Below are 568,187 nucleotides of genomic sequence, written 5' to 3' on the forward strand. Positions count from 1 at the left end.
GCTGGTGCGAACAGCCCCAGGATGTCAAACCACCACAGGTTTCTGCACAAATTTTAATTTTGGCCAAAACATAACTCACCTTCCTTCTTTTGTACAATGGAAAGTAATCTTAAAGCCTCAGCGTAAAAAAATTGTTCTTAATAAAAAAAAAAAGAAAATCTAGTAAATATCTCAAATAAACGCCTTAGTGTGCAAATGAGAGGCTTATTAACTGTGCCCTGGTATCATGATTGCTTATACAAAATTCTTCACTGTCACCCTAATGCTGCTATTTCATTCTTTCTTCTGCCAGTACGGATAAATACTATAAAGAAGAACTGAGATTCATTTTTGAGTAGTCATGGCTCACATTGTAAGGCAGCCTCAGGAACCTCTAGACTGTTGTAAATGCCGACTGAAGGGGAGGCAAGCCAACCACAGAGGGATCTTTTTCTTTATTTTTAATTAATCATACATTTCATTGACTTGAGAGGCAGAGGCAAAGAGAGAGAGATAGAGCGAGATCTCCCACCTGCCAGTTCGCTCTCCCAACGCCCAGGACAGCCAGGGCTGAGCACGTGTAGCCATGCAACTTCCACCTTGTGCCAAGCTTAAGTTGGAACTCCACCTGGCTTACCAGGGAGTGGAAAGGACCCTGTCCCTTGAGCTGTCACTGCCTCTCCCAAGGTGTCCATCACAGGACTGGAACCCAGGACCCGAGCAGGATGCAGGCACCCCAGTCAGTGGCCAGAACACGCTGCCCCACGGCCAAACCAGGGCAGGGTCTTCTGTCCCTTGCCCATCTGCAGGGAAGCTGACCCGCACTGCCTGAGTGTGCACTTCGGAAGGCGGCGGCCTCCTCCCCAGGCCCACTCCAGGGCTCCGACTCCACAGGCAGAATCCACAGTGCCCCCAAGACACTGTGGAGCTACCCACAGCCTCCACCGGATGCTCTCACGGCAGAGATAAATGTCCCCTTAATTTGCACTGTGGTTTTCAATTACCCCCTGGCAGACCACCTTGAAGAGCAAGTAACAGGGTTCGCCACGGCTCCTATTTTCCTGTTTGCACTCAATGCATTCTGGTAAGTGGACAATTAATAGGTCACTCCCAAGACAGTGGTGAGTCAGTACGGTGACAGCCAGAACGGGCCCTGTGCCAGCGCCAGGCCCTCCTCCACTGGGCTCCAGCGCTCCGCCCCTTCAGGTGGAGGGGGCTCTAAGGAAGACGAGCTGGGGCGAGTCTATAAAGGTCGCTTCCATTCACAGCTGCGCTTTTCAGCTCAGCGCTTTAAATGCCGTCCAGAAAGCCGCCTGGAATGCCGGCCCCCGGGGAGAAAACACACAAAGGGCCGGCTTGACCCCTGCCCAGGCCCCCTCCATGTGAACCGGCTCCTAAGGTTCATCGGCGGAGTGAAAAATCGCGCTGAGGTCGCGTGTGGGTGAGGCAAGCCAAAGTGACGATTGGTCACGGGTCCGCTGCCCATTGTAGCGGGCCCCAGCCGTGTCAGGCGCCCTGTGGGAAAGTGCCGGCCCCTCCAGGGCTGCGCGGAGGCCTGCGTGCGGCTCATTAGCCGCCAGCATTTGCTGCCTCTCACTTGTCAGGGCACAGTGCCCGGAGCCAGGGCACAGAGCAAGAACAGCCACTGCGGTGGGATCCAGAGCGCAGCGCTGGGCACGTCCTGCTGCACTCCCACACACCCCTTCCTGCTGGGCACCGCGCTCCAAGGCAGCCTCCCCCGGCTCAGGCTGCTTCCCAGGAACTGGAATTCTGGAGGCGTCTGCGGACCCCGGGGTGAAGAACACGGGCGGTCGCTTCGCATCCTCGCCCTCTGGCTCGCCTCCCTGTCCCCGGTTGCGGCGCTGGCATTCGCCCCTCTGTCCAGGCTGCACTCCCTCGAACTCACCTCGGAACGTCATGGTTGAGATAGGAAGAGAGGAAAGGGCTGCTGTGACCGGCACACCACCAATTAGTCCTCCCACCCCATCCCTCACCAGGACACTAAAGCCGACCGCTCCGGTTCACAGAGGCAGCCAGGCATTGCTGATGAAGCATGAAGACTTACTTGGAAAAGCGGCGGGGGGCACGGGGCGTCGACAGGACCCACCGCAGCACGTGGAGCAGAAGGCAGGGGCGCCCATGAGGAAGGGCTTCGAAGGCGCTGCGGAGGAAGCAGGCGGGGGCGAGGGGGGGCACAGTTAGCCGCTACTCAACACTCCCACTGCAGGACTGCAGCCCCCTCCGCACCCCCAGGGAGGATACTTGTGCAAAATGACTCTGCGCATGCTCTGGTCACAGTCATCTCAGAGTGGCCTCCGGGCTTCAAGGAGCTGGGCAAAGGATTTGATGGGATGTGCAAGATGTGGGGCAGGCTTACTGCTGCATTTTCCATGTGGTTGGCATGGGCACAGAACAGAGGCAAAGCCTGTGGGTTACAGCACCTCGTTCAAGGGCAGTAGCATGGCAAGGAGAGTGCCTGGTACCTGCAGGCGCAGAGCCCTGAACCCTACTGGCGCCACTGAGGACCTGAACGGTTCACCTAAATGGAGTTTACATAGACTCACAAGGCTAGGGAACGCACATCCAACAGCATAGCATTGTGTACTCTGCTTACCATGAGACAAATACAATACTATATGCTCGAGCTTCACTTGTTTCTTTACATTTTATTTATTTATTGGAAAGGCAGATTTATAGAGAGTGAGGAACAGAATGACTGCCATCCTCTGGCTCGCTGCGCAGATGGCTGCAGAGAAGAACAGAGCTGCCCGCACTTGGGACCCTGGTGCCTGCAGGCGAAGGTCAGCCGGCTGAGCTATCGCACTTAAAGAGATAATGCCACGCCACTGCCCACATTTCCAGATTTCTCATGTTGGGAACAATACATGGTTATAACAAAAACAAGAGAACAAAAAGGGTGTTTGAGGTTTGAGAATCATATTTTGCCTCAGGAAGTCCAGCACCCTGAACACCCCACTCATATCTGTGGCACAGGAATTCCCGTCCATGCCCTGTCCACTGCCCTGTGCTGCTCCAGAATGTCCAAGGATGCCCACACGGGTGCCCAGGAAGCACGTAGACACACGTGCAGGTCTCATGGTCGTCAGACATTGTTCTGAAACCAGCACAGAAATGCTCGTTCAGCTTGAAGCTCAGCTGCGAACTGCCCAGTGAGGCCATCACCAAGGACAGCACTTCGTGCGCGGCAGGCCTGGCACTGGGCATGGACCATCAGCACCAGGGGCTTCTCACCACACAGCTCTTGCTCTCCCACAATCTAAACGTTCACAAAGTTCCTAGTAACACAGCCAGCAGTCTCTGCAACAGAAACGGGAGCCTTCCTGGGTCCTCCTACAGAGCGAGTGACATCAAGAATCCGGCGTGCCACAGTGCCTGGCTAAGCCCGAACACCTTCCCTCGCACAGGACCTAGAAGCCTACAACATGCCCGGAAGATAAGGGATTTTACTCTCCTCACTTGTATTCACTCGTTTCCTTTTCCAACCGCATAAGGACAGGTTGTTCTGATGTCACTGCACACCTTTTGGAAGAACCCAGTCACTTCAGACTTAGCTACAATCAGTTGACAAGCATCTGCTTATTTTCATCATTTTCTTTAAAGACTGTGCTAAAATAGGTACACTGCCTAATAACTTCACACGAGCCCACGGTCACAAGTAATTATAAATGCAGTTTTCTCTTGTAACACAACAGAACGCAGTATTCGTTTGTTTTTCAGCATTTGATACCTGAGCCTTTAGAAGAGTATAGCGCTTAAACTCTGTGTTACAGTGTGCTAAGTAAAGGTTTGAAAGAGAGACTCACCTGCAACTGAGAAATGTCTATCCCGTGGCTGCACGGTCACCAGCAGTTCTGATACTATGAGACCGTCGTACAAAGGGCACCTCATCTCTCTTGAATTACCATTGTACAGTATGGTGTGATTTGGGGAGATTTAAGTTTTCATTACTGCTATGAATATATGAAGTACTTTGAAAAATGGAAGCATATTTCTGAGCACAAAAGTTGCTGCCTTGGGCCCGGCGCGGTGGCGCAAGTGGTTAAGGTCCTCGCCTAGCACGCCCGGGATCCCATATGGGCGCCGGTTCTAATCCCGGCAGCCCCGCTTCCCTTCCAGCTCCCTGCCTGTGGCCTGGGAAAGCAGTCGAGGACGGCCCAAAGCTTTGGGAACCTGCACCCACGTGGGAGACCCGGAAGAGGCTCCTGGCTTCGGATCGGCATAGTATCGGCCCGTTGCGCTCACTTGGGGAGTGAATCATCGGACGGAAGATCTTCCTCTCTGTCTCTCCTCTCTGTATATCCGCCTTTCCAATGAAAAAAAAATAATAAAAATAAATCTTTAAAAAAAAAAAAAAAAAAAGTTGCTGCCTAGAAATACCAAATAAAACATTGGTTTGGCAGTTTTGTTTCCTTGTTTTTGTTTTGTTTTTGCTCAACATAGTGCATTAAAAAATAAAATCATACACCAGCAACAACACATTAAAATAGTGCAAGGTGCAAAGTATCCCATTTTAGTAAAAAATATTTCTTGGTCTAGCTGCACGGTCCTAATTATTGGAAAAGAAAGGATAAGATACAGCTTACTTGAGGCAGTGTCAAATACACTGTGGTCTGCAGATGCCAACCCTAACATGAAATTTAGCAAGAAAAGGTTGCACTTCAACAGTCCTAGATCATTGTATACTGTCTAAATACAGGAAAGTTATAATTACCTAAAAAACTAATAAACACGACCCACAGTGACAGTTCTATCCTTAACTGAAGAACTGGCTCTTCACGTCTGTCACATAGGGTTTCTTCATGTTTTAGACCACCGCTGTGAGGCCAGCATCGTGGCACAGCAAAAACTTCCACCACTGAGACATCCACACCCCCGTGGACACTGGTCCACGTCCCACTGCTCCATGTCTGAGCCAGCTGCTAACACATCTGGAAAGCAGCAGATGGCCCTGCACTCATGTGGGATCCTGGAAGAAGCTCCTAGCTTCAGCCTGGCCCAGCCCTGGCCACTGCAGCCATCTGGAGAGTGAACCAGTGGATGGGAGATTCCCTTCCCACAACCCTGCCTATAACTGTTTACAGTAAGTAAGCAAATCTTTTTTAAAAATCACCTCTATGACACACACATTGACACAGAAGACTGATCAATTCCTGATTGCTATCCATAAATGCACTTGATCTAAGATAGCTCTTGCAAAATCACTGTGCCATTCCGTTTAAGCGTCTCCTTTTCTGCCCCTCACCCTTCTTGTGCCTACTAGGATGTCAGGCAAACACCGGCCTGCTGGGATATGACAGGAAGTCAGCGCTCTCTCTCAAAGCAATGAGCAACAAAGAAACTCAAAACTCAGGAAAACGAAGTGAGCCCCTAAAAGCACACTCAGCACGCAGTAGCCAATGAGGCTTCACTCAGGGCCAGGCGAGCAGAGACCCCAGCAGTGCTGTCCAGGGGCAGCCCCTCCTCATCCACCACACTGGCAGGGTCCTGAGCAGGCCCTGGAAGCAGACGCGAGGGAGGCTCACAATGCGTCCAGCCTGGAGCTGGCTGGTGCCAAAGGCAAGGAACAGACAGCAAGACACAGACTGTGACTGTCCTGGCAAAGGTGAAGCGGGGAAGACTGGCTCTGAGGCTCAGGGGCCTCACATGGAGACTGCAGCTGGAGGACAGATACAGCTTCCAGGATTGCCCCTCCTGTGGCAGACCGCACGTGGGCCAGGGGCCATGGCACAGCACTGCGCTCTAGGACACGGCAGGGCAAGTCAGAACTCATATACACCAACATGCCTGGCTACCAGCCTTTGTGGCCAACTGCTGCACATTCCCAACCAAACAACTCGAGATATCCAGACCTCAAGTGGGGCAGCCTGAGCCCAGTGAGGAAAATCACACGTCCACTGAAAACATCTTAACTCGCCACACTGGGGCACCGTACATCCTAACTCATCTGAAGACCTAACTGCTTGAGCCCCTGCCCCCGCAGAGACACCGCACACAGTTCCCGACTCCCAGCTTCGGCCTGGCCCAACCCATCCACTGCAGCCAACTGGGAAGTGAAGCAGCAGATGGAAGGTCCCTCTCTCTCTAACCCCCCTTTCAAATAAATAAAATAAATCTTTTCTTAGAAAAAACCCCTTCTGATTACTTAGACTATTTCATGAAAATGGGGAACGCATAGCCTGCTTAGAGGCGACTCAGTCCAGCGTTGATAAAGTAATCCCATATGGGATCCTGGCATGTGCACAGCCAGGTCCTAGCCACACCCTCCTGCCCTGAGAGCCACATGGGTTACAGCTCCCCCAGCAAGCAGCTACTGCCCTGTGAGATCCCAGTCAGAACTGCCCAGCTGAGCGGATGACAAGCTGCTGGAGATGAGAGCCAGTGTTCCTTTCGGCCACTGGGTTTGGGAGTGATTTCTCAGACAGTAACACCCCTGAAACCAATGCTTCCAGCACCTTCCATGCCTTATCAAATTTATCCATGAGTTTTTGAAAAGCCAGATGCAGACCCTAACTCTGTTCACGTCTTACAATAAAGAAGCAAAGGCCCAAGCAGGTTGTGTGAAATGGTTTGAAGTTGGACAGTCAGCAATGTAAAGACCTTAACTTTGTATTTACACTTCAAAGGTACAGAAATGTGGCAAGACCAGTGCACAGAAGCATACAGTAGCTTCCCATCCGCCCGGCTGCCCACTTGGCTCTGCAGCAGCCTCCTCCGGACGTGCCTGGATCTGCCCCCTGGGTGACTCCCTGCCTCTTCAGCTGCGTCACAGCAAGGACAGTCCTGGGGACTTGCACCCACGTCACCACTGCCTGCTGCACTGCTGACAGTCACTTGAGAAGAACAGGGGGAGGCCAGCATGGCAGGGTGCCTGAACACATGCGAGAGGAGACAAAACCCACCTCACTGCCACATCTTCATGAACAAGCAAGCAATGAACTATCCGGCAACAAACACCAAAAAAACTCAAACCACTTTCCTTTCATTATCATTTCTTTTTCCTTTTCTGAAAGAAAAGTCTAAAATGTTTGGAAGGCTTTTTGATCTTTGACTTCAGAGAGAATTTTAGTGCCCCACGCTTACTGCCCGCAGAGTGCGCCCCGAAAGAGAGCACACAGCTGCCTAAGCGGACATGATCAGTCAGGGTGACTGTATAAGTGATGCATCGTTCGGCAACGCCAAGTTCAGCGCTGACTGCAGGCTGAAACGATGAAAGGGAGAGGTTTCATTAAAAGTGGAAACATTACTGCAAGTAAAATAAAATATTCTGGAATAAAATATACAAGGATCTGGTAAGCATATTAGGTGTTAGGGCAAAACTCCAATTTCTTACCAAGAGTCCAAAACAGAACATGATCTAATGAAGTCTTAAATGAGGAGTCTAACAAGCATGCCTAGATAAAAATCACATTGTTCAGTTTTACAAGGTTGCCCTGTTATTCCTGCCAGACTCCAGGTGCATTTGAATGTAAACTTAGTTAAGCTGACTTTAAAATTGCGTACTTTCATTGAGTACAAAGAGAAAAAAAAGAAAATTCGAACATATAGAGTCTCCCCTCACCCAGGATGAAGTGGGCAAATGGGCAGCCAGGACCACAAACCAAGTCCCGGGGAGATGTTGCAACACTGGCTTCTAAGGTTGCGGGCACCCTCGTCATCAGCAGGAAGGAGGCCAGAATCGCACTGGCCCAAAGCACGGAATCATGCTGAAGACCAGCTCACTGAAGGCCAGCTCTGCAGACCCCGGTCCTGACGGCTCCTCTAGGTGGCCCACCAGACAGCATCACCAGCACTCCCAGCCCTGAGCTGACAGCCCCTACAGCTCAGTCCGCACATGTCCATGGGTCAACTTCCGAGCATTCAAACCACTGCCCCTCTTAAAATAACCTCAAATCCCTAACGGGAATCAAGGTTAAGTGGAAAGTTCTACAACGCTCCTACTTGCCTGCTACCTCACTCCCATTTTATGACCAAACCGCACACAGTTTCAATAGGCGCTGCCAGGAACCAGTGCTGTGGCTCGGAGGGCTGTCCCGGCCTGCAGCTCCGACATCCCAGAGCTCCAGTCCCAGTCCTGGCTGCTCTGCCTCTGATCCAGCTTCCTGTTAAGGTGCCTGGAAAGGCAGCAGAGGACAGCCCAGGTACACGGAGCTCTGCTACCACCGCACGGGGCCCCTACATGCACTTCCTGGTTTGAGTTTGGCCTGGTCCAGCCTTGACTGTTGGGGTCATTTGCAGAATGAACTCCATGAATGAGATATTTTTTTTTCCCTCCCACTTTCCCTCTCCTTCTCTCTCCCTCCCTTGTTTCTTTCTTTCTTCCCTTTCTTTTTCTCCCTCCCTTTCCCTCTCAAATAAATGGAAAATATATATTTCTAAAATAGACTTTAACACTCAGCTTCCTGTAGCACTGGGGGGAAGCCTGTGACGACACCTGAGGACTCAGTGCATGCCCTCTGCTACACTGTGCTTGATTCTGCAAGGGGCGTGGCACACTCAGCACCCAGAAAAGAGCCTTCCAGGTGGTTCTGCAGCTCCTGGAACCTGCAGCTGCCCACCAACTGGCAGACTATGCAGTTTGTTCACAGCTGACTGCTCACAAACTGCACACAGGCTAGCCACGTGCTAACTTCAAGATATGTGAGCAGACTGCAAAGACAAAATAAAATAGAGATACAGTAAGAATCCTGTTCTGGTATTACCTACAAATTCCACCCAGGATTACTGTGCCTGTCCCTCCCTCACGGGGGAATCTGTATACCTTGGAGGGGGAGGAGAAGCCACAGAGCAAAGGTGCCACCGGGCTGGGCAGCCGACAGGAGCCCGCACCCACTGCAGTACCGGCAGCGAAACACAGCCCAGGTGGGATGCCGGAAAGCCTCCCTCCGCCACAGCTCACTCTGCCTGAGGACCTTTAGCTCATGCATCCCGCAGGAATACCAGGGGTCCTGCCTTCCTCCTGCAGCACGGGGAGTACAAGCGACAACACCCTCTTTCTATGGCACTTTCTAAATGGCCTGAAGCAATAAAAAGTATTTGAAAATAAGATGCTGTGTACCATCTATTCTGAAGTACATCACTGGGGAACCGCACACACTCCTGAAACATGAGGCACTCAGACTGCGTGGCCTTTTGCATGTCAACACATGCTCTGACTATCCCGCCTCGGCAAGGCACTTTCCAAAGGAGGATGACAGTGACCTTCCAGAAGCTTCTGCTGCCCACTACCACCCTGCCCAGGTCCAGGACACTGGATTTCCAGATGCAGCCAACAGGCCCCTTCTTGCCCCTTCTGTGTTTGCAGCCGCACGTGCACTGACCTGCTCCTTCTTCTCCACTCAGGTCCCACACCCAGCAGTTCTCAGGAATGAGGCTCTGCCAAGGGCACTCTCAGCCCACAACCCTTTCACTGCCAGGACCAGGAACCAGCATCCTTCCTGGGGGCATCCCTCCTTGCTCTCCCATGGGCATGAAAAGAACTTACAGTAGCTGCTGCAAGACTTGAGGCCATTTCTCTTTCTCTTCCCTTGGCCCCCAGGTGCTTAATGCTTTCGAACAGAAACAAAATCACCAAGTCAAACATTGACTTCCTTCACAGGCAAGCACCAGCAGCCTAGTCCTGTCCCGTTACTTTAAAAAGCTGAGAGCTGTGACAGCCACCAGCAACCTGTTGCACAGAGCAGAGCCCGAAACCTGAGCAGCCACAGACCTGGTTCTGCAACTGTGCTGATGGCTCTGATCAGATCTGACACCTGCAGCATGAATAAAGTGTTCGGCTTGACGGAAGGTGAGAAAACAAGCCAGGGGTGCCTTGCCTGCTCCACCCATGCACTGAACAGTAACTATGGTCCAATTTAACATTTCCACTGACGCTTGAGCACACTGAACATGGGGGCGGGGAGTGGGCTACTAAGAGGCCGAACTTACTAGAATCTCTACCTGTGACCCACTCTTGGCCAGTGTCTCAGGGATTAGAACTGGCAACTCGCCAATGTGTCAGACACACATTTCTGAAAACCTAGAATCCCCACCTCTTCTGCCCTCCAGCCAGCGCCTTCCACCATCGCCACCTCACCTACTTCTAGGGACCAGGTCACGTAGCTGGCCACCACTTCACACTTAGAATCGCATGCCTATTGTAAGGCAAGGCTCCCTCACTGCTACACGGCGAGGCAGAGGCTACATCTTGGTTACATTGTAAGAACAGGTGAAGGGAAACCCTGGCTCCGACAGTCTGCGGCAGGCTCCCACGGAGTTCGGGCTTCTTCTATCTTTCTTTCTAGTTTGGAAAATTAGACGCATGCTTTACAAAAATCATCTTCTAAAACAATCTTTGTTTGGAAAAAAAAAAAAACTGACTTAAGCGACAGCAAATTTTCACTGATGCCGGAAAAGTTCAGAAAAAGAAACACTTAGATTGTACTAATAGACTTCAAGGGAAATATAAATTCTTATGCCTTCTTAATTGTGTCTTTCTTATACCCTCTTAATAAATTTTATATATCTTAATCTAAAACTCAAATTTTCATTTAGACACTTTAATAACTTCTCAAATGAAAACATCGGTGGACAAATCTTTACGTATTAATTGCAACATAGTTAATGATATGAATAGCTCTATAAAATTATTTTTGAGGGCTACTGGGCTACCTGCAATTGATGCAAATACTACCTATTTCATTTCAATCTGTGAGATCTGAGGTTCGGAGTGGGTGCTCATGGATCAGTAGCCAGCCGCTCACAGGCAGAGTAAGAATCCTGCAGACGCAGTGTTGAAGCACCCACAAAGACAAACCACCGAAGCCGGCGTCACCAAGCTTCACCCCAGACGCGCTCTGTGAGCAGCCCAGCATGGGCTGCCGGCCCTGTGCAACTTCCCACGGGAGCCGCGACGGCAAACCACCCAGCACGCAGGGGACCCGGGCTCCCCTCAAACATGTCTGTTCAATTCCGTCGGAAACTACTTCCAGCTGAAAGGCCGGAACAGTTTCTCAACACGCTCAATACTATGAGGCCATTAGCAAAACACTGGACCCGGCAGCTTGCTGGGACAATGGACACTGCTGAAAAAGCATCTATTAGTCATTCTAGACAAACTCATCAGGAGTAAAAGAATGACCTAAGACCGTCTCAGGACACAGCTCACGAGAAAGAGACAGAGAGAAAGATAACCCAAAGACTCCCTGTGTTTGAATCTGGAGAACCTTCCCCTGGGCTTCTCGGCGCGTGGGAGGCAAGGACCAAAACAAGCCCGAGCAGCCTCGCTCTTAGCTCCCCTTGCCTGCTGCACCTCCTACAGCGATGGTTTCCTGGCTCAGTTTGGGGGCAAAACACGCGGCCTTCCTGCGCGACTCCCAGAGCGGCTGCCACTGTCGCAGTCCCCGGGGCTCTTGCCCAAGGAGGGCCGAGCGCGCAGCTCCCCCGGCCCGGCCGCTCCTGAGGTGCCCGGCCCCGGGCAGGGGCGGCAGACGTGGGGAAGTCTTCCCCGTGGGCCGGCAAGGCCCAGGTCACGGCAGCCCTGCCCCTCCCCGGCACAACGCAGACGGGTGCGAGGTGGCGGGCAGGCGCCCTCCAAGGGGCTCCCCGAAGGCGCCGGGCTCCGCTCGGGCGGGCGGGCGGCTCACCTGGCGCTGGAGGCTGGAGGGCGCCGTCTCGGTCCTCCGGAGCCCGGCCCGGCAGCCTCGCGCCGTCCGCGGAGGGGCTGAGCCCCGGAAAGGCCCAGCGCGGGCCGTAGGGCGCCCCGGCGGGGCACAGCTTCAGCGGGACCGGGCTGGCGGGCAGGGCCCGGGGGGCGCCCGCGCCGTGGGGCGGTGGAGGCGGCTGTCCGAGCATCGGAGCGCCGCCTGCGCGCAGCAAGTTCTCGATCAGAAAACTCCTGCCCAGGTGGCCCACGGCCGGCGCCGCGGGAAGGCCGAGGAGCACCGAGGGCGCCACCGCGTCCCAGTAGGCGCCGGCGTGGGCCGCCACGGCGCTGGGCAGCATCGCGCGGCGCCCGGCTGCCGCACGCCCGGACCCCGAGCCGCGCCGGGCCGCCGTCTCCCGCAGGGCTGAGCGCGCCGGGAGGAGGGCGCGGGGAGGGCGGGAACGGCGTTATTTATCGGCCCGGGGCGGTTTTGGAGGGGGTGGGCGGAGTGGGGCTGGCGGAGCGGGGGTGCGCCAGAGATGGGGTCTCTCCCGCTCGCAGCGTGGGTGCGGGCGGTTGCAGGTTGGGGTTTTGGTTTGTTTTCTTTTTCCCAGAAGGGTGGAAGGTGTGTCTTGCCCATCCATTCACATCCGCCGGATCGCGAAGCCGGGCCAACCGTGAGGGCCGCCCCAAGAGTCCATAGGGTGGCCAGGATGGGGACTCGCGGCAGGAGGAGGGGCGTGGAGGCCCCGGGCGCGCTGGGCTCTCTCCGCGTCCACCTGTTGTCGGCGCGGCTGAATGCCGCTGTGGCACGCGACCTCTGTGTGAGACGTCACCTTTTAAGAACAGTTGGCGCTCTGACTGAGGTCCCTCCGCTCTGAGAGCTAAGGTGGACCTTTCGGGACTTGTTTCCACGACTTGGTGACCTGATCCCAGAGACGAAGGATGCTGGCGAGAGCCCTTGGCGCCTGCACGTGGAAAGGCAGGCTCTCGGGAGGTCCGACCTGGAGGGGACAGGCCGGGAAGAAGCCCCTGTGTGCGCAGTGGGCACACCCGATAGGGGGGCTTTAAGGGATGTGCTGGGTCACGTGGGACTGCACCGGCTGCTTTGCTCCCCCGGTGTCCACCGATTTTAACGTGATGAGCAGTTTGCTAAGAAACAATTGGTCAGATGAAGAAGCATAGAGAAGTGGACAAGTAGATGTTAAAAGGTATCCTTTTAAAGATTTATTCATGGGCCCGGGCGGTTGCCTAGTGGCTAAGGTCCTCTCCTTACAAGCACCAGGATCCCATAAGGGCACTGGTTCTAATCCCAGCGGCCCTGCTTCCCATCCAGCTCCCTACTTGTGGCCTGGGACAGTAGTAGAGAATGGCCCAAAGCCTTGGGAACCTGGAAGAGGCTCCACTCTCCTGGCTTCAGATCAGCTCAGCTCTAGCTGTTTTGGCCGCTTGAGGCGTAAACCAGTGGATGGAAGATCTTTCTTTCTGTCTCTGCTCCTCTGTGTACATCTGACTTTCCAATAAAAATAAATCAAAAAGAAAAAAAATTTATTCATTTGTTTTGATAGTCAGAGAGGGCAAGATCTGTACTCTGGTCCCCTTTCCAGATGACCTCAACTTAGGCCATCTTATGCTGCTTTCCCAGGCCGATAGCAGGGAGCTGGATGGGAAGTGGGAAAGCTGGGACTCTAATTGGAGCCCAAATGAGATCCCCACACCGCAGGTGGAGGCTTTAGCCACTATGCCACAGCACCCACCCTAAAACTGCTTCTGACCACAGGAAACTTTAAGAGCTTCTCACCTTGGAAAACCAGCAGGGCTCTTTAAATGTTCGTGGGGAATGTGTATCACAGGAAAAAGAAAGTATGCATGGATTTCAAAGTGTTCACACCAAATCAATGTATCTGCCCATCACATTGTCCTCAAGCCATGGGTGCTGACACCGTGGCTTCTCTGCTGATACTTGGCATTATTCTCCAAACTTAGACTCATCAATTTGATAAGGCCTTTTAAGGATTCTGCAAAACTCGGGGTCACGTGTTTGGTTTCCTTTTTACTCTGAGAATAATTTGGCTTCTGGCTTCAGCTTGCTTAGGAGACGCAGGAGCTGCGTGAGTGCGATGGTTTGGTTTCATCAGCACTAGCTCTGTCCGTAGCTTGGGGAAGGTCCGACCTTGCCAAAAGGAGCCCAGGTAAAGTGTTTGACCTTATTTTACACTGTGAAGGGCATTTCTTCCACCTCGTACTGAGCAGCAGGAAGTGGGCGCCTCTATTCCAGCACCTGCTAGCTGAATGTGCAGACCAACAGTGGTCCCGGGCACAGGAAAGAGGGCAGCGGTGCCATCCCTGCCTGGTGTGGACAGAAAACAAGGACCCTCTGGGAAAGGTCCTCTGACTCGGACGGAAACGTCTGGGTGAGTCCCTTGGGGTTGGCAGCTGGGGCTGGGAAGTGAAGCAGGCACCCCTGGGATGACAGGGAAGGGACAGACGGGATGGTGGTGGCTGTCGTCCCATGGCATAGTCACTGTATGGCCCCCATACCGACGCCCAGCTGGTGCAGCGCTAGGCACTTGGTGCATATCCATGCACTGTGCATCACACACTAAGAGAAGGTCGCCACTGATGGGCCCAGTGCCCCTGAAGGAACACACAGAGTGTCAGTAATTGTCCTACGCCCAACCGACAGCCCCAGTGGGAAGACCAAGTCCTCACTCTTAAGCATGGAGCCCAGCTCTCTCCCTGCTCCTGAACTTGGTCCCACGCTGGCTCCTGAGCTCTTGGTGAAGCAGAAAAAAAAGAAAGTAGGTTTGAAACTCCTCTACCTGGCTCATCAGCTGCTTGTGCAGAGGGGTTTCTCTGAGTCCCTTGTGTCCCTGCCTGTTGGACTCTGGGCCTGGCTGTGTGACTTGTGGCGGCCTGGGACAAGCACTTGGGCATGTACACCTCCTTCTGTGGACTCCTGCAGCTCCTGTGGGGGCAACGTTGGGGCCACCAAGGACCAAGAGGCTAAAAGGAGCTGAGCCAGAGCATCCCGGGATCCCAGCTGAGCAGCCCCGGAGCTCCTGAGAAATGAACAAGTCCTTGAGGTGAAGAAGCTGGACACTCGGAAGTCACTTACCTGTGTTGATTACCATTTCCGTGTTGGTAAAAGGATTTCATCCCTGTGCATACAGCTGTTACAAGGTCTAAACGGGATGATGCATTCACAGTGTTGTGCTCATTCGGTGCCATCTGAAAGGGAATTGAGTGTGATCACTACTAATGTGAGGTTAAAGATGAGGGTCCCTGCTGAGAAGGAGGCCAAGGGGGCAGGGCCACTTGAGTGAGCAGAGGGGACTGGGCGGGGCAGGGGGGTCTGCAGGAACCACTCTGCATGGCACTGCAGAGCTGCTATGATCTACTGGAATCAATGAGGAAGACAAGATACGCAAAAGCCATTTCGTTGCAGATCTTCAAAGACCATGTGGCCTGTGGTGATCCTAAAAGAATGTCCCAAAATGGAACATGTCAGGGTCACATGGAGCAGAACTAAGAGAGCAGGTGGTATGGGACAGGAGGAGGAGCGTGCAGGGATGGGAGAGGGCCCGCAAACCTGCTGACAGGCTGCAGAAGTGGGTGGCATCGTGTCCAGAGGGAGTGGCCCTGTGTGTCTTTTAGAAAGGCAACTCCTGTTGTGACGTGGAGACCACCTTCAGATCTGAAGACACCAACTGGCACGCAGTGCAGTGACTCGGGCAAGATCCCTGTGGCTTTGCAGCAAGCACAGAGAGGGCAGGAGCGGCCAGGGCCCCTGGCAGCTGTGAGTGCAGCATGGGGAGACCTGCCCAGTTTGTGTCCCAGTGGGGTTCCGCTGGGAGAGACAGAGTTCTCTGGGCAGCTCAGTGCTCACTCCTCTCTTCCTGTCCCCCAGGCTGGGCTTAGGTCCTCACTGAGGACGCCCTGTGCGGGTGACCCTTTGCTAGTGCACTGGGAACAGGGCTGCAGTGAGGGGGCATTGCGGACTTCCTGCCTGAGGTGCCCAGTGAGGCGCAGGCAGCACTCCACCCCTGTGCCCCGTGTGTGGCCCGACAGTGAACCTCAACAGTGTCTCACCCACAGGCTCTGCAGCCCCTGGGCTCTCATTCCAGTCCTAATGTTGCTTTCTCTCCAAAAAGACAAAAGCATGTAAAGAAGAGTAGAGCAAAATGGGAGTAGGACGGCACGCCACCCTGCGACGTTACTGGATTGAACTGACATAATCCCACACTCCCTTCAGTAGCTTCATTTCCTCCCTGCCCATCTCCCCTGCACTCCTGGGTGTCAGAAGCACCAGCTCCCAGAGGCATCCAGGGTCATCTCCTGGGTGTCAGAAGCTCAGCTCCCAGAGGCATCCAGGGTCATCTCCCAGCCGGGCGGTGGCTCCTCTCGCTGCCCATCTCCCCTGCACTCCTGGGTGTCAGAGGCACCAGCTCAGCTCCCAGAGGCATCCAGGGTCGTCTCCCAGCCGGGCGGTGGCTCCTCTCGCTGCCCTACTTTGCCAGCGCAGGTCCTCCCTGGCCCGCCCGTTGGCTCTGAGTTGCTGGGCACGTCTTGGGCCTCAGCTGCCGTCCGTGCCCTGCATTCTGCCTTCTCCCGCTGTTGACTGACTTTCTGTGGTCACTAGGAGACTTCCTGGTTTGCTTCCAGGCCATTCAGTTCCTGGGCATTACTTGCTCATTGATCATTGCTCACCACTTCCCCTGCTTGGTCCAAAGTAAAGTGTGAAGTGACTGGAAGATTTTGAAGAAGTTCCTCCCGCTGCTGCCCAACAGCCCTCCTTTCAGCTCTGGTCATTCTCCGTGTGTCTCCAAAGCCACAGGTGCCTCTCCTGCACGTTGACATCCTGCAAGCTGCTCTCATTCGACATTCGACAGACACAGAAGCATAGCAGCAGACTGCTTTATGGATTCTGTCGCATCCAAAGTACACCTTAGATGGACGGACATGGCACGGTGTGTTCAACGTTTTCTGCCCACGCTGTGAGGTCATGCAGGGCAGCTGTGCCCCAAGGCTGAGTCCAGCTCTAAGGCCAGAATTACGGTATAATGCCCTTTGCCTTTTATCCATGTGATTTTCCAGTTTCTAGAAACTGACTGAAATCTCTTTTTACACTTAGTTTTTTCTCTTTGTATTTATGCATATACTCATATATGTGTGTATATTTCAGGTATATATCCAGATATATATTAAATGTAAATTAGGCTTTATAGCTTCCTTCTAAAAATTTTCATCTTCAAATGTATTGTATCTAGTTTATCTAAGCTTTGTTTGCAATACTATTTTCCAGGTATATATATATTTTAAAGATTTATTAAAGCTACACAGAGACGAGGAGAGAGAGAGAGGAAGGTCTTCCATCTGATGATTCACTCCCCAAGTGGCCTCAATGGCTGGAGCTATGCCATCTGAAGCCAGGAGCCAGGAGCTTCTTCCAAGTCTCCCAAGTGGGTGCAGGGTCCCAAGGCATTGGGCCGTCCTCTGCTGCTTTTCTAGGCCACAAGCAGTGAGCGGGATGGGAACTAGGGGCACCAGGATTAGAATTTTGGGATCCTGGTGTGTGCAAGATGAAGACTTTAGCCGCTAGGCTACAGCACCGGGACCATTGCCAGGTATTTTTTTATGTACACTTAATTTTAAATATTCTGTGTTCTTTAAAATTAGCAGGTCATATCATATCCTGTCATTTTTTAAAATGATCTATTTATTTGAAAGTCAGCTATAGAGAAAAAGAGAGAGCAAGATCTCCCTTCTGCCAGTTCATTCTCTAAATGGCTGAAACGGCCAGGCCAGGAGCTTTGACTGAGTCTCCCACGTGAGTGCAGGGGCCCAAGCTCTCAAGCCATCTACAACGACTTTTCTAGACACTTAGCAGGGAGCTAAACTAGAAGTGGAGCAACTGGGACCCCAGTCGGAGCCCCTATGGGCTGCTGGCATGGCAGCAGAGGCTCAGGCCACCACAATGCCAGCCCTGCATCTTGTCGTTTCTAATAGCTGTCTCTAACTGCAATCCCTGTTCTGCTGTGAATTTCCTAGCAGCTCTCCGGAAGCACATCGGCCTTGGCCAAGCGATCTGCATGCCAGGTGCGAGCCTGGAATTAAAATGCAAACCTGCATTGTGCAGTGCCCACTTGCCTTCCTTTCTCTGCAGGAGATGCCCGTCCCCAGCCTGGCTTATAAACCACTACACAGCTCAGCCACTGTCCACCTTGGACACTGGGAACCAAAGCTAAGAATATCCACTTAATGCAACAACCAAAAATTCTCAGAGGAAGAGCATGTACTTCTTAAAAGTTCATTTTAAAAGCACATGAACTTCTCGCTCTAAGTGGGGAGGAGAGGGGGAACTGTGTTTCTTTTCCTGCCTGCCAGAGGATGCTGAGCCATTATTGTCCGTCGGCACTGAGGCATAAATGCCAGAAAATCCTGGCTGCTCTGCCTCCTGCCGCTTTGTCCGAGTCATCTCACACTTAGATACCTGAATCTGAAGGCCTTCCCTGCCCTGTGCAGGTCCGTCCCTCAGGAATACCCGCTTAGCAAGAACCAGGTCGTCCCTGGTCCCAAGGTCCAACAGCAGGTTCCCGTTGTTGGGTCCCTAGTGCCTGAACTGAATTTTAAACGGAGGCCCCTCCTGCTGAAGGACAGAGCTCAGAGGAGCGCTCTAGCCCAAAGCACTGCAGCCCTAAATGTCACTGCAGCCCGCAGCGCCTTTTCTGAGTCCCAGGGGAAACTTCAGGGCAGCCACTCAGTGTGTGAGGGTGACCAACACCACATAATGGGCCTTGTTTGGGTACATTCGCTTTGTAGTGATTTATGAAGGGAGACTGAAAAAGCCTGATTAAAATGCATAAACAGTGCTGAACAGTAAACAACCATGTCTAAGCACCAAGAAGCGGCACCCACACGCTGTGCATGGAAATCGCCCCTAACAGCGTCGCCTATTGTTGCCCGACAGGAAGCCAAAGGTTGCTTGTAATCAAATTTGAAGTTTCCCATCACTTCTAAAAGCAACACTTCTTGTGCAAACATTTCAATTTGTTGTCGTTAAAAACCCGCTTCCTGACTCATCCTCACGGAACCAGGAGTCCTGGTGACTGTCAGGTGGATGGGGAAATGCAGGGAGGGGGCAACTTAGAGCCCCCCCGGGAGCTCAGCATCGCCGCAGCAACAGGAGGCAAGGTCGGCTCTGCCGACAAGGTGCTCGGGCCTCTCTGCTCACTCTGAACAGCGATGAATGTTTAAAATGTGAAAAAGGAAACAAAAAAATCCTGGCTGCTACACCTGAATCCAATCCCTGGGAAAACAAAACGTCCTATGACAAGACCGAGCTGATTGAATGGCTGATTGAAACGTCACAGAATCCCTTGAAGCAGTTTGAAGACTACTGATTGAACTTTAAGCTCTGTTCTCCCACTGTACAGACATCGGTGTATGAAGAAAAATACGTGAAGGAAATTTAAATTGAACATAGAGCATAAATTAAACATTAAATTAAAAATAAAAATGCTGGTTACAAATGAACATTTAGAAAATATTTCAGGGCCCACCGCACTAACCTAGTGGCTAAATCCTCGTCTTGCATGTTCCAGGATCCCATGTGGGCACTGGTTTGTGTCCTGGCTGCTTCTCTTCCCATCCAGCTCCCTTCTCGTGGCCTGAGAAAGCAGCAGACGACAGCCTAAACCCTTGGAACCCTGTAGCCGGGAGAAGCTTCTGGTTTGGGGTCAGCTCAACTTCGGTCATCGCAGCCACTTAGGGAGTAAAGGAGCAGACAGAGACCTTTCTCTTTGTCTCTCCTTCGTTCTGTATTTCTGCCTTTTCAATGAAAAAAAGAAATCTTTAAAAAATAAATAATTCAATACTAGGGGCCAGCACAGTGGCACAATGTCTTAATCCTCTGCTCGTGGTGCCAGCACCCCATATGGATGCCAGTTCAAGTCCTGGCGGCTGCACTTCTGACCCAACTCCTTGCTAATGACCTGGGAAAGTCCTTGTGCCCCTGCACCCATGTGGGAGACCCAGAAGAAGCTCCTGGCTCCCAGCTACAGATCAGCCAAGCTCCACCCACTGTAGCCATTTGGGGAACGAACCAACAAATGGAAGATCTCTCTCTTTCTCTCTGTCATTCTTTCAAGCAAAATGAACAAATAAATATTTCAAGTTAAACAAATAAATATGTTTTAGAAATGTAAATATTATTTTTCCAAGAAAATCTGAAGACCAACAAAAAGTTGTCATGTTCTGTTCCTAGCCAAACTCCAAGCCTGCTTTGGAAGCCTATGACTGTTAGCATCGGATCACTTGCAGTACTTCCCAGGAGCGCCACAAAGGAGCGCTTTGCACCATGAAACCATGGTATATATGTACAGCTGTACTTACTCTTTGGGGACAAACTCCCTCCTACATACGTCGCAGGACACCGGAGTCTGGGAACCTCAGGCTGACAAACGGCCACGCAGAGAAGGTACATTCATTTCTTCCTATCAGGGTAGATGAGACTGTATCAGAACCGGCATTTATTTCTTGGTCACTCAGTAAATTAGCAAGTGAAGTTACTTTTAAACTAGTGTTCATCTCCATAAATTTAATAATGTGTACAACTCTTTCTCAAGCTCTCTGATCATTCAGAGAATGAAGCAAGACAAGTCACAAGAAGTGCTTGAAGCCGTGACTGGAGAACTGACGGAACTGCAGTTACAGCGACTGCTTGCGTTGTCTGTGTTACAGGTGTAAATGCGCTCCATCAGCCCACTGTTGAAATGCAGACAGTATTACCTGTACTCCGAGGTTACACTTCTAGAAAGAAGCCCACACACGGAGGGAGTCCTGGGCATGCGCCTGTGCTCGCCTCCCTGCTCCTGTGGCCGCCCCAAGCACCACCACCGGCCCTCCCTTGACTGTGCAGCCTGGGCGGTGGGCCCAGGTTCTCAGATGCAGGGGACAGGCGGGCCCAGGGCTTCCCACAGGGTGGACAGCTACAGGGAGAAATGCAGACTCGGAGGCCACCCCAAAACCTGGAAGTAGGTAGGACTCGCAGTATGTTAGAGAGAACAGCTAACTTTTATTAAAGTCCTTTGAACAAGAACTCTCTCTACTGTATTATGTGCGTGTAGAAAGACTGGCCATACGTTCATCACGTTGGAACCCCTGCAACCCAGCAAAGCAATTCACAAAAAGTGTGGAGTAGCAGCTTAACGAATTTAATATGATCAGCAATGCCCAGTTTTAGTTCTTTCTAAATAACCAGACCTAGTTCCTCAGTGAGGAAAAGACACTCTAGTGATTCCAATGTAGAGCTGCTAATAAAATACAAATACCTTCTGCAGATTCTTTCCTCTTCATTCTTTCTCAGTCGTAGCTCCCTGCTAATGGCTTGAGAACACAGCAGAAAATAGACTAAGTGCTTGGGCCCCTGCACCCATGTGGGGCCCTCAGACTGAATGGTCAACAGATTCCAGCAAGATCAGCACCACCTAGCTATTTAGGACAACACTTGGTTTTTCCCTAATCTTGGGAACTGCTCAAACCGGAAGTAGCAGACATGTTGCACAGACAATGGTGCAGCTGCACTCTCAGGAGGTGGAGAGTGGCGAGCCAGGAGCTGGAGCCACGGAGACCATGGTGGGAATCTAACATAAGAACCCAGACCTGGAACTCGCTGGCGGGAGTGGCACAAAGTGACTGCAAACAAAGAGCCGTGTACCAACTGCAATAAGTAGAATTGAATTGTAGACCTGTGCGTGACACAGTTTAGAAACCTGCCCCAAGGAGAAGAATCTGATAACAAGAAGTACAATGACCAAGAGCAAAAGAAGAGACACAATGAATATTACTGAAGACTCTCCTGAAAAGGGGCAAAAGCCCTTGCCAACCTCAGAGTTAATTGAGGAAGACATCGAGAAAATGGGAAACACAGAATTCAGAAAACTCATTATAAAGCTTCTGATCAACAATAAGAAGCACATGATACAAGAGTTCAAAAAATTTAAGGAGTATGTCACACAGGAAATAGCAACACTGAAAATCAAGCAGAATTATTGAGAATGAAAGATGCAATACAGCAATACAGTCTAGTTTCTTGTCCCTGTAGCTCATCCCAATTGGATTCATCATTTGTAACATGGCGCTGGTACAGGTGCTCTCCACTGACCTGCCATGCTGCAGAGCAGTGCTTGGATAAAACAGTGAGAAAAATAAATTTCCACTCCCAGGAGGGCTGCCAGCACACAGCAATGTAGCTCTCCCAGCTAAGCTTAACTTTCAGATAAACATAAATATAATATTTTATCTAGCAACCCTAGCTGACAAGGAATTTCATTTAGTGAGGAATCATTTTTCTACATTAAATGTGTAAGTTATTTTGGTTATGGCCAGGTACAGCAAGCATCAAGCATACCATAACGTGGTGGAGACCAGTACGCCATTCTCCAGTCCATCGCTTGGTGGTACTGTGTTGTGTGACCAGGACTGCGCATGACTTCCAGAACCTCATACCACATCTTCCCAGTCCCCAAGGATTGGCCCGTTTAGACCTTCTATCTGGAATGGAATCACAACAGCTGGCCTTTCCTGGCAGGCTTTTTTCACTCGCAAAATGCTTGGAAGGTTTATCCGTGCTTCAATAACGCTGAGTACAGTAGAAGGCCAGACAATTTTAATCAACACAGAACAGTGTATCAAACAAAACAAAATGGTAGATATTACGGCAGATTATAAGCATCTACCAGATTCTGGGAAGGCACAGTTGTAAAGTCCAGCATTAATCTTAGGCCAGGTCAGGCTGCTTCTTCACCGAGTGTGTGTTAGCCACCTGGGGCTTCCTGCAGAGGCGTCCGCAGATCACACTGCATCTGTCTTGTTACAGACTCTAACCAAAAAGAATTCTGCTTCCTGCATAAAAATGAGACCCTTATCCAGAGGTAAATCACGTTTTCCATCCCTGAAACCACCAGACATTGAGAAACCCTAGGGTCCCCCGGGGCTTCCTTGCTCCTACTGGTGGACACGGCAGGGCAAGGGGAATGTTGGACAGGTTCTCTGCCATCGGCGGTCTTCTCCCTTCGCATCCTTGATAGGTCTCTGTCTTTTAGTGCATGATATTTAGCTTTTTTTCTGAAGGTCTTCCCAATCTTCAATACCTTTCTTTCATTTTAATCTTTTTCTACATTTCATCTCTCGGTTTTCCTATATCGGATCCTATAAACTCATATCCTATTTGTACTTCCGTGACTATTTTTCTGTAGAATTAGCCGAGACACTCCAGGGCTTAGTGTGCCAGGATAATTTCCCTATTTCTATGACAAGTGTGAAAACAACCTGTGCTTTTGTGGAGAACACAGGAGCATTGATTGTGTTAGCCCGAGGTCCCACCATGGTGCCGGGGTTTGTGGTGAGTCTTCTGGCTGAGTCCTCCATTCTCCTCCAGCAGCTCAGACCTCATTAACACTTAGCTGGTAACGTAGCTGGGAGCTGGGCCGTGCACAGGCTCCCCCTGCCGGCCCCTGTCCTGCCCACTCTGCAGGTGCTTTCAGGACATCTGCTCTGGCCTGCCCCATCCCTCGCTGGGCGCTGGGCACGGCTAGTGTCTCAGCAGGTGCAGCCACTCCACACTCCACTCTCCACAGCCAGGAGGGCTGCTCCTTACCCTTGCTGGAGCTCTTCCCCAGCGACTCTGTCTGCCTTAACTTCTACTATCGTTTCTGCAGGGACGGTGCCCAGGGCTACCTCCAGCCTCATGCTTAGCCTGAATGCTAGAGTATTATTTTCCATAAGCCAGGGTTTTTGTCCACCTGCTGTCTCAAGCCCAGCGTCCACTCGGCAAACACTGTACCTGGGTTTCTATTGCCACGTGCTCACCTGTGCTTCCTCCTCTCTCTGCCTGTCTTCTATGTTCCCATCAGCTTCTGCTCTGTGCACTTGCCTGGTATAGACCCCCGGATGGCTTGGTTCTCCTCCTCGGATGCATCGTCGTCCTCTGAGCTGGCCACCAGAGATCTGACCATCTCCGTGCTTGCTTTTGCTTCTTTGCCACTTCCTTCAGTGAAGCCTTTAAAATCCTTAAGTGCCAGGGTCAGCCCCGGGGTGCAGCAGGTAAAGCCAGAACCCCATGAAACGAGGCACTAGTTCATGGCCTGGCTGACCTACTTTCCATAAAGCTCCTTGTTAATGTGCCTAGGAAAAGCAGCAGAAGATGGCCCAAGTGCATGTGAGACTAGAAGAAGCTCCTAGCCCAGTCCCAGGCTTTGCAGCCATTTGAGGAAGGAACCAGTGGGTGCAAGATCTGTCTCTCCCTCTTCTCTGTAACTCTGGCTTCCAAATAAATACATCCTTTAAAAAAGTGTAGGGCCCAGAGCGGTGGCCTAGTGACTAAAGTCTTTGCCTTGCATGCACCAGGATCCCATATGGGCACCAGTTTGTGTTCTGACTGTTCCATTTCCCTTCCGCCTCCCTGCCTGTGGCCTGGGAAGGCAGTAGAGGTTGGCCCAGAGCCTTGGGACCCTGCACCCGCATGAGAGACCCAGAAGAGGCTCCTGGCTTCAGATCCGCTCAGCTCCAGCCATTGCAGCCACTTGGGAGTGAACCAGCAGATGGAAGATTGTTCTCTCTGTCTCTCCTTCTCTCTGTAAATCTGCCTTTCCAATAAAAATAAATTAAAAAGTGCTTCCCTCACCACCGCCTCAGCCCAGTGCGGGGACTGGTGCATGCTCTGCGGCACACGAGGCCTGTGGGGGCTGACCCCCAGCGCTCTCACAGCCTCGTTCCTGTGTGGATCCGTGGGGTTTCTGCCATGGAGTAAAGGAACATCAAATGCCATCGGCACTGCTAAAGAGAAGCCAAGCCCCTCACTGCCGCCTGTGTTTCTTTTTAAACAGCTGCCGGTTGGTAAAATGACTGGGCTTGAGTCACACCACACTGCCTTCCATCGGAAGTTGTCGCGCAGCCAATATTTTTCCCAAGCCTCGGGTGAATTTCCTTGGAAAGTCGCGCAGGTTGTAGGGTGAGTAATCCAGTCAAAGCCACCGTTCCTTCTCCCCGCGCAAGCGTGATTGACACAAGCAGGAAGACCCTTTTGTTCTGGATAATCCGGCGGTTTCATGAGGTAATTTGCCGAGTACCGGCGGAGGAGTCTTTGTCCAACTCCGGCTGCCTGTGCCCTAGGAAACGGCACAGCGCGGCGGGAGCCTCCAGCCCGACCAGCAGGAGCCCTGCTTCTGCCCCGGCAGGATTCCAGGCACCTCCCGCTGGGTGCACCTCACACACGGAAGCCTAGGGCGCAGTGACCGCGTCGGGCTGCGACTCCACTGCCTGGTTCACCTGCACCGTGGCCCTGACCTTGCTGCCTGACAGCGCGGCCCAGCAGAGGGCAGGGGCTCCAGTCCAGCTGTTGCTGCCCCCAGTGGCATTTTCTCCCAAGATCCCAAGGAGCTCATCACAGTTACAAAACCTGAAATCTCTGCTAGAGCATCAAGACGCAGCCAGATAGAAGAAAATCCCACAGCACTAAGACTCCAGGTGGTCAGTCTACAAAGAAAAAAATCCAGATTGGGGAGGCCAGCGCAGCAGGCGGGGAATCAAGACGGCCGTGGCACCTCTGACACCGGGCCGCCGGCGGGGCGATTCCCTCCGTGCGTGCGCCCTGCGAGTATTTATTGTGTTTCTATAAAGTCCTAATGAGCTCTGGGCTGAGAGTGAGACCCGGTGCCTTTTCACACTGTGCTCAGGACCCCTAAACCTCACGGGGTCAACTCGAAAGAAAGGGCAATGGACCATGAGGTCTAGCTTAATAGACCTGATATTAACACAGCAGCAGGAGTGTCACCAAATGCAGAGTTTAGGGCAAGCGATGAATGCAGTATTTGTTCCACGTCAATAACATACAAAGGTTATCACAGAGAAGAGGCACTCGATCAATGTCACCGTGGCGGGACTTTGCAAGTCTCCCATGTATGAAATAATCCTGCCACAAAAAAAAGGAGGAAAAAAGAAAAGAAACAAATTTGCTTTCTAACAGCAAATAACAAATTAGAACAAAAATTTATGCAGACGCTGCGACTGCGGCTCATTTTAGACGCTGGCAACGTCTCGCCCACGATCAGGATTCTGGCCACATCCAACGCTCACACAGGGGACGGCTCTACGCCCGCTGGGCGTCCTCTCTAAACCAGAGACTTCACTCGTACAGGAACATGGACCACTAGGATCAGGCGGTGGTGTCCCTCTCATGAGTGTGACATCATAAGGCAGGGCCTCCTGTGCAAATGCAGGACCTTGCCACCAGACTCCTTCCGGCATGAGCTGTTGCTGCATCAGAACCCTCCCACCCCTTCCCGGGGGTCCTCAGAGGGAAGGTGCCAGGTGGGGCTGGTGGCCAGGCCCTGCAGTCTTCACCTCCTTTCTGAAGGCCAACGTGGGCAGCCCTCAGGGAACAAGACAGCACACGCCTGCGCTGCTGCTGGACTAACGGCCTCCAGTCGGGGTTCATTTCCTGTGCCTCTTCCTTTAGTTCACGTTTCCACTCCCCCACACCACAGGCGGGCAGTAGCATGGTCCAAGAACTGTCCCCACGACGGTGTCACATGTGCAAAACTGGCATTCCTTCAAGCAGCTCAGGGACAGTGCCGTCAGTGGTCAGCTAGCGTACGCCGCCATGAACTTGCACGAGGTTGCTGATCCGTTACTACCTCACTTAGCGTGCTGGCTTTGGCTTCCAGGGGTCCATCCCACCCGCTGATTCCTGAAGGTCACCCGAATGTCACTTTCACATTTCTAGAATTAGACCACATTCAGAGAGATGAAAGACTTCAAGGATTTTGTGTAACTATTTTAAATGCTCAAATTCACCAAAACGAACTCACAGATACGCCTCAAGTACCACGGCTGACTCTCACGGCTTCCCATTCACCATCTCCCTTACCCAGAAGGAAAACAAGGACATACCCACGTTTCTTTCACTCACTGCCACTTTGAAGGAAATACAAAGAAGTTTAGAAGCAGAAACCAATCTCTTAGTAATAATGGAGCAACCAAAGGCATACAGACACTGAACTGACCTGAAGATGGTTTTGGGGACGAGACCAGGCACTGTTTGACGGAAGGGAGGACAGCCGAGCTGCACAGGAGCTAAGCTGGGAACACAGATCCCTCTGTACAGTCCCGGCATGGCACTGCACAGGCTCCTCCCAAAATAATTCCAGGTGGCCCTCGGACTCCATGGCCAGCACGTGTCGGCAAGACCAGTGCTGCCCACAAAGCAGTTATTCAGGACAACTGCTATCTTCCTAATCTGGGACACTGATTGAACATAAAAATGGACTTGCAGACCTGTAGGTAATACATCTTACAAACCTGCCCTAAGCAGGAGAATCTGCCAGCCAGAATTGCAATGACAAAAGGTAAACGAGGAGACAGAGGCACTACGAATGTTCCTAAAGACTCTCCAGCAAAGGAGCAAAAGCCTCCACCACCCTCAGAGTGGACCGAGGAAGAGAAAGTGGGAGACACAGAATTCACCTTGCATGTGCTGGGATCCCATATGGGCGCCGGTTCTAATCCCGGCAGCTCCACTTCCCATCCAGCTCCCTGCTTGTGGCCTGGGAAAGCAGTCAAGGACGGCCCAAACCCTTGGGACCCTGCACACACGTGGGAGACCTGGAGGAAGCTCCTGGCTCCTGGCTTCGGATCAGCTCAGCTCTGGCTCAGCTCTGACCATTGTGGTCATTTGGGGAGTGAATTAGTGGACAGAGTGCTTTTTTTCTGTCTCTCCTCTTTGTAAACGTGACTTTCCAATAAAAATAAATCAAAAAGAAAAATATTTCAACAGAAAAAACTGCCTGAGCAAGGAGCCCTGACTGTGAGGCCTGCAGCGTCTGGCTCAGGAGCATGTGGGCATTCCTGGCGTCCAGTCTTTGTTCTGGAACTTTCTTCGAGCACCTTCTTCCTAAAGGTCGATGCTGGAAAAGACACTTGTGAGAACGGTGGCACTGAGTGGGTGGCCCAGGCAGGCGGGAGTGCAGCACAGGTCCGCAGGCAGAGCCGGCACCTGGGAAAGCAGCTGACTACCACCACCCAGAGGAGAGGGAAGGCGCAGCTGACCTCCTGGGGAGACGGCCCAGCGTCCAGGGCACCAAGTCACAAGGTGTGCACAGCCAAGCTGCTGAAGCGCCGTTACAAAGACCCTCAGCTCTCTGTCCTCTTTGGCAACACTCCCCTCTCCCATATGCAAGCTACAGAAAAACAGGCTAGCCAATCAACAAGCCATGGTGGGGGGGAAGACTCAAAACGGGGCGGGGTGGCATTGTGGCACAGCCAGTTAAGCTCCTGTCTGCATTGTCAGATGCCATGATAAGCACCAGTCAGATTCCTGGTGGCTTCACTTCCAGTCCAACTCCCTGCTGAAGCACCTGGAAGTACAGGGCAAGATGGCCGAGTTCTTGTGCCCCTGCACCCACATGGGAAATCCGGAGGAAGCTCCTGGCTCCTGGCTTCAGTCAGACACACTCCCAGCCATTGGAGCCATTACGATAGTGAACCAACCCCTCTGTAATTCTGCTCTTCAAACAAATCTTTAAAAAGTTAAAACTATTAAAAGCACAGACAGAGTGGCTATGCTGCGACAGATGTGGCACAGGACTCATCACGGGACACAGGGCTGGGACCAGTGAGCTTGAAATTCTGGTTCCTGATCCCCTTGCTTGCGGGGTTAAGGACGAGAGAGTTGCAGCTTTTGGAATTTAGCATGTGCTTCTGTGAGATAAAGGCGCCCGCCACTTCTCCCATGACAGGCCAGCATAGGGAGCAGAGAGCGTGGCCCACCTGTGGCCTCTGTCCTCCTCTGAGCAGGGCCCAAAGCCCACAGCAGAGGAGGGAAAGTGGACACGGTGACTAGAGCCTGAACTGGTGGGAGCTGGAAGCCGTGGGGAATGGTGACAAGTGTGGCCAGAGGCAGAAGAGATGGTGGCGGGGGAAGGGAAGGGAAGCCCCGGATGCAGCTGGAGGCGCAGGGCAAGGCCTCTGCCTCCACAGCGCCTCCTGGCGGGCGAAGGCCTGCTTTGTTAGTTTGTTGACTGCTTGTTCAAGATTTATTCGAGTGACAGCGTCATAGAGAGGGGCTGTGGGCAGTGACAGAGGACAAGGGAGCCCTCTCATCCGCTGGTTCCTGTCCCAAACAGCTGTGTTATCTGCGATTGCTTTGTGCCAGAGTCAAAAGCTCAGAACTCCATCCAGGTCTCCCATGTGGTGGCAGAGGCCCAAGAACTTGTTTTTGTTGCAGTTGTCCACTACAGAGTGTATTGCATGCTTCTGATTTTTATTAGATTACTTGGATAGATTTTTCTGCTACTGAACTCTCCTTGCATTTGTGTGATAAACCCAACATGAGTCGTCGTAATGCTTTAGATACCACTAGTTGGATTGAGTTGCTAATATTGTGCTTTATATTTTCATGTGTGTGTCTGCTGTTTTTATTGCACATGATGGGCTGCAGGGTTGGGTGGCTTTTCCAGCAAGGCAGGGAACTTGTCCTTGCCGTCCGTGGCCAGGAAGCTGCTGTCCCTGCCGCTTATCCGCAGGGACCTGAAGCATGTTCCTGGGGGACAGACTTGGGAAACTGTCTCCGTTTAATCAGTGTGATGGTTCGCTGGTTCGGAATTTCTACTTCTCCTGGGCTAAACGCTTATGTATTTCTAGAAAGTATCAAATTTAAGTTTTCAAATTCGCTGGTGAAAAGATCTCTTCAGCTATGTGTGCTTACGTGTGTACAACAGACGCATGCGCGTGTCCACTGCAGGGCTGTGCGTCTGTCCCTACTGGCACTGTAGTTATGTCCCTGCAGTCCTGCTGCTCACAGCCTTAGCTTTTCTAAGGCTGTGCAGCTTTTAATATGTTTTTTTTAGTAGTTGATTTAAGCACTACTAGTTATCTGTTAACCATTATTAGTAATTACTATTGCTGTTGCTTAACTATCAATAATCATCTCTACCACTATTTTCCTTGTTATTTCCTCTGTCCTTTTCTGCTCTGTTATTAGTCTCTTGCTTTCTTCCTGTGGGTTTATTAGTGCATTTTAATTGTGTCTTTAAAATGACATAATCCATTTAACTGATTTTTACTGTTTATAAGCAAATATATCCAGGCAAAATTGCCTTCTACATATTGTAGCTGCACCCTACAAGTTTTGCAATGGGGTATTTTATTATTCAGTCTCAAATATCTTGTCAGTTTCTTTGTGGTTTCCTCTAGTCCACAAATAGTTTGGGAATGTTTGGGTTTTTTTTTTTTTAACTCACATTTTGTTATAACTTTCTGACTTGCTGTATTAGGGGTAAAGTTGATGGCCTAGGTGACATTGTTTGAAATGTGTTGAAACAGTCTGATGCCTGAAGCATGCTCAATTTTTGCAAACATTCTGCTTGTGAAAAAAAAAAAAACATTCTGGTTGTGCTTAACAAAGTGTAAGTTTTTCTGTGTGGGACCAAAGATTGTGTGTGCCTGCCTGTCCGTGGGCGGTACACTCTTACTGAAGCATGCACTGCACAGCCCTGCTCCGTTGCATCCCGTTTTAGCTATCTGGTTGTGACTGATCACAACTGTGGGTTTTCTGTTTCTCTTTGCAATTCTCCTGGCTTTGCTTTTTGTAGCTGCGGCTTCCCCGTCCATCCCCAGCTTCGCTTCCTTTGCCAGCCTTCCCTGCCCTGCCAGCCTGCTGCACCTGCCCATGCCACTTCTCCTTTGTTGAACCAGCTCATGATTAGATGGCTTCTGTTTCTTTGAGGATTCCCATGAATTCCCTGATTGTTATCTTGTACGGGTGTAAGCGCGAATCGCTTGATTTTCTACAGTCTTTCATTTACATTCTAATAGCTGGGTTTAGTTTATGATTGCCGCTGTTGGACCTGTTCACTCGGGCTTTGCTCTGCTCCTCCCCTTCTTTCCTCGTTGACAGAAACGCCCCCTCCCCGCTTGCCTTTCCTCGTGGTGAAATGACCACTCTACTGGTAACTGGTCAACTTTTACATTAGCATCACGTGTCTCCACATACCTTTCCCGCTGAGTGCAGCAGCCCCGGAGCCAGGCCTCGCGGGCAGGAAGGCGCATGCGTGTCAGTGTCCGGCGCCGCTCGGTTTTCCCGCCAAAAGTTCGTGCTGCAGCGGGAGGGGCAGCGGGGCCGGCGCGTCCTCGCACCAGGCCGCCCTAACTGCGTGCTGACAGGGCTGCCGGCGCCTCACGCCCTCACCACGGCCCCCTAACAGCCTGGGCTGCCATGGCCGCCTCACGCCTGCGTCCTGACGGCCTCACCACGGCCCCCTAACAGCCTGGGCTGCCATGGCCGCCTCACGCCTGCGCCCACACGCCCTCACCACGGCCCCCTAACAGCCTGGGCTGCCATGGCCGCCTCACGCCTGCGCCCACACGCCCTCACCAAGCCCCCTAACAGCCATGGCCGCCTCACGCCTGCGCCTCACGCCCTCACCGCGGCTCCTAACAGCCATGGCCGCCTCACGCCCGCCTGCGCCCTGACGCCCTCACCACGGCTCCCTCACGCCCGCCTGCGCCCTGACGGCCTCACCAAGCCCCCTAACACAGCCAGGGCTGCCATGGCCGCCTCACGCCCGCCTGCGCCCTGACGCCCTCACCACGGCTCCCTCACGCCCGCCTGCGCCCTGTCGGCCTCACCAAGCCCCCTAACAGCCTGGGCTGCCATGGCCGCCTCACGCCTGCGCCCACACGCCCTCACCAAGCCCCCTAACACAGCCAGGGCTGCCATGGCCGCCTCACGCCTGCGCCCTGTCGGCCTCACCAAGCCCCCTAACAGCCTGGGCTGCCATGGCCGCCTCACGCCTGCGCCTCACGCCCTGCCGCGGCCCCCAGCAGCTTTGCTTTGCTCAGGCGGCCCCCCACCTCCCCGTCCCGGCAGACCTGCGGGTGCACGTCCCGGCAGAACCCCGGGCGTGGGGGCGCTGCCTCCGCCGCTGCCTCCAAATCGGTCTGAGCGGGTCTGAACTGTCTCGTGCCCTCCCTAAACATCTGCTTACTTGTTTGAAAAGCAGAGTTGATGGAGAGAACCTTTTGCTACTCTGGGTTACTCCCTGGTCGGCTGCAGCCGTGCGGGCCAGGCAGCAGGCGGAGTCGGAGCCCGGGGTGCCCGGGGTGCCCCAGGCAGGTGCAGGGCAGGGAGCTGCAGGGGCGGGCCGCAGCCAGCGCCTGTGTGCCTGGGTGCGGGCGGGCGGCTTGGCTGTGCCACCAGGGCAGCCGGTTCAGCTCATCACATTTACCCCGACTGGTGTGGGTTGTGCTATTTGTTTTCTTTGGTTTTATTTTTCAGTTTTCTTTTCACTGGATAGGTCAAATTTAGTCTGATTTTAATTATATATTCTAACTCTCATGGGTTCTCATTCTTATATATTTTTTCCTATAAATCACTTAAAATTGAAAGTGCTGAGTTTTATCACAGCCCCCTTGGGCCTCTGGCCGGGCAGGGCCGCACGGCTCGCCGCCGTGTCTTGCTGACGCGGTGGGCATCTTCTAAATCTGCTTCTGTAGGTGCCCTGCTCCATGCCACACCCAGCCCTCTTACTGTTCAGATGTCTTGGTGTTAAAAATCAGTGACTGTGGAAGAATCGTGCTTCAATTTGAATTTGAATTCAACCAAGACTCTAACTTACTTATAAGTGTGTAATAACAAAATTATGTGTCAGAATTAATTTTTTTGAGGGGAAAAGTTTATGAAGTTTCAAGTAAGCAGATTAAAAGGGGAACACCACATTCCAGACAAATTAAGGAAATGAAATCATCTATTCCCCAAGTGAATTTCCTTCAGAGAGAAGGAACCTTCTCCCAGACCTTCAGGAGAAACTTTGGTTTCTTACACAATTGGCCTTACCTCCAGCTTTTCCTGGGACCTGAATGTCAGAAACCGCTGGAGCCACTGGATGAGGGAGCTAGGCTCAGTGGTGTGGCAGCTGAAGAGGGAGCTAGGCTCAGTGGTGTGACAGCTGAAGAGGGAGCTAGGCTCAGTGGTGTGGCAGCTGAAGAGGGAGCTAGGCTCAGTGGTGTGGCAGCTGAAGAGGGAGCTAGGCTCAGTGGTGTGACAGCTGAAGAGGGAGCTAGGCTCAGTGGTGTGGCAGCTGAAGAGGGAGCTAGGCTCAGTGGTGTGGCAGCTGAAGAGGGAGCTAGGCTCAGTGGTGTGGCAGCTGAAGAGGGAGCTAGGCTCAGTGGTGTGGCAGCTGAAGAGGGCATGACAGCTGAAGAGCAAGCGGCAGTTCCCTCCAGCAGGGCAGAGATGGGGCTGCTGAAACTCCAGAGCGCAGGACTGAAACCCATTGGAGATTCTCATGAAATCAAGTGGTTTAAATGCAATTACCAAATCAAATGCATTTGGTATAAGTAATTTTTAAGGGTTTTAAAAAATCCTAATTTAGGAACCAGCATGGTAGCTCAGCGGGTTAACCGCCCCCCCAACTCCAGCATCCCATATCCTAGTGTCGCTTCAACTCCAGCTGCTCCTCCTCCAGTCCAGCTCCCTGTAGTGCACCGGAAAGCGGTGATGGTGGCCCAAGGACTTAGGACCCTGCTGCCCGCGAGAGAGCCCCGAATGGAGTTCCTGGCTCTGGTCTGAACCAGCCTGGGGTTTCATGACCGTTTGGGAAGTGAGCCAAAGGATAGATGTGTGTGTGTGTGTGTGTGTCCACCTCTCTGTAAGTGCCTTTTCTTGATTTGCCATCCTCCCTAGGTGCCCCCTCTGGTCAGAGGCTGTTATCTCACTCCCTTCCTCCGTGGCTTCCCTGAGTCCTGCCGGTGCCTTGGCCGACAGCCCTGTGTTAGGTCACTGTTCGGGGCTCAGACTGTGAGCCGTGCATGCAGGGAGTAAGCCTTACAGCAGAGGAAGGATGGCTTAAGACCTTGTGAGAAAAACCAGCTGGCACACAGGCAAGGGGCACTGAGTCAGGCAGGTGGGTACTTGATAAAAATGATTTACCCTACAAAGGGTAGTTATGTATAGTGGTGGGTACCAGGTGGTGTATGTTGGGGGAAATCTTTGTCTCCCTGTCACACTGGGGAGCGAAGAGGGCGAGGACTCTCAAATCTACTCTTTGGACCATTCTGCAGTGTTACTATTCTTAGCAGGGGTCACATGCTCATTTGCAGGACACTGCAACAAATTCCTGCTAAGACCTGCCGCCTTTGACCAGCAACTCCCTCAACCCAGCACCACCACAAGAGGGCGTCCTTTTCTTTTTTTGTGGGACATTGCTTCTGTTTATTTATTTATTTATTTTGAATCTTATGGTACAATTCAATGATTCTATGGGGTCTTGGATTTTCCCCCCAAAATTCCCACCCCAACTGATTTCCCTGTGTTATTACAATAGTGTAGTCCTTTATAAGCAGTCCTAAGTCCATCGGTCTGCTATTTAAGTGTCAAGAAGGTGTCCTTGCTATGGAGCAGCCAGAGCAGGCCCGGTCAGCAGAAGCACCCGACATAACACAGAACTGTGCATCCACAGGAAATAGTCCAAGGACTTCCAAATACAAAGCCGAGAAGGCAGACGGAGCGAAGCTACACCGATGTGCCCTGACACTTGGGGAGACACACAGAGCTGAGAATGAGCCCACACGTTCAGGTCCTGCCAGCCGTGTAGGAAAGCTGCCGTGACTTTCCAGCTCTCGACTCCGGTCTCAGCCCTGCTTTCATTGGGGAGTGAATCAGTGGATGGAAGTTTTCTCACTCTCAGATCATTTTCAAAACTTTTTAAAATTTACTTTATTCACCTCTGTCTCCAAATATTTTCTCTAGACCCATAACGGGATGTTACAGCCTCCTGCGTCACCCACCTGTATTCGTCCTTATTCGTCAATCTAACACGCTAAGGGTCGTGTTTTTCCCTGTCTTGGATCTCAGGGCTGGAAAAAGCTGTCCTCTCCCGCTGACCCTGCAGTGAGGGGTTTGCCTCTTGGCGTTGGCCAGTGGGGAGCCCAGCCCTCAGTGCCCTGCTGGGTCGTCGTGGCTTCTCCACACTGCTTTCTTGAGCTCTCTCTCTCTCTTTCTCTCTCTCTTACACACACACACACAGTTTGTGTTTTTTCCTGTTTTATTGAATTTATAATGTTTGTAGACTTAGGTAAGTCACAAGTAAGTAATGTAATTAATTGAAATATTTTCCTTTGATTTTAGAGAAGTGTTAGCCCTAGTTATATCCACAGCATCAAAATAATCTATAAAAAATGAAGCGAATTAATTTGGCCAACTAACCATTTTCATCTGTGTTGCTAAATGTCTGCTTGATGGATTTTTCTTTCATATCTGTAAGGAAAAACAAGATTTCTGGGTAGTTGTTGCCAGGGTCTCTGCTCCATGCCAGCAGCCCACAATGAATGCCACAAACTGGAACCTCAAGGAATTTGATGCCCACAATCAAAGAGTTTGTTTTATTCTTTCAACCTTCTCATTCAGAACCAGTATTTGTTTCTAGTTAGAAATCAGTTTGCAAAAGAATGCTTTTTGGAAGACAAAATTAGTTTTTCTACTTTGTCTCCCACCCGCACAGAGAGATAAAAGCAGCATTGGAAGCACGCACTCTGGCGGCTGGCCCCGAATGAACGTGTAGCGGCCTTTACATGCCTGCCGCCTTGCCCCACACCTGTTGGAGGGCAGCCAAGCTTCTGAGGAGCCTCCCAGGTCCCCCTGGCTTACTCTTCTACTGTCCCCATCCCTTCAGCATCAGTCCTTGGCTTAGCCTGAGCGTGTCCACCTGCCATCCACATTGCCCCTCACCTTGCGCATCTCCTAGCAAGGTTTTCAGCTTTCCAAGTCTGGGGAGTAGTGTTACGCCGTTGACCGTTAACACTACCTGCCAGAGCATTGTCAGGTCACCGGACTGCACACACTGCAGCTGCTGCATCATTCCCTCACTCGTTTGTTCATCAAACACCTTCAGTCTAAGTGCGTATCAGTCTGCTTCATCACTGTCTCAGCCCCAGGAAACATTTTTAAAGAAAAAGTTGTTTTGATGCCAAACATTTTTTTTTAAAGTGTTTTAATTGGAAACTCAGATATACAGAGAAGAGGAGAGACAAAGGGGAAGATTTTCTGCCCACTGTTCACTCCCCAAGTGGCCACAATGGCCAGAGCTGATTTTATCTGAAGCCAGGAGCTTCTTCTGGGTCTCCCTCACGGGTGCAGGGTCCAAAGCTTTGGGCCGTCCTCGACTACTTTCCCAGGCCACAAGCAGGGAGCTGGACAGGAAGCGAGGCTGCCAGGATTCAGGATTAGAACCGGTGCCCATATGGAATCCTGGCGCGTTCAAGCCGAGGACTTTAGCTGCTAGACCACCACGTGGGGGGGTGTAATCCTATCTTTATAGCAACACGATCATATTGTACATTTGTCCTAGAAACAGCCACACGGTGTCAACATCCGTCACCCCAGCTGACATGCGGTGCAGAGAGCTTGAAGCAAGAAGTGTGAAAGGCCTCTTTCAAAGTGTGGACTTGATGCAGAGGGAGATCCACCGCTGGCCAGGGCAACTACTCGCTGGCTTTGGAGAGGGAGGCAGAGGACGGAGGGGAGTGTGAGGACGGAGAGGAGGACAGAGGCAGAGGACAGAGGGGAGTGTGAGGACGGAGAGGAGGACAGAGGCAGAGGACGGAGGGGAGTGTGAAATTTCAGGCGGAAGGAGGATTTGGGCGAGAGGTTGCTGATTAGGCAATGAATGCTCCGGGAGGTGGAACGGCTGGCAGAACGGCCAACTTTACCCAAGAGGAACAGAGCTCACGTGTACAGCTGTGGAGTCATGGGCCCAGTTCCTCCATGACTGGAAGTTGGTTGGGAGGGAGGCACTTTGCGTGGAGGTTGTCTGGGAATTGTTGGAGCTTTGACCTTGCTCAAGTCCCGCGGTCCCTGCGGCGCCTGCCTGCTGATGGACCGCCTGTGCGCACGGAAAGGCGAGTCCCTCCGCGTGGTTGGTGCCGCGAGGCCTGCTGCTGTCATGTTCAAGTAGAGGGGGTGCCAAGTGGGATGCTGGCCTCCGTTTCTGACGTAATCCTTACAGCTCCTGGATTTGAATCGGAGTCACCATTCAGGCCTGAAATCAGGGACTCTAAGCTCACATGTTTTATTTGCTCTGTGTTTGAACTTCCATTCCCATCCTTCCTCTCGGTGACTTTGACGTGTCAGCAAGGCCCTGGGCTTTCCCATCATGCAACGCTGGAATGCCTCCCCACCTCTCTGTCTCGGCACCTTCAGCAGGTTTCTTTCCAGTGCTCTCACCACATAGCGCAGTAACTCAACAGGTAGCAGCCTTTTGTCCACATCAGAAAGTATTAACTTCACAGCCAAGAAAACACACTCTGGTTGACAAACGAAACCCACAAACCTCAGCAGATCCGTAAGCCCAACACCCTGCCCTCCGCTTGATTCTTAAGTTACAATACGTGCTTGCCTTGAGCCACAATGTCCTCCCTGATTCTCTTTAAGATTTAGTGGGAGACAGTCATGCCGTATTACATAGTTACATGTAAGGAGTGGGGACTTTGGGGCACTTGTCTGGGAAGGCTGAGCTGAACGCAACAGCCCCACTGACGTCACATGAAGGTCATGTGCGCGCGCAGGAGGAGGCGTGTCCAGGCGCAGAGGGGGCCACTGTGGAGCAGGGCTGAGCCGCTCCTTTGCAATATTTTGAGGAGAAATAAGACTTCCATTTGGAATGTTACCTGGTCAAATCTCCCCCACAGACTTGAAGTTAAAAAATGTTCAAGTAATGCAGCCTGTATGGGCAAAATTCTGAGGCTTAGTGTGTTTCTTTTATATTTTTTAAAGATTTATTTATTTTTATTCATTTCTTTGTTTTTGTTTTTAAAGATTTTATTTTACTTTTCATTACAAAGTCATGCAGAGAGGAAGACCTTCCGTCCAATGATTCACTCCCCAAGTGACCACAACGGCCGGTGCTGTGCCGATCCAAAGCCAGGAGCCAGGAACCTCCTCCAGGTCTCCCACGCAGGTGCAGGGTCCCAAGGCTTTGTGCCGTCCTCCACTGCTTTCCCAGGCCACAGGCAGGGAGCTGGATGGGAAGCAGAGCTGCCAGAATCAGAACCAGTGCCCATATGGGATCCTGGCGCGTTCAAGGCAAGGACTTTAGCCACTAGGCCATGGTGCTGGACCCTCTTTTTTATTTTTTAAGATTTATTTATCTCTATTTGAAAGGACGATTTACAGAAAGGAGAGAGAGAGAGACAGGAAAGAGAGAGAAATCTTCCATCTGTTGATTCACTGTCCAAATAGCTGCAATAGCTGGAGCTGAGCCAATCTGAAGCCAGGAGCCAGGAGCTTCATCTGGGTCTCCCATATGGGTGCAGGGGCTCAAAGACTTGGGCCACCTTCAGCTGCTCTTCCAGAAAGCAAGTGGGAAGCTGAATGGAAAGTGGAGCATCCAGGACTCAAGCTAGTGCCCATATGGGATGCCAGCAGCTGCAGGTGGAAAATCAGCCTTTGAGCTATCACACCATCCTCTTAGTGTGTTCCTTAACGGCACTTGGCCAGTCGCACATCCATAATGGGGTTTAAAAGCATTGTGCTCACTCTCGTAAAACTGCAGCTCATCCTCAGAGAGGGTTTCCAGGAATACGTGTAATAGATTTATGGCACATTCGTTGTTAGAAGGCATTCTGATCGTTTCTTACAATATTTTGAGGAAGAGGTTTGGAGCGGCTATAAAAGGTGGATTAGGTTTCTTTCTGGCTTGGTTCTCAGCTGAGGAGATGACCCAGCAAGTGGGCTGCTGCCGTTGACCACAGGGGTCTCAGACGGGTCTGCCCTCCCTGGCAGCTGTGTCTCCTGGATCGCCCTTGGAGCCATGCCACCTCCCTGATGTCACTGACGAGTTTGCTGATGTTGATCCTGGTATTTTATGTCATGATTATGACCACCAGCAGGACTGACCATTGGGGTCATGGCTGAAAGGGCCAGGCTGGCCCTACGGGCTGCTTGAGGAAGGTACATCCCGGGGACACCATTCCCTAAGACTGGGGAAGGGAAGTTTGTACACCACGGCCGTGGTGGCTGTGGTGGCTGCAGTCTGGGACTTGCCCTCTTCTAAGACAGAGTGGCTGTGATGTGACTCCGGGGACAGGACTTGGGTGGGGAGAATGAGCCTGTTCACCCCCAGGTGACAGCTTGCTTCTTTGCCAGGGCGGACTGGGCTAGCACGATTGTGGAGGTGCTGGGGCAAGGGCGGCGTTCAGATGTAACTCTGCCCCAGTAGACTGTCCCCCCAGATGGGACTGTGTCTCCCAGATGGGACGTTTCCCTCCAATGTGACTGTGTGCCCCCAGAAGGAATACTGTCTCCCCAAATCTGCCTCTGTCCACCATAGATGGGACTTTGTCCATCTCTGACATGCTTCTGTCCTAAGGATGAGTTCTGCCTGTACAAATCCAGTCTTGCTTGTATGCCCAGTACATGTCAGGTCCGCAACTGGCACCCCATCCTCTCTTGGGGTGCTGCCTGTACTGCAAGCCTATGGTGCCTTGCAGCTTGAGCTCTATCAACGAGCCAGCAAACACCATGGTCTGGGGTTCTGGCCTGTGTTCTTGGCTCAGTGTAGGGTCTCTTGGAGGTGGTGCCAGACATCCCGGCTGCTGAGCATGCTTGTGGCTGCCATGTCAGCTCAGCAATGAACCGATCTCTCAGACTGCACCTCCCCCACGTCCTACACAGGCTCATGTGGGCAGATATTTTCCCACTTCATGAGTAAGACACATGAATCAAGTGACTTTGTGCTTGCCACACACTGGACACTCAGTGGAGGCCAACTTCACAGTACACTCATGTTTCCTTGGCAATTATTTCTCTATGACCTCAAAGGATCTCAGCTGAGGAATGGCTCTTCACGTTTATAAGGATCAGGTGTTGCAACACAATCGAGTGTTTAATTATGCATCAGGCCAGTTTTTAAGCAATCATTTTACTAGTTTTGTGATGATTACAATGCTAAACTTTTTAACCATGAGCATGGTTTCTGTGGGCACAGAGGACACAGATGCTCCTGGTTGCCCCTCACTCTTTCCAGCAGAGCCACCGCGAGCAAAGGGAGCCCATCTATGTGACCTGGAGAAGCTGCCGTGGAGGAGATGCCGGAAGCAGAAAGAGGGGGACGTGCTTGTGTGCGTCGGCAAGCTCCCCTGCTGCTCTCGGTACCTGTGTGCGCGGGGGCATTCAGCCACCTGATGCTCCCTGAAGGGGCACAGGGACGGACCAAACACTTCGAACTAAAAGCAAAGGACAACTTTAAGGCACATACATGGGGCTGGTGTTGAGGTAGTGGGCTGAGCGCCCACATGGGACACCAAGATCTCTTATCAGAGCACAGGGTTGAGTCATGGCTGCATCCAGTCCATCCCTGGCAAGTGCACCTGGGAGCTCCTGGCTCCTGGCTGCAGCCATTGCGGAGGGACAGTCCCGAGGAAGATCTCTGTCTCTCTCTGGCTCCCTTTCAGATCAGTACATCTTAAAGAGACAGAGAGCACACACACGGAGCCTAGTTCACCATAAGTCAAGAATTGCCTCTTTGCCAGTTGTGTTTGAATCACTCAATTCCTGTCAAATACAGTATTTCAAGCAATGTTTAATTTCATCTTTTAATCAGAAAGCTGAAAGAGTAAAGTGCGTAAATCATTTATACAAATAATCAATGAAAGGATTTATTGGAGATATAATAGTCAATATTACACTTCATCTTGAGCAAATGAATAATTTGTGAGGACTTCATGGCTTTTCCTAAAATTTACAATCGCATCAGAGGTTGAGATCAAAGCTGTATGTAATTGGGGAATACAAAGTAATGAAAGATATAATAGGATGAATTCCTGGAACTCCAAGTGTAGGCCCAGTGACCGAGCTATGAAGTTGCGGCTGGCCGTTGGGTGACATCCACTGCCTTCCCTCACGCCTGCCCCACAGCCATCCCCACTTCCTGCCGCCGTTCTTCCCTGATCCGTGGGCCCACACTGCCAGGACCGCCAGGGACAGCTCGGCAGACATTGCCACAGAAAACTCAAACTGGAAATCATGTCCAGCTTTCACATCTGCCTGTGAGGCCACCGGCCTGGGGGAGCCTGTGCAGGAGCTGGCTGGGATGCTCAGGGTGGGCACATCCCGGGACTCCCCGCAAGCACTGAGCGTGTCTATCCTGGCAAGGAGTGGTCCCCTCCTCCTCTCCGGTGGATTCTGGAGAAAAATAGAAAAACTGAAACATTGGTCCCACCCACCTTCCTGCACACTTGTCCCTCTCCCTCCCCCAATCAGAGACCGTTTGGGTATGCATCCCTCTCAACTATGTAAACAATATTTTAAAAAGTAAAAATTTTAAAAAATAAAAATAAAGCAAATAAAACACACACACACTAAACTAGAGCATCTGTTCAACAAAGGGTGCTCAGACACCCACAGGCTGGCTCTCAAGTGTAGCAGCTAAGAGTGAATCGTGGAGTAGCTGAGCAGCCGGCTTGGGGACATCCTAGACAGACACATAAACCATAATCCTGATTAACTCAAATATGCACCCTTTCCTGTGGCCAGGGACTGCTCATTTGTTCCCCGCATGCTGTACACACAGCAACCACCCAAGAGGCACTAACTAAATTGGAAAAGCAAACAGAAATGTGGGGCAGTATAGGGCACACCAGGTCAAACCACGCCTTGTAATTTAGCCATCACACACCGAGGTGTCAGTTCCAGTCCAACTTTGCTTCTGTTCCAGCTCCCTGCTAACGCTCCTGGGAGAGTTCAAGAAGATAATCCAAGTCCTTAGCACATCTATAGGGTGTCTGGTTCTGGTTTCTGCCTGGCCCAGCTCCAGCCACTGCAGCCATTTAGAGAATAAACAACTGGATGGAAGCTCTCCTTTCTCTCTCCCCTCCCACCTCTTTTTTTTTTTCCCTAAGATTTATTTTATTAATCTCTATGAGAGTTACAGAGAAAGATCTTCCAACCCTTGATTCACTTCCAAATGGCTGCCCAAAGAACCAGGAGCTTCTTCTGGGTCTCGCATTGGATTTAGGGGACCAGTTAGGGGCTTTCCAGGACATCTGACGTTCCTGAATGGGGAGTGGAGTAGATAAAACTTGAATGGATGGATGGCAGTCCTGCAGGGGAAAACTAACCCATTGTGCCATAAACCCTGTCACCAAGCCTTAAACAAGCAAGGACTCAAACTGAGACAGGGGTGTGGTTCAGAGAAAAATGCTGTCTATATCATGAAAGTTCAATAACCCAGCCTCCCCGCTCAGAGAAGACGTTTGGACTCAGCAGCTCCAGCTCCTGAAACAGACTCTCCCAGACTCCTTCACTGCACCCTCCTTGATTTCCCGAGTGATCCCTCGGTGTTGTACAACTGAAAACCAGTTAACCTGTTAACCAGTTAACTAGTCCTGGGTCCGAAGACCTGCCTGTGGCTCCGCTTAGAGTTAACCAATCCTACCACTGTACACCTGAAGACCTGCCTGTGGAGTCCTGCGTCTGAGGCCCAATGCCCGTCAGTCGGCTCTGATTCCCCAAATCTCCTATGTACTCACTGCTTTGCGTCTTCAGACATCACTTCCAATTCAAGAGGCCGTTCTTCACCGGTCTGTGTCATCCACAGACAGCAGCTCGTGTTTCTCTTTGGGGGTGATGTATTTCACCACACTCCACCCCCACCCTGGCACAGACTTAGAGGGGCTCTGTCAGGTGAATGAGGAAGCATCTTTGCTGCCCCACCAACCCACTGGCTCTTCTCCACTCAGGGTCAGGCTCCCCTGTGAGAGGTCGTTAACTGTATGAATGGCCCCCTTCACCCTGGGGAAGTGAAAGCAGATTCAGCAGGACCCAGAGGGAGGCTGGGGCGCCTCTTACTGGGGTCACTGCTGGCTGTGTGCCATGCAACCTGGGATGGTCCTGAGGGGAATAGAGGGGGCTGTTTTTTTGTCAGGCTTGGCACAGTTCAGCTGCCCAGGGGAGACACGCCAAGAATCAGGCTGGTGGATATTGTTGATTTTCTTCCCTGAACAGCACACAGCAAACTGACCAGGCTCCTGTTCTCAGCCTTCCTTCAGCAACAGGAAGGGCTGACCTGTGGGCCAGCTTCTGCAGGGCTGCCCAAAGAACTGCTGTGTGCCACATGAGCCTTAAGTCCAGTGGCACACGGTCACATGGAGGTGGCTGGAACAGATGGCATGGGCTGGTGGGTGCCCTGTTTCCCTTCTTCCTGGCTCCCCAAAGAGCACACAGGCAGCACCCACAGCTGCCCTGCTTCACCTGGCAGGAGAGAGTATCACGCGTGTGTGCTGATGGCGTGTGTGTGTTCTGACGGACGCTGAGACTCAGTGTACGTCTTGAAGTGTTGAATATCAGCTACTCTGCAGAATTGGTATGTTTGGGTAATGACTTATAGGAGAAAAAGACTTGTTTATCTAAAACATAAAGTTGCAGAGAGAAGGGTAGGGAGAAAAAGACACAGAGAGACTGTCATCTTCTGGTTCATTTGCCAAATGGGCACAATGTCCAGGGCTGGGACAGACTGAAGCCAGCAGCCAGGAAGTCCAGCTAGGTCTCCCATGGGGGTGAAGGGACCAAGCGCTTGGATCATCTACCACTGCTCTCTCAGACACATCATAGGGAGCAAGATTGGAAATGGAGTGGACGGAACACGAACTGGCTAGTCTCCCTAGTTCTGCCCACTCCACCCTGCCAGAGTGAACCCACACACCTGCCGACAAGTGAAGCAGCCCTGCAGAGCCTAACACCCAGCTGACGACACGCTCACCAGCAGGAGCTAAGGCCTACCAAAGGAGCCCCCCGATTCCACAACCAGGCCGATTCCCAGACCCACACCCTAACACTCCCAAGCCAGCAGATGTTAGGCCCTTACCATTCCCAGCCCTCGATCAAACCAGCAGTCCCACAGGCGTGAACCCACGAATCCCCCACAGAATCTGCTCTCAGACCAGCTGTCTGGCATGCTGATGTCACAGCCCGGCCTGACATGTCCGCCCCCTGCCCCAACACTCACTGCTGGGTACTGTGTTCAATCCCTGCCAGGCAGGCCCTATCAGACATGGTTTTCATGTGTGCCAGCCGAAGGTGGTTGATACCAACGAGCCCCAGTGTTTGCTGAAGGAATGGCTCCCGACTATATAAACCCATCTGTGTTTGGGGTGATGCTGGCCTAACTGCTCTGTTTCCAGGGAGGTGGGGAAGAGTTTGTCATGGGAACAGGAAAGGGTTATCTTTGACACTGCATTGTGTGTGTGTGTGTGTGTGTGTGTGTGAAGACTCAGGAATTAAATTTTATACATCCCTGGATTTGGGCACTAATCAAAGTTCTCTGTATAGCCACAATTACACACATCACTGATCTGAAATCAAATATTTATGTCTTTGCCCACGAGCTGGAGAGCCATCGTGTGCTGGCTACTGTTATTATGACGGCAGGGTAACGAGGGCAAGAGAGCCCAGCAATGTTCTTTCACCAACAAGCCTGGGAGAGATCAGGGACAATTGGAAATGAGTTTAAACTGAAATAAAACACCATATTTGAGCAAGCTTTTCAGAAACGACTGTCATTTTTGTCTATCAGTGAGTCACACATGGAAGAAGAGAGATGCTGGCAGGAAACAAGAGTTCTCCACCATTTCCCGAGTGCCCTTGCATTTCTAGAAGCAGTTTGTGGAAGAAGATGCCTCCATCCTGCGAAGGGGCACAGTGAACCACAAATGGGATCTCCCTCTGGTGTTTCTGCCACTGAGCAGTAATAGCACCAGCCACGCCAGGACCCTCAGACAGCGTCCTCCCAGGCACCCTGGCCACCTCAGGGGTCACTACACTGTGATGTTGTTGGGGTGCTGTCTTGCAGCAGAGTCCCCAGAGCAGTGCTCGTGGAGCTCTGGGAGCACTGCCCTTGTTGAATCCATGGCTTAGGGACTTGCACGAGACACAGGTGCTGGCAGCAGCATCTCTCCCTCCCTATTGTCCCAGTGATTTGAGGGATGCTGAAAAGTTTTCTCAGTTCTTCTCATTGAGTTCCAAATGTAGCCCTCTGCTGGGCCCCGAGGAGCCTTAAGCAGGAACAGTTTTGGGTGGATGATGCGTGCATGAAACCCAGATCAGCTGATAGCTGGGGACCAGCCCTCAGGCCGTGCTGGATGGCAGGGCTGGGCGCAGAAGAGGGAAGGGAGGGCAGGTGTCTTCTGCAGGAGTCCACACTGGGCAAGCTGTCCCCTAGGGACTCAGCGGCTCTCCTCCCTTGACCACCAGCAACAGCAGGTCTGATGGCCGCTGAGATGCCTGAACTGTGCTGGGGTGGATGGGCAGATGCCTAGAATGGGGAAGTGACAACCGACAGGAGGAGTGGGAGGAAGAGGAATGTGGAGCTGGGCCAGGGCCTTCCCTGGGGCACGGGGCAGGCTGGAGCCTGGAAGCAAGGTCAGAGAGGCCTTGTCCCTCCCTCCCCTCTGCTCATTCTCCCCTGAGCAGCCCGGGGCAGCCTGGGGCCTCAGTGCAGGGGACTCAGTTTTTGCAGTTGCACTCTCAGGATTGGCTGGCTTCCCATCACACCCGCATACGCACACATCATCAAGCTGTCTGCTCTGCAGTGGACAGTGGTAGGGGCCCCTGAGTTCACCCTGGGGTGGCCCAAGACCCAACCATCTGAGAGACCACTCCCTCCTATCACACGTGCACTCACAAGTCCCAGGATGTAAATGAGATGCCTTGACCGTCCTTAGCATCCTTTAACTGGCTGCAGTGGCTCAAAGGACAAGGAGACACTGGGGGGTGGGGTCAGAAGGGCTATGTGGCTGCCATGCCCTCTCTACCACCTTTGCCGCTCAGAGTTATCCAAAGCCCATCTTTGTACAGCCGCACTGGAGTGTGAACATCGGCTAGGAAGGTGACCACACACCGGGCAGGCTCTGAGACTGATGGGTGGGGTGCAGGAAGCCAGCTGTGCAGAGTGGGGACCCAACCAGGCCTCTCTAGGGGTCAGGAGGAGAAGTGGGCCCTGGCAGGCACACAGATGGGACATTTTCAGGGGGAGGTGGAGGCTTGAAGCCAGTAAGAGAGGCAGGAGGGAGGGTGGGAGAGGAGGTGGGGAGGGAAATGGATGGGGCAAGGGCAGATGAGGAGGAAGGGAGGAAGAGGAGGGGGAAGGAGGAGCCCAGGGAGAGAGCCTGACGGACCTCCCGGGCCAGGGGAGGTGAGAGGGGCAGATGGGAGGGAGTGGAGTCAGGCTGCGCAGAGCTTGCAGGCTGCTGTGTGGACAGCTGCTTCCTCCCGATCGAGCTCATCTGTTGTGGTACTGTATCCAAGGGCCACAGCCTGGGCACTGCTGGGGCTCCGCTGGCACTGGGGTGACCACCACGGCTCACTGGCCCGGGGACGGTGAAGATGGCAGCCTGGCTCTCCCCGCACCTTGGCTCAGGGGACACGGGCCTGGCAGGGTGGGCGGGGGCTGAAGGGCAGGACAGAAACCTCGGGAACAAGACGGGCGTGTTGCACATCCTTCTGCCTGCTCTTGTGTCATCCTACCGATTACCGATTACCGCGTGTCGTAAAGACAGTTCTGACTCAGATTGTCCAGGAGAGAGGCAGCGTGGCTTGGGAGATGACCCTAAGCAAGTCCTTCATATGAGACAGGCTATTATAAGTTTGTGATGATTTAAAAAGAAAAATCCTGGAAAAATAGATACCTTACCTCCCCCCCAAAGCTGAAAAACCTAAGATTCCCTCCCTTTCTGAGACTGACCTAAGTTCTCAAATACTTTCTCCTGTCTTTATGGTAACAAAGACCCACTGATTTTGTGTGACTTAGTATGGTTTGACACACGCGGCAGGCAAACGCACGAGGCAACGTGAGCTTGCTGTGTGACAACCACGCCTGCTCCACTCAGTCTTCTCTGTCACCTTAGGTTTTAGCTTCTAAGCGTCAGCTTGGCTCCCAGGGGTGGAGACACACAGGGCGGGAGCCTCTGTCTTGCGGGGTCTGAGACTGCAGCCTGAGGAGCAGACAGCAGGCCTTCTCCATGGACCCCTCCAGGGCGCCCCTCCTGGAGGAGAGGACGCCCCCTCCCTCGCATCCAGGGAGCCCATGTGACGATCCTGTTCCTTCTGCAGTCTGAACACTCACCCACAGAACAGAGCAGCAGAGCCTAGCCATAATCCAGGCGTTTCTGGCCAATTGCTCTTCCACAAAGGGGCCGAGCGCACACGATGGGATACAAAGAGTGACGGGTGCCGCCAGTCACACGTACAGGGGACATGAGCATCTGGTTTGTCACCACACACAAGCACCCTCCGAACCACCTCAGTGGCACAGTGTGTTAAACAGCAGCTTGTAATGCCCTCATTCCACATGAGAATGCCATTCTAAGCCCCAACGACTCCGCTTCAGCCCCGGCTCTCCCACTCCGCTCCAGCCCTGGCTCTCCCACTCCGCTCCAGCCCCAGCTCTCCGCTGACACACCTGGGAAGGTAGTGGAGGCTGGCCCACCTGCTTGGGCCCCTGCCGACTACCTGGGATGTGTTCTGGGCTTCTGGCTGCAGCCTGGCTCAGCCCTGGCTGTCGTGGCCGTTTGGAGGAGTGAGCCAGTGAATGCAGGGTGCTTTTCTTTCTCTCCCTTTGCCTTCCCTCCATATTCCTCTTTGCTTTTCAAAGACACAAACAAAAGAACCTTTAAAGAAAAACAAATGGAGCAAAGACTTCCCGAAAGCTAAAATGATGAGAAGACATCCCAGCGGGGAAAGCTCTCGGTGCTGCTCTGAGCAGAGTATTTTTCGGATATGAGCACAAAGCAAAGGCAGCAAAAGCAAATGTTTAAAATGGGCTTAAGCAAACAAGTCTTCTCCACAACTAAGGGAGCGATCAGCAGGAGAACCTGCAGACGGGAGTGGGAGGGGCAATTCAGAAAGCCACAAACTGATAAGGGGTTCAGATGAAAAACATGTAACAACTCAACAGTAAGAAAAGAACTCTGATTAAAAATAGGAATTCCTGGGCCCGGCACCGTGGCCTAGCAGCTAAAGTCCTCTCCTTGAATGCTCCGGGATCCCATTTGGGTGCCGGTTCGAATCCCAGCAGCTCCACTTCCCATCCAGCTCCCTGCCTGTGGCCTGGGAAAGCAGTCGAGGACGGCCCAAAGCCTTGGGACCCTGTACCTGCTTGGGAGACCCGGAAGAGGCTCCTGGCTTCAGATTGGCATAGCATCAGCCGTTGCGCTCACTTGGGGTGTGGATCATCGGACGGAAGATCTTCCTCTCTGTATATCTGACTTTGTAATAAAAAAATAAATAAATCTTTAAAAAAAAATAGGAATTCCTCCAAAGAAGTTACACAAGTGATAGACAGATAAATGATACTCCCAAATCACTCATCCATAGGAAAGGCAAAAGGTTGTTAAGGAAGATGGGTGTTGGAGAGGATGTGGAAATCATTGTGGGGGGTGCCCCCAAAAGCCCAGGTGCAGAGCTGCCACCTGTCCCAGGAGCCCTACAACTGTGCCCTCACCCACGGAATATACCCTCACCCATGGAGGACCATGCTCACCGCAGCCTCCTCACAAAGGCCGAGATAGAGTTCCCCGACTGTCTGACAGTGGATGAGTGGGTGGAGGTGACACGGGGGTGAACAGTGTTCAGTCTGCTGCAGAAGGGGGAGGCCTTGCTGGTGGCATCATGGATACACCAGGCAGAGACAGGCCACGTGACCCCAGCCTCCCGTGGAATCTGGAAAAGCCGAGCTCACACAAATGCAGAGGAGCACGGCTGGGCTGCAGGACACCCTCTCCGGTTAGGAGGACACTGGCAGGATCTGCTGTGCTCATGGCGACAACACACTGCACACCCTGTTCCTCACCCACCCCTGCAAGATCCCTCTCCAGCGGAGCTCTCCATGCCCTGCTCTTTCCAGCAATACCTGGGGAGGAAAAGGATGCCTCGCCACATGCCAGGCATCGCATCTGGCAGCGATATTCTTGTGGCACAACAGACCTCTTGGGCCAGCTCCGACATTCCCAGGGCTCTTTACCGCCCTGTGCCAACACCAAGTGGATGCCTCCAGTGTGAGCAGGAGCGGTCCTCCAGTGTGAGCAGGAGCGGTCCTCCAGTGTGAGCAATGGTCCTCCTGTGTGAGCAAAGGTCCTCCAGTGTTACTGGGAGCAGTCCTCCAGGCAGGTGCAGGGGAGCTGTGTGACGTCATGCGTGCTTGCTCCTGCTCAGGCTGTTGACCCTGGGAGTGCCCTGTCATTTCTCAGTCACCACAGCCTCCTTGTGGATTCTCCTTGCAACTCTGTCGGTCCATGGAACTGCGGTCTCCTGCACAATGACCAGTCTCACTCCCTGGCATGTGTCAGGTTTTTGCTCCTGTGCTATGCAGCTACAGATAACAACTGCGTGTTGTTCACTGCCTACTGGACTGTAAGATGACAGAGAGAGGAAGGAGTTGAAACGACACTCTGATGATTGGCTGCTGCAACTAGATTTCCGTCTCCCCTCCCCCGCCCAGGGAGGCAGATTGCAACGCACAGATTAGGCGTTTGGATCTGGAGTTGCCAAACTTGAAGCATCTAACCAATGTGCAAGGTGAGATACCAGGCCTGTAGGCAAATACACCATGTGTAACGCAGAAGACCTCTCTGGGCTGCAAGTAAGGATTGGAATTTGGGCCAGCTATGCAATTTCCAGGGCCGTGCGAAGTGAATGTTCAGGAGTCCCTGTTCAAACACAAGAGGCCCCTGTCCACAGCTCTCAGCCTGATCCACACAGCCCAGCTAGGAGAGGAGCCAGCTCTCTCCCTCCCACTGGCTTGCCACTGCAACCCACAGTGGACAGCCTCCAGCAGACTGCAACTTCAGTGGCAGGACACACCTGCCTAAGCCATGGTGGGCCTCTCGCTGGCTAACAAGTCCGCTGGGTACATGGAAGCCCTGGCAGGCCAGGGCAGGGAGCTGCTGCTGTGTGCGGTGCCAGGAGCCGGAGCTAGGGAAGCAGCGTGGGGTGGGAGGAGAACTGCGCAGCTCAGCCCCGCTCCACTCTCCCCGCAGACGGTACTGACACACGGTAACAGGGTGCTGAATTTTAGAACAGCTGGCACAGGGCATGAGAGCCCCTTGAGAACGGGCCTCTGGATGAAGTCCGGAAGCAGACTCTGCACGGGTCATGAAGGTACAGGTTCCTGGGGGAGAGGCCCACGGCGGGCTGCAGAGAAAGGGCCTCCTCAGGGCTGAAGGGCAGTACTCACATGCCGTGGAAAGACTGCGCAAGCACAAATACCCCGACCTCAAGTCTTTGTAAACATTTTATCTCACAAGCTGTTCACCTACGGATGATAACATCCAGGGCTGAGGGCGTGGCTCTGATACAGTCCCATTACCTCCATTAACAAAAGGAACACGTGAGGAGAGCTGGGAAATGAAATGGGTGAACAGAAAGAAAGGGATATTTACTAATAATAGGCTCACGTTAGCTGGAGTAAGCCACTCATTTCCCTCCCTGCAGGCCCCTCTACTTATAAGGCAGGCATTGTGTCCGCCACATTTATCAAGCAGAAGAAGTGTAAACTGCCGTGTGACGGCCTCCAAGTGACTCAGCTCTGTTGCAAAACCATCCAGAGGAATCTTCAAATGGCGACTGGAGTTTAAACAGTCTCTGGCCATGAAAAAAAGGAACAGTTTACAGGGAGCAAGCAAGGCGTTGGGAGTTTGGCACTGGAGGAAAAAGGATTTGGAAATGTTCCTGGAGTCAGTTCAGCAGGCCCTAGGACGAGCTGCGGGGACTGCCTCCCAGCCGCTTGCTTCCCCAGCGGCCCTGGACAGCTTCCTGCTGGACCTCGTGCCTGGGAAAAGGGGTGGTGACCAACCGCTGCGGCGGAAACGGGGCTAAACCATGAGCAGGACACGCAGTGCGTGTGTGGACAAAGCCCCTTCCTGGCGAAGACTGTGGAACCGACACTTTCCGCTCCCGTGGGGCAAACCAGCTCAGGGCCAGGAGTCTGGGAGTGGGGGTCCCCGTTTCTTTCTCGCTCCCTCTGAGTGCTGTGCTCTCTCCCCTTTAAATCCCAGTTTTCTGTATCCAAAAGGACTCGCAGGAAGCCAGCAGTGTTTCCTGCCTGTTTTCCTACCACAGAGCCACCACGTCTTTAAAAATGTGTATGTATATATATTACTTATTTTTTATTTGGAAGGCAGATTTATAGACAGAAATGGCTGCAATGGCCAGAGCTGAGCTGATTAGGAGCTAGTTCCTTCCACGTGGGGGACCTAAGGACTTGTCACCCTCTGCTACTTTTCCAGGTCTGGATCATTGATTTACTGGGGCACAAACCAGCAGCCACATGGGATGCTGACACCTAAAGCGGAGGGTTAGCCTGCTAAGCCACCAGCTGGGCGCTCCGCATCACATCAGTCAGAGCCAGTTTTCCCATTGAGTTTGGTCTCAATGCTTTGTTTCCCAAGAGAACATTCCCTCTGGGGTGACTGCGAAGGGACCCCAGGGGTCTGCTCACGCCCCCAGCCCTGGGCAGGGGTCCAGTGAGACCGGCGTCTCGAGGATATGCTGTGCGCCCCTCTATGCAGCCTGCGGTTCGCGCAGCCAGGGGCTTCAGAGTCCAACTCCCTGCGCACCAGTCGGGCGGGCCCCACTCAGCCCTAGCCTCACTTCCCGGGGGGCTTCCCTTCCCCGCCCCGGGCGGGCCTCTGGCCTGGCCCAAGGAGCCCACGGATCCCAAGCCCCGGCAGCTGCAGCTCTGCAGCCGCGGGCGCACTCCCCACTGCGGTGTCTCTGGGCCCCGTGGCCCCAGCGCGCTCCCGGCTTCTTCAGGACGGAGTTGGGGCACCACCTCCGGAGAGCCGGAGCCCAGAGCTCGCGTGCGCGCGGGTCCGGGCCGCATGCTCGGCGGCCGGCGCGCAGCCCCACTTCCTCCCTGCGCAGCGGAGGCTCCGGGGCCGCGGCGCGCCCGCCGCACTGGGCATGCTCAGTGGCCGCCGCCGCCCGGGGCGCGCTGGGCTGGGCTGAGCCGCCGGGCGGGACCCACACCGGCCCGGGAACCCCCGCCCCGGCCCCGCGCCCGCCCGCCCCCGGCCCGGCCCCCGCCCGCCCCCGGCCCGGCCCCGCCCGCCGCCTCCTTCCGGAACCCGCGAGCCCAACTTCGCGCCAAGTTCGGCTCGGCATCTGCGGGAGCCATGCCGATGATGACCAGGAACGTCCTTCTGGACCTGGAGCAGGAGGAGGAGGACGAAGACGACGGCGAAATCGGTGAGTGGCGGCTCCCCGCCCGTCTGAGCACGCGGGCGAGCCCGGCCTCGGAGCAGCTGTGCGCCCGAGTTGGTGCGGGGAAGGCGCGGCCCCGGGCACCCCGCGCGCAGGTGGACGGGCGCGGGCACCTCCTGCGGGCTGGGGAGCGGCCCGGGCAGGACTGGGTGTGAACCAGCGCCCGGCCGAGGGGCTGCCGTGCGGAGTGGAAACGCGAACAAAAGGAGCGGGAGGCTGGGAAGGGAGAGGGCGGCGCGCGCCGGGCCGGCCCCCGGGGCTCCCCTGGCCACGGCGCCGCTCGGGCCGCTCCCTGACGCCCTGAGCGGATTCCGTGTGCTCCTCTCGCCGGCCAGTCCCGCAGGCTGGGTCGGCGTCCGCCCTTAGCGGCTGCAGCTGTGGCGCTCGCAATTCTCCCGTAACTGCAGGACTAACTTGATTGCTGGGCGTGGGCTTCCTTCCTTTCTTATCCGAGCCGCCGACTCCAAAGTCCCAGACGCCGGGCGACTCCCGGGTCTTGGGGCCTCGAGGAGCGGAGCGGGGACCCCGGGTGGCCCAGCTTTGCTCGCCATTCATTCATTTCTGCGGGACCCTTCCTCCCAGCGCCCAGGTGGCTGTGTTCGCTGTGCATGCCTTGAAGCCCAGGTTTTCTGAATCGCAGGTAATGAGCAGATCTTCCCACCTGAGACTGGCTGTCCGTGCCCTCTGATGCAGCCGGGCACAGGATATATACAAATGATGGTTGTATACAAGTGAAAAAGTTACAGTGAAATCACCTCCCACCTGCCGCGCCAGCTGGCCCCCTTTGCCACCCAGGGCTGCGAGCAGGTGACTGGGGCCTCCGGGTGGAAATTGCACCCACACGGGTGGCATGCTCAGTTCAGTGTGGTGTGGCTGCATATACTTTGCCTTTGTGTTTTTAGTCGCAGTTGACGTGTGCTGTTTTTCCTGAGATCAGATCATGGAGCACATTTAAGAACTTCTGAGCCGTCCCCACCCCTCTCTCCAAAGCTTGATCCCCAGTGGTGCCGAATGAAGGCCAGCCCAGATGTTTTATGTCATGTGACACTCATTTACACGGGCCTCAGCAGTTTTTGGTTGCTCATTTGGAAATGCAAACTTAATGTGTACTGAAGGGACTTATGCCAGCTCCTGCTGATGTCACAGACATGTTACATGTGTGTGGACCTGGGTCCTCTGGTTGTCTGGGCTGTGGTGACTAGCTGTAACCCTGCTGTGCCACAGATGTGTCATAGATGTGTTACATGCACACCCAGGTCCTCTGGTCGCCCGGGCCAGCTGTGAAGCACAGCGCCTTCCTCTTTTGCAGCGAGCTCATCTGCAGACTGAACTCGCGTGAACTTGGGGACATGAGAAAAGATGCCTGGAGGTTTGCCAGTGAAGCAGCTTGTTGGCATCAGAGCTCCTGCCTTTCTCACACTCTCAACCACCATCCCAGAACTTAGGTCCAGGCAGTCCTGGCGGATGTCCGGGGCCCTGGGGCCCTGTGGCCGTGATAGGGACCTTGTGTCTGGCACACCCTAGCCGCCCACCAGGACGGGCAGCAGTGTGTCCTTGGCTGCTTCCTGCCGTGCTGCCCTGCCCCCTCCTGCTGGGAGCCCTGGGTTTGGCATCTCCTCCTTAGAAGCTGCTGGGCCCATCTCTTGCCAACAGCTGGAAACAACGTTTCACAGGCCGCCCCCATGGCCCACACATCTCCGCTCTGGGTGGACACAGGCCCAGGAGCCCCCGTCACCTGCCATCACTGTCACAGTCTTAGCCTGATGCCCCACACCATGCAGACTTCACTGTGAGTCACCTGTCTGTCCCCCCCGGCACCAGGTGTGCTGTGCAGCATTAGCGAGCAGTCCTATGGGAGCTGCGGGACTAGCAGCTGGGAGACTGACTCTGAGTCGGTCACAGCTCTGTCCCCTTGGCACGCCAGGCACCAGCAGTGGGAGCCATGGAAGGATGGCGCCAGCAGTGGGAGCCATGGAGGGATGGTGGTGACTTGTTGGAAGAGGTTGCCGGGCAGGTGTGGAGGCACCGTGCAGAGTGGGTGCCCACGCTGGGCGGGCACGAGGAGCCCTACTGGTAGGATCCTCCCTGGAGTTTAGGGTTTGGAGCTTTGCCCCGTGTGTGTTGGAGCTCCCAAAGGCTTTCAAGGAAAGACTGAATGGAAGGACGTCCATGATGATATTGGAAACGTTCATGGTGTCAGGGTGAGGGCTTTGGAGTGGTCCATGGTGGCTGTGGGCGGGGCACTTGAGAACCTTCTGGAAGAGCTCACCTCCTAGGGACTGATGTTTGCAGCTGGAGAGGAGCTGGGTGGCTTCCCATTCGGGCTGAATGGTTTGTTCCAGATGATCTTGGGAACAGTCAGCCCCGCTTCCTGTCTCAGTGGCGTCACAGCCTGTCCCAGTCCCCGGGGATCCCCACAGCCCACTGTATCCCTCACCCTCCTGAAGCCCCCGCTTTCTTCCCGGTCCTGTGCTATGCCGGTCTGCTGTTTGCTAGCTGTCCACTCATCGGCACCCCAGCTGAAGGTCACATTCTTGGGGATGGGTCCGTGGAAGTTAGCTTTTCTGGCACTCAGAGAAGACTCCAAATGCCAAGGAAGAATCTCTTCCTTACCTTCCCCAGCATGTAAGCACTGGGAAGGCAGCTGTGGGTCAGGTTGCAAGTCAGGTCCCTGATGGTGCCCGGGGTAGACCCAGCATGTGAGCGCCGGGTGCCCGAGGGTCCGTGACCCCGTGGAATCCAGGTGTGTGGCATGCAATGCCTTCAGCGACCTGAAGGCAAGGAGAGTACTCCTTGTACCAGCCCGGTGCTGGGTCCAGGTCCCTGACCTCGGCGTCTGGGAGGAGACCAGTAACTGAGCAGGTAATTGCCGTAACTGATTAACACCGCAATCAAGATGTGTATCGGGGGAAGCAGGCACCCAGTGGCACCTGGAGATAGGCAGACCCCTGGATTGGGCACTTCACCGAGGCCAACCCAGGAGGGATGAGCAGGCAGGTGTGGCTCTGGTGACAAGCACTGAGCTGTTTGTGAAGACTTGGCGACTTCTCGGAGAGCAGCCCTTGCCCTGGGCTATTCAGGGGCAGGAGGTTTTGTGTTACACACACACACTCAGTACACGAAGCTCAGAGCCTGCCCTTTAAGCCGGTTCCTTCCTCGCCCCTGCTCTTCGTAAGTGGGTCTTAACTTCCATGCCGGATCTGCGCTCAGCCTCCACCCCCCATGTTCTGACGCTCGCCCTCCCAAATGGCTCCCAGCTCCTCTTGTGAAAGCCTGGCTCTCGGATGTGACCGGCAGGCCTCTCGGAGTAGGACGATCGTGCCTGCACTGCCCCTCCCTGTGGGCTTGCGGTGGTCCCTGGGCTGGGTCACTCTGTGTTCATTAGTCTTGAACACTGTACACAGCATGTATTAGAGGCTGGGATTAGGATTCTGGTAGGAGCAGTGAGTGGTGTGTGATATTTAAAAGATTTATTTATTTGAGAGATACAGTTATGGTGTGAGAGGAAGAGAGAGATCTTGCATTCACTGGTTCACTTCCCAAATGGCTGCAATGACTGGGGCAGGCCAGGCCCAAATAAGGAGCCAGGAACTTCTTCTCTATGGCAGGGGGCCAAGAACTTGGGCCATCCTCCGGTGTCCTCCAGGCACAGCAGCAGATACGTGGTCCGTGAGCCCTAAGGGCGGGGGTTCAGTAGGGCCCAGGTCTCCTGGCCTGGGCCTTGGGCCCATCCGTGAAAACTCATTCGCAGTGGAAAAGACGGAGCAGCGGACAGCAGGCCTGGATACACAGAGGATATGGCAGTGCCCTGGGGCCTGCAGAGGAAAGCTGGTACCAGAGCAGAGGAAGGAGAAAAAGCAAATTGGACAATTATCCAAGCCAAACGATAACAGTGAAAATATGAGTGAATGGAGGCTCTAGGTTTGGCTGTGTCAGCCAGTGGAGATTGGAAGGGATCCCTCATCCTTCAATCGGTGAGATTGACAGCATTTCACAACCATTGAAACTGTGCCTGGTGCAGTAGCCTAGTGGCTAAAAAGTCCTAACCTTGCATGCGCTGGGGTCCCATATGAGTGCCAGTTCGTGTCCCTGCAGTCCTGCTTCCCATCCAGCTCTGTGCTTGTGGTCTGGGAAAGCAGTCAAGGACGACCCAAAACCTTGGGACCCTGCACTCATGTGGGAGACCCAGAAGAAGCTTCTGGCCTCGGGTTGGCGCAGCTCTGGCCATTGCGGCCACTTGAGGAATGAATCAACGGACGAAAGATCTTCCTCTCTGTTTCCTGCTTTCTTTATATCTGACTTTCAAAAAAGAAAAAAAAAAAACTATTGAAACCACTTGGGCAGAACCCTTGGAGCGTGTGCCGCTTGGGACCCTGGGTTGCTATCGGGAGGCTGTTCCCCGTCCCGGGTACTGACGGGAGGCTGGGTATGGCTTCCCTGTCCCCCGCCCCAGATGCAGGATGAAATAGGAAATTTGGAAACAATGGTCACACCCTCTTTTTGCTAACCCCCAGTCCTTCCCACCCTGGCCAACAGAGCAAACATCAAAAACAAAGGTAAAAGATTAAAAAGGGAGGAAGTGCAAGAGCAGCCAGGGGCCCAGGTGACGTGCCAGCGCTGCAGGGGCTGGCCCGGCCGTACCTCAGTGCTGGCTCCGTGTTGTGCTTTAACCTGCCTGATATGCTTTTTAAAATAACGGTGACTTTTTTTTTGAAAATTTCTTTTATTTGAGAAGTGGAAAGGAAGTCTTCATCTCTTATGAGCTGAAGCGATTGTGTGGATTTGTTCTATCATTTTGTGTCTTTCTGCTGGTACTTCCTCAGCAACTCCTAAGTGCTTAATTTGCTTAGAACCCGAGAGAAAGCTTTCTTGAAAAATAATAAAAAAGGAACGCGTGGTTGCTGGGACTGGACAATCGGGGTTCGGTCTCAATCCCCGTGTGGGTGCAAGGCTCATTCCTTGGGCTGTGGCTCTTGCTTCCAAGGAGGCATTAACAGGAGACAGAAAGCAGCGGTGGAACCCGGGGGCCCAAGTGTGGGGTATGCTCGGCGCAGCTGGCAGCTTCCCCACCCACTGCACCAGATGCCTCGCCTGATTGGCTTTTGATACGAGGCATTCAGGGCACTGAGGGCTAAATTTAGGACTGTCAACAGCTTTGCCAGTTCCCATCCACCCAGTCAGCTGGCTGGGAAATTGTGTGTAGAGAGAGATGTGGGAATTGGGAATGAAGTGGCTGTTCTTACTGTATTAGGATGACTGTTTTTGCCTTAGTTTTGTTTTTTAAAGGCTGTAGCTGAAATTTATTAATATCTGTCTCCTTCCCCCTCCCTCCACCCCAACTCCCCAAATCAGCCAGTGTGAAGAATACTGGATTAGGGGTAACCATGGGCTATTGCGGGCAGGCCCTGAGAGTGCCCAGGTGCCGTTGGTTGTATCAGGGAGCGTTAGTGGAGAAGCGGCCAGGGGGCTCAGAGACCACTCTGCAGGTCTGAGCGCAGGCGGCAGCCGGGAGTGCAAATAGGAGAGAATGCATCCTGTGAGCTCCAGGTGGGACTTCGTGGTCCTAGAGTATTGGAGCACCGCCTTTCCCTACATTATTTTAAAACTACAAATCCTTGAAATTGAAAGTTGGAAAGATATTGGTCTAATTTTAAATTTGGCAAAATTGTAGCCCTAGACCAAAGTCATGCAAGGTTTTTTTTTAAGAGTACAGTTTTGCAAATTCAAGTCTCCACATAAAGCTTGATGTTTAGACACTAAGCTCGTGCCTGAAGTGTTGGCACTTCCTGCAGGCGTGGCAGCTGGGGGTTCGCAGAGGAAATGATGGGCCGTGCTCTCTGTGGCTCCTCGGGGTCAGGAGCAGATTCCTTTTTACCTTGGTTTGTGCCTTCTTTTTGAAGACAAAGATTAAAAATAATGCATTCTCCCTGTATGTAAAATATGTGCTTAAATTTTTTTTTTTAAAGATTTATTTTTATTATTATTTTTTTTATTGGAAAAGCGGATATACAGAGAGGAGAGACAGAGAGGAAGATCTTCCGTCCGATGATTCACTCCCCAAGTGAGCGCAACGGGCCGATACTTTGCCGATCCGAAGCCAGGAACCTCTTCCGGGTCTCCCAGGCGGGTGCAGGGTCCCAAAGCTTTGGGCTGTCCTCGACTGCTTTCCCAGGCCACAGGCAGGGAGCTGGACGGGAAGCGGGGCTGCCGGGATTAGAACCGGCGCCCATATGGGATCCCGGGCGTGCAAGGCGAGGACCTTTAACCACTTGCGCCACCGCGCCGGGCCCGTGCTTAAATTTTTTTAAAGATTTATTTTTATTGAAAAGGCAGTTCCTCAGAGACAGAAATGTCTTCCAGCCATTGGTTTATTCCCCAAGTGGCTGCAGCTGCTGGATCTGAGCTGCTCCAAGGCCAGGAGCCTCTTCTGGGTCTCCCACGTGAGTGCAGGGACCCAAGGCTTTGGGCCGTCCTCTGCCTCCTTCCCAGGCCACAAGCAGGGAGTTGGATGGGAAGTGGAGCAGCTGGGACATGAACCGGTGCCCATATGGGAGTTGGTGCTTGTAAGGGGAAGATTTAGCCGGTGAGCCATTGTGCTGGGCCCAAGATTTTGTTTTAACGTACTTTGGGCTTTCAGGGCAGCCGGAGCCAAAGGCGCACCTGTTCCTGGTCTCGGCCTCCGCCTACCAGGAGCGTGGCCAGGCCTGCTCACGTTTCCTGCCTTAGATTGAAGTCTTGTTGGGTGCCCTGGATACAGGTTTCTAAATTGGGCTTGCTGCAGCCTACTAATGATAGGGGAACCCCTGTGGGTCCCACGGGCCGTCTGACCCCTCCCACGGCGAGCGGGCATAGCCAGGGGGCCTTTTAACAGTGGGACAATGATGGTGTCCCTGAGTTAGAACTATGGCTGCTGGCTTGTTCCTGCTTCCACGTACTCATTTGGAAGACTTCAGTCACAATCTTGACTAATTTTGCCAAGATAAACAAATCTGCCCCCTTGCCCTCTTGAAAGCTGACTGTGGCATTTGCTAGCAGTGAGGGGCACACTGATCTTTTTTGAGAAGTATGCACAGAGGTTTTGCTGAGCCCAGTGCGTGGGGTCGGTCCTGTCCTGCAGTCTGTGCTATCCAGTGATTGTTCACCCAGGACCTCCTCTAGCTGTGCTGGCCAGGTCTGGGGTGTCGCAGCAGACAGGACCCCCTCTTTGGGGCAACCTAGGTTGTGACTGGTGATGATGGAGCAGCTGGTGGCGCATAGAGACTCACATCTGTCTGGAATCTTCTGTGTGCCCAGGGCTGGGAGTTGGGCAGCAACAGGACAAGGTGTAGCCTGACTTGGAGATGGACGGTGGAGCGGCAGATGTTGTGTGAGCCTGGGCCAGGGTCCCCCGGGGGAGGGGAGGCCAGCAGGACCTGCTGCTCGAACCCTGGTGCCCCTCATTCCCTGCCTGGCTGTTCCTAGATCACTTGGCGGCAGCACCACAAGGGCAGCGAGGCTTGGCTGGTCCCTGCCAGCAGCCTGGTGCTCCCTGGCAGCTCCCCACCCTGAGTCCAGGGGATGGCACTGAGAACTCGGTCCAGAGTTGGAGGGGAACTGGACCCTGAGGCCAGGGGCTGGGGAGAGGCAGCCCAGCTGGGGGCTGAGGGCCATGGCTCGCTCCTGGGGGGTTTCTGTCCCCTGGAGAGAGCTGTTTCTGGAACCCAGTCCTAGGACCGTCCCAGGGTGTGGTCTAAAGTCAGTAAGGAACACGGAATGAAAGTTTGCAGGTCCTAGGACAGAAGAAAGTGTTTTGCAGACAAAAGGCTGTTGTTACTTAATTTCTTTTACTTAGTTTCAGGATCTTGCATACAGGAATGGAGCAAGCCCTAAGTTATTAAATTGGTAACATCGAATTCCTTCCCTATGGGACTCTTCACTCTATGATGTCATGGCCTTTCTCCCCCAACCCCCCGAACCTGCTAGCCTTACTGATGCTTACTGAATTCAGTGGTATTTTATTTTGCTTTATTATTTTTTGCTTGCGAATGTCTTAAAAATGCGTTTTACCTAATTTGAGTGTATGCTGTAAAGCCGGGTTAGCTGCGGCAGCTGCTGGGAGAGTTACTGCTGGTGTGATCACCTCCCGGTTAGGATGTAGGTCGTTTCCTCTTGCTTGGTCCAGTGTATTTGAACTTGAAGCATTTCTGGGAAAAGCGTTAGGTCTTGGACTGCATTTTTGGCAGGTGTCAGAATAATGATACTTAACCTTTTACTTCTGTTTTTACTTGATTTTGAGCGTTTTTGGTGAAGTTTGTCGCTCTCTGGCAGCTGAGGCTGTACCTTGCCTGTGGGAGGAACTTAAAATGCTTTCCCAGGTCGGAGAACGGAGTCCCAGTTACGGTGTGGACGCTGCGAGCTCATTGAGCTTGCCGTGGCTGTGTCCTTGACCGCCCCCCGGCCTCGTCCCACCAAAGGTCCAGGGAGTGAGTTGGGCCCAGAATGGACGGTTGGCAACGTTTGCTTTCAGCAATGGTAATACAAATAGCCACTTGTTTTTCTAAAAGGTCAGCTCTTCCCTTGTTGGTGTTTTTATTTTCCAGAACTGGTAAAAATGTCTTGAACATGACCGTCAGCTCCTTTTGGTAACCGGAGAGCTGTGAGCACAAGAAAGTGCCAGTGAGCTGTCCACCGTCACGGCCCGTTCAGGCTTGGCTCAAGATGTTGGATTCCAAAATGTTTGTTCATGCACACATGTTCCAAGCTCCCCACGAAGGAGCTGTGATGACGTGGAGTTCCCCCAGCATGACTCAGCCTGTCTTGAGTCAGTTTCCACATTAGTCATCCTGGCTGCCTGGGGTCTCCCTTCCCAGGCTCCCCCACCCGCTTCCCACATCAGGATCCCACCCCTGGTTCCTCCCTCAGCCCCAGCCCAGTTCCTGGAACTGCACCGGACTGTGGATTGTGAACTGGGAGGACTGGAGGGGCCAGCTTTTCTGTACAACCATCATCCTGGGCTCAGACCCCACCTTGCTCGTGTCAGAATCTCAGGGTAGACCCTGACGGGGTGTGGAGTAGTCCGCTGTCTCCTCCTTCAGCGGCTGTGGCTGGCAGGACCACAGTGTCTCGCTGTGTCTCACTGCGTGGGTGTGCTCGTCTGTGGTGCTCCCTAGTCAGGGATTCTGGCCACGCCAAGGCAGGCACGGGGTATGAGCCTTGGACGGTTTCCTGCAGTGGGAGGCGGGCCCTTAGCCGTAGTCTGGCACATACACTGGGGCATAGGACAGACACCTACTGGGCCTGGCAATGATGGGGCTTACTTAAGAGCAGTGCCATCTGAGCGGAGTGGGCAGAGATGCCATGGGCATGACGTCCTGGGAGCTGGACTCCCGGCCCCTGTGGCTGCTCCTAGCCATCCCTGACTCAGCTTGTCCCACTTGCCTTTCCAGACTGCACAAGGACATTGTCAAGAAACATCCTCTTGTCAGGAATTGGCAGTGTGTGCAGAGGGACCTGGTGTCTTGGCTGCACCTTCCTTGCTGGCACGGAGCATCCCTGGGCCTGCCGTGCTGCCTGCTTCTGTGCTTTGTGGTGACCTCGTCACCCTCCTGGCCCTGTGCTGGGTTTGTTCTAGGCACCTGATCCACTCTGGGTGTGCCTTGTTCCTCCCAGGCAGCCCATGTTCCCTGACCTAGGTGCCTGCTGGACCTGGCTGGCCATCTCTGGAAGTGAGAGAGGACAGATGGGTATGATGGACAGGGTGTCATTCACCATGGATAGACTCCTCAAAGTCCATGGAAAATTGCATCATGATATATGTGTCTGTTGACCTGGGGAGCCCAGGCTCTTGCACGTCCCTCTGTGCCTGGGAGAAGACATGAGCAGAGCTTCTGGTCCAGGTTTTAGTAAAGAGGAGACAGTGGCAGGACCCTCCTGTGCAGGGTTTTGGTAAGATGAGTGCACTAACAGGTTTCATGGGCCTCTGTAAGATGGGCAGGCTGACGGGTTCCACGGGTATCCATAAGATGGGCAGGCTGACAGGTTCCACGGGCCTCTGTGGGATGGGTGCTGACGGGTTCCATGGGCCTCCATAAGATGGGCAGGCTGACGGGTTCCACGGGTCTCCATAAGATGGGCAGGCTGACGGGTTCCACGGGCCTCTGTGGGACGGGTGCTGACGGGTTCCATGGGCCTCCATAAGATGGGCAGGCTGACGGGTTCCACGGGTATCCATAAGATGGGCAGGCTGACAGGTTCCACGGGCCTCTGTGGGACGGGTGCTGACAGGTTCCACGGGTATCCATAAGATGGGCAGGCTGACGGGTTCCACGGGCCTCTGTGGGACGGGTGCTGACGGGTTCCACGGGTCTCCATAAGATGGGCAGGCTGACGGGTTCCACGGGTATCCATAAGATGGGCAGGCTGACGGGTTCCACGGGCCTCCTCTTGTATTTACTTCAGAGGCACAGTAAGAGATAGAGAGAGAGGCAGACTGTGTCTTTCCACAAAGGGCTGTAATGGCCAGGGACTCTGTCCAGGTCTGCCCAGTGGGTGGCTGGGACCCCTGTAATGGCCAGGGACTCTGTCCAGGTCTGCCCAGTGGGTGGCTGGGACCCAAGCATTTGAGTCCCCACCTGCTGCCTTCCTGGGTGCACGTTAGCAGGAAACTGGATCAGAAGCTACATCCAGTACTCTTATATGGGTCAAGGATGCCCCACTGGTTCCTGTTTCCTTTGGGTATTTGGTCATTCATGGAGATGGAAAACCCAGAACAGGTGGTCTGACTTGAGAGAGGTCCTGTTGATGCAGCTGCTGAGCTGAACCCTATGGAAGGGACCTCTGCACTCTGTTCTTTTCCTGGTGCAGTGGCAACAGCGACTTCCTAGCTGTTTCACCTCGTAGCGCACAGGGTGACAAGGAACTGATGGCTCTGTGGATGCTGCACTGGTACCCGAGGCTCCTGAGCTGCGTGTGTGTGAACCGCTCCTCCTGGGCGCCCGAGGCTCCTGAGCTGCGTGTGTGTGAACCGCTCCTCCTGGGCACCCGAGGCTTCTGAGCTGCGTGTGTGTGAACCGCTCCTCCTGGGCACCCAAGGCTCCTGAGCTGCCTGTGTGTGAACCGCTCCTCCTGGCCGATGTAGTTGCATATGAAAGTGGGGAGTAGGGGCACGTTGCTTTGGAACTTTTGCATTGTGTTCCTGAAGTCCTAACTTGGTGGTGACATTGTCTGCCAGGTCACTGTGCTACAGTGCTCTGTGTAGCATAATAATTGAAAAGCTTGTGTGTTTTTCTTGAACAGTAGAGTCATAATATACTTTTTGACTTGGCTTTCAAAAACAAACAAAAATTAAAGCTACTCTGGGGGCTGTCCCATAGCTTCCACGCTCTTGGGGCCTTGGGGCTCTTGGGAGCAGTCTGGCTCCTGTGACTGGCACGTGCCTGTCCAACATGGAGCATTGGGCAGGGAGTGAGGGCTGTGCGGACACTGGAACACGCACGTTAAAATCTTGACTCTGGACCCAATGTGATGGCTCACTGGCTAAATCCTCCCCTTGCAAGCACAAGATCCCATATGGGTACCAGTTCATGTCCTGGCAGCTCCAGTTCCCATCCAGCTCCCTGCTTGTGGCCTGGGAAAGCAGTCGACAAAAGCCTGGGAAAGCCTTGGGTCCCTGCACCCATGTGGGAGACCTGGAAGAGGCTCTTGGCTCCTGGCCTAGATCAACTCAGCATTGGCCACTGCAGCCACTTGGGGAGTGAAATCAGTGGGTGGAAGACCTTTCTCTCTGTCTCTTTCTCCATAAATCTGATCTTCCTTTTCAATAAAAAATTTTAAAATCTTAAAAGAACAGTCTGTACTCCTTATGGACATGGTGGAATCTCTCTGAGCCCCCTTTTTTTCTCATTGTGATGACAAAGTGGGAAAATAGACTGGCAAGACCTGACTTGCAGCAGCTGTTTATATTAGCAAAATAATGCAAACTTCATAATTTCAAATCAGTGGTAATAAGTAAAATCACATAATTATAGGCATTTATGAGTGGGCCTGTGACTAATTATTGTGCCTATAGGACAAATCTGTTAATTATAATTTGTCTACATTCTCTTGGGTGGAATTCCAGAAGTTAGATTGACATTTTAGTAATAGTAATAATACCCCAAGATTACTAAGTTGATAAAGATAGCATATGGTACATTAATATATTCCTAATAAGCATTACTTGTGTTCCTGAGAAATACCAAGTGGGAAACGAGCCTGAAGTGCTGGTTTCCACGTCTGTAAGTAATTGAGGGGATTGCTCTGGTCTCGGTCTGGGCTCACTTGTTGCAGCGTCGGCATAGCAATGGATGCCGATGAATGTGCCCGTTCACCGTCTACAGGAAATAGCAGCCAATGAGTGGGGCGGAAGCCAGTGGAAGTTTGTTTTGTGGTTTCTGGTTTTGCCCCTGCTCCGCAGGGTAACCCCTGTCTGAGTTCTTGGAGGATTTTTTTAACCCAGGTCAGTGGAGTGCATGACACGCTCCTGTGTTTGGAAGCTTACAGCCAAGCACACACTGGCAGTGGTGAGTAAGGAGCTGTGAGCTGAGGAGGGGCCGGGAGGGGCACGCCGTCACCTTGGGGCACGGGTCGTCACCCTCTTGAGGCTGCCCACGTCACACTGGCTTCCTAGCGAGGACTTGGGCACAACGAGGCACTGCAGGGTGTGATTGTATCACTAAGGAGGAATGGAGGGAACCGTGTTTGGCCTCGCTCCATCTCTCTTTCCAGAGAAATCCACAAGGTTTAAGTGTCTGCTCAGTGCCCAGCAGTCTCGGAAACCAACAAGGTGCACGAAAGAGCAGTGGAGAGAGGGCCCCAGTGTGGTGGCAGGAACACCCGCTGTGAATAAACTAGGCTGGCGCAGAATGTTTACATTTTACAAAATGTTTATTTGTATCTCCTTGAGAGATCTTCCATCCTTTAGAGCTGGAGCTGGACCAGGACATGACCATGAGCTGGGAACTCCGGCCAGGTCTCCCTCCAGGTGCTGAGTGTCACTGTGACCCCCTGGGTTCTGTGCATAGGAAGGTGGCAGGGAGAAGGCCCTTGTCGCTCAGCCCGGCACTCCAGTAGGTGGCGCAGACATCCTGAGTGGCTCCCAGGGTGTGCGCTCTGCCCTGCTCTCACATGGAGGATATGGCAGCACACTGGAGCCTGCAGAGGACACCTGGTACCATAACAGAGGATAGAAGACAGAACAAATCAATCAGCTGCCCCAGCCATGTGTTGGCAGTGAAAGTCTGGGCAAACGGAGACTCTAAGGTGAACTGTGTCAGCCAGTGGATTCTGGAGAGATTTCATTGTGCTTGGAGTGGCAAGATCGGCAATAATTCAAAACTATTGAACTATCAAAACCTCTTGGGCAGGACCCTCGGAGCATGCCCCTCTTCAGGACCCTGGGGTGGTGTTGGGTGACTGTCCTCCACCCAGGGTACAGAGGCGTTGGGGAGGCTGGGTGTGGCTTCTCCCCTTCCCCCAGATACAGGAAGAAAAAAGAGAGTGTGGAAAGAATGGTTTTACCAACCTTCCTGTAGCCCTTGACCCTAGTTAGCCATGTAAAATATGTAACGGTCATCAAAAAAAGTAAGTAAATCTTTAAAAAAATGTAATAGTAAGAAGGCAGAGGCAAGGTGAGCACTGGGCATAGTGGGGGCCTGCAGACCTGGGGCCGAGCTGAGTCTGCTGCTGACCAGTGACCTGGCCCAGGCCTGCCTTCTCCAGAATCAAGTGGTTCTTGAGAGCTCAGGGCAGGAACCTGCTGAATCCCTCCTGTGATGGCGTGCCTGGCCGCAGCCAGGGCCGAGTTGCTGTCAGTCCTGACCTGCCGCCCAGGCAGCGGGGCGTGGGAGGTGGGCTCAGCTGGGCACTTGACCGTTCTGACTCACATCCACAGTGTCTGCGATGGCCAGGAGGCCAGCAGGGGCCCAGGCACTTGGGACATCCTCCACTGCTTTTCAAACTTATCAACAGGGAGCAGGATCAAAAGTGGAGCAGAAGATACAAACCAGCTCTCTCATGGGATGCTGGGTAGTAGACAGCTTCCTTGACCCACTGTGCCCCAACTCCAGCCCCAGAACTCAGTCTATTCAGGGGAGTTTCTTGAATGCTTGTCCCGTTGAGGAGCCGTGTGTCCTGTGGGAGAATGTGCGTGAGCAACAGAAGCACCGGCTGTTGCATTCCTTCGTCGCTGTCCATGCTCTGTTTACGCGTTCAAGTTTTGAAACTGGTGCCTTGTTTGTTTAGCCTGCGCCTCTTGCTCCTTCCACCACTGTGTGCACTGGGGGGAATTATTGTGGGTATGGCATGTGAAGAACTCTGGTCTTGAGAGCGTTTCCTTGGGCTGCGCCTGGGAGAGGGGGCGTAAGGGACGTAGCTGGCAGAGCTGTGCAGCCTAGTCCTCGCCCGCCTTTTCCATGCTGTGAGCCCGCCTGCATTTGTTAGTTATCCTGAATGTAATGGGCTGCAAAGATTTATTTAAGCAGTGTTGCAAAAGGGGGCCAGGAAGCTCTAAACACAAACTTCCCTGCATCTCTAGCGAATCCAAGGCGGCTTTAGATGCAGGTGGTTTTGAAGTGGCTTCGGCTGGCTGTGACTTGGAAAACAGGGTGGGTGTCTGGTGTGTCTCAGACACACAGACTGACACCTGTCCGACAGCCTTGTTCCACTTAAACACTCCCTTGCCCTCCAGGAAGGAGTTTCCTTGGTTAGGCCCAGAGGCTGCTGCTATTGCTGGCACTGTTCACCCACGTGACCCAGAATCTCCTTCCTGAGACAGCGGCTGGTGCCGAGGGGGTGGGGAGGGACGTACTGATTGAATTACAGAGGAGAATTTGTGTCGGATGGCCTGGTGGAGCAGCAGCTCTGGCACCGGGGCCGGGCTCTGGCACCATGCTACTTCTCAGAGTTGGCTTCTTTGAGAACTGTGGAATTTGTCCTGGTTTCCGACCTGTTTGGTTACTTTCTGTCTATTGCTGCTTAGTTACAGCTCTAAAACTGGTGCAGATGCTGCTCTGTGGTTCAGGCTGCTAAGCTCCGAGTGTATTTAACTGCATGAGTGCTGTATTATGGTCACTGGAAGATGATGAGAATGCCTAAAGAAAAACGTAACAATGCCACCTAATACGGGCTGTTTACATGTGCAACACGTAAAACACCAAGTATGGCTCAGGCACAGCATTCTGCATTGCCTTCATGCTATGGCCTGAGTCACATGGAGCTGCCCCCACAGCTCTGGCCTCGGGTGAGGCGTCGGGGTTGAGTCCACAGAATCGACAAGGGACAGCTACTCATTTGTGAGCTTATTTCTGGCTTAGCTTGTTGAACCCTTTGCTGGAGAAGGATTGCGTGCAGTCTGTCGGGATGTCTGCCCTTCTGAGGCTCCCCCAGCCGTGCAGCCCTGGTGGGCGTGTCTGTCTCAAGTCCATGGGCGGCCTTGGTGGGTGTGCGAGTCCATGGGCAGCCAGGCTGCTTGTTCTCTTCTTCCTGCCCTGCCGTGTTCTAGCCACGAGAGGAGAAAGCAGAATTTACAAGTCACAGGCCTGTGGTGTCCTGCTGTGTTATCTGGTAGTGTCATCCGTGCAGTGTGGAGTTGGGGTCCCTTAGCAGCACAGGGCTTTGGGGGTTTGACCCCACCCGAGCTTAGGCCCCAGGAGGGCCTTCTAGGCTGTGAAAACCTTAGAAGTGGATGCTGGCTGTCAGGCAGCATGAGCAGAGACTTGGAAGTTCCGGTTTGGAACACCAGGGGAGTTCATGGCAAGACTTGGAGCCCTAAGTTTGTCCATTGTCCCTGCCTCCTGGAGGAAATGGTGGGAGGGTGCTGTGTTTGGGGGGGCAGCTCAGTAGGCCTCTGTGTCTGTGGTTCCCCATCCTTGGATTCAGCTGACTTCACACAGACACCACGCCAGCCCTAAACCTGAGTGTCTGTCATTATCCCCTACGCACTTGTTTACACAGCGGTGACGGCTCAGGTGTTCCAGGTCATCTGGAGGTGTGCTTAGGTCACGTGTGAATGCCACACATGTAAGAGGGACTCAGGCACCTACAGGTAGCCCAGACACCTGCATCAACTGGGCAAGCAAGACCAGTTCTCCCACGGTGTCTCCATGTGGCTGCCACACCAGAGGACCAAGGCTACAGGCTAGAGATGCAGGGACCTTCTGGGTTGTGTTTGTGGCCTCAGCTCACTTGTCACTGCAGCCCGACAGAGCTGGAGGCCACCATGAAGAGAAGTCCCCAGTGCAGTCTGCAGAGGCCCCTCACTAGCCTGAGCTGATGACCTTTTGTGTCCAATCTCAGATGCTGACTGTGGTGTCCTGACGATTGGGTCTTGGGCGAGAAGCTCAGCATGACTTAGAGCTGAGTTGGGCCGTGAATTAGCAGGAGCCAGTGTGGGCTGGCTGTTGGTTATCCGGATCAAGAGGGGGGCACTTACACCAGGAATGTGGCAGCAAGGTGGTCCTTATCCAACATGGACAGTGCACTCTCCTTGTTTATTCTCAGGGTGACTTTGGGGGGCTCTTCAGGATCCCACTTTGGCAGGTTGATACAACTGAGGCGCATACACGTGCAGTGACCTGCCACGGCTATGGAATCAGCAGGTGGCTGAGCTGGGCCTTGAACTCACGCCTTCTCTGTAGGGGTCAGGCCCGGATGATTTGCTTGGGTCCTCCTTCATAGATGCAGTTGCACCTGCTTCTGCCCCGCTCTTTGTTGCTGGATCTTAAGTTGGCTTTGGAAGACAGTGTGTGTACAGGCTAGCTTGAGTTAATTGAATTTACCTTTTTGAAGTTGCTGTTCAAATGCTTATCATACACATATCATAGAGAATGGCAAATGGTGACATTTCACTTTTTTGTGCTAAATGGACTTAAGATGAAATGGATTGTGAAGTTTCCTGATATCTAAAGCTATCAAAGCTATCAAGCATTGGACCTAGTTACCAACAGAAAATGAAATAGAAATATGTAGTGTGACCGTCCACCAGTCAGCCCGTGGGTTTGAATGCACAAAGGCAGATTCTCCTGACTTCATTGTTTTACTGTACGGCTCCATCTGAATGCCAAGGCGTGAAACAATCACGTTTTAAAATAGCCCTGTTCCAAATTGATTTCACTTTGTAACTCACAGTTTATGGTTGAATGCGATGACTTTTTTACACTTGCCATTTGTGATTTCTGTTCCCCTGAGGGCTCTGGTCTCCAGCCCTGCCTCTGTCGCTCCTTCGCCCCTCCCTTTGCCTCCTTGCCTGTCACTGTCCCCATGGTCAGTCTCAGTCCGGGTCCCCCTTGGACACTCAGATGGCCTCAACCTCTTCCCAGCATCCTCTCTGCCATCTTCGCCAAGCAAAGCAGGGCCATTGTGGACTCATTCCTTTGCCCACCTGAACTGGGGCACCCAGCTGGTGGAACTGCTAATGGAGCCAACAGGTCAGCCCAGACCAGGGGAGCCAGTAGCTATGTCCGTCACAGGGTAGGGGAACCTTTCTCTGATCCCCTCGCTGCTCCTCTTGGGGTCGGCCTGCCCCGAGATTGTCCGGGCACATGGGTGCACACACACACCCATATGCACGTCCATGCTGTTGGCAAAGAGAGTGTGAGATGAGCTTCCAGTGTCACACCTCCTTGGCCCCATCGCCTGCCATCACTGTTGTCATTTGTCTTCTGGAACGTTCCAGGCTCCTGAAAGCGCTCCTACTCAGGGCGGCTTGTTCTCCCGTCCGTCACAGTGTCGGCACCTTGGAAAGGCGGATGTTCACTTAGTTGGTTGCTGCTGCTCATCATGGCAGCACCTTGTTAAGACTGGTCATACATAAATCAGGGAAATTTGATTTTTAGCTTTCTAATGTAATTTTAAAAATTAAACTTATGGATACAGGATAAAGTTGTTATGCAAATATGCAGAACCTACACAGAATAAATGTGGGCACAGGTTCTGGCAGTGAAGATCATCTCCTGACCTCAGCCTCCGTTTATAGGGCCCGAGTAATGACCGGTACTTATAAAGCATATTAAATTCCTTAATTAATGGAACTGCTCCCCCTTCTTTTTTGTTTCGTGTGGCTGCAAAAATGGATTATTCCATTATCATCCTTGCCAAGAAATTCATAAAATGCCTGAAATATTCAGAAGTGTGTTTTAAACCAGAGGAGATATTAGTGCCTTGGTGCACCGAGCAGAAAACGCTTCACATTTGAGTGGCAAGCCCTGAGGTCCCCTTGGGGCAGGGGACTGCTGGTGGGTCAGCTCCGAGGGGCGACAGGATTCCACACGCTGTAGACTTCAGGGTTTGAATGTGCGTGAGCCCCATGGCCCGGCCTGCCCCAGCGTTCACAGGGCAACACCCACACAGGTGGCGAGTTCTGGCCTCCCCCGCTCCCCGCCTCCTGTAGCAGTGTTTTCTGCCCATCCGGGCCACACAGTGAGGCACCTCCCGGAACAGTGTCAGCCACGTCATCATAGATTTCAACTCATTCCCTCCCTGGCAGCCCTGTCCTCCCCTGCCCCACGCCACCCACTTCCTCTTTTTGCTGTTTCCTCAGTGCCCCACCCTGCGGCCACTGCCTGGTCCCTGGCCCAGGCGCCGCCTCCGTTTCTTGGTGCTCTGGTCCCTCCCGGCCAGGTGTGGATCTGAGCTTGTCACCCTCCGAGCCGTGGCCGTCACCAAGGGCAGCCTGGACTTTTTCAGGACTCTGAACAGATTCTGGGGTTTCCTGTGCTCCCCGTGTGGGAAGACAAAAAAGCCGAAGACTCATTTTTCAAGGTGTACATTTTCGGTTGATTGTGGTGCGAATCAAGATGCCACAGGGATTGAGGGCTCTGAGGGACCGTGTGTGTGGGAGCATGCCTCGGGTCGGGAGGCACCTCCCTCATGACGTGCACAAGTCAGAGTCGGATTGCGGGAGGGGCCGGAGCACCCGTTGCTGGTCCCAGCTCAGCTCTGCGGCGGCCCTGGCTGTGGGCTGCCCTCCCTGCCTTGGCTTGATCAAGTGGGTTACAGTGCACCCGTTGCTGGTCCCAGCTCAGCTCTGCGGCGGCCCTGGCTGTGGGCTGCCCTCCCTGCCTTGGCTTGTTCAAGTGGGTTACAGTGGATGACAGGCTTATTAGGAACAGCTGTGAGGGCTGTGAGCTGCAGTGCGCACGGCATGCATCGTGACGCATTTATAGCGCATGTGCAGGCGAGAGGATAGTCGTGGTTGTCTGTACGGGGAGCGTGTGAGTATTTCTAGTAAATTTGGGGTTTTCTCCATTCTCTGTAATAATCGTTTGGAACTAAAGAGGAAATGTCAAAGCCTGTTTCTGGTCTCTGGGACAATCCTGACATCTCTGTGCCTCCTGTGCCAGTCCTGAGGTACCACATCACCTGCGCATGCTGTGCTCTGTACATGGGGCCCTGCACACACCGTGCTCCTGCACGCACACCGTGCTCCTGCACACACACCGTGCTCCTGCACACAAGTGTTACCTGCCCACACTGTGTCCCTGCCCAGGCCCTGTTCCTGCCCGCACTGGGTTCCTCCCCCACACACTGGTGTTCCTGCCCACACTGGGCTCCTGCCCACACTGTGTCCCTGCCCGTGCCGTGTTCCTGCCCGCACTGGGTTCCTCCCACACACACTGGTGTGCCTGCACACTGTGTCCCTGCCCGTGCTGTGTTCCTGCCCGCACTGAGTTCCTTCCACACACTGGTGTTCCTGCCCACACTGTGTCCCTGCCCAGGCCCTGTTCCTGCCCGCACTGGGTTCCTCCCACACACACTGGTGTTCCTGCCCACACTGGGCTCCTGCCCACACTGTGTCCCTGCCCGTGCCGTGTTCCTCCCACACACACTGGTGTGCCTGCACACTGGGCTCCTGCCCGTGCCCTGTTCCTGCCCGCACTGGGTTCCTCCCACACACACTGGTGTGCCTGCACACTGGGTTCCTGCCCAGGCCCTGTTCCTGCCCGCACTGGGTTCCTCCCACACACACTGGTGTGCCTGCACACTGGGTTCCTGCCCACACTGGGTCCCTGCCCAGGCCCTGTTCCTGCCCGCACTGGGTTCCTCCCACACACACTGGTGTGCCTGCACACTGGGCTCCTGCCCGTGCCCTGTTCCTGCCCGCACTGGGTTCCTCCCACACACACTGGTGTGCCTGCACACTGGGCTCCTGCCCACACTGTCCCTGCCCAGGCCCTGTTCCTGTATACGTGTGGCTCCTGCTCTGCTCTGTGTTCCAGCACTGCGGCATCCCCTACGTGTGTTCCGGCACATACCACATCTCCTGCCTGTTGGCCTTGCTGTCCCTCTCTAGTTTGTGGCCTCAGCCTCCCCTAGTCCAGGCTGTCCTGGACATTTTGGGAGTGAACAGCAGGTGGAGGTCCCTCTGTTCCTCTCACTCTGTCTCTCAAATAGGTGAAATAAATAAAATACAATGTTAAAAAAGGAAAAAAAAAAAAGTAAGAGAAAAGGGAGCTTTAACAGCCAGGAACCTGGCCTGGGGCTATGCTGTTGCAAATCCCTGTAGCTTCATTCGCCACAGTTTCCTCTAATCAAAGACCTTGGGACCACTCACAGAGCTGTTGGGGGAGGAGCACTTGGCTCTCTGCTGTCTGAAGTCTCCCGTGGACACTTCCGTTCCTAATTAAGGAGGCTCAGTGGAAAGGGGATGGCTATCGGGTTGTTAGTGACCTGCTGACTTAGTGTCTCACGCTGATTGCCTGGTCTGCATCTGTGTGGGGTGTCTACCTCTGGGTTAGCGCTCCCTTCGTGGGTGTGTGTCAGATTCTTGGGTGCTGAGATTCAGGGCAGCCCCGGACAGCCCTGGCATGCTCTGTGCCCGGAGCTAGAGTGTCTGGGGGGTCCCTTCCTGTTCCTCATCCTTGCCCTACCCCTCCTCCCCCTCTGCAGGTAGCCTGCAGTGTGGAGTGGATTCAACAAGTAACAATGGCCATTGGGTTTCTTTTTAAGGTTTTTTTATTTGAATGGCAGGGGGACCAATGGGTTTTAGGACAGAGAGAGAGAAAGAGAGACCTTCCATCCACTTCCCAAAAGGTTGCAGAAGCCTGGAGCTCCGTGTGGGTTCCCCCCTGAGTGACAAGGGCCCAGCGCTTGGGCCATCCTCCACTGCTTTCTCAGGTGCATCAGCAGAGAGCTGGTTCAGACGCAGAGTGCTCTGAAAGCGCTCCAACCAGCCACTGTGATAGATGAAGCCGGCATGGCAAGCAGTGGCTAACCTGTAGTTGGGTTCTTGGGTGCCTCCTGCCAGGCCTCAGGCTGCGCTGTCCTGTCTGGGCTTGCAGCAGGAGTCAGGATGAGGAGCAGGCTCCCCTTTAGCAGGTGAGGAGACCTGGCCTGCTGCTCCGCCAGCTTCCCTGAGCTCTGCAGGCCCGGTGTCCCCCAGGCCACAGCACCCGTCCGTGACCCCACCCTGTGTGTGCGTGCACACAGTCTAGTCTGTGTCCTACACTCCTTCCTGGCAGACATGCTGTGCCCCTGTCCTGGCACGTGCCACAGCCTCCTCCCTGCTGGGGCACTGTGCCAGGACCTTAGAAGCATCGCTGCAGGTGGGCTGACTGCCCATTGGCCTGGCCATCCTTTTGGGGTGGTGTGGATGATGCCCTGGGGTGGCAGCCCCTGCCCATCCCGGGGAAGCTGAGGGCCTCCGGCTGAGCGAGCTGACCCAGCCTTTCTCAGGCAGGCAGTGGGTTTGCTGCTGAGTTCCCGCCGCTTCCCAGCTTGCGCGTGACCAGGGAGCCGGAGTTGGGGCCAAGGAAGCCAGGAATTGAACCCGAGTACTGATGTGCGTGGTAGACATCTTAGCCGCTGGCCTAATTGCCCGCCCCAAGGTCTCATTTATACATCTAGAAATTCTGACGGGTGGGTTACTGTTTTGTCTCCTTTGATCTATTTCATTACTCTGAGACCACTGGCATTAAATTATAAAAATGAGGTTGGCACACCAGTACAGCATTCACTTCCTGCTCTGGATTCCCGAAGCCCCACGGGAAGCTCTGTGAAAATTCCACCCGTCATGTTAAGATGACACCTTCCCTTTAGGAGTTACGGCACAGGAAGGAGGACTTTGGGAAACAAGCCAAGCCTTCAAAATCCACCAATAAATAAAATCCTCGGAGCACTCGCTTCTTGAGTCACACGATTTGTTAAAAGATCCCCGCATGTGCAGAGCGTGCTGAAGGAGGGGGAGGGGGCCTGTGTGTCTCTGCCCCAATCCCGCCTGGGGTGAGCCCAGGCTGCAGGAGCAGACAAGGAGGAGGAGGAGGAAGACGAGGAGGAGGAAGCAGAGGAGGAGGAGGAAGATGCAGCGATGGCAGCTATCTGCCCCAGGGGCTTGTCTCCGTGCGTATGTGTTGACTGGTTTGGCCAGTCTGCTGACCTCGTGTGAGTTTGCCAGGACGGTCACAGCAGGGCCTCTCCGACTGGGCCTGAGAACTGCCTTCCCGCAGTTCTGGGAGCTGGAAGTCACGGCCAAGCGGTCAGTGCGTTTGGTTTCCTGGGCGGCTTTTTCCACAGGCCTCGGTGGGCAGGCACTGCAGGGAGTGTCCGCCTGGCTGCCTCCTGTGAGGATGTCGGCATGACCGTCAGGACCCAGCCCAAAGCCTGTTTCCACTCCTCAGCCTTGGAGGGCCCTGTCTGACTCGGTCACTCCCCAGGTGCTGGCGGGAGGGCTGGACTCAGGGTGCCTCAATCTGCAATAGCGTTGATCTGTTCTAAGTTTTGTGGACCTGTCTGTGAGTCTTTAGCTCACGGTTAAGACCCCGGCATCCCACGTCGCACAGCCGCAGTCCCCTTCCGGCTCCGGTCCCTGAATGCAGCTTTGTGCTCATATAGTCACTGGGAGACAGCATTGAGGGCTCAGGCAACCCACTTCCTGGGACCCACATGGGCGACCAGCTTGTTCCAGGCTTCTGGTTGACCAGGGGCTGGGAGATCTTGCCCGACCTCCCTCTCTGTCTGATGGATAGGGCGGTGAGGATCAACAGGGGAGATGGACCTGGTGTCCTCGTTGGGTCTTGCCCCTGTGAGAGGCGCTTCGTGTCTCCTGCTCTCCAGGCCCCATCCTCGCCCTGCGCACCCAATACGCTGTCCTGTGGCTTTGGCTGTCCCTGCCCTGTGTCATTCTCAGGATGAGCCTACTCTCACTTCAGGGTTGGAGCCTGGTCCCTGTTCACCAGAGGACCTTTGTGACCGCCACCTGCCAGCAAGAGGTTGACTTTCACAGGAACATGTGTGGGTCCCACTTTACAGGATGCTCTGCTCTGAGCTACCCTCATTTTGCACACTCGGCAAGGGCCGTGGCTGCCGAGGCTCCTGGCCTCCCAGGCGTCGCCCGTGAACACCGCGTGGAACTCTGCCTCTGCTCGTTGCAGGGCCAGGCGGTCTGCAGAGCTGGCCTCCCCGCTGTCCACCCTCTGAGAGTGTTTCTCCTGAGGCTGCTGACTGCACTCGGGCAGGTCTTCATTGCCTGATTGGGTAGGGAAGGGTGCAGAGAGGGACGCGGTGCAAGCCCTGCCTCACTGCCCACTGCCTGGCAGGACCCTGGCGGCCAGTGTGGATGTGTAAGTGTCTGTGAGTGTGGCTGGGGGCGGGGGCTGTGCTGCAGAAAGGCCCACTTGGCCACAGGTTTCAGAGGAGCTGCGAGTACTGCTGGGTCACATGCATTTGGGTCTCGGTTGCTTGGGGGGTGATGTCAGAACCTGCAGAAGGAGTGGCACATGTCCACTGTGGCCTTGGACCTATGGGGCAGAGGGGAACATAGGGAGCCTTTTGCCTTCTCCTTTCCCACCCTCTGCAGCTGGAATAGGGGCTGGGGGAGGGCATGGGGCAGCTAGACCAGTCCTGATGCAGATGCCCAAGGCCCACTCAGTCCTCTGGAGTGTGGTCTCCGTGGGTCTCTCAGAAGCTTGGTGAGTGTACACCCAGGGCTGGGAGCCGTGGGGCCTGGGGGCACCATCTGTCCATGTCCTCAGTCCTGGCTGTCATGCTGTGTCTCCTGGCGAGTTCAGGGAAGCAGTGCCAGTCACCAGCCCTGGTTTCTGGAAAAGGGACTGGTGCCTTACAGAAAGCTCCATGGTAAGTCTGAGGGACAGGGGAGTGGGGTCAGCTGGCCTGTGTGTGTCCTGCTGCACATGGGACCAGTACGGTGAGTGGGGTCAACTGGCCTGTGCCTGTCCATGCTGTACATGGGACCAGCACTGTGAGTGGGGTCAGTGACCTGTGCGTGTCCTGCTGCATATGAGACCAGGACTGTGAGTAGGGTCAGCTGTCCTGTGCCTGTCCTGCTGCACATGGGACCAGGACAGTGAGTGGGGTTAGCTGGATTGTTCCTGTGCCTGCTATAGGTGGATGGATCGGGAGAGTAGGAATTATTGTAGATGGTGAGGACAGGAACTGGGAAGGGCAGTTGGTAGTGGTGGCTGTGGTAGGTGGCCATGGCAGCTGGCAGTGGTTGTGATGATAACCATGGTAGTTGTGGTGGTGCTGGTCGTGGTAGTGGCCGTGGTGGTAGATGTGGTGTTGGCCATGGCCGAAGTCATGATGGCTATGGGGTGCAGTGGTTGTGATGGTAACCATGGTGGTGGTAGTGATGGGCGTGGTGGTGGTCATGATGGTGGCCGTGGCGGTGGTTGTGGAGGTGGCCGTGGCGGTGGTGGTGGTTGTGGAGGTGGCCGTGGCGGTGGTTGTGGAGGTGGCCGTGGCGGTGGTTGTGGCTGTGGCGGTGGTGGTGGAGGTGGCCATGGCGGTGGTTGTGGCCGTGGCGGTGGTTGTGGAGGTGGCCGTGGCGGTGGTGGTGGTTGTGGAGGTGGCCGTGGCGGTGGTGATGGGAGTGGTGGTGGGTGTGCCGGGGCTGAGGCCAGCCTGGCCCTCTGCACCTGTGAGTCTTTGTGTCATATTCACTCTGCCTCCTCCTTCTCAGGTGATGCGTCTGCCTCCAGGCGGCCCTTTCTGGCCCCTCACAGCCTCCTCCCATCCAGTCTGGGTAAGCCGTGTGCTCTGTGTGTGATCAGCACCTGCTGTTAGCTCCCACACACCCCCTCCCTGTAGCGCTCACCTCTTGTGCATCCCACTCCTGTGTGCTCGGGCCCCAGCCGGAATGTCTGGTCATGCTCCCAGACTGCTCACTCTCAGCCCATTGCATGGGCTGCTGAAATTCCTGACTCCGGTGCGTGAGGTTGGGAAAACAGCTGCTGAGGCCGGAGGTGTGTCCTCCTGTGGGCAGCCTGCACACGTGGGGCGGGATCCCACAACCAGACTCCTATCCCTGCCACCTGCCAGGGAAGTGTTTGGGCATCATACGTTTGCTGAGGGGATTTGTGATACAAAACACTGCGAGATTTCCCCCAGCCGACCTTCAGTGATGCTCAGGTTTTGAGCACACCTGTGGCTTCCCACCCCCAGGCTCCTGCAGTGACTCCTCGCCTGTGAGCAGGAGACATGCATGGAGCAGCGGTGTCTGAAGGCAGCAGGGCCATGACAATGACTTGAGGACTGATGGGTTGTCTTTGTCTTGCCCAGTTCCTGGCTCTGGGACTCCACATTCTGTTAACATATCTAGGTTGCAGGTCTGGGCGTCTTTGAATTTGGTCGTTCCAGGCTTTTCCACCAGTTTAAAAGCAGGAAGGAAACAGAGCTTGTCGTCTGGCATGCTGTTCTACGTAGGACCTGGCTTGGCTTGTGGCTTCCTCTCACTGCAGCACTTTTCAGGTTTGCAGTATTGTTGGCTGCTCCTGTAGCTGTGAAGAGAAGTTTGTCTCAGAAAACGGGGTTGCACCTGCGTCTCTGTGGCCTTCAGGGGGTCAGGAAGCTCCAGGGAGGGTGGGGAGAGAAACAGTTTTCCCAGGTAGAAGATCAAAAGAGAAGTGACTGGGAACCAAGACTGCCAACTGGGCTGTGAGGTCGGGGCCCCCAGGAGGCTCAGACTCCAGGCGGGATGACCATGACCGTTCCCAAATCCAGGCGGGACCGTCAGAAGCTGGCTCGTCCTAGGGCAAGGGGCATTGTGGGAGTGAAGCCACCGACCAGCAGGGAAAATTTTTCTGACAAAATATTCCTGAACGTCTCAGGGGTACGCGGAGTAATTTAGCAGGAGATAAAGCTAAAACATTTCTTTAAAAAGTATTCATTTGTATTGGGAAGACATTTGTAGAGAGGAGAGACAAAGATCTTTCATCTGCTGGTTCACTCCCCAAATGGCCACAGTGCAGTAAAATGAGTGGAATCCTGTCTTCTGCAACAAAATAGATGGAAATCACTAGGCTTGGTGAAATAAGCTGGAATCATGTTTTTCCTGGTGTGCTGTGTGGAGGGGAGGGGCTTCGGGGCTTTGCTGGTTGCTTCCACCCTGTGTCTATTGGGGCTGTGCTGGTTGCTTCCACCCTGTGTCCATTGGGGCTTGAGGAAGAGAGGGGCTTCTTCCTGTTTGCTGTTTCCTAAGATCTTTACTCGATGGAGTGTTAAGTCTGTGATAATGAAGGAAATACAGCATTGCAGAAAAAAAATACAACATATAGCAGGAGGTGCCAGTGCTAATTCCCAACAGGATAACCCATCACCTGCAGGCACTGGAAACCCGTATGGGCATCGGTTCATGTCCCCGCTATGCCACTTACATACAGTTCCCTGCTAATGGCCTGGGAAAGTGGTGAGGGATGGCTCAAGGCCTTGGGATCCTGCTCAGCTCAGGCCATGTGGGGAGTGAACCAGCAGATGAAAGATCTTTCTGTCTCTCTTTTCTGTAAATCTGTCTTTCTAAAGAAAGACGGCAGGAGGAGGACAGGTGGGAATTCCGGGCACGAGGGAGGGTAGCATGTGGAGCATCCCAAGCTCCGACACCTGAATTGTGAACAGGGTCTCTGCCAGTTTCACAGAGATCTGGGGTCTTGATGGCTGCAGGCTCAGCAGCCGGGGCGGGCGTGCGCTGGGCCCGGCACCCTCGGCAAGCACGGGCTGCTTTCCTTTTCCGCCTGTCCTGCCTGAGCCCTTTGCTCCCTGAGGCAAGGCAAAACTTCAGGAGACCCCGGCTCTGTTGCTTTTCTTCCTCTGAAACGCACACACGTGTATATACATGGGCATTTCAAATGCATACGCAAGACTGGAGTTTTATAATACGCATTTGCTAAGTGTTACAGAAATAAAGTTTTTGTGCCAAAATAAACTCGTTCGATTCCCTTTCTCTGGCCTTTGGAAGTGCTGCCACATTTACATACTGTCACGTGATCTGTGGCTCGTTATCTGTGTGTCAGAGGGACTGGCTTGCATAGTATACAGATATGTGGTTTTTGTTGACCTGGTCAGCGGTGTCAGAGCTCATGGGGATGTGAAGATAAAGGAAAACATGAAGTGCATGGGCGGCAGAGGCCTGGGCGGCAGAGGCCTGGGCAGCAGAGGCCTGGGCGGCAGAGGCCTGGGCGGCAGAGGCCTGGGCGGCAGAGGCCTGGGCGGCAGGGCCAGCCGGCTGCCTGGAGGAGCGGACGCCGCCCTGAGGACGCCGCCCTGAGGTCGCTGGCTCCCCCAGACCCTCAGCCTTGCTGGGTGGGGACTCTGGACTGCGTTCCATGTGGTCAGCACTGTGGATGGGCTGGTGAAAGTTGTTTCTGCTGCCCTTGATAACCTCTTATCTTTATTGTTTTATTCCCATTTCAAAGCGGTCTGTACTTATAAAAGTTCACAGTGCATGCCTTTTTAATCTCTAAGTGACCCTCCCTCCTGGGGGCCAGGAGATGTGGGGGCTGGTCCTTGGAGGTGGGGGCCTGACTCTAATCTCTCTGACCCCCTCTTGGGGGCCGGGGGATGTGGGGACTGGTCCTTGGAGGTTTGGAGGTTTCTGCACGTGTGTGTATGGGCTTCTGCCCGCTTGCTTCACGCAGGCCAGGCCTGCGGCTGAGGGCACTGGGAAAGCCTGTGCTTCTGTCTGCATAGCCCAGGAATGTACTGTCGTGCTGTCTGGACATGTGTGTGCATGTTTGTGCCTTAGCATGTGTGCATAGGGCCTTCTGAGCAACAGGTTCCCAAAGTAGATTACTGGGTCAGAGTATATGTGTTTGACATTTTTAAACTTCTAGGTTTTTTAAAGTTTTGTTTATTTTTATTTGAAAAACAAATTTACAGAAAGAAGGCGAGGCAGCTGGTTCATTCTCCAAATGACTACAATGGTTGTAGCTGAGCCAATCTGAAGGCCAGATCAAGATAATTCTTCTTGGTCTCCCCATGGTTGTAAGGGTCCAGGTACTTGCTGCTTTCCCAGGCCATCAGCAGGGAATTGGATCAACAGCGGAGCAGCCAAGACACAAACTGGCATCCATTTGGGATTGCCGGCATTGTGGGTGGGTGATGAGCTGGCTGTGCCATCACACTGACCCCTAGCTGTTTGTTTCTTTCTTTCCTTATTTCTTTTTGTGGTAGTGGCGGTGTTTTTGTTTTAAGATGAAAAAAATTGAGTGTGAAAAGTGTTGATGAGGGAAAAACCAAGAGTTAGCTCAGAGTTAGGACAAGAGTAAAGAGGCCTTGGAACGAGAGCCTGGCACTTGGGAGGAGCAGCCAGGCTGAGCTTTGAGGGGATGGGGCTCCCAGGGGAAGGTTTGGGGATGGGGAGTGGTCAGCTCCCAGAGAGTGTTTGGGGATTGGGGGGAGTGTGGCTCCAACAGGAGGGTTTGGGGATTGGGGGTTGCAGCTCCCAGAGGAGTGTTTCTGGATTGGGGGGATGGTCAGCTCCCAGAGGAGGGTTTAGGATTGGGGGTGGTGGTCAGCTCCCAGAGGAGGGTTTGGGAAGTGTGGCTCCCGGAGGAGTGTTTGAGAATGGGATGTGGTCAGCTCCCAGAGGAGTGTTTAGGATTGGGGGGGGTTGGTCAGCTCCCAGAGGAGGGTTTGGGGGAAGTGTGGCTCCCACAGGAGGGTTTGGGATTAGGGGCGGGGGATGCGGCTCCCAGGGGAGGGTTTGGGGATGGGGTTGTGTGGTTCCCAGGGCAGGAGCTGGACGCTGTGGCATCATTTTCATAACTGCCGAGGTAGGTGCCTCGGTGACAGGTCTCAGGTGGCCCAGATCTCTCCGGTGACTTGACCGTGTCCAAATGATGCCACGCTAGTATTGCCTGGACTGGAAATGCTGGTGGCCACTCCTCCATCACCTGGGAGGGCTGCTGCTCAGTGGTCATGTGGAGGCTGCTGGGCTGCTGAAGGCTGACCAGGAAGGTAAAGAGGCCCTACTGAGGGGGCCTTGACCCCGAGCCTGAGTAGCAGCTGCACCAGTGAGGCCGGCTGCTCAGAGGGAAGTTTTTGTCTTAGCCCGTTGCTTGGTTGATGGCCTCAAGTGGGATCTAAGCAGTGGACGTCGTTTAGGAAGTCATGTGCGCCCACCACAGGGCACACTCAGCGCTGGGCTCTGGCCGGGGCTGCCAGGTCCCTTTGCTTTCATTGGTGGCCCTGCTTGCTTATGCTGTCCCTCACTTGTGACATAGCAGCACACTGAGTAAAGCCCGCACTCCTCAGCAGACCAGAGTGGGATGGACGCTTCTCAAAGTGCCACCCCTCCCTCATGCTTCCTGGGCACGAGCACTGCTTGACTCCTTTTACCCCAGACGTGTGTGTGTGTGTGTGTGTGTGTGTGTGTTGCAGGTGCCATACAGCATGTGGCTGCTTGTCGCAAGGAGGAAAGGAGCTGGGGGCTACCTGCAGAGATAGTGCCCATGCCGAGAGCCAGCTGCTTTCTCTGGGCATCTGATGCCCTGGCTTCCTGCTGCTTGCTGTCTTTTGTTTAAGTTGTCCTTCCTACCACACAAGTTTAGTTTATTCTTTGAAAGCAACATGGCCTTCAGTTCATTGGGAACTGGCTCATGGGCAGACCGGGGAGTTAGGGTGCTGTTGAGACTGTGCTGGTCCAGACCAGGAAGAGCTCCTGCCGGGGAGGGTGGGACAGGGGGACAGGTCTGCCCGACTCCGAGACAGTCCAGCCCACAGGAGGCAGCAAGGGTTTGAAAGCCCCATTTGTTTTCCTTGTGGTACAGGAGATGGTAACTTGGGCTGTCCAGCTGAGCCACAGGTCCCAGTGCCCGGTGAAGTGGTTCTCACACTGTGTACGGCTCTCATCACCCTCCTGGCTCCAGAACCTTCTAAGGAAACTGCATTTGCTAGATGACAGCCCCCACCCTGCCTATCCACTGCCTTTCTGCCCTCTGTCCCTCTGATAGGGATTCCTCCAGGTGGCCCATGGAATGGGGACCGTCCTTGTTGCTCCTTACTCAGCACGGTGGTCCTCACTGTTACTGCATGCTGTGGCAAGTGTCAGCGTTTACTTCCCTGTTGACATAGCATGTGCTGCTCCGTGGGGTGCTTTGCTCACGCCTGCATCCACCAGCCAGTACTGGGTTGCTTTGCCTTTGCAGGTGAGTACTTGGCCTAAGGGGATGACAGTTTCTGTTTAAGGGTCTGCTTTCACTTCTAGGGGTGTAGCCTGTTTCTTACCTAGTTTTTGATCCACGTGTTTACATTATAAAAGACATTGCTGATATATTCTGTCATTAATGTTCTTCCTAAGTCCCTGCACACAGTTGGTGTAAGCAGTTAGGTGTGGCTCCTCAGATGCAGAGTCAGATCCAAGCAAGCTTACGTTGCCACCAGGGAGCTCTCAGAGCCCGGTGCCCTGCTGGTGTGGTTATTAACAGTTCTCTGCCAGCTCAACACTTAAATGCAGTGTGTCGATTCTGATTCTACTCCATGTTCAAGATTAGGGTTTATTTGTAGCTCATTGCTGGGCTGGTGTGGGTTTGGTTGAGATTCAGCTTATTGGTAGAGGGGAGGAAAGTCCATGAGCTCCTTTGCTTCTCCGCTGAGGAAGTCCCCATCCTTCTCCGCTGGCCAGGGGGTCTCTGTCCCCGGGCAGTGGCCAGCCTTTAGCCAACTCAGTGCGGAAGCCCAGCTCAGCCCTCGGCTGGCTGTTGACGACTGTTGGTGACCCCTCATTGCAGACTGTGCTTGAACTGGCTGCACCTCCTGAATGTGTCCAGCAGTGGTGATGGCTGTGCATGGCGTGTGACAACTACCGTCTGTTCAGTTATGACACACAAAGGTTTTAGATATGGGCGGGCCTACCCTGCTGTTGCTGCCTTTATTATTATTGTTTTTCTGGCTGGCTTTGAAATGAGGCCTGCTGTGGTGGGTGAGGCAGGGCTGACAGCACAGGTGGGTTTGTATGCAGGGATGTGGAACGCCTGCACGCCACACCACGTGAGCCCTGGCGGTGGTGGGAAGCAGCTGTGAGCTGAGTGCAGCCGGCGCACACTCAAGGTGGGGTTCCTCTGGGAACTGCCTGGTCTGTGCAGTGGCCATACTCTTGCAGGATGTTCCTGGAACATGTTTGCATAGTCAGTGCCATTTATCTTGGACAACATCAGTCACTTGAGCCACACTTTTGAAAGCAGTACCCACCTCCCCTTCAGCTATAGAGTCCATTATTGTTCATCTTAAATCTTAATTGAAAACTAGCTGTTCATTCAGTGGTAAAGGCTGCGGAAACAAATACTTCCTCACACTTATAATAAATTGCGATGGGTATCAGACAACCAAAATAACTTTGGAAAAGAATAAGAGGACTCACACCTAATTCCAGGGCTTACATGGACCAGCAGCTGCGGGTTATCAGAACAGTGAGGCCCTGCCGTATGGATGGATGTAGACCAGTGGGTGGTGTGAGTCCAGAAACAAACTATCCTGTCTTGGCCAGGCGCTTTGGGAAATGGTGCCCAGTACTCAGAGAAGAAGGAACTCTGGGTTTCCTTATCTAGAAGGAGAGAGTTTGAACCCTCCTTCATGTCGACACAAAGGCAACTCGACAGACCACAGCAGCCCGGAACGGAGTGACGGAGAAGCTAGAATTGTGACACTCATAGAGCAAAGTGTATGATAAGGCTGAACCAGTGCTGTTAGAACACCAAGGAACTAAAAACAAATATGTTGTATTTTGCCAAAATACATGTGGTGTATTTATGCACAATGTATCATGAGAACCCAATATAATCAAGAAGCTGGAAAGATAACTTTAGAATGGGAGAACTACTTAACCAGCAGATTTGTAGCTGATAGGTCTTAGAACTCCTGGATATGAAGATTTCCTACATTACAGGACGAGAGAGCAGAAAAGCAGGCGGAGGACTGGAGTCCGTGCACCTGTGCTTGCTTGCTTGGCTGCGGCGGGCCAGTGTCGGTCTGGGTGCGGAGAAGGGAGTTTCCAGATGTGGCAGCCTGGCGGGTCACCGACGGTTTCTCGCTTGCCGTCTGGGCTGTGTTTTCCAGTGGGTGCTTGTTGCCGTGCTGCTGGTGTTCACACAGACTCCTACAGCCGAGACCCCGGTGCCCCCACATCTTTGACTCCTGTCTCCCTGCTGCTTGCCTGGAGCTTCTCCATGGGCTCACCTCATCTTAACTCTTTGGATATGCATTCTGCATTTCTAACTGATTTTAAGATGAGTCTGTTACACCCTTTGGGAAACAGCTGATTGCCTGTAGTGGTTCTACCTTGGCTTATGCTTACAGTGTTATCTTAATTCCTCACCAGTTTTGTAGCATCAGGGAACCCTTGGATAATCTATAGCAGCTCAGAGGACAGATGTGTTAAAAAAAAAGTTCAATTTTGAAATTGGATTGGAATTCCCATTGACCTCTGCTAATTCACAAGCTTGCATACTTCCCATCATCTGTAAAACAAAATAGAATTAAACACGATGAGAGGCTTACAAGTATCAGGCACAAAATACTAAACTCAATGAATTCCACAAAGTCTCTTCGCATCGCTGAATCTGTGCACCTGACCTTAATGTGTGCTTATAGAGCTGTTTATACACTGTGCTTGTGCGTTTCCGTGTGCATCATTGCACAGTCCTATGAAGTAACCGGAGAGAGATAACCTAATAAAAGCAATGCTCACGATTATGCAGCCAGGAAGGAAGGGGTCAAGGCTTAAACCCACCCGGGCCCCACGGACCCTACCCACTGCCCTTTGCATCTCTCCTCATGTCATCTTATCTGCTCTTTCTCCCATATCCATTGTGTCTCAGATAATTTCCATGCCATCCAGTCGGAGAACAGGTCAGCTGGGCACACCCACCTGCCGTGCTGGTGCTGTACGTTAGATAACGGGTGGGTGCCTGAATCCCTTGACCTTTGTTCTCAGGACACTGTTGTTCCTTGAGCGTCCTAAGGAGCAATAATGCAATTTTTATACCCGTGCAGATACTGGCTCACTTTATCGGCCAGCTTATCTAGGTGTTAGTCAGCTTTGCTGGGCAGGCTGACTGGCGCTGTCTGTGCCTCTCATTGGGAGACAGGAAGTGGTGGGAGCTGTGATGATTACACCAAGGCCCCATCTGCTTCCCTTGGGGCACTTTGTATTGGCACACTAGATAAATGTCAGAACTCCAAGTTCAGCCACACTGTGTTAACTGCACTGATAATGTTTTTCAGTGTGTTTTTATAAATTCAATTTCCTTTTAACTGTGACTATTACTAAATTTAGAAAAAATACACATTTAGTAGGTTTCTTTTAAATTTGTGTCTTTTACCAAGAACAATCCAATTGATTTTTTTAAAAATAACCTTTGAATTCCACATTTCTAAGAACTTAAACATGTTTTATTTATGTTTTTAAGTCAGGGACACAGACAGAGTGAACTCTGTCATCCACTGGTTCACTCCTAACAGCCGGGATTAGGCCAGGGCATGTTGCACAAAGCAGGACGTGATGGCTGGCACCCCCACTACCTGAGCTGCCGTATGCTGCCCCCCCGGGTGCACACCAGCATGGAACTCTGGCGGGCATCCCAAAGGGTGTCCAGTCGCTGTGCCAGACGGCCCCGCCCCACCCAGTTGATAGGAGTCTTAAAGCACTCCACAGTCCATCTGACCTGGCACTTTGAAAATGATGCTGAAGTTAAATTAACGGCACCTCGAGTGCCCTACCTCGAAGAGAGAACTGCCTGGCTCTCGGTGCCCTGAGGACCTACTGGCACGGCATGTTACGGAGCAGACGGGCACTGGTGCTCATGCGTCAGCCCACCCCTTGTGCGTGTGTGTGAGCCTGCCCTGAGCCAGCTGTGTCATCATATTCTGAGCCCACTTCTCAGTTCCTGGTCTTTTGCTTTCTTTTTAAAAGGATTTAATTATGTATGTTTTGAGAGGCACAGTTATAGAGAAGGAGGGAGAGACAGAACATCTTCTGTCTGTTGGTTTACTCCCCAAATGATCAAAGTGTCTGATGCTGGCCCAGGCTGGAGCCAGGAGCCAGGAGCTTCTTCTGGGTCTCGCACGTGGACTCAGGGGCCCCAGCAGTTGGAACCTCTGCCTCTGCGTGCCCGGGTGTGTTAGCAGGGAGCTGGATAGATACAGAGCAGCCAGGACTCAAGATGGAGCTAGTGAGGCATGACAGCACCACAGGCAGCGGCTTGATGATGCCGACCCCTTCAAAAACTTATTTTTCACTTGGTCTTTTAACAGAGAACATGGAAGTCCCAAAGCATTTATGTTTGAAAGGCTGAAGTTAACTAATCATGATTCGTTGCAGGTATTCTATTTCGCAGAATGGGGCATGGTGATAACTAGCAATACACTAAGAGATGGTAAGAAAAAGTGATTTATATGAAGATGGAAGCAAAATGAGCACGTTTTGCCCTCTCAGCTGCCCCCATCCTTTCTTTCCCTGCTGTAATCAAATGCTTCCCATGTCACCTTGAGTCTGAACGCTGCCTTTTTGCTGAGAAATGAAGTTTTTTGGTTCCATTAGATGATGAGAAAGCGGACAGCAGGCTGTCAGAGCTGTTAGTTAACCGCATGAATCCTCCTGCTGGGTGTGGTGGCCCCGTAGCCGCCCCAGTTCACACTCTCTCTGTGGTTTCTCTGCCGTTTCATTGTGTGGAGGGTGTCTGGAGGCCTGGCTGGCCATGCTTGTTCTGTGTAACCCTTCAGACTGCATGCGTGTCTAGCTGGGTGGTGCTTTTGGTGTGTCCTCTATTTGCAGAGCCCATCCCGTCCTGGTCCACTATTGGTTGGGCCGTGGAGAGGCCGGCCATCTAATCCCTCGGTGCTGGTGTGGAGGGTGTCCGCAGTGTCAGGTTCCCCGACCTGCTGGCCTCAGAAGCTGTAAATAGACCCTAAGGGTCAGTGTCTGCCTGGAGAAGGTCAGGCCTGCTCCCACCTGACCCACCCTGGGACACACGGCTCTGCTCTGGCTGTGAGCTGACAATGGTTGCTGCAAGGAAGTGACCTGGACAGCTGTCACCCTCTCCTGATGCTGGGACCCAGGGGGACAGACTGCTCTTCTAGGCAGTCCCTTGGGCCTCCGGGGTTGTCAGGTGTGTCCCCTGGGGCTCACCTGCAGGCGCCCTTGGGGACACTCATTTGCGCTGCCTGCTCTCAGGTCCCTGAGGGATGGACACATAGAGGTGTTAGTTCAATGTCACCTGTCAAATCCAGGCTTGGGAGTGCCACCGTGGCCTGCCCCTCTGTGGGTCTGAATCCCTTGCTGTTGCTGGTTCCCAGCTGTGGAGCTGAGCTGACTGGCCTGGGGCCACTGGTAGGCCCCTGGGGGCAGGTCTGAGCTAGCCATCCTATTTTCAGAGCTTCCCTCTGGTTAAGATAACGTAGTTAGGAAAGCTGTGGACCTCACAGTGATGAGTCCTTGACAACAAGCACTTTGCACCCTAGCTGCAGAATTTGCAAGCTAAGCCTTTCTGCGGCCTTTTCCAGGCCAGAGGCCCTGAGGGCCGCCTTGGCCGTGGTGTCAGTCTCCTTTGTCATGTAGTGGGCTTGTGGAGGAAGCTAGGACTGGCGATCCATGCCACTGTTTCTAAACATGAAATAATGTCTGCTGAAACTTGCTTACTGTTTGAGAATGGCTCTTTGCTAACATTGTCTCTATGTAGCTGAAATTGGATTGTTACATATTTCAGTATTAACGGCAAAATATTCAAATTCTCTCCCTAACGGGCTTTAACTTTTCCACATTTATGTGAATCAGAATCTGGCCAGTGCTCTAAACAGATGCTTTCTTCTCCCCATGCTGGGCGGCCACTCCCACTGCTGTCCACCTGTCACTGCTGGGCGGCCCCTCCCACTGCTGTCTACCTGTCACTGCTGGGTGGCCCCCCCCACTGCTGTCCACCTGTCACTGCTGGGCGGCCACTCCCACTGCTGTCCACCTGTCACTGCTGGGCGGCCACTCCCACTGCTGTCCACCTGTCACTGCTGGGCGGCCCCTCCCACTGCTGTCCACCTGTCACTGCTGGGTGGCCCCTCCCACTGCTGTCCAGCACCTGTTACTGCTGGGCGGCCCCTCCCACTGCTGTCTACCTGTCACTGCTGGGCGGCCCCTCCCACTGCTGTCCACCTGTCACTGCTGGGTGGCCCCTCCCACTGCTGTCCAGCACCTGTCACTGCTGGGCGGCCCCTCCCACTGCTGTCCAGCACCTGTCACTGCTGGGCGGCCACTCCCACTGCTGTCCACCTGTCACTGCTGGGTGGCCACTCCCACTGCTGTCCACCTGTCACTGCTGGGCGGCCCCTCCCACTGCACTCCTGTTTGTCACTGCTGTTGGGAAGGGGCTCACGGAGGCACTCTGTGCTTGGTTGCTGGCCACTGGACACTTGGGCTGCTGGACACTGAGCCTGAGCCGGTTCCAGCTGAGATGTTTCATTATTGTAAGATTCACACCACTTTTTCTAACACTTGGTACCTAAAAAGAAAGTGAAAGAATTCGCTACTGTCTATTAAAATATTGATCATGCATTCAGTTGATGATTTCAACTTTGTTTTAAATGATTAGAATTGATTTCATCTTGTTTACATTTTTTAAATGAACACTGGTAAATTTTCTTGGATTTCATTATATTTCCTTTTAAAAGATTTATTTGTTTAAAAGGTAGAGTGATACGAAAGGGTGAAAGGTTTTTCAGTCACTGGGTCACTCCCCAGGTGGCCTGGGCAGTGCCAGGAGAGGGGAACTGCATGTGGGTGCAGCAACCCCGGGACGGGAACTGCATGTGGGTCATACAGTGAGCCCGTGAGGTCACCTGTGCCGCCCACGTGTATTATACAGTGAGCCCGTGAGGTCACCTGTGCCGCCCACATGTGTCATACAGTGAGCCCGTGAGGTCACCTGTGCCCCCACGTGTGTCATACAGTGAGCCCGTGAGGTCACCTGTGCCGCCCACGTGTATTATACAGTGAGCCCGTGAGGTCACCTGTGCCGCCCACGTGTGTCATACAGTGAGCCCGTGAGGTCACCTGTGCCGCCCACATGTGTCATACAGTGAGCCCGTGAGGTCACCTGTGCCGCCCACATGTGTCATACAGTGAGCCCGTGAGGTCACCTGTGCCGCCCATGCGTGTTGAACACAGGCTGACTGCTTTGCTGCTGGTGCTGCAGTGGCAAGCTGTGAAGCGTGTGCTGTTGCATTTCCTGCTCGGCTGATGGATCTGTGTGTCTGTTTCCAGTGCTGGAGACCTTTGAGCAGAGCGTCAGCTCCAGCTTCGGATCCCCGGACAGCCTGCAGGATTTCCGGTCCCCGGCCTTTGTGAGTACAACCTTTCGGGGTTTCTGAGGGTGGGTCTGGCATGGACTGCCGGCTGGGCTGTGCTCCAGGCTCCATATCCTGGGAGCCCAGCTGGTTCTCCGTGCTGCTCCGTGGTGGTTGTGCTGCTAGTGGTAAAGCAGATTCTGCTCATGCCAGGCGTTCTCGATGGGCAAGGCCGGTGTGAGCCCGGTGCCTGGTGACGCAGATGTGCTTTCAGGGGTGTGGGAGTTCTGTTGCTGCTGCTGAGCAGGGAGGGGACTGCTCCTGCTGAGCTGGACTTGGGGAACGAAGAGGCACGTTGGCTGTCGCTGTGATTGTGTTAACATCGTGTTTCCAGACAGCACGGTGCCCCAGCTGCCGTGTGCAAATGTCCTTGTGGGACTGATGGTGTGTGAGGCTGGTCTTGCATCCCAGGCAGTTATTGTTCCTGCAGCTCCTGCCTGGCTTGTCTCCTGCTTGAGCAACACAGCAGTCTTCTCTTCTCTGGTCTGACTTTGAGTGTGACACAAGCCGCCATCACTAGAGCTGGCACGGTGTGTCTATGTTATGGAGAAGCATGAACCGCCGGCTCCTGGCGTGCAGGGCTGCCCTGCTTGCTCCTGCTAGTCTCCTGGGGTGTGAGGGGAAGAATCAGTAGCCTTCTTGGCGTTCAGTAAGACTGTTGGTGAAGGAAGCCTGGGAGGGCCCCCCAGCGTGGTTCTGTGGGTCCTCCAGTGTGCCTCGCACCTGCACCTGACTTCTGTCCCTGCTTTGCTCTGGCTACACTTCTTTGTGTATGTATTGGAAAGGCAGAGTAAGAGAGGAAGAGAAAGGGATCTTCTGACCACTAAGGACTTGAACCATCCTCTGCTGCTTTCCCAAGGCCCCGGGTGAGGAGCACTGAACACGGCCATGCGTGTGCACGCACAGAGCTGCGGTGTGGAAGGCAGGCACAGCCGTGCTTGTCCCGAGGAGGGTGCCCTGTGCAGCAAGGGGTAGAACGGTAGAACGCACGGGGCGTTCTGGCCGCTCTCAGAATCTGGCAGCTGGGGGATGGGAGAGAGAGGAGAGGCTGAGCCCCTGCAGCAGGGGTGGGCAGCTGAAGGATCACACCCCTGCTGAGAGCACAGGAGCTGGCCCGGGAGTGTCTCCTGACATCACCCTGATGTGGAGTTCCCCCAGCAGTGAGCGTTTCTCCTGGCATCCCTGAGACTGCAGAGCCCTGGGCAGGCACCCATGGGTGCAGCCATACTGGACGGTGGGGAGGTAGAGGGCACATACGCAGTGGCACCTTGGAAAAGACAGAGTGGGAAGAGAGGAGGCCGTGGAGTGGGGACAGACAGACAACACGTCTCGGAGGCATTTGTGTGTGTGGCGTGGGGACAGACACAGACATCACGTCTCGGAGGCCTGTGTGTGTGGCGTGGGGACAGACACAGACAATACGTCTCGGAGGCCTGTGTGTGTGGCGTGGGGACAGACACAGACAATACATCTCGGAGGCCTGTGTGTGTGTGGCGTGGGGACAGACACAGACAACACGTCTCGGAGGCTTGTGTGTGAAAGAAGGAGCCGTGGCCGTGGTCAGAAAGAGTTCTCAATAACTTTGGAAAGTGGACAATTCAGGGGATGGCAAGGTCCAGAGTAGGATGGCAGCTGTCAGCATGGAAGCCAGGCTGCCCAGGGCCCCGGCTCGTGTCCTGCCCTGGCTGCATTTGTTCCCCTGGACGCACCGGCTGGGGGTGCGAGCTGGGCAGCAGCTGGGGGAACAGGAGGCGACTGAGTCCTGGAAGCCGTGGGCCTGGTCTACGCTCAGGGAGCTAAGAGGAGCTTTCCCCCAAGGGGCTGGCCGGGTTCAGGAGTGGTGCAGGAGGAGACGTCGGCCACCCTGTCCCAGGGGTGTGGCAGGGCCGGAAGCCACCCTGTCTGTGCTGGCTCTGTTTCCCAGTGGGTTCCAGAATGTTCTAATCATCCCCTGTAGTCCTTCCCTGAGGAGTTGAGGGAGCATCTTTTTTTGTTTGTTTTCTGAGAGCCAAACCTGTACTCAGTTCCTTGGAAGATGTTTTGGTTCATTTTAGAGTCAGACCCGGGTCCTCCTGCTCGTCCCAGGAATCTTGTGAGATTCCCAGGGCCTGCATTGGTCCACTGGGATTTCCCTGCAGGGCCCAGGGGTCTGGGAATACGCAGCACCCTCCTCCCATGGGAGTGGTACATCTCATGGACTTGGCTTGCTTTCTGCAAGTAGAGGAGTGTGGAGGCAGAGTTGAAGCTAGAAAAGACCCAGATGCAGTGCCAGGACTCTCACGGGGAGATGGCAGACACACCCAGGAGTGAGAGAGGCTAGTTGGGGTGTTTGCCCGGGGGAGCAGTCTGCCAGGAATCTCAGCTTGAGAGCTTTTGTGCTTCTGAGAACAAGTGGAGATGGAGCGTGTGTTTCGTGTCACTGTGGAGGAGCGTTGAGCTCATGTGGCTAATTCAGCAGTTGATGTCCTTGGCCTTGGGTGGAGCTAAAGTGGGTATCCCAGTGGGCAGAGATGTTCTTGAGAAATTGCTCTCTGAGCTTCTGATTTTGGAAGGCAGATTTTCCCAGAGAAAAGCAATCATAAGTGGAGATCATACACGTGATTAACTCAAACATGTGGGAGCGAATGAGTGGGGGATGTGCCAGCTGCCTGGTACCATGAGGAGGGTGGGCACTGGGTGCTGAGGGGGCCGTGATGGGCTCAGGCCTGGCTCTTTGCCTCCTCGGTGGAGTCTGCACTCAAGTGGCTGCAGCCTGCTGAGCGGTGCTGGCTGCTCACACTCTCAGCTCTTGAGCAGTGTTTGCTGGATGGAAGCCCATATCAGCCGGGCTGTGAGAGGAACCACATCGCTGAGTTGTGCTGATCTCGCGGTGATGCTGGGGCTGGGTCAGGTGGGCTCTGAGCAAGGAGGAATTCCTGTAAGCAGACACTCTAGCTGGAGCATCACCCTTTGAGCATACAAGAGAGAAAAGGAAACGAACAGGAAGGGAGAGTCCGCCAGCTTCCGTCTGCCTCTCAAGTCAGCAGCTCCATTCGTGTGGACGGCAGGAACTAGCGTTCTCGAGCCACCATCCTGTTTCCACGTGCATTAGAGGAGAGCTGGGTCAGAAGAGCAGGAGCTGGGACTTGAACCTATGCTCCCTTATGGGAAGTGGGCATTGCAGGTGGCAGCTTCACTCCTTGTGCTGCAGCCAGGAAAGATGGAGCCAGCATGCAGTCACGGAAAGGCCTCTGCCGCTGCGGCCTGAGCCCACACCTTTTGTGTTTTTTCAGTGGGGACTGGTGGAATGGGAGACACTTGTGGTTCTTGATTTTAGTAAGGTGTGTGGGGAAAGTCGCATCTAAATAGAGAAGGTGGGTGGGCATTTGGTCTTGTGTTTAATACGCAGTTTAAGGAACCTGCACTGTGCATCTGAGTGCCTGGCCGAGTGCCCAGCTTGGCTTCCGGTTCCACTCCCTGCTAGCCCACACCTTGGGAAGCAGCAGGTGACGGACGTCTGTGACTCCGTACTTGAGCTGCTGCCTCCCGCATGGGGCCCTGGATGGAGTTGCCATGGCTCTTGTGGTTGGAGCTTCCTCTGCCCGTCTCCCTCTGTCTCTCTAGTGAGTGATCATCTACATTATAAATGTGAGTTGGGAGATGCATTCCTGGAGAGTGTGCTTGCCTGGGCGGCCGAGCTGATGAACGCTGTCAAGGAACTGGTGGAAGCGTTTGCTACAGGAGCCAAATATCAATATGAAAAGAAGTGAATTTCTGCCCCTCATTCATAAGTACCAGCCACTTAAGTCATAGCCATGACTGGCAGCTCCTGGCTGGTGGTGTGCAAAGGCCAAGTGTTGGCTGGTCAAGCTAAGCAGGAACTGAGCTTACAACAGCAGCACCAGAAAGTTCATGCAGATCCTGGCAGGTCCCTGCCCCATGAAGTCTGGCGTCTCCAGTCCAGCCAGCTGTCTGTGACCTGGGGATGGCAGAGTCGATTGCAGATGAGTGACACAGAGGGCCTGGGTGTTCTGAGCTGAGAAGGGGTGCCAGGGTCCACTGACACAGCCATACAGCAGTGCCTCACGGCTCAGAGTCCACCTGTCCCAGCCCCAGCATCACCGCGAGATCAGCACGACCCAGTGATGTGGTTCCTCTCACAGCCCGGCTGATATGGGCTTCCATCCAGCAAACACTGCTCTAGAGCTGAGAGTGTGAGCAGCCAGCACCGCTCAGCAGGCTGCAGCCGCTTGAGTGCAAACTCCACCGAGGAGGCAAAGAGCCAGGCCTGAGCCCATCACGGCCCCCTCAGCACCCACTGCCCACTCTCCTTGTTCCTTTTAGAACCGCAGTGTCCTGAGTGGGGGCAGCCATCAGCAGATGCCCACATGGGCGTGTGCATAGCGACTGCATGGTGAAGGAGCTGCCTTTTGCTTGCCTTCAGAGCACAGTTATAAAATAATAATACTGCATGGAATCTGGTGGCGCATCTATGGGCGTCTGTAATCATCTAAATGCATGGCCGACAGGGCTGCAGGCACCGAGACAGCCTGGACATTCCTGCACAGTCCGGCCACCCCTTCTTGCTCCCTCTCAGATGGCAGGTGAGGATGTCTGTGCCATGTGCCACAGAGGCATGCCCGTTCCAAGCCTTGGCAGCCCCCTTAGGTACCAGGGATGGCCAGCCAAAGCTAGACTGCGGACAGGTAGGTTGAGCACTTACTAGAACATTGCTAGAATGTTCAGTGGAATAGAAATAACCGTGAAAATGATGCAGTATTGTGTCCAATCCGCTCTCAGCGTCTCCGTTTGGCAGGGACATTTCCATCCATGCTTCCATTCACTCAGTCATTTACACTCAGTGTGTGTGAGGCGAAGCGTCCAGCTGCTGACCTTGGGCCAGGAATGGGCTGCTGCTTGGCTCTGCCCCTGCTGTCCATTCACCTGTGGGGAGCACTGTGAGGCCATGGCTGCTGTTAGGTGAGTCCCAGCAGCTCCTCGTGGAGTGCCAGAGACTCAGTGGCATGGATGGCTCTGTGTGGGTCCCTGGGCCGGTGACTCTAGCGAGAGGGAAGGTCAGATAGTTACACAACGACTTGACAGTCAAACATGGAGGGTGCTCTGAGCTTCTGTAAGGAGGGCACCTGAGCTAACGGGGGAGGTTGGGGGAGGGCTGGGTGAGCGTGTGTGCCAGGGTGCTTGGTGAGGAGGTAAGAGGCAGGGTGGCACTTCTGTGGGCAAGCAGGAAGACAGGGCAGAGTGCTGTATCCTGGAGCCCAGAGCAGCTGTGATGCACCCGAGGGGTGAAGGGTGAGGTCCCGGCTCGTGTCTGCCCTGGAGCCAAGGAAGACCCTTTCTAAGCCCTTTGGAGCTGGGTTGGCCTGTCCTCTGTCACCCTAAAGCAGAGCTTGAGCGGGTGGGTGGTTCTGGTGAGCTCAGCAGGAGCCCTGGGTCACACACCCTGGCGATGGGCTGAACACAGCAGAGCCTGCCCTTTAGTGGAGCGCACACACATGCACACTTCTGTGTGTTTGGTCACATTAAGTAAATCACATTATAAATGCAAAATCAAGAACCAAAACAAGTGGTATAGAATAATAATTCTAAAAATGTGCTTCTTACACTTTGCACTTTTAAAATGCTGACCTCAGAGTTTGTTTGTTTTATAATTTATTTATTGAGAGGCAGATGATAGGGGCAGGGAGAGAGCAGGAATGAGTCTGCTCCCAGCTGTCCACAGGTTCTCCAAATGCCCACAGTGACCTTGGAGAGTTGGGGCCAAGTTGGGAACCTGTCCAGGGCTCCCACATGGATGTCAGGTACTGAGTGATCCGAGTCATCCCTGCTGGATCCCAGAGTGCACAGGCAACTGTCAGGGCCCACCAGCTTCGATGTGCAGTGTTAGCCACTGGGCCAAATGGCCACTGGTGGGACGTACCCTGTAGTAAGATGCACCGGGGCTCATGCTTCGTCCTTGTCGGGCACTGTTCCCTGCCCAGCCCCAAGACATCTTAGAAGGGTGAAGAGGAGAAGGAGGAGGTCTGTGGTGGCAAACAAGCTGAGTTCTTTGCTGATAGGCATGAAGGAGAATTAAGCAGGTGGCATGTGCAGAACGCACAGGTACGAGCCCTTCTGCCTCGTGACTGTGGGGTGCAGCTCGCCCTGAAAACACCGCTTGTCAATGCAGAAGAGCTCTGATTGCAAGATGGCAGCCAAATGCACCAACCAGACGGGCTGTGTGAGGACGTGAAGTGAGGTCCCCCTGGAGCTGGCACCCGGTCCTGCTCTGTCCTAATGGGACAGGCTGTGTGAGGATGTGAAGTGAGGTCCCCCTGGAGCTGGTACCGGTCCTGGTCTGTCCACGTGGGACAGGCTGTGTGAGGACGTGAAGTGAGGTCCCCCTGGAGCTGGCACCCGGTCCTGCTCTGTCCTAATGGGACAGGCTGTGTGAGGACGTGAAGTGAGGTCCCCCTGGAGCTGCCACCCGGTCCTGCTCTGTCCACATGAAGTTAAGAAGCATGTTATGCTGGGTCAGGATTGGGATTTGTTCATGCGCACCGAGGGGCGTGAATTGTGGGTTTGTGTGTGGACGAGCCTTCTGACTTTATCAATTATGATTATCAGTTGGGAGATTGACTAGGCGATGCAGTCCACAGGGCAGCTGGGAAAGCTGAGAGACTGGGCAGGAGGAGGCCACGGTCTGCCTGACTTTGGTTTCTTGTTCACCTGCAGCTGTTCGGACAGGTGCTTCTGCAGAGGTGGGTGTGATGCTGGGTGACTGTGCTGCTCCCTCCGCGTGTCCCCCACCCTGGGCAGCAGCTCTGCTTGAGGTGCTGTGTAGGGTCACACCGCTCCTCAGCAGAGACCACGTGTGCTAGCCTGGGAGTCGGGGGCAGGCACAGTGTCCACCCTTTTCCAGAATATGCTGGTACATTCCATGTTTTCTTTTCCACGTAGGAGGAATTCAATGGAAAACCCGACTCCCTGTTTTTCAACGATGGCCAGAGAAGGATCGACTTTGTTCTTGTGTATGAAGATGAAACCAAAAAAGAGCCCAATAAGAAGGGCACAAATGAGAAACAAATGGTGAGTTTTTAGGCTGTTTTTGTTTTTCTTTCCAAATAATCTTCATAAATTTGTGAAGTCAAAACAGCACTGTTTGATCTAAGCAGTCAAGTGGAGCTCGTGTTCATACTCGGCTCTGGGCTGGGCTGGTCTCAGAGCTGAAAGCTGTGCCCTGGGTGCTGTGGGAGAGATTGGCTGGCTGCCTGGCCAAGCAGGTGCTGACCAGGTACTGACCAGGTGCCGAGCAGGTGCTGACCAGGTGCAAGTAGGTGCGAGCAGATGCTGACCGGGTGCCGACCAGGCTGAGAGAAGGAGATAAGCATGACTGGTGCAGATGTGATGTTAGGCAGCCCTCAGCACCTGCTCACAGCGGAGGGGCAGGTGCCCTGGGTGTCTCAGTCGTCACAGCACAGTGAGGGGAGGCCTGCTCCACAGATAAGGACGGAATACAACCTTGACCATTACAGACACGAGAGCCCGAGGTCGTGGACACGCACACCATGTAGAGGATGAGGATCAGACTCATCTACTGTTGGAGAAGCTGAGCTGTGACCCACACTCTGTGCCCTCCATCCATCACCAGTCAGGGCCAGGGGCAGACTCCATCCTGCCTGGACCCTGAGCTGTGACCCACACTCTGTGCCCCCCATCCATCACCAGTCAGGGCCAGGGGCAGACTCCATCCTGCCTGGACCCTGAGCTGTGACCCACACTCTGTGCCCCCCATCTGTCACCATCCAAGCTCCTCCTTCTACCTTGTGCTGTACCCCAAGCCATTTCAGGGGACAGCCCGCGGCTGTGCCGGCTCCTGGACCTTCTGTGCCTGAGCCCCAAGTGCACTGAACCTGTTAGATGAGTCCCCCGTCACTGCTGCTGTCACCTTCCTTGGAAATCCTCCTGTTTTTCATGGTTCCCACATACACACTCAACACGCCCACTGCTATGTTTGCCCCTCTGGACTTCCTTCCTGGATTATAGTGATCTGATCTTTCAGTGTCTGTCTGTTGTTTTAAACCAAGTGACTTAATCTTTTTAAGTTGTGTGGTCCCTGCCCCCTGTTATTGGCTGGTTTCTTCTGGGGAGATTATGTTTAGGGCCGCCAGAATGAGCACAGGCCTCGACTGTGACACGCTAGTTTTATCACTCTGCACTGTGGCTGCAGCACCTAGTTCCACAGGCAACAGTGACTTTTTTAGGAGAGTAGCAATTCATTGGTTTTGCTGCCAGTCGCACTCTGCTAGATCAGCCTGGGAGTCCAGACTGGACCGCTGGGTGGCTCGTGGGGGTCAGAAGAGGCTGTCCTGGCTGCTCTCAGGCAGTGGACAGTGAATGCATAGTGCCAAGTGGGGACAACCAGAGGGACATACAGCTCTAGACTGGGCAGCCAGGGGGAGAGGGGTCACAGGGCTCTAGGCTGGGCAGCTGGAGGGCAGTTACAGGATTCTAGGCTCTAGGCTGGGCAGCCGGGAGGTGGGTCACACGGCTCTAGGCTGGGCAGCTGGCCGTTCTTTCCCTTGATGTTCACTGGCTGTGTGATATTGACAGATTTTCTTACCAGCATGTGCTGTGTTGTTGTTGAGATCTTGGCTTCCCTAAGATGTGGTTGCAGCTTCGGGATGTCGTGTCCTGGTTTCCCTGGCTGGGTGGTTTGTACCTAACGTACTGGCTCACCTTGCAGCCTGTGGGTCCCAGTACTCAGTAGGATCAGGGCCAGACCCAAGCTAACTCTGATGGCGTGTGTAGATGTCAGTAAACCTCCTGAGTTCAGAGGTTAAGAACCCTTAACTGAAGTGTCTTCCCTGGTAACCCACGGCGTCTGTGCGGGCCAGAGCCGGCCTCTGCTCACGGAATGGGATCGTGCCCTGGGGTGGGGTGGCTGCAAGTCGTTCCCTGCAGACCCCAGGGTGCGTTCTGTGCAGGCACGGCCACTACTGTTCGTGCAGAGCTGGGATGAGCACTAGGTAAAATGGATCGAGCAGATCCGATCCCGTAAGAGATCGGGGAGCAGCTGTGGTTGCAGAGGAGAGCATGGGAGCTGCTTGCATTGTCTCAAGCTCTGCGATCCCCTGAAAAGGCGTGGGTACCAGGGAGTCTCACCCACCAGGAGCAGAGGCAGCAGGCCGTGGGCTCACGCGCAGACACCGGGTATGGGGGAAGGAGCCCGGCTTTCGGGGCTTCCTGTCTCGGTTTGCCTGTGTGCTATGACTGTTCGATGCTCAGCCTCAGGATTCTGCTCTGTCACCTGGAGCAGCTTCTGCAAGTTGCCCTGTCCTCCTGGTGAGGCTGCACTGCGGATTTAGAGCCAGGACAAGGCAATTCCCAATTTCCATTCTCTTTGAAAGATCTGTTGATCTCCTGAAACATTTTGCAGGGTTCTTCCAAGCAGTGCTTTTGGGTGTGATCAAACCACAGACCCCCAAAGCACGAACAGTTCACACCCTCCATCTCTGAGTGGCCATGTGGTGCGGTGGGCGAGGCTGCTGCTTGCACCACCAGCGTCCCTCCTCGGCAGTGGCATTGCAGTGCAGCCCCCCACTAATGCTCTTGGGAGAGCATCATGGGGGAGGGGACCAGGTTGGGGCTCCTGGTCCTGGCTTCAGAGAGGCCGTTGCAGCCATTTGAGAAGTGAATCGGCAGATAGAAAAACTGTCTCTCCCTCTCTGTCATGCTGCCTTTCAATTTTTTTTTTTTTTTTAAGTCTGATCTTTCCATGAGAAAGTGTTCTCTTCACTTCTCTAACCAGCCTCCAGCTGGCATGCAGCTCTGATTTAGTGCAAACACTCGCAGCGTTTGGCACCTTTCTCCAGAAAGCATGAGCCGTTCACAGTGTGACTTCTCCCCAGGAGGCACTGTCACTGCTCCAGCAGTGCGCCCTGAGCCTGGGCTGTGCTGACTGCTTAGTGCCAGGGAGTGCTTTTGATTGCAGGTCCCAGGAAAACCAATCTCAAAATGGCTTCAACTGCAAATGGAAACTATTGTTTTCTCATGTACAAAGCCTCTGGAGGGACTCCCTGGGGTTAGGTGACAGGTGACATCCTGGCTTTGCAGCTGTCCCGTCATCCTGCCCTGTGGCCCCCCGGCAGGTCTGCTCTCCTATGCTGACCTCTGTGGGTGCTGAGGTGGATGCTGCGACTCCAGGGGCCCGGAATCAGGAAGGGGGAGGTCCAGCTGTCCCCTGGGCTCACCTCGGTTTTCTTCCTTGTCTGAGGGCCCTCACGTCTGTTCTGTTGGGGCTGTCAGTAATGAAGTGTGTTATCAACTGCACTATATTATTGGAAAGGCGGGGTTATACAGAGGGGGGAGAGAGAGAGATCTTCCATCTGCTGGCTCACCATAGCAGAGGGCCACAACAGGCAGAGTATAGGTGAGCTAAAGCCAGGAATGAAAAGCTTCTTCCAGGTCTCCCCCATGATGCAGGGCCCCAAGGACCTGGACCACCCTCTGCTGTTTTACCAGGTCCTCCGGAGTGTCCCCGTGCGGTGTGCCCAGTGCACTCAGAGCGAGGTCCTCCGGAGTGCCCCGTGCGGTGTGCCCAGTGCACTCAGAGCGAGGTCCTCCGGACTGTCCCCGTGCAGTGCCCAGTGCACTCAGAGCGAGGTCCTCCGGAGTGCCCTGTGCGGTGTGCCCAGTGCATTCAGAGCGAGGTCCTCCGGACTGTCCCCGTGCGGTGTGCCCAGTGCACTCAGAGCGAGGTCCTCCGGAGTACCCCGTGTGGTGTACCCAGTGCACTCAGAGCGAGGTCCTCCGGAGTGCCCCGTGCAGTGCCGAGTGCACTCAGAGCGAGGTCCTCCGGACTGTCCCCGTACAGTGCCCAGTGCACTCAGAGCGAGGTCCTCTGGAGTGTCCCCGTGCGGTGTGCCCAGTGCATTCAGAGCGAGGTCCTCCGGAGTGCCCCGTGCAGTGCCCAGTGCACTCAGAGCGAGGTCCTCTGGAGTGTCCCCATGCGGTGTGCCCAGTGCACTCAGAGCGAGGTCCTCCGGAGTTCCCCGTGCAGTGCCCAGTGCACTCAGAGCGAGGTCCTCCGGAGTGCCCCGTGCAGTGCCCAGTGCACTCAGAGCGAGGTCCTCCGGAGTGCCCCGTGCAGTGCCCAGACCTCGCCTTTGTCTCCTCGTTGGACACAGCTGGTTCTCTTGTTGTTTGTCTTTGGCCTCTGGTCATCTGAAGGCCTCACAAATGTTGTGCTCTTTCCACAGAAAAAAAGGCAAAGGTACGAGTCGAACCTCATGTGCTGCGGCCTGGAGCTGGAAGCGACACGCTCGGTGAGGGACGTGGTGGCGCGCCATGCCACTTAGAATGTGTGTTGAACAGGGACGCACAGCATTGGCCACTGGGGGCACTACCTGCTGTGCTGGCTGGTAGGAGCCAGCAGATTTGGTTGTTTTTGACTGCCAGCGCATTTTTTAAAAAGAGTGCATGATGATTTTTATTCCCTGTAAGAGCCTTTCATTTTTTTTTCTTTAATTTGAACAAAGAGAGAGCTTGTTGTGGCAAAGCAGGTTAAGATGCTTCCAGTTCCGTTTCCTGTGCTCCTGGGAAGGCAGCAGAAGATGCCCCAGTACCTGGGTCCGTGCTGCCCGTGGGAGCCCTGGGTGGAGCTCCTGACTCCTGACTGCCACCTGACCCAGCCCTGGCGGTGGCCGCTGGAAGGATGATCCGTGGAGTCTCTCTCTTTCCCCTTGACTCCCTCCCTGTCCTCCGTCACTTTGTGCTTCAATCATCATTATTATTATTTAATTGAAAAGGCAGATTTACAGAGAGAAGGAGAGAGAAAGATCTTCCATCTGCTTGTTCAATCCCTAGATGGTGGCAGTGACTGGAGCTGAGCCGATCTGAGGCCAGGAGCCAGAAGCTCCTTTCAGATCTCCCACGTGGGTGCAGGAGCCCAAGGACCTGAGCCGTGCTCCGCTGCTTTCCCAGGCCGCAGGCAGGGAGCTGGCTGGGAAGTGGAGCAGCCAGGACACAGACCAGTGTATATATGGATGCTGTGTGGGATTAGCCTGTTGAACTATGTGCTGGCCCCTATGTTTGTTTGTTTTTTTTTTTAAGATTTATTTTATTTTTTATTGGAGAGTCAGACATATGGAGGAGGGGAGACAAAGATCCTCCATCCCTTGATTCGCTTCCCAAGTGGCCGCAACGGCCGGAGCTGCACCAATCAAGCCAGGAGCCTCTTCCGAGTCTCCCACGCGGGTGCAGGGTCCCAAGGCTTTGGGCCGTCCTCGACTGCTTTCCCAGGCCACAAACAGGGAGCTGGATGGGAAGCGGGGCCACTGGGATTAGAACTGGCATCCATATGGGATCCCAGGCATGCAAGGTGAGGACTTTAGCTGCTGGGCTACCACACCAGGCCCTCAATTTTTTTAAAGAAAACAATGTACCAACAGCTAGAAAAAATATTTATACTTTTCAAAAAGAATTATTTTGCAATTTTGTGTGCTTTTTTTCTTTATATCATATATGCATTTCTAAACAATAAACATATTTTTTGGCTTTTTAATGGCCCCACACCATGATAATGAGCGGGTGTAGAATGATTTAATCTAATTTTAGGTTTAGAGAATTTAAATTTTTTCATTATTCTACCATTGCAGTGATTTTTCTGATGTTATTTTAAGTGATTTGTTTGGATAGCATAATGGACAAAGTAGTGAAGGTTTTTCTGTATTTAAGATATTGTTAGACCTGGTGCAGTAGCCTAGCAGCTAAAGTCCTCGCCTTGCACACACTGGGATCCCATGTGGGTGCCAGTTGTATCCCAGTGGCCTCCCTTTCCATCCAGCTCCCTGTTTGTGGTCTGGGAAAGCAGTCGAGGACGGCCCAAAGCCTTGGGACCCTGCACCCATGTGGAAGACCTGGAGGAGGCTCCTGACTCCTGGCTTCAGATTGGCGCGGCTCTGGCTGTTGCAGCCACTTGGGAGTGAATGCACAGATGGAAGGTTTTTCTCTCTCTGTCTCTCTTTCTGTATATCTGACTTTCCAATAAAAATAAATCTTTTAAAAAATATATTGTTAGCTTGATGAAGGAACTGTGATGATTTGAATTTCTTAGCGGGTAAAAGTGTACAGTGATATTTCACAGACGTCATCTGTGGGCGTGTCTGTGTGCACGTGTGTGGAATCCCCAGCAGACCTGGCTTGTGCTTGACCTGCTTCCTGGCGTGTGTGCTGGCTCCACAGGTGCTGGACGACAAGCTGGTGTTTGTGAAGGTGCACGCGCCGTGGGACGTGCTGTGCACCTACGCGGAAATCATGCACATCAAGCTGCCGCTCAAGCCCAACGACCTGAAGTCCCGGTCCTCGGCCTTCGGCACCCTGGGCTGGTTCACCAAGGCCCTGCAGGTGGATGAGAGCATCATCAAGCCGGAGCAGGAGTTCTTCACGGCCCCGTTCGAGAAGAGCCGGATGAAGGACTTCTACATCGTGGACAAGGATGCCTTCTTCAACCCGGCCACCAGGAGTCGCATCGTGAGTTGGGGGCTTCCAGGGCTGCGTGGAAGCCTGCTGGGGGACGGTTCGTGTTCTGGCTGGCTTGCTTCGTGGTTCAGAGCTAAGAAAATAGATGTGCTCCTGTTAGGGTGCAGGCAGCGGTCGGTGGGCAGCGGTCAGTGGGCAGCGGTCGGCGGGGGTCGGGGGTCCTCGGCAGGTGCGCCACGCCCTGTGTAATAGGTGTGCCTGGGGGCTCCTGTTAGGGTGCAGGCAGCGGTCGGGGGCAGCAGTCGGTGGAGGTCGGGGTCCTCGGCAGGTGCGCCACGCCCTGTGTAATAGGTGTGCCTGGGGGCTCCTGTTAGGGTGCAGGCAGCGGTCGGGGGCAGCAGTCGGCGGGGGTCGGGGTCCTCGGCAGGTGCGCCACGCCCTGTGTTTTGGAATCCTTGCAGGTGCACTTCATCCTCTCGCGCGTCGAGTATCAGTCGGTGAGCGTGAAAAAGTTTGGGATTAACAGACTCGTGAGCTCAGGCATCTACAAGGCGGCCTTCCCCCTCCATGACGTAAGTCAAGGGCAGAGGCGCAGCGGGAGGCCTGCCGTGCGCCATGGACAACGGGTGGGGCTTCCCTCTTCCTCTCTCAAGTAGCAGTCATGTTCTGGTGGGTCCCAGGTCCAGAGAGGGCAAGAATGGGTCCGGGTGTCGAGCAGGAAGGAGGAGTGAATGCGTCGTGTCTCAGTGGATCTGCGAGGCCGAGCCCCTGAGCGGTTCATCTTCTCTGCCCGTTCTCGGCTGACAGCCGTGTCCCTTTGCCTTCTCACCGGTAAAGTGGGGGTGATAGTAGAACCCCCAGAGTGGAAGTGCCGTGTCAGCGTCAGCTGCTTTCATTACCACAGATGGTGGCAGCCACCAGGGGAGCATTATTTGGGTAGATTTGATATTCTCATTTTTATGGTTCTCTGTGCGTGTCCCAGGGCCCGTCGCAGTGGTGGCATCCCACACTGCTGTATGTTAAGGGGCAGTTGCTGAGATCTGCAGCAGTTGCTCAAATTCGAGTGTTTCACCAGCTGATGAGGTCTCTGATGGGTTATTAAAATATAACTGCATTATGTCACACGATTACTTTTTGAATTAACTATTACCACTATATTGAATCTCTTAAAAAAAAAAAAAAAGCAAAAGTTGAGATTGGCCATTGCTGCTATGTGGTGTGCCCGTCTGTTTTTGGAGACAGAAATGAAATGTGGGTGCAAGATAATGACACCAGGGCAGGGGGCAGCCGGAGGAGCACAAGCCTGGCTGAGACCCGCCGTGGTGTCCAGCCGGGGGCCGTGTGACTGCTTGCAAGCGCCGTGCAGGTGGTCAGTGTGTGAGTGTGCATCTAGATGCTGGGCTGGGTAGTGCCCAGATCTTCTCCGGCGGTGCCTCTTGTGGTTGCAGTGGCCTCATGCCCAGGCCAGAGATGGGGTTTGGGAGGGAGCAGGCTGAGCCTGGAGTCAGGCTAGTTTGTGAGGTCATGTGCCTCCAACCATAAGACACTGAGTCCAGCTGGGTTTGAGCAGACATGGCAGGTTGGGTTCTCGAGTGAGCTGAGTGTTTCCTTGTTTTTATTTTGAACCGGCTTTACTGTTGACCAGCCAAGGCCCTCGTTCCCTGCTGTGGCACTTGGGCATCCAGTTTTTCACTGTTTAATACTGGCCGCCCTTGAGGGACAATAGCATGCTTGTGTGTTCCTCCAGGCACCCACGATGTTCCCTCCTTTGTGGATGGCGCAGAGCAGTGGTCAGGGGTCACTGAGCATTCAGCAGAGGGTCCACCCGCTGTAGCCCCTGGGGCCGTGGGTGGGATAGCCAAGGACCAGCCTGAGAGCCCATGCCTGTGACGCCCACCACGGTGTTTTTCTGCCCCTCAGTGCAGGTTCCGCTACCGCTCAGAGGACCCCAGCTGCCCCAACGAGCGGTATCTGCTGTACCGGGAATGGGCGCACCCCCGGAGCATATACAAGAAGCAGCCACTGGACCTCATCAGGTGAGTGATGGCAGAGAGGTCCAGTGAGACACGTGGGCATCTGTTGTGGTGTACACCGGGGTGCCCTGTGACGCCCACCTGTCATGGCGCTGAGGGTGCCCCGTGATGCCCACCTGTCATGGCGCTGAGGGTGCCCTGTGGCGCCCACCTGTCATGGCGCTGAGGGTGCCCTGTGACGCCCACCTGTCATGGCGCTGAGGGTGCCCTGTGACGCCCACCTGTCATGGCGCTGAGGGTGTCCTGTGACGCCCACCTGTCACGGCGCTGAGGGTGCCCTGTGACGCCCACCTGTCACGGCGCTGAGGGTGCCCTGTGACGCCCACCTGTCACGGCGCTGAGGGTGTCCCGTGACGCCCACCTGTCACGGCGCTGAGGGTGCCCCGTGACGCCCACCTGTCACGGCGCTGAGGGTGCCCCGTGACGCCCACCTGTCACGGCGCTGAGGGTGCCCTGTGATGCCCACCTGTCACGGCGCTGAGAGTTAGTGTTAGATGTGTCTGTCTCCTCGGGGTTCTGTCTGGCATCGCCTTGACTCACCCTCCTGCTGATCTTGCTTGCATAGCCTCGCCCAGTTCACCCCAACACGCACTCTTTGGGCTTTGAAACATTAGGGTGAAGTAGACACGCTAGATTAAAAGTCCCCAGCAGCGGCTACACAGTCCTGGACATGCTGCACCCCGCGTCCCCCACGGGCCCTTGGCGGGGGCCGCCTCTCCCCCGGACACAGTGGCCCCCGCTGTGAGGTTCACATTGAGCAGTCGAGGTGTGTGACGGAAACAAAGCCAGGTCGCGTGTACGTGACTTTGTTACAGTTGTCCGTGGTCCCCGGGGGCCTCGCAGTGCGTTCTGCAGGTGACGGTCAGGTTAGCGTTGCGTCTTCTTACTGTCTGTGGTTTACATGGCCTTCCTGCTAAGCAAGTGCCTTCCCCCACAGAAGCAGAAGCAGGTGGCTGTGAACGGAATGCGCGTTGTCTCATGCGTGTCAAGGGCTGTGAGAACAGTTCAGGGGGTGGTGGCGGAGCTGGCACCTCCCCTCCTTGTGCCCGCCTCAGCCCTGGTCCCCCCCGCCCCACAGGAAGTACTACGGAGAGAAGATCGGGATCTACTTCGCCTGGCTGGGCTACTACACTCAGATGCTGCTGCTGGCCGCCGTGGTGGGCGTGGCCTGCTTCCTGTACGGCTACCTGAACCAGGAGAACTGCACGTGGAGGTGACCGTTTGTTCCTCGCTGCCTTCCTGGGGGCAACTTCCAGAATGTCCTGGTGGGAGGAGCCTCGTGCCAGGGTGCCCTTGCAGGGTAGCCAAGGGAAAAGGAGAGCGTTTCCGTGGACGGTGCGGCCCAGCAGGAAGAGCCTTAGCAGTGAACACTACGGGAAACAGGAAGAGGGGCTGGGGGGATGCTGCCCATGAACCTGCAGCCCGCGAGCACCCCTGCCTCGGCCTGTCCCCAGGGACCAGGGCAGCAGTGGTCTGTGTTCAGAAATGGCTTCTGGGTCCCAGTTCGGAGATGCATGTGGAAGAGCCCAAGGAAACGGCAGTAGCGTCTGCCTTCCACCTTGAAAAAGCATGCTGCTTACAGTGTGAGAATCGGTGCTTGGTGGTGGGCTCAGATGCCAGCTGCGCTGCCTGGGGGCGTCCTGTGGGTTCAGATGCCAGCTGTGCTGCCCGGGGTGGCATCCTGTGGGTTCAGGTGCCAGCTGTGCTGCCCGGGGGCGTCCTGTGGGTTCAGGTGCCAGCTGTGCTGCCCGGGGGCGTCCTGTGGGTTCAGGTGCCAGCTGTGCTGCCCAGGGTGGCATCCTGTGGGTTCAGGTGCCAGCTGTGCTGCCCGGGGGCGTCCTGTGGGTTCAGGTGCCAGCTGTGCTGCCCAGGGTGGCATCCTGTGGGTTCAGGTGCCAGCTGTGCTGCCCGGGGGCGTCCTGTGGGTTCAGGTGCCAGCTGTGGTGCCCAGGGGTGTCCTGTAGGTTCAGGTGCCAGCTGCGCTGCCCGCCCCCTGGGGCAGTCCTGGAGCTGGAGTTTTTCTCATTCGGCCCACAGGGCTCTTGCTGTGGCCCTCTGCTGCCTTCAGCCTGTGACCGTCTGGCCTCTTCCTGGGCAGCAGCCAGACCGGATGAGCCCGTGACAGGATTCAGGCACCGGCTACACTGGCAGGCTCAGGCGTGCAAGCTCAGGTCCGGGCATCTGTGCCCATTTGGTTCAACAGACGACCAGTTCTTCTACCCATCGTTGATTCTTTTCAGAATGTGCATTATTTCCACTTACTTGAAAGTCAGAGATCTTCCATGCTCTGGTTCATTGCCCCGAGTGCCTACAGCATCTAGGACTGCACTGAGCCTAAGGCAGGGAGTAGCTGGGAGCTGGTTGAAAGCGTACATTTTAAGCTATTGAGAATACGTTTTTAAAGAATGGTTCTGATTGCTGAAGGCGTAGCGACACAGGGTCCCAGCTGTGTTGTGTGCGTATTTTGTTGTGTGAGCCTCCTGATTCTCACCATGCACCTGCAGGTCCCTTGGAGTGACTCACATACTCTCTCCATGGGGGCTGTTCCCGCACTCGCTGTGCCGTGGGGCACTGGCCGTTGCCAGCAGTGGGAAGACAGGCCCCCCGACTCCTGTGGTGGGAAATATGGACAGCACGTCTCCCCGAGTGTGGAGTTATCAGGTTTTTCACAGCGTGCTGACACAGGCCACCTTGAGGCCTGGTTTCACGTGAGATGCAATTGATTCTCTCACCACAAGCGGCTCTTGTACGGCACGGTGCTGCCTGGAAGCAGGTCACTTCACAAATGCTCATACGTTCCCTCCGTTCTTCAGCAAGGAAGTGTGTAACCCCGACATCGGAGGCCAGATCGTCATGTGTCCACAGTGTGACAGACTCTGTCCCTTCTGGAAGCTCAACATCACCTGTGAGTCCTCGAAGGTAAGGTCTGTGGCTCCCGACGCCACACAGCACAGTTTGCCTGCGTCACCATTTAGACCTGTAACAGACAGGCGGTCTCTCTCTTTTCCCTCGGGGTCGTTCAGAGAGAATTTTCCAACATTCAGATGTGGGGGAAGGGAGCAGGCCGTGCCCGTCGTGCTTGTCAGGGATGGTGAAGTGGGGCCTGGTGGGGCTTGGTGAGGAGGCGGCGATGGCCAGGCAGGAGCTGCAACACAGCGCATCCAGGGACACCTGTCGGAGGCTCAGAGAGGGGGGAGGCAGCCGAGCCCTGCCCCGTTCCCCCCCACGGTGAACCAGCCTGTGCTGGGGTTTTCAGACGCCCTGTTTGTCCATGTGTACCGGGCAGGTGTTCTGCAGACCAGGGTCCTTCGGGTCGTGTCTGGAAAGGGAACTGGAAGGCAGCTGCACGTGGGCGTGTACCACGCTTGTGAGGCAGCTGCTGGTGGGTGTGTAGCACGCTTGTGAGGCAGCTGTCCGTGGGCGTGTGCCACGCTTGTAAGGCAGCTGCTGGTGGGTGTGTACCACGCTTGTGAGGCAGCTGTGCATGAGTGGAGACCAGCCACATTTGAAACCCAAGCGTGGCTGCATCATTTTCTGTAGCTGTTTTCCGTGGCCTCTTTGCAGGCCCCACCCCCTGGACTGCGGTGTTCTGATCGGGTCCTGCTGCTGCACATGGAGCTGTGCCTCCGTTGCCCTGTGTGACCACCAGGGCTGCTGATGGGGGCCTGGGGCTGACGCAGCCTCTCGCCCTGCCCGGACCCTGCCTGGCATCTAAGCCGGGCTGCTTTCAGAGTGGCCTCTTACTGTCTTCCCCAGCGTGCTCTTTTTCTTGAGTCTTGATTTCCACACATTGGCAATAGCAGCAGCACCCCCCCACCCCCAAACTGTTCTCTCCTGGGAGGGCCAGGCACGTCCCTGCCTGAGCTGACCTGCTGGGGAGATGGCCTTTCTCCCTGCCCCTGTGTTTCCTCTGGTGCCAGCAGCTGTGTCCCTGCTGCCTTTTCCCAGAGGAGGAGGGCTGAGAATGCACGGGCCGTAGCTGCTCCCGGTGCACATGGGCAGAAATGTCGAGACTGGCAGGGTGGCATCAGGAGGAGGCTGGCATGACGTCCAAGATGGGGTGACCTTGGCCAAATCTAGCTAGTGGCCTTGTCACCTGGGGGCTGTGTTTAGGGGACCTTCTGTGTAGCTGCCAACGAAACACAAGTGTCGCATGAGCACGCGGCCTGGGAGGATGGTTCCGTGGAAGCCAAAGCGGAGATAAGAGAGACACGGGCTCTGTGGGTTCCCCCACCCTGGGGAGCAGCGGCTGCCTTTCCTAGCCACTGGCCTGTCTTCCTCACGCCCACGTAATCTGCGATCAGGCCTAGGCCACGCACGCTGCCCGCTTTGTCTGGGGTCGTGGTCGTGGAAGACGCAGGAGACGTAGCAGTGCCCACACACAAAGCCCTAGGGAGTCACGGCAGGGTCTCCCAGGAAGTCCACAAGGCCTGCCTCGGCCTGTGTGTCCTGGCTGTGGCGGACACCTGTCACCCAGGAGGAGTCGTCATGGATTTGACAGCAGGTCTCGGGGACAGCGTCCTTGGGTGAGGTCCTCAGTAGAGAGCCTGCATTGGATGGGCAGGGGAATGTGGTGCAAAGACGTGAGATGGAAAGAACACAGGACAGCTCACAGCAGGTGCCTTTGCTCCAGCCACCCACTGGGAAGAGATCCTGCTGGGAACTACAGAGGCTCCTCGGGGAAGGCCGGGCTGGCACTGTGGACCCGCGGGGCATCCTGTATGGGCACCGGTTCCAGGCCCGGCTGCTCCACTTCCCAACCAGCTCCTTGCTGATGCGTGTGGGAATGCAGTCGAGGACGAGCCGAGAGCTTGGCCCTGTACCCACGTCGGAGACTGGAAAGAAACTCTTGGCTTTGGACTGGCCCAGCTCTGGCCTCGTGGCCATTTGGGGAGTGAGCCAGAAATGGAAGATCCCTCTTGCTTCTCCTTTGGTCTCTGTAACTTCCTTTTAAAGAATTTTTTTTTTTAATCAGTCAAGTCCACTTCCTATGGAGAAGGGCGGCTGGGGTGGAGGTAGAGCTGGTTGGGAAGAAGCGCAGATGGCTGCACAGGTCACGCCTTGCACGCGGCCCGGACGGCCCGAGGCCTGGGAGGAGGGAGGTGGACTCATGGTGTCACAATCGTGTCTTCCAGAAACTCTGTATCTTTGACAGTTTCGGGACCCTGATCTTCGCAGTGTTCATGGGAGTATGGGGTAAGTTACTGTCACCAGTGGGGACACGGCTGCATCTTCAGGGCTGCGACCCTGGGCTGCGACCCTGGGCTGTGCTGACCGCCAGGAGGGCTGCGACCCTGGGCTGTGCTGACCGCCAGGAGGGCTGTGTCCCTGGGCTGCGCTGACCGCCAGGAGGGCTGTGTCCCTGGGCTGTGCTGACCGCCAGGAGGGCTATGTCCCTGGGCTGTGCTGGCTGCCATGAGGGCTGCACATGGCTTCACTCGTTCCCTCTCCATCTGCCTTACGGGCGTGACCGGGTGACCTTTCAGAAAGTCTGAAATTGCAGAGCTATGCAGGTGCAGGGGCATTCCTGTGGCACCTCGTGTACCCAGAAGGCTTCTCTCCTGAGAGATTACCAAAGGCAAGGGTAGCAAGCCTGTTGGGATGCCTGTGGTGTAATCCTCTCCCCTGGGAAGCAGCCAGCCTTCAGAGCTCTGCCCGCCCCAGCCCCGGGCCCTGCTGAGCGGGGCTCTGCCCACCCCAGCCCCGGGCCCTGCTGAGCGGGGCTCTGCCCGCCCCGGGCCCTGCTGAGCGGGGCTCTGCCCACCCCAGCCCCGGGCCCTGCTGAGCGGGGCTCTGCCCACCCCAGCCCCGGGCCCTGCTGAGCGGGGCTCTGCCCACCCCAGCCCCGGGCCCTGCTGAGCGGGGGCTCTGCCCGCCCCAGCCCCGGGCCCTGCTGAGCGGGGCTCTGCCCGCCCCAGCCCCGGGCCCTGCTGAGCGGGGCTCTGCCCGCCCCAGCCCCGGGCCCTGCTGAGCGGGGCTCTGCCCGCCCCAGCCCCGGGCCCTGCTGAGCGGGGCTCTGCCCGCCCCAGCCCCGGGCCCTGCTGAGCGGGGCTCTGCCCGCCCCAGCCCCGGGCCCTGCTGAGCGGGGGCTCTGCCCGCCCCAGCCCCGGGCCCTGCTGAGCGGGGCTCTGCCCACCCCAGCCCCAGGCCTCGGGCTGTGTGGTTTACCAGAGAGCCAAGTGCATGCCCCACCTCCACCTTGGGTTTCAGTGAGGTGTCCTGTTGCTGGGAGAGGCCGGGAACTGTGGTCGGGCATGGTCAGCCCAGCCCCGTCTCCCTGGGAACATGCAGCCTCGTGCAGCCACACTTGTGGCCCAGGAGAGGTGCAGAACCCTGGTCCCCAGGCACCGGTGCCTGCGCAAACCTGTGCCCTCTGGCCCCGGGGGCGTGCCTGCAGGTGCACAGTGGGGTTGAGGGGTACCAGGTGATTTCCAGCTTGCGTGGTCACCCTCTCGGGCCCCAGCCATGCTCGCAGCGCCGTGAGCAGCAGCCCTTGCACGGCCCCGTGCTCTCCCCGCACAGCATGACGGTGTGGCTGCTGCCGCTCGTGCGGAAAGCCAATGTGGCTTCTGAGGCAGCTCCTGTGGGCTCGCGGGCCCCGTGGCTGGGAGGACGGAGTCCCCCAGGCTCTACACGGGAAGCCACGGGCGCAGACCCGAGCCCTGCCAGCACTGGGCCGTCCTCAGCCTCCGAGGAAGGGGTAGTGTGACCTTTGACAAGATACAGAAATGCTGCTTTTCCTTGGTAAAATTGCTCCTTTGTTGGGGTTTCTGAGAAACAGGTCTCCGTCCCAGGTTCCCCCCATCCGTCTTGGGCTGGCCCCCCGCCTTGGAGCCAGTGGCGGTCGGGTCCTCGTGGGCCGATGGGTAATTAGGGAGTGGACACAGTGCATTCAGTGATGGGTTTATTTTGATGCAGAACATTTTTAAATTCATGCATAATGTTTCAAATATTTCTTTTCCAAAATTTTTTAGGTTTGCATATTTGAAAGGCAGAGAACAGAGAGAACAAGAGAGACAGATAAAAGACATCTGACTGTTTCACTACCGACCCTCGTAGCTGCAGCGGTCCGGGCTAAGCCGGCCTGCAGCTTTTGACGGCCCCTCATGTCAAAGGACTTCAAAATATTTTGCACGAAAAGCAAGGATGATCTTTTCATTCCATTTCCTCCCCCCCCCTTTTTTTTTAATTTTAAGTTTTTTTTATTGAAAAGACAGATATACAGAGAGGAGGAGAGAGAGGAAGATCTTCCGTCCACTGATTCACTCCCCAAGGGCGGAACTAAACTGATCCGAAGCCAGGAGCCCAGAGCCTCTTCCAGGTCTCCCACACGGGTGCAGGGGCCCAAGGCTTTGGGCCGTCCTCAACTGCTTTCCCAGGCCACAGGCAGGGAGCTGGGATGGGAAGTAGGACTGCCAGGATTAAAACCAGTGCCCATATGGGATCCTGGCATATGCAAGGCAAGGACTTTAGCCACTAGGCTACCACGCCAGGCCCCATTTTCCACTAACTTCTAACATGGCTTCTGTATTCTTGTTTGAAGTCCATGGCCAGGGTTGTGGCCGGCAATCCCAACAGTGAGGGTGGACTTGTGAATGTCCCGTCCCACTGGCATGTTTTCTGATCCTGAGCGCCCACATGGACTGGCAGCTCCCCTCACCACCACTCCCCAGACTTCACCTGATGAGCTGGTCCCCTGGCATGCCACTCCCTGGCCACACACCGGGATGGGCACTGTGGCTCCAAGTGCCCCGAGCCCTGTGCTCAGATGCAGAGACCGTCGTCTTTGTCCTCCTGCACAGCACACAGCACACACCTGGACAGGGTGACCCTGGAATCTGTCTAGGAGGGTCTGGGGGCAGCAGCCAAGGTCTCAGGTTTTCCCTCGAGGCTGGGCGTCAACGGCCACTTCATCTGGACTTACAGCTGTGAACCGGCTCCCTTAACGCTGTCCATGCTCTCACAAGGTTGAGAAGCAAGGGCAAATTATGTTCCCGGGAGGAGCTGGAGTGACCACAGGCCCTTAGGAAGGCAGTGGGGGAACAGCAGGTGTGGGGCGAAGCAGACCGGAGGACGGGTGCCCCTGACCACCGGCAGTGACAGTACATGGGGTACTGTGTCGGGCCCTCGGGGACACCTGCTGCCTGCCCAGCCTGCCCTCACTGTGGGCCTGTGCCCCTGGCCACCAGCATAGGCACTAACATCTTCACCCAAGGAATTCCGGCCTCCCTCATAAACCTCGAGTCACGCCGGAGCTCAGTGAGCATGCCCAGAGCACCAGGCACCTTGGTGTCCCTGCAGACCCGCTGACCCTCTGCTGTCCGTCTCTCCTAGTCACCCTGTTCCTGGAGTTCTGGAAGCGGCGCCAGGCCGAACTGGAGTACGAATGGGACACGGTGGAGCTGCAGCAGGAGGAGCAGCCGCGGCCCGAGTATGAAGCACAGTGCACCCACGTGGTGATTAACGAGATCACACAGGTGCGCCCCTGCGGGGGGCTGCTCCACCAGGCTCCACGTGGCACCCCCGGGGCTCTCAGCAGCTCACGGGGTGTCCTGTCCATTTTGTGCATATAGTAGAGAGATACAACCCTTTTCCAGAATAACAGTGAAAACTGGACGTCCCTGGAAGTTGCCTGTACTCGTGGGATATGGACAGCCGGGGCGGAGGGGTCCGCATGCAGGCTGCTCCGGCCATAAAAGTGCCTCTTCAGGAGCAGCTGAAGGTGTCCCCAGATGCGGGCTTCCTGCAAGGGGACCGAGCCCTCTAGGGTGCAGCCCTCAGGGGAGCTGCAGGGGGCATGGGAGCACCCGGGCTTGTAAACAGAAAAATGCCAGTGAGCAGAAGCAGCTGGCATCATCTGCCATACGAACATCCCACTCTTCTCTGAGGCCAAGGTCAAGGTGTGCGCCCAGAAAGGAAGTGTTATTGATCCAGCCACAGGAATCGTAGCTGTGTGGTCCCAGTGGCCAGGCAGGCAGCAGCTGAGCCATGTAGGGGCCCTGTGATGGTGGCATAGCCACCCATGGCCTGGACACAGTCGTCAGAGCTGGGGCTCAGATGCCCAGGAAACATATACCTTGTCCGTACGTGCTGGTGTATGGTGACACAGCCCAGAGGAGCTCAGCACAGCTGGCTCAAGCCGGTCATGGCAGACACACGGCTTGCTACCCAGCTTGCACTTTGCAGAACCGGTGCTCCAGGGTCCGAGCCCCTGCAGGGTGTGTTGGTGTCGCAGGCCGCGCTTGCAGGTGCCTCCAGGGGGCGGAGGAGACCCGTTCACCAAGGCCTTTTCCTCGCAGGAGGAAGAGCGCATCCCTTTCACTGCCTGGGGGAAGTGTATCCGCATCACGCTCTGTGCCAGCGCCGTCTTTTTCTGGGTAAGTCCGGGCGGAGTGCTCCCGGGACGAGTGCTCCCGGGACGGCTGCTGGGGCGTCCCACAGGATTGCACACATGCGGGTTCACATGCAGGAAGCTGGAGAGGAGCCAGGCGGCCCTGGAGCTATGTGGCCATGGCAAGGGCAGCTGTGGAGGGGCCAGGACGTCCATGCTGCTCAGATCAGGGGTGCTAGGTTTCCCAGTTCTGGGGAGACCAAACAGGGTAGGGGGTTCCCAGAAGCAGCACCCCAAACAAAACGTCCCGTGTGCCCATAACCCACAGGTGTCGCAGGATGCTTTCTTCAGCCTGATCCAGCTCTGCTTTCCAGCTTTTTGTTTGTTTCCTACTGGTGACAGGAAATATCTTCCAATTCTGAGATTATTTCTTCTGCCTCCTTCATTCCACTTTGGAGACTCTGTACTGTACTTTTAATTTGCTGCACTGTATTCTTCACTTCTGATGTATCAGCTTTCATTTGATTCATTTCCTGTGTGACATATTCCTTAAATTGCTTGAATTCCTGTATTATGTGCTTCTCATTGTTGATAAGAAGTTTTATAAAAGTGTTTGGAATTCTGTATCCTCCGCTTTCTCGATGTATTCCTCAGTTAACTCTGAGGTTGGCAAGGAGTTTTTCTCCTTGGCAGGGGAGTCTTCAGTAATACTCATTGTGCCTGCATCTCTTCTTTTGCTCTTGGTCATTGTACTTCTGGTTAGCAGATTCTTCTCCTCGGGGCAGGTTTCTAAGCTCTGTCACCCACAGGTCTACAGTTCGATTTTACTTATCCTAGTTGGTGCACGACTCTTTGTTTGCAGTCATTGTACCACTCCCTGCAGTGAGCTCCAGGTCTGGGTTCTTAGATTCCCACCATGGGCTCTGTAGCCCCAGCCCCTGGCTCACCACTCACATTCCTGAGATACCATGCTGAGGCTGCACCGTTGCTTGTACAACCTTTCTCCCATTTCTGGTTGGAGCAGGTCCCAGGATTAGGGAAACACCAGATGTCCTATATATAGCTAGGTTTTTGGTGATGCTGATCTTGGTGGAACCTGTTGGCTGTCAGGTCTGAGGGCTACCCTATCTTGGGTAGAACCTGTGGGATGCCACGTTGTTGCAATTCACTGAGCCAGGAATGAGTTCCCTCCAAGCTCAGTGCATGCGCCGTTCTGTCCATAGCCTTTGTCTCCGTATACAAGATGACACCGATTTGGCTCCCCTGGGGCATCCGGGCTGTGAAATCCACCCTATTTCCACACTGCCTGTGTGGGCCCTGCCACTCTGTCTCTGCTCCTGGTCAAATCAAATAGACCAGCAGGACGGGCAGTTCTTTGTCTGGGTTCACCTCCTGAGCTGCAGGTGAACGTCCCTTCCTTTGTTCCTGGTGGAGTTCCGACTGCTGATTGCTGAATGCTGCTGGGCTATCAGTCACTGCAACTCCACACCATTGTGTCTGCTGCTTTCCTGTGTCTGTCAGTGTCCAGGTGCCCCTCTGCTGCCGTTCTGTCCTCTCCTGTTTCCTGGAATGTGCCCTCTCTGCTTCACCCTGGCTATTGTTTCTCCATCTGTTTAATCGTGTCCTCACCCTATTCCGCCATCTTGCTTCTCCCTAGGGTTAACACGAAGCCCAGAGGGAGCAGGTGCTCAGCCTGGCAGCCCAACACATCCTGTGCTTTCAGATCCTGCTGATCATTGCCTCGGTGATTGGGATCATCGTGTACCGGCTGTCGGTGTTCATCGTCTTCTCTGCCCAGCTGCCCAAGACCCTCAATGGGACAGAGGCCATCCAGAAGTACCTGACCCCGCAGACGGCCACGTCCATCACCGCCTCCATCATCAGCTTCATCATCATCATGATCCTGAATACCATCTATGAGAAGGTGGCCATCATGATCACCAACTTCGGTGAGGCCCTGGGCGGGCGGGTGGTCTCGGGTGAGGCCCTGGGCAGGGTAGGCAGTCCTTGGTGAGGCCCTGGGCGGACGGATGGTCTCGGGTGAGGTTCTAGGCAGGGTGGACAGTCCTTGGTGAGGCCCTGGGCGGGCGGATGGTCTCGGGTGAGGCCCTGGGCAGGGTGGACAGTCCTTGGTGAGGCCCTGGGTGGGGTGAGAATCTGGGCAGGGTGGACAGTCCTTGGTGAGGCCCTGGGTGGGGTGAGGCCCTGGGCAGGGTGGACAGTCCTTGGTGAGGCCCTGGGTGAGGTGAGGCCCTGGGCAGGGCGGATGGTCTCGGGTGAGGTTCTAGGCAGGGTGGACAGTCCTTGGTGAGGCCCTGGGTGGAGTGAGGCCCTGGGCAGGGTGGACAGTCCTTGGTGTGGCTCTGGGTGAGGCGGATGGTCTCGGGTGAGAATCTGGGCAGGGTGGATGGTCCTGGGTATGGCTGTGTCTGTGCCTGGATGAGAAATGCCTCTTGTGCAGCTTCATAGCCATCAAAGAAGCAGGGATGCCCACTGTCCCATGCAGGCTCCCTGTGAGGTCAGCACTAAGTCACATTTCAGGGACACGGCCTGGGGCATCTGGCTGCTGAGGGCAGGCTGTCACTGTCTCTATAGCCAGTAAGGGGCCGGGCTCCCGGATCCAGCAGCCAGGGCAAGCAGGGTATGGCCATGTGTCTCCCAGACTTGCTGGCTCTGCCATCTTCAGTAAGTTGTCTTCTCCCTGGCCAGTGTCCTGGGCAGCCACTTAAGCACTTAGTGCCCCTGTCCTGCCCAGGCTCAGTGCCACACTCCCCTGTGCCATGAGCCTGGGTACCCTGGCACCGGAGCAGCCCTGTCCTGCCCCCAGCTCAGTGCTGCCCTCTCCTGGCCTGCCCTGGCTCAGCCCTGGCCTGCCCCGGCTCAGCCCTGGCCTGCCCCAGCTCAGTGCCCTCCTCCCCAGTGTTCCCCGGGCTCAGCGCCGCCCTCCCCTAGCCCCATCACAGCCCTGTCCTGCTCAGGCTCAGTGCCTCCCTGCCCTGGCCCCAGTGTGGCCCTGTCCTGCCCCTGCTCAGTGCTGCCCTCTCCTGGCCTGCCCCGGCTCAGCACCGCCCTCCCCTGGCCTGCCCCGGCTCAGTGCTGCCCTCTCCTGGCCTGCCCCGGCTCAGCACCGCCCTCCCCTGTACCTCACAGAGCTGCCCAGGACGCAGACTGACTATGAGAACAGCCTCACCATGAAGATGTTCCTGTTCCAGTTCGTGAATTACTACTCCTCTTGCTTCTACATCGCCTTCTTCAAGGGCAAATTCGTGGGCTATCCCGGGGACCCTGTCTACTGGCTGGGAAAGTACAGGAATGAGGAGGTACGGACGGGCCGCTTGGGCCGCTGGCGTAGGCCTGGGCGGGAGAACTAGCAGCAACCCAGGGTGGACGGGTGCGTTGCAAACCATAAGCGGGCTGCCTTTGTGGCATTGCAGTGTGACCCCGGCGGCTGCCTCCTGGAACTCACCACCCAGTTGACGATCATCATGGGCGGGAAAGCCATCTGGAATAACATCCAGGAGGTGCTACTCCCGTGAGTGCTGGCCGGCGGAGCTCCGGGGGAGAGGGGCGGGCAGAGCACTGAGAAGCCCCCGCTGGCCTGCCCTGGCCTGCCCCGGCCCTGTCCCTGTCACTGCTGACCGGTGGGGCTCGGGGGACAGAGCACTGAGAAGCCCCCGCTGGCCTGCCCTGGCCTCCCTGTCCCGCCCGGGCCTCCCTGTGGCTGCTGGGCTCTACTCTCTACTGGGCCATCTCCCTCTCCTGCTTGGCAGCCGTTCCTCAGGGGCGAGCCCTGGTCTGGGGCACAGGTAGTTCTGCCTCCTGCTTTCCGTAGCTCCGGAGCACAGGCACGGCACACCACAGCATCTGACCTCTGGTTATTTGCATCCTGCAAGGACTCTGGAATGCTGGGAAGGGATGAACAAGCTGACTGGCCAGAGGAGGGGAGAGTGGTGTGGAGGGGGTGGCGGCAGCTGCTCCCTTGACCCTGGCCAGGGTCCTCTGTGCTGCTTTACAGCGTGTCTGGGGCCGCGAGGCCCTGGGCTGCCTGGTGGTCGGCGCTGAATGCAGCCCAGGGCTCTCAGACCTCACCCTGGACACGCACGTTCCGACCTGTCACCCGATTCCTTGGCAGGTGGATCATGAACCTTATCGGCCGGTATCACTCGGTCTCGGGACCGGACAACCTGACCCCGCGCTGGGAGCAGGACTACCACCTGCAGGCCATGAGCACGCTGGGGCTCTTCTACGAGTACCTTGAAATGAGTAAGTGGTTGGTGCAGCTCTTAGGTCAGTGTGCGGAGCTTGGGTGGCCAGCAGGGGGCGCGCAGTAACCGCGTATCCATTGGGGCAGAGGAGACTGTAGGACCACTCACGAGGTGGCCACGTGTGGCCGTGTCAGTGTGTTCCCAGCTCAAGCAAGCCGGTCCAGTCCACACAGGCTCAGCTGCTGGCCCATCCAGTTGGGCACCAGTCGCTGCAGAGGGAGACCTGCACGCCCCCTGGCAGGTGTCATGTCTGTGTCTGGGGCCCGCTGGTTTCTGCCCCCGAGTGACCTCAGGGACGGGACCCTTCCTTCCAGCATGAGCCAGCTGGAACCCCGCCCTCCCTGAGTGTCTCCACCACACCGCAGCTGCAAGTGGGTCTCACTGGAGTGGGTGTGCTCACACCCTTTGTGTTACGCGTGGCATCCTGATTCTGATTGGATGGCTAAGAGTTTACAAGTTCTGTGTCTGCCCTCTCGGCTCACCGCTGCTTGAATTACAGATTTAGGGTATTTTTAAGCTTAGACTAGAAGTGAGGGGCACCGAGCGGGGGCTTGTGGGCCTTGTGTGAATACGTGAGGATTGGTGTGTGCAGAGGCGCCCTGGTTGTACTTTCAGGTCTGCGCATAGAGGCAGTGCTTGTTCATTCACATTCTATAGATGAAATAGTTGCTTTTTAAAAACATGCGTTGAGCACGCAGCACAGCTGCCCTCCGTGAGCCAAAGCTTGGCTGCGGCCTCTTCCGCCTGCCACTCTGCCACAGCCTGCAGCCTGCGGGAAGCTCTTCGCGGCCTTAACTTTCCTGACCTGGTTTGAGGCGGAGCCGCCGTGCCCGAGGTGGAGGCACCGTCTGTAATTCCCACAGTTCTGAAGCGAGTCCTAACTCTGAAGCATCTCAGGGAGCCCTCCGCGGCATTCATGCCAGCGCCCTTCGGCTGGAAGCTGGTACTTTAGCCCCACCTTAGCGGGGGTGGAGGGAAGTTATTTTTCTGCAGTTGATTGGCGACATGAGAGAAAAGATAGACAGCCCTGCTTTGGGGAGCGGTTGGCAAGACTTGGGATCACAGCCTGATTTCAGTAGCTAGAAGTTGGAATAGCAACTGGTGTCAGGATTGACAAAGATTGTTGTCCCATTTAGTGAGTGACACTGTACCAACTGGGTGAGCACTGTGAGCGTCCCTGTGTGTGCAGCCCGTGCCCGGGGCCCTGCCCTGAATAAGGCCTGCCCGTGTGCAGCCCGTGCCCGGGGCCCTGCCCTGAATAAGGCCTGCCCGTGTGCGCAGCCCGTGCCCGGGGCCCTGCCCTGAGTGAGGCCTACCTGTGATCTGCTGCTGCCTGGACCAGAGGAACTCTCCCAGGTCCACGCTAGGAATGACCTTAATCAGTGTCCTGCACACCCAGGGCCCCACCTCCCCTCCAGCTGCCACCTGCCTCGTTATCCAGCATCATCCAGCTCGGGGCCACACCTCCAGGTCGGCCACACTGCTGCTCTGGGCTCACAGGGCCCTGCCCCAGCCTCCAGCTAGCTCTTGTTTCTGCCTTTCCCCCCGACTGTGGCGGCCTTGGCTCTCCCCACAGCTGCTCCGCGCTTTGCCCCCCACACCAGCAGCCCTTGCGCGTCCTGGGCCAGGCAGCCAGCATGCTGGACAGAAGCCCCTCGGCTTCTGTCGGTGGTGGTTCCTAGGTCCTGTGCGCTCTAGCCTGCAGTCAGGCCTGGAAACCTGCGTGTTGCCGTGGTGTCGACTGCCTCACGTGTTCTCCCCACCAAGCTCCGGGAGGCTGTTTTCCCTTTAAACTTTGGAATGCTTACTCTCTTGCAGTGTGGATTCCCACTATCCCACAAGGCTTTGGGTAACTTGATGTTGACCAAGTTTGGGCCTGGCTCTGACATCAGGGCACACACAGGCCACCTAGGGACAACACTCGCCAGCTTGCACGGCGGACCCTGCCCACGCCTGCACATGGCTATGCCACGCCTGGCTCTGAGGCTGAGCGTTGATTCGGGTGAGGCGACTGACAGCAGACGCCAGCATCACCACCTGTCACTGGCTGGGTAGCCGCAGCAGCTCCAGCCCTCGACAGTGACCATGAATGCCCATGCAGCAGGCCAGTCCTGCCAGCCCAGCGCCATCCCTGCTTGTGTCTGAGCAGTCCAGCCTCGTGCCCATTGGGGGAAGGGGGAACACTAGAGACGGAGCCCTCGGCCAGCTGATGTACTGCCCTGTTGGCAAAGCAGAGAGGCGTGCAGGCGGGCCGCAGGAGACAGGGAGGTGTGGAGGGAAGGGGTCGGGGGGCGGTTAGGTAAGGCTCTCGGGCTGCCCGGCCTGCTGGGGGTACTATGCAGTGGGTGAGGTGAGGGTTTTCTGGAGGGAAGGGAGAGAGGCAGGGACACAGGTGGTCTTTCTGGTGGCTTCCTGCTGAACAGGGGTTTCATCTCGGGGGCCTAAGGACCATTCCCCTGGGGCTGGGAGGGTCAGCAGGTGTCGAGGTGTGCTTTCCGGTGGCCTGGAGGACGAGCAGGGTTCTGACTGCTGCTGGGTGCTGGCTCAGGTGAGAGAAGCCATGCTGTCAGAGAAACACTGGGCTGACAAGGCGAGAGGCTGAGGAGCCCGTGAGGGTGTGGTGGGGAGCACCCCAAGAAGGATCTGCCCCATGGCTCCCCGAGGGCCTTCCTGCAGCGACTCATTGCTGAGCAGCACCCCAACTCGTTGGTTGGCATGTCAGTCTTGGGGGTCAATGTGGAGCTGCCCTGCGCATATCTGCAGGTCTTAGCCATCGGGGGAGGACTCTGGCTGGTGAGTCTGGCCATCACTGGGAGGCCTGCGAAGTCAGCTGTGAACTGCTGTGCGAGGGCCTGGGCCTTCCCAGGGCAGCCCAGAGGTGGCCAGTCTCACCACCTCCAGGGAACAGCTGCTGCTGTAGGACTGTGGCACAGTGGGGCATCACACCCAGAAACTGCTGTTCGCTCAGCAGGAGGCTGCTGATGGAGGAGTGCTAACAGGGAACGAGGCAGGGCCACGGGTGCACGCGCGGTGGCGGGACCCAAGCGCTTGAGCCACTGCCTGGTGCCTCCTGGGGTGGGCATTAGCAGGGAGCTGGATCAGAAGTGGAGGGGCCAGGGTCATGAGAGAGTTTTCCAGCTTTTTATTCCAGATTATCACCCCAAGTGAGGTCAGGGTTCCAAGCAGAGTGGGGACACATTCAGGAACCACGGCAGCAGCTACCCTGTGAGAGAAAGGGGAAGAGCAGGGAGAGACAGGAAAGAGAGGTGTCAGCACAAAGGAGAGGGCAGAGAGGAGGAAGAGGAGAGACTGGAGAGAGGTGAGTGAGAAGGGGGGAGGAGATGCATGGAGGACAGAGAGAGGAGAAACGGACACAGGAGAGAGGATGGAGTGGAGAGAGAGACGGGAGGAATCAGAGGTTAGAAGAGACGGCAGGGCTCGGGGGCTCCGTGACCACAGGTGCACTCCTGCCCGGGTACAGCACCCTGAAATGTTAGAGGAGTTAACCAGAACAGCCCGGGGCAAGAGCCCATCTGTGGAGTGGGTGGAGCAGAGTGAAAGCAGGAGCTGGCTGGGGCGCGAGGACAGGGGTGGTCGGTGAGGATCAGGTGCTAGCACACGTGGGAGATGACGCCATTCAGGCACGCACGCCAGTGCAGACAGCCCTGCAGGTCACGGCTTCCGGACATGGCCACTTGCTTCGCCGTGTCTCCGGCATCTGTTGTTACCTGGCTTCCCGTGTGACATCCCCCACGGCCCTTCCTGGTCTCCTGTGCGCAGCGTCTCCCAGCACGGTCCGCTCCACACTGAGCCGGAGCCGTCTGCCGGGCCTTCCTCCTCCTGCATCCACATCTGTGTGGGAATCCATCCCTGCTGTCTCAGATGCCCGCAGGCCCCCTTCCACCTGCCCACCGTGATGTGTGTGTCCGTTCCGTTGACAGTTATTCAGTTTGGCTTCGTCACCTTATTTGTGGCCTCTTTCCCACTGGCCCCCCTGCTGGCCCTGGTGAACAACATCCTGGAGATCAGAGTGGACGCGTGGAAGCTGACCACCCAGTACAGGCGCCTAGTGCCAGAGAAAACCCGGGACATTGGCGCATGGCAGCCCATCATGCAAGGAATAGCCATTCTGGCCGTGGTGACCAACGTGAGTAAACGCATCAGGCGAGGGGAGCCAGCAGTCCTCTCGCGCCGCACGGGAGGCCCTCTGCATGCCGCAGGTCTCAAAGCCGCCGAGCTGTGGAGAGAGGAACGTTTAACCGTTGGAGTCCAGGAAAGGCTGCAGCCTCCCGTCCCACCCCACGACCCCCGGGCAGGTGCAGACACACAGGTTCCCGTCCAGGGCATGGCGGAGCGGTTCTGGCCAGGTGGATTTTGCCGTTCTTGCGTGCTGCTCTGTGGCCTCACCGTGTGGCAGCCGTATGTCCAGGCAGGTCCTCGCCACACCCTGGACGTGGCTGCCCTTCCGCTCCAGAAGTGAGGGGCTCGCGGGCTCCATCCACGCAGAGCGTTGGGTTCCAGGTTCTCCTCCTACCCTCAAGGCAGTCTTACGCACTGGATGCCTGAAGCCTGCTTCGCAATCCTGCAGACCCTCGACCCGACAGGACCGACCCACTCGGGAGCTGTTTGAGGGAACATCTTGCACATTTTGAAAGCTGCTTGCTTTGGTAGAGCCACAGCCCATGTGGGTCCCCAGGACTGGGCAGCAGGCCCTTGTGGGCTTGTCCAGGCAGGGTCAGCTAGTGCAGGAGGCAGCGTCTGAATCTGACGCTCATTAAATTCAGATAAAAATTCAGTTTACAATTCTGTTTTTATAAATAGCAAGTAGTAGAAATCAGTTTTGTATCAGTTGGTTACTCCACAATTACCTAGAGCCATTTTTTTCCCTTATTGTTGATTTCACTGTGACTGTGAACGTCTAACTCCTGTGCAGTTTGAGTCAAGCAGCATTAACTGGTTAGCTGGCTTCAGACACTCCAGTGTCCTTAGACCGGAAGGAGAACCCGCTCCACTGCAAATCACGTCTCACAGAGCAATGGAGGCTTCTAGAACGGGCTTGGTGATATGGCAGCTCTGGCCTCACCAGCTCTGCCCCTGCACCCCTCCTCGCTCTGCCCGGCAGCCCTGCCCCATGCCCCTGGTTCTGTCCCAGCAGCTCTGCCCTGTCTTCTGTCCCTGCAGTTCTGGCCCCACACCCCTGCCTCGCTCTGCCTGGCAGCCCTGCCCCTGCACCCCTTCCTCTCTGCCCGGCAGCCCTACTCCTGCACCCCTCCTCTCTGCCCGGCAGCCCTGGCCCCACACCCCCTGGTTCTGTCCCAGCAGCTCTGCCCTGTCTTCTGTCCCTGCAGTTCTGGCCCCACACCCCTTCCTCTCTGCCTGGCAGCCCTGCCCCTGCACCCCCTCCTCCCTGCCCGGCAGCCCTGCCCCACACCCCTCCTCTCTGCCCGGCAGCCCTGCCCCACACCCCTCCTCTCTGCCCAGCAGCCCTGCCCCTGCACCCCTCCTCTCTGCCCAGCAGCCCTGCCCCTGCACCCTGGTTCTGTCCCAGCAGCTCTGTCCTGTCTTCTTCTGTCCCTGCAGCTCTGGCCCCACACCCCTTCCTCTCTGCCCGGCAGCCCTGCCCCCGCACCCTTCCTCTCTGCCCGGCAGCCCTGCCCCACGCCCCTCCTCTCTGCCCGGCAGCCCTGCCCCACACCCCTCCTCTCTGCCCAGCAGCCCTGCCCCCGCACCCTTCCTCTCTGCCCGGCAGCCCTGCCCCCGCACCCTTCCTCTCTGCCCGGCAGCCCTGCCCCACGCCTCCTTCTTGTCCCCCACAGGCCATGATCATCGCTTTCACGTCGGACATGATTCCCCGCCTGGTGTATTACTGGTCGTTCTCCGTCCCGCCGTATGGGAACCACACCGACTACACCATGGAGGGTTACATCAACAACACCCTGTCCTACTTCAACATCGCTGACTTCAAAAACAGAAGCAAGGGAAACCCGTACACGGGGCTCGGGAACTACACCACGTGCAGGCAAGTCCCGCTGTTCCTCGCAGGGCTTCCGTTTGCGTCACTTAAGTAAGGTCACTTGACCAGTTGCTTTGTTCTCAGGGATAAGAAATGAAAGTTAACAGAGCCCAGGGTTAGAATTCTCAGTCCTGTTCAGAAGGCGACGGTTGCAGCTGGTGAGCAGAGGCCTGGGGAGGGCCAGGCTGTCCCCGCACGCAGCCTGAAGACACCGAGGAACAAGAGGACAGCCCTGTCACGTGAAGACGTGACATTTTACCCAGCTTTTCTTCTCATTAGCACATAGAACATTCTCTCAGGTACATCATAGTGATAGGCCTCTAAAAACGTCCAGAAAAACAAACAAACTCTCTATTCTATGTCTTCCGTCAGTGGCAAAAGGCTAGAGGCTGACAGCACAAACCTCAGACTGCGAACAGAGCAGGCTGAGTACGCTGGACAGGCGAAGAAGTCAAAAGGGAAATTTAAAAATGTTTGAAGTAAAAACAGAATACAGTGCGCCTGAATCTGTGGGATTGAGTACAAAGAGGGCAGCATGTAGCAGTAAGTTCCTCAGAGGGAAAAATAGCCTAAAAATATGAAAAGGAGCAATGAAAAAGATAAAATGTATTTAGCTAGACGAAGCCAGGCAGGAAAGAAAGGCTGAAATGAGGAAAAGGAAGGATTACCCAGAACATCCTGACACCCTGAAATGCAGGTCAAGAGGGACCCTCAGACACGGGAAGAAACGGCTGAGCTTCTGGACCAGGAGAGTCCCCGGCCCGTCGGCAGGCGGCAGGACTGAGCCCGTGATGTGTCCCGCAAGCGGAGGCTTCACCGCGGAATGTGACCCATGGTCTCTAAGGCCTAACGCCAGATCTTGGCAGACTATTCTGAAGGACTAAAAGGCAGGGAACCCTTGCAAGAACACTCCTCGAGGCCAGCACTGCTCTAATGCCATAACCAACTACAGAGTGGTGGAAGCCAGCTCTGTGCAGGGCTCTGCACCTTGATGAGCCAGGTCTGCCAGCAGCTCGGCACGCCGAATGACCTCCATGTGGCCTTGCAGCAGAGCCAGGCCAGGCATGGGCACAGTCCAGGCTGCCGTGGTGTGTGTCAGGAACCCACTGGCTGCACCACATTCAGGAGAAAGCAAGGCTGTCGGGGATCAGGAACAAGACAGTGTCCACTGTGACTGCTGGTACTCGGTGTCGTCCTGGACCTCAGCCACGGGAGAGAGAAAGGCTGGAAACGCAATTCTGATTTCAAAGCAAAACAAAACAAAAACTAGAGGCATCACAGTGCATGACTTCAAACTATACTGCAAAGCTGTAACAGCCAAAAAACAGACATGGAGACCAGTGGGGTGGAACAAGGCAACGTGTGCCCATTGGAGAAAGGAGACAGACCCGGGACAACTGAGGACCTACTGTGTGACAAAAGTCAGCTCAAAATGGATCAGACTCAGTAAACCTGGGACTTGGAAACAACTCAGCAGCAGCCCGGCAGGTTTCAGATGTGACCCCAGAATCACCAGCAACAAAAACTGGCCAGACTCCAGGGCACCTGCATGGGGAAGGGAGCAGAGCCGAGAGTCACGTGACAAGGGATTACGTTCCTGAATACATAAGGAATGCAAACAATTCAATGGGGGAAAAATGTAACTGAGCAAATGACCCAAATAGACATTTCTTAAGAAGTGAAAAGGCCAAAATGTATCCAGAAAAACCACTCAATAATCAGGAAATGCAAACTGAAAGCTGGCTGAGCTAGTTCCTCATCACAGAAGGGCCTTTGTCAAACAGCCAGAAGTCACAAGCTGATACAGAGAAGGGACTCCGACACTGTTTTAGGAGTCAAGTTAGAGCCGCCTGGATGGGAGAAGCGTGGAGCTTGCTCCGCAAGCTAAGCCACATCTGCCCCGCAGGGCGTGCGTCCTGGGGGAAGGAGAGGCCCTGACTGACATCCATGCAGCTCCACCCACTCAGCTGAGGGAGGCAGCCCGCGTGGGTGTCCCTCCCCAGTGCGGGGAGGTGTCCAACCTCCAAGGCTCTGGGATTGGGAGAGCACTGAGCCACGTGTGGGTTCTCTGACCAGAGGGTCTGTCTCCTCACACAGGTATCGTGACTTCCGGTACCCGCCCGGGCATCCCCAGGAGTACAAACACAACATCTACTACTGGCACGTGATCGCAGCCAAGCTGGCCTTCGTCATCGTCATGGAGGTACGAGGAGGGCCCGGGGGCGGCAGTCCTGCCCAGGCGTGCTCAGGTGGTGTGTCTTCCTGGGTGCTAGCAGACAGTGACATGACAGCGTGTTCCTCCTGCCTGACCTGGAAACGCCTACGGTGCTGTCCATACCCAGAGGAAATCCATCCCCCGCTCAAGCAGGGGCAGGGCAGGTGGCAGGCACCAGGACATGGGGCCCTGGGCAGCGTGCTGGGCTGCGACAGGCTTTTTCAAAATTAAGTGGTGGCCTCAACTTCCTGGAATATTTTTATGACTTTTCACGTACTTGAAATGCAGACACAGGGAGGCTCCATGTACTGGCCCACGCCAGGTGTCACAGCCACCAGGGCAGAGCCCAGGACCCCAAGCTCATTCCTGGTCCTCTAGTCATCCATTGCTGCTTTCCCAGGTGCAGGTAAAAGTTGGGACCAGAACTCCGTGTAGGCTAAGGTATTTCTATGTCTGACATTAAGCAGCCCTCCTGGGGGTCCTTGTCATTCAGGACCCCTCCAGAAGGCTCCAAGGCCTTGTCTGTGGCTGTCCCCTCTCTGCCCCTCCCCCGGGGAGACACCTGCTACCTGAGCCCCGTACCGTACCCCACACCGCCACCACCACCAGCCAGTGAGTTCCGGCTGGCCTTAACTGTCCCCACCTGCCTTCTCCCCATGCTCAGCCAGTGTCCAGGGAGGCCTCCTCATTCACCTGCCAGCAGGGCTGTTGGCTGCAGCCTTCTTCCCAGCCCTGCTGCTTGCACTGGCCCAGCCAGCACCACTTCTCCCGGGGTTTCTGTCCTCTGCCCCAGCTACAACCCTTTCAGTAGCCACAAGGCCTGGTGTACTCTGACCCCGCACCACTGCCTCTCCGCATTGCCCCTTTCCTCACTAGCTCCACCACATCCTTATCCGGGAAACTCCAAACCTCCGCATAGATGGGGTGAGAAGTTCCAAGCAGGCACTGGGCACAGAGGCTCACAAGCCACCCCAGGCAGCTCCGTGTCCAGACCTAGGGTCTGGGGCCGAGTTCTGCCACCTCCCCCGATCCAGGCAGGCACTGGGCACAGAGGCTCACAAGCCACCCCAGGCAGCTCCGTGTCCAGACCTAGGGTCTGGGGCCGAGTTCTGCCACCTCTCCTGATCCAGCCCTTGGTGCTGGACACCCCCGGGGAGACAGCAGGGGATGATCAAACGTTGATACCTGCAGGCTCCTGGGTGAGCAGGGTGGAGCCCCTGGCCCTTGGCTGCAGCCCCAGCTGTCAGGTGCCCGTGCAATGGAAGACCGCTTGCTCTCCATTCCTTTCTTCTCTTTGTGTCTCTCCCTTTCAAATAAAACAAAGTGAACAAATAGTTAAACACGTATAAAAGTTAAATATTTTTAAAAACATTTACTTTGGTCAAAAACTTGAAATTTCCCAAGTAAATGTGTCTCGCCTTTGCACTTCTTGGGGCCTGCCGTGGGGTGCCGGTGTGCCTCTTGTGTTCCCCTGGGCTAGCGGAGCCACGGGCTGCTGTGCCACCTGCCCACCCAGCGCCTGACGGCTCTCTCCTCCCCTCCAGCACATCATCTACTCGGTCAAGTTCTTCATTTCCTACGCAATCCCAGACGTGTCCAAAACCACCAAGAGCAAGATCAAGAGGGAGAAGTACCTGACCCAGAAGCTGCTGCACGAGAGCCACCTGCAGGACATGACCAGGTCCATGGGGGCCATCGCAGAGAAGGTGGTGGAAGCTGTGGATCCCAGCCGACACCCCAAGGTGGAGTGAGAACCCCGCAACCCTAGAGGGACTTTGAGAAATCAGTTCTGTCAGAATAGACAGCCAATCACCCATGACAATGTCAAGTGCAATCACCCCGCCATCTCCACACGTGTCTTCCGCCAGCCAGGCAGCAGCCACAAGGGACAGAAAGCTGCCCACCTGGAGAGCCCAGTGTCCCCTGCGCGGGCATCTTGGGATTCTGGCGACCCTTTCTCCTGTCCCCCATCCATCCCCCTGGGCTCTCCAGCTGCGAGCGCCTTCGCCTCCAGGTGCTTCTCATTCTCCACCCGTTCCGGTGTCACCTGCCACTGCGTCATTGTCAGGGACCCAACCTACTCCCTGTGATCGCCAAGAGCCAGCACAGCACTCGGGGTGTGCACCCTGCTGTGTGGCTGGTGGGAGGACATGGGGACCCCACGCCTCATTTTTGTCCATTGCGAGGCAAGCAGGCACCCCTGTGAGCTGGCTTGAAGCTTCCCTGTGCCAACAGCAGCACCACCTCTGCCTGCCGGCATGTTAGGTGCAGGCTCCCCCAGCGCTGTCGCACGGGAGGAACATGACGGAAGTTGGCCGAGGAACAGCCTCACAGGATATGGCTCAGGCCAGCCTGGATCATCAGTGGACTTCCTCCCAAGGCAGAGAAAATCTGCATTAGTGACACTCTCATTTTCATCATCATCACAGCTTGGGAAACACATGCCCATCTCCAGATCCCCACCACGGGCCTTACTTGAGCACCACCCTTTTGACACCAACCTTGACTTAGCAGCCTGAGGAGGGGCACCGCCTTGCACAACCCAGTCTCTGCTTCCCCGACCTCTGGGCTGACATGCACCATGCCAGCACAGCACAGACAGCCTGGATCTCCACAGTGCCTGCTGCCTCCAGTTGGAGAAGGGCTGGGCCACCCTCCCAGCATGGCCCATGCTGTCTGGGAGGGCTGGGTCCCTACTGGCTCTCCCAGAGTGGGGTGGGGTCTGCACCATGACGGTGCTTAGCAGGATCCTCCTGTAGGCCATGGCTCTGGCCCTGGTGTCCAAGGAATCCTCCCGCCCGATGCGCACGCTGGAATAGGTGGGGAGGAGGGTGAGTGAAGTGTCCATCGGAGGCTCCATGCGACCGGACAGCCAAGTCCCCATCGGTTTTCTGGGTGTTGGGATCATCCTCAGCCCCTACTGATCCCAACAGTGAGATGGTCACGGGATCGAGGCCAGCCATGCGGGTGCACCTGCACAAGCTCCAGCCCCTGTTCCTCGAGCAAGGTGCCTCCCCTCTCGCTACCTCTCTGCTTGGAATCCCAGGGTTCTGCCTGCTAAGCTCAACCTGGGCAAGCAAAGGCTCTTACCTCCCCTCTGGGCTGCCGCAGTAGTGCAGCTGTGGGAGGGAGGGAACGCCCCCCACGGCTTAGCAAACTGCCTAGAAGCTGAGCAGAGCCCCACACCTCCCGGCTTCCAGAACTGGGAGGGTAGGGCATGTGGAGCCCAGCTTTGCACCTGCCCGGGGAAGCCTTGGGCACTGTCACCGTCCAGCCTGAGTGGCCCTGTAACCTTAGACCAGGTTCCCCAGGGGTTTTCAAAGAAACCTCCCTGTTGTTTTGTCTTCTAAATAAAACCATCGTGTAAGACGTCTGTCACAGGAATCTTCCTGTCCTGAGTCACAGGGACCTCTAACGGTCAGAGCGTGGCAGGGGAGTCAGGCTGAGCTGTGCCCGGAACCCTGCTCTCACATCGTTGGCTTGTGTCCCTGCGGTAACATGTGCAGGGATCCCAAATCTATGCAGGTCGGAAACTCCCTGACGCTTTTCACACACTGTGGCATAAGGCAAGTCTGTAATTAATGTTGGTTAATTTCTGTGCATTATAATGTTCTTTTATAATTATAAGCATTGTAATAAATTTTGTTCTTACAAACAGTCCCAGGGGCTGTTCTGTGTGTGTCTGGGTGGTTTCAGGGACAGGAGCTGGTGGCTGGGGCTGTTGACCTGTGACCTTCAATCCCTCGCTGCTGGTATTCTCACCTGGATTCAAGCCCCACATGGGGCACTGAGTGCAGAGACCAGCAGGAACTCAAGACCACAGACAGGAAGAGGTCTTGTACTCAATAAACCAGGTCTGCAGGGAAAATGTCGCCCACCGTTTCTTGTCGCCTAGCAGTCACTGCTTGGGGGTTGGCCTCATGCTGCAGTGCCCAAATCCACTGCCTATGATGCTGGCGTCACATCAGAGTGCCAGCTGCAGACCTGGCTGCTCAGGTGCCTGGGAAGGCAGGCTACGATGGCCCCAGTGCTTGAGTCCCTGCCACCCGGAGGGAACTCCTGGCTCTGGTCTGGCACCGTCCTGGCTGGCATGGCCATTCAGGAAGTGACCTAGCAAGTGGAAGACTGCGGCATCTCCCACACCTATGGTAAGCTGGCTCCCGGCCCTGTGGCTCCCCTCGTCTTGCATGGGGCTTGGATGGACGAGCCTCAGGCAAGCTGCCATTTGGCAAGCGCCCGTCAGCCACTAGCCTAGAGCCAGTGGATCCCAGAGGGTGCTGTCGGGGCACAAAGGCCAACACGTGACCTATTGTCCTCACTCTTCTGTGGGCATGTAGTGGGGCTTACCAGGTGCCTGTGCCGTGGGATGTGGCTGGGGACAACGCAGGAGAGGCTGGGGACACTGAGCTGTCAGCCTGGGACCAGACGCTGCCCCTGGGAGTTTGAAAAACAGGTTGTTTACAGGGCATTATTTTAGTTTCACACACAGTGAGTTTGTTCCTATCAACATCTTAAGTGTCTCAGTTTCTAATACAGGATAAGATTTGCATGCAAGTCTTTGGGGTTCTCATAACTGTTTAAGTGAAAGTTCTGAGACATATCTATATCTATATATGCTTTTCCAATAAAAATAAATCTTTTTTTTTTTAAAAAAAAAAAAAGGAAAGAAATAAATTGGGGGCTGAATCCCTGCTCCGTGCAGGAGCATCCTGGAAGCAGCTGGTGGTGGCTCAGGAAGCGTGGTCCCTGCTACCCTACCCAGGGACCACACTGAGTTCTGGACTCTTAGCTATACTCTGGCCCAGCCGCAGGGGTTGTGGCTATTTGAATAAGCCTAATCATATTATTTCTCTTTCTCATTCTCACTCTCTTGTGCTGCCTTTTAAATGAATACAAATAAGCAAAAGTTTCTTTAAAAAGTATAAATCTACCCAACTTTAAGACTCACTCCATTGCTACAGTGATGGAGTCTAGGGTCTCAGGGGACAGAAACACAGACCAACGGAATAGAACATCAAAATTAACCATGCAGAACAGCCTCCTGACTGCCAAGATGTAAAGGAGGCTGAACCCAAATGGAGAATCGTCACCTGAGGGTTTGCCACATGCGAGAGAGGGAGCTCCAACCTAGCCTTGCGCCTTCCGCAACAAGTAACAACCTCAGCTGGAACGCAGCTATGAGACTTGCAGGAGCTAACACAAGATCTACCTCCTACATGTCAGATTTTAGCCAGGACTTCTCAGAATGAAGACTAATCCCCAAAAGGGTAACGGCAGGAAACCAGAGTTCGACAAGATTAAAAACTTGCTATGTGACAAGGTTGCTAGAAAGATGTGAACCAAGGGTTAACCTGAAGGAATACTTCAGAAAACGCATCACCCGGTGAAGGATATAGAAAGAATATTCAAAATGCACCATAACAAAAATGTGATTAGAAAAGGAATGTAAGACATGAAGAGGCACTTCCCTGATGTGTGCGCAGAGGACAAGAAAGCCACAAGACGCACAGCATCACGTGGCATTTCAGAGCATCAGAGCACTGCCAAGGGCCCCTGGCACCGGCCCAAGTTTGCCCAAGCCCGTTAACACTCAGCTTTCTAGGTGGGGTACATTGTGTCTAGCATAGTTACGTTGCTGTATGCCACCTAGTGCAGAATATCCCAAAACGGCCTGCTCAGTACCACGTTAGAGTTGCCTTTGTAAGTTTGGGTCTGGTGATGATGTTTAAAAGTGCATACGTTCTGTAGATTAAGGCACTTGCTAGTGAGAGGTCAGTGTGTCTCAGATCTGCTCACAAGCAATCCCCTCAGGGAGCGGAGCCACAGGGTGGGACAGTAAAGCAAGAGTGAATTGAGCCCAGCTGACAGGCACTATCTTGCTACAAGGCTTTGCTTTTTAATAATTAAAATACAATCTACTCGTTCATTTCCAAGCAGGCGGGAAAACAAAACCAGAGGCGTATCCATTTGAACCCTGGTACTGCACACGGAGAACTGAAGTGGATGGGAACTACACACCTCTGCCACTGATCCACCTGCCATGCTTACAATCTACACCCGAGGGCCTGACTTCCAAAGACAGTCACGAGAGAAGTTTGTCCTGCTACAAACACTTCTGATGTCATCAACTGCAAGGAACTTCAGTGGGTTCAAAATATTCACATGAAATGTGTTTTATGAAAAAAACAATCACTGAAGACCCCATGAATATATGGTTTCCAAACAGTTCTTTGCATCAAAATAAACTTATCTTCCAAAAAAGTATTTGAGAAGCAGAAAGCCAGAGGCCAGTTCCCATCTCACAGAGCACACCCAAGCCGAGGCTTTGTCGTCCAACCCAGACAAGGTCTGCTGGAGAGATGATAGGCCAGCCATGCACATCAGGTTGTGGAGCAATGGGAGGAAACAGAGGCTTCCTGACAGCTCCCCAGGGGCTGAGGGTCTTACAGACTGAAGCGGGATGGGAGGTGAGGATCTTATAGGTGCTCAGTTCATGTCCAAGTTCCTGTTGGTCAGTCTGTTCATGACCTTCCTCTGGTTGGTGATGCTGTCTTTAGGGACTTTGCGATGGCAGGTGGCTTCAGTTCATCTGGGGGTTACACAGAAGTGATGGTTGCTTTATTTCCCAGACCTGAGCACCCTCAACAACCCTCTCTGGACAGTACTGGCCAACAGGACCTTCTCCACTGGAGAAGCCAACAACTTCCTGAATTGAATAAAGAGGATCTGCCAGGCTAGCTGTGCCACTTCCCTGGTCAGTGAATCCCTTTGGGTAAGGGGCATCTGGGGCTAAGGGTGCCCGACCAGAGGCTTCAGCCTGCCTCACATCACAGGGTTCACTTGTCAGATGCTCAGAGAGGCTTGGGCTGTCCACGCCAAAGCCAGGAGCTGAGAACTCAGTCCTGAGGGCCCCCATGTCCTAAGCATCACCACTGCCTCCCTCCAGTCTTCCTTAGCAAGAAGCCGGAGTTGGGAGTGAGCCCAGAAATTGACTGCCCTCTCACGTGCAAACTGGTAAGCCCCATGCCTTCCCTGGACCATCCCAAGGTGTCCACACATGGACTACTTCACTTACAAGTCATAACGTACAGCTTAACCATTTAATCAAGCTTTCCCACAAAGGTTCCCATCCCTGATTACTTAGTGACGGCCTGCTCCACTCCAAAGCCACAGGGTAACCAGCCAATCAGACACCTCAATTCTGTGGCTGAACAAAGACACACGTAAGAAAGCCAAAGTCTGCAGTGGGTCCAGAGCGAGCAGCTCAGGCAGAGGCCAAGGCAGCCATTCCACTCATCAGACAAATGGGCAGTGAAGGTGCTGGCGGCAGGTGGCCAGGTGGAAGGATGGATCTGGCGGGTCCCCCTCAGAGACTCTCAAGGGTTCTTGGCCAGGCAGCCTTGTGGAAGACGGGCAGGGCAGCAGCTCTGCCAGTTGCAGGAATGTGGTGGGTGTTGCTTCCCAGTGGATGAACACTGACATAGAAGGTACTACTAAGGAAGGACATAATGATTATACAGAGAGAAGTGCGAAGCTTTCCCACAGAACCACAGGTCCATGGATGAGGGTGAGGACACACACCTCATGCCAATCCAAAGATCTAGGGACAAAAGCCAGGTCCATCTGCCCACTACTCAATTACAAGCTACTTATGTTTCAGCAGGCTGTTTTAATGCTTAACCTGTCACTTCCAAAACTGATCGCACTTGCGTGTGTATATATTTGAATGTCTAAAAAATTACATTAATTTCTTTTTCTACTTTGTTGAGTGCCTGCTACATGCCAGTTCCTCTCCTTTGAGTAAGGATGTAACTGAAGTAATCTGATTTCCACTTTTGTAAATCAAAATATCCATCACAATGCAGCTAAGTAAAAGCAGCAGAAATACACGAACACTGGAATCTTTGTCCCACGGAGAACATGCTGAAAATACAGGGTGTTGTGCTTTTAAATGTTTATCTGTTATTCTAAAAATTCAGTTGAAAAGCAAAGCATCAGAGAGAGAAAAAGATCAACCAATCTTCCATCTGCTGGTTTACTCCTCACATGACCACAAGAGCCAGGGTTGGAGCAGGGTGAAGCCAGGAGTTCCATCGCCGTCTCTCACATGGACGGCTGAGGCCCAGTTCTCGGGCCACCGTCTGTGGCCCTGCGTGTGTGTGGATAGGGAGCTGGATCTGAGTGGGGATGTTAGGGTTGGGATGGGATGCGCCATAGCACCCATCTCTGTGCGTCTCTGCATCTGTTTATAATCTCTTTCCCTGATCATAGCTTAGTTCCACCTTCTTGTGCTTCCCTGGCAACTTCTAATTTTACATCAGCTCTTTGAGACTCTAGAAGGAAGGCATAAGTTCAGTGTCAACCTGTGACCATGACAGAGGCAGGTGTGGCCCAGTGTACCACCTTCTGGAGCTTAGTAGTCAAGCAGCCCTAAAACGCATCTTCTGCGACTACAGAGATGAGGGGAGCACATGGCATGGCTCCAGCCTTAGGAAAACCAATCCCAGAGACCTGAGTGCTCAGAGTCGGCAGGAGGAACTTGCAATCCTGCGCTCTAAGTAGCATGCATCCTCCGGGTTCATGGAGGAGCTGTGCCGCGCAGCCCTCTAGGCAAACACCCTGCGTGCAGTTGGAGCGGACAGAGGATCCTGCAGCCCCACAGAAGCAAATGCTGGAGGAACCAGAAAGGTTGAACATGTCCTCCAGCGTAAGGGCTCAGGGCTCCCACGGAATCTTGTTTTTGAAGAATACAGACAGCTGTTCTGTGCAGTACCTTAACAACTCAGGCACACAAATGAGCACACACAGTCCCCTAAACAAACACATGCCGACCTTGGCATTCACCTCATCCTGTGCTTCCTCACTGCACAAGAGCAAGCCCTGGAGCGGGAGAAGCAGAGCAGTGGGAGAAGTGCAGGAAGACAGAGAGCAATTTAGGAAAAGCTGACACATCCATGAAACGGCAGGCATCAGATTGACAGCTCTTGCCTTTCCACGAAGTACAAATCCCTTCAACATCTGGCTAAGTCACTGACCCACTCTGACCAATCACGGACTTTATGTAACTTTCGAAACTGACAGGCTACCTGGAGACAGCAGGACACAAGCCCTAGGCCATGGTGCAGGATGGAGCCAGCACAGTCCGACTGAAGAATGGACATACAACCTGCAAGAAGGAGAGATTCCGAACAGTGCCCAGACCATGAGCCCCTGCTCCCACCACTGACCCTGCCATTGCTGCAGAGAGAGGGAGGGAAGGCGGCCCGGGAGCACCGACTCCCCTCCCAGTCTGAACCTGCAGATACCACACACACGAAACACAGGGTAACATCCCAGCATGGAGCGAACTCTTACAGAGCCAGAGAGCAGGAAAGGGAACGTGGGAGGGGTTCTCCGTGTGTGTGTGTTCTGTGAGTGACCCACATTTCCCCCAGGCCTGATCCATGGCCGTGGTGGGAGAAGCCAGAGACAGCACCAGCAGAGAGACTCCAGCCAGAAAGAACGTGGACAGGGCAGTGGGAGGCCCTGGCTGGAGGTTGGGTAACAGCAGTGGGCAGGGACAGGGCAGTGGGAGGCCCTGGCTGGAGGTGGGGCTGACAGCAGTGGGCAAGGTAGTGGGAGGCCCTGGCTGGAGGTGGGGCTGACAGCAGTGGGCAAGGCAGTGGGAGGCCCTGGCTGGAGGTGGGGTGACAGGCATGGAGGCTTGCAGGCCTAAGCATCTTTCACCCAACCCAGCACAGGGCAATGACACATAACAGAGGCAGGCAGCGTGGCAAGTGATCACTGGCAGGATGTTCCTGCAGGTCACCCCAGGTTCTTGCCTCATGGTTTGCCTGCGTGTAAGGGTGTATGGCACACAGGTGTTGGTGTGTGTGCATGTGTGCAAGCACATCTGTGTCTGTGTATCATTTGTGCATGTGGGCTTCCATGAAGGTACATCCATGCATTAGGTGCAGGCATTGTGTGTGTGTGCATCTGTGTACTTAGTTGTGCATATGTGGTGTTTGCATGCATCGTACAAGCACAGGTGTTCCGTGTGTGCATGTGTGCACCTGCCTGTACATACCTGTACATACCTGTTTGTGTAGGGTGAGCATAGGCTCGGCCCCTTGGGTCCAGGCCCTTCCCCTCCCTGTCTGCTCAGGGGATGCAAGCTGAGGCCTGTGGCTTTCCTCCTGGCTCCACAGGCAGATCAGGGCACCTCAGTGAGCATGAACTCCATGCAGGGAAGAAACAGGTGTACAAGATAAACAAAAATGGACTTAACTGGCCAGAGAAAAGGAATTCAAGATATGCAAAATAAAGTACTCAAAGAAATAACAAAGAAAAATTAAAAACATGAATCAATAAAAGCACTTGTAAGGAAAACCTAGTTGGAGACACTGAATATTTAAAAAAAATCATTGCTGAAATAAGGAACTCCATCAATAAATTGAACAACAAAATAAATGGAACCCTGGAGCAAACTAGAAAACAGAAGAAGTGAAGGAACCTATGGGGAAATGATTAGACAGGGTTGAAGAGCAAAACTAGAAAAGATGCACTTAAAATAGTTGGAAGAAGTCAGTGAAAACGCCACAAAATAGATCCGATCCAAGGAGACTGACCCATGAGCGGCCTCGTGAACCCCAGCCACAGAGAACGCAAGGGCCCCTTTCCTAGGGGACGGGCAGATGGGTCTCACATGCTGGGCTGGGTGGGTGCTTAGGCACGGTGCTCTCGGCTGTCAGTCAGCTGGCTCATGAGGACACAGAGAAGGGCGGTGTGGGGAACGCCCGAGTGCCATCATCCTCTCCTCCCATTGCCTGTACCCACAGCTGCTCCACCCCCAACATGAGTGGCATTCATGCCCCACCCCCACACAGTGGCCCAGCCAGCCCAGCCAGCCCACTGGAATGCAAGCTAAGCCTCAGGCACTCCATCAAGTACCAAAGGCACATCTCCAGAGGAGGTAGTAACAAGAAATCCCCAAATGCACAGAAATCAACATAGAAATCCAGAAACATGGACAGGAAGGCACTTCACCACACCCACAAGGCGCACGTTAGTATGTCAGTATGGGCTGGTGAAGGAGGGAAATTGACAGCATTCTCAGAAAAGAATCCAAGGGAATGACCATAAGGTTGCCAAAAAACACAGAAAAATTTAATCAAATATCATAACATGACATGAAAAAGAAATTCTACAAATACTTTAAAAATATATTAGAAATAAAGCATTCAATAAGTTTAGTGAAAACCACAGTGGAAGCCTTAGCAGCAGACTTGGTGAGGCAGAAGAAAAGTTATCTGAAATAAGGCACAACTTTTGAAATATAATAGCCAGGAAAAAAAAAGGACCAGAAACACAGTTCAGAATCTATGAACTTCTATCAAATGACCAAACATACGGGTCTTGGGAATTGCTGAACGTTTAGGGAAAAAATGAATTAGAAAATCAATTTAGGATCTGGCACAAGAGTTCATGGCCTAAATCCTCGTCTTGCAACCATCAAGATCCCGTATGGGCACCAGCTCATGTCCCGGCTGCCCCACATCCCATCCAGCTCCCTGCCTGTGGCCTGGGAAAGCAATTGAGGATGGCCCAAAGCCTTGGGACCCTGCACCCATGTGGGAGACCCAAAGGAGGCTCCTGGCTTTGACTTGACCCAAGCTCTGGCCATGGCGGCTACCTGGGGAGTGAGCAAGCACACAGAATATCTCTTGATCTCTCCTTTTCTCTGTGAATCTGCCTTTACAATAAATCAATCTTAAAAAAGAAAACCTGTTTAGTGAAGTAGTAGCAAACAATCTCCCCAATTTAGAGAAAGATACCACTTCCCAGCATAGAAGAACCTAGAACTCTAAAAAGGCATGATCAGAAAAGACCCTGGCCACAACACCTTACAGTCAAACTGGCACAAGACAAAGCGAGACGCCCTTCAGCAGAACTCCCATCAGGACAAGAGCAGGGTCTGGCACGGTGGTCTAGCGGCCAAAGTCCTCGCTTGAACATACTGGGATCCCATATGGGCACCAGTTCTAATCCTAGCAGCTCCACTTCCCATCCAGCTCCCTGCTTGTGGCCTGGAAAAGCAGTTGAGGACGGCCCAAAGCCTTGGGACCCTGCACCCACATGGGAGACCCGGAAGAAGTTCCTGGCTTTGGATTGGCGCAGCACTGGCCGAGTGGTCACTTGGGGAGTGAATCATTAGATGGAAGGTCTTCCTGCCTGTCTCTCCTCCTCTCTGTATATCTGACTTTGCAATACAAAATACATCTAACAACAAAAAAGCAAGAGCAGACTTCAACAGCATGGTGAGACGCAGTGCACGTCCCAAAATCTCCGACCTGAAGTTCCCGTTAATAAATGTAGGTGACATAAAGCTCTTTCAAGGCAAGCAAACGGGAAAGAATCTGTGCCCACGTTGGCAGGCTGACAAACGGTGCGCAAGCACAGACTTTCCACGGAGAGGAAGAGCATCAGCCCAGGATACAAGGGGAGGGCAGAACAGCTCCAGTGACAGCTGGAGGGGACTCCAAACAAACAGTAGGAACGTTTATGGAAAAACAGCAGGACCAAGCCGTTACTTACCAATAGTAACCCTGAAATGAAAACAAAACACAACATCCCGAGCCTGACACACAGCAAAAGCAGTGTTAGGAGGGAAGCTTACAGCAGTAAGCAACTACATCCACAAATTGGAAAGGTATCAGATAAATGACCGACGAATGTACCTCAAACCCCAGAAAAACAAGAACAAATCCAAAATTAGGAGACGATAAAGGTTTTAAATTAAAAATAAAAATCAGAAACCAGACAAAAGGAGTGAAATGAAGAACTGATTTTTTGAAAAAAATAAATTGATAAACCATTGCCCAAATAACAAAAAAGGGAGAAAACCCAAAATTACAGATGAAAAAGGTGCTATAACTGACACCACAGAAATACAAAGAAAAATTACATTCATACATTACAAACTGCTGCATGACAACAAACTAGAGAGTACATAAGAAATGGGTATATTTCTAAATTTCTATTATTTATGAAATTAGGTACACAAAGCTATAGAAAAGCTGAGTAGATCCATAAGCACAAATGAGACTGAATAGTCATAAAAAGACACCCAGCAAAGAAACACCCAGGACCAGTCGGCCTCACTGTTGAATCCCAACAGACTGTTTAAGAGGAACTAATACCAGTTCTTCTCAAACTATTCAAAACAACTAAAAGGGAGGGAATCTTCCCAAACTCCCATGAGGCCAGCATTACCTTAACTTCCAAACCAGAAAAGAATACAAGAAAGAACTCTGTAGACCAACATCCCTGATGAGCATCGATGCAAAAATCCACAACAAAATACTAGCTGATCAAAGCAATACCACATTAGACTAAGTAAGGATTTATCCCAGGGACAAATCAATAAATGGGATATGTCACATCAACAATATGAAGGGTTCAAACCACATGATTATTTCAAGAAAAGCAGAGAAAACATTTGATAAAACACAGCATCCTTTCATCATAGAAGAAAACTTCTAATGGGGCAAAGGGGGTGACGTATCACACATAACAAAGGCCACATACGACAAAGCCACAGCCAGCGTCATCCTGAACGAAGAGCTAGAGGCTCTCCACTGACAACTGGAACGACACAGGTTGCCATGTTCACCACAGCTATTCAGTTAGCGCTGGAAACTGCAGCCAGAGCCATTGGTCAAGACAAAGAAATCAAAGGCATTCAAAGTTAAAGCAGGAACCCAAATCCTCCCTGTTTGAGATGGCAGGATCCTTTATCTAGAGGAACCCAAAGCCTCAGGAATCAGAAGATGATTTGGAAAAGTTACAGGATGTATTTTTAAAAAGGCAATAACTTTTTGAGGCCAATATCGAACACTTATTTGTAGCAACAGGCTGAGAATCACATGGGACAAGAGAGGAGGGTTGGAGGGATTTACATCTCAACGAGAAAGAGCAGACTTGAGATTGTGGGAGTTCCCATAAACCCGCCTATAGAGGCCATCGGTTGTTCCCACTCCCTTGCTGGAAGTGTCTCTCTTTGTCCTACAGATCCAATCATCTTCTTAGAGATATCCCATCAGTTGTCCTCTGACACCTTCTTACGTACCTAATTTGCTTAAGGTTTTGAGAATCACAAATTGATACTGAACTTATCAAATAACTTTCTGCATCTGTAAAGATGACCCTCGGTCCTGTGAATGTGGTGTGCTATAGGTATTGATTTGTGAGTGATGCTTCCAGTTTGATTCTCGGGATCCATGCCACTTGATCTGAGGGTGTGGTGTTGAGATGCACTGTTGGACTCTGCTTGCTGAGAGTTTGTTGGGAAGTCTTGCAACTGTGTGAGCAGGTCTTCTTTTTGTGTTGTGTCTCTGCTGGCCTCATTCAGAGAGTTTGGCTTAATTCCATGTACTCCAATATTTTGGGTTAATTACACAAGCATTAGACTTATTCCTACTTTAAATGATCTGTAGAATCTAGCAGTGAACGTTTCTCTGATGGGAGTTCTCGTTACTGCTGCAGTATTGTTTTTAATCAGTTCAGGTTTCCTGTATTAACTGGACGTAATCTGTCCACATCCGCAGGGCTTTTCAAATGCTTGTTTAGTTACTTGGACTAGTCTATGTCTCAGTCTTCAGTTTTACTATTTCCTCTTTGTTTCCTGTTATTTGAAAGCACGGTCTGTCCGTTGATCGGTGCAAAATGCAAGTGTATCATTTTTTGGTGGTTTGTGTTTTTGTAATCTGGCTATCATGACCTTCCCCTTGGTGTTGTGGTAGGCGGGGAGGAAGGTCACCCAGACACTGCAGAACACCAGCATACTGAAAACCTCAGGAACTTGCCTTCATTCAGTGTGTTAGACCGGTTCCTGAGAAAGAAAACCACAGCGAAGTTTACAAAGGCCAAGGTGTTCAGGTATCCCACAGCACAACAGAAGGCAACGATTGAGCCCACACTGCACATGATGATGCGGCCATGCTCAGAGTGTGCATCTGTGTCAAAGGGAGAAGATGTTCCCAGACACCAGATAATCATACATGCAACATGGAAAGGTCCATACCACCTGGCTCCTCCTCCTCTAGGTAGCTGGCTTTCCATGTGGTCTCCTTGCAGCACACTCTTCTTCCCTCATGATCCTGTCTGCCTCCAAGGCCTGGGCCAGCCTCCTCCTTGCCTTCTTCACCTTCCAGGCCTGCCGCTGGATATCTTCAGGAGTCACCTGCTGCCTGGCGAGCCCCTGGGACAGACCAACACCCACCAGGGGAACGAACACGGACGAATCTGTGGCTGGGCCAGAGGTGCACTTAGTCTTGCTCTGCTGATGCCCAACCCCAGTGAACACTGGTGACGTGCCTGGGATTCTGCACGCAGGAATTTGGATGGTGTTGGCAAAGTCCAAGGGGCTCAGTAGCTGTCGCTTGCTGCTGCAGGCCTGGACTCCCTGGAGCCTCTGGAGTGCACACAGCTGCTGTGGCTTCTGCAGGGTATCCTCTTGTGGCAACTGTTGGACCTTGTTGCTTGGGTGGGCAGTGACACAGGTGACTGGACTCTGAAATATGCAACTAGTGAGCTTGCTGGTGAGCACACAGCCAGCACTGCGTCTCTGTGTAGCCTTTGCTGCATTCACCCGCGGCTTCCTCCTCAGCATGTCGGGAACTATACTTCTTTCCAGCCTCCCCAGAGTGGGCCGAGTTGGAGAAGAGTCAGGCCCGGGTCCTTCCATGGTCATAGCATTGGCCTTGCTTACTCAGTGTGGAGATGCTCACAGCTGGTGAAACCCTGGCAAACACTGTGAATAACATTCTTGAGCACCAGTGGATAAGAACGAACTTTTTAAAAAATTATTTGTTTGAAAGGCAATGTTAAGGAAGAAAGATCCATCTTTCACCTGACCCAACCCTAGCATTTGAGGAGCAAACCCACAGGTAGGAGAACCATCTGTGCCTCTCTCTGCTTCTCAAGTAAAATAATAGTAAATGACTAAAATATTCCCAAACAAGACAAAGGAAGATAAAGACTGAGCTGATCCAAAGAGGCCGTTCTGCCAGCAACGTGCCTTTGAACAGAAACAATCAATGCAACCTGGATTCCAGCATGCCACCCCCTATAGACTATAGATCCTGGACTGCCAACCCCACAACTGCATGGTCTCCCTTTGCCTCCCCAAACTGCATGTCTCCCCTCTCTCTCCCTCCCCATAACTGCGTGGTCTCCCCTCTCTCTCCCTCCCCATAACTGCGTGGTCTCCCCTCTCTCTCCCTCCCCATACTGCGTGGTCTCCCCTCTCTCTCCCTCCATAACTGCATGTCTCCCCTCTCTCCCCTCTCCTTCCTCAGATGGAACATATGTGCTCTTTTCCATTCTAGGGCTGCATCTCTCCTTTCTTCCTCTGGAGAATCATGAATTTTCTACTTGATGGCAAAATGTCCATTCCAAGGGGCTTATTGTCCCTGATGCAGGCTCCAGTTGTGGTTTCAGCCTTGTAAGGGTTGTGATGTCTTTCCAGTTCAATTCAGAATAGCCTCCTTGTCCTTTTGTTTCTGGGGACACTGTGTTTTTCTTTTAAAAGCCCACACCAGCTGCCACACACGTCTTCTCTACATTCCAAAGTCTGCCCAGTTGTCTCCTGTATTCAAGTCCTACAAGGACAACGGGGTCACAGAGACGGTGCCATGTGTCCTCAGCTACTTCACACTCAGGCTGCTGGTCCTATTCATGAACATGCCAAATTTGAGTCCATGTCCGATATCCAGTGAATTTAGCTATCAAATGGCTGCAGTGGCGATGGTCTCCAGGAAGCACTGACCCCATGGGCTCAGCTGTCAGTGCGCGTTTTGACCCATTGCTCACTAGGAGGCTGTCAGCAGGGACCATCCACGCCCCCAGTCACCGTGTCCAGCCTGGCACCGTCCTCACCCAGAGCCACCTTCACCTCTCACCCCTCCCATGACTCACACTTTAGTTTGTACTCATGTATCACAGCCTGTACCAACATTGTTCTTCACAGAGCTCAGAGGGTTGTGGACTGGGGTGCCATTACTGAGTAAGAGACCCACCATGCTGTCCCAAGGGGACATAAACACAGCAGATAACAAGTGCTGTGGCTCAGGCGGCTCTTGGGGACGCTGCCGCACAAAGGCTGAACAAGCAAATCAGGTAGATCAAGCTGACTCAACTGCATCACCTGCAAAATAAGCTAGACAAGGGAGCAAGATGACCACACCCACAACACACAGGGAGACTGACACACCCACAACACACAGGGAGACTGACCACACCCATGCACACAGGGAGACTGACCACACCCACAACACACAGGGAGACTGACCACACCCATGCACACAGGGAGACTGACCACACCCACAACACACAGGGAGACTGACCTCAGTACACACAGGGAGACTGACCACACCCACGCACACACAGGGAGACTGACCACACCCATGCACACAGGGACAAGACTGACCACACCCACAACACACAGGGACAAGACTGACCACACCCACAACACACACACACAGGGAGACTGACCACACCCACAGCACAGGGACTGACGACACCCACAACACACAGGGAGACTGACCATACCCATGCACACACAGGGAGACTGACCACACCCATGACACACAGGGAGACTGACCACACCCACAGCACACACAGGGAGACTGACCACACCCACAACACAGGGAGACTGACCACACCCACGACGACACACAGGGAGACTGACACACCCACAGCACACACAGGGCAACAAGCAAGCACACTAACTTAAGCTGGCTAACCTCAACCTTTTTCAAATATGGGTGCTTTTGTCGGTTTTGGTTCTTAGTGGGAGTCACTCTTTCCACACCTCTCCATCTTAGCAGTAAACCAGAAATTCTAATACTCAATTGTAGCTTTCTTCCTGTTCTGTGTTATTTTTTAGTGAATTGCAGGTTCCTCTGGGATCCATGGCATCATTGAAGGGGTTTTGTGCAGAGGAACAGGTGTGAGATGTCAGTGTTGGGAGGACAGGAGGCGGTCCAGAATCTCTGTGGTGCAGGCACTCAGAGCAGCGGCTAGGACTGCAGAAGCAGCCTGCATCCCACATCACACCCTGCTGGTGCACACCCTGAAGACAGCAGGTGACTGCTCAAGCACTTGGTCCCCGCCAACCAGCTGGAGAGCCAGATGGAGGTCCTGGCTCCTGACTGGCTTTGGGGCAAGCCCAGGTGTGGTGAGCATCTGGGAAGTTCAGCACCGATGGACAGTTCTCTTAGTCTGTCTTAATTTTATTCGAAACAGAAAAAGAAAGAATCAATTTCCAAACGAAACAAAAAACATTGTTGGCAGCACGTGTGCAAAGAGGTGTGAACAGCAACCTCTGGGAGCCTGCAAGCTGGGGAGAACCCGACTGGGAGGGACTCAGGCCCTTCAGTCCGATGGCAACTTGATGTTAGCAACAGGACAGGACAATCCTGGTTTGCTAGCAATCGGCTCTCCAGATTGCAGACACACCCACGTCACCACTGCTGTTATCAAGGCCTGACACACTAGCTGCCACCCACTAACAGGCGCTGCTGCTCTGTGCTCAGAGCAAGCTCTGACCTCGCCGGGCTGTCCAGGCACCTGGTTTCCCCACACGCCTTCGCGGAGCTGTCTGAATTGCACTATAAGAGGCTCAGCACAGGTGGATGCCTGGCCATCCATGGCACCTGCTTGCTGTACTCACGAGGACCCCAAGCTGTCATTTCTGTCCTGTCGCCGGGCACAGGGGCTCGAGCCCCCAAGCAATTCTTTCCAGTCCAGCAGGAACAGACACTCTGACTTCCTCACTCGACATTTCTGGAACAAACGCAATTCTCAAGACCAAAAATAGCCATCTCAGCCGTCGCTGTATCGCTTAAAAGCCACTTTTTAACCTTGCATGGACTTCCATGCACATATGAAATAGGAATCCCAGAAATACTCATGTTTCTGTTTTGAAAGATAATTCACCTGGACGTGGAGGTAATATGATTTATTAAAGTAAATCTGCATTCCAGTGAACCCACGGCACACGAGCAGGGTGCTCTGGCGACAGGCTGACAGCCTGTGACTTTGAGCATCCCCTCCAGCTTTAGGGCCTCCCTGTGTCCCTACCCTCGCCCTGCTCACAGAGGAGACCTGAACTCTCCAAAGAGGTGCCTGGGACCCCTGTAGAGCTTGAAGCTTCATTGCTAATCCTAAGGGGGGTCAGCAGCTCAGGACACCCAGGTGCCATTGTTGCCTTAATGACGGGACATAAGCAGGGTGGGGTCACGCCCAGTCGGGGGATCTTGGAGCCGCTCAGGTGCGCTGAGACCTGCAGACGCATGTACACACCTGCTGAAGGCACAGCCCCCCCATCATCGCCGCTCCAGTAATCAGAGATGAGCCTGAGTGTTCATCCACTGCATCAGCCAGGGGCCAGCTCTGTTCTAAGGACCTGTGTATGACAGAGTAAGAATACAGGCTTGCCTGCTCTGCCACCCAGCAGCCAGGCACTCAGGCTCTCTGCACTCACACATCGGGACAAGGCGAGGGTGCAGGATGGGAGCTGCTGGCATAGGCCTGAGAGCAAGCAGCCCTGGTGTCTTGCCCTTCTCGCTCCTGCCTTGGCCTCAGGACTAACAGCACTGGCATTAGTCTAGGGGCTGAGGAGCTTTAGAGAGGGTACGTGGGAGATGGGTCTGATGAGGGGACATGAGGCTGGCCTTCCAGGGTGAACAGGACTTCACAGGTAAGATCTGGGTTGTTCTGTACAGCCCCAACCACAGGATAGACTGAGGGTTCTGTTTGGAAATGACAAGACCTGGAGGGCAGAGTGGCTGCAGCAAGTGCTCTAACTCAGGGCCAACATCCTAAGGGACAGGGCAGATGTGTAGACATTGTATTTCATCAAAACAACAGCCTTCAAAGCTTGTTAGCTCAGGTGGTTATCTGCAGTGTGGGTTTGTGTTCCAGCTGCTCCACTTCCTTCTAGCTCCCTGATAAGGGCCTGGGAAGAGCAGAGGATAGCCCCAGTGTTGGGGTCCCTGCACCCAAGAGAGACCCAGATGAAGCTCCTACCCCTGGCTTCAGCCCGGCCCAGCTCTGGCCATTGTAGCCATCTGGGGAGTGAACCAGCATATGAAAGACCTCTGACAAGAGAAAATCAAGATGCCGAAATAGGGTAAGAACATGTTTAAACATATGGAGATATATTAGCAAATGTGTGAAGCAGAGAGGGCACATTCCAGGAAATAGGAGAGGACAGAACAACAGCAGAGGGGCACCTGGACACTGACAGACACGGGGAAGCAGTGAAAACAACAGTGTGGTATTGCCGTGATTGACACCCCAGCAGCATTCAGCAAGCCACAATCTAAACTCCACTGGCAGCCAGCAACCAGGAGGGAAAGGACGTCTACCGGGAGCTCAGGAGGTGAACCCAGACAAAGAACTGCCCATCCAGTTGGTTTGTTTGATTTGACCAGGAGCAGAGACAGAGCGGCAGTTCCCAGACGGGCAGTGTGGGAACAAGGTAGATTGCACAGCCCAGTCCACCCCCTAAAGCCGTATCAGGCACCATTTTGTTTAAGGAGGCAAGGGCTAGAGAAGTACTGTGCATGCTCTGAGCTGGGAGTGACATCATTTCTGGCTCAGTGAATTGCAATGACATGGCATCCTACAGGTTCTACCCAAGATAGGTTCGGGTAGCCCTCAGACCTGACAGCCAGCAGACCAAGAACTCTAGTAGTGGCACTTCAGGCACCATTTTGTACAGTGTGGCAAAGAATTTAAGGCTGCAGGGACAACAGTGAGCTGTGCATGCACTGAGCTCAGTGAGTTCTTGCTGAACTCAGTGCATTGCACTGGTCCCACAGGAAAATCATATGACATTGGCACCATATGGGTCAAAATGGGTCCATGTGGCTTTCAGACCTAACAGCCAACAAGTTCCACCAAGATCAGCACCACCAACAACCTAGCTATATAGGACATCTGGTGTCTCCCTAATCTGGAACTGCTCCAAGCAGACGTGGAAGAAAGGTTGCACAGACAATGGTGCAGCCTCAGCATGGTATCACAGGAGGTAGAGACTGGTGAGCCAGGAGCAGGGGCTACGAAGACCATGGTGGGAATCTAAGAACCCAGACCTGGAACTTGTTGGAGGGAATGGCACAAGTGACTGCAAACAAAGAGCCATGTACCAAATGCAATAAGTAAAATCGAACTGTAGACCTGTGGGTGACAGAGCTTAGAAACCTGCCCCAAGGAGAAGAATCTGTTAAATAGAAGTACAATGATCAAGAGCAAAAGAAGAGACAGAGGCACGATGAATATTACTGAAGACTCCCCTGCAAAGGAAAAAAGCCCTTTGCCAAACTTAGAGTTACCTGAGCAAGACATCAAGAAAATGGAGGATACAGAATTCCAAACACTTGTTATAAAACTTCTTAAAAACAACAAGAAGCGTGTAAAGCAGGCATTCAAGGAAATTAAGGAATATGTCACACAGGAAATGAATCAAATAAAAGCTGATATATCAGAAGTGAAGGATAGAGTGGAACAAACTAAAAGTACAGTAGAGAGTCTCCAAAATAGAATGAAGGAGGCAGAAGAAATAATCTCAGAATTGGAAGATACTTACTGTCACCAGGGGAAAACAAACAAAAAGCTAGAAGCAGAACTGGATCAGGCTGAAGAAAGTATCCAAGAATTGGAAGACACTATTAAAAGGCCAAATATAAGAGTTATGGGAATCCCAAAAGATGCAGAAAGAGAAACTAGGATTAAAGGTGTATTCAATGAAATAAGGAAAACTTCCCTATCTAGAGAAAGAACTGAAAAACAACATCCAGGAGGGGCACAGAACTCCCAAAAGGGTTGATCAAAAGTGGTCTTCACCATGACACATGATAACCAAGCTCTCTTCAATTGAACATAAGGAAAAGATCTTTAAATAAGCAGGTGAAAGAAAAATCAACTGACATTTAAAGGAATGTCAATTAAACTCACAGGAGACCTCTCACAGGAAACTCTACAGGCCAGAAGAGAATGGAACGACATATTCCAGATTCTAAAAGCAAAATACTGTCAGCCCGACAAAGCTTTCCTTTGTGTTTGAAAATGAAATAAAACTTCCATAGTAAAGAAAAGTTAAAAGAACATGCCTCTTTCAAACCCACACTACAAATGATACTTAAAGATGTTCTCTTAACAGAGTAAAAGAATAGCACCCACCAAAACCAAAGACAAATGTGAAGATGATCCCAGTAAATTAACAAAACTAAACAATGAACAACTCATTGCTAAAATGGCAGGACCAAATTACCATGCATTCAAATTAACCCTGAATATAAATGGCTTAAACTCATGAACCAAGCATCATAGATTAGTAGACTGAATTAAAAACACAAAACCCACTTATTTGTTGCCTACAGGAGACATATTTCACCAACAAAGATCAGTGGAAACTGTATCTCATGGATTTTGATGTGTTTTGTTAGTTTCACCTCTTTAAAACACTTTCTTCTGATTAAATTCTCCAATGACTCAGATAATACAGTAGCATTCATTTTCCTCAAGAAGATTCTTGATTTTTTTTTCATTTCTTCAGTGACACATTAGTCATTCAGTAGCATGTTGTTTAACTTCATGGCATTGTGAATTTATTTCTCTTCCTGTTGTTGATTTTATATTTTGGCTTTTAAGGGAATGTATAGTAACTGTGTAATGGAGACTATCATATCCAGACATGAAGATACAATGCAGTATGCATCTCTACTTCCAGACAAAGATGAACTCCCAATGAGACGGTTTACTGTATCTTGACCTTAGGATGCTGGATTCTCTGCCATTGTCCATGCCTGCAATGATGGACATATGATTGTGTATGAAGACCCATACTACAGTAATGATATAGGGGAACCTGGTGATGGGGAGGGAGTTAGGGAGAAGGTAAAGGAGGTCCCAGGGCCTATGGAACTGTATCATAAATGATAATAATAAACAGAGGTACAACTAAAAAAACAGACCTTTGGCTGTAACTCTTGCAAACACATAGTTAGATCTATTTTTTCAAATGTTCACATAGTATATCTTCCTCTAAAAATGAAGCCTGAAGAGGCAGCCCAGACACACCCCTGCACTGTGGTTTTATTGCAGCTGCATCAGCCAGCCAAATCCTGGTGGCTTCCCCACCTCAGGCACGTTATCAGGAAGCCCTGCAGCTCCCAGGTCACCATGACCCCACTCTGCTAAGATCCCGTTGTGTCGCCAGGACCCTGCTGCCTGGGCTTCTCCAGCTCTGGCAGCTGTGACACCGTTGGCTTGTGGCCCTCCCCACTCTGTCTTCAAAGCCAGCTGGCCTTGTCCATCTCGCAAAGCCTCTCTGGCCACGATACTCTTCTCTTGTGGACTCTTGCATCAAGCCCGTCTACGGTTACTGCAGGACAATGCCCTTATTTAAAGCCTGGCTTACTGGCAGCCTTCCTCTCCCTCACTGTGTAACCTGACACACCCACAGTTGTCAGGGGGGATTGAGCCCCAAGGCAGGTGCAGGAGGCATTATTCTAACTGGTTCACTTGCTGTGTCAGTGACAGAGCTATTAGGTTGGGGGACCATTTGAGTTTTACCTGAGGTTGACAGGGAGACATTGAAGATCTTCATGTCCTGGAGTGACATGCATAAAGCCATATTTTAATAGGGAATCTGAACTAGAATGCAGCAAGACAGGGTTGGCACTGTGACAAAGCGGCTAAGTTGCTGCATTCAACATCAGCATCCCATATGGGTTCTAGTTCATGTTCCAACTGCTTTACCTCTGATCCAGCTCCCTGCTAACGCTCCTGGGAAAGCAGCAGAAGATGGCCCGAGTCCTTGGTCCTTGCACCCATGTAGGAGACCCACACGGAGTTCCTAGCTCTCGGCTTCACCCAGTCCCAACCATTGTGCCATTTGGGGAATAAAACAGCAAAGTGTTCTCCTTCCCCTTCTCTGTAGCTCTGCCTTTCAAATAGATAAATCTTTAAAAAGAAAGAAAATATAAGGATGTCTGAAAAAGTTCTTTGAAAATCAGGTTAAGGGGACTAATCCTCCACATGCAGAGTTGTACATCCTGCTTCGTGTTCCAGCTGCTCCACTTCCCATCCAGCTCCCTGCCTGTGGCCCGGGAAAGCAGTCAAGGACGGCCCAAAGCCTTGGGACCCTGCACCCATGTGGGAGACCTGGAGGAAGTTCCTGGTTCCCGGCTTCAGATCGGCATAGCATCGGCCGTTGTGGTCACTTGGGGAGTGAATCATCGGATGGAAGATCTTCCTCTCTGTCTCTCCTCTTCTCTGTGTATCTGACTTTGTAAAAATACATAAAAATCTTTTTAAAATATTAAAATATGTTTATTCTCTTGCAGAAACACAATGTGAAATTCATGGATAGTTTGTTTCATAGAATGTAACTGTTAGAACTTTTTGGAGATCCCCAATTCTGGCATCAGAATTCAGTAAGAATGGGTGGAGCGGCAGACATAGAAACAGAGAAACCAGTGGATTGAAGGCCATTTCTCAAGCAAATCCTTCGAACCCAGATGCATGGGCAGTGGACAAGGAGAGCAGATTCTGGATGAATCTGGGTTTTCTGATGTGGCTGTCTGGGATGAAGGCTGCAACTTCCCATTCAGCAGGGAATGCCAATGATGAGAAGTGTAATGCCACTGCCGATCAGACACGACACTGAGCAGAAACCTAAAGGGACTGCAGGGAAAGCCCCTCGGACTTCTGGGGAGATACATTGCTGCCAGAGCAGAAGAGCTGGCACTGAGCGCGATGCTGAGAGCAAGCCTGCTGCCTTGGGGAAAAGCAGGGAATCCACTGTGACCACAGGCTGAGGCTGGGCTTCCCACAGAAGGGACAGGCAGGAGGCGACAGGGAACTCCACCTGGTCACCAGACAGCTGCATCCACAGCTCACTCCTCAGCTAGTCTGGAACCCCAGTCACAGGGACATACCATGCAGTCAGGCGGGAGCTGATATGAGACAGATGCTGCAGAGATGACCCCGTGGGACTGAGCCCAAAGTCCAACTACTCAGCTATGCCTCCCCAAGCCCCGGACAGCAGGAGGAGTCCAGCAGCACCATGCATTATTAGTCCATTCTGTCAGAAATCACCTCCTACTGATCCCTACAACTGCCCTCTTAGCACCTCAGCCCTGAGGAGAGCACTCCCAAAACAAACTCCTTCCGTGTCCCAGTGAATGAATCGTCCACTCATCAGCGCACCGTCATTTACCCAGCCAACCACCCACTTGTCCATCTATCCGTTGGTCCATTGGTCCACCACTCATTCGACCATTTTCAGCCCACTCACCCACCCACCTACCCATCCACCCATCCAATAAGAGGTATGGATAACCTGCCAATCGTGAAGCTCAGAGCTGACTTTTATTCCTGAGGAGCAACACAGTGAGTGCCCCCACCCAAAGGCAGCATTGGCCTAAGCACAAACCTTCCTTATTTGAAGTTTTGCTTCAGAGATGGCCGCACATACAAACTTAGTAACCATTAGGTCGCAGAAGTGTTTGCTTGTATCATTAGTAGCCATCAGGTGGCCTCCTAGTATGCTGCCCCCTGGCTTTCCATTGAAATCACCCCATCCCCAGGCCAACTGCCTGCTGTCCACAGCCTGGTCCATGTCAGTATTCTCACACCGTTACTGCATACAGTGATGTGTGTAAGAGATTAGCCTGCCATTGTATATAAATGTGTCTCAGGAAAACTCATTTCCAAGGCTCATTTCTGAAAATGAATCCCAAAGAGAGGCAAAAGCTCATTTTTTGTCTCCACAAACAATGTAAACCAGCTCCAAGGCTTGAGATGAGAGCCCTGTGAGGCGCATTTTATGACCATTGGAATCTCAAAGCCTCCAGCACACAGGGGGTGTTATCTAACAGCCCCCAAAGAGCCAAAATGGAAACTGAAGGAGTCCCTCAAGGCCTCCTGAGGTCAGGGACAGCCCAGCTCCTACCCCACCTCCATTCTCCTATTTGTTTTATTATGGTTAATAACACGTGACGAGACAATCATTTCTGCTATTTTCCCTCTGGTGCCATTAAACTTTAATTTCCTTGTTTTAATAAGACAGTGACTTGTCTGACACTAGAGCTTTTCCCTCCCAGTTATCTACTAAAGGAATACTTCATTACCGAGCGTGCTCCCCACATTTGTTACTGCCCTGTGACTTTCTGAGCACTTCACTCCTAGATATAAAGCAGCTGACCACAGGGACACCGTGTGCGTCAGCCCATCTCGGAGGGGAGCTCCTAGTGCCTGTGCCCCTCGCCCTGACTGCCACCTGTCTCCACCAACAAGATACATGAGTCTATCCTAAGGGAAGCAGGTTAGCTTTGGGATGCTTTGGAAACTTCACCACTGCCAGGGGACCCTGTGCTGTGTGGGAGCAAAGCCAAGGCGAGGCCAACACAGCCTGCCCTGTGGAGCCCACGTCTGGAGCAAACCCGGTGACCCACTTTCCTGTAGCCCTTGAACCTTTGTGCCTTAATTAACTATGTGAAGATTGTCAAAAATAAAGAAATAAAAAAAAAAGATTTAAACATCTGGGAGGTAGAGTGCTAGAGAGGCATCTCCATTCACTGGTTCACTTGCCAAATGCCCTTGATCACCAGGGCTAAGCTGGGCTGAAACCAGAAGCTAGGAACAAGAGTGAATGTAGCTGTGGGGCGCTGAGCGGCTGTGGGGCGCTGAGCGGCTGTGGGGCGCTGAGCGGCTGTGGGGCGCTGAGCGGCTGTGGGGCGCTGAGCGGCTGTGGGGCGCTGAGCGGCTGTGGGGCGCTGAGCGGCTGTGGGGCGCTGAGCGGCTGTGGGGCGCTGAGCGGCTGTGGGGCGCTGAGCGGCTGTGGGGCGCTGAGCGGCTGTGGGGCGCTGAGCGGCTGTGGGGCGCTGAGCGGCTGTGGGGCGCTGAGCGGCTGTGGGGGCGAGCCCACGGGCTCCCAGAACACTGTTCCTGCAGGGACTGAGACCAGCCTAGGAGCAGCCGGTTCTACTCCCAACAGCACAGTTTGGCAGTGACAGCAGCCTGAGGGGATGCTGCCGGGACACAGGGGTCATGAGCCACAGTCAGATGCCGAGCCTGCCCCAAGGAGACAGGATATGAGCTGGGCTTCCAAGGCCAAGCACCCACCGCACCCCAAGGGCACCTGCCACCTGTCAGTGGTGAAGACTGCAGCATGGCTACTTCCCTCTGCTGGCTTCTGGGGGGCTGGCATTCTTCCTTCCCTCAGAACCCAAGCTTGCAGACAGTGTAAAGGTCTTAGCCAACAGAGTCTGTTCCACACATCTGAAACAATAGGATTCGAAGCTAATGAGCTCCTGCCTGGGATACCGACCCAGATGTGAACAGCTTGCGATTGGCCACCCCTCAGAGCTAGCTCTAACCAGCCCAGGGACATGAACAGGACCCTTCACTCCCTGAATGCACTGCTCAGCCACACAGAGCTCCAGGCGTGTCCTCCTGCCTCTCGGGAAAGGCAGCACATGGGAAATTCCAGGGAGACTAGGGGATGGAGCACAGCCCCCAGAACTTCTAGCCCAGCAGGTCCCATGGGAAGCAATAGACCCTGGCCCCAAAGAGCCCCCCACTTGACCAGCATGCACCCCTTGTGTTATTTTGCGATTGCATATCCAGATGATGAAAGATTTGGTCCCAATACTAAGTTTACATAAAATAAACGTATTTTGAATTACAGCCCCCATCTGGCTTCACTTCTTACAATTCTCCCTCTGGCACCACTGCCTTGGAGAAAATATCTTATATGGGGAATTCTCCACAAACCCAAACACTGTCTTTCCATGAACAGCGGCACAGGCAGTCCATCAGCCCACCAAGTTGGCACTGCCAGGAGACAGCCAGCAGCCAGGGCAACACAGACTCACCCACCCCTGGGGCAGGCAGGGTGAGGCCTCACCGTGGAGCCGGAAAGCCCAGGGCACAGGCAGAAGCCGCATAGAGAGATGGGCAGAGTCTGAGAGCAGGAGCTGCCGCAAAGGGGCGTGGGAACTGAAAATACGACGGCAGGCAGGGCCCTTGTCAAGGGACTAGTGCCCTTACCTACCCCACGGAGCTCGGGTCAACCCTGCTCATCCAGACTGATGCCAAGTGGGGCACCTTAAGACCAAGGAATTCAAAGAAAAGTGGCCAAGTGACTGTGCCCAGGCCACCCTGAGTCCACATGGGCTCTCAACGTAGCAGGCGAGTCCCTGTGGATACTGCCGTGGAATTACCCGGCTGAACGTTGGCTCCAACCGTCACACCACAGGCACCAGACAGAACCCAGAGCCACTCAGAGCCAGAAGCCAGGACCGCCACCTTCACATGCACCAACACTAGGGGGAGACTCTTGATCTGAGAATTCTTGCCTTGGTCACCTTCCCAGGGTGACCAAGTCAGCAAGCGAGGCAGAGAACAGGCTGCAGCAAGTGCACAGATGGGATGGGAGGAACGAAACCCAGCTGACTGACCAGCATCAAATGCCTAGAGTCACTGAGAAAGTCTGAACGTGAAGGTGTAAAAGCTGCAGCCCTTGGGGCCACTGCTCTTAAACACAGCCTTGCTGCGGCACTGGCATCCCACAGGAGTGCCAGTTTATGTCCTGCTGCCTGCGAATGCACCCAGGAAAGCAGAACATGACCCAGTCCTCAGGCCCCTGCACCCACGGGGTGATCCAAGAGAAGCCCCAAGCTCCTGGCTTTAGACCAGTTCAGTTCCAGCCTCTGAGGCCAGCTGGGGAGTGAACCAGCAGATCCAAGACCCCTCTCTCTCTAAATGTGCCTTTCAAATAAAAACAAAACAAAAAAGAAGTTACAACTCCCAATTTACCAACATTATCAGTTATACATCTGTGTTTTTATAACAAAAACAAAGACACATCAAAAACTTCACAAAACAGTGGGATTAAAGGTTCATTTTCCTGCAAAAAAAAAAAAAGTTTATGTAGTTTTCATGAACGTTTTTGAAGCCTGCGAGGGCTTCCAGGGCTTGTCGACAATCTCCGAGAGCCTGAGAAGTGGACGCTGAGGCCAGCAGGTGCCAGCTGCACCCCCCTGTGGAGCTCCCATGCCGACTCACAAGCATGTCACTCCAGCAGGCTGCGAGTGCTACCACCTTGAGGCACATGACCTAATACAATGCTCCCATTACGCACGCTTTGGAATAAATTTGGAAAATGTGAAAACTATAAGGGAATGAGAAAACCACAACTCCACCACTGTCAAGAGCTTAACATTTTCAAGCTTTATTTACCATTTTGCCTAAAATAGTTGAGCTAATACTACATATCCTGAAGACAAGGAAAATGCACATTTCTTCTTCCTAGTTGGGGGAGGGAAGTTGCTGTCCTTCATTCCCCTTCCCCAAGCCACCTGCTGGGCCACCTGACCCCTTTCACCTGCTCACGCTCATCATGGAGCACTTGGCATGCCCACTGCCGTCACTGGCCCAAAGGGCTTTGCGGGAGTAAAGCTGGCTCCAGCACTACCCAGTTTACCAATGTAGCCATCTGCTACACTGAGGGCAACAGCTACACTGCCTGCTGGCCAATGGGCCTGGGAGCAGTCCTGGCAGCAGGTTCATGGCCCACGTTGAACTCCACATCCTGAACCAGCTCTTTATAAAGCCCATGAGAAGTGGCTGCCAGAAAGGAATTGGACTGGTTAATAATCCTTGGAAGAAATGGCTAAGAGGCCCAAAGTGGACAGAGAAGAGGACGACACTGGACTGGGGCTGGGACAGTGACGCCCAAGAGGAAGGAGGGTGGGCATGGAGGACAGCAGCAGTGAATATCTCAGCCAGAGCCCCAGGGTCAGAGCCAAGACCGGCAGCCCGGAGGGCCACGGGCACAGGGCGGGTGTGAGGTGTAGCTGCTAGAGGCTGCTGCTTCCACATAGTGCTTCCACCCAGGCGCAGGGGTGTCAGCTCCCATAAGCCACTGCAAGGCGGAGCTCAAACCACTGAACTCACCTACCACTAAGCAAATCTCCAAGGTTCTCCACAGGGTTGAGGGGGGAGGCAGGAAGGATAGGTCTACAGAGACCCAAGTCCTGGACCTGGAGCCTCACGGCCCTCAGCCATGGGAGAGAGGGAAACCAGCCTGCCCTCCAGCGGGCAGTGTCAGGCAGGCCACTCAGCGTGAATGCCCAACTTCAGTTACCATGGGTGTCCTGGGGCGGTCTGCATAGCACCTGCGTCACTGCTCTGCTCGGAGGGGTGACACTTCAGCTGCAGGTGCCCAGTCCTGCGAGGCCAGGCCTGTTGAAGCTGTGTGTGCATTTTAGATGGCCGTCCCCCTCTGCACAGACACTGCAAGCATCATGCCATCTGTGCATTTCACTCATTTTCTTGGTATTTTTATTTGACTATTAACACTGTCAATCTCAAAAGTCAAGCACATTTGTCTTTCATAGTTTCTTGGATTCCCTATCTTTGTTTTGGGGGACTTGCCTGTCACTATTTCTAAAAGAGCCTATAAAATCTTCTATTTTCTTATTCCTTACAGTTAGTAATTAAACCTGGCTCAAATTTACTTTTGTAATACTGTTTTTAGCACAGAGTGACACCATGCTTCTGGCAGATGTTTCTAAAGTGTCTAAAGTCCTCTCCTTGAACGTGCTGGGATCCCATATGGATGCTGGTTCTAATCCCGGTGGCCCTACTTCCCATCCAGCTCCCTGCCTGTGGCCTGGGAAAGCAGTCGAGGATGACCCAAAGCTTTGGGACCCTGCACCCACGTGGGGGACCAGGAGGAAGCTCCTGGTTCCTGGCTTTGGATTGGCGCAGCTCCAGCCACTGCAACCGCTTGGAAAGTGAAACATCGGATGGAAGATCTTCCTCTCTGTCTCTCCTCTCTGAATATCCACCTTTCCAATAAAAATAAATAAATCTTAAAAAAGAAAAGTCTCTGTACAAAGCAAACTGTCCTTCAACATTGTGAGGTCCTCCCATGGCCTGGAAGCCACACGGCCTTGGCCCTCTGTGCAGGTCCACACTGCACTTGGCCAGCTGGGCAAGCCAGGCCCGTCTAGAGCTGGGCTTCTGATCCAGCAGCTTCTATGGGATGTTGGGGGCTAAGGCCCAGCAATAGGCAGGCTCAGGCTTTCCATCCCGCTGGTCCGGAGACGGGAGACGCCAGACCCATGCTGCCCAAGCTCCCCTCACTGCAGCTGGGGGCCAGGGATACACAGAGACAGACTCAATCAAAAAATTCAGCCTCCACGGAAACAGTATATGCAGCAGAGTTCACAGCCAAGACTTACCCGGTTCCGAACTGATGCCACACAGTGGCAAGTGCTCACACACAGCCTGCTCTCTGAGCAGCAGGCTCAACACCGGCCTCCTGAGGCACAGTGACACCTCATCCCCCCCAGGAAACTCGTCAGGGCCCTGGGCATGCTGACATCACACTGGTAATGAAATGTGCAGCTGCCATTTGCTCCATTTTACAACTCTGAGGTGGCACAACAGCTTAAGCTGTTACCTGCAGTGTGGGCATTCCATTTGGGCACCAGTTCAAGTCCCAGCTGTTCTACTTCCCATTCAGCTGCATGCTAGTGTGTCTGGGAAATCAGCAGAGGATGACTGAAGTCCCCGAGTCCTGGCATCCCCAGGAGAATCCCAGACAGAACTCCAGGCTCCTGGTTTTTGTCCTGGCCCAGCCCCAGGCGTTGTAGCCACTTCAGCAATGAGCCAGCAGAGAGATCTCTCTTTCCTCCTCTTGTTCTATTTCTCTGCTTCTCAAATGTTTTAAAAACACCCTGAATGGCAGCCATGCCAGTGCCGAGTAGAAGGTGTTTGGGGAGAGACGCCAGAGGGGAACACGGTCTCCCACAGAGAATCAATCCCAGAACACTGCAGCAGAGCATTTAAGTGGCGGCCAAGTTGGTGCAAAGTGTGAGCAGGTACAGCACACATGCCACTTCTGTGAGCCATGCTCTGTGCACAGGGATGCTTGGATGAGGCACTGGGAATGGTTTATCCCTGAGGTTGTAAGTACCTCCCACTGTGGACCAAATACAAGTCCAGGATTTAAGCCCCAAGTTTAAGAACTCAGCCCTGCTACTGCATCAGTGCCCAGCAGATGCAGGGAATCCAAACCTTGCCAGTGGGGTACAGGTCACATGCTGGTCCCTTTGTCACAGTGACAGAACCAGGGCAGCCTCACCCTCTCTGGGAGACGTGTCAAAGTTCTCTGGGGGCTGCTGCAGCCCAAGTCCAGCCGAGGGAAGGTGGACGCCAAGGGTGAGTGTGTGTGTGAGTCCGTGAGTGTGTGTGTCCGTGAGTGTGTGTGAGTCCGTGTGTGTGTATGTGTGTGAGTCCGTGAGTGTGTGTATGTATGTGTGTGAGTCCGTGAGTGTGTGTGTCCATGAGTGTGTGTGTGTCCATGTGTGTGAGTCCGTGAGTGTGTGTGTATGTGTGTGAGTCCGTGAGTGTGTGTGTATGTATGTGTGTGAGTCCGTGAGTGTGTGTGTGAGTCTGTGAGTGTATGTGTATGTATGTGTGTGAGTTTGTGTACGTGTAACAGGAGAACAGGGTGAGGACAACCCTGAATCCAAAGAACAAAACAGCACCCGGCCTGTCATTCCCCACCTTCTGTCTCCGCAAGGAGCTGCCTGTGCAAGGAGCCCTGCGTCCACCACACACACTTGGTGCTGAGAACACACCACAACAGCAGCACAGCTAGTTCCCCAACACTCCCTGCACTTGAGAAAGTTACTTTAGATTGTCAATACTCATATTTTGTTGTGGTTTAAAAAGAAACGACTTGAAAAGTCCAGATCTACTGCCATGAACGTGTCAACCTGACATACCATCTTCACAATCGACCTTCCTTTCTAGCCTGAATAGCATAAAACCAGTACATTTGCTGTATATGGAAGTGTGGTCATCAGTAATGCTTTCAAAATGTGTAATTCTGGGCTCAGCATGGTAGCATTCTGGCTAGCATCCTCACCTTGAATGTCCCTGGGATTCCTTATGGGCACTGGTTTGTGTCCTGGCTGCTCCACTTCCCATCTGTTCCACTTCCTGTCCAGCTCCCTGCTTGTGGCCTTAGAAAGCAGTCAAGGACAGCCCGAAGGCTTGGGACCCTGCACCCACGTGGGAGATCCAGAAGAAGCTCCTGGCTCCTGGCTTTGGATTGGCTCAGCTCTGGCTGTTGCAGCAACTGGTTGTTGGGGAGTGAACCAACGGACAGAAGAGATTCCTGTCTCTCCCTCTCTGTAAATCTCCCTTTCCAATTAAAAACCAAAGTAATTCTGATAATTGATTTCTTTCCCAGAAAACAACTGCATCATGAGGAAAGGCCCCTGTGTATGTGGTTTACTTGAACGTGTCCCCTCCTAATAATCTCTCAGCATACCATCAGCGCAGGTGACCATCAGCTAACGCTGGCTGTCATGTTTGTCAGTGATGTGAAGAAACTCACCAAGGGCAGAGTCACGGCACACTCCGACCTGGAGGCCAAGCACCTGGCACCTGCCTTAGTTCCTTGTTTAGACTGAGTGCTCTTGGTGTGACCTGACTTTGGATAAGAACTGCAAAGGTTGGGCGAGTCCTGCCTCCAGCCAACAGGGACTTCTCCCCACTCTACTCAGCTGCCTTCACATTCATCACACCCACTTGTTGCTTCTATGTCAAGACCACAAACAATAGAAAGAATAATAAACAAGCCAGAGGCCTCACACTCAGTCTGGCCACATAGAAGCAGACAGATGAAGATGGTGGAAATTGCACTCAGAGAAGGGACGAGCCAGCACGTCCCCCAGGAGTCATGGGCAGGGGCTCACAGCCAGAGGCCCTGCACTCAGACACACATAAACAGTGGGTTCCCTAGCACCACCTGTACTCCAACACTCACTCTGAATGGGGAAAAGCCCACAGGATGGATCCACCCATCACTCACAGAACACTTGAACCTGTAGAACCAGAAGAGCCACATTAACCAGTTGTCCTCCACGCAGATGCCAGCCATGTGCACCAGGAGGTGGCATGCCGGGCCCACAGTGCTGTGTGGGCACATGAGGTGCTGCAAGAGCACACTGCTTCTTTGCAGATGATCGAGTTTGTCTTACTACTCACTTCCTGACAGATTTCTACAGTGTGCCTGCAAGAGCCTGACAGATTTCTACAGTGTGCCTGCAAGAGCCTGACTGATTTCTACAGTGTGCCTGCAAGAGCCTGACAGATTTCTACAGTGTGCCTGCAAGAGCCTGACTGACTCCTGACTGGGTGCCAGGCCTGAAACCAGGCACCTGCATCGGCTGATATCCAGGGGAATAGCAAGGAGTTTGCATCAGATGACAAACAATTTCCAAACAGCATCTCCAAGCGGGTAATTACAGTGCCGTGTATGTCTGAAGCTTGAGTGTTGCGGTGACACTGGCAGGGAGGGGTCCCTTAACTTGGTTTTGAAGCAAAGAACTAGCTCATGGGAGAGCTTGGAGACCCTCAGAGAGGAGGTATTTCCGCAGAGCTGTGAATGGGGTCTGACATGCACACCAAAAGCCCAGGCTCCTACAAATACTCAGAAGTCAACAAAGCCAGTGATAGGTAATATTCTGACGACTCTTTGGGTGTTGGTGACCCTGAAGATTTGTAAGGAAGCTAACTCGCCAACCTTGTGTGGCTCCAGGGGAACTGAAAACGAGGGGCACCCAATGCTTGCCCCAAATCACAGTGGACTCAACGCACAGAATCTGAAGCTACAGCTCTGAACACAGCGGGGGCGGGCTGACCCACCCACACCGAGCAGTGACGTCAGGCACCCCAGGAGGGAATGCAGAGCCAAGAAACAAATAACTGGTCACTGGGCGGCTGCCAGCTGGGCTTCACAAGGTTTGGATTGGCATGAAGAAGACTGGCCAGTGACTGACGGAGAACCCAGAGGGCTGGGAGGGCTACATTCCCAGTTCCCTTTCTCACCTCCTGCAAGTCAGCCCTTTAGGCTCCTGCGCAGCTCACCCCATCTCATTCTATACGCCCTTCTGTCGTGAAGAAACACCACCTGGCCCTAATCAAATGCTGATGTGTCCTCATTTGACACGACTGTATTTCTACCTTTGTTCCCCTGACGATTGCTGGTTTTGAAATTCCAGCTCTACGAGCTGTCTGAAGAGCATGCCTTTCTCAGCCACCCGCCTCTGCACCTTACCTTTGGTCTTCCCCCTCCCACCAGCATCTAGACCATTCACTGCCATGTATTACCTCCTGACCAGAAGGCAGCCTTGTTTGCCGTGGATTTGGCAGCCCCATCTTAATGCTGTTGTCACCTCATCATTTCACACACTGGGCAGCAACGTGCCACTCAAGGGGACTTGGATAAAACCTCACACCAAGACCCAGTTTGCACAGAACAAGCTTCACAGGGCAATCAACTTGCAATATTCACACTCAGGTATGCATCAAGCCACACCAAGACCCACAACGGAGACGACGGCTGAATTTGGCAACACTTAACCAGCTCTGGTCCAAGTCCCAGCCGAGATCCAGGGCATGCCTGTGCCAGTTACGGACGCTGTTATTTGCATGGCACACATCATGAGTTACACCATACCATAGAGAACGTCTCAATCCCAGCAACCCCTGTCTTAGTCCAATCAGCTATTTCATCATGAAATCAGATGCCTCGTCACCAGAGGTCATTAGGCAGGGAACGATTCCAGAACATTCTTCCCTGTCCCCCACCCCATCTCCCTTTGGTAGGCAAGCACTTGGATCTTCTGACTTAAAATTTTTTTAGCTTTTTTGTTTCATTTTATCTGAAAAATAGCAAGAGAGCTGCTATGAAAAGTTCACTGTACAGATACCTGCAGCAGCCAGGAAGGGGCCAGGCGCCCTACCCAGGAGGCAGGAGCCCCACCCAGGAGCCAGGCGCCCCACGCAGGAGCCAGGTGCCCCACCTAGGAGCCAGGAGCTCACCCAGGAGCCAGGAGCCCCATCCAGGAGCCAGGAGCCCCATCCAGGAGCCAGGAGCCCCACCCAGGAGCCAGGAGCTCACCCAGGAGCCAGGAGCCCCACCCAAGAGCCAGGAGCCCCATCCAGGAGCCAGGAGCCCCACCCAGGAGCCAGGAGCCCCACCCCGGAGCCAGGAGCCCCACCCCGGAGCCAGGAGCCCCACCCAGGAGCCAGGAGCCCCATCCAGGAACCAGGAGCCAGGCACCCCACCCAGGAGCCCCACCCAGGAGCCAGGAGCCCCACCCAGGAGCCAGGCGCCCCACCCAGGAGCCAGGTCCAGAAAGGGCCCCGGAGCATGATCAAGCCCACAAAGACGTCACTCGGTCTCTCTCCTTTTCTCTCATTCTGCCTTTGAAATAAACCTTCAAGAAAGAGAAGTGCGAAGGGACCGGACCACCGCTGCCCTCCCGGGGGTCCCGGCTGTCACTGGGCTTGCTGAGCACACAGCCTTTCCTGAGAACTGGCTGACACAGCAGAGCACTGGGGCCTTGGAACTGGCAAACCTCGCCCCCACCAAGCTGGGCCTGGACGTAGGAGTGTAGGGTGAGGGAGCGCACGGGAGGGCGAGCGGTGGGTTAGTCTGAAGGGTTCCATCTGGGGAGGAGGCTACAGGAACCCAGTCTGCAGCCAGCACACGGGAACCCAGCTCAGGGCCAGGACTCGCGCTGGAGGGAGGCTCCGAGTCCAAAGTGGCCTGCACTACTGTCCCAGGGCAGCCCACACCTCCCTGTGCCCCTGAACGCGCGGACAGAAGACGTCATGCCTCCGTGCGCCCACCCAGCCTGGGCCCGAGGCACAGCCCAAGAACTGAAGCCAGCGACGCGGGACCGAGAGACCTGGGAAAAGGTTGCGAGATTCGTGGTGAAGCCCCAGTCCGGTTCCAACGACTTACCTGGTGCACAGGCGGTCGCTCGGGGGACCCGGTCCGGGCTATCCTCTCCTGTAGAGTCGCCTCCTGACGCTACGGTGTGGTCCTTGGAGCTTGGCCTCGCCCACACCTTGTGCGTCCTCGGGCTCTCCTAGAACCAGGTGCCTCTCATGGTGCTAAGAAACCCGACCATTTATGACGCGCACCTGTGTGGTTGCAAGATGAGCCTGGTCTGCGCTAGTGTGTGCTGAAGTCCTGGAAGCGGCATCGCCCTGCATGCCAGGCTAGGGCACGAATCACGGGCTCGCTGATGCAAAGCAGCGGCAGCCCCTTCCCCTGTGCTCCAGAAAAACGAGTGGGCGTACCAAGGGGCAATGTGGACACAGCTTCCTGCCGCTTCTCCCATTCCACCCTGGGAACAGGGGGCTATGGACTCCCTCCGCTGCCATGGCAATTGGTCCTTGTCCCGCCGTCTTCTCTTGGATAGTACTTCTCCACATCCAGAGGCTAATTTCGCTGGCTGCAGTGGGTGGGGGGTGCCTTCCTCATGCGGGCTCCCTGCTGCCAGCCATAGGTGCCCATGCCAAAAGCTACACTCATCATGCTTGGATGACACAATCAGTCTGATGAGCAGGAATCTGAAAACACCAAAATGTACACAGCTCAAGGCAGCTGGAATTCACAAGCTCAGGTAGGTTTAAAATCTCCCACATGTGCATGTAATTTCATTAAACTCCAAGGCCTTAAAGAAGGTGGCGTGAATTTCAGGATCAAGGCAGTTGTGTTAGATTGAAATTACCCATTAATTGGTGGCCGGTGGGTCACAGTCAGAGCCCAGGGCCTTCCCTGTGTACAAAGCAGGATGGATCAGAGCCTCCTGCTCGACCCAGGAAAGCACACGCCTCTTGGCTGACATCACTTCGGAGGTGCAGGTGCAGCTGGTGGTAGCAGCCAGCCCTGTTCCTCATCCCAGCAACGGGGATCACAGAGGGAGAGATAAACACTGGAGAAGGGGGGGGGGGTCAACATGAGATCCGCTCAGCTGCACGGTAGCAGAGGTTGATGGGAAGAGCTGCAGCGATGACGACAGCCCAGGGTGGCAAGGAAGAACACACACGCAGGCTGGCTCATGGCACCCGTGTTTGTGTTGGCAGGCACTCAGCAGGTGTGCACATACAAAAAAAGGAACAAAGGAACAAAAAAGTCTTTGAGGTTATAAATGAGAGGAGGTGCCAACAACCACATGTACAGTAGTAACAGGGGCCATCCAGATCATTCCACTAACAGCCCGCCCATACTCTGGGTTGGTACTTGAATCCTGCCAGGTGTGTTGACTTTAATTTTTAAAGCTGGGGCTGGCACGGGGTGGGCTAATCCCCCACCCTGTGGCATTACCACCCCATACACGTGCCTACTAATGTCCCGGATGCTCCACTTCCAATCCAGTACCCTGCTTATGGTCTGGGATAGCAGCAGATGGCCCAAATGCTTGGGCCCTTGGACTCACATGAGAGACCTGGAAGAAGCTCATGGCTCCGGGTTCCTAGCTTCAGCCTGACACACACTCAGCTGGCTTCCAGCTTCAGACCGGCTCAGCTCTAGGCACTGAAGCCATTTGGGGGTGTGAACCAGCAGATGTTTCTCTCTCTCTCTCTAACCCTTTCAATTAAAAATAAATAATAATAATAAAAAATTAAGCTGAACCGGAAAGGACCCTGCTCAGTCTTAACTCTCCATGGTAATAGTAACCTACATCATGATGAAAGCTGGTAGAAAAAAATTGACAACTGAAAATCACCAAAATAGCAGAAATACGATTTTCCATTGACTCAGACCGATTTTGCCCGACACTTCAGAATCCCTGACATGGGAGTGTGCCTGACAACCAATGGTGTCTTACAACGCTATCCCTGCAGAGCATTTTTCCGTTACCTACAAATGATGCATCGAGACACACTGGTTCTGCACACACAGACACATCTGTCCTGGGCGTCCAGACAGCCAAAGTGAGTCCATGACACTGATGCTGCCTCAGAAAATCACTTGTCACTCAAGTTTCCTGGAATTGCCTGGTTTTCCAAAACTAGGCCAACTGTGGTGACCATCACTGGTCATATGTGGCTGTTTAAATTCAGAATTCATGTTGAATAAAACATCCCTTCCCAGGAGCACGGTGGTCATATGTGCATTGTGTTGGCTGCCATGGTGGACCATGGGTTCACAGGATGGCCATTTCTTCAAGTCGGAGCCTCAGTGTAGCAAATGAGCTCTCTTGGGACGCCAGTTCAGTGACATGAATCTGAGCAGAGCTGCACAGGCCTCCTGGCTTCTCTAACGCCCCATGTATCATTTATGAGGAATGGGACTAGTGAGCACATACCAAGGCGTGCAGTCAGCCAGCTCTCCGGTTGGTATCTTAATGATCAGGACCCTGGGGTTGGGTGCTCATGTCCTCCCTTCCCAGCTTCCTGCCAGTGCACACTCTGGCACACAGCAGTGGTTCCACAGTGTGTCCCTGGGTCCCTGTGCCCACTCAGGAGCCTGCGCTGGGTTCCCAGCTTCCTGCCAGTGCACACTCTGGCACACAGCAGTGGTTCCACAGTGTGTCCCTGGGTCCCTGTGCCCACTTGAAAGCCTGGGCTGAATTCCCAGCTTCCTGCCAGTGCACACTCTGGCACACAGCAGTGGATCCACAGTGTGTCCCTGGGTCCCTGTGCCCACTTGAAAGCCTGGGCTGAATTCCCAGCTTCCACCTGTAGCCCATCCCAGTCCTGTCTGTGCTAGGCATTGTTGGGGAATAAACCAGCCTGTCAAGTAAAAAAAAAAAAAAATACTAAGGGTGATTGGGAACAAAGAGATGGGAGCCTGCTCAGTGGTCAGGGGACAGGAAAGGCTGACCAGTGGGAGGGGGCACCTCAGAGGACAATGAGCAGGCCACTGGGCTGAGCGAATTGAGCTTGGTTGGTTGGTTTTCCTGCAGAGAGGGAAGTATGGATCTGATTTGAAAATGAGGTGAAGAGTAGCAATCCTTGAGGCAGGTGTCTGGCACAGCAGGTAGGACGCTCCCTGGGACACCCGCATCCCTTGCCGTCTCAAGGCCCAGCTCCACTTCCAACGCCAGCTGGGTGCCTGTCTCTGGGTCCTATCCAGGGTGGACACAGCCCCTGCACAGCCTCCTGGGGTGATCCAAGTCCCAGAAGAAGGAAACATGCTACCTTCATAAAGGGTCAGAATCTGATATGGCTGTGGACTCAGGGAAAGCCACTTCAAGTCACCAAGTCCAGAAGATTCTTTTGTACTTAAAAAGAGAGAGATGGAAGAAAGAAAGAAAGAGAGAAAGAAAGAAAGAAAGAAAGAAAGAAAGAAAGAAAGAAAGAAAGAAAGAAAGAAAGAAAGAAAGAAAGAAAGAAAGGGAGAAAGAAAGAAAGAAATAGAAAAATCTGGATGATTTCCAGCTTGCACAATTTCAAACAGAGGGGCATGGGAACCAGGAGGAGAGGGTCTGTGCCCAGGTCAGAGGGTCGCTGGGCCGGCAGACTTGCAAATGCCAAGCTCGTGTGGCTTCCAGGCCTGGCCATTCTTGGAGGCCAGCAGGTGGAAGGGAAGGAGGGGGTCTGACTCCACAGCTTTAACTGGAGTTGTCTGGATCCTGGGTTCACATGTCTGTGGCAGCATGCCTAGCTGGGCCCCCGTGTGCCAACAAACCCCATATGCTTTGGTTCTCTCCTTATCTTCTCAGCCAAGATAAGGCTGAAATGAGCACACTGCCAGAGAGTGGTGAAGCAAACACACACATTAGGCGGGGCTGGGTTGGCCCCTCTTGGCTCAATGCACTGAAGGCAGCCCAGGTCCCCACAGAGGACGCACCCTGCAAACATGTGCCCATCACAGCACACATGTCCTTGGGTCCTACAAGGGGATGCCCTCTGCTCCTTGAGAGGCAGGACACCATCCCTAACCAGCTTTAGAAAGGAAGCTGGGGATGCTTGGTGGATACCCCAACCCACATCCCAGTGCCCAAGTTCAAGCCCAGGCCCCTTCCTTCTGTCCAGCTTCCTGATGATACAGACAAGGAAGGGAGCCAGCAGGGAGAGCTGGATCGAGCCACCATCTCCCAGCTTTCCTCTGCTGACCCGGCCCCCCTGCTGACCCGCAGCCCCCCTGCCCACTGACCCCACTGACCTAGTCCCCCTGCTGACCCAGCATCCCTCTTACCTCTGGATCTAGCACTTCCTAAACTGGTGTCTTGTTCTGAATACTCAGGAAAAGCATGTGCTCTGTGTTTGAAAAAAGAGAAAAAGCTCTGTATGTTCATGTTTGTCCCTCTTTGTTTTCATGCCAAAATATTTGGATCCAAACTTATTTTCTAGTACTCCAAAACTTAAATAATTCAATTGGATGATGCTGAATGCCCCTGCACATACACAGTCCCCTCTTGATTCCTGCACCTTAGATGGTCTAGTCCCCAGAGACACTGAAATCACCACCTTACTCCCCAAGCACATAAGTCTACCCCCCAAAACCTAATTGAACAAAAACATTTTAGCCCTTAATAAAAACCAAAGAACTTTACCTATAACATGCAAAGACAGGGGCCCGGCGCGGTGGCACAAGTGGTTAAAGGTCCTCGCCTTGCACGCCCAGGATCCCATATGGGCGCCGGTTCTAATCCCGGTAGCCCCGCTTCCCTTCCAGCTCCCTGCTTGTGGCCTGGGAAAGCAGTCGAGGACAGCCCAAAGCTTTGGGAACCTGCACCCGCGTGGGAGACCCGGAAGAGGCTCCTGGCTTCGGATCGGCATAGTATCGTCCGTTGCGCTCACTTGGGGAGTGAATCATCGGATGGAAGATCTTCCTCTCTGTCTCTCCTCTCTGTATATCCGCCTTTCCAATGAAAAAAATAATAAAAATAAATCTTTAAAAAAAAACATGCAAAGACAGGCTAGGCCAGATACAAAGTCACAAATGTAGGAAGCTTTATAGGTAGTGGCAACAGCTGAAAACTCACAACTGCATTTACTTATTGACTCATTCAGTTGAGTGCCAATTCTAGCTGCTCTATTAAGGGATGAAGGTATCTTTTTAATCTCTTTTTAAAAGATGTATTTATTTGTTTGAAAGCAGAGTTACAGAAAGAGTAAAAGGAGAGACAGCGAGAGAGAGCTCTTCCGTCTGCTGGCTCCCTCCCCAAACTGCTGACCTTATTGAGTCCCCACCCTGCTGTTCACACCCTAATCCCCTATCCCAACCCGGGGTTCTCAGCGGCTGTCATTAGCATTCTGTTTCTCTCTCTCATTGTGGAGTGAGCGTACACTGTCGTGATGGTAAGAGGGAGACCCTTTGCACTCACTCTTTTCACAAGTGGATCCCAGCCTCCTGTTGCCATGGGGGCTGTGGTGCTCACCAGGCCATGTGAGACTGCAGCCTGCCACAGCCCTCCCTCTTCCAAAGGAGGGGGAGGGGAGAAGGGAGACATGTCCCTGCTTTTCAGAGGAAGACATAGCCATGAGGTAGGGTGGGGTGTGCAGATCGCCACACTCACACGGCACTACATCTGAGTCAAGCTGCTCCCTGGGACTCCTCACTCAGCTGCTGCCCCCGGCACTTGCCTACCACCGACTCTGTCGCTACAGGTCACAGGACTGGCTGACCCCGGCATCATAGCAGCAGAACCAGCAGGCAGGAAATTGTCTCTGCTTTTATAGATGGGGGTCCAGGGGTGAGCGGTACAGGGACCTTCTGCAGGTTGCATGGGTGGGAGTGGCTATGGAGGCCTGGCCCTGGCAAAGGCCTTTCTGTGAAGTCTCATGTCCTGGCCCCAGTTGTCGTGCAAGGCCCTGTGACTGCAGACTTTTCTAACCAACAAGGCCCAAGTACTGGGCAGCAGTTAGATCTGCACTGTGCAGTCAGTGCTACCCGGGAAGGTGAGCTGAGTCCCCATCCACAATGATGCAGTCCCTTTCCAAAGCAGCCCAAAGAGCAGGCCATCCCAACTGTCAGCTCAGCGATCCCTGGAACTCCCACAGAGGGAGGGGAGGGTATTGACCAGATGCCCCAAGGGGCCAGCTCTGGGCACCCCCCAGGACCCAGAAGCTGCTCATAGCCAAGGCCCACCCAGGGATCCACTACTGTTCCACCTCCACCATTGCTGGTGCAAACCACATTACAACTCATTGCTCCTGGCTACAACAGCTGAAATACACAGGATGTGGGTGACAGCTGTGTAATCCACCAGGAGCTTTCCAACTCCTATCAGCCCAGGCACCCTGGGTCCTGCCCACTGACTTGCCATCACCAAGCAGCCACTGAGGGCAACAACAACTGGGGTAATTGATTTCCTGGGTTGCAAGGAACAGGAGGGAAAAACTGTCCTCCAACTATGGCATCAAAGCGCACACAGCCAGCAGATCAGCACCAGTGTAGACCATGTCCCAGCTGATCAGCGCCAGTGTAGACCATGACGGGGTGAGAGCTGTTGCCTCGCTCCTTAGACAGGCACTTACAGAGGCCTGACTTGAGCTTTCCACTAATGGGCACTGTGTGAGGCAATGGTGTTGGCTGAAGCAGACGGGTTCACACTGACAATGTGCATGACTCACACTGAGTTATCTGTTCTTGGCTTCAGCCGGGCCTGCCCCCACACGCTTCAGTTATTTGGGGGAGTGAATCAGAAGACAGCAGCCCCCTTTCTGTTTCTCAAATTCAATTTTTAAAACTTGTATTTATTTATTCGAAAGAGTTGGAGAGAGAGGGAAAGACGGAGAGAGAGATCTTCCATCTGCCAGCTCACTTCCCACATAGCCAGAGCTGGGCCAAGCCAAAATTAGGAGCCAGGAGTTATCCAGGTCCCCAAGTGGGTTGCCATGGTCCTAGAACCTGGGTCATCCCACTGTTTTCCCTGAGACCATCAGCAGGGAGCTGGATCAGAAGTGAAGCCACTGGGACGAGGAATTCCGCACTGCAGACAGTGATGTTACCACGGGATTCCCACTGCAGACAGTGATGTTACCACGGGATTCCACACTGCAGACAGTGATGTTACCACGGGATTCCACACTGCAGACAGTGATGTTACCACGGGATTCCCACTGCAGACAGTGATGTTACCACGGGATTCCACACTGCAGACAGTGATGTTACCACGGGATTCCACACTGCAGACAGTGATGTTACCACGGGATTCCCACTGCAGACAGTGATGTTACCACGGGATTCCACACTGCAGACAGTGATGTTACCACGGGATTCCCACTGCAGACAGTGATGTTACCACGGGATTCCCACTGCAGACAGTGATGTTACCACGGGATTCCACACTGCAGACAGTGATGTTACCACGGGATTCCACACTGCAGACAGTGATGTTACCACGGGATTCCCACTGCAGACAGTGATGTTACCACGGGATTCCACACTGCAGACAGTGATGTTACCACGGGATTCCCACTGCAGACAGTGATGTTACCACGGGATTCCCACTGCAGACAGTGATGTTACCACGGGATTCCCACTGCAGACAGTGATGTTACCACGGGATTCCACACTGCAGACAGTGATGTTACCACGGGATTCCACACTGCAGACAGTGATGTTACCACGGGATTCCACACTGCAGACAGTGATGTTACCACGGGATTCCACACTGCAGACAGTGATGTTACCAGCTGTACCACAAAGCTTCAAATAAGCTTTTTTTTTTTTCTTTTTTTAAGGTTGATTAGATTTCCTAGGTAGCAAATGCAGGAATGCTCATTTTGCAGGAAAGAAGTCTAAAAAAAAAAATACCTAAAAATGAGACCTAAATCCAACAGACATTAGTATCAGCAGTATTCACTGTTAGAGCCTGTGTTCTGTTGGAGTGTGTCTGGTCCATGGAGAAGGGCTGTTCCATGTCATGGCTGGAAGATCTAGGAGTCCAAGCTTACAGCTGCCTCACCGAGCACAAGACAGCAAGCCACAGTCACACCCTCACATGATGTGTGCAGTGCCAGGGCACATGCATGCTGGTTCCAGACAGCGAGTGAGAGATCCCCAACAAGGCTTCACACACAAGAGAAGCACGATCAAGCAGGCTTCTGGCTGCGTTTTTAGGAAGCACGAGAGCTGCCTCCCAAGAGATCTTACACGGCTTCAACATTTCTATCAAAGGCACCATTTCTCATGTTTGCCCAACTCCAGGCTTTGTGCATATGCCAACCAGCTTAACCCTCATGTCACCCTGAATGTGGAATCGCAGCTCCATGAGCCGGATAAGGCAGCTGCAGCCAGGCACACGAGGCTTGCTCAGGGCCTCCCAGTCCTAATAAACTTCTCTAAGGATGTGTGGGCAGAATCGCCGGATCTAGACAGCAACTGTAATGACCACTTTCGTGACAACTCTGAAAAGTGTTTGGCAACACTGACCGCCACTGCAGCTGGTAAATGCAAGGAAAAAGACAGAGAGAACCCAGCACACTTAGCAGCACGCTCTCCTGCTCTGTCCCAAATAACCACTCCATGTGGGCACAGTCAACCCTCGCGTGACTAACATGTGGAGCTTCGCATCAGGTGTTTCACTACATATTCCACAAAGCCAAAGAAACGTGGCAGTCCTTATTGTAGAGACCCGGCATTCCCTAGCAGTCCTGCTTCTTTTTCCTGAAGTGTACAACTTGGAGGACCCAGGAGATGCATAATATTAAATGGCTCATGTTAGTAAACTCCAAACAGCTCTTGTTTGTATTATCAGTTTCCTCCTAATAAAACGACAGCAGCCACACTCCCTTAGTGCTTGAGGGAACCTAGATTATTCAACACCACTCCGAAGAGTCAGCATCCAAAACATCACCAAGATTGTGCGTCCAAGGACTCCAGCTGCTCCAGCAGCCAGCAGAGGACAGGCACAGGTGCACAGCCCTGCCTTCCCGGGGCTGAGGCTAATGAACACGGGAGAGAGGAGACACAGCTAGGTGTTGAGGAGATGGTTAGCTGGGCTCTGGAGGACACATGGCATTAGGAAGGCAGAGGGGACGCTATGAAAACTTCTGACCCAAGTCTGTAAGAGTGAAGGGCTGGCCTTCCTGGCAGCCTAGAGAGGGGGATCCTGGCAAGATGGGCTGATTCACGCTTTTATTTCACCCCACAGTTAACCTGCAAGAGACAGAATTCTCAGGTTCCAGACCAGCTGTGTGAGGCTGTTTCATCCCAAGAAAGCACACACAGAAAGTGACTTTCTCAACAGCAGGTGATGTGACAGACCAGAGCCAGGGCTGCTTCCCCGGCTGAAGCCAGCAGCCACACAAGACCTGACTTGGCCAAGAAAGAGGATGCCCTCCCCGCTCCCCCCTTCCAGCGAGGACCTCCTTTCCTCCCCGGGAAACTCTGCACCTGCACTGCTTCCTACGACAAAGAGCCACAGGGTGGGGCCAACTCACACCAACTCACACCGTTCTTTTCTCCTTTGTATAGGTTATGCCCTGGAAAATTCGAGGATGAATAATACATTCAATTAGTCCAGCACTTTCCTGGAAATGTCTCTAAAAGCAGATGACAGAGCTCCATAATCAAACTGCCGCCCACACTTGCATTCTACTCCGTCTCTCCCACGGGGAAGGCACTGCTTATACACACAGTCGCTTACAAATACACACGGCTATTTTTATCTTACTTTCCATGCTGGATATGGCGTTTGCCTTACATTGCAGAGAAAGAGCTGCCTCTGTGAGGGGAGATGACGCGCTGCTGACAGCGCGAACCGCACCCGGACAAGCCGCGTGGACAGCGCGAACCGCACCCGGACAAGCCGCGTGGACAGCGCGAACCGCACCCGGACAAGCCGCGTGGACAGCGCGAACCGCACCCGGACAAGCCGCGTGGACAGCGCGAACCGCACCCGGACAAGCCGCGTGGACAGCGCGAACCGCACCCGGACAAGCCGCGTGGACAGCGCGAACCGCACCCGGACAAGCCGCGTGGACAGCGCGAACCGCACCCGGACAAGCCGCGTGGACCCAGGCCTTGGAACATCTTTACATTGTTTCACTTCAATCAACAGACTTTAATTCAAGCAAATGTCTGACTCCTAACTGCAAACTTCCAAGAATACCTTCTTTTTCAGGTTTTTTTTTTTTTTTTAATTGGAAAGTCTGATTTACAGAGAGAAGGAGAGATAAAGAGAAAGATCTTCCATCCACTGGTTCACACCCCAAGTGGCCCCAGTGGCCAGAGCTGAACCAATCTGAAGCCAAGAGTCAGGAGAGACTTCTGGGTCTCCCACGCCGGTGCGGGGTCCCAAGGTTTTGGGCCATGCTCTGCTGCCTTCCCAGGCCACAGGCAGGAAGCTGGAAGGGAAGTGAAACAGCTGGGACATGGATAGGCACCCATATGGGATACCAGTGTGTGCAAAGTGAAGACTTTACCCACTAGGCTACTGCGCCAGGCCCACTTTCAAGATCTGAAGGCTGTTTTGGGTCCCAGGTCCCACCTCTTGGAATCTAATACAGTTCAGAGCTTCAGACACAGGACCCCAGACTAAACATGCCGTCCTCATCAGGTCTGTTTGCTGTTGACATGAACTGCCTCCCTTCGTTGTCATGAAGATTGTCTTCCCTCGGCACTGTGTTTACCGATGGCCAGCGTGCGCCAGGGGCAGAGCGGAGCACGGGGGTTGTCCCGACTGAGTCAAGCAGATAGATGCCATGGGGGCCTGCATGATCCGGAGGGGAGGGGCTCGGCATCCTCCCAGGGGTGCAGCACATCGGGGAGACAGAGAAGGACGACCCAGCTGCTGAGGGTGGCTGCCACGGGCCACGGAGGTCAACAGCACAGCCGCGAGCTGCCAGTTCAACCAGGCTGCAAAGCCCACCTCTGCTTCCCGGAAGAGCTCTGGCAAGACACCGCAGGCAGAGGTGAGCACGCCATGCCACCAACACCAGTGGGGACGTAGTGTTTGTACTGCCACGATTTAAACCTTATGTATTTATGCAAAAATAAGTATAAAATGTGTACTATTATAAAATGTCATGTACTACATATTTATAGTTGTCTAAATATACTTTGTAAATCTATAAAGGATATATAAAACATGTTTTACCTATTATATATTGCATATAGCATTTTATGTACATGACTTACATTGTTATAAAGCATATTATTTATGTGAAATACATTTAACATAAATCATGTGTTCATACATATTACAAATGTAAGCCTATTACACACTAAATGGTACACTACACTTAGCAGGTAAACAAAAGCTGGGTGTGCCGCCCGCGACTCCTCCTCACTGCCAGCCTCGCTGTGGTCACGAGGGACGCAGATGCACCCGGGACTAAGTCTTGCCCTCAGGGGTGTTTGGCGACTGAGGGACTGGCACAGCAAGCAGCTGTAAGGAGGACAGCATCAGGCACAGAGTGCAGGGCTGGGGGGGTGGGAGGGTGTCCTCACCACAGGGCAGCAAGCAGGGGGTCAGCACGCCCCTCCCGAGCTCACCCTCATCACCCTAAAACGCAGTGTGTGACAGCTTCCACCGAGACCACACTGGCCCGGCACAGGCTGGACAGCGGACCCCCCAGGGTGCACAGTGAAGACTCTAGAAAGCAGTAGCCTGTGCTCATGGCCCTGCCCCAGCCCCCACCTCCCCACAGGGCACAGTCACCTAGTGCACCCCAGGCAAGAAGTCGCAGGCCCTTGGCACACACCACCCACCACATCACCGACACAGGACACAGGTCTCAGAGACAAGTCGGTCACAGTGTGTGTCAAGCGTGACCATGACAATAAAAAACAAGAAGGGGACAGCAAGGACATGGAAAAAGACAGAGAGGAGGGCAGGAAGCAGCCTGCCACGTAAGCACTCGGAGCTGGCAGCTCCTCCCGGGGCTGTGCCAGCCACTCCCTCCGGGCACACGAGGCAGTGAGGAGTCCCACTCGCCCCGTGGGGACAGGCAGAGCAGGCTGCTTCCCACTCCCCGCACGCTGCAGCTTTCTAGATGGGTGTGGGCTCACCTGGTGCACTGAGCCACTGCCTCTCCATGCTTTGCTTCTGTCCTCTTAGAGCTCTTCATGCCTGTGCGGTGGCAGCTCAGCCACTGACCCTCCGTTCTGCTGCCTAGGGAGGCGCCATCCGACTTGGATCTTAAAAGGCCAGAGCAGCAGGTGTGAGCCCAGGAGGCGGGAGACAGCTTTCCATGGCCCCTTCTGCAGCTGACTGCTCTCTGCTCTGCGCCCCCCCCCCCCCGCCCACAGACATCCACACACACATTTTCCACTGGGATGAGGAGAAGGGGGGCTGAGTGGAAGAAAAAAAAAAACCCAATCTAGACATCACAAGCGAAGTCTTCTGCCCTCTGCAGAAACAAACCAGACTTCGTGGCCCTGGCCAGACTGGCCAGGGAGCGTCTGCACAGAGGTAGCCACAGACCCAAGCAGTGAAACCCATGGCAGAGGTCCCACTGTGAACACCACAGCCAAGCCCGGGAGCGTGCCGGGACTCCAGAGGCAAAGGCAGAGCACCTGCCGAGCACACAGATGGAGCTAACTCCCCTGCCTGCCCTCTCCGTCCCAGCTCCTCTCAGGGCTGCATGAGATGTGAACCTCCGCCCGGTGGCTTTCCACCTGTACGCACGGCTGAGAAGCTGAGAGGCGGCCACAGCTGGCAAACTGGCTAGATTCCCCCCATTCTCAAATCCACCAGCTCCTGGGGAGCTGGCGTTAGGCCTGCCAAGATTACATGTGCTCCATGACTTTCTTGCCTTTACTGCCACTTCTATGTTGTCTGCAGTAGCCTGGGCTCTGCCGTGGGCACTGGCAGTACAGGAGCCGGGAGGGGCCACCTGGAGCTGTATCCAAGTAGGTGTCACACACAACATTGATTTACATGTGAACTGTGAGGGGTATCGAGATGAAAAGGGGCTGGCATTGCGGTGCAGCAGGTTAAGCCAGCTCCTGTGACACCAGCAATCCCCATGACTGCGGGTTCGGATCTCTGTTGCTTCGTTTCTGATCCAGCCCCTGTTAGTGCACCTGAGAAGGTAGCACAAGACTTGCAGCTCCTGGGGAAGACCAGATGGAGTTCCAGGTTCCTGACTGCAGCCCAGCCCAACCCTAGCTAGTGGAGGCCTTTGCAGACTGGACAGCGGAATGGAAGTTACCTTTCTGCCTTTCCCTGTAACTTTGCCTTTCAAACAAAAAACTTTTTAAAAAAATCAGAACAATAAAGCAGTCAGAGGGGCAAAAGGAGGGCAGGGGTAGGTTGGTGTGGGCAACAAGGGGAGGCAGTGAGCCCTGTTGAGACCTCAGGAAAGGGGGGAGGCTGAGGGGTCAGCAGGGCAAAGGGCCTGGGATGGAAGCTGCTGGTACTGCTGGCGACCCGGACAGTGGGGGAGAAGCCACCGTCAGGGGAGGTGTGATTATGCTGCTGGTGCAACTGCCAACATTTTAAGTCACTTGAATTTTTGTAAAGTTTGCTTTCACTAAGTATCCCCATCGAATCCCCTTATCCAGGCATACTTGCGTTTCAGGACTTGGAAATAACCAGTGTGGATGCAATGCCACCGGGGGCTGCTGGGGCACTTTTGGAGCTGTTGTCCCTTCCTAGGGGGCCAAGGGGCACAGGGATGCCTGCCCCACACCTGGCAGTTCCACTCCACATTACTGAGTGTGGCGTTGCTGCCTACTCAAGAACTGATGTCAATGACACACAGTTTGGCTTTTGTTAGCACAAGATATAAACATTGACAAAGTTCTAGTGCTTTCACACGGTGTCCCACGTACCCTCAAGGGACATGTCCTGGTTCTGAGCTCAGTCCCAGAGACGTGGGCACTAGGTAAGCGCCCCATCAACAGAGAAAGGCCCTCTACAAACTGCAAAGACGGGGTCAGAAGAGTGACTCAAAACACACTGCCCAGGAGGAATTAGAACTCGCAGAGGCACCAACGTCCAGGGAAGTGCCAAGAGCAGGGCAGGCAGAGCCACCCATAAAGAAGCAGTGAAACCGAGACTGAGAGCAGACAAAAGCACCCACTTTTGCACCTCAAGGGAGGTCCCCAAAGCCACAGGATGCAGAAGCAGCACACACAAGCCAATACGCAAACGTGCCATGGCTGATACAGAAGTGGTCAGCTCAATCCCATTGAATGACCAAGCATATGAATGATCTCCAAAAAATAATGATGAAAGAAGACACGAAAACGTGGAACCGTCTCCTGTGTTCGCAGATTTCAAGGATTAATATCATTGAAATGTCTGTACTATCCAAAGCAACTTACAGATTCATGCAATCCTGATGAGAATATCAAGGACATTTGTCTTGGATCTAGCAAAAAAATTTAAAACACAAGAGACCCCAAATAGCTAAAATAATCTTAAACAATAAGGGATCAAAGCTGGAGGCATCACAATATTGTATTTTAAGACATACCTCAGGGTAGTTATAATCCAAGCAGCCTGGCACTGGCATAGCTATGGATACACATCCGACAGGTCAGGTGGGAAAGCCCAGAAGTTAGTCCACGCATCTACAACAAACAAAGGAGCTAACATCAGTCTCTGGGCAAGGGACTGCTTCAGCAAATGGTGTGAAAATTAGATTTCCACGTGCAGAAGTAGGAAACAAGACCCCACCTCATATTCTATACAAATTTCAATCCTCCATGGAGGCACGAAACCATTACATTACTAGAGGGAAACACTGGGAATGTCTGCAAGACACCGGCCTGGGCTAAGGCTTCTTGGGGCACAAGCAGCAAAGGCCCTGCAGCTGCATGGGCAGCGGAGGTGGCTCCTGGCTTCTGCCTTTGGATCAGCTCAGCTGGGCCATTGTGGCCACTTGAGAAGTGAACCTGTGGATGGAAGATCTTTCTCTCTGTAAGTCAGACTTTCTAATAGGATAAATACATCTATTTTTTAAATGGGCAAAGACCAGGATCAAAACAGGTACAAGAGGGAACAGCAGGATCACTAGTCATCAGGGAACTGCAAATGAAAACCACAGCGAGGTTTCACATCACCCTCGTTAAAATGGCCAACACCTGAACATCAAAAACAACAAATGCTGGCAAGGATGCGGAGAGAAAAGGTTCCCTAAGCCACTGTTGTTGGGAAGGTCAACCAGTGCTGCAACCATGGGGGAGAGTAAGAGACTCCTCAGAGGCCCGAAAACAGACTCAAGAAGACTCAGCCACCCCGCTGCTGGAATCTACCGAGGGAAATGAAATGAAATGAGCATATGAGAGTCGTCTATATCCTGTGCTTGCAGTCCTTCAGTTCACAATGGCTGAGATAGGAAACCAACCCAGACGTCCACCAACTGGTGACTGGAGAAAGAAAGCATGGCATGCATGCGCTAAGGAATGTTACTCAGCCATCAAAGAGAATGAAATCTTGTCTTGCAACAAAATGGACGCAATGGGGAGCCAGTATGATTAGTAAGATCAGCCAGTCTCCACAAGACAAACGTCATCTGTTCTCTGTGCTTTGTGACGATTAGTATATACAGCTCAAAAAGGTCGTGACGTGCAGACGCGAGACCGTCGTCCTGAGACTTTTGTTCCTATTTCTGTTGAACAGTGAACTTTCGCTTCCACTTGTGAACTTTGCATTTAGTGGAGCATTAAGCCTGTGACTGTAAAGCAAATTAAAAGTATGTTATCACAAAAACAAAAAGAAAATAAAGAACGTAAGGAGGAGGGAAGGGAGGCAGGATGTATCATTATGTGATTAAAACTACATATGAAACACATGAATTTGTTCTAATACAAATTTCAAAAAAATAAAAAAACAACAAGCTCAAGGCATCAAGATGTTGCCAGAAACAAGACACAGAGCAGCCATTCTCCCTCTCCACATCCTCTCTGACCCCGGACGGGCACCCTGCTTCCGCCTCTGGTGCCCGCCCGCCCAGGGGCAGCAGGAAGAGCCAGGGCACAGTCTCCTGAGGGAGGTCACCGATGCTCAGGGCCACCACATTCCAACTGGGGTGGAGAGCGGGGTGTTGGCAGGGTTTACGTCTCTGCCCGCCCCAGCTGGAGATGCCTGTGTCTGCCACACACCTGGCACGCAGCCTCAAACTTCCGCCTGTTCTTTTCTGTTTATGTCCACAGCACACAGACACAGAAAGATCTGGAAGACACTAGAAAGTAAACAGAGAGGAGCAGGTTGGTGTTCAGGACAATAAGTTTTTACTCTTTGGGATTCTAGATTGTTTAAAGCTTTAGGGGCCAGTGTTGTGGTGCAACAGGTTAAGCCGCCATCTGTGATGCCGAAATTCTATTTGGGCACAAGTTTGAGTCTCAACAGCTTCACTTTCAATCCAGCTCTCTGCTAATGGCCTGGGAAAAACTGTGACAGGCGGTCCCTGAAGGAGATCACAGACTCTGTTTTTGTTGTAGGAGGGCAGGCGTGGGCCTCTGCCACGCCTTGGGAGACTATCATTTCTGTGTTGCTCATGGAGACGTCAGCAGGAGTGAGGCCTCAGAAAGGCCCCACAAGGGAACAAGCTCAGTGAACAGGACACGGTGCTCCTGCTAGAGCTGGAACGTCACAAAGTGTACAGCTTGGCAGGCTGAAGGGTGAGTCCAGGCAGGGCCCTCTGCCGGGCCCAGGCAAGAGGAGGGCCGCAGCCATGCGCCAGTGCAGCTGCTGACCCACAGCAAGCAGGAGGAGCCACTGCAGAGATGAAGCCAGAGGCCAGGGCAGCCCCTTCCCCTTGTGCCAGGCCCATCCTTAAGGGCCCCACAGGGAATGAGGCGTGACAGCATCTGCTCGTGGAGGCGAAGAGGGCGCTGAGGTTCCACGTGAGGATGCATACGCGTGTAAACATTGGTGCGTGTATCTGTGTGTGTGTTGTATGGGTGTATGTGTGTGGATGTAGGCGGGCACAGTCTGCAGACTGATGGGTTAACAGGGTTCGCAGGGCACTGCGGGGATGGAGACTAGAGAACAATCTGCAGGCCCCGCACCACGGCGAGCAGTAGGCACCCGGGGCCAGCCCTCCTCTCAAGCATGCCTGTCCTGCCTGTCTAGTCTCGTAGGCCCCACAGGTCCAATTAGCACTTTCATGCAGACAATTCCCAAAGTGTCTCCAGAGCGAGTCACATGCCTCTTCTTGAATCCCTGTTGTTGACCTGCCCTGCTACAATAAAAACAGAGCCCGTGACCTCTCATCATCCTGCTCATGGCACCACCATCACAGCCAGCTGGGTACGGTGCAGTTGAACAGCTGCTCAGATCCGCCCACTCTCCCTTGTCCACCTCCCTGCCTTTCATCTGAGCCAGGCCTGTCTGGCCCCAGCAACTGCTCACCTCCACCGCTGCAACAGCGTCCCTCCCAGGAACAACTGGGATTCATTTCGCAGTGCCAGAAAGCAGATTCAGTCCTCGACACAGACTTACTGAACAGCTGCCTCTGTCCCAGGTGCAGCTCTAGGCCTAATGAATCGAGAGCAAATGAGACCAGGCCCTTGTGCTGGTGTGATGACCATCAGCACCCAGGAATGTGGATGCTCTGGGTACCTGCACCACAGGTGTGAGGGGCAGCTCTGGCGGGAATGGCCAGTGGAGACCCCTCTGTTGAAGGGATGCTGGGCTGAAACCCCTGTTTTACCCCTTCAGGGAGAAGAGGGGAGAGAGGGAGGAGCATGGAGGGAGCTGGCACAGCTGTGTGGGAGGTGGCACTCAACATCAGCGAGAAGGCGATCCACCTGGGGCTTGCAAGTGGCTCTGCCCAGGCCTCATTCAGGGCCAGAGTGCAGAATGACTTAGAGGGCACAGGTGCAAAGAGAACCTCTGCAGCTCCAGCAGCGTGACCAGGAAGGCTCTGGAATGCAGAGCTGAGGGTCGCTGCCGAGGGTCCCTGCCGAGGGGTTTTGTGAGCAGGAGGCGTGGAGTGCAGGACACGGATGGTGAGCTTCAAGATGCCATTAGACATCTGTGGTAGGCTGATGTTTTCAGCACATCTTGCAATGTTTATTTGTAACTTTCTCTTTGAAGAAGATTCCACATGTACTCCCAAGAAGAAAGGAAGATTGAGTGGACTGAGCGTGCGCATCTCCCACCGTGAGTGGCCTCGCCCATCTCAGTCCCCACCCAGCAGGTGTCCAGGCATCCTGGTGTTTTATCCATACCTGCTTTGTATCTAACCCATGGGTGTCCTTCAATATTTCCATAGCACCAGTATCATTTCTCTGTAGCATCAATCAGTCATTGTTTAAATGTCCCCAATAGCTGGAATAGAACAGAATCCAGAAATAAACCCTTTGATATTTGGTCAAAGGATTCTTGAGAAGGATGCCAAGAGGGTTCAGTAGGGAAAGGACCATCTTAGAAACCTGGATTGTCCAGACGCAGAAGAATGAGGTCAAATACTTGCATAATGCCCTATCTGAAAAGCATCTCAAAATAAACCAAAGCCTAAACTGTAGCGCTAACCCTGCAGAAGGAAGTCTTGGCGGAGAGCAGAGGACAGTCTCTTGACATTGGGTTTGGAAACGATTTTTTTTTTTTTTAGGATTTATTTATTTTATTACAAAGTCAGATATACAGAGAGGAGAAGAGACAGAAAGGAAGATCTTCCGTCCGATGATTCACTCCCCAAGTGAGCGCAATGGCTGGGGCTGTGCCAATCCGAAGCTGGGAACCAGGAACCTCTTCCAGGTCTCCCATGTGGGTGCAAGGTCCCAAGGCTTTGGACCATTCTCAACTGCTTTCCCAGGTCACAAGCAGGGAGCTGGATTGGAAGTGGAGCTGCTGGGATTAGAACCGGCGCCCATATGGGATCCTGGCGCGTTCAAGGCCACTAGGCCACGCTGCCAGGCCCTGGAAACGATTCTTATGTAACAGTGCTGGGACACGTCGGGCGGACAGCAAGCCTGCTCCCCCACGCTGTGCGGCATGGACACGAGCAAGGACATCACTTGTAACACTAAAACGCGCCTGAAATTCATCTTACCAAAACGGAGAGATAAGGGCTGAACAAAGGACAGGGCTCACACACTGTGCCCTGCCCATGTCACACCTCAATGGGCACTGCCAACAGCGCCGGCCTGGGGCCAGGGCCCAGCGTGCCAAGGCGTGGTCCTGGGTGGACGTGGCGGGGAGAGGACTGCCATACCTCCCCCACAGGATGCAGGAGCGGCCCCCGGGCCTGGGCGGAGACAAGTCTTCCCCCGGAGGGGAGGACGAGCTGTGCGGAGAGCAGGGTCCTGGCAGCGCTCGGCCAGTCCCGCGGCCTTCCCCTGCGCCTGCGCGCCTCCGCCGGCAGGGGGCGCCCGCCGCTCCTCAGCCGGCCTCCTCGCAGAGCTTGCGTTCAGGCTCGCCCGCCGGCCAAGGTGGCCAGTGTCTGCGTCCACGCCACTGTGGACAACACGGTCTGAGTGTCTCCCGGCGGCCCGCAGGACTGCAGAGGAGACCCCTGGCGAAGACAGCGCGAGCTGCAGCGTGCGGCACGGCTGCACCTGCTCCGGAGCAGTGCCCGGCCGCCATCTGGGGCCCCGCAGACCTGGGCAGCAGCGCTGACCCACCGCGCCGACATGACCCTCGGGAATACCCACGGTCTTGCTTAGAGAAGATTCAAAGGGCATGGCTTGACAAAGAGGCATGCAGGGGTGTGGTGGCCTAGCGGCTAAAGTCCTCACCTTGAACTTGCACCAGTATCCCATATGGGCACCGGTTCTAGTCCCGGCTGCTCCCCTTCCCATCCAGCTCCCTGCTTGTGGCCTGGGAAAGCAGTGGAGGACGGCCCAAAGCCTTGGGACCCTGCACCCGCGTGGGAGACCTGGAAGAAGTTCATGGCTCCTGGCTTCGGATTGGCATAGCACCGGCCATTGCGCTCACTTAGGGAGTGAATCATCGGAGGAAGATCTTGCTCTCTGTCTCTCCTCCTCTCTGTGTATCTGACTTTCCAATAAATAAATACTTTAAAGACACACACACACACACACACACGGGAGAGTTTTCCTGCGTTAATAGTGTTGTCCTTCCTGTTATTGCCAGGGAGCTCCTACCTAGCTAGGAAGCGTCTAATTGCAGATTTAAATATGCTTCTTTTACTAAACCAGTTGGCCTCCCTATGCAGTCAGACAAGATGTATAACCATCTACAAAGTGTCACCAGCTCATCTTAAAGCAGCACACTGACCCAGGATCAACTTGGAAACATAGCATCTGCAGGGAACTGGATGGGAAGTGGAGCTGCCAGGATTAGAAACGGTGCCCATATGGGATCCAGGCGCGTTCAAGCTGAGGACTTTAGCCGCTAGGCCACACTGCTGGGCCCTGCATATTCTTTTTTTTAAAGGTTTGTTTTTTTTTTGGTAGGGGCCCAGTGCGGTAGTCTAGCGGCTGAATCCTCACCTTGCATGCACCAGGATCACATACAGGTTGGTTCATGCCTCAACTCCCTGTTTGTGGCCTGGGAAAGCAGTGGAGGTTGTCCCAAAGCCTTGAGACCCTGCACCCGTGTGAGAGACCTGGAAGAAGCTCCTGGCTCCCGATGGGCTCAGCTATCCAGCCGTAGTGGGCACTTGGAGAGTGAACAAGCAGATGGAAGAGCTTTCTCTCTCTCTCTCCTTCTCTCTGTATAGGTGCCTCTCTAATAAAAATAAATACATCTTTTTAACAAATTTTTTTTTTTACCAAAGCTGGCACAATGGCTCAGCTGGCTAATTCTGCATCACCAATGCCTACAACCCATACGGGCACCGGTTCGCATCCCAGATGCCCCAGTTCCCATCCAGCTCGCTGCTTGTGGCCTGGGAAAGCAGTCGAGGACGGCTGAAAGCCTTGGGTGCAGGCTCCCTGTCTGTCCTTCTCTGTAAACCGCCTTTCTAATAAAAGTAAATAAATCTTTTTTAAAGAAGAACTGTTTCATAATTTTGTTGGGAAAGCAGAGTGGAAGGGGTGAGACAGTCTTCCCTTCTGGCCTGCTGCCCAGGTGGGTAGGATTGGCCCGGGATGGGTTCAGGAGCCAGGAACTCTGTCTGTCTCCACATGGGTGGCAAGGACTCACGTACGTACACCCTCCTCCTCCCTTGCATTTCGGGCTGGGTGAGAAGGAAGCTAAATTGGGTAGCAGAGCAGCTGGGATCAGAACTGGCATCCCAATGTGGGATTTGGGTATCACAAGTGCAAGCCTTGTGAGGAAAGCCAAGCAGACTGGACCACCTTGGTGCTGTCACCTGGAGCGCCAGGGAAATTAGTGCACTCTGAATCCCAAAGACAGGGATGGGGAGAAGCACTAAACCACCATGCTTCGCAAGGCTGAGACACTCCCAGGAAGATAAAGTCATCCCTGACATCCAGTCAGTGCACTGTGTAGGGCAGCTAAAACTATGGGATTCTCATTTGTTGGTCCTCCACATCCAGCCAAGAGGCTAGTTTACACTGTGAGGATTGAATGCTGTTCTGAACCCTGTAGAGACACACAGAAAGTGTTAATAGAGGTCATTCTAATGGAGTGTGTATGTGGGAGCCAGGTACTAAAGCAGCTGTTGCAAAAAGGGCCCAGAGCAGCAGAGACCAGCAAGCAGGACCCGCACACACCTGCAAGTGCTGGCCTCTCCCCTTCCTATCACCATGGCCACTTCCTCACTGGCCTCCAGACCTCCCTTCCTGTCACCATGGCCACTTCCTCACTGGCCTCCAGACCTCCCTTCCCACCGCACAAAAAGTGCCTAAAATGTTCTCTTCAAGTCGGCGGCAAACTGCGGAGCGGCATGGTTGATTTGCTGCTGGAGATCTCACTCTTAAATTAAAAATTATTTTAAAATTCTATTTGAAATGCAGTTACAGAGGAGGAGAGGGAAAGAGCTGTCTGCCACTGCTGGCTTGCTGTCTGAATGGCTGCAGAAGACAGGAGCCTCAGCTGGGTCTCCCCGAGGGCAGCAGGTTATCAGCGGGATGCAGGCATCCCATGTGGGTATCGTTTCCATTCCTGATGCTCCACTTCTGACCCACTTCCCTGCTGATTCACCTGGGAAAGCATCGGGGATGGCTCAAGTACTTGGTCTCCTGCACCCACAGGGGACACCCAGAAGCTCTTGGTCTTGGCCAGCATGAATGGAAGATCTGTTTGCTTCTCTTTCAAAGAATAAAGCAGGGGCCCGGCGCGGTGGCACAGTGGTTAAGGTCCTCACCTTGCACGCCCAGGATCCCATATGGGCGCCGGTTCTAATCCCGGCAGCCCCGCTTCCCATCCAGCTCCCTGCCTGTGGCCTGGGAAAGCAGTTGAGGACGGCCCAAAGCTTTGGGACCCTGCACCCGCGTGGGAAACCCAGAAGAGGCTCCTGGCTTCGGATCGGCATAGCATCGGCCGTTGCGCTCACTTGGGGAGTGAATCATCGGACGGAAGATCTTCCTCTGTCTCTCCTCTCTGTATATCTGCCTTTCCAATGAAAAAATAATAAAAATAAATCTTAAAAAAAATAAATCAGTAAATCTTTAAAATAAACTGTTAATGGAGCTAGTGATGCTCAGAACTCCTAGTTTTAGACAATTCTTATATTTTTACTTCTGCCAAAATAACTATAAATTACAATAGCTACAAAGGAAAGTGTTCAAGCTCTAGGAAAGAGATATGCTGACTCGATGCAAGGAGCATTGGAGCACACTCGAGCTGCTTCGCTACACGCCCTTAACTGCAACAAATGACCAGGCTGGGAAGGTTACTTCATGGGTCAGGTCTTAGGGAAGAGTCATCTGTCTTCACATAAAACCACTGTGACTTTTAAAAAAAAATATTTTTAATGGAAAGTCAGAAATACAGAGGAGGAGGAGACAGAGAGGAAGATCTGTCCACTGATCCACTCCCCAAGTGGCCACAATGGCTGGAGCTGAGCAGATCCAAAACCAGGAGCCTCGAGCCTCTTCACAGTCCCCCATGTGGGTGCAGGGTCCCACGGTTTTGGGCCATCCTTAACTGCTTTCCCAGGTCATAACTGGAGAGCTGGATGGGAAGTGAGGTCACCAGGACCAGAACAGGCACCCCTGTGGGATCCTGGCATGTGCAAGGTGAATGCTTTAGCCACTAGACTACCGCACTGGGCCCACTACTCTGGTGGCTTTTTTTTTTTTTTTTTGAGCTGATCCGTGTACCCACATGTGTTTGAGACATGGAGGGATGGCCCAGGGCGGGATCCCCAGGGAGTGGTCAGCAGGACCACAGCCCAGGGCTGCTTCTCCCTGCCACTCAGATGCCAGAACGGGCTCCAGGCATGCTCAGAGCCAACTCCGACTCAGTTCTCAACCACAAGTTTTCTCTGTTTCTCATGGTGCATATCTGTGCCACGTGTGAAGCGCATCCGGCCTTTCTCCGAATCTTACAAAAACACGAGTGACGGTGTTGGCAGTAACGTAACAGCTCTTGAGTTTGTCACGAACAGACACACTTCCTTCCAGGGTTCGCCTTAAGCTTCTGTAAATCCAAAGACGGGGTGAAGGCCCCTGGTCACAACGCTGAAATACTGCAGCAGTCAGGATCAGCTGCAGAATGGAATGAATGATATAAAAAATGGATATCATTCTAGAATGGAATTAAAACAACTTTCTGGTTACTCAGCTCCTACAGGTAAGAAAAAAAAATAGAATAGAATGACTATACATCTTCAGGGGCATCAGCTATTTCATACTGTCCTAATTTTTAATTTTTGTAAGTGTACACACAGACTTTTTTTTTCACATTTATTGTATCTATTTGGAGTTGCAGAGAAAGGTCTTCCATTTACTCCCAATGGCCACAAAAGCTGGGGTTGGGCCGGGCTGAAGCCAGGAGCCAGGGGCTTCCTCCAGGTCTTTCACACGTGTTCAGAGGCACAACCGTACACCCTGGTCTGCTGCTTTCCCAGGGACATTAGCAGGGAGCTGGATGCAAGTGATGCAGATTCGCTCTGTGACTTCCTGAGGGTGGCGGGCACAGTGACTGCATCCATGGACAAATCTGTGAGGCTACAGGACAGAGCCAGCATGCCAGGGTCCTGTGTGCTGTGCAAGGTGCTCATCTGTCAAGAGGAATCCTATTGTGGTGACCTGTGACTGCCTATGAGACAAGCATGTGTTCTCACAGTACATATGTGTACGCAAGAATGTCCTCAGGACACACACAACAGGGTGACGGCAAGGCTGCTGCCAGGGACAGGGCAGGGAGCCAGTGATCCTTAAGCTATCTGAGTGCTAACTTTTTACAGGAGGAATATCTGCCAAACTAAGACAATGGCAAAGAATGAGAATCAGAGCCCCGTAATTCAAGAGGAGGTCGCAGATGCGTCTCCCTCCCTGAGCACAAGGTGTCCTGGTCTGCTTTTTATCCACATGAATTCCCTGTCCTCCGGACGTGACCCAGCAGGCCCTACAAGGTTCCAATCACCTGACTCAAGGAGTCATTTGCCTCTCCAAAAGGTAAGAACCTTGATGGCCAGCGTTATCCTGGGGTGATCTGTGTAGGGGAATTCAGGTTTGGGCAGAATGTAACTGCTAGTCATAGAGCCCCAGACCTACTGGCACCCTTCTGGCCATCATAAATCCCCTAAGGAGCATCCCTGACCAATCAAAGGAACGTCACCAGCTCCACTGACCAACCAGGACTCTCTCGGCCCTGATTTCAATGAAGAACCTGTATTCCTAACTTCTGTGGGAGCTGGGGAATTAGCAACAGCTGCTCAGCTCTTTGCAACAAATACCCACTTCCTCCCCCTCATGTCAGTGACTGGCTTTCTCCATGTGGGCAAGCAGGCCCAGTCTGGGGGGTTACACAATGCCTCCAACCAGTTTGGGGTATTGTTTGCTCAGAATTGAGACCACTGCTAGGTCTCACCTGCCGGGTCATCAGGAACAAATATTTCACTTCCTCTTGACCCTTGCTTTCCCATTCAATTTTTTTAAGGTTGGTTTATTTACTTGAAAGGCACTAGAGCTTTATACCTCCAATGACAGGGCTGGACCCGGAGTCAGGAGTGCTATCCTGTTCTCCCACATGGTGGCAGGGACTCCTTTGGGCCATCACCTGCCACCCTCACAAGTGCTTACACATGAAGTTCACCGGGAACAGAACAGTCAGAACTTGAACCAGTGTTCCAACATGGGATGCCCACACTGAAGTTAGCAGCTTAACCCATTACACAACTCTGGCCCTAGTTTTCCTGCTTATGAAACATGCCATTAGGACTGGCTGATCCCCAAGCCCTACATTGCCCTTCACTCTCACAGTGGCCATGATGCATGAACTTGGGTCCACGTTCCCTTGGGCCCCTTCGCTCTCACGGTGGCCATGACATGTGAACTTGGGTCCACGTTCCCTTGGGCCCCTTCACTCTCACGGTGGCCATGATGTGGACTGTGCTTCATCTTCAGGACTCTACTGTTAGACGGGTTACCTCCCCGCTACAGCTGTTGGAAGAAATCCTTCAGGAGCTGGCTGCCAAATGCTGAGAGCCCCTCCACACCCCTGACTGGAGCACAGCAGTCCTGAACTCGTGAAGCAGAAAGGCTGTTCCCTTTTCCACATCAGACCAGCTGACATGTCCGAGGTGTGGTCTCCGGCAATCAAGGCAACAACCAGGCGAATCTCACCTCGCACAAGGGTGCACCTGCTCCACTGTTGGGGTTTCATCTTCAGCAGCGTCACGTGAGCCTCCTCAGAATGAATCTTCCTCCATCCCTTGACTCCTGATTCCTTTCAGCCATCAAGCCCATCAGCTTCTCCTAAAGCAGCAATGAACTCACCATTCTATGCTCGCTTCACCAGAAATTGGACATTTGTTTTTGTCGTAGTTTTAACAGAATTCACGCTGCTCTGATAGGGACATGCTGTCTTTAGTAACTTGCAAGAGATGCTGTTCTGACATGCTACCAAAAGCTAGGATGAGTTTCTTTAGGTGCCTTTTTTTTTTTTAAATTGGAAAGGCAGATCAGATTTACAGAGAGGACAAAGATCTTCCATCAGCTGACTCCCCAAGTGGCCACAATGGCCAGACTGATCTGAAGCCAGGAGCTTTTTCCGTGTCTCCCACATGGATGCAGGGCCCCAAGCAGGGAATTGGATGGGAAGTGGAGCAGCCGGGACTTGAACTAGTGTTCATATGGGATCCTGGCATATGCAAGGCGAGGATTAAGCTATTGAGCCATTGCACCAGGCCCATTTGCCAAAATTTTTGAAATCCATACACTGCATTTTAAAAAAAGATTTATTTAAAAAATGTTTTTATTGTAAAGTCAGACTTGCTGAGAGAAGGCAAGACAGAAAGATCTTCCATTTGCTGGTTCAGTCCCTAAGGGTCACAACAGCTGGAGCTGAGCTGATCCAAAGCCAGGAGCCAGGGTCCCAAGGCTTTGGGCTGTCCTCAACTGCTTTCCCAGGCCACAAGCAGGGATGGGAAGTGGTGCAGGTGGGACATGAGTTGGCGCCCAGAAAAGATCCTGGGCATGCAAGGTGAGAACCTTAGCCACTACAGCACTGGGTCCCATACATTCTGTATTCATCAGGTGCATTTAATTGCTGTTTTAAGAACCCGACTTGTCAATCGTGTAGCAAAGTAGAGGCACAGTGGTCAAGTTGGTTAAACCATCTCCTACAATGGTGGCCTCCACGCGAGTCCTGGTAAAAAGTAGAAGATGGCCCAAGGTGCGTTTGGGTTCCTGCCACCTACATGGGAGCTATGAAAGAAATTCCTGGCTTCACCCCGCCCCAGGCCTGGCTGTTGCAGCCATCCGGGAGTGACCCAGCATATATGATTTTTAACTATAACTCTATTATTTTTTTGAAAAAAGATTTTTATTTATTTGAAAAAGTTATATAGATAGAAGTCTTCCATCCATTGGCTCATTCCTCAAATGGCTACAACAGCCAGGGTTGCACCAGGCTGAAGCCAGGAGCCTTATCTGGGTCTCCCATGTGGCTACAGAGGAGCCAAGCCTGTCTTAAATCTTCTTAAGGAAACATGTTAGTCTGAGATAAATGCTAACAGTTCTGACTGAGCAGGAGCAGGGGCTCGGAGCAGGCACTTGCTCTGGCTTGCAGGCATCACAAGTGGCGCTGTACCACACTACTATCCCAAGTTGACTCATCCTTAACTACCTAGATTCACACACTTCATATTCTACCAATTATCTTTCTGCTCTTTCCTGAATTTCAAGTTGGACCTTTTCCTTTCTTGTAATACTAGTTGGGGGAGTTAATTCTGAGTGGTTTTTGGCATCCCGGTCTGACCCCAGCTCCCTGCCCATGCAGACCCCGGAGCCAGCTGTGACAGCTCGAGCCACTGGGCTCCTGCTGCCCTCGGAGGCCCCAGCTCAGGCCCAGCTGTTACAGGGCTTTTGGAGGATTACTCAGCCAACAGGAACTCTGCTCCCCAGAGGCTCCAGCAAAGAACGCCAGGCTACCTGATAAAACTGCCCTCACCCCTTTTTCTCGGCACAGTCCTGTCATAGCTGGATTTCAGGGTAGTTACATTCTGTAAAAAGAACTTCTGAAGTTTGTGATTCTGCTATCTTATTGTTCACAAGAGCTACAACAGCATTCTAAGCTCTGGGTACAGCCCTTGCTTCCCTGTTAAGGCAAGGAGGGAGGTCACTGCATCCCTTCCGTTGTAAGCACACGATCATTCCGCCTATTTCCTAATGAGTACGACTACTCTAGTCCAACTTCATAACGGACGCTAGGACTAAAACACTTGTAACACGGCAAGGGAACTGGTGTGTGGCGGTCGGTTTTCATTGAGAAGCTGCACTCTCCTCTTCCTGCTCAGGTCCGGATGCCCTGCCTTCATCTGCGGGCGTACTTTTATCACACAACTCATGAAATGACGGACTCTCCTCAGACTTTTGCGTAGTTCTTGCTGGTGGGGAACTGCAGCTGCTCATTTCTGGAAAGGCTACACCATCTAGCTGTCCACACATCCCGGGCACAGCTGCTACACAAGACCAGTACCGCTTGTGCTCAAGCCGGCAGAATATTTGCATCTTGGTTTTTCCACTGGAGAAGAAGAGGTTGAAGGCCATGGTCACCTCTCCGGCAACCTGGCTGCTCAGTGCCCTCTGCTGTGTAACCGGGCAGGCCAGAAGGGTCAGGTGGCATTCTGGAGGCTTGCTCACCTTACCACCTTTCAGAGACCTTGGGGCGAGGCCACGACTCCCACGTGAATCTTGAGGGGACCACAGCAGCACCCTCACTATAAGGTGAGAGGCTTAGTAGTCAAACAACCACACCTGTTCCTGGCTGTGGAAGCAGGACGGCCCTGGTACCAATGGTCCTTCACTGCTGGACCCACTTTCAATCCCAGTACACCAAGGGGAGAAGGGACCATGTGTAACATGCACATTGCAGCGTAGCTTCTCGCACCAACTCTTGGTGGCAGCCGAGCCGCATGACTGACCCTGCCCATCACCTGCTCCATTCGTCGGGACATCTGGGGCGGTGGCTATCTGCTGGCATTCCTCAGGAGGGAAGGACACTACCATCAGATGAAGTTACGTGCACTCAGCAAGAGCAAACTGACCAAGTGAGACCACTTCCCCAGCCTCAGTCCTGGGAGGGCAGCTCAGGTTTCAGGCGCACAGCCGAGGTCTGCACTGCCCCAGGACTCCGCCGCGGTCCCCTGGCCTGTGTGACCGTGCACTAGCCTTGACGGGGTGCTCAGCACTACATACTGCAGTGAGGCTGAAACATTGGTCTGCACCAAGAGAGCAAACAGTGCACGCTGGCAATGAACATCCAAGAATCAACCACACGGCAGGCCAGGCAAACTCTCCCTAAAGGTGCCCGACTCCTCTGCTTCCCTAGTAACTCGCCAAAGGATGCTCACCTATATTATATTTTTGTCGCTTTCACCGATCAATTGTTTTTATATACTACCCTTTGAATTATGATTCAGAATCAACTTACGGCTTCAGGCATATCCACCTGAACACTAGCTCGATGCCAGAGACTGGGTTTTATTAGCAAGACAGAAAAGTTTAGTAGAAAGAAGCAGTCAGGTGCGAGAAAGCACAGACACCTGTAAACTTAAGAACGCGCTTGCTCTCACTTCAGCCAGGCGTGTCCACCTGGGCGCTGAACCCCTTCCCTGTGCCTAAGGGTGAAGCCTTAATGCTAACGTACAGGCCAGGGGGTGGTCAAGCCCACGAAGCCTGTGACACCAGCATTCCACACGGACGCCGGCTCATGTCCGGTGAGAAGCGGCAGAGGACGGCAGAGGTGGACCTCTGCCACCGAGACAAGACACCTGGAGGCAGCTCCAGGCCAGCAGTCACAGAGTGACCCAGTATACAGAAAAATCATCACTCATTCTAACCCTTTCACATCAATCTTAGAAAACAAAATAAGCATATAGGTGAAACATGATAAACATGAGTAGTAACTATCTCCTCAAACAATGTTGTAGATTTTTAAAGATGTTTACATGTACAAGGAGTTAACTACTTGAAGAAGGGCAAGGAAAGAATTAACAATGCACAGAACTAGCCCTAGATCCTCTTTTTTAAAAACCAAGGTCCGGGCCCGGCGCGGTGGCGCAGTGGTTAAGGTCCTCGCCTTGCACGCCCAGGATCCCATATGGGCGCCGGTTCTATCCCGGCAGCCCCGCTTCCCTTCCAGCTCCCTGCCTGTGGCCTGGGAAAGCTTTCGGACCCTGCACCCGCGTGGGAGACCTGGAAGAGGCTCCTGGCTTCGGATCGGCATAGCATCAGCCGTTGCACTCACTTGGAGAGTGAATCATCGGACGGAAGATCTTCCTCTCTGTCTCTCCTCTCTGTATATCTGCCTTTCCAATAAAAAACTAATAAAAATAAAAATAAATCTTAAAAAAAAAAAAAAAAACCAAGGTCCATGATGAACTGGTGTCTGCAGCTGGTCCTCTTATGAGCTGTCAGATGCTGGGTCCACAGGGAAGCCACAGGAGCCTGATACAGGGTGGGGGAACGCTGTGGATGGCCACTACAGTGGTCAAGTTCACAGAGAGGCCCAGGGCAGCTCTCAGGACAGCAGGATGTGCCAGGAGGAGGGGACGCCACCAAGCGGGGGGACACATGCATATGCCCTTACCAGGTCACTCAAGAATGATGCTTAAAGCCCAATTCTCAAAGCCTGCTTTTAATTACCACAAGTCTTCACCCATACACTATGAACAGAGGAGGGAAAAACTCTTGCATTCAGCCTGGTTAAGCATCTACTGTACACAGTTCTTATTGCAATTACTTTTAGCTGATAAACCAAAGTGGCATTCCTTGCCAAACTTTCAGAGGCCAGCACACGGATGAAAAGCAGTGCCGGAAGCATCATTCACACTTGCTTTGGCTCGTCTAGAAAATACAGCCTTTTAAGATACACATGCCTTTAGAGATGTTCTCTTGCTTCCCAGGGCGCGTGGACTCCCTACTCGGTTCAGTACCCCAAGTGGACTCTTACCTTGCAGGAATGTACTGTCACTTATTTCATGAAACCCAATTATTACACAGCTCTGCTCTTCAGCTTAATTCCTATTTTATTGTTTTGCCAACAAGACTGACAATTTTTTAAACTTTACAGCTAGTGAAGAAGTAAGTTTGCATTAAACATGGACTTAATTTGCCTTTGGGGTTTAATTTTTAAAAAATTAATAGCAAAGTGCAGTGTCAAGTAGTCAATGTGCCAAAAAATTGAAACAGAAAATCAAAATCCATTAAAACAATTCCTATTTGTTTGCTTAGTAGTGTATTTTTTTAATATTCATTGAACATTCCGTTGTCTTTTCCATAATTAAAATGTTAATTATTGGAATCACATTTTTATGGACCGGAGTTTTCAAGGACTGAGTTAGGAGTCTGTCTTCTGCCGCCACAGCACCGTGAGCGACACTCACCCGGCCCTTCCCGCCAACGGGACTCCTCCGATCAACAGAACTTCCAATGTGCCTCCAAGCTGGGGATCCTGCTTCCACATCACACGTTAAAACCTTACTGCTGAATGTTTGTTCAACACAGCACCCTTTGAGAGGCACAGGCAGGGCACCACTGCCTTGCAGCGGCCTCTGGCTCAGGGTGGGCACTCAGGGCATGCTCAGCGATGCGGGAGCCCGCCTGGCAGACGGCTCGCTTACAGCTCTGACAAGCCCTTAAACACCATAAGCAAAGTATTAGAAACTGCATAACGTGCAGCGTGGGTCCTTCTCAGTGATGACACAGAGTAAGGACCCACACATGTAGAATATTAGACCAATAACAGTTTTAAAAAGGATGAGATAAGTAACCTAAACAAATGATGCCATTGTCAAAAGCACATTTGGAACTGCTTCTCCAAGAATTATTATAATTGCTTAAAGCTTAGTTTCAGTTATTAATTTTGCAATGAAGTCCTTTAATGGAAAATAATCACATTGTAAAAATAAACCGCACTGGGTTGATCCTAATTTTAATATCTAGGAACAAGACACTTTTAAAAAAGATCCACCAAAGCCTATCAGATCCTTTTGGGCCAAACTATTCAGAAGTTTCTCCATTTGAGAGAACACTACCTTCACCTGCAGTGGAATGTAGACCACTCCGTCACAGCTGACGTCCCCACCTGGATGGGAGAGGCTTCACCGAGGAGCCAAGGAGCCAATACCGCCTCAAACGCTCAAGCACAGCACAGCAGGGCACGCAGGCCTGCCAGCCCCTGGGTCTTCACTAACAAAGAGGAGGGCACCTTCTCCCATCTGTAACATCATCTTCCAAGAACTATCAATTTAGCTTCCACAGCTCGTTCACCCAAGCAAATCAGAGGAATGAAAAGTCTAACCACTTCTCCGTAAATTGATAATCAGTTCCTCAATTAAGGTATTTTCAGCTGTTGTTAAAGCACACACCTGCCACGTTTACTTGAGTGAGGGGATTTTTAAATTTACCACTACTTCTTGACTACAAAGTTTTCAAACTGAGAAAACACATGTCCACGTAGGTTCCAGTGGCACTGTGCAGTGTTCCCGGCTACTCGGGAACCACGTGGCACTTTCCCACAGGGAAGGCTTGCCCTAACTTCTCACAGACCAGCAAACTGTACACATTGAATTTCGACCATTTTCATTGTTACTGCTAATTTTGTGGAAACAGTCTCCGTTAGTGCTTCCAAACTTTCTATCAAACCATTAGTAACTGCAGTGAAGCTGTGAGCACTGGGCTGATCGCCCTGCTCTTTGCTGCCCACTAAAGGAAAAGCTGCATGTTCCCAAGAACAGCTCGGAACCAGGGCTACTTCAGCATAACCCCACAGAGCCTGTTCAGCACCCCGCGGCATCAGTTACCTGGGTCAGGTGTGTTCGTTTCCTGTCTTCCCTTAGGCCGTTCAACAGTCCACACGCAAATGCTGTTACCAGCTCACTTTTGTCTAACGTTTTTCTAACCAAGGTGCAGCTGAACCCTGCAGTGATGTGGAAAACGCCAACGTTACTGCTTGTACTGACAATCGCATATCCAAAGTATTAGGAAATTTCATCCTCCAGACATATGTGAAGATGATACAGTCCACAGGAAAATATTTTTTAAGTTCAATTTCACATCCTGTGTTTTTAAAAAGGGCTTTAAGATGTTGGTTTCAATCCCAACCTTTCGCTTTGACACTTGCAGAGCAAAGCACTCCAATAGATCCAAGTAGAGTGCCCTCCCTGCTCTGTCCACGCACGCACAGACCTGACCTAGCATGCGACTCCAGACAAAGCCAAGGCCATGCATGCATGGTGGGCACACACATACCTGACCGTGCACATGAACCTGGAACTCCACACAACACGGAACTCCATGCATGGCGGACACACGCACAGACCTGACCGTGCACATGAACCTGGAACTCCACACAACACGGAACTCCATGGATGGAGAGCACACACACAGACCTGACCGTGCACATGAACCCAGGCACACAACACAGAACTCCATGGAGAGCACACACACCTGACCGTGCACATGAACCCAGGCATACAACATGGAACTCCATGCATGGTAGGTACACACACAGAGAACGGACCCTACACATGAACTAAGACACACAACATGGAACTCCATGCATGGCGGGCACACGCAGACCTGACCGTGCACATGAACCCAAGCACACAACATGGAATTCCATGCGTGGTGGGCGCACACACACACAGACCTGACCTCACACATGAACTAAGACACAGAACATGGAACTCCATACATGGCAGGCATATACACACAGGTCTGACCCCACACACCATACAGTCCACGCACTGCTGTGCATGCACGTTGGGTATACACACTCTTGGTCAGGCATGCTGGGTCCCGACACTCCTGTCCACGCACGCATGGACACACGCACACTTCTGTCCACGCATCTTCGCCTTTCCCTCCGCACACTCGGAGACAGCAGGTGCGCGCCTCAGCTCACCCGAGAGGCCGCCGAGCACCGCACGTCCCGCGCCGCCGCGACCCCTCCGCCCCCCGTCTGGCCGCGCGGCCCCCCGTGGCCTGCGGCCCGTTCCCCCAGGCCCCGAACCGTCCCCTCCGAGCTGCGCCAAGGCCGGCGCGGAGAAGCCGGCGGATGCGGCGACGAGCCTCGCACCACTCGGGGCGGCGCCGCCTCCGCTCCTTCCAGAAGGGAGAGCGCGAGGAGCTGTGGAAAGGCCAGACGCCGCGGCCTCGACCGCCCGGCCCGCCGAGGAGCTCCGCGGGCACGGCCCTCTCGCCGCCCACAAGATGGGGCCGAGGCGGCGGCGGCGGCGGCGGCGGCGGCGGGCTCCAAGCGGGCCGCCATTTTGTGAGGCCGGCGCCGGGCGTGTGTAATGGTCGCAGGGACAGACCCCGCCTCCCTCCCCCAGGGAATCCCCGGCGCCGACGGTTACGTAAGGGGCCGTGCGCAAGTGCGGCGCCCAGGGAACCCGCACCTCTGCGGCCCGGCTCGCCACCGCCCCTGGGCGGCCGCCCGGCCCCGCCGGCCTGCGCGCGCTCCGTGGGCCGCCGTCTCCCCGCCGCGGCCTCGGCAGCCGCCGGCCTCACCGGGAGCACGAGTCCGGGCCCGCATGACGTAATCCCCACGCCGCCCGGGGCCCCGAGTGCGTGGGCCCGGCCGGCGGCCCCCAGCCGGCGCGCGGGCCCCGCGGCCGAGGCGGGCGGCGGGCGCGGCCCCGGGCTCGCGGCCGCCCAGCAGGCCGCGGCCGCCGCCTCCGCCCCTGCGCCCGGGACGGCCGGTAGTGGCCGTTTCCCCGCGCCGCCCCCCCCTTCCGCCGGCTTTGTGTGCGCGCGAAGCGTGCGGCACATTGCAGATGAACCCTAAGCCCGGCGAGCCGAGCCTATTGTTCCCCGCGAGCAGCCGCCGGCCGAGCGAGGCGGGCGCAGCGCCGCGGCCGGCCCTCGGGGGGCGCTGTGCGCGCCCGGCCGCGGCCCACGGAGGCCGGCGCGAGCGGGCGGCGGGCGGCGCGCAGCGGCTCGGCCGGCCGCCGGTGCCCGAGCCCCGCCGCCGCCGGTGCCTGAGCCCGGGGACGCCCCGGCCGCGCGGCCCAGGCGGCGCGTGAATGTGTGCGGGGGGCCCCGCGCGGCGGCGGCCGGAACGCACGCGGTGCCCCCGCTCTCCACGAACCACCACACAGCCCTCCCCTCCCCGCCCCGGCCCCGCCTGCCCCGCCGCCGCCGCCGCCGCCGCCGCCGCCTCGGTGGCCGCCCCGACTCGCGGGCCTCGGGCCGCCCGGCCGCCCCCCGCCGCCCGCCCGCGCCCCGGCAGCAGCACCATGTTGGATCGCGCCCGCGGCCCGAGCCGGCGGCGCTGAGGCGGCCGAGAGCAGGCCCGCGCGCAGCGAGCGGCCGAGCGCCCAGCGCCGGGGGCCGGGGGCCGCGCTCGCCCGCCCGCCCCGCGCCGCCCCGGCGCCCGCTGCCCCTCGGCGCGGCTCCCGGCGCCTCAAACTTTTTTAGCAAGCCCCCTCCCTCCCGCGGCGCGCTCCCCCGGCCGCCCGCGCCCTCCCTCCCTCCTCCTCCTCCCCCTCCCGCCCGCCCTCCTGCGCCGCCGCCGCCGCCGGCCCATGACCGAGCCCCGCCGCCGCCGCCGAGGAATGGGCTCCGGGCCGCGGTAGGAGCGCGGGCAGCGGGGCCGCTTCGCCACAGCCATCGCGCTTCTGAGGGCCGCCCGGGGGGACGCCATGGCCAGCTCGGCGGGGAAGGCGCCTCCGGACGAGCGGAGGAAGGGGCTGGCGTTCCTGGACGAGCTGCGGCAGTTCCACCACAGCCGGGGGTGAGCGCAGGACGGCCCGGGCGGTGCGGGCGGCGCGGGCGGCGCGGGCGGCGCGGGCGGCTGACGAGTGCGGGCTCCCGTCCCCGCAGGTCGCCGTTTCGGAAGATCCCCGCGGTGGGCGGCAGGGAGCTGGACCTGCACAGCCTCTACACCAGAGTCACCACTTTGGGCGGCTTCGCGAAGGTGAGCGCGACTTTTAATTCGTCTTTCCCTCCCGCCGGCCGCCTCCGAAAAGTCTCCTCTGCCCCCGGGTGGGCGCGGGGCGCCGGGGGGCGGCCGGGGCCGGGGCGCCGCGGGCGGCGGCTGTTTTCGGCCTGCCGGCCCGCGCGGCCCGCGGCGGCCCCGCGTCCGCCGCCCGGTGAGCCCGCGGAGCCCGGTGAGCCCGGCGGGGCGGGCGCGGGGCCGGGCGGCGCGGGCGGGGGGCGGGCGGCGCGGGGCGCGGGGCGCGGGCCCCTCCCTCGGCCGCCCGCACCGCCCGCCGCGCCCGCCGCCCGGCCCCGCGCAGCCCCGCGCCGCCCGGGCGGGGACGGGCTCGGAGCGCTCCGGTGCGGCTCCGGCCCCGGGATCGGCCGAGAGGGGCCCGGGGCCCGGCGCGGCCCGGCGCCCGCGGCTGCACGGCTAACAAAAGAAAGCAGGACCCGTGTGCGGATAGCCATCTTGGGCCGGGAGGCGGGCGGCGGAGTAGGCCGCGCGAAGGGCCTAGGAGGCGGCGGGCCGCGGGAGCACGCCGCCCGCCCCCGGCCCGGCCCCGCGCGCCCCGGCCCCTCCAACTTTTCTCTTTTGGTGCAAAGGGACCGCGGAGAGCTGGAAAAGGGGGCGACGGAGGGACTCGCGATTGGTTATTGTCCGGGCTTCAAAAACAAAACAAACCCACCGCCTCCCCGCCCCCCCCCCGCCCCGATCCCCAGTCCCCGCCACGAAACCCGCGTCGCGGGGGCTCCCGGAGCTCGCGGGCCGCTGTGCGGGCCGGCTCCCCGCACCCCGGGCCCCGGCGGCCCGCACCCCGCCGCCCCCGCCCGCGGCAGGCACCGCCTGACGACCGCGCTGTGCCCCTAACAGGTTTCTGAGAAGAACCAGTGGGGAGAGATTGTGGAAGAGTTCAACTTTCCCAGAAGTTGCTCGAACGCTGCCTTTGCTTTAAAACAGTATTACTTGCGGTGAGTAGCAGCGCCTGTGCGCGGGGCTTGGAGGCCGTGTGGGCGCCGTGCGGGCACCGCGTGCGGACGAGCCCTGGCCTGCTGCGGGCCCTGCGTGGAGGGTCCCCTCACCTGGGCGCCCTGCGCTCTGGCGGGGTGACCGAGCAGCCCGGGGGATGCCCGGCGGAGCAGCTGGCTTAGGGAATGCAACTTTGTAACCTCCGCGAGCGTTTCGAATGCTTTGAAACTTCCCTTCACCTTCTTAAACTCTGATTTTCAGAGTTGGGAAAAAAGCAAAAAGAAAACTGTTTGAAACTGTGTCGCCCGGTGGTTTGTCAGTGGAATTCTCTCCGAGGCAAAATGCGTTCGTCCCTTCGAGGGTCGGGATGTGCCGTTACCTTCCGTGGACTTTCCTCACCAATCTTTGGCTTTAGGAAAATGGGAATACTATGAAGCCGGATACTAGGATCTGCATTTCGTTTGCCTCCCTTGGTCCTCCTCCTCCTCTTCTGAGACTGCCTGCTTGGCACATTGTGTGTGAAGGTGTTTCCGATTTTGCCATTTTTCATTCTGTTTTCCAGTTTTTCAGCCTGGGTGCTTTCAAATTGCAAGTTACAAGGAGGCCAGTTTCTACATTTCCTATTTACCTACCTCTAGAGGGACCCTAAGTGGTGGTGGTAATGCGACCTAGAATGCTCCTCACGTTGGGTAGTGGTGCTGTGGGAGGGCCGGCCGCCTGGTGCAGCAGAGTGCCTGCGGGGTCTGACTCTGGCCCTGACTGCTGCTTCCTGCGCGCTCCTTGGCCGCCCTGGGTCGAGCTCAGCCTCCGGAGGCAGAGGGCCAGGGCCTGCACAGGTGTGCCTCCTGACAGCACCCTGCGGAAGCCTGGAGCGTGTTAAGTGTGGCTGGTTGGTGTCTTGTGCCTGCAGTGGCTTGTGTGTCAGGACACACTCAGAAAGTCCCAGTCAGCACGGTGGTGTAGTGACGGGGTGAGAAACGCAGAGTTGGGGTGCTTACGCTGGTGCTCATGTTCCCGTTTCCAACTAAAGTAATTGAGAGACATACGTGCGTGTTCTGAATCGTTTGGGGTTTGGAGAAGTTTAAAATACATATTTTTTTAGTTATGGTAGTATCTGTTAGATCTGTTGGTTGGTTGGTTGAAATTTAATACCCAGAGAGCATTGTGTGTGTATATGAATGGTTCACGAGGTATGTATTTTTCTGAAGAATTTACATGCAGGCAAACTAACATAGTCGTAGCATTACCGATTCAATTTTTTTCTAGAAGTTAACCAGAAATAATGTTTTTCCATTTGTCATTTGTATGCGTGGATCATACCATCCATTAATCACAGGTACTATTTTTAACTAGTCGCATTGTTGTTTGTGTTTAGATTGTTCTCGGATCGATTTGGGTTTTATGCCCTTCTTAGAAGCTGCTTTTTCCTCCATGTGCCACTCTCTAGGTCTGTAGCTAGGCTACTAGGAAAAAAAGTTGAACCATTTCTTTTGGAAAACAAAACCATGGGAAGGTTTGGCATGGCTTGTAAAGAAATAGAAAAGAAATATGCTGGCCAGGAGAGGGGTGCCCCCCACCTGGACAGCCCTGTTGTCGGGGAGTCCTGCCCAGGTGGAGGAAGGGCGCTGTGGTCCGGAGCCCTCAGTGGCACACAGGATGCCCGCTCTTCTGCCGGTTCTCTTACTTAACCAGAAGTGTGCCCTCTCTCAGAAAGAGGTGGTGATCAGAAGGCTGATAAGTTACCGCTTGGCAGCAACATGTTGAGCATGGCGTGCTGGGTGCAGGTGGGCTGTGTGTTGTGTCAGCCACAGGTGGACTAGCCCTTTCATCTGAACTGCATAGTCATTTGACCTGTGGTGAGACTGTCGTTATATGTGCCGCTCTTCCTTGACTCGCAGTTGAATGTTTGCTTATGTTCCTCGTTAATCTTACCATTAATACTGTTAACCTAGTATCGATGGTATAGCAAACTAGTATGCTCTTTATTTAAAAGGCAGGGTGAGATAGGGATTTTTTTATCCACTGACTCACCCTCCAAAAGCCAGTATTGGGCCAGGCCAAGATCAAGAGCCCGGAATGCCACCCAGGCCTGACTGCTGGCACCTCTCCTCCCGGTTGCCCAGGTGCGTCGATGTGGAGCTGGGTCAGAAGTAGAGTGAGCTGAGCCCATGTAGGATGCTAGTGGGTGTCCAGTGGCAGTCTCACGTGCTGGACCACGATGCTGGCCATCTGCTGGTCTTTCTGTACATTCATGTCAAGACTTGGTCTGTTGAAAGTTAACTTGACCTTTTCCTGCAGACTATTTGTTTTAAGTTGCTAGACTGATATACAAAAATTTTTCAAAGTCTGAAATTGCAGTTGATTATTTTCTTTGACACTGATATTTAATTTTCAGAAATGCAGGTACTCCCTGGGGATGTGAGGAAGTGCTCCGCGTAAAAGCCGGGCAGCCCGACACCTGTGCTGTGCGCTTGTGTTCTCGAGCCCCTTTCTGGGCACTCGGCTCTGGTTTCCAGAGGTGTCCTTAGAATATTCCTGTTAGCATTATAGGGTAGGCTACAACTTCTCACATTTCGTGGATGCAGACATTAAAATGACATAAAGGGGAATCATTAATTAGATTAAAAAATTGTTCATGGTAAGTGCTTGGTAATATTTAACCAGTTGATTGTGAGTTGAGCTTATTTGTGATTCTAAGGAATTAAAACATGATTAGAAATTACGTATGTCTGTATTTTATACCCTAGGATGTCTGTGTTTGCTGTGCTCTGCATTTACTCGGTGTTTGTTTTTTTCTGATTTGGCAATAGATTAGGGGGACGGTTTGGTACTTTTTTTACTTTGTTCATGTGAAGAATTTGAAGTTTTAGAATGAAGATATAGGTAAATATTTCAGCTACTTAATGGAAAATATTATTTTCCTTCACTAACACCCATAGGACATCTGTATTCAAAGTTTATTTGATATTTCTTTTTTAAAACATGATGTTTTTGCAAGGTGATATGTTGTGCAAAGATATGTTAACGATTTTCTAGCACTGAAACTGGTTTAATTGTGTGTGCGTGTGCACCTATCTGTAGCATAGCCAGAAACCCGAAGGTTGAGCTGCACTCACGGAGTGACTCTTCAGTTGCATGGTGGATTTACTTGGTCGTGCTCCTGGGTAAAGGCTTCCTTAAACCAGCACCAGCGCTGGGTGAGCAGCCGCACGGGCCAGCTCCTGTGCTGTGTGGTCGGTGTCTGCAGTCGGGGTCCGTTGATGCAAGACAGGGTTACCTGAGGTTGAATGAAAAGATTCTTCAGAACTCTGATAACTAAGTAAGTGGAACAATAAATATGTTATTCAAACAGAACCAAATAGGGAAATAAATGTAAAATGAACAGGAGGGAAGAAAAAGTGTGTCTGAGTAGATCATTCAGATTAGGTGTATTTTGATTTTCATTTTATAAACTGTATCCCTTGGTTGAACCAAGCTCGGTTTTGCTCTTTTCTGATACTCTGTTGCATTTCCAGCCGGTGTGGGGGCAGTGGGGAGGATGTTAGGTGATGCTGAGAGCCTGGCCAGCTGCGGGTCTCGAGCCACCGTTTCCGCAGCTTCACCTTCTGAGTAGAAGGAAACCTGAGGCTTTCTAGGAGCTTACAGGGCTCCTGAGCCACAGAGAACTTAGTTCTTAGCTCCTTTATCTGAATAGAAGTACCCTTCAATACATTCTGTTGAATTTTAAGAAATTAAAACATGGTTCTAAGTTACATATGGCTGCATTTATGCCCTGGGGTGTCTGTGTTGCCTGTATTCTACATTTCCTCAGTGTCTGTTTTGATTCAGGAAGTTCTGAATCGGCATGCTGTGGTCCATTCCTGGCTGGTTGTGTGTGGAGCCCACTCCTGTGTTGGTGAGAAGGCGTGACCCGACTGTGGCGCTTTGTGTGCTGAGGGAGAGGAGAGGCTGGGACGGGAAGGAGAAGCGTTTCAACTCCTTGGCGTTAGTGCGTCAGGCGGTGAGCAGGCCCTTGGTGCGCGATTGTAGGTACAGTACTTAAGGATGGCTTATATTATTGCTATTATTTTGAAGACTACTTAGGGAACACTTTCTGGACAGACAGCAGTTTGATGGTGAAAGGACTTTGTCGGACCTCGGAGCTGGAGGCTGAGCGGGCCAGGCTGGGTGGCAGTGTTCCCTCTGTCTCTGTTGCCTGGCTCTGTCCCCTGTCCTCGTCACCCCACTCGGACTCAGAGTCAGTCAGAGCAGAAATCATGAAGCAAGTATTTTCCTGAAATGTTGATATGTTTCCTTGGAAAAGTCCAAATGAATTTGGGCAGTAAAGCCAAACTTGATCACTGTGTTACCAGACTTGTTAGAGACTTGTTAATGCGCTCTGTGCATCTGTAGATCGTTTAGGAAGCATTGATTCTGAAACCTCTCTTTGCACCCCGTAGTTCAGGTGTTCCCACTGGTATAAAATGTGAATGAGTCCAGTTCGAAAAGTACCTCCAGTACCTTGGGGGACACATTGAGAGATGGAGCTAGAAGTAAGGGTTAAACAAGAAAAAAATATTTTTTAAAGATTCATTTATTTTTATTACAAAGTCAGATATACAGAGAGTAGAAGAGACAGAGAGGAAGATCTCCGTCCGATGATTCACTCCCCAAGTGACCACAAAGGCCGGTGCTGTGCCGATCCGAAGCCAGGAGCCAGGAACCTCCTCCAGGTCTCCCACATGGGTGCAGGGTCCCAAGGCTTTGGGCCATCCTCGACTGCTTTCCCAGGCCACAAGCAGGGAGCTGGATGGGAAGTGGAGCTGCCGGGATTAGAACCGGCGCCCGTATGGAATCCCGGCACGTTCAAGGGGAGGACTTTAGCCACTAGGCCATGCCGCTGGGCCCAAGAAAAAATTTAAATTCAAAAATAATAAAAAGAGAAGAGGGGTAATTATGCACATATTTGTATAGCAACCTATTAGATTTACATAATTTTTGTTGAGCTATTATTTGCATATCTTTGTTAACAACTACAAAGTTATGTGGGTAATGCATTTTAAAGATTTATTTTTATTATTTTTTTATTGGAAAGGCGGATATAAGAGAGGAGAGAGAGGAAGATTTTCCGTCCGATGATTCATTCTCCAAGTGAGCGCAACGGGCCGATACTATGCCGATCCGAAGCCAGGAGCCTCTTCCGGGTCTCCCACGCGGGTGCAGGGTCCCAAAGCCTTGGGCCGTCCTCGACTGCTTTCCCAGGCCACAGGCAGGGAGCTGGAGGGGAAGCGGGGCTGCCGGGATTAGAACCGGCGCCCGTATGGGATCCTGGGCGTGCAAGGCGAGGGCCTTAACCACTGCGCCACCGCGCCGGGCCGGGTAATGCTTTTTAAGTAGTTGTTTCAGCAGGGTGACATGAAGATTATGTGGTGTTGTCTGACGGAAGGTAGAGAACGGCTGCAGTGTGCCTGGTGGCCGAGGAAGGAGAGCCTGGGAGGCAGGAGCCTCTCGGCCGTCGTGCGTTCTCACAGCACCTTTGTCTCTTATTCCAGCTGCAAGGTGGCAAAAGACAAATGACAGAAAACATATGACAGTGACAGAGATGAGTGAGTCTCATATGATGTTGTTTACAACAAAATAATTTACAGTTAATTTTGTTTGATGTTTAGTTTTTACACTTAATATTCTTACTTGAAACAGCAGCTTCACTCTGCTGTCCACTCTGCTAAATAGATATTTCTTGAAAAACAACATTCTCAATATTTGTACTTAAAAAACTTCGGTCTTAAAATTTATCTTAATCTCGGGCCTGGCGCGGTGGCGCAGTGGTTAAGGTCCTCGCCTCACACGCCTGGGATCCCATATGGGCACCGGTTCTAATCCCAGCAGCCCCGCTTCCCATCCAGCTCCCTGCCTGTGGCCTGGGAAAGCAGTCGAGGACGGCCCAAGGCTTTGGGACCCTGCACCCGCGTGGAAGACCCAGAAGAGGCTCCTGGCTTCGGATCGGCACAGCACTGGCCATTGCGCTCACTTGGGGAGTGAATCATCGGACGGAAGATCTTCCTCTCTGTCTCTCCTCTCTGCATATCCGCCTTTCAATAAAAATAAAAATGTTAAAAAAAATTTATCTTAATCTCTCTGAAGAGTTTGGCAGAGTCATTTATTAGATTGTGTTGTAAAATAGTAATTGCTATTATTGAAACATGATAGTTGCAAAAATTTGTGTTTATTTTACAAAACGAGAAGGCATATAATGAACTTTGGGCCTTTTTGGTGGGGGGGGGTGTGGTTTAGAATGTAGATATTGGTATAAGGAACACACTTTACTGGTGTTAAAAATGACATTAGAATGAAAAATTCTCTTCAGATATCTTTATGATTGCACATTGTAAGCACAGGTTTTATGAAAAGCGGAAGTTTTGGCTTTTTAATGTTTGGCATTGTGAGTTTGGTGACTCGGAGCCAAGGAAATAGGCAGCTGAGTTTCTCCGCCCATGGTCAGAGACGCCCACAGGGTGATCAGATGAGGGTCCTTGTCCCCCAGGGCTTTACTGCCTCTTGTAGGAGGTACAAGTTTTGAGATACCTGCAGTGCAGAGCTGGTGCAGAGCGCATCCCACTGCTTCAGTTTCTGGAGAATTGGTGGGTCACTGGGAGCTGGGAAGCAGCTCCACTCTGCCGGGTCCCTGGGTCCCGCTGGCCCGGGCAGTGTCTGCAGGACCTCTCAGGTCCCATCCGGTCCCTCTTTGCTTGCCCATCCTGGCACTGCTTTGTCAAGTAATGGGATCATTTGCCATTTAGAATGTCCAGAATTCTGGTTCAGTTGGGCTCTTTCTTGTGTTAATTGATTTTTCTATGCTTTGCGTTTTATTTCCTGAAAACTGATAGATCTGAAGGTTGATAATGTTCAGATTTGGTGTCTTAGGCATATTTTAGTGGGTGCTGAGCTGTTCATCGGATCATGATACACACGGTGCTGAGTCTCCCGGTGCTGCCTGGGTCAGTCGCTGGTTTTAGTTTTTAGTTCACCGCTGCAGGTGGTGAGTCCACAGCAGCTGGACAGCAGTTGGTGTGAGATTGGAAGAATTGAGGGTGCTGGCTGAAGTTAGCTCAGCAGGAGTGAGTTGGCGAGGATGCCGGGTGGACTAGCAGTGTGCTCCATGCTCCAGCGCAGGTGTGTCATCTGGGCACGCCCTGGACTTTGTCTCTGGACACCACTCCAGAGGACAAAACTGGGGATAAATGAATTACCAAATTCTCAATCCTCCTAGGTGTGTTTGTACAATGTATATTTGAAAATTTTAATTTAAATTTTCTTTCATTTTATTCCTAATTGCTTGGGGAGTTTAAAAAATCTTTTACGCACATGCACACACACCCACAGGTTTCAGATTATTGTTATCTAATGAGATGGTATTACATTTTTTTTCTGAATACTTGTTCTCTCTTTCAAGTTTTATTTCCTTGAAAGGCAGAGTTGAGGAGGGGAGACAGGTTTTTGCCTCCACTGGTTCATTTTCCAGTTGGCTGTAATGGCCGAAGTTGAGCTGCTTCTGACTCTCGTAGCGTCACAAGCACTTGGGCTTTCCTCCTTGGGCCTTCCTCCTTGGGCCTTCCTTCCTGCTGTTCCTGGTGCACCACAGAGAGCTAGGGAAGCGCCTCGATCGCCCCGCTGGCGCCCAGATGGGGCCCAGCATTGCAGGACCTGCCAGCCCTGCTTGCACGGCAGTGCCGGCCTGCAGTTGTGCTCTCTTCATGAAGATTGTGTTGATGTATTTCAGCATTGCTTAGGATAGTTGCCTTGGGTGAATTGTGCCTCAGAACTTAACAGTAATAATGTTATTTAGTTTGTTTAATGCCTATTAAACAGAATTATTAGTTTTATTTAATGTATGCTAGGTTTCATTTTTCATAGCATTGACCTCTTTTCCTGATATGAGGTATCCCTTTAAAAATTGGCTCCAGGTTCATGTCCTAGCTGCCCTGCTTCCCATCCAGCTCCCTGCTTATTTCCTGGGAAAGCAGCAGAAGACGGCCCAAAGCCCTGGGGCCCTGCACCAGCATGGGAGACCCAGAAGAAGTTCTGGCTCCTGGGTTCGGATTGGCTCAGTTCTGGCCATTGCTGCCACTTGGGGAGTGAACCAGTGAATGAAATGTCTTTCTGTCATTCCTTCTCTCTCTAAAATTGTCTTTCCAATAAAAATAAATCAATCTTGTTTGTTTTTTTTTAATGTGGTGTTAGATGGCAGCTGTATCTCCCATGCAGGAATTGGATGGATGGTGCACGCATTCTAGGTGGCACTTCCTCTCAGGACTTGCCCAGTCTTGCTTGGTGACAGACCTGCTTAACCTGACAAGGAACACCAGATCACATTGCTAGGTATCTTTAAGCTCTGATCGGTCCCAGGTGAGTTTAGTTTGTTTGTAACAGCAATTTTTCCCCCACTATTGTATGATAGGGCTGAACTATAAAATCTTGTTTTTATGACTTAATGTGGTAAGTTATGACCATCTGTTGTCCGGATACGCGTACATCTCAGTGTTAAACAGGCAGGTGTCTGAGGCCGGCCTGGTGGCTTAGCGCGAGGTTAATCATCTGGCCACAGCATCTCACGGGAGCCAGTCATGTCCTAGCTGCTCCACTTCTGATCTTGCTTCCTGCTTGTGACCTGGGAAATCAGCAAAGGATGGCCTTAAGCCTTGGGACTCTGCATACATGTTGAGGCCAGGAAGAGGCTCCTGGCGCCCCGTTTTGAATTAGCTCAGCTCTGGCTATTGCGGCCATTTGGGGACTGAACCAGCAGATGGAAGAGTTCTGTCTCCCTCTCCATCTTTGTCTCTCCTTCCATCTGTAAATCTGCTTTCCAAATAAAAATAATTTTTTTAAACAACAAGAAAGTGCTTAATTTTTGTCCTTTTTCCCAAGTACTGTGCCTGATAAATTCTTACAGTGTCTAATGGTTAGCTATATACACAAAATATTATCTAATTTTTTAAAAAAGATTTTATTTTTATTGCAAACTCAGATATACAGACAGGAGGAGAGAAAGAGAGGAAGATCTTCCATCCACTGATTCACTCCCCAAGTGAGCGCAACAGTTGGATCTGAACCAATCCGAAGCTAGGTGCCAGGAGGCTTTTCTGGGTCTCCCACACGGGTGCAGGGTCCCAAAGCTTTGGGCCGGCCTCCACTGCTTTCCCAGGGCACAGGCAGGGAGCTGGATGGGAAGTGGAGCTGCAGGATTAGAACTGGATCCCATATGGGATCCTGGTGCAGTGTGTTCAAGGCGAGGACTTTAGCTGCTAGGCAATTGCGCCAGGCCCTATTATCTAATTAGAACAAAGCTGTCTCATGCTGGAATGTTTTGGGGTGAAATTGTGTTTTGTTTCTCTGCTATCATAGTAGTTATCTATGAATTTGTAGGGTATTTATGTAAACTTACACAAAGAAGAAATATTTTTCTTCAACATGGAGCAGTAGCTAAATCCCGATTCAGAAAATGTCCGATTTGTAATTGCAGATTGGGCTAAAGTTTAAATAGTCAGTGTTGGTGCCCAGGCTGGCAATGCATTGTGTGATGGTTTATGGATAGCTTGGGCTTCACTCTGGAGCAGTGCTTCTGAGTCAGTAATCTGTGCATCTCCCTGGGCGGTGACTTAATCAGACTTGTAGGTCTGACACAGTAGCCTAGTGGCTAAAGTCCTCACCTTGTACGCACCCGGATCCCATATGGGTAGCAGTTCTAATCCCGGCAGCCCCGCTTCCCATCCAGCTCCCTGCTTGTGGCCGGGGAAAGCAGTCGAGGACGGCCCAAAGTCTTGGGACCCTGTACCCGTGTGAGACACCTGGAGGAAGCTCCTGGCTTCGGATTGGCTCTGCTCTGGCTATTGATGCCACTTGGGGTGTGAACCAGCTGATGGAAGACCTTTCTTTCTGTCTCTCCTTCTCTCTGTATATCCGCTTTTCCAGTAAAAATAATTATTAAAAAGGAATCAGACTAAAGTTCTGATCGTTTTCCCAGCTAGTCCCGCATAGGCACACAGTGCTCAGCCCGGGGTGGGAAAGTGATATGCCTTGGGGAGGAACCAGTTGGGGCAGAGGGGTGGTGAGTTTTCTTTCCTTGTTGTATTTTTTGCTAAACTTTGTTGGCTGCCTCTCTGTCTCTCTATAGGGACTTTTGTTTACACTTCATCTAGATCTGCAATGGTTATTTCTTTATATATTATGGGGTGGGTCTTCCCACCTTTTATTATACTGTTTAGTCATTTAATGGAACAAGCCCTTTACTCTTTTTGTATGGCCAGCTTACAAACAAAAACGCTGTCTGATGTAACAGTACACAGTTATGAATTCAGAAAGCATAGATACAGTTGAATTATTTGGTGTACAGACTTTAAGTTAGATTTTACAATTATCCCAGAGTTACACTGCGGCTCCCTCCGTGAGCTTGTGTGGCATTTAGAATCAAGCCTTTTGTGTGTTACTGTTTTTGAAGGCCAGATGTATGTATTTTCAGGATTGGGTGTAGAGTCAGCAGTTTTGACAGGAGGCGTGTGGTGTCACTTTGTCCCCATTGCCACTGGTGCTGGCCGTGGTTGTCCCTCCCTGGCAGCCTCGTGCTGCTTGCAAGCAGTAACCGGCGAGGGCTGAGCTTGGAGATCGTGTCACTCTGGTCATCGTGGAAATTTTGCCCTGTAGCTTTTCACGTTTTTACCTTGAATCAGTTGTTATTCTGAACTCTACACACATACACACAGATATGTATGTGTGTGAATATATATATATATTTATTTTTATTTTTATATATATGATATTTTATTGGCAGTCTACAGAGGGAAGTATTTTTGTTTTATTTATTTCTTAGAGCTTTATGAATTAAAATGTGTTTTATACGTTTTGCTTAAATTTGGCCAGGGAATTCCTTCTAGGCTCTCTTTTCTCTATTTCTGGGGTATGTTTGCTTTGTTTTGTACATTTGTGTAAGATTATTTCTTTTCATTTGTTTGAAAGGCACAAAGAAAATATGTATATAGAGAGATCTTATGTCCCATGTTTTTCTCCTCAAATGGCTGTGTCAGCTGCGGCCAGAGGTTAGGAACTCTGGGGGGTCCCCCGTGGGTGGCAGGGACCCAAGCACTCAGCCTTCACCTGCTTCTAGACAGGGCGCCCCTTAGGCGGAAGCTGAATCAGGCACTGTGCTGTGGGGTGTCTGATGTCATACAACACCACTGCTTCGTTTCTTCGACAGTGTAAGAGCTTCCAGGTCCAGCTGTGGACTCAGCTGATTCGTCCAAGGGGTCCTGGCCTCTTGGTGAGGAATGGCATATAGAAACCAAGGTCTGGATGATAGGTTTGCGCATTGCATATTGTGAATTTTCTTCGAGGTTCTTTCAAAAGAGCAGAGACCTAGGCTATGTGTTTATTTTTTTGTGTAGGTGTATGTACTTTGAAAGTCATGACGTAGTGTGTAATTACAGTCCACACAGGTTTCATCTTGCCTTCTTCCATTTGACATGTGCAGCTCCGTGACGACCCTGGCTCCCTACAGTAGAGTACTGACTCATCTTTCTGGTTGGCACTGCCTGGGAAGCGCTTCCCCAGTTACACCCACACGACCACCAGCAGCAGGCCTATTGGATGAAGCTGCAGGGCGTTTAGGCTGACCATACCTGTTGAAGTAACAGGCTCCCAAACAGGGACTCTAGGGTATTTGTAATAAAGTCAGATTTACTTGTTTTCTTTTGTGCCCACTTTTGAGTTTACCCCATCCTTGTTCATTTAATATTGTTTATGAATGTGTAAAATTAACAAGCAACATTGGGAGAAAAAAGTGTACTTAGAATCCTTGTCTGCTTCCTACCCCGCTCCCTTTATCAAAATTTAAAAAAAAATGTTTTTTGAAAGTCAAGGCAGAGAAGGGAGGAGAGACAGTCTTCTGTCTGCTGGTTCACTCCCCAGCTGACAACATTGGCTGGGGCTGGGCCAGGCCGGAACCAGAACCTGTAATTTCTCTGGGTCTCCAACATGGGTACAGAAATCCAAGAACTTGTGCCTTTTTTTTTTTTTTAAGATTTATTTATTTATTTGAAAGTCAGATATACAGAGAGGAGGAGAGACAGAGAGGAAGATCTTCCGTCCGATGATTCACTCCCCAAGGGCAGAGCTAAACTGATCTGAAACCAGAAGCCCAGAGCCTCTTCCAGGTCTCCCACACAGGTGCAGGGTCCCAAGACTTTGGGCCGTCCTCGACTGCCTTCCCAGGCCACAAGCAGGAAGCTGGATGGGAAGTGGAGCTGCCAGGGTTAGAACCGGCGCCCATATGGGATCCTGGCTTGTTCAAGGCGAGGACTTTATCCGGTAGGCTACCATGCCCGGTCCAGACTTAGTGCCTTTTTCTGATGTTTTCTTAAATACATTCACAAGGAACTGAATGATAAAGTAAAGCAGCTGGTACTTGTGACTACATGGCTTGCTGGCTTGGCAGGCAGCGACTTAACGCTGTATGCCATAAGACTGAGCCCTGCTCTTCTATTCCCTGCACTCTAGTCTCTATTGTTTAACCAATTTGCCTAGTTTCTGGTTACACTGCCTCTTTCTCTCTTTGTGGGTGTGTATGTGTGCACCTGTTCCCCATACAACCTTGTCATGTGTTGTCAAGCTCTTGTACATTGTACTGCTGAGGGGCTGAAAGATGGTGTCTGACTGTATTGTAGTTATTGAGGTTTTGCAAAGTGTGATTTGATTTCAGGAGCGCTGTCCTGTCTCTGTTTGTGGGTATTTTTTTGTGCTGTTTTTCTGTTTGAACTTATCAGTTTTTTTCCAAGTCGAGAAAAAGTTTGTTGAGAATTTATGTCTTAGTATTAATTGGGTTGTCCAAAATCAGTCTTTGCATTTGTTCAGCTCCTTCTAGGGATGTTGGTTAGTGTATTTATTCGTGAAGGCAGGAGCGCACATATGAGCTCCTGTCCACTGGTTGACTGACTGCAGGTAACGGCTGGGACCTGGCCAGGCCCAAGCCCAGGGCTGGTAACTCAGTCCCTGTCTCCCACTGGATGTTAGGGACCCAGCTTGCTGAGTCTGCAATCAGAAGTGAGTCAGGTGTGGAAACCCAGGGAACTTCCGGGTTTGATGGGGGTTAACTGCTGAGCCACGTGCTCCTCTGCCCACTTCCTTCTGTCATTCAGAGGCCCTACGTTTCCCTTCTGTAGGGTTTGGACATTTCAGAAGTGTAAGAATATTATCATTTTGTAGCTCTTTTATAAATTTACTCTTTAAAAACATATATATGTGCATAGATTTTCAATTGAAAAGATCTCCACAGAGGAGAAAGAGAAAGATCTTTTGTCTAGTAGTTCACTCCCCAAGTGGCTACAATGGCCAGAGCTGAGCTGATCTGAAGCCAGTAGCCAGGAGCATCTTCTGGGTCTCCCACATGGGTGCTGGGTCTCCCACATGGGTGCAGGGTCTCAAGGCTTTGGACCATTCTCCAATGTCTTCCCAGGCCACAAGCTGGGAGCTGGATGGGAAGTAGGGCAGCTAGGACATGAACCAGTGCCCATACGGGATCCTGGCACACACAAGGTGAGGATTTTAGCCACTAAGCCATTGCACTGGGCCCGTAAATTTACTTCTCCATTGCATCTTCAGGTTGCTTAGTTTTTAACCTGCTGGCATACTGAGTTCTAATGCTTCTCTTAATTTTGACCTTTTTTTTTTTTTTTTTAAATTCCCTGTATACGAGCATTTCAACTACAGATGGGGAAGAAGGGTTGTTGAACTTCTTTTCTGATTTCTACACCTGCATTTGTTTTCTGTTCTGTTCTCGAATTGCCTTGACCGGTAGATTGTGCAACGTGCAGTGTAGGACGTGGGGGCGTGGTCTTCTTCCCTTGGTACTAGTGTGATGGTTCTAGCATTTTCTCACTGCATAAGACAGTGTCTGTTGTATATTTTTGATGAAGACTGAACTGCCAACTTTAAGTATCGTGTGACACGGAAGCAGGTTCCTGTGTGTGATGAACAAACGGTGCTGTTAGAAGTCAGACATGGGGGAGCTTTTTATGTCTGTAGAACTCGATTCCATTTTTTTAAAAAGACTTATTCGTTTGGAAAGGCAGATTTACACACAAAGGCACTTGCAAGGTGAGAATTGAGCCATCGAGCCATTATGCTAGGCTTCTCCGTTTTTTATTTTTTAAGCTATGTTTGTTATATGCATTAAAGAGGGAATTTAACTGTGAACATTAAATGTTTAGAATTGTATTTTCTAGTTTGTGTTTGAATGTTTCGCCTAGCGTGCACATTCACTAAGTTGGTAACAAGTGAGAGCTTCAGTGCTAATTGGTGACTTTGGGGGAAGCTGCTTTTCCTGTTGTGTGTAGCCACTAAGAAGCTATTAGTGTCTAATTTTTGCTGGCCGTTGTATCTGTATCACTTTTTCTATAGTAATATGCAGTAAGTTAAATCATTGCCTGATTTTCATATTCTGAAGTGACTTTTTAAAATGATTGATTATGGAAAGGCAGAGTTATAGAGAGGGAGAGAAGAAGCGTTAGATCTTTCCGATCATTCCGCGAACGGCTGCTGGATGGGTCTAAGTCAGGAGCTAGGATCTTTGTGCAGGTCTCCCGCGAGCTTGTGTGGCCCAAGTAGTTGGACTGTGCTCCGCTGCTCTCCCAGGTCACTTGCTGGGCGCTGGATCAGAAGCAGAGCTGCCAGACTCCAGCGGGGCCACGTGGGTGCTGGCGCTGCAGACAGGCTGGGCTCACTCTGGCCTAGGCACCAGGGCCAGTGTGGCTTTGAAGAGTCAGTTTCTCTATTTCTGATTTTCAGAATAAACAAGTGACAAACATTTTATTTTATAAAAGCCTTCCTTATATGTTATCTATTCTTTGAGAAGAAAAGTAAATTTCTAGTTAGAACAGAGTCAAAAATACTGTGTTTGGGCGAGTCTGTTGAAATTAATCATCATTAAAGTAAATGTATGGGCCCAACACAATGGCTCAATTAACTAATCTCCACCTCCAAATGCCGGGATCCCATTTGGGCGCCGGTTCTAATCCCGCAGCTCCACTTTCCATCCAGCTCCCTGCTTGTGGCCTGGGAAAGCAGTTGAGGCCGGCCCAAAGCCTTGGGACTCTGCACCCACATGTGTGACCCAGAAGAGGAACCTCCTGGCTCCTGGGCTTGCAATCAGGTCAGCTCTGACTGTTGTGGCCATTTGGGGAGTAAGCAGGGGTTGGCATATCTCTGTCCTTCTTTCTGTAAATCTGCATTTCCAATAGCAATAACAATGACAGCATGACTGTAACTTCACAGATAACCAAACCTTTACTGCTCCTATCTGGAGGATTTACACTTCTAGGCTCGAGTGGTGGTATTTTTTTTTTAATAAAGGAAATGCAGTTCTTGACATTGTGTATTTGATTTTAAACATAATTTAGTTCTTTAAGAAATCTTGCTAGTTTTTTTTTATAGATTTATTTATTTTTACTGGAAAGGCAAATATACAGAGAGGAGGAGAGAGAGAAAGATCTTCCGGCCGATGGTTCACTTCCCAAGTGGCCACAGTGGCTGAATGTGAGCCAGTCTAAAGCCAGGAGCCAGGAGCTCTTCCGGGTCTCCCACTGGGTGCAGGGTCCCAAGGCTTTGGGCCACCTCCACTGCTTTCCCAGGCCACAGGCAGGGAGCTGGATGGGAAGTGGAGCTGCGGGATTAGAACCGGCGCCCATATGGGATCCTGGTGCATGTTAAAGGTGATGACTTTATCCTCTAGGCTATTGTGCAAAGCCCAAGAAATCTTGTTAGTTTTTAAAGTTGCTTCTTTAATCTCCCTTTATAAACTGTGTTGTTAGCCTAAGTGTGTATGCTTGTTTGTGTATCTGGCACATCGCTTGGCCATCTCTTACTCCTTTTCATAACTAATCTTACAGAAATTTAACAACTTATACAAATGTAAGAATCTATATTGAATTAAATTAGTTCTATTATGTTTTATGGCAACCTGATGACAAAGTTTATAGTGCTTGTAAATTAAAAAGAAAAAAGATTTTTTAAGGATTTATTTATTTCATCTGGAAAGTCAGTTACAGAGAGGTGAGTCTCCAACACTCTGGTTCACTCCCCATGTGACTGCAAGGGCCGGTGTTGAGGAAGTCTGAGGTTCTCCCATGGGGGTGCCGGGGCCCAAGCACTTGGACCATGCCCTGTTGCTTTGTTAGATGATAAGCAGGGAGCTGAATCAGGCGTTAGAATAGCCAGAACTGGCGCCCGTTTGGAATGCCAGCCCCGGCAGGCTGAGGATCAAGCTGTTGTACCACCACTCGAGCCTAGAAGTGTAAATCCTCCAGATAGGAGCAGTAAAGGTTTGTTTATCTGTGAAGTTACAGTCATGCTGTCATCAGTTTCATCTGACTCCAAGTCAGAGCTTCATCTGACTCCAAGTTTTCTCATAAGGTAGACCTATGTAAGGGTAATTGATTTGCTGAAGATACTGAGTGGTGAGAAGTATAAACCAGTTCAGAGCCACCTGTAAGTAATTTGCCATTCTGTTGTATTTTCAAAGGGAAACTTGGGAAGTAGCTGTTGAGCCTAGTGGATAAGATGCCTCCCGGCCCGTATAAGGATACTTGAGTTTGTCCCCCAGCCCCTACTTACTGCTAATGCAAACCCTGGGAGTTGGCAGTGGTGACCCACGGGGCAGGTTCTTGATGCCCATGTGAGGGTCTGGCTTGGCTCAGGTGGTAGGTGTTTGATGCGCGTGTGAGGGTCTGGCTTGGCTCACGTGGTAGGTGTTTGATGCCCGTGAGTGGGTCTGGCTCTGGTCTTCTCTGGCCCAGCCAGCATGGGCATTTTGGGTAGTGAATCAGCGCATGGAATATCTTGTTTGCGCTCTCTTGCTCTCCTTATAATTTTTTTTTTGTACAGTGACAAATTGTTGAAGATGACCAGATCAGAGATTATCATTGCTCTGTAAAACGTGGCCTTTGCTTTGATGTTGAGCTCTTTCTGTTGACTTAAGCCCTTGGTTGGGTCTGGGGATTATACTTTGGCCAGCAGAGAGCTAAGTCTGCCTGTGGCTTAGCAGCCAGCCTCCAGACCGTCTTCCGTTAGCTTGTCTCCTATCCACATGATTGTGTGTATAACATAGGATGTGTTATCAGCGAGCCTGTGCAAAACATTAGCAATCAGCGGGAAAATTGCATTTGACCTATTTAAATGTTTTGCCAAAGACCCTAAATTGTATTTGATGAAGCTGACCCTTCCCCGCTTTTTAAATAATAACTCAGAATGGTAATTTAGGTTTTCAGTCTTGAACATGAATTTTTAGGTGGAGGCCTCTACTGGAAATAGGAAGTAAAAGATGTATTCTGTTATGTTTTGTGAAATCTCTGGATAAACTGCTAGGAAGGTATTTATTTAAAAGTAGTTGATGTAGTAGGGTATCCTGGAGTCTTTCTGTGAGTGTCCTTCTTGGATTATCTCTTTTTCTTGGGTTTCTGATCCATGTTAGTGTTTTGTTTAAGTATGGGATATTAAGTTTATGTTCAGTTTTTAGCTGATGTTTATTGAATTTGCCATGTGCCAGGCATTGCACTGAGTGGTTTACAGTAACTCAGCTCTGCTTCACCCCATGTTATATGGACAGGAAGATGCAGGGTCTCGGGTACAGCCCAGGGCCACTCTGCAAGTGACCGGCTGACTGCTGTGTTCCAAGTGACCATGAATGTAACTTTCTGTAGATGTTAATGAAGAAAAGAGCTTGAAGGAAATTAGGAAAAAGGACAACAGTTGAAATAGTGGATTATGACTTTTTATCTCTTAAAAATTCTTCCATGTGGGCTTATGTTTTTGTATATCAGATTAAGCCACCACTTTCCCATACTGGAATGCTGGATCAAATACTGGCTTCCCCCCTCTTCTGATTCAGCTTTCTGCTCACACACCTGGAAATGCAACAAAAGATGCCCCAAGTGTTTGAGCTGCTGCCACATGCAGGAGATGGCAAGATGGAGTTCCTGGCCTCTGTCTTCAGCCGATCGCATCCCTGGCCAGTGGAACCAGCAGGTGGAAGACCTGGCCCTTTTGCTCCAGCTCTCCCTTCCTCTCCCTTTCTTCTTTCCTCCCTCCCTCAATTCAGATAAATTACCAAAAAAGAAAGGAAAAAATTGCTTAATGTGTCTGCAATAAAATTTGTTGTATTTGTAGGTTGTAAAATTTGTATTTGTATAGTACAGTTTATTTTTAGGGCTAAAAGTGTGCATGGATTTCAGCACTTCTTGCAGTAAATAAATTTGCTTTTTGCTTCTATTTTCCATTAACTTTTGAGCACCTGTATTGTTACAACTCTGTAAGATATGTTTTGCACTATTTTTCAGATCAGGAAGAATAAAAGCCCATAAGTACCATGGTCACATCGGATCAGAATTCTGGAGAATTGCACTTTCTCCATTTGACTATTGAACAAAGTCTTGGAGCCAAGAACTTTTTCTTCTTTAAGAGTTTCTTGGTGCTGGTGCAATGACTTAATTGGCTAATCCTCCACCTGGAACTACCAGCATCCTATCTGGAGGCCAGTTCGTGTCCCGGCGGCTCCACTTCCCATGCAGCTCCCTGCTTGTTCCCTAGGAAAGCAGTCAGTGGTGACCTAAAGCCTTGGGACCCTGCACCCACGTGGGAGACCCGGAAGAATCTCCTGGCCCTTGGCTTTAAAGATGAGCTCAGCTCCAGCCACTGTGGCCATTTGGGGAATGAAGCAGTGGATTATAAGATCCATTGGGGAATGAAGCAGTGACTTATACGATCCATTGGGCAGCAAGTACGTTGTGGTTAAAGTGAGTTAGGATCTCCTGCTACCTGGCACATTTTTACTCCTTTGAGTTTAGCCAGCTTCTTAGCAAAAGGAAGAGTCATTTGGGACATTCTTAAAGATTGGGAAAACTTTTTTTTTTTAAATTGTTCAAATTTGTTTATTTTTTATTGGGAAGTCATCTTTACAGAGAGAAGGAGAAACAGAAATATCCACTGATTCACTTCCCAGATGGCTGCAGTGGTGAGAGCTGAGCTGATCTGAAGCCAGGACTTTCTTCCAGGTCTCCCATGCGTGGCAGGGTCCCAGGATTTGGGGCCGTCTTCGACGGCTTTCCCATCCAGCTGGATGGGAAGTGGAACAGCTGGGACACAAACTGGCGGCCATAAGGGATCCCAGTGCATGCAGGGTGAGGACTTTCGCCACTAAAGCTACTGCACCAGGCCCAGGAAGACATGGTTAAATGCAGAAGTAGTGTCTTCATTCTACTGGTCTTGTTCTAACTTTAACCTTTTATGGCTTAATGAAGCAAGCAGCAACGAATGTAAATTGCCACTGTGACAAATACATTTTGTGCAGTGGTTAATTTTTTTTTTCAGTGAAATTGAAAATGTCTCTATGAATTATGGTGTGAATATGGATTTGTATATAGGCTAAGACTTTATGCAGATTAATATTAACTTTGGTACTAGCTTGTGAAGATCTGAAGTTTGCAAACTTTTGGAAAAAGAATGAGTGCTTAACTTGATGTGATAATTTGGTGCAAGCATATTGTCATTTTCACAGCAAGCGGCCATTGAACGTGTGTGTTGTACACTGTGTTCAGTTTGTATAACCCTGGAAGGCAGGTGCCATCATTACCATAACAGAAAAGATGATGGAGGTTGAGCTCCGATTGGCTGGGCTGGAGTTTGATCCATTCCCTCTGCCTCCGTTTGCAGAGTACAGACCTCCATCCATTTGGTGAGTCGTGGTAGATCCTGTCTCACAGGTGTATATGCGCATTGAACGTCCATTAGCGATAGAATCAGAATCCCTTCCTTTTAGCCAGGGAAAGGAGACTAATTGCAACAGCTAAGGCAAACAGTATATTAGGCAATAGTGCCAAAAGGAAAATAAGGTGGATAAAGGGATACGGGTTTTCTGATGGGAAGAATGCTACATCGTTATATCGCTTGGACAGGAAGTCTTTACCAAAAAGGTGACCTTTGAGGGAAAACTCTGGTGTGACAAAGGAGCAAACCTGGTAGCTGGCAGAGCAGACTTGATCCTGGGCTTTGTTTTGTGGGCATAGAGCGCTGTAGGGGCCACTGGAGCCAGTGTAACAGGGAGCGAGAGAAATGAGAGGCATGACCAGGCACCGGCTCTCAGAGCTAATGGCTGAAGCTCGTGTCATTGTGTGGACGCCTCCAGCTCCTTTGCTCTGTAGACAAGTAGGCTTTTCAGGGCAGAAGTAGAGACGTGCTGAAGGAATAGTAGAGGAGTCTAGGTGAAAAGTGATGGTAGTTTGTGCCAGCATAGTTAGGATATACTTACAGAGTTACAAATCTGAAACCTTTAGACTCTAGCTACCTTTTTGTTTGTTTGTTTGATGATGTTTATGTAGTTGTTCAGGGTGGGAAGGATGGAGGGTTAGGAGAAAGTGGGTGAGAATATTGTTTCCAAATTGCCTTTTTCTTCCTTCTGTGTCTGAGAGGAGGGGAGAAAGACAAGGGGAGAAGCTGCACCCTGTCTCGCAGTCACCTCAGTACCCAGGATTGGGGAAAGAGCCACCCAGTGATGCGGAGCATGCTCCGAGGGTTCTGCCCAGATGGTTTGGATAGTTCTGAAATGCTGTCAGTCTCGCCAGTGCAAGGGTGGGGAAATCCTTCCAAGGTCCATTGGCTGACACAGTCCACTTAGAGTTTCCATTCGCCCAGATATTTTCTGTCAGTGCTGGACTGGGGTAGTTGTCAAATTTGTTCTGCCTTGCTTCCTCTGCTATGGTACTAATGTCCTCTGCAGGCCCCAGTGGACTGCCACATCCTCCATGTGCATCTGGGTATGCCGTCCACTACTCCATCTTATTCACTGAGTTCTGACACCTGCGTTCTATGGTCAGTCCACCGATCCTGCAATTCTCCCCATAGTTGGAGTTCTGAATCCAACGGTTCAGTTGGGGGACCCCCCCAATAAAAGCCTCATCTGAAGTGATGCCAGACCTGACTTCTGCATGCTTGCCAGTACATGGTCCTGCTCCATCTGTCACCCTCATCAACCTAAGCTCACGTTAGTAGTTGCAATTTCTGGATCAGTTCTTTTTCCAGCCCTTTTTGTTATGTAAACCAGTTGGAGGCTGTGACCCAGCCCTGTCCTGCCCACTGCACACTTGGCCTTCGCGCACACCAGTGGGAGCTGCAGCCTAGTTGGAGCGATCCCCAATGTACTCCTCTGGACCCACCCCAGCCCTGGTTCCTGTGCCTGTCAGTACGTACAGCAGACTGGTCCAGACCGTCCCGCATCCCATTCAGCTTTCGTACACTTCAGTGGACTTGGAAACCTAGCTCAACCCAGCCAACCGCACTATGCAGCCCACACTCATGCCAGCGAGCACCACCACCTGTGAGCCAGACCCGCCCCCAACCCTCATTCTTAGGCTCACCAATGGAAGTTGCAACCCATCTGAGAGGTACCCACCATTCCCCTACTGGGCTCACTCCCAGTCCCAGATGTTGCACTCTCCAGGTGGTTTTGCAGTCTAGCTTGACAGGATTTGCCCCAGTCCCTGCAGTTACCAGCCGATGCGGGTGCTGTGGCAAAGCCCAACCAGTCTGTACTAATAGTCATAAAAACTGGTCCTGTAACAAGGCCTAATGGTTCCCTGAGGTGGAACATGGGGGTTGTAGCTTGTTGACAGAGAATTAGAACACAGAACCTTTAACTCCTAAATCTCATCCGATTCATCTGAGTACATCCCTGTTCAGAAGCAGAAGACTTGCAGTGGGCTTACAATCGTCTACAAAAAGTGAAATCAGATCTAGCACAATTCAGGTCTTCGGTTTTAAAATTTTGGAGATAATCGGAGTTGAAGTGGGCATGTGGTGTGCTGGGCTAAGCAGACACCTGCAGTGCTGGCACTCGTTGCTGTTGCAGCTAATCTACTTCTGTTGAACTCCCTGCTGATGGCCTGGGAAAAACAGTGAACTGGCCTGATGTTTAGGTCCCTGTTTCCGCGTGAGAAGAAGGTGCTGCCTGCTGGCTTTGGCCTGGTCCAGCTCAGGTTGTTGTGGCTGTTTTGGGGAATGAACCAGCAGATGGAAGATCTTTTTCTCCTTCCCTTTGTCTGTCTCCCTTTGTAACTTTGACTTTCAAGTGTTTAGAAGAAATAATATAGGTGCAGTCACTTACATAGAGGAAAACATTTTCAGATAAAAGCATTTTTATACATTACAAATTTCTGTATGTGAACAGGTGACATGTAAATAAATTTCAGTAAGTATGACAGCTTATGCTGAATCCTAACTAAAATAATTGCATTTAGGAAGCAGCTTAAAATAGTACTTTATATTTGGGAAGCTTCACAATTTAACAAATACTTTTTTTCAAGGTTGTATTATTTGGTAGAATTCTAATTTTATTTTTGATGATTGTTATTTTCTGATACATACTTTCAAATAAGCTTTTCTTTCTGACCTTAGCTACATTTTCTTACATGATCTTAGCTAGAGATATCTATATCTATAGATATAGATAATATATAATGTATCTATCTATATATAATATATAATCTATATATATCCCAAAACAAAACACACACACACACACACACACACGAAAGGCAGAATGACAGAGTTGGAGAAAGAGACCACCTATCTGCTGCCCCTCGAATGGCTGGGACAGCTGGGACAGCTGGGACCAGACCAGGCCGAGCCAAAAGCTTTGCCCTCCGTCTAGGTCTTCATGTGGATGGCCGAAGCCCTGGCACTTGCCTTTCTGCTGCTTCCCTAGGCCTGTTAGCAGGGGGTGGACCAGAAATGGAGCAGCTGGGGCTCCACCTGGTGGTCCTGCGTGGGATTTAGGTGCTGTGTGCTGTGCCTTGGACATGAACTTGAATTTACTGAGCCACAACACTTTTTAGTCCCCATTTCATATATTAAGCTTTTTTTTTTTTTACCATGAAAGAATGCTGTATTTTTTTTAAGATTTATTAATTTTTATGGGAAAGGCAGATATAGAGAGAGGAGGAGAGACAGAGAGGAAGATCTTCTGTCCAATGGTTCACTCCCCAAGTGACCGCAACGGCCAATGCTGTGCCCATCTGAAGCCAGGAGCCAGGAACTTCCTCCAGGTCTCCCACGCAGGTGCAGGGTCCCAAGACTTTGGGCCGTCCTCGAATGCTTTCCCAAGCCACAGGCAGGGAGCTGGATGGGAAGTGGAGCTGCTGGGACTAGAACCGGCACCCATATGGGATCCTGGTGAGTTCAAGGCGAGGACTTTAGCTGCTAGGCCACCGTGCCAGGCCCTAGTAATATACTTTCTTTTAAAAAAAAAGATTTATTTATTTATTTATTGGAAGGACAGATTTACAGAGGGAAGGAGAGATAGACTTTCTGCCCGATGGTTCTTTCTCCAAATGGTCTCAATGGCCAGAGCTGAGCCAATTTGAAGCCAGGAGCCAGGAGTTTCTTCTGGGTCCCCCACATAGGTGCAGTGTTGCAGGCTTTGGGCCATTCTCTTCTGCCTTCCTAGGCCATAAGCAGGAAAAGATGGGAAGTGGAGAAGCTGGACATTAGCCAGTGCCCATATGGGTGCAAGTGGAAGGTTAGCCAATTGAACCATCACACTGGGCCTGTAATATGCTTTTCTAAAAGCTAGGAATAAATCTTTTTCCCTTTGTATTCCTCTTTCTGAGAATGAGGGTTTGAGTGATGAATTCTGAGGCAGGGTTTGCTCCTATTTGCAATCACATTGAAGTTCTAAAGGGACAGAGCATTCTAAGCGTGTGACGCCCCTCAGGGTTCTGGGCGACGAGCTCTCCCTGTTGGTGCACTGGGGCTCTAGGGGCATCGGGTCAGTGTTATTTTATTCTTCTGTGAGTGATTTACTTTAAAAAAATTTTGCTTTTGAAAGTTAAATTTCACTCTATCCTGTTAAGAGTGTGTTTGCTATTTTTACATTAATTTTTTTAAGGGCAGAGGAATACACAAACACGGGGGGGAGGGAAGGAGGGAGGGAACGAGACCTGTCATCTTCTGGTTCACTTCTCACATATCGGAACCAGAGTCCAGAACCACAGACTGAGTCTCTTGGATAACCGGGCCAGTGCTTAGACTGTGCATGTCGGCAGGGGGAATCGAACCTGTGCTCCAGCTGTTGCACAGCAGCATTCACCCCAGCGTCGTCTGTTGGATTCCGGCCTTCTCTTGCCTCACTTGCACACTCCTGTCAGGTACATCCGTTTCTTTCTCTATATTGCTTTAACATGCTCTTCCTAATCCTTCCCTGTTGCATTTTGGGACAATATCTGGATTCATTTTTTTAAAAGATTTATTGGGCCCGACGGCGTGGCCTAGTGCCTAAAAGTCCTCGCCTTGAACACACCGGGATCCCATATGGGTGCCGGCTCTAATCCTAGCAGCTCCACTTTCCGTCCAGCTCCCCTGCCTGTGGCCTGAGAAGGCAGTCGAGGACGGCCCAAAGCTTTGGGACCCTGCACCCATGTGGAAGACCCAGAAGAAGTTCCTGGATCCTGGCTTCGGATCGGCATAGCACTGGCCGTTGCGGTCACTTGGGGAGTGAATCATCGGACAGAAGATCTTCCTCTCTGTCTCTCTTCCTCTCTGTATATCTGACTTTCCAATAAATAAATAAAACTTTTTTAAAAATAAGATTTATTTATTTTTAAATAAATCTGGGTCTCCCACGTGGGTGCAGGGTCCCAAGGCTTTGGGCCATCCTTGACTGCTTTCCCAGGCCACAAGCAGGGAGCTGGAGGGGAAGTGGGGCTGACAGGACACGGCGCCCATATGGGATTCTGGCATGTGTAAGGTGAGAATTTCAGCCATAAGGCTACCCCATGGGCCCACCTGGATTCATTTTTAAATGTTAGTGAATTTTTCCTAAATCTGTCCATTTGGTTATCCAGACCATTTTAAAATTATTTTAGTGATTTTAAATGTATGTATTTTGTAGTCTGGTTCTTTTTAACTGCATATTCTGTTTCATTGATTATAGTGTTTACCCATATCCCTATAATGTTATTTATTCTGAGTGTAATTTTTTTTTTTGCGTTAGTGTTGCTTTTGTTCGGTTATGCGCATGTGTGTTTACCTTCGTATTTTTCTCAGGTCTGTACTTTTTTCCATTTGTAGTGTGACATGGACATGTTGGGAACACAGCTGTACCCGACCTGTTCCCCGTCTCTTTGCTGTAAGCACTGCCCACATCAGAGGGACAGCTCCCTGCCCTCTGCTAGTCCTTCTGGCTCTCACTGCTGACTCTGCTGAGGTGGTAGTAACACAGGCAGTAATAGCCTGCATACGCAGTAGAATCTTTCACCCAGTTAGTGGAGTGTCTGTCTCTGTGATCTGTGGCTTTCCTGTGCCACTTCCTGCCTTCACAGCCCCTGCCATTGTCGGGGTTCGCTTGATTCTGTAATGCAGCCATGTTTCTGCGACCTGACTGCCCATCTGTGGAGCGGATTTAGAGGAAGACTTGTCCACCAGCAGATGGTGCTGGTCTTTTCATCTTTGCTGGAACCTGTGTCGCTGTCTGTCACAGAGGCTGTAACTGATGATTCAAGGTTTTGAAAGAGAAACTACAGATTGTGGTTCTTAGGGACGCTCAGAGCTCAAGCGCTTGTTCAGCTTTACTTCCTTTTGGTTCTTGGGATTCTATTTGAGGTGATTTGCTTACGGTTCATGTTTATAGTTAATTGCAAATAGAATGCATTGTTGAGATTTTGTTTGTTGTGTATTTTACAGTCAGAGGTGAAACACAGAAAATAAAATCATTTTAGCTTCCTAAAGTGGTTTGTGCTAATTTTCAGTTTAGGATTAGTACACTTAAGGGCTGACATTGAGTTGAGGTAACAACCTTTAGGTCTAGCCTTTGCGTGAAGCCCAGTTTTGTGCCCTCTTGTTTCCAGATTGTAGTTAGGCTTGCTGATGGAACACAGAAGGGCAGCACTGACACACGAAAGGACATAGATTAAAAAATCGTTGGCTGTGTGTGGATCAGGCTGTCTTGTTTGGCATTATTTAAGCAGCTAAACCATTTCTTTGCTTTTCAACTTATTTGTATTTTATTTGAAATGCAGAGAGAGGGAAACACACATCACCCCTCTGCCAGTTCACTGGGCAATGCCTGGAGCAGTCGGGTTGGCCCGGGCTGAAGGCTTGGCTGGCAGGGACCCACGCCCTGACTCTGACCCTGAGGTGCCGCCTCCTGGGCTGTGGGAGGGGATGAAGAGCTGTGCTTGGGACCAGGGACTTCCGTGTAGAAGGCGGACCTGCCGCACCTGCCTCAGCACCTGCCTCAGCACCTGCCTCTCTCCGCACATAGAAACGTTCCCTTGTTTTAATACTGCTCTGACAGACATGAGCCAGGTGTCAAGTACCTTTAGATGTAAGGTGTAAACAGTTTCAACAGCGCCAACGTCCCGCTTCCTGGTAGGCAACCGAAGTCTGTCTCTGTCTTCTTTATGCCCCTGTACTTTGCCCTTTCTGGAAGGGCATTTCAGAAGTCATCTTGTCCGTATCCTTTTGGTACACTGGATCAGGGATTGGTACATATTTCCTGTGCCAGAGTCCATCCCTTTATATTGCTTAGTAGTATCGCATTGTGGGGATATACAAGGGCACTGCAAAAAAAAAAATTTCGTGGAAAATAAAAGACAAGATAATTTATATGCAAAAATATTTGAAATACATGCATGTAAAGATCCACAAAAAGTTCATGGAAATTTGCGTATGAAAAAAACTATTCAAGGATTTCAGTTGCTTTTTTGACACCAAAAAGCTTATCTTGTAATCCCACTTTTCATGAATTTTTAAGCAGTATGTTCCTTTGCAGGTGGTCATTTTCTACTTTAGCAGCGTTTGGGTTGTTGTTTCTTGTTCTTGGTAGTTTTTCTGTGTGAACAGACATTTTCATTTATGAGTGAAACTGCTGGGTCATTCCCTGAGTGTTTATTTAACTGTGTAAGAAACTGCTAAGCTGTTTTTTAAAATTCCTAAATCGTTTTGCATTTCCATCAGCAATGCTTGAGTTTCAGTTGTTTCTTAGGCTTGTTAGCATTACGATTTTTGAACTTGAACCATTCTAAAAGATGAGTAGTAATGGCTCCTCCTTCTAATTTGCATTTCCTCAGATGACTAATGTGGCTGAGTATTTTTTTTTCACCCTTTGGTGACATTTGTTCAGATCTTTCTGCTAACTTCCTTATTGTACTTTTAAAAATTATTATATGAGTCTCTTAAATATTACGAATGTTAAGTTCTGTGTCAGAATCATGGTTTGCAGATGTCTCCTTATGAACTGCTTGCAGTTTCTCTGAATAAGCTTTATTGAGGCATAGCACAGGGACTGCTGTGTCGGGTGCAGTCTGGCCTACGGAACTCGTGTGTCTGCCACGCTCAGGAATCTCCTGTCCTCATGAGGGAGTCCTTCCTGCCTGTCCCCAGGACACCACTGCTTTTTTTCCGTTAGTTTCTTTTCAGGACAAGTCAGTTTGCATTTTGTAGAATTTTATAGAAATAAGCTGTATGTGTTCTTTGGCTTGCTTGCTTTCACTCAACACAATTATTTTGAGCTTCATTAAAGTTGCTGCGTGTTGCTTGCTTTTTGCTGAGTAGTATTCTGTTGTGTGCAGAGTGTGTTTCATGTGCTGATTTTAGACTATTAGAAATAGTCACTTGGGCATTTGCATAGAAATAATTTTAGAAATTTCTGTTGAATTAAATGGTAAGGGTCACTTCCGCGTGCTGTTTTGCAGAATGATTCTAGCATTACGTGTTCATCTGCAGTGTTTGAGGGTTCTAGATGATCTGTGTTAGAACCAGCACTGACATCATCAGTCGTTCAGTGTTAGCTTTACTAGGTGTGTGCTAGCCTGTTAGCGTTTCGTGCTTGCCTCTCCCTGCAGTGGTGCTGAGTGCTCGCCTCTCCCTGCAGTGGTGCTGAGTGCTCGCCTCTCCCTGCAGTGGTGCTGAGTGCTCACCTCTCCCTGGAATGGTGCTGGGTGCTCGCCTCTCCCTGGAATGGTGCTGAGTGCTCGCCTCTCCCTGGAATGGTGCTGAGTGCTCGCCTCTCCCTGCAGTGGTGCTGAGTGCTCGCCTCTCCCTGCAGTGGTGCTGAGTGCTCGCCTCTCCCTGCAGTGGTGCTGAGTGCTCGCCTCTCCCTGCAGTGGTGCTGAGTGCTCGCCTCTCCCTGGAATGGTGCTGAGTGCTCGCCTCTCCCTGGAATGGTGCTGAGTGCTTGCCTCTCCCTGCAGTGGTGCTGAGTGCTCGCCTCTCCCTGGAATGGTGCTGAGTGCTCGCCTCTCCCTGCAGTGGTGCTGAGTGCTCGCCTCTCCCTGGAATGGTGCTGAGTGCTCGCCTCTCCCTGGAATGGTGCTGAGTGCTCGCCTCTCCCTGCAGTGGTGCTGAGTGCTCGCCTCTCCCTGCAGTGGTGCTGAGTGCTCGCCTCTCCCTGCAGTGGTGCTGAGTGCTCGCCCTGTGCTTAACTGAAGCTGGGTGTGCTTTTTGGTGAAAGGTCTGTGCATTTTTTTCGTGTACCTTTTAGGTTGGTTTGTTTTTCCTCTGTTCAGTTTTGGGTGTATATTTTGAATATTTTCAGATAGGTGATTCATAATTATTTCCTTCCAGTTAATGCAGAAGTTGTAATTTTTGTTATAAGGTTGAATTTCACTTTTGTTGTACAATGTAAAGTTGCAGATATTTCCCCTTTATCTTCTAGGCATTTTGTAACTTTGATATTCTTGTTCAGGGTGTGAGCCATCATCAGTTGATTTTTGTGTGACACCAGTTGTGGATTGTCTAATACCATCAGTATGTTCTAAGTTACACCTGAGTGACAGTCACACATTCTGAAAAGCTAATTTTTTTGTTCTAATTTAAGATCTATATAGTTTTTGGTTTTTCCTTTGGATTTCTCTGACTCTTGGGTTATCCAGCAGTGTTACTCACTTTCCAAATATTTGGAAATTTTTCCAGATAGCCTTAAATTATTGATTGTTTGATTGGCATCACTTGTGGAAAGAGAACATGCTTTTTAAATTTTTTGTTTCATTTTAAACATTGTTTACATAGTTGAGAGGGATGCATACCCATGTAGGTCTCTGAATAAGGTGGGGAGGGTGGAGGAATAGAAGAAGGTGTCTAGGAGAAATGTCTATACTTTGTTTGTTTGCAGGGGGTTAAGGGGAGGGAGCTACTCCTTGCTGTCAGACTAGAAGACACCCAGAGATGGGGCAGGAGTGTTCCAGGGCTGTTGCTTGCATGGTTGTGACTCGTTGCACCAGGGTTGAGAAAATATTTCCAGGATCTGTTGGGTGACCAGGTCCAGTCTAGTGCACCCCTAGGCCTGGAAACATGTTGCAAAGTGTGGCCAGCAGGACCAAGCTGTTCTGTTTTCCATCCTCTGATGAGGCAGTTGATGTGCCCTGCTACCCTAGATGAGCTGGCTGTCATGTCCCCTTTGTGCCTCTAGGCGTGTAGTCCACTATACAGCCATCGGTCACTAAGGAGGCCCAGCCCTGATCCTCATGCTCACCAGGTGGAGCTGCAGCCCAGCAAGGGAGTGCCGACAGTTCCCCTGCCAGGCGTGTTCCCAGCCCCAGATCGTGGCACCTGACATGACTTGCATCCAACACTTGCCAGCCGGTGCTGCAGCCTAGCCTGGCTGGCTCTCATGCATGCCAGCGGGTGTGACAGCCTAGCCCAGCCAGGCCTGCCCCCATTCTTCCCAGCCCACCAGTCCTAGCTCTCATACTGTACTCACCAGTGGAAGCAGCAGCCCAGCAAGGGAGGCCCCAAAGTTCACCTAATAGGTCTGCTCCCAGCCGTGGGTCTTGTGTGTGCCAACAGGTGTGGCCCAGTCTGAGATGGCCTGTCCCCAGTCTCAGCATTTACCAGCAGGTACTACTCCGTCCTGGCCCATCTCCAACCCTCATGTGAATGGTGGGTATTGTGGATCAACCTGGCCTGCACCCTGTCAGGGCTCTCACTCATGTCTTTGTGTATTGTGGACTGCCCAGCCCAGCCTGGCCTTGGCTGTAGCCAGTTAGGCTGCTCCCCAAGTTCCCTTACCAGATCTCATATGTGCTGCAAGGTGCTGCGGCCTAACCTGATATGGCCTGCCCCTAGTCCTGGCAGTCACCAGCAGGTACTGTGGCCTAGCCTAACTGGCCGCCTGCATGCATACCAGCCTTCACTGATGGATGCTAGAGCCTATCCCAGCCTGACTCACCTCCAGATCTGGCTCTTATGTAAACCGCCAGGTGCCGCGGTGTAACCCAGTCTTTCACAACACTGGCTCTCCCAAGTGCCAGAGGGTGCTGGGCCACATGATCTGGCCTGCCTTCAGACCTTACCCATATCCTTGCTGGCAGGTACTGTAATCTTGTTCAGCCTAGTCCACCCCTGGCACCATTTCTCACATCCATGAGCAGGAGCTGCAGCTTGGCATTGGCGTTCCTAAATGCCCTTGCCAGGTGTGCTCCCAGCCCAGATATTACACATGCTGTATGTGGAGTGTTCTGGAAATGTCAGATGGAATGGTTAATAGTGTTTATCAGACCTGATGTATCTTCCCTGATTTTCTGTCTGCTTGTTCTGTCATTTAACAAAAGGGGGCTTATTGGAATCTTCAACAATAATTGTAGATTTGTCTATTTCAACTTGCTTGACGTATTTTCTTAAAAGTATTTTTGGTTTTAGATTAGTACATGTACATTTTGGTGAGGTGCAGTGTAGTGTTTCAACACACATCTGTATAAGCCAATAAAATAATTAGTCTTTCCTTTATGTATTGTTGAAGTTTTGTTCATCTATACATGCTTAGGAACCATAATTTCTTGATCACATGATGCTTTTATTAACATGAAGTGACTTATTTTTTGGTATAAATCTTCCTTTGTTTGTTATTACTATAGCTGTCCAGCATTCTTTTTGAGTAATATCTTTTTTCCTACTCTTTTAACCGATCTGTGTCTTTAAAGTGGCTTTTTTTGTTGTTTTTTGTTTGTTTGTTTGCTTGCTTGTTTTGGGTTTTTTTTGGTAAGTACTGTGTACTTGGATTGCTCTTTCTTAGTAGTGTATCAGCCCCTGTATTTTACAACCATGTGTTTTGTGTATTTGAAAGTCAGAGTCTGGGCCTGACGCAATTGCCTAGCAGGTAAAAGTCCTCGCCTTGAAAGCCCCAGGATTCCATAGGGGCACCGGTTCTAATCCCGGCTGCTCCACTTCCCATCCAGCTCCCTGCCTGTGGCCTGAGAAAGCAGTCAGGTACGGCCCAAAGCCTTAGGACCCTGCACCCATGTGGGAGACTTGGAGAAAGTTCCTGGCTCCTGGCTTCAGATGGGCACAGCACCGGCCGTTGCACTCACTTGGGGAGTGAATCACCCAGACAGAAAATCTTCCTCTCTGTCTCTCCTCCCCTTTGTATATCTGACTTTCCTCCAGGTCTCCCACGCAGGTGCAGGGTCCCAAGGCTTTGGGCCGTCCTCAACTGTTTTCCCAGGGCACAAGTAGGGAGCTGGATGGGAAGTGGAGCTGCTGGGATTAGAACCAGCACCCCTACGGGATCCCAGTGCTTTCAAGGTGAGGACTTTAGCCGCTAGGCCACACTGCCGGGCCCGGAGCATTAGCTTTTAAAGGCAGTGAAATAAGAAGAGAATTGATTATCGCACTTGTTACCATTTCCAGTTCTCTCATTTTAAGTTCATTCTGTTTTGTTTCACATTACCGATCTGAGATTTCCAATGTTTGTTTATCTTGGCTAGAAAAAGGGCCAGTATTGTGTTTTTAAACTCTTATTTATACATGTACTGTTTGGGGATTTCTGATTTGGAAAATGTGAAAATTAAATATATCTGGAGATCTTAATATCCAGAGATGCCTTCATTTCATGCTTTTTGATTTTCCTCAAAGATTGTTCTGTCACATGTTTTCAAAATACTTTTCATCTTTTAAAGATTTATATAAATGAATGAAATGTATTCTTTGATGTATCAAAATTTACTGTTGGATTTACTCAGTGTCTCATAGATAACTGGTTTGGTGACCTCTCAATTTCTACACGCGAAGCTGACGTGTCCTTAGTGCTGTGGTCTAGGCCCCCTGTGTGCTGGCCTCCCATGGTCATGTCACTGAGACAGTGCTCTGGGTATGTTCTTACCAGCTGATTAGGTTATCTTGATAAATTCAAATTTCTAGTTAGAAAGGAACACTTGTTTATTTTACAAATGAGTGTGTCCGTTGCTTTAAGATTCCTTCTCAGCAGTCAGCTTCAAATAATTGGGTCATACATGGTTTAAATGAAGTTAGCTTGTAAGTCTGGTTTTAACAAGTAGGTATTCCCTTCTTAGGAAAAATATGCTGGTGAAGTGCTTAGAGATGCTTCTCAGCTTAGCATGGGGTTATGTTGTAACAAACCGTTACAGATTGAGATTGTATTAGCGCATCGCATGCACTGCACATCTACGCTGTGGCTGAGATGTACTTCATGGCGGTATGGCCGACACTATGCCAAGCCCAGAGGAAGATTCAGAATCGTAGTGTGATTTCTACTGAGTGTTGCTTTTGCAGTATTCTAAAGTTGAAAATTAGTATGCATTGAACCGTTTGAAGTTGGGGGCTGTCTGTATTTTAAAACATGACATTTGAATGAGTATAGCTTACAGTTTTTAAAAGAGTTCTTTGTATGTTTGCTGGAAAATAGCAAAATTTACCCATGCTTTTGTCAGGCAGGAATGGCGAGTCAGTGGAAACAATAAACTGGGTTGTGGGGACAGCCATCACGTGTTGTGTGGGACATCGCTGCCACTTCCCTGTCGGTGTGGGCTATTAGTGTGTTGTCTGGGAGGAGATGGAGTGGAGGCTGCCCTGAGAAACGCTTAAGAGACAGTTCTGAAAATGATCTCAACTGTGTATAGCAGATGGAGAATCATTTTTTAACTCTGGAAATTGGTTAGATTTGTTAAGAACACTGGTTCAGTGGTGTGGACGCTGTTCAGACTGGAACAGCCTGGAATACGCCCATCTCTTGTTCCTCAGCAGGGCGGGTGCTCACCTCTCCCTTCCTGCCTCCAGCCCCAAACACTGGGACTCCTCACTCAGCCTGGTCCCCATTCACGGCACAGCCACCATCCCGTGCGTGTTGCCACTGGACGTATGGGAGCCTCAGCAGCTCCATACCAGCAGGTTATGTGAGGCTGAGGGAGGTGGACCAGTAATATTGTATTTTTTTTTTTGGTAAAAAGTACAGCTAATCATGTTAGACAAAAGAACCAACATCAGAAATTATATTGACAGACCTTTACTTGATAATTATTTGCTGTTTTCCAAGAAAGAAAATTTTATGCATTCTCTGATTTTTGATGAACTAGGTATCTGTTATAGAAACTTAGCAATTTGGGATTAGAAACCAGAATACAGAGGAGTTAATAGAACCAAATGGAGTTTCTTTGGAAAATTTAGTAAAATGGAAGATATACCAGCAAGTCTATCCTAGTAACAAAGGAAGAAAGCACAAATATACAGGATTTGGGATCGGAAGATGATGTAACTGGAAATTTGGATAAGGTTTAAAAGTTGAGAAGTGTACAAAGTAAAACTTACAAATTCATCTAAGTTGAAATGGACTTTTTAATGTGCTAACATTTAATTTGGGAAAAGAGCTAACCTTTTGTTTATTAGGGTTAAGTAGCTTGTGAGATCACATGTACTAACAAGTGTCAGCAAAGTCGGTAGGCCAAGCTCTGGGCTCTACTGACTCTAATGCAGAAGCAGAAAGCCTGGAAATGAGAAAAAAATACTGAGTAAGTTAAAGGTGATTGATGCTCTGAAAAGAAATGTTCTACAGCTTAGAAAAACGTAGAAACGAGTCTGATTTATCTGGTAACAAAGATTATGTCAGGATTTAAATGTAGGCTAGACTCAGTTGTGAATGTGAGTACAAAATTAGCAAATCTGTTCTGCAGTGCAGCAGAGTGTGTATTTTACTATGTCACGGCTCTCTTGAAAAGTAGGCGACAGTGGATCCTCTGTGATTCATTTAGTCCAGATCAGTCATTGCAGTTGATAAGAGAGCAGTATGCTAGAGGTTGAAGAAATGCTTCCTAGCGTATTTTATTGTAAGACGAGACTGAGCATGGTGGCAGAGTGAGTTAAGCTTCTGCTTATAACTTGTGCGTCCCTTTGTGGAATGTTTTTCATCGCTCTTCCTCTCCTGATCCAATTTACTGCTAATGGTCCGGTGAGGCAGAAGGTCATGGCGCAGACACATGGGTTCCTGCCACCCTGTGTGGGAGTTCCTGGCTCCTGGTTTTGGCTTGGCCCAGCACCTTCTGTTACACACAGTTGGGTCTGAAGATACTCCCTCTCTGTCAAAGTCTGTATTTTTCGGTGTAATCACGTGTGACTCCACCTTTCGAGTCAATAACATAAATTTAAATCCAAAAAAAGCAAATATTTTTTTTCTCTGTGCAAAAAATTTTTTTTTCTGTGGTGAATTTCTAGAGTCCTTCCCGTGAGATGAGGTTTTGAAACATGTTATAGAAATTTCATAAATTGATTGGAGAGCAAGACTATTAGCACATACAGTTGCTCTGTTGTTCAGGTTTCCAGAAGAACCTGGCCTTACTGGGCCCTGCGCAAAACCGGCAGCTGAGAATGTTACCCAGGTCTCCCACCAGAATAGGAAGAATTGAATTGCTTGAACCATCACTGCTGATGTCCCAGGGTTTCTGTTGCCAGGAAACTGGAGAAAGGACTGGAAACCAGTTGCTCACACACCCTGATGTAGGGTGTGGAACCTTAACCACTGGGCCGGTCTTTTTTTTTTTTTAAATTCAACTAAATTTTTTTAAATCTAAATTTCAATGTCTGTTACAAAGGTTTAGCCCTGCGTGGCGGTCAGCAGAGCAGGTGGCAGGATGGCAGCACACGCTGCAAGGCTGGACTTGCTGTCCCGTGATGTTCCTTGAGGTCAGATGTTGCTTGTGGCAAGCCTAGCTGGGGGGGATCCCTTAGAGCCCTGCGAGCCCTGCCCTCCTTTGCATCAGACTGCTTGTAAATGTCCCTGCAGAGCAGCAGATGCTGCTGGTTCCTCCGTTCAGACATGTGTGAAGTTCCTTGCTCATGGAGTCTGAGCTTGCCCCAGCTGTGGCAGTCATCTGGGGAATAAAACAGCAAATGGAAGAAACACCCCTCCCCCACAAGCCACCATCGCTGTTGGTCCGTGTGTCATTCTGCCTTTACAATAATTAGATCTTCTAATTTGTTTTTAAGAAACAAAGGAAGAGTCCCTTCCATGTTGTTGGCATAACATGAATGGCTTTTTAAATTAAGCAAGGAAATTTGATTCTGAAAGAAATCACAAGAAATGCATGCTAAGATGTGAGTGTGTATGTATATGTTTATGGTATTTTAGTTTATATGATCAAAATACTGTCAGTGACTTGGTTGTCTATTAAAAGGTAACTTAAAATATTGTGTTAAAGAATGATGAGCTATAAGTTATGTATAGTATCAGCATGTAAGGAACTTGTGTCTGTGTAGGGTGTGAGTATTGAATGTGAGAGTAGAAGAGCTAGAACTTTTTTTCCCCTCTCCATTGTTTGTTTATTTGAAAGGTGGAGTAAGAGGAGGAGGAAGATCTTCTGTCTACTGGTTTACTCTGCAAATGGTCCTGATGGTCAAGGCCGGGCCAAGCTGAAGCAAGAAGCTTGGCACATTACCATAAAGCTGGACTGGCAGTGGAAGAGTTGGTACTTGAGCCCCAAGCCCTTAGGGGAGATGGTGTCACTGGCAGCAAATTACCCCGCGCGCTGGCCTCACCCAAGGGGAGTGGGTTTTTCCTAATACAAGACTAATGATAGCTTTGCCTTGAGTTTCATTGCCATTCCTTTGTTAGATAGTCAGCATTTCTCTGTTTGTCTGCTTTTAAGATTTTGCTTTTTCTGATTTCCTGAAATTTTACTGTAATACGTGTAATGTATATTTCTTCTTAGTCTTTTCTATATTATGTAGGTCTTTAATCACTTCTGGAAAATTCATCACTATCTCCTTAAATCTCTTACTATATTCTACTGATCAGGACTCAGCAGACATGTAGTAAATGTAGCTTAGACACCATTAGCATCTCTTGCTTAGCATCAGGCCCAAATCTGCCTCCATGCTTTCTTTATGCTTTTGCTGCATTTGGTATCTGATGGATTTACTGTGTTCGGTCATTTATTTCCATATGTGTTCACCGATCTCTACTGTTCAGCCAGCAGGGGACCCTTCATTGAGACTTTGTTCAGGAAGAACATGTGTTGGCTTTGGGAGAACTTTGGGGTTATGTTGACCTGAGACTGTTGAACTGTCCTGGGGTTCTTGCCTTACCAGCGAGACTCCTGGGGAAAGCTTACTTCCACATTAAAGATCACAGTATTTCTACCTTGAAGCAGTTCGTAGATGATTAAAATATATTACATGTTTTAATTTAGCCCAGCCCCCCCCAAAAAAAGATGGAAACTTTAGAATTATGGATAAAACAAAATGGTTAGTGTTTCCACTTACTGTAAGTTGGCATATAGAATTGGATAGGAAAATTGTCTAAAAGATAACTCAGTTTTCAAATTTTGAGGAAGAAAGGAGGAGGGTTCTAGCAATTAGTGATTTGTGTGCAGCGATACTCAGCTTGGACTTCTTTTAAAAAGTTAAATTGTTATTTTTAACTAGATAAATGTATTACCTAAAATACAGTATTAAATAATATGTGAAGTCACAATTTTTTTTTCACAAATCATTTTTACCCACTACTTGTGAAATTAAGAAGCCATTTGTACAGTTTCAACTCTCTGTGTTTCCCTCTGACAATCATTTTAATATGTTAAAATGAATGGAAGCGATTTATTTAGGCAGTGGTGAGGGGCACTTAGGTCACCATGCTTATGTTCATTGGAAAATGTGTTAGTACTGCTGTGCTTTTGTATTTAAGATTTATTTATTTTTATTGCAAAGTCAGATTTACAGAGAGAAGGAGAGACAGAAAGATCTTCCATCCATTGGTGTTCACTCCCCAAGTGGCTGCAGTGGCTGGAGCTGAGCTGATCTGAAGCCAGGAGCCAGGGGTTTCTTCCTGGTCTCCCATGTGGGTGCAGGGTCCCTAGGTTTTGGGCTGTCCTCGACTGCTTTCTCAGGCCGCAGACAGGGAACTGGATGGGAAGTTCAAAAGCTAGGACAGGAACCAGCCCCATACAGGATATCAGCTTATGCAAGGAGAGGACTTTAGCCACTAGGCTACAGTGCCGGGTCCTAGCATATCATTTTCTACACAAATTATTGGAAAATGTAAGAAGACATCTTGCATGAACAACATAAAATGGAACTCTTTTCTCTGTATTTTCTGAAATACTTACATTCTGAAGGAAAACACACATACACAGGTGTTCTCATCTGAAGTAGGAGCCCTGAGGATGCAGGCACTAGAAGGTACAGCAGCAGTAGCCTGGGATTCCGTGCTGGAACCCTTGCCTTTGGTGCTAGTGCAGCACCAGGGAGAGCTCCCGGTGCGCTCCCTTCCCAGTCCAGCCAGAACCTTGGGTTGCAGTGCCTAAGAAAGCAAATGCGGCTGTGAAGTAGAAAGGCAGTTTGTATGTGAGTTGGTAGATCTGAAGTGTAGCCCCACAGCATTGTGCCTCCTGAGCTGGTGTTGCTTGATCTGAAATGGAATTCCGTGATATTCCACCTCCTTAGTTGTTACTTGTGTCTTGAATAACCCCGCAGGGTAATGTTTAGCCCTCTACTAGTAACACTTTCTCACAAGTGGCATTTTTATTCCATTTTAACTTACTAACTATCCTGTAGTTTTGTTCTTTAAAATTTCATTTATTTTATTGGACATGCAGATTTACACAGAGGAGAGATAGAAAGAACTTGAGTCAGCAGATCTACTTCCTAAATGGCCATAACACCAGAACTGACCTGATCTGGAGCCAGGAGCTAGGAGCTTCTTCTGGTCTCTCACAAGGGTGCAGGGTTCCTACTCCTGTGCTTTTCCAGTTCACAAGTGGAGCAGTTGGTATAGGAACCAGCATCCAAGTGGTATGCTAGTCCTTGAAGGTAGACGATTAGCCTGCTGAGCAACATTGCCAGACCAATTCTGGTTAATTTTAAGGAAAGAACTTCCAGGATACCTGAAGATCCGGAAGTTAACCCACTAACTCTGACTTCATGGCTTTTAATAACCTGTATTTGGAGCGTGCCTCATGTCGGGGACCTAGGATGGGTGGGAGGCTGGGTGGGGCTTCTCCCTTTGTTTCTCCCCTGACCCAAGATAGAGGGGAAAAAAGTAATGATATTAGTGTGGAAACAATGGTCTTACCCACTTTCCTGTAGCCCTTGACCCTTTGTACCCTAATCAATTATGTAAGATTATAAAAAATTTTTTAAAACCTGTATTTTATTATCCCCTAAAAATTCGAAGTTGCACCCAAGGGAATCCATGGCAACGTGAATTGGCTGTATGCCCGTGTTCGAGCTGCCTGTGATTTCGGGTCTTTGACATTGTTAGTGTGAGGTCTGATTGTATTTCTCTTGACTTTGGGAGTTCCCCCAGATGGTGGGTTAGCTGAGTCCTGGGTCTCAGCAAACGGTGCTGTCCTCAGCGGGGGCTGCTTGAGTCTGTTTACAGCCCATCTTCTCATACAGGGACTTCAAGCAAACAGCACCAGCCTCTTGAGCCCTCAGTTATACTGACATAAAAAAAATAAATGAAAAGGAGTGAGTTGATTTTGGTGCAAGAATCTTTTTGTCACAAGAACATTTTTATTAATAGTATATGAGAAAGATGTGCTCTGAAAAAATAGTACATGCATTTGAGGTTTTTCCAAAATTAATATATTCTAAAATTTCATTTTTGTATCCTTTCCTCCTCATGAGAAATCTTGCCCCACGTGGATGTTTTCCTAGTTTGTTTACTAAGTGTTCTAAACATGTAAAACTGTGCCTGCTTAACAATCATTCGTTGGATGCTGCATTCATGATGGCAGCAGACACCAGCTTCTAAAAGACATTCCAGCACGGCGTGGTGGCCCAATGACTAAAGTCCTCGCCTTGAATCCGCCAGGATCCCATGTGGGCGCCAGTTCATGTCCTGGGTGCTCCACTTCCCATCCAGCTCCTTGCTTCTGGCCTGGGAAAGCAGTTGAGGACAGCCCAAAACCTTGGGACCCTGCACCCATATGGAGACCTGGAGGAGGTTACTGGCTCCTGGCTTCAGATGGGCACAGAAGTAGCCCCTGAGAAAAATCTTAAATATTTTATCAGTATCTTTGCTTAAAATAGTATTTATTTTTAACCTTTAAACAATACTTCATTAAGTTTTGATAGTTTCAAAAATGTTGCTGAAATGTAGATTTGTCTACAAATTCTGCATACTTGGCTGTCAGATTATCAGCTAACACAAAGTATAGCGTTAACCCTGGCCTGCTTCATTATCATTGTCAGGAGATGTAAATCCACAACTCGGATCTATTTTGGTGGCATAGATGTCTTTTCATTTCTTTCCTTATTTATTTATTTATTTTTTAAGATTTATTTATTTTTATTGGAAAGTCAGATATACAGAGAGGAGAGACAGAGGAAGAGCTTCTATCTACTGATCAATTCCACAAGGGTGGCTGCAATGGTCGTACCTGAGCTGATCCAAAGCTAGAAACCTCTTCCGGGTCTCCCCCATGGGTACAGGGTCCCAAGGCTTTGGGCCATCCTGGATTCAGCCGGTGCCCATATGGGATCCTGGCACGTGCAAGTTGAGGACTTTAGCCAGTAGGCTACTGTGCCTGGCCTGGCCTATTTTTTTAAATATGTGATTGCATCATTGTTTGTGTTTTCGCCATGCCATTGATAAAAATCTCATGTTGAAATGGTCTACTCTGCCATTTTTAAATTTATTTATGCTTCCATATTTTCAAAATTATTTGTTTGGAAGAATCTTCTGGATATAATTGTTTCCCTGTGAGAGAAAATTTAGTCAAAATTAAGTATGACATGGGTCTGGTACATGAACCTAGTGGTTCATGTCCTCACCTTGTATGCAGTGGGATTTTGTGTAGATACTGATTCTAATCCCTGTGGCCCCACTTCCCACCCAGCTCCCTGCTTGTGGCCTGGGAAATAGTTGAGAACTGCCCAAAGCCTTGGGACTCTGCACCTGCTTAGGAGACCTGGAAGAAGCTCCTGGCTTTTGGCCTCAGACTGGCTCAACTTCAACCACCGCAGCAATTGGAGGGAGTGAACCATCAAGTGAAAGATCTTTTTCTCTGTCTCTCCTTCTCTCTGTAAATCTGACTTTCCAATGAACATAAATAAATCTTTAAAAAGATAAAAATGAATTAAGTGTAATAGGCAGGCATTTAGTACAGTAGAATGCCTGTGTCCTCTGTCAGACTGCCTAATTCAAGCTCTAGGGATCTGCTTCTGCTTGCAGTTTTCAGCTGACACACCATAGGGACCGGCAGATGGTGGCCCAGGTGCCTGGGTTCCTGCCGCCCACGTGCGAGAGCCAGACTGAATCCTCAGATCTCTGTTGCAGACATTTGAATTTACCAGAGACAAAAGTTCTTCCGTGTCTCCTATCAAAATCTGCCTTTCAAGTAAATTGAAAACAAAATGTATGTTTTTTTAAAACTGGGCAACAATGTCTATTAACCTGCTTGATCCTGAACATACAAACGTGAAAGCACATGGCATGTAGTTGGACTTTTGCACTTTTAGTCTGTCCGCATTTCCAACTTGGGAGGAGTGACATCCAGCTGCCTGATGTGCCCAGTGAGGGAGGAAGCGGGAGTGTCGGTCCTTACGTGAGGGTCTGTCCCTGGGTGGGTGCCTTGATGGGTGTCCCACTTGGATGGATGCTCTTCACAGATGTCAGCACAGCTTCATCAGGTGCTTGGTGTGTCCTGGAAGGCTGACATGTGGGGACTCTGAGATGCAGCCAGGATAACAAGGATAGATCTTCATGAGATTTCAGAAAACTTGACATTGTTAGGGAAACATGTTCTGAGTTGCATTAAGTGTCCTTCGGCATCCTTTGTCATTTTCTTTCTTTGATGTACAAGTAAGTTTGTAAAGTTTGCAGTATTTGCATGCATTTAATTCAGCACGCAGCTCAGATGCCTCTGAGTCAGATGCGGGGTCACCCACCGCCCGTAGTGGAAGCCTGGCTGCGGGTGGTAGCTCTTCTGCCCTGAGCATTCTGTGTGTGCTTGCTCTGGGCAGCAGCAGGTGCCTGCTCCCCTCTGGAGCCCTCCCAGCCAGGGGGATCCAGACTGAGTTCTGGCTCCTGATTTCTGCCTGCCCCAGCTCTTACTAACATTTGATTAGTGTAATTGCAAGGGCAAGATTTTCCTTTGTTTCTCTCCTTGACTCTCATATATATATATATATATATTTTTTTTTTTAAAGATTTATTTTATTATTTTTATTGGAAAGGCGGATATACAGAGAGGAGAGACAGAGAGGAAGATCTTCCGTCCGATGACTCACTCCCCAAGTGAGCGCAACGGCCGATGCTATGCCGATCCGAAGCCAGGAACCTCTTCCGGGTCTCCCACGTGGGTGCAGGTTCCCAAAGCTTTGGGCCGTCCTCGACTGTTTTCCCGGGGCCACAGGCAGGGAGCTGGAAGGGAAGCGGGGCTGCCGGGATAGAACTGGCACCCATATGGGATCCCGGGCGTGCAAGGCGAGGATTTAACCACTGCGCCACCGCGCCGGGCCCTACTCTCAGATATTTTTAAAAAGTCATTAAAGTTTTAAGCATTAACCTGTTGCTACGTTTCTGCAATGAAATGTCTCATTGTGCTTCTGTTTCTTGTAAACATTTTTTCTAACATAGTAGTCTTTGCAATTTTTATTTAATTTATCAGTTTTACTGGGCAACAGTTTTCAGGAAGCTTCTTTTTTTCTATAACGTTTTACATTGTCAGTGAAAATAACTTTTTAAAAAAGGTTTATTTATTTTTATTGGAATGGCAAATACTCAGAGAGAAAGAGAAACAGAAAAGAAGATTTTCCTTGTGCTGGTTCACTGCCAAAGTGGCTGTAACAGCCGGAGCTGAGCTGCTCTGAAGCCAGGAGCCAGCTTCATCCAGGTCTGCCGTGTGGGTGCAAGATCCCTGGCTTTGGGTTGTCCTCTACTGCTTTCCCAGGCCACAGACAGCGAACTGCATCAGATGCGGAACATCCAGGACACAAACTGGTGCCAATACCAGCACATTCAATGAAAGAATTTTAGCCACTAGGCTACCATGCCAGGCCCAGAAAATAATGTTGTATAAGTTTGAAGTAATTTTTTAATTGACTTTTGGGCCTGGTACAATGGCTCAGTAGCTAAATCCTCACTACAATGCGCCTGCACTGTGTCTGTAGGTCATACACAAGGAGCTGGGTGGGACATGGGGGAGCTGGGATCCGAACTGGTGCCCATGGGGGATGCCGGCGCATGCAGGGAGAGGAGTTAGCCACCCTTATTTCCCCAACCCCAGCTAACCAACACATTTCTGAAGACTGACATTGTACATAGCATTTATTGGGAGAAAAAGTTAAAAAGTTGTACATTTCTCCAGTGCCACAAACGTTTGAATTATTTTTTTTAAGATTTATTTATTTATTGGAAAATCTGATATACAGAGAGGGGGAGAGACAGAGAGGAAGATCTTCCGTCCACTGATTCACTCCCCAAGTGAGCACAATGGCCGATGCTATGCTGATCTGAAGCCAGGAGCCTGGAACTTCTTCTGGGAGAAAATTTTGTTTATTGTCTTTCATAGTTTTCTCCCTCAACTGTAATGAAAAGCATACACATTTTATACATCTTGTGCCTAATTGTGAGCAACAGATTAATATATACTTACTTTGAAGTGTATCTTAAGCATATTTAGTTCTGAGATTCTAAATGTTTGTGCTTTAATAATTGGGTTACTTCATGAAGGTTATTTTTGGTCTAATACTACAGTAAGGTCAGTCCAATTTTTAAAAATTTGCTTACCGTTTTTTAAATAATGATTACACAGTTGATCAGGTTGGGAAAGATCGAGGTTAGGGAAAATTGGGTGCATTCATTGGGTCAGTCAGTTCTTAGACTACTGTAAAACATTCACCAGTGTCTGTATGAGTGATGCTGATCTTCGTCATCCTCTATTTGCATAAGTTAGATCGTTTTTACTAGCTGAACTTCTGTTATTTCCTGTATGTCTTAACCTATTAATGTATTTTTTAATATTTTATTTTTACTTTAAAGATTGATTTGTTTGGGCTGACGCAGTGGCTTAGCTGGCTGATTATCCATTTCCCAAGTGCTGGATTCCCATATGCGCACCAGTCCGTGTTCCAGCTGCTACTCTTCTGGTCCAGCTCTCTGCTTCTGGCCTGGGTTGTGGTTGTCTTAATCAGGTGTAGGCTATACTTCCCCAGGTTTAGTATGTTCACGGAGTTGTACAACCCTTGCTAATCTATTAGAGCATATTTGACCACCACATAAAGAAACTATATTCTCTGAGTCACTTCCATCCTCAGCTCTAGGCAGCCCCTGATCTTCTCTGACTCTGGGTTTTTGTCAATTTTGTGTACATGATATAAAAACCAGGGGCACATGCAGGGTGGATGCTTGGTGTGCAAGTTTAAATTGCTTCTTGGAATGCCTGAATTCAGGTCTGTCCCAGCACTTGCTGGGATGCATTGCAGGTCTGCTTACTTACCTGTCGAGGTCCATCATGGGTTTATACTAGAAAGGAAGTATGTCTTGTCAGTCATCCTTTCGCTTCGTGGCTTGCTTTAGGTCGTAGGAGCACGGTGCAGTGGGTGTGGCTGCATGCGTTGGCCGTGCAGGACGGTTTGTCCACACCCCTGGGTCCTGGAGCGTGCTGCTGGCAGCGAAAGGAAAGTGTTGAGCTAGCCATCTGCCTGCTGGGACAAGGACCCTGCTAGTAGAGAGGACTTAAGAGGAATGGAAAAATACAGCTTTTAAAATTTTTCCATACTCAAGGACTTCAATTATTAGGATTTGTCAAGCAGGAACGGGAAAATGAGAAATGATAATTTTCTTTGTTGTTGGCTTATGTTTACAAAATTACAACTTTCATTCATTCCACCTTGAAAATTAGGCTTTAAATACTAAAAACAAAGTAATGATAAGTTATTTGCCATTCCCCATCTCAGTTGTCTAAAAAGCAAAGTGTGGGATGTTTGCAGAACTTTTAACAGAACTGCTAGTGGATTTTGAACCTTCTTGGGTCAGGCATGGCAGAGAAGATAGGTAGAATGGTCAATAGAAAAATAATTGTGGCAAATTTAAGTCGGTGTGTTAATATTCGCTTACCTGCATATTTATATGCTACAGCGAAAGCTTGTTAGAAAATGGTGTTAACATATTTGACATGGTTGATCAATGTTTCCCTATCTTAAAATCTTGACTTTTATTGTAAACATTGGGTGATTAGAGATTGTGAATCTGAAACTTAATTCTGACAAATACTAACATAACTCATACCTTATTATTGGAAACATTTCAAAATCTATCGAAATTTATTGGACACTACTTTAAGCATACCGGGACTGGTGTTATGACCTGTTGCATTGCGTAGCTCCCTGTTATGCTGGCATCCTATATGGGCACTGGTTTAAGTCTCACCTGCTCCACTTCAGATCTAGCTGTCTAAGATGGCCCAGGGTTGTGGACCCCTGCAATGATTTGAGAATCTGGAAGCAGTTCTTGGCTCCTGGCTCTGGGCTGCCTCGGTCCTCGTGGTTGCAGCCATCTGGGAAGGAAACCAGACGCTAGATCTTTCCGTTTCTCCCTCTCTCTGTCACTCTGATTTTCAAATAAATAGACAAATCTTTCAGCTATTCATAAATGTGAATTATTCTAAAGATTTTTATTGGAAAGGCAAATTTAAAGAGAGGAGAGACAAATAGAAAGATCTTTCATCTGCTGGTTCATTCCCCACATAGCTGCAATGGCTGGATCTGAGCTGGACCGAAGCTGGAAGCCCAGAGCTTCTTCTAGGTTTGCTGCAACGGTGCAGAGTGCCAAGACTTTGGGCCGCCCTCTGTCAGTAACATCAGATACTACATGTAATTGTTCAGAATGAAGTACTGTATGTACTCACTGCTCAGGCCTCTGTATTATTGAATTATAATATTAACAAGGTTTATGAAGTACTGACTTCCATGAGGAGTTGGGAAATGTTCTCATCTTCACTTGGTTTTTACACTTGCCATGTAGAACTTGGAAAAACAGTCAGTGTCTTGCTTTTATTTACTTGTAATTACTGTTTGGTATTCTGTAATTCTACATTTTTGTTTTACTACTGGTGTGGTCTTTGGAATATGTTAAACACTCGTAGAACCATTGCATTGAGTTCATCTGCATCGTTATTTATAAACTGAGGTCATGATTTCCGTTGACTAATAGCAAGTTTATAGTGTCCTTTTTGTTTTTTGTTTTGTTTAGCTATATGATATTTAGTAAAGAAAAATAGATAAATGTTTTTTTTAAAATCTGTACTATTTTTCTGTTTCAGTTATCTAGAAAAATATGAGAAAGTTCATCATTTTGGGGAGGATGATGAGGAGGTACCACCAGGCAATCCAAAGCCACAGCTTCCCATTGGTGCAATTCCATCTTCCTACAATTACCAGCAACACAGCGTGTCAGGTAACTATCATTGTAAGTTCACAGCATAGGTTCGCAGTTTTGAATTAGGAAAATAAACAGCATCCAATGCATTTCTCATCTTTGGCAGTAAGAGCGCTCAGGAGGCTGGGGTAGCTTCTAGAGATTAACAGCCAGGGGAAATCAGGGCCATTCCTGTCACAGGGGTGAGATTTTGACACTGATTACTTTCACTGAAGGTCATTTTTTCTACATAATGATTCAAATAGGGAGAGAAAGGTCAATTTAGAATTAAAGAAGCCAGGAATTTTCACATACAAACTCCTATATTTTCTGCAATTCCTGGAATTCCCCTTGCTTTAGATCTCAGAAATGTTCCAGATTATGGTCTTATTTTCCTACTGTGGTACTAAGAAGAAGTTTACTTTCCAGGGTAGTCATTTTTGTATAAGTTACAGAAGATGGCATAGCTGAAAAAGTATTGGACACAGATAGCTTTGGAATCCTCTTGAGAATCTGATCAATTCTTAAGTAGGGCAAGCAAGGTCCTGGTTTTTAGTGGCTGTGTGGCTTGGAAGTGTAGTGGCTAGGAAATGCCCATCTTTGTTTCATTAATCAGCAACATTTGATCTGAAAAAGGACATACTTCTTTTTAAACATGATATTCTTATCAAAATTGGAATTGCTCTAAATTCTCATTCACTACTGGTGTCAGTCACAAAAAGATTATCTACATTTAAGCTATCTCATTTGCCCTAGTATTACTGCTTTTTACAACTTAACATCATTTTCAAAGCTTTTTTTCTGTTGTATTTGATTTGGTACTTCTTCCTTAGTCAGCCTGGAAAGGCAGCGTCTGCTCTTAGAATGTGTACTGCGTTGTCCAGGGCTTTCCCTAGTGCTGTGCTGTCACTGGGTGTGCGGGAGCAGTGACATAAGCCCCTTGCATACGCTACTCCTGAAGGAAAGTTCATTTTGGCTTGCCTTCCCAAATCAGGTGGGTCTGGCGTCTGACGAGGACAGCGCATGGTAAAATACGTGCACAGGAGGGGTGCTCTGACCAGCCATGGGCACAGCCTACCTCAGCAGCCCATTTCCATGCAGTCCCATTCTGGAGTGCCCACTCTCGGGCACCAGTGTGAACTGAGCTGACACACCTGTAACAGGTGCCCCGTTGGGGGGCACTGAGCTAACATCCCCAAGTGCAGCAGTTAGCCAAGCCCAGCATGAGGTCGGTTCCTCAGCAGAGCCGGACCCACCATATCATTCGGGAGTGTCCCGGGCTTCCTCAGCTCGGTGGCAGCAGTGTGCTGACGGCCTTTCGGGCTGTGGCAGCTTTGCCCTCCCAGTGGCCCAGGGCTTGATGCTTACTAAAGAGCTTCCTCAGACCGGGCACGCTTCTGTGTTAGCTCTTTAAAATGAATTGTTTTCTGGAACTTTCAGAAATTATTTCACTGTTTCCTATTCAAAACTGGTTCACTTTAACAAAGAATATGGGAAATATTTTTAGTGTATGAGAAGCTTTTGCTCATCAGTAGAGCTGCGCAGATTGGAGAAGAGGTAGCTCCCTTAGCTTGGTGTTGCTACTACTCTGACATGCTGTCGGTGTTTCTGCTTGTCTGAAGGAGTCTGATCAGCTGTGTAACATAGATACAGCATGTTTCACAAAAGCAAAATCTGGACAGCGTTTGAGTTCAGAGGTGTTCTGTGTTTTTCTAGCCAGAGCCATGGCAGCATCATGGTGGTATTCTAAGAATGTGGGTCATTACCAGTGTGTGAAGCGGCCAGTGGTGGTGTCCCTGTGCAGGAAGCAGAGTCCAGTGCGCCTCGAGCTCCATGGCTTCCAGTGTGCGTGCTCAGTTATCACCACGTGCAGAACCTTGACAAAAATCTGTCTACATTTTGGATCACACAGACTTACTGCTACTCCTCAGAGGCTTCTGTAAATATATTTAGGTAACAGGCATTTTCCTAGAGATAAATATCTTGTTGATATTAAGAAAAGCTCTTCCCATAAGATGGTAGCATGACATTCTGATGGGAGCAGCTCCAGGGTTGTCGCGACAGAGTGTGAGTCCACTGTCGTTGGTAGGGCACAGGCTTTCCTGGGCATTTGGCTCTAAAAAACTGGAAAAATACAGTGAACAGTTGTGGTTTGAACTTTACTTTTATTGAATACTAGCATTGATACATAGTTGTTTTGTGATTCCATGTGATTTTTTCTTTGTGTACTTTTGTCATAAATACCAAATCCTTTATGGCTGTTCTGCGGTTCTTAGTTTTTTGTTTGTTTGTACTTCCATAAATACCAAATCTTTTGGTTTCCTTCTTTTTTTTTTTTTTTAAGACTTATTTATTTTTATTGGAAAGTCAGATATACAGAGAGGAAGATCTTCTGTTCAATGATTCACACCCCAAGCGGCCACAACAGCCGGAGCTGAGCCAATCGGAAGCCAGGAGCCAAGAGTTTCCTCCGGGTCTCCCACGTGGGCACAGGGCCCAAAGCAGGGCTGACGGGATTAGAACCGGTGCCCATATGGGATCCTGGGCGTGCCAGGCGAGGACCCCAACCACTGTGCTATCGCACCGGGCCCTGGTTTACTTCCTTCTGTGATTCTCTCTTGATACTACTCTGTGGAAATACTAGATGGAGTGTTAAGGACCTTTTGCTCAATACGTTCTTAAAATTTTCAATATCTGTAGAAAAATAAAGACAAAATAAGTAAATGGCAACACATTACATTTAATCAAGTTATAAAATTTTAGAGCCTGTCAGGATTTTAGTGATAATTTAAGCCAGCCCATTCCTTTTCTCAGGAAACCAAGGACTTTTTCCATTATCACTTTGGGTACTTTGGAAAAAATTTGTTCAGGATGAATTTTTATAAATATTATCAGTATATGGGGCTAAAGATGTTCTGTGTTTTAACACATCTGGGCTAACAGTCACTGTCAATTTTTAAAAAGATTTATTTACTTTTACTGGAAAGTCATATTTAGAGAGAGAACGATAGAAAGATCTTCCATCTGCTGGTTCACTCACCAAGTGGCTGCAACGGCTGGAGCTGAGCAGATCCAAGGCCAGGAGCCAGGAGCTTCTTCTGGGTCTCCCACGTGGTTGCAGGGTCCCAAGGGTTTGGGCCGTCCTTGACTGCTTTCCCAGGCCACAGGCAGGGAGCTGGACGGCAGAGGGGCAGCAGGACATGAGGCAGCACCTGTATGAGATCCTGGCTCATTATAAGGCGAGGACTTTCTCTGCTGTTGACTGTCTTGTGAACATAAAGGATGTGTTCTCCAGTCCCCACTTCAGTCAGTGTTCCTCTTCCCTGAACTGACAGTACGGAGATGTCATTGTGTCACATCAAGGTTGTTAACAGGGATTCCTTTTGGTTTTTGTTTTTAAATGATGTTTATTTTGGGAGTTTTGAAAAACAGTCTTTCAATTTACTTAGTTTTAAAACCCGTTGCCAGATTTTTAAAAAATTTTACATTATTATTATTATTATTATTTTATTATAGACCCTGGGATTTCCCTTACCCCCTCCCCAATCCCTTCGCCCCTCACTGAATTCCCATATATCATTACTGTAGTATAGTTCTTCATATACAGTCATGTGTCCATCATTGTACTCAACAATGGCAGAGAGTCCAGGATCCTGTTGTCAAGATAGAGTAAGCAATTTCATTGGGAGTCCATCTTTGTCTGGAAGTAGAGATGCATGCTGCATCCTCACATGTGGATATGATAGTCTCCATTACACAGTTGCTATACATGCCCTTCAATGAAAAGCCAAAATACAAAATCAACAACAGGAAGAAAGAAACTAAAAGTACCCTGAAGTTAAATAACATGCTACTGAATGACTAATGTGTTGCTGAAGAAATGAAAAAGAAAATCAAGAACTTTCTTGAAGAAAATGATGCCATTGTATGGTCTGAGTCATTGAAGAATTTAATGAGAATGAAAGTGTTTGAAGAGATGGAACTAAAAAAAAAAAAAATCCATGAGATATAAATTCTGCTGATCTTTGTTGGTGAGATATGTCTCCTGTAGGCAATAAGTAGATGGGTTATGTGTTTTTAAACATGTCTACTAATCTATGACATTTAATTGATGAGTTTAAGCAATTTAATTCAGGGTTAATATGGGTGCTAATATGGTCCTGGTGTTTTAGGAATGGGTTCATTGATTTAGTCTTCTGTTGTTGTTTTACTGGGATGTTCTTCAGATTTGCCTTTGGTTTTGTTGAGTACTATTCCTCTTCTCTGTCAAAAGAACATTTTTAAGTATCATTTTAGGGCAGGTTTGGAAGAAGCATATTTTCTTTACTGTGAATGAATTTTATTTCATTTTCAAAGACAAGGGAAGGTTTTGCTGGGTACGTTATCCTGGGCTGACAGTTTTTTGCTTTTAGAATCTGGAATATTTCACACAATTCTCTTTGGCCTGTAGAATTTCTTGTGAGAGATCTGTGGGCTTAATTGGCTTTCCTTTATATGTCTGTTTATTTTTTCTTTCACATGCAGATTTCAGGATCTTTTCCTTATGTTCAATTGAAGAGAGCTTGGTTATCATGTGTCTTGGTGAAGATCACTTTTGGTAAACATTTTGGGCGTTCTGTGTCCCTCCTGGGTGTTGTTTCCCAATTCTTTCTCTAGATTAGGGAAATTTTCCCTTATTATTTCACTGAATACATTTTGAACCCCAGTTTCTCTTTCTGCACCTGCTGGGACTCTCGTAGCTCATACATTTGGCCTTTTAATTGTGTCGTTCAGTTCTTGGATGCTTTTTTTCAGCTTGACCCAACTCTGCTTCCAGCTTTTTGTTTGTTTCCTACTGGTGACAGGAAATATCTTCCAATTCTGAGATTATTTCTTCTGCCTCCTTCATTCCACTTTGGAGACTCTGTACTGTACTTTTAATTTGCTGCACTGTATTCTTCACTTCTGATGTATCAGCTTTCATTTGATTCATTTCCTGTGTGACATATTCCTTAAATTGCTTGAATTCCTGTATTATGTGCTTCTCATTGTTGATAAGAAGTTTTATAAAAGTGTTTGGAATTCTGTATCCTCCATTTTCTCGATGTATTCCTCAGTTAACTCTGAGGTTGGCAAGGAGTTTTTCTCCTTGGCAGGGGAGTCTTCAGTAATACTCATTGTGCCTGCATCTCTTCTTTTGCTCTTGGTCATTGTACTTCTGGTTAGCAGATTCTTCTCCTCGGGGCAGGTTTCTAAGCTCTGTCACCCACAGGTCTACAGTTCGATTTTACTTATCCTAGTTGGTGCACGGCTCTTTGTTTGCAGTCATTGTACCACTCCCTGTAGTGAGCTCCAGGTCTGGGTTCTTAGATTCCCACCATGGTCTTCGTAGCCCCTGCTCCTGGCTCACCAGTCTCTACCTCCTGTGATACCATGCTGAGGCTGCACCATTGTCTGTGCAACCTTTCTCCCACTTCTGGTTGGAGCAGTTCCAGATTACGGAGACACCAGATGTCCTATATAGAGCTAGGTTGTTGGTGGTGCTGATCTTGGTGGAACCTGTTGGTTGTTAGGCCTGAGGGCCACATGGACCCATTTTGACCCATATGATGCCAATGTCATATTATTTTCCTGTGGGACCAGTGCATGTGCAGCTCACTGTTGTCCCTGCAGCCTTAAATTCTTTGCCACACTGTAAGAAATGGTGCCTGAAGTGCCACTACTAGAGTTCTTGGTCTGCTGGCTGTCAGGTCTGAGGGCTACCCGAACCTATCTTGGGTAGAACCTGTAGGATGCCATGTCATTGCAATTCACTGAGCCAGAAATGATGTCACCCCCAGCTCAGAGCATGCACAGTCCCTAGCCTTTACTTTCTTATACAAAACGGTGCCTGATACAGCTCTAGGGGCCAGACTGGGTTGTGAAATCCACCATGTTCCCACACCACGCACCTGGGATCTGCCACTCTGTCTCTGCTCCTGGTCAAATCAAACAGACCAGCAGGACAGACAGTTCTTTGTCTGAGTTCACCTCCTGAGCTCCCAGTGAACATTCCTTCCCACCTTTTTGCTGGTCGAGTTCAGCTGCTGGTGCAGCTGGCTTAGCAGTTAGTGTGTGCAGCACCACACCATTGTGTCCGCTGCTTTCCTGCGCCTGCCAGTCTCCAGGTGCCCCTCTGCTGTTGTTCTGTCCTCTCCTGTTTCCTGGAATGTGCCCTCTCTGCTTCACCCTGGCTATTGTTTCTCCATCTGTTTAAACGTTTCCTTACCCTATTCTGCCATCTTGATCCTCCTAACAGGGATTTTTTTCTGTAAACTTTGAGTCAAAAATATTCCAGATAAATTTCCAGTTCATTTCTGATTATGAAGTGATAACTGTTGATTCATATATCCTTGGTGATAGATAGAAAGGAACTTAAAATCTTGGAAGCATTGTGTCATATGCTTTCTTAGAAATCTTTACAAAGCCTGATGTAACTCGGGGCCTTTCATAATCAGAAGTCTTTGACAGAATCATTGATGTGTATTGAATGAGTGAGTGTGTGTGGCAAATGGAATTTCTGAGATAATGCTGAAAGTGCCTCGTCTTAGGACAGATCGGCGTTCTGTGTCAGTGCCAGACTGTCCAGGGGAGTCCTGTGCTGCTGGCCCTGGCGGCTCGTCGACAGTCTGGTCAGCCGTCCAGGGAGCAGCGACATCAGCCTTTTGTGTGTATGTTACTGTTCATGGGACATTTCATTTAAAATAAACAATATACTCTTACAGTTCACTCTAAACAAGGTATTATCACCATATATAGGTGTAAACAAAGTATCATGGTCATATTTAGCTGTGTTCTAGCACTTCAGCACTATTTTATTGTAGACATTACTGGCAGGTTTTAGAACTGGAAAGGGGTCTTGAGATATATATATGTGTGTGTGTATATATACTTTATGACCTCTCTGTGTTGTCACAGTAGGTTTATACTTACATTCCATTTCAAGATTTAAGCTTTTTAAAACCCAGATTTTTTTAAATATTCTTTTCTTCTTCTTCTTCTTTTTTTATTGATTACATTGCATTATGTGACACAGTTTTATAGGCACTGGGATTCCTCCCTCCCCTCCCCCAAACCCGCCCCACCCATGGTGGATTCTTCCACCTTGTTGCATTACCACAGTTCAAATTCAGTTGAGATTCTTTCCTTGCAAGCATCTACAAAGGATACAGTCCAGCATCTTATTGTCCAGATAAGTTCAACGGTTTCTTGGGGAGACCATCTTTGGTCTGAAGGTAGAGCCGACAGAATATCCTCCCAATCAATTAAAAGCCCTAACATTACATCAGAAACAATTTATAACGTAATGGAATTAGTTGGCATGGTATTGTGTAACCAGCATGTTAAAAGAGAGAGAGAGAGAAAAAAAAAGAGTGCAAGTTCTGAATCACATCCTATGACTTCTACATTGACATTACAATTATTAGTTTATATATAACTGGTTTCTATACACCTTAAAATGGCTATAGATTACTATTCAGCTGTCTCATGTCTATTTTAATTTTAGTATTTATCAGTTTATAGCGTTGAAGCATGATTTTGCAGAACCTGGCTGTTTTTCGGGTAGTCTAACTATAACTCTAGCAAGACATGTCAACACTTTAGGTGAACAGTTTTGGGAGGGGAGTGCAGAGAAATCTTCAATACCCCAGTGAGGAGTAACTAATCTTTGTGTCCCACCTAGTGAGTTATAAGTGCATCCCCACTGCCCGTTTCCTGTTTCTAAGCTTTCCTTGCTGTTCTCTATCTATTCTAGGTTTTTTTTGTTTATTTGTTTGTTTGTTTTAAGGGGCTTCTGGAGCGATCCTGATGGTCATTACGAGAGAGGGTGGGGACCCAAAGTCAGAACCAGGCAAGAAACAGAGAAAGCTCCTCTCCCTAGTCCTGAAGGAAGTTTACTGTTCTGTTTCTTTTTTACTATTCTTATGTTTAATTCAGATGTGCTGTAATATTTGTTTTTTTGGCTCTTCACCTTCATGTAGCTTTGACTTTATTTGTAAAAACGTACTTGTGTTATTTGCCTCAGGGCATAGTTGTGAAAGCTTAAACTGCCCTGTTAAAATTAACATTTTAAAAAATTTTGCTTTTTCTTACATGTGTTGTGGTTTTATATAGTGCCTGATTGTTTTATAAGTCCAAGTTTCTCTACCTTCAAAGTCCAGGCTTAAATATCATGTAGAAAATCTTAGTTATTTTGGCTTTAAAATAATTTCTTAGGACATGAAACTACCAACCGTAAAAATAACCATTTATAAATCAGACATCATTAAACTTAAGATTTCTTTTTGGGCCTGGCGCTATAGCCTAGTGGCTAAATCCTCAACTTACATCCATTGGCATCACAAGTGGGCACCAGTTCATATCCCAGTGGCCCCACTTCCCATCCAGCTCCCTTCTTGTGGTCTGGGAAAGCAGTCGAGGATGTCCCAGAGCCCTGGGACCCTGCACCCTTGTGGGAGACCAGGAAGAAGCTCCTGGCTCCTGGCTTCAGATCAGCTCAGCTTTGGCCATCACTGCCATTTGGGTAGTAAACCCTAGGATGCAAGATCTTTTTGTCTCCTTCTCTCTGTATATCTGATTTTCCAATAAAAAGAGCTTTTTTTTTTTTAAACGTTGCTTTTCAGAATACTTAAAAAATGCAACCACACTGCATTCCAGAAGAAAATATTTACCAAGCAAATTAGATACATCAATTGTATCGAGAATATTCAGGGTTATTAAATACTCTAGCAAGGACAAGGAGCAGCAGGCACTGTGTCTATATTGCTGAAAGTTATACAGGCTATTAATGGCTGCTTTCAAAAAAGTTTTACTTTTTGTAAAAAGTTCAGGCATATGCTTGTACGTGATAGAGCAATCCCACTTTTAGATATTTAGCCAAAAGAAACACATGACGGTCTCAGCAGCGTCTTGGCACTTGGTGCTGGTGCAAACCCAGCATGGCGGAGAGTACGTCAGCCTGGCTGTGTATGTAGAAAACATCTTCCTGAATGAGAGGAGCTAGACACAGAAAACAAGATTGTGAACATAGAACTTAGAGCATGTTTATTTCTTTCTGTGAAAACTTTTGAAATCATTCTTTGATTTAATTGATATCCAGAGTTAGTAAGAGTTCTTCATCCCCTAGTTCATTCCACATACAGCCACAATGGCAAAGGATGTGTGTCACCTGTAGGTGGTGGGGGCCCATGGACATCCGCCATCTTCTGCTACTTTTTCTAAGTCATGAGCAGCAAACCAGAGCTGAGCAGCTACATCATTTGTTAATTTTTGATGCAGACGGGTGGAATATGTTCTGGATCTATGCCCACTTATTCTGGCCCAGATTCCAAAATCTCTTCCTGTCCCATCTAATGACTCCCTCTCATGAGCTCTGTCTCAGTGGGATGTCCACATGGACTCAGTACCCAGCCCCTGCCAAAAAGTCCCAAGACTGGCTCTCAAGCCCTGTGCAAGCCAGGCCAGCTGCAGTGGTGGGGCCATGAGATCCATGTCCTCCCTCCCCTGCTCTTGGCCCAGGCCCTGCCCCAGCTCTGGCAGTGGGCATGGGAAGTTTCTCATAACATGTGTTTTCCATGAAATTTTTGCAGTTTCCTCGACATACTCATAAGATTCCATTTATTTTTAAATTTTTCAAAGAATTTGTTTGTTTTTATTGGAAAGGCAGATCAGATTTATAGAGAGAAGGAGAAACGGAGATCTTTCATCTGCTGGTTTACTCCCCCAGTGGCCACAGTGGCTGTGGCTGAGCCGATCCAGTGCCCAGAGCCGAGAGCTTCTTCCTGGTCTCCCTCGTGGGTTCAGGGTCCCGGGGCTCTGGGCCGTCCTTTGCTGCTTTCCCAGGACCTAAGCAGAGCACTGGATGGGAAGTGGAGAAGCAGGGACGCCAAATGGCACCCATATGGTATCCCTGCTTTTGCAAGGTAAGAAGTTAATCATTGAGCTATGCTCCATTTGTTTATGAATTTTAAGAAGATTTCTTATTGTTTATTTGATTGCTTGAAAGCAGAACCTACATAAAGATAACTTCCAGCTGCTGGTTCATTCCCCATAATTCCAAATGACCACAAGAGGTAGGTCTGAGCAAGGCTGGAGCCAGGAGCTTCATCTGAGTCTCCTGCACTAGTGCAGAGGCCCAGAGACTTGGCTCGTCCTCCACCGATGTCCATGTGTATTGGCAGTTGGGCAGCGGCCTTTCCCTCCATGGAATACTGGTATTGCAGGATGCTGTGTGTCTTACACAGTGGCGGGGACACTATTTGTACAGTTGGAATAAAATGATAGGAACCAAATATAAAGTTGGTGGTGCAGAGGAGTTAGAAGTAACTGCGAAGAGGCAGAAGCAGCTTCCTGAAGTGATGAACATGGCGACTGTCATGTCAAGGACTCCATCCTAAAATTTGTCAGAATTTACAGAATTCCGGAACCAAGAAGCATGGTTTCTATGATGTTCATCATATCTTAGTGCATCAGAAATTTACTCATGAAATATGTAAGTAAAATGCATAATAATTAAAATAATGATACAGTGGTATTTTGACACTGATGTTCAAACAGGTAAGTGCACTTTCATATTTTCATACTTTTCAAAGAGTATAATTTTATCAGTCAGTGAGTAAACCTTAGAAGTTTAGAAATGAACTCTATTAAGCTGCCAACTTATTTATTGTTTATATTAATTAGTTGGTTTTGAAGCATCTGCCTGCATCAGGAGTTACCTGCCGTGAGGAGGACATTCTGTGTTTGATACCTGCTTATGGCCCTTTGGTTTTGTTTTTCTTAGATTATTTACGGCAAAGTTATGGGTTATCTATGGACTTTAATTCGCCAAAGGATTATAACAAGTTGGTGCTCTCGCTGCTCTCTGGACTCCCGAATGAAGTGGATTTCGCTATCAATGTGTGCACTCTCCTGTCGAATGAGAGCAAGCATGCCATGCAGCTGGAGAAAGACCCTAAGATCATCACTCTGTTACTTGCTAATGCAGGGGTGTTCGATGACAGTAAGTTTAAAGTTGAAGCTATATGGTTATTCCAGTCATGGTAGAGTTGCATACTTTGCTTTTTAGGGTTTTTTAAAAATTCAGTATAATGTCATTCTTTATTTGGTTTTATTCAATGTGTTGTTTAAAAACATACATGTTGGGGATTTATAAATATTGTGTTCATTTGAGACAGAGAAAGAGTACGCACCTCACCGCGTGCTCCTGATTGGTGGCCCCCACCCTGAAGGACCCCATGGAGTGTGGCTGGGCTCATGGAGCCATCGCTACTGCCCTCTGGTGTTCAGGAGTAGGAAGTTAGGGTCAGAAGCCAGAGCTAAGTAGCTACTAACCATGATGCTCTCCTTGGGGGATGTGGGCACACCAGCTGGCCTCCTAACTGCTAGGTCAAATGTTTATTGTTTGTTTGTCTGCGTTCAGATTTATTTATTTATTTGAGAGAGTTACAAGGAGAGGCGGAGAGGGCATGGAGAGAAACAGAAAAAGAAATCTTAAAACCCCTGGTTCACTCTGCAGGTGGCCGCAGTAGGCAGAGCTGAGCTAGGCCAAAGCCAGAAGCAGTCTGGGCCGCTGCTGGTGGCTGGGTCTTAGCACTTGCTTCTCCCAGGCCCTTAGCAGGGGCCGAGTTGCAGGTCAGAGGCTTTGGGACCCTAGGGACTCCAGCAGCACAGGTGCTTGCTTTACATACTGTGTCGTAGCACTGCCCTCCCCCCACTCTTTTTTGGCAGCATTTGGTCTGTAAGAATTAGAATGGCAAAAATCTGGTATTTTTGCCTCCTTTGTGTTTTTTAAGTAAAACCCCCTTTTTGTTTTATCTTGGAGCAATAGATGCATTTCTTGACGAGCAATTTGATTGTTAAAGAATTCTGATAAAGAAACTGGCTCTTGGAGGCATTGCTTTCTGAAGTCTGCTCCCCCTGCTAATGTCTGGCTGCAAGGTTATTGAAAGATGTGGGCTCGGGGCGTCTGTGCAGTTACTCTCAGAATAGCCCAGATAAGGTTATCGAATATTTTATATTCGTTTTTACATCACACTTTGCTGTCTTTACCTCCCTATATATCAAATTTACCTTCTCCGAAACTACCTCTGATTAAGCTAAAATTACTCTTCAGAGTAATTGCTTGCTTTTCTAATTGTGGAGGGCTAGAGATTTAGAAAGTATGTTTTGAAACCTTTTTCTCCCTTTGTAAAGTCTGGTAGCTGGATGTAATTGATGTGCAATTGTTGCTTGCTTTCCAGCATCCCTCGTTCAGGGCAGTGTGCCCGTTTCCCTTCCCTGGAGTGCATCCTCTTAAAACCAAAGTTGTTGATATATATTGAACTTAATGCTTACAACACAGAACATGGTCTGTGAGAGAATTTGTTTTTAGAGTTTATATCTTTTTGATATTTTAATCCTTAGATAGCAAATTTTTTGCTGTTAAATTCACTTTCTCTGCAACTTTAACCTAGCTTGCTTTTCAAATTTGGTGCGTTTTCGTGATAGGGTTCTTTGAAATGTACCAAGCACTTACTTTGTGTAAAAACTACCTTCATATCAGTTTAAACAAAGATAAAAATAAGTTTCTTTCCCTGCCTGAAACTATTCTTGGTACTGGGAAGAAGATTTTAAAGAAACTACTGTCTTGGGGGCCCGGCATGATAGCCTACTGGCTCGATCCTCACCTTGCACCCGCCTGGATCCCGTGTGGCACTGGTTCCTGTCCCGGCAGCTCCACTTTCCATCCAGCTCCCTGCTGCTGGCCTGGGAAAGCAGTCGAGGACAGCCCAATGCCTTGGGACCCTGCACCCGCGTGGGAGACGCGGAAGAGGCTCCTGGCTTCGGCTCGGCTCAGCCGCTGTGGCCACTTGGGGTATTGGCTAGCAGAATGAAGATGTTTCTGTCTGTTTCTCCTTCTTTCTGTGTATCTGCCTTTCCAGTGTGTTTCAGTTTGTATTATAACTGAAGGTTTAGGTTAGTTGGGTTTCTATCTCACTTTTAGATTCTGTATTCTTTATGTTTTATTTTGATCTTTGAAATATAGCTTTCCACCTGTGTTTTTTTGCAAATAAGATGGAGTTGGAATTGTTCCCAAGTTTTTAAAAAGTCTTAAAGGGAAGATTTTGGAAAGGTGGCTTATTCTGCAATCCCAGCAGTTTTACTGAAGTCTTGGCCTCTGCACAGCGGAGTCATGTGTTTGCTGTAAATAACCGGTTCAGGTCCCCTAGGCCGTCACCTTCTCAATCACAGTTTAGCTTTAAGCACTGCATGGGTGGTTTTTGTTTTGTTTTTAAAGAATAAGTAATTATGCTGTATACTAATCCATATCACTAAAATTAAGTGCTGTTGGCAGAGTGTAGTTCTGTCTTCCAGCAGACTTGAGCGAAGTTTAGGTGTCTCAGAGTAGATGTGGACGTTATGACGACCCTACAAACACGCTGGGTACATCATGCGCATTTGCTCACTGGAGGCCGAGGCTTGAACTTTTGAGAGCCTTTCATTTATTTGTGGGCGTGGGGTTTTAACTAGAAAGAAGTTGTAGTCGTCACTTCCTTTGCAAAATATGGAGTGTTTGCATGTTTGTTGTGCTTGAAATATAATACAGATTTCCATGTGACAAAATAATAAACTGTTTTGCCCAGGGAAATTTGGGTTTTTTTTAAATGTAAAATATTTCTCAGGACAAACAAAACTTTGACTGTTTAGTAGTGCATGGGTTTTGTTTTTCTGACTGAACCTGCTATTTACATGTAGGCTTTGTATTTTGTGAGCTGCCCTTTGTGGTCAGTGTAAATGATTTTGGTACCAAGTTTTTACCTTTTCTTCCTGTCATTTCCTCCCAACCCCAATATCAGCACTGAAGTGGTCAGCAAATGTCTGAAGTGCTTCTGTTCCTTGGCCTTTAACATTTTATTCCAATAAAAATTTTCATGCTAATTTAAATACTTTGGAAACTGTTTTACTCAGTGTCAAGAAAATATTAGGTCCACATTTAAAGGTGGCTAGTATCATGTCCTGCTGAGCTGGGCTGTGGTTGACTCTGGCCTAAAGGCATGCAGCGGGACACGAACGTCAGAACGTCAACGTGAGCATCCCTCTCTGGTGGGGATGGCGGGCCACCTGTGGGGCGGGAGAGACAGGACACTAAGGAACCCCTGGAAAAGATGGCTGGGCTCCAGAAGGTATCCACCTTGTGTTGTCAGCAAGAACGCCTTTAAACTTGGGAATTTCCCTCAAGGTCACAATGTGCATTAGACATGTGAGTTGCACAATTATCTGCAAACTTTGTGTATAACAGCAGTTTGAATTTTTAATATTCTGTAGAGTTATTATTTTAGCAATTTTTGTTTCCTAATGCTCTATGTGACTATTCTAAAAATAAATTACATAGTTTTGGTTTGTAGAAGCATGCATTTTGTTTAAGTGCTATAATTTTAAGAAGAGTACTTCAAAAGTGATTACCATGTCTTTCTGTCATTTACTGTAAAACAATCTCCAGGACACAAGCTGTATTAAAATGTTGGTCTTACCGTTACATATTAGTAAGTTGTTTGAAAGAATGAATGAAGTGTTACTGAACACACTCTGTATTCTTTTAGCTTTGGGATCCTTTTCCACTGTGTTTGGAGAAGAATGGAAAGAGAAGACGGATAGAGATTTTGTGAAGGTAACTCCCGTAAGATGTGAGCTGCTCAGGTTGTATGTAGCTGAGCCAGCGTACTCCCTGCCCACGGTGCTTACACATGCCGTTAGCATTAGCGTGATATATAATGTACCTATTTACATGTTTTTTCCTAGAATGTCTGGTGAACTCTGTTCTAATTTCTGGTTTTAGTAAATCTATATTAGCAGCAGTAAATAATGAGATGCTTCTGTTACTCACTCCAGGTCTTGATAGTGGATTTCAGGAGGATTCTGTTTATTTAAAAGCATTGGGCAGCTGTGCAGCGAAGAAGGCGTGGGAGTTCCCGTCCCTCTCAGCCCGCACAGAGCTCTGGCTGTGAGACAGTGTGTGATCTAGAGGACAGCTATTTGTGGATATGTGTTTGAAATATGTGAAATAAGAAGCTTCAAAATGACACAAAGAGGGTGTTTCATACCTTCCTCTTGGCTATTTTTTTTAGCTTTTGAATAACGGCAGGGAATGTTACTATTGCAGGGTGTGGTCTGTCATTAGTCGTGGAACAGAAATGCCGAGCCTCGTGCTGGGAAGGCGATGGTACCGGAGTGACACTGAAGTTCTGTTTAACAAGTTACCAAAACAGCACGTGCTAGATACCTTACAAATTGGTATTAACAGAGACTAGTTTCAAGAAATTGTATATATCAACTAATAGTAAATTTTTTCCAGTGGCCTTTTGCTTACAGATACGTGAAATTAGGATTTATGTCATATTAGTTGAATTTAGATTAAATTGTAAACTTTTGAAAATATAAAGTTGCCTTCAGTGAATTGTGCTGTAATCAAGAAGCTAAAATGATATCTTAAATGTTACTGGTCTATAGGTTTAACTGCTAATGATAAAATTCTGGTAATAAAAGTATTTTAACTGCTATAAAATTGTCTTAAGGAGTAAGACAGGAAATTTTAGTGCCTTTAATATAAACTAGAGTGAGTTGTTCAATTCTTTTCTGTTTCCTTCGTATTTAAATTTAATTTTGTAATGTTCCTTACACAAGTGAGGGGGTGGGGATTCCAGACCCTATGGGCCACCTGCAGGGAGGGAGAGGGCCCGGAGACTTGTGGGCCTTGAAGGGGAAGCCTGTTCTGGGCACTGTTCTGGAGTGGAAGATGGGCGATACCCACAGAGCGTGGAGCCACGGCCCTAAGCTTGCCGTGTGCTGGACGCCACTCCCAGCTTCACTGCAGCTTTTCCCGTGCGTGGCTCTGGCTGAGTCACGTGCTGTTAGAAGTATCAAATGTTTGAATGCTTAGAGCATCCTTGTGTTTTTGGTTCCTGATACTCTTTCACTGAGAAATTTTTCTTTACTGAAAAAGAAATGAAATTATAGTTTGACACTCAACATCATTGGCTTCTATAAAAATAATTTTATATGATATACTGTGTAATTTTGGTCACATTCTATCATGTAAAGTTTTATTTCTATCCCCCAAAAGAATTAAGAGTTAATATGAACTAGATATTAAACACATTGCTTTGTTGTCTTCACCATTTTTCTTTGTACAAAAGAAACTGCTATTGTAAAGTAGTTGAGCCATGAGGAAATCTAAAATGTCTCGTTCAGGGATATATACATTTATTTTATTTTGTTAACTGTTTAAATTACTAGGTAGACTGTTCAGAAAGAGATAAAGAATTTCATCATTTTATAAAAGTAATACATATAGATTGCACAAAAGCCCAGAATTGGGAGCAGTGGCAGTGACGTTCTTGCGTAACCAGGGAGTGTGCAGTGCGCTCCGCTCGCGCTCTGTGCGGGCCGATGGGCACGTGCTTTCTGATGCGACCTCCCCTCCCCGCTTCTCAGTCTTCAGTGTGTTAGTGATCACTGCTTTCATATTATAGGTGTCCTGTTCATGTAAACACACAGAATCAGAGGTCTGATCTTTGTATTTATCATTTTTATAATTTTATAAACCATGGTGAGATAAGTAGAACCAAGGCTACAGGAATAAAATATTTGTTTCTCCTTAGGATAAATTTCAAGGTGTAAATTTTTAGAGTTCGAGTATATTAAATTTTTAAGATAAGTTTACCGTCTTAACTAAGCTTTCCAATGTTGTTTTTCATGTTATGTGTATTGAAATTTTCACTCAAAAATGGCTAGGTCTAATGCTTATATAAAGCATAGCAGCAATTTTTATGATATTTACCTGATAAATATTAGCTGTCTGTCAGAGAGCTGGGTTGGAGTTCTGCTTTCCGCTCCCTCCTCTGGCGGGCACCCTGGGAGGCAGGTGGTGGCTCAGGTCGTCAGCCACCTTCCGCCCACATGCCAGTCCGGCTGAGTTCAGGTTAGGGTTAGGGATATAAACTGCAAGAGAATATTCTTCCCCTCTCTCCTCTTGCACAAATAAAAATAGAAATTTAAAAATAATTTGCTTAATAGCCTAAAGTCATTTAAATTACTTGTTTTTTTTTCTTTCTTTAATTTCACACAGGCCTCTCATCCATGGCTAAAGTCTTTTGTTTTGCACATTAATGCTTCCAAAACAAATCATTGTTGAGTATTTTCTGTGTGCTAATATACCAGACACTGAGCAAACAAGTTCCTCACTTTGAGTGAATCTCTGTTCTTGGGTAAGAAGACAGAAAATAAAAAGAAGCAATACAACTTGAGCTTTTTACATCTTGAGAACTAAGATGATGCATTAGCTGTGGGACACGTGTCGCATGTGCTTCTATTGGTTCGAACACATAGGCCTTCCATCATATCTGATGGTCTGGTTTTGCTAGATCTGAGTAATAAGAGGGAACCTTTCCTGCAAAGCAAGGGCTTTCAGGCACAGAAAGTAGCAAGTGGAAATGCTCTGAGGTAAACACAGATTTGTGGTGTAGAATGTGTGTTTGTGTGGCAGAATTGTGGAAAGGAAAGTAGGAAGAGAGAAGTGAGGTGCGGTAGGCAGAAAATTCTGATGGGTGCAAAGAGATATGCTCATGTTGTTGTATGTAGAACTGTAAGCTTCAGATTATTAACTTTGCTGTGACCCACCTAAGTAAATTCTGTATTGATACATACTTAGGCAAGTATACATAGTGTAGAGTTGAATAAATAATTGTAAAGTCAGCGTATCTTTGTGGTTTCCCAGGTGTGGAAGAGCCTCCCCCTCAGTACCCCATCCTTGCCATCTCACCCTCCCGTCTGGGTGCAGACAGTGTGTTGGGACAGCTTGGCCTTCATTCATTCCTACTGCCGTGGACTGTTTCAGGCACTGCACAAATTTGGGAATTTGTTCGTTCTACTTTAGTTACAGAAACAGTAGAGATTGTGTTATTCGTAGCTTGAAAACCTGCAGCTTTAGTATTAAGCATTTTATGTTTCTGTTTTGATGTATATATCCACATTTTTCAGTTGTATAAAAGATCCACAACTCTAAGTGCTAAGTTGTAGTGTGGGTGTGTATGTACACATGTGTGCTGCATTCAGCTTTTGAAAGATTTTTTATTTTTCACAAAGGATTGCAGAGAGGGAAGGAGAGACGAGAGTTAGGATCTGTCCACCGGTGGACTTCCTAGATGACGGGAGCAGCTGGAGCCAGGAAGCATCTGGGTTTCCATTTGGGTGGTTTTCTCAGGCTGTGGAGAGCTGGGCCTCAGGTGAACAGCCATGTGGGATGCTAGGATCACAAGTGGCAGTGTGACCCACTCGGCCACTGGATCAGCCCCAAGCACTGAGCTTCAGGAAGTGCCAGGAAACAAACGTCCAGGTGGTGGCTTGCTTCTCTTCATGCAGAGTCCCACGGTTCACCAGTGCCTGAGAACATACTGCAGGATGAGGGCATTAGGTTAAAATGTACAAAAATACAAAATTAGAATATTCATAATAACAAAAATAAAATGCACGAAGATGTGTCGATTACACACGGTGCTGTTAGCACCTTGGGGAGAGTAGGATCAGGGTGCAGACATGCAAGGGAGCAAGGATGTAAAATCCCACTGTGGCCAGGCAGGGCAGGGATGAACCTAGGGGATCTGCAGCTGTTGACTTGAAGCACTGGCGTCCATATGGGATCCTGGTGAGTTCAAGGCGAGGACTTTAGCCACTAGGCCACCACGCCAGGCCCAAGAGATTTATTTTTTTAAGAGAGAGAAATGTTGTGTCCTTTGGTTGGTTGCCTGCGCAGATGATTCTCCACTGATGATCAGGGCTCAGCCAGGTGCCAGAAACTTAATCTGGGTCTCCCACATGGAACCTTGGTTTGTGAGCTTTGTTCTCTAATGACAGTATACTATACTCTGTTGTTCATTAAAATGCTGTAGCTATAACCCAGAAATTTTGTCATACAGAATTTTCTTCAGGATATTTTCCCGGTTTCCTTCTGATTCTCCAACTTATTCATGAGTTAAATAGAAAGATGCCGAGGGTAGGGCCCGAGGCAGTAGCCTCACGGCTAAAATTCTTGCCTTGCATGTGCTGGGATCCCATATGGGTGCTGGTTTTAATCCTGGCAGCCCCACTTCCCATCCAGCTCCCTGCTTGTGGCCTGGGAAAGCAGCCGAGGACGGCCCAAAGCCTTGGGACCCTGCACCCGCGTGGGAGACTTGGAGGAAGTTCCAGGTTCCTGGCTTCAGATAGGTTCAGCTCCAGCCGTTGTGGCCACTTGGGGAATTAATCAATGGATGGAAGATCTTCCTCTCTGTCTCTCCTCCTCTATGTATATCTGACTTTCCAATAAAAATAAAAAAATAAATCAGATGTATAGAGAGGTGGAGAGACAGAGAAAGATCTTCCATCCAATGATCCACCCCCCAAGTGACCACCACAGCCGGAACTATGCCAGTCTGAAGCCAGAAGCCAGGAGCTGTTCTGGATCACCCACATGGGTGCAGGGTCCCAAGGCTTTGGGCCGTCCTCTGCTGCTTTCCCAGGCCACAGTCAGGGAGGTGGATGGAAAGTGGGGCTGCCAGGATTAGAACCAGTGCCCATATGGGATCTCAGCATATGCAAGGCGGGGACTTTATCCTCTGTGCTATATCTCCAGGCCCTATTTTGCCTTTGTTTTGAAGGCTCTGAACAGTTTAAATTTAGCAGTTCAGGGCTGGTGTTGTGGCATTACGTATTCAACCTCGGCCTGTGACAGTAGCATCCATATAGGGACAACTTTGTTCTCGGTTGCTCTAGTTCTGATTCAGTTCCCCACTAATGCACCTGAGAAAGCAGTGAAAGATGGACAGGATGCTTGGGCTCCTGCAAGGTGCAAATGCAGAAGAAACCCTTGGCTGCTAGTTCAGCACAGTCCAACCCTGGCCATTGGCAGCCATTGGCAAAAGAAGCAGCAGATGTAGGATTCCCTCTCTGTGTCTCCTCACCTCTGTAGCTCTGCCTTTCAAATAAACTTTTTTTTTTTTTTTTAATTAGAAAGGCAGATTTACAGAGAGTAGAAGTGGTAGACAGAAAGCGCTTCCATCCACTGGTTCACTCCCCAGGTGTCTGCAATGGCCAGAGCAGCACTGAACCAAACAGGAGCTTCTTCCAGGTCTCCCATGCGGGTGCAGGGTCCCAAGGCTTTGGGCCGTCCTCCACTGCTTTCCCAGGCCACAGGCAGGGAGCTGGATGGGAAGCAGAGCATTCAGAACATGAACCACTCCGCATATGGGATTCTAGCTCTTGAAAGGGGAGGACTAGTTGGTTGAGCTATCACACTGTCTGCTGAATTAAATTTTTATTAAAATACATACACACACACAGTTGACTGTTACCTGCTCTGTATTGTTACTGGGGAAAAATATTGTTGTTCTGTATGAGATTTTTAGTGACTGCCTTTTTATTGATTTTTTTATTTGGTTTTCATATTTCTGGTGGTTTTTATTTACATTACTTGGATAAATTTAGCTTCTTGGGGCTCTGGTCATTATTTTGATATGGAATTTGGAAAGTTTTTGGTAATTCAGTCTTTTTTCTATTTGTTTCTGGAACAGCACCTGTTTGTATGTAAAATCATGGTACTGTGGCTTACTTAGGTTTCTGTGGATTGTTTTTAGGCATCCCTCCCATTTTCTTGTTTGTGCTTAACTGTGGTTAGTTTTTTGTTAAATTTTTATGTTTACTAGTTAAGACACTCTTGAATTTCAATTCATGTAGCACATTTTTATCTGTAAAAATGGCATTTGGCTCATATTTTTAAAATTTCTTTAACATTTAATAATTGCTTCTTCAAGTCTTATTTCTGTATCCACTTTGGTTGAAACTGATTTTGCTCTGGATTGTGGTTTCTAATTATTTTTTATTGAGTATATGTAAAGTGATCGGTTTCTAGATGTTAGTGTTTTCAGAATTGTTGGATTTTGTTGTAACACAAATCCACGCACAGTTTCGCTCCCCACCCCCGCTGCAGTCCACACTGACACGCTTGCTTCCTCTCACAGGCCTCGGAGAATTCTGTGGCTCCCAGGCAAGGAGCCCTTAGTGCTTCTGTGTCTGCCCTCTAGAAAAGCAATTATTTATGTTAGATAATTAAGTTCATTGGTGTAACAATATTTACGTAAAGCAAAGCAATAAGATCATTGTTTTAGTTCATCAGGATCCAATGTGATAATTTCTCATTTCAGTTTTGGAAAGATATTGTTGATGATAATGAAGTGCGTGACCTCATTTCGGACAGAAACAAGTCTCATGGTGAGTCATGACAGGCAAAATTACTAGACAGTTTGGAAGTACCAATAAAATAATAAAAATATCAATTCAAGTACCGTTGTGTTTTTCCTTGTAGAAGGCCCGCCAGGAGACTGGATTTGGGAGTCCTTGTTCCACCCGCCCCGGAAGCTCGGCATCAACGACATCGAAGGCCAGCGGGTCCTTCAGATCGCGGTGATCCTGCGCAACCTTTCCTTTGAGGAGGGCAACGTGAAGCTCCTGGCAGCTAACCGCACCTGTCTGCGCTTCCTGCTGCTCTCGGCACACAGCCATTTTATTTCTTTAAGGCAGTTGGGCCTTGACACATTAGGAAATATTGCAGCTGAGGTAAGCATGTCCGAGTACCTTAAAAATCATCTTTAGATTTGATGGTTGCACTCACTTAAAAAATGTTAGAAAATGGCTTTTTGCAGTTAACGTATTTACACAATGTTGTGTAAAAGAATCACACTTTTGTGGAAGAAATATTCTCGGTGGTGGCTGCTCTCACAATAAATGCATGTTGCGAAGCTGCAAGGCCTTGTGCATTGTGGTTACGTTTGAACTGTGCAGCTCTGGAGAAGCAGGCCTCAACTGCCGTGTTCTTTGTTTCCAGCTTTTATTGGACCCTGTTGATTTCAAAACTACTCATCTGATGTTTCACACTGTTACGAAATGCCTGATGTCGAGGGACAGGTTTCTGAAGATGAGGGGTGAGTGTTCCTTCAAGTTTCCCCTGTCTGAAGTGAGCGGCTTCTCCTTTGCTGACAGATCCATCTGTGTGTTTTCAGGCATGGAAATTCTGGGAAATCTTTGCAAAGCAGAGGACAACGGCGTTCTGATCTGTGAATATGTTGATCAAGATTCCTATCGCGAGATCATTTGTCATCTCACTCTGCCAGACGTGCTGCTTGTAATCTCAACACTTGAGGTGCTATACATGCTCACCGAAATGGGAGATGTTGCTTGCACAAAAATCGCAAAAGTAGAAAAGAGTATAGGTAAGACTAGACCAAAAATCATTTCATTGTGCTGCTGAGGAAAAGCACTGAGAGTGGACTGTGCCGTTCCCTAGTTGAGTTTGCTCTTACTTTGCTCAAGCACACTTGGTCGTGCTGTCCCTGTGTCAGTCTCAGATAAGCAGACTAGGACTCTGGCTGCCCGCCGTCCTGCGCTTTGTGTCTCTTCATGTGTGTGATACTTGATGTTGAGACGCTATGAAATCTCACTGCTGTGACACCAGCTTCTCGGGTCCTTAGTGACTGCTGCTAGTGAAGCCAAGTTAATCTGCATTTTCTGGAAGTTGCGGGTGAAATCAGTGGACATCTTCAGGGTTCCAGTTTTAAATTTCGTTAAGCACAGGAGGTTAATCCTTTTTTCTTGGAGTCTAAATATGACATCTTTCCTGGGAAAAAGTTACTAATATCAGAGTTAATAAAGATTTAGCTTTTAAACTACTAATGTTGAAAAATTAAGATTTTTTTGTTGTTGTTCCTGGTTTCTAAATGTGGCTATCAGTCACGATCACTTGGAAGCTTTTTTTTTTTTTTAAGATTTATTATTTCATTTTTGTTTGAAAGGCAGATTTACGCAGAAAGAAGGAGAGGCAGAGAGTTCTTCCACCCACTGGTTCACTCCCCAAATGGCTTGAACTGGTCCCAAGCCAGGAGTGAGAGTTTCTTGCAGGTCTTCCATGTGGCCGCAGGGTCCCACGGACTTAAGCCAACCTTTGTTGCTTCCCTAAGCTGTAAACAGTGAGCTGGAGCAGAAGTAAAGCTGCAAGGACACAGACCAGTACCCAGATGGGATGTCGGCACTCCAGGCAGAACCGTAGCATGCTACATTGGCCATGTAGAGGCTTTGGTTTTTTTGTTTGTTCGTCTGTTTTAATTTATTTTTGTTGAAAGGAAGATTTACAGAAAGAAACATCTTCCATCCACTGGTTCATATCTAGGTGGCCGCAGGCTGGAGCCAAGCCAATCCAAAGCCAGGAGCCAGGAGTTTCCTTCAGGTCTCCCACACAGGTGCAGGATCGTAAGGCCTTTGGCCGTCCTCTACTGTTTCCCAGGCCACAAGGAGGCAGCTGGATGGGAAGTGGAGCCGCCAGGACAGGAACTGGTGCCCATTTGGGATCCCAGTATATGCCAGGCGAGGACTTCTAAGCTACTGTGCTGGGCCCTCTGATACCTAGCTCTCTTCTGAGCTTTGAAGTCGGTCTTCAGAGTTTAAGTTACAAAATCCTTTTTAAAGATCTGCAGATAGTTCAGATTTATAATGATGCATGGATTGTTATTTGAGAAGCAATATTCTGTACAACATGTGTTCAGCAGAGAGTGAGAGAGAAAGAGTGTGTGTGTGTGTGTGTGTTTTAAGATTTATTTATTTTTGTTGGAAAGGAAGACTTTCAGAGAGGAGAGACAGAAAATTCTTCTGTCTGCTGGTTCACTGCCCAAGTAGCTGCATCTGCTGGAGCTGAGCCAATCAGGAGCCAGAGATTCCTTCAGGTCTCCCAGGCGAGTGCAGGTTTACAAGGCTTAGGGCCATTCTCTGTTGCTTCTCCAGACCACAGGCAGGAAGCTCGATGGAAATGGAGAGTGGGTGTACAAAGCAGCACCCGTGTGGGATCCCAGTATGTGCAAGGCGAGGATTTAGGCACTGAACCATTGCTCCAGGCCCGTTAGCATTTTTTCTTATACTATTGACTAATGACTATTAATGTTTAAATTTATTTCAGACATGTTAGTGTGTCTGGTTTCTATGGATATTCAGATGTTTGGCCCTGATGCTTTAGCTGCAGTAAAACTCGTAGAACATCCAAGTTCCAGCCATCAAGTTTTGTCTGAAATCAGGCCACAGGCTGCGGAGCACATCCCAACCCCAGCGCCCGTCGCTTCTGCCTCCGGTTAGTATTCTGCATACGCTCTTTGAGTTTGGTTATGGGTGTGGATGACCTGCAATAGTATTTGAGGAAATTGATGGTTTGCAATAGAATGGGTGAGGAAAGTTCTGGACATGTGCTAGTTTCCTAGACACTTTATAGTCCAGGAAAGGGAAGGCAAAATGAGCACAAAGGAAAGCAATGGGAGAATTAGTTACTCACAGTTATAACAAGAAAAGTGCCCCCTGAGGTTTTTATTTGTGATTTTTCTCTCATAAAATTGACATCTGTGTGAAGACTTATATCCGCTTAGAATTCTTAGAGCGACTAGCAGATACATGTGGATGACGTTCTTGGCACCCTCCAGTCTTGGCCCTACGTGTGCATAGACACACCCCTGCACGCAGCCTGGTGTGTACCTGCCCTTGTGGGTGCCGTCGGGGCTCCCACGGCCAGAGGTCATTGAACTAAAGTGTCTTATTACAGTACGGACCTTGTGCTGCCAGACTTTACCTCAGCCCTTTGGCTTCTGTCTCTTACCTCAGCAGTCAGCGTTTCTATGTTGAGCACGTGCTGCCTTGTTATGGAGTGCTCTCTCTGCCTTCACTTGGTCCCTCTGCAGCTGTCCACTTCTGCTCTCCCACCTCTTCTTGACTCCAGCGTTCTCTGAGCGAGAGATGCGTTCTCCTCCCCTCTCACTTTATGGTTCATATAGAGGCTGTGTGGAACGAGTTTCAACTTCCTGCCCCTCACTGGGAGAGCTGCTGTCTGAATCCTTCCTCTTTCCCTCAACAGAGACGCCTCTGTATCAATGTTTTCCATCTCCTTGATGGCATATTATTACACCTCTCTTGATTACTTCAGCTGGAATTGAATGTATTCATGTCTTTCTTTTCTTCTTTCTTACCCCAAAACTCCAAAAATCTCATCATTAACCTTTGTCACTTCCATCTGCTCACAAAACTTTGCTTCGTCTTTCCAAAACTGTGGCTTTTTCAGTTGACACTGCTTGTGATTCAGGTCCGATTCCTTTCGTCTTCACATTCAGTCATGTTCCCCGAATCAGGGGCTCTCCCCGAGGGTGTGTGTGCAGCGTGCGTTGATTTCCCTGTGTCCTCCTCCGACGTTGGAGGAATGATAGTGTCTGTGTATGTAGCTTACTTCCAGAACTGATACATGATAATAGGATTGACAGCCTACTCAGTCAGCTTGCACCTACAGATAAAAGTGAATGGATATTGGTGAATATTTAGTCAGAATAATAGCTGTTTCTCCACCTTGGCAAAGATATGAAACAGATTGTGTTGCCAGCCAAGTAGGTAGAGGGCTTTTTTCCTCAAAGTTAGCAGAGTGCGGTGGAGGAACTGTTAACCCAGTAGGTTGTCGGTGAATGTACTGATTGGAAGAGCATCAAAGGCTGCCTGGGAAGAAGGCCTCTGCTCTTGCCTTGTGATGGCCTTTCACCTGAACAGTACTTCTAATCTTGAACACAGTGAGATTATCTGCCAGTCTAAGATTTGGTTTCATTTAGAGCATTGAGGCTTGTGGCTTCTTCATCTATGTGATGCCTCCTGACAAGCCAGCAATAGGCTGCTTAGGGCATTGGGAAGGCCATGGAGTGATGAGTTAGGGTGGTGTCACTGGTGACCCCACTGGCTCCGTGCTGCTCTAGGGAGTGGTTGTCGGCAGACTCTGTTCCCATGTCCCCTCACTGTCCCCTCATTCCTGTGGCACAGGGAAGTGTTATCACTGTTGTAGGTGGATCTCTAACCCTCCTCTTGATACTTGAAATAATTGGAAAGGAGATCTTCCCTTGATGTGCAGTAGCTCACTTCTTAAAATAATTGTGTATGCAGTGAAGTCTTGGTACAAGCATCCATTTTTTTTTTTAAAGATTTATTTTATTTTTATTGGAAAGGCGGATATACAGAGAGGAGAGACAGAGAGGAAGATCTTCCGTCCGATGATTCATTCCCCAAGTGAGCGCAACGGCCGATACTATGCCGATCCGAAGCCAGGAGCCTCTTCCGGGTCTCCCACGCGGGTGCAGGGCCCCAAAGCTTTGGGCTGTCTTCGACTGCTTTCCCGGGCCCCAGGCAGGGAGCTGGATGGGAAGCGGGGCTGCTGGGATTAGAACCGGCACCCATATGGGATCCCGGGCGTGCAAGGCGAGGACCTTAACCACTGCGCCACCGCGCCGGGCCCAAGCATCCATTTTAAACACAAATTCTGCATCTCTCTTCTTTCTTGAGTTTATACCCCCAGGATCCTCACACATTTTTACCGTAACATAAATAATTTGCGAGAGTCTTGTATTCATCATTGTATCAATATTTTCCAGGTGTGAAGTAGATAATATTTTAATTTTTTTCAATTAATTCCTTAGTCTATACATTCTTAAGTGTTTAAAAATTCTGTTTTTGGCTAAAGTTTTGATCATAAATTCCATATTTTAAAAAAAAACTATGGTGGAAGTTTTTAATAATTTTTAAGGAAAAAGTAAAAATTTGGAATGCACTTACTAATGGAATCGATGAAATTTCTCCCAGCCCAGACTATCTGGAAGCTGTTGGTCACATTATCTCTGTTACTCATCACTAGAATGAAACTGAGATTAACATCAATTTTACCTGTCCTCTCTACTTATTTGTGTAATTTGCAAAATATTGCTCATGCCAACAAATAATTATTTGAAGTTATTTAGAATTATCCAGAAAATGTTGAACTCATTTCTCTTTTTCGAAGACTTGCTTGTTGGAAAGGCAGTGACTGAGAGGGAACGCCCGAGACCCACGGCCTTGGTCCTGATCTCCCACAGAGCTGCCCGTGCCGAGTGCACGGCTCATCTTCCGGCACCTTCCCAGGCCCTTGCGGAGGAGGGCAGGGCTCGAGCTGCTGCTCCTTGCCCTGCTCGGCCTTCCCTCCACGGCGACTGCTCTTGTTGGCTGGAATCTGGATCTCATCTTTAGGAGTGTTTGTTGCTGGGTCTTGAGAGACTTGTTTTGTTTTGTTTTTGGTCCTGGGAAACATGTATGTGAAGCATAGGAACAAGACACTACTATAAATTATCTTACGGGGAAAATTATGCTGATATTAGATGAATCATCATGCTATTGTTTAAACAATTTTGACTTGTACAAAAAAGGTGCAACATCTGACACAGTGCCTGGGTTAGCATGTATTTCCTGTGTGTTTGCTTCTTTTTCAACCTTGCGTATTCTCCTGTATTTACGCATCTTCCCCAGCAATCGGCATTTGTGCATATTACAGGCGTGCGTGAGGGGCTGTCAGCCACGTAGCTAATTTGCCTTTCCACTTCAGCTTCCAGAGCGGCTGTAACGCAGCATGTCACTCCGCCTCCGGGAATAGTGGAAATAGACAGTGACAAGTTTGCTTGCCAGTGGTAAGTCCTGCATCTCTGTGGCGACTTTGTCCCCTTTGTCCCGGGAGGTCACTCAGAGTTTTGATATTCTGTATCTCTTTGTAGTTGAAATAGAACATCTTCTGTACCTAAAAAGGCTAATGTAAATCCTTCACCTATATTTTGGAATGATTTTAAAAATATTCATCATAATTAAGATAGCATGTGAGAATATCGTTAAATAAAAGCATTTAATTTCTTCCTATAATAAAATCTGTTTTTTTCTGTTTAAAAAAGTTTCAGATAGCAATATTTTTTTCCAAAATGAATGTTTTGTTAAAATTGAATTATACTGACTTTTAAGAAAATAAAGCGCATGGTTTTTTTATGTGTTGATAGTTGACTTTTTCCTTTTTTGTGAGTAGTTAAAGGAAATTAACCAAATGATAGGATATTGTGTCTGTATTGCACTAAGTAACTTGACAGTTGTGTTTCTGTGAGAAGATGCAGTGCTTGCTTTGTAGCCACGTGCTGAAGAACAAGTGCAGAACTGGTTTGATTTTGTTTGCTTCAGCAGTGTTGGTTAGGTTGGCCTCACATTCTTATTCCTTCTCCCCCCCCTCACTTTTTTTAGAAGAAATTAACAGGCTGAAGTGGAGTGTCACTTTGCAGTGCTGGGTTGCCCTATGCCATGCCTTTCCTTGGTCCCTCGCTCCCATCCTCTAAGATCGCTGCCCAGCATCCCTCCCCCTGTCACTGTTGCTCTGTGCTTTCCAGCTTTCTTTATTCGTAGACTTTTCTACCTTAATTAGGTTTATGGCTGTAAGTATTTAACTAATTGTTTTCCCTTGCATCATATGCATTGATTTCTTACATGTAACATGTGTAATATCTTAAAAATGTGTATATTCTACAGTGAAACTACATTTGAAATCTCAGCAAAAGTACTCTGAAAATTGGAAAGCATATATGTCAAACCACTGTAAGGTGTGTGTGTCACACAGGCTTGGTCTTACAGATCCCATTTGCGCATTTCTGCCAGTTACTGAAAAGAGGGGAGAACATAATTTTGTAATAATTTCATCACAATTATTTGATTCAGTTAATAAGAAACAGTTGTATGGCTTGTTATATACGTAAGAGTTCTGGAAAAACTTACTCAAGAGTAATTTGGTCCCCATTCCTATCCTAAAAATGAAAGCTACTTCCAGAAAGACAGGGGTGGGCGTTTGTCTTCAGCAGTCAGTGACGTGTATGACTGGCTCTCTCTCCTTCTGTCCAGCTCCTGCTAGTGCTGGTCCTGGGAGCAGTGCTTGGGTCCCTGGCTTCTGTGCTCCGGCTCCAGCTATTGCAGATATCTGGAAAATGAACCAATGGGTGGAAGATAATTCTTTCTGCTTTCTCCCACTTCTTTGTCTTCACCCGCCCCACATGAAGAAATAATTGAATCAACAATTTTCTTGTTTTATTTTACATATATATATATATATTTTTTTTTAGAGAAGACCACAGTGTTTTAAGAAAAGAAGAAAAGACTTAAGATTGACATTGTAAAGCTGTAACAAATAGAAATGTTTTGAAATAGAGGAATGGTCATGTGTGCAACATGGGAAGTGTGATTCTTTTAGGGGAGTAGTTTAAAGCTGGGTGAGAGTTTCTAAAAGGATTTGATCTAAGAGCTGAGGAAAGCTTAGCCTTAGCTCTGGTTTTCACTAATATTCTTAGGACCAGTGCAGGGTGCTCATATTTAGAAACTGCTTTTCCATTATGCTGATTGGAAGATTTAAAACACAAATGTTCACTAAATAAAATGACTTCTTAGGCAGTACTTATGAACAACAGACCAGGCCTACTATGCTGGGAGGTGAATATAGTTTTTATATTTGTTATTAGTGAGATCTTTAGTATGAAATGAGGTATGGTTAAATAGTTAAATCTCCTGATGTAATCTGTTTGAAAGCTAGCATGTAGTTTGACTGCTAACATGTAAGGCAGTGATGTCTAGTTACTGTAGGAGTTACCGATTGCTGACTCATTGCCTTCACGTGGTTTTACTGTGTTTAACTGTGCACTCTCCCGTAGTATATCATGTAATGGCTTTCTTCTTCTCCTTTTAGGCTAAATGCTCATTTCGAAGTAAATCTAGATTGTTCTGTTTCTCGGGCAGAAATGTATTCTGAATACCTCTCAACTTGCAGTAAATTAGCTCGTGGTGGAATATTAACATCAACTGGATTTTATAAATGTCTTAGGTAGGACGCATAGTTTATGACATTTCTGTTACATCATGTATTACATCTCTTGCTTTCTAGAGAAATACAGAACATTTATCTAGCATTAACATTTCTGCTGTTTGAATTTCATATGGTTGGTTATGGCATTCCGGGGTGATTTGAACAGAAGACAGTTTTTGAAATCACATCAGATATTTGCATTGGAATGTTAGGAGGCTTATTAAAGAAAGAAATTTAAGTTTACTTTTTTTCCTTTCTACTTTTCTACATGAACAATATAAATTTGAACTTTTTTGATCTTGAATGATAACCCATAATCAGTTCTCCGTAGAACATTTGCTTTTCCTCTGCAGGAGTTGTTGATTTTAAAGTTCATGAAATAAATGTTTTTTTAATTAGAGATGAGGCAGAACTGTTTAAACCCCAAAACACTGTTACCAGGTAATGATTTCTAAAATCAGAGGATTAGTGTTGAGTATGTATTACCTTGCTCCCCGCTTCTGCACCATCTGCCTGGGCAGAAGTCGGAGGGCTCTGGCTGGGAGCTTGTTGCCCGCCCTGACTGTGCACGTCTGCCTTGCAGAACGGTCTTCCCGAATCACAGCGTGAAGAGAGTGGAGGACCCCAGCAGCAGCGGGCAGGCCCACATTCACGTGGTGGGCGTCCGGCGGAGGGCCATCCCACTCCCCATTCAGATGTACTACCAGCAGCAGCCCGTGTCTGCTCCTGTGGTCCGTGTTGATTCTCTCGCTGACGGCTCCGCAGCTCCTGCACCTGCAGGTACGGACAGTTAACCTCTGCGCTTGTCCTTATTCTACTGATTTATTCTGTCATAGCATTTAAAGTTCTTGTATATTAATTTTGTAAGACTCTCTTACATTAAGTTAAATAAGTCCTTAATTGCAGACTTTCATTCCATTTCATTTGAAATTTTGTTTTTTCTCCACTTATTTTTAGGAATCCCTCACGGATCACAAACTGTAGGAAACCATTACCAGAGGGCTCATGTTACCAATCAGTCTTCAAATTTGACTGCAACACAAATGTCTTTTCCTGTACAAGGTGTTCATACTGTGGCACAGACTGTTTCAAGAATTCCACCAAATTCTTCAGTTCACACTCACCAGCAGCAAAATACTCCAGTGACTGTCCTTCAAAATAAAGCTCCAGGTCCTTGTGAAGTTGTTAAGGCTGCCGTGATCCAGAACTCTGTGCCCCAGACAGCAGTTCCTACACACCTTGCCCAGACTTCGGTGGTACAGAATCACAGTGCAGGGCCCCAGCCTGTTACAGTTGTGAATTCCCAGACGTTGCTTCACCACCCATCTGTAATCCCACAGCCGTCTCCATTGCACACCGTGGCACCAGGACAGATAGCTTCAGGCACCCCCGTTACGGTCATCCAGCAAGCGCTCCCACAGAGTCACATATTTGGCAGAGTACAGAATATACCAGCATGTGCTTCTGCAGTTTCACAGGGCCAGCAGTTGCTCACCACCTCACCCCAACCTGTGCAGACTTCATCCCAGCAGGCATCAGTTGGTAGTCAGCCACAAGACACTGTTATCATAGCACCCCCACAGTATGTAACAACTTCTGCATCCAATATTGTCTCAGCAGCTTCAGTGCAGAATTTTCAGGTAGCTACTGGACAAATGGTTACTATTGCTGGTGTCCCAAGTCCGCAGCCCTCGAGGGTAGGGTTTCAGAACATTGCACCAAAACCTCTCCCTTCTCAGCAGGTTTCATCAACAGTGGTACAGCAGCCTATTCAACAACCACAACAACCGGCCCAACAAAGTGTAGTGATTGTAAGCCAGCCAGCTCAACAAGGTCAAACATATGCTCCAGCCATTCACCAGATTGTTCTGGCCAATCCTGCAGCTCTTCCAGCTGGTCAGACAGTTCAGCTTACCGGACAACCGAACATAACTCCATCTTCTTCACCATCACCTGTCCCAGCTACTAATACCCAAGTCCCTCCTGCCCCGTCATCCTCCACCCCCCAGCCACAGGGACCACCCCCTACTGTCAGTCAAATGCTGTCTGTAAAAAGGCAGCAGCAGCAGCAGCACTCGCCCGCAGCACAGCAGGTCCAAGTGCAGCAGCAACAGCAAGTCCAGGTGCAGGTTCAGCCTCAGCAAGCAAATGCCGGAGTTGGGCAGCCTGCTTCTGGGGAGTCGAGTCTGATAAAACAGCTGCTGCTTCCAAAGCGGGGCCCTTCAACTCCAGGTGGTAAGCTTATTCTCCCGGCCCCACAGATTCCTCCCCCCAACAATGCAAGAGCTCCCAGCCCTCAGGTGGTCTACCAGGTGGCCAACAACCAAGCAGCAGGCTTTGGAGTACAGGGCCAGACTCCAGCTCAGCAGCTGTTGGTTGGGCAGCAGAATGTTCAGTTGGTCCAAAGTGCAATGCCACCCACTGGGGGAGTGCAAACTGTGCCCATCTCGAACTTACAAATATTGCCAGGCCCGCTGATCTCCAACAGCCCAGCGACCATTTTCCAAGGGACATCTGGCAACCAGGTAACCATTACAGTTGTGCCAAATACGAGTTTTGCTACTGCAACTGTGAGTCAGGGAAACGCATCTCAGCTCGTGGCTCCAGCAGGGCTTGCCATGAGCGGTCCGCAGGCAGGAGTCGGGCTTCAGATGCAGACGCTTCCAGCCGCACAGGCAGCGCCCGCGGGACAGTCCTCATGTGCCCCCGCTGCTCCCCCATTCAGAGGCGACAAGATCATTTGCCAGAAGGAGGAGGAAGCCAAGGAAGCAACAGGTTTACATGTTCATGAACGCAAAATTGAGATCATGGAGAACCCATCCTGCCGGCGAGGAGCCGCCCACACCAGCAATGGGGATACACAGGAGAGTGAGATGCCAGTGGGAAGTCTGTTGAACGGGAAGAAGTACAGTGACTCTAGTCTACCTCCTTCAAACTCAGGGAAAACTCAGGGTGAGACTCATCAGGGCTCCCTGGTAAGCAATGGGCCATTGATCGACTTAAGTGAGAATGGAGCCTCTGGAAAACAGAACTCAGAGCCGATGGACATACAGGATGTCAAAAGTGATTTGAAAAAACCCATGGTTAATGGAATCTGTGATTTTGATAAAGGAGATGGTTCTCATTTAAGCAAAAACATTCCAAATCACAAAACTTCCAATCATGTAGGAAATGGTGAGATATCTCCAGTGGAACCACAAGGGACTTCAGATGCCACTCAGCATGACACTGCCAGAGGTGACCAGCTGGGAAGGGTTTCCAATGGACCTGTGTTAACTTTGGGCGGGTCGCCGTCCGCAAGCAGTGTACAGGAGTCTGTGAATGTGGCAACACAGCAGTCTGGTAGTACTGATTTGCCCAATGGACCTCTAGCTTCAAGTTTGAATTCAGATGTGCCTCAGCAACGCCCAAGTGTAGTTGTCTCACCGCATTCTACAGCCTCTGTTATTCAGGGGCATCAGATCGTAACAGTTCCCCACTCAGGACCGCGCGTGTCCCATTCTGCCCTGTCCGCTGACATTCGCTCTGCAAATGGCACAGCAGAGTGCAAACCTGCCAAGCGGCCAGCGGAAGACAGTGACAAGGAGACAGTCCCAGGAATTCCAAGTAAAGTCGGAGTTCGAATTGTTACAATCAGTGACCCCAACAACGCTGGCTGTAGTGCCACGATGGTCGCTGTGCCGGCAGGAGCGGATCCAAGCACTGTAGCTAAGGCAGCGATAGAGAGCGCTGCTCAGCAAAAGCAGCAGCATCCTCCGGCACATGTACAGAATGTGGTCCCGCAGGTAAGTCGGCCCATCCTTGTGTCGGGCTTCCCCCGTACTTCTCCTTGGGAACTGGGAGGTACGACTGTTTTCTCTCTGCGTCTGCCCTCATTGTCATCGCAGACTATTTTCAACTGTGCAGCTTTCTGTTTTGTTGTAGATCCAGATTAGATATTTTAAATAGCAAACATTACCATCTTTTGGAGAATTTAGAACATCTGTGTTGGTCTCTTTTTTGAGCTTCCTCCAGAGCGCCTGAACACACCCCCGCCAGCGTCCCAGGTGCATGTTCCTGTGTCTGAGCTGGACACAGAGGTATTTTTTTGTCCCATTTAATAGTTCCCTTGTGAAAAAAATGAATCTCATCGGAACGTCACAGACATGTTCTTGTTATATTTATGTATTGAACTCATTTCCTTCCTTCTCAGAAAGTTATGACTTGTCGTTTCAGTTTGTTTCTAGGTGTTGTGATATTCTTGTGTAATTGCTCTGCTGTTTCTGCTATTCCCTCTTTAATGCCTGCAATCCATGTAAATATGTGACCTTTTAGAACCGAAACTACTGGAATCGAAGGTTCCGTTAGCGCGTGAAGATTTTAAGACTGTTATCTGCTGTTCCCACTGAAACTTGCTCCTCCCTAGGTCCGTGGTCACATTGTCCTGCTCCGTTCCTCCTCAGAACCCTGCCTGCTGACACCCTGGGGAGGTGTGGGGGGTGGGGCAGTTGTCAGCTTTGCAGGGGCAGTGAGGACCTGGAGAACAGGGAGCAGGGAGAGGAGTCCCTGGCCCTGCTGCCCGTGTTTGCTCCTGCGCCTGGGGATGCTTGCACTCGGAGCCCTGGGGCTGTGATTCATGTATCTTTCTCAAAGTAGCTGAGTAAGTTCCGGGCATTCTTTAGTGGATGCTGCATACGTGATAATAATTAGTAAGTGAGCTATCAGTAGAAGATACTAAATCATTTTTATTCAAATTTCCCCAAGTTGGGTATTCTACTTAAATACTTAGATCCTGGCGCGTTCAAGGCAAGGACTTTAGCCGCTAGGCCACCACGCCGGGCCTGGAAATCAGAAGATTATTTAAAAGGGAACTTGATACCTTTGGCACAATTAATTTGTAATTCTGGGATTTTTTTTGTTACTTCTTACACTTTATAATTTGTGTTTGGCCAGAATCAGTCCTCCTGGTTACTACCAGTTCCTAGAAATTCCTAGATGTATAATAATACTAAATTTTCCTATAAAGGAATAATTTGACTAATGCGTTGATTTATTTTCCTTTCTTTTCTGTTTTCCCATCTTAGTTTTAGAAACCCTTCTCCTGATACCCACGCGGGGCGAGTCAGTAGGGAACTGGCCCACGTTGTGCACTCACTGTCTCTCCTTCCACATGGATTTTCTGTACTAGACACCTCTCCCATAGTAATAGCAACAATGGAAGTTTACTGAAAATTGTGTAGTTTCTCTGGTTTAGATTTTATGACTTAAACTTTATAGATGAGAATGCTGAATGCTGAGGTAGGTTGCCAAAGTTTGTAGGGAAGTCGGTCCTGGTCTGTCAAGCTGGAAGACTCCCTGCCTGGGTGGGAGCCTAGTGCAGACACAGCTTCAAGTTCATGTTCATGTCCCACAGTGGGTTTTCACTCGAGATTTCAGAAATGAGTTCTTGTGACTTCCCAATTCTGATACGAACTTTGTGTTTTAACATTTTATTGTCTTTTCATTTGTGTATTGCAAAAAAAAGCCTTACATGTTACAACAGCCTTTTTGTCTTTGTTCTGTGATTGCAGAATGTTAGTGTGGAGTTTTCAGTAATTCACCCACTTACTGTTACCATCTAGAGCAGTAGATTTCCTATCTTCCCAAAGTCTGAAAACAGTACCTTAAAAATAATGTGTTTCTTTTTTAAAAAATACATTTTTCACTTTGTAGTATTTCAAGAAATTGTCTTACTGTAATATTAGCTACATTATAACTATTAATTTTCCCAAGAGGAAAAGTTGTAGAATCATAATTTAGCATACATAGTATTTCAAAGACTTTATGCCTACAAATAAAATCCTTCGCTATAATTGTCCGTCAACAGCTATCATTGACTTTATCAAAGCTATCGTTAACAGCTATCAAAGACTTTAAACAGCTTACTGCAGATTAGTTGATATTTGCAATGTTTTACTTACATGGTTGCATAATTAAATATAGCCTGCTGCTTTTTTGTTTTCCATATTCCTTATAAAATCTAAATAAGTTTTACAAAGCAGTAGTCATTTAGAGTTGGCTTTTATTGGCAAGAACACTCACAGGCAACTTAAATGGATATGTTTCTCATTTAAGTCTGTTCATACCCATAATTGTGACTTTAATAATGACCGGTAGCAGCTGGCCCCCCATCTGTGGGGTCAACCAGGCAGAGAGTGCAACTGCCTGCGGACTTGCGCTGCTCTGAACATGCGCACATTTTTGGTCTTTCTCTACACGATGCGGTACGTGATGTTATATAGGCATTGCATGTCACCTACAAAGGTTATCAGATGTACAGATGCGCAGCATGCAGTGCTGCCCCACTTCTAATAAGACTCAGACGTCTGCGGTTTTTGATAAAGCAGTGGGGAGAAGGGTCCTGGGACTACTGTGGGGTCCGTGGGTGCTGAGGGGCCGCTGTGCGTGGAGCCTGGTAACCACAGCGGTTTCATACTAAATACAAGGGTTGAAACTTGCGCACGTTTTGCAGAAAAGGTGTGTCTCATATCTTCTAAAGCTGCAAAGTGTAAGTTTTAATGTTAGAAATGCTTGTGGATGTAATCAAACCTAGAACACTGTTGTGCAATGGATGTTTTCCGATGTTGTGTCACAAACGCTGCCTTTCTGCTTTTTCCCAGAGCACTCCCATGCCTCCTTCACCAGCTGTTCCAGCTCAGGGCCAGCCTGGCACTTGTCAGCCTCCTCCATCCGGTGCATCCGGGCAGCGCGGAGACGCAGTGGGAAAGCCTGGACAGAACTTCATGTGTCTGTGGCAGTCTTGTAAAAAGTAAATGACTATTTTATTTCATATACAAAAGTTTGTTTTGTTTTGGAATGCTTTTTTAGTTAAGTTTCTGTCATCTATAATTTTGTCAAATTTCCTTTTCAAGCTACTAGCTTTTAGCAAAAACATTTTTTAAGAAAAAAGAATTTTTTTTTAAATCCAGTATTTAAGCCACAACATTTATGTGCATGGTGGGAAGAACATGTTTATGTAACAGTCATTAGGGATTGGGCTCTATACTGCTTTCTCTTCCCTTCATTCCTTCCCTCTTCCTGCCTTGTTGGAGAGAGAAAGGCGGTGTTCCACCATTGCCTGGTTCATTCTGCAGGCGCTCAGCACAGCTGGACTGGCTGGAATCGAAGCTGGGAGCAGACCTAGGGGTCAACCTGACACCAAGATGGGTGACTCAGGACCAAGTAAATGCTCACTCCCAAAACTGGACTTTTTCAACAAAGCTTTCTTACTCATGAAGGAAAATTTCATTTCAAAAAATTTATTTTGTCTGAAAGGCAAAATTAGACGAGAGATCTTCCATCCATTGGTTCGCTCCCCAAAGGCCATAGCAGGTGCCTGGAGCAGGGCCAGGCAGAATCTAGGAGCCAGGAACATCTCCTGGATCTCCTGTAGGAACAGTACCCAAGCACTTGGGTCATCTTCCACTGGTTTCCCAGGCCCAGTAGAATGAGTTGGATTGGAAATGGAACAGCCAGGGCATAGAACAGCACCCACATGGGATACAGACACGAAGGTGGTGGCTTTAGGCACTCAGTGTACCCCACTGCCAGCTCTGAAGGAAAGCTTTAGACAGATATTGGGGACAGTAAAGATAAAGTTCCTTTGTCAGTTAAAACATTTTTTTGCCTTGAGAATAATTTTTTTTTTTTCCTGTAGAGCTCCAGGATAAGAAACTTGTTTTAATAGAATACCCTTCATTTCTTAAATATCAAAGATTCCATTTCAGTCTTCTTAATTAATGACTGTGGTTTTAGATTCTATTTTACTCTCTCTGTGTTAGAGAAGCTGCACTCACTGGGAGCTGTGTCTGCAGGCTGTTCATGTGGCCTGTGGGTTAGGAAGGGCAGTCCATAAAATTTCTGTTGACAATGTTTATGAAAAACTGTGTGTGTCAGCCTGGTGCTGAGAACCGGAAATCATTCCGGTACATCCTGACAGTGAGTGAATACACTGAACAAACCATGTCGGGTTCCATCATGTTAGTAAGGGTAAGTATTGTTTCTAGCTATACAAGTAATGCTTGAATGTATGCTTTATCATAGTATCATGGTACAAAATCCATTTGTCAGAAAAGCTTTTTTAAAAATCTGTGTCTAGGTTGCTAGTGGGTTTTTTATTTTGTTTTGTTTTTTCTTGAATTCATTCTAGTTGACCAGTGTATGTTGTTGAGGGGTGACAGGGTGAGGTCCCAGCATGTGGCCATCCTCCATGAGCACCTTGTGCCCATGAGGCAGCTGGCGCAGGAGCATGGCCAGCTCCAGGCGTGCTGGCTCGAAGCTGACTGGCCTGCTGGACTGCAGCCTCGGCCCGACGGCTGCACCAGAGTTGCCCGTGACCAGAAGTACTCTTCCCCTTTGTCATGCTTTATATTCTTTTTATGTTTTTAAGATTTATTTTTATTTTCAATACAGAGTTTCACCAAGATTCTTTTTAGATATTAATAGGACAACTGTGATTTCTGTTCAAAATGTTTATATCTGTGTTCATCAGAGATACTGGGCTGTGGTTTTCTTGTGTTAGCTTTGATTTTGGCATTAGGATAATGTAGTCCTCACAGAGTGAGTTGGCAATTAGTTCCCCTGATGCTCTCTTCTGGCAGCTGTTACTGAAAATGGTTACTTCTTCCTTTGGTGAGAGAGACTTCAACAGGAAGCTTTCTGATTTGAAGACCGTTAGTTGTTGATTGCATTTTTCTAATACCATCACACGTCGCTTAACTGCAGGGTTACACGCCAAGGAATGCATCACTAGGCGACTTTGTCGAGTATAGAGTGGAACGGCATTTTCTTTTTCTTACCTTCCCTCCCTCCCTTTCTCTTTTCTTTATTCCTTTTATATACATTTCAAAGAGAACCCATGCCCTCATTCACTGCCAAGATGCCCATCACAACCAGGTCTGGGCAGGGCTGAAACCAAGGTCAGGAGCTCAGTCTGTGCCTGGCAGCCACCACCCACTGTCACTTGTGTCGGTGCTGACAGGAGCTGGAGTCAGGTCTCAGGTTCAGAGAATCGTGTATGGGAAGCAGGCATCTTACCCAAGTCAGCTGGAAGCCTGTTCTCTTGCAGGTTTTCAAAGAAGACACTTGAAATGGTACAAAAACTTTGCTTTAGTTTCTTCACATGATCCTGTAGTGACAGTGCTTAGGAAGTTCTGCTTTGGTGATGGAAAGAGTGTTAGCAGATGATGAAAATAAAGGATACCGGTGATTTTAGTCAGGTGGTTTTGTTCCTCAGTGCTGCATTGGGAAGCTGGAATTGGGGAACTTGCACCTTGTATGCTAGCTGCTGATTTGCTTGAAGTAAGAAAGGAAAATAAAATGATTGAAGGGAAAATTGAGAAAATAGAAAATGCCCAATTATTTAGCGAATGTGTAGGAAACTGGCATTCTAAATTTCATTTGCTATCATTGAAAATAAGATTGCTAGGGACTGAGAAAAGCGTCATATGTAGTTATCAAAATATATGTGTTAAACGTTAGACTTTATGTTGCTTTGCCAGATTTTGAGCAGTTGGAGCTCCTATCTTTCAGAAAGTAGCTAGATCCAAGAAAAAGCTTTCGTTTTCTTGTTGCTTGAAGTTAGAGGGGCACATGCCTCTGTCGACAGTGTGTGAGTGGAAATGGGAGAACAGTGACCGATCCAATGCAGAAGGCAGAGTCAGGTGGCAGATGAGGCCTGGCCCTGTGTGATGGGAATGTGGCCTGTGAACCCACATGGGAACGGAAGCTCAATTCTGCATCAAAGTGGTCTTGGAGCCATTTCTTGGGGGCCACACTCAGGAGCAAAACTGGATGAAATGGGCTCGGGGTGATGGGCTGGACGGCATGGGACGTCCAGGAGGCACAGTGCCATGCTTCTCTCAAGCTGCAGTGTCCCCTGCTGAGGACACCAAGGACGCTGTTTAGGGCTCTAGTTTACTGAATGGCTTTATGTTGCCTGTTCCTGTGCACAGCACACGGCCACCACTCCTGCCGTATGCAGGTGTGCAGTGACGCTGCATGTCAGGTCGTGGTGGTCACAGGCGCTCCTCGGGCTCTCCCCTGGTGTCTTCGCAGGTGCCGAGGGCTTGTGACTACACGGGGCTTGCTGCGCATGCGCGTTCTACCCATCCGGGCTGAGCACAGTATGAAGACTCTGTGTCTGTGTTCACTCAGATTTTAATTCTCTATTATTTAGAACTTTCTTAAAAACCCAGACTTTAGAAAACTCAGGGATTTGAATCCCTTCACATGTGCTCATGTGGTCACTTCAGCCAGCCTCATCCGTGTAGCAGCCCTTGTGACCCAAGTGGCTGAGTAAGCAGGCACAGACGTGGGCAGTTAAGTAGTCGGCTCTGACATGCAGACTCTGCTCGAAGGCTCGCTGGCGGGGAACGAACCACTGCCACGTGCCGTCATCTTCCCTTCCTCCATCTCAGATGGGTTAGTAGAAAAAATGGTTCTGATGTATCTACTTTTGACTTTAGCTTCAGAATAGCTTTTGATATATATTTAGGCATATGAAATGCAAACGCAATACAATCTGTAATGTTTTCCGACAGTGTCTTGCAATTCAGTATTTAACTACATTTTGATTTTTAAAATCTTAAATGCTGATCACTTCCCAAGGGAGTATGAATTGGAAACGTTAAGTAGATGCTGCACGCCAGAGCCCCGTTCATGGGGACAGACATGTTGGTGTGGCGGCACTGACAGCCCTTCCGCAGGGTGCCATCTGAACGGTGTTCCTGCTGCCCGGAGCGCATTCCTGAGCTCAGTTCTTCCTGCTGTCATCTGCCGTAGACCCACTCAGACGGTGACTGTCCAGCCCTGGCAGTAGGTGGCATGTGACAGTAGAGACATAAGAAATGTGGGTTCTCAAACATGGACCGGACATACAAGTATGAACTTGAGTAAGTCAAGCTGGTCACAATGTGTAGAATTTAAAGTTTTGGGTTAGAAATGCTAGAGTTGTTACATGTACTACAGAATCTAGTAAATGCTTAGGCCGTTTACTACAAGAGTATGTTCTGTAGTTTTGGGGTATTTTTTAATGGTGTATCATTTGCTTCCAAGAGATTCTTAGAAAATCTTTATTGAATGTAGGAAATTAAGAGGATGATAGGATATTAAATTTAAGTTACCAGAAGGAGTGGAATACAGGTGAATGAATATACAAAGTTTAAAAACATACTCTAAATGAATTGGAGAACAGCTCACCCCATTTTGTTGCTTCTTGACTACGATTCATGTTATTAAAGGTAGGTTGTCTGAAAAGGTCCCCCGGCGCTCCTGCAGTGTCCATCTGCATCCGGGTGTCCTGGCTGCTGCCCGCCATCCAGCTGCCTGCTAGTCCGAGAGACTCCCCTGGCTTTAGGCTTGAGCCTGCACAGTCCCAGCCCTGCGGCCCCAGGGAGTGAACTAGCACATGGAAAAGCTCCCCCGCTCTGTCTTTGTAATAAGAAAGCATTTTTTGTAAAGATTCCTCCGCTCCTGTTTTACAGGTGGTTTCAGACGCCCTCGCAGGTGTTCTACCATGCCGCTACCGAGCACGGGGGCAAAGACGTCTACCCAGGCCAGTGTCTGTGGGAAGGCTGTGAGCCCTTCCAGCGGCAAAGGTTTTCTTTCATCACCCACTTACAGGTACCCTGCGCTCATACTGTGTGGTCGGTAACTGGTGTGGTGGCATTGAAGACCTTAATGTATATTTTACTTTTCTCAAACAGGATAAGCACTGTTCGAAGGATGCCCTGCTTGCAGGACTAAAGCAGGACGAACCAGGACAAATGGGAAGTCAAAAATCTTCTACCAAGTAAGGAAAATGTTTCCTCCTGTTGAACAAATACTGGGAAGCCTGGCAAAACAGAACCACAGGGAGAGGCGGTTCAGCTTGTGGTCCAGCTGCCCAGCCCCAGTCACGCCATTCCCTTCTTCACACACGCAGGGGGACCCGCAGGGTTCCGTGTGGCTCTGATGTCCCCAGATGTCCTGGCAGATGACATGGGAGAAAAGCTTTGGAGCTGTCTTTACGGCCCCTCCAGGCTGTCTGGCAGAGAGCACTCAGGAGCTGTGGAGAAGGGGTGGAGTGACGTTAGTCAGTATCTGCGCCACAGGGGAGCAGTTATATCTGATGTCTCCACGTGCAGAACTGAGGACTCAGCTCCACAGGGCTCTGGCTGGACTACCCAGCCCCGTTCTTCCAAAGCTGGACCTGAATGAGTCCGCTGCTGTGGTTTACAACCCATGGATGTGGACAAAGACCCAAGACTTCTCTCCCTGGTACTGGGCATAAGCAGCGGTGCTGGGCAGTGGGACGCTTTGCTCGCTGTGCCCAGTACTGCAGACTACCCACAGTAAGCGGTCTGCAGGGTCAGGTTAACCATCCCACTCTGCACCCCCAGGCAGCCAGCTGGAGGGGGCACAGGCTCTGCCCCGCGAGCCCAGAAGGCCATTGTGAACCACCCCAGCGCCGCCCTCATGGCCCTGAGGAGGGGGTCCCGAAACCTCGTCTTTCGTGACTTCACAGTAAGCATGCCTTGAAACCTGCTCTGTTCAGGTGGGAGCTGCCTGCGGCTGAGATCTTTATTCTTCTTTATGTCTTCCTTTCTCTTTAAGGATGAAAAAGAGGGACCAATAACTAAACACATCCGACTAACAGCTGCCTTAATCCTAAAAAATATCGGTAAACACTCAGAGTGTGGTCGCAGGTGAGTGCTCCGCCTCCGTAACCACGGGGTTCATGTTCTCCTGCTTTGACTGTGGCCACGTATATCCTGTTGATTGCTGCGCCCATCACTTCGGCAAATACACCCAAAAGCTCATACCAAGGCAAAAGCATTGCCATCTCTCTTGTTAAAAAAGAGAGAGAGAGATTTATGTATGTTTAATGAGAAGGCAGATTTACAGAGAAGAGGAGACAAAGAATTTGTCCCCAAATGCCTGCAACAGCCACAGCTGAGCTGACCTAAAACCAGAATCCAGGAGCCGCTTCTGGATGTCACGTGGGCACCGGGTCCCAAGACCTGGAGCCCACCTGATTTCCCTGGTGATAAGATGGAAGCTGGATGGAAGGCAGAGTAGCTGGGATTCGAACTGGCACCCATGTGGATGCTGGCACTGCAAAGTGGAGGATTAGCCACTTGAGCTATCACACTGGCCCCATTGTGATCTCTTAAAAGCTACAAATACACGGCAGTTGAAATAATCAAAAGGTAATGTTTTACCTGTTTATTTTCATAGCCGATTTTGTTAGATTGTCCCATCCACTAGTACACTCAGCAGATGGCCGCACCAGCCAGTGCTGGGCCGGGCCAGTCAGGAACCCAGTAGTGAGGACTGCCTTGCCCTGCTTTCCCTGGTGCTGTGGAAGGGAGCAGGATGGGCAATGCAGCCTCTGCACTCAGCTCAGTGCCCTGGCCCCTTGCGTGACGGAATGGATTCTTACTGGCGTGGAGCTCAGGGTGGGAAGCACCTTCAGCACAGAGATGTACTTCCCGCGGGGAAGGCGTGAGTTCTGCCGTGACGGGGAGCGCAGTTTGACAGCTGGGCTTGAATGAGCACATCAGAGTGGATCTGCCCGAGACTCCAAAATGTCCTTGAGCAGGACAAAACTGAGGATTCTGGAAGTGTCCTTGGGAAACTCAGAGTGCCAGCTCTCCTATCGGGCCACCTGGCCCCTCCCTGCAAAGTTGGCCTTGCTGTGGCTTGCGTTGCCCACAGCCACCGGTGCCCTGTGTCCCGTGAGACAGCCATCCCCTACACCCAGCTGGAACCTCCTTACGGCGGCTGCCATGCCTACTCAGACCTAGCTTTAGATGATATTTTTGCCATAACCTCTAAACTATATTTTCTAAACCTAAAAATAGTAATATTGATCATAAAAGAAAGTAAATTTGAGTCTGTCAAACTTTAAAATTTATATAAGATGAAAGTAGAATTTGTAATTAAGACACTTGAAGGAACCAAAGTTACCATTTTATTCAGTATTCCTTACAAATCAATGAGGAAAATTATGTCTTTTTCAGGAGATGTTATTTGTTTAGGAGTAGTGAGCACACAGGCCGGTGGCCTCCTGGCTCCTTGCCACTTTGCTGACTTGGTCTTTCTGACTCTCCCAATTTTGCTGACCCGCCTGTGAGCTTGGTGCTGGTGTCCACAGGCCACAGCTCTGCCTGCAGCTCCCCGCTCTCCCTGTGGCACGCTGTCTCTTGGGGCCACCATCCTGGTGACCCGTGGGTCTGTAACCCTCCAGCCCGCCCACCTCCCGACGGATCCAGTGCAGGTGCCTGGACACTGCACGAGGTACTCCGGCTGCTCTTCCTCTCCCCTTGCCTCTAGCTCCAGTCCAGTGGGTGTCCCTGCCCGATGGCGAGCTCCATGAAGGTGGGGCCTAAGTGTTCTCGTCTTTAGTCTCTGGTGTAGAAGTGTTGATTGCTGCGTTCACCAAGTGCGACTGACACGTGCAGGGAGCGCCGTGCAATAACTGCTTCACTTGTGCAGTTACGACTAAGCTTTCCCATGGAGTAATCGCTAACTTGGTCATGACCGTCTCGGCAGTTATACAAGTCTCTGTGTAGGTTTCCTAGGCTGCTGAGCCAGATGAGTTCACCTTCCTGTCTTCCGTCAGCTTTTCTTCAAATCATGCCAATACTTCTGGCCTGTTTGCTGCCTGGGATCGTGAATTAGAAAGTTCATTCAGTTCTTTGTGTTCGATTGCCAGTGCTGGCGGCCATCCCTGGTGCCGCTGGGGTGGGGGTGGGTGGGGGTGTGTGTGTGTGTGTGTGTACACGTGTGTGTACGTGTGTGTGTGTACGTGTGCGCCCAAGCACCCGCAGGTTCAGACGCAAGGGAAGGCCCCTTTGCTCTCACGGTGCAGTGTCCCAAGTCCGGTGAGAAGTCACCCATTGGCCTGAAGCACAGTCCCGCAGTGTGGATCTTGTACAGTACTGACATGCAGGTGGTCTTCCCTCTGCCTGAGCTCTGCAAAGTGGCATCCTTTCACTCTCTGTGCAGCTAGGTCAGCATTAAAGAAAACCGAGAAACGCTGCCCCACACACGGGGCCCGAGGCAGGAGGCAGGCAGGAGTGACAGCTACTGGCGGGCTGGCCTCCTCAGCAGCACGCAGAGCAGTTGTAGGCAGCAGGAGCCGCTGGGGCCTGCAGGGTGGGAGCTGCTGCTGGCTGTGTAAGGTTTTATTCATTTGAAAGGCAGAGTTGGGGCAGGGGAGAGAGGTCTCCCATACAGCTGCTCATTCCCCGTACGCTCACAGAAATGAGGGCTGGGCCAGGCTGAAGCCCGGAGCCAGAAGCTTCTGCTGGCCTCCCCCACAGGTGCAGGGTCTCGAGGAAGTGGGCCATCCTTCGCCCCTTTCCCAAGTGCATTAGCGAAAGCGGGGTCTGCAGTGGAGCAACCAGGAAACCGAGTACGGCTGCTCCTGAATCCTCTGGTCGTGTGCAGGCCCTGCTGTGGGGCCCAGGGGGCAGACCCTGCTGGCCTCGCCGACTTCCCCCAAATAGTAGTGTTGGCAGGGGCAGCTCTTGGCTCTTCCTCACGTGATGCTGTGTGAGGAAGAAATGGAGATAAATTTGTGCATTTTCCTGGAAGTTTGTACCCAAAATTGGATTTTCTAATACTGTGTATCAGTTATCCTGCTGTTAAGAGGTTGATCTCAAAAATAAGGAACACAGGAGATTAGAAACACAGTTTGAAATAGAGAAATGAATTCAGGGCTTTTTCCAAGTTCATTTTCAGAAAGAGTAGACAGAGCACTTGTGCACACATGCTGAGCTCAGTCAGGGCACCGTGCAGTCCTTCTGTGCCCGCCCCACCAGGCAGGTGGACTTGGTATTGCCAGTGACATAGTATGAACATCCTGTTCTGTCAGAATGCTGGGTTTTGGCCCTACATGGCTCATTGTGTCGCCCTGATACCTCTGCCATGTATGTTCCTGTTGTGACACAGCACCAACTCACAGCTCTCTCCTTGCCACCGTCTGCTCAGCTCAACACAGAACCAGGTACAGCTGGACGTCCAGTTGGTCAAGAATGGAGGATGGGTACGGTTCACTTGCCAGATGCCAGGAGCAGGGACGCCCACGGCGGCAGCTGTCCTTTCCCGTGCTTTGCCAGCATGTTACACTGTGCTTTGGGTCTCTGCCACAAACTGCTTTCTGCAGTGTTTCCTCTTCAGGCTGGTTATTCCAACACAGGCATAAAAGGTCCCTAGGTCCTCTCACGGTGTTAGTTTTTTCCTAAACAGCATCATTGCTCCACCCTTCACCCTAACCTTGGTCAGGCTGTATGTACAGACAGAAGTGTCACACAGGAACCTGCCCAGCCTTAACCCGTGTCCGGCCGCCCTTCCAGCTCTTCTCCATCCTGGGGTGCCCATGAGGACCGAGTGGGGCCAGGCCGCTTTTCCTTACTTACAGGAGGGAAGTGTGGAGCAGAGACAGCAAGGCGCCCCAGCCTGCTTCGGAGCGATGCTCGTGTGGCCTGGCTGGTGTTGATCTTGAACTTGCAGAATCCTGGAGGCAGAGTCCTCGCTGTGATCTCGGGACTGACAACTCTTGTGTTTTTTCCAGATTGCTAAAGAGACATGAAAACAACCTATCCGTGCTTGCTATAAGCAACATGGAAGCTTCCTCCACCCTTGCCAAATGCCTTTACGAACTCAACTTCACAGTGCAGAGCAAAGAGCAAGAACAAGACTCGGAGATGCTGCAGTGAAACCCCGCTGGGACAGTGGGGACTCCAAGTCAGACACATTTCACACACTGGTAAGGAAGCACCACGTCTTCATGGAACAGAGAACATAGAATGAATTATTCTCACTCCTCCGTGAGCTGAGAGGAAGTCCGTATTCTGATCTCTGAGCGAATCCCTTTGTTCTGTTTTTAAAAAGTCCAAGAGGAGAAAGAACTGCTGTGGGGATTGTCAGCCAGCTCGTCTGCAGGACGCCCACCAGCCCTGACGTCCTGATGGAAGCGCTGTGGTCAGAATTCAGTACCATCCACATTGGAACATACATGGAATCTTGTAAAACCTTTCACGAGCAGATGAAATAGAAGCATTAAATATTTTTATCTATATCCAAAAAGGAGCACATTTTTATATTTACAAAACCATTTAAGCTGGTTTGAATAATTAAAAAAAAAAAGTTTCAGCACACTTCACCCCCAGTCTCAGAGGGGGCACCAGTATCTAGCTATGGATTGTGTGTTTTGTTTAGAAATCAGTAGCTTGGTTTTCTTACTTGAGCCAATATATTTTCACTTATTTATTATCATAAAAATTTACCAGTCGGAATAGATTCTGTAAATACTTGTGAATAGAAGGAACTCCTTCCGTGGCGCCACGGCAGCCACTGGAGCGCTGCCCGTGGCCCGTGACCGGGCGGCTGCTCGCCAGATCCTGTAAATACCCGCAAGGTACTCGTGCTGTACAGGCAGTTTGTGGGACTGTGATTTTGTTTTGTTTTTCCTGTTTTGTATTATACACCTTGTAGAACTCATTTTGCTGGCTGAAAGAGTATGGAATAATATATCTCATGTCATTTTTGTAGAAGCTCTTTGGAGGTATTTTTTGGTTTCTCCCTAACATGTACCCATGGTAAGCGTCTGTCCTGTGCAAGCTCTGGGCTTGCGCAGAATTTTTGTATTTGTAAATTGGTTTGAATACATGGGATTTTATACAGGCTCTCTGCTGTGCGTCGATGCATTCTGTGCACAACTCTCCACTCCTTTTCTATCTTCCTAGAGTGCGGGGTTTATTGTCTAATTCTCCATTCTTAATACTGCACCACATTCCTGCTCCAACCTGCCCTTCCCGCAGCTCTCCCAGCGTGAAATGTACCGTTTTAACTGCCCGTTGCTGTTGGGCGAGCGTCCACGCCGTGGGCACCTCCCACCACCGTCCCTGCTGTGTCCTTAGGGTGCACACTACGACATCTGGACCTGACAGTTTCTGTTCTAGAATGGCTTTATTTACTTTGGTGACTGTTCATAGTTTTTAAATAAAAGACTGAACATTTTCTTGAGTCCTTCATTTCTGAGTATGCTTAAGATAGCTTCAGAATAATATCAGGAGTCCTAACTGAACTGAAGGTAAGGTGCTGCGGTCAGCTGTCGTTTCTGTCCGAGCGGGACGGAGCAGATGAGCGCGAGTCCCACCCGACCCACCATGGAACCCGCGGGAGGCTGACCTGCAAGTGTCCTTTCCCCAGGACTCGGTGCAGGCGGGCTCGGGATGGAGCAGTGGTCACCGATTCTTGTAACTTGGATCCTGTGCGTTGGCCTGAAACCCTGAGAAACAGTAGAAATCAAATCTACAAACTGAATATGGAGGCAGAGTTTTTGAAAACGTTAATTTTTTTCCTTCAAAATTTGGATAGAAGCAATATCAGAAGACCTGGAGGGGTTCCTGGCACTGCACCGGCCAGTCTGCAAGTGACGGCTTGGAGAAGCTCAGCCACCGTCAGCCAAGGAGGCCCAGGACTGTCAAACGCCCACAGCTCACGTGACCGCGTGCTGTACCCGCCCACACCAGCACCAAGGTCGGGGCTGTAGGCTCGGTTTACTACCCAGTAACTCTGGAATCTGTCTCTCATTATTTTGTATCGCATCGGTGTTTGTGGTAGCAGTTAGCAGAGAGGCAAGGCTGCAGGGGTAGAAACAGCAGTTCTCCACGTCCCCTTCTCCACTCCGACTGCAGGCTGTAGCTGTGATGTGACATGTCCATCACGGTGGTCCCTGGCAGCAAGAGAACTCGGCTTGTCGGCCTCCCTCCTGGCCATCTGCTCTCACGCCGCCGGAAACCCCGAGAACACGGACCACTGGGCCGGGCCGGAGTGCTCCCGTGCCCACGCGCGTGACAAGGTGCTCCTCGTGCCAGGACCTGCTCATTCCCAGTGCTGTTACTTCCGTCTACAGTTGTGTAAATTAAATACAGGCTTTACTGTTACCTTGGGGGAAAAACCTATGTAAATAATATACAACATAGAGGCTGTACAATTCTGTTATATATGTGCCTAGTGCTCTGTCAGCACTCAATAAATTTTAACTAACAAAATTGATAATCATATAGCAAAGGCATATTTTTCTTCCAGGCTTGAGACAGGATGTGACTATATGCTAATGAGACCCGGTACCCTAAGCCACACATGAAAACCCGTCTCATTACTCTATAGTCAGGCTGTGTATGTTTTTTTAACCATAAAATGACAATAATAAAAATGATTTTTTAAATGAGAGCGTTTCAGGTAGTGACTTCTGTCAGGCTCAGCACTCACCTCCACGCGTGGGCGAGGGAGCACGCGGTGCCCGTGGCCGAGCACTCAGCACACACAGTGGCGGCATGGCCAGGTCCTCCTGTTGAAGACGTGGTGTTTCCTTCTGAAACAATCCGTGACGGGTGCGTGTATTCAAGAGCCACCTATACAGGAGCAGTGCGTGTGAAGGGCTGGCCCAGGAAGGGAGCTGCGGACCCGAACCCCTGACGCACTCAGAACATTTACAGCCCCCCGCAGCCGCTCCTCCAGTTCGTGCCCCACCTCTGGTGCCCTGGCCCCGGGGAGGGACTGACTGGGCTCCCTGTGCCCTTTCACACTGCTTAGCAGCACTTGCTAAACACACAAGCTGGAGGCCCCAGCTGGTAAGGAGCTGCTAGACAGGGTGCTGGTCTGACGGGGTGGGCGTGGACAGGAGACCCCACCTGTTCCTTACTGGACTTGCTGCCTTGGCCTGCCACCCTTGTCAGGGTTCCCTCTAACTCCTCAGCTCTGCCAACTACACCCATTCGGGTGGCATCTACTAACTTCAGGGCATGAAATCCCGGGATTTCCTCTGTGTGAGCGAGCAGTTCATGGACAGTAAGCTGCCGCCACTGTTCCCATATTCCAGCACACAGCTACAACAGCCACCTGCTTCCTGGACAGTCATTCTTCCGGGGGCCCCACCCCAGGTTATAGCTCCCTAGAATCCTCCAACTCTCAGCACCCAAGCTGAGGGCCGTGGAGCGCTGCCCTTGGAGCACTCCCCGACACAGACCCGCAATACCCCGGGGGAAGGAGCGGCACAGGTGCCAGTAGTGGCACCCTGTGAGCTGACCAGAGACCTTACCACTGGGGACACAGCTTCGTGGCTGATCCGGGTCCTCTGAGCAGCTGCCTGACGGCCGATTTGCAAGCTGCACACCACCAAAAGGACACTTCCTCAGGCTTTGGTAACTGGTACAGTTGGTTAGAAGACAGATGTGTCCTAGCCCTCTTGCTGTTTAAAAACTCTGACCTAAAATGCACACAGAGCTTTGCACCCCAACCATCAACACCCCTCTGCGTACCCAAGCTCCCACTTTCCAAGCTGCTTCTTACTAGGGTCGTACCTTTGCCCAGGGAGCTTCCCCCAGGCTCCTGGTTTGCTCATTAGTGCTTGGCCAGGCTGGGGCTTCTGTGCTGGGACAAGGAGCAGGGATCCCTTTCAAGGCCTGGTGCTGACAAAGGGGCGAGCAGGGGCAGTTCCTCAGCTCCCAGCAGTACATGGCCACAAGCTGTCCTCCAGGGATTAGGACATGGACCCCACAAGGGGCAGTGTGGCTATCAATGCAGGTTCCTGGAGAGCCAGGAGTCGGGAGACAGCTGACACGGGGCCTCAGACTCATCCTCAGATCTAAAACAAGGTTGGTAAGAGGACCTACCTTTCAGATCAATGTGAAGACGCAATGCAAGCAGACGGCAGAGTCCACCAGCAGCCCGGTGCCAGCTGTGGTCCAGCAGAGTGGCTGGAATACAAGCAGGGACTTCAGGGAGAGACCAACATGTGACAGCGCTGTGCTGGCTGCTGCCCTCACCAGCAGCCCAGCTCACAGCTCCATGCGCAGGGTTCAAAAATCTGGAAGCAGTATGCCCCGGGAAAGGGCGGGGCCTGCTGCCTCAGCTTCCTAAGACTGGCAGAGCCCACATGGTTTGCGCCAGCAGGGACGCTGCCATGGGCCCGCAGTGCAGATCCTGAGCCACGTCCTTGGCCAGGGCTGGGGGCCTGGGTGTGGCCCAGCCTGGCAGCCATAGCGCCAACCTTCTTCAGATGGGACAGGAATCACCAAGCACTGCAGGACTGCACAGCACTCGCCTCACAGTAGCCTGGGACATGCCAGGACCCCAGGTGGGCCTCCCTAAGCTTCCAGACCCCTGGTGACCACCAGAAACCCATCACCTCTGTCCTCCCAGGACGAGGCCACAAGCCAGTCCTCAGGGGCCCGCCTCAGACCAAGTACAGAATCCTGCAATCCTGGAGGAATTCTGTGCTGGTCATCATTTTTCTAGGAAATTCAGGAATCCAGAATCTCCTAGGAAGAACTCCTGCTACTCAATGTGGGCTGGTAACCTGAGGTTTGGCCTCCCTTTGTGTACGTCCCCGTGCTGGCGTGCTGTCCATGTGCACACGTTCAGCCAGCTGCACGACACCCTGAGACCTCCAGGCCTGTCAGAGCAGAGACAGCAGCCCTTCTGTCACAGTTTACCACGTTAACAGCTGGAGGCCCGTTTCCAACACCTTTAATTGAGGCACTGGAAAATGCTGAGCAATCAAACACCTGCCTAGCTGCTCTGTGCTGCCAGCAGCCACTGTGGCACATCTGTCCTGCCCACTGCTAGCTCGTGGCTGCTGCCAGCCCAGGTTGGCCCCGCTGAGGAGTGTCAGTGGGAGAACAGGCACCTGTTTTCCCACATCCCGCTGCGGCGCTCCTGTCTGCGGAGTCAACCACAGCAGTGCTCCGTGGCGGCTCCAGGCCACACACGGGTGCGCACGACTTCAGACTGAGCCGTGGGAGTGCGGCTGGAGCCACACGGACTGCCAAGGAAACCTTGGCACACACGTGGCAGACAGAGGCCGAGCGAGAACAATAAACTGATTACAGACGCTTTGATAGGAATTAAAGGAGCATGATCGAGGGGGCCAAGCTACAGAATAATCCGCCCAGCCAACAATTCCTGAAAATGAACGTGCTAGCCCGCATCACCTCAGCATCACGCACAGCCCACAGCTGCCTCAGCCACAGTAATCACTCAAGCTGGGCTCTATGTAAGGTTAACCGGCCGCATGGCACCTGTCTCAGTGAGCCCAGCATGCTGTCAGCAGGGGGCCATGACCTGAGGACTCCCAAACACCCCCCAAGTGAACGCACTGCTCGGACAACTCCACCTGCCGACGGAGGGCCACCAGACACAGGCATCATGAAGGAGAGCAGTCCCTGCTCTGTGCAGGTGCAAGGTGCCAGCCTCGGGCGGGAGCACAGGTGGGCACGCCCACACGGGGGAAAGCCAGTTCAACAGGGGGCGCCTCAAATGGCTTCACTACTTCATGAGAAAATGACCAGTGGCTGACCAAGAGAGTCTACTTTTAGGAATCAATGTCCCCACAGTATCCCAAATAAAGATCTCTACATCAATCTCATTTGTGCTCTTTTGTCAATTTTACATTCAAAATAAAACTTCATGTCCATGAGCAGATGATGGTCTTGATGAGAAGCAACACTGCACTGTCATTAAAGCACGCTATCCAAAACTACTTAGGAAAATTAGGAAGCTCTCCATCCGGGCTCTGGTCCCTTCTCCCTGCAGCCCACTTGCTGCTGCGGCCCTGCACTGGGGGGCGGGAGAGCACTGGCTGTGCCCAGGCCACAGCAGGGGCAAAAGGCCCCGGGAACCTTAAAATCTTAGACACTACTTCATCAAAACAATTTATTACACAACAGGACACACTGCATTTGGCTGAAGAAGACAGTTCAGCAGACAGCACTCCAGCCTTGAGACCTGAGCATGGCGTCTGGCCTGGGCGCCAGGCGCGCAGGAGCACGCGGCACACACTGCCTTACAGGCACGCCCTCGCGGCAAGGGGCAGCACTTCTGCAATGTGAAACTGGGGGCAACTAGTCAGGCCCAGAGCTCTCGGCTCTCCACAGCCTCCGGTCCGTGCGATGACGCCCGAGGCCAGCACTTCAGAGCGAAGACGCCCGGGAATCCTGACACACAGGTGAGATGTGTAGGCCTACAAAATGTTTTTGGTAAGCTTTGTGCACATGCAAACATTACTCAAAGTTTCTGTGAGGAAAAGTGAATGGGAATGTCAAAATGATATTTGTTTCTTTTTAAAGCATGCTTTTTCTAATTCCTTCTTCAACATTTCGAAGTTTAAAAAGTTTGAGATATAATCCAATTGCATGTGTCATTAGCCATTTTAAATGCAGTTGGAGAAGTGCCCCAGCTAGCTGTGGGACACACCGGGGCAGGGAAATGGCCGCAAGGGACGTCCCTGGAGGCGTGAGGCTTCATCTGCTGACCACTCCCCACGTCTGCAAAAGCTCAACCGTCAGAGGAAGGAACTGTGCAAGAGTGCCAGGTGCTCACTGGCTCCGGCGCAGCCATCACTGCAAAACCCTGCAATGTGAGCCAGTCGAGTTCACACAATCACACCGACTGCTGAGGGGTGTGGACTGGTCCTTGAAACGACGTCTTAATGTTCCCCCACCTCCTTTCTCCACCAAAATCAAAACACAAACTCTACTAAGAAGATCTATGTCAGCAGACCACGGCAAGGTAAGACACGAAGCGCCAACAGAACCAGCCTGGGCACTTGCACCAACAAAGCTCCGGACGCACACAGCATTTCAAAACATCACACCTGTTAAAAGCCCACACACAAGGCAGAAGCCCCTGCCCGTGAGCCCCCAGCAACTAGGACCTCACCCGGGAGCTGAACCTGCTCCAGGTTTTACTGGAATCAACCTTTATCACAGAAGCAATCTTTCTTTTTCATTATGCCAATCAAAACATGGTGCTACACCACTTTACACATCGTTAGGCCCTGAAAGCCTATTTAATCTTCCCCTTTCACATCCTATTCTCTCGAGCTGGACCGCACTGGGACATGTCACTGTGTGACATCCCGAGATCTCCCCAGTGCAGACAGCCGTGCATCTGTGCCGCCCAGGCCGACACCGAGTCCCCAACGCCACTCGGCACCAATCCGGACATCTCAGACATGTCACTCTACCCACTTTCCTCAAACTGGTCTTCAAAAGCGTCAGACTTCCAACTGCCCCCACTGCCATCCAGCACCAACGGCTGCCCGTGGCAGAAGGCAGCAATCCCTGGGGGCCGCGGGGGCCGTGCCCGGCAGGACGCCCACGAGGGGCTGGCATCACTGTGACCATCCTGCTTCCTGCCACAGCCGCTGTTGAGGTGCACACTCCCACAACACACCAGGACCCTGCAAGTGGCTACTCTACTTCATCTTAGAAATATTTTCATGATAATACAACATTTGCTTTCTATAATTAAAAGAGAATCATAAAGATCATATTTATTTCTTAGCCTGACAGAATAAATGTATTATATATATTTCTTTTTCAAAACCAGCACACTGGGCCATTCCTACTGATGGGCTCCACCCGGCGCACAGGGCCGCCCATCTCCCAGCACCCAAGCCGCACGGTCCCTGCGACAGCCCCGCCACCCCCGACTTCGGGCTCTGCCTGCGGTGGGAAGGGCGCCAGGGGTGGGGGAAGCAGAGAGAAGTTGCAGTGTAGAACTGTATTTATTTAGAAGAAATCATGATCTCCTACATTAAAAAAAATAATTTTATCAAAACCAAATGTCAATCACAGCACGTCTGATTCCCAGCCAGCGGTACGAGTTGAAATTGCACTTGGCAGAAGTCTGAGCCGTCCGACTGAGCGTCCCTCAGCCCACGTGCTTCTCGGCGGACACAGCTTCTTCCAGCGTCTGCTTCTGGCTCCCCTTCCGTGAATACTTGTATTTGTCTACATAGGCTTTTACCAGATTTGCCACTTTTGTAGAATTTACTTCTCCACTCTTGCTATGACACACCTGGGAAAGAGGGGCGAGATTACGCAGGGAGCTCACAGGCACAGCCCACGCTCCGTGTCCTCTCCTCCCTCCCACGCGGACACGCGCCAGCAACTGAAACCCACACCTCCTTCCTGAGAAGGGGCGGTCACTGAGAGCAGGCGGCCACGCCGCGGAAGCCACTTACTTTATCCACTGCTTTCCGGACAATTTCCTTATACTCTTCCTTCGTGATATCTTTATTTTGGTAAAATGGCTTAATGGCCAATTTTACCTCCTGTGCAGCTTTTTCTTGAATTTGTAATTTCTGATGAGAAGAAAATGTGTAATCACTATTTGTCAATTACATAGCTTCAAAAAATTTCTTTAAAAGTATGAAAAACAGTGAATACTGATATTACAAGGACCTCTGGAAATATTAGAGAAATATAAAATGCTTATGAACACATAGCAATCACTTCCAAATTTATGAAATATTACCAGTAATTCATTGAGTGGTGCATCTAGGCAAAATTCTTCAAAAGAGAAATAGCATGTAAGATCCCAACAACAAAGTCGCGTCAGGAATGCCAAGGGAAGTTGGCGCTCCCGCCCTGGTCCGCCACGGAGGACGCTGCTCTCCGCCAGCACCTGCCTTGTCTGTCTTGGAGCTGTCTGCGCTGGCTTCCACCGTGCCACCTCCTTTGCTGTCTGCCAGTCTCCCAGCGGCGTTAGAGGCCCTGCCGTGGCCAGACGACGGGGTGTTACCAGCACCCGGGCCCGGGCCCGTCCCCACGTTTCCTGGGGCTGCTGGCGGGGCAGGCAGCACGGCTGCGCCCATGTTGGTGCTTCCGTGAGACGCACTGGGAAGAGCCTGCAGCAGAGTGACCGTCCGTTAGTGCACGGCTTACACCCTCACCCGCAAAGACCGCTGAGCACACAGGAAAGAGGCAAGTCTCCAGGACATTTACGTCAAAAGGGCTATTTGATTAATTTATGGATTTCAAAGGCATACTGACAGAATCTGTCACCTGTCATTCATTCCTCACATAGCTGCAAGAGCCAGGGCTGGGCCAGACATTGATGGAGGCCTCTCCAGGTAACTGGGACCGCACCCATGCCTCCTCAGGAGCACGAGCAGGAAGTGGCTCGGAGACAGGGCTCCAATATGGGATGCCCTTAAAACCCAAAATATGTTAAGATCGCTATGAAGTGAAGTACACCCAGTAACGTCCCGGAGAGAAGTACGCCGGAAGCCCTGTTTGCTCCAGGCAAGGAAAGCATCACTCAACATAGGAGGTGCTGAGAGCCAAGCCTTAGAGCCCGGCTTCCTGGCTCCTGAAGCAGGAACTTCCTGAAGGGCACACCTACGCCGAGCAGGGCACAGGTCCCTACACTCCAAGGAGACAGGTGTCGGGCCTTTGCCCTCCTGTGCAGCCGAGCACAGCGCTCTCCACGAGGCTGTCGCCCACCACCACCCCACCTTGCCCAAAAGCCCGTGAGAAAGGTAAGCCCCCCTGGAGTCCGGCTGGCTCAAGGCTTTGCTCTTCTTCATCGGACAAGAACAGTATGGGTGGGACAAGAGCCAGGGAGCACGGCCTTGGGATGGGCCTCGTGGTTTCTTCTGTGGAAGGAGGGCAAAGGGAACATGACCCCACAGCCACTGGATGCAGGGAAGGCCCTCGATGCAAAACAAAACCCTGTGAGCCCACGGGAGACATACCTGCAGCTGCTTCCCCTCGGGCTGGGGAGCCGCGTAGCTGACCTGCTGAGCCGGCGGGGGCGGGGGCGGGGGCGGGGGTGGTCCCTGAGATGCAACGGCAGGAGTGGCCACCTGCAGCAGAGGAACCCCGGCATGCATGTGCACCGGCAGCTGTGGGTGCATGGGGAAGGGGCCGCGCTGCATGCCCAGCAGAGGAGCCGGGACCCCCACAGGGTAGGGGTACATGTTCACAGGCTGGGGCTGCACCATGCTCATGGGCGGCTGCAGGGGCGGCTGCAGGGGCGGCTGCAGCGTGGTCAGCGGCAGCTGGGAACCATCCACTTGCTGGCTTGTTTGGTCTTTGAGGTTACAATCTAGCAAAAGGAAAGAGGCTCGTGAACACACGGTCCATCTCTGTCGGCAGAGAAGCAGCACTGCTCATGCTCAAGAGGGGCTCGGCCACACGCCTGCATCGCTGCACCGATTCCGGCCACTTCTTAGTCACAAGCAACACTCTTCTAACCAGACCATCCGCCAACATGATCAACCTCTGCAATCAGCACTTTAACAGGTCAAAGTAACACAGAGTCTTTAATCACACAGAAGCGTCTCAGTCATCACTTCTGTCATAAAAACAGAAGAGACTTTAGAATGTGACAACCAGAGTTAGGCCAAGAAGACACAAGTGTCTACACCGACCCACATGACACACCCTGACCTGCGGTGTACACCGACCCACATGACACACCCTGACCTGCAGTGTACACTGACCCACATGACACACCCTGACCTGCAGTGTACACTGACCCACATGACACACCCTGACCCACATGACACACCCTGACCCACATAACACACCCTGACCCACATGACACACCCTGACCTGCAGTGTACACCGACCCACATGACATACCCTGACCCACATGACACACCCTGACCTGCAGTGTACACTGACCCACATGATACACCCTGACCCACATGACACACCCTGACCCACATGACACACCCTGACCCACATGACACACCCTGACCTGCGGTGTACACTGACCCACATGACACACCCTGACCTGCAGTCAGTAGGGGTTCAGGTTGCGTAATTTTATTATATTCTCATTATATCTGAAAGGCCGAATGACAGAGTTTTTCTAGCACTTACTCATTCCCTGAATGCCAAATAAGCCAGGCACAAGGCAGGACAACAGCACCCACTCTGGCATTCCCATCCACTGCCACTCACTCCTCCATCAATTCAGGTCTCTAATGGGGGTGACATGAGCCCCAAGATGAAGCTATCACAGCTGCCCTCAGGGCGTGCCAAGATGGGGACAAGAGCCAGGATCCAAGACTGGGAAGCAGGGGGCGTGACACTACAGGTTAACTACCACTTCCACGCACACACCCACTGCACCATGGGCAGAGAATAACCTTACCCTGGTCTGCTGTTCCCTCCTCCTGTCGTATCCATGTCGACTGCGAGCCCGAGGCACTCCTCCCACGCCGGGAGTAATAGTTCTGAACATCTGCGGGCAGTGTCTTCCGCACGGCCCAGCTGGACGCGGACGTCCATCCGGACCTGTCTGCCGGTGTGTCAAATGAGAACTCCGGCTCGCTTTTCCGCTTATAGGACTGCTGATCTGCAAATCTGAAAGACTCGTCCCCTGAACTGTTTGAACTCCCTGAGAGGGGCTTCCGACTCTGCCACCTGTTTTCACTCTGATCTGTGTGAGCAAAATGGCCTCGGTGAGTGCCTCTGCCCCGGTGGCCCCTTCCCCGGTTACACATCCAACCGGAACCAAAGTTTCTGTTCCATGAACTCCCAGAATTTTCACTCCTACTCTCTTCCCAGTGAAACTCCTGTGACTTCTCTGGGTGTCTGGTCCTAGGATCAGGCCTAGAGTTTATTTTTTCTGTCACCCAGCTGGGGTCATTCCTAACTTTGACAGGACAACTTGGATCATCAACTCCTGGGTTGAGCTCGTTTCTTTCTTTCCTCATATTTTCTCTCTGCTTCTCGGGATCGTCCTTTCTGTACCGACCACTGCCTCGTGGGCATCGCCAGCCATCACCGGCCCACCTGTCTTTCCACCGGGGAGAGTAGCCGTGTCTGTCGTTCCTCCCGGACAAGGAGCCCTTCCTCTTTGTTCTGGATCTTGACGGCGACCGCGAACGGGATCTGGACCACCTTCTGCTGCCTCTTTCTCTCTCCCTGCTGCGGGACCTGGACTTCTCCCTGGAGGAGGAGTCTTTCCCTTTGGACCGAGAGCGCCCGCTCTCCCTGCAAGGATCCCTTCTCGGGGACGGGGACGCGGAGCCAGGCCTCTTGCCTTCCCGAGCACTCTCTGTCTTTGGAGACGGAGAGTGCCGTCTTTCTCTGGACACACCCTTTTCTGGGGAGTGAGAGCGAGATTTCCTACGCCCCCTGGCAGACTCTTTCTGAGGAGACAGTGACGGACACGCCCTGTCCTCTCTCTCCGTTTCTCTCTTGGGAGAAGGGGACTGCACGCGTTTCTTTTCTTGGGCAGTATCTCTGCTGGGAGACCACGTGGTGGATGGGGAATGGAACCTGGACCTACGAGCACGGGCTTTTCTGGCCTTCGCTGCTGCCTCTACAGGGCTCCCGGCCGGCTGAGACACTCTGTCAGCCTTGTCACTGGCAGCATCAGAAGGTGGCAGGTCATTTCCAGAACCGTGTGCCACACATTCCTCACTCAGCTGCTTATGATCAACATCTATCGAAGGCTCAGTTTCAGACTCAGTGCGGTCACTGCAAAGCAAGTCACAGCCCCGGGGCACCACCTCGTTGGTCTCCTCCCCGCCCATGGCAGGCGGCTGCACACGTGGCGGAGCCTCAGCCACAGGCTCAGCCTTTTCTTTTGAAGACGTGTCCAGTTCAGCATTAGGATGATTCTGTAACGAATTCTCAGACTCCTGCATAGTACGAGAACCTTCGCTCTCTGGCGCATCATCGGCTGAGGTTATTCCGGCATCTCCACTTTCTGTGCGCGCCACCAAGGGACCCCCCAGGCTCTCGCCAGACTCTGGGTCCCCTGCCTGTGTGACTTCTTCCTCTGCAGACACTCCCACAGGCTTCTCCAGCTCTTCTGGTTTCCCTGGGGGGTCCTCCCGATCAACAGCACTCAGCAAAGCACTCGGTAGCCCTGTGTCCTCAGGAGCAGACACGGGCTGCTGGCCTTCCCCTGGAACCTGCGAGGGCGCACAGCCGTCTTCGGGCCGAGTGGCAGATGGTGCAGTTGCCAGCTCTTGACTTTCCAGTGCATCGTCTCCTTCCGCAACTGGACAGGGAGACATCCCACTTTCTGAACACTCAACGGCAGCCTCTTCACCTCCTCGGGCAGGTGTCATCAGGTCCTCCCCAGGATCTGCTGCACATGCTGTGGCCTGTGCACACTCTGCCTGCTCCTGGGCGTCACAGGGCTCGGCACGGTCCTCGCAGCCCTCCACTGGCTCCCTGGGGCTTTTCAAGCCTTCAGCAGCCTGGCCGTCTGCCTGTGCACACTCTGCCTGCTCCTGGGCGTCACAGTGCTCGGCACGTTCCTCGCAGCCCTCCACTGGCTCCCTGGGGCTTTTCAAGCCTTCAGCAGCCTGGCCGTCTGCCTGTGCACACTCTGCCTGCTCCTGGGCGTCACAGTGCTCGGCACGGTCCTCGCAGCCCTCCACTGGCTCCCTGGGGCTTTTCAAGCCTTCAGCAGCCTGGCCGTCTGCCTGTGCCTGCTCAGCACTGGCACTCGCCTCCGCATCGGACGGGGCTTCTCTCTCCGGCACAGGTGGTACAGCTGGCTCTGCTGTTTCTTCATCCACTGAGTCCCCCGAAGCTGGTTCTTCAGGAGGAGGGGCAGAGCTCCGAAGCTTCTTCTTCAAAAGAGGAGCCTTCCGTGCCCTCCTGACGGGCTTCCGTTTTGCAGCCTGCCTCGCTGGCTTTTCAGACTCGGCTGCAGGGGACGCCCTGACGGGAGGATCACTGCCGCCTGGGGCATCGCAGCCAGAGCCACTGGACACAGGAGACTTCTGGGAGGAGCTGACTGTGTCCACGCGAGTGTTCCGTGTAGACCTCCTCGTGGGCGTCGCTCCTGCAGACCTCCGTCTCGACCCTCTCGTGGTCGCCGCACCGGAAGCTTGCTTCTTTTCTTCTCCTTCCTGGGTCTGCGCTAACGCATATCCTTTGCAAGAAAAATCTAATAATATTTTAAAAATTATTTTTAATGTGCTTTACTGTCCTTTTCATTTGCAGGATCAAATAATAGCTTGGATTAGCTAATATTTTTGAATTAACTAATTTCAGCATAAAATAGTATCTACAACAGAGTGAAACAAGATACTTGAGAATCAAACTATGCAGCATGCACAACTACTGACATTTCTCAGCAGCGTCAGCAGTGCCCTACAATAAGGAAGGAACTGGTAAACAGCCCACGTTGCCTGGAACTTAAAGGAACTGACCAGAGCCGATAACTGCTCCTTGTTAGGCAAAAGAAAAAACTGTCAAGTTTGTCCATGAAAAGGACTCAAACCACCTGTCCATATTTCCTTAACTGATGTTACACTGAGAGTTCTTATGGCTTGGCTCTGCGGGCCTTCATCAGAAAGACGCCCGTACAGTTCCTTACAGCCTGAGCCTGCCAACTCTGCACAATGCACTTCCTAGTCACAACCATGTTTTATCAATTATTTGATCCATAATAAAATGGTATGCATTTTCTGTGTACAGTAGGATGTTCTAGCACATACCATGGTGGAAGTGCCAACTCTGGGTCTCCAGTGTGTAATGTCTCCGCTCTACACATGGCTATCTACCCACAGTGCCCACGCCACACGGCAGAGCTCTCCGACTCAGCCCCGGCTGCGTCCGCTGACCAGCACCCCTTCCAGGACCAGCCCTAACTCCCAAGGTAAGGCAAGCACCTTCCCCCCCGGACTTCTGCAAGAGCAAGTCTGACCGGCCACAACCAGGGAACACAACACTCTGCCCCGCTTCTTGCGCCTGGCTCACATCACACTACCGGGTTCATCCATGCTCACCAAGTGATAGGATCTCCTTCTTTTCTTGATTGATAATATTCCAATCCATGAATATACTCAGAACAATTTTTAAATTGTGTAAGTATTTATCAAAATAACTAGGAACTACTATACCTTATTTTACAGTTTTTAATACTCTTCTTTTATAAAATCAGTAGCAACAATTAAAAAAAATTATTTCATTACGCTTACCAAAATTTTCAAAAGAAGTGGGACGTGCTGGAAGCACAGCTCTTGGCAATAAGGAGGAAATGACAGGAAGGGTTCCTGTCTCAGTACTCCAAGGTGTAAAGCCAATTCTGAAAACACAAAACAAAATACAGACATTTCTGTCTAAATGGCCAAGAAAAATCAGCAATTTATAAAATAATCAATTCTCCAAAATAGGTTAAAAATATGAAGCACACCCCAAGTACCTAAAAAGTCAATTCCAGGTTATTAATGATTTAAAGATGGCTACCAAACAAAGTTACATACTGACTGCTTTGACAGGCAAGGAGACACATACGTAAAAACAAAGCCAGAAGCAGACGGACAGCTCCCATCTGCTTGACTCAACTGCCACTGGCAGATCGGGCTGCGGCCTGGGCTCGGACTCCCACCTGCTGCTCCTTAAGCCATCCTGACTTCCGGCACAGTGTGTGCTAGCAGAAAGCCAGAAATGAGAGCCAGAGCCGGAAACGGAATGCAGGCACTCCAATACGAGACATGGGGGGGGTCAAACGCCACACCAAATAACAGCCTTGAAAAAAATTGTTTAAGCATGTTTCTCTGATAAAATATTGGCAAACACATGAGGATAATCTGATACAAAGAAATGTTTCTGTTTTAAATACTACAATTTAAATCGTGAGGAATGACTTCTAGGGGATTTCCATAGACAAGATCACTGTACTTGCGGGTAAGCAATGTTTTTGTTAAGAAGTTTTCACTCATTCATTCCTTTTTTATTTATTAAAAAAGCAGAGTCAGAGCTTTTCCACCCCTCACAACATTTGGGAGCTACTGAGGGCAGAACCAGGAGTCCGGAACTCAAGTTGGGCCTGTAACAAGGCAGTAGGGAGCCCAGGAACAGAGCCATGCCTGCTGCCGTTCTGGCTGTGCACACACGGGATGGGAAAGCCACGGCAGAGCCAGGCCTGAGAACAGGCAGAGGGACGGCCACCGCAAGCAGGACCGGGGCTGCTGCACCTTCCATTCCCATCACCACCACTGTATAAAAACCCAGCTTGGTCTCTGCGTGCACATCTGCTGCAGCCCCTTCTTGAATGAGGACCCAGCAACTTGCCCAGAGAGCATCCCCCACTTCCACATCCTCTGCCCGTCTCCAGGTGACCCGAGAGTCACCAGCAAAGCCTGTGCTGTCTGTCTCGCAAGAATTCCTTATTCTGAGGATGGAGGCCCTTTAAAGCGCCCTGCGTCTGGACAGGCCTGTGGACAATCCTCCACAATTTCTGCATTCCCACCTGCTGCCTGTGTCAGCTCCTTCAAGTCCTCTCTGCTCAGTTTAGGACTCCTAACAATAGCTACTTCATTCAGAATAAGATAAGGTTCTGGGAAAGATTGAAAATCAATGAGTGGGCTTCCATCAGCACGGGCGAGTTCTGGGGGCTTGGGAGTGAGGCTTTGCAGGGGCCTGGGGTTCATGGTCAAGCAAGCAGAGCCAGCCAGGGGGTTTCCACATGTGCCTGATACCAGGTGAGAGGCCTAGGTTAGTATGCTGGCCTGGGATCTTGGGTGGACAGAACATGTGCCAGGAACTTGGGTTCCTAGTGGGCAGGCAGATCTCCTGGCAAGCATGCCAACCTACCGGAAGACTGGGCTGGGGAACCCACGCACTCTCGGCCGCAGGGACTGTGGATTAAGCAGGGGAGAGGGCATAAGTGTGTGGGAGAGCGGAGGACCACTGATGGAGTATGTTGCAGGTAAGGAATGACTTCCAGATGCCTTGCATCAATAAGGCCACTGTACCTGCAGGTAAGCAAGGGTGCCAAGTCTGAGCCCTTTCGAGGAGGGAACCTGGAGGACCTTTCTGGGTCAAATCAATGCACCCGCCCACATGGGAAACCTGAGCTGACCTAGTTAGTACTGACCACCAGTGACCACCACCCACCAGACACACTCAAGCTAGGACTAGCTGCCTGCCTGGCACGGCTACATCACAGTATCCACCAGTGAGTGTCAGAACAAGGGGTCAGGTCACGTTGGGCTGGGCCACGACACTAACCAGCATGTGAGAGGACCAAGTCCAGGGGCAGATTCTGTCAGGGATATGTGGGCTCATCCCTGTGGAACTGTAATTTGCACTGCTTACCTTAAGAGCTGAGGGTGTTGATGGGCTGAGCTAGGCATGACCACAGAAACCCGCGTTTCCCCCTCCCCCAAAACACACACACACTCATGCGGACTGGATTTGAAAAAGGCCGGCTAGGTCAGGCAGCAGCAACTGCAAGTGCACCCCAAAAACAGGGTGTGGGAAAGGCTGGGCCAAAACACCCATCAGCTCGCACGAAGGCTGGGCAGGGCCCAGGCACCTGCTGGCGCATGTGAAAATGGGGTCTGGGAGTGGGCCTGGAGGAGAACCTTGGGGAACTCCCCTGGTGGGCTATAGACAGCACTGTAGCGATGTGATTCGGGCCTGCGTGTTGACCAAGGCAGCTCCACCGTCAGCAAGGGTGTCTGGTTTAGTTCCGGGGGAGGTAGGCCAGGCACAACAACAAAGATATCCTGGCTGGGTTGTGGCTCCCACTGGTGAGCACAAACGCCAAAACGAGGGCGACAAACAGGGTTAGACATGACTGAAGTACACGCTGGCATGGGTGTGGACTGGGTCTGGGGTGTGCCAGACTACACTAGAATCCAGGACACAGGTCACCCCAAGAGCAGAGTGGATATAGGTGGGGCTTGGCGAGGTCTCGGCACCACTGAACTTGTGCAGGCAGAGCAGTGGGCACATGGGGGTGCCCGGTCAGGACAAGCCCTGCAGGCAGAGCAGTGGGCAAATGGGGTGCCCAGTCAGGACAGGCCCTGGTGTCCAGTGTTGTCCTTTGACTCAGTCCAGCACAGAAACACCTGCACAAGGAAACACGCTATGGGGTGCTTCCCTGGGCACGTCAAACATCAGAACTCTGTATGACTTGTACGGCTCTAAGGAGGAACACACTGAAAATGAGGTGTCATATTAGCAAATTAACACTTTCATTTCTCTCACCTTCCAGTTCCAAGGACTGCATCAGGAAACCACGACAGCCCCAGCTCTCGTCTCTTGTGCCTTATCACTTCACTGACTTCGCTGACTTCTATCAATTCTGTACTAAAAGACGAATTGTGCAACGCCATGAGAACACCCAATATTTCTGACTGACATTGGGTTCACATCAAGAACAGCAGTTTCCCGCGAGCACGTGTTTACTTAAACACTTTCATAATCAATGCATTCTTAAAATAAGTGACATTTTTATATCAGAAAATTAGATTTATTGAAATAACTGAAATTTCAAAAGTTATTTCAGATTAAGAGTTTGAGAGAAATTACAGCTGCAAAAAGTAACACTAAGGCAGGGCACACTTAGTTCAACCAGAAAATGGCTCTAATGGCTTTTCAAAAGGCTAAGTAACTAGGATGGGTTCCCTGCTACCCTGTCAAGCTCTAAAACCTAACCACATCATTTTATTCTGACTGGTTGGTTCAACTAACTGTGATTTCCAGATTCCGTCTACACGACCCCCTCACTGTGAAGGCCCCGCCTTCCGTCCAGCGCACAAAGCTTCTTTAGAACTTTCACAAGACAAAGCTCGGTGCGGAGGCAGTCACTGAAAGCAGCAGCCAGCTCTGTCTGCAGTTAGTTTCTGTTCCACAAACCAAGCACACGAGTTTAAACACCAGGACAGGGGGAGGCGGAAGAGTGGGCTTCATAATTTTCTTGGAAACCCAAATTTAAATTTCCACCAAAATCTAACTAAAATGCTGAAAGCTCAAGTGTTAACTGTATCTCTCGAAAGTAGACAGTACTAACCAGCAGGCCAGGTGGGTAAGAGGAGCCTCTGCAATGCGACCATCCCAAGAGAAGACACCGGAGACACAATTCCGGAAACTTCCACACTGACCTGTTCGTCGCAGCTAGCAAAGCAAGACACAATTAAAGAGAGAGCCAAGGAAACGCCTCCAGAGCATGCGCCCGAGAGTCACGCGGCACTGTGAAACGCCGAGGCACCCAGTCAGGTACTGGAAACCTCACTCACCTTTGCCCGCACAGGCTTCTTGGCTCCTGCGTCACCGTGTGGAGAGGCTCCTGCACAAACACAGAAGGACCTGGTTACCTGCCAGCAACACCGTTCCCAGCTGGGACCGAGCACGCACACAGCTGCATCTCAGAGTGGGATCTGCACCTACACACTGTGAAAGTCTCCCATCTTATCTTGTTATACCTAAACTACAACGAAAGGGCGAGTCTGCCATGGAGGAGGATGAGGGACTGTAGCACCCAGACACTGGAAGTCTCAAATTCTAGTTAACATTTTCTGCCATTCTGCTTGACCTTTAGCCACCTTGTCACCAAAAGCACACAGAAATCCACATAAATTATCATCAACACCGTCCAGCTTTTCCTAGGAGACACCGTGACCTCGGGAGAAGTTCAGGACTGAGGGGCTGTTTTTCTTCACACTGTCAGCTCACTGGGCTGTTCCACGCGCGGAGGGATTTCTCGGAGTCCTTTCAGACCCACAGGCACAGAGGACTGCAAGCAGCTTAAGCAGACAGGCCTTACACAATGTTAACCTTTTAATTAGAAAAGTTTAACTTAGCTATTCAGTCACTCTTTTTAAAGATTTATTTATTTTTATTGGGAAGTCAGATATACAGAGAGGAAAGACAGAGGGGAAGATCTTCCATCCACTGATTCACTCCCCAAGCAACCACAATGGCTGGAGCTGAGTCAATCCAGAGCCAGGAGTCAGGAGCCACTCCTGGGTCTCCCACACAGGTGCAGGGTCCCAAGGTTATGAGCTGTCCTCGATTATTTTCCCAGGCTGCAAGCAGAGAGCTGGATGGGAAGAGGGGCTGCCAGGATTAGAACCGGTGGCCACATGGGATCCTGACACATTCAAGGTGAGGACTTTAGCCACTAGGCCACTGCACCGGGCCCCAGCTATCCAATCTTAAATTGGCTTAAGGCATCCTGTAGAATGTCTTAACGTGGCTTCAGATGTCATTTATTTTTCTAAGTAAAAGAAAACCTCAACTCAGAAAGAATCATACATTCTTAGAAATGGCCTCTACTAATCTGCTGCTTTACTTTCTAAAATCAAGACCAGAACAGAGATACAGAATTAAAAAACCACTGTGGTGGTAAACTCATATTAATAAATGAGATTACGCCAACCTTCTCTACAGAAAATTTATAATAGAATTTTATCTACCACAACAGTCAGTCATGGGCCCAGCACAATGGCACAATTAACTAGTCCTCTCTCTTCAAGCGCCAAGGATCCCACATGGACACCAGTTCAAGTCCCAGCTGCTCCACTTCCCACGAAGCTCCCTGCTTGTGGCCTGAGAAAGCAGTCGCGGACGGCCCAAAGCCTTGGGACGCTGCACCCATGTGGGAGACCTGGAAGAAGATCCTCACTTCAGCTCGGCTCAGCTCCAGCCTTTGCACCACTTGGGAGTTGAACCAGTGCATGAAGGATCTCTCTGTAAATCTGTCTTCCCAGGATCCTGTATCAGATGGCGAATCCCCAAGCAGAGGCTCTCAGCAGGAAAGGGTGACCAGTCAGCACAGAGTGAGAACAAAGGCCGTCTGCGTCCAGAATTGTTAACAAAAGGAACATTCTTTTAATTATTTCAGTACAGAGATCAAAACAAAATGATATTTAATTCAATTCCAATGTAACAGAAAACTATCAAAGGTAATTTACACTTAATAATTTGTGACTCAAAGCCCAGATCTTGTTAGTACCAATCCGAAGAAGCAACCAACAAACCCAATCTGATGTTCAACATGCATAAAAAAGGTATTTACTTTTAAATACAGTAAATGCATGACTCTTTTCTAGTTCACTAGCTAACCACTAGTTTATCTACCCCTAAAGTCCTCTAAGCTGGCCTGGACCTCAGACACTCACCTCCCGGCTAACCAACAGCTCTAAGGAAAGTGCTGCTCAGCCGAGAACCAAGCGCAGCCTCAGCAGACGCAGGGGCTTCTGCCCAGGCCTCGCCACAAACCATACCTGGGCTCACAGAGGGATTTATCTGCTGGTGGAGTACGTCAGAAGCACTTCATTTGCAAACAAAGTTTCCACTCAGAAGTGCAGTTCTAGGGTCAAACCACTACTAGCTCCTAGAATTTTGAGGTTAATGTCGTGTTGCTACAGATTTCCCTTGCTACAAGCCACTGGCCTAGAGGCACTGCAGCTCCTCCTCCGGGTGCTCATACTGAGTGGGAGGTCAGCAACAGTCAGGGTGCCAAACACCAAGCACGCCAACTGGGAGAATGCCACTCCACTCCCAGAAACACACACACCTTCCACCCAGCTGAGCAACAGCAAATGATCCCAGGAAACTCAAGTTTAGACACAAATAAACACTGCCCAGGACTCTCCACCACGTTCTGTGCTCTACTATTCTGCAAGCCAGCGTGTCACTACTGAAGCTCTGGTGCAACCACTCAACTCAAAACCAGGAAAAGGTGGAAACACGAGCAAAAAGACCCTTACCGTGTGTCACACTCAAGCCATGATCTCCTGCAGTCAGGACACCTTCCTTTCCAGAGATTCCTCCCCTGTAAACATCAAAAAAAATTGATATTAAGAGAAAATGTTAATTTTGTTCACTGGCTTTAGATTACTTATCCATCCAAACAGTATCTTATACACATGCATTTTATTAACTATCCTGAAAGCATGGTCAATGGTCTAATTAACACTTCCACAAGCTCCCAGCAGACATTAGAATGTCAGCCAGAATTTAACATGAGTTTTACCACCTTGGTCTATGAACAATTACCTATCTTTACTTTTTTTTCCTGATATCTACCAATTCTGCTTTCTTTGCCTTCTTTTATTGAATATTTCTTAAAACTCTGCATCTCTTTTAACCTTTTTGTTATATTAAGGCAGAGTGGCAAAGAGGGAGACAAAGAGAAGTCTCCCACCTGCAGGTTCAGTTCTGAAATGGCTATCGCAACCAGGCTGAAGGCACCACTCAGGAAACCCTTCTGGTCTCTTGTGGTCAGCACCAGGCACTGGCCATCTGCTGTTTCCCAAATGCACTGGCAGACAGGCAGACCAGGATGCCAAAGGAACTCTAACACGGGCTGAAGGTGTCCCAAGCAGCTGGCCCAAATCCGAGTGTTTAAGCATTGCTGAGTGTGGCTGCCAGGTCAGTACTGAGCCCAGAAGAAACAGCAAAAGAGCTGCTGGGGCCTGGAACGGTAGCCTAGTGGCTAAATCCTCCCTTTGCATCTGCCTGGATCCCACATGTGCACCAGTTTATATCCCAACTGCCCTGCTTCCCATCCAGCTTTCTGCTTTGTGGCCTGGGAAAACAATAGAGGATGGCCCAACGCCTTGACACCCCACAGTCACGTGGGAGGCTCCTGGCTTCAGACTGGTTCAACTTCAGCTGTTGCAATCACTTGGGGAGTGAACTAGCCACTAGAAGATCTTTCTCTCTGCATCTCCTTCTCTCTGTATATCTGCTTTCCCAACAAAAAATTTAAAAATAAATCTTTAAAAAAAAAAAAGAAGGGGGGGAAAAAGCAGAAGAAAGGAAGGAAGGAAACAAAGAAAAGCAACTAAACAGCTACTACTGTTTCTAAAAGGGACATCAGAAAATCCTCCCAAGAGCGGTGGGGGTTGGGTCACAATGGTTAGGCCACCTGTGACGTGCACAACTCAAATCAAAGTGCAGCATTTAGTCCCAGACACTCCACTTCCAACCCAGCTTCCCGTGTTTGCGCCTGGGAAGCAGCGGATAATGGCTGAAATGCTTGGATTCCTGTCACTCAATTGGGAGCCCCCATGGAATTCCTAGTTCTTCCTGACTGTGGCCTGGTCCAATGCTAGCAATTGGGCTAAACTGCACACCCACCAGCGCGAGTTGAGACATGTGTCAGCCCAGGCCAGGGCAGGCTGCAGCATCTGATGGCAAAGGCCAAGACAGTGAATGGGCTATGCCAGGCTGGGTCAGAGCAACCAGGGCAGGGTGCAGGACAGGCTGGCTTGGGCTGCCAACACCGGTCAGTTCACATTGGGGCCAGACTGGGGGCTGGCTGGCCTAGACTAGACTACAGGACCCACTGCTAAATGCCAAGGTGAGACAGGCTATGCCAGACTGCCCGCAGCTCCCACCAATACATACAAGACCTCTCAGGGCGGGAGTATCGGGGGGGGGGGGGGGAGTGTGAGCGGAAGGGCCAAGAGAATTGGGACTGAGGGCTGAGGGCAAACCAGGCCAGGCTGGCCTACAACACCCACTGGCCTAATATGGACTGGGTTAGGGGGAGAGCCAAGCTAGACTAACCGACTATATTTACGGGTGCATCCAGAGCCAGAGTAAGGGCAGGCTGGCTGGGCTCTGCCACAACTTTAACTGGCAAACGGCAGCAATGGGAAGTCCTGTCAAGCTAGACTGCAGAACCATCTGGAAAGTGCAAAATCCTGGGCTGGGAGTGGGCACCCTTCTAATAAGCTGCAGCTCCCATTGGTGAGCAGGAGAACCAGGGATGGGGGTGCACCTGGCTGGAAAAGTGGCAACACCTGCCAGCATAGGTGTGGTCTGGGTAATGGGGTTACCTGGACTGAGCTAGGTGGCAGCACCCATTGATGTGTACAAGAGCCAAACGGGATGTGGACAGATCCAACGAGTCTGTTGCACATACTGTCATGGGCAGGAGCCAAGGCTGGAGATGGCTTGGTGGAGGTTCATGGGGGTCACCCTAACTATGGTGTGCCTGAGGACCAAGTGTGTAGTGGACAGGGGGGCTGGGACACAGCATCACCGTTTGCAACTGAGATGGGGCTGTGGACAGAAATAACCCGGCAACTGCAACCAGCAGTGTGTGTTGACTGATATGGGTGATGCACTGGAATGGACCTCGTACTGGCTGGTATACACAGGAGGCAGGTGGGGTCACCTCAGGTAAGGTTTTCTGGGTACTCCACCATCAACTGGACCACTGGATGCAGAACTCAAACCACAGGGGATATCACAGGATCTTTGGTCTAACCTTGTGCATGTGAGTGAACTGGGCCTCCTAGGCTGCTGAAGTCAGTGCAGTGGACGGCATGCCTAGATGCCACATGGGCGACATGACAGCTCACTGAGGCCAGTAGAGGATGTCTAGCCCCACGGCAGAGGAAGGAGGGCAGATCAAACTGGACAACTCTCCAAGCCTATCTTTAAAAGCAAGTAGCTGGGAGAATGGAGACCTATGGTAGCTAGCCCTAAAACATTACAGATCAAAAAAGACACATTTTAAGTATATTAAGTTAAGTACTAACATCAATTTCCAGTACACTACCTATATTCCATTTAGTTCAAAACAGTATGCTAAATATCTATTAAACAAAAGTATGAAGAAGCCCTGTATTTCTGGAGAAATGTGTTAAAGTGGGGATTTTAACATCAGAAACTACACAGCAAAGTTTTTAAACATCAGTGCCTGTGGCAACCCAAGCAAGCCGGGAAGGGCGAGGAGCTTCCGCTGGGACTCCTGGAAGAACCCTCGGCTACATCCCACTGCCATGCTTCCCATCACCGCTCCTTCAGGCGGGGTCTGAGAGCACCAGTCACCTTGTCACTACCTGTCACTGCCTTGTGCAGGGGAGACAGAAGGGGGGCGGGCATTTAACAATTCAGAAACTTTGGATCACATAAGGAAAAATCATTGGAGGAAAAATTCATTTTAGCAAAGACAGAATAGCACTCCCAGTATAATCTGAGATTTCAGTTGATCCTTCCCTAAATTTCCAATTTCTTTCAAAGAAGCAACTGAATACATGTAAGCCATACCTGCATGTTCTTCTCAGGACACTCCTGTGTGCTGGGGACTGGGGCACTCACCTTGTGTGCTGGTCGGGATCTGATAACTAATGCTGAGTCTCACTTGTAAAGATAAGCACTAACCTTATAGAACTTTCACAACTTTCATAACAGGAAAGCTGTTCCTTTAAAAAGCCTTCATTTTTCTTGTCTTTTGTTTCTCTCCGCTGTTTTTTTACCTGAATCTACGAAAAAAAACAAAATCACCTATTTAGAAGCATAATTAAACCACATGAATCTTCAATTCTCCTTTGAACCATCAAAAGAAGTTACATAAAATAAAAAGTATAATCAAAGCACATGTGCTAACTCATCCAAGCACTCAGCATTCCGCTTTTTTAGATTTATTTATTTTTACTGCAAAGTCAGATATACAGAGAGGAAGATCTTTCCATCTGATGATTCACCCCCCAAGGGACCACAATGGCCAGTGCTGCACTGATCCAAAGCCAGGAGCCTGGAACTTCTCCAGGTCTCCCACGAGGATGAGGGTCCCAAGGCTTTGGGCCGTCCTTGACTGCTTTCTCAGGCCACAAGCAGGGAGCTGGATGGGAAGTGGGGCTGCCAGGATTAGAACCGGCACCCATATGGATCCTGGCGTGTTCAAAGCGAGGACTTTAGCCTAAATAGATCTATAACACACACTGAGATGGAATCAGTAATCAAAAGTAATTAACGCCCTCCCAACAAAGAAAAGTCCTGGACCAGATGACTTCACTGGTGAATTCTACCAAACGTTTCAAGAGGAACTTACCAATCCTCCACAAGCCTTTCTAAACAACAGAAAGAGAGGTAATCCTTCCAAAATCTTTCTATGAAGCTAATATCACCTTAATACCAAAGCCAGATAGAGACACAACAGAAAAAGAGAATTACAGACCGATATCCTTGATGAACATAGATGCAAAGATCCTCAATAAAATACTAGCCAACAGGATCCAACAGTACATCAGGCAGATCATTCACCTGGACCAGGTGGGATTCATCCCAGCTATGCAGGGATGGTGCAACATCTGCAGATCAATAAATGTGATACATCACATGAATAAAATGAAAAATAAAAACCGTATGATCATCTCAATAGATGCAGAGAAGGCATCTGACAAAATCTAACACCACTTCATGCTGAAAACCCTAAGCAAGATAGACACAGAAAGAACATTCTACAACACAATCAAAGCAATTTATAAAAAAATCCAATGCAGCATCATACTAAATGGAGAAAGAGTGAAAGCCTTCCCACTAAAATCTGGAACTAGGCAGGGATGTCCACTGTCACCACTACTCTTAAATATAGTATTGGAAGTCCTTGCCAGAGCTATTAGGCAAGAAGAAGCAATTAAAAAAATCCAAATTGCAAACAAGGAACTGAAATTATCTCTATTTGCAGATGACATGATTCTCTACATAGGAAAGTCAAAAGACTCAATCAAGACACTACTGGAACTCATAAGAGACGTTGGCAGAGTAGCAGGATACAAAATTAATGAACACAAGTCGATGGCACTAGTATACACAAATAATTCCATGGGCGACAAAGAAATTGTAAGTACAGTCCCCTTTAAAATAGAGGAGAGCAATCTAAACTACCTAGGAATTAAGCTAACTAAATATGTGGAAGACCTCTACAACAAAAACTATTACACATTTAAAAAGGAAATGGAAGAAGACCTTGAAAAATGGAGAAACTTACCATGTTCCGGGATTGGCAGGATCAACACCAAAATGACCATATTACCAAAACCAATATACAGATTCAACGCAATCACAATCAAAATCCCAACAACATTCCTCTCAGAAATAGAAAAGATGATACAAAAGTTAATTTGGAAGCACAAAAGACCATGAATAGCCAAAGCTATCCTGAAAAATAAAAATCAAGCTGGAGGAGTCACAATCTCAGACCTCAAAACACACTACAGAGCAGTGGGCATCAAAACAGTCTGAACTGGCACAGAAACAGAGAAGATCAGTGGAACAGAACAGAAACACCAGAAGGAAGCCCTCACATGTATACTCAACTAATCTTTGACAAGAAAACTGAAAATAATGCAGGCAAAAAGCCTAGTCTATTCAACAAATGCTGTTGGGACAATTGGATAGCAGCTTGCAGAATAAAGAAGCAAGACCTCCACCTGTCACAGTATACAAAAATCAGCTCTAAATGGATCAAAGACCTACATCCACACCCAGAAACCATCAAACCATGAAAGGAAAACATAGGAAGCACTCTCCAAGATAGAGGAACAGGGAATGACTTCTTAGAAAAGACGCCAAAAGCAAAAGCAATCAAAGCCAAAATCAACCAATAGGACTACATCAAACTAAAAAGCTTGCGCACAGGAAAAGAAATAACTGAAGTGAAGAAGCAACCAACAGAACGGGAGAAAATGTTTGCACACTACACAAGTGATAGGGGACTAATATCCAGGATTTACAAAGAGCTTCAGAAACCCAGGGGGACACACACACACACACACCCCTATGAAAAAATGAGCAAAGGAAATGAACAGACATTTTTCAAAGAACACATTCGAACGGCTAACAGGCATATGAGAAGATGCTCAGGCTCCCTAGCCATCAGAGAGTTACAAATGAAACCACCTTGAGGTACCACCTAACTCCAGTGAGACTGGCCTACATTCAGAACTCTGCTAACACCACCTGCTGGTGTGGAAGTGGGGAGAAAGGCACCCTCCTTCACTGCTGGTAGGAGTGTAGGTTAGTACAGCCACTGTGGAAATCGGTATGGAGAGTGCTTGGAGAATTGCAAATAAACCTGCCATATGACCCAGCTATCCCGCTCCTAGGAATATACCCAGAAGTGAAATCTGCATAGGAGAAGGGGATCTGTAATCCTATATTTGCAGCAGCACAATCTACAATAGCAAAGACATGGAAACAAACCAGATGTGCTTCCAAAGAAGCATGGTTAAAGAAACTGTGGTACATCTACTCCATGGAACATTATTCAGCTATTAAGAAGGATGAAATTATGCTGTTTACAGCTAGGTGGTCCCAACTAGAGACCATTTTGCTCAGTGAAATGAGTCAATCACAAAAGAACAAACTTCATATGTTCTGTCTAATATAAGGAAACCATCATGGAAAGTGTAACTTCAATAACCCAATCCATACTGGTTGGTTTTTTTTGTTTTGTTTTGTTGTTTTGGCTGCATCCCATGTGTTATGATGTTTTTTTATTTCAGTTTCATTTATTCCAAGTACTTTCTTTTCTCTTCTCAAATTCATCACTGGTTCATGGATAGCACAGTGACATTTTTCCCAAGAGACTTTTGTGTTTCCTTTTAGTCACCCATGTGTTGGTTACTCAGTGGTGTGTTTTTTCATGGTGCTGTAATTTGTTAATGTGGCTATTCTAACTCTACCAGTTGTTGACCTTGTTTCATGGCTTCTCAATTATGGAAATATATAGTGATGGAGGACTAGGGTCTACCATATCCAGATGTGGGGGTACAATGCAACATGCATTCCAAACAAAAGACAGACTCCCAATGAAACCGTTGGACATGTTTGGACAATGGGACACTGGACTATCTAACACTGTATCAGCAATGTTGGGGCACACTTAAATAAGAGACTGACGGAATTATGATTCCTTAGGAAGGACTATACTACTGTAGCATCTTGGAGAAAACCTGTTGGGGTTGGGAGTTTGGGGGGGAATCCTAAGTAAAATAGTAAAAAAAAAAAAAAAAAAAAAAAAATTATTTATTTTTATTGCAAAGTCAGATATACAGAGAAGAGGAGAGACAGAGAGGAAGATCTTCCGTCCAATGATTCACTCCCCAAGTGACTGCAATGGCCAGTTCTGTGTTAATCCAAAGCCAGGAGCCAGGAACCTCCTCCAGGTCTCCCACATGGGTGCAGGGTCCCAAGGCTTTGAGCCATTCTCGACTGCTTTCCCAGGCCACAGGCAGGGAGCTGGATGGGAAGTGGAGCTGCTGGGATTAGAACTGGCATCCATATGGGATCCCAGCGCGTTCAAGGCAAGGACTTTAGATACTAGGCCATGTCGCCGGGCCCTCAGCATGCCATTTCAAGGCACAGGCTTAGTGTGCTAAGCTCTGGGGAAATGAAACAAAGAGGAGGCTGTACAGAGATTAAATGCTCACAACAGATATGAGCACAAATGAATTACACACACATGGCACTGGGAAATTAACTCACCTAAGGTGTCACAGGTGTTAGCAAGTACATGATTTAGGAGTTACCTTCAACAATGACAGGGAATCTAAGTGAAAGAATGTTCTAGACAGAGAAGAGAATACCAAGTTAAAATGCACTCAGGGCCAGTGCAAGCAGAGAAGCAGAGCAGGGTGTGAAGCTGGCGCAGTGTTAGGACCCCAATGCAATGATGCTGGAGCCAACAGCTCGTTCACGAGTCACAGAGCAAACAGCGCCTATGAAGGAGATGTGTGAGATAGCGATTTTACTTGGGAACTTAACTTTGTCGGTAATGTGGGAAATGAACTGACAGGTAACAGGTAATGAACTGACAGGTAAGAGTTGCACATCCACAACAACAAACCTTCAGATGTGACTCATTGTGGATGAGCTGCAATCTCCTTTGTAGCTTATATCAAAACTCAACTGGTAAAAATATACCCAAATAAGCTATAAATACCTAGAAAACAACGTTTCACGAACATGCGCTGCTTGTACGTCTTTCCTGCCTCCTGTGGAAACGGCGCGCTTTCCTGCTAACGGAGTCACACTCAAGTATGTGCTGTGATCCTCATTTTCAGCAACTTTCCAGCCAGGAAGCAGCTATCTGTAACAGCTCAAGAAACTCCTTCTTCACTCACTCTACTCAAGCACCACTCCTCTTTATTCTATATTTATTATTAACTCAGAAATAACACACCTATTTGCTTTGTTTCCTTCTAAATCAACAATTAATATCAATTACTCATACTAATCATACATAAAAGGCAACATCAATGAGGTAATTAATATTTAAGAATAAAGGTAGGGGCCTGGCACGGTGGCGCAGTGGTTAAGGTCCTCGCCTTGCACGCCCGGGATCCCATATGGGCGCCGGTTCTATCCCCGTAGCCACGCTTCCCTTCCAGCTCCCTGCCTGTGGCCCGGGAAAGCAGTGGAGGACGGCCCAAAGCTTTGGGACCCTGCACCCGCGTGGGAGACCCGGAAGAGGCTCCTGGCTTCGGATTGGCACAACTTCAGCCGTTGCGCTCACTTGGGGAGTGAATCATTGGTCGGAAGATCTTCCTCTCTGTCTCTCCTCTCTGTATATCTTCCTCTCTGTATATCTTCCTCTCTGTCTTCCTCTCTGCCTTTCCAATAAAAAAAATAACAAAAATAAATCTTTAAAAAAAAAAGAATAAAGGTACTATTTTACACTTAATTTCATTGACTAATCTCCAAATTATACTATCTTTCACAAAAAAATAATTTTGGGAAGATGTCTTTGGATCTAATATTCTATTTTTTAAATTAAAAAATGTGTTCAAAGTGCTGTGTCATTATTAAACATTTATAAAACGCAGAAATCTTCACACTAAGATAAAAACTTAAGCAGAAATTAACAACAGACCAAAGCCTTATTGGAACATCCTCAGAGACCTTCATGACTGGCCACGAAGGCTGAGCCTCAGCCTCAATCTGGTCTCATCATCCAGCGAGTCGGGCAGAGCAGGTCCCTGCCAAGTACAACCTCCGAACTCACTTGACATAGTGCTGCCAAGCAGCCCCTGGCTCACCTTAACGCAGCCTTCCGATGTGCTGAACTTCAACACCGCCTGAAACGGTTTTCGGTCAATAGGACACGAAGCCAGAGTCTGAAAGAATGAATGATAAATTGTATCTTTATTACTGTTTCTTTATAAAATATCAAGATTAAACTACATTACTAAGATGTCCAGCATGCTAGATATTGGCAGACACAGTGATGAGAAGAGCGCCACTGAATCCAGAACCAGGGAGCACACACTGCCCTGGAAGCATCAACCACAGCTCTCCGACGGCCAGCTGGCATCCCTGGTGTGACCACGCCTGGACGGGCACCCTCAGCTCTCCGACAGCCAGCTGGCATCCCCTGGAGTGACCACGCCTGGGCGGGCACCCTCAGCTCTCCGACAGCCAGCTGGCAACATCCTTGCAGACTTACCATCCTGTGACACAGTCTTTCCCCAAATGAGTCATTCTGAACAGGCACCTGTACCAGCAGGAATCTACAGAAGGACTCTGCCCTGACGTCAGTTTCTCAGTGTTGTTTTTGCAGACAAGAGAAACGTAAGTCTTCACAGAATAAATTCACATGATACACTGTACTCTGCGTTTTTCTCAATTACATGTCTTAGTTGGATTCATATAAAAAGAGCTGGTCTATCATGATCATCATGCTTTACCATACAGGTTTGATTACACTTCCTTTTATGTGAGATTGAATATATTTTCATGTTTTTAAGGGCTAGCCAAAATCCTTTTTTATAAACTATCTATTCATGCTCTTTGCCTAACATTTTATTATACTGCTGGTTTTTCTTTTCAAATTGAATTCTAAATGTTCTTTATTTATGAAGGATTCCATTATGACGTCAACTTGAACTTGATGCAACTGCTTTCCTGTACTTTCCAAACTTACATGTAGGACTGCAAGGTGGCACAGCAAACTAATCCACCACCTGTGGTGCCAACATCCCATAGGAACTCTGGTTCGAGTCCTGGCTGCTCCACTTGTGATCCAGCTCCCTGCCTGTGGCCTGGGAAAGGACAGAGGACGGCCCAAGTCCTTAGGCCCTGCACCCAGGTAGGAGACCAAGAAGAAGCTCCCAGCCTCAGTCTGTGCCAGCTCTGGGGATTGAACCAGCAAAGGGGACACCTTTTTTCTCTCACATAAATCTTCGTAACTGTGACTTTCGATTAAACAAAAAAGTAAGGAAAATCTCACGAGCATGTGCACCCACATAATTTTGTCTGACAACATCATTAAATTTTGTAAATTTTCTTTATTATTTAAATAATATAAGACCACTACAGTGGTCAGGTAGCCAGAGTGGTATCAACAAATAAGGACACACACAAAAAAAAAGCATGTGGGGTTGAGGGTGGGTATAACCAAGCAGGGGGCCAGCACCGCTTACAGCAAACACGACCTTCGCCTGCAGTGCTGGCTCCTGTATGCACGCCAGTTTGAGTCCCAGCTACTCTACTTCTGATCCAGCACCTTGCTAGTGTGCCAGGGAAAGCAGGAAGAAACAGCCCACATAGGGGACCTGGAGGAAGCTGCAGGTTCCTGGCTTCAGAAGGCCCAGCTCTGGCAGCTGTCGCCGTTAGAAGTGGGCCACCAGATGGATGATCCCTCTGTGTCCTCCTCTCTCTGTCTTTCAAATAAAAATAAATAAATCTTAACAAACAAACAAACAAACAAAATCAGGATTTCAACTTCATTCCAAAGATAATAGAATATAGGTAAACTATGTTATTCCTCAAGAGAGCAATGTGACCTCTGCCTTTCTGGACTGTCACACTCATCAAGATTTGCAGACACAAACCTAGGAAGACAGACATGGATATGAGGGGAGGTCATGAAAAATATTTTAGTTGGGCCCTAGTGTCTAAATCCTCACTTTACATGCACCAGGATCCCATACCTTTATAGGAAGACACCACAATGATAATTCTAGTTCAAAGAACTCAATACCCTAACTGTGTGACGGTTACCATTAATAAAAATAACGAGGAGGCTACAAGAATTGTTATTTATTCCTTACTTAAATAATCACAGAACCAAAATTTTAGAGCTTGAAACTAACTTTCATTTTGGAAACATATGTGTCAATGGCTCAGGAATATGAAATAGAGCAAGACAAAAACCATAACCTTAATTTTTTAGCTCCACTTCCCATCCAGTTCCCTGCTTGTGGCCTGGGAAGGCAGTCGAGGATGGCCCAAAGCTTTGGGACCCTGCACCCACGTGGAGACCTGGAAGAAGCTCCTGGCGTGGAATTGGCTCAGCTCCAGCCACTGCGCTCACTTGGGAAGTGAATCATCAGTCGGAAGATCTTCCTCTCTGCCTCTCCTCCTCTCTGTATATCTGACTTTGTAATAAAAATAAATTAATTAAAAAAAAAAATCTGGTTTCACACAAAGCAAAATTTATTCAATGGCTGCACCCACATGAGAGACACGGAAGAGCTTCCTGGTTCAGATCAGCTGAACTCTGGCCACTGCAGCCACTCAGGGAGTGTCTATCTCTCTGTGTCTCTTCCTCTCCATGAATCTGCATTTCTAGTAAAAATAAGTAGATCTTTAAAATACATACATATGCAAAAGACATGCTGGTAGAGGAGAGAGTGTGCAATTAGCGAGAGAGGCACATTCCCTACACGTGCACGACAGCCAGGGCTGGGGCGGGAACTCCAGGAGTGCCGCCTTGCTGGGCGCAGCAGCAGAAAGCCAGAGGGAAGAAGAGGAGACACGACCAGAACCAGCAGGCATCCCTAGTGTCAGCTTAACCCGCTGTGCCATAAAGCTCAGCCTGGATGCACGTCCTTCACCACAGCTTTAATGAACCTGGGATACCTCTCCACAGCACAGCACATTTCTGAAAGACACAGAAATTTAGAAAGCTCCACTAGGCACATTCCTTACTATTTTTCTAGCTACTGTAAGTCTCATATTGATTTCTACTCATATACTCAAAGTGAACATAAATAGCACTTTAGGGGTCAAGTTTTAAAAATTATTTTTAAGATATTTATATGTCACTGTCCCACAGCGATGGACTTGGTGCACAGAGCCGATAATAACACGCGTGGACCCTGACTGATGGCATTTGACTTTATACACTGAGGGTCATATGGGATAAGGGAGGAATTATTGAGCTTGTGGACAAAACCCAGTAACAGTTGCTATGCTTTTGTCTGGAACTCCTTTTGTCTTGTATATTCCACCAAGTGTTCTCGCACACATACTGTCCATTCAACTGTTCTTATACAAATGATATCCAATCAGGTATACAAAAGATACCCACTCAGTTGTTCTCATGCAAATATTAGCCAATCAACTGTAATCCTGTGCTCGCTGACCTTCTAAGGTCACAATGTCCTCCTACAGTTATGTATCTGAAAGAATCTCAGAAAAGGCCTTCAACCACTGCTTCACACCCTGAATGGCCAATGGCCGTGATGGCCAGGGCAGAGCCAGCCAACACCAGGAGTCAGGAGCTTCATCTGGCTATCCCATGTGGGTGGAGAGGCCCAAGCCATCTGTTTTGAATTATGTAATTCGTCATAATTGCTAATTTTCATCATAACAATAAAAGTCAATCTGGAAGTTTAGTTTAAAGCCGGAATGTCAATCAGTATTCATTTATCACTTGTACACAGTGATGCAGTAATCAATCATCCTTGTCCTGAACGCATTCACACGGGCCTGCGTATTCTTCCAGTCTCGATGAAGTATTTTGCTTAGTCAGTCCTCCCCACCCCGCCTTACCACTATCACCACTTGCAATCTTGAGAAAAGAGATCTCATTCCAACAAAATTGTACAGCAAATCCCACTTCTAAATACCCCACAGAAACATGGATTTGATGAAAAAGCTTCTGGTGGTGTGAAAGACGTACTGGAAGTTGTAAGGAAGAACAGAAAACTAAGTTTTACACATTCTAACTTTCTTAGACAATGTCACTAAAGTTCGTAATTATGTGCTCGCTGAAGAGATTATGAAAAGTACTAAATCCCATCCACCAAAAATCCCCTTTTAAACACAAAATTAAAACGAAGGCACACTAAATTCAAACCAGAGGAATTACTTAATTGGGGCATCAGAAAAAAATGCTTATTCCATTAATCAATGCTCCTGTAAATGCACAGAAATTAGCCTATCACATGAATTCAGCAAAATGGAAAACACCTTTCCCCAAAATGTTTTTAGCTACCCTTCATTCTCTCCACGTCCACAGCCACACTAAGCAGAAACCATTCTTTTCCTCCCTGCTGCCGAAATCCAGCCAGGCCATACAGAAGCTAGGCCACCCTCCAACGCTTCCTGAGAGTACAGGTCAAGCGTGCCCGCTCCAGAGACCCAATTACGCAATGAGCCATTTCAGTGTCCCAGGAACATTGAACAAGCCGGAAATAGCTGGCAGGAAGATCTCCTTAACTAACACACACTGCCAAAATACTTACTTGGGAAACATATCATGATTAATATTAACACATTGTTCTTCACTAATAATTTATATAATGAGGGTTATGAATTAATACCCATGAGTGGCTCAACACCGCACACTGTTTCTTAGTTGCCATCTGTCAAGAATCTCTTCACGCTCTCGTTGTTTTGGGGACCAGTGCAGTGGCCTAAAAAGCTCATCCAGTTCGAGTCCCGGCTGCTCCACTTCAGACCAGGCTCCCTGATCATGACCTGGGAGCAGCAGAGGATGGAGTCTTTGGCCTCTGACTTTGGATCAGCTCAGCCGCTGTCACCATTTGGCGAGCAAACTAGTAGAAAGAAGGGCTCGTGTGCTCTCCTTCCCTGCCTAATCTGCCTTATGAAGATTTTTTGGAAGATTTCTTCCAAAAAAAATGGTAAGCATTTAAAATTTATTGAAAGAGAATAAAATGCTCAGTGACAGAAAATGAGAAGGAAATAATCTCATAGCATTTGAATAATACAGGAAAACCTGTCCAAAGTCGGGGGGAAATACGTTGACCTGTGCAGTAATCTACAAAGGCAGTGTCAACTCTGACTTCACACGGTGAATGAAGTCACGCCGAGAGCGCAATACAGTACTCGCTGCGCTTGCTACATACCTCTGCCCATTTCAGAATACAGCTCACACAGAAGACATGACTGCAGCTTTCCGGAAAGCCAACCTCCTTCTCCGACAGGCAACCGAGACATATTGGACATCTTCCAGACTCATCGTGCCACAGGCGGGTGGCAGCAGTGTCCTCACCACTCCCTTCACCTGGAAGGAGAAGAGCCCATGTAGGCCTCCTAGGCTGCAGAGTGAAACCCCACTCAGGGTGCCCGCGCCGTGGCACTCGTGTCTGAACCACCACCCACTGCGAATCAAAGCATCTCAGACACACCAACTGCCCCAACAGCACATCTCCTACATTTTTTAATGAGGTAGTAACATGCACTTTTCATTTATTTAATTTAAAGTAAAACTCATATGGCTCAAAATGTAAAGCAAAAAAAGTGTACAGTGACAAATTGTCCAAACTGACCCCTATTCATTCAGTCCTACTCAAGTAGCAATGGTCAACCTTTTTCTGCTTCTTCCAGACGTTTCACTGCACAGAAAGCAAATCGTCAAATTCTTTAACATTTTCTCCTTCACGTGGCGCTAGAGCAGAACACACTGGCGTGTCTCTCTTCTTCTCAGTCACTTGATTGGCACTCACTTGTTTTCAACCTTGGCTATGACAATACTACCAGGCAACATTTTCTGTTATTTCACACCTTTAGAAATAAATCCATGCAACAAATTCCTAAAATGGAATTGTTAGCTTAAGGCACATCTAAAACGAACAGATGGCATCAGCTCTTGTCAGAATCTGCAGGAATGCCAACACCCAACACCCCTACACGTGTCCATCACCAAGTCACCAGCAACTCAGGGAAAATGCAAACGAAGGCGCAGCTGCACTGTGAGCAGGAGCCGCAGGTCCTGGCCTGAGAACAGGCAGCTGGATGTGCTCAGCCCGAGTTCGGAAAGCAAACACAAACCCCGAGGAGGAGACAGTGTCAGAGCTCTCGGCACCTGGCAGAGCCAATGCTTGCAGCCTAACCTCTCCACTGAACGGTGCCTGAGAGGAACAGGCAGCCAATCACAAGCTCACTGGCTCCCGCACCACAGGGCAGTGAGGATCTGTAAGCCAAAACACAAATTTGAGCAAATCGTGGCGATTCCAGGAGATGGAAGCCGGCAGATGTAAGCTGGCTGGCCTGGGGGCCGAGGGTCTGGGAGGAAGCGGCGAAGAACCAGGAGAGAGGAATGACTGAGTGTGGTTTAAGAACACGAATCCATAAGTCAAAGGACATAAAACACATGCTAAACCGGGGAGTAAACATAACCCAAGTCTAGAGACCGCAGGGTCCAAGTACTCCGCACCAAACACAGGAACTAGGAAAAGGGGAAGGGCAGGGAGGGTGCACAGCCTGTTCAAGAAACTGACGGCTGAACCAGGGAGCAGTTTCTAGACAGGAAGAAATAAAACAGCAATCTACTAAATAATATCTTCAAAGTGTTAACAGAGAAACTTACAACCCAGGGTAGCACCCTCAATAAGGTATCTCTGAACAGGTCTGAGAAGGGTTAGAGAAGAAAACTTAGAATTCATCACCAAAACACTTCACTTACAATTTTTAATATTTTTTTTAGGAAGAATAAAAGGAATGGGGAAAAAACAAACCCAAGCAGAGAGTGTTAACAAATGAACACAGCCTGCAGGTAAACTGAGGCAAGGGCAACAACAGCTAGAGTCAAGGCTTCTTCTCTTTTTCGAGGAAAAGCATCAGCACTTACCTTTCATTAAGACGACAAAAGGAGGACATCAAAATGTTAATGAAATAGCTCAACAAAGCAAAAACCTGTTGATCAAAAATCAGACAAGGCACGAAGGAAAAAAAGACAGGTCCACTTCCTACACAGCTTCCCTAGGAAGCAAGCATTCTGGAAACAGCAAAGGTCAGGTGTGAACACTACCTTCCATGTCTGCCCCGTCCTGCTCTCCCGCACTGAGGACGTAGGCCGCGTCCCTCTTCAGTTCTCCTCGGGCTCCAGTTTCCTACAAGATAAATCATCAGAGACTGTTTATCATCGCCTCCTCCCCAAACCATAAAAATTAGAAAAACCTCTCAGACTGCAGGAAACCAGAGTGGACAACAGAAGGCAGGCGGTTTGCGGATAACCCGGAGCCCCACATTCACCGCCGGCGCCAAGTGCACCAGCTTACGGAAAAGCCTTACAACTGCTTTTTATAAAGAAGTCATTTTTAAAAAACATTTATTTATTTTTATTGGAAAGGCAGATATACAGAGAGGAGGAGAGACAAAGAGAAAGATCCAAGATCCTCCATCTGATGATCACTCCCCAAATGACCTCAGCAGCTGGTGCTGTGCCGATCTGAAGCCAGGAGCCAGGAACTTCTTCCAGGCCTCCCATGTGGGTGCTGGGTTCAAAGCTTTGGGCCGTCCTCGACTGCTTTCCCAGGCCACAGGCAGGGAGCTGGATGGGAAGAGGGGCCGCCGGGATTAGAACCGGCGCCCATATGGGATCCCAGCGCATTCAAGGCGAGGACTTCAGCCACTAGCCCACGGTGCCGGGCCCCTCAGTCATTTTTTTTTTAACATTTATTGATTTTTTTTTTTGAAAGGTAGATTTACACCAAGAAAAGGAGAGACAGATCCTCCATCTGCCAGTTCACTCCGCTAATGCCTGCAACAGCTGGAGCTGAGCCGATCTGAAGCCAGGAGCCTGGAGCTTCCCCCAGGTCTTCCCCGTAGGTACAAGAGCCCAAGCACTGGAACCACCCTCTGCTGCTTTCCCAGGTCATAATCTAGGAGCTGGATGAGAAGTGAAGCAGCCAGGACATGAACTAGTACCCTTATGGGATGCTGGAGCAGGAGGCGGAGGATGAGCCTGCTGGGCCACAGCACAGATGCAGCCTTATACAAGTATTAATTAACAACAACAAAAGGCAAACCATGTGGCAGACACAGCTACAGCCTGCACATCGGAAATGAGATCATAGATGCAGGAATATTAAATACCATTTGGCTAGACCAATCTGACTGGAACAAGGAGAAGCAAAAGTGTGCGATTATGAAAAAAGACAGACATGGATATAAGCCATGCGCTTCGCCTGCAAGATGTCAGTGCAGGGTAGCGGACAGAGAGAGCAGTGCAAGCCACACACACGAGTCACAGCTCTCCAACGCTGACCCCAAAGAGTCTCTGGAGAGAGAAAGACATCACAAGTATTTTCTCTGATGACTGGCGTGCCATTAGAGTAGGAATGGACTAGCAGACCTGCGCTGCTGAACCTGCCAGGAAGTGAACTAGAAAGGCAGGAATTCAAAGAGCTAAAGAATTTCTAAGCTTTGGTGAACAAATTCAGGAAGCACAGCAAAGTGCAATCAGTATGGAGAGTGCTTAGAGAACTGCAGAAAACCTGCCATTATGACCCAGCTATCCTGCGCCTAGGAATATGCTCAACGGGAGGAAAACCGTGTCTGAGAAGGGGATCTGTGATCCTGTATTAGCAGCAGCACAATCTACAACAGCAAAGACGTGGAAACAATCCAGAGGCCTGCCCAACGAGGAGTGGTTAAAGAAACTGTGGCACATCTACTCCATGGAATATTACTCAGCCGTTACAAAGAACGAAATTATACCATCTGCAACTAGGTGGTCCCAACTACAGACCATTATGCTCAGTGAAGTAAGACCAATTATTATATGTTCTCTCTAAACAATAAATAAATTTTTTTAAAAACTTAGAGCAAAGTCAGAAGAAACTTAGTAACACCTGAAGAATAATTTAAGGCTTCAATAACTAAATCCAAAAATGAGTCAGTGCCAATCGTCCCTGAAACATTTAATTCAATCATCATGCCTGCAGAAACAGACTGGCAAAACAAGAAGCAGACTTCCCTTCTCAGCCGAGACACTAATATTTGGTTTAGTCTGCTGCAATTTTTCTTAAAGACAAACAATGTATTGATAAAAGTGACAGCCTTGGAAACCATATCATGAACAGCAAAGTCAAATGGAAAGGTTTGGCCTGAAGGGACAGACAGCTTCAAGCGAACATTATCAGCTATCCTCAATGCGATGGACCATTCTGAAGGCAGGTAGAATAACCTATCAATTACTGAAGCAAAAGCCCAACAACTTTTTGAGGATTTTTTTTTTAAGTCAAGGCTTTATTTAATGCTACAGGTAGGCAAGCACTAGGCAATTCCTTCAGTACAGCACTGGACAGGACAGAAGCCCCCGGTAGGGAGAAACACAGTGGAAACAAGGGCACCGTGAAGTCACCGGCGAGTCACAAGCTTGCTAGGGCGGCCTGGGAACCGGCAGCGAGTCACCAGAGGAATGTGCACAGCAGCACGCCACGGCTGAAGGCAAAGTCCAGAGGACAGCAGAGGGCAGTGTGGCCTGCGGGTGCTCGGAGCTCAGCCACTCGCAGGTTCTGAGTGTAGTCAGGCCAGCAACAAGACTGCTGCATAATGGCACGGCAGTGCCTTGTTCCGGGAAGCACCCAGACCGGACGTGTGCTGTGCTAAGTGGACAGATCGTGGAGGGGTCTAAGAGGCCAGAGTGCAGGAGACCTCCGAGCCAGCACAGGAACAGCGGCAGCGTACACGGGCAAGCCGACAAAATGGACTGCTAGAAAAACACATCAATCCAGATACTCGCTACCACCTGAGACCAAACCAGCACAGGATATGCCCACACACTACTACCCACCCAGTGAGCCAGAGCCTGTATTTTACCAACATCTGCACACTGCCCTGCCAGGGCTCCTGTATCCAACTGCAAGTTCCAGGGCTCCAAGCGCCAGCTCTGCTCTAAATTTCAGGAAACAGAAAGGCAGCACTATCACACAGAGCTGCAGTGTGCACAGCAGTTTCTTGTGTGGTTGGGAAGGCGCCCCTCCCTGCGGCTACAGGCCAGGGAGATGGAGCCCACTTCTGCATCACTGCTGTGACGGTTCCATAATCATTGAGCCACGATCCACCTAAACTACTTTCCAGTTTTACTTATAAGTCCTCCACATGAGTTGTATATATGTCAAACACTACTTTCTTTTTTTCTTTTCAGATTTTTTTAGTAGAAAGGCAGATATACAGAGAAGGGGAGAGACAGAAGGAAGATCTTCCATCCACTGATTCACTCCCCAAGTGGCCCAACAGCTGAAGCTGCACCGATTCAAAGTCAGGAGACAGGAGCCTCTTCCGGGTCTCCCATGTGGGTGCAGGATCCCAAGGCTGCTTTCCCAGGCCACAGGCAGGGAGCTGGATGGGAAGTGGAACCACCGGGACACAAACCAGCGCCCACATGGGATCCCATCTTCCTCATATAGGTGCAGTACAATTGTGAAATTCCAGACTGAAAATAAAATGGATTTAAGATTAGTTGATACATGCAAACAATTGCTCCAAGTTCCACCTGGGAATGTAAGAATGTCTCTTCCACTATAGCAACCACTGAGGCACCTCAAGGCCGAAGTCTCCAGGACAAAGACTGCCCAGGCCCGGCTCGGCCCGGCTCAGCCCGGCTCCCATGGGCTGCCTCCTCCCGCATCCATCCGCCTTTCCAGTTCACTGCACAACTCCTCCCCGATTTCACCTGGCCATTATTTGTACAAGTTCACACAGCCCTGCTCATACTCCAAACCCCAACGCCCAACAGGACTATCTAAAAACCCAGCTACGGCAGCACGTAAGAGCACACGGTTTGGTGATGACTACTGCTAGGAAGACAAGAGAAATGGGAATGCGATCACTCACCCACTTGGCTTTTCTTAGACAACAGTCAAAGGCAAAAGGCTGAAAAAAAGGTCAAATTAACATTTCTGAATAACTAAATCGGTCAGTATCCTCACTCACATGTCAAAAAATACAATCAGACTCCAGGTACAAATGAAGAAGGGCCTTTCGTCTCTCAACTCTCACACACGGAGCCAGGGTGCAAGACAAGGATGCTGGGACGAAGTAGAGCTGCCCCCAGGCCGGGCACAGCTCAGCCCAGAACAGCCACACATCATGAAGGTGCTCGAGTCCACGCGGATTCACATGGCATATTCCACAGAAAACCCACAGAAATCCCAAGGACCTCCCTCAAAGAGGTCCAAGGCTGAAAAAAAGAAGCCTCAAATTCAATCTTCTAGAAATTAAATTTCTATTTTAAAAAGAGAGCATTCACTCAGGGGCTTGTAGTGGCATAGCACGCTACTCCTCCGCCTGCAGTGCCAGCACTCCATATGGATGTCAGTTTGAGCCCCAGCTGCTTCACTTCTGACCCAGCTCCTTGCTGATGGCCTGGAAAAGTAGCAGAGGATGGCCCAAGGCCTCAGGCCTCTGCACTCCCGGGGAGACCCAGAAGAACCTCCCTGCCCCTACCTTCAGACAGGCCCAGCTCTGACAGCTGTGGCCACTTGGGCAGTGAACCAGCAATGGAAGATCTCTGTCTACTCTCTGTAAATCGGCCTTTCAAATACAAATAAGTTTTCAAAAATGAAACAGGTATTCATTACACATTCTGAGTGATGTACCTCAACAACTAACAACTCGGGCACCAGAATTAGGCAAGCAGAGCCTTCTGCAGCCACTAACACGAAGGCAGCCTGTTCCATCCCCAGGCCAGTCTTACCATCAGCAGACTCTCAGAGATCAACACGGCTGCTCGCCTTCCTGATGCCTAGGAGGGCTCTCGCTCACCACCACGGAGCAGAGCTCGAAATCCAGCTGCCAGCTTGCTTATTTGCTTCTGTGGTTTACAATTTTAAGATGAACATGAAGAAAGAGGCGTTCTTCTGCTGGTTCACTCCCAAATACACGCAAGATCCAGAGCCAGGGCAGGCTGAAGCCAGGAGCCAGAAACTCAATGCCTGCTCTAACACGGGTGGCAGGGGTCAGGCGCTTGAACCAGAACCTGTCAGCCCCCAGGAGGCGCACTAGCAGAAAACTAGAACCCAGAGTGGATCCAGGACAAAGCCAGGCAATCGCAAATTGTCACGCCACCTCCGGTAGAAGCCTGTGTGAGAAATCACCAACTGAGCCGGTCCGTCGCAGCAAGTGCTGCCTGGAGTCACCAAAGCTGTGCTCAAGTCTCACCCCAACCAACCACAATCAGTTAAACATGACACAAGGCAGATAACTTGCAAACACTCTTTGCTCTCACGGAATGATTCCTTGTTCACCACTGGAACAGTATTATTGCTGGGAATTTTTCCCAGTCAACTCTACTCTGAAGCTACCTTCAGTAAACAGCCTGTAGTGCAAGCAGCACTCACTATGAACAAGTAACACTTTAAATTACTGTTTACCAATAAACCAAAAATCAAGACAGAAACGGGCCATCGTGCCTAGAAGTCTCATAATGAAATGAGCTCATATCATTTCATGTCAAGTGATGGTTCAGAAAGTCTCCAAAATTCGGACACAGGCTGCGAGAGGAGGCGACTGCCAACACAAGGCCTGTGAGTGCCTTGCTCTCTCACACCACGCTCCGCGTCCACTTAAACAAGCCGTCCCTGCAGGACGAAGTGAGCCAGGAACAGCCATCTTCAAAGTGAAAGGCGAGCCAGAAGGCTCAGGTACAGAACCCACCAACTTGAAAACAGAACAAGTTTTTTAAAGCTATCATTTAAAATCTGAATTCATGAAAATTGTTTTGGGCCCAGGACAGGAGCCTAGTGGCTAAAGTCTTTGCAAGAACTGGCATCCCATGAGAGCTGGTTCATGTCCCAGTTGTTCCACTTCCCTTCCTGCTCCCTGCCTGTGGCCTGGGAAAGCAGTCGAAAACGGCCCAAAGCCTTGGGACCCTGCACCTGCGTGGGAGACCTGGAAGTAGCTCCTGGTTCCTGGCTTCAGATCTGCACAACTTCACCATCGAAGGGATCAACAGAGCAAAGCGCAGGATGTTGGAGGCGCCAAGTCCTCCTGAGCTATGTGCAATGACGTACCTAAGGAGTGGGAGTGATTTCTATCCAAGAAGGAAAAGCAAATATCCTGTGAGCAATGGGAAGCTAAAATCTAGGCCAAGAAACAGAAGACACTTAAAGAACCACCAAATGCAAATTTCAGAATCGAGAAAGTACAGCAACTGAGGTTTAAAAATACACTACACTCATAGTCCATAGACTCAATGGAACAAAAACAAAACAGCAAGCCTGCAAAACAAGTGCACATAGGTCAAAACCAATGAGCAGAAACTACCAAGTCTAAACAAAAAGACACGAAACAGGAAACAACAATGACTGGATCCACAGAAATCTATAAGGCAATTCTGCAACGCTCAAATTCCTCTCGGGAGGCCAAGCAGGGGTAGCTGAGTGCAGTGGAAGAGGAGCAGACGCAGGCTGGACCCTCCCTCCAATGCAGTGCGGCCAGCCAGCTCACCATCACAGGAAGTCCAGATAAAGCTGCCAGAAATAAACAACACAACACCACTACTCTCCTAACAGAGAGAAGGGCTCATGATTCCCACGCCGGGGGCTTCTCACCAGAACCCACAAGCCAAAGGGCAAAAAAATAGATTTGTCCATCAGCTTTAGTAGTGTGAACTCAAGGACATTCTCAATTTCCCAACTCTTTGGAGTAGCTACACACACGCGCACACACACACACACACTTCAAGAACAAGAACACCAGAATGAGAGAAATGTAAATGATGTCGGTGAACGTGATTAACTATTCTGATCTTGAAATAAAGCGTGTCTGGCAACGAAAGCAAACATTAACACTACCAGCTGACAGCACTTCCAATCTACGCTGAGGTAACACAAGACCAAGAAGGGAAGGACAACCTAGCCACGTACCAAGACATGCACCTGCACCAAGGACAGTTTTCACTTACTGGACCACAGAAGAGACGTGAATCTGCCTACCGTTAAGAGGACCATGTCACAACCATCAGAGTGCTTGGCTATGATACCTGGCCCGGCTCCCGTTTCATGCATGTCCTGGGTGCAACAGTGGCTCGTGGGTGGGTAGCTGCCACCCATGTGGAAGACCTGGACTGAGGTCCAGGCTGGGGGACATCAGACCATGCAACATCTTTGTCGCTCAGCCTGCATCTCAAATGAATGAGCCAACCTTTAAAAAAAAACAGCACACAGGGCCCGATGCTGTGGCCTAGTACCTAAACCCCTTGCTTCTGTGTGCCAGGAGCCTATATGGGAGCCAGTTCGTATCCTGGCTGTGCCACTTCCTTTCCAGTTGCCTGCTTGTAGCATGAGAAAGCAGTCAAGGACGACCTAAAGCCACGTGGGAGACCTGGAAGAGGTTCCTGGCTTCAGATCAGCTCCGGCCGTTGCAGCCACTTGGGGAGACAGCCAGTGGATACAAGATCTTTCTGTCCCTCCTCTCTGTAAATCTGACTTTCAAATAAAAATAAGTCGATCTTTAAAAAAAGAAAGAAAACAGCGCACACCACAGGGATAGGGCAGAGGAATATATGGCTAAGATTTCTTCCGAGTGATAAACACTTGCTGGCAGTGTGGCACAGTGGTTAAAGCCATCGCCTGCAGTTCTGGACGGAGCATCACACACACTTCAGGACACTGGTTCGCCGACCCCACTGCCCCTCTCCCTGTCCTGTCCCTGCTAACAGCCTCGGGAAAGCAGCGGGAGATGGCCCAGCCCCTGAAGCCCCTACCACTTGCTCGCAAGTCCTGGAAGGGTTCGGCTCCTGGTCCAGCCTTGCCTGCTCCAGGCACAGGGCCCATCTGGGGTGAACCAGCACACACCAGAACTTTCTCTCTCTGCTCCCTTTCTACAACTCTTTCAAACAAACAAACAAACAAAAATTAAAAACCAATTCTAAGCAGACTGAAAAGTATGTAATTTTATAATACCCACAGAAGTAACCTTAAAAATTAATCAGGGGCACAACAAATCAAGATGGAAGAGCAAAAGGTGTTCAAAACTCAAGGAAAAAGGCTAAAACAGGAACAAATATGGAATGAACAAAAAACAGCAACCTAGTCTAGACATACCGATAACCCAAAAAGCAAAAAAGCGCCGTACAAAACCGCTGACATTCAAAACAAAAGGTTAGAAAAATAACCTAACCGACTACCTTAAACAGCTAGAAAAAAAGATGAGGCAGACATGAGCAAGGAAAACAGATACCAGAAATCAAAACAACTCTTTTTGTAAGATTTATTTATCTTTATCGGAAAGTCAGATTTACAGAGAGGAGAGACAGGGAGGAAGCTCTTCCGTCCTACGACTCACTCCCCAAGTGACCGCATGGCTGGAGCTGAGCCGATCCATAGCCAGAAGCCAGGAACCTCTTCCGGGTCTCCCACGCAGGTGCAGGGTCCCAAGGTTTTGGGCCGTCCTCCACTGCTTTCCCAGGCCACAAGCAGGGAACTGGATGGGAAGTGTAGCTGCCGGGACATGAACTGGCATCCAGATGGGATCCCAGGCATGCAAGGTGAGGACTTTAGCCACTAGGCTAACGTGCCAGCCCAAGAAATTAATATAATTCAAAGGAGAAAAACAGAAAATCGATGACATCAAAAGTTCATTCTTGGAAACAATCAATAAAATTTAAATCTCGGCAAGACTGACAGATTAAGTAATCTGAACAGCCCTAGAATTACTTTTTAAAAACTGAATTTGGAGTCAAAGATACCTCCAAGCCCAGATAACTTCCCTAGGGAATTCTACTAATGCTTATGAAATAAAACCAAACCAACACAATTCTTCCACAAAATGGAAAATTACCATTTCCCAATTCACTGAGCTTGGCATCACAAAACCAAAGAGAGTAATAAAAAATCACCAATTTATATACTGAACTTCATCAAAATAAGCTATGGTACATTCAACCATGCAGCAATGAAAAGGACTGAACTAGTATTCCGGTCAACAGCCTGTGTGACCCTCAGCGTCATCCTAGGACCAGTGCTGTGGGCGATGCCGCTAGGCTTCCACCCACAGTGCCAACATCCCAAACGGGTGCCAGTGTGAGCCCAAGCTGCTCAACTTGGATTCCAATGCCTGCTAATAAAGTAGATCAAGTGCTCAGGCCCTGCTCGTGGGTAACCCAGAAGAGGCTCCCGGTTCCTGGCTTTGGACCAGCCCAGCATTGGCCACTGTGGCCATCTGGGAAGTGAACACAGCTGATGGAAGATCAATTCTTTTCTTACCTCTTAAATTCTGCTTTTCAAATAAAAATAAATCTTTAAAATTAAAAAAAGAAGAAAGAAAACATAGGGCCTGGCATAGTAGCCTAGTGACTTAATCCTCACCTGGCATGTGCCAGGATCCCATATGGGTGCCAGCTCACATCCTAGCTGCTCCACTTCTTGTCCAGCTCCCTGCTTGTGGCCTGGGAAAGCAGAAGACAGCCCAAAGCCTTGGGACCCTGCACCCGTGTGGGAGATCCAGAAGCTCCTGGCTGCTGGCTTTGGATCGGCTCAGCTGCAACTGCTGCAGCCATTTGAGGAATGAATAGTGCATGGAGGATCTGTCTGTCTCTCCTTCTCTCATTAGAATCTGCCTTCCCCCCTACAACAACAACAAAAAAAAAATCTTAAAAACATACAAAAATGTGTTACACTGGGTAAAATAAAACACTCTCAAAAGGTTACAGATCACAAACTACACTCACATGACATCCTTGACAGGCCAAAGTTACAGGGACAGAAACACTGGTCGGGCCTTTTCTGCGTCAGGCAAGCTATAACTATCAAGACAGCACAGGGAAATGTGGGAGTGATGGATATCATCTTAGGATTTATTTACATCCTAGAAAGAGCTACAAAATAAGGAAGAGCCAGAGTCAGAGTCACCACCTCCTCCAGAGAGCCCACCCACCCACGAGGGCATAGCCCTGCGCGTGACCGCCTCCTCCAGAGCGCCCACCCACCCACAAGGGCACAGCCCTGCACCTGACCATGTCCACCCACCCACGAGGGCATAGCCCTGCGCGTGACCGCCTCCTCCAGAGAGCCCACCTGTTAAGGCAGTTCCAGGAAGGATTCGATTCCAACAGAGATTTCGGAGAGGAATCACTATAAACCAATGACACATGTAAGCACTATTACAGACGACAGGGCACAGAGTCCACCTACAACAGGAAAAAAGTGACAATGCTGAGAACATTATTTCTGAAATTTTATTCTGTTTAAACAAGATTTTTAGATCTTACATTAAATAGCTTCAACTACAACGAAGTCTGCTATTTTTGCACAAACACTAAATGTTCCTCTGACTGGTTCCTTAGGAAAGCCACACTGTCATACGGATTCCTTACAAATGGAGACAAGTTTCTATAATAAAACTGATTTAAAAAGTAATCATTCCGCATAGCAAACAAGCCATCCACTTTTTACTCCAGCTATGCATATAAATCCAAATTTCTTAGACACAAATTCATTCTGCTAAATTAACTGAGATGAATGTAATTTTACTGTTACATAACAGAGTGTGTGTGTTCTCACCTCTATTAGCATCAGGCACCGATATGGGAATTCTCTCCTAAATGTAATTTCTGTATGTATGCATGTGTGTGCGTGTGTATGTATGTACATTATACGTGTGTACATATGTGTGTATATGTATGCTGTACATGTGTACGTATGTACATATCTATGTACGTGTGTTGTACTGTGTACATATGTGCATATTTACGTGTGTATGTGCATGTGTACGTGTGTGCGTATATACGTGCGTACATATGTGTGCGTACGTACGTGTGTGCATTGGACTGTGTGTACATATGTGCGTGTGTGCATAAATACGTGTGTACATATGTGCATGTGTGTGCATTCTACTGTGTGTACATGTGTGCATATATACGTATGTACATATGTGCATATTGCATGTGTGTGCATGTGTGTGCACATGTACGTATGCACACTGTACTGTGTGTACATATGTACGTGTGTGCATGTGTGTACACACACTGTACTGTGTACGTATCGTATGTGCATGTGTGCACATGTGTGTACGTATGCACATTGTACGTGTGTAGGTATGTGCATGTGTCCGTGTGTGTGCATGTGCGTGGGTGTGTATCTGAAAGCCAGGATGACCGAGGGAAAGGCAGAGACGCCCCCAGACAGGCTCACCGACAGCCAAGCCCACCACCCTAGACTCCCCGTGCGCGGCAGGAGCCCAGGCCCCTAGGCCACCTTCTGCTGCCTTCCCAACGGCGTCAGCCAGGAATCCAACCAGCACCACAGTTCGGCACGCTGACTTAGCAAGCAGCGAGCTAACACCGAGTGGCACACCAGCCCCTAAATGTGACCCTACAGAAACCCTACCAGGGCCCTCCGCGAGGCCTCGTGCTTTCATACTGTTTCCCACCACTGCTGGCTAACTAGTCAGAAATCTCACTTAACCCTTACAGCTCCACGTCGCACTCGCCTAAATTAGCTCTGTCTAATGAATGGGTTTCCAGGACCGTTCAGTGCAAGGAGTTTGTCCAAGGGAGCCTATGCCACCAGACTACCTCCCCACAACAAACAGGAAAAACCACTGCAACAGTGGCTCCACAGAACATTCTAGATAAAAATGTGCACCCTGGGCCTAGCACAACAGCCTAGTGGCGATGAGGATTTTACAGATCAAGTGATGGTGGAATTTCCTAAAGGTGACCTTGATACAAAATACTACAACCAACCTGTTATCAAAAGAATAAAATAACTTAAACAGAAGCAACAAGGGCTGCTACACTCAGTGCGGAAGCACCAACTGTAATGAGATGGTAATTCAGAATCCCTACCACTGTCCGACAGAAACACAATCAAAATCATATGTAAGTCACATACGCAATTTAAGATTTCCTAACAATTGAAACCATTTTAAAAGCCACAAACTTGGCTTAGTTGCCTCATTAATCCGATGTCCACAGTACTACCATCTTACGTCATCAGCACAACTTACTACATGAAGTGCCCCACAGTGTCCTTGTGAGATCTGGTGTTTGTACTTGAGCTTGCACCCAACTGAACAGCGCAAGAGGCCCACGCGTGGCTAGGGCGGGGCGACCTGGCCGGACAAGCTCCTGTGGTCTGGGAGAGCAGTGGAGGACGGCCCAAAGCCTGGGGACCCTGCACTGACATGCGAGAACCCAGAAGATAGCCCTGGTTCCTGGTTCAGCCTGGCCCAACTCTTGATGCTGCAGCTATGTGGGAAGTAAGCCAGCAGAAGACCTTCTTCCTGTCTTTCTCTCCCTCTGTAAAATCTGCTTTTCAACTATATTTTTCAGTCCTCCTGCAACAACCAGAGCTGCAGCGGCTCCACCGCCAAGCAACGCACGGGAACTCCTCACGGATGCACTCCCCGCCCCCAGGCACGACACGCACCCAGCTCTTACCACAGAAGCCCCCAGGTGATGACAGCCTGTGGCTCGGTGGCCTCTCTGCCACGTGCACACTCGCCATTAGATGACTGGCTTACAGGAACGTTTTTCCTGCGGAGCCATCTAGACATGTAACTTTGCTCTGCATCTCCAAAGGATCACCTACGTGCCACTCTGGCTACGCGACACAGCGGCCTCTGTGAGCACACCACGGAGCCTGCCTGGGACAAACGCAGTGAAGCAGGCGGAGGCGGGGAGCACCAGGACAGGAGCACGCCTTCAAGGCTCAGCGCCCAACAGCACACACAGGCAGGGGTCCCTGAGACCGAAAGGAGCAAATGCTGAGCAACAAAAACGAAGGGGAAATGACACAAACGTCAAGTCCACGCTATGGTTGACACTGTGCTTTGTACAGATCAAAGAATTACCAAAGAATAGCCTGCCTCTCTCCAGTCTAACGTGAAAGTGGTTTGTGAGGCTTACACTGTGTGACTTGAGGCTAACGCTGCAGCAGCAAGGGGGCAAGACAGGAGAACATGAAAACGTAGTGAGAAGACAGACTGGCAGGATTAGGTCAAGATGACACTGGCCATGCCGCACGCCCAGCTCAGACAGGGCAGACCCGACACACCTGGGGCACACCCTCATGACACCAGCATGTCCCCAGACCCGACACACCTGGAGAACGGTTCGGGGAGCTCACGCCCAGTGACCCAAGAGTACAGCAGAACATGCACTCTACGCAAAGCTCGCAAGAGAGGACGGACACAGCAATGCTCCAGCTATTTAACAACCAAAACAGGCGAGGACACAGACATCTAAAACCAAAGTGACAATCGGTGAGTACATCAGAATTCTAAGCCAGAGCTGACATTTAAATATGTGCATACAGGGCCCCCCCCCCCCCCCCCCGCGCGATAGCACAGTGGCTAAAGTCCTTGCCTTGTACGTGCCAGGATCCCATATGGGCGCCGGTTCTAATCCCAGCAGCCCCGCTTCCCATCCAGCTCCCTGCATGTGGCCCGGGAAAGCAGTCGAGGACGGCCCAAAGCCTTGGGACCCTGCACCCACGTGGGAGACCTGGAAGAAGCTCCTGGCTCCCGGCTTCAAATCGGCTTAGCTCCAGCCATTGCAGCCGCTTGGGGAGTGAATCATCAGATAGCAGATGTTCCTCTCTGCCTCTCCTGCTCTCTGCATATCTGTCTTTCCAATAAAAATAAATAAATTTTTAAAAACCTCTGCATAAAACAGGCTGAATGACTGTTTTACCTTACTGCCAAAATGACAATAAAAACAATCTTAAAAGTGGGTCTCAAACTTAAGGATAGAAAGAAAGGGGAAAATTAGTCTCAACAGGCTTAAATCAGAAAGTTATTTTCCATTATTTTTCACTAAGATTTCTGTTGTAATAATCTTCCAGCGAGTGCTGCCCGCAACTGCAGTTCTGAGACCCAGCTGCTCTACTCTCAATCCAGCCACCGCAATATGCCCAGGAACAGCCCATAGGCCTGCACCCACGTGGGACACCTCCTGGCTTCAGCCTGGCCCGCCCAGGCCAGCTGGGGAGTGACCAGTGGACGCCTGAGCTCACACTTGCTCTCACTCTCTCTGTCTCTCTCTCTAACTCTGCCTTTCAAATAAATAATCTTTAAAACAAAAGTGAAACAAAAAAAAAAAAAAAGAAAGAAAGAAAGAAAGAAAAAGAGCTGTATGCTGCTATTCTGCCTGGGACAATGAGCGCACAGGTCAGTGAGAACGTCCCTGGAGGACATGAAGGGAGCCCGCAGTAGGTCCTCAGCACTCAGTTGGATCTGACACACGTGGCGTCAGCAGTGGACCCCAGCACAGGACCAGCCAGAGTACCACGGGCAAGTGACCAACAGGGCGGCGCTCAACCTGAAGACACACTGATGGCCAATGGACGCTCCAGTCAGAGTAAAACCTGGCTGCAGGAGCAGCAAGAGCCGCCCTGACTCGCCCTGGCCTGGACTCAGACAATCCAACACACAACACATGGCAAGTTGGCTAAAGAATAGGCACAGTAGCCTAGTGGCCAAACTCCTTGCCTTGCATGCACCAGGATCCCTTAGGGGCACCAATTCATAGCCCATCTGCTCCACTTCCCATCCAGCTAGCTCCCTGCTTGTGGCCTAGGAAAGCAGTCGAGGATGGCCTCGACTTGGGACTTGGGACCCTGCACCAGTGTGGGAGACCCAGAGGAACCTCCAGGCTCCTCGCTTCAGACTAGCTCAGCTTGGGCAATTGGGGTCACAGAAAAACTCAGAACAAATCCGCCCAGGTGATCCAGGTATCTGGCAGCAGAAACACGGTGACCTGTACGACCTGCATGCCACTGACGAGACACGAGGGCCACCGCATCCTTGGAAACTCGAGCACGAAGAACCCAAGGGGAGACGTTCCAACACAACCTACCGACAGCTGTCGTTAAACAGCTGTTGCTGCTCTTGCTGTTCCTGATTATTTACTTTTATTGGAAAGGCAAATTTAGAGAAAGAGAGAGGAAGAGAGAGCAAGAGAAAGATCTTCCAACCGCTGGCTCACTCTGCCAGAGCTGTGCCGATCCCAAGCCAGGAGCCAGGAGCCTCTTCCAGATCTCCCATGTGGGTGCAGAAGCCCAAGGCATTGGGCCGTCCTCAACTACTTTCCCAGGCCACAGTCAGGGAGCTGGATGGGAAGTGGTGCAGCCAGAACACGAACCAGCATCTTTATGGGATTCCGGTGCGTGCAAGACAAGGATTTAGCCACTAGGGTATCGCACCAGGCCCAAACTTCAACCTTTTTTTTTTGTTGTTGTTTAGTTTGTACAGTCTAATTTATTTGGGAAAGAGAGAGGCACTCCTCTCAGTGACAGGAGGGGGCTCCAAGGTAGGGCAGGGTGAAATGGGGGTCTTTTACCGACCCTCTCAGCGAGGGGGCTCTGAATCACCCAGGACAGAAGGAAAAATCTTACTCCTGATGGGCAGTAATTTCTACCACCTGGCCCCAAAACAAAAGCTCCCTTCCCCCACCAGAAGATAAACCGAGGTGGTGACCAAGTGGGCCAGTCTGCTTGCTCAGGGCCAGGACTGAGACGTTGATTCTGTCCCTAAAGGAAGAGTATGGAAACAGGCGAAAACACAGTTCCCATCATAAAGGCAACTTCACCAACCTTCAGTCTTTAAAAACTATAAAGGTTATGATGGTGAGTTCAAGGGTTTGTTCCGGTATTTAAAGGATATTACATCTAAAGGCAACACAGAATCCTTCTGTTACAAAATAAATTACTGTGGAAACAGGCAAGCAGACGGACACCTGCCACTAAATAGCTAACTTTCTGACTGCAACAGCTACAAAGTTTCAAACCAAAAACTCCTTCTAACCCTGAGGTGCGGGCCACCCTGCACCTGCCACTCATTCTCAAACAGTTCAAGGGGTACTTGAAATCTGGCTGGAAGACTCTTTAAAAAATGTTATCTACAGAGCCCTGCCCCGTAGCCCAGGAGCTAAAGTCCTCACCTTGCGCACGCCAGGATCCCATGTGGGCACTGGTTCTAACCCCAGCGGCCCCACTTCCCATCCAGCTCCCTGCTCATGGCCTGGGAAAGCAGAAGCATTCGAGGACAGTCCAAAGCCTTGGGACCTGTACCCATGTGGGAAACCCAGAAGAAGCTCCCGGCTCCTGGCTCTGGATCGGCTCAGCTCCGGCTGTTGTGGTCGCTTGGGGAGTGAATCATCGGATGGAAAACGTTCCTCTCTGTCTCTCCTCTCTGTATACCTGACTTCCCGATAAAAATAAATCTTAAAAAAAAAAAGTTACCTACAAAATTCATTAGCAGATAAATAAAGCAGCAATAAATCCATATGAAGACCAATACGCTTTTCCTTTCTCAAGATTAAGTTTTCTTAATGGAAGCTTTGCAGGGACCAGCACTTGTAAGCAGGTAACTCCCACTGCGCCTCAGTCACCCCGGCCACAGCGCAGGCGCCCAACAGCACAGGTCACTGCCAGCGCTTCCGACAGAGCCGAAGCTGGGAGGCCTGCTGCAGAGGCTGGCGGCCAAGCCGAGTGCTACCTGCAAAGGCCCAAGCGTCCGGAAGGATCTGCCGCTCGGGACAGACTTCTCTGGAGCCACAAACTCGTTCCCACAAAACGCGCAAATACACCCAACACTAAGTTTACTGTAAAAAGGCAAAATGGCGTACAGCACTGAAGCAGACTGGCAGACACTGGCTTTCTTGTGGGTATGGGGGTACACCGTCCCGAAGCGCCATCTCCAGCTTCACTTCCGAGCCCAGGATAGACCTGGGCACGCACCAACTTGAGGTGACAAGTCACGGTCCCAAGGGCTCTCGCCTGATTCAACGATAGCTGGCAGGCCACCCCCTGGGGTCCTGCAGGACCACGCCCACGTCCTAATTCCCCGACATTCTTTGGGACCTCACCTTCTCCCAGCCAACTCCCTTTTATGTCGGAAGCCACTGTGGTTTTCTTCCCCTCCAAGTCGCACTCGCTCCGGACCCGCAGCTTCCCACGCTGTCCTGCAGTCTACTCACTGCCCATGGAAGCGTCCAGCTGCGCCCGCTGGAGCCCCGCACACCCACCCTGTGCCCTCAACACAAACCATCTACCCCCAGGCCTGCTGCCCTCCACCCCCAGCCCTTCCGCCCGACCCCACAATCCTCCTCCTCCCACCAGCTCGGCTTGCCCCGCAAAGGCCCTCGGCGGGGCCAGTCCAGGGTGGAGGCCGAGGGGCAGCAGTCTCCCTCCATACTCTGACCACACAGATGGCGGCGCTCCTCTGAGGACTGGATTCCTGAACGGAACGGTCCACACGAGGAAACAGGCAAGCCGCAACTACTCCTTGGACGTTCACAGCAAAAAGAATGCTAACCCACTAAGTACTGAACGCCCAGCACACAGTGCTGTTCCGCCATTTAGGGACTGATACTCCGATAAACCCTCAGGTTGTATTCTCATGGGAGTTGCACCAGAGTGAAGAAAAACTGTCACAAACTTACATAGTCATGCAATAGTATGTTGGAAAGTCACAGATACTGCGGAGATTAAAAACGGAGGAAAAGCGACAGGAAGCGGGTCAGTCCCACAGGCGCCCCGCGGCTGCAGGGTGGCCCCGTCCCCGTCCCTGGGGACGTCTCTGGGTCTCTGCAGTTATCCCGGACCTGTTTGTAGCTAAGTGCCAGCCAAAAGTTACAAGAGCAACAGAATGACGGCAAACTTTAACTCCGGCCTCTTGTCAGTGCTGTTCACCGCCGGCAAGACGAGGCGCAAAGCCGGGCTCCACGCGCCCGCTCCCCGGAAGGACGCCGCGGCCATCGGGGGCCCCGCCACCCCACACACACTCCCTTTCAATAAACAAATCCTGACGTCAAGGCAGAGCTTCAAGGGGGAAGTTACGAGGAGACTAACCCTCCGTCTCTTCGGTTACGGTTCTGCAACTTGCGCTCCCAGGTATAAAGTCCGCGGCACTTTCCCCAAACCGAAACTGGCCTGCGACGCCGGAGCCACGGCAGGCAGCAGGCGCTCGGCGCGGCCTCCAAGCCGGCGCCCTCCCGGACGAGCCCCGCTCTCCGCGACACGTCTGCAGGCGGCGCAAACTTGGGGCGCCGCGCCAGGCCCTGCCCCCGAAGCCGAGGCACGGCGGGGGCACCTGCGAGCACCGCACGCCGAGGCGAGCACCGCCAAGTTAGGGACGCGGCGGGAACTCGGGCTCCCCGACAGGACTGCCTCCGACCAGGCGACCCCGCGACGGCTCCGGACCGGGCGCCCCAACTTTCCCGCGGCGGGCCGGAGCCCACGGCCGGCGAGCGGCGGCCGCGGGAGCACAGGCCGGGCCGGGCGCGCAAAGTTTGGCTCCGCGACAAAAGCCCGGCGCCCTGCGCGGCCGGCGGGGCGGGAGCGGGGCCTGCCGAGGCCCGGGCCGGGCCGCGCGCCGGGCCGAGGCCGCAGCCCCGACTGGCCGCCGCGCCGGGCTCCCCCGCGGCCGCCCCGGTGCTTACCTCGGGCCCGGGCTCCCGAGCTCGGCCCTGCGCCCGCGGCTGCGTGCGGACGCCCGAATAGGCGCAAGCGAAGCGGCGGCCCGGCTGCGCGCTCCCTCCCGGCGCCGCGCTGACGCCGCCCGCACCGGCCTCTTCCCGCCGGGCCGCACCCGCCGCGCGCCGCAAGAGGGCGCCCGCGGGCCGCGGGGGCGGGGCCACGTCGTGCGCCGGGGCGGGGCCACGTCGTGCGCCGGGGCGGGGCCACGTCGTGCGCCGGCACGGGTTGCTGGGACGCGCGCAGGCGCGGGCGGGCGGCGTGGGGCCGACGGCGGAGAGGGCGGGCGCGCAGGCGCAGGCGGGCGGCGTGGGGCCGACGGCGGAGAGGGCAGGCGCGCAGGCGCAGGCGGGCGGCGTGGGGCCGACGGCGGAGAGGGCGGCCGCCTGGCGTGCGGTGACCCAGTGTCGGGGGAAGGACTCGCGTCGCGTGGACGAGCTCAGCCCTGCACCTGTCCACCTGAGCTCCCTCCTGCACACGCGGCGTCTTCGTGATGTCTACCCGGTGGCGACTGGCTACACTTTGTTTCAGAATTTTACAAGTTGCAGTGAGCGTTTGCCTACCGCCTCACCCCTTCACATTTTATTATCACCCTTAGAAAACAGACGGCGCGTCATCAGACAGCCCAGTCCGTGTCCCACACTTGGAGTAGCACTTCCAGAAATGACGACTACAAGAAGACAGGAAATAAAAAACAGATTCAGGGAAGATAAAGCAGAAGGTCTCGTGCAGACTCCAACTTAGGAAGAAATGGTGCTTTTCTGAGTGTGCCTACCAGGAACCTTTAAAGACCCGCCTGGCATTTCACAGCTGTGTGAATCCTCACATGGGCCTACAGTAAAAGACAATATCCACGTGAAGCATGAAGAATGCTCAAAGGAGAAATCCTCCGAGTTGTGGCTTTTGTCTTTGCTTTTGCCAGCTTTAAGGGTAGCAGTTTCTGCAGCCATCAGCTGGACACGTGGACAGCGCGTGGGGCTCACTCAGGCAGTGTCCTTAAGCTCTGGTAGTGGGGAGGGTCGGCACACAGTGAAAGGAGTAAGACGAGTCGAGGCGCCCCGGACAGGCTCAGAAACATGCAGTCAGAGATGACGCCACTACCTGCAGCTGGCCTCCCACTGCCCAGAAGTGACCAGTCCCTCCTCCCAGGTCAGCGGCTGAGCTCCTCAGGCCTGAAGCCCATCTTCCGGCAGCACTGTATTTTCAATATTCATCTTACAATATTTAGCATGGGCCTGGCACAATAGCGTAGCAGTTAAAGTCCTCGCCTTGAATGCACCGGGATCCCATACGGGCACCGGTTCTAATCCCGGCAGTCCTGCTTCCCATCCAGCTCCCTGCTTGTGGCCTGGGAAGGCAATCGAGGACCACCCAAAACACGGCCAGTGCAGCCACTTGGGGAGTGAATCAACGGACAGAAGATCTTCCTGTCTGTCTCTCCTCCTCTCTGTATTTCTGTCTTTCCAAGGCTAGACCACAAATCCTATGATTCTCCCCATGGCAGGAATTTTGGGTCCAGTGGGCCAGTGGGGATTCCCCCAAGAAACCTCATCTGGGGTGATTTTAGACTAACTTTTGCATGTGCCAACCAGTATGGGGTCTAGTTCAGTCTGTCACCCCATTAGCCCATGCACACACTGGCGATTGTAATTGCCTGGTAAGTTCTGTCCCCAGCCGAATGTCTTAATGCAAAGTGATGGATGCTACAGTCCAGCCCAGCATGCCACAGACCCGGCCCTTGTACACACCGGCCGGACTGTGGCCTAGTTGGGGCAACCTGTAATAGCTTTCACCAGGGCCTCGCCAGCCGCAGTTCCTGTGTGTGCCAGTACATACAGCAAACTAGTCTGATCCATACCACCATTGGGTGTTGCAGCTTAGCCCAAGCCACCCCACCGCATAATCCAGTGCCAATGGGTCTGCCACCTTATCCAGCCTGCCCCCCCCAGCCCTGGCTCTCATGCACACCAGCAGGAGCTGTAGCCCAGCAGAGGGGTGCCCACAGTTTTCAGTACAAGGCCCAGTCCCCATCCAGGATCTTGCACTTTCTCAGGAGTACTGTGAAGCAGTCTGACATGACTTGCACCCCGCCTGGCACTTACTAGCAGGTGCTGCAAACATTAGCCCTTGAATGCAACAGCAGATCAGTGGCCTGGTCTAGCCTGGCCCTCCTCCAAACCAGCTCACACACAGACTGACAGATGTCGCAGCCCTGCCCACTTCTGCTCCAGCTCCCTGCTGACGGCCTGGGGAAGCAGCAAAGGATGGTCCTTACCTTGCTCCTTGCAGAGCCACAAGCAACAAACAGCTCTGCCACTTTCCACGCCCTCTCCTAGGTACAAATGAGCAGCTGCACAGCCAGCATCGGTCCACCAGGAGCGGCTCCCCTCATTGCTCTCCTGGCCTTTCCTAAAGGACTGCCCATGACACTGGGACACGGGGGCCCTGCGTCACCTGGGTGCTGATCGAGGAAGGCCAGCCAGGCCACACCTGTTCTCTGGCCAGCAGTGCTGGACACAGAGGATCCCAGCTTCTCTACACACATCTCCGCCAGTTTCCAGCACATCACAGCAAGTACTGCTCCTCCCCTCGCTCTGCTCCCACGCACCCTCCCCTGCTGAATGGACAGGCTCTCCCTCTCGTGCCCCATGCCAGCCGACACCACTGGGCACATTCAGACAGGCTCGTGGAAGCAGGCTCCTGCCACACAGCCCTGAGGACTGCAGGAGGCCGAGGGCGGCAAGGGGTCCCATGATATACCCCGGGGCCAGCCAGGCGGCCAGGTCCTTCCAGGCCATGTGGAATAGGCAGGCACACTTGGTACCCCCACAAGACGCAGCCAGGAACCCAGAAGTGCCATGGGCCGAGAGTGGGGGAGGGGGTTCGTGATATGTCACAGAAGGGTCAGGGGTCCTGCAGCTGGCCAAGTTTATCTGGAGATGGCACTCATGGTCCTGAGGGGAGACTTGGGGCAACACTGGTCTCTGCAGGAGCTGATAGAACCGAGCCCTTCCTTGCTGCGAGATGCTCACCCATCCTGGCTGTGGGGACTGCCCTGCCGTCCAGTGCTGGGACCCAGCCCTGCGTTGTCCTGCATGATCTGCTGCTCTCAGGCTCCCCCTAAGAATTGATCGTAATTGCCAACAGGCAGTATCGGGGGTTTAGTTCCCCTTGGATTCAGTGGGCTGTGTTGCTGTCAGGTGGCATTGCACAGGTCAGATTTAGGCAACACATTTTTAACTGACAATATTCTCAAGTTACAATAGCTTCTTCAGGAAGGAGCCCCGAGAAAAGCAGAAGGGCAGCTGTAGAGAGATGCACAAAGAAAACGGCAAACCTTCGCCAGTCTCATCAAAGACATTTTCTGGTTGATGCATCAACGTTCTATCCTTTTAGGCCCTTTTCTATATGCTTACATCAATACTTAAGCAAAGTGCTGTTTGGCCATTTGTTTTTTCATTCAACGATAGGGCAACATCCTAAATAGATCAGCTTGCTGTCTGTGTGATACTGCCCCCTAGAGGACTCTGTTTGCTGTCTTGCTTGCTTTTAATAAAAGAAGGGATGAAGGGAAGTCAGAAGGGACAGAGGGAAGTGGCTATGTTGCGAACACCCGCAGTGGTGGGGTCGGGGCTAGGCAGAAGCCGGGATCCTGGTGGCAGGGGCTCCCCGGACCCTCACCTGCTGCCTCCAAGGGTGCCCGTCAGCGGAGGAGTCCAGCCTAGGACAGGGAGTCCCAGGAAGTGCGAGCCGCATTCTAGCCAAGCCTGCCCTATCTGCAACATTGGATGGGTGCGCTGCTGTAAACTACCTGTGGCTTATCTCTCCTATTATGGCCGAGTATATTTTATGGTGAATAGCCAGGGCTTCAATTTCAGAACATAAACAAAGGTTTATTATGAAAAATGCATTATAAAAGTGGAGAACAAGTCAACCAGGATTAAGAAGAGCTATTTGCAAATGGAGAGTGCTTTCAACGTCTGGTATCACTAAAAATATTCTGGGGGCCCTGCATGATGACCTAACAGCTAAATCCCTGCCTTCCGTGTACCGCGATCCCGTATGGGTCCTGGTTCGTGTCTCATCTGTTCCATGTCCTGTGCAGCTTCTGTCTGTTTGCAGCCTGGGAGAGCAGTCAAGGACAGCCCAAAGCTTTGGCACCCTGCACCTGTGTGGGAGACCTGGAGGAAGCTCCTGGCTCCTGGCTTCAGATTGGAGGACCTCCGGCCATTGTGGTCACTTGGAGAATGAACTGGTGGACTGAAGATCTTTCTCTGTATCTCTCCTCCTCTCTGTAAATCTATCTTTCCCTTTTCTGGACATTTCACATAAACAGAACCACAACTGTGTAGACATTCATTTAGCAGTATGTTTTCAATATTCATCTTACAATATTTAGCATGGGCCCGGCTGTATGGCCTAGTGGCTAAAGTCCTCGCCTTGAATATGCCCAGGATCCCATAGGAGCGCTGATTCTAACTCTGGCAGCTCCACTTCCCACCCAGCTCCCTGCCTGTGGCCTGGGAAAGCAGTCGAGGACAGCCCAAGGTCTTGGGACCCTGCACCCGTGTGGGAGACCAGGAGGAAGTTCCTCGCTCCTGGCTTCAAACCGGGTCAGCTCCAGCCACTGCGCTCACTTGGGGAGTGAATCATCAGACAGAAGATCTTCCTCTCTGTCTCTCCTCCTCTCTGAATATCTACCTTTCCAATAAAAATAAATAAATATTTTTAAAAGACTCCCTATTAAAAAAACCATATTTAGCATTACTTTGTTTCTTCTAATTATTGACTGATATTCTGTTGTATATGTGCTCTACATTTATTGATCTGTCGACGATGGAAGTGCGAGTTGCACCACTTGTACCTATTACCGCAATGCTGTTAGAGCAGTCCTCTGCCTGCTCCGTGCGGTCGGCTGCCTCGGGGTCCCTTGAAGAACACACCTCGGAGTGGAACTGCTGGGTCATCGCTAACTCTGCAGCTAGCATTTCGGGGAACTGCCAGAACACTTCTCCAAAGCAGCTGCACCACTTGACATTCTCGCCAGCGGCACACGGGGGCTCCGATTTTCCCAAGTCCTCAACAATATTCATGATCATGTGTGCCTCTGATGAAGGCATCCTGTAGAGGGTAAATTGACATCCCATCTTGGTTTAATCTGGCCTTTGCTGGGAGCTGATAATGTTGGACGCACTTTCATGTACTTTTTGGTTGCTCATGTATCTTCTTTGAAAAAATTCCCTCTTAGAGTATTTGACGATTTTCGTTGGAGTGTTCATATTTGTGCTGAGTTGCAATAAATCTCAACTTACTCTATATTTGATCTTTGCAAATATTTGCTCCCATTCTAGGGATCACTTTTGTTTTTATCATTTTATATTTTATTACAATTTCATGTTTTAAATGCATTACTTATTTGAAAGTCAGTTACAGCGAAAAGAGAGGACAGGAACTCTTCCATCCGCTGTTTTGCTCCTCAGATGGCCTCAACGCCCAGGTTTGGGGCAAGCTGACGCCAGAAGCCAGAAGCTTCTCCCAAACACTTGGGCCATCCTCCGCTGCTTTTTCCAGGCAACCAGTAGGGAGGCAGATTGGAAATGGAGCAGCCAGGACATGAACCAACGCGCATTTGAGATGCCAGCGATACAGGCACCTAAATCACAACATGTAATTTCTGATTAACATGTAACACCTGTACATGTATTTCATCACATGCATGCAGCATAACCCTTTGAACCAGGGCCATCAGCCTGCCCCACCCTGGCCCATGATTTTTTCTGGAAGCTTCATAGTTGCAGGCTTCAGTTAGGTCGCAGGATGCAGCGTGGCCCCAAGCGTCAGTCTTCCGCATGTGCATGTTGCTGTACCATTTAGACGGAGACTAACCTTTCTGCGGGTGTGCCTTGCGACTCTTCGGGTGGTACAGGCGCTTGAATTGTTGGCACTGTATTCTGTCACACAGGTCGTATCTGATTTTGTGCTGTAACTCTGTATTATAACCTGAAATCAGTTCATGCGGTGCCTCCAGCTGTGTTATCACAGACTGGACTACTTGGGGATGTACATACCTCCCTATTAATTTTAGGATTTTTTATCTCACTCTTCAAAGAATTCCATTGAAGCCTATAAATCTCTTTGGACAGTATGGGCATTTTAACAATATTAATTCCTGCAGTCCATGAATGTGGGAGGTCCACCCGTTTTTCGCTTTGTCTTCCTTAACTTATCTCCATCTTCTTGGAGCACAAATTGCCAGAATACACCCCACGGGACAGCTGGGACAGCAGAGGCCTGTGGGACCTGTTGAGGAGAGGAGGGCTCTCCCCAGAGTGCGCTCCTGCCCCGTGAGTCCTTGGCTGTGCGCCCGTGCTGCCCTGGGACGTGAACAGCTGTGCCTCGTTAGCCTCGTATCCCTTATCAATATCACACACAGCTGGTACTTTGATCCTGGTGCCTTGGTCATGCTACTGGGACTCCTTGCTTACACACAGGTGACAGGAGTTGTATTTCAAACCTGATCATTGCAACCAATGCCTCAGCTGGACTATGAGCTGCTTTGTTGAGTGTGTATAAACTGGAACCCTGGACATAAACTTTGTCAGTTCCCAAGAGAGCACTGTCCCCCCATTTCTTTTCGGTCACATCTCATCCCCTTTGCACGGACACTCACCCACCCACTAAGAACTCTGTAATCCATTGAGGCGTGTGGTTTGCCCTGTGAGATGCTTTTTGCAACCGAAGTGAGCCTGGGAGTTAATGTTGCCGACGATGTCTTGGTGAGTGGGCACAGATCTGAAGCCAGGAGCCAGGAACTTCCTCCTGGTCTTCCACACGGGTGCAGGGTCCCAGGGCTTTGGGCAGTCCTCGACTGCTTTCCCAGGCCATGAGCAGGGAGCTGGATGGGAAGTGGGGCAGCTAGGATTAGAATCAGTGCCCATATGGGGTCCTGGCGTGTTCAAGGTGAAAACGTTAACCACTGTGCTATTGTGCCGGGCCCACACATCTTCATTTTAAACAAGATGTATTCATCTATTTGAAAGGTGGAGTCACACAGAGAAAAGGGGAGAGACAGAAAAAAAAGAGAGAGAGAGAGATCTGGGCTAGCGCAGCAACTTAATAGGCTAATCTATTGCCTGCAGTCCCGGCATCCCACATGGGCAGCAGTTAGGGTCCTGCTTGCCCCACTTCCAGTCCAGCTTCTTGTCTATGGCCTGGGAGAGCGGCAGGAGGTAACCCATGTCCTTGGTCTCCTGCAACATGTAGAAGAGCTGCAAGACGACTCCACTGGCACCTGGCTTTTGGAGCAGCCCACTCCAGCTGTTGTGGCCATCTGGGAAAAGAACCAGCAGAACAAGATCTCTGTCTCTCTCTGCACCCCTGCCTTTAAAAATAAACCTTTAAGGGCCCAGCACAGTAACCTAACGGCTTAATTCTCACCTTGCATCTGCTAGGATCCCATATGGGCACAGGTTCATACCCCAACTGCTCCATTTCCCCTCCAGTTCCTTGCATGTGGCCTGGGACAGCAGTAGAGGATGCCCCAAAGCCTTGGGCTCCTGCACCTGCGTTGGAGATTCAAAGAAGCTCCTGGCTTCTGGTTTCAGATCGGCTCAGCTCAGGCCATTGCGGCCACCCGGGGAGTGAACCAGTAGATGAAGATCTTTCTCTCCGTTTCTCCTTCTCTCTCTAAATCTGACTTTCCAATGAAAATAAATAAATCTTTACAAAAAATCATCACTGGGTCAGCGGCTTTAAAGAAATGCCATCTAGTAAAGTGGAAAAATAAAGAAACGAAGCTCTCATCCAACTGTGAAACACCAGGAAGAGCAATCCGACTGAGTACTGATTAGCACTGGAGAAATTAAGTGTATCATTTTCTTAATTTCTCTATTACAGAAAAATTTATCCAAATTCAATCCACATTGCTTGGTAGGCCATCTACTGAACAGTATATAACCATCTACCACGCATTTAGTGTGTGCTTTCAACAAAGAAATGTGGCCCTTTCATCTTCTTAAATTTAAATCATATTTTAAAATTTTCTAAAACATGTCAAATACCAACAGCCTGTGGCTGCTTATAAAATATTCATTCCAAAATTGTTCAATAAAAAAAATCCAAGCAGCAGCTGAGCTCATTAATAATTTAGCGAATGGAATGCTGACTTTATCTCCTGTGGGAGCCGGGCGCAGAGCTGGGACAGGTCGAAGAACTCCCTTGCAGCCAGGCTTCAGCACCAAGCCTGGTCACTTCCGCATGGCAGTGCAGGTCACTGCCCGGGGGCTCTCCGAATCATCCCCCAAGCCCAGTAGCTGTGTCTGCAGCTTCTCACATGTGATGGAGTTCTGTCTGGAACTGCTGGTACAGATGTACAAGTCACCGGACTCTAACTCTTCCAATCTCTACTCTAGGCTTACAAGTGCAGTGCCAGCACACCAGGCAGAAAGGGCAGTGTCCAAGAGGCTGAGACACAGGGTGTGTGCCCACACTGTGCTCTGGTGGGCATCCCTCCTCCAGCGCTCCACGAGCCTTTACACTGCAATGGTGGGAGAAAGGGGGGCTTCCTTCCTTGAGAAAGGGGCCAGCTGAAGGTACGCAGGCAAGCAAGGCTCATTGAGAGCAGACAGCAGCCAGCAGCCAGGCCGTGGCCACCCTTCCTGCAGACTTGGAGTGCTGTACCCTCCCCGCTCCTCATCGAGGTGTTTACCGCAGGTCTCCACTTTCACTGGAAGGTTCCTGAGATCACCCCATACACATGCAAATGCAGCTGCACTTCATCCACCAGAGCCGATGAGAAGCGCTATTTCTTAGGGTAAGCCATGGCGTGCTGCCTCCCTCACAGCTAGCACACATGCCAGCTCCCCGTGAGGCATGGCGGCCCACTTCCTGGGTGTGAGCAGAAGCATCCCCCTAGGACCTGCGCTATGTGGGCACCCCAGCTGCACAGAGCCGATGCGACAAAAGCCTGTGCTCTGAAGGTGCTGATAAGACAGACTGTGGGGACTCGGTAAAAAATACACGGAATTGGTTTGCTGTGTCTAATGCTAGTGACAGAAATGATATTCTGAATATGAGTCAAGGGACAATAGCTCCTAAGAAGTTAAAAGCCATCGTGTGCACAGAGCTCAGCTCACCTTTCTCCTTAGGCAGTGATTAGGCAAGGCTTCACATCAGCTCTGCAGGCTCTGCCGGTGGTCCCCAGCGTGCTCCTCACGGGCCCTGCATCAGGAGCTGGTGTCTGCATCCTCAGACACAGATCGGCCCATCTGTGACGTGTGAGAGGGTACCTCTCGTTGGTACTCTGGATGCCTGGTTTCCTGGTGACCACTTGGCCATGTGTCATCTGCACCAGGCAGCCTGCAGTGACTACAAACGAACCCCGAGAGCCAAGCTGAGAGGGGCCAAGGCTCGCTGTCACATGGCCTGAGAGCAGCTGCCCATGGGCTCACCCTCGGGTGTGAGCAGCGGAAGGTAAGCCAAGGCAGGGGCAGACCAGCCAGCAGGCAGAGAAGGCAGCACACCCACCAGAAGTCAAGTGGCACGGAGCATCCCAGCCACTGCAGCCTGTCTGCTCACGGAGGTCACCCCTGTAGGCAATACGGCTGGCTCATGCCTCCACCCTGTAGACACCACACAGGAGTTGTTCTGACTGCAACCCATCCAGCCTCACTGCCAGACTTTCTGCAGCCTCTGGTTTTTGAAAAATTTTAATATATTTCAGAGGCAAAGAGATGTTGCAGGGTTGAACCCCTGGGCTGCTCCTTGGCTCTGCTGTCGGTAGGTGGCAGCATGGCTTTGTTCACTGTTGAGATTGGAAGGGCCTTGCCCATGAGAATACAGCTGCCTGTCTCCTGGACACCGTTTTGCCTTTGCAGGACCTTCAAAGTGAGTCGTAGGAACATGGGCTCTGTCAATGTGACACTTTATCTTATCAAAGCTAGGCTGGAGCTCTGCCGCTGGAATCCTACACAAAATTGACTTTCTCTGCCTCTCTGCGGGCAGTGCTGGCTCATAGATATTATGTATAAACGTTGATTCTCTTTCCATCTCATCCAGGACATGTGGTCCCCTCCGTTACAGTAGAAACTGGTGGGAACAGGCAGCAGCTGGGCCTCTGAGGGCAAGCTATTGTGTACTTGCACATGTGTACACAGCATGAAAGACACCCCACAATGACACAGCCTGCCCAGCCACTTCTGCAAACACTTGTCCCAGGGTTCCATGGGACACACCATGAAACAAGCAGGGAGCTGGAGGGCAAGTGGAGCTGCCAGGACTAGAACTGGCACCCATATGGGATCCCAGCGCGTTCAAGGCGAGGACTTTAGCCACTAGGCTGTGTCTGTCTCTTACACAGAACAATTCCTGCCACGCAGGATATGGCTAGTAGTTAGAATTCAGGCGGAAAGGCTCACATCCCAAATGTGAGCACCTGTGTTCAGGTCCTGGCTGTGCTCCAGATTCCAGTTTCCACTAGGAAGTGGGCAGCACCGGGAAGGGTGGGGGGCTCAACACCTGGACTCTGCTGGCCACTAGGAAGGAAGTGGGCAGCACTGGGAGGGGTGGGGACTCAGCACTTGGGCTCTGCCAGTCACATCACAGACTCGCCTTACCTGAATACTGGCCCCCAGTCTAGCATGGAGATGTACCAGCAGCCACTGGCATGTCAGAAGTGAACCAGAGGGTGGGGCTCACTTTGTCCCCCTATCTCTCAAATATGTAAAATATACTTCAAAAATTTTTGACTTAAAGACAGAAAAATTATTGCGCTAATCCTATCTTCCTTCAAGTCAGTATTTTTGTCTATTTTTGAGCTTTCAATACTCTTGGGCAGAAGGAAGTTGAGGGGGTGTCCAGGAGTCCCCCAGCATCCAGGGGGGCAGGGTCTCGCATCCTCCGGCGCCTGGGGGAGCGTGCAGCACAGCACGCCCTCCACAGCGGCGTTTACTGTCCTTTGCACAGTGGTGGGGGCTTCCCCAGTCTTGGCTGGTTTGTTCTCTCGGGGGCTTCAGGGATGATACACACCCGACAACGGAAGGGCAGGGACAATACAGGGGGCTCGGCTCCTGGTTTTAAGGACACTAGGCTCACGTGAGACGGGGACCCCGCCTCTGGTGGGCTGGTGCCATGTTGACATGAGCTCTGCCCGGAGCCGCACACAGGTCTGTAAGTGTGCAGTCCCGCCACTCACACTCCTGATTTACACTCTAGTAGTTCCACGGGTTCCATGCCACCTGTCCATCTCTGCCGGCCAGCATGAAGTCACTGGGCCAGGGAGGTACGGAGATGCTCTGCCCCCGGCCAGGGAGGTGCGCGGCCACGCGTGACCCCGTCTCAGCGGGCCCACGGGCTCCGGTGACCACCCGAGAACAGCCTCCAGGCGCGCGGAAGGACACGGCGGAAAGGGAACTGCGACTTACCGGCAGGGCCGTGGCGAGGGCGCCGAGAGCTGCCGGTGTGCGGGGCGACGGGCGCGGCCTGCAACCCTGGGCCGCCGAGCCGTGGCTGGGCCCGAGCCCGAGCCGTGCCTGGGCCACCGAGCCGTGCCTGGGCCGGAGCCCGCCTGGGCCGCCGAGCCGTGCCCGAGCTGTGCCTGGGCCGCCGAGCCGTGCCTGGGCCACCGAGCCGTGGCTGGGCCGCCGAGCTGTGCCTGGGCCGCCGAGCCGTGCCCGGGCCCGAGCCGTGCCTGGGCCGCCGGGCCCCCAGCCGCCTGCCCCCAGGCCGGCCCCCAAGCCGCCGGCTTCCCCACAGGTCCGTGCGCCGCGGTCCGACTGGGAGCAGGTGTGACTACGGTGGATTTAGTCCCCGTCGGCTTCGTACCGGCATGAAGGCCCCTCCAGCGTATGCCTGGCAGTTCCAAGTTCTGTTTCTCCGTTTAAAAATAAAAAATATTGGGTCGCTAACTTGTGTCTGGCCAAGCTAAAATGTCAGGAAGCCGTGGCTGTGTCGTAAGGCATAAAGCCTCCTGCTGTGGTGCCGGCAACCCATGTGGGCGCCAGTTCGTGTCCTGCTGTTCCACTTCCCATCCAGCTCCCTGCTTGTGTCCTGGGAGAGCAGCAGAGGACGGCCCAAAACCCTGGGACCCTATATTTCCCATCCAGCTCCCTGCTTGTGGCCTGGGAAAGCAGTGGAGGACGGCCCAAAGCCCTGGGACCCTACACCCGCGTGGGAGACCCGGAAGAGGCTACTGGCTTTGGCCTGGCCCAATGCTGCCCTGGCTGTCACAGCCGTTTGGGGAGTGAACCAGCAGGTGGAAGAAATGTGTAACTCTGCCTTTCAAATAAATAATAAACCTTAAAAAAAAAAAAAAAGCTGGACCCCTTTGAACACCTTTGACCAAGAGCCCTCCCCCCCATGGGTTGCTTCCCAGTGGTCACAGACAAGGATATCTTTGGAAGGACACACAGTTCGTAGGCAGTGAGCACCCAGCACTGCCCTGCTGGCCTGAGCCGTTTCTCTCCAGACTTTTCCACATGCAGGGCTGGTGCTGAGGTCTCCCCCAAGAACTCCTCTGCCCAGAGTACCTCTGCCTACGTACACACACCTACCTAGGGAATGGCTAGTTGAGGCTGCTAATTGAGACAGATTTCTGCTGTTGGATGACCTTTTAGAGATTACACAGTCAACTTCACCCAGTTACTGACTACCACCAAATTAATACTGATAGGAACAAAGGCGCCTAAGCTGATTTGCAGTTCACTCTAAATACCTGAAATCAAATCGGCTTGAACGGAAAAAATAATCCAGTGTAAGCCAGAAGCCACACTCAGGGATAAGACAGGGCAACAGGGCTTCATGTGGTAGGATGCCCGGAGGTGCTATTAGCCTGCAGACTGGCGCGCTGGACAGTTCCAAAATAAAACAGGGGGGCTGATACTGCTTGCAAAGGCTGTCGGACACCAGAGTCCCAGCAGCTCTTCCCACCCAGCCCCAATGCACCTGGGAGGCAGTGGACGCTGACTCAGGTGCTGCAGGCTCTGATCTGGCTTTGGCTTCCCACTCAGCGGCCCTGGCTGGGGAGTGAACCACAGCTCAGGAACTCGCTCTCTCCTCTCATCCCTCTCAAATCACTCAGCCTGTTTTTTTTTTTTTTTTTAAGATTTATTTATTCTTATTGGAAAGTCAGATATACAGAGAGGAGACAAAGAGAGGAAGATCTTCTGTCTGTTGATTCACTCCCCAAGTGCTGCAACAGCTGGAGCCGAGCCAGTTAGAAGCCAGGAGCCACGAGCTTCTTCCAGGTCTCCCGTGCGGGTTCAGGGTCCCAAGGCTTTGGGCCATCCTCTGCTGCTTTCCCAGGCCTAGGAGGGAGCTGGATGGGAAGTAGGACTTCTGGGATTAGAACTGGCATCCATATGGGATCTCGGCATGTGCGTTCAAGGCGAGGATTTAACCATTAGTCTCACGCGGGGGCCCCTCAGCCTATCTTAAACAACATGCTCATCCCACTGTGGGCGTGAGGAGAACAGGAGGGTGCCCATGAGCAGGGAGCTGGGTCCCTATGGGAGGTTTAACTCAGGGTGGTTAACTCGGGGCAACCACACAAGGAGACCCACTGCCCCCCTTTAGCACTGCATCCCCAATACAATCCATGTAGGAGCCGAGTATTTCTGGTTCACATTTTAATGTTTAAAAACTATGTTAACAGAGCAGGTACAGAACTTATTTTTTATTTACATCACACCCTGAAAACGTGCCAGTGCCCTCTGATCCACTATGAACAGAATAGTGTGATCTGACTGCCAGCCCCACCTGAAATGCACCCCCGATTACACGGGCTGGGGTGCTGTCTGGCTTGCCCTGGGCACATCTAGAAGACGTGGGGCACCGGGCTGGGGTTGACGGGGGACAACAGCAAGGTCCGTGGGTTTTGGGAGAGAGTCAGAGCAAGACAGCCTGTCGGTTCCAACACGCAAACATGGCCAACGCGCAGGACTCCAAGCTCAGCCAGAACTGTGCTGGAGTTACAGATTCCTTTCTCAGACGCCCCAGGCTGGGGAACACAGCCATTGATTCCGGAAGCACATCTGGGCCAGCTCCTGTTCCTGCCACTGCTGCACCCACATGGGCAGCAGGCAAGACGTGCCTACACAGAAGCGCAGGACGGCAGGGTGCAGTCTGCATCTGGAACAGCTTGTTTGCAGCTCAGAGCCTGCTGGCCACCAGCAGCAGGAAGCAACGCACCTACTGCCCACAAACTACTTTCCCTAAGCCAGTGCGGAAGCTTCTGCGATGCCAGGTGCTGCCTGGAACAGGACAGACATCACTGAAGACACAGCCTCCTGATGGCACTCAACACAGATGACAACCGCACTAACAGGAGGCCAGTGCCCTCCACTGCCAGAGTGCATGCAGGAGGCACCTGCCTGTCTAGGTGGGTACTGTTCTTGTCTGTCAGCCACACCACCCCAGTGCCGTTACTAGTCTTCTACCACCACATGCCCTTGGCCCTGCTGCCTAACTGTTGTGCAGTCCCCAAGAGTGCTGGATAAAGTGCAGGCTGCAGGGTCCCCAGCCCAAGATTTCTGATTTCAGTGTCTGACCAGACTTGTGAGTCAGCATTCCAGCAGATTCCCAGGCCATGTGGATGCTGCTGGCCTGAGTCCACTCCAAAAGGAGCTGGGGTGGCCTTTGGTGAGCCAGGGCAGTCAACACCCTGTGCCATGGGGGGCTGAGGGCAAAAGGAGGCCACAGGTTCCCCGGCTCATGCCCCCAACCTCCACCTTGGGCCGAGTAGCAGACCACTAAGAGCAGGCCGCAGTGACCCTGGGGGGTCAAGGCAGGGGACGCCCAGCAGAGCAGGACAGCCAGACCCAGGCCTCCGAGTTCTGGAAGCCCACTGCCTTTGGGAGCTCCCACCTCTCCCAGCTGCCTCCAGCTTAGACCCCACCCTGGCTTGGATGAATTCCTGGCGCCTCCAAAGCAGCAGCACCTCTGATGGTGAGGTCTGTGCAGGCTCCTGGCAGCTAACCTCCAGCTGCGATGCCTCCTGTGCTACCCACAGTGCCCGGGAGGCCTACATGAGCAAGTGACAAGACTGGAAACTGACTCTGACAGATGACAGCAGTGATCAGACCACAGGGTGGTGACACTGGGGTGCCTCCTCTCCCTGAAGATGTCCCGAGGGACACAAAGTAGCAACAGGTGAAGCGATGCCACACACCTGGAGAGAGCCCTACGGGACAGAGAGCAGCGCGGAGTGGCGTGGCTGGCAAGCTGGCCTCTGCGTGGCCCTTAGGCCAGGCCGCCCTATCCTGAGGGCCGAGCAGGAGGTGCTGTGGCTCTACTGAGGTCAGGCATCTGGGGCTGAACCTTGAGCTGCTGGCCGACGTTCAGTGCAGCGATCCTGCCTTCTTCGGGGGCAAAGGCTGCAGGGCAAGGCCTTGAGACGGGAGCAGAGCCGGGTGTCTGCCTGCTCATCTCTGGCCAGGACACCCAAGTGCAGCACCAGTGTCCAGGAGAACGCAGGTCCCGCACGACGAGGGCAGCTCATACAGCGCACACCTCTCTCCTGCATCGCTCCGATTCCTTCCCCAGCTCCCTGCTCCCAAACCTGCTCCTCTCGGGTTCTTGCTGGCTTCTGCGCAGTGAGCACAAGGCCACAGTCCTCCCATGCAGGTCCCAAGGAGCCAGCTGTGGCAGGGAGGAAGAGGGGCCAGCATGGCGTGGGGCCATGGAGAGGAAGGACTCGGTGCTGCTGCCACAGTCCCTCCCGAGAGCTCTGGCTGAGGTTTCCAGAAGTCAGGCTTAGTCAAGGTACAAAAAGCTTGTATTTATCAACACCCGGGTGTTCATAGAAAATGAGTCTTTGATGGTTTTCCTGGAGTCCCCAGTTTAAAACGGGTCGCTGGCCCTCCACCTTCCTGGACCCACTGATCTGTGCCAACAGCTGGTGAGCAGCAGACCTGCCTGACCTCGCGGCTTGGAGAAGAGCCTCTCCACAGGACATGTAGGCTGTAGCCGCCTGCTCACATCCCCAAAAGCTCAGGTGCAAATCGCCCACACCTGCTGGCATCCTCTCTGTGGTCTGGTCTGCCTGGCACGCTCCACTGTCCCACGCCTCACTGCAGAGCTGCCACGGTGTCGCCTGTGCTCACACCCAGCAGTGGCCAGTGCCCCCAACCCTCCCGGGATAATCCCTGCGTGCTACACTAATCAAAATAGGTGAATTATTTGTGAAACCATTTTTTTTCTGTAAAGCAAAATATACAATTCAAGATTCTTCTCTAAGGAGCGATGTGAACTGCTATAGAAATACAGCTGGTCTGCAGCTCGCGCTGTCTCCGTCTCCACCATCTCGTCTGTTTCTCTCTGCTTCCACAAGCTCACAAAGAAGGGGGGGGGGGGCAGATGGGCGGGGACTCCATGAGCAGCAGACGGGAGCACTTCCTGGCAGAGGCAGCCTCAGTGGCCTTCGTCACTGCCCGACGAGCAGGCCCAGTCATAGATGACCAAGGGGATGCTGACCAGTGAGAAGAGTACACCCAGCCCCAGGAAGAGGGCGGCCTGCAAGGACAGAAAGGCAGGGTCAGCCCAGAGTGGAGGCCAAGGTTCCCCAGCTCCCTTTGTATCCCTGGGGCCCTGCAGCTAGCTGTCCCATGGGCACAGCCTCCTCTCACTGGGAGGACTGACCCCGTGACACAGGACACTACCGCCACAAAGCCCTACCAGGCTGCCCGCTCTTCCCACGCTTCAGGGTCCCCTCCACTTGGAACATGGATCTCATGGCTGCTGCGTGCAGGGAGAGGGGCCTTGGGAATGCCCAGGTCACTTTGCTCTGTACTACCTGCAGCCTAGGCCACTGCCAGGGGGCAGACACTTGATCAACACTCAGCATTGAAATAGGGGCCAGTGCCCTGGTGCAGCATGGAGAGCCGCTCCCTGTTGATGTCCCTAGGAAAGCATCAGAGGGTGGCCCCAGGCCTTGGGACCCACGGTCGGCTCCAGCCCAGGCAGGCCCAGGGCACCCACGGGCACCATGGACCCACAGTCGGCTCCAGCCCGGGAAGGCCCAGGGCACCCACGGACACCATGGACCCACGGTCGGCTCCAGCCTGGGACAGGCTCAGGGCGCCCACGGGCACCATGGACCCACGGTCGGCTCCAGCCTGGGACAGGCTGAGGGCACCCACGGGCACCATGGACCCACGGCCGGCTCCAGCCTGGGACAGGCTCAGGGTACCCATGGCAGATTGAGCATGTGCTCATGTGTGTTTCACCACACTCCTGAAGGCCCCTCTGGAGAGGCAGATCTGGGATTTAAGATTTCCAGAACATTCCTGCTGGACAGGAACAGTCTGAGTGCTTACTTCGCTACCTCCTCTTCCTGAGCCATGCCTCCCACCCTCTGGGCCCAAGGCCTCTGCCCTGAGGTGCCCGTGGTCCTGGCCCACTGGAGAAGGGATTCCCAGCCCTGAGTCAGGGCTGCTGGCTGCAAACTCTTTCTCCAGCATCCTTTGCCAACACATGCCTGTGCCAGGGTGTAGGGAAGGCAGTGCCCGACTAGCAGTCACACAGCCACAGCAACCACACAGCTTCTGTGTCCCTCCGCCCTTCCCTCCAGGGACACAGGGAGCTGCAGCACGCCCCGCCCCAGGAGTTAACTGAGGCACCAGGCAGAGAAACTAGAGAAGGTCGGTGGATGGCACAATCCTTCAGGGGCACCTTCAGGGTCGCCAGGGGCAGCTACGGCACCACTTCCTCCCCTACAGCCACAGGAAGGCACCTTGGGGGGCAAGAGATGAATCCCAGCGGAAACCAGCCCACAGCGAGATACATACCCAGATCCTCTGGGTGCCCTTATCTTCATCCTGGTTTGTGATTTTTAGATAGAGAGAAGAAGGAAGAATGAAGATGAGCATGTTTGCAGACGTCACACCTGTAAAACAAGAGAGAGAGCTCCACACGGCCGCCAGCGCCAGGACACCGGACGCGGCTGGCGGGATCACGGCCGTACCCACGACTCCGAAGATGTCCTTCATGGAGGGAATGAAGATCACCAGCAGGTTGATGACCACCAGGAGCACAAGGGTGACCAGCACATGACGACACAAGTTGAACTTTGTTTTCTTAGCCAGTTCGAACAAAGATGAACGGACCTGCAGGAGCGGAGCAGACTCAGAGAGGCCCACGGCAGCAGCTCCGACGTCACGCGGCCATGGGGGGATTTCTGGGCGCACAGGGAGAGCTGTGCAGAAGTCGTGTGAGCCCTGGCATGTTCACATGGTTGCCTGGCGCCGGAGCCCAGGCGTGCCTTCTCAAGGCAGGGCGGAAGGTGCTCTGTCTCAGTGAGCCACGCACCCGCTCCCTGCCCGCCGACTGCCCGCAGACACCGGGGACTCACGCACCCGCTCCCTGCCCGCCGACTGCCCGCGGACACCGGGGACTCACGCACCCGCTCCCTGCCCGCCGACTGCCCGCCAACTGCCCGTGGACACTGGGGACTCACGCACCCACTCCCTGCCTGCCGACTGCCCGCGGACACGGGGACTCACTGTGAAGAAGAGCACCGGCACCGTGAGGATGACGGCGACGATGACAGCCAGGCGCACCACCAGCACCAGCACGTCGTCTTTGCTCTGGTATTTGTGCAGCAGGTCCGACTGCACATTCTCTGTGGGGCGGGAGGCACGGCACTGAGTGAGGCTGGAGAAGAGGTCCCCAGCTGCGGCAGGAAGGGGTCTGGGGGGTGACAGCCTCGAGCTGACCCTGGGGCATGCTGGGTCTGAAATAGCATGCATGGCCAGTGCCAAAGGCCCATCTGATCTGAACTTCCCAGGCTGGAAGCATTCCCCAGCTTCCTTCAGCTACCCATTCAGCACTTGTGTTTGCAACGCCTGGGGTGCACACGGCCCTGTGGTCACGGCTCCCCAGGGTGCACACGGCCCTGTGGTCACGGCTCCCGGGGTGCACACGGCCCTGTGGTCACGGCTCCCCAGGGTGCACACGGCCCTGTGGTCATGGCTCCCGGGGTGCACACGGCCCTGTGGTCACGGCTCCCGGGGTGCACACGGCCCTGTGGTCACGGCTCCCGGGGTCTCCACAGTCTGGTAATGGAGGAGGGTCTCTGGGGAATGAACCCAAGTGTGTCAGAGATGCCACCAACAGGAGCCCTGTGCACAGGTGTACCCTCTCTGTGTCTGGGTCACCTCCAAGTTGTGCAGCAGAAAAGCCACCACTGCAAGCAAACCCACAGGCCCCTCCAGATTTGGGGCTCCAGGAGGTTGGACTGCCAGGAGTCTTACTGCAATTAACAGGAACGTGGCTCTTGCCTTCCCATAACCGGGCCCTGGGGCCGGGAGCCCAGCAGCACCTGACGAGGGGAGCACTCTGGGTGCGTGTTGCTTGTGAAGCAGTCTATAGTTTAGTTTGATCCTGCCTCTTTTTCTCAGTTGAGACTTCAGGATCATGTCTGGATGAGCAGGGTGTCACTTGAGCTCAGACCCCGTGTGCCTCCTCGGGGCTCCCCCTGTATGCGCCAGCTCAGGGATCAGGCCCCGTGTGCCTCCTCGGGGCTCCCCCTGTATGCGCCAGCTCAGGGATCAGGCCCCGTGTGCCTCCTCGGGGCTCCCCCTGTATGCGCCAGCTCAGGGATCAGGCCCCGTGTGCCTCCTCGGGGCTCCCCCTGTATGCGCCAGCTCAGGGATCAGGCCCCGTGTGCCTCCTCGGGGCTCCCCCTGTATGCGCCAGCTCAGGGATCAGGCCCCGTGTGCCTCCTCGGGGCTCCCCCTGTATGCGCCAGCTCAGGGATCAGGCCCCGTGTGCCTCCTCGGGGCTCCCCCTGTATGCGCCAGCTCAGGGATCAGGCCCCGTGTGCCTCCTCGGGGCTCCCCCTGTATGCGCCAGCTCAGGGATCAGGCCCCGTGTGCCTCCTCGGGGCTCCCCCTGTATGCGCCAGCTCAGGGATCAGGCCCCGTGTGCCTCCTCGGGGCTCCCCCTGTATGCGCCAGCTCAGGGATCAGGCCCCGTGTGCCTCCTCGGGGCTCCCCCTGTATGCGCCAGCTCAGGGATCAGGCCCCGTGTGCCTCCTCGGGGCTCCCCCTGTATGCGCCAGCTCAGGGTAAGCCTGCACTGCTGAGCTTGTTCAGTTTCTGAAACGCAACCAAAAGGTTCCACAATCCCCTTAGTCCTCAGTTCCTTGCGATCCCTTGAAAACAGCTGAGCCTTCTCAAAACACTGTCCGGATTATTGAAGGTGTTTGTAAGTCAGAGTGATGGGGAAGCCCCCGCCTGCCGGCTCACCCCTCCTGAAGGGACCAGGGGAAGGGGTTCCACGTGCTCTCCCGCAGGGGTAGGGGCTGTGAGCCCTCAAGGCATCGTCCACTCTGTCACCGGGTACACTGGCAGGGAACTGGATGGGAAGTGGAGGCGCACGCGGGGTGAGCCACCCTGACAAGGGGAAGTGTCCCAAGCTGAGGTGTAGTCCACTGCATCCCTACGCCCGTCCAGCCTTCGTCCTCATCCTCGCAGTATGAAAGGATTTAGTGTTCTGTTGAACACTATGGATTGAACAAGATGGATTGACTAAGAAAAAGTCAGCCTGGGCCCAACGCGGTAGCCTAGTGGTTAAAGTCCTCGCCTTGAACGCGCCGGGATCCCATATGGGCACTGGTTCTAATCCCAGCTGCCCCACTTCCCATCCAGTTCCCTGTTTGCAGCCTGGGAAAGCAGTCGAGGACAGCCCAAAGCTTTGGGACCCTGCACCCGTGTGGGAGACCCAGAAGAAGCTCCTGGCTCCTGGCTTCAGATCTGTGCAGCTACAGCTGCTATGGTCACTTGGGGAGTGAACCAGTGGATGGAAGAACTTTCACTCTCTATAAATCTGCCTTTCCAGTAAAAAATAAATAAATCTTGGGAAAGAAAAAAGAAAAGTCCCAGCTGGAATGAAGGACAGGCTGATCACCAGCACTGGGGCTGTTCTTCCCCGGATGCAATGGCACATGTTTACGGTCCATCAGACGACGCTATTCTCCACTGCCTGTTAAAATGTTAAAGAATTCAACTGCCAAATCTCCATGTGCTTTTTTTTTTAAATTGAGACATTTCCTGGCGTGGTAGCCTAGCAGCTAAAGTCCTCGCCTTGAACACGCCGGGATCCCATATGGGCACCAGTTCTAATCCCGGCAGCCCCAGTTCCCATCCAGCTCCCTGCTTCTGGCCGGGGAAAGCAATGGAGGACGGCCCAAAGCCTTGGGACCCTGCACCCACGTGGGAGACCTGGAAGAGGCTCCTGGCTTCGGATTGGCTCAGCTCTAGCTGTTGTGGCCTCTTGGGGAGTGAACAATTGGATGGAAGATCTTCCTCTCTGTCTCTCCTCCTCTCTGTATACCTGCCTTTCCACTAAAAATAAGCCTTTTTTAAAAAAATGGAAACATTTGTGTTTATGAAAAAAAGCAATGTAATAGAAAAGACTGTGAAAAATACATGCATTAAAATTAAGTTCCAAATTATGACAACGGGAGAATATAAATTAAGCCTGACCGGACTGCTGGGGTGAAAGCAGCCAACTCCACACAGGCGCAGGGTCAGACAAGGCCACAGGGGAGCGCTGGGTCTGCCCTGGCTCTCAGGCCCCGGGGGCACCAGCGACTGCTCCCCGACTGGAACCTGACCCAAGTGCAGCCACAGCAGGGAGGCCTTCCCCAGTGCCTCCAGGTTCCTAAGGACTCGGAGGGCAAAGGGCCTCAGGGCACCCCGGCCCCTGCTGTACTTACACGGAGCCCAGCAAGGCCCAAGGGCTGTGCCTGGCCCTGGGAGGGAGGGAGGCCACGCAGAGGGACATGCCCATCACCCCAGCTTGATGTCACACATTGCAAACAGCCATCGAATGATTCCCCTCCTGCATCAACATGTGCATGTAACAAGCATGGGGGAAGCCGCCAGGAGCCACTCACTTCCCGCTGGCACATGCACACACCTGCCTTTGCCAACCGGCAGGAGTCACTCACCGTAGAATGTCAGGTAGCCGAAGATGGCGGTCAGGAAGTACATGACGAACATGGCAGAGAACGAGATGTTCGACACCATCTGCATCTTCTTCTGGGAGCGACTGCAATCAGACACAGGGGAATCTGCAACACCGAGCACGCCAGGGAGGGGCGCCAGGGAGGGGCGCGCCAGGGAGGGGCACGCCAGGGAGGGGCGCTGGGGTCCCCTTCTCGGCGGAGGCAGCCGCCAGGGACCATGCTCCCAACGGTGCTCCCCCACCGAATTCTTGGGGCGCAGGTCGTTTCCCAAAGTGCTTGCATTTGAGGTTGTCTCGCCTGGGCTCCACCCAGGACCAAAGTGGGAGGAATCCAGACCTGGGGGCTCCAAGTGCAGGACTCCTGCTGGGGTCCCACTCTCCCTCCAGCAGCCCCAGGGAGGCCCTGCAGGGCTGAGGCTGTCCAGGCAGCGAGCGCTTGAGGCCACAGCTAGGTTCTGCTCTGAGAGGACCCTGGGGACAATTACTTGAGGGCAATCAGTGTACAAGGCCTGGACGCAGGAACAGCCCGCAGTCAGCCATGACACTAAGGAAGATGAGTATCCCAGGGCCCAGAAAACAAGACAGTCTGGGACGTGGACAAGTGAGGGGCTCAACAGCAAAGAGCTGAGTGCCACGTCTGAGTCGAGATCCCGGGGCTCCCAGCTGCAGGACCATCAGGTCCTACGTGCTCGTGGGTCAGACACTGCTCAGGGGCGACAGGGAGCAAAGTCAGGGCTCATCCCCCTCCAACATGGGAATGTGTAGGTGGGTGGTGCCGCTGTGTGAGCCCTGCGATGAGGGCTGGCCCAGAAGAGCAGCTGCAGGACACAGCGGGTGGGGGACAGCAGCGGGCGCTCTGTGCTCCCTACCAGCACTCGGCAGCAAGTCCTCTGTTTTTCTCACTATCTGACTTACCGACCTGCTCCACACAACCTGCAGGTGACTCATGTGGGAAAAAGTCGTACACAAATACCAAACCTGGAGATGGTCCCGGGCCGCAAACGAGGCCCGAGCGATGGGGGCGAGAGACTGTGAGATCTCCTAAGGATCCAGAGCACGACCACGTCCCCCCGAAGGCTCGAAAGCCCTGCACAGCTCTGGCTTTGTACTTGAAAGCAGAACACGCTCCAGGAATGGCAGCTGCTGGACTGGCTGGGGAGCCATGCCTGCCACGCACGGTGCTTGCCTACTGAGGGGGGGAGATAAAGGGACTGAGCTGTGACAAGCAACTGGCTCTTACTCCTTTAGCTCACTGTAAATCGGCAGAATGGATGGGTGACACACGAAGGCAAATGCGATGGTGGGCAGAGCATACACAGTCTGTTGGAAAGAAAAAGAAAATTAGGAAAGTCGTTTCAGGGCCAGCATTGTGGCCTACCAGGAAAAGCCGCTGCCTGCGGCACTAACATCCCATGTGGCATCAGTCTGAGTCCAGGCTGCTCCACTTCTACTCCAGCTCCCTGCAAATGGCCAGGGAAAGCAGCAGAGGACGGCCAAAGGCTTGAGCCCCTGCACCCATCCGTGAGACCCAGAAGAAGCTCCTGGCTCCTAGCTTCAGCCGGGCCCAGCCCTGGCCATTGTGGCCATTTGGGGTGGGAACCAGCAGACGGAAAATCTCTGTGTGTTTGTCTCTCCTCAATCATCCCATGAATCATCCCTCTTTGCTTCTCAACTCTTGAACTCAGTGCAACTTCTCATGCACATGGAGTGCCCTCGGAGGAAAGTCGGGTGCGGGTGCTTTGGCTCCACCTGGGGAGCTTCAAGTGCTGCTGGCGTGGTGGACAGGAGCCTGTGGAGAAGCCTGGGGATTCCTCCCTAATCTGCACCACGGGAGCTCCTTGCCCAGCCTGCCCAGCCGTGTCCCTGCATCTGTAGGGGTTAATGAGGCAACGTGCAAAGCCACCACATGACCACCAGGGGCAGACAGCGCGCCTTGCTCCTGGGACCCACCTTGGAATTGAAGGTGACATATTTGGGAGTGCACGCCTCGGTGGCAGTTAAGTTGGCGCTGGTGGTTGAGTTCAGCTCAGGGCCCATGCAGGAGATCTGAAATTTCTTATAGATGACCTGGAGAGCAAGGCAGAGTGTGTTCAAGCAGGGCAAGGAACCATGGCCATGGCAAGGTCCCACAGCAGCACCTGGACTCACCACAATCAGGAAGAAGACCATGCAGCTCAAGGAGAACCCGCTGGTGTAGCCCAGGTACCCTTCAATGACAAGGAGAACACCCGTGGGTGCCAAGAACACCCGTGGGTGCCAAGGGGAACACCCGTGGGCACCAAGGAGAACCCGCTGGTGTAGCCCAGGTACCCTTCAATGACAAGGAGAACACCTGTGGGTGCCGAGGAGAACACCCGTGGGTGCCAAGGGGAACACCCATGGGTGCCAAGGAGAACCCACTGGTGTAGCCCAGGTACCCTTCAATGACAAGGAGAACACCCGTGGGTGCCAAGAACACCCATGGGTGCCAAGGGGAACACCCATGGGCACCAAGGAGAACCCGCTGGTGTAGCCCAGGTACCCTGCAATGACAAGGAAAACACCCGTGGGTGCCGAGAAGAACACCCGTGGGTGCCAAGGGGAACACCTGTGGGTGCCAAGGAGAACCCACTGGTGTATCCCAGGTACCCTGCAATGACAAGGAAAACACCCGTGGGTGCCAAGGGGAACACCCATGGGTGCCAAGGAGAACCCACTGGTGTAGCCCAGGTACCCTTCAATGACAAGGAGAACACCCGTGGGTGCCAAGGGGAACACCCATGGGTGCCAAGGGGAACACCTGTGGGTGCCAAGGGGAACACCCGTGGGCGCCAAGGAAAACACCTGTGGGTGTATCCCAGGTACCCGTCAATGACAAGGAAAACACCCGTGGGTGCCGAGGAGAACACCCATGGGTGCTGCTGCCCCATGAGTCACCCTTCCACGTGTGACTTCAAGCGTACTTTGGGACTCCAGGAGTGCAATCCACGCCACGGGAATATGGGCACTATCATGTGGCAAAGTGGGACTTTGGAGAGTGGGGCCAGTGCTGTTACAGCAGTCTAAACCTTCGCCTGCAAATCAGGCATCCTGTATAGACGCTGATTATAGACACCACATGTTCCACTTCTGATCCAGCCCCCTGTGCCTGGGAAAGCAGCGGAAGACGTCCCAAGTGCCTGGGCCCCAGCTCCCACATGGGGGACCCAGATGAAGATCCTGGCTGCTGACCTCGGGCCAGGCCACCACTGGCTGTTGAGGTCACTGAAGGAGGGGACCAGTGGGCGAAAGGTCTCTCCTCCTCCAGAACCTCCTCCCTGTAACTCATTGTTGATGTGACTTGGCTGCTGTGCTGCATGGCTCAGACAACAGGCCCCCAGGGTCCAGAGGAGGGTCCAGCCACGGCCTTTACTCCTGCCCTCCCAGCATCTCTCAATGCCACCTGCACTGCGGGTGCTGAGCAACAGGCCAGGGGTGGGCGGAGTGGATTTCTGAAACACCTGGGGGAGGCTTTCTTCTGCATTAGAGACACAGAGGGAAGAGCCTCAAGGTGCAAGCCGTGCAGGGGTAGGCTGCACGCAGACCCACACACCGGAACACAAGACAGTTAGGGACTTCCAGGTTCTGGCAGTGTGGCACAGCACATTAAATCTCTACTTGTGATGCCAGCTTCTCTTGTGGGCACCAGCTGGAGTACTGGCTGCTCCACTTCCAATGCAGCTCCCAGCTGACAGGCCTGGGAAACCAGTGGAGGATGGTCCGAGCACCTGGGCTCCTGCACCCACGTGGGGGACCCGGAAGGGGCTGCTGGCTTTGGCTTGGTCCAATCCACCCCCAAACTGCTGTGACAGTATGGGCAATGAACCACTAGATGTACGATTTCTTTCTTTCCATAATTCTTTCAAATGAAAAAAAAAAAACCCTTGAGAAAAATCCTCTCAAACAGCTATACGTATGATTTTTAAAAATGTAAACAAAATTAAAAACTGGTTCATAATTATTTGGAGAAGGGGGAATCTCATCAAGGTTTTTGCTCCCAATTAGGCCAAAAGAAAGGAAATGAATCCACAGGGTTAGCACAGTGTGCAGCCCCTGCATGCCGACACCCAGCGGGTGTGACCACAGGACCCGTGGTATCTGGATGTATGCAGAAGCCAGTGTGTCCATGTGGGAAGCCAGCTGCCCTACCCTAGCCCTTGGGGCCTCCCACGAGCAGATTTCCACTTCCTGGACATTGCTGCTGCTGCTGTGGCTCCGCCATCAGAGTCCCGTGAGGCGGGGCTCTGGATGTGCCATCCTGACCACTGCTTCCAGGCCCAGGAAGGCCACGCCTACCACCTAGCCCGCCTCGGCTCGTGGGAAGCAGCCAGGGACCACGGCCCAGGCCGGCCTTGCCTTACCTAAGTTCTTGAGGAGGCACAGCGGCAGGATGATGCCGAACGTCACCACCACCACCAGCACACGGCCGTCCACGTACCAGGCTCTGAAAGGCACAGGGCTGGTCAGTGCGCGGACCTGGCCCTCAGCCCGTTGTTCCCTTCCATCCTCCGCTGACTCCTGCCAGTCATTTCACAGAGAGGCACATCACACATGCCTGTACACGCTCACACATACACTCACACCCTCACATGTGCACATGCACACACTCACACATTTATGCACATATACATGTATGACACACACTTTCACGCATGCACATGCATATGCTTTCACATACACACTTGATAACACTGTCACGCACACACACTCACATACACACACCCAAGGCTGTGACTTACGAGAACTCCTCTTCCTTTCCCATCAGAAACTTGAGGGCAGAGGGGAGCTCGTTCTTCACGATGAAGAGGTAGCTCAGCATCGCTGGGGACAGAACCACTCTCAGGAGGCCGTGCCAGACACCTGCCGCTGCTCGCGTTAGGACAGCACCCCTGTTCCCACCTACTGTGCTGGCAGTGGCATTGCCCGTGAACACAGACAGGCACTGACCCCAAGGGGGCTCAATCTAGGGATGGTGTGAGAAGGGGGGCTGATGTGGGAGGCCCAGAGGCTCTTGGGATGTAGCTCTGTAAAAGTTCGGCTAGAAACTCCCTCATGGGCCTGGCTGACTCCGTGTCCCGGCTGCTTCCTCCACGTCCTGGCTGACTCCGTGTCCCGGCTGCTTCCTCCACGTCCTGGCTGACTCCGTGTCCTCGCTGCTTTCTCCATGTCCTGGCTGACTCCGTGTCCCAGCTGCTTCCTCCACGTCCTGGCTGACTCCGTGACCCTGCCTCCCTGTGCATCTCATGATGGCCACTCAGCCTTCCGGCAAAGCCCACCCAACCTCAGACATGACGCTCCCCAAATGTGAATTTTCTATGCCTCTCCCTGCCGCATTGCAGCTTGCCTGGGATCTGTGGGCACAATGGAAAGCTAACACACTGCCCACTAGCAGGAGCAGGGAGGCTGGCCGGCCAGGTATGTGTGTACCTCCAGTGTTCTGCAGAGATGTGGCTCCAAAGATGACCAGCTTCCCTGTGGTGCCAAAAACTTGCTCTCCCAGCTTTTCATAAACCATGCAACCTATTGAAGAAACGAGACTTGAGAATACAAAATGTGGCAGAGTTCTAAAGTTCAAACCGCCAATGTCCCATGGCTCCCCTGGCCGGGCTCCTGCCCCTGCGTGCCCCTCTCCAGCTCTGGGCTGCTGCGGGTGAAGGGACTCTAAGCACAAAAGAGCCTGTTGCCGTTTTCAAATGCTCAAGTTGCTATAAAAGCATTAGGATTAAGTGGGGAGGTCATCAAGTGGACCTCTGACTCTCCAGTCCGACCTTTTTCCTTAGAATTGGTTTGTGTCATTAAAATACAGATTGGAGTTCTAGAAAGATCCTGATGGCTGACACAGTGTCCTTTTAAGTTAGTGCGAAACCCTCGCTAATATCCCACCAAAGTCTTTTCCTGGAGTAGCAAGCTTGACGCCACGTCCTGTCATGATGGAAGAATTCAGCTTAGAGGCCAACACCACAGCACAGATGAACCTGGGCTTGAGACATCCCACACGGGCGCCAGCTCGAGTCCCAGCTGCTCCACTGCTGACCCAGCTCCCTGTCACTGGCCTGATAAAGTAGCCGAGGATGGCAGAAAGCCTTGGGACCCTGCACCCAAGTGGGAGACCCTGAAGAAGCTCCTGGCTCCTGGTCAGCCCAGTTCTGCCTATGGCCGCCAATAGAAGAGTGAATTCGTGGATGGGAGATCTCTAACTCCACTTTTCAAATTTAAAAAAAGAAAAACAACAACAAATAAATCCTTTAAGAAAGCACTTATACTTTTTATGGCAGTCCAGTGCATGTGTTCAGAAGGGTCAGAGACAGCAGAGCTGGCCAGGCTATAATTAAACTCTGTTTAATCTCTCCTAAGACCAGTATTTAACCCAGACCACGATGAGCTCCTTAATTTATCACAAGATGTGCCTGTCAAACAGGCTCGTCCACATCCCACAACAGCTGGCCAGCATGCCGAAGTCCGAGCCCCGAGCAGCAGGCATGGAGAACACTTCAGCCATCACACTGTGCCCGCCGGCCCTCCCCGGCCAGCGACTGCCCTGGAGACCCTCGGAGGCCACGGCACAGCAGGCTGGACCTCTGCTCTGTGCCGCTGAAGATGCTCAGGTCACTTTCCAGGGACCGCCTCCGTCTCTGTAGGAGAATGCTGCCCCCCAGCGGTCCTCCAGGCAGGGCGTTCACTGACAGCAGCACCGCAGAACACCCACCGCCATCCTGCGCAGGGGAGCACAGGAGGACCCTCGGCTTACCTGTCTCCTTGGAGCAGATCAGCAGCAGGTTAATGGAATAGATGGACAGCAACGTCACTGAAGTCAGAAGGACCCTGCGGCAGAGCAGAGGGACCCCACTGTGAGAACAGAGGGAGACCCCCAGACTCCCACAAAGGAGTCACCCCAAGGAAGCCCTCAGCAGAAACGTGTGGTGGGACCCCGAGAGCTCCTCCCGTATTAGCAGCTCCCGGGGGACAACTTCTGAGAGGAGGCCTCTGTAGCCTGTGCTGTCCTCACACCCAGCGGGAGAGGAGAGAGCCTGGCCGTGACCTCAGGGCGACCACATGACACACAGGAACAGTGACACCAGTGGCCCACTACCCCATGCTTGTTCTTGAACCTGTGAGAGCAGGAGGCAAAAACTCGTGTACGCTTGAGAGCACAAAGCTCACCAGCAAACTTTTCCAGAAGCACTGTTAGACTCCAATGAGTTTGGAATCGATCTTTAAGAAGGAAGCTTATCTGGTAAAAAGGAAAAAGAAAATCTAGGCTCCACAGAACCCCCTCCCTTCCTGACTCAGGACCATAAACACAGCCCTAATGTGACGCGCCACCACGGCGGGCTTTAGGGGTTCTCCACGGGGTGCAGCCCCAGCCAGGACCGACAGGAGACGGGAAGGTGTGTGGCAGAAGAGGTGGGGAGCCTGAGCTTCGCCACACAGAAAGAATTGTGGGGCAGAGTTCTGTAGACATAAGGCCAGCCTTGACCGCCAACGCAGGGATGGGCACAGGGATGTCACGGGAGCTGGGGAGGGGCAGGGCCTGAGTCCTCTGTGGGGCGGGGCACAATGTGACAGACACGCCAAGCCCAGGGGCATCTGGGATACCTCTGCCCAGCCAATGAGGTTCATCGAGAGCTCGTGCACGACTCCAAGGCACTGACCACACAGTGGCCACTTCTCCAGGCTCCAGGAACCACACTGCACAAGCCGAACAGAGCTGCAGGGCTCCCAGGCGAGGCAGAGCGGGTGACATCTTAGCACCAGGCATGCACTGTCCTGGGCCGACAGGGAGCCTGGGTGGGCCCATAGGGCTGGGACAGAGCACAGGACATGAGAGCAGAGTGCCACAGGCAGGACTGGGGGCTTCCCAGCAGGAGCACCTTAGAAGCCTGGCTGGCAGGTCCCAGGTCTGCTGCGTGTGTGAGGCTCCGCTTCGGGTCAGTCCCCAGCAAGGAGGCACGGGCTTTCCCCATCAGCTCCCGCCCTCGTCCCTCATGGCAGGAGGCAGGATGAAGTGTCCCCCATGCAGGCAACACTGCACTCCAGGGGGAGCCCAGGACACTAAGAACCCCCAGATCTGGCCTCTGTGTCTTGTGCACATCACAAGGGTGCCAGGGGAGTCGTGGGAGCCCAGAGGAACGTGGGGCACGCACACCGCTGACCACTGACCCAGAGCTTGATGAGACTGCTGGGCAGGCACACTGCCTGAGAAGGAGGCTGCACAGTTGGATGGAGTGGCCACGCTGCTGCTGCTTGAAGCTCCCTCCACCCTTGGTGACAAAAGGCTCTGGATCAGTAATGATGCATGGCTGCCAGGAAGGTGTGGCAGGTGTAGAAGTCAGGGCTGGAACCCACATGGGGAGCTGGCCTGCTGGACGTAGGGTCACTGCGAGTCCTGGACTCCTGTGCGGGCAGACACCTCCAGCGCACACCCCATCCAGGATGGGACGCCTCAACATGCCTTTCAACAGGGCACGTGCTGCACTTTTAAAACATGCCTGAAGGTGGTCCCAGACAGGTCTACTCTATTGGCTGCGAAAAAATGTCAGTTCAGTCCTGCAACAGCAGACCTTCAGATGCCCATTTTGCAAGTCTTTTATTTGCCACTGTTTTTGGACAAGCAATCCCTGTTCTTCTGTAACTTACCCAAAGATCACATATTGTTTCCACGACTTCTGCACTTAAAAAAAACGATATGCCAATGAAATTGGCCAGTACGCCTCCATGGCTGTATGTGGATGTACTTGTCCACATCCACCTTTCCAACTGAGTGATAGCATTGCATACAGAGCATACCTCAAGACAAATCCACAGCAAACCAGCGAACCCCAGATTCTTGGCCCCGAAGCAGAGGTAAGGCCACCAGCTAAAGCCCAGCAGCTCAACCAGAAATTCAGGACAACCCCCACCTGGCCTCAGAGGTCCAGACCCAGAAATGCAATCCCAGGAGTTGGGCTGCCATGCACCAAGGGCCCCTCTTCCCTGTGCAATGGAGACCTGCCCTTCCCCAGCGCCACAGGCTTCAGGCAGATGGGCTGCTTCAGACTCAGACGTGCACCTGACCCACCCTTGGGACTGGGAAAGGACAGCCCCTTGCCTCAGTGGATCTGTGTGGACCTGAGCTTCTGCCTGGCCAGGGAGCACCCAGTCACTGCTGGTGTGGCTGGCCCACAGGCCCAATGCGACAGGCAAGCCGTAGCCTGCAGCCCATCCTGCGCCTCAGCCTGGAGCAGGACCCACAGTTTGGTGAGGCTGCAGCGAAGGGCATGGCCCCACTGCTGGCTCTCCTCTCTCACCAGATGTCAGCTTGCACAGCTCCTTCTTACAGGAACCTGTGGTTGGCCACATGGTTGTTCTCCTCCAGGGCCCCAGAGCAAAGTACAGCACTTGCCACCCAGAGTGAGTGGTGCACAGAGGCACCCCTTGTGCCACAGCGCGCTCCCTGTCATCAGCAACCTGCTCTATCACTGGTTTGTGTCCAAGCTCACCAACAAGGCAGAAAATCCACAGGAAGTTCTTAAATTCCAGCACGAGATGGAGAGCAGCTGCAGGCTTTCCACCCAGCTCCCACAAGGGAAGCATCCGAGGAAGCAAGCAGTCTCCTAGGGGCAGAACAACGGACAGCGGGCACCAGCCCGGGTGTGAGAGGCTGGCAGAACAATGGACAGCGGGCACTAGCCCGGGTATGAGAGGCTGGCAGAACAACGGACAGCGAGCACCAGCCCAGGTATGAGAGGCTGGCAGAACAACGGACAGCGGGCACCAGCCCGGGTGTGAGGGACATAAGGTAGCCAGCAGGGCAGGAGGCAGAGGGGCTACAGGAGGCACCTGGTTGGACAGGGATAGAGACGCATGTGAGGGGTGGCCAGGTGAGCCTGGGGGCTGGGAGGGATATGGAGAAGCCTTCCAGCAGTGACCAATGGAAAAGTCGAGCAAAGCCTGCGAGCCACCAATGTCGCCGAGTTCCAAGCTGTGTTCTGCATGGCAACGAATCACAGCTTTCATTCGCTCAGCAGAGACCCAGCGGGACTAACAGAACAATGACCCATCAGTGATAGAAGTGTGAGGGGCTTCCTGGGGTGAGCCCAGAAGAGTGTGTCTAGACACACTCTGCCTGGAGTGTTGTCATGACTGCTGTCTGCCGGGAGGGTCACTCCTCTAGCGGCGTGAACCCTGCACCCTGGCACTGCGGCCCAACACACCACGCTACTTACCACACTCAACAGCTACAGAACAGAAGTGCCGGCGCGGCTGGGGCTCACACTAGCAGCGTTAAGGTGGTTTTTTTTTGGTGCTTGACCCTATGCATTTCCAAAATGGTGCTTCCACAACAATCAAGTCCCCTTTTTGTGGCAGAGATGGCTTCAGAGTCCCTGTTTCATTAAAGAGTCACAACACACAGAGAACAGCAAATTTGACCACTGAGACCTGAGGGGGTGTTTGACTAAAACATCAGTTGAGGCGGTGTTTCAAAATTCTGATGGTGAGGGCTGGTGGCCCAGCGTGATTAACCACAGGACCCACCAAGTAGACGGGGGTAAAACAGGGTCTCAGGGGCCAGGGTTGGAGCACTGTATGGTGCAGGCGTCGGCTTGAGCTCAAGCCCCAGCTGCCCCGCTTTCCATCCAGCTCCTAGCGCTAACACACTTAGCAAGGCAGCCAAAGCGGCCCAGGTCCTCTGGGCTCCTGATGGCAGACTGGCCCCACTTGGACGGTTGTGGCTATTTGGGGAGCGAACCAGCAGCTGGAAGACCTCTTTCTGTTTCTGCCTTTCTCTGTGTAACTCTGCCTTTCAAACGAACAATAAACAACTCTTAAAAAGGGGTTTTTAAAGGTGGGGCAGAAGCACACGGGTTAATCGTGCAGCTTCCTACATGTCTTCCTTGGCAGCTAACTGAATTCTTTACTGCAAACTTTCTGCTACACAGTTCTTTTGTTGGTTCTTCTAGTTTTGTCTAGAAAGGTCAATGCACACCAGCAACGTCTAAGCAAATGTCTGCTAGAACCTGCAGAACAGGGTATGCAGGCAAGCACGCAGCCTGTCCCCTGCATTGCTGCTTTGTAAGCTAAGGAAGGAGGCAGGGGGGCTGACACATGGCTCAACAGGCTAATCTTCAGCTTGCAGTGCCGGCTGCCCACATGGAGCCAGTTTGTGTCCCAGCTACTCCACTTGTGATTCAGCTCTCTGCCTCTGGCTAGGGCAGGGAGTTGAGGAGTCTGGGCAGCTGTGCCAGGCAGGCAGCAGGTGCAGGCACACAGGCAGGGCTCTGAGGGCGCTGCACTTTCACCTCCGACTCCTCCTCGCCTCTCTGGGCAGCTCCACAAGAACAACTAGTTCCCCTTCTGCAAAAGGTGAATCTCTTGAGTGACAGATTCAGTGTATCCGCCGAGGAGGACGTGCCATTTAGGGGCTACTGTAGAGCTCTCACTCTGCCCATACTATTTCTAGGGTAACATTTGCACAGTTGTACGGGAGCGGGGGGCACGCCAACATCCCATGGATGTTTCACATTGGTGACTCAGCCTCTGGGAATCCTGGCTTCTTGATCTGTAAAATGGACCCAGCAATAAAGGAAACAATGAACATGTCAAAAGCTCTTCTTTTTCTGAACCCTCATCAGTGCCAGGCCGCTCAGCCTGAGCCTACGGAAAGATGCTGCCAACCCCCACACGGACACAGACCTCTGCCCCCGCGTGCCGGCACAAGTATCTGCAAGGGACCAGATTCCAAGGAGTCAAGCCAGCCAACACTCTGTGTGCAGTGAGGTCCAGGCTGGCCTCATACACCACGCCTCACCTGCCCCCTGGTGCTGGGCTGCTGCAGGAACAGTTCTCTGTGCCTAGGGGACGGGGTGGTGTTGTGGAACCACAGTTAGCACAGCCGTTTCCTGCAGGAGATACAGGCGGACAAGCCACAGCTCACTGTCCTCAGACACACACAGGACTGCGTGAACTCTGCCCGCACATGCACACGTGCTCGACCCATACATGATGCATGCACACATATGCATGTGCTTGCACAGACACTCCTTCCTGTTGGGCCAGGAGGAACGAATTCTGGGAGTGCTGGCCATTTTCAGCACAGTGGTGGGCTCGGCTGGCAGCCCGCACTCCAACTGCCACCAGGCCTCCAGCGACAGCACCACCCCGACCTCCGGCCGTGTCCCCGTTTCTGGAGCCAAAGGCTTCAACAGAGGCCGCAGCTCCGGCACCTCCGGCCTTGTGGTGTTTCCAGGGCTGGCCGGGACATCCCACACCTCCCAGACAAGGGCCATGGCTTTGGCTGCCAAGGAACAAAGCGCTTTCCTGCTGAGATCATCTCTAAGGCACTGTGACCCCGGCTCCAGGAATTTTAAAAACAAGGAGCTGAGTGACAGGCGGGTGACAGCTGTGGACCTCCCAGGGACCCTGGAACATCAGGCCCCTCGTGGACTTCCCCTGCTTTCATGCCCCCAGAGCCCCTGGGTCTTCCAGGCAGATACACCCCTGGCATGACTGGCTTGAGACCCACCACACAGGCCTTCATGTGGGTTAGGGTTATCACAAAGGACAGAAGTACCTTCTTGGCGGTGTCTCGGGACAAACCCTGCACCCTAAAGGAGGGACGAGCGTCAGCAGGAAGAGCAGACTGCTACGGTGGTGCAATGAACCAGGCTGCAGCCTGCGACACATGAGCTCTAGTTCAAACCCAGGCTGCTCCACTTCCCATCCAGCTCCCTGCTAATGCCCCCGGCCCACATGCTTGGGAACCTGACAACCACACGGGAGACCTGGCTGGAATCCCAGGCTCCTGGCTTCCCTTTGGTCCAGCCATTTGGGGAGTACCCAGTGGATGGAAGAGCTCTGTCCTCATCTCTCGTCTCTGTCACTCTGCCTTTCAAAGAAATCTGGGAAAAGAAAAAAAAAAGGAACGGCAGAACACTGTCTGGGTGGAGGGCTTACTGGACATATTACAGAAACATCAGAGATGCATACAGGGCAGTTGCCAACATATATACACATATATATACCTGGTAAAAGGTTTAATCTGTACAAGGCAGGACCCCAGCTCTGTCCTTGCCCACGACTCCATCTCTTGGCCTTTGCCTGTCCCATGTGCACCACATTCGTGGGACAGGGGCTGCCAGCATCTTCACTGCCCAGAGACCCTCGTGACTGGCACAGTGGTACAGTGCTGCATCTATAACCACTAATTACAGATCCGAAGTGGCAGCATCTTTCTGATAGTGGGATATTTACAGATGTCCAGAAAGGTAAATACTGGGGGAGAGAGAGAAATCAGCTAGATGCAAAGCCAACAGTCCATCAGGAAGAGATGGTGGTTGTGGACGCCCATAACAGTGGCCGTGTTCTGGGTGCTGGGTAGTGGTGCCGGGTAGCAAATACCCTCGCACAGGGCCGACCTCCAGGGCAGTTCTGAGCTACCTCTCAACTACTATGAATTTTCAAGCAAAAGAGGCACTCCTATGGGAGTTGATAATGGGCTAGTCCCATGCTAACTTTGTGACTGTCACTGCACCTGCCTAGCTTGCCACACCTCTCAGCTGGCTGTGCTCCTCTGCCTAGCCTGGGTCTGGCCAGAAGCCTTGCTCTGGCTCCTATAGAGCTGGGTCTCTGGTGTCTGTCCACCCACCTGTGGTGTGAGCTGAGCAGCACACACCTGTTGCTTACAGGAGAGCCATGTGCACAAGGAGGCACTGCACAGCTGGGAGGCCTTTGCTGGGCGCACTGCTCCATGTGGACATCAGGACACAGCCTCGGCAGCAGAGCTAGGAGTCACTGTTAAATCACGCATGTGCAAGGGAAGAGGATAAATGCCCCTCCCTTCCGAGAGGCCAGGTGCCCCACTCTCGAGGGTCCCAAGACCAAAAGGCAGAGAGGGCAGGCTGGAACAGGAAGCAAAGGCTCAGAGTGGGGCTGTGGCTTGGCCCAGGGCAGGTGGCCCCTCCGAGCCTCCTCTCAGCCCTCAGGGTCCCAACACCAAAGCCAGACTGTTTCTTATCACATCCTTTACAGGGACAGGTAAGAGCAAAAGTCCTCTGTTGTACTTTTCAAGTGACCATGCTAACGTCACCAAGCCCGAATGGTGGTCGTGTGGTATTCCATTCTTAGCTACGAGAAGCTCTGGGACCAGGGCTAAGTCCCCGCAGCCAACCAAGCCCTGAACTGTGCAGGAAGGAGTCCCATCACGTGCTGTGAGGGTCTGCATCCACCAGGAACAACGGCTGTGGCCCTTTGTGCCCAGCAGCAGGCTGGGCTGCATGGCTACACTTGACCTTGCATAGCTGTTCGCATCCTGGTCAGGAGAGGGTTCCAGGAGGCTCTCAGCAGGGAGTGGGGACCTTGCAATCAGGGGAATGGGAAGTGAAAAACAGCCGGAGTGGCCTTGCTCTCCTGGTGGGGGAGACTGACAGGCAGGCCCCGTTTCTGAGCCGGGCGTCACTGTGGGGCAGCAATGTCCAGGCCAGGCTGGTTTCAACGGAACTTGAGCCTGAATGCCACCTGGCTCTGACCGTCCAGGATGATGGGCGTGTCAGTCAGGATACTGTTTCAGCTGCACGACAGGGCCTGCCTGGCAGAGCTGTGGGGAGCACTGGGTTTTGCATTTCCCTCTGGCACATGTTCGGCCCTCAAGCAGCGAGAGCCTGTGGCCAGCACCCACAAGGACGCAGGCGCACTGCCAGGTACTGCACTCCCCACACACTGCACCTCCCTCCCAGAGCAGCCCTTGGGTGGGCCCCAGCTCCGTCTGCCCACTTCCCCAGCGAGCTCATGGATGCACTGTCCATGCCACTGTCCATCCACTGCAGAGAGCAGCCAAGGCCAAGAACAACCCCTGGAGTTGTGTTTTGACCAACCCAGATAAAACCCGAACGCCTGCAGGGCGCAGACCACACCTGAGTCCTCACTGGCCACCCACGGCTCGGTCCGACATGGCGGCCGTGTCCAGCTCTACACTGCTCTTTTTCATGGTTTTCAACGCTCAGGCTGCACTACTGAGACGAGCAGTGACAGGCGACACCCAGAAGCTGTACATGTGTGAGGCCCTTAGTGCTTTGTTAACAGACATCTGGAGGACCCAGCCCTCTGAGGGGGTGACACAGGCCAGACAAGTGAGTATGAAATGGGACAGAAGCTGCCATCCTTCCCCACTTCCTCCTGCTACGATGACACAGTCACCACAGATAAAGGGAAGTGCACAGGGACCGCGTAGACGCCCTCAGCATCCTTACGGAGGGCGCACACCATGATCCACTTTCCATCCCATGATCCTGTGCCCTGGGAGGAACGACAGAGACCAAGATCTTACAGCCCTGAGCACTGTGTGTTCTTCAGGCAGGACGGCCATCACGGTCAGCTCAAAGGATCAGATCCCACACGAGCTAAAGCAGTCACACTAGCAGGCTGCCAGGGCCCGGGACCAGGCTCCATGCCACCCAAGGACATGGAGGATCCTGCCCGGCTGCCTCTGAGTGGCTCCTTCCTGCCAGCCACTCAGCCTGGAGCAGGGCCAGACCTGACAAAAGGCCACGGTCCTCCTGCCAACCACCTCCTGGGAGGCCATGGGAGCAGGCCAGTGGGCCGGCAGTGCCCTGAAGCCAGAGCCATGCGTCCCCAGAAGCATACAAGCCCAGGTCCCGTGTGCTTGCTGCGCCTGCCTCCCACAGACGGCAGCATGGGCATCCCAGGGGATCCTCCCCTGACTCTGAAGGGCAAGGGTCTGACTCTCGGCTACACTCTGAAGCCAGGGGCTGGGAGAGTCCAGAGAGGGTGTGGCAAGAAACCGCCAGGCTGTAGGAGAGGATCCCGAGGAAAGTACTGACATGGGGAGAGCGCCAGGGGATGCAGCAGCAGGCAGCGGGGATGCTGAGGGCGGGGATGAGCCAAGAGGCCTGGGAGGTCTGAGCAGTGCTCCCTACCAGCCTGGCCGAGGCTGGGAGGCACTGGGAGCCTGAACACAGGCTCAAGATTCAGCCTGTGGCTCAGTCACCACAGAAAGAGAGGCACAAAGAAACGGGGAGCTTCCTCTACTGGCCCCCAAGAGGAGAGCCCCCACTGCTGGGTCCCCAGTGAGGCCACCAGAAGCTTCCCAAGGGATGCCACCTCGGCCTGCAAGCCCCACTCCCGCTCACATGGTGGAAAGCACCTGCCACAACAGACAGGAGTGAGACAGCAGCAATGGCTGTGCCAGCCGCCGCACACAAGTGGCTACGTCGGGCCCAGAGTGCCGCTCCTTCCACAGATGCACAGCTTGGGAACCCACAGGCATGGATGAGCCTGGAGCACGGGAGAGCCTGCCCTGCACGTCCCTCACAACTGGTGCCAACAAGCTAAAGAACAGCGGGGACCACTCACAGGCCAGAGGACGTTGAGGGGTAGCCACTGACGGCCTGCGTCACGTTCTAACAGAGGCTTCCGCAATGGAGATGCCTGTGAAAACACCCCAGGGTGAGGTGAGAGGAAGGTGGGACTCACCTTGGAGCCATGGGGGTGGGAGTCGACCGAGTAGGGGGCCTCCCAGACTAGACCTAGCTATGTCCGAGGTTTCCCACAGAACAAAAAACTCCTGCTCCCATGTTCAGGAAAGATGTTGAAGAGATTGGAAAAACATGAGCATTCAGAGAATGCTGAAACAAATCACAGAAACAAAACATCTACAGGCTGGAGCTGGTATAGTGGCAGAGCAGACTAATCCTCCGTCTAGCGCCAGCACTCTGTATGTATATTGGTTCAAATCCTGACTCTTCCACTTCTGATCAAACTCCCGGCTAGTGGACCTGGGAAAGTAGCAGAGGATGACTCAAGACCCTGGGCTCCTGTACCCATGTGGGAGACCTGGAAGAAGCTCCTGGCTCCCAGGATCACACTGGCCCAGCTCTGGCCACTACAACCCACTGGAAAGTCAATCAGAGAACAGAAGACCTCTGTCTGTTTCTCTTAACTTTTACAAGTAAAAAGTCTTTTAAAAAAATGTTTGGAGGCTGGTGCTGTGTATAGCCAGCAAAGCTGTGCCTTGTGGGGCCAGCATCTGATACGGGAGCCAGTTTGAGTGCTGCCTTCTTCATTTCCGATCCAGACTCCAGTTAACGTGCCTGGGAAATCAGAGGAAAGTGGCCCGAGTGCTTGGGTCCTGCAGCCATGTGGAAGAACTGGGTGAAGCTCCTGGCTTTGGCTATGGGGACCACGTGGGGAGCGAACCAGTGGATGAAAGCTCTCTCTCATTTTAAGTAAATAAATTAAAAAATAAAGATGATGGTAATATGTCCCCAAAACACGGTGCTTCCCTGAGCAACAAGCTCTGGGACCGTTTCTAGTACAACTTCTGTGTCTTGAGGAGGAGGAGGCTGAGCCCGGGCTGATGCAGTAACTGTCCCAACTGGGCCCTGCCGCTGGGCCGCGTCTGCGGCATCCACATACAGCTGTACACAATGCTGCCCGGCCCTGAGTCCGCCTTGGGACTTGCATGGGCCGCCCAGGATGGTGAGAGTACAGAAAGCCCGCAGAAGCCACCGCTGGGCTCTGGCACCCGGCAGGGCACACACAAGCCTAGTCCCTCCCAGGGTGTCACCCTTCTGAGGAACACGCATACAACCTGCAGTGTAAGTGGCCACTTCAACCCCTGCTCCCAAGGAAGAGAGGGTCCCCCATGGGGCACCATTGGCGGCCTTGGAGCACAGCCAGACCAGGGAGGGAAGAGCCCTGGTCTCTCTCCCTCACGGGCTTGCCAATGGGAGGGCGGTAAGTCCTCCCACTGTCTCAGACCCGAAACGGCCCTCTGTCCACAGAGAGTCCAGTCGACAGCTTGGGGAGAAGTTACTGGAAAAGAGGGAGACGGGTGAGGACAACAGCCACGTCCATACTCACAGAAACAGCAGGATGCCCGTGTTGGCCAGGGCAAAGGCGAGGCCCAGGATCCCGCTGCCCATGATGGCGTTGCTCAGGTTGAAGACGGACATGCCCAAGGAGGTGGTCCCTGGAATCTGAACAGAGATCAGCGTCACAGCCGGCACAGAAGCTGAGACACCCCGGAGCCGAAGCCTTTCCACCGCCGGAGATGCTGGGGAACACGAGGTCGGTGGCTCCTGCACCCACACCCACAGCACTCCCAGCCAGTCCCAGGCATCTCCCCTGAATGGCGTGGGAAGCCCACCTGCCTTGGGGACACTTACATACTCATCGCACTTCTTCTTCTCCAGGTGGCTGTTGGTGAGGCTTCTCCTGCTCTCACGATCAGAAATGAACTTGCTGCGGAGACAAGCACAAGCCAGCTCAGGACGGCTCGAAGCTCACAGCCGGCTAAGCAACATGTCACCTCCCCAAACTCAGGACAGTCTCCTGAGACCTGGGGGCTCAGTGCAGGCGTCACCCGTAATTTGGGGACAGCACTGCTTGTCTTCATGCTTGCTTTATCGAAAAAATGACAAGCTGGTGACAACAAAAGCTGATCTTCTTGAGAGGAAGTGAAAGACACCGCAAGTCAGAGAGCGCTTTTGAATCATTTTTTGAGATTTATTTCTCATTTATTTTAAAGGCAGAGAGTTACAACGAGAGAGGAGACACACACACACAGATCTTCCATCCACTGGTTCAATTCCCAAATGGCTTTAGTGATCAGAGCTGAGCCTATCTGAAGCCAGGGGCTTCACCTACCTCTCAGATGTGGGTGCAAGGGCCCAGCACTTGAGGCATCCTCTGTTGGTACAGCCAGGACTCAAACCAGTGCCCATAAGGGACGCTGGCACCACTGGCAGGGGCATGGCATGCTAGGACAGCAACAGCCCCTCAATCATTTTCATGATCAATGAAAGCACTTTAAAGTAAGTGAACGCATGTGCAGATATTTCCCCAAGGGGAAATTCAGCTAATACCGACACTCCTGCAGACCTAGGAGGCTGGGCATTTGGCTTGCAATCAAAACATCACATGTGCAGGACCGCAGTCTGCCTTCACCTCTGGGCCCTGTGCAGTGGTAACGCGACTGAAGCAGGTCAGTGTCCTTCGTGGGCACTCACGGGAGTGCTGACTGCTCCACTTCCAGTCCAGCTCCCTGACAGCCTGGGAAATCAAAAGACGGCCAAGTGCTTAGATCCTGCCCCTGCACGCACGTGGGAGACTGGGAAGCAGCTCCTCTCACAGCGTGCGGGCAGTAAATTAGAGTCCGAGACGTCTCTCCGCCTCTCCCTCTCTAACTCAACCTTCCAATAATTACATAAATAAATAAATGTTAACGAGAACGCTTGGGGCCTAGAACTCAAGTTCAAATCTCCTCCAGTTCTGTGGGCCCAGCAGGGCCCGAGCAGTAAGAGCTCCACTGAGATCTCACGTCACTGCGTCTCCAGGAGAATTCAACCAGGGCGCTGGGCCGCTGTGTGAGCCAGAGCTGCTGCGCTTCCTGGGCACACACGCACACACGCACACGCAGAGGAATTCAGAGTGCTGCCTGAGCCACCAACACTCCAGTGCAACAAAACTTCATGGTCTGAACCTCTCATTTCTATTTTTTTTTAAAGATTTATTTTTATTATTTTTTTATTGGAAAGGCAGATATACAGAGAGGAGAGACAGAGAGGAAGATCTTCTGTCCGATGATTCACTCCCCAAGTGAGCCACAACGGCCGATGCTATGCCAATCCGAAGCCAGGAGACTCTTCCGGGTCTCCCACGCGGGTGCAGGGTCCCAAAGTCTTGGGCCGTCCTCGACTGCTTTCCCGGGCCACAGGCAGGGAGCTGGATGGGAAGTGGGGCTGCTGGGATTAGAACTGGTGCCCACATCGGATCCTGGGCGTGCCAGGCGAGGACCTTAACCACTGCGCCACCGTGCCGGGCCCATGAACCTCTCATTTCTAAAGTCTCTCCCTTGAGACAGCGAACACTTGCGCCAAAGCCAAGTCCACACCCGCGGTGACTCCGGGAGGGCGGCCTTGTGGCTCTTCCTAGCCTAGCAAGCCCAGGACCTGCCCTGGGGCGACGTGGCGACTGGACCGACCCATGCCCTCTGGGGGTGCCTGTGTCTCTCGGCCGGCCGTGTCCCGTGTCCTCCAGCTTGTGCCAAGGGCTTCTGCCTTTGCACTGCCCCAGCAGTCTGTGCTACTCAGTACCACTCCTCCAGGGTTGTGCTATTTCACCAGGACAAACCAAAGGCAGGTGACACATATGCTGACCACTGCACTCTGCCACCAACATGTCACCCGCCACCTACACCTCGCTCCTGCCGACTGATGGTAAGAATCAGAGGATGGGGAGAAGTCCCTGGCTGGTGGAGGGCAGGATGTGGCTGCTGTTCCCAGCATTTCAGCGCTAGGACATGAGACAGGAGCCGGAGAAGGACACGCAGGGGCTGTGCAGACTGACGTGTGGGAGCCAGCTCGGGCCTGCAGTGCCGCTGCCCTGCCGGGGCTGGCTCTGCTGCCGCCCTGTGTCCGCCGGGTCTTCCCAGAAGTAAGCAAGCTGTGCAGATCTGGCCTAGCACGGCCAGGGAGAGCAGCCTCTGCCTCAGGACCACAGAAAGGGACAAGTTCACAGCCACCTGCGACCACCAGACAGAGAGCGGTCCCCAGTCCTGTGCCTACAGCCCCAGCCATCTTCTTGCATGGGAACTCATTCTCCAGGGAGAATTTAAAAACGTCTTCTAACAATTTTTTTTACAGATTAGCTTTAAACTCATAAAACAAAAGCAGTGAGGTTGTTAGTTTCCACATACCTGCTTCTCCCACATCTCCTGTCCTTAACATCTCCTAGTCCTGTATTTGTCCCAACTACATCTGGAGTTTCTGTTATGTTTAAATCCAGGAAAAAGCCTGAACAAGTCTCAAACACAAACACCTGTCTGGACAGGCAGAAGGCAGAAATCCACTCGTGTGAGAGAGGGGCCTCAGGAAAAGACCCCCTCGGTGAGAGGGACGCTGTGGCCTCTGACGACGTCCGCTCAGTCCTCTCAGGCACGTCACGTTGGTCCCAAGTGCAGCTCTCCGGGAGAACTCTGCCTGGTACCCTGGCAGGAACCCTGTGTCTCACACGCAGTAAACCCTCTGTCCAGCAGAGGGCAGCGGGAGGAAAGTCAGAGCAGAGCCACTGCCTCTGAGCCTGTGCCCTGCCTCCTGCCTGGCATTCCCTTTGCAAACACCAGCCCCGCTTCCTGCAGTCTCAATGTCTGGGCTCAGGCTCCCAGATCCTGCTGGGACGGGTGCTGTCCGCGGACAGTGCCCTGCCCCAACAAACCTTGCTCCCCTGCTGCCCACTTCTCTCTGTCTCTCATCTGAGTTCTTTCTGAGATGAAAAGAACCTCTCTCTATGCTATCCATGTGGCCAGCAGTTCCAGACCCAGCCACGCTCCCCAGAACTGAGAGCAAGCCTCAGGAAGGAGGAGCATCCGACACCCAGGAGAGGCAGTGGGGGCGTGGATAAGCACCCCTGCTCTGCCTCTTTGGGCCCACTTTCCTGAAGAGTTTTCCCCAACACACCTGTAGCTCCCCTGGCTCCATTCCAAGCAGATTCCTCACACTGCAGTTCCAGTAACTGTGGTGTAGAGGGTTGCGCTGCTGTCTGCAGTGCAAGCAACTCATGGGGCGCCAGTTCAAGTCCTCACTGCTTTCTCCTGATCTAGTTCCTTGTAACTGGGAAGGCCCCTGCAGCCCTGTGGGAGACCTCCTGACTCCTGGCTTCGGTGTGGCCCAGTCAGCCACTGTGGCCATTTGGGGAGGGAAACAGCAAATGGAAGACCTTTCTCTTTCTTGCTCATTCTCTCTGCCTGCCTCCCTCCCTCCCTCTCTCTCTGTCTGCCTCCCTCCCTCCCTCCTTCTCTCTCTCCCTTCCTCCATCCATCTCTCTCTGCCTGCCTCCCTCTCTCCTTGCCTCCCTCCATCTCTCTCTCTCTGCCTGTTTCCCTCCCTGCCTCTCTCTCTATCGGCCTCACTCTATAGACACTGGGAAGTCTACATGACAGGTGCGGGGCACAGAACAGTACCAATCCCCAGTCAGCTTGGGGACCTAAGCCTGACTCGGGGGGTGGCAGCATAGGGACACAGCTTGGGCACCTGCTGGGAAGCAGAAGCTCAGGGCCACACCCCCAGCCCTGCCATATCCACATCAGGATCGGGAGCTTCACATACCACGAGGGCCTGCACACATGTGGAGGTTTGTCATTCCAGGCACAGAGCACAGCACAACAGCGCAGTGGAGTTGGGGCTGGTCTCTCTGCTGCGGCTTCAGCTCAGCCTAGAAACCCTGGGCTTGGGACTGGCACAGTACCCTCGTGGCTAAATCCTTGCCTTGCAACTGCTGAGATCCCATATGGGCCCTGGCTCATGTGCTGGCTGCTCCACTTCCTCTCCTGCTCCTCCCTTATGGCCTGGAAAGGCAGCTGAGGACAGCCCAAAGTCTTGGAACTGGAAGAAGCTCCTGGTTCCTAGCTTCCAATCGGCTCAGCTCCAGCCATTCTGGCCACTTGGGGAGTGAACCAGAGGACAGAAGATCTTTCTCTCTGTCTCCTTCCCTATGTAGATATGTCTTTCAAAAAAAAAAAGAAAGAAAGAAAGAAAGAAAGAAAGAAACCCTGGGCTTTTCCCCCCAAGTTCACTTATTTATCTGCTCAAGGAATAAGACAGACAAGGAGTTCCCATTCAGCGGCTCACTCTTAAATGCCGACAACTTCTGGGATGGGCAAGTTCAAGGCTGTGAGCTGTGCATGGAACCCAAGTCTCTCTCTGCACCACAGTCCCTCAGGACCAGAAAGCTAGCAGGCATTCTCATGTGGCTCCCACATCTGGGCCAGACACTTTGCATTAAGCCCTGCCTCCTGCCATACAGGAGGCACCAGGTGAAGGTCGCAGCAAGGGCCCATGGAGGGGCACTGCTCCCAGGAGGCTATGGGAACAGAGACAGTGGCCGATGGGGTGCACTGTGGCCACGAGACACAGCCTGCGCTACAAGCCAGGCCTGTTTGCGTTGATGGTTATTAGCTTCATGCCGACTGTGGCTATTTGGAATTTAATCATCCCAGAACCAGAGATGAAGCAAGACTTATACACTGTATCAGCTAGGCCAGGAAATTAAAGAAGGGAGAGAGAAAAGCATTGCAGCCCAGCTGGCAGTCCTCTCCCTGCACCCCATGTCCTGCCCCAGCCAGAGGCCACGCCTGTGCAGCACGGATGATGTAAATGCAAATCATCTCGGAGCCTCTGTGTTGTGGGAGTACAGCGCCTACAGCGGGTACTGGCATCTACCAAATGCGACAGACCAGACTCGCTTCAGGCCTCCGAGGCCACACAGCTTTCAGAAGCGAAGGCTAGCGGGCCAGCACATGGCATAGAAACTTCAACCTCCACCTGCAGTTCCAACATCCCCCACGGGCACCGGTTTGAATCTCAACTGCTCCACTTCCAATTTAGCTCCCTACTAATGGGCCTGAGAAAGCAATGAAGGGTTGCCCAAGTGCTCGGGCCCTGTGAGAGCCCTGGGACGAGCTTCAGATCAGCTCAGCTCTGGCCACTGCAGTCATCTGTAGAACAAACCAGCAGTTGGAAGATGGCTTTCCTCTGTAGTTGCAACTTTCATATAAAAAATTAATAAAAGTCGGGGCCGGTGCTCTGTGGCTAGCTATCTCTCCATCCTCTATCATGCCTGGCCCGCTGGCCCCAGTCTTCAGGCTTTGTGCCACCTGGAGACGCCTGTGGATGGCTGCAGAATCAGTAGTCAGGTGCTCTGGTGCCATACCCACAACTTAGGAAACTCAGACAAAACAGGTGGAATGACTAGCAAGGAGACATCTGGCACCCAGAAGTTTCTGAAACAGCTCCACCCCCATAGAACCTTCCTTTCCCTTCTCATGTCCTGTCTCTCCACCACATGGCTCCACCATGAACACTGTTTTTAAAAGCAGCACCACCAGTGATGCACACAGTGACCACGCCATGTACAGCGTCTCTGGCAAAAGTGATCTGTGAAAATCAGCTGTGGTTGTTTTTCATCAATATTTACATATTTTTTTCAATTTGAAAGAGAGAGACAGCTCCCATTGCTGGTTCACTCCACAGATGCCTGCATAGCGGGCAAGACCAAACCCTAGAGCCAGAGTCCAAGCCTCCCACGGTGGCGGGGACCTAGCCACACCCTGCCTCCCCTGAGCAGGAAGCAGCATGAGGAATGGAGGCAGGACTCGGACCCAGGGACCCTGAGCCGGGATAAGAAAGCCCCAAGCAGAGTCTTATTGTTTGTGCCAGATATTTACCCATATTCTGATCACTTCTTGATTAAAGGAAGCCCACAGATGGCTGTAGTGCAAATCTGAAAAGCGAGCTGGTAACATTCCAACAGTCTAATGCATAAGCGTGGAGCTGTTGAAAAGTTCAGGCTGCTTGGAGTCCAGTGTATTTATATGTTTTTATTAGATGTGATTGAAATATGCAAAAAGAGGAATAAATGACTTTCCTGTTTGCTTCATCTGCAACTGCAGGCTAGGCCCCACAGATGCCACACAAGAAATTCACATTGCATCTTTAAGTGAAGCATAACTTTAATGATGAATAATTCAAGAGAATAACTGGAGACCAGAATAATTTTTCAGAGCCATTTTTTTTCACTGGATAGGAAGTGTTAGTGGAAAAGTACTCACCTATTTATTTGGCCATTTTCTACTTCAGTGAAATCGTTGGAATCGTTGCTAATGTTGTCGTCCTCCGGCACCGTCATGTTCTGCAACTCGGTTAATTCCAGCCCACTTTTGAAATGCATCATGACTGGAAAGTTGCTGCGGTCCTATCCCTTCTTGCGGGCGATGCTTCAGGGGCAGACAGCGGCGGGCACACACTCAGTACCCTAGGAGCAGAAGACAGCATCACGCCGCTGCCAAGCAGCACTGCAGCGAGGCAACCTGGACATTTTGCTACGAGAAATGTTGAAGCAACCTGTGTAGTTCAAGTTACAGAGGCAAGCCTGGAAATCCCAGGGCCTTCATTAACTCCCCCGATTTTCAAAGGCTTTGTGATTTGACCATCCCGCAGGAGCTGCAGGCCTTGGATGAGAGTGCCTCGAGTGACAGCGATGCCACTTTGTGACACAGCACGCATGCAGTTGGGCCCAGACGGCCTGGGCGCTCACACGTCTCTGCTTCAGCAACGCAGCTTAACGAAAGCCCAAATAAATCCTCAATAGACAGCACCGCCAGACCTCCGCCACCCAACCTGGGGACCAAGCTGCAGAGGATAAGGCTGTGCTTGCAAATCCAGCAAGTAGTTTATCCGTCCACTACAACAGATTAAATCAAGGTCTGAGTGAGTCACTTCCGGGAGGGATTGGGATAACCCACCTGCTCCGGCATCTCCCCAGCAGAGTCCACATTCTGTCCTCCATGGACGCTGTGGCTGAATGTCCTGAGCGCCACCAGCAGGACAGTGAGGACATACCAGGTGCGGGACACACAGACATGCTTTACTTGTCAGAGATTTATTACTTCTATTTGGAAGGCAGAGTTGGGAGAGGCTTTCCATTCCTGGTCCACTCCCCAAATGGCCACCAAGGCCAGAACTGGGCACTCTGAAGCCAGGAGCTTCTTCCAGGTCTCTCACATGGGTGCCGGAGCCCAAGCACTTGGGCCATCTTTAGCTGCCTTCCTTAGTGCCTCAGCAGGGAGCTAGGTTAGAACAGCCAGGATTCGAACCATGCCCCTGTGGGCAACACAAGCTGCAGCTTTACTCACTATGCCATGGCGCCAGCCCCAAGCCGGACACTTCCAAAAATGGGTGACTGCGTCTGTGGGACCCTCAGGGGTGTGATGGGGCTGTGGGACCCTCAGGGGTGTGACGGGTGTGTGGGACTCTCAGGGGTGTGATGGGCTATGTGGGACCCTCAGGGGTGTGACAGGCTGTGTGGGACCCTCAGGGGTGTGATGGGCTATGTGGGACCCTCAGGGGTATGATGGGGCTGTGGGACCCTCAGGGGTGTGACGGGGCTGTGGGACCCTCAGGGGTATGACGGGGCTGTGGGATACACAGGGTGTGAGATCCACTTTCATAGCCTTCACAGGTAAAGCTCCGGTCGACGCTCTGATTCTGCTGCTGACCCGTACTTCCAAGAAGACCATGAGCTAGCCAAGTGTCAGCAGCCTCTCAGTAAGCAACACACCACCAGGTTCCCCCAAGGACACCCCGGAAAGACATCTTTCTACTGCAGCCACCCCCTATTCCCTCCCATCATAGGATCCCTCAACACCTCCCTGCACCCCACCCTCCATGGGCCAGGGCTGGGCGCCCAGAGGGTGGGAAGCCAGGCTGGCAGCACCAAGCTCATGTTCCTGGCCCAAGCCTGAGCTTGGTCAGCTCAAGCTGCCTTCAGGGCCCAGCAGAAGTCCACTCTGACAAGGCTGAAAAGTTCAAAAGGGCAGATCCCACTCCCACAAACCTGTTCCCCCTGATGAAAGCTGTCCGCTCGGGCTCCACAAGCAAAGATCTGACCCCTTGTCCTACAGCCTCAATGAGTACTGGAGGGAGGGTGCAAGTCTGAGGGGACATTCACTCAGCAGGTGCACTCCTGGTCTTGCTCTCTGTAGATGCAAAGAAAACAGGGTACCAGGGTTGGCCAGCACTGGACTTGAGGTCTGCCGCTGGAATCTGAAGTTGCCTAACCTACTCTGGTGAGCATGTGTGTACGCAGATCAACATGCCCGGGCTGCAAGTGGAGCAGCAGATGCAAGAGCTCAATCTCGCTCTCCCGTCTGCGACTCTGCCTTTCAGAAAAGCTAACACAATCTTCAAAAAAAACAGTTCCCCACGCAGGACAGGTTGCTTACACCATGGGCCTGGGCAGGCTCGGGGTTGGGAAGCACAGAGGGCACACTGGCCAATGGAACCCGGCTGGCCATGCACCAGGACAAGCACACCACACCCAGACTGAACACGGCCATTAGACTTGCCCTCACAAACGAAGACGAAGCCAGCAACGTGCCTGGCAGCACCACCAACGTGGCAGCAACAGGGGAACCATTGGGATCGGCCTGTCCATGTCACCTGCTCACTGAGGGCTGAACCAGGAGGGGATTCCAAGGGCTCGGCAGCCGTCTGGACCCCAAGACTGAGGGTCACACGCAGGGGGCCGTCTGCACTAATCCTGCTGTCCTGCCGCCCCTCCAGCCCTTCTCACTCTGCTGCAGCTCCAGCCCTTCCCCTCACAGCTCTTTATTTACCGCTGGCAACTTTAGCTTGTTCTTCATCTACAATTTTTGATGACATAAATGCTTTGAAAAACAAGATTTTACAAAGCACACAAAGTTCCATATTAACAAGTAACATGGGTTTCTCGAGAACACAGTTTTGGAAATGGATGAAACAAGGAAAGATAGGAAGTGCATCACCTCTGCCTCGGAGCAGAGGCCAGCATGGCCTAGCCATGTCCCTCTGCAGGAGACTTGGCCCGCAACATGGAAGCCAGAGGCTGCAGCGCCAGCCGGACTCAGGAAGTAAGAATTAGACAAGACATGCCATCGGACTGTGTGACTGTGACACGGCCATCGGACTGTGAGACTGTGACACGGCCATCGGACTGTGAGACTGTGACACGGCCATCGGACTGTGTGACTGTGACACGGCCATCAGACTGTGAGACTGTGACACGGCCATCGGGCTGTGAGACTGTGTGACTGTGACACGGCCATCGGACTGTGTGACTGTGACACGGCCATCAGACTGTGAGACTGTGACACGGCCATCAGACTGTGAGACTGTGACATGGCCATCGGACTGTGTGACTGTGACACGGCCATCGGACTGTGAGACTGTGTGACTGTGACACGGCCATCGGACTGTGAGACTGTGTGACTGTGACACGGTCATCAGACTGTGTGACTGTGACACGGCCATCGGACTGTGTGACTGTGACACGGCCATCGGACTGTGAGACTGTGACACGGCCATCAGACTGTGAGACTGTGACATAGCCATCGGACTCTGCTAGTTAACTAGCTAGCAGGTATTCCAACGCGAGGAAACTGAGAAAAGTCATGGAAATCGGAGCAGTCCATGCATGGCTTTCATCTATGCCCTCGGGGACCACCTCTCCAATCCATCTTCCACAACCTTCAGAAATCTCGACTCCTGACTTCCCCACCATGGTGGACTGCCTGCTCACTGTAGATCCCCACCCCTTTCTCCCTTTCTAGGCCAGTTCTGTGAACCATAGAACATTGGAAACCCTGTTCCTCATGCCCACAGCAGCTGGAGTTCCAGATCCTACTGGTCCAGCTCTGGCTCCAACTGTGACCATCAGCCCAGCTCCACTGTGAGTGCCCAACACCAGCGACAGCACCTGGAGCACAGAACCAAGCCAGCTGCGTCCTGATGCAGGCGGGGCAGCCTTAGGCTTTCCCAGGCCCCAGGCACTGCCCTCCTGCACCACGTGCCCTCTGCTTCTGAGAAGGAATATCAGATGCAGATCCCAGACCTTTGGGAGACAGCCTTGGCTTTACACATTCCATCAGTTAAAGTGCTTTGAACCACGAGAAATTTTAAACACATAAGTGGAGAACTCCGAGCTCCAACACCAACAGTGATGGTCCAGGCTGGCCTCCCCACATTTCCTCCTCCAGTCCCCGAGAACTGCTTTGTAGCGAACTCCAGGAGCCACATCACCCGAAACACAGGCCCTGAGAGTCAGCACACCCTGAAAACTACAATCATTCTTTATTATTAATATCACTGCACATTCAGCCTCATACTCTTTGTTAAGAACACAGGGTGTCAGAACATCCCTACAGCAACCCTGCAACAACCCAGTAACAACCGGGGGCGCACATGTCACCATGGCCCTGTACAAGCACCCGCTATGTGCATACAGCCTAGGGTCAGGCTCAAACCTGCAGGTGTCTCTCAGATGCCCGTGGAGTCCTCCACACTGCTGACAGGTTCACTAACAGCCCTCCCCAGACACGGAGCCTGCACCTGTGAAGCCAGCCAAGCGGACAGTGACCTCTGGGTCCCCTCGCTGGTCAGGAAACGCCCATCAGTTTGCTCCCATCCCCAGTTCACACAGCCCTACCCACATGGGCATCTAGACTTACTGTCCTAAAGCAAGTGTGATCCTGAGTTCTTCTGCCAGCTTCCAATCTGTGAGAGGGCATGGATGCCAAGCGGCACCTTGGCCTTACACTTTTAAGTTATTATTTATTAAGCAGAATTACTGGGGAGGGGGAGAGAATGAGAGAAAGAGACAGAGAAACAGTCAGAGGGTTCACTCCACCAACGGCTGCAAACAGCCAGGGCTGCAGCGTCTCCCACACGCAGCCAGGAGCTCAAGCGCCTGAGCCAGCCTCAACTGACTCTCATGCATCAGTAGAGAGTTGGCTCTGAAGTAGAGCAACCAAGATTTGATTTGCCATTCAGACACAGGATGCCAGAGTCACAGGCAGCGGCTTAACATAGCATCACAACACCTCGACTTTTCTTGTTCCTTTTTTTTGGAAAAACATAAATGCCATGGCAGCCAAGAGAGGACCATACCAAGAGAAGAAACCTGGAACTTGACCGAGTCTCCCCTGTGGGTGGTATGGATCCAAGTCCTTGGATACTCAGCTGCTGCTTCCCAGGGAGCACTCAGCAGGTGTAACAGCCCAGCCACTGCACCAAGTGCACGTGACCCCCCTTTGAGTCTAATCGTATGGATGTTGCTTCAACACTGCAGACTGAGACATTACACATCTGCAAGAATGGGGAGGCTTAAGAAGGTCATGGACGTCTGCCTGCAAATCAGACACTCAGTACACATGGTGGACACTGTGAAGTGGCCCCCACTCCTGATTTTCCCTGAGTCTACCACTCAGTTTCTGTTAGATTTGATCTGGGTGGGTGGGGTGAGATGCCTCAGAAGTTGTGAAGCAAGGGACCCAGAGCAATGGCTCGATGGCTATATTCTCACCTTGCAAGCACCAGGATCCCATATGGGCACTGGTTTGTATCCTGGCTGCTCCATTTCCCATCCAGCCCCTTGCTTGTGGCCTGGGAAAGCAGTTCCCAAAGCCTTGAGACCCTGCACCCGTGTGGAAGACCTGGAAGAGGTTCCAGGCTCTTGGCTTCAGATTCACTCAGCTCTGGCCGTTGTGGCTGCTTGGGGAGTGAACCAGCAGATGGAAGATCTTTCTCTTTGTCTCTCCTTCTCTCTGTATATCTGATTAAATAAATCTTTTTTTTAAAAGAAAGCTATGAAGCACCGTATTCATGGAAAGTATTTTTTATGCACATCCTGGCCACGGTGCCTGGGATGCTGAACAACTTTAGCATGACTTCCAAAGTGCAGGTCAAGATGAAAGTAGTCACACTCGTCAGATTTTTACCCCTCTGGCCCCTCGGGACACTTGGCAGTGTCCAGGCAATGTACGGCGTGGGAGAGGAGGTGATGGTCATATATCCAGGACAGGGCTCGGCCCAGGAGCGGTGCCCAGGCTGAGGCCCTGAAAAAGCCGCCAAGGACAAGGGGGCTGGCCTCTATCCCCCAATGGACTGCCGCCATGTCCCACGTTATCCCTAGCACCCAACACCTGCTCCCATGTCACCCCGAGCTTCTATGTCTTGTTCCCGTGTCACCTGTTACATGTCTGTGACCAACACACCCAGTCTATGAGACTGGAATTCACTGGTTCATAGCCAGATGCCTAAAACTACTCTCATTTCTTAAAAACAGAAAGCACTAATAAACTCCAGAAGCTAATTACGTCAACCTCTAACCAGATATAGGAAGACAGATTGCCCATTGCATTAAAAACAACACACATTTGACATTTAACTTAATTAGAACAGTTAAGTTCCTAGAAATTGGAATCCATGCAGCTTCCCCTCTCCTCCCCTCTCCTCCGAACATGTTTTTTTTCAATAATCATTTTTAAAACTGTTGTATCTGAGTATTTTTTCATCGACTGCAAACCCCACGAAGCTGAAAAGAGCCCAGGGAAGTTGAGCCACTAGGAAAACCGCTTATCCTTGCTAAGTCTTCTTCTGACTTTGTATCTCTGCTCACAGATTGGATTTCAACTAGGAACAGTGGAGCTGCGAGCCGCATGTGCAAGGTTGGACGCTGAGGTCTGAACACCTGCCCCCTAGCAGCACACATGTCCAAACCCAAGGAGAGGGACTTGAGGACCGTGTAGACCAGCAGTTCTCAGTTCCGGTTGATGCTAGAATCTCCTGGGCAGCTTCAAAGCCAATCCTTGGGGCTGGTGGCATGCTGTGGCAGTCAGGGTACCACCTGAGACGGCCCGGCCTGCACCGCCCGAGACGGCCCGGCCTGCGCTGGAGTGAAATCCAGCCTGCAACACAGCACAAGTTCAACCATTCGAGATCTGCACCCACATGGGAGACCAGACTCAGTCCCAGGCGCTTGGCTTCCATCAGCCTCAGCCATGTCTGCTGCAGTTGCTCCAAGTATCAGCAGATAGAAAAATCTCTATTCTTCTGGCTTTTAAATAAATTCAGAAAACAAAAACAAAATCATGAAAACCCAGTTGCTGTGGTGAGGAGCTCTCGCACAAGGGTTGCTGACCCCTCAGTGTGGATGGGCTGCAGCCTGGGGCTTCTCCTGTCCCCCGAGAGTGGGCTCCTAACATGTGGCAGCAGTGAGGCTGTGCAGTTAGACTCAGGATGTAGTAAATCGCACCTGGCGCCCAGGGAGGTCAGCGAGCCCATCTTCTCCCTGTCCATCAGCCACGGCAGAGAGCTGGACTGCTCACTTTTGTTTCCCAAGAAATGTCAGGAAAGCAGAGGTTAATTATCAGCACCTAACTCCAAGGCAAGTTTGAAAAGAAGATGCAGGCCAGGCTTACAGGGGTCTGCAGCCCCTGCCTCAACAACACAGCCTGCCTCCAGCTCCGCCCACTCTGCCCCCTTCTTGTTCCAATGTCTCCTTCTTTTCCAGTTGTCTGGGAAACTCCTGAGACACGGAAACTGAGATCCACACATTAAATGTGTATGTGGCCGGCTGTGTCTCTGCTGGGTGGCCGTAACCTGACGCTGTGCCCATGAGGTAAGGGGCTGGACTGCCCACAGGGGCACTGTGGCCTCCGCACCCAGCAATGGGCCTCACGTGACTGGATTCTTGCAGGGTGGTGGGGAGAGGTTCTCCGTGTTAGCTCAAATTAGCCACTGTATCTTGCTTTTTATTTTTTTAAGTTTTATTTATCTTTATTGGACAGTCAGATACACAGAGTGCAGGAGAAACAGAGAGGAAGATCTTCCGTCCACTGATTCACTCTCCAAGTGGCCAGAGAGGATGGAGCTAAGGCCAATCCAAGGCCAGGAGCCAGGAGCTTCTTCCAGGTCTCCTAGATGGGTGCATGGTCCCAAAGCTTTGGGTCATCCTCCACTGCTTTCCCAGGCCACAAGCAGGGAGCGGGCTAGGAAGAGGGGCCACTGGGCCATATGGGATCCCAGCGCGTGAAAGGTGAGGACTTTAGCTGCTAGGCTACTGTGCTGGGCCCGCTATCTTGTTTTTAATCCCTGAATCTGGGTTTAGTTCGGTATCAACTCAATCTGAACCCCTGGAGATTGGAGTCCAGAGACCCCCACAACTGCAGGATGTTGGAGGTGGCTACCGAGGGGTCATCACGGTGGCACAGTGCGTAAAGCCATCTCCTCTGGCACCAGCATCTCATGTCCCGGCTGCTCCACTTCCATCCAGCTCCCTGCCTGTGGCCTGGGAAAGCAGCGGAGGACGGCCCAAAGCCCTGGGACCCTGCACCCACACTGAACGAGCCAGAAGAAGGCCCTGGCTTCCAGCTTTGAATTGCCCAACTCTGGCTGTTAGGGCCATTTGGGGAGTGGGCGAGTGGATGAAGAATCTCTCTCTGCTTCTGTCCCCTCTCTATAATTCTGCCTTTCAAATAAATAAGTAAATCTTTTTTTTAAAAAAGTTAAAACACAAAATATTTTTTAAATACAGCTATCTTAAGAAAATAAAAGTTTGTGAAACACTAAGTAGCCAGAGAATCACGAAATATTACCGGCCTAACTTCACTGCCCAGCTTTCTCCACTGTCTGCGAGACAAGAATCCTCTTCAGCTGAACCACCACAGCGTGCTAACAGCACGCACATGCTTCTTGCCCAGTATCTGCCCGAATTCTTCCAGAAACTCAGAAAGGTACCCCATCTCCATCATCATCATGCCCTTCCACCACGGCGAGGCAGGGAGGTGGCCAGGCCCGGGGGTGGGGGTGCCGAGAGAGGGAGAGCCCAGCCAAGCGCCCATGCACGCCAAGGCCCAGAGCCCGCCTGGAGGAGGGCACAGCGCCCGCCGTAAGGGGTGGGTGGGAGGAAACCCAGCTCAGAGCAGGAGGAAGAGCCATGAGCCAGCCCCAAGAGCCGCCGAGGAACTTAGGGGGACCCGCCGGAGGCGTCTGGAAGCGCCATTCTTAAAGAACTGAGTTTTAGAAACACAAAAGCGGCTGTGCGCCCTCGGAGCCTGCTGTTCCGGCCTCGGCCGAGGCGGAGACGTCTGCCTCCCCTCCCCAGCGGTAAACATTCCTAAACACAGTCATGGTTCCGAGCATGGCCCCCAGCCGGCCACCCCAGATCCGCGGGGCGGCCCTCACTGAGCCGGTCTCGCTCTCGACCACCCGGCCCCCTCCCCGCCTCGCACCCGGAGCTGTATTCCCGGGGATCCTCACCTGTTTCTGGACCCTCAGTCCCCAAGCCAACACCCCCACGGCTGCGTCGGAGCTGGCCCACTAGCGGGGACCCAGCAGTGCCGGCGGGAGGACAGGTTTGAAGGGCGTTTGCCAGGATCTGCGCAAGGCGCGTGACCGGAGCGGACGGCCAGGGAGAAGGCAGCAAGACCGTGGAATTTCACACTGGGATGGGCGGGGGTGGGAGCGGAGGCCCCACGTCAGCACCCGCGAGAACCGCCAGGGCAGAGGGTCCTGCCAAGACGAGTGCCTCCCGGTGACTGCGCCGGACCGAGGGGCGCCTTCCGCCGCCGGCCTTGCCCCCTCCCCCACCGCAGAAGCCACAGGCCACGCGAGACACTCCGGACCCCACCAGCTCCCGCGGGGTCGCTGGCTGTCGCGCCCCCACACTGAACATCCTCACAGCACTCCGGGACAAAGGCGCCCGCGCTCGGCGTCAGGCACGTCCCGGCTTTACCTGCTCTCCAGGGCAAGGGTCTGCTTCCTGACGGTGGACCCCGCCAGCAGCCTGCCGGAGCTCGAACCACGTGCCCGCGCCGCGAGCGAGCACCGCGCTGGGACTGGGACTGCAGCCAGGCCGGGGACAGCCCGGGCGCGGAGGCCACCGAGGGGCAAGCACGCGGGCGGGCAGACTGCGGGGCAGCCAGCCGGCGGAGTCGCGCCCACGTCTAGGGGATGGGGCACGAGCCTCCGCCGCCCCCCGTGCCCTCTGACGTGCGGGGAGCGCTTCGGCGGCCCAGGTGACAAAGTGCGGCAGCCAGAACCGCGCGCTCTGCGGCCGCGCGTCGGCACGGAGCCTGGGCGCGCAGCTGCCGGAACGGCCCCGGGAGCACCGAGAGGCCCCGGCCCCGCACCAAGCACGCACCGCGGCGCCCAGGGGTCGCGAGCCCCTCGGCCCCGACGCCCGCGCCTCCGCGGCCCAGGAGCGCGCACGCAGCGAGCGCGCGCATCGGTGGCGGCGCCGAGCCCGCCGGCCTCCGGTGGGGTTTGTGGCTGCGCTTGGGCCCCCGCGAGCGCTGCCGGGGAGGCTCCGCACGAGCCGGGCCTTCTCTCCGCGGCTCGGGCTGCTCCCGACCAGCGACAGGCACTCGCGCCTCCTCGGTCTGCGAAAAGGCTCCCCGGGCGGCGCGGCACCTGAGCCGCCGCCGGGACTCTGGAGCCGCGCCCGGGCAGCCTCCTCTTCCGAGGCCCTGGGGACGGCAGGCCACGCACTCCGGGCTCGCTCGCTGTGCCCCGCGCGCTCGGGAACTGCGTGCACGGGCCGCGGATTTCGTACGCTCCTTCGGCCGGCTGCGCGCGAGCCCCAAATCCCGTGGAGCGTGGTCCTGGAAAGGTGTCCCCGGGGCTCCCGCGGACCCGGACTTCCCTTTCCCTGAAAGCAGCACGGCCGACCGCGCGCCACGGGGCGTCGGGCGAGGCCGCTTGGCTCACTGCTAGCTGACGGGGCTCTACCATCCAGCCCTCCGCGAAAGGAGGAAGTGGCAGAGGCGGCCCAGGAGTCCCCCGCCCCGGACCTCCGCGCCCCGGCCTGGCCACGCGCCCCGGCCGGCTCACCTGGAAAGGCGAAGGGAGGCAGATGCACATGGGGGCTTGATAGTCCCTTGAGATCTGCAGAGGACGTCTAGTCCCATGGCAGAACAAATTGGACAATTCTCCCAGCCTAGCTTTGACGGCAAGCATCTGGGTGAATGGAGACCCTAAGAAGGACTATGTCAGCCGATGGAGCTTGGAAGGATTTCATCTTTAGAGCAACGAAATCACCAGCATCTCAGAACTAGTAAAATCACTTGATCAGTACTCTCAAAGTGTGCAGAGGACCCTGGAGTGGCATCGGGTGGCTGTCCCCAGCCCCGGGCACTGATGCGGTGAGGCCAGGCCGCTGGGAGCGGCCCTCTCCTCTCGCTTCCCCCTCCCCCAGATACAGGAAGAAGAAAAAGAAAATTGGAAACAATGGTCTCATTCACTTTCCCCCATCCCTCAACCCTTCTCACCCCATCAGTCGTTCACGTGGACATGCATCCTTCTCAACTATGAAAACACCGTCAATTATAAAATTTTAGAAATGAAAGAAGCGACGCGCGCAGGCCCCAGCGACCTTGAGGCGTGTGGCACGGAGGGCCGGCCCCGCTCTTTCTTTCCTACCGCCTGATCAGAGCACTCATCCGCCCACCCATCCCCGTCGCGCGGGGTCCCGCCACAGCCATCCTACCGGGGCAGCGTTGCCCTTCCGTCTCCGTGGCCCGCGGGCGTCTAGCAGGAGAGCCGGGCCATTGCCCGCGGCCGCGTGCCGCTCTAGAAGCACGGCTGCGAGTCTCGGAGTTGGGCGGGTCACGGGGTGCGCCCGCCGGCGGCCGCGTCTTCTGCCTCCCGCCAGCGCGGCGGCCACGGCGGGTCTGCAAGGGTGGGAGGGGGCGGGGCGGCCGGGTGGACGCAGGCGGGACCCGAGGATGCAGACAGCGCGGGGAAGGCAGGCCGCGCTGCGGGGGAGGGCTGGATGCATTTTGGGGTGCATGGGGGCAAGGGGACGCTGCGCTGTGAAAGAGCGTGGCCACGCATCCAGCCGGGGGCCCCGCTGATGGCAGACGGGCCAGGCCCGGCCGACGCGAGCGCCGAGGGAACAAGGCGGCACGCGGGCACCTTCGGAGGCCTTTGTTCCTGCTCCTGGGTGGAGGCGCCGCCCCTTTGCGGGATGCAACCCCGCAGGCTCGGCGCCCCCCCGCCTGCCCCAGGCCTTTGGTCCGAGCTCGGATCTGGGGAGCGGGTCGGGACCGGGAGCCTTGCGGAGCTCCTGGGCACGCACTTGGCTGGCAGCGCCGCCCAGCTGCTCGCGTTTCCCCGCACACCCTTTGTTCTGCGCCCGCCGCCGACCGCCCTGCGTGCGGTTCCTGGCGGAGCTGCCTCCTTAAAATGGAGACGGAAAGCCTCACCTGCGCGTCCGCCGGTCGCAGTAGCTGCCGTGCCAAGCTGCGGGGTGGTAACGTGGTGCGGCACCCAAATCTCCTAGAAGCCGGGCGGGACGGTGACTCAGAGCGTCCCTGCCCCCTGCGGCTGTTGTGAGGTGGTCACCTCGGGAAAACCTCGCGGGGTCTTCCAGCGGCACCGGGGCCCTGGCTTCATCTCAGAGACGCCCACCCAGGTGGGACAGCGCTGGGCTTCTCTCTCTCTCTGACTTCAGTGGAGCCTGGGCCCTGCACTCTCTGGATTCGTGATCAAGTCCCAGCAGACAGTGGACGCTTCCTCGCTGCCTTCCCCACCCAGGCTAGTTTACTAGGGAGAGGAGGGCTGGTGTGCAGGGGCACCTTACCTGGCCCAGGTGATCCTTGGATTGGGGAACTCAGTTGAGTACGTTGGGTGGCAGACCCAGCCTGCTGTAATGTCCCCCTTGTGCAGGAAGGTGCAGCCATCAGCATATGCTCCATGGAAAATCTGGGGCCCGGTACCCCCAGCTGCAGCCCAGACTTTGTGGCTGGGACGTCACAGAACTTTGCTTGGTCAGAGAACTGTGGAGTTCTGGTCCTTCCCTAGAGATGACGACATGCTGACCCCACAAATCAGGAAAGCAGCTTTGTCATGAACCCAGCCTGTTGAGGCCATCACCTGCCCTGCACCCAGGACTTGGGATGGGGCTGTGCTCACCAGCTGGGGTGGTGCCTCCTTCCTCACCTGACTGGTAGCAGAAAAACTGACTCTGATCTGTAAAGTCCCCCAGGGACTCTGGCAACCTTTCTGTGACCCCCAACTTCGGCCTGGGTCGTGCTGGCGAGTCATCCGATCATTCCTTTTCTACTTGGGAGCTGGGCTGGAGTTCATGAGGGACTATGATGGATAGCAGCTGGGATCACGGCTGTCAAGTTCCCTAAAGACCCAGCCAGGTGCTCCGGCCCAGGTGGATGGCTGCTTGTGGCCTTGTATGGAGCCTCATCTTCTTGGGGTGCGGAGTGGGCCGCTGGGGCCTGTCTGGTACTTCCCAAGTTCAGTGTCCTCAGGTGCTTAGTCACACTGCTAGGGACATAGCAAGGACCTAACAAGTGCCTGCTTGGCGCATTGTGCAGAAATTAGCAAGAAGCCATGCATTTCAAAGCCAAGATGAGAACCTCAACGTGTTCTTGTTATGTCTGCTCCATGCTGAAAGTCGCGTCCAGCCCACACTTCTGCTCCTGGGCCGTGTCAGAGAACAGTGAGCTGATCAGCTGGGACTCTCGGCTGCCAGGTGAGAAGAAGGCTGTTTTGGATCTATGAGGATGTGTTAATTAAAAAGTGCAAGTGTTCCAGGGCCAACTATTGCTCCTGTGCTTGCTGCGGGGCAGTGTAAATTGGCCCAGTTCTTTGGGAGACTGCAAGATTAGTGGTGACTAACACGGGTGCCGAGACTAGACTTCCATACACGGATTAGCTCTGAGATCTCCAGGTTTAACTTCTCTGTGCCCCAGTTTGTTCACAAGTCAAGTGGAAATGAGAAGACCTCCCAGATGTAAGCGAGGTGTGTGGAAGGCATTCCATAGGGTTCACAGCCCATCTGAGCCAATGATCATTATTATTACTGGCAAACAAGTTGGTGAGAAGTGGGAGGCACTTGACAGCACCAGGAAATAATGTAGACAGATGTTCCCTAGTGGCCCAGAAAGTAAGCCACAGGCCTCAGAACGAGGCAGGTACACTGAGGAGCATGCTGGGAGCAAGGCAGCAGGTGCATGGGAGGCTGTGGCTCCTCTTGGGAGAGCTACGAGCCCTTCACAAGTCCCCGGAGGCAGCTGGAGACGCAGGACTGAGGCCTCCTCGCATCCATGGCTGACGGCTGGAGAAGGGTCCGAGACCCAGGAAATACAAGTGATGGCAGGGACGTGGTGAAAATATCAGGAAAGCCACGAGGTAGCCCAGAGCAGAAAACGAGCAGTGAGATCCGAGCCACAGCGCGAGGGTGGGCGCAGGCTCGCTGGGTGTCAGCCTCTTGCTGGGTCCAGACTTGCTGCAGCTCTGCAGAGAAGGTAACACTGGGGAGAGGAGTTGTTTTTTAACCTCATTCTTTTTCCAAATTTTCCACTGGCAGGATTTCAGGGAAGAATGCATTCATAACTTGAGTAGAGTAACATGAGCTACTAAATTTAGCTTCTGTTCTCGGCAACTGTTCTTAATGTAAGAAATACCAGAGGGGCTGGCGTTGTGGTGTAGCGGGTGAAGTGACCACCTGCAGCATTGCATCCTGCACACGTGCTGGTTGTATATCAGCTGCTCCTTCCTAATGCCTGGGAGAGCAGCAGCAGACGGCCCAAGCGTTGGGCATCCTGCAGTCCACAGGGGAGACACGGATGTAGCTCCTGGCTCTGGGCTGCTCGGCTCTGGCCTTTGTGACCATCTGCCAGGAGAGTTCAAAGTGGGTGACTTGTCAACTTAGGGATAACGTGCTTCGTTTTTCAAACATTTTACTGCAGTTTCAGCTTTTGTCCAGTCAGAATAAGTTTATCTCGCAAGTGTTTGTGTGTGTGTATTTAAAGAGCTTCGAGCAGCCGTGGGTATTCTGCACCGTGCCTTGAGGAAGAGCGAGGAGCCCTAGCCGGCAGGAAGTGCCACACCAAAGGAAATGCTGAGACCTTCTCTTGCTGCCCCTCTTGTTAATGACGGAAGAGGTCTGAAGACAATCCACAGGGATGGGAATACAAGAAACGGAAACAAAATATAGATAAATGGGGAGCAGGTGCCCAAGGAGACAAGATGCTGCGAGCAAACAGCTTGGATGTGTGCGTGCCAGCAGTAAGATGGCGCTCCGTCATCCAGTGCCTTTCAGAATCATGTCCAGTTGACATTAAGCTATGATTGCTATTTTATATTAAAACTCGTCAAAAAACATTGCTTTAATAACCACATTCATATGCATAGTTTCACAATTCTCAATTTCATATTTCTACTTTTTTATATGCATATTATAATTTGTCCTCCTTACTGACTTTAAAAAAAGACTTTAATTGGAAAGGCAGATCTGCAGAGAGGAGAGACAGAGAGAAAGATGTTCCGTCTGCTGGTTCACTCCCCAACGGTGCGTTCATGTGGTCCACCTGCACGGACCTCTTGGCTCCTGGGTTTTGCCTGGCCTGGCTCTGGCCATTGTACCGGACTGAAGGAGCAGACGGAATATCTCTCTCCATCTCTCTCTGTATCTCTGCCTTTGAAATAAATAAATGAATCTCTTTTTAAATAAAAAAAGCATAAAATATTAACACAAATTAAAAAAAACTGAATATACTAAGAAATATGTCCCACTCCTAAACAGCTAGAGGCTGTTAATTTTCGCCAGATTAATTTATGAAAAAGTAATTTTGCACATGAAACTTTGTACCAAGGAAAAATGAAATGTACTAATCACATAGCTAACACCACCATTTGTCACTAAATTACATTCCCAGGCTAGGCAAACACATATAGGAACTTAACCACCTCCTATTTTTATTCTAGAGGTACACGCAGGAGACACTGCTTGTGTTGCTAAACGTAGTGAAAGAGAAGGGGGTTGTCACTGCCAGCTCCGGGTCTGTGGGGCAGGTGGGAGGTTGGTGCTGAGACCCGGGTCGGAGGGAAGCAGCTGAGAGGCCTCAGCCAGGACTCCGGGAGCGGCCTGTGCTGGCGGCAGGCTGCCCTCAGCCAGGACACAGGGCTGCCTGGGATGCCAGCAGCTGTCCTGCAAGGGATGTGTGCTAAGTCGCCCGTCCCCCTCCAGGGGCCACCACGCCTTGATCATTTCCAAGTCACCCACGTGTACTCAGCAAATACTTGCAAAATTAGGAAACAGTTCTTGAGAAGAATTTGCGAACAGCGGCCAGGAAGCTCACGGCGGCTCCGGAGCCACTGGCCACCCGCGGGCTGGACGGGTGACTCTGGGTTGCAATCCTCGGGCGAACCCAGCAGAGGGCGATGAGGAGCCGCTCGCGTCCTCCAGCTCTCCCCAGGGTCAGGAGGCGGGCGTGCGGGCGGAGGGACCGAGCGGGGCCGACCGCGGGGAGCAGACATTACTGGCGCCGGGTTGTGGGGCGCGTGTTCCCGCAAAGACTAATCCTGCAGCTGGCTGAGGGCCAGTGTGCAGCCCGCGCCTGGCCGGGTCCTCACTCAGCGCTCTGCTGTAGGCGCTAGGCAGAGCAGGACCACGTAGCGAGCCTCCCTCGGGAGCTGGCCGCTCACTACCCAAGGAACACTCCTGGAAAGCTCTCCAGGCGTCTTCCCGCTCTGCGGGTTAACAAGGGAGACGCAACCTGGGGATCCACCGGGCAGCCGTTCCGGTCCTGTTAATGACTGGGGTGTTGGCTTTGCTGTTTTAATGGCATCATTGTTCAATGACAGTCCTTGGCAGGCTGTCTCAGTCACCTGTGTGCCTGTATTTCGTGGGGTGCACCAGGCAGTCGGTTTTAGAGTTATGGCAGCATGGCCAGGAGACCCACGTTTGTAACAGAGTCGAAGCCAAAGAAGGGAGTGCAGAGGGAGTACGCATTCCAAATCACAGGGCTTTTTTTTTTTTTAAGATTTAAGATGTCGGTCTGCTCCCAGTCGCAGACCCGATAGAAGAGCCTGGAAACTCATTTGTCAGGACATAATACAGGTGAGCACAAGAACCAAGGCAAGGAACAGCCCCAGCCAGGCCAGATTGCAGTACCTGCTGGCATACCTGTGGGTCGGATCTGGGGCAGGCCAGGCTGGGCCAGTTCACAACATCCACTGGCAGATATGAGAACCAGGACAGGAGCTGTGGGGTTGGGCCTCAATACCAGCCAGTTCACATTAGGGCCAGGACTGGGAGCTGTTTGGGCCGAGCTAGGCTGTAGCACCTGCCAGCAGGAGCTGGGCTGAGCAGCAACTACTACTGGTGGATGCCAAGGTGAGGTGAGCCTTGCCAGCCTGGGGGCAGTGTGTGCCATACCCGTGAGCCCCAGGGGTGGATGATCCAGGGGACCTGGGTCACCAGGCCTGGGTCTTTGGGCCTGCAGTGTGGTGGGTGCAAGGTCCGTGAGCCCCGGGGATGGAAGGGGCCCACCTGCAAGGATTGGGCCTCCTCAGTGGAAAGGACGAAGCAGTGGACGGCAAGCCCAGATACACATGGAGGATATGTGGCAGTCCATTGGGGTCTGCAGAGGACACCTGGTGGTATGGCAGAGGAAGAAGGCCAAAATAAATTGGACAGCTACACTAGCCAAACCATGACAGCAAAAATCCGGGCGAATGGAGACTGTAAGTTCGACTGTGTCAGCCAATGAACACTGGAAGGGCTTCCTCGTCTTTGGACAGCTTCTCAGAACTAGCGAACTCACTTGAGCAGAGCTCTCAGTGCAGGTGCATGGCCACTTTGGAACCCTGGGTTGATGGCAGGTGGCCGCTCCCATCCCTGGGCACTGTAGCGGGTGGCAGGCTGAGTACAGTCTCTCTCTTTGTCTTCCCTGCTTCCCCCAGAACAGGAGGAAGGAATGGGAGATTTCAGAACAATGATCAGACCCACTTTTTCCTCAGATTATGAGACTGACACGCTGCCTATTACGCTAAGAAGGCAACTAACGCCCACTTTTCCTGAACACTCAGTCCACCCTGATCAACCAGGTAAGCGTCATCAAAAATAAAAACAAAAAAAACTTTATAAAGATTTAATTTTTATTGGAAAGACAGATTTACAGAGAAAAAGATCTTCTGTTTTCTGATTCCCTTCCTGAGTGGCCACAGCAGCTGAAGTTGAGCCGATCCGAAGCCAGGAGCCTCTTCTAGATCCCCCACACGGGTGCAGGGTCCCAGGGCTTTGGACCGTCGTCCTCCACTGCTTTCCCAGGCCACAAGCAGGGAGCTGGATGGGAAGGGGAGCAGCCGGGTTCAAAGTTCTCTGTCTCTCCCAGTATCTCCCTGTATCTGTAACTGTTTTTAATAAATACATCTTTAAGAAAAAAGAAACAGCCTGGCACGATAGCCTAGTGGCTAAAATCCTTACCTTGTATGCCCGGGATCCCATATGGGCACCAGTTCTAATCATGGCAGTTCCACTTCCCATCTAGCTCCCTGCTTGTGGCCTGGGAAAGCAGTGGAGGACGGCCCAAAGCCCTGGGATCCTGCACCCGTGTGGGAGACCTGGAAGAAGTTCCTGGCTCCTGGCTTCAGATTGGCTCTGCTCCAGCCGTTGTGGTCACTTGGGGAGTGAATCATCAGATGGAAGATCTTTCTCACTGTCTCTCCTCCTCTCTGTATATCTGACTTTCAAAAAAATAAATAAATAAACAAAAGAAGAAAAAGAAAAGAAAACTCCCCAAAATACTCTTTCAGTTCATTGGAAAAGGGAAGTTTGTCACAAGGCATGGAAAGAGGAAGCAGGGGTGTGGGTCGGCTTTTTGCAAGGGCCTCCTTCTCAGTGTGGCCGTGTACTTCCTGGAGGCGCTGCAGCCTGCGCTGTGGCCCCAGGGAGAGCGGGCCACCTGGTAAGTCTGCCAGGAAAGGGGCTTGGAGTGCCAGCGCTCCTTCCACATGACACTGCCCAGCTTCAAGCCCCACCTGCTTCATGCACCTTGGGAGGCGGCTGGCAGTTCAAGTCCCCAGCTGGCCACTCAGAAGGTGGACAGGGTTGGAGTTTCTGGCTCCGTGCATCAACTTGGCCCAGACCCCGCTACTGCAGTCACTGGGGGAGTGAACCTACGGGTGCAAGGTGCAGGCATTGTTTCTCATCCCCTGAACACACACACAAACACTCTCTCTCTGACTCACCTTTTAAACAAATTAAACCTTTGCAAAAAGAAAGCTTAAGTTTTACCGTTCAGGCATCAGAAAGATCTAAGGTGCCCAAGCGCCTGAAGCTGAAATCCAGGCAGCCTGGTGGCGTGGGGCTGCAGCCCCTAGCACTTCCGCCTTTACTCGCCGCTCGGGGACGGGTGCCACACGCAACCTGCCTTTACCGGCTTTACTCACGCAACGTTTTTTTAATGGCTGAGCATATTTGAAAATCGTGAAAACATTGCCATGACCGGAAATAATATTGTAGAGCAATAAAAGAATGATTCCTCTTTGAGAACCCAACTATTTTCTTCTTCAGGGCTTTAAAGGGCAAGCTAATATAGCAGGGTCATTGAGAAACGTCACCACCTATGTACACCCCTAAGAGTCAAGTGCCAGGAGACAACTGCCGTCCCTTGCCTGCTGCCTGGTGAGAGACAACACTTCCAAGTTCACATTGTGGTGGTTGTAATGATTTGCAATCTTATTTATCTTTTCTGTCTCACATCATGTTAAGTAAGACAAGCATGGCGTAATAGTTAAAGCTCAGACATTGGAGCCAGTAAAGAATTTCTAGAAGGGATTCCCTCACTCCTAAGAGGAAAGGGCAGTTTGCTCGAGAGGGAAAATGAGGGTTGGGTGTGAGAGGGAGGAGGGCTGTGGTGTGAGAGGGAGGAGGGTTGGGGTGAGAGGGAGGAGGGTTGGGGTGAGAGGGAGGAGGGTTGGGGTGTGAGAGGGAGGAGGGTTGGGGTGTGAGAGGGAGGAGGGTTGGGGTGAGAGGGAGGAGGGCTGTGGTGTGAGAGGGAGGAGGGTTGGGGTGAGAGGGAGGAGGGCTGTGGTGTGAGAGGGAGGAGGGCTGTGGTGTGAGAGGGAGGAGGGTTGAGGTGAGAGGGAGGAGGGTTGGGTGTGAGAGGGAGGAGGGTTGGGGTGAGAGGGAGGAGGGTTGGGGTGAGAGGGAGGAGGGCTGTGGTGTGAGAGGGAGGAGGGTTGGGGTGAGAGGGAGGAGGGCTGTGGTGTGAGAGGGAGGAGGGCTGTGGTGTGAGAGGGAGGAGGGTTGGGGTGGGAGAGGGAGGAGGGTTGGGGTGTGAGAGGGAGGAGGGTTGGGGTGGGAGAGGGAGGAGGGTTGAGGTGAGAGGGAGGAGGGTTGTGGTGAGAGGGAGGAGGGTTGGGGTGTGAGAGAGAGGAGGGTTGGGGTGAGATGGAGGAGGGTTGGGGTGAGAGGGAGGAGGGTTGTGGTGAGAGGGAGGAGGGTTGGGGTGTGAGAGAGAGGAGGGTTGGGGTGAGATGGAGGAGGGTTGGGGTGTGAGAGGGAGGAGGGTTGGGGTGTGAGAGGGAGGAGGGTTGGGGTGTGAGAGGGAGGAGGGTTGGGGTGTGGGAGGGAGGAGGGTTGGGGTGGGAGAGGAAAGACTGCGGGGGTGGAGGTCTTTTTAGGAAACCGCAGATGGGACGGGTCTGCTGCCTAGGCTGATTGTGAGAGAGAAACGGAGAGATGTCTGCGCACGCTTGGGCAAGGCCTGGGACACGGAACATCCAGCGAGTGGCAGGTCTTGCAATACGTAATGACACCAATCACTGTTGTCAAGACCCAATCAGATAAAAGTTCTATGAGGTTTTCACGTGGACCTTAATTTCTTGAAGTTTAAACATCTTATGTGATTTGTTCCACATTTTAGTGTGTCTTTAGAGATTATACATGTTTTAAGGAATTTCTATGTCACGGAGCGTTTTTATGCTTCTTGATACATTTTGCTACGTTAGTTTTCAAACCTGCTCCAATTCATGATCTATATTTGAAAGCAATAATTTCTGCACACCATTGCTGGGATTGGATACTCAAAGTCACACCTGTGGGTGAGTGTGTGTGTGTGTGCTTGTGTGCACTCCCTACTCAGGCAGGAACCTAATGATGGAGTGTGTGTGTATTCGTGCAGGTTGGGATGAAGTTGGGTGTGCACAAACTGGAAGCACCAACCCCCAACAGCTGAGTGGTCTGGGCAGACTGACATCCTAAGGGCATTAAAAAGTTCCAGAGAAGGGCTGGCACTGTGGCATGCTAGGCTAACTTCCCAAGCACTTAAATATGTATAGATAATGACACAAACATAAAGGCTGTAGAATACACATAGTAGGAAATGAAAACAGAATTTAAGTATGTCAGACAAAAAATAAATGCAAAAAAAGATATCAATGCAATACACAAGAGGTAAACATACCAAAGTTCCTACAGAACACAAGAGCAAAGCAACGAAAGTCTCTTCTCATTAGGAGACAGGTTAAATGTACCTGGATTAAATTCTCCAACCGAAGACAGAGGTCAGCATAATGAATTTTAACCAATGAACCAATGATTTGCCACCTACAAAAGATATACAGAGAGGAGGAGAGACAGAGAGAAAGATCTTCCGACCGATGATTCACTCCCCAAGTGAGCGCAACGGCCGGTGCTGTGCTGATCTGTAGCCAGGGGCCCAGATCTTCTTCTAGGTCTCCCACGTGGATGCAGGGTCCCAAGATTTTGGGCCGTCCTCAACTGCTTCCCAGGCCACAGGCAGGGAGCTGGATGGGAAGTGAGGCCGCTGGACTAGAACCGGGATCCAGCTGGGACTAGATCCAGCACCCATATGGGATCTCGGCGTGTTCAAGGCAAGGACTTTAGCTGCTAGGCCATTGCGCTGGGCCCCTAAATTAAAGATCTTAAACTCAAATATTCACCACCTAATAATTAGATAAATAAAACGTGACGTGTCCACGCAATGAAGTACACCAGTTGTCTAATTTCGTATGTGGGTACTAGCACACTTAGAAATGAACTCTGACACCCAGTGAGTTGCACACCTTAAAAGCATAGACAATCTCTTTCTGAATCCAGCTGAAAGGAGCAGAGGTGACCGTGGCAGAGACAGAATAGTTCCCAGCTTTGCTCCCACTCCCTGACAGCCCCCCCCCGGGCCATCTGTCAGTTCTGGGTCACCCTCACTCTCCAATTCAAGACCTTACCACGCTGAACCTTGGCTCTTGCACATGCAGTGTGATATGACGCACCTCATGGGGCTGTGGAGACTGATCCAACACGGGCAGCTAAGGCAGTGCTCCAAGTTTAGAGTGGTCGCCACCTGCAGCTCTGAGCTCTGCCATGGGGGGTAAGGCAGAGCTCAGACAGCTGGGCCTGTGCCCCTACCCTCTCCTGCAGAGGTCACAGGGCTCCTCTGTTCTGAGCAGAGAAGGCTCAGGTAGAATCTGCTGTAAGTCAAGCTTCCCTCTCATACGCCAATGAATTGCTTGGGCACAGGACCATACATCTGTGTCTTGAATAAATATCCTCAAATTCATCTCTTTTTTAAAGATTAATTTCAAAAGGCAGCATGAGAGAGAGACAGAGAGGTTGAATCTGCTGATTCACTTCCCAAATGGACACAACATCCAGGGCCGGGCCAGGTGGAAGCCAGGAGCTGGGAGCTCCACCTAGGGCTTGCACTTGTCTGCCAGGAGCTCAAGGACTCGAGCTGAGCTGTCACACCCAGCCTCCTGGGTGTGTTCCCAGGAAGCCAGAGGCAGGCAGTGCAGCCAGGAATCAACCTGGCATTCAGATATGAGATGTGGGCATCCAGGTAGGATGCATGTAAGGATGCATCCTTACAAAACTAGGACATGGACCCGGTGCAATAGCCTAGTGGCTAAAGTCCTTGCCTTGCATGTGCTGGCATCTCATATGGGTGCCAGTTCTAGACCCAGCGGCCTCACTTCCCATTCAGCTCCCTGCTTGTGGCCTGGGAAGGCAGTGGAGGTTGGTCCAAAACCTTGGGACCCTGCACCCACGTGGGAGACCTAGAAGAAGATCTGGACTCCTTGCTTCGGATCAGCACAGCACCGGCCGTTGCGCTCACTTGGGGAGTGAATCATCAGACGGAAGATCTTCCTCTCTGTCTCTCCTCCTCTATGTATGTATCTGACTTTGCAATAAAAGTCATGGTTGGAAGTCCTTCAAAGTCTGTGGATGCGTGCCAGTATGTGTGGGTTTCATTGTTGTTTAAATTTAAGGATTTACTTGTTTATTTCAAAGTCAGAGGGAGACCTTGAGTTGAGAGGGCGAGATCTCTGTGCTGTCTTGCTCCCCAGACGGCTGCAGCTCCGGGACAGGCCAGAGCTGGGGCTTCTTCTGGAAGCAGCGGGGCCACGTTCTGCTGCTTTTCCAGGCCATTGGCCAAGAGCTGCTGGGCAGTCAAGCGGCTGGGACAAGACTTGGTGCTCCTGTGGGATTGTGGCACCACAGGTGGTATCTTCACCCACTGCACCGCAGCGCCAGCGAGGCAGTGTCTTCTCAGAGGAAGAGCACACATCTGAAGTACAGTCTCGCCGCTCTCCCTGAGCAGAGAGAACGTTCTCGGGGCCAGCGAAGTGCCAGACATTCTGCTCCGGAGTGATCTGGGACGGAGGAATGCTTGCGGATGTATAAGGCTCCTGCCTCTTCCGAGAGGAGACGCAGGCATTCCACCCATTTCCTTCTTTGGCCCTAGTTAGGGATCCGTTTAACTCTGTCCAGCTCCTCCGTCGGCAGCACAGGGTGCTGACCCAGCCTCCAGCCACGTGTCCCTGCAGGGACTCAGAGACAGAGAGAGGTGGTGCCTTTGGCTCCGTACCCGGCGAGGCCTGTGGTGAGGCACTGCTGGGAGGCGTCTCCCATTCAGCACAGCTGGAATGTAAGCAGATCCCGAGAAGTGGCCGTCTGCCCAAGTCCCTCGCTTTCCGAAACCTTGGGTGACACCTTTCTGCATTCTGAACAGGAATATTGCAAACGTGGGAAGTTTAAGTTATGTGTTTAGGACGCAGGAACTAGTCCCAATTTCCTGAACAGGTGATTCCCGGGGCTGTGGTACACAGACTGCCAGGACGAGACCTGCCTGAAGACCTGCCCTTCCCTCCTCGGGCCTTTCCTTGTGCACTGAAAAAGACAGCAGGGTGCGGAGCAGCTGGCATCTCCCATGCGTGCCAGTTCTAGACCCAGCTGCTCCTTGTTCGTGCACCTGGCAGGTGGTGGGGGACAAGCCAGCTGCCTGGGCTCTTGCCACCAGCATGGGGAACCCAGCTGGAGCTGCTGGCTTCTGGCTTCAGTCTGGCCCAGCCCTGGTACTTGTGGAGTGAGCCAGCAGGTGGAAGACACATCTCTGTCTCTGCCTACCACTGTGCCTTTCAAATAAATTGGTCAATTACTAAAGCTCGGATACACTCCCAAGTGTGTTTGCTTTCAGCCCAGCAAAGGCAATTCCCAGCGGCTAGCATCACTGCCACTGAGCTGGAGCGGGTGCTGTGCGGGCCACCTCCAGGCAAGATCTCTCCCCTTCTCTGTCTTCAAGCAACCTGGCTTTTGGCATACCTTATGGTGTTCCTGAGGCTGCTGGTAATGTTGAGGAAAATGGCCAAATTAGGGCAGAGACCAAGGTCCTATCCTGTCCCTCATCTGTTGCCGTCCACACCAGACTCAGCTATAGCAGTGCAACAGAAAAATCACACCAAAGAACAGAATTTACCAGAAATCCTCTAGGGGCAATGGCTGTCACTGCCCACAAAGGCTGCATGCATTGAGAGAGGGACCTTGAAGAACAGAGCCAGAGGGGCTAGGCAAGTCAAGATGTGGTCCCCAGATCCAATTCAGTAAGACTTACTCCATGTCTTACCTGAATGTGACATTCGCTGCTGACTTGTTCTAGGAGTAAAACTCTTGTGCCTGTAGCCCAGAGAGCTACAGCCCCGGCCTACAGGACCTCCCCAAAGCAGAGTCACCGAGCAGTGCTCCTGCCCAGCCAAGGACCACAGGGCCCCCGTGCTAGGGGGCAGTGGTGAATCCTGCTGCGTGGCCAGCCATGGTTCCCCAGACTGGGACACAGCAAGGAGGGCAAGATCCTCCAGAAAGTTCAGTGTGGCCTCCTGCAGTCCCCAGAGCAGGAAGTGGCCCAGGACCATGCCCATCGGGCTCGTTCGAGGCAGGCAGTTGAGCAGCTGACTCTGTGGGGGTGCAGGAGGAAGGGAAGGGGGACAATTGCGCCTGGGGAAGTGTGCCTGTGCCAGAAATCCCTGTGCATGCCAACAGGCTGCAGAAGCAGGCCCCCAAGGGCCAGGGAGGCAGACATGCCTTAGGAGGGCCCACTACAGCCTTGGCCTCGGGGTCTGGCCTCTTGCAGGCCTTCATTGAACTCCTGGTCAGTCTGGAGCCGTGCCTCTCCCACAGAGCAGGACGTCCAAGGTGTGTTTATTCTCCAAGTGCATGAGCGTGCAGGGGGCTGCGGCGTGCAGGAAGAGACTGCCTGGTGCTCTGTGAAGTGTGCAATGCTTGGAGGGGGTGCAGATAACCAGAGAACACGTGATTTCAGCCAAAAAATCAAGGCTGGCGCCTTGTGTGACATCTTAAGGAGGAAATGCCGAGAATTCTCCCGGCATCTCCAGGCTGTGCCTTTTCTGCCTTGGGGTCTCTAGTCAGCCCAGACTGCCTGGTTCTTGGGAATGTGCCAGAATGCAGGACTGGCAGGCCTAAGCTGGGACAGTCGGTGGTCCCACTTCCAGCCCAGGACCATGGGGCCTTCCTTAACTCCTGGCCCAGCCTCCGCGAGAAGGAGTGGGCCCGGTGACAGCTGCTTGAGAGAGCCTGCCCTGCAGCTGGAATCTTCCACGCTCTCCTACAAATGTTCGGAGCACAAACTTGCCTACTCCTCTGAGACAGTTCACTTTCCTGCTAGTAACTTCTCTCCATTGGGACTTCTCTGCTAAATGGACGGAAGGCAGATGGTCAAGCGTCTCCAAGCCATGATTGGTATCCCAATCAGCCACACTCCGATTGTTCCCAAGGATTCTTCCTCAGGAAATGTGGAGCTTCTCGGGAGAGGATCTGCCTCATGCAGACTCACCTGGCATTCTGTAAGTTGGCTCATCCTGCTTTGTTTTTTGTAAAAAATAAATAAGTGAAAATAATGAATTCAAAAGGCAGAGTGACACGGAACAAGTAAGTTCATTCTCCCATCTACTGGTTCTCTCCTCAAAGGTGCTCATAGCCAGGGCTGGTTGGGTCAGGCCACAGTCAGCAGCCAGATCCCATCCGGGGTGCCAGCACGTGGGCCATCTTGCCTTAGCAGCTTTAGCAGCTGCAGTGACAAGTAGCTGGAGTAGAAGCTGAGCTGCTGGGACTCAAGCCAATGCCCTGGGTGTCCTCAGCAGCAGTTCTGCCCGCTGTCCCCATGCCAGGACCATCACCGTGCTAGGGTTGGCATAAGTATGCAGGGAGAAACTGCAATGTGCAACCCTTCCCCGAGGCCTGCTGGGGGCTCGGCAACACTTAAACACCACACAGCTCTCCCACCCAAGTTTGCTGCCAATCCCCTGGCACTGCCGGCTCCAGGGTTGGTGGCCACCCATCCCACCTTCACGCTTTGAGCCTAGATCACCCAGTTTGTCTCATACCTGACCGTCGCACGTTTCTTGGTAGACTGTTCTTCCAGCCACTCAGGTGTCCCCTGGCTGGCACCCATGCTCTCCTGTCCTGTCCAGCCCGAGTCTCTGTCCTGGCCTCTCGGTGCTCCCAAGATGCACTGTGCACGGAACCATGCAGCAGCTCCCTGATGGAAAACCAAGGGCCAGACCCTCGCCAGTTAGAACAGGTCGGGCCTAGCCCTCGAGTATGCGGAGCTTCTTCAAAGACCTCTGCAGACTAGCACACGTAGCTGGCCCCATCTTCAGAGGCTTGCTGGCACCTCCTGCCAGTGCCACAAACCTCTATCCCATTTCCCCCAAATCTGCCTCATTAGGCTAGCTGCCAGACTCACACCCAACTTGGGCATGATCCCACTACCCCACGATCTCAAAATCACCACCACTGCCAGTGAGGAATAAGCAAGTGTTTATTTTAGTTTCGTTACAACAAACATACATGATTTCATTGAAACAGTGGGCACAGCACTCCCAGTCAACCAGCCCTGTGGGTCAGGGCCCGACACACTGTGAAGATATTTACATCTATGTACAGGCAGTCAGCATGCCCTGGTTCTTGAAGGCCTGCATCACACTCCATCACATTGCCAATCAACTGCATTTGGAACAGGTGGACTCAAAGCAGGGGTCTGAACTCCAACCAGATCTTCATTTAAAAACACCAATGGCCAACAGTTTGTTGTGAATACAACTAAAATGAACATTTTAAATTGATGGGGTTTGTACACAATGTGTACCTTTTTTTTTTAATCCTGTATTCTCTGTGCAGACTCTGGGGACAATTGTTACACACACACACATCTATATATATAACGGGGAGCCACCAAACTGCAGTGAAGAAATCTTACAGGAGTATATACACTTGAACCCAAGACATCCCCACTTGACACTATATACAACCTATTTACAAATACATAGGCAGATGATGTATGTACAGGTATCATAAATATTGCAATAGGTTAGCTCTCATGGATTAATGCTGTTCTATAAATAACATTACAGTTACAACTGAAATACCCATGGAAGACAGTAATGCAAGAGGAGGTGATGACAGTGGTTAATACTGAAGACTGCTCGTTCAGGGGATGCACAGGACCTCAGGGCACAGAAGGGACGAACCCAGGCAGGTGACTGAGCGGCAACAGCCTCACTTCCTCTTCCCGGCTGAATGCCAGGGAGTTTACCCACACACACACAGTTCAGACACCAGATGAGCACAAGCATGGCTCTTGCTGGAGCCAGTGTTGAGGCTGTGGATTGGTGTGGTTGTACCCAAAGCCCAGTTACGAGATGGGAGTACAGGATTGCCAGTTCAGTTTCTGCCTGGTCCCAGATGACGTGTTTGCAGAAGACAAAACGGACCACGGGTTTCCCCCAGTGAGGCACCATGAGACGTCTTCCAGTTCTGTAAGGGTCTTTCATCATAGGCACCCTGCCTGTGTATCATTCAGTCACAGAGAATATAAGAACATGTAACAAAACCATGTCTGCCCTCTTTCTAGCCCTGGCCCAACAGGAGAAATATTCAAGAGAGAGAACCCTGCAGCCAGATGAACAGTGGACGAATCCATTATTTGCTTCCCTTAACCACTTGATGGAATTATGCATGTGACGCTGCTGAGTCAAGTACCACATGATGGAACCACACTGCGAAATACAGCGATCATTCTCTTCAAGCCAAGGCTCAGAGCAGCGTGCCCACTTCTGACTGTGGCTGCAACGGGGGCGAACCAGAACGCATGCCCCTGCCCACTGCTCCCTTCGCAGCCCACTTGCTGGACGTAAACAGAATTCCATGTTGTACAAGAATGAGATGACAATCCTGACTGCATGAGAAACCCAGTGGCCTACACAAAGAGGGGACTTGAATTACACCAGTACTGGTATGACCTGCGGTGGGAGTCCTACTGTAAACTAAACACAAACACAGCCACGCTGCACACGGTCAAGTTGATTCCCACTTCCAGGACATGAGCATTTTGAAAAGCTGTGCTCTGACATCAAGCCAGCCAACATCTGTTCTTCACTGCTAGAAGCAATGTCCAAAAGGGGTGGGCCCAGAGCTGCCCACACAGCTCTGCAGTCAGATGGAACTGAACAAACCCTGTTTGATCCAGCAGCACAATTTGGAACCCCAAATTACTACATTTTCGATAGAAATATCTGTATTAGCTTCCATCCACAGGGGTTGGAGACCTGAACATTTCAATCTGAGCCCAACTATTTGGGAACAAAGAATGAGCGAACATGGAAGTTCAAGAGCCGGTGAACTGAACTCGCCACCTTCAGTCAGGCCAAGTTTGGTGGAAGACCACGCACCAGAACTGTGATACCACATCACGAGGTCATTGTCTCCCAAAGTTATTTTGGGTTAAAAAAAAAGGTTTTGGCTTATTATACCTACAAAAAGGCAAATCATTTCATAGTATTACTGTTTTTAAATATCACTTTGTACAGAGTTTACTGACAACCGTTTCCGGATAAAGTTTTTGTTTTTTCTTTTTTTAAAAAAAGCAATTTCTTCAAAGTAAAATAGTGCTTCTGAGGTCTTTAAGTATTTTTGGTACAAAAAATAATAGTGTTTCTCTCAATGGTTATTTCAATTCCTTGCTGTAAATTAAGAATTGTTTCTCACGTCGAATGACTCCATTAGGCACATTCAAGTAAAAGCATAAAATATCCAAGTTAAACAATGACACAGCCAAACATGTGGCTTGATAAAAGTTAAGAATTTGTCCATTCTCTGGAATGGAATAAAATTGTCACTTCCCTTAACCCGAGACTCGTGGTTTTGCTGTTAATATCCACTTCTAACATACAGGTAAGTTTCTTAAAAAAAAAAAAAAAAAATTTCACTTATTCTGCACTCAGAAGAACGCGCAAAGAATCTGCACTTCGAAAGGAAGTGAAACTGAACATATCAGGTGAGATATCATAGTTGAGAAGACTCAACACTGGCATCGTGGCTCTGGGGATGGTGCCGACTAGTGGCCGCCCGTGGTGGGGTTGTGCACCCAGTCCAGGATGATGAGTGCCATGCTGCCCGCCATCACCACCACACCGCTCAGCAAGAACAGCAGCGCCTGTGTGGGCACAGAAGAGCTGTGATCATCTCCATGCCACGCTCAAGATGGCCAAGGGGCTGTCCCATTATCCCACTCATCCTCCAGATGGGAACACACTATGTCACATATGTGCAGAGCCGCAGTGCAAACAATGCAGGCTGCGGGGAGGAGCAACCGCGTTACACTTCTCCCTAACCCACCCCTACCTCTGAGAGTGGGTGCACAGACAACCCCAGATCTCTCATCAACATACCAGCATAGTGGTGAAACGCAGTCCCAGCCAGGGTTCTGGAAGCAGATATACATACTCTGGGCTCTGCCAGTCCCCCTCCCTCCTCTGGCTGCTACTTCAACTCAGGGCAGGCGGGCTGTGAGGCCCCTCCTTTGGGGCAGGGTCTCATTGGACCACATACCCATGTCCTCTCCCCAGAGATGTGCCGAGTGCACACAACAGGCAGAGCCAAGTACAGGCCTGGGCCTCCAGGGCCCTCCTGCTGCATGGCAGAACACCGCGTCCTGCCTCCCCCCGAAAGCCCCACAGCCACAACACAGTGAAGCGCACAACTGCCGCTGCTTGCTCACTCACCCCAATCTTTTGCACAGATACCAGGGGCTCTTTCTTCACCAACTTGATGTAGAAGGCGGATGGGAGGATGAAGATGAGCATGGCTGCTGCCGACGCACCTGCAAGGGACATCCACAGCTGAGAACTCGGGGAGTCACTCACTCCTTGGTGAAACCTGAAAATTCCCAGCATTTAAATCCTCAGGCATGCTTGGCACAACTTACCAATGAAACCAAAGATGTCCCTAATCGTAGGGACAAAGATGACCAGCAAATTGGTAAACACCAAGATAGACACGGTGATGAGAATGTGCCGCCACCAACTGAAGTCTTTGGATGCACACAACAAGTGAGTTATGGAGCTCCGGATCTGAAAGGCGGCAGCAGAACATTAGCACGTCAAGAGCAAAGCATCCCCAGGAACAGGGCACGCACCTGCCACAGCACCCGTCGCTGAAGCCCCACTGTGCCCTGGTTACTATCTGACTACCTAAACATCTAAAAGGATCGTCATATAAATTCAATTACAGAGCAAAACAGTCCCACAGCTATGTATTTTTTTTTAAATCCCCTCGAAACTGCTTGCCTTTTCTTTTGCTTGAAACCTCTTGTCTCAGCAAATCCCCATGGGTTAATAAAAAACTCATTCCTTCAGGACAGTGCCATGGTGTATTTGAGAAGAGCTGCCATCTGTGGCAGCAACATCCCAGATGGGTGCGGGTTGGTCCTAGCCGCTTCACTTCTGTTCCAGCTTCCTGCTAATGTGTCTGGGAAAGCAGCAGAGAATGTCCCAGGCGCTTGGGCCCCTGCACTCACAAAGCAGAACCCAAAGAAACTCCTGGCTTTGGAGCAGCACACTCCAGCCGTTGTGGCCATTTGGAGAGTGAACCAGCAGATGGAAGATCTGTCTCTCTTTTCTCTAATCCTACCTTTCAAATAAATAAAGCTTAAAATAAAGTCATTAAAAAAAGAAAAGGAAAAAGAAGCTCCACAGACTTTGAGTGCAAGTAGTGCAGGAGTGGCTTACCGGGAAGATGACCACGGGCACGGTGAGGGTGACGGCCATGAGCACAGCCAGCCGGACGATGAGCAGCAGCACGTCGGTCTGCATGACCGTGGAGTAGGTGTGAAGCAGCTCCGACTCCACGTGCTCTGTGGGGAAGAGCAGCCTCAGAACCCAGTCACGTCCCATCGAGCAGGCTGCGGGCTACTCACAGACCCACCAACTAAGAGGCTAATACGATTAATTTGGAATTACGGCTAATGCAATTAAAACAACATTGAAGCAAAGGTTTTTAAATGCCAAGAACAGATTTAGCCACATGACCCCCATTAAAAACAACAGGAGCTAAAACACTAAATCTCAGGTTTGGCTCAGTGTGTGATACAGTGTGAGGCCTCAGCCTGTGTGTGACAGTGTGAGGGAGAGCGAGGCGCCTGTGTGACAGTGTGAGGGAGAGCGAGGGTGCTTGTGTGACAGTGTGAGGGAGAGCGAGGCTCCTGTGTGACAGTGTGAGGGAGAGCGAGGCTCCTGTGTGACAGTGTGAGGGAGAGCGAGGGTGCTTGTGTGACAGTGTGAGGGAGAGCGAGGCTCGTCCTTGCATTTCACAGTGTGGGGAATACAGTGGAAAAGCAAAGCAAATGGAACTCAGGCCAAGTGTGGACTAAAGCAGTGATTTTAACCCTGGATCTAATCCTTATTGATCACATACACAACAGGAAATTTTGAACCGTCAAGCTGGTATCTTCAATATGTGAACATACAGAAGGCTGTTAGAGACTGTAAGCAGACACAGACAAGCATCAGCTTCACTTCGCTAAGTGTGTGTGTGTATGTGTGTGCGCTTTAACAAACGAGGTTTTGTTGGTTTACCGTAAAACGTCAGGTAGCCGAAGAGCGCAGCCAGCAGGTACATGAGAAACATGGCAAAGAAGGAGATCTTGGACACACTCATCATCCGCCTACGGCTGCGGCTACAGATTCACAAGAAAGAGTGAGCGTGTGTCCCAGCACGGGTCAGAACAGGCTAGAACCGCCCCGTCACATGAAGAACACTCACTCTTTCAGTTCCTCGTAGATTGGAAGAACGGCGGGGTGACAGACAAACGAAAAGGTCAGGATGGGCACGGCGTAGACAGTCTGGAAAACACAGAAAAGCCACTCAATGCACGACCTACCACCTGGCCCCACGCTGTCCCGCGGCTTGCGCGTCACACATTCTCACGCAAAGCCCGGAGTCTGCCGTCACCAGCTGCAGCCTTCTCACCAGGGGTGGTCAACAGCAACGGAGCCTCCGAATGCGTCAACTCCTCTACCCCGTGAGGAGTTCCCATGCTATTGTAGCACTCCAACTGCGGCCCAGTCCTCAGTAATTAACTCATCACATGTGTTCTAAAAAGTACCTATTATCCCTTTGCACTTGACCTTGGGAAGTAGTTTTTACATTTCCTGAGGAAAACTTCCCTCTTTACGGACTGCATCTGCTTACCTGGGAGTTGAAGATGAAATAACGTGGCGTGCAGGTGTCAGGAAGTGTCTCATTAGCCGTCGCACCAGTCAGAAGGGCCGTTGGCTGGATCAAGGTGCCGTTGATGGTCTCATTGAGCAGCCATGTGACCTCCGCTGGACAAGGAATCTGGAATTTCTTGCAGATCACCTGAAAATATTAGTTTGCACTTGTTAAGACTCCCCAGTCTTGACAGGGCTTGTAAGAAACCTTTCCCGAAGGAAGAGAATACATACCACAACGAGGAAGAACATCATACAGAGCAAAGAAAGGCCGCTGGTATAGCCCAGATACCCTGGAAGGGAAGAGAGAGGCTTGCCGAGGCGGGCTCAGGCCCAGCAGGGAGAGCTTCTGCACTGGGCAGCGGCCTCCTGCACTCCCCGGGAGGCCTGCTCACCTAAATTCTTCAGCAGTGACAGAGGCAGAATGAGCACCAGTGACACCAGCAGGACCAGGTAGTCTCCGTTCAGGTACCACAACCTGGGTTGGAGAAAGGCAAAGTCACACAGACACAAAAACCTTTATTCTGGTGAAACGTCAGGAACACCGACACCTACACGGATACAGAGAAGGCAGGCTTGGGAAAAAATCCCTTAGTCAGGAGAGCAGTCACTTCCTCACTGGGGGCTGGAGAACCCACCCAGGTTGGAACCCGGGTGGGAAACAGTGTAACTTCTGTCCCACTGTTGACTGGGAAGGCTGCCATTTGCCTCACAACATGAAATGCTCCCAGAGGCAACAAGGCCGCTTTGTTCAGCCAGGAATCTTATCTTGAAGCACTTTTAGAAAAATCTATACACCAACTCAGTGGTGACCTTCACCTTGTGATTTCTACTGCTAGAAACGGACATTTTAAAACAAGGTTTTTCCATTCCCAGACCATTTGTGGGCAAGCATACTTACTAAACATTTCCACCTGTTGTTGTTTTTCATGCTCAGTACAGGTTTGAAACCAAACCATGAAAAACAATCCCCCAAACCAGGACTCACTGTAGGTTGTCAGGTCATGTTGTGACACCTGTACCCACCTTGCTCCCAAAGCAAGCCCAAGGACCCCTTCCTCAACGGAGAAAAAGCACTCGTTGGGTACTGTAGGTAGTCCCCGACTCGGAGGCCCCTACCTTCCCATTCTACCTGGCTTGTGACCTGCACTCATGTCGGTGGAGACCCACTTACTGAATCAACGGTCTCTTCTCTCAGTGGGAGGGTACCACTCATCTACCTAGTGGTCTGCTGGCAGCCTGAGCTACCCTGCTGCGAGAGCAGGCCCTCCAGTGCTGCACTGCACGGCAGACCTGGCATGTTACAGGAAGCAGATTAAATTGTACAAGTTTTACACTTAACAGAAAGTTAGACAGGCACTGCACTGCCTTCTGAGGTCAATTTGCAGCTTCAGACCTAAGCATAGTCGAGTTTCTGACTCAACAGCTGTTAACATGCTCGAGACCACAAAGACACAGTGAGATCTAAAAAGCTCCTTTCCACACACAGGTTAGAAGGCAGGTAGGCAGAGCGTCACAGGTGAACCACTCCCTCTGGCTTCTTGGTTGACGGGTTTCCACAGAATATGCATGGATATTTACCTTTATATCCGACTATGGTAAGATGTATCTAACCATCTGAGGCTATAATTGTTTCTTATGAGTAACCTTACTTAGCACCTACCCAGTTGTATCTTCAATGTTCATTAATGCCTGGATCACCAAAGGTAACTCATATTTCACTATGAAGAGGTAGCTTGACATAGCTGGAGGAAAACAAAATTATACCATTACAAGTGCAAAATGTGCCATGGGACATTCTCTCCTGGTGCACTGCGCTACACCACAAGCAAAGCCTTCTCCACGGGTCTTACCTCCAATGTTCTGCATGGTGATGGAACCTGAGGCGGCGAGCTTCCCCACCATCCCAAATGCCTTGTGTCCCAACTGCTCATACAACAAAGACCCTGCAAGTGGGAGGGCAGATATACCAGGCACACGTTTACCAAGAGGCCGGAGATCACGACACGCATAAACTAAGGATGTGCGGGAGTCTTATCCTACCTCCTTCGTTGGCAGTCTTCAGAAGGAGATGAACAGAATATAGCGAGAATATCGACACAAAAGTCAAGAGAATTCTGATGGGGAAAGGAAAGGCAAGGGGTCAGAAACAAGCATAGCTCCCGTTGGGTTAAGTCATATTAAGCTGGGAATTTCTAACTTGTGCCAAAATGCCCCCAGGCGTGGGGGGCCCCTATCCCTGCTGCCTGAAGCATAACCATTTTCTCCTGCCTGACAGTGACAGACCCACAGCACTCACTGGCTAAGAGCTGGGCTCAGTCCCAGCAGGGGGTCTGGCATTGACTCGCTATGCACCGGCCACTGTTCTGTTTTCAGTCCCCTCCCCACCATCTACAGCATGTTAGCCAATCAACCCATCAGCTCTGGGGACAGACAACCGAGATAGGTTCAGGAAAGGTCTCAAGACCACATGGACTGCCTTGATAAGGTGCAAGCACCCGCCTGCTGGAAGCCCCAAGCACTACACACTGGGCACAAGGCCAAGAGGCCCCTGGGACAATGCATGGCTGCACTCTGCCTTGTCACAAAGTTCAACAGTGCCTGTGGTTGACCAGCTGGCTGCCAGTCCTTCCTGCAACTTCCACTTGTACTTCTTTGGTGGGAGGGACTCCAGATCACCTGTGCAGGCCCAGCTTTCCTATAGGACAGAAGTGCCATCTCCAGCCTACTTTCCTTCCAGCCAGGCAAAATGGAGAGCCATCGCCTGTCTGAACACTGCAGCAAACAGGTTCTCCTTGCACATGACCAGGGCTCCTCTAAGTGGAAGATGCCAGTGTGGTGAAACATAAATTCATCAAGTCCTTCTGTGTCTGCCACTAGAACGGCCACGAGCAGCAGAGGAGTGTGTCAGCTTCAGGGATGCCTCCAACCTGGAGACAGCTGCCCAGGAACAGGGCTGGCTGGAGGCTGCCAGAGCTGGCATGGCAGCCTTCTCCCCGCTGCCCCACCCCACACATGGCAGACTGACAGGTTAAAATCATCTACCCACTCCACAGATGGGTGAGCCAACACTGTAGCACTTAGCAAAGCACAGGTGACTTCCCAAGTGCCAAGAGTCAGACTTTGACTGTGCAAACAATTTCCATCTTATCGCTTTCAAGTGAACCGTGACCACACTGGCAGCATTTTACAACTGCCTCTGGTTTTCACACCAAGAGCCAACAAGGGCTTCAATGGTGCATCCAGAACACCCTTTAAGCGCCTCGCTACAACCCCACAATGCTCCATTCCTTGCAAACTCAACTCCTGGGCCTCCACGTTAGCGTGTCCTAAACAAGGGAGTCTAGCTGGCTCTTCCCTCATAAGACCCAGCGTAGGTTCGGCTTGGTGTGAATGTCTCGGAGAAGTGGCGCCAGTCAGCGAACCGCAGCATTTGGCTCACCCAGCAGCAACCCTCCCCTCGTGCGGGGCATCGGTTAAGTCAGAGCTTCATGCTCCCAGCTGGGTGGGAGTCTGCAGCTGGGCCACAACCACCCACCAGAAGGACGTGCTTGAATCTGCATTTTGTGCTCTGTTCCTGGAAATACATCTATTCTTTGTCAGTCTCCAAGGACTAGTGAGCCCTGGTCTTCCTGTATCATCCTACCCGGGTACTTACAGGCTAGAGAGCACAGGAAAAATCCCGGCTAACTGGGCAATGGGGTTGGGGGGACGTCTATAAAAGCAAACATTAATTGGTACTAATTCAGATATTCCACTTCTGCCACAAGATGTGGCAATCACATGGATCTGAAAATGAGAAACACTGAAAGAAAATAGATCACTCTCCAACACTCAGAGTAATTAGGAGTGTCACTAGTTTTAAAACCAATGTTCCAGGCTAGGTGAATGGCTAGCACACATTATGCACTCACGAGGTTTTTCTCCCCTTACCCATGTGCGGCCAGAGGTCTGGGGAAGAACTTGGCCGTGTGCCTTTGGAGGCGCCACACGTACCAGTGTTTCTCAGCTGCCCAAGACTTATCAGGAGTGACTGTCCAACGCGGTGCAGTTTCTGCAAAGACCAGCTCCACTGACCAGTGCCTGGGGCTGTTGTTGGAGCTGCCCTCTCCCCACGCCCCTATCTAGCTAACCGGCTTCCAGACCCTGTGCCGTAGGTGGTAGCACACACGGGTCTGAAATGTTCAACTGCTTCAGCGTAAACTCAGTTTCTGGAGCCAACATACTTTCTTATGGTCACATTAATTGCCCTGCACCACAGACTCGCTACTTACACATACTTACATAAACAGAGCAATTCCAGTATTAGCCATGGCATAAGAAAGCCCAAGGATTCCACTGCCCACAATCGCATTGCTCAGATTAAATACTGACATTCCAAAGGAAGTAGTACCTGGATGCTACACAGAGGGAAAACGATAACCAAACATATAACAAGAATTAAACGGAGAAAACCAGCTTTGGGCAAGTCAGATTTGAAATCTAAAAGCAAAACTAAAAATATACGGAAAACAAAACAAAAAAACCGATGACTGCATAAAAACCACAGCAACACCGAGAAGAGTATCATCTTTAACTTACAAAGTCTGTCTCATATTTCTTCTTCCCCAGATTCGACTCGAGTAAGAAGTTCTGGTTTTCGGGATCCACGTCCGCATAGTGGCTATAAAACAAACCCATCCCGCACACGGGACCCTCAGCCGGGCGCTCCCCAACCCCCCACCCCCCACCCCCCGCCCGGAGCGCCCACCCACCTCTTCATGGCCGCCTGCTTGGTGGGATACGAATAGTTGAAATCGCTGTTGGAGCTGTAGCTGCTGCTGTCCTCGTCTGGAGAAATGTTGAACCTGCCCATCTCGGCCTTCCTCATGCCGCCCCGCGCGAGCTCCTTTTGTCCTTGCCGCTGCAACGGACCCCGCCGCCTGCTGCTGAAGGTGGCGGAGGCGGCGTCAGCCCCGCAGCGCGCTCACGTGACGCCCCGCTCCGCCCCGGCCCGAGTGGAAAAGTACCAGGCGCGGCGGGCGGGGCGCAGCGGGCGGAAAAGTACAGAGCAGGGATGCGCCGGGCCGCCGCACCGCCGGCTTCCGGGCCTCCCCCTCGCGCGGGGCGCGCCAGGGCGCAGCCGGACCCCCGGAGGCGCGCTCTGCGGCAGCCGCGTCCCCGGAGAGCGCAGCGCGCCCCGGGAGGACCACCCCGGTCCCTGTCACTTGCCAACCCCCACCCCAGCGCCCCTCCTCGACGGGGCGACCAGGCACTGTGCCCCCGCCCCCATCAACACAAGGTCGACTGCCCCCCCTCCCCGTGCACCCTTCCCGGACGGGGCCGCCCCTTGGGGCCCCAGGGCGGGCCGCGCACCCCCAACCTCCCCTCCTCCAGCCCAGGCAGGAACTGATGCAACCGCGCCCGCTGATTGTCAAAACCCGCCCGGCCGTCTCCGCGACAGAGAACCGCCCAACCCCACTAGCCCAGTTCTGCCACCTAGAACCCCGATGTGGGACCTGGCCGTTCCCTGGGACGCACGGCAGTCGCGGCCGGGTCCCTTTCCCTAACCAGGGGCGGGCATGGGGGGGCAATGCGGCCCCCAACTCGCGCCCCGCGCTCGCTACCTCGCTCGTGTTCTCCGCGCTCCCGGGAGGGCTCACGCGTGCGTCTTAGGCAGGGTCGTGGCCAACAAATAGTGCTGATCACAAAAGCAGAAAAACCCCTCAGCACAGATCCAACAAAAGGCAGGCAAGGCAGGACGGCTGGGACACGGGGTAGAGAACGCGAGCGCTCGGCGTGGTCAGCGGGCGCGGGGAGGCGGCGCTGGCGGGGCGTGCGGTTATAGCGGCGCCGGGACGCGTCAGGGGGCGGGGCGCGCTTTGTGTACCCTCCTCACCTGGCCGCTGCCCGCCCCGCGCCCCGCCCCGGCCCGCCCCGGGCCCGGCGCCCGCCGGCAGCAGGGACGCAGCCCACCCCGCGCCTGCCGGCCCTGGGGGGACACAGGCCACCCCTGCGCCTGCCGGGGACGCAGGCCACCCCGCGCCTGCCGGGGACGCGGCCCACACCCGCTCCTGCCGGCCCTGGGGGGACGCAGGCCATCCCTGCGCCTGCCGGGGACGCAGCCCACCCCGCGCCTGCCGGCCTTGGGGGGACGCAGCCCACCCCCGCGCCTGCCGGGGACGCGGCCCACCCCTGCCGGCCCTGCAGGCCACCCTGCGCCCTGCCCTCGGCTCGGAGCTGGGCGCTGCGTGCTGGGGCCCTACCCCCGACGCTTCCCTGCCCGCACAGCGAAGGGCGGCGACGACCCCTTTACGGGAGGACTCCCCTCTTGGCCACGCGGAACACCCTCCGGCCCACCGCGCCTGCCCTCGCCCGGCGGTGGGGGCGTCCCACCAGGCTGCAAAGGCCGCTTAGGCGCAGAGTTTGTGCACGTTCCGAGCGCGGCCCCGGCCCAGGCAGAGCGGAAAGGCCCTGGCTGCCGCCTCCTGCTCAACATACTGTTGAATTCTTTCTCTGCATGTAGTCGTCTTTCCCTGCTCCCGTAGCCAGTGTTTTCCTGAGGAAATCAATAAACTAACTGCCCGTTTCCGCGGAACGTGAGGCTGTGGGTGCAGGTCGCTCTGGGTCCACCCAAGCCCTCTGCCCGAGTCATGCCAGGCACACAACCCAGTCCACCCTCCCATCAGCAGGTTGGCTCCCGGACCCGAAGCGACGCCTCTCGTGGCCTCAGCTTTTTGAGAAAGACACAGTGAGAAACTGCACACTCCTGTTCCTTCGTTTGTGCCTCAACTGCCCAGAATGGCCAGGGCCGTGCCAACGCTGAGGTCTGAAGCCAGAAACTCGGCCCGAGTCTTCCTTGGCCTGAGGTGGCTGGCAAGGGCCCACTCTAGGAGCCAGGCTATGCCTTGGCGGGAGGGCGGGGCCCCAAGTGGACTGGTAGCATGTTTCTGATAGGCAAGTTGCCCCCACTGGGATCTTACTGCCTGGGTGCCCTGCACAGAGACGGCTGCAAGTCTGTCTACTTTAGCGGGCCTCCTGTGGTCTGAGTGCTGGGCGTTTGGAAGTTTCCGTCATCTGGACTTTATCTGATAAAGATCCAAAAGGTCAGCCATTGCTGGTGGCAGGCTCCTTTTGGGTCAGCCCCGCGGCCAGCCCTGGGGTGGGGTGGCAACGGCGGGCAGTCTGCACTGGCAGCTAGACTTCGTCTCCACCTACCTCCCAGGGCACACTTGGGAGAAGCGGGTGGCTGTGGGGTTGAGTGGGGGGTTGGGGAGGGGGTCATCCGCATCCATCAGATCAGAACCGAACAGTGAGCACCCCAGAAGCCGGCCAGTTGGTTCCTCTGAGAGCTGGCAAATAAGCTACTGACTCAAATGGAGGCCTGGGACGCTGTGTGCTTGTGGTAGGCTGCGGGCGTCAGGAGACACATGTCCTGTTCAGAGGACAGGGGCAGCTGGACCACCAAGTACCTGTTGTGTTGCAGAGTTACAGAGAAGGAGAAGCACAGAGAAGGAGAGATCTTCATCCATGGTCACGATGCCCAGAGCTGGGTCAATCCAAAGCCAAGAGCATCTTCTAGGTCTCCCATGTGGGCAGGGGCGCAAGCAGTTGAGCCATCTGCTGCTGCTTTCCCAGGCCACAGGCAGGGATCAGAAGTGGAGCAGCCCAGCCTCACACCAGCACCCATTGGATGGCATCATAGCACGAGCCCCAATTTTGTTTTAAACGATTAATGCATGTGAAGGCCAGGGTGACAGATGGAGAGACAGAGATTTTCCATTGGCTGGTTCACTCTTGCAGGTGACCACAACAGCCAGGTCTGGATCAGGCTCAAGCTGGGACCCAGGAACTCTGCTCCGGTCTCCCAGCACTCCAGTTTGGAATGCTACTGTCTCAAGTGTCAGCCTGGCTCACTGCACCACAGTGCAACCCCCTGAGTGGTTTCTGAGTGGTTCAGAGGCCAAGGCATCATTAAAACACTATTTTATTTTCAAGATTTATTTTTATTGTGAAGACAGACTTACACAGAGAAAAACAGACAGAAAGATCCTCTACCAGTTGGTTCACTCCCCAAATGGCCACAAAGCTGGAGCTGAGCTAATCCTAAGCCAGGAGCCTGGAGCTTCTTCTGGATCGCCCATGTGGGTGTAGGGTCCCAAGACTGGGCCGCCTTTTTCTGTTTTTGCAGGCCACAAGCAAGGAGCTGGATGGGAAGTGGAGCAGCCGGGACAGGAACTGACACCCATATGGGATCCTGGCATGTGCAAGGCACGGATTTAGCCATTAGGCAATGTGTCGGGCCCTAAAGCAGTAGTTTATTCAAACAAAACAAAACAGGTGGATGTGGTGGTAATGTGAACCCCACAGTTACTATCCCTTTTTACAAATCCCTCTGGGGTACTGTGCTCCGTAAATCTCTGGGTTACCTACATCACGTGTGCATCTTGAGACATGAGACATTTTTCTGGCTGTTGCTCGAGGCTTCGGAAGTGAAAGCTGCTAAAAGCAACCTCCTGTTCTTGGAAAAGTACTCACAGAGATGGGGTGTCAGCTCTGGGCTTTCAGGAACGTGCAGTCAAGGCAGGTGGGTGGGTTGCGCTGAGGTGGTTGTTATCTGTGAAACTGTTTAACCATTTCTACCTGATCAAATTGTGTGTGTTTGCTTCCAGGGGTGGCATAGGCCTTCACAGGGACCTTTAGAGTGGAGCATCACTTCACTTTGCCTCACGCTGGCTTCTGTAGTTGCCCTGGGGTCTCTCTGGCCGTGTCTTCAGCTGACAGGGTAGCTCTAATGGCTCTCAGTGGTGCACCTGTCCTGTTTCCAACCTGGTCCTACTCTGTTGCTGGAGCAGGCACTTCTAACCCACTGGAAGGAGACTCTGCCCCGGAGTGTGGACTAGGCCTCGTGTTCCATGTTCCCCTAGACATAAACCAGGCTGGGGGCTGCCTCGTTCTCTCTTCTGCTGCCTCCCTCCTGTGCTCTGCAGGAAGCCAGCTGCCATCTTGTGAGCTATGGCGAGGCCCACATGGCAAGGAGCTGTTGTCTCTGGCAGTGACCAGGGAGGGTATGCAGCTGCCAGCAGTCCCAGGACCAAATTCAGGAGCAGCTACTGCTCAGCTGACCCACAAAGACTGCAGCCCCAGGCAGTCCCTTTGCTGGAGGTCCTCGGTAAGTCCGCCCGGCCTCCTGACCCACACAACTGAGTGGTAACAGACGGCTATTGTTGAAGCCCCTGGGTCTTGGCATGCTGCATTTCTCAGCACTGGGCAGCTGTGTTCCCGCTGCACTTGGTGTGTGCAGTGTTTGGTGTTCTTGCCACAGGCTGTCTTCATGTGAATGGCTGCCCAGGGTGGGGATGCTGTTCCAGCGTCCTTTTTCCCATCACCCATTTGTTCAAATTTTGTCTTTCTTATGTGTCCCAGCTAGAATGCCACATCACTGTGCGTGCTGCCCTTGCACATGACCCCACTTGAAACACCCATCTCATTCTCTTTGAACTTAGACCTTCGTAAGCATCTTCTCACGACATCCCTTTTCCTGTTGTCTGTCTTTTAGGGGTACAGGATCACATCTGACCCAATCACTTACAAAGTTGTCCTTGAGCAAAGGGGGACTGAATACCTTTCCTGCTGTCACACCTGACATTAGGTGAGGTGTGTCTTGTTGATCGTCCTGTCACTGTAAGCCTGGAGGGACTGATCTGTCCTGTGTCAGGCAGCAAGAACAGGTTTTGCTGAATGAATAAATGCAGGAGTAAAAGGTTCCAGAAGAATCCCATCACCTACCTACATGCCTGTCTCGCCCCTCACTTCCCAGATGTCTCTTCCTTGTCTGTCCAGGGACCCCTAAGCCTGGCAGTCACCTGAGCTGCTCTTGCTGCTTACACCTCTGCCTCTCTGTGCTGCGAGTTCTGCACTGCCAAGCTCTCGGTGGAGGATGAATCGCCCCTTCCCGTTGCACTCCTCACTGCTATTGGTACATAATCTGCATTCCTCCCCACCCACAAAGGCCTTGCCTGGCAGTGCCCATGTGGGTGCCCCTCAATTCCTCGGGGGCAGGGGTAGGCCCTCACAGCTGCTTGGATCTGGGAACCTCTTTCCTGCTTTTCTGCCCAGTGCCATGCAGAGCTTGGCTTTACAGACACCTCCTTGACCACCACAGCCACTGCAGCCCCTGTATTTAGTTATCTCTTTGTCTTTGATTTCCCCTCGGCATTGCTGGCTTCCTAAAGCAGAGCCTGCTGTTCCCCTGGCCATCTTCAGGACTCGCAGCATTACCTGAGCCAGAGTCCGACTGGGCTTAACACATGTAATGTTTGGCCTCAGCATCTCATCAGAATGAACTTAAACAAATGCTGTGGGGCCGGCACACAAGCCTGCTAGCTACAGTCCTCGCCTTGCACGCACCAGGATCCCATATGGATGCTGGTTCATGTCCTGGCTGCCCCTCTTCCCACCCAGCTCCCTGCCTGTGGCCTGGGAAAGCAGTGCAGGACAGCCCAAAGTCTTGGAACCCTGCACCCGTGTGGGAGACCCAGAAGCCTCTAGCTCCTGGCTCCTGCTTTGGATCGACTCAACTCCAGCTGTTGCGGCCACTTGGGGAGTGAATCAGCAGATGGAAGATCTTTCTCTCCTCTATGTATATCTGGCTTTCCAATAAAATAAATCTTTAAATAAAGGCTGTGATGACTCTGTGCTGGACAGGGTTACTTCTGCTGGAGCTCATCTTCTGGAAGCCCCAAGTATGGGAACAAACTCCAAGATTTTCTTCTGATGCCTTTGTTCACCCAATAAAAAAGACCCTGTGCTGTGTATACAGCCCGATTCCCTGGTCCCAGTATCAAAGGTGAATACTGGCATTGTAGAAAAAAAAAACAATAAAAATTGCTTTCCTCCTCCTCTCCTGTCAAACTACACCCCTGGCTGTCTTCCCTATTCATTTTATTTTTAATTTAATTTTTAAAAAGATTTATTTATTGAAAGTCAGATATTCAGAGAGGGGGAGAAGAGAAGAAGATCTTCCGTCCAATGATTCACTCCCCAAGTGGCTGAGCTGATCAGAAGCCAGGAGCCAGGAACCTCCTCCAGGTCTCCCATGCGGGAGCAGGGTCCCAAGGCTTTGGGCCATCCTCAACTGCTTTCCCAGGCGGCAAACAAGGAGCTGGGTGGGAAGAGGGGCTGCCGGGATTAGAACTAGCACTCATAAGGGATCCCAATGTGTTCAAGGTGAAGACTTTAGTGACTGGGCCACTGCGCCAGGCCATGATTTATTTTTAATTCACAAGTTACATATATATCATGTAAATATTGATGCTCAAATGGCTCAATTGAACTAATCAGGTATATGCATAACCTCACACACTTTTTGTGCTGGGAATACTTAAATATTAACTCTAGTGATTTCCAAAATACAGTATCAGGCACACTGTGCTTACAACTCAAGCCTCTCCTATTGGGGTTGCTGTAGTCCCAGCTTCTCTGCTTGAGGTCCAGCTCCCTGCACATTTGCCTAGGAAAGCAACAACAACAAAAAAGGCCCTGGTGCCGGGTCTTTGCCATCAGGTATAGCGCCTGGCTCCTGCCTGGTCCAGACCTGGATGTCATGGCCATCCAGGGAGTTAACCTGTGAATGGAAGATCTCTACCTCTCCTGCTCTGTTGTTCTTTCAAATAAACAGATAAGTCATTTAAAAACATATTGCTAATTATCGTTACCTTCAAGTTGTTCCTCCCATCTGACAGGTTTTGTACCCCCGCTGTGTCTCCTGGGCTCCCAATGCCAGCGAGAGGTGTGGTGCTTACTCTCCTTTCAGACAACCGCTTCCGGGTCCACTGGTGCTGTGCTGCGTCCTTTAGCAATGCCTCTCGCAACTCTTCCCCTTCTTGCCATTCTGTATGCCTTATTCCTGCAAGTGTTCGTAGCTGAAGGGTACTGTCTGATTTTCATCACGCAGGTCTCAGCACTGACTCTGGGCATGACATATTTCACAGCTTTTGAAGCTTACTGCCTTAGATATCAACTGCTATGTAGCAATTATTCCAAAAATTATTGGCTAAAATCAACAGTAATTTATCATCTCAAAGACCAAGCCCTGGTCATCCAGACGAAGTGGCAGTCAAAATGCTGGCAGGTCCCCCCCGTCAACCCGCCTGTCACAAACAGCCAGGACCACATCCTGGGGACACAAATGAGCAAACGTGTTGCTGTGGATGCCCCTGGGGCTGGGTTAGAATCATTCTACTGGAAATTCGGACGTTTGTACACAGCAAGAAAGGGATGGCGCTTTAAAACTCAGTCTTGAACATATTTTACTACGTAGGGAGGACAGCCGCAAGTGATGGTCCAAGCTTGGGTCCTGCCACCCACAGGCAACACCTGCATGGAGCTGCCGATCTCTGCAGTCTGGCCCTGACCAGGCTGTTGCAAACATCTGGGGAGAGGAGAGGTTGAAGACATTGGACCTTCACAGCTACCTTAATATAAACAAATTCAACTCTGTCAAGACTGAAGAGCATTCCCAGGCCTGCTATCCTTCCTCTGCTCGGGATGTGCTGGCATTCTTGGCTGCAGGTTGGTCTCTGTGTGTGATCCTGCAATGGTCCACTTTGCTAGGTGTAGCATTTCCTAACAAATGTGAAGGAAAACAGTAGCAGAGATTAAGAACTTATTGACCACGGTTCTTTGAATGTGTAAACAGACACCTGCTAATTAGCATGAGTAGTCGCAGAGTCTTCTGGGAGATTCAGAGTGCCCCAAAGCTGCCTCAGGAACCGAGAAAAGATGCTGGAAAGTGTGCGAAAGCAAGATGACTCACAGACACCTTTCTTTTCACACTTAGCTGGGGGTGGGGAGGGCGTCTTCGGCTGTGTGTACACAGTATTCTATTTTTTGGGCTGTAACAGACCCACCTTCCTGGCCCTGTCAATTCCCGGCTGTTTTCGCCCAGGGCTAAGGTACTGGACTAACGATTTATTAAAATGAGCATACCTGCAATTCTGGTTTTTAAACGGGAAAGGATTTAACGAACGGGTTTGGCTCTGAACTCTTCCTATTGTTTCGGTTGCGTTCGGCTACCAGCCACCTGCGGGGCGCAGGCGTCCCTTCCCCAGACCCCTCGGCCCCCAGGCTCGGCCAAGGACGCAGGAGGGGGCGCCCCTCTGACCCTGCACTGTCACCCCAGCTTGGGGACGCAGGTCGGAGCGCCCTCGCGCAGGGTCACACCACGTTCAGATCCTTTCCCTGGCTCGGGGGTCGAGGGAAGCCACGGGGAACAAGCACCGGGACCCCACGGGCGACGCCAAAAGGCGCTAAACGCAGGGGGCGGAGCCAGCGCGGGGCGGAGCCAGCGCGGGGCGGGGCCGGCACCTCCGCGCGCAGGCGCAGCAATGCCTCCGGAAATTTCCACTGGAGGCCCGGCGCGCTCACGTGACGTTGACTCAGCGGCGCCGCCCGGCCTCCGCGGGCGTCGGGGGGCGGGCGCGGAGGGGCGGCCGCCACGTGGTCGCCCAAGGCCGCGAGGGGCGCGGGCGACCGTGCCTGAGGGGTCGGCGTCCGGGTGCTGTGGCCACGGCCTGCGGGGCTTCTGGAGCTGCGCCCGGGTGCTCGGGGTGGGCGCTGTGTGGAGCTGCTGGCCCTGAGCTGGGGGCTGTTCGAGTCCCGTCGCTGCTGCCCGCCTTTCCGAGGTGAGCACATGGAGGCGTGGAGCCCGCTCTGCAGCCCGCCAGTGAGATTGTCTGGGACGTGGTGGGATTTTCGGCTTTTGCAGGTAGCCTTCCTCCAGCCTAGCGAGATTTAGTTTGGGCAGGAAGGCACACACTTGGCCCGCAGAACCCTCCGAGGAATCGCCTTCGCCAGCCCGTGGTACCCGATGGTGTCATGGAAGATTACCGAGGTGATGACGGAAGACCTTCACTTTTCTCAGGAGACGCCTTGGGTTCCTGTACCTGCGGCCTCTGGCACACAGTGAACCCTGCCGGAGAAACGAGGACGGGCGCTTGGGACGCAGGGCAAGGGCCGCACAGCACACCCCGAGAGACAGCGTGTGGCGGGGGAGCTGGGATGGGCAAGACCTCCTGGGACTGCTTGTTCTTGGCGCGTCCGAACCCTCCGGGACCAACATGGCCCATTAGAACCTCTTCCCAGTACTGGTGACACCACCTTGTCCGTGGCTTGGCTCCGCCTATAGCTGGGTTAGCACGGGCATGCTGTCCTGCTGACCCCGTGTTGTCCAGAGCTCAGCACAGGGGACCGACCCCTTTTCTGTGCTTGTCAGCCTCGTGTTTGGATAAGGTGCTCCTAATTGGAGCCAGTGGGAAGTGCCCGCTTCCCTCCCTCCTCACATTTCCGGGAGGTCTCGGGGAGTGTCTTTTACCTTCAGATAGGAACCCGTCCACAACTAGGGATGTGTGTTTTGAGTCTGTGTAATTACTCGAGATGTTTTGCATATTATAGTGTTTATTTCTTTGTTTATTAAGAATGGAATTTACAGGCCCAGAGTGGTAGCCTAATAACTAAAGTCCTCTCCTTGGGTGTGCCGGGAACCCATTTAGGCCCAAGTTTGTGTCCCAGTTGCTCCACTTCCCATCCAGCTTCCTGCCTGTGGCCTGGGAAAGCAGTTGAGGAGGTCCCAAAGCCTTGGGACCCTGAACCCGCGTGGGAATTCCGGAAGAAGCCCCTGGTTCCTGTCTTCAAGATCAGCTCAGCTTCAGCCTTTGTAGCCAGTAGGAGAGAGAATCAGTAGATGGGAAGATCTTTCTCTCTGTATGTCTGGCTTTCCAATAAAAAGAAATAAGTATTTAAAAAAAAAAAACCCTGTAATTGATTCGTTCTTAAAAAAAAGGAATGAAATTTACAAAACACTTTGTGTTTGTTTAGCTAAGTTTAACATCCAGATAATGACTAGAGATCTAGCAACTACAGGCTAAACCCCAGCCTTGAACTTGAGGGTCTTTAGAGTGATTGAATGATAGGAATTTATTTTTTAGTTGTTGGAGGAGGATTTAGAACTGCTTTGTCAAACACAAGAGGATTTCAGAAGTCTTGTGGATGGGGTACTGGTGCGGTGGCCCACCTGCAAGTGCTGACACCCGCTATGGGGTGGATTGTGGTCCCAGGCATGTTAACTGGGAGCTGGGTCAGAAGCAGTTAGGGTTCAGCTGGTGCCCACGTGGGATGCTGACGCTGCAGGTGGCGGTTTCAGCCATTGCGCCACAATGCTCTGTGAGATCCAAACCTTTGTAAACTGGTCCGCACCAGCGTTCATCCCCTCCAAAGAACCAGAGTCCTTTTTCTGCCAACTGAAGGAAAATGGGTTAAAGATAAGGAAGCTGGGTCACGACTGGAATTCAAACGCCTGAAGATTTTCCACCAAAAGTTGCAAAATTGACTTTGATAAGAGAAATGAGCAAGCATCATTTTCTTAGTGGAGAAGCTTTTCTGTGTGTTTTCTGCTAAGCCTTTGACTAATTTTCTTGAAACACAAGTGATAATGGTATTGCCATTCTTTGGCCCTCCAGAAAGTCAATGAGCAAAATGCCTTGTACATCCCAGGAAACTATCCCCTTAATCTTTGCTCTTGCACAATCTTTCCTTAAAAAGTATTTGAGGGCTTGGCGGGATAATGTAGTCGTTAAAGTCCTCGCCTTGAATGCACATGCTAGATTCATGTGTTAGGCGGTTCTAATCCCAGTGGCCCTGCTTCCCATCCAGCTCACTGCTTGTGGCCATGGAAAGTCTTGGGACCCTGCATCCACACAGGAAGAGCTCCTGGCTCCTGTCTTCAGATTGGCTCAGCTCCAGCTGTTGCGGTCACTTGGGGAGTGAACCATTGGACAGAAGATCTTTCCAATAAAAAAATAAGTAAATCTAGAAAAAAATATTTGAAAGGCAGAGTGTTGGGGCTAGCACGTTATCCTCTGCCTGCCCACTAGCATCCCGTAAGGGTCCTGCTCTGCTTCCTAGCCAGCTCCCAGCTACGGCCTGGGGAAGCAGTGGAGCACTGCCCAGGACAGTGTTTTCTCTGTGGTGGCCGTCCGTCGCACTGATTGTGCTTTATCTTCAGTTGTAAGGTCATGCTTCTTTCTTGTTCTGCTCTTCAGAGAATGCTGCCCTTGGTGATCATTAGTCCTCTTCCATGACTGCCTGAGAGATGGACTTCTCAGAGTTGATGGGGATTACCTGCAACTGCAGACGTCAGCATTGTGTTGTGTTGTCCCCTGAAGCAAGCTCCCTGTTTGTGAACAGTTGGTTTCTCTGGGCATTGTCGCAAGCTCCCTGTTTGTGAACAGTTGGTTTCTCCGGGCATTGTCCCCATACACTTTTGGTAAAACATTGTGATTTCACCATCTTCCGCCTATCCTGCTTCCAATTTGGATGTTTGTGCTGCAAAATTTAGCAGTATTCTTGTTGCTTTGAGTCCCTAAACTTAGTGCTTCCAACTGGGTTCATATGTGACAAGTTGCTGTGAATTTATCTTGGTGAGAATTATTTGAAATCCATGCACAGTGTTTTTCATAATATACATTTTGCACAAAGTATTAAGAAGTGTCTCCCATGTGATGCCAGCTGTTTAAGTCAAGAACGCATTAGCAACATTTGAGAGCGAGATAGCCACATGTGATTAGTGGCTGCTCAGTGGTGACACAAGCTTCCTTTAGTGCAGAGAGTTCTATTAGGAATCCAAAGGTGAAAGTGTGGCTTGTTAGCTTAACTCTGTCACTAAAGTCATCGCAGCTTGCGTTGCCGGGAGCATGCCTCAAAGAACAGTTTGTTCCTAGCTCAGGTGTCCACTGTTTGCACAGGCGACCATTTTCTTAACAGTTAAGTTTAATGTGCATCTGAACATACATGTTCAGAAAAACTCATGGTTCAAAAAGATCCCTCTTTGCATTCCTTGACAGTGAATCTTTTGTGAGTTTAGTTAGTTTTTTTTTTTCCTGTTTAGGACAGCAATCCACTTGGGCCACTGCACAAGCCTGACAGTCATTAGATTTGGCTGTGCTTTTTAAGCCTGCATGATTGAGAAACTGAAGCACTCAGTAATGTTGGTAAAGGACAGATGCCAGATAGTTTTGGACAGACCAAATATATATTTAATGACATCATTCAGACAATACAGACAGTTCTCAATTTACAAACCCTCTATTCAGGAGCTGCCCAAATATAAAATAGCCTGAGCAGAGACCTCCTTTAAAATCCGCCTTGGGACAGGATGGCCCAGGTGGCCAGTGTATAAATGAAAGAATGCGTAGAAGTCCGCTTGGTGCTTCTCTAGGACTTTGAGCGCGATCTCCGGGCAGTGTAGCTGCTGAGTTTCCACAGAAGAGCAGATTTGCCTAAGGGATAAACCTCTAGACAGAAATCCTGCATCCTGCCCCTGCCCTCCACCTTCAAATCCCTGTGTTTGGTCAGTGTTCCAGTTCCAGTTTGTTCAGATCTGGGTTCTGGGGCTTGGGCCAATTTGCTGCTGTCTCTGAGCTTGTTCCAACTATAGAACAGGTTGGGCAATACATTGAGTACCGGGGGTAAAGGACACATTCGCATGAGGACACAAATGACAGAGCTGCTGCTAGGCTGGGGAGCTGGTGATCGAGGCCGGAGGTTACAGTGCCACTGGGGACACATCTCCCCTGCTGAAGGCCTGGCTCCAGCTTCCCAGCCAGCTTCCTGCTCATGCTCAATCCGGGAGGCAACAGATGCCTGGCTTGCTGCCACCCACGTGGGAGACCTGACTGGGCTTCTAGCTTTGGCCTGGCTCAGCCCTGGCGTTTAGGGAGTGAGCTAGCAGATGGAAAAATTTCATCCCTTCCATTCTGCCTGGTGCCTTTCAAGTAAAATGAAACAGTAAAAATTAGAAGAAAAGAAGATCTCAACATAGAAAATAAAATCCAAATGCAAAGAGTGTGTTTAAAACATTGACAGGACCCCTCCCACAGGCTAAGTGACCCTCCACCACAGGTGTGGCAGGCGGGAGTGTGGTCCCTGCAGCAGGTGCTGGTGGGAGGGGGCTCTGGGAGGCTGATGGCTTGGAGAGAGGACAGGCCACACTGCCAGGGCCAGGGCCGTCTTTCTGTTTCCAGGCTTGAGTGCAGTTGCTTGCACTGAGTCTCAGCCTGCTTGCTTCTGTGGCACTGACGGTCCCTGGGGCTGCAGCTTACTCTTCACATTCCGTCTGACATAGTGTGTTTTTAGAAACACAGCCTCACTTGCTTTGATTTTCCTGTTGTTTTTTGCTGATGGGGCTTCTGCGAAGGGCAGGCTCAGAGTGCTGCTGGCACACAGGGCAGTGGCCCCAGAAGGCCAGGTAGGAGCTCTAGGGGCTTCAATCCCCAGAGGAGCAGCGCCAGCCACAGCTGTAAAGGCAACAGCTGTTAGACCAGTCTGCCTCACACCTGGCCTGGCAACAGCAAACTCACAAGAGGCAGAGGAGGATGGGGAGGGCACAGGAACCATGGTGAATGGATGGTGATACTGGCTCCGGACATGGTGGCTATGTCTGCCCTGTCAGGTGGGCACCACCATCCCCAGTGGAGGCCAGAGCATCTGGCCTGCCATCACCCGCCCCATGCCATCCCTGTGGGCCCTGAGGAGCTCTTGATCAACACCCCAGTCTCAAGACCTCATGCACTGTTAGAGATGGACGAGGGACACATTGAGCTTTGCTTAGGGAGCTTTTGTTGATCAGTGTTTACCATACTGGAAATTAAAACCGAAATTTAAAAATAGTTAATTCACTAAAGAGTAATTTAGAGGATGCGAGCATGTATTGCACATCAGGATGGAGAAAACCGTGTTTCCCAGAAGTGCTTGAGAGCAGCCTTGCTTTGGTTTTGCATGTCCACCTGATACTGCCCTCCCTGTGTGGGTCAGAGGCTAGGCAGGAGAGTCGATGTGGGCAGCGGCACCACTCACCCGGGCCCTGACACACCATCCCCATGTGTGTTCAGCTCCAGTTGGAGTCCAAGCTAGGTTGTAAACTGGCCAGGGCTGCAGAGGTTGTGTGATCAGCCTTCCTAGTCACACATGAACGGGTCTGAGTTGGGTGAGAGGCGACTGACGGCTCAACTGCAGACTAGTGACGGGCTGCAGGGCTTCTCTCACACGGCTGATGTCCCGGAAAGTGAGCATGGCATGATAACCCAACCATTGGAGAGGTCCATCTGTGCCATCGGCCCGGGGGCAGTCCAGCCTGGGGCCTTTCGTGTTGCCCAGGCAGTGCTGAGGGGAACATGGATGTGGGAAGAGGAGCTGGAGGCCTAGGCCCTGTGGACTTGCCCCTGCCAATCTGTTCCTGAGGAGGAGTATGTGTTGGTTCCCAGGAAAAACACGTTCATGCCAACAGTGACCCCTGGACAGGCTGCTCTGGAGTTGGCCCTTGCTTCAGTGCAGGGCAGTTAAGTGCAGGACACACACGTGCACATGCGTGTGTGTGTACGTGCATAAACATTTCTGTGGGCGGGGGAGGGCAGCTGCAGCTGGCTCTGTTAGCACCTCATTTGATAACAGTCTGGGGATTGGGACATACCAGTGGCTGTGCCTCCTGCTGATGTCATTCACACCTTAGGCTCAAATCCACTGCCTTATGGAGTCATAAGGCAACCAATGCTATTTCTTGATTTAGTGTTGACTCTCGTTTGGAGTGCTTCAAGGTGAAGGATGGTGAGGAGAGCCATGCCAGTCATACGTGCCACATGCATGCCCTGGAGGCCCAGCCTGCCGTGTCACAGAGAGGGTTAAGAGGCTGTGTGGGGCAGCAGCTGCCCCTGCTCTGAGGGCTTCGGTAGCTCAGGACACCTTCCCCTGTTTGTAAGCCAGATCAGAAACTGCACCTTGCAAATGTGATACTAACCCTAAACTTACAGAGAAGGTGAGGGTCATCTCTGGAAGCTTGAATGGTTGTTGAGAGTGTGTGGTGTTGGCATTACTTGGTGCTTGGAACTGCAGGTGAGTGCTTGCAGAAATCATGCCTCATGGTGGACACAGTCGTAACTTCCACTTGTCCTTTTTCTGCCCTAGAAGCTCTTCTGGTGAAGTATGAACTAGATGATGGAAGGTGTAGGTGTTAGCTCTGGCATACGTCTGTTGAGGTCTCTGTGCTGGGTGCTGTTCCCTTCCAAGGGACATTGGGAAATGCATTCCTCAGATCCAGGTGCTACTGCAGCAGAAAGCCTAAGTGCTCTCAGCTCTGGGCCCATGGGGTCTGGCCTGGTGCTGCCCGGTCCTGCCTAGTGCTCTCAGCTCTGGGCCCACGGGGCCTGGCCTGGTGCTGCCCGGTCCTGCCTAGTGCTTTCTGGGCCCACGGGGCCTGGCCTGGTGCTGCCCGGTCCTGCCTAGTGCTCTCTGGGCCCGCGGGGCCTGGTCTGGTCCAGCTGCCTGGGCTTTTTGCTTGCTGTAGGGACTTTACAGAGCCTGTCCTTACAGAGGGTACTCAGGGTCCAGCCTGCCATGCATGGAGCAGGTGCAGGATCTCAGGGCCTGTCTCTGCCGTGCCAGCAAGTGACAGCCCGAGCAGCCTGGAAGCAGTGCTGTGAAGTGCTAGGACCCATCTGGATGAGGACGGCATAGGGGAGCGCGAACCAATGCCACTAACAGGGCCATGGATGGGCCTGGCTCTGGAACCCCGCTGTCACTGGCTGCAGGAGCTGGGATACATACTCATGGGGTCTTGTGTGTAGATGGTCAGGCAGCTGCAGCGTTATGGTGGGAAGGACTCTTCTTGAGGAAAATAAAGGCCAGTTTTCTCCGTGTTCCTTAGGAAGTCTTGGGTCATTTGGTGTTGGAGCCCTGAGACTGCCGGGGTCCACTGGCCCCGGCCACCTCCACGCAGCCTCCGGGTTTGGGGCAGTGCACAAGCTGCTTCACTGTGCTTCAGCCCAGTAAAGCCCTTGTGGTTTGTTTCACTCGGTCCTGGTGGATCTAGGGAAAAGGTGGCTCAGGCTTGCCTTGGAACCCCACTGTTGGCTCTGATTACTGAGAAAATCCATGCATATTTTCTGTCACAGGTTTCATTGTGTCACTTAATTGAGGGTTAAGGTCTCACCATGCCTTAGGAGCCCGAGAGCAAGGCCAGAGGCGGCAGAGTAACAGTCCCTTTAGCTGCACTGCCCTCCGTCCTGCCTCCTACCTTGTTTCCAAATGCGCTCAGCATTTAAGATGGTGCATTTTATTTCCGGTGGTCCCCGAGCTGAGCCTGACCGGGCGCTTGGAGGTCTCTGCTGACTGCAGCCAGTGTCCTGACATAGGACCGTTAGAGCTGCAGGTTTTGACCTTTGTGCCTCATTAAGAGATCCTTTCCCATGTCTGCACAGATGCATTCCTCCCTGGGTGTGCCACAGGTTTGGATTTGGACTTCATCCAGCACAGCAGAGAGTCTGTGTTCTTTCTCATCTCCTCCCCAAGTTCTCTGCTGCTGTGGAAGGACAAGGATCTGGCAGTAGCTGCTCTGAATGCCTCTTGACACAGCCTTCCGAAGGGTCATCGTTTCAGGACATGGATCTGGCAGTAGCCGCTCTGAATGCCTCTTGACACAGCCTCCCGAAGGGTCATCGTTTCAGGTGGATTTGCCCTCTGTTTCATTTCTGTGGTTCTGTCCTTACCCTTTGGTTCCCACTTCTGCCTCCTGCCCTGAGAGCTCTTCACATTCCAACAGGGGCAGGAACCTTCACCACATCTTCACTGCAGGAGGAACACACACTCAGTGTGGCACAGGCTAGGGCCCTCTGCAGTACGTGGTCACAGCCGTCACGATCTTCTGAGACAGCATGTAGGATTTCCTCTGCTGCTGCAAATGGGAAAGTAAAGCTCAGAGATACTTGTACTGATTAAAAAAAAGAATTGGGGGTGGGTATTGTGGCACAGCGGGCTAAGCCACTGCACTGGACTCTCACACCCTGTGTCAGGCCACTGGCCGCTCTCCTTCTAATCCAGTTTCCTGCCAGTGCATTCCAAGAGGCAGCAGATGATGCTGGCATTCCTGCTGTCCACAAAGGAGACTGGCTTCCTCTGGCCCAACCCTGGCTATGAAGGCCATTGGGAGTGAACTAGCAGATGGAAGATCATCTTGTTTCAAGAAGATGAAAATAAGTAACAAATAAACATTCAAAAGATCTGTTCCTGCAATTTTTTCATTCAATTAAATATTGAATAAAATATTACAACATTCTTCACTCATTTAATTGTGTACATGTATTGTGGCTTAAATTGTGAAATATCTTCATTAGCAATGAAATGTGAATTTGACCCGTTAGGTAAAATAAACTTTCAAAATGATTTAAAATTCTTAGAGGGGCCCGGCGCGGTGGCGCAGTGGTTAAGGTCCTCACCTTGCACACCCGGGATCCCATATGGGCGCCGGTTCTATCCTGGCAGCCCCGCTTCCCTTCCAGCTCCCTGCCTGTGGCCCGGGAAAGCAGTTGAGGACGGCCCAAGGCTTTGGGACCCTGCACCCGCGTGGGAGACCCGGAGGAGGCTCCTGGCTTCGGATCGGCATAGCATCGACCGTTGCGCTCACTTGGGGAGTGAATCATCGGACGGAAGATCTTCCTCTCTGTCTCTCCTCTCTGTATATCTGCCTTTCCAATAAAAAAAAAAAATAAATCTTTAAAAAAATTCTTAGAGTTTTCAGATCAGAATAGAAGACGCTTCCAAAAAAAAAAAAAAGATGAAGAAAAGGACCGTGAGCAGCAGACGCACAGCCTTGCAGTCACCGGAGAGACACAGACGTGGCTCTGATGGGCCTCGGCTGTTCTGATGTCCTCACTGTTTCTGACTTCTCAGGGTATGCTGACACTCAGGCTAATTTTGAACTGCTTAAAAAATATCAGTGTCTGGCATATTTTGGGAATTTGTTGTATTTCACACACAATAAGCGATCACGCCATTCACCATGTACACAGAAGGCAGTTTGCTTGCAGGTGTCCTGAATGCAGTGTGTGTAAGTCACATGGTGTGCACTCTCTACCACCAGTGGCATTTGGCAGAGTATACAGGCTGAGAAGGTGTGGCTGTGGGTGGATTGCTCTGCCTGCTGGACTTCCAAAAGGCTTCTGTGATCTTGGAGCCTTCAGCTTTATATCCTGATTCTGTTGTCTACCTGGCAGGATGGCTGGCAGGATTCTCTGCGTTAATACGAAGCTGAGGACTGTGAACATCACCCTTCCCACCATGACAAGGACAAAGAATCTCAGCCACTGGTCTCTGGTGGCCACACAGAGCAGACTGAGGTGGCCAAGTGCCTTCCCAAGGGGAGACCTGCAACCTGCCAGGATGCATCAGCAGCCAGAGCCACGTGGGTATGATCTGAGGACAAGGGATTTTAGGATTTACTCACACAACTGAGTGGGCAGCCAGCCTTCAAAGAGGGCAGACAGTCTGCTTTTTGATTACCTTGCCGATGTAGGCAGCCGACTGTGAGCCACGGCACATGGATGCTGAGGGGAGAATTTCAGGAAGGCTGTTGGGACACAGGAGCTGATGTCAGTAGTGTCAAAGTGATTTTCAAGGGGGAGCCAAACTCCTTTCCCTAAACAGATCCCGAGGCTGATTAAGAAGCCACAGTGATGGCAGAGGCATGGACTTGCGTGCTGATGTCACGGAGGTGATCTGCCCACGTATGAAGACGTGGAGCTTATAAGAGGTGCACAGGAGATGTGAGCTAGCTCTGGCATGGATCCTGGCCCCGTCTGGCATGGATCAGTGATATCTGTGGTGTCCTGAACAGAGGATGCAATCACCATTGAAATAAGATGGCAGTAATTCAAGAACGAATTGGACCGAGATCGAAGGAGCAAAGGACACAGAGCCACTGCAATAAAGAAGCAAAATTGGACAAGCAAAGCCCACGCTAGGGTTACAGGCTCTGCTGAAGCGGTGCCATCAGCAGTGCAGGAGGTGGCTGCACGTGTGGCATGCTGGTGGAAAGACATGCAGATGACACAGGGGGATGAGAGGCTCTCGGGTTGAGGGTGTCACCGATTTTCCCTTCCTAGATGCATTTTTTACTTCTAAAATTTTTGTAAATTGGAAAGGCAGATTTACATTTACAAAGAGAAGGAGAAGCAGAGAAGAACCCTCCACCCACTGGTTCACTCTCTAAATGGCCACTGTAGCCAGAGCTGAGCCAATCCAAAGCCAGGAGCCACTTCCATGTTTTCCACAAGGGTGCCGGGCCCCAAGGCTTTGGGCCGTCCTCTGCTTCTTTCTCAGGCAATAAGCAGGAAGCTAGATTGGAAGTAGAGCAACTGGGACATGAACTGGTGTCCATATGGGATGCTGGCACTGGTGGGTAGAGGGTTAGCAATGGGACATTGCATTGGGCCTCTATTTCTAAGCTTTGAAAGACACACATGTAGAATCCTGGTGCAAAGGTGGGGGAGAGTCCAGCCTTCTTGTGTAGGTCTCACAGCATGTTCTGTGCCTGTCCTCGGGTATACAGTTCTTTGCACAAGAGGAGACCATAGCCTTCCCTTCCTGGTTTTTCATGCAACAGTGATTTTAGAACGGATTTAAAGCCAAACTTGGGACATGGGAGGCTTTACTACATTTAGCTCACAGCACAACTAATAACAGAGTTCTGATCAAAGTACTAGCATTGTAGAGTCTGGATTTTTCACTGCACTTAAGATCCACTGAGCTACCCTAGACAGTAGAATGATCCTGCAGGTGCAGGAGCCGGCCCTCTTTTATCTTTTTATTCATTTGGTTTTTTAAAATAATGCATAAATGTATTAAGATCCTAGCAGACGTCACCAGACAGTGCCCATCCAGCTGTCTCAGACAGCTGTCTCTTGGCTGCCATGCTGGTGCTCTAGGTCTCTCAAGGAGTCTTCCACATGTTACATGTTGGTATTTATGAGGAATGAGTGCTGCATGTTTGCTCTATACGGTGCGAGTCCGGTGTAAGTGAAGTTGATGACAGACAAAAATAGTGCAACATCGAAGCAAAGGGGAGCATTTGTGGGTCCGTGCTGGGGCCTGGGAGAAACGTGGTTCCTTCGAGTTGTGATTTTGTGGTGGAGGTTTGAGCCTGAGCAGTGTTCTGCCCCTGATCTTTCAGTGCACTGGGTGTGTTTGCTGACTTCCTGTGCTGTGATGGCCTGTGCAACCCAGCATGCTGTCATTTGCGTTGCTGCAGCTTTGTAGCTGGTTGATGGCGGCCTGTGTGTCGCCTCCCAGAGCCCTGACCGGCCCCTCATGCTCTGTTTGCCTTCTGTATTTATCACAAGCACGGTCCTGAGAGCTGGCTTTACCTGACTGGTCACTGAAGGGTGGGCGGAGCCTTGCATGGCTGACTGCACACTGGCACAGTTTGAGGAGTCCTTGGGGGCACATTTGGGCTGTGCCAGCCTCACCCATGGACTCAGGGCCCTGATGAGGAGGCCGCTGCTCTGGGTCCAGGTCCCTGCTTTTCTCTTTCTTCAGCATGCACCCATTTGCTTTGTTAATGTAGAGAGCCACACAGGATCCCATCTATCCTAACTTGTATGATTTCAAATTTTTAAAACTGAGTTTAAGAATAATATCAATCACGCTTTAAAAATGTAGTGTTAGTACTGTCTTCAACTCTGCTTAGTGGTAAGGGCCCTGGAACATCTGATCACCCTGCTGTAAGAAGCTTGAGGCTTTGAGCAAGCAAGCTCTCACGATGTGCAACCCTGACAGGCTGTGTGCAGCTCAGCAAGGAACCGAGGGGCCCAGACTCCACTTCTGTGGGGGTGTTGGTGTGGGAATCTCTCCTGGCATTTCTGTTGCCAAGGGGTCCCAGTAGTCTCCCTGACCCTGGACTGGGGGGATTCCTCCGAGATGTCTGGCATGGAGTCTGGCTTCCCTCGCGCTGTAGTCTGCTGTCTAGCTGTGCCCTAGTGAGGGAGATACTGCTCAGTACACCTGCCTCCCACACCAGTGCGCTCTGCGTGATGCCCAGCTCCACTTCTGACTGCAGCTTCCTTCTTGGCTTGCTTGCTTGCTTTTTAAAACAGATTTTATTTATTTTTATTTGAAAGGCAAATTTATAGAGGGAAGAGACAGAGAATAAGATTTGCTGGTTTACCTTACAAATGATGGCAGTGGCTGGAGCTGAGCTGATCTGAAGCCAGGAGCTTCTTCTGGTCTGCCATGTGGGCACAGGGTCCCAAGGACTTGGGCTGTCCTCTGCTGCTTTCCCTGCCACAAGCAGGGAGCTGGATTGAAAGTGGAGCAGCCAGGACATGAAAGGGCATCCATATGGGGTTAGCCTGTTGAGCCGCCACGCTGGCCCGTCCAGCCTCCTTGTCACACAGACATTGGGAGGCAGTAGGTGATGGTTTGAGTAGTTGGGTCCTGGCACCCACTTAGGGAGGCCTAGGTTGGGTTCTGGGCTCTGGACTTCAGCCTGACTCAGTCTTGGCATGATTGTTGACACTAGAGGAGGAAGCAGTAGATAAGGGCTTCGTTTCTGTCTCTTTCAGATCAAACAAATGGCATCCTGAAAGCAAACTCAACCAAACAACTCTTGTAGGTATTTTTTTGTTCAACAAATACCTATTTTTTAAAGTAAGTTTTGATCGTTTATCAGTGCCATGCTTTGTAGTCCCTTTTTTGGCTGTCCCCTTTGGCCAGCTGGCAGGAGCTCTGGCGGCCCTGGGACACTCCCTGCTCTCCCTGCTCCTGTTCCTGTGCCTTTGGGGTCGTGTTCCTCCCTCACAGGCCGTGTCTTCCAAGTCTGGTTCTGGGCCCCTTGTCTTTCCATGTTCCACAGGATGCAAGTTGGGGCAGCGCCCCTTGTCCTGTCACTGCGGAGCTGAGTTCTGAATCTGGATAGAAAGATGACTTCCCCGTGTTCTGGCACAGTTAGGCTTGCTCTGACTGAATTTCTGTTTTAAGTGCTTGCTTTATGGGAGGGGAGGACATTGTTCTCAGTTACTAGTTATTTAATAAATACACATCACACATTAGAACTGAGAAAATATTCTCATAAACTATTGCTCTGGTTTTTACATTGTAGACCCAAGTAAGATTTCCTTGAAAAACTGAGGTTAGTTAATGGGAAAGACAGGAAACTTCTGACTCAGCTCTCACACCTCGTGCTTTGTGGACACAGCACTTACGTTAAACTGGGAGCCGGCAGGTTCTTGGCCTTCATGCTGGAGTTACTTGCAGACAGATGCTCTGTGTCCTGGGGCCATCCTGCCGTGTGCAGGCTGTTCTGATCAAGTGACCCAGGAGCCTGACTGCTTGGGTATGTGTTTCATGTGGGTTAGTAGGAAATGATTCATTAACAATGAACTCCAGAGACCTTGCCTGGAAAACGTAGCTGCTGTTGCACCATCAGTGTTTGCATACAGTGCCAAGGAAGCAACCCGGAAATCAGCCGGTGTCACTTTCCCTCAGGAGCGGAATCATCCGCTGTGTTAATGGCAGCCACCTGCATGGGTTCTGCAGTTAGTGCACGCAGTGGAACTCGCAGGTGCTGAGGGCTCACCGAGGGCCGGAGCATGCCTGGTGCAGCCAGGAATGACTAAATATGGGTTGGCCAGAAGTGGGAGGGCCTAGGCTAGGAAATGTAAACGCCTAGAAATGCAGTCTTCTGATCTGTGGAATGAGCATAATACTTGTTTTACAGAATGTTATCAAAATGGGGTGAGGTTGTATCAGTAGGCTAGGATTTTCATAGTGTGAAGAATGAGATACACTTATTTTGTTTGCATTTCTTTCAAAAAGATTTATTTATCTTACTTGAAAGTCGGAGTTATGAGAAAAGAGAGAGACTGAGAGAGATTTTCCATCTAGTGGTTCACTCTGCAACAGTCAGGGCTGTGTTGGTACGAATCTGGAAGCCAGGCAGTTCTTCTGGGTCTCCCACGTGGTGCAGGGACCCAAACACTTGGGCATTTTCTACCACTTTTCCAGGTGAATTAGCAGGGAGATGGATCAGAAGTGGGACACCTGGGACTCACTTCGGTACCCGTATAGGATGCTGGTGCCGCAGGTAGAGGATTAGCCTATCAGCATATTATGCCAGCCTGTACTTACTTCTAACCCTGACTCTCGGAGCCATGTTAAGATGGTGCTTACAGTGTGGTTGTCCCCTGCCCGTTGGCATCGCCTTGCTCAGCCCCTAATGTACCAGAGGGCTGGTCCTGAGTTACATTCTCTAATTGTGTTGTCCCTTCCTGCGGTTTTCACTGCTCACAAACTCTTCTCCTGTTTGACTCATTCCCTTCCCCCATGTCTGGGCAAAAAGCCAGGAGTATTTTGAAAGGATGGAGAGGGCTCTGCAGTCCGTCGGTCAGACCGCAACACAAGTGGAGTGAAGTTCGAACAATTATTTTTGCCGCAGACATATCTGAGAGGCAGTAAGCAACAGGCATGAGCAAATCATAAACCATTTGTCTGCCAACACATTTATGGGAGGGATGACGCTGCTGGTCAGGAATTTCCTGCTATATGCCATGTTTTTTTTTTTTTGACGGGACGTTCAATAGCTTGAAAGGGACTGTGCTTCCTGCTCAGGCGCGGCTGCTGTCGAGTCTACTCAGAGACTCCTTCCTGCTAAGGAGCTGTGGGATGCTAGTGGACATGAACTCCCGTTGACAAGTGACTCGAATGCTGAGTCCTACCATGGTAGACGCCATGCCTCTTCTGGCCTGCACCTGATGGCATTACTGTTTTCCACCTCACCCCTAAGCACAGGGGCTATGGAATTAAAACTGTGTGTGGATTTTGTAAGAAGTGATTTTCTATGAAAACAATTTGCAGGGTCTTCAACAAGGACTTAGAAATGATAACGAAACTGAGTGCAGGTTTCAAAAGTTCTTGGCACCAAGCACGGGCCAGGCCAGAGCTAGGAGCAGGACTTGCATCCGGGCCTCCCACAAAGGCAGTGAGTATAGAGCAGCAGACGGGACGCCAGTGTTGTAGGCAGCTGCTTCACCTGCTGGTGACCTTGTGTTTGAATTCCGCTTTTCCCAAGCCTTTGAAGTTCCATTATATGCCAGAATATAAACTGAGGACATTTTCTGGACAAAAATCACTTGGAAAGGACCCTTCTGTATATCAGCAAAGCAGAATTTGAGCCCAGGCACCAGCACCTACTACATGGGGTGGGGATAGGCCGGAGGGGCAGGGCAGGGGCAGACACTTGGCCTGTTTGGGTTTGTGAAGACAAACACATCACCCTAGAAGCTCCTAATTCAGAGCTGTGGCAGGCTTGCCCCTGCTGCCTCAGCTTCAGCTGCAACAATGACTGTATAGGTAGTTGGTAAATAAAAAGTGATTGCTAAAAGTAGCTCAATATTTTCAAAATTTCAGGGAAGCAGCATTCTGTTTTCCCCCTATAGTTTCAGATATAACTAATTCAATGAATTACCTTACCTCCTAAACATATACCGAAGTTCAAGTGTAAATTTTTCACAAATTTTACATAAGCCCAAGAAAGAGGAAAAAAAATTGCTTTCTCAAAATGCCTTTTGCACCTGATGTATGCGGTCAGCCCAGTGGTGTGCTGCCAGATGTTCTGACTTAGTGGGGTCAGATGTTGTGTTGCAAGGTTCAGCCCACTGCTTGGAACGCTTGCGCAGCACAGCCGAACGCCCGCCCGTCCTCACTCTAGTTCTGATCCGCTCCCTGATGATACTCCTGGGAAGGCAGCAGAGGATGTGTTTGGGTTCCTGCTCCCTGGGTGGGAGACCCTGAGGGAGTTCTTGGCTCTTGCGTTTCGTCTGGCCCAGTCAATCCTAGCTCTCGTGGGCTTTAGGGGGATGAATTGGCTGATGAGAGGTCTGTTTCTGTCTCTCTTTTGCTCTACCTTCCAAATAAACTTTAAACAAAACCGGAATGTTGGGGCCGTTGGCTGCAGAAGCCGCCCCGCAGGTGAGCCGAGGGTACCTGCGCTTGTTGCTGGGAGCAGGAGACAGAGGCTGAGGGAATGTGCAGCCACAGACACGTGGCGCTCGCTTTGTGTGGACCTTAGTCCTCTGTGAAGGAAAACCCGGCACCTGAGGTGGGGGTGTGGACGCCTTCCACCTGCTGTGTTCCCACTTCTGGCTGCACCCAGCCAGTGCCCAGGAGCGCTTGCTCAACTTGTGAGGTGACCCATAGCCCTAATGCCAACCTGGTGATGCACAAAGAGCTGGGAACATTCCAGACACAGCATGGGGCCGTGTTACTCCCTCAGCACACATTGTAGGTTCTACTCCACACTGGGGGTGTGAGCGTTAATCAAGCACCCTCTCCCCCTTCTCACAGAACTTACTATCTGGTGTGGAGTTGTGGACAACAGATACACACAAATAAAACCTGTAGGGTGCCAGATGGTGCAGTGTGCAGAGAGGATGGGGTCTGGGGGCGGGGCTCGCATATGGTGCTGTGGAGAGAACTGGGAAGGTGGTATTTAGCGGGGGACACTGCGGGGAGTGAGTCATGAGGTTATCAGGAATATTAAAAGCCACAGTAATTAAAACAGTGTGGTCTTACCCCCAGACAAGAAAATAGAACAAGACATTGGTTCAGAAACTGGTCCAAATACATATGAAGATGCAGCTGGTGATGAAGAGGAAAGACTAGGAGAACCTGCCGACAATCTGGGGGGAAGGTGAGTTTGACACTTACCTTGTACACAGAAAATTATAAATGCATTAAGAATTTTCTTGTTCAAAACAGAGTTAGTCTGTTTTGACTTCAATTGGTTGATCAGAGAAGGCCTCTGGAAACACAAGAGCAAGGCCAGGAAATGAGCACCAGAGTCACTGATCAGGCCATGCTAGTGTTTACATGGCACAGACAAGGCAGACTCATCACCCATAAGTGGTGACGTTTTTGAAAAGAAACCCTACGTGCGGTAGAAATACTGTCTTGCCTTCACAGGTTAGGGTGAACATTGCATCTGGCAGAGGTTCTGTCTCCTGGCTCAGAGGGGTTGCTGAATTGCCAGTCTGTGTTTTAGCCTACTGTCTGCTGGGAAGCAAATATAAGGCTTACAAAGAGCTTTAGAAAACAGAGCAGGGCAGATGTATGGAACAGGTGATGCCAGCATCCGGTGTAAGCATGGGTTCAAGTCCTGGCTGCTCCGCTTCTGATCCAGTTCCCTGCAGCTGTATCTGGGAAAGCAACAGAGATGGCCCAAGTGCTGGGGCCTCTGCCGCTCACATGGGAGGCCCAGATGGATTTCTGGGTGCCTGGCTTTGGTCTAGACCAGCCTTGACTTTTGTAGTCATTTGGAGGATGAATCAACGGATGGATGATCTCTGTGTCTTTCCCTCTATCACTCTGCCTTTCAGATAAGTGAAAAGAATCTCTAAAACAAAAAAAGATTTATTTATTTTTATTGGAAAGTCAGTTACACAGAGAGGAGGAGAGACAGAGAGGAAGATCTTCCATCTGATGATTCACTCCCCAAGTGACTGCAGCAGCTGGAGCTGTGCCAATCCAAAGCTAGGAGCCAGGAGCTTCTTCTTGGTCTCTCATGCGGGTGCAGGGTCCCAAAGCTTTGGACTGTCCTTGACTGCTTTCCCAGGCCACAAACAGGGAGCCAGATGGGAAGAGAGCATCCAAGAAATGAACCAGTGCCTAAATGGGATTCTGGCACGTGCAAGGTGGAGACTGTAGGTGGTAGGCTACCACACTGGGCTCATTAGCCTGAGTCTTAAAGTTTCTGTTTGAGGTCAGACTCTACCAGCTCTGCTGCAGGGCGCAGCCCTGCAGTGTGGAGAGGTCCTGCTGTGAGTTGCTTCTCACAGTCAGTACAGCACCGTGCCCCATGCAGCTGTCTCCATTTTCCTGCTATTTCCCGCTCAGCTCTCCTGCAGCGTCCACCACAGGTGGCCTCCCCTCATCCTGCTCTAACAGCAGCCATTGCGTGAGCCATGGCATGAAGTCAAGTGTGGATGGGCGGGGAGAGTGCTGACACTCGCCGGTACCTCAGTTACACACGGCCCTGCACAGCCTGGTAGAGCTCCTCGTCCCAGGAGGCCAGATGTGCTGTGGCCGTCCTCCTTTTACAAAGGGACATGAGGCTGGCAGATGCAGAACCCAGAGCTGTCATGACAAAGGGTCAGCCTGGGTGGTACTGGCCTGCCCAGACTGCTGACTCTGTACCTTGAATCCATTTTTTAAGTTTTGTGGGGTTTTTTTGGAGGTAAACTGATGAAGTTTGGTCTTGATGGTGAGGGCATGGGTACCTCACCAGGGTGAGAATCCTGGAGACTCCTCCCCTTGGTGTGTGTGGAAGCATGGACAGAGCGTGCTGAGCGCATGCCACAGAGCAGTCGGCTGCTGAGCCACAAGGCGGTGTGTAGGTCAGAGCAGCTGTGGCCTTCCTGTGTGCAGGAGGGAGAGGCAGTGAGGTACACAGCAGGGCAAGGCTCCAGGTGCTGAGGAAAGACCTGGGGAAGTGACTTGTCTCACTCACTCAAGAGTCGCCTGGGGCCCGGCATGATAGCTCAATGGCTAAATCCTCACCTTGCAAGCACTCATATCCCATATGGTTGCTGGTTCTAGATCTGGTTGTTCCACTTCCCATCTGACTCCCTGCTAATGGCCTGGAAATCAGTACAGGATGACCCAAAACCTTGGGACCCTGCACCAGCACAGGAGACCCAGAAGAAGCTCCTGGCTTCAGATCAACTCAGCTCTGGCCGTTTTGGCCATTTGGGGAGTGAACCAGTGCATGGAAGATCTTTCTGTCTTTCCTCTCTATAAGTCAGATCTGTCTTTCAAAAAAAAAAAAATCTTAAAAAAATATGTAAGAGTCTCCTGTTTTCTGTTTTTTTGGCTGGGGTCAGATTGGGACTCAACTATTAGGTGACCTGAGTGCACATTCCTCCAATACATGCTGTTAGAGCATCACAAGGTGTGTATTTGTTTACACACGTGTGCTGTAAGATGAGCTTACCCTAACCTTCATGAACTATCCGGAGATGAGTCTACATAAACAATACTTAAAGACAGACTGGTTCCTCTTTGGAAAGGCCAGCTTACAGAGAGAAAGATCCTCCACCTGCTGGTTTACTCCCCATATGACTGCAATGGCTTGGAGCTGAACTAATCTGAACCCAGGAGCCAGGAGCTTCTTCCAGGTCTCCCACAGGGGTGCAGGGTCCCAAAGCTTTGGACCATCCTCTACTGCTTTCCCAGGCCACAAGCAGGGAGCTGGATTGGAGGGGGAGCAGCCAGGATACGAACCAGCAGGCTCAGGGGATGCCAACACTTGCAGGTGGAGGATTATCCAATTCTTAAGCTCTGGGATGAGTACTGCATTTGAAAATGCTTTGATAGTGTGTGGTAGGGTAATTGTAAGGATGTCTTCTAGCTCGGTTTATCTGGACTTTTAGTTTCAAAGCAAGATGACTATGGGGAGTGAAGCCACAGCAGTGTTGCTGGCAGGGCTGCACGACACCTTTTCTATCTCAGATGTAACATACACCTGGGCACACACAGACCCGCTCACTGTGCTGTCTGCACACCGGGGCACACACAGACCCGCTCACTGTGCTGCCCCTCACTGTGCTGTCTGCACACCTGGGCACACACAGACCCGCTCACTGTGCTGTCTGCACACCGGGGCACACACAGACCCCTCACTGTGCTGTCTGCACACCTGGGCACACACAGACCTGCTCACTGTGTTGTCTGCACAGGTGTGAGTTGTGTCCTGGCTTCTCTGCTTTGACCTTCTACCCAACTCATCAGCATGCCCCCCACTGCCTGCCCATACAGGGTCTCTGTCCCCTGTTGCCTCCAGCATGGCTCTGGGGGTCTGGCCTTCAGTTGTTTTCATGAAGCCTCACAGCAAGTCCTCTGGTGAGGACAGAAGCAGCCAGTCTGGGAATGCTCCCAACTTGCCTGCTTTTGTTTGTGGGTTCAGCCATGCCCAGTTCCCCTGAGACCTTGCCCTTCACTGAGAAGTGCTGGGTAGGGGCTGCAAACCGCACCTCTCAGGAATGTGTGCATGTTGGGGCTGGTGGCTGACTCAGGGACTCAGGAATTCTGTGGCGATTTGCTGAGAAAGCCTGACTCGGATGGTGGTGGAGGCGGCAACCTCAGGATGGCTGTACAGAAGCTGCTTTAGTACATGTGATTCCGGGTCAGGAGGCCCTGGGCTCTGGTGACCACGGGCGTTGGAGATGGGTCCTTCCAGCACGGGGTCAAGGACTGCATGCCACGACCACCTCCTTGTTGGAGACATCAGAAAGGGACAGGTTGGGGAGAGCCCCAAGTCAGTGCCAGAGGCCCCATAAATGGTGAGTGGGGACCCTGAGGGCTGAGTGACACCGTTTCTCAGATATGCAGGGTTCAGGCAGGGAGTGCCATAGGGGTCTGCCCACAGTGAGGCCCTCATCTTTCTGACAGCGGAAGCTGGCCTTCTGTAAAGTCACCTCCTGTTCACACACAGGGGCTGACCTGCAGCAAGGTGCTGCTGGGCCCTGTGGGCAGTGGTGAGGGTCTGGCCTCCCAGCTAAGCTTCCTTCCAGGAGCTTCTCACATTGGGAGGGCCCTGAGGGACGTGTGGCCTGCCGCGTGTGTGGAGGGTCTCGGCACACTCAGGCCTGCTTCCCCTACCCTGTCTCGGGCACCTCCCTTCCCTGCTGCTGTCAGCAGAGAGCGCTGGGTGCAGGCCCTTCCTGCAGCTCTGTGGCCCAGAGGCCCTCATCCCCTTCAAGATTTCCACGGCTGTCCTGGGAGCCAGCTTCGCTGCGGTCACTCTGCTGTCAAGGGTCATTTTTGTCCTTCAGCTCCAGCAGGTGGAATCTGCACCTGGAGGGTGACCGCAGGGCGCTCCTGCTGGTGCCAGCATGTGACTAGGTCAGTGCTGCAGGCCATGTCCTGCTCCAGGCTGCCATCCCCTCCCGCGGGCTGCAGGGCAGGCACAGCTTGGGCAGAGTGAGTTTCCAGCTGCACCAACGAGGAAAGTGGCCTCTGCTGTGAGATGCCTGCCATATTTCTCGGCTGTTCTGACCCAGGTGCAGGCTGCCGAGCTGCCGGCTGCTTATGCTGCTCCCTGGCCATCAGAAACCACACGTGGACAGTTCTCCCAGTCTCGCTCCTTCCTCTGTCTCTACCATTGGCAGGTCAGGCCAACCCGACCTGCAGATGCTTCTTGGGCTGCCAGGAGCCATGAGGAGGAGGAGGGAGCACCGAATGGGGCAAGACACGTGGAGCTCAGAGGCCCTGGGCCAAGTTTCCCAAGCTGGTGATGGTGAGTGTAGCTAACTGCCTTGGGCAGACGCTGTCCCTCATGTGACGGAGATAGGACCTCCGGAGCCTGTGCACACCCAGGTCTGCCAGGGCCACTCCAAGGAGAGGCCTGCCACGGATGCCCAGCCCGGATCCCCTGGGACCACCAGGAAGTGGAGGTGCTTTTGTGCTCCCTGGGCGAGGCCCCGCCTGTTCCTCACTGGCAGGGCCTGTGAGCCCTGGCGATCTAGATTGCACAATTGTTTCTCATGAGGCTTTGCTGAAACCTGTCAGTGTAGACTCCCTGGGACAGAGCCATATCCTCTTGCTCTTGATGTTTCTAAACATTTAAATATTTTGACCTGAATGCTAAAGAACAAAGTCAATTGTTGAACTGAAAGGGCAGATTGTAAATATTTAGCCTAGGTATTCGAGCACCTGTTTTCACAATCACAGTGCTTCCTTACGAATGTTTGGGCAGGTTTGTACCAGGGCTTTGAAATGCGTGGGAAACTGAGGATGACACGAACCCTTGGTTGTGGGTTTCCTTCCTGGAACCTGAAAGGGATCTTAGTGAAGATCTTGACTTGATTAGGTCTTCGCGTACTGGTTATGTCTGGAACATATTAACTGCATTTTCATGTACTCATGGTTTAGACCAAGTTAAGTGAGGTACAGTTATTGGAAAATATACAAAAATGCTTTTTAAGGATCCCTTCTGGATTTGCTTGTTTCCAGATTCTGCAGGTCGGCTTGCCCCGGGTGCCTTTGTTTACTGGGCAGTCACCCTCTCATGTAAGGTTGGAGCCCTGACTTTGGCTCAGTGACCTAACAGCCTGTGCCAGTCACTGTGGTAGGTGCTTTATAAGGTAAGGAGTCTCAAGTGGGCGTGTTTCTTCTAAGGTTGCCTGGCCCATTTATTTATTTATTTATTTATTTTTAAAGAGTTATTTGTTTGAAAGTCACAGTGACAGGAAGATATGGGAAGGGACATACACACACATCTTCCTTTAGCTGGTTCAGTCCCCAGATGGCTGTAATGGCCATTGTCAAACCCGGGGACCACACTGTCCATCCCTGCACGCGGTTGCTGAGATGACCTCTCACAGAGACAGCCAGCAACTTGAACCTGGAACAATGGACATTTTCTGCTTTAGGAAAATGGTGAATTTCCTGCAATGTAAAGTGCAAGGTACTGGGGTGCCCGAAGTGTTTCGTGCCAAGAAGCAACTGGCTGAGGAGGACAGGTGTCCAGGTTTGGGGAGCACTTGGGAGAGAGAATGTGAACCCAGGTTGGGTGCCCTAAAGGGGTGTGGTCATGGGTGTCAGGCAAGCTGGATCCAGAGAAAGCCCGGGAGCCCACCCACGGCAGAGGCCATCTGCAGAGCCTGAACAGGATGGGGTGGCCGTGCTGTAGGGAGGTGAGACATCGTCTCAGGGCAAGCCAGCCACAGTGGCTCAGATGTGGGCGGTTGAGGACACAAGGGGCGGAGTCAATGCCTTGTCGTCTTTGTGGCCAGACCTGGAGCTAGGCGGGCTGGGATTGGGCAGGCTTTTGCTCTGTGACCTTGGCTGGGGCGGAGTCAGGCCCACCAAAGTCCCTCTGAGTGCTGTGCTCCTCAGGCCATGCGGAGCTGCAGGGGCCCCCCCAGCAGCTCCTCTTTCCAGGGCCCAGGGCCCTGGAGGATCCACCTAGACAGCGGTTGCAGAAATCCACTCCCCTGCTGAGTTTTCCAATGAACACTCTGGGTTCCTGGGAGCTCTGACCACTCCCTTCTGCTGCACTTGAACTGGCTGTTGGGGTGATCTTCGTCAGCTCCCTGGAGAACAGGGTCTCTTTGGGCTCTCCCTTGGCCCAGCCCGTGCTCATGCTCCCCAGGGACACCTGTGCTGAGGCGTCTCACTGCGCCAGGCTCCCAGCAGTGGAATCGGCTCTCCTGACACTTCATCTGCTGTGGACTCCAGCTGCTGAGCTGTCAGCTTCCTGCACCTGATTCCCCAGTGGCCCCAGGAGGGCCGAGCCCACTCCCTAGAGTTGCCTTTTGTTACCTCTCTGCTCTGTGCCTTTCTACTCTTGACAAGTCCACGGCCGTGGCTTTCGTGACATGGTCAGTGTTTCCACGTGGCTGCCCTGTGTTGGAAGGCCAGGTGATGGTGAGTGTTGAGCTGTCGCGTCCATTTCTACTGTCCCTCTGAGCCTCCCTGTATGGGTGCTGGTCCAAGACCCAGCTGCGCCACTTCTTATCCAGCTCCCTGCTTATGATGTGAGAAAGCAGCAAAGGACGACCCAGGCCCTTGGGCCCCTGCGCTCTTGTGGAAGCCCAGAAGCTCCTGGCTCCTGACTTGGGATCGGCTCAGTTCCAGCCATTGAGGTCATTTGGTTGTGTACTGGCAAATACAAGATTGTCTCTCTCTCTAATTTTTCATTTCAGATAAAAATAAATCTTTAAAAATTACTTTACTGCAAAATAAGTGTATCTTTTCTTAAAAATATATTTATTTTAATTTTATTGGAAAGGCAGTTTTAACAAACAGAGGGAGGGACAGAAAAAGATAGTCTGTTGACTGGTTCACTGCCCACAATTGCCAGGGTCAAAGCGATCCAAAGCCAGGGGCCAGGAGCTTTTATCAGAGCTCCCGCGTGGGTGCAGGGTCCCAAGACTTTGGACTGTCCTTGACTGCTTTCCCAGGCCACAAGCAAGGAGCTGGATGGGAAGTGAAGCAGCTGGGGCATGAACTGGCGCACATATGGGATCCCAGAGCATGCAAGGTGAGGATTTTTTTTTTTATTTTAAAGATTTATTTTTTTTTATTGGAAAGGTGGATATACAGAGAGGAGAGACAGAGAGGAAGATCTTCCGTCCGATGATTCACTCCCCAAGTGAGCGCAATGGCTGATGCTATGCCGATCCGAAGCCAGGAGCCTTCTCCGGGTCTCCAACACAGGTGCAGGGTCCCAAGGCTTTGGGCTGTCCTCGACTGCTTTCCCGGGCCACAGGCAGGGAGCTGGAAGGGAAGTGGGGCCACCGGGATTAGAACTGGCACCCATATGGGATCCCGGGCGTGCAAGGTGAGGACCTTAACCACTTGCGCCACCGTGCCAGGCCCAAGGTGAGGATTTAAACACTAGGCTATTGCACCGGCTCCAAAATAATTGTATCTTTTACTTTCTATAACTGTTTGGGAGTAACTGTGTGTGTTTGGCACCTATTTAAAACTCAAAAAAAGGACCCGGCATGGTAGTTCAGTTGCCAAATCCTTGCCTTATACTTGCCAGGAACCCATATGGTCATTGGTTTGTGTCCTGGCAGCTCTACTTCTTGTCCAGCTCCCTGCCTGTGGCCTGGAAAAGCAGTGGAGGCTAACCCAAAGCCTTGGCACCCTGCACCCCTGGGAGAAACCCAGAGGAAGCTCCTGGTTTTGGACTGACTCTGGCCATTGCAGCTGCTTGGGGAGTGAACCAGCAAATGGAAGATCTTTCTGTCTTTCCTTCTCTCTGTAAACCTGGCTTTCAAATAAAAATAAAATCTTTAAAGAAAAAAATCCAAAGAAACAAACACCTCTAAGAGTCAAAGCTGTCGTCATTTCATTACTCAACAGGTCCTGCCTGTCTGCCATGCTCGTGTGTCTTCATCTGGGAGGTAGCAGTGACAAGCATAGCTTACTCTGGACCATCCTGTGCTAGAAGCTTCTCCTGAGCGTCGAGTTCCCAGCTCCAGCTCTGTCACAGGGCACATGTTGCGGGGGGACTGCAGGCAGAGGCTGAGGCAGCTCTGTCTGCTGCAGTGGAGGACGCGGGCATGACAGGAGCAGTGGTCACACAGGGACAGGCAGCTAGGGGTCTGTTGCGGGGCCTGGCGGTCATGTGTGTTTGCGGCTGGCGGGTCTCAGGGTGCTCATCGCCTGTGGTGTGTGCAGGCCTGACTCTGAGTCATGTGGTGTGTGAACGGCAGGGAAGGCAGGTGATGTCACCTCTTATTTCCAGCTGTGGAGGAAGTGGGTGTTGTTAAGGCTGTCTCTGAACATGGCCAGAGTAACCCCATGGTTACCTGGAGCCTGGCTGCTGCTGAGGTGCAGTAAGCTGCCATGCCATGGGACTCAGAGGGTCTGCATGCTTCCCGTGGACCCCAGGTCCCTGGGCCCATGTTTGGGGTACTGCTCGAGTCATCCCGCTGACTTCCGATGGCTGTTGGGAGCCTGAGTCACGGCTTCTGCGAAAGCAGATGGCACACCTGATGTGCCCTGTTCCCTGCTTTACAGCCTGTGGCATCTGACGTCAGCGCAGGGTGTTGCCAAGCTGCAGACAGGGAGCCGGGCAGTTCCCGTCATCTGTGTCCCTAGGTGGCCACTGGCATTGTAGGTAAAAGGTCAGCCACATTCCAGCTCTCTTAGTCGTCAGGGTTTTCTGTGCAGGCTAAAAATTCTCCGGAGAAGCTGGTTGGGCTTGGCGGCAGGGCACTGCCTTCGTCGGCCAAGAGGGTCTGCACAACCCTGTGAGTGTGTGGCCTGTTGGAGACGCAGCCCCTGCGTGTGGCGTCCAGTGACGTGCCTAGCAGCCTTTTCTGACTGAGAAGTGACAGTTTTGCAGCCTCAGCCTCTCCCGAGGGCAGAGGCAACATGCATAGCTCGGGATCTGTTTCAATCGTTCGGATCCAAAGATGGAGTGAGTGTTTAACCAGTCGGGCTGACAGAACAGATCCTGTGCGGGGCTGTCTCCCGGGTCAGTGTTTTGCAGGGCCCAAGCGGGCTGAGGTCCCCTGCGCTGCCAGGGCTGGGAAAGTGCCACCTGGGCAGAGCCGAGGAAGGGTCAGGCACCGTGACTCATTCTTGTTTCTGTGTAACTGTGTGACATGTGGAATAGTCCCCTCTTCCTGAGTCACTCTGTGTTCATGTGGCTGTGACACAGGTAGAACACTTCTCTCCGTGTGACTGCGACACATCCAGAGATTCCTCGGGGAAACTCTGGAACAGTGGGGCCATATCCCATAGTTTTACTGACCTCCTAAAAAAGGTACACGTCTAGGTAGGATTCTTTAAGAGAACAAGCGATAGGCTGCAGACACAAAAAGATAGACCCACACCTGTCACCATACACTAAGATCCAATCTACATGGATAAAAGACCTAAACCTACATCCAGAAACCTTCAAACTCTTGGAAGAAAATGTTGGAAATACCCTGCAAGACCTAGGAGTAGGTCCTGACTTTCTAAGAAGGACGCCAAAAGCAATAGCAGTTAAGAACAGAATAAACAAATGGGACCTCATCAAACTAAGAAGCTTCTGTACAGCAAGGGAAACAATCAGCAAAGTAAAAAAGCAACCCACAGAATGGGAGAAGATCTTCGCGCACTATGTAGGAGATAGTGGGCTAATCTCCAGAATATACAAAGAACTCCAAAACAACCAAAAAACCAAAACAAACAAGCCACTCAAGAAATGGGCTCAGGAAATGGGCAAACACTTCACAAAGGAACAAGCCCAAATGGCAAACAAAATATGAAAAAATGCTCCAGTTCCCTGGCAATAAGGGAAATCCAAATTAAGACATCGATGAGGTACCACCTAACACCAGTAAGATTGGCCCACATAAACACACCTAACACCAGTAAGATTGGCCCACATAAACAAGAACACCAACGACGCTTGCTGGCGAGGATGCGGGGAAAAGGGAACCCTACTCCACTGCTGGTGGAGCTGCAAATTGGTACAGCCTTTGTGGAAATCAGTCTGGAGAACACTCAAACAACTCAAAATCTGCATACCATATGACCCAGCAATAGCACTCCTAGGAATATATCCAAAACACCTGTTTTACGACAAACCAACATGCATCCCTATGTTCATAGCAGCACAATCAGTAATTGCAAAAACATGGAAGCAACCGAAATGCCCATCAGCAGAAGATTGGATAAGAAAGCTTTGGTTCATCTACTCCATGGAATACTACTCAGCTATTAAAAAAACAAAATGCAGTTCTTTGTGGCTAAATGGGCCCAACTGGAAACTATAATGCTAAGGGAAATGAGTGAATCCCAAAAGGTTAGATACCACATGTTTGCCTTGATTTAACATGTAATTTTTGCTTGGTTGTTTGTTATTTTTTGAACCTGTCATTGATACTGTCTCAACCCAGATGTTTTGAAGAATTGAACTTGCATTATTTTTAACATATTGTTTACTCAATACTATGTCAATTAATTCCATAACATTGTATATTGATGCTGAGGTTTTGTTGGGGATTTTAACTGACCGGAACTTTACTCTGTTAGCTCTACCTTCAGACTAGAGAAGGTCTCCCCAAGAGGCCACTGAACTTATCTGGACAATAAGATGCTGGACTTTATGCTAGGTATATGTTTGCAATGAAGGAATCTCAACTGAACTTGAACTGAGGTTATGCAGCAAGGTGGAGGAATCCACTATGGGGGGAGGGGTGTGGGAGGGGTGGGGGGAATCCGCAGTGCCTATAAAACTGTATCACATAATACAACGTTAATAAAAAAAAATAAATAAAATGACAACAAATTAAAAAAAAGAGAGAGAACAAGCGAGAGACACAGGAAATACCATGAACAATAAAAAGCAAGCTTGTTTCTGAAGATTTTCAGCTTTTAGTTTGTCAATAATTAATAGCTTATTGAAATCTTAGGGAATCTAGCTCCGCCTTTACAGTCACAGAAGGTGAAAGGAGGCGGCAGGAAGTGCCCGGGCTGTTGGAGGGCAGGCAGTACGCTGTGCTTCAGGCTGGATTTCGTCGCGAGACTTTGTGCGTGCATTCCCTTGATGCTCACACGGGTGACGGACTCCTTCCGTGTGCTTCTTGAATTTCACACCTTGACAGAGAGCACCAGCGGGCAGCTGCCAGTCCCACGGCGTGGTAGTGCTTCTCTGCAAGGCAGTGGTTCTTCTTCTTTTAACTACTTATTTGTTTATTTTTTTATTTTATTGGAAAGGCGAATTTGAGAAGGAGCTTCAGAGGGAAAGATCTTCTGTCCACTGATTCACTCCACAAATATCCACAATGATTGGAGCTGAGCTGATTTAAAACCAGCAGTTTCTTCCAGGTCTCCCACATGGGTGCGGGATCCCAAGGCCTTGGACTGTCCTCAATTGCTTTCCCAGGCCACAAGCAGGGAGCTGGATGGGAAGTGGAGCAACTGGGACACAAACTGGTGTTCATGTGGGATCCTAGCATGTGCAGGGGGAGGATTTAGCCACTGAATCACTGTGACAGACCCATGGTTCTCAAATGCTGCTGGAGTCAGTGCTGCAACTAGCAGATGGAGCCACTACCTGCCATGCTGGCATCCGTGAGGATCACGGTTCTAGTCCAAGCTATTCCATCCCCTCACAGCTCCCTGCTAATGGCCTAGGAAAGCAGAAGATGGCCTGGGTCCTTGGGCGTGGGAGACTCAGAGCAAGCTCCTGACTCCTGGCTGTTGCCTGACCAAGCTCTGGCTATTATAGCCATCTGGGGAGTGAATCAGGAGGTAGAAGATTTATCTCTATCTCTCCTTCTCTGTGTAACTCTGCCTTCAAATAAAATAAAATGAAATAAGTTAAAAACAGAAACCAAAAACATGGTGCAGTCCTCCTCCCAGCAGCTGGGAGAGGACTGAGGTGGGAGGGGGCTTGTCTCACATTCAGTCTCGTCTCTGAGAACCAGCCCTGCCTTGACTGTGCTTCCAAGCTCTGAGGTTGGAGGTCCTGGTGTGACCGTGTTGAGGTTTGCTGAGGCCTGGGGAGAGGTGCTCCAGAGTTCGTTTGCTCTGTCTGTTGCTGTCTCTCAGCCTGTGAGAAAGCAAGGCCGTGGGGGCGCACACCCCTGTCCTGATGGATCCTTCTGCCTCCAAGCCAGGAGAAGGTGCATGTGGTGCTGGGCCACTGATCCCCCGCGGGCAGGTGGGGCTCTCAGGGAGAGGCAGTGAAAGCCGTGGCCTGGCCAGCACACCAAGCCAAGAGGCCCTGGGGATGCCTCTGTCCGGTGGAGCTGCTGCCCCCTAAACAGGGCCTCTTCCTGGACTGCTCATGGCAGACCGGCGCATCCCTCCACAATGTGCGGTTGCTGTCAACTCTAATGATACTGTGATGTGTTTGGAAGAGGGGAACCTCAATTGCTCAGCTCCAGGTCTGCTCTCCCATGGACATGGTCGGAGGGACAGAAAGGTCCCCATGGCACCTCTGCCCCAGCCAGGACCGGGAGCACAGAGAGGAGCCGTGGGGCCACCTTGTGCTTCCAGGCACCTTTCTGAAATGTGCCTCAGAGGGAGTGAAGACAGCTGTTGCTCTGGGCACTTGCTTGTGGCGTGCTCAGCTGGGCAGGAGCACCAGCCTCTCTGTGCTGCCGGGAAGCACAGCATTCTGAGAACGCTGCCAAGCAACAGAGCACATTGACTTCGGATGGTCTCTTTTGTTCCATGATCTTTATGCATATTTTTAAAAACATCTATTTTTATTTGAAAGGCAGTATTACAACAGAGAGGAGAGACAGAAATCTTCCATCCTGCTGGTTCACTCCCCAAATGGCCATGTGATCGAAGGAGCTACAGAACTTGAGCCATCTTCTGCTGCATTCCTGGGTCATCAACAGGGAGCTGGATCAGATGTGGAACAGCAGGGACCGTCGCTCATATGGGATGGCTGAAGAGCCTTAGCACCAGCCCCAGCGATCTTTTTTTTTTTTTTTTTTTTAAAGATTTATTTTTATTATTTTTTCATTGGAAAGGCGGATATACAGAGAGGAGAGACAGAGAGGAAAATCTTCCATCCGATGATTCACTCCCCAAGTGAGCGCAACGGCCGATACTATGCCGATCCGAAGCCAGGAGCCTCTTCCGGGTCTCCCACGCGGGTGCAGGGTCCCAAAGCTTTGGGCCGTCCTCGACTGCTTTCCCAGGTCACAGGCAGGGAGCTGGAAGGGAAGCGGGGCTGCCGGGATTAGAACCGGCGCCCATATGGGATCCCGGGCGTGCAAGGCGAGGACCTTAACCACTTGCGCCACCGCGCCGGGCCCAGCCCCAGCGATCTTTACATTTTATGTGTTAGATCACCTTTTGTCCTTTAACATTTGAAAATGTTCTTTACTTTCTTTTCTTAGAATGCTGAGTCTTGGGGCCGGCATTTTGTCATAGTGGGTTAAGTCATTGGTTTTCAACACTTGCTTCCTGTATTCCATGTTCAGTCCTGGGGCTCTGCTTCCCATTTAGCTTCCTGCTAATGACCTGGGAAAGCAGGAAGGATGGTTCAAGTGACTGAGCCCCTGCCACCTGCATAGGAGACCTGGAAGAAACTCCTGGTTTAGGCTTTTGGCTGGCTCAGCCTTGACCATTATGACCGTCCGTGGGAGTGGACCAGCAAGTGGAAGATCTCTCTGTGACTGTCTCTGACTCTGTCTGTGACTCTTCCTTTCAGCAAGTTAAATGAATATTAACAAGGTAAAAAGCCAAGTTAGTTCTGGGAGTCATGGCGTGTCTGTACTCGTGTGGAGGCACATCCTAGGCTGGGCATGTGTGGGCTAGCAGGGTGGGAGGCGCCTGGGCAGAGCGGACGCTTGGTGTGCAGCCGTGTCAGGGAGGGATTGAGACTGATGCGGATCCCAGAGATGTCCCTCACTTGGATGTGGGGAGGCAGACTGACCTGGACAGCAGGTGCAGCTATGGGATAGCAAGGGCAGAGCTGGTGATGCTGGGACACAGTCTGGGACAGGGACTGTGTAGAAATAGTGCTCTCAAGGGGCTGCTAATACAGAGTTGGAACTTGGGAAAGGTGTGAGAGCTGGTGCGGTCCACCTGAGAGCTGGCGGGAATGTACAATGCGGTGTGCTATGGGTGAAGGGCTTTGTTGTGTGTGGTCACAAGGGCGTGAGCTTTGGTAGCAACTGTGGGTCCAAGAGGAAGATGACTTTGACCCTTTGACCCTACTGGTGTTAGTCAGCAGGGGGCCAAGGGACCCAAGCAGCCAGGAGACTGCCTGACTCCATCCTTGTGGGAGTGGGGTCCCTAAAGTCCTGTGGACCCTGGAGTCCACGTGTCCACACATCCACACATACTCAAGTCTCTGGAGCAAGAACAAGTACTTCACCTGCTGGTTCACTTCCGCAGATGCCTGAACCAGGGCTGGGCAAGGCTGGCATCAGGAACCAGGGACTGCATATGGGCCTCACATAGGGGTGGCAGGGCTTTGACCTCCTGCCTCCTCGTGTGTGTGCCAGCAGGGAGCTGGATGGAAAGTGAAGCCGGGACTTGAACTAGGCACTTGGCTCTGAATGTGGGCCCCACATGTCTGCCCCTGACCCTGGATGTGACAGGAAGCCAGGACCTGAGCATGCTGTCAGTTGTAAGTTTCAACAACATGAAGAATGACTTACTGCAAGGATTTAAAGCTATGTGCCTGGACAGATGCTAAGAGTGAATTATAGCAGGCGTCTATTTTAGTAGAAGTAACTTGTATGTATTTTTACAGTCCAGATTTTGCTATCATTCATGAAATTTCAGTTGTTGGATATGAGATGAATTCCTCAAAGAGGAGGGCAGTTTTGGTAGGCCCTGGCTAGCGGTCCGCACTAGGTCATGCCCAGTGACCGGCTCAGACCTACTTTGACTTCATCATTGAGCAAACAGCTCCATGCAAAGTGTGCTCAACTAACGGGGAGGTGCCACCTCAAACATTCCAGACGTGTTTACATTCTAGGACTGGTACTTTTCTCTGAGCACCTGTTCACGGGTGGTGGAGAGAGTTCCCTGCGTCCCTGGGAAAGGCGAGAGTGCCCACCAGTTCCCTGGCATTGGGTCCCTAGGTACGGACATACGCATGTGCAAGAAAGCACTTCAGAGGGTTCGTGGAAAGCAAATTGAGAAGACAGGTTTACTGTGGTGCCAACAAACTAAAACTCAAGAACTGTAACCTACAGGAGGGGGAGGAAAAATGTACAGTATGAAAAACTATGGATTTCAAATCTTTTTCACCCAAATAGATGTTTAAGTTCTACTTCCATGCAATGTAAAATACTGTGTGCATTTTCCATGCTGACAGCAGCATACTGGCCTGCACCCAGGCACAGACTGGGCACCCTGACCTCTGCCTCGCTGCCGAGAGCATCACTCTTCCTGTCTTAGCCCTTACAAGCTGGGGTCAGCAGCAGGCTCCAACCGTGTGTGTGCTGGAACTCCTCGCAGTTGAGAGGTTACACCAGCAGTTCAAGAATGCGCCTGCTTGCCAGCGCCATGTTCCTACACGCTTTCCTCTCTGCTGGTCTGTCCGCTGGAGCTCTGATCTCTGGCTGTGATCTGACTTTCCGCCTTCTGGCTGGGAGCCCACAGGAGCCTCTTCAGCTGCTCTCCTTCTGGCCCACCACAGTTGCTTGCTCCTTGAGCCTTTTGCTGTTTAGTTGTGAGGTGTCCTTGTCGCAGAGGAGTTAGCCCTGGCTCTGTGACATGTGGTTGCGTTTCTTTGAATCATGCTTGTTGTGATTTGAGACTTAGAGAAATTTGGGCGTTTTAGTACAGTAGCTGAATCCATCATGTTTGCATCCCCAGTTCTGGGTTTCTTGGCACCACTTAGAGGTCGTCTCCATTTCTCGAGTGTTACCCCTTCTCCCACACTGTGTCTTTCCTGCTGGTACATTTATGTTTTCATGTTCTCCTTTAAATCTGGATTTACCTGAAGCTTTGGGACATGTGCCGCGGATAGGAGCCCAGCATGCCATGCTGCCTTTCCCACTCCCCTTGGAGTCCCCTGCTGTGGATGGCCCTGCCTTTGGAACTGCACTGGTTTAAAGGCGATCCAGAGGTGTACACTCATTGTCAGTGTGCCCGAGGAGTGTGGACCATTTTCAGCGAGCACATGAAAGCACGTGCACCGTCGTGTGTGTGTGTTTGTGTGTGTGTGTGTGTGTGTGTGTGTGTGTGTGTGACATGAGGGAACTTCTAATGTGGGCCTCCAGGCAACTCTGAACAGGGTGGAGGGTTCATGATTTTCTGACTTGAGTGTCCTTGCTTGCCTCCTTGCCCACTGCTGACCTGCAGCCCCTGGCGCTTCCTCCCAAAGGCACGCAGCTTCCTTGGGGCTAGTGGGCTTCCCCGACCCCCGCGCTGCTGGCTTGTCTGGTAGGCTCTTTCTGGGCTGGCTGGGTCCTTGTTTCTTTGAGCCTTCAGTGTTCACAGGTGGGATGGGGGCAGCTTCTCCCTCCATGGTTTCGTGAGTGATGCGGCTGAGGTGGAGCTGTGCTAGATGCTTCTCCCAGAGGCAGAGCAGCAGTTCAGCACTGGCTGGCCTGTCGCTGTGTCTCCCACATGCCCCTGTGCTTGCCACTGGTGAGCGAGGCAGGGCCTGTGGTTCTGACTTGGCCTGTGCTCTGGAAGTGGAGGAAGCCTTGGTGGTCATTTTGTTCGAGGATGCAGGGTGGGCCCCTGCTGTCCCTCTGTTCCCAGCTCTGTCTAGAGCCTTCCTGCTCTCCCCTGCTCTTCCCAGGCTCCACGGGAGGGGCCACCCCCTCTGTTCTGAGGTGCCCTCCTTGGCTGGCTTGCTTTGCCTGCATCTGACCAGGAGTTCTCCTCTTGTGTTGGCCCAATGGTGGGTCTGTAACCAGCATCACCCTGTCCCTCTGCACACACCAAACTCTCCAAGTGCTGTCTGTCCTCAGGAGCCACCTTCGGTGCCAACTGTGGTGTCATATCACCTAAGACCAAGTCTTCCCCAGCCTCCGCCATCTGTGTCATTCAGGTTCTATGCTTGTCTCCCACAAGGCCCAGCACTTTCCTGCCCTCTGCCCCTCCCTGCCTGGTTCCCTCCCAGCTGTTCTGCTGCCTCCTGTGTGTGGGAAACTGCCCTCCTGGGGTGGGCTTCATGCTTCCTGCTCTGCTTACCCTGTGGCAGCAGGCCCTGCCCCATTCCAGCTCAGTTCTGGAGAAAGCTGGGTACAAATGGCCCTCCTAGTTTGGCCATTTGGCCTCACCCCACAGAGGAGTCCTTGAGCTGTTGTCCCAGGAAGGCATTTGCTTTATCAGATAAAGAGACTTAGCAAGATGATTTTATTGTATCTTTTCCCACTACATGCTACCACCACAGCCATTAAAAGGCAGAATAACATAGAGAGAGAGAGAGGCAGAGAGAGAGAGAGGCAGAGAGAGGTCTTCCAGCTGGGCCAGCCCAAAGCTGGGGCCCAGGAATTTCTTCTGGGTCTCCCACATTGGTACAGGGGGCCCGAGAACTTGGGCCGTTGTCCACTGCTTTCCCAGGCACTTTTGTAGGAATCTGGATTGGAAGTGGAGCAGATAGGATGTTGGCACTGCAGGCCATGGTGTCACCTGCTCTGGTGCTGAGCCTAGGACACTGGCTTCCAGGGCTCTTCTAAGCTGGTGTTGATGTGGCCACCACGTAGCAGCATGATCAAGTTCCCAGCCCAGGGGCCAGTGAGTCTGTGACATAGGGTGCAAGTTGATATCAGAAGCTGAGTTTGTGCTGTTGTTTGTCACTCTCCTGCCAGCTGATGGAGAGGCTCCTCCCGGTGGCTGGCAGATGCCCGGGACCTGGAAAGACCTGATTCCTGACTGCCACCTCCACTGTCTTTCCCTAAAGCCAGTGATGGCCATAACCCCAGGATGCACAAGCAATACTGCTAACTGTGGGCAGTCCTCACAGAAGCTGAGAAGGACAGGATGGAGCTGTGGGCACGGGGGTGGGGGGGAGCTCCTTGTGGCTGCTGTGGAGGGTGGACGCAGCTGTGGGCATGAGAGGCACGTCCTACTGGCCCGTTGGTTCTAGCTGGGACTTTAGTCTATGTAAGTCCTGCAAAGGGACCGGACCACCTCAGCTCCATAGCAGGTCCCACACTGTGATGAGTGATTCAAATATCAGTCATGGAGACTGAGACCATGCCATCTTGGACCCTGCACCCTTTTTTGCTCTCCCTTCCCCACAGTTCATGATTCCCCAATCCAGCTCATGTGCACCATTCCACCAATTGAATGTAACCTGGCGCCTTACCGGATGATGCCACTCCCCAGTCTCTGGCCCCTCCCCCTAGTCTCCACCCTCCTACCTGTGGCTCCGATCACCTCAGTCACCAGTCCCGGGGCCAGTGCAGAGTCCACACAGTCCTCCCTTCTCCTTCCTCCTCTCTCCCCTGCTTACCTGGCTCTTCCCCATTGTCCTCCATCTTGTCCCTTCCCCTGCCCTGGCAGCCCCATCCTGCCACCAAGGCAGGAGACGTGTCCTTTCCAGTTTTCTCCCCCTCCACCCCTGCTCCCGTTCCTACCTTGCTGGAATAAAAGACCTACTAAGCACCTTGCTGCATCTGGGATTTTGGTTTGCGGTAAACTAATCATGAAAACAGGACTTAGCTGTGGGAATTAGCTGATCGTAACAACGTGAGAACTTTAAGAACTTGAAGTGCATTTAAAGTGTAACACAGTGGCCAGGGACCTTGTGAGCCTGTGGCCACAGCACTGTGGCCTTTCCTAGTGTGAGCAGCAAGCAGCCCAGGGATGCTGGACAAATCAGACTTGGCCCCCACTTCATGCGGTGGAGGTGGTCCCTCCCACTGTCACATGTGGTCAGTGGCACTCTCAGGGTGTATAGGGGCCACTGTGGGCATGGAGTGCAAGTCTTTCCATGCACATGATGGTGTAGTGATGTAAGAATCATGCCCAAAGCCTCTGGAATTGCTGTGAGACTCTTCCCATCAGATTCCCTCAAGCATGCATGGCTTGGGAAATGCGAGTCAGCTGGGAGATGTCAGGAGTGCTCAGTGGGAGCCCGGGGCAAACGAGGCGAGGCGAGGAGAGAAGGCAGGGCTTGAACCCTAAGTGCCAGGCCCAGCTCAGCCCCTGCTCTTTTGAATATGCATGTTTCACAAACACGATTCACGTGTTCTATCTCCATGCCAGCACGGGCCTTGGGAGCAGGCCCAGGTGACCCTCCCCTCCCCCCACAGAGAGGTACCTCTGATTGTTATGCGGTGGACCTATAAAGTGTGTGCACATGGTTGTCTTGCAGTATGTAACTGGAGCGGGGTTTCCTGGGCAGCTGCTCCCACCACGTCAGGTCCCACAAAACCCCAAGTAGGGGAAGCTGGTCCCCAAGAGAGAGATTTACAAGTTCAGTGCTGGAGTCCTTGGTGTGGTGTGGAAGAGGAAGGTGGCTGCAGGCGCGAGCCGGTTCTGCCTTGGGGGTCCTGGGCTATTGCATCACCGGCTCAGGCCTGTCCGCCCTTCATCAGTAAAACTGCCCTCAGGTGAGCAGGCGGTGCGCGCTCCCAGCAGCAGTGGTCGCAGCTGACGGCAAGCTCGTCTGCTTCAGGTTCCGCTCCCAGCGCCTAGCCCAGGAAGCCGGTGCTGTTCCTGCCGCCATGTCACAGGGAAGCCCAGCTGGCAGACGGTGGTGAGTGGTGGGCACACATTTCTTGCCTTGTTCACTGCACGCATGATGCTTGTCTTCAATCAGTGACCTGTGGGGCCGGCTCTCGGCCTCCGGGCAAGGACCCTCCGCTCCTAGCATCAGCCTTCCACACTCCCGGGGGGCTGGTCTGCTGGCCCGGCAGCAGAGCCACGGCTGTGCCTTCTGCCCTCTCTGCCTTTGTGGCTGGACTTGACTCCACACAGGGAAGCTACCTCAGCAGCCCTTCCTGCTTTCGAGGCTGTGGCCACCTTCTCCAGGAAGAGTGTGAAGCCCCTCTACCCCAGCTGAGCTGGGAGACTCAGTGGGAGCTGCTGGGAAGGGAGGGATGTGGACAGAAGGGGTCCAGAAGTGGGTTGTTTGTGGTGTGTGTCTGTGTTTAGGGCCAGCCTCAGCTGGTGTAAGACCAGTGCCTCCTCTTCCCCACAGACTGCCCCTGTGCTGCCTTAGACCCCCCACCACAAGGGGTTCTGCGGTACGTGGAGCCGGTCATTCACAGTCAGGAAACTTGCCTAACTGGAGGTGGTGAAATGTGCCATGATGAGGCCTGTGGTCCTGGGCCTGGAAGCTGACCCAGGTGTACAGGAAAAGGAGTGGAGGGCACTCTCCCACCCACCAGGTTGGTTCCAGGGCACCTGGCCAGCAGACAGCTCCCCCACCCCCATTTTCTGACTCCAAACCTCGATGGTAATGTATGAGGAGACTGCGATTGTAGCCTAATGCGATAGTTCTGATGTGTATGCAGGAGGCACACCTGGGGCTGGTGTGTGCAGGGTGCCTGAGTCTCCGTGGTGTGTGCAGGAGGCACACCTGGGACTGGTGTGTGCGGGGTGCCTGAGTCTCCGTGGTGTGTGCAGGAGGCACACCTGGGGCTGGTGTGTGCGGGGTGCCTGAGTCTCCGTGGTGTGTGCAGGAGGCACACCTGGGGCTGGTGTGTGCGGGGTGCCTGAGTCTCCGTGGTGTGTGCAGGAGGCACACCTGTGTCCATTCAAGGTAGCCTTGTGTTTGGGTGGACGGCATGGAGCCATTTTCTGGGTTCTGTGTTGTGATTTGAGGTGATGTGACTGCCAAGGTCTTACTGCTAACAAGGAATTCTGTAGAACTTGGGGCCGGTGGCTGCTTTTCTCTGCTGGTCTGAATGTTCCCGGAGTTTCACAGGGGCCGGTACTGACCAGGGTCCCAGCGTTTCACAGACGCGGTAGTTGCCAATGTCCCTGGCATTTCACAGGGGGTGGTACTGACCAGTGTCCTGTAGGGAAGGACGCTGGCCTGTGATGCCCTGAACACACCTCTCTCTGAGCAGGCTCTCCTTGTGTCCTTTCCTCAGGGGCGGTTTGTGCAGGACTGGGGGGTCGCACTGGCACACTGGGTGGCACCTGCTCCTCCAGGCAAGCCTGGGTGTCGCACTGAGGGAGGAGCGTGCTGGCCTAGTCCTGTGCTCTTGGTGGCAGAGGCAGTGACTGTAGATGAAGTGGACACTGTGGCACGACTCCTGGGGGGAGACACTGCACAGGTTCCGTAGCAGTCAGAGCTGGCTGGGACAGCACAGCCGAATTCACAAGTGGACAGAGGTGTCACATTTGTCACATGGCAGTGCGAGGTTGTACAGGGATGAGAAGAGCCAGGCTCACATTTGCTGGTTGAGCAGGCGCTCTGCACTGATTCAGAGCTTGGCTGGGGACCGGGTGGGGAGAGGGCAGCTTGGAATAGCTTTTAGGAAAAACAAAATTGCCTTTTTACTGGATTCTTTCAGATGAAGCCAAGCAGATGAATAATGTGTGCATTTTGTGGCAGTTAAGCAAAGCCGTGTGATTGGTGTGATCCAGGCAGTTGACTTGAAGGCAAGGACGTCGGAGGAGGAGATGTAGGTTGGAAAATTCCACTACTCACCCAGGCGGCTCCCTCAGGACAAGATGGTTCCTGGGAAGGCTGCTGGGATTCCTGGCATTCTTGTATTATCTCACTCTGCAGGGGCTTGCTGGCTACGCCCGCCTCCCTGCCTGTGTGACCTTCCTGGAGCCTGGGGCACCTCTGGGCTCGCTTCATTTCTTGGGTGTCTTCTCACTAAGGGGGCCTCGCCGGATACCCTGGGGACTGGCAGACTCCAGAGCAGCAGCCACAGGCGAGCTTCTGTGAGGATGGTGGGTGCTGTTTAGCGTGAGAGTGGGGCTGAGAGGAGACCCCCACGAAGGTTGCAAGGAAAGGTGCCCTTGCCCTGAATTAGTGCTGGTGATGTCTGGGGGTGACCTGGTCTGGCTGAGGTGTAAAGTGCAGAGTTAGCATCCGGGGCTAGGACCTGGAAGTGTCCTCTCCTTGGTATCCTGTGCCCAGTTCAGGAGCGAGAGGCTCAGGGTCCTGGGGCACAGTCTGGAATGTTCCCCTCTTTGGGGGAGTTCCTGGATGCTTGGCTTTGTAGGCATTTAGGCGACAGATCGGTGCATGGGACATCTCTCTCAACTCTGCTTTCAAACAAATAACTAAATGCACATAAAGTAGAATATGAAGTTGATACACTTGTGTGGGCTAAACATGACAGTCCTATTCCCAAATTACTTTCATTCCTATACATTGTTTGTAATTTGTCTTAACTGTGATGTATTAGGGAAAACACATTTGTGTTTTTGAGACTGGCTTATTTCACTAAACGTAATGATTTCCAGTTGCATCCATTTTATTCTTTTTATGGCTGAATAGTATTTCATAGTGCATGTGATCACATTTGCTTCATCTGCTTGTTAGTTGGTGGGCGTCTAGGTTGACGCCGTATCTTAGCTATTGGGAATTTAATTGCCATAAACACGAGGCTGTAACTAGTTAGCTCCTGTTCTGATTTCATGATCTGTAGGTGAATTCCCAGGCGTGGTGGATCTGTTTTCAGATCTCTCAGTAAGCTTCGTATTTCCACCATTATTGCTAGCAGTAGATCAGGGTAGCTTTTCCCCTATGTCCTCACCAGAATTTTAATTTTTATTTCGACTTTTGGATGATAGCCATTCTAACTGGCTCAAGGTGACACTTCATTTTGGTTTTTATTTACATTTCCCTGATGTCCGGTGAGCCTGAGCTTGTTATCCACATGTCTGCTGGTTATTTGTATTTCATCCTCTGAAAATTTCCTGTTCATGTTCTTTGCTCACTGCTTAATTGGACTGTTTGTTTTGTTAACTTTCTTGAGCTCTTTATTAATCCTTTATAATTTGCAAATTTTCCCATTATGTTTGTTACCTCTTCACTTCGTTATTGGTTGCCTTTTGTAGTGCAGAAGTGTGTTAGCTAGATATAATCACATTTGTCTGCTTTTGTCTTTCTTGCTTGTGCTTCTGAGGTCTTTTACAAGGTGTTTGGCCATGCCAATGTCTTAGAGTTTCCCCAATGTAATTTGAGGACATTGGGTAACAGATTGGATCCTTGGTCCTAGGTAGATGTCTGGTCTCCTACTCTGCCCAGCTCTGAGGGCGGAGTTGACCCTGGGTGCCCCGCCCCCTGCATCTGAGGGGTGTTGACCCTGGGTGCCCCGCCCCCTGCATCTGAGGGGTGTTGACCCTGGGTGCCCCGCCCCCTGCATCTGAGGGGTGTTGACCCCGGGTGCCCCACCCCCTGCATCTGAGGAGTGTTGACCCTTGGTGCCCCGCCCCCTGCATCTGAGGGGTGTTGACCCTGGGTACCCTGCCCCCTGCATCTGAGGGAAGTTGGCCCTTGGTGATACCATCCCCACTCCACCATGTCTGAGGGGTGGAGTTGGTTCTGTTTTTCTGCATCACAGCCCACATGTGCAGGTCGGAGGGGGGTGGGGACTTGTCATACCTGCCTGTCATTGTGGAGTCCCGGGCCTGGCCCATCAGGTGGCCTTGCACCCTCCTGTACTAAAGGCCCATCCCTCATATCTGTAAGGTGCTGGCGTCTTTACCTATGTCTCCTCCCCATGGTAACATTTGGTTTGTGGTCCTGAGGGCTGTTATGGGTGTAAAGTCAGAACCTGGAAACACAGCTGTCAGCACTATGGCTGAAGCACCCTGCCACCTGGTTAGCGACGGGTACCTTTGTGAGAGCTACTGCAAGGGGTCAATACTGTTCCTCTGCACAGGTGCTGGTGGTGCCAGGCAGGACTGAGGGGGAATGTAGGGATGGGGGAGTATGGAAGAAGGTCACCTTCATCTGTGCACTCAGGAAGTGGGGATCGGGACTCCTGTGAGTGGAGAGCTGTGTGAGGCAGAGCTGGCACTGAGCGAGAAGTGTGGGGGCAGGCAGCAAGCCAGGGACCCCCGAGGAAGGACTTGGGGCCAACACAGAGGAGGCTTTTGGAGCATAGTGTGAGGAGTAGGAATACCTGTCACAGGGCTCGGGGTGGCCAGGGTGGTGAGTGCTTGCAGCAAAGCTCTGGCTGGAGGTTGCGCTGGGGGTAAGATGTCCCAGAGCCTGGAAGCAGCTGCTGCTGTGACCATTCCTATCCTCCTTCCTCTCCCCTTGGCCCTCCCAGGCTGGGACTGGATTCTGTAGGCAGAGGAGAGGCTCTGAGAGCCAGGAACCCAGTGCCTGTCCAGGCTGTGCCTCTCAAAGTGACTCTGACCCAATGGAGGTGCAGGTATAGCGTCTCATGCATGCGACCCTGCAACCTGGCATGCATACACATCTCACTTGGACAGCCTGAGTCTGAGTCACAGCTTATTTCTCTGGCTGTTGCTCCAGCTTCCAGCCCGAGAAGAGCCAGGAGCACAAGAGAAGGCTCTGTCTGAATCTCAGACTGTGGCCCAGCTGCCCATGCAGTTTCCGGCTACATATTTGTACTAAAGGTACCCAGGTTATTGCTCACCCACCCGAGAAGTTCATCAGCACAAGACTCGTTAGAGGCAGGCACTGACCCAGTGTGGAGAGCTGGTACTGTTGTTTATGGAGTACATGCCAGCTCTACCCTCAGAGACGTATGTGTCGACACTCAGTGTGTGTGCAAAGCCCTCCCACAGACCGAACTTGCATACAGATTCAGGAAGCACACCGACTGTGACCCCTTGTCCTGGAAGGGCAGGACGGTCCAGGGAAGCCAGCCTCATTTGGGCGCTCTTGGCCATCCCAGCCTGCCGAGGGCATGAAGCCAGGAGCAACTTTGGGAACATGAGGAGACAGAGGCCCCTGGCACTCTGACTGTGAGATGGACAGGTGCAGGGGCTTAGTCCTTGGCTATTAATAGGCTGAAAATTCTGGTGAGGTTGTGGGGTTCAGTGCCAGCAGTGTTGCAGGCAGCTGTATGTGCTCCATGGGCCCAGGGCCTCCCCAGCCATGCTGTCCCCTCCCACTCTTGTCTCCCTCACCTGCTTCACCTAGCGTCCCCTGCCAGCTATCCCGCGCGAATCATCCTTCTTGTGGATACCGTGAGGACAGCCCTGAAGATGGGCATGTGCCTGCCAGGCTAGTTTGTGCAGGGCAGAGAGGGCACCTGGCCCCTGCTCTGTCGCTCAGAGGCCTCAATCCTCAGGAGCTCCACTTCCTCCATGAGATGCAACGATGTTTCTAGCCCCTGTCCTAGCACACCTGATGAGCTCTATCCACTGTGTAGCTGTCCCCTTCTAGTATTACAGTTGTCCCTGTCTTCCAGATGGCTCTACTGACCACTGTTATGTGTCACCACATCTGTAAGCATAGTCTGTGCACAGGAGGGTGAGAAGTCATGGGTACACAGTCTGAGACGTGGTGGGAGAAGTTCCTGAAGCCACCAGGGACCTCCCAGCTGCAGTGTGTTGGTGCTGGGGCCCTGGGGCAGCTTCTTGTACCTGTTGGCTGCTCTCCTTGACAGGCCGCTGCAGGTAAATATTCCTGGTTAGTGGGTCTGTAATGCAGGTGGTGGCCAGTTACTGGCCAACAGTCTGGTAACAAGCCCCTGAGTCAACCTTGGGTGGGCCTGAACCTGCTGAGTGGCTGCAGACCTTGCCCCAGAGTTGAGCTTGCTGTACTTGCTAAACGTAGCTCTGCTAAAAGAGGCTCTGCATAGAGCTGTATCGAAGTGCCATATTCATGGGCAGGGTCCCTATGGGTGGACTTGTCCATGTGGGTAGGGTCCCTGTGGGAGGACCATCCCCATGGGCAGAGTCAACCTGGTTGACAGGGCTGTCTCCATAAGCAGGATTGTCTTCATGGGCAGGGTTGTCCCCATAGTCAGGATCAGTTTCGTGAGCACCGAGTTGTTGTGGGCAGGGTGGTCCCCGTGGGCAGCCTTTGGCCAGAGTTCGGGGCAGAGCGTAGGAGATCAGCCATACTGGGGGTGGCTGTTGAGTCAAGGTGCGGGTCTGTGCGGTTGCTGAGGAAGTGAGGTTGGACAGGAACACATTAGTGCATCTGAGGCAGATGGAGCCTCGGAGAGCTGAAACCTCTGAGTGAGTGCAGGGTTTGGTCCCACGGGGAAGTCTATGGCGATGACCCTGTCCTGCAGAGCTGGGTGTCAGTACACTGCTAGTCCCTGGCTGTCTCGCCCGTGGGTACTGCTCGTGTGTGATAGGAGGCGAGGCGCTAGGTTGTGGGCTCTGGAACTTGAGCTCACTGCCTGTGCAACAGAGGACCAGGGCACGAGGAGGGCCGAGTCCTCTCCCCGCATAACCCCCGAGTCTGCCCCTGCCAAGGGCCAGTGTCAGTGGGCATGCTCACTGTTTCCCCAGCCAGCCCTGGCAGCTTGCTCTTCCTCCAGCCGGGATCTGCTGCTGCTGTTTTCAGGAACAAAGTGTGATGTTTGTTTTATTGTGTTTCCCAGGAACACCAATGCCTGACCTCAGCCACGTCTGTGACTTGCCTATCTAAATTTGTTATGAATTGGGAAAAATGTTTATACTCTGGCTGGCATGTGCTCCATTAGCTGTCCCATGGCAGAGTGTGTTAGCAAGCAGCCAGCAGCTGGAAGCCGGGATTTCTGCTCAGAGCTCACCGAGAACTCTGCCGACCCCTGTTCTCACAGCAGGGCTGACTTGGAACTCGTCATGGCGGGGGGCATTGGGGTGCAAGTGTGGCTCTGGGCTGTGGTGAGTGCTTCTGGGGTGGCAGGTATGCGTGAGTGATGTGTCAGCTCCACCTGGAGGGGTCAGCTCAGGGACCTCAGCACTGCCGCATCACCAAGGTCACTATGTGTGGTGTATCCTGTGAAGGGTCCTCTGCCTGAGCCAGGGGCCCTGGCAACCCTGCCGCAAGTGGGCCGTGCCCTCCGAGGGGTGAACAGAGACCCCAGCCACAAGTGCTTCAGGTGCAGAGGGTGTGTCGTGTCGTCGTGTTTCTGGGGTGGACCCACACCTCCTTCCCACCGTGTCCCCCACCCAGTCCTGCCTGTCGCTCCTTGTCCTCCCTCATCCTGGCTCTCTCTGAAGTCCTTCCTGAACCAGGCCTGAACCAACCCCCTGCTCCCCCGGCCTCCGGGAGAGCCTGCAGTCTCAGTGCCCTCCTGGGGGGTCTCTGCTGGCTGCACACATCCTCCACACTCATAACCTTTCATTGTTTCCCCCGTTGTCCCTGCGCCCAACACAGCCTGAGTGTCCCTGTCGTGCTGAGGTCGAGTCTCCATGTGACCTCATGCTGAATCTGTTTTCCCTGACTGTCAGGCTGCTCTGTGTGTCTGTGGGAGACCATGAGAAGACAGGCTGTAGGATTTGGGACTGACTGCTGTGACCTCGGGCCAGGCACATGAGCCCTTGGGGCTCTGCTTTGTCTACCTGTGAAGTGGGAACCAGCATGCTAAATGCTGCCTGGCAGTGGACAACAAGCTGTTGTTGGATCTGTTGTCCAGTTTTGTGCACATGGTTCCTAGATGTCTGTTAAGGAACTTGTCTCTGTTTTGAGTTGAGAATCAGCAGTCACGGAGCTCGGTGCCGACTTCGCTGTTGCAGGACCCTGGCACCAGGTGGGGATCTGAGGGCCCCTGCCCAGCTGTGAGCATTCATGCCGGGAATGAATGGACCCAAACCTTTCTCAGCTTGCCACTGCTCCCTGCCCTCCTGCCCAACCCCACTCAGCCACCCTTCACACGCCACCCACCCAGCACCTGGCACCTGAAGCTGCAGGCTGTGGCAGGCAGGAGGGTGTCCGCTCGGGGCGTGGACAGTGGCCGTGAAGTCCCTGCAGCCAGTAGTTGTGACTGTGGGAAATGGCTGTGAGCCCAGCCAGTGCAGCAGGTTCTTTGTCCTGTAGTCTGTGGTTGTCATCTTAGAGCTAAGCCTCTTCCCGCATTTAGAAAACCGGAGACAATTGTTGTGCTCCCTGTGTTTTCAGGGACCCAGGAGAAAGCCTCTGTAGAGAGGAAAACTGCTGAGAGTTCAAGCTGTGGGAGTGACCATTCAGCTTAGCAGTCAAGCCTGTGGCCTCCTACATTGGAAGGCCTGAGACTGGCTCCTGACCCCAGTTCCCGGCTGCCATGGACTGCAGGAGGCAGCTGAGATGGCTCAAGTCATTGGGTTCCTGACGCCCATGTTCTTGGCTCCCAGCTTCAGCATGGCCCAGTGCTGGCCTCTGTGGGCATGTAGGAGGCGAACCAATAAGCAAAGAGGGCACCAGCTGTGGCTCTGAGAGCGGTTGGCAGCTGCTCCAGTTGCCATCCGGTGAGAGCCTCGGGCAGTCGCAGTGTTTGCAGCGATTCTTTGCCTTGGCGTTGGCTGCTGACGTTTGAAGTGCGTGACGCGAGCTCTGCCTGACTCCCTTGTGGAGCAATGAGGCTTCATCTCCCTGAGAGGGTTTTCCACATGAGACCTCAAGTGGGGTCCCACCCACTTGCCTGCACATGTCTTATGTTGCCCTTTCTCTTCAAGGGCGGTGCCATCTCGTAAGGCCTGGTGGTCATTGCCACCAGTTCTGGGTAGATCGCTGGCCAGAGGATGATATCATGTGGGGCAGCCTGGTGTCTCCCTTCCTCTCTAGCCCAGGGTTCAGATGAGCAGCCCTGCGTCCTGCATGTTTTCCCTGCTGGGCCTCAGGAGGCTGCTTCTATTGGGCCCTGGATCCCCCAGTCTTTGAAACTACTGGGAAATCTCTCTTTCTCTCTCTCTCTCTTTTAAATATATATTCCAGGAGGGCCACACTTCTAATGGGAAAGGAATTGGGGTTTTTTTGTTTGTTTTTGTTTTGCTCCATTTTGATGGTGACGTCTTTGGGAGTGACCAGCTGAGCTTGCTGTCCAGACAGGAAGGGCCACACAAGTGGGAGCGTGCTAAGGGGCAAGGATCTGTGTGGAGCATAGCTCCATGCTTGGCCAACCACTTGTGTGCATGATCCAGGAGTGAGTCTGGCTCTGCTGTGGCTGTGGAGTCTCTTGCCGAGGTGTCCTGCTCCATGGAATAGGGCTGGCAGCACCAGCGCCTGCTGCAGAGGCTTTAGGAATCATAGCTTGATGAACTTGGTGGAGTCCCAGGGTGTACTGTGGTGTGAAGTGCTTCCTGCTGCCATCCATGAAGACTGGTTATCACTAATGGATAAAAATTGCATGCAAACATAGCTTTGCTTAGGAGTACCATACGAAGTTTTGAAATATGTGCTCATAGAGGCATGAGGCAAATTAACGTGTGTTACACTCAGATGTCTTGTGTATGATGTGAAAACACTTAAAATCTACTAGAAGAAACATTGTGTTCTTTATGAAGCAGTCAACTTGTTCAGGTTTCAATACAGAGTTGTAAATGTAGTGCTGTAACTACAACCAGTACAATTTGTAACTACAATTACCTCCTGTGTTATACCACGCAGTATTGTAGCTGCCTTCTCCACCTTCAGTATACCGTGCAGTGTTGTAACCACTTCTCTGCCTTCTTGTGTGGGTCAGACCGTTACAGATGCACACACCCATGGCTGTTTGTGTCCTGAGCTGTCTTGCTGAGCACATGGTTTTGGGTTGGACAAGGGGTTTTGCTTCCCGGAGCCTGTAGGTGGCCTCTTTGAAAGTTCTTGCCTTTCAGTGGTGTGTCATCGTCTTTCCATCTTCCAGTGTAAAGTTGTCTTGTGTCTCTTAGATTGCACGGAGTAGGGGCTCAGCTGCACCTGGATATCTCAGTTTCTAAGTTTTATCTAAAATACTTCCATATTCAATGACAGGCTGTGCTAGCAAAGTAGTTTACAAGAAGTACCCGTCATTGGAATGCACTGATACACAGACGGAGAACAAGCGGTGTATCCAGTGGCGAAGACACATTGTCTCTGAGTTACTGTGGTTATCTGAGAAATCTTGGTCTTCATCATTAGACTTGGTATGTTTATTTTTTAGAACCCTTTTATTATTTTTATTTGTTTGAAAGAGAGCAAGCAAGCAAGCTTGCTTCCATCTGCTGGCTCACTCCAAACATGCCTGCAGCAGTCAGGGCTTTGCCAGGCCAAGTCAGAAGCCAGGAACTCCACCACGGTCACCTGCCCACACGAGTGGCGGGAACCCCAGTGTTTAAGCCAATCCCTGCTGCCTCTCAGCGTGTGCATCGGCAGGAAGCTGGATTTGAAAGCAGAACTTGCTGTGTAATACAGGGATGCAGGTGTCCCACTCAGTGTCCTTAGCGCTTCACCAAACGCCTGCTCTTGTCAGTCTCTGGATTCCCTGAGGGGGAGTGTGCGTGTCTCCACCACATTCCAGGAGCCAGCATCCGATAGTGCATGTGCAGACCTGGGATTCCCGCGAGCCTGTGGCTACATGCATGGTTACACAGTACATGTTCAAACAAGGGATTCCTGAGGGCCTGCGCATGCATGGTTGCACAGTAGATGTTCACCCAGGATTCTAGCGAGCCTGTACAGTAATAAAAACCATCCTTTGACTGTTACTAGTTTGTATACATATGTAGTTTAAATTTCATTCAGTGATGCTTTTAAGAGGGGAATTTTTATTGATTACGTTGCAATATGTGACACAGTTTTATAGGCACTGGGATTCCCCCACCCCTCCCCCGACCCCCCATGGTGGATTCCTCCACCTTGTTGCATTACCACAGTTCAAATTCAGTTGAGATAAAGAGGGGAATTTTAGAAGGAAGGAGGGAGAGAGTGAAAAAAGATTGAGAGGGAGCAAGGTTGGTCTCCAATCCCCGGATTTTCTCCCCAGAGGCCCACAGTGGCTCTCTGGGTTGGGGGGAATCTAGCAGCCAGGAGGTCTGTCCGTGTCTCAATCCCAGAACCTCAATCCCAGAACCGCGTTTGCTTGAGTTGTTATTGCTACTTCCTCAGAGCTGCATTAGGGACATGGTGTCTGTCACTGCCACAGAGAGTGGGCAGTGTCTGGCAAGCAGCTCCTGTGCAGTTAGTGGGACTGGCACACATTTTGTGATGGGGAGAAGGCTGCTGTGGAGGCTCCAGCCTGAGCCCAGACCTTGAGGCCCCAGCGAGGGGGAGGAGGGGTGTCCTGAAGGGAACAGAGGAAAGGCTCTGCTGCATGGTAGGAATGTGGCTAGCCTGTGAGGGTATCTGCTGACCTCCGGCAGTGTTGCAGCTGCGGGTCAGGGTAAATCCCCCCATGGTGCCAGTTGTCCCCAATGCTGAGAAGTGGAGCACCTGTGCCCTGAGCCACAGGCCCTCCCTTGGGAGCCCATGTCCATGGTTGGGAGGCACACACCTATAGGCAGGCCTGTCCATGGGCCGAGGAGCAGGGGACTACTGTGCAGCAGAGCAGGGACTGTCCAGCACCGAGGAGAGGCTGACCTGGTGGCCTCGACCCCTGCATGGGAGTGAAGTGGGGATCAGGACAGAGTCTCAGGGAGAGGCCCCAGGGGCACAGCACGCATGGGTCAGCTCCAGGGATCCTTGCACTGTGGTGGGCTGTGCTTGCTCCCTGGCCCCACTGCAGGGTGCAACCTGCACACACAGTGGGACAGTGGGCATCTGCATGGATGTGAAGGAATTGACAGGCAAGAGGGCAACTGGAGTAAGACTGCCATGGCACAGGCCAGCAGCCCCTTCTGCCACTTGCCTGGCATAGGGGCAATGCAGGCTGAACTGCCATGGGGGCTCATGCTTTGTCTGCTGGAGTCAGCCCTGTGCCAGCTCGGAACGTGTACCTTATTGTTGGTCCAGGCTGTCTGCTGGCCTCTGAGCCCAGCTTGCATTCCCATGCAATGTCCTTGGCCACTTTCATAGAAGGTCAGTGACATTACCTCTGTGGAATGCCCTGGCCTCAGAGCTGGTGTCTGTGGTGGAAAAAACCAGCGTGGCTACCCTCCTCGGTTGCCTCATGTGTCTGATTTCAGACTTATCTTCGCATCATGTTGGCAAAGCGCTGCTTATAAAATTGCTCCTGTGCATGCTGCCCTGATGAGAGGTGCTCTTGGCTAATTAGGTAGAAGAAAATCAACCATGAAAGGGGACTCAGAACTGGAGTGTTTCTGAAATCTGTGAGTGAACGTATGCTTAGTGGCTATTAATGCGTTTAAATCCTCCGTTCAGAGACTCGGAACAAGAGATACGTTATTTGCTGCTGATGATTTGTGGGGAGTAAACCAAATGTTCTAAGTTGTGAGTTAAAATTCTGACCTCTCTTTCCCACTTGAAATGACCTGCTGAACTGCAGCTTATGCAGCAGGAACTTGCTCTGTTCCTTGCAGGATGAATCCTGGCCCCCACCTCTGACTGTGGTCTGTTCCGTGGTGCTCTGCTGTGACTGTGGGTCCCTGGCCAAACAGCATTCCCACCCTCAGTTCGCTGCTTGGGCCTCTCTGAGCCCCAAGAATGAGGCGAGGGGCAGACCCCTGCGGCTGGAGTTTGGCCTTGCCCGCCTGGAAGCAGGGGCAGACCTGGAAACTCTTTAGCTCAGAGTATCCTCACCTCTTTGGGTGCCAAGGAAACAGCAGCCACTCTGTACATGAGATCATGTGGAGACCCTGCTGCGCAGAGCTGCACACTGCTGCCTGGCCAACCTGAGAGAAAGTTAGGGCCTTCACTTGGAAAATTCTGCAGAAGCCTGCATTGCTCGTGGGGGCGGGGAGCAGCCATACTTACGGAGAACAGCTGCTGACGTCTGCCGCCACTTGTGGATGGGTGTGTGCATCACGGAGGAGACGGAGCCACTGAGGCCTGCGTCATTTGGGTGCAGTGACCACGCAGTGACCCCTGCGTGAGGGGCAGTGGACAGCACTGGTGTTTTTTCTTACAGACACTCCTGGCCTTCAGCATTTATTTTGATTTTTTGGGTCAAGTCTGAGCTAGTCAGTCATGTGTTTTGCTGAGAGCCATGGCAAAGTTTTGAAACCATCCTGTACATTTTCATTTGTTGGAAGTGTCACTGCAGGCTGCCTGTTTCCAGAGTGCACCCCGTGCCACACAGGTGGACTCTTCACGGGAAGTGGCTTGCTCACTGGGAGCTGCAGGCTCAGCCAGGCCCATTTACTCTGGCTGTGGGAATCAGAGACCAGATGGGAGTGATCTGCTGCCTGAGTGGCTATTTGAGAGCGAAGTGTGAACCAAGCATGAGCCTGGGTAGAATTTGTTCACTCACTAGAGTGGTTGTGTGCATGCATTGTGCTGCACTGGGCTTGGCTAAGTGTGCATGGAAGTGGGAGAGAGACAGAAGCAGTTGGAGGCAGAGAGAGAGAGAGAGAAAACAAAGGCACACACAGAGACACAGGCTGATGGAGGGATGGAGGTGCATGCACACAGACAAGGCAGACGAGGTAGAGAGAGAGGCTGATGGAGGAGGCACACACAGACAGACATACACAGGAAGACACAGAGAGAGAGAAGGCAGACAGAGGCACACCAGGATGGTCACAGATGCACTTGGCCTGCCCACTCCTGTGTGACTAGACAGCACGAAGGCTGCCAGGCCACTGTCCATGGCCAGCAGCCCCACCCGCTGCACTCCCACCCACATGCCCTGTGGGAGACCCTGGGCTGTGCAAACATGAAAGGTCTAGTTGCTCACCCACACTGAGCTGCAGCATTGCCAGCCTCATAGCTACAGAAACGCCCGGCAGCCAAGTTCTTGTCTGGTTTTCAATCCAGGCGAGTCCTTGTGTGTACACAAAGGTGTGGGGCAAAGTTGGTCTTCCCAACTCACAGTGCAGATTGTTCAGTGGCATAAAACTGTATTCGTATTCACGCTCGAAAGGGATGACACAGACGGAGTGGCCTCATGGAGATTAAAAATGGCAGTAGTCAAATATTAGGCAATTTTACTCCAAACAAAACCTCCCCGCGACACCTTGACTGTGGCTGTTCCCTGGAGGCAGCTTACCTTTAGTTGCTTTTCAAGGTGAGTCTGGGGCCGCTGAGCTCATAAAGTCATCTGTCCCAGGGTTTGGAGACAGTCTCTGTGGCTTCCCAGGCCCCAGGTTCATTCTCAAAGATCTGTCCTGGTTCTGTGTCCACGGCATTTTGTCTGCACTGAACTACATGTGTGTGTATGCACACATCTATGTGTCTGCCTACTGAAGCTGATCCCAGCAGATCAGTCTGCTTTCCCAGGTGAGAGCCAGATGCCGTGGACCCGTGTGTCTGCCTGAAGTTATCAGACATGTGTCCTCGTTGTTTTAGATAAGTTCCAGCGACAACTGGCTGCAATATCAGGACAGTCCTCTTGGGATGCTGGTTGTGCTCTTCTGCTCACATTTGGCCTGTAACCCTTTGGGTTCAGCATCCTTAGCTGGAGCTGTGGTCTGTCTTGGACTCATGTGTTGCTTTATAGAGCAGTGTTTAGGACAGCTTGCTCTCTGTCACTGTGGAGGACAGGTCCCCTTTGTGTTCCTCTCATGTAGGGCTGTGCTTCTCCACGCATCCTTGTGCCACCTGTAAGGACTAAGGTGATGACCCTGAGGCACATGTCCCTGTGGGCAGCTGCTGACTGCAGGGCCTTCCTTCCAAGCCTCTGTGTGGCTGAGTCCTCTGCATGTCAGGCCCGTTGGGGACTTGGAGTGGCACTTGGGTGTCTGTCACAGCACATGGTCATGGCCACTGAGTGGCAATCTGTGATGTCACAGGTTAAGGCATGGATGCTGCTATCAGCTTAGTGTGGGATCTGGATTGGTAAGAAATATGAGTGGAAAATTAAACATTGACATTAATTATGGGAATGGGCAAGCAAAAATGGAAGAAGTCTTCCATGACAAAGTGTTCAGTCAAGAGTCCTCATCAGAGTTCTGTGTGGAGGTCACTAGCTTGCAGGGTGTGGACCAGCAGTGTGTGGAAGTCTGCAGTGTGGTATGGTGTGGACCAGCAGTGTGGTGTAGACCAGCTGTGTGGTGTGGTGTCTGGTGTGGTGTGGACCAGCAGTGTGGTGTGGTCTGGTCCAGTGGGTAAGACTCAGGTCCAATTTGTACCTTCCTGTCACTAGCCCTGCTGCTGGAATAGAGGATGCTGTGATGGAAGCACAGACATGCTAATTACTGGCTTCCTGTCCTGGAGGTGGTATCTACAGACCCCCACTCTGATGGTACATTAGACAGACTAGAAGACCTCGAGAAACTATTAGTGACTAATCAGGCTGACTTGGGCATGTAAGGAGTGAGAGGCTGTGTCACGAGGAATTGGGCACAGAGCTACATAGAGGAAAACCAAGGTGGGCCCAGGGGTCAGGAGATAGAGCGGGCTGTGTCTCAACAGGAGCTAGAAGGCAAAGTAACATGGTGAGAAGATGCCCTGCTCGCCTGTGCCCAGTCAGGTGCACATTGCAGTGGGGCTAGGTCTGATGCCCAGGCACAGGGGCTCCTGCTGTACTCTGCTTCTTTCTTCAGGCCACAAGGACATGATGGGAATTAGAGTTTGAGCGAGAATGCAGCATGTAACTGCGTGTGCTCTTCGGAAGCTATTCATTGTAGTGAAACACACACAACACAGAATCTGTGTCTTCACTACGTTGGAGCATACAGTCATGGCACTGAGTAGGGCTACACTGCTGTGTCAACTCCAGTCATTGCCCCCAAGTCTTTGCAGCTCCACTGGCACTGACTCGGGGCATCTTCTGTGCTGTTAGTCACTTGGGTGTCCTGTTGTCTGCCTGTTCTTCAGTTGGGTTGCTGCTGCTTTTGCTGCCGAGTTGTAGAGCCCAGCCAAGTCCTGGCTCAGCCCCAGTCCCATTGTTTGCGCCCGCACTGGATGTGGTTGAGTGGACTCTGTTTCAGGTGCCTCAACCAAAGGTCTGACAATCCCGTCGCAGCCCAGTCCCAGGAATCTGCGTGCATTTCTGTTTCATCCACAGCTATCCCTGTTTCTGAGCTTGGTTAACTGCTCTAGGAACTAGTCCCAGACTTTTTGTTTGGCTTGCAAAAATACCAGATAAATATGCACAAATGACTGTGTTTTTCTTTTTCCATTGCCAGGGTCTGTTTGCTGCGAAACTCAGGACAAACGCACACATACACACTAGCCTACAGCCTGGGGGCTCCGCCATGTGCCCCACAGATGTGCCTGGCATCGGATTGTCTGACCCTCTTAGGATTGCACAACAAAGGTGAGAAAGAATGCTGCCTTTCTGTTTTATGACATTTCTGTGCTGGCGTGGATATATGTATGAAATCTAGCCCTGAGGTTTCCCTGTTTCTGGAAAGATAACACATGAAGAATTATTTTTGGAATAGCAAATTGTCCAATTCCCTATCCCATGTGCTTCAAATGTACTTGAGGTGACTGTGATGGGCTGACTTGGGGGCAGTGAATAAGTCTCGGATTTCTGAGGGAACCACACCACCTTCACATGCCCTGGTCAGAGGCACGCAGTGATGTCGCTGGACACCATGTTGCAAGCGTCCCCCGGGAGCTGTCTCTTCTCCCCTTCACAGTACAGTCTGGTCTGTTGTTGGTGCAGTGCTGGCAGAGTGCTCATCTGAGCTCAGAGTTATAGGAAGTGGCTGCTCAGGAGTTGTCTTCATTTGGGATGGAAGAAAGGGGCTCTGTGGCTTGTGGCTTGGCCATTGGATGAGCAGCTCTTGCACATCTTGCAGCTCTGATGCAGGGCCGGTGCTACTTGGATGTGTGGGCTCATTTATCATCAACTGGCAGCAGATAGCTCAGCTTTTCAATGTGTCTGTTCCTTGCATGAATACGCTGTGATTTTCTAGACACCTTCCTTGTTGTCGCCGCTCAGTGGCACTTGCCTAGGACAGTGCCCCTCTCAGGTGCTGTTGTCATCTGCAGAGAACCAGTAGTCCAGTCCAGCAGCACTTACCACACATGGCGACCTCGTGTGTGAATCTCTGCTCATCCTACCTGAGGTATGCCATGTGAGCATAACACGTGGGTCTCAGCACTTAACAAGATGTGGCAGTGTCTCGGTGACTCTCGAGTATCAGTTCCACATTGAAATGACATTGTTTTGGATGCTGAGAATGAATAGGTCAGGGTGACTTCTCACTCGGTTCCTCTCCCTTTGCTGACCCCTGGCCATTGGCCATTCCAGATCACCTCCGCAGCATCCACCAGCCTCTCTTGGTTGGCCCTGCTCCTGGGTATGGCCTCTGAGTGCAGAGCAGACACTCTGGGCTGCAGAACTCAGCAGTGGGCTTTTCCCATGCCCCATATGACACCGACCTCCTGGGCTATGTCCCTGCAAGGCACGGCCCCTCAGCTGGGACAACCAAGGTTGTCCCCTGGCTCCGCCCACAGTCACTCTGGTGGAGAACCACCCTTAGGTGTGCAGGACAGCAGCTGAAGGAGCGCTAGCAGGAAGGTGGCAGCTGAGAGAAGACCCACCTGGGGTTCATGTACCACATAGGGGATGTGTTTTTCACCTCAACGTGGTGCATTCTTGGTGCCCTATGGGAACTCATCCTTCTCTTCACCTCTTGAGTGTCCTTAGTGCCCAGTGACAGCACTGGGCAGCTAGTCTATGGGACAGAGCGGCCATGCTCCCAGCTCGGTTCTCCAAGGGTTGGCTCTCAGAAACTGCTGCCCAGAACATTGGCCTCGTTGCACTTACAGGGCTGGAGGATTCCTGATCCTGGCAGACTGCATCTGAGCATTGACTGTGGGGGAGAGAGAACAACTGGGACCCCAGCCTGCCTTGAGTGCAAAGATCCTGAAATAGAAGCTCTCTATGTCAGAAGAACCCATTTTCGTCCCAGCTGCAGCTGTTGGCATTCCAGGGCACCTTCGTCCTGACTGATGATGTGAAGACCTGCTGCCCTGGGATCAGTTAGAGAACTTGGTGTGTATCTTAGGTGTCATTACAGAAATAAGGACAAGACTGGCACGGCGAGCCAGTTAGGGTGTGGCTCCTTGTAGGGGAGCTGCAGGGGGTCTCATGTCTGAGCGCCGCTGTGGTATGTCGTGATTCTTGGAGTTCACATACCCCGAATGCCCCTCTTGTGGTTGCACCTACAGATGAGTTGGAGGCCACTGTAGTGTGGCGAAGCTGCAGCCACTGCCTGCTGGCCTGCCAGCATGCCATCTGGGTAACTGACAGCTTCGGCACACCCAGTCAGGACTTGAAAAGAGCAGTGCTCTACTCCTGTGCAGCTGCATCTTTCGTCCTGCTGAACTGTGCGCTGATCACCTTTGGCCAAGGCTCATGGCCAGGGCCATTCCTGTAGCTGCCTCCCTCACAGTCCATGGGGTCCCTTTACCACCTCTGCAGGAAGGTGTTTTGGGGAGCCACTGGAGTCCAGTCATTTTGGCTCAGGACTCAGGGACGCGGGAGTTCCAGATGCAGCCCCTGAAGTGGCGTTCTTCAGTGACTGGTATGCTGTGTCTGCCAGCCCACTGGGGTGTGTGAAGGGAGAGAGTGCATCAAGCAGGAGGTTCTCCCAGCACTGGGAGACAAGACCGAACATAGATCCAACATCCCTGGATTGCTGGTCATTTATAGCATAGAGACCCTGCCTACTTGCTCCTGGAATTCAGAACCTAGCTTTGTGTGTGTGTCTTTCTTTCTTCAAACACTGAACCTTGAAAACAATAGTGTGGCTTTAAGTAGGACATAAACACCTATGCACACCTACCTGCATACACAGAATGGGTAAAAAACAGCACCGAGGCACGGTGAGGCTGAGACTGCAGCAAGCCCGTGCCAGGTGAAGTGCAAATCACCATGGACTGGCTTGCGACTGAACGTGGCTTGTGTGAGTCTGGGTAATGGGGCTTCCCTAGAGCTTCGGAAGCCAAAGTACATGACACCACTGCAGTCCTGGTACGTTACCATGTGAGCCAATGAGTGAGATTGGCCTTCTCTGGCAAGGTGGAACCCCGCATGCTACACTAGTGCTCATAGGTCAGAGCTGCCTGCCGAGTGCAGAGGCCATTCGGCTTTTGCTGACTACCCAGGCCACCTGTTGTGGCCCTGCCATGTGTCACATGCTACAGTGAGTCAGTTGAGGTGTGTAACTTCCCCGTGATTCTGCCCCCACTAGCCGAGGGCCCAGAGCCCAGGGGTTAATGTAGTGAGGTGGGTGTGTCATAGCTGCTCCCCTGAAGGTTCTAGCCCGGACACAAAACCTGCCAAGGGATTTGAACCACCGCTGGGATTTCCTACCCTGTTACCTCTTGGATGTCCATCATGATATGGGCACATGATGTGTTGCTCAGTAACCTTTTTAAATGAATGAAAGGGGTGGAGCCAGCCCCTCTTTTATTTTCTAGAGGAGATATAACTTCAAGTTTGCTTAGGTTTTATTTGTCAGAAATTTTAAGTTTTACCTTTAGTTTTGAAGCATGGTTAGGGTTAAGGTTAGGTTTTGCCATTCATAGAATTCTTTTTTTTAAAAAAAAGATTTATTTATTTATTAGAAAGCCAGATATACAGAGAGGAGGAGAGACAGAGAGGAAGATCTTCTGTCTGATGATTCACTCCCCAAGTGAGTGCAAGGGCCAATGCTATGCCAGTCCGAAGCCAGGAGCCAGGAACTTCTTCCGGGTCTCCCACGCGGGTGCAGGGTCCCAAAGCTTTGGGCCGTCCTCGACTGCTTTCCCAGGCCACAAGCAGGGAGCTGGAGGGGAAGTGGAGCTGCCGGGATTAGAACCGGGATCCTGGCACATTCAAGGCGAGGACTTTAGCCGCTAGGCCACGGCGCTGGGCCCATTCATAGAATTCTTAATTGATTTGTTTTCCCTTAGCATTGCAAATGCCTTCCTCTGGTCTCTGATGGGAAGCCTGTTGTCAGACAGAATGAGGAGTCCTTGTCCTTGTCCATGTCCATGTCCTTGTCCATGTCCTTCTTACTGCCGTCCCTTTGTCTTCCCCCAGTTTGATTGCACTTGGCCTCCATGTGGATCTGTGGAGCTCAGCCTGCCTGGACTTTACCAGCTTCTTGAAAGTGTAGACCCGTGATCTCCCTCGAGTCTGGGCAGTCCTCTGTCACTTGCTTCTCAGATAGTGGGTCAGCTCCCCGGTGCCCCCATTGATCCCCCACTCTTACGCCTTGTTACTTCTTGTCAGGAAATTCTTGGAGCCTGTGGACCCCAATTCTTCCCTCTCCAAAGAACTGAAGGGAGAACTGGGCCCAGGGGCTCCAGGAATTTCCTGTCAGTGTGAGCAGGTCAGAGACAAGGGCACCGAGAGCCCAGCAGCACACGATAAGGAATATGGTTTTCAAAAGCAACAGTTTGGAAAAGTCTCAGGCACTGCTGCACATCCTGTCCAGCTCCCTGCTAATGCATGCGACAGCTCAAGCACTTGTTACCCTGTACCCACATACAGGGACCCTGATGGAATCCCAACCATCTTTACATTTTAGGAATGAAACAGCAAGTAGAGATTTTCTCTCTCTGTCTGTCTCTCTTTCTGTCTTTGAAACCCTGCCTTTCAAATAAATAAGTAAATCTTTTAAAAAAAAATAATTAAAGCATATGGGAGAGAATGGTGAAAGAGGCCTCTTGCTGTGTGCTTGCCTTCTCCAGCTGTTCTCAGCTCCTACTGCAGGCTTCTTACCTTCTGGCTCTCGGAGCAGTGGCCAGGACCTTCTAGACGCAGAGGGGCCTGAGCAGCGTGAGTGGCTTGCTCCCGGCCTGCCCATGATGGAGGGTGGGTCACAGCCCTCTCTCTGGTGGGTTCATCTGCTTCTCAGAGGGGCTCTTGTCAGTGGATGGCTGCACTTGTGTTGGAGTGATCCTTGAGCTTGTAAAATAAACAAGGCTGATCAAAGCCACAGCAGAAGGAACAGACCCTTGGAAAAGCTGTTCTGTTATCACATAACCCTGTGGTTGGTTATGTTTGTCTTCTGAACAAGTCACTGGTTTTCCAGAATTGTCATCTGCTGTGTCAACAGGGAAAGCCGCTGCTGTTCATTTTCAGAGAAGCTCCTCTCCCTCCCGCTTCTGGGCCATGAGGCTTTCTCCAGGGTCTGGTGGGAAGCAGGGTGGGAGGCCTGGATGGGGCTGCTTGGGCCCGCCGCTCTTCAATGGTTCCTGCACTCTCCCTGTGGCTGCCAGAGTGGCAGGGCTTGCTGTGGGGGCTCAGAGTTCTGTAAGGAAGGCTTTGGTTGCTGCAGGCGCAAGGTAGGGGAGGCCCTGGTAGCAGGAACTCGGCTTTTCTTGCTTTTTTCAGGCAGGGTGCTTAATAGTTGTGGTTGGAGAGTTGGATGAGCCAGGGCAACATGTGCCCTCCGCACACCCTTTTGTGCCTTCAGAGGTGGTGGACGCTCCGGTCACAGCAGAATTGCCTGGTGCCTGTGCTGAGGGCAGGAACCTGGCTGGTGTGAGGCTGCGTCTGGGGTCTGCATGCAGTGTCCCACATCCCTGGGGCTGAGTTAGCGCCCTGACCTTCCCCCGGACCCAGCTCCCAGGCTGGGGACCTGGGGTGCTCACAGGTCAGTTTGGCATGCTCTGTACTTCCCGGCTCTTCTCAGTTTTGAGGCTCATAGGGGGGTGCTTTGGTTCGTAACCTTCTGCCCAGGGAGCAGTCACGCCTCCATTGTTTTCTCTGGGCTCCCAGCATGAGGGACTGCAGAGAAAGGAGGCGGCAGCCTGGGAGCTCCTGCATGCTTCTTGGCAGAGAGGAGATGCACCACGTCTAGCTTCTACTTGGTGTTGGCTGGTGGCACTGGGCTGCAAGTGGACACTTTATCTGTGGGTGCTGAGGGTACCAGGTGGTTGGAATAAGTGTGGGCAACAGGGGCAGCACCTACAGCTATGGTCACTGTCAGACAGAGGCGATTCCTGTGTGGCCACACTTGGCGGTCAGCAAGGGACCCTGTGCTGTTCCGGCCACATGTAGAGCTGACTCTTCACCCTTGCTGGGCCTTAGCGGGCTGTGGGACCTCCCCAAGCCTGAGTTTCTGGCCTGGGAGAGAAAGAGAAGTGGGGACGTGGTTAGTGTCCAGCCTGTATCTCCCCTGCTCTCTCCGTGTCCCTGCCTGGGGCCCCACTGTGCCCCGGAGCTGCAGGTTAGAGGGGACTAGCAGTGCCTATGGTGGCCTCTGGTGCACAGTATGGGGGTGGAGGTGCCACTGCTGTGCTGATCCCTGCTGGGGCAAGAGACTTGGGATGGTTCTGGAGTGTTCTTGTGGGCCTGTGAGCTGAACCTGGACACGCCCAGAAATGCCCAGGGGTTCTGCCTCTTGCTGAGTGAAGCTGGGCATGCGCGGCAGGTGTCCTACAGTGTAGGGCTTAGCATGAGCAGAATCCGCCAGTGGGGTCCTGAGCATTGCTGAGGTGATCCAGCTGAGCTTGGGCCTCCTGTCCATAGTGATGGGCCTGGGGACCTAATGGAGGCCTCTGGCTGCCAGTGGATGTGTGGGTGCCTTGGGACATAGAGGCTGTGGGGTGAAGAGTGGCATAAGCATGGATGTGGGAGGACAGCTGTGCCAGGCGATGAGGCCTCCCTGCAGGACGGTGGTCACCTGGGCTCGGTGGTTGAGAGCAGGGTCTATAGTTAGAAGAGGGCTGGGCTGAGCTAAGCTGGAAAACGCTTGTTGTGGGTATCCTTGTCTTTACCAGGATGTGGAGGGCATGGTGGGGAGTTGATAAGACACCATGGAGTTACAATGCGAGGGTGATGAGATTACAGTGTTTGCAAATCTGCTCTGTGGATGCCGAGTGGCCACTGTGTCCCTGCGCTTGGTTCCCCTGGCCATCGGCATCAGCCAGGGAATCAGGGAAGTGTGGTCATAGTGTGTCCACGAGAGGCACAGTCACATGCCAGCCTCCAAGATGAGGAGGCTCAGGTTAAAGGCTGCCCACGTCTGTGGGCACGCTGGTTGATGGAGTAGGACTAAGGACGCACTGGTCTGGAATTCTGTGTGTGAAGCAATGAAAACGCATGTTGGAGCCATGCCGGGCTGTGGGAGCAAGCCAGCCTCCTTGCCAGCTGCCCTGCCCTGGCTGTATGGACAGGCCTGCCCACCCTTGGGGTTCCACGCTGCCCAGGTGGCTATGAAGGAGCCCCTGCCAAGCTGGGGACACTTGGAACTGTCTCAAGAGGAAGATACCCAGACCATCCTGACCCCAGAGCTCTGGACACAAAGGAAGACAGCCGGGCCACCCTGACCCCGGAGCTCTGGACGTAGGAATGGGAGGAAATTTCACACCCAGAACGCTGATCTCTGGGCAGGGAGGGAGGAGAAACCTGAGACCAGGGACCTCCAGTTCCAGAGGGAGTGCCAGGAACCACACCTCAGGTTTTCCTTGGAAAATGAGACCCGAGCAAAAATGTTTTCCTTCCAGGGTCTTTTGGGAAGATCTTTATCCCCCCCAATTCCCAGCATTGGAGAGAAGCACCCGCCTGCAGTGCCCCAGGGTCCTGCCTGGCTCCTGCCCTGTCTGATACTCAGGCAGATATCTTGTTTCCTCACCTACAGATTGGGAAACTGAGGCTCACCCAGGTTGGGGAACTGAGGCTTGATGCTGAACTTTTTATTTATTTTATTTTATTTTATTTTTCCTTGTTTGTTTGTTTGTTTGTTTTTTTAATTACATTGCATCATGAGACACAGTATCACAGGCACTGGGATTCCCCCCTTCCCTCCCCAAAACCTGCTCCCCCCACCCATGGTGGATTCTTCCATCTTGTTGCATTACCACAGATCAAATTCAGTTGAGATTTTTTTTCCTTACTAGTGATGCTGAACTTTTTAAAATGAACTTGAGCAAAAGGCATGAAAATGGTTCCTGTAAGTCTGTTTTCCATACCAAGAAAGTCTCTTCAACTTGGTAATACTGTCAAAAGATAAGGGTCATGACTCAGAAATCTAAGCTCTCACCCTCTGCTAGATTCATCTGGAGACTACACATCCTCAGGTACCATGTCAGGGGGCTACCTCGTGGGACAGGTGGATGCTAAAACGTCCTGCAGTCCAGCCGGGCCACGTGCTGCAGCATCCCTGGGGAAGGAGGTCAGGTGCACTGTGAACAGCATGAATCACAAGTGTGAATTTAGGAACTCAAGTGATCGAAGTTGCACAAGAAAACATCTTCATGTTCTTGAGGTAGACGAAGAGTCCTTGGGTGGGCTTCAAGCTCAGGAGCCACTGAAGACCAAGTGACAATGGGGAGCGTGAAGAGGTCCTCCCCACCCCCCGCCCGAGTTCATTCTCCATAGGTGTGCAGGAGTGATCCCCACCAACCAGTCAAGGCTTGAGCCAGCAGCACAGATCCCTTGCTCACAGCCAAGGGCCAGAGCAAGGAGGCCGAGTGAGACTGCTGTCTGGTGTGTGGGGCCTCAGCCCCAAGTCCACTCCGGTGACAGGTGAGAGAAGGCACTGGCTCCCCAACATGCGGGCCTCTTCTGTGGGCTGTCGTCCAGGCTGAACAGGGTGGTGGCTGCTCCTGGAGTGAGCGGCCCTGTAGGACATGGCTGCATTCCCAGAGAGGGGTGAGCTCCACATGGGGGCAGAGGAGCACCCAGGCTGCGTGGGCATCTCCAGCTTCCCAAGGGATCTGTGTGGGGAAGGGCTCTCAGCAGAACACGTGCAGTGAAGACAATTCTATAACAGTGAGGACAGCAGAAGATGTCCTGGTGTCCAGTGTCACAAAAATGTCCAACATCACAGGGCATCAAGGTAGTGTCCACAAGGGCCCTGGAGTAACTGCTGTTGGTGAGAATGCAGAGCTATGGGGGGCCAGCACTGCTGGAGTGGACATGGAAGGGGACAATTCCTCGTGGTCTTCAAAAGTCAGCCACACGTGGATGTGGTACATTGCCCCTCAGGGTGTTCACAGGCAACTGCTCACTGATGTGTGCACTTCATCCACAGTGGTTCTCTTTACAAGAGCTGGCAGATCCACACATCCCCCAGTATCCTGCAGGCCAGGTAGCAGATCTGAAGGGATGAGGCACACAGAATCCACAGGATGGCCAATAGTTATAGGACACCCTGGGATGTGCACCCTTGTCACAGTAACCACTGCAGATGCAGCTCTGCCATGGATTGTGGGCAGTCGGGATATGGGCCAGGGGCTCACAGGCACAGTCTCTGTGTGGGATCTCAGAGTGTGCATCTGTCATGCTTGTTGACTTGGATCTGAAGTGGGTGAGGTTTCCTGGCTGTCCTCTGTGGCCCGGTGAGGCTGGCTCGGGTGTTGGGGGTGCTGGCTGACACGGAATACGAGTGTGCCCATCATTGGCGCCACTTGTGGCTTGGCGAGATCCTGATGTGCGCTGGTTTTCAGCATTTTTGTCTGAGAAATGTGTGGATTTGGCAGCATGCCTGTAGAGGGGAGTGAACAGGGTGGGTTGCTGTGTTGGAGCAGGCGGCGTCCGGGCCTTCTGCCAGCTGTTGCTCAATTCTGTGTCACGTGCCTGTGTGGACATGAGCCCAGGCCTTGGGACTCGATGGACCTGGATTCAGGGCTGGCACTGCTATCCCTGGCAGAGTGCCCTGTTAGCTGTGAAGTCTTGGCTTCCTTGGAGGGAAAGCAAGGTCGGTAGGCCTACCTTGAGATGAGAGAGTGCACAAAATGCCCAGCACGTGGGGACAGGCATCCGGGACAGACTCTTTCCTCCTCCCCATCCCAGCAGTCACAACATTGCCAGGGTCACGCAAATGATGAGTTCCCAAGGACGCTGAAACCTCAGCATGCTAACGAGGAGAAGGCGCGTTGCTCCTTGATTTAACTCCGAACTTGAGCTGCTTCCATGTGCACAGAACATGCCCTGGACCAGGTCCCCTCACCATGCAGTGACCATGCGCAACTAGGAGAGTGGATGCTGCAGGAGTCCTGGTAGTCATACATGGAACATGCTAGCCCACACCTGCCCCTGGGGTCCTTGTATCCTTGTAGTCACACACGAACACGCTAGCCCACACCTGCCCCTGAGCTCAAAACAAAGCATAGTGGCCCTGCTGATGTGGGTGCCAAGGACCATATCAGCCCCAACCCCCCCAAGCCTGACCATCACCCCATGTGTAGTCTGTCCTCCACTTGTCAGCCAAAGCAGCCCTTTCACAGGGTGCATGTGCTTCACCCGGGACCTGGCGGAGGCAGCCGTGAGGGTTCAGATACCGCACTCCACATGGATTTATGAGGGGGTGAGCAGTGTAAGCTTCCCAGGTGCTTCTTGCCCACAGATATATGCCCCACACCTCAGAGAGACCAGCACGGACAGGCAGCTGCTGTCTTTTGCCAAAGGCTGTGGCTGAGTGGTGCGGGGGTGCTGACTCTGCTTCCTCTCCCACCCCCTCCTGCTGGACAGCATCTCTTGGACCCACTGGTGTTTCTCTGTGTGCTCACTGTCTCACCTTCTGAGTAGAATTCACCTCAGGTGTGTCAGTACTAAGCTCGCCCATCTGCGCGCTGGGACCCCATGCCCATGCCAGCTGTCCCCTGCTGGGTATAGTCTGTGCTTTCCCGTTCTAGGATGAATGTGATCTGGGTAATGTTTGGGAAAAGCCAGTGTTGTGTGCAGAGTGAAAGCATAGGCAGAAAATCATTTTGAAAATAGAGTATTTTTAAAGCTGGTAGGCTATCCTCCACCTGATTTAAGAGGAGCTGTGCTGGTGGTGTCTGGATTCCTTTGTCTCTTTTGCTGTGGACTTTCACTCGGGGCTCATCCACACATCGTTAGGGGGCGGGTGTTTTACTCTCAGCTCACAGCCAGGAGTTGGAGCAATAGCTAATTTTCAGTTATATTAAGACACATTTACATCAACTAAATAGGAGCAAATGTTCCTTAAAAACAAATAAAGCTTTCACCAAAGAATTCAGACCAGGAAGTGGCTGTTGAATGCCTGCTCTGTGAGTGCTTTTGACCTGCTGTGTCCCTGCATCCACCCTGCCCGACGACCGCCAGGTCATATTATCCTGAGGTAGTATGCTCCCTGTGGACATGGCTGGCACGCAGACTGGGCAGCAAGGGGGTGGGAGTGACAGCGGCCAGGGGTCTGCTGGAACAGTCATGGCTTCGCCACGTGGCCAGGCAAGGGTGCTGGAGGGAGTGGTCAGGCAGGGCAGGTGGGTCTTGTGTGCTGTCCAGGCCAGCCGAGGTGGTGGACACAGGAGGACAGGGGCAGTGTGTGGCCTCAGGGTGCCATGCCTCTCTGCAAGGCCCTGGTGCTCTTCCCTTCCCTCCTTTCTGGCACAGTGTATTGCATGGACAGCACTAGGGCTCACTGTAGGATTGTAACCCACTCTGGGGTGAAGCCTGGGTGACCTGTGTGTCAAGAACAGCATGCCAGGGACTGCGGAGAAGTGAGGGTGCTGGACCCCACAGCTCCTCACCCACTCCCAGGGCCTTAGAGGAGTGGGTCCTTCATTGGACGCCCCAGGCCTGACCCTCCTGTGTTGGCCAAGCGTCCACCAGAGCTGCCCTTTGCCCTCGTCCTGGGGGTAGATGGCAGGAGTGGAACTCACTGGTAGGAATTCACCCAGCGTGGTGTAGAGGCAAGCCCTGAAGGATGGGGGAGCTGCGTGTGTATGAGTGTGAGCAGGGTGGGCAGCATTGCGAGCTGCATCCCGGGTGAGGTGCTGCTGCCGTGTCCTGCCCATACCCCCCGCGTGCTCCTGTGCACCCTCGGGTGCGGCTCTCTGACCCTGTCTACTCTGACAGGGTGCTTTCCCCACAAGACCTCCATGGTCACATGCTCAACTCCCAGGGTCTCTGCACGCCCCTCCTTCTGATTCCTGATTCTTGTCTTGGGCACATGGCTGCACTGTCACACTTAGGCTGCTGTCTTGGTTCAGGTGTGTGGCTGTTGTGTTTGCTTGTCTCACTTAGTGGTGCAGTCCCCATGGAGGACCAGGCAGTGTGTTGAGAATGGCCAGGGCCAGGGTAGAAGGCTGCATGTGGACATGGTCCCCCAGTGGTCACATGGCCTGGCAGCATGTGGTGCTATCCGGCTGTGCCTCATAACTGTGAGTGGCACCTGTTAGGGGTTCCCGGGACAAGTTGAGGGGCCCTTGGGTCCATTGTTATGTGACGGACTTTGTGCCAAGACTTAGAGCCAAGTCTCCAAGATTTCACTCCAGAAACAATTCTGAGCTGGCAGTGATTTTCCCAAGCAGTCTTTTGGGGAAAAAGGGATGAGATTTTTCAACGTAGAAAGTTTTATTAAAGCAGGATGCTATTTGAGCATGTTTTCCCATTTGCTGGTGCATTGGCACTCAGCGCTGCATACACGAGTACACACTAGGGAACATGCACACACATCTACTTTACAGTACATGTAGGGAAGACTGTCTTGGAACATCCAGCTGTTACTGCCTATCTGTGAAGGTTGGTGGCAGTAGATGGCTCAGTGTGGGGGCTGCCAGCTTCCTGCCAGGTCAGGGGCCAGCACGAGGGCCATGGGGATTGAACAAACAAGACGAGGGAGTGTTTCTCCCAGCTGTTTAGACACCTGGGCCCCACGGGAGAAGAACCAGGCTTGATTCCCAGCTCTGGCTTCTGACTGCAGCTTCACACCAGGGCTGCCTTGTAGGCAGCAGCTTATGGCTCTTTGGTACCACATGGCAGAGTGGACAGAGTTCCTGGCTCCTGGCGCCAACCCTGGCCTTGGTATTACAGGCATGTGGGGAGCGAGTGAACAGCTGGAGCTCTGCCACTCAAACAGTTGTGTAAGCTGTGATGAGGTCCTTGTGCCCTTCAAATAATCACACAGTTAGAGCACAGAAAGAACATGAACCCACAAGAAGAGAGTATAGGGCCTATACTCAGGGACCAGGGCATACAGGGAAAAGGGGAACAGGGAGCACGGCATGTGCAGTGCTGTGGTGGAGGTGTGAGGTGAGGCCCCGTGTGCAGTGCTGTGGTGGAGGAAGAGGTGTGAGTTGCAACACCACTGGAGGAGGGAGTGTGAGTGTGGCTGCTGAAGAGGAGGTCTGATGTCATTGGTTCTCCCTGGCCAGTGTCCTGGTGTCAGAGGAGATGTGGGAATTTTTCCTGGATGACCTGCCCATGACGTAACTGTGGAAGCACCTCAGGATGCTGGGCGGTGGCATTGGACTGTGTAATTTTGTGTTGGTAGTGAGCTGGTTTACAGAGGTGCGGCTTCATGGTGTTTCTACCCATCCCTGCCTATCGCTGTGCTCTGGAGAGCCACATGTCCTCCTGAGAGTGCATACAACAGAGGTGTGAGCCCCAGCTGCCGACACTGAGCCACACCCTCGCTGTGGGCCCCGGTGGGAAGGCCCTTGCCCTGGTGTGAGAGGTGAGGGCCCATGTTGTGCTTTCCATGGAAGGTGCACCAGCGATCTGCCTCCGGTGGGATGTGCCTTTGTGTCTGCGTGGGTGCTCCTCATGCTTTTGCCTGCTGCTTGTAAAGTGAGTTGAGATGCTTGCTTGTGTGTGTCACTTTTGGCTGTGACTTGATGCCCTTGGGTATCTGAGGGAGGCAGGATGTCTAACAGGAGACAGGCTCCAAGATGCCTCTTTTCCCTTGAACTTGTCCAGCATGTCTCCAGTGTTCTCTGTTTTCTGTGTGAACTTCTGGTGTCATTTAGTCCTTTTTAAAAAAACTTTGATTTTTTAAAAATTATGTTTTTTAATTTGAAAGGCAGTGTTACAGGGAAAGAGAGAAGGGAAAGGAGAGGGAGCAGGGGAGGGAGAGAATTACCATTTTTCATTCGTTGGTTCATTTCCCAAATGGCTGCAATGGCTGTGGCTAGGCCAAGCCAGGTCAGGTCGGTCACCTGGAGCTTCCTCTGGGTCTCCCTCATGGGTGGAGAGGTCCAAGCAGGATCCATCCTCCACTGCTTCCGCAGGTACATCAGCAGGGATCTGGGCTGGAAGTGGAGCAGATGGTGCACACAGTGCCCATGTGGGATACCAGAATACCAGGAGGCACATTTACCCCCTATGCCGTAGTGCCACTCCATATTGAGTTATATTTTACCAAAGTGACTTTTGAAATTATTTAAAGCTATTGGTTGGTAAGAGAATAAATGCGCTCTTAGTGCTGTAATTGGCTAACAGCAGAGTTGTGTGGAAGTTGTAGGAATTTCCCACATGCCCCATGTCTCTGCCCCCTGCCCACTCCCAATTCCTGCTCTCCTAGGCTGTTACGCTTATGGCTGTGTGGCCAGGGGATGATAAGTTACTGTGGTAGAGCCTGTGTCACTGCAATCCAAAGCCTGCCATTTACACAAGACTTTCTTCCTGCTGTTGTACATTCTGTGGGCCTGGACACATTCACCATTAACTGTGTCCAGCACTGCAACACACACAGATACCACCCCACCCCCAAATGCTCCCCGCTAAGCCCTGACAGCCATCCTGATACCGCCTCTCTCCACACTGCAGTAGAGGTGGAGGCACAAGGTGTGAGGCTTCCCTCACTCACACCTGTGCCTGCTGGATCCATCTGCATCTCTTCATGGCTTGGTGGGCCATTTCTCACTAACACCAAGTGATCCATGATTGGCCACACGCCATCTGTCACTCTCAGAACATCTGGAGTGCTGCCATGTCCCGCGTGCAGATGTCTGGGGAAACACCCAGGAGAGTAACTGTTGGCTTTTACCTCCAATGTGTAGTTACTGAGAGGCAGCCACTGTCTTCCAGAGTGGCTGTGACTGCTGCCCCATGTCCACTGCAGCACTTGGTGATGGCACTGCCTGGGTTTGAACCCTGTATCTCGCCGTGGCAGCCAGTCGCATTTAACTGGTGACATGGATTGTGGGGCGTGTTTTCCTGGGCTTGTCTGCCGTTTGCATCTTCTTTGAGCCATATGGTAAGAACTTTGGTCTCTTTTTAGTTGGGTCATGTATTTTATTGCTAAGTTTTAAGAATTTTTAGTTATTTGAGGTAACAGTCCTTTAGCAGATGAATCTTTTAAAATCTTTTTTCCTGTTTATGGGTTGTTTCTTCATTCTGTTTACAGTGCCCTTTCCATTGCAGAGATTTTTAATTTTAATGAATACTAGGTTATCAGTTCCTGTACTTTGCATCTATCTTGCTTTTAGTGTTAGGATAAAGTATTTAGATAAAAAATTATCACCATATCCAACGTCACCTGGATTTTCTCCCATGTCACCTTCAGCATTACTATCTGACATTTTTGTGTCTCTGACCTGGTGTGGGTTTGTTTTGTGAAGAGCATGAGGTCCAGGTGTGGGCTTGGCTCCACGCATGAGCTGGGGTTCCATTCCTGTTCGTTAATGTGGCTGTTGCTCACTTTGAAGTCATTCCACAGATCTGTCCTCCTCTCCTGGCACCAGTTCTGCACTGCCTTCATTCCTGCAGCTTCCAGCGTGGACAGTCTTGTCCCTGCTGGGTTGGCTCCTCCAGACCAGTAACCTCTCCTCGCAGACAGTACAATCAGTTTGTCAGTGGACATGGATGACTCACTGGGAGTTTGATTGATGTTGTATTGCACATATAGCTCAGCCGGGGGATAACTGACAATATGAGATTTCCTACACATATACCTGGAATAGGAGAGTGCCTCCAAAAGCCCATGGAAAATGGAATTAAAAGATAAGCTTATTGTGGTGCAGCAGTATGTTGAAATTTATGTGTAGTTTTTTCATTATATGCAATTTTCATGAACTTTTTCCATTTATTCAGTCTGTAGTTCATGAGGGCCATGTATATGTTAAGTTAGGTATATATATAAGTATTTTTTGTGGAGACTTAATGGAAGTGGTATTGTTCATTCAGTTTCAAGTCCCATTTACTCATTTTTTGTTTATGAGACAAATAGACATTTGTTTGTTACAGCCTTGCTATAAACACTTATTCTAAGATTTATTTTGTAAATTCTCCACAGACGCTACAGTTCTTTTAGAATACTGGAGAATTTTATTTCTTCCTTTCCGATCAGTATACCCTGTATTTCCTTCTCTTACTGGCTTAGCTAGGTGCAAGGAGAGGGCCGTCCTGGTTTTGTGCTTGATCTTAGCATCCCAGCCTCAAGCATGGTGTTCGCTGTGGGTGTTTGCAGAGGTGCTCCAAGTTGAAGTTCCACTTTGTCTCTGGTTAGTGTGATGTCTTTTAAAACTCATGACTGGGGTTGGAATTTTGAAAAATGGTCTCTCTGCATTGACTGATCTCACATCATGGCTTTTTCTTTAACAGCTTGTGGGTGTGACAGTAGACTTATTAAACATTGGCGTTCTCATCCGCAGTGAGTCCTGCCTGGTGTCTAATTTGTTTGCTGATTCTCGGTTGAGGTCTTTGAGTGTCTAGGAGAGATTTCTGGCCCATTGTTTCCTTTTCTTGTGAAGTTTTTGCCTGGTTTGGACAGTAAGGTGAAACAAAGGTTAATGTTAATCATCTAAGCTTTCACCTTAGGAAACGGGGAAAAAAAGACAAATCCAAAGAAGAGAAATTACAAAAATTATTGCTTATCTTTGAAGTCAAAAATAGGAAATCAGTAAACAAAATCAATGAAGCAAAAAAACTTGCTCCTTGAAAAGATCAATAAAATTGATGTTTGCTTCCAGATTAACTAAGGAAAGAGAAGAACAGATGACTGCTGGGGTTAGAGGTGGTCGTAACTGCCTCTACTGCTGGAACAGGTGGCTGAGGGTGGCTGTCATCTCCCCCATCAGTAGCTGCTCTGGCCTGCTGCTTCCCACTTCAGAAGGCTGGGACAGACTCACGTCTCGACCTTGGTGAGGTTGGACAGTCTGTGGCTTTCAAGTGGGGGTTGGGCCGTCTAATCCAGGCTGTCAGACCTGTGAGCTGAAAACTGTTGCCTCGGGTATCCACGGCGTGTGGAGTGGTGCTCCTCTTTCGTTCCTGGTATTAGTAACTGGTATTTTTCTCATGTTTTAGTTAGCTTGGCAAGAGGCTTGTCCATTTACTGAGGTGGCCTTTGGCTTCACTGATATTATTGGTCTCCTGTTCTTGATTTCACTGATTTATGTAATAGTTGTTATCATTTATTTCTCTGCTTACTTTGTATTTAATTTTGTTTTCATTTTCTGGATTTCTAAAGCGAAAGCTTAGATGGTTGGCACAGAGCTTTCTTCCTTTCTAATGTGTACACTAAATGCCACAAATCTGCCTCTAGGCACAGTTTTTGCTGGATTTCACAAAATAAGAGATGTTGCATTCTCTTTTTTCTTTTTATTTATTTATTTATTTATTTTGAGATGCTGCATTTTCAATTCCCTTCTATTGGCAGTATTTTTTCTTCTGTGATCTTACGTGGGAGGGTGCCGCCAAGTCCTCAGGTGTCTGGAGGGGCCCCAGCTCTGGTCTGTCTGCTGCTCTGGTCTGTGCTTTGGTCTCGGAGCAGGCATGGCGTGATTTAGAGTTTCTGAGGTGTTCACACTGTGGAGTGGGACTTTCCTTGGGGAATATTCTGTGTGAGCACAAGAATGCGTGTTGGCCTGAACGCCGTGGCATGGACGGCGGCTCTGCTGGCTTTACCGTGACAATGGTTCCATCCGTTTACTTTTGGTCTGCAGTGTTTTTGTGTCTAGTGGATTTCTCTGTTTTGTTGTGTAATTGGTGTAGTTAGACCTTGGGTATTCAAAGTGTTGACGACTGTGTACCATGTTTGTTACCCTTGTTCTGTGGTCTACTTGTTTTCTGTCCCTCAGTTTTACTTGAATGTTTTATGATTCCATTCTTCCTTCTGTCCTAGTATAGTAGTTGCACTTTTTAAAAATTTTCAGCTTTTCTTATTCCTTGCTCAAGTTACAGTTAACCCAAGTCTCACACACACACACACACACACACACACACACACACACACACACACACACACACACACACACACACGAGTGGGGCACGATGGCTCAAGAGGGCTCAGGCTGTGTGGTTTTGTTCCCCCAGGTGGGAAGCGAGAGGGAGCTGGCTTAAGGGTCCTCCAGACCCTGGCTGGAGCATTTCACTGAAGGGCAGACTCCAATGAGAAGGGCAGGATCTAGTGTGGCACCCTGAGAACCTGGGAGAGCTCCAGCAGGTGACCGTTAGAGAGCAGAGTTCTGCCCGCCGTCCTCTCTGCTGAGCTCCCAGCTGTGCCTCTCTTGGGGTTTGGCTCCTGCATAGCCCAGTTCCCTCCAGGTCCCAGGTTGCAAGCCCTGCATGGGTCGGGGCTGGGATTCTGTGCACTCCTGGAGCGCTCACAGCACAGCTTCTTCCTGCTTGTCGTCTTCTCCTTCCAGATCTGAGAAGTGTTGGGTGTTTAGTTGTTTTTTACTTGTCAGATTAAAGTCGTGACTTCAAAGTTGCTGATATGCTGAACCACTGAGTAGAAGCTGCTGATGACTTTTAAAAAACAAAATTTATTTCAAAATAGAGTCCAGAATCCTTAAAAAAAGAAAAATACAACTCTCACATTTTTTTTTCATTGTGATTTTGATTTCCATCCTGTAGTTCCCAGCTGAGAGAACACAAATTACACAGTTCACACCGTTGAAGCAGCAGTGACTGTGTCCTCAGAGGAGCCTTGGGTAGGGCCAGGAACAAGCCAGCCTGAACATTGGGTGGAAAGGAAATGCTGTGTACTGCCCAGCATGGGGGAGGAGGCTCGTTTACGAACCAGCTCCTGGCCTTCTATCAATTCTTCCTCACATTCTCAAAGGCAAAATATGTGGGTCCTGCAGATCTTTTCAGGTCAACAACTAAATCTCCTTTGAGCCAAACCAGGAAGCTGCCGGTAGTTCTCTTTGCTCGCTTGACACGTGGCATATGATGCTTCATCCCAGCCCTACACACACTGTACCCCAGTATCACCACTCTGAGGCTCCATCTCAGCCCTACACACACTGCATCCCACAGTCCCTACCTCCAGGCTGCATTCCAGTTCTACACACACTGCACTCCGCACACCCCACCTCCGGGTTGCATCCCTGCAGCCACTAGAATGCACGCCACGGTCCCCACTTGCTGGGAGCAGGTAAGGAAATGGCCTGTCTAGGATTGTGCTGGGTGTGTGGTGTTGGGCACAGACAGTGCCCGTTTTTCTAGCTGACCTCACAGAAGGCTTGTAGCCCCCCTAGTCCACTGCACTGGTCTGACTTGATTCTGTGGTTTGATCTTTGTGTTTGCACAGTTCAGCCCAGAGGTGACATTTCACAGGCCTGCTTTCCTTCTAAACGAATGTCCCTGTCACTTGGGCTTGTTCTGGGGTCTCGCTGGTAGACAATGGGTCTAATGGAATCATCCTGGGCTGGATCTCTGGGAGAGGGCTGAGCCACAGCGGAAGCCTACATTCTCAGCTCCAGATTTGATCTGTGTGGAATGAACCAGAGTGGGCAGGGAGGCCCCTGGAGAGAAGCTCTTGTAGACCTGCTGTGAGCACAGGCTCCAGCCGCTGCAGGAAGGGGCCTCTGGACAGGGCTGCTGCTGGCCTCTGGGGCTGATGTCCTTATGTGGTCAGCACCAGCATTCTTGGACTGGGAGGGCGTCTGGTCAGTAGAGCAAGCAGGCCTGGCTGGCCTTTCCGGCCAGACCTCTGCACAGGGAGTGTGGGACGAGCTCAGGCTGTGACATTCAGTTCTGAGGACAGGGTGCTGCTAGGCTTGTCACCTCTGACCTGGAAGCAGAAAACCATCCTTATGGGTCAGCAGAGGCAGAGTAACTTGCATGGTCCCAATACAATGTGATTGGAACTGGAATAACCAATGTAGACAATTGAAGGACAAGGTTATTTTTCCTGGCTGTAGGCCCTAACTCTGTGCGTGGCCATGTGGTTGTGTGTTGGCTGATGGTCTTAGAGTTTCTGGTATTTTGTTCCCCTCCGAAGTAAAATATTTACTTACAGGTATTCGTAGAGTTGATGAAGGAGGAAGAAGGAGTGGGTTGCACTGGGTAGATGCCCAGGAGCTGGAAACTGCTGCTACTTTTGGAGAATGCGGGCATTTGGTGCCTTGTATAGGAGGGGAGATGGTCTGGGTAGTTGTAGGGGGTCTGGGCTCCTGTCCCTCCAGTCTCCCTTCTCTCTGAGAGCTGGGGGCTATCACCACCTGTTTGTGGCCAGGCCAGGCCAGCCATATATTCTACTTCTCTGAAACACAACTGGAGCCAGCTGGGACTTGATGTGCGCCCCCTCCCCCAGACCTGCACAGGGGTCCTGACACTGGCCAGCCCAGTTCAACCCGAGATCAAAACCTGAGCTGAAAAAGGGAGCAGTGCTGTGTGTGCTAGCAGATGGTGTTCTCGGCCCAGGAGCTCAGATGCCCCTCTGTCCTCAGCCCTACTCTGGACCTGGCTCCCAGCTGTGGGTCACCTGGTGTGGTTCATTCTGAAGCTAAGCTTTATGCATGCTCCAATCCTCTGCCCAGGTAATTCTAGAACAGTGAGGTCCAGGGACTGAGGTTTGGGCAGGTGGTCCAGGACCTCCTCAGCCCAGGCATCCATCCTGGTGTCCTTCACCAATGCCCTCTAAGTGGTGGGTGATTGGCCCTGCATTTGGCAGGCCCCTTTCCACACTTCTGGTACCACCCGTGACAACTTGGATTTCTCACATGGCAGTGTCCCTTCGTGCTGAAGCTGGTGTCTGTCTATACCTTGTCCCTCATTCCTTCTGGACTCTGAGCGCTGTGCTGGATGGATAGCAGTGGTTCCAAGGCAGTGCTGACTCTCAGGGGTGACCTGAGCAGAGGGGGTTGGGCCCTGAACAAAGAAGTTGAGGTTGTTGGTTGGTGTGGTTGGACTGTAGGGCACACTTTAAGGCTCCAGTTCTAGATTGCCCAGCCTTGCCTGCTCTCCCAGGTGAGCCATTTCATGGGTGGGTGCCCAGAAAGGACTTTGCCACTGTACCTCAGTTTCCCTATCTGTGGAGTGGAGACTGTCACCACCTGACAGAGCTATCAGGAGGTACATGACATGAGGCGTGTACAGAACAGCTGTCCTTTTGGCCCTTTGTGGCTCCAAGGTCATGGCATCCCCCATGTGAATGTTATTATCTGTAGTGTGGACAGATGCCCCTGCCACGACACAGTGCAGCAAGGAGCCAAGCCCCAGAGGGAACCCTGCTCATCCCGGAGTGTTCCCTCTGGGTTGGTGCCAGCTATCCACCCAGGCGTCTCTGCTGAGCTAGTGCAATGGCTAATGCCCAGTGCCCAGGAGGAACCAAGTGGGAGTGGAAGGAGAGAAGAGGAAGGCGGGAGGGACAGTTATCAATGACCTCCAGAGCATGCAATGTTTCTCAGTACTGTCGCCATGAAAAAAGTCCCGTTCAAATAAGGGCAGGAAATGCGAGGAAAGAGGGCAGACGCAAGGAGAAGCTGCACCCGCCGCTGCCTGCACCTCAACCCTGGCACCCTCCTGCTCTGCGGCTCCTGAGGGCACAGTCGGCTTGAGATGCTCTTGGTTCCATGTTCTGGGGTATGGAGGCCAAGCCAGCGCAACCTCGTGCTCTCTTCTGAGGGGCTGCCCTGGACCCTCAGGCCTGAGGAGGGGACCCCTGCCCCTCCCTATGCAGGCACCACCACCGACATGGAGCATTGTCCCCTTGACTGCTTCTGGCTGTCTTCCCTTCTGTCCTGGGCAGGCGTCTGAGGGCAACGTTCTTCAGGACAAGGTGGGAGAGGGAACCCCATCCTGAGACAGGACCCTGTGATGTGCTCAGTGTACCCGGTGGCTGTGGTTCGGATGGAGGCCCTCCTCCCCTTCCTGACACCTCTGCCCTGCTCTCTGCTGTACCATGTGCACAACCCAGTGGAACAACTTAATGAACTTATGGAGCTGGCATAAAGCTTTGGCTGGGGACGTGAAGGTCAGTGAGACGGACATAGTCCTTGCCCTCGTGGGGCTGTGGTCCAGTGGGGGTGCAGACACATTGGGGAAGGCAGAGAGGGTGCGGAGCCCCCAGTAGGGCACTGAGCAGCTGTAATTCAGAAGAGCAGGTGTCTCCAGCCTGTGCAGAGGCATGCCAAAGGCCGTGTTTCCTGGGGCCATTACTCAGTTGGGTGGTTTACAGAACCCATGAGACCACGACCATGGTGAAAATGCCCGCTGACTTCATGTCACCCGGGTCCTGTGTCTCAAACAGAATGGTCACAAAGAACTGTTGAACCGGGACCCCCCAAACCCGCCTGGGACCTGTCGTCTTCCCTGTGCAGGGAAGGGCTGGACTCTCCTCCAGCCTGCCAGGCCTGGGCTGTGCCCGTGCTGAGGTGAGAAGTCAGTGCTGCCAGCCGTGGCGAGCCTGGATTGAAGATTCCCTGAGCTGTGTGTGAATGGCAGCCGCCTTTATATTGGGGTCACAGGGCTAGTCAGTCCTGAGAGGGCTCAAGGGGCTGGAGGGAAGCGTCCTCACCCTCCCCCGCCTGCTCAGTCAGCAGCAGTTGGGCAGGCTATCGCAGGTCCTTCTGCCCAGGGGGTCAGCACTTGAGGGATGCAAACCACTGCCCCTTTATTTTTCCAGTTGGGGTTTTTTAAAGCTATGTGTTGGGCTCCATGTATATTGGGACCAGGTGGTATGGGTGCCTGGGCTTGTGTGCAGCTGGGTTCGGTGCCACGTGAGCTGGCTAATGTGGGGTGCTGTCTGCTGCTACAACAGGACTTTAGTGTTCACTAGTCACTGCCTATAGGTGTTTTCATTATTCACCTTAGAAAATGGGGGAAAAATAGATTTGGGTGAAATCTGAAAAGTCTACTGAAATGTCAGAGTGCTTAAAGAACATGGAGTTCTAGAATCCCCGCAGTTAGGGGAAGGATGGGGGATGTTATTAAAGTCATTAGTAATTTGAAGGTGTTCAAAACCAGCCCTCCTACAGATATTCTTGGGCGTGTTCCTGACTGCCCAGGAGCCACCCTACGCCCCAGGCTGGGCCTCTGCCAGCTCTAGTCTGCGTGCTGCCGGGTGGGGCTGTCTACTTCCTGTTCTTGCATTCATCCCTGGAACAGTTGCTTGAGGCTGCCATGGTCAACAGGCCTTGGCCTTCCCACCCTGGCCTTCTATTTTCCCAGGTTCATCTTGAGTTCCTTCCCAATTAAGAGCCTTGATTGGAAGGGTGTAGTGTGTCAGGAAACAGGATGGTGTGACTTACAAAGTGCTGGTTTTATGCAAGATGATACCTCTCTAGGAAGAGATAGCTCCCAGTGTGGGTTGGTTATGAAATGTGTACCAGGTGAGCTGACTGTGTAAGCTGGTCTAAGATGTGGCCTTTCTGGCCTGTCAGCTGCATAGGCTATAGCTCACACATCGGACGCTGGCCCACGCACTGTCAGAGGACAGGAGTGGCAGCCTTTGGCTCTGGCTGTTGCCTTGGGCAAGCAGCTCGACCTCTCTTGGCCTGATTGTCCATGAGACCAAATGACCTCTAAGGATCCTGGTGACTCCAGGAGTCACATCCCAGAAGCGTGGTGCTGGAAAACTGGCCAAAGCAGCAAATGGTGTTTTCATTCGGTAACCTTCCTCCATCTCCTAAAACACAGGGTTAGCCCCAGAGGAGAGAAGAGTGAAAACAAACTGTGAAGGCCCCAGCTTATCAAGAACCCTAACTTAATTTTGATCAAATGCTGTTATTTTTATGAAATAGATGACTAAGATAATAATATGCTTGGGCCAAGGGTTCTGGCTGCAGACAAAGGGAGTTGTTTTAGGGCCGCCAGTTCCTACAATGGAAAGCTGATATTTTCACCACAAAGGAGGCGTACCCTTGGATGGAAAGCTCAGTGCCTTGCAAGCCAATGTCCACAGCCTACACTACAATGTCTACACCACAGTTCATCTGATTGCAGGGGACTCAGAGAAGGTCTACACCACAGTCCATCCAGAGGGTGTTCTGAAACAGAACTCAACCAAGCAGGGAAGGTGTTGCATTTAATTGTTTTCATTTTGTCCAGGAGGGGTGTGTGGCACTGTTCTGTTTCTGAGGGCCGGGCCTGGCTGCCGTGTTGGGTCTATCAGTCACAGCCACCGCAGAAGATGCAGGAACATGGCAAAGCAGGCAGGGCCACCTCTGCAAGGTCTGGTGGTTCTCTCAGCCCCCAACCTGCACCCCGTCACATAGGGCTGCTTGGGCACAAGCAGGTTTACACAGATTCAGAGCTGTCTGCTTGCCCTGGAAACACAGTCATGCGAGGAGACCACAGCTCATGCCATGCCATGGCTTGCTTGGACTGCTACTGGCTGCTTCCCATGTCCCTCCCCCAGCCCTGGCTAGCAGCTCAGCATGGCCTTCCAACCCTCCCTGTTGGCTTCATGTCCTTTTTCCATCAAGGCTCCCAGTGGTGGCACTGCCCTATACCCAGGAAGGGTCTTTCTAGGGTTTTCGTCAGTGGCCAGGTCAGGCCTCCTTAGAGACGGACAGAGAGAGAAAGAGAGGTTGACTAATTGGCTGAAAGTTTTCATTCTTGTGAAAAGGGATAGCAACTGTGGTTTAGAATAAGAAACCAGCAAAGAAAGATTTTAAAATTAACTTATTTTTATTCATCTGAGAAGTAGGGAGTGAGGGTGAATTGTGAGAGGGCGACACAGACAGCACCCCCCATTCCCTGCAGACCAGGCAGGATCTGGCGCTGCTCGGAACCCAAGTGATGGTGTGGGACCCCATTTGTTTTGCCTCACCCCCTGGCCCTGTGAAGTCAGCAGGTAGTTGGATAGATGGTCAGCTGAGAACAAAACCCAGCCACTTTGGCATGCTGAACCACACACCTGTCCTATACAGCATCTTTGAAATGACACTGATGCAGAAGAATGTAAACCAGTGGAGACATGCACAGGTGTGCTGGGGGCAGGGAGGCCGAGTATAGGGGAAGCAGGGTGAGAGTGCCACCTTGGGAGAGGTCTCCCGGGGCTCACCGGTGTGAGAGAGAGAGAGAGAGAGAGGAAGAGAGAGAGAGAGAGAGAGAGAGAGAGAGAGAGAGAGAGAGGAAGAGAGAGAGAGAGAGAGAGAGAGAGAGAGAGAGAGAGAGAGAGGAAGAGAGAGAGAGAGAGAGAGAGAAGAGAGAGAAGAGAGAGAGAAGAGAGAAGAGTGAGAGAAGAGAGAGAATAGAGAGAGAGAGAGAGAGAGAGAAAGAGAAAGAGAAAGAGAAAGAGAAAGAGAAAGAGAAAGAGAAAGAGAAAGAGAAAGAGAAAGAGAAAGAGCGAGCTGGTCCACTATGGCGTGCCTAAATGTTCTCAGTGGCTGATGTGGACTTAGAACCTCGTCCCAGGTCCCAAAGTGAATGGAGCCATCACTGTTGCCTCCCAGAATGTGCCCCAATAGGGAGCTGGAGTCAGGAAGAGGGCTGGGAACTTGAACCCCAGATGCTCGGATGGGGGCCGTGAGTCGTGCACAGCGTTCTAACTGCAGTGCCGAATGCCCACCCCTACCATCTGCAAGTGCAGTGTGTCGTGTCTTGATTCCAGGCCACACATTCTGCAGAAACAGCTGGGGCAGGAGGTGCTTTCTGAGGGCTGGCCCACACTGCTCACCTGCCTGCCCTGCCTGCCCTGCCTGCCCGATGCTGTGCAACCAGGAGGCCCCAATGCAGACTGTAAAGGGGCTGACTCTAAACTGGCCCCCTCAACCTCCAGTCCTGCCATGTGAGCCTTCACTGAGTGCCTACTGTTCTCCTGGATCCCGGAGGTGGTGATGGAGAAGACAGAACCCACACTCGGCCAAGGATCGTATTCTTGCTGATCCCTGCCTAGTTCCTGTCATCTCCCAAGGGCAGTGGGCATGGCATCCAGCAGATGTGGAAGGCCCATAATTAAACTCACCTGGTTCCCGCTGGAGAGAGTATGACAGCTGAGGGCAGGGTGGCTCAAGGCAGCTCACACCAAGTAAGTGCTGCAGGTTGAGGCCCCAACCCTGCCAGCAGGAATCACTGCAGAATATCTGAGCTCCAACAAGCTAGCAGAGGAAAGGCCTTGTGTCTGGCTCTCAGGCTCCGCTTCATAGCAGATTAGTCACCCAACTTGGGATGGGACAACTCCACTCCCCGCCCCATGGACCCTGGACCCTGCACATCCTGGTCCAGGGGTGTTTTGCCACTGCACTGTGTGTCTCAGGGAACACCATGGACGCCATGGTGACACGGCCATCCTGGGCTCTGTCCTTTGATGAACCCACCTCAGTGCCCCAGTTCTCAAGCCGCTCAGGACCCCGCTGCATACAGGAAGGCAGCACTCAGTCCCACTTAATTGTCTATGCTAGAAGAGTGTCCTGGTTCTGGGTTTTCCCCACGAATGATATTTTTTTATCTTAAAGATTTATTGTAGTTATTTCAAAGGCAGACTGGAGAGAGATCTTTATTCTGCTGGCTCAGTCTCCAAGTGGCCTCAGTTGGCTGGGGCAGGGCCAGGCTGAAGCCAGGAGCCTGTAGTTTCTTCCAGGTTTCCCGTGTGGGTGCAGAGGACCAAGCCCCAAGGGCCCTTGGATCATCTGCTGCTGCCTTCCCAGGTGCATTAGCAGGGAACTGGACTGAAAGTTCAAGTCGGGACTTGAACTGGTAGCCATACAGGGTACTGTGTTATAGGCAGCTCATTCCACAACACTGGCCCCTACACTGATTCTTATCCAGCTGCCTGGTCTTGCTCTGGGAAGCAGCAATGGTGCTCCATAGAATGGGCCTCTATTGCCCAGGGACAAGATCCAGACCCTGTCTTCCCCCTTCACTCTGGCCCAGGCCTGGCTGTGGGGCACATCTGGGGAGTGAGCCAGCAGATGGAAGAGCTCTGTCTGTCTGACTTTACCAGTCTCTGCTTCTCTGCTTTTCAAATCAAGCAATACATCTCTGAGTATATATTTTAAAATAAAAATGGGGCATCCAACACCTGGTATTTCTAAAGATGTCAGACTGCCCAGCCCTGAGTAACCATGCCCTGCTCGTTTGCTGCACTACATCAGTTAACACCTTGTCATCCTCTGTATCAGAGTTTGCCGCTAAAGAAGATGCCATTTGTTTGAGTTCACGTTTCACCACAAATGCTGCTTAGAGGAAAATCACTTTGCATGATGGACACATTCTCAATCTTGTGCCTGATGTCCTGTATTCTCGCTGTGCAGACGTTTTGGAACAGAGGTAGAAACATCTTTCACTGTGAGAAAGATGGGGCTGTGAGAATGGTGTGGGTCTGCAGGTGCAAGCTGGGGGCTCCCCTTTGAATGCCCATCAGTTGGGGCCCAACTGTGGGGAAGCCAGAAGAGTCAAGGGTCATGTTGCAGGAGGTGCCTTGTTCTCCACTGCATGGGAACTTCCGCTTGTCCAACAGTAGCAATGGTGGGAGGATGGCTTTGCACTGGGATGCTATTCTCACTTGGCACTGGCACCCAGAGCACCTAGGAGGATGAACTGTGAGTGCACAGTGGTGCTACTGGAAGTCTCGGGGCTGAAGATCCCCAAGTGTGGAGCAGGCAGAGCAGGTGTTCTCAGCGCTTTTCCCTATCACTCTGGCAGGAGCTAGGAGGGGCCTGCAGGAAGTTCCCAGGACAGGCAGACTCTGAAAGCCTGCGCAGATTTCAAAACTGTTTAGCACCAAGATAAAACTGTCTTTTAATTCCATTTTCCTGGGACTTTTTGAAGTCTGCTTGAACACTAGAAGATAAACCTTGCATAGGGACAGGTTTTTCTTTCTGTGTGATTTATTAATATTAGTAGCATTTTAGATATGCATGTCTAGCATGAAGGTGTTACCTAGATAATAACTTGAATGCTCCATGAAGATATTACACTGCTGGAGCTTCTGTGGGGTTGAAGCTGAAGAAGGAGACTGTGGGCTGAGGCACTGCCTGCAGTTGCTGACTGGTGTTCTTGGCACAATGCACAAAGGAGGACTGGTTGCACTGCTGTGCATGATGCTCAGGATGGATGTGGAGGCTCCAGCGATGGCTCTGAGTGGGTACCTGTTGCTTTCATTTCCTTTCTGCATGGTTACTGTAGAGGTGGGACATGCTTTGTCATACAGGTTAGTGAAATAATATGCCAATCCTGCATTATTATTTCTTTTGTAAAAACCTATTTCTTCCTGTTATTTTCTCAGGAAAATTTGTATTTTTTAAATCAAATTTCCCCTAAAGATATCTTGGAAACTGTGTGGACCTTAAACATATCAGCTTTATTAATGACAGCTCCACATATGTCTTCTCATCAAGCTAAATTGGATTTGTTTAAATTATTTTTAGTGTATGTCATATCCTTTAGTAAGTTTTAAAATTAGTGCTAAAAATGCTCTCCCCACCCCTCCACCATAAATTTCTGTTAGCTGGTATGTTTCTGTCCTGGGGTTGTATCATGTTCTCTGAGTTCCCTGGCATGTACTGAAGTGATTGATTCTCTAAGTGGCCACCCCTGTAAGTCTCATTTCCTGAGGGTTCTTGTGGGTGTCTGGGCAACACATTGCTAGAAACCATTGTTTAACCCTGCTGGATCCTGGTTAGCAACCTCTGAACTGCAGTCAGAACTTAACTGGGAAAGACATGAGGCTGCTCGTGGTTCAAGTGGATCTGCTTTGTGTGAGCATTCACACATTTTAATGTAGAAATACCAGTGATGGCAGAATGCCACTGATTTTGTGATTATACAACATACAATAAATGACCTTTCCCAAAATCTGTAGTCATAAATTCTGGAACCCACCTGACCCCAGAGTCAAATAAGGAATATCAACCATATTTCTATTTGCTTTTGCTTTAATAGGTGCTAAGTTTTTTCTTTAATAACAAGTTTTTAGTGTCTTAATCTTGACTATGATACCAGCTAAAACATGGAAGACATTTTTTATCATAAGAAGAGAATCCTTCTAAAATAAGTCTTTCTTCCTCTCTCCTTTCCTCCACCCCTCCATCCTCCAACTCTTTGTAACTCTGACTTTCAAATAAATAAAAAAATAGTAAGAATAGTAGAATTGTGATGCAGTGGGTTAAGTTGCCACCTGTGGCACTGACCTTAGTATGGGCTCTGATTTAGTTCCCAGTTGTTCTACTTCCAATCCAGCTCCCTGCCAATGAACTAGGAAAAGTAAGCAAAGGTAATCCCAGTTCTTGGACCCCTGCTATTCTTACAGAAGGCCCAAAGTTCCTGGCTTCTGCCTGGCCCAGCCCTGGCTGTTACAGCTATCTGGGGAGTAAGCCGTTGGTCATCTTCAACTACTTATGTTCCTCAGATTAGGGTGGCAGTTATTCTGTCATCATAAAACCTGTTGGGACAGTCCCCTGCCTCCAGCCTTGATGTGCACAGTGAGTCTCAAATGCTGAGCCACAGAAAGTTCTCATTCCTGGCATGTATGTATTTATTTATTTAATAAGGAAAGTAAGGATTTGAAGACTAATTTTCTTTAAAGAATACTCCACAACTCAGACATAATGAACTTCTGCTACTTCAATGCTTATTTTTTTTTTCTGTTGCAGAACAATTGTATTGATGAAATGGTAATTTAAAAAAGCTTTCATACTTGCCAAGTTTGGAAATTTTTTAAGTTTTAGAATAACTTCAACATCAAGCGGTCAACATAGATTCAGTTGTCTTGGGAGTTACTCTGTATAGTGGCTGGGAACCAGGTCTCCTTGCTATTTGACCCCCGGGGGTCCCTTCTCCACTTTCGGGGTGGCTCTCCTTACTGGCAGCACAGGAATATAGTGGGGTGGTCAGTGAGGAAGTGTGTGGTGTAGTTCTCTGCATGCAGTGAGCTCAAGAATCACAGCCATTTACTTTGTGTGTGTGTGTGTAAGATTTATTTATTTTTATTGGAAAGGCGGATATACAGAGAGGAGGAGAGACAGAGAGGAAGCTCTTCTGTCCGATGATTCACTCCCCAAGCGGCCGCAACGCCAGAACAGAGCCAATCTGAAGCCAAGAGCTCTTCCGGGTCTCCCACGCAGGTGCAGGGTCCCAAGGATTTGGGCCATTCTCAACTGCTGTCCCAGGCTACAAGCAGGGAGCTGGATGGGAATTGGGGCCACCGGGATTAGAACCAGCGACCATATGGGATCCCAGGGCATGCAAGGTGAGGATATTAACCACTACAGTATCGCGCTGGGCCCTTTACTTGTGTTTTGTTTCTTATTCTCACTGAATATTTTGTCCTGAGAGGACTTTTAAATTAATTAGCAATTTTTTAAAACTGAAATACAGAATATGTATTTTTAAATGCACCTGAGTATTTCACCTGATGAATTAAGGCAAATCAAACACCTCTGTGACTCCCCCAGGCTGAGGCTGAGGCAGTCCCCAGCCAGCACCCCCTCCCAGAAGGCATGGCTGGCCCTGTTTCTGGCACACAGGTGGCATAGCTTCATACACTCAGATGTATTGGTGTGTGCAGCAACAGGCTTTCAACCTTGTGTAAACGAGTTTTTCACTGTGCCTCTCCTGTGTGCGTGGACATGCGTAGAACAGTTATTTTACTGATCTCCTGCAGATAAAGGATTCAGCTCCTGAATTCACTGGTTTTGGGTCAGCCCGTGAAGACTCGCTTGTGCTTCATGCGTCCAGCGTCTTCCCCGTGAGCCCATCAGCCTTAGGCACAACTCGACTTTGTCCAGTTGTACTTGGTGAAGCTGCTGGCGTTAGGGGGACTAGGTCTTTGAGGTAAAAATCACCTCATCAGGAGGCAGGTCGGGCATTCTGCCACGGCGAAACTGCCTTTCAGCCGCGCAGGCTGCTGTGGGCTCTCGGCGTTCCTCCAATTTTTTTTTCACTTGGGGGTGGGGCGCCTGGGTAGCTGGACGCACCCGCACCCGGGGGGGAGGGAAGCGGGCGCCATTGTGAATCCACACGTGGCACCCTCCCTGCCGTCCCCGCCCCGGCCCGTCCTGTGCCGTGCTACACCCCGTGCCATCGTGCCGGGCAGCTGCGTGGACAGCAGGCTCGGCCGTCCCTGTCCCGGCCTCCGGTGGACGCTGACAAAGCCCTGACTCGGCCCGAGGCCGTGGAGCTCAACTGGGCCTCCGTCCGCGGGCTTTTCCGACATTTCACGGCACATTTGGAGCCGCTGACGTGTCCGCGGCAATCCCTCAGGGTCCGGCTCCGGCTGCCCTTCCGCAGCATGGAGGGCTGGGTGGGGGCTCCGAGGCGGCGCCATTGGCCGAGGGGCGGAGCAAGGGCCGGCCTCAGGCGTTCGGCGCCATTTCGAGAACGGCATCCATTTTAGGAACAGGAAAACAACACCAGGGCCAACGCGGTGACCTGCGCGGCAGCCGGCCAGTCTGGACCTGTACTGCGCAGGCCTGTGCGCATGCGTGCTGAGGCTCCTGGGAGGCCTGGACTCTAGAGCGCAGGCGCCAGAGAGCAGCTTGGGATTGGGCACCCTGGCATCCTGACCTCCGACCCCTGAGATCACGTGGCCATCTCAAGCCCGCCAAAACATTAAGGAAATGGCGGCCTGGGTGCCCGGCCTTGGCCCGGGCGCCATCTTGTGGAGACAATACGCCAGGACCGGACTGCTCCGATGTTCCAGAACTTTCTGAGGCACTGTAAAATGGATGACAAAGAACGGGCAGTGCACGGCGAGCGCCACGCGGGTCAGTGATGGCCACCACGGTAATCAGAGAAGGGCGAAGTTCGCCTTGCACCAAACTCGGGACGGACGGCGGAGTTCCTGCGCGCCCCTCGGGCAGTGAGACCATCGCTGCACCAGGGAGGGGCACAGACCCATTCCCCCAGTCGGGCCAGCCAGGCTTCCGTGGCAAGGAGAGTTGAGGAGCCCCCTCCCCGTGTCTCCCGCGCTCTTCTTCCTCTGCAGCCCACTCCTTCCCGTCCGGCTGCTGCGGGGGGAGGGGAGCCCGTGGCCGAGGTGCCGAAAATCAAATCTTTTCATATGTTTGGCTGAGTTATTCTTTTCCTGGCAAACGGCGAATCTGACACGCAGCGCCTGCTCGGGAGCTCCTCGCCACTGCGTGGGCAGCGTGGGCATGGTGGGCAGCGTGGCTGCTCCGCCCCTTGGAGTCAGGGTGCAGCTAGTCAGCCCCCAGAGAACGAGAGTCTCCCTGGTAATGCAGAGTTTATTGCGCCGGTTTATTGGGTCAGACCGCACTTGGGGCACGCAGGCCGGCCAAGCGGGTGGTCGGACCCCGAACAGCCCCAGACAGAAGCTATAGGCCCTTTGGGGCTGGGAAATACATCAAAAGTAGCAACCTTAGGCGTGTTCAGTTTTTGGCCTTCAGGCCCAGGGAGCCTGTTCCGTTCCCATGCTCGCTATCTGTATGGCTCATCCCACTCTCACACCGCAATCTCCCTCCTGTTCCTGGGACCGGGAAAGAAGTGCGCCCGTGCCGCCGTGCCCCCCTGCGCCTGGGTTCACAACATTGCGGGGCAGCGAAGAACAGATTCATCGCTAAGGCGGAATCCTCCCAGAGTCCAGGCGCCTCCTGGCCTGGCGAAGTAGCAGTTATTTCAGCACAAGGGAATCTCGCACCGCCCAACAAAAACATTCCGTTCTAGCATTCTAATGCACTGTCATTCTAACAGAGCATTTTATTATTCCAACATTTACCTACACTAACACCTCAGGACACGGGAGGCCAGAGTGGACCCGCGGGCAGCAGCGTGGGATGGGCAGGCTGTGCCACCTGCTGGGTGGACAGGGAACTGCGGGCAGGCCCGGCCTGGACGGCTGGAGGCCTCGTAGGCCGTCTACACTGCGTGACCTGCACCGGCAGCCGCTGGACACGGAGAGTCCTCCTGGGTAGACACACTGCTGCTCTGTGTGGACAGACGGTGCTGCTGTGTGCGCTCTCCTGTGTAGACCTCCGTGCTCTGCTGCCTGCCTCTGCCCTCAGCCCTCTGAATCCTTTTGCTGTGTGGTAGATATCACCCCCATGGTAAAAGCTTTTATTTAATCAGAGTATTTTAAATATCTCTAGGTATAACAGAAACTGCATATGTGATCAGGGTCTGTAGTAACAGGTACGTGTGTTTTGATCTATGCACGTGTGTGTGAATAAATAATTTGTGTTAATTATATTCTCCTTTACCTCTATTTTTTACAGAAAAAAAGTCATAATTGATGTGTAAGGAAATACATGTATAATTCATAGTAATAGCTATAATCTGTCATGTTTAGACATAAAAACGCAAGGAGACCCAGCGTCTCCAAAATGCCTGTGTGCGTTTCTTTTCCTGAGGAGACCGTATTGCACGGCAGAGCTTTTTATTGCAGAATTCCTGTTATCTGTGTGTGCTGAGGAAGAGCTGCCGACTCAGCTGCAATGTCGTACTCTTCGTTGGCCTTTCTTTTAAAATTGGTGATCACTAAGTGAGTTCTTTGAGCTTTGTGACATAAATAACATCATTTTCTGTCACACATGAGCAGGAATTCAGCAGCTAGACAGTAGTCACTGGCAAAATCTCTCAATCCGGAGCTCAGCTCTCCCACGTCCCCGTGAGCCGAGCGCATCGTACGTTCCACACAGCAGCTCCACGGTACGCCAGGAACAGCCACACCATGGCGACACCGCCTTTGTGCTCGAGGAAACTGTCACATGGGTGCCCCTTGGCCACTCCATGGCGAGACAGCAAGTCAGACACCGGGAAGGCCTTCGCTCTCCTCCAAGGCACCTCCAGGGGCATGTTGCGTCAGATCCATATGTTAGATCCTTAGGGATCCTAGTGTATCGTTACAGATCAGTGTGACAAGAGTGTATGCTAACTCATACAACTAGTGTAGCACTGTAGATCAAAACAGCAGCAGTATGCACTAGTGACTGATGTCATGAACGTGTTTATTGTTTTGTCAGTAGCACATCATTACTGAGGCAGATGCCAGCAGTGTGTCATTGTGGATCGGTATATTGCTTGCATATCATTATATGCCTGCATCAGTAGGGTCTCATTATAGATCATGCTGTAATGGAGCATACGGGTACATCCGTCACTGGTCAGTCAGAAATCAGGATATCGCTAGCATACCATTGTGGATCGCTGTCTTAGGAGCATCCCGTGGACGCCAGTGCAGCCCAGGGTCTCGAGCAGCTTGCGTTCCTGCGTGTGACTTCTGCCTAACCTTAGGTTGTGAGAGGTGCCCTTGTGGCGTGGGTGTTCATTCTCGTTGCTGTGTAGATTCCAGTACAGGACTCCACCCTTGCATTTGTCCTTTCTTCAGTGGCTGGACAATGGCATTGCTTCCAGGAGACTGCCAACTTACTACAGCAGTCACGGTTCCTTCGTCGGGTGTAGTTCATCAAATGCCAATGCACTGTGACCATAATCTCTTATTACTGTGTGACTCTTCAGATGTAAATAGACTTGTAAATATCTGCTGAAGGAATGATAAGATCGTGAAAGACATGAATACTCACCATATCTATTTTTACTAATGACATGTCCAATTTGAGGTGATGAGTAATGCTCTTATGATAACAATTGGAGACCATGCGAAGCATGGATTGAGGCAGGCACACACACACACACACACACACACGCATGCACACACACCCCATGGGGGGAAGCGGCAGACCCGGGCCAGAGAGGGTGACAAGCTGTCAGCTGTGGCATCTGCCTTGCCTCCCCTTTTGTCCTTTTTCTGACTTGAGAGTTCTGATTGTGACTTCGTGTCTCCTAGCTCTTTCATGTCCTCTCATTTGGTGCCTCTCTGGTGACGAACACTTACTCTCTTCAGGTTTTTTTTGTGTCCAATGCACTCATCGCCCTGCGCTTTCTTTGAAGCCCAAAGCCGAACAACCCTAACCCTAACCCTGACCCTGACCATGCAGATCATTTTGCCAGAACCCTGTGAGCCTCCTATGCCATGTGAACAGGACTCCGTAGGCGTGCTCGCTCACTGCATGTGTGGCCTGCCAACTGTCGAGGCACCGTGAGACCCGGGGACCCGAGGAGGAGGTGGGCAGCACGTGTGGACAGTCCTGCAAGGTCACGGGATGGGGCACTGACAGTTGTGATTCTGTAAGTGGTGTCCATTATGTCATTCATTCCGTACGTGTTTGTGGAACCACCACTACAGCAGGAAGCTAACGTTAGACTATTTCCATCAGCAAGGTGGCGTCTCCTGTTGTCAGTGCTGTGGTTTGAATCTCCCTGCAGTGTTCAGCAGTAAGTGACCTGAGGACACAGATGGCGGCCACCTTTTTGTCTACCTCACCATGGGACACCATGACAAGCGCTGTCCGTGTGTCCTTGGTCAGGGCTTGTTGTAAACCTAATGCTGGATTTCAGAAAAGTGATAAAGCAAGCCGTTTGAAGCATTTGTTTTGTGTCCTAGATGTAAAATGGGGGCAAAGAGTACTTAGTATATAAGTTGAATCAACCAATGTTAAAATTTACTTGTGGAGCTAAATATTTTAGTTCTTTTGTCTTGAAAAAGATGAAGAGGTGTGTCACAAAAGATAAAGGTTAGGGCTTGACACCACACTGACGGGGATTCGGAAGACGTGACCACTGGGCCAAGGTCCCTGCAGGAGACCCAGGGCATGCTCAGGAAAGCAGAGAACGGCGGAGATTAGAGCAGGGCATGATGCAATGCTTACTCTTCCGATGTTAGCAGATGACATATGCTAAACTGGGGCAGGAAGCAGGAACGTTTGTTTTGTATAAGATAAGTGTGACGAAAGCAAGACTGAGTGGGGGTGCCAGAGGATTCGCTGCTCTACTTCCGTGTTGGAGAGAGGTCACATCCACTGTCTCACTCCGCAAACGGCCGCGCTGGCTGGGTCGGGCCGGGCTGGGCAGGAATCTGCAGCTCCATCTGGGTCAGAGGCTCAAACCCTGCACCATCTTCTGCTGCCCTCCTGTGTGCCCCATGGCACTGGCCCCTCTACCAGGTGTTTGAATAAAACTGACACCAAGTTCTCACAGTCTGAAACAGAGTAAACACGCACACCTTATGACAAGAAGTTAGTGATACCATAATATCAAAATAAGAAAATGAATCTGTGGAGCAGTATCCTTATAAATATAGATGTAGAAATTCTCCAGAAAATACTAGCAAACCAATTACCATTACCTCGTAAATTTGATCCCAAGTGTGAGGGATTGGTTCACTCTGGGAATCATTCCATGGAGCATGCCTTATTAGAATATGGGGGGGGAGGTGTATGGTGGCATAGCGGGATAATCCTCTGCCTTAGGTGCTGGCATCCCCAACGGGCCCAGTTCTAGTCTGTGGTCTAGTTCCCTGCTAATGTGTCTGGGAAAGCAGTAGCAGATAACCACGTAGATGGGTCCTTGCACCACGTGGGAGATCTGACTTCAGATTAACCAATTCTGGTGCTTGTAGCCATTCTAGGAGTGAATTAGTGCACAGAAAATCTCTCTCCCCCTCTTCCTCTCTCTGTAGCCCACTTTTTTTTTTAAGATTTATTTATTTATTGGCAAGTCAGATATACAGAGAGGAGGAGAGACAGGGAGGAAGATCTTCCGTCCGATGTTTCACTCCCCAAGTGAGCGCAACGGCCGATGCTATGCCGATCCAGAGCCAGGAGCCTCTTCCAGGTCTCCCACACGGGTGCAGGGTCCCAAGGCTTTGGGCCCTTGTCCACTGCTTTCCCGGGCCACAGGCAGGGAGCTGGATGGGAAGCGGGGCTGCCGGGATAGAACCGGCGCCCATATGGGATCCCGGGCATGCAAGGCGAGGACCTTAACCACTGCGCCACCGCGCCGGGCCCCCTAGTTATAATTTTTAAAAAGAAGAAACAGCAGACTGGAAGGGGGCTTTCCTAGCGCGATGACGGTGTAAAGGAACGGGAGGCGTGAGCGCGGGCCGGTGGGCTGGCCGGAAGAGTCCCTGTTTGGCCTGTGTCTACAGCACGGGGCCGCCACAGGGGACTCGGTTCCATTCCTGGTCAGTCTCCGCAGCGGCAGCATTCCTGTGGCCTGAGCAGAGCCCAGCTCCCCACGAGCGAGTGGGTCTAGTCTGTCCAGGTGACAGCTGCAGGTGCCGCAGGGTGGGCCTGTGCCCAGGGCAGTGGAGCAGGCACGGGGCACGTGGCTCTGCAGTCCAGGGAGCAGAGTAGCTGCAGGAAAGGGGATGGTGGTTCTGACCAGATTCCCAGCTCGAGATGCCCTTGGACCCAGGCTGGTCCTACGGCGCCCTCTGCTGGAGTGGCCTGGACATCAAACTGTGGGCTCTGGAGCCCAGCCCGGCTGTGTGAAGGAATGTCCCCTAAACCTTCCCCGTGCCCGCGGCGGCCAGCCTGGGTTTAGTCAAAGAGAAAGAGCGTTTCTGGACTCTGGCCCTGTTCTTCAGGATTGTCTGTCTTCCTGCACTGGGCGTGGCCTGGAAGGCTTCTGCTTCAGACTCTCCCGGCAGGCAGGGTGCAGAAGCAGTGCAGTGAGGGTCCTCAGGTGTTGTCAGGTGGCTGTGGAGGCAGACCCCAGCTCTCAAGTGGGGGTTCCCTTCAGAAGAAAGGTGACCTGCAATGACCGCTCCGCACCTCAGTTTCATGGGTGGAGATGTTTATCCTGCAAACCTTAAAAGTTTTAAAACTGTATGAATTTGGCACAATGCACGTTCCATGGAGCTGATGGAGACGTCACCAGGGCGAGGCAGCAACAGGCAGTCTTTGTCTCCTTTAGGAAACACTTTCTCCAGAATGTGCTCTGGGTTTGGACGCAAACAGCAGCCCAATCGGCCTGGACCAGGGAAGCAGCTGAGTGGGTCCTCGTGGGATCCCACCTGTGGCCCTAGGTACATGGGACCCCCAGCGAGCTTTTTATGTTTTGAACCTCACTCTGCATGATATGAGGGTCACCCAAGGCGGGGCCACCCTGGACAAGGCCCCCGGGGTGGCCAGTGCACGTTGCCTCTGCTGGAGCCCGTCTCACGGGGCGGGGGCTGTAAGGTCACAGACGGGACCCGTGCTGCACAGGACAGCCCGAGGTGGCCTCTCAGGTGGCCCTCCAGGCTGCAGAGGGTCTCCCAACCCCTCCAAGCATCGGTTTCTTGACTGTAGAATGGACACAACACAGATCCTGCTTGGTTCACAATTTAGAGCAGGATCTAAGAATGAGCCCGAGTGCCGGTTACTGCAGAAATAAATGCAGAGGAGGAAAGTCTGTTAAAAGACCTGAACACAAGATTGTATACTTTTATGCAGAAGGATGCAGATTTTCTTCCTTTCCCATGAAGAGAATTTTATTTGAATATAATTTGGGCTTGGGTTTAAATAATACAATCATTTTTTAAGTCTGTGACATTTCACACAATCAAAATGGCTGCAAATGTAGTTAACATATAGGCTGACATAGTTCACAGCCAAGACTGATGCAGTCTGGACTGGGGAGGGACAGATGGAGCAGGGGAGACCACAGACGGGGAGGGACAGGTGGGGCAGGGGAGGGACAGACAGGGCTGCTGAGGTCACAGATAAGGTCTTTCTCCACTCCCCAGCCTGACTGGGCTCTGCAGCTGCAACAGAGCCCTCAGGGAACTCTTGTTTTCTTGGCCAGCTCCTTGTAACTGCAATCATGATGGCTCTTCAGAGTGTGGGGGCCACTCCCCACGGGGTGTGACAAGGCCTTGTGGCTGGGAGTGTCGCTGACTGCATGTAGTGGGGTCTCCTACAGCACAGCACAGCTGGGTGGCGGCCAACTGAGAAACCCCTCTGATGGGAAAGTTGTTTTTGTCCAGGGACCACAGCCCTGTGTAAGGTTCCAGGTGAGAGATCAGGGGAGAGCCTGACGGGTGAGCTGGGGCAGGTGAGTTCTTCTCTGACTCTGGATGGGCTGCATGGAGACCACTCAGGGAGACTGCTGCTGACTCAGGCCCAGAGGAGCATCTGTCGGCTTGGCAGCAGCGCAGGTCACCTCTTCTGCCCTGAGACTCTCGCCCCACACACAGCAGCTCCAGCCACCGGCTGGAAGGCACCTCACTCATGTTGACTCCGAGGAGCACTGGATCTGCTTGTCCTCAGACACAAGGAACCGAACCCAGGTTGTATTAGGGCAGGACCTCACAGGATCCACTGTGGATCAGCATTTGGGACCTCATAGCCTCGCATCCTATGGAGTGGTCATGGGCTGGCAGTGCCCAGGGGAGCTTCTGGGAGGAGTTATCCATTTTGCTTATATCTCTGTAACCACAGAACATTGGTAGTTGTTCATTAGAAGACAGAACACACATTTTATCAAATTTCAGTGTTTTTAAAGTCCTAGAATTATCTTACAATGCTCCCAGAGACAAGGACGTGTGGCTGTAGCCAGGTATCACCCAGGTCCCTGGCCCACACCCGCCTGCTTGCAAGTCCACCAATAGAACTGCTTTCGTGTCCCTGACTTTCCTGCTACCAGCCTCCTTGACATCTTCAATAGTTCTTCTTTTTCTGGTTGTTCAGGTGGGAGGTCAGATCACTGGGCTTGGGTATTGACTCATTCCGTGTCTCCTCGAGTGCTGTGACTTCTTCCCTCAACACTCTGTTAGATGCAGTCCATGTATTGTTGCATCCAACCCACGAAGTGCAGCCCAGACAACTCTGCAATGCATGCCAACCGACTGGGGTCAGCTCTCCTTTCAGAGTGACTCCGGGATGAGGGGTACAAGGCTTTGTATAGAGTGGGTAATTTAGGTAGCCAGGTGAGTTGGGGACAGCCATGGGAACAAGCTGCCCAAGTTGGGCAGCCATGGGAGGCAGCTTCGGGAACAGTAGCAAGACCTACAATATCAGTCCCTGAACCCGAGGGTCCCTGGCAGGGCGTGCTGCACCTTGTGCTCTGATCCAAAGGGCAGGAAGCTGGCGAAACATCCTGTAGAGAAGCACAGAGATCAGATGGCAAATGTAGGCAGGCCTGAGCCAGAATGACTCCATTTTGTGACTGGATTCCACATTTCCCCTGCCTTTGGCTCATTGTCACCATCAGGAATGGGGTTATGATGAGAGTTTAACATTAATTCTCTGTTTCACATAGTTAGCCTATGAAGTCCTAAGGAAGGGGCTGGAGAGGGCTGTGAGCAGGTGGTGAGCCCTGGTAACCAGCAGAATAAACTCCCAAACCAGCTTTGTCGATTTTCTCTTAGCTTTTCTCTTTCCTTGAGGTTTCTCTGATTAGAGATAGAATTGTAATTATTCTGGAGCGATTTGCACAGAAGCAGAGAGTACAGCAGTCCGCGTCTGTGCTGGAGAAGCACCCTGGCCCAGGAGTTTAGGGAGGATTCTAAGTCAGACACTGAAGATTCCAGTTCAGAGTCCCTGTTAATTTGTTCACTTACTGTTTGGAAATCTGAGCTCCAGTTTTCATGGGGCTCAGTTCCCAGGACTTGGCTCCTCGTTCACTGGACTCTTTTTGCGGGGCTCTGTTCCTAGCACCTGGTTCCTTCCTGGGGAGGAGGGTCAGTCTAACCCGACTGGTGACCATAGGATGCACTAACTATAATTTTTCACACTGTCACATTCCTCACTTTTTTTTTCTTCCTGGGAGTCAAATCATGGACTCCCTGTTTTGATTATTAATATATTGGTAGTGGGTCCTGAGTACCCTGAGCTTCACTGTCTGGACACAGGCGGTGACCTATTTGTTAAACAGTTTGTAACACACGGGCCTAGAAGTAGTTCTAGAAATGTTAGGATTTTAGGGCCAGCCAAGGCACCAGGAGGACAGGCTTTCATACCTTTTTTTTCTCTAGATCTTACTGTGTTGGGCTCTGAGGAGGAATTTCGAGCCTCCAGGATGTGCCAAGTAAATTCTACCTGAGGGCCCCACCCAAAGGCATAAAGTCTTAGTCCCCAGTGAAATTGACGAGTTGGTGCAGGGAGAGTCCACCCCTGTTTGTCCCAGGAGCAGTTAGGGTTAACAGGATTACAGGTATTAGAAAGTCTCTCAGGAGAGCATCGAGTCTGTGGAGTGCCGTTTTCCTGCAGCTGTTACCGCAGTTGGAGAGGTCGGAGTCGCAGGCAGGGGTCCGGCCCGTGTGACTCAAGGGTGGCAGGCTGCTGCTGCTTAATCCGCACCAAGTCTCCGGGTCAGGGGCTGTCCTTGTTTCTGGATGTGTCGCCTTTACCAGCCATGAGTCAGGTAAAGGACAACCTGTAGAGTCTGCAATGACTTGAGGGGAAATCATTATTTAACTGAGCCCATTCCTCGCCCCCCTGCTTGGGGACTAAAAGCAGTGGCCCCCTAAACATGTCATGCAGGGTAAGTCTTGTACATAAGGGGCGTGGCGGCTCACAGGAGGGCAGAGGGAGGAGGCTCATTCAGCTTTTGCCAGTCTCTAACTTAGTTAAAGTTCCCTTTACGTTCATGTTTACCCTTTTTTGTCCTGAACTCTGAGCCCTGTATGCACAGTGTAACTTCCAATTAATATTTAAGATGTTGCTAACAATTGTGTGATTTGGGCAATGAATGCTGGGCCATTGTCGGACCCCATGGTTAGAGGAAGGCCAAACCGGGGGTGGCTACCTGAGCTGTTCTGTTTTGGTGGAAGACGACCCAATCCAGCCACAGAAGGTGTCTGTTAGCACAGGGAGCTACTGGTACCCATATTTTCCCAGTGGAATCTCAGTGAAATTCATCTCCCAATATTTTTCTGGAGGGTTTCCTTGCAGTCCAGTTCCTAGAGCTGACTCACCTCATGGTCCTGGGTTTACCTGGATGCAAATGTGGCATTGAGACTCAGCTTTTTAAATCTAGAACAATGATGTAATTGTGCCTCCACAACTCAGTCCCAATGCCGGCAGGTGTATACATCCTTTGGAGTTGGCCTCTGTCCTACAAGTTCTTTTGCGACACATTTGCTCACTCAAATACTGGGGAGTTTGGCAGTGTTCATTCCCCAGGACTAGGAGCATCTGAAGGGCCCCACTAGTTCTTGTGCGATCTTTTTAGCTGATTGGTAAGAGTTCCCTTTCCTGATTAAGGGCTAGTGCCAAAAGTATATCTGTGGTCCATGTAGATGTTTACAGTTTTGTCTTTGCCCCATCTCGGGGCCTGGGTCAGCACAATTAGGCCTCCATGGTCTAGTGCCTGGGCCCATGTGGCTTGGTCTTGTGAAGCTGCCAGTCCCTGCTCACTTGATCCCATCAACGATGTAGCTCCCTCCATCTGTAAACAGGATTTTATCCAGGTCAGGCCATGGAAGGTTCTTCAAGTCGGCCCTCGGGTTTGTCAGAGAATTCAGAATGTCTTGGCGGGCACATGCTGGCAGAGATCCATCATCACAAGGAAGGGATGAACGGTAGTTCCTTTTCCAAAATTGGTTATTCTTGTCTTAGTTTAAGGGTAGGCCTTTTGGGCTATTTCCACCAATTCACATACTAGCTTTTCCTTAAACTCTTTTAACTTTCATAACTTATGCTAAAGATCGGGGACCAACTGGAATACAGAGGGTGTTCTCAGGATGTCTCTGGGTGTACTGGTGCTCCAGCACACGCTCAGGAGGCGTCCGGGGGATCTGTCAGGCCTCTGAGCGGTCTTACTGTAGGGAGGTTGCTTGGCTTTGTGGGCCCCTCTCAGTGGAGCCTGGCCATACTGATCAACAGCCTCCTTGTGCTTTGGCCCCAAAAGCAGGAAGCTTGGGCATGTTTCAACATTTTCATTCAGTTCTGTGTGTTTTAAGATTTTCTCTGATGCTCTTTGCCCCATAAAGAAGTGTTTTAATTCCTTTGTTTAGTGCTACTGCCTTTGTGTTAAAATTGTCAGCATTAAACAAAACAAAACAAAAACACCACACTCTGACAGATTGCAGCAGCCCCTGGAAGTTGGCTGCGGTTCTTTCATGTCTGAGGACGGGCCTGTCACAGTGAGCGTCCGTGGTGTTCAGAGGCCTGGAAGCCCTGCCTGGGCGGGTCATGGTGGTCATGGTGGTCTGCTGGTCCTTGTGCTCCGCAGGCTGTCACTGCGGTCCTTTGCCTCTCGGCCCTGACGGGTTCTGCTTCACGCACTTGAGTCTGCTGTGCGGCGGGGGACTCGGCAGTGTCATTTTCCGCCAGGATGAGAGTTCCCTCGTGTACGACAGGGCTCGAGCACTCCTCCGTCTCTTGGAACTTCACTCTAAAGTTGCTTTGTCAGGTTGTGATGTAGCTGCTCTTTTTCGTGTTAATTTTTGTATGTGTATCTTGTATCTTTCATCCTTTTAGTTTCAGCTCAAACTGAAGTAGATTTCTCGTGAACAGTGTGTGGCTTGGGCCACAGTTTAGTTTCTCCTAGTGTTAATGACTGCCTCATTTGGGTCACTGTCCTGCACGGTGATTCCTGGTAGCTTTGTGTTTAAATGTTCCTGCTGCCCGTTTCCTTTGGTTCTTACTCCCATGGTTTCTTCTTCAGTGTTCCAGTGGGATAGCCACATGCCAGATTTAAGAAGAGCTCGTCTTACTTTGTTTATGGGGTCGTGGAGCGGTCTCTAGGTAGTGTGCAGTGGTGGCTCTGGCTGTGCAGCACCTGTGTGTGACTTGGTCTTCTGTGGACATTCAGTCATGTCAACATTGAGCCACTCAGAGAACAGTGGAAGCGTCCTCGCACGAGCTCTTTCCCCTTCCGTGTCAAAACAACTTTGCCTTGAGTATTAGGTGGTTTACACACACATGCTTATGTGTCACAAAGCAGTATACACACAAGCATGCCATATGTATCTAAGCTATATCCTATCTGCTATGTACGGTATGAAGTCTACACACACGTTGCCATGTGTCATACAGACTCGCATGTCAACAATACGGAACACCCATACATGCTTGTGTGTCAGTGTGCAATATCCACTCATGTTCCATGTGGGACACGTGTCCTGATGGGCAGCTGTGTACTAGGCAGCTGCCTGTGATGGCACGCTCGGCTCACACCTGTCACATGTGCCTGTGGCTTCAGTGACCCTGCCAGACATCCGTGTGTTCACCTTTCTCAGAGCCAGTGTTTGCTCCTCAGTGCACAGAATCACAGGATGCTTTAAAAGCTTGTGGAAAACAGGATTAAAAGATAACTGTGGTGGAAGAAGCCTCCAATTCATGCAAACTAGGGATCTGCACAAAGTTCGCAGAAGGACCCATCCACTGAACCATCTTTGATCCTGCCTTCCACAAATTCCAGGGTCCTGTGAGGCCCTGGGGCTCACCCTGCTTCCCAACTGTGTGCTCGGGCAGCTCTTGACTCGTCCCTTGCTCTGTGGATGTGACATGAAGGCAGGTGCCAGGCTGGCTTGTTCCCGTCACTGTCCTGGGCAGTCTGGTGAGTGACATGGCATATTGGGCTGGAAGACAGCCTTGGGGAGCAGCTGGCGGGCTGCAGCTCCACAACACCTTCCCCACACAGAGGAGGGAAGGAAACAGCCAGTGCCCCCTCCCACAGTGCCTGGGTCAGGGCTGTGCACTCAGACAAACCGGATGTCAGCAATTCAGTCACAGCCAGCCCTAAGCCAACATGAAGGTCGGACCCTGCCGCCATAGCAGGCGGACCCCACTTGCACATCAGCTGCCTGCCTCTGCAGCAAACACAGACACACGCCTGCAGCAACGGCAGGGACCCGGACTGCAGAGCTCAAGCGCCCTGGGAGCAGTGTGCACACTGTGGTCTCAGAGAACATCTGCATACCAGCTACAAGCACCCAGACAGACACTGAGTGACCGCAGGAAAGCTTTCCACATTGGCCATCGGGCTGGGCAAGGAGGATGTTAGCTGTCGACGAGGGCAGGGTCTGGGCTCTTACTGCTGTCAGTGGGGGACGTGGAGTGAGCTGTGTGGAGTCCACCCTGAAGCTGGGCACACAGCTGCCACACGGCCCACGAACTGCGTCGGCCCCACAGCTGCATGTCACTGTTGTACATTTGTTCTCTTTCCATCCTGCAGAGCCCTCCCTCTGGCGCATTGGCTGGGTGTCCATGTGACGATAGTGCATGGCCAGTACCCTGGACTGGACACAGACTTGGCTCAGTGATGGAAACGGAACTTGGACCTGCGAAGACTCAGGCACTCCAGGTTGGATTCTGTGCAGGTAATTCATAGCTTAAACAAGAGAAAATCATATCCCAGTATTTTGAAAAGTTCATTTATTATATGCCTATATACACACTCTGTAATAATAAAAAAAAAGCCTCCAACACATTGAGCCACCTTACAAATGAAGTAAGAAAATAAATGCCATCTGTTTACAAATGGGATTATGCTAGCTGAACGTGCAGTGCTCTGTGGTCATGAGGCGGACAGCCACATGCCAGCCATCTTCAATCAAAGAGTCTGAAATAGTTACACTTCACAGCTATTTTGTGTTAATCTTTAATATTTACATTAAATACATTCAGGCTAAACTTTAACATTGACAGGACAGGTTTTTCCACTTTTGATCCACTATGGAGACACATCTTACAGAAGCTATTTGTCAAATGTTTCCCAAGTAGCAGAACTATGGCAGTTCCTGGGCATGCTGTTTCCATGGCAACGTGCACCCGTGCCAGGGTCTTGCTTCCAGGAGACACTTCCTGGGCACGACCCAAGCTTGTATGTTACTTGCATTTGCTACTTGGCTTTACCTAAGCATACAACGAGTGTTCTAGCCACTGATTTGAAGAGCAGCTGTGAGGTCCAGAAGCACACAGCAGCGACAGCTTCTCGGTGGTGCTGGTGTCTTCCGTCTGCGGGGCCCACCCGCTGTCACACCAATGGCACTCAGATGTTAGCAAGCTCCGTTCTGGGACCCTGTCCCAGGTCCTGCTTCTTGTCACCGTGGAGTACTTCACGAGATGTGCTTGTCTTCCAGCTACACTCTTGTAAACAGAGAAGGAGCACGCGGCTTGCCCTGCGTCTTGTTTGTCCAGTCCCAGGAACCCTCCTCCCCCACGGCCAGGGCCGCACCGCAGGTCCTCCTGGCTGGAGGTGCACATGGCCACGGGGCGGCCCAGACTGCACCCAAGGTCTTCAAGTCCAAATGTCTCCAATGACACTGGGTGGCAGTCATGCCTGTGTGGAAGATGGGGGCAGGGTGATGGCAGCAAGGCTGGGAACCTCCGTGTCAGGGTCATGAGCACCCCTCGCCACTCCCCTCCACACCAGGAAGCTGTCTCTACAGGGAGCCCCTGATCACACCTTCTCCCAGACCCCCGAGACAGGCACATGCGGGCTTCTCGAATCAAAGCTGTGGTGTGAATGGGGGACACGCAGGGGAGGGGGCGTCACTGGGTGACAACAGCAGGGCTCTTGGGAAGCTGCAGAGGTATGCACCTCAGGTTGTAAACAGCATTCCTGACACGCGTTGTTCCTCTCATCTGCAGGATTGCGCCAAACTGCTGCTTCCGGTGGCTGACTGAGGGCCTCTGCAGCAGCGGGATGTGCAGCCTCGTCCGACTGGAGGAGTCCGTCCTTGGCTAGTGATGCTTGGGGCTGGGAGGGTTGTAGACCCAGTCGATGATGATGAGGGCCATGCTGCCGATCATGAAGATGATGCCGGTCGCCAGGAAGATGACGGCCTGGGAGGAGAGCGTGGGTGAGGGCACACACCCCCGCAGCAAGGCTATCTCACGGGGTCAGGACCCCTGTGCAGGGAAGAGGGGACCTCCAGCACTGGCCAGGCCAGATGTGTGCACCCATGGACACGTGAGCTCACAGGGCAAGCGTACCGTTAGATATAGGTGAGTATACTGAACACGAGAGGCCGCCTTTCCTTTTAGCTCCCGGGTGAGCACAGTGCAGCCTGCAGGGTGTCCCGGGGCCAGCAGCTTCACTGCAACAACCCTGGGGACCATTTTACTGATGGCCACTCTGCCCAGGCTGGCGGTGGGTCCCCAGCAGGACCAGCAGCTTGCCCCAGGCCACAGGACAAGTCTGTGACATCAACCTGTCCCCAGGTCCTTGGGCAATGCTCACAGGTGGGTGACTTTGGAGAGGAGCATCCCTGTCAGGATTTAGCCTAAGATCTGTTAGATCTTTCAGCAGCGCTACCATGGACAGGAAATATGGACTCCCAGGAGAGGCGGATCCCACCAGACCTGAAGGCACATCAGGGACACCAGAGTGCCGTGGAGAAAACTGGCAGCCACCTCTTTTTGGCTTTGCTCAGCCCCTGACGCGGGACGAGCCTTGCAGCTGCCAAGGGGCATGTGTCCCCCTGACTCACCCCGACCTTCTGGGGTGAGCGCAGTGGCTCCTTCTTGACAAGTCTCAGATAGAACGCTGCTGGGAGAATGAAAATCAGCATCGTGGCTGAGGATGCCCCTGAGGAGAGAAGCAGCAGTCAGGGCTGTGCTCAGAAAGCCAAACACATCCCCAACTCCACGTCAAGTCCTCTGGAACCTGGATGGTCCCCCGAGCCTCACAAGGGCCTATGAACTTGAAGAGTGCTCTGGAAACAAGATCCTCCTGGAGCAGAGGTCATGGGGACACGCCAAGAGCTTCCTATACCACAGGGTTGCATGAGCCAAAAAAACACACTGGAAATTCACTCTGCTCCTACAAAGCCCCTCGGTTCTTTTTTTTTTTAAGATGTATTTATTTATTGGGAAGTCAGATTTACAGAGAGGAGGAGAGACAGGGGAAGATCTTCCATCCGATGATTCACAATGGAGCCAATCGCCAGGAACTTCTTCCAGGTCTCCCACACGGGTGCAGGGTCCCAAGGCTTTGGGCCGTCCTCCACTGCTTTCCCAGGCCACAAGCAGGGAGCTGGATGGGAAGTGGAGCTGCCGGGATTAGAACCGGCAGCCCATATGGGATCCCGGCGTGTTCAAGGCAAGGACTTTAGCTGCTAGGCCATGCCGCCGGGACCGCTCCCTGGGTTCTAAAAGCCTCCACCTCTGAAGGTCCTGTGCACACACAAGGACCCCACCACTTCACAGGAGCAGCGGCTGTGCCACACGAGGGCCTCTGTGTACGGAGAAGGCTGCCCTGCGCCACACGAGGGCGCTTGTGAGGCTCCATCGTACAAGAACCGCTGCAGCTGTAGATCTGAGTCCTCTGTACTCTGCAGAAGAAACAGCTGCTAGTGGCTCAACCCTCACCTTGTGGGCACTGGTTGGTGTCCCAGCTGCTCCGCTTCCCATCCATCCAGCACCCTGTTCGGGCCATCCTCCACTGCTTTCCCAAGCCACAAAGCTTTGGGACCCTGAACCTGCGTTGGAGACCTGGAAGAAGCTCCTGGCTTCAGATAACCTCAGTTCTGGCCACCATGGAAATTTGGGGAGTGAAGCAGAGATGGAAGATCTTACTCCATCTCCTTCTCTCCAATAAAAATAAAAATAAATCTTTAAAAAAAAGTTTGATTTATTATTTTTTATTGGAAAGGCGGATATACAGAGAGGAGAGACAGAGAGGAAGATCTTCCGTCCGATGATTCACTCCCCAAGTGAGCGCAACAGCCGATACTATGCCGATCCGAAGCCAGGAGCCTCTTCCGGGTCTCCCACGCGGGTGCAGGGTCCCAAAGCTTTGGGCCGTCCTTGACTGCCTTCCCGGGCCACAGGCAGGGAGCTGGGAGGGAAGCGGGGCTGCCGGGATAGAACCGGCGCCCATATGGGATCCCGGGCGTGCAAGGCGAGGACTTAACCACTTGCGCCACCACGCCGGGCCCAAAAATAAATCAAACTTTAAAAAAAACCCAGCTACATCACTCGGGGCCCTCTGCACTGCATAGAAGGTCCTCGTGGCTTTAGAGAGGCTGTCCACACCACACATGGCCCTCTGCACAACAGAACAGTCTTGTCCATACAAACTAACAAGCTACACAGAAACCTCTAACATTAAAACAGAACATTCCCTGCTCTCTAGCAGGTCCAGGTACACCACACAAGGGCCAGTGTGCTGTGCAGAAGTCCGGCTGTACTGTACAGACCGACCTCCTGCACCGAACGCCGCCCCCCACCGGCCCTCTATACACTCGGGAAGATGAGGCAGCACCTCACATAGTACCCTGCACAGAAGATCTGCTACATTGGGCCCGGCGCTATAGCGCAGTGGTTAAGGTGCTCGCCTTGCACGCCCGGGATCCCATATGGGTACCTGTTCTAATCCCGGCGGCCCCGCTTCCAGCCTGGGAAAGCAGTCAAGGATGGTCCAAAGGCTTAAACCCTGCACCCACGTGGGAGACCTAGAAGAAGTTTCTGGCTCCTGGCTTTGAATTGGCTCAGCTCTGGCCGTTACGGCTGCTTGGGGAGTGAATCATCAGACAGAAGATCTTCCTCTCTGTGTCTCCTCCTGTGTATCTGACTTTACAATAAAAATAAATAAATCTTAAAGAAAAAAAGATTGCTACATCACACACAGTCCTGTGCAGTAGACGTAAGATCCAGCTGTACCCCGGCAAGCCCTCGGTGCACTGCACAGTAGCCACGGTGATGCCACACAGGCACTCCGCAGCATGTGATAACCCCTCAACCCCACCCCAGGCACCTGTACGATACAGAAGACGCAGCTGTGCACTTGAGGACCTTGCTGCACTGTGGGGCTCTGCCTCTACCACACACAGTCCCCTGCTGTGTACAGATGATCCACCTGGACCCCCAAGGTCCTCGTCACTGCGCCCAAGGTGCGGCTGTGTCACACGTGGTCCTCTGGACTCCTTAGAAATCAAGTTGCAGGTCACAAGAGCCTCTGCACTCTCCGAAGAGCAGCAGCATGAGCCCCAAGGCCTTTACTCATCTAGAAGGGCCAGCTGCAGCCTGCGCGGTGTTCTCTCCTTACAGAAATCCCAGCTGCATCACAGGAAGTCCTGCCTGCCTTAAAAGAACACACGGCGCCACAAAGGCCCAAGGGACCGTCGGAAATGCCTTCGGCTCCTGCGGCGTCGTGTGGATGTTGGAAGGCTCTGCTGCAGACACAAGGCCCTCCGCACGACACGGAAGAGCCGGCTGTGTCACACAAGGCCTTCTGCTCTCTTGAGAAGACACCATCACATCACACAAGGTCTTCTGTCCTCTATGGGAGACTCAGCTATGGCACACAGTCCCTCTGGACATCTAAGATCCCCTAACCACTCAAGATCCTCTTGAAGCTTGATGGCTGTGCACGCTGGGGGTCCTCCGGCCTACTGTCTCTAAGATTACATTGATGGTTAAAGCATGGAGGCTTGACATGGGCTCCAGTGGAATGAATAATCCATAGCGAGGGACCTGGGAAAGAAGCCCTCTGAAGAGGCTGAGCTCACACACCTTTGCTCTGCAGGGCTGGGCCTCCGGTCAGCCTAATCGAGGTGTTTACAGTCACTGCGGTGATGGATGACACGTCAACAGCTCCACCTCGGTTACCCAGAGACCGTGGCGGGGCTCGTGGGAGGGCCTACCCCTGTGTACACAACCTGACCTCTGTCTTCTGGAAAGCTGGTGGGCTGGAGGGAGTGGGTCACCTGAGAGGGAGTCGGGACCAGCTGGCCCCAGCCACCAGCTGAGGATCTCGGACTGGACTGCAACTCACCTATGAATCCAAAGATGTATTTGATGGTGGGCACCAGGATGACCAGAATGTTGTTGACAGTGATAATCACGGCCGCAATCACAAAGTGCCGTGCCCAGCGGAACGGCCTCTGGGGGAACAGCATCGTGGTGACCGAGGTGCGGATCTGCAGGCCAAGGGCAGAGGTCAGGGACGACTACACTTTCACTCCCTCGTCCCTTTACTCACATCTCGGGTTTTAACGGTAGGAAATTACCCACAACTGAGTTTCCGAGGGGTCCTCACAAAGGTCATAGACGGCTGGCCGGTAGTCACCCACCGTGCTTGCACCCCTCTGCTAGCTAACATGCCTGTGGCAGAGACCGCCCAATTTTTTGGTAAAGCAAATGTCATGGGAAATGCATGGACTTTAAGAAAAGCTTGCACTAAGACAAGCATTTTAAAATTTCATTTGAAGATCTACTTATTTTGAGTCAACAGATCTAGAGAAACCTTCCAGATGGTTCACCCTCCAGATGGCTATGACGGCCAGGGCAGGGCCAGGCGGAAGCCAGGAGCTTCATCTGGGTCTTCCATGAGGGTGCAGGGGCCCGAACAATAGGGCCACCTTCTGCTGCTTTCCCAGACCACAGCATGGAGCTGGATCAGAAGTGGAGCCACTGGACACGAACAGGTGCCCATGTGAGCTGCTGGCATGGGAGGTGACAGCTGTGCCCTCTCCGCCTCCCTGCTGGCCTTGGCAGGAGCGTTTCACAGTGCTCTGGCCCTGTGCAGGCGGTGGACACGCACTCTGTCTGTAGCACCCCTGGTCTCTAAGTGAACCATATGCTCTCTTGTGCACTGGTGCTGTGCCTCTGCTTTCAATTCTGTGTAGGGAAGAACTTGGAGTGACAACCGGATACTTCCAGGGCCTCCTGAGGATCCATATAGGCATCACTTCGAGGCTTAGCTGCTCCACTTGCAATCCAGCTTCCTGCCAATGGCCGGGGAAAGCAGTGGGCTCTGCTCACAGGAGAGACTGGATAAGTTCCTGGTTTCGGCCTGGCTCCACCCCAGCTGTTGTAGTCATTCGGAAACAAAACCAGCAGATGGTATATTTCCTCCTTTGTCTCTCTGCAACTTTGCCTTTTGAATAAAAATATCTGACAAAATACCTTTGATATTCCCACAGCTGCATCTCCCCAACAGGTGTCAAGAGGTGATACAGCCACCCCAGTGACATGGAGCAGGGATGTGCTGACGTGATTCTGAGCCCAAGGCTCCCATGTCACCACCAGGCACACTCTGCATGAGGGAGCACTGCAGTGTGACGTGAAGGGCCCTGCAGCACGAGAAAGAGCTCTCAAGGCAGCTGTGGGCCTGTGTCCATCCTCGCTGGTTGCAGCTCAGGTCACATAGGTGGCTGTGCCAGTCCTGCTCCGTGATCCTAGAACAAACTGGCCAAGGTAGTGCCCTGGAAGGTGACCCCACATCTCTGGCCAGGGAGGTGGCAGAAATGCCCGTTGCTCTTGTATTTGCCCTTCTGGCGGACAGCTGATAGGGCCTCTGAGGCAAAGCCCTTCTGCTGAGCCCCCTGCTGCAGGCAGTGGGAACTGCAGCGATCTGCAGGTCGCCCGCTAGTCTCTGCTTGTTCCAGCCCACAGTGGGGCAGCAGCTTGGCCTCTGCCTTCCTGATGTGAATTCAGTGACAAGCCTTAGGAATTCTCCTCTTGCCCTCCGATAACACTACCTACAAACACCTTCCCTGTCCATGCTGTGGCAGGCCCCGAGAGGCTCTCAAACACGCGCTCGCCCAGCGGGACTGTGTGCACTCACCGGGAACAGGACGATGGGCACAGTCAGGGTCACAGCCACCAGCACGGCCAGGCGCACCATGAGAAGCAGGGTGTCGAAGGTGTACACTTTGCTGTAGCCATGCAGGAGCTCATCTTCCACTTCCCCTGTGGGAGGAGGAGAGTGGGTGAGTGCAGCCCTGCCAGTGCGCCTGGGCCGTGGCGCCTCTGGAATGCAGACACCACTGTCCTCAGCTCGTCTCCGAGTTCACACCTCTGTTCACAGGCATGGAGCCATCCTGAGGCTCACAAGGCCACAGACGATAAACGGTGGAAGCCCCTTTGGGGACCAGACGCCAGAGAACTCTCTGCTACCCTCTAGAGGCACCACTGCAGACCATGTCTGCATCCCAGGACACAGCATCCCTGCCAGCCACTGGTCAGGCTGTCTCGGCCCGATGACGTGTCCTGAAGCATCAGTACGTGACCTGGCAGAAGCACCTACCATAGAAGGTCAGGTACCCGAAGAGGGCTGCCAGCAGGTACATGACCAGCATCCCTGTGATGGACACATTGGACACTGTCTGCATCTTCCTCCGTGACCGGCTGGAAGGAAAAAGGACATGGAGCTGCAAACCCACCACTGTGAGAGAAGGCAGGTCTGAAACCACATCCCAGCTGCCACCCTGAGAGCAGAGTCCTTGCCTGCAAACTGCTAGCTACTCTCAGCAACAGGGCCCCAGGAGGCCCGACAGTGCCAGCTGCACAGCTGCTGCTGGAGACCACCCAGGAGGCCCGACAGTGCCACCTGCACAGCTGCTGGAGTTGTCCCAGAGCCCCTGTTTGTGTCTAAAGACATCCCTGCTGCCTAGCTCTCAGCCCTGCACTGGATCTAGGGACCCCACATCTTGAGGTGGTTTGGGAGATTTCCAGAGTAACTTCCATGGGAGTTTTGAAGCAATAAAAACTTCCAAAATATTCCACAAGGTTGGAGTCCAGGGAAGGCCTCCACTGGGACAGTGTAACTGGCTGCTTTGCCCGGGCTCAGGAGTTGAGGACCCTCTGCAACCCCTCTGCTCTCCTGGGCTCAGGCCTCTGGGTTCCCACGTTGCTCCCAGCAGGCTCCAGAAACAGTTCACGCAGGACCCAGGGTGTCCCTAGCCAGGCTGCGTCTCAAAGTTGGGAGCCAAGCGCTGGGGCTCGGCCAGGCTGGGTGGTGGTCAGGTGGTGGTGCCATTTCCAGTCTAGACAACCTCACTTCTCCCTATCCAAGGTTCCCCCCCGCCCTGGCCAAGGTCAGCACCACCCAGAACCCCAGCCTTCCCTAGCCCAGAAAGGAGGGCAGGAATGAGCAAGTGAGATGGCTTACTCTCTGAGCTCACTGTAGATGGGCAGGACCTCGGGGTGGCACACAAAGGCAAATGCCAGGATGGGAATCGCGTAGGCTGTCTGGAAGACAAGGGTGAGCCGTGCAGTCCGTTTCCCAACCCGAGAGCAACCCCAGTGCCCACTGCAGGAACCAGGATGCAGAGGCTGCTTGGCCAGGCTCTCCCTTACCCGGGAGTTGAACACAAAGTACTTGGGCTGGCACTTGGAGTCGCTCTGGGCTTCGAACTCCACGCCGCTGCCCCTGGCCTGGCTCTCTGTCAGCTCCGCAGGTCCGTGCTGGGTGAGGTCGCCCAGGAAGTTCACGTTGGTGCTCTCGGATCCATTGGGCAGCAGGACCACGTGTGCCAGCGCCGTGCCATTGAAGGTCAGGTTTCCTGTGCTTGGACCCAGGTTGGGCAGGGGGCAGGGAATCTGGAATTTCTTGTATATCACCTGGATCCAGGCATATTTTTTTAAATCAGCCTTTTGTGGACAGTACAATGAGAAGCCCTGTGTTGGGGATGGTGCTTGGTAAAGCCCTGTGAAGGTGCCAACAGATTCCCATCCAGCTCGGTGCTAATGGCCTGGGAAAGCAGCGGAGGATGGGCCAGGTGGGAGACCCAAGCAGGCTCCTGGCTAGGACCATCCCGGTGAAGACTTGCTATTCGGAGAGTGACCCAGCAGTCAGAACATCTCTGTCTCCCTTCCTCTGCCCTTTCTCTCTAACCCAACCTTTCCAATGGAAACACACACTCACACACAAACACCTCTAAGTGTGGCTCACGGGATGGGGGCAAGGGAACTCAACGGAGGATTCAAGACTGGAGGATGAGGGACACTTCTGAGACCCTGTTCTGGGGAATGGGCTGGGCCAGAGGCAGCCTGGCAATCTCAGCTGGCAGCAGGACCATAATGCTGACCCCAGCCCAGACCCAGGAGGACACAGCTGAGCAACAGCTGGCAGGCATGGTGTGGCCTGCCCCACCTCTCCAGCTCTGTTCTCCCTGCCCCTGCCTGAAGACTTGGCTCTTCCTGAGATGTTCCTTTTGTTCAGCTGCACACCCAGGATCTTTATAGCAAACCATTGGTGCTGACCTCAGTGTAACTGCTCTTCTCTCACTTCATGTTGGAGTGCAAGGAACTTGCCTGTGACACAGACATCATCTGGCACTAGCTTGGAGTTCAGGGATGTGGATTCGAGCACTGAGAGCCTATGGCATCGTGCGCACCAGGCTGTGAGGGGACAGAGCACTCACCACACTGACAAAGAACACCATGCAGCTGAGAGAGAATCCACTGGTGTAGCCCAGGTAGCCTAGCAGGGCAGAAGGGCGGGATGTGAGTGTGCTGTCTACAGGAGGCCACCTTGAGCGCAGGGAGGGAAACAGCAAGCTGCAGACTTGGAAAAGGACTACCTAAATTCTTCAGGAGTGAGAGTGGGAGAATCACAGCCACGGACACAAGGATCACCAAGTAGTTTCCGTTGAGGTACCACTGCCTGAACGAGGGAGAGATGGAGTGTCAGGGCCAGGGACTCCCAAGGACAAGGGCCTGCGGTCCCCGCAGAGACCCCAGACATACCCGGTGTTCTCTTCCAGTCCCAGGAACACTTGGATTACTTCGGGTAGCTCGTATTTGATGATAAATAGGTAGCTGGACATGGCTACGATGGAAAACATGAGAGCTCAGAGGTGAGCACAGCCTGGGCGTGGGGTCCCCAGGCTGTCGGCAGTGTAAGTGCCCTGACTTCCGGCCCAGGCCCCCTCTCTGTTGCCTGCTGTATCTTGGAGACTTCAGCTCACATGGCCAGCACTCATACAGGCCCCAGTTTCGAGTCCACCTGCTCCACTTATGATCCAGCTCCCGGCTAACATCCTTGGGAAGGGTATGGTCCAAGTGCTTGGGCCCTGCCTCCACGTGGGAGACCCGAATGGAGTTCCCGATTCCTGGCACGCCAGCAGAGAAAGGAACATATGGAGATGTGTGTCTCCTTTTCCCTGTAACTCTGCCTTTCAAGCAAAGCCTTCAGCTCACACTGCTCTTGCTGCTGCGTGTCCACTCCCAGGGCCTCTGGACCCTGCCCAGACCTTGGCTCGGGCTCCTAAGTGAGGGAGTCCATCTCACAGCTAACCGAAGCATCAGCAAGGCTGCTGCACACATGTGCAGCTTCGGACCCGAGCCTGTGGGGGCTGGGATGACTGCATTTGAAGAAAACATGAGAACATGGAGGGCCCCAGGGTGGTCTTGCTCAGTTCACAGGCAGAAGCACTTTTTTGTGTGTCAAATTGTTCACTCATAGTTCAAGGCCCTCAGAGCTGTCCAAACCTTCCAGGACACCCAAAGTGTCCACTCACTGTCCATATAATCTACAGATGTTGATTAACCATCCAGAGGTGTTCACTAACTGGCCATAGCACCTAGAGACATCCAGAAAATGTCCACTGACCAGCCGGGGTAACCACAGAGATCCACAAAGCATACAGAAAACCAGCTCATGTCCATTAACTGCCCAGGGCACTAGGAAACGTCCACTAAGAACTCAGGACCCCCAGATAGGTTCACTGACCGCCCAGGCACCAAGAGAGATGTACTCAGGGGCCAGGGCACCTGGTGTGGGAACCCTTCTGCAGAAGCCTATGGGCTCTCATGTGGGCATGGGATGGACAGTGCTCTGTCGCAGCAGACGCTGCAGCTGCTTGCTGCCTAAGTGGCTGAGCACAGCGCACTGGGCTCGGGCTGGTCACATCAGCTCTCAGGAGGTGTCCATTAGACTTTGCACAACATCGTCCCAGGAAACCTAAATGCTGAAGGCCTCATTGAGGCTGGAAATGTGACCCCATGAATGGCCAGGACTTGGGGTGCCCTGTGCTGTGGCCCACACCCAGGAGATTGAATCAGTGCTGGTGCTGCAGACTCTACACAGGAGACAGACAGGGGTACCTGGGGCCAGAGGGCGTGTCTGGAACCTGGCAGAGTACTGACCAGGGGAGGCAAAGGGATGGCCCCAGGAGAGCTGTGCTGGAGAGCTCCGGGCAGTGTGTCAGCTGGGGAGTTGCCTCCTTGCAGATCTTGGTACAATCAGCTTATGGCAGCATCGCCCTAAAGGTGAGGGCTGCCCCTCAGCGAGGGCCTTGTGGTGCAATGTGGTTCACTTGTGGTACTGTCACAGAGGGCAACAGTGGGCAAGAGCTGGCCTGCCATGTGACACAGGCCTGAAGGCAAGCTCAGACAGCCACTCCTGACAGTGATCCACAAACTCCCCTGGTAATTCTTACAGTCACTCGCCCCAAGGGAACTGGGGCATGCAGGCACAGAAGCTCAACAGCCGGGGGACGGGGGTGCATGCTGTGCCTCATGTCTCACCACCCCTCATGGGAGCTCATTGCCCTCTAAAGACCAGCCAGTCAGCAGAGGGAGACCCGAGGATGGAGCAGTCACGAAGCAGTGCGGAGCCCGTGTCGGAGCCCATGTCCTCCATGGAAGACTCCAGGGCAGGTGCTGAGCAGTGGGAACCCCGGGGGCCTGGGCACACACCGTGAAGGCCAGATGCGACTCGGGAGAGAGATATAGCAGATGCTGACATACACAGAACACTCAGGCAAGATGCTAACAGGTGATGGCAGTGACCGAGAGGCAGGAAAGCAGATCGCAAGCTCTGCATGGCCGGGCATGTGTGCCAGCAGGTCTGTGCCCAGGACCTGGCCTGATCAGCTCCTATGGAGGGTCGGTCAGGACTGCGAGCAGGGAGCTCAGCAGGGAGAGCAGGCCAGAGTGCCATGGCTGTGAGGACTCGTGCGCAGGGCAGCCTCGGGCTGGCTGGATGTGAGGGGTTAGTGGCGTCACCAGATTTCCAGTATAAGAAGATGGCTGCTGGGGACATTGGCCGAAAGGAACAGAGCACAACAGGTGTAGGAATGTGTGGGAGGTGACAGAGTGAGACCAGCCACATGAGATCCAGCAGGAACCACGCAGGAGGTGTAGCCACTGGGGCAAAAGTCTGTCTGCATTTTCCTCTGGGACTCATGTGGGGCCTGAAGTACGCGCAGGCCAGGGACACAGTGTGAGTTGGTGTGCCCGGGGCCTGCGGCCATCTCGTTTCTGGGCTCCAGCACAGCAAGAAGTGTGGGAAGCTACAGAGTTGAGGCCCTTGTTTGGCCTGATGTCAGACAGGACGCCGGCATGGAGCAGCCTCTGCAAGGGCATGGACTGGCCGTGGCCCGCAGGCCAGAGCGCCACTGGCTGAGCCTGCCCACCCCATGCCCACACTCAGTTTCATGGGATACCCTTGACATACACACAGGACATTGGCCCTTCTGGACGCCAGAGACAAGCTCAAGCACATTTTGCAGTTAAAGAATTCAGACTAATGCCATCTTGGCATTAGGAATCCAAAAAGCTTCATCTTACAGAATTCAGTTGTTGCGGTTTTCTGCATCTCATTCTTGTTCATTAAGGAGCACCAGCGAGCGTGTAAGGAGTGTGTATTTCAGAATCGCAGACTCTAAAGCAGCTGCTGTTGGTTCCCTGGCGGGACAGGAGGCACAGTGACCACGAAGCCGCCCCTTACCTCCCATGTTTTGCAGCGTGATGGAAACAAAAGCTCCGATCTTCCCAGGCCAGCCAAAGGCTTTTTCCCCTAATCTCTCATAAATTAAAGACCCTACAACCAAAGACAAAAGAACCCTGTTAAAAAAAAAAGGCTGCTTTAAAATACTCCTCACGAGGGGAAAATGAAGTATTCCTCACAACAGATTTACACAGAAGTCTCAATCACATAAACAAAAAGAAGTGACAGTCCCAGACAGAACCTCAAAATCCAGCAAGCAGGGCCAGCCTTGTGGAGTAGTGGGTTAAGCCACCACTGGCAGTGCCATGTGGGCACTGCTGGGAGTCCTGACTGCTCCACTTCCAGTCCAGCTGCTTACTACTGTGCCTGGGAAGGCAGTGAGGGTGGCCTAGTGCTTGGACCCCTGTGTGCATGGGTGAGACCCAGAAGCAGCTCCAGGCTCCTGGCTTCAGGTTGGAACAGTCATGGGGAGTGAACTAGCAGATGGAAGCTGCGTTGGTGTCTCCTTTTCTAACTCTGTTTTTCAGATACATGAATGGATCTCGAGAAGAAAACAAACACCAACAGGCGATCTATGACAAGCGGTCTCTGAACACCAGTTGCAGGTGCTCCAAGGCCCGGTGACAAGTGGTCTGCCTGTGAGAGCCTGTGACTGCCACTCCTGCCGCACACACCCAAGGAACTAAAATCAGAGATGCAGTCTGTCACAGGAGGAAGTGGGCACAGGAGGCTGGCAGCATCCCGGGTGGGCGGCCAGGAGGGTCTGGGATGGAGGGCAGCATACCTCCCTCCTTGGCCGTCTTCAGTAACAGGTGAACCGAGTACAAGGACAGGACTGCCACTGTGAGCAGCAAGATTCTGCAAAGACACAGGGGGGCAGAGAGCTTTACTGCAGTGTGAGCTGTGAGCACCACAAACAGGCCAGTCTCTTTTGAACCATTTACTTTCCAAGCCAACATGAATCTGGGGGAAACTGAGGAGTTCTCCTAGAACCCCACTCAGCCCTCTAATGCCTGCAGCAGCTGCTGGAGTTCCTAGTAGATACTGTATTCATAACTCAGACTTCACATACAAAATTAGCAGGCCCTGTGTTGACCTGCCCATGGATGTCCACATGCAGCTTGTCCTACGGAGGGCACACCAATCTCCCGAACGGACAGGCTGCCCCACTGTCTGCCGCCGCCTCAGTGCCGCCTGGGCAGCTCAAGACCCTGGCTGCTGTTCCTCAGACCAGACTGGTCCCCCGTGGCCAAGCTGACCAGCAGAGGGCCAGGCAATCGTCTGTGTGACAGAGAGGAAGCAGACATGGGCAGGGGACTTCCTCTGCCCTGCACCCAGAGCTGAGCCTGTGGGCACCCACAGGGGAGCAGCAGGGACTGTGCCCGGGAGGCGGGACCTTCCACCGCAGCACAAGGACTTGCTCAACATGGTCGTGGGCAGTTACCAAGGGGACCTGGTGCACAAGACAGAATTGACAACCACGCTAGCAGGACTGAGCTATCCAGAAAGCATGCCTGCTAGGACTGTCTGCCGTGGCTGCATTTCGCCACAGTCCTGTGGACTGTGAGTGAGGCACTTCCCGCATGGAAGAGAATACCGGGGACCGGGGACCTGGGACTGGGGGGCTGTGGCCACACCCAGCACCCTCTGCCCATACAGCCTGGGCCTGCTTTGGTCATGTGCCTGAACAAGGAGGACGTGGGATGGCCTTCCCCCAAGCACACACCCAAGTCCCTTAGCAAGCGATGACCAGCTGAGAGGTCCCGGCCCGGCTGCACGTGACTGCTAAGGCAAAGTGCTGCCCTCTCCCGGCAGGCTGGAAGCACCTCTCCAGCCACCATGTTTCAGAGAAAATCAGCTATTCCCAACAGAGCTTTTCCAAATCATCCTTTACAAAGCCCATTTAGTGCAGTGTCACAGAGAACAGCTCAGGCCCACCAAGACCTTCAGTCTTCAGACACCTGCCATTCAGGGCTGAACTGGCCTGTCTCCCTGATAGAAAGGCCACGTTCTCAGATGCCACCCTCACTCTCCAGCTGCATGGATGTGCAGGGCGAGGGCCACCTGACATTGGACTTGACTCCTGTGAGGAATTCCTGCTGAGACGTGGTCTCTGGGAAAGCAGCTATGTCTTGGAAACTTGTGGGCTCTGTGGCTGCCCGTAAGTGACCAAGCTCAGCACCCCTGACTGGCAGAACAGGTGTGATCAAAGTGCCTATGTGGAGGAACAAGTTGTGTGCCCCCAGGACGTAGGGTGAAGGCCGTCTTGGTGAGGTCACAGCAGATGTGGGCTCTGCCCTGGAGCTCACAGCCTGCAGGATGGCAAAAATGTCCAAACCATGTGGACAGCCCAGGGAAATGTAAAAACCAGGGCCTAGAACAGAGGGAGGCGTGTGTGGGAAGTGTGCTCGGACGGCGGCACTCAGGTAAGGCTGTGTGGTATGACTGGCAGAGCTGGCTAGAGGTGGGAGCAAGGACAGGGCCCCAAGACCACAGGGAGAAGCTGACCCAACACTCTTCTGGCATAGAGAAGACCGGTGTGTCCAGGGCACCTGTTTACTGCTGGCTCCAGGCCTGCTCTGAGTTCTGCCTGAGGATGTGCTGGAAGCTGGGCTGCTCCTGGGAGCACTGTGTCTGCCACTCAAAGCCGAGGACGGCAGGAACCCACTGAACAGTGCCCAGGGGTGCTGCACACTGGCGAGGGTGGGTGGGTGGGCTCTGCTGGTTCCTCAACTTGCTGCCTCGTGTCTGCCACGCCTCCCTCAGACACCTGTTGGTGAAGAGTGCGACACTTCTCACAGGTGACTGGGCCGTGGACACACATGCCCACTTACATGAAAAGCAGGATGCCCGTGTTGGCCATGGCGTAGGACAGGCCCAGGATCCCGCTGCCCATGATGGCGTTGCTCAGGTTGAAGGAGGACATCCCGAAGGGCGTGGTTCCCGGGTGCTGGTGGCAAAGTGTACAAGGTGAGCACCTACAAGCACTCTCACAGGGGGGCCGCAGGCTCAGAGGTCACCAAGCAGACGGCATTCAGGGGCCACGGCATCAGCCGCCTCGGAGGTAGGCTGTGCTGGGCGAGGAGGCCTTCTCAGAGCACAAAAACATCTCACAAATGATTGATGTGGCCATATGGCAAGCAGAAGGCATGTGCCCTTGTTCCAGTAAGGGCCAAACAAAATGTGCTGATCACGCTGGAAAATTCCAGCCACCCGCCGTGTTCAGCAGCCTCCTGCGGAAGCGCAGACCCACTCACGTGTTCGTCACCATAGTCCACCAGTGTCTTCTCCCCCAGAAACCCGTTTGTCAGGAACTTCTGGCTCTCAGCATCCATGTTGGTGAACTGACTGCACACACCAGGAGGAAAACAAAAGGCAAACCACCTGTCAGCTCTCAGGGTTATATGGCTTCCAGGACAGCCCACAGAGCAGCCAGAGCCGCTTCTAAACCACCTGGGGAGAGGGCGGCCCAGGGCAGATGGGCACATGGGTCGGCTCCCTGGGGGAGAGGGCGGCCCAGAGCAGATGGGCACATGGGCACACGGGCACACGGGTCTGTTCCCTGGGGGAGCCCGTCCCACCAAAGCAAGCACTCATTTCTGTCCGTGGCAGAGCAACAGACAGAGCTTCCTGTTCCCAGTTGGTCACAGCTTGAGGGCTGGGCCAGGCAGAGCTGGGAGCCCAAAGCTCCAGCCGAGTCTCCACGTGGAGGCAGGGCCCCAGCCCGTGGGCCATCCTAGGCTGCTTTCCCAGGCCACGGGCAGGAGCCTGAACTCCTGGGCAGCTATGCCACAGCACTGCCCAGGGGGAGTTTCCATTACCCAGCATGTGTGCAGCAAGCACTGTGCCAGAGTGGCCAGCTCCCTGGCCTGGACCCTCAGAGAGGATGAGGCAAAGGGCTGAGAAGCCATGAGCAGAAGGCAAGCCTGGTAGCCAGTCCAGGTCAGTGGTCGCTGTGACACCACACGGCCTGAATGGGACTGCACACACGTCCTAGGAGAGTGTCTGAGGTAGCTACCAGCCGGGTGTCTGTGTGTGTGACACCGAAAGGTATTTCAAAGATCTGATAAGGAACTCATCAAAAAAACTAACTATATGCACTGTAATTCTAGTCTTCTACGGGGGCAGCAGACGCACACATGCTCAACCGACCCTCCCTCCCCCTGCACTGCTCAGCTCCCTGCCCACAGGCCCCTCCTTCCCTCCCCCTGCACTGCTCAGCTCCCTGCCCACAGGCCCCTCCTTCCCTCCCCCTGCACTGCTCAGCTCCCTGCCCACAGGCCCCTCCTTCCCTCCCCCTGCACTGCTCAGCTCCCTGCCCACAGGCCCTCCCTCCCTGTTCAGATGAGCTCCTGCACATGCTTGCTAGCACTGGGAGGCTACAGCTCCAACACTAGTTGTTTTTCTGGGTCTAAGGTTCGCAACCTGCCACCACCACCACTGCATTTCCCACAGGAAACTACCCCAAGGCTTCTGGATGCTAGTCAGATGAAATGCTCAAGCAACATTCTTTGTATTCATAGTTTCTAGTGATATAGTGCAATTTGGGGTTAGTTTTTGCATGAAAGAATAAAAAATGCTGAGCCACATCAAGGAAAAGGGAGTGATGAGCTAATGTCATTAAAGGGGCAAGGGCGGTGTGGCCTCTGTAACCAGCAAGCTGCACAGAGCACTGACATTACGGAAGTGTCATCGTTGCTTCAAACTGATCCGCAGTGATCCCAGTCCTCTCCCCAAGACCATGTGCTCCACCCCCACGACCCTGTCTCTTGCCGCGGAACTGGCTCTCCCCCGTTACCTGCTCATCACAGTCTTCTCAGACTTCCCTACTGTGCCATAGCCATCCTGTCCACTGCCTCCACTGGAACTCTCCTCGTCAGGGACGTTGACGTCTCTCAGCTCTATGGGGTCCATGTGAACGGGCAGCACTTTCCAGGGCACACACAGGCCCCTGCAGCGTAAACAATGGACTGTACTTCAGCCCAGGTTCTCCCACTGTGCCAAGGTTCAGAACGCCATGTTCTGCAAACAGAACACAGAATAAACATTACAATTTTCGTGAATGAGACAAGGAATGTTCTCTGGAAGGCCCAATTGACACCAGCGCCTGTAAACCTCACATGAGTACATCCTGAAAGCTTCCAGTGCCCACCAGAAGGAAACAGGAGCAGAGCAATTATGAGTCATGTCTAAGTCAGAAGACACCGGCCGAGTCTGCATGCAGAACCACACCACGTGCCCTGCGAGACCTCAGGAGGGTGAGACACAAAGAGGCAGCAATGCCATTGGTAAGCAGGCGGCGAGATCCCAGGTCTTGGGGACAAAAGTGAAAGTGAGCTGCCAACCCAGGATGATAGGGAAACCCCAGGGCAGACCCTGTGGAAGGCAGCGTGCAGCAGATCACAGGACCAGTATCAACAATGTGACTTGTATCCCAGGGAATACACTGAAACCCTCTAAGAGGACTCCTAAATTAGTACAATCAAACACGCATGAATCAACACTGTGGCACAGCAGGCTAACTTCTGCCTATTGTGCCGGCATCCCATATGGACATTGGTTCATGTCCAGATGCTCCATTTCCCATCCGGCTCCCTTCCCGTGGCATGGGAATCCAGCAGAGAATGATCCAAAGCTTTGGAACCCTGCACCTGCGTGGGAGACCTAGAAGAAGCTCCTGGATCTGGCTTTGGATCAGTTCAGCTCCGGATACTGCAGCCATTTAGGGAGTGAACCAAAAGATGTAAGATTTTTCTGTCTCTCCTTCTCTCTGTAAATCTGACTTTCCAATAAAAACAAATAAAGTCCTAAAAGAACAGAAGAAAGGATAGAAGGATGGATGGATGGATGGAAGGATGGATGGAAGGGAGGGAGCAAGGGAGGGAAGGAGGGAGGAAGGAAAGAAAGAAGGAAGGGAGGAAAAAAGAAAGAAAAAATTCTGCACGCTCCCTCCTGCACAGCGCCACCCTCATCTCCAGCAGCAGCCCCCAAGGGTGCTTCTGGGATAGCTCCCCATCCGAGCACTCCCTGGGCTCCACCCAGGCAGGCGCACTTGCCAGGCCACTTCAGTTAATGAAACACTTTTACAACACCAACACCCGTTTCACCTGTTCTGTAAAACAATTACACCCATCCTAATCTGATCGTAGATTCTTCCTGAACACACAAAACCAACAATCGGCATTTATGACCCATGATGGTGCAGTCAGAGTTCCTAGGTCCCCGAGTCACCAGGTGCAGAGTCGCACTCTGCTTGCCCGGCCTTCCCTACAGGGCAGGGGCCCTTGCTGCTAGCACCCTCCGGGGTGGTGTGCCTGTCCTGAGTCAGCTCATGCTGGAAAGCAGGGGCATCTCCTGGAGCCTGTCCTGGAAGTCGAAGTCGTGATACCACAAGGGCACTCGCTCCCGAGGACACCAGGATGCAGGCGGGACGGAAGCAGCAGTCAACTGGTGTCTCGTTCACTGCAGGAAAGCTGGGTCAGCCTGAGCTCTACCCCACACGTCCGACTCTCACAGCCCGTGGAAGCCGAGCTCCTCCCAGCTGGCCAGTAGGTCATGTGGAAACACCCACCCCAAATGGGAGCACACAGGAGGCTGAGCAGGCTCAGGCTGCCACCTTGGATGGGCTTCCCCTGGGCCTGTGAGGGGGTCTCCAGACCGCATGGTCAGATGGGGGGCATCCATGTTCCCTTCTCACTGCCCAGCAGGCCGACAGTCCCTCCCTGGGCTACCTCGTCCTCAGCCATCTCCCTGCCACGTCATCTGATTCCTGTGTGTCCTCATCCTCTCCGTCTTCTCCCATGACGGCTGTGCCTTTGTCTCACGCAGGCAGTATTCCCTCGGCTCTCGCTCGGGACACTGGCTGGAGGCTATCACACCAGGCCCTCATGTCTGACTTCTAACCGCATGTTAGAAGTGTGTCTCATCCTTGCCCTCTTCTGTGATGACTCTGTCTCACGCAGGCAGTATTCCCTCGGCTCCCGCTCGGGACACTGGCTGGAGGTTTCCAGAAGTTCCTTGCCCCTCGGTGGCTAAGCAGTGGCCAGCCAGCTGGTGGGATAGGCCTTCTGGGCGTGCCTGTGAGGGGTTCTCTGGGTAGGAGAGGGGGGCCCCACCCAGGTGTGCGTTGAGTCCCACTCATGGGACGGGACAACTCCAGGCTCAACCCCCGAAGAGGCTGATGTTGAAACCAAGCTAAGCCCGCCTTTCCTGAGCTGCCTCACTTGCCAGCAGTCCAGTCACGCTGGCCCTCTCCCCAAGGTGGCATCTGCGGCCCCTTAGGTCCAAGGGGCCTCTCAGAAGCAGCCAGGGATGCCAGCCACGACGGCACAGGTCACCCTTTCCAGGTCACCAAGTCGCCATTTCCAATCCTGCCTACCACCCACCTAGGCTAAGTCACATACGTTGTCCTGGGCCCAGGTCTCTCCCTTTCTGAGATCACACATGAGCTGCTGAAGAATCATGACACAGGATCCAAGGCAACTACATCCTCGCTGATAGGCTCAGCTCGTCCCTGCCTGTCTCAAACATGGAGCTCATAGACACAGGGTGGTAGCTTCCATGACACTCACTGATGTGTGTGTCAACACATCCTATTGCACGAGATTTCACACATCATGCAGGTGGCTAAGCCAACACATTCACACTGTGTAGACACTCAACCTCCACCCTCAGATACTTTCTTCTTCTGTAAATAAATATTTGTCATTTCCCCAGTCCTTCCAGCATGCTCCCTGGATCACGTAGTTAGCGAACTGAAGTGCTCAGGTACTAAGAGTGCAGTTCTCCGCGCTCCAGGCTGCCTGGACACCTGGCAGCACCTGTGTCTCTGCTTCTACAGAACACGCAGGGCAGTCTTGAGCTGTAAATACCACTGCCTCTCAGGGGTCTGGTCCCCGGGGAGTATGCTACAGCCCAGCACTGGCTCAGGACACTGCTGAGGCCTCAGCAGGAGGAAGGCAGCTCTCCCTCCAGACCGTTTTGACCTGTGTCTGGGGCTGGTGCCATAGCACAGTGAGTTACACTGCACTTGTGTCCATGGCATCCCGAAGGGGCACTGGTTCAAGTCCCAGCTGCTCTGCTTCTAGTTCAGCCCCCTGCTGGGTCATCAGGAAAAGCAGCAGCAAACACCTCGAATGCTTGGGCCCTGCCACTGTGTGAGAGGCCCAGTTGGAGTTCCTGGTTCCTGTCCTCAAAATGGCCCAATCATGGCTCTGAAGGCCACCTGGGGAATGAGTCAGCACAAAGACACCTCTGTTACCTTGCCTTTCCAAAAATAAAGCTTTTCAAATCTTAACCTATGCTTCTTTTCTCCCTGATTCGGTTATTGCAGTAGCTTTTTCTACCACGGCTCCTGCATGCCAGCAGTCAGGATTGAGAAGGCCCCAAGGCCGACAGCCTCCAGCCCTCCCTCATACCTCCCAGCCCACCTCTCTGGATGTCTACATTCCTGTAGGGGTTTGTGTATTTTCAACCTAGAGAAAAATTCTTAATGATGTAATGTTGAGAATCTACTTCTAAAACTATCTGTTTCCTTCAGATAAATTATAGTCATTACAATAGTCCGTGATGGACCGGAAGAGACATAACTACACCCATAAGCTGCTTCTCTTAACTCTTTCTTTTCCTATTATTCATTATACTATTGTATGCTCAAACCCGAGCTTTTCTGCAAAAGAAATCCCAGCTGGGCTTTAGGTTCAACGAGGGTTGAACTCCGGGTTCAACCAGGTTAGCCTAGGATCTGAGCAGAGTCAAACATGTTAGCCTGGAGGCATTTCCAGATACTGAGTTTGTACCACAGAGAGAAGGCAGAGAGCCCTCCATGCAGACACTCCCAGCAAGCAGCTGTACCTTGCTCATCTGTGCCGTCCTGGTCCTGCGCTGTCCTGCCGCAGCGGCCCCGCACCGAGCTGGGTTAGGTGAACCCAGGACGTCCAGGAGCGGTTTAAAGACCAGGGGTGGGGACAAGGCCAGCCAATGGCAGCCCTGCCTCGCCCCAACATCTCCCTCTCTCCAGCTTGCATCAGCTCTTTCAAAAAAAGGAGAGAGAAGCTCCATCCGTTTACTCTTGCCCACTTGGATTAAACATTGGCTACACGAAAGTCTGTTTGCTTTCAGAATTCTGGTTTTATGCAACGAAGAGCTCACTCACTGAACGATTCACTCTGGTGTCATTCTGTATCAAGATCCTGCAGGCCAGTGTTTAGATTTAAGAAATATTGGGCCCAGCGCTATAATGTAGCAGTTAAAGTCCTCCCCTTGAACGCACTAGGATCCCACATGGACACCGGTTCTAATCCCAGCGGCCCCAGTTCCCATCCAGCTCCCTACCTGTGGCCTGGGAAAGCAGTCAAGGACGGCCCAAACCCTTGGGACCCTGCAACCACGTGGGAGACCCAGAAGAAGTTCCTAGCTCCTGGCTTCAGATTGGCTCAGCTCCAGCCACTGCAGCCACTTGGGGAGTAAATCATCGGACGGAAGATCTTCCTCTCTGTCTCTCCTCCTTTCTGTATATTTGCCTTTCCAATAAAAATAAATAAATCTTTTTTAAAAAAGAATTTAAGAAATACTAATTTCTCCTAGGTTGTGAGTCAAGTCCAGGCCATACAGCACACAGCAGTCATGTAATGGATCAGGCTGTTCAACCAAACAACATAACCAGAAAGCCCAGAGGACACTGAAGGTCACACGCTGACTCATGCCAGGCAGGGTCGTGTGCCGCCGTACACGGGAGCTCCTGGGTCTCCAGCCGGCTGTGCTCGCACCACACGCCAAGTAAGCTGACGCCATTTGGTTTTTCAGAGCAGTCCAGATGCTGCTGCTCCACGTTCCAGAGGGACAGTGAAAATGTACCAGAAACCAGACTTCACGATGAATGGCAGAGTCCAGAATCCTACGCCTTTAAATATGCATGACATGACTGACCAATCTGATAACCAATCAGAAGCAATGATAGATTACAACAGCTGTGTCAGTTCCTGCTTGGACAAAAATAATTAGACACTGTTCTTTGAGTAACAAAGTCTTAAGTTGATGTAATATCTAGTTAGCCATTCCTCTTCTCTTTCCTAAATATGCCCATTTCAAATATGCCCAAAATCAACCAATGGGACTACATCAAACTAAAAAGCTTGCGCACAGCAAAAGAAATAACTGAAGTGAAGAAGCAACCAACAGAACGGGAGAAAATGTTTGCACACTACACAAGTGATAGGGGACTAATATCCAGGATTTACAAAGAGCTTCAGAAACCCAGGGGGACACACACACACACACACACACACACACACCCCTATGATAAAATGAGCAAAGGAAATGAACAGACATTTTTCAAAGAACACATTCGAACGGCTAACAGGCATATGAGAAGATGCTCAGGCTCCCTAGCCATCAGAGAGTTACAAATGAAACCACCTTGAGGTACCACCTAACTCCAGTGAGACTGGCCTACATTCAGAACTCTGCTAACACCACCTGCTGGTGTGGAAGTGGGGAGAAAGGCACCCTCCTTCACTGCTGGTAGGAGTGTAGGTTAGTACAGCCACTGTGGAAATCGGTATGGAGAGTGCTTGGAGAATTGCAAATAAACCTGCCATATGACCCAGCTATCCCGCTCCTAGGAATATACCCAGAAGTGAAATCTGCATAGGAGAAGGGGATCTGTAATCCTATATTTGCAGCAGCACAATCTACAATAGCAAAGACATGGAAACAAACCAGATGTGCTTCCAAAGAAGCATGGTTAAAGAAACTGTGGTACATCTACTCCATGGAACATTATTCAGCTATTAAGAGGGATGAAATTATGCCGTTTACAGCTAGGTGGTCCCAACTAGAGACCATTTTGCTCAGTGAAATGAGTTAATCACAAAAGAACAAACTTCATATGTTCTGTCTAATATAAGGAAACCATCATGGAAAGTGTAACTTCAATAACCCGATCCATACTGGTTGGTTTTTGTTTTTGTTTGTTTGTTTTTTTGGCTGCATCCCACGTGTTTTGATGTTTTTTATTTCAGTTTCATTTATTCCACTTTTCCATTGTCGAATTCATCACTAGCTCATGGATTACACGGTAGCATCATTTTTCCCCAAGAGACTTTTGTGTTTCCCTTTTGTCACCCATTTGTTGGTTACTTAGTGGCGTGGCTTCTTTTTTTTTTTTTTAATGGTACTGTAATTTGTTGTGGTGGCTGTTCTAACTCATACTAGTTGTTGACCTTGTTTCATGGCTTTTCATTTATGGAAATGTATAGTGACGGAGTGCCATATTTAGATGTGGGGGTACAAAGCAACATGCATTCCTGATTCTAAACAAAAGATGGACTCTGAGAAAAACTGTTGGACATGTGTAGACAATGGGACGCTGGACTAACACTGTATCAGCAATGTCGGGGCACACTAAATAATAGACTGATGGAATTAGGACTCCTTATGAAGGACTATACTATTGTAGCAACGTGGTGAAAACCTCTTGGGGCTGGTGTATTTTGTTTCAACTTATTTTACTAAACTACAACTTAATCACACATAAGGCTGGAATTATGTCCCAGCAGATGGAGCCGCAGCCCCCAGTGGCATCCCATACAGGTGCCAGGCCTGCTTCCCATCCCATCCCTGCTTGTGGCCTGAAAAGCAGCAGAGCATGGCCCAGCAGTCATGTGAGAGACCCAGAAGTTCCTGGCTGCTGACCTCAGCCTGGCCCAGCCTTGGCTGCTGCGACCATATGGGAAGTGAACAGTCAGGTGGAAGATCTGTCTCTCCTGTCCCCTCTCTGAGCAAGGACTTTGTAACTTTGCTTTTCAAATAAAATAAATAAATCTTTAAAAGATAAACAGAATCAAACATTCACACATGGAAATGAAGGTAGCCATGGTCATGGGAGTGAAAGTCATGAGGGAACTTGCCACCTGGCTGTTTCGTCCCCCTCAATCATTTGTCTTCTGGAGACTCTGCCATGACCCACACAGCCACACGTGCCCTCACGTGGCCAGGACCTACGGCAATGGCAAGCAGAGCCTCACGCATGGTGACGCCTTGCTGGAAACCATGCTGCAGCCCACTGCATCTTTATGGGCACACAGGCACCTGTTCCACCATCCCATTTTCAAGACAGGGACAAGGAAATCACTCTGATTCGGGCTTTGAAACACATGTCACCCTTGACAAAGCAGGCCAAGGAAGTCAGGAAGTGATCACCAAGCAAGGTTGGCACCAGGATGACCGACCCCTTCACTAGCCGTTCATATGTGTGGTGGGTGGGACAGCCACACAAAGGAACACAACCCTCCAGTTAAGACCCTAACTCATTGACACAGTTGCACCCCATCCAGGACTCCAGAGGGCCAAGAGTCCCAGTGGCTCAGGGATCCCAGGCAGCTTTAGCAGGGCCAGGTATCCATGCAAGACCACCCCTCTCCCAAGGCCAAAAGAGCAGAGCAGAGCTTCCTGGGAGCCAGTTGGGAACCTAAGGCTGCAGAGTGGGCTCTCTGGAGTGAGAGAGGGACACACAGCACAGAGCGGGCCATGGGGCTGGACAGGAAGCTTCACGGGGCCTCGTCTGCACCTGCCCCTAGGGACACCTGCCTCTGCTCTGGCCATCCCATACTCTGTGTGTTTGATGGCTTCTTCTCTAAATGTTCCTTTTCATCCCCTTCAGCTTTGGGACTGCTGATGTCACAAAGCAGGTAACGTCCCAAGACCGCTTGCCTGTGCTTCCAAATGTGCCCAGTGCCTGCCATGTCCAACGCCCACCGTGCCCAGTGCCTGCCATGCCCAGTGCCTGCCATGCCCAGCACCTGCCATGTCCAGTGCCTGCCATGTCCAACGCCCACCGTGCCCAGTGCCTGCCATGTCCAACGCCCACCGTGCCCAGTGCCTGCCATGTCCAACGCCCACCGTGCTCAGTGCCCAGCATGCCCAGTACCTGCCATGCCTACCATGCCAGCTATCCATGCTATCGCAAGCAAATGCCTGAGCTGCCAGTCCCCTGCACAGGTGCTGGTGGTGAGTGGGCTCACCCGCCTTCTGAGCCTCAGCCTGCGAGTGCTGAGAAAAACCTGACGTTTCTTCAAATTACAGGTTTGATATCCAACGTTTTCACCTTATCATTCCCTTTAACATATTTTGAGAAGAAGAGGGAGGGGGAGGGGGAGGGGGAGGGGGAGGGATGGGGTAAGGGCCAGGGAGAGGGGAGAGCTCTTCTATCTACTGTTTACTGAGCCAGGGCTGGACCAGGCCGAAGGCTGAGTCTGCAGCACAGCTGGCACAGACCCAGCATCCTGACCCAGCACAGGTGCCTCTCAGAGGCCGCTGGAGGCAGAGACAGGGAGTCCAGACATAGTTCATGGGCACCCCCAGCTGTGACGTCACAGCTGCACCCAAGAGCCACACCTTCCTCTCTTATATTGTAAATTCTTATAATACAAAAATTTTAAAAACACTTAGAGGATTGTTACAGAAATCTTTCTCAAATTCAGAAGATCAGTGGGGGGTTTTGATTCCTAGGGCAACATGTTACCTGCAGGACCGGAGTAGTCTCCATAGGCCCCTCTTTGTGGTCCCTCAGTTTACCACCTCAGTTCAGTAAGCGATAGCTAACACAAGATGCAGTGGGCATACACACCAAGTCATGTACCCACATGCCAAGTCATGTGCCACCTTCTTAACACCCAAGGAGCTGTAGGAAAGGAGCTCATTCCTGGCCCAAAGCCTCCTGCGGCTTACAAGCTCGCACTATTTGGGGGCACACAATGGCCCTGTTACCCCACACAAGACCTGCAGGAAGCTCCTGGTTCCTGACCTGCCCTTGCCCAATCTTGCCATTGTGCCATCTGTGAACGAACCAGCAGATGGAAGATCTGTCTCTGGAGCCCTGGCTTCTAAATGTTACCACACTAACACAAGAAGCATACGCAATACAATGACCACAGGCCAATGACCATGACCCTCCCAGTATGAGGCCACTCTCCTTGTACCCCAGCCAGCCCTGGGAGACTCAGTAGGCAAATCTCACATGCAAGGCAACACCACGCACTGAGGGGAACATGTGTCGGGGACCCCTCACACACACAGTCCTGCACTGGGGGACTGGGACGTGTTTCAACAGCCAACAACTCTGTTGTAACTGCAGTAAACAAGTTCCTCACGAGCTGATAGTAACTTTGCCACAGACCTAAATGAATAACATTACTGCTTCCAGTGTCTACTGCCAAACCCAGCAAGGACAGCCATGAGGTGGGGGAGACCCAGGCACTGCGGCTTCTGCTGCCCCAAGCGGAGACCCAAATGCTTAGGTACCAGCAAACGGGAGCTCCCAGCAGGGTCTCCAGAGGAAGGGGCCTTACCAGTGTCACACACACCCTGCCCGTGTCCTCCAGAAAGACACACACACACACACACCCTGTGCCCTCCAGTGTGACACACACACACCCTGCAGGGTCTCCAGTGTCACACACACACACCCTGCAGGGTCTCCAGTGTCACACACACACACCCTGCCCGTGTCCTCCAGTGTCACACACACACACACACACCCTGTGCCCTCTAGTGAGACACACACACACACACACACACCCTGTGCCCTCCAGTGTGACACACACACACCCTGCAGGGTCTCCAGTGTCACACACACACACCCTGCCCGTGTCCTCCAGTGTCACACACACACACCCTGTGTCCTCCAGTGAGACACACACACACCCTGCAGGGTCTCCAGTGTCACACACACACACCCTGCCCGTGTCCTCCAGTGTCACACACACACACACACCCTGTGTCCTCCAGTGAGACACACACACACACACACCCTGTGCCCTCCAGTGTGACACACACACACCCTGCAGGGTCTCCAGTGTCACACACACACACACCCTGCCCGTGTCCTCCAGTGAGACACACACACACACACACCCTGTGCCCTCCAGTGAGACACACACACATACCCTGTGTCCTCCAGTGTCACACACACACACACACACCGTGCCCTCCAGTGAGACACACACACACACACACACACACACACACACACACACACCCTGTGCCCTCCAGTGTGATACACACACACATACCCTGTGTCCTCCAGTGTGACACACACACATACCCTGTGTCCTCCAGTGTCACAAACACACACACACCGTGCCCGTGTCCTCCAGTGAGACACACACACACACCCTGTGTCCTCCAGTGTGTCACACACACACACACCCTGTGCCCTCCAGTGAGACACACACACACATACCCTGTGTCCTCCAGTGTCACACACACACACCTTGCCCGTGTCCTCCAGTGAGACACACACACACACACACACAAACACCCTGTGTCCTCCAGTGAGACACACACACACACACACCCTGTGCCCTCCAGTGTGACACACACACACACCCTGTGTCCTCCAGTGTGACACACACACATACCCTGTGTCCTCCAGTGTCACACACACACACACACACACCATGCCCTCCAGTGAGACACACACACACACCCTGTGCCCTCCAGTGTGACACACACACACACCCTGTGTCCTCCAGTGTGTCACACACACACACACACACCCTGTGCCCTCCAGTGAGACACACACATACCCTGTGTCCTCCAGTGTCACACACACACACACACCCTGCCCGTGTCCTCCAGTGAGACACACACACACACCCTGTGCCCTCCAGTGTCACACACACTCACACCCTGCCCGTGTCCTCCAGTGTGACACACACACACACCCTGCCCGTGTCCTCCAGTGTGACACACACACCCTGCCTGTGTCCTCCAGGGTGACACACACCCCAACACAGCCTGGGAATTGTCCTGTGCTATGGAGGGGACAATGCTGCTGAGGTTCTGCTTGTGACATGTTTGGGAGTCCCCAAGGCAGGGTCACACATTCCTGGAGGACTCATGTGAACTGTAGCACAAGTCTTCCATCAGCTAAGGACACCAACACTGTTGGGTTTGCAGTGCTCCAGCAGCCCCGCTGGCCAGCTTAGTGTGTGTCCACCAGCTCTTTTGTTTACCCAATAAACACTGACTGTGTGCAGCCCACAGCACATGGTATAGACACGGAACCACCACACACCCAACATGGGAACTCACTAAGGGTGCAATAGGGAGACAGGTATACCTGCCCACACGTTGCTGCTTCTGTGCAAGGCAGACAGCAGGTTCTGGTCACGCTCAGGGCCATGACCTCAATGCCCTTGTGTGCCAGGCCCTGGCTGCTCCACATAACCAGCAGTAGACACAACAAACCACATGTGTGCAAAGCCCAGAAGACATGAGAGCTACAACCAGCGCTACAATATGCTATGAAACGCATGATGCAAAACCCTATTGTTACAGAAATTGTTGGCAGTTCATAAATATTGAGGCAAAGGGAACAGCCTGAAATGACACACCAAGAAGCGGAAATGAAGCAATTTTCCCAGCCCTGTCTGCTGATGACTGAGTAAGTACCCTGACCCAAGACACCCAAGTGTCTCCCATGGGTCCTCACCAGGCACTGATTAGCCCCTGCAATGGCTGCGCTACTTTTCCTGAGCTGCTCTGGGTGCTGAGCCTACACCCAACTTCCTGGA

General features: G+C 52.0%; 8 protein-coding genes and 3 long non-coding RNA genes across 23 annotated transcripts in view; 4 read left to right on the forward strand and 7 right to left on the reverse strand.

The window, feature by feature from the left end:
- DBX2 (developing brain homeobox 2) overlaps positions 1–11,985 on the reverse strand; it is a 17,898-nt gene extending 5,913 nt beyond the window's left edge. The window contains exons 1-2 of the mRNA XM_040978975.1: positions 11,622–11,985; positions 2,045–2,140 (exon numbers count right to left, since the gene is read on the reverse strand). Coding sequence (XP_040834909.1) covers positions 2,045–2,140; positions 11,622–11,979 — 454 coding nt within the window. The 5' untranslated portion in view covers positions 11,980–11,985. The remainder of the gene's footprint in view (positions 1–2,044; positions 2,141–11,621) is intronic.
- Positions 11,986–51,755: 39,770 nt separating this feature from the next.
- On the forward strand, positions 51,756–130,467 carry ANO6 (anoctamin 6). 2 transcript variants are annotated; one of them, XM_040978920.1, is made up of 21 exons: positions 51,756–51,911; positions 76,855–76,917; positions 89,413–89,492; positions 96,432–96,560; positions 100,733–100,798; positions 102,717–103,004; positions 103,415–103,525; positions 104,874–104,989; positions 106,065–106,199; positions 107,800–107,905; positions 110,122–110,182; positions 113,321–113,463; positions 114,286–114,363; positions 116,041–116,266; positions 117,468–117,637; positions 117,752–117,849; positions 118,450–118,580; positions 122,524–122,729; positions 124,399–124,601; positions 126,693–126,798; positions 128,355–130,467. In XM_040978920.1, exons 1-21 carry the CDS (start codon positions 51,839–51,841, stop codon positions 128,559–128,561), a joined length of 2,796 nt encoding a protein of 931 aa, XP_040834854.1. In that variant the 5' UTR covers positions 51,756–51,838; the 3' UTR covers positions 128,562–130,467. The 2 variants fall into 2 exon arrangements, with proteins under 2 accessions (XP_040834854.1, XP_040834855.1); XM_040978921.1 differs by lacking the exon at positions 76,855–76,917.
- Positions 130,468–130,907: 440 nt separating this feature from the next.
- LOC121155512 lies at positions 130,908–196,336 on the reverse strand. 2 transcript variants are annotated; one of them, XR_005883676.1, is made up of 5 exons: positions 195,895–196,336; positions 179,705–179,784; positions 178,075–178,171; positions 146,155–146,257; positions 130,908–131,244 (listed from the first exon to the last, which is right to left on the reverse strand). It is a non-coding gene; the product is annotated as an uncharacterized LOC121155512 (long non-coding RNA). The 2 variants fall into 2 exon arrangements; XR_005883677.1 differs by lacking the exon at positions 130,908–131,244 and adding an exon at positions 145,363–145,373 and having other exon boundaries at positions 146,151–146,257.
- Positions 196,337–198,612: 2,276 nt separating this feature from the next.
- ARID2 (AT-rich interaction domain 2) lies at positions 198,613–293,434 on the forward strand. 4 transcript variants are annotated; one of them, XM_040978922.1, is made up of 21 exons: positions 198,613–198,830; positions 198,920–199,013; positions 199,890–199,987; positions 245,543–245,676; positions 256,439–256,657; positions 260,238–260,305; positions 266,871–266,937; positions 267,032–267,282; positions 267,551–267,647; positions 267,726–267,935; positions 269,669–269,836; positions 273,134–273,215; positions 275,291–275,425; positions 275,991–276,187; positions 276,365–279,192; positions 282,046–282,194; positions 286,909–287,047; positions 287,131–287,216; positions 287,806–287,929; positions 288,020–288,111; positions 291,987–293,434. In XM_040978922.1, exons 1-21 carry the CDS (start codon positions 198,739–198,741, stop codon positions 292,129–292,131), a joined length of 5,475 nt encoding a protein of 1,824 aa, XP_040834856.1. In that variant the 5' UTR covers positions 198,613–198,738; the 3' UTR covers positions 292,132–293,434. The 4 variants fall into 4 exon arrangements, with proteins under 4 accessions (XP_040834856.1, XP_040834857.1, XP_040834859.1 ...); XM_040978923.1 differs by lacking the exon at positions 269,669–269,836; XM_040978924.1 differs by lacking the exons at positions 198,613–198,830; positions 198,920–199,013; positions 199,890–199,987 and adding an exon at positions 231,559–232,137.
- A 6,537-nt stretch (positions 293,435–299,971) lies between these two features.
- Positions 299,972–348,182, reverse strand: SCAF11 (SR-related CTD associated factor 11). Of its 3 annotated transcripts, none has more exons than XM_040978926.1 (16): positions 348,095–348,182; positions 329,732–329,813; positions 328,290–328,316; positions 327,828–327,985; positions 322,770–322,847; positions 317,110–317,210; positions 313,698–313,762; positions 311,223–311,272; positions 310,997–311,100; positions 310,192–310,293; positions 307,173–307,279; positions 303,374–306,136; positions 301,965–302,317; positions 300,897–301,115; positions 300,450–300,569; positions 299,972–300,283 (listed from the first exon to the last, which is right to left on the reverse strand). In XM_040978926.1, the coding sequence occupies exons 2-16, from the start codon at positions 329,736–329,738 to the stop codon at positions 300,137–300,139; spliced, it is 4,401 nt and encodes a 1,466-aa protein (XP_040834860.1). In that variant the 5' UTR covers positions 329,739–329,813; positions 348,095–348,182; the 3' UTR covers positions 299,972–300,136. The 3 variants fall into 3 exon arrangements, with proteins under 3 accessions (XP_040834860.1, XP_040834862.1, XP_040834863.1); XM_040978928.1 differs by having other exon boundaries at positions 328,251–328,316; XM_040978929.1 differs by lacking the exon at positions 328,290–328,316.
- LOC121155514 lies at positions 333,658–349,424 on the forward strand. The gene is made up of 3 exons (XR_005883678.1): positions 333,658–333,669; positions 335,490–335,492; positions 348,749–349,424. It is a non-coding gene; the product is annotated as an uncharacterized LOC121155514 (long non-coding RNA).
- Positions 349,425–363,433: 14,009 nt separating this feature from the next.
- SLC38A1 (solute carrier family 38 member 1) lies at positions 363,434–394,847 on the reverse strand. The gene is made up of 15 exons (XM_040978930.1): positions 394,711–394,847; positions 388,271–388,346; positions 387,966–388,081; positions 376,858–376,931; positions 375,537–375,629; positions 374,849–374,930; positions 374,471–374,553; positions 372,240–372,298; positions 372,042–372,158; positions 371,332–371,411; positions 370,075–370,175; positions 366,623–366,741; positions 366,085–366,226; positions 365,909–366,006; positions 363,434–364,634 (listed from the first exon to the last, which is right to left on the reverse strand). The coding sequence occupies exons 1-15, from the start codon at positions 394,830–394,832 to the stop codon at positions 364,533–364,535; spliced, it is 1,464 nt and encodes a 487-aa protein (XP_040834864.1). The 5' UTR covers positions 394,833–394,847; the 3' UTR covers positions 363,434–364,532.
- Positions 394,848–395,724: 877 nt separating this feature from the next.
- Positions 395,725–407,521, reverse strand: LOC121155548 (serine/arginine repetitive matrix protein 1-like). Its single transcript, XM_040978976.1, has 5 exons — positions 407,494–407,521; positions 406,681–406,753; positions 405,963–406,146; positions 403,736–405,174; positions 395,725–396,636 (listed from the first exon to the last, which is right to left on the reverse strand). The coding sequence occupies exons 1-4, from the start codon at positions 407,519–407,521 to the stop codon at positions 404,422–404,424; spliced, it is 1,038 nt and encodes a 345-aa protein (XP_040834910.1). The 3' UTR covers positions 395,725–396,636; positions 403,736–404,421.
- A 13,817-nt stretch (positions 407,522–421,338) lies between these two features.
- On the reverse strand, positions 421,339–432,868 carry SLC38A2 (solute carrier family 38 member 2). Of its 6 annotated transcripts, none has more exons than XM_040978933.1 (16): positions 432,691–432,868; positions 431,839–431,987; positions 431,666–431,747; positions 431,369–431,484; positions 429,128–429,201; positions 428,938–429,030; positions 428,748–428,829; positions 427,480–427,562; positions 427,319–427,377; positions 427,065–427,232; positions 426,636–426,715; positions 426,449–426,549; positions 425,603–425,727; positions 424,801–424,945; positions 424,598–424,695; positions 421,339–424,029 (listed from the first exon to the last, which is right to left on the reverse strand). In XM_040978933.1, exons 2-16 carry the CDS (start codon positions 431,952–431,954, stop codon positions 423,931–423,933), a joined length of 1,521 nt encoding a protein of 506 aa, XP_040834867.1. In that variant the 5' UTR covers positions 431,955–431,987; positions 432,691–432,868; the 3' UTR covers positions 421,339–423,930. The 6 variants fall into 6 exon arrangements, with proteins under 6 accessions (XP_040834867.1, XP_040834866.1, XP_040834865.1 ...); XM_040978932.1 differs by having other exon boundaries at positions 431,839–432,009; XM_040978931.1 differs by having other exon boundaries at positions 431,839–432,012.
- Positions 432,869–493,824: 60,956 nt separating this feature from the next.
- Positions 493,825–539,973, forward strand: LOC121155519. Its single transcript, XR_005883679.1, has 3 exons — positions 493,825–493,974; positions 538,378–538,522; positions 539,796–539,973. It is a non-coding gene; the product is annotated as an uncharacterized LOC121155519 (long non-coding RNA).
- On the reverse strand, positions 539,889–560,533 carry SLC38A4 (solute carrier family 38 member 4). Its single transcript, XM_040978937.1, has 16 exons — positions 560,464–560,533; positions 556,409–556,632; positions 554,868–554,958; positions 554,445–554,560; positions 552,395–552,468; positions 551,611–551,703; positions 548,625–548,706; positions 548,459–548,541; positions 548,300–548,358; positions 547,233–547,496; positions 547,045–547,124; positions 546,181–546,281; positions 545,719–545,843; positions 543,925–544,069; positions 540,638–540,735; positions 539,889–539,990 (listed from the first exon to the last, which is right to left on the reverse strand). Exons 2-16 carry the CDS (start codon positions 556,522–556,524, stop codon positions 539,889–539,891), a joined length of 1,629 nt encoding a protein of 542 aa, XP_040834871.1. The 5' UTR covers positions 556,525–556,632; positions 560,464–560,533.
- Between the last annotated feature and the right edge of the window lie 7,654 nt (positions 560,534–568,187).

The sequence above is a fragment of the Ochotona curzoniae genome, unplaced genomic scaffold (assembly GCF_017591425.1).
Source record: "Ochotona curzoniae isolate NIBS_2020 unplaced genomic scaffold, NIBS_Ocur_1.0 contig_2927, whole genome shotgun sequence".
NCBI classification, from domain to species: Eukaryota; Metazoa; Chordata; class Mammalia; order Lagomorpha; family Ochotonidae; genus Ochotona; species Ochotona curzoniae.

Bases quoted from the DNA above. Each gene is read 5' to 3' on its own strand.
- ANO6 (XM_040978920.1), top strand. From the start codon at position 51,839: ATGCCGATGATGACCAGGAACGTCCTTCTGGACCTGGAGCAGGAGGAG. The intron at 104,990-106,064 runs GTGAGTGATGGC...CCCGCCCCACAG, and splicing joins CAGCCACTGGACCTCATCAG to GAAGTACTACGGAGAGAAGA. The intron at 106,200-107,799 runs GTGACCGTTTGT...TCCGTTCTTCAG, and splicing joins CAGGAGAACTGCACGTGGAG to CAAGGAAGTGTGTAACCCCG.
- ARID2 (XM_040978922.1), top strand. From the start codon at position 198,739: ATGGCCAGCTCGGCGGGGAAGGCGCCTCCGGACGAGCGGAGGAAGGGG. The intron at 266,938-267,031 runs GTGAGTCATGAC...TTTTCCTTGTAG, and splicing joins GGACAGAAACAAGTCTCATG to AAGGCCCGCCAGGAGACTGG. The intron at 287,930-288,019 runs GTAAGCATGCCT...TTTCTCTTTAAG, and splicing joins TCGTCTTTCGTGACTTCACA to GATGAAAAAGAGGGACCAAT.
- SCAF11 (XM_040978926.1), bottom strand. The intron at 327,986-328,289 runs GTTGACCATTGC...TTCTCCTTCCAG, and splicing joins TCTGGAAGAAGCAGAAAAAG to GTGAAGGGAGTGGTGAGGAC. The intron at 300,284-300,449 runs GTAAGTGGCTTC...CCTCTTTCCCAG, and splicing joins TCCGGAAAGCAGTGGATAAA to GTGTGTCATAGCAAGAGTGG.
- SLC38A1 (XM_040978930.1), bottom strand. From the start codon at position 394,832: ATGATGCATTTCAAAAGTGGGCTGGAATTAACCGAGTTGCAGAACATG. The intron at 370,176-371,331 runs GTAAGAGCCAGT...GTCTGATTGCAG, and splicing joins ATTTACAGTGAGCTAAAGGA to TCGCTCCCAGAAGAAGATGC. The intron at 364,635-365,908 runs GTATGTATCTCG...CTGTCCTTGCAG, and splicing joins AGGGCACCCAGAGGATCTGG to GCCGCCCTCTTCCTGGGGCT.
- LOC121155548 (XM_040978976.1), bottom strand. From the start codon at position 407,521: ATGACTCGCCAGCACGACCCAGGCCGAA. The intron at 406,147-406,680 runs GTGAGGCTTTCC...CCACCCTTGCAG, and splicing joins TGCGACCGGCGGACGCGCAG to ACCCGCCGTGGCCGCCGCGC. The intron at 405,175-405,962 runs GTAGGATGGCTG...CAGTGAGCCAAG, and splicing joins GGAAGGGCAACGCTGCCCCG to CGGCCTCGCCCGACGCCCCG.
- SLC38A2 (XM_040978933.1), bottom strand. From the start codon at position 431,954: ATGAGGAAGGCCGAGATGGGCAGGTTCAACATTTCTCCAGACGAGGAC. The intron at 429,031-429,127 runs GTAGGATAAGAC...TCCCACTTGCAG, and splicing joins GAAGACTGCCAACGAAGGAG to GGTCTTTGTTGTATGAGCAG. The intron at 424,030-424,597 runs GTGAGTGAGCAA...GTGCCCACACAG, and splicing joins TATCTGTGCAAAAGATTGGG to GCGCTGCTGTTCTTGCTGAG.
- SLC38A4 (XM_040978937.1), bottom strand. From the start codon at position 556,524: ATGGACCCCATAGAGCTGAGAGACGTCAACGTCCCTGACGAGGAGAGT. The intron at 548,542-548,624 runs GTATGTCTGGGG...TCCCTCGTTCAG, and splicing joins GGACTGGAAGAGAACACCGG to GCAGTGGTACCTCAACGGAA. The intron at 545,844-546,180 runs GTAGGTGCTTCT...CTCCTCCCACAG, and splicing joins CGGGTACCTGACCTTCTATG to GGGAAGTGGAAGATGAGCTC.